The 576,716-nt window shown below is 41.9% G+C and overlaps 2 protein-coding genes, 2 long non-coding RNA genes and 2 other non-coding genes across 16 annotated transcripts; 4 read left to right on the forward strand and 2 right to left on the reverse strand.

Annotated features, from left to right (window-relative positions):
* The first annotated feature begins 56,492 nt into the window (after positions 1-56,492).
* LOC120408035 lies at positions 56,493-59,814 on the forward strand. Of its 2 annotated transcripts, none has more exons than XR_005600377.1 (4): positions 56,493-56,536; positions 57,390-57,474; positions 58,216-58,279; positions 59,573-59,814. It is a non-coding gene; the product is annotated as an uncharacterized LOC120408035 (long non-coding RNA). The 2 variants fall into 2 exon arrangements; XR_005600376.1 differs by having other exon boundaries at positions 56,500-56,566.
* Positions 57,623-57,754, forward strand: LOC120408803. The gene has a single exon (XR_005600979.1). It is a non-coding gene; the product is annotated as a small nucleolar RNA SNORA13 (small nucleolar RNA).
* Positions 59,143-59,276, forward strand: LOC120408804. The gene has a single exon (XR_005600980.1). It is a non-coding gene; the product is annotated as a small nucleolar RNA SNORA13 (small nucleolar RNA).
* A 16,070-nt stretch (positions 59,815-75,884) lies between the features above and the next one.
* Positions 75,885-277,832, reverse strand: EPB41L4A (erythrocyte membrane protein band 4.1 like 4A). 2 transcript variants are annotated; one of them, XM_039544525.1, is made up of 24 exons: positions 277,707-277,832; positions 276,062-276,464; positions 188,708-188,812; positions 180,391-180,442; positions 178,810-178,888; positions 170,284-170,381; positions 167,049-167,169; positions 157,749-157,836; positions 153,322-153,410; positions 152,788-152,851; positions 138,746-138,837; positions 135,699-135,776; positions 131,942-132,063; positions 118,426-118,516; positions 115,599-115,682; positions 111,743-111,856; positions 109,067-109,114; positions 104,343-104,420; positions 94,395-94,514; positions 84,742-84,789; positions 83,892-83,960; positions 81,803-81,913; positions 80,954-81,035; positions 75,885-76,649 (listed from the first exon to the last, which is right to left on the reverse strand). In XM_039544525.1, exons 2-24 carry the CDS (start codon positions 276,158-276,160, stop codon positions 76,527-76,529), a joined length of 2,055 nt encoding a protein of 684 aa, XP_039400459.1. In that variant the 5' UTR covers positions 276,161-276,464; positions 277,707-277,832; the 3' UTR covers positions 75,885-76,526. The 2 variants fall into 2 exon arrangements, with proteins under 2 accessions (XP_039400459.1, XP_039400458.1); XM_039544524.1 differs by lacking the exon at positions 277,707-277,832 and adding an exon at positions 276,774-276,892.
* A 15,950-nt stretch (positions 277,833-293,782) lies between these two features.
* LOC120407329 lies at positions 293,783-296,844 on the reverse strand. The gene is made up of 2 exons (XR_005599880.1): positions 296,769-296,844; positions 293,783-294,468 (listed from the first exon to the last, which is right to left on the reverse strand). It is a non-coding gene; the product is annotated as an uncharacterized LOC120407329 (long non-coding RNA).
* A 75,207-nt stretch (positions 296,845-372,051) lies between these two features.
* On the forward strand, positions 372,052-574,826 carry APC (APC regulator of WNT signaling pathway). Of its 9 annotated transcripts, none has more exons than XM_039545891.1 (17): positions 398,244-398,439; positions 398,525-398,963; positions 421,160-421,312; positions 442,338-442,422; positions 442,934-443,135; positions 461,620-461,728; positions 473,642-473,755; positions 505,445-505,528; positions 521,906-522,010; positions 530,629-530,742; positions 542,730-543,108; positions 544,325-544,420; positions 549,199-549,338; positions 553,146-553,223; positions 557,189-557,305; positions 566,188-566,402; positions 567,424-574,006. In XM_039545891.1, exons 3-17 carry the CDS (start codon positions 421,178-421,180, stop codon positions 574,004-574,006), a joined length of 8,556 nt encoding a protein of 2,851 aa, XP_039401825.1. In that variant the 5' UTR covers positions 398,244-398,439; positions 398,525-398,963; positions 421,160-421,177. The 9 variants fall into 9 exon arrangements, with proteins under 9 accessions (XP_039401821.1, XP_039401828.1, XP_039401825.1 ...); XM_039545888.1 differs by having other exon boundaries at positions 398,525-398,953; XM_039545890.1 differs by having other exon boundaries at positions 398,525-398,949.
* The last annotated feature ends 1,890 nt before the right edge of the window (positions 574,827-576,716 follow it).

Raw genomic sequence — 576,716 nt, forward strand, 5'->3', positions numbered from 1 at the left:
CCCTTTGTGTACATTCCTTGTAAATAAACAGGATTGTACAAAAGAATATACCTGCTTTCTATCATCAATTCCTCCTCTTAAGAGAAACAGCCCAGCAGACTCCTAAATACTAGCTAAATGGGGCATCAGTATTCTAGCATTACCCAGGTAACTCATAAAAAATTAGCTTACTCCACTTAAATACTTTCCATTGCTAACACCACAATGAGTGTAAGTAGTATAAAGGTTAATAAATATAACATGCCTCTTTGCTTTTAGAGAAATGTATTAAGTTCTTTTTAGCAACATTAATTTTTAGAAGTAGTTGTTCTTGGGTATGCTGACTTTCAGTGTTTTAAAAAGAAAAACTGAACTATCTGGTCCTAAATACATTTTGCAAGAAAGGGCAAAAACAGAATCCATATGTGCTTTCGGAAGGTTGTTTTTGTTTCTCTTTAGAAAACAAAAATACAGCTCTCAAAACTTCCAGAACAAACTAAAAAACAAGGTCCTAATGTTTGAGATTTAATGCCTACAAGTGAAAGCAAGAAACTTCATTTTGTGATAGGTATTTAATCAGTTACCCTTTTCATCATCACTCTGTGCTAGTACCAGGCACTGGCATCAGAATTCCACCCCTCCCCCCCACCTTGACTTATTTGACTTGATGGGAGTAGAAAATTTGTTGGAAAGCTGAGCACATATTTTATCTGAGCCCACAGAAGATGTATTAGGGTTGGGGGTGGAGATAGATTTGATTATCATAAAAGATGATGAAGGCAGCCCATTTGTAAAGGGAATGTGCTGTGTGCCACTATTAGTGGAGTTGATCTTAAGTAATTTCTATTAATGTGTTCCAAACTTTGGAAAGCTGAGCCCCACTTAAGGAGAAATGAAGCCAGTTACACACTCTCTATGAAATCCCACTTTGTGCTGTCAAAAGGCCTCCCTATTTTAATGTATGGACCTTCCAGCCTCCACTACTCCCCATGCAGTGGACGTAGATTATGAAAAATAAGTTACATTTTCCCAAACAAAGGATCAACTACCAACACCTAAACTAAGTCAAGAAAGGGGCCTCTTATGCTAGGGTAATTGTGATATAAATACTTAAATTATATATCAGAATAAAAGGAGAAAGTGGGAGACTCTGCCTTTTAGAACTATTAATAAATCTTTAAACTTATACTGCACTCAGACACTAGAACACTTAACACTATTAATTCTCCTTTGAAGAGACTAGTACATATTACCATAGTCGAGTAACAATTCTCAAAACAATAGGTATCATTCATATACTGTAGCTAAATATTTCTTTTCTAAAAATATGTGGCCTAAGAGAATCCTTGAAGGCTATCTGTTACCATGGCCTATTAGGTTTTTGTTACTTTATAACAGGAAGGTTACTTACAACTAAGTGCAAAAATCACATCAGATTGTCTCTCTTCTCCAGTTCCAGCCCATCTGCAGTTGCAAATTACAAATATACAACGAGATAAAGTTCTTGCCAAAAGCACAGAACCACTGGCAAAAGATTACAACATCCTATTAATCCAAGTATGCACTTCCCCATGGAGCATGGGTTTTGAAATCACATTATTTACTGTCTGCAAATGTCATTCATATTCTTAGAAAACTTCAGTTTCCTGGAAGGCACAATTAAGAATAAATAATTTATGGAGCATAGCCCCTCCCCTAAGGTATGATGCAAACCTTCTCCCTGGTGCTTGCTACTTGGAGTGGGTCCTGGCTATTTTTTGTGAAGCCTGGTGCCAAGGTGACTCCTTGCTGTGCCTGGGATGCAAGGGGTGTTTTCATTGGAAAATAATGCTACCACTGCTGGCAAGGAGTATAAAATCTAGTACATAAGAATTTATATCAGTACAAGTCCCAGCAAAGAAATGACTCACCCAAAAACAACAATAAAACAAAAGGGGACTTTACTGGGAGCAGGAAAATAGGATCTGGGGAAGGACAGAGTTATGGTTAACTAATAAATACTAAATCAACCGATTCCCCACCTCCCAACCCCCAGCTTCCTCCCTGGCACCTTCCCAGGCAAGCGGTAGGCTGAGGTGAGTCTGGAGAAGAGTGCTGTGAACATTTGTTGGCTTAGATGAATGAACAAACAAGGTCCCTCTTACAGTATTTTTGCCCCAGGGTAGGGCAGATCCTCTTCCGGCTCTGCAGAGGTCTTGGCTTGCTTTCAGTAGCTAGCACCAGGTCTGAACTCTGCCACTCTGCAAATTGGCCACTGGTCTCTGCAGGGCTGGAACCCATACCCTAGATCCCACAGCAGTTCAAAGCCTCCCTCCCTGGGGATGGAGAAGTTAATCAGACTCCCTAAGCTGTTCTGCTTCTCTCACAGCTCCAAAGCTCAATCCTGAAACTAAACATAGTCTCTTTGGGTTCCCAGAACCTAGATTCCAACCCAAGCCTGAACATCTACACCACAATTAAAGAGTCCCTTCACCTGAGCCAGGTCAGCTGACATGGGCCAGCTTTGGGTTTTTAAGCAGCGTAGACATACCCTGGGTCTGAGTCAAGCAGGTTGTTCCCTCCCACTGAAAGGCTGAGCAGCCCTGGCTCATCACTGGCCCAGCAAATTGCTTTGGATATAACTTAATTAGACACTGACTAAGACACTTGGAACCTTAAGTTTCTCCCCTGAGTCTCTCATACAGAGTAACCAGCAGTGCACTGTAAATGTCATGTTATTAGCTAAGCTGTTGATTTTTTAACTTTACTGATTTTGTTTTAAAATGTTACATTTATGTAACATCACTTATGGGTTCATGATTACATTCACACTGTGAGAGGAGTATTTCTGTTGTCCTGAATAGGTTCAGCAATCTCTAGGAAACTAAAAATTGCTGCCAAGTTGTGACACATACTCCTTCTGCTAACAAGCCTTTAAGGCACTGGAATTTAGTGAAGACTGCTAGCATGTTCTACAGATGCTGTAGTGGATAATGGAGACTCTAAAATGAAATGTAAGGCTACATTTCCCCCTCTGCTATGCCTGTGCATCACCATTTACCCATCATTTTTGTAGGTTCTACATGACAGATATTTATTTTTTTATTTCTGTAAAGAAATATTTTTCTAATATGATCCCATGCTATTAAAGCATAGCTCCTTTTTATTTAATTCTTGCTGTTCTCCACAGAACCTGATGAAATAATAGTTAATACCTAGCTCTTATAGCACTTTTTGTCAGTAGATCTCAAAGTACTTTACAGAGGAGCTCAGTATCACTAGTTGACAGCAGCTCCTATGCAGAGAAAGGAGTTCTACTTGCTCCCTTTTGGTTATTCCAAGAATTATCAATGGAGTAATAACTTTATTGTGAAGGAGTTTCTCTTTCTGTAAGAAAACTAAAAGTGAACTTTAAAATGTACTTAACAATATAGGGACATATTGTAAGCTCCCACAGTAGACCCTGCAAGAGGTGGGCAGAGGGCCTAGCACACTCGGAAGCCAACCCTTTGTTTCTGGTGCTTTCCTTACAGGGAATGGGTTCGAGGTTTATGGAGCAAGTGAGAGAAGCAGACACAAATTCAATACCTCCTGGAGGTCTTGACAGAAAGGAAACTCCCACTCTACATAATGCCAGGTGCTCTGTAGTTCTGTCAACCTCCTTCTTCCCAGCAGCCTACTTCCTGTGAGGATACCAGGAAGCACAATATAGGAGAGGGATTCTTTAAACTACATAGTTCCACCATCTTCTAGGGGCAGCAGTACCATCTTCCACTTTGTCCTGTGGGAATCATGCTGCACAAGGCAGCTGATCCCAGGACCTGCCCCCATTTCTGCCCTGACATGCTCCTGGGACCCCATAATGCCCATACAACATGGAATTGAAGGGGGCATAAAGGACCATAACAAATGGATGCTAAACCAGAAACCTTCCTACAGTGCAATGTTATCTTAAAATAATAATTTAGTGTGTCACTTAAAATAGGTCACTTCACCATTAGAGCTATTGACCTATATTTGCACTACAGAAATGTTCATTAGACATCACTAGACAGTGTTATGAGATACTACTTGTTTTAAATATTTATTACTTAAACTGAAGGTACAAAATGATATACGAGGTTGGAGATGGTTAGAGTTCTGTTGACCTGCAGCTATGCAGTCAATTTAATAGCAAAAAGCAGTTTTTTTAAAATAAAGAACAGCAGCATGAGAACCATTAGATTAAACCATAATAAACTGTGTAGATATTGATGTCTGTCTAAATAGCTATGGTTCAAACTAGCTTCCCATTTTAAGCCTGATTAATCTTTTTTTGACACCTCTCCTCCCCCACAGACACACCATCACCAAATTTCAGCGAAGCAGAAGCTGTATGTCTGAAATTTCAGGTCCGGCTATATCTGCACTAGAGACCTTACAGTGGCACAGCTGTACCAGTGCAGCTGCGCTACTATAAGATCTCTCGTGTAGCCACTCTATGCTGATGGGAGAGAGCTCTCCCACTGACATAGCGCTGTGCACACTACCACTAATGCCAGCGAAACTTATGTCACTCGGGGGTGTTTTTTCACACCCCTGAGCAATACAAGTTTGTCTGACATAAGTGGAAGTGTGGACATGGCCTACATGCATCATGGTTCAAGGCTAATTGCACCTTTGACCCTTCTCCATCTCTTTGAGTGCATCCCCCTCAGGTGTTAGGTCCTGCACCTTTGCCAGTTAACTGCACATAGGGTGGACAACTCTGAGGTACAAAAAAATAAAAATAAAATAAAATAAAATAAAATAAAATAAAATAAAAGGACATCTGGGATGACCCTGAGGCCATAAAAGTAGATAGCTAGCAGTATGTACTGAACACTCGTATCCATCCACTACCTCAATAAATGGTGATCCTGAGAGAACCTGGACAAGTGGCAATCTTACCTGCATATCATCTTCTCTTTGGGAGTTAGGACTACCAGTGAATACATGAGCCAAAACAGTCTTTTCAAAATAAAGTATTGTTTAATCTCAACAGTAGAAATGTAGCATAACAAGAAAGAAGGACTTTAAACACAAAACAACACATCATTTTTGTCGACAGTCTAGGCAGACTTAGTTCATCCCAGTCACCACACCTCTGAGGAATTGGGTTCAGTCTGCTCCCCAAGACTCTCTGCATCTCTCTTCCCTGTTCTTTGGGGCCCACACTCTCACTGCTTTTTGTTCACCATCTGGATTTCCCCTTCCCCTGTGCTGGGTCAGGCTGTCGAACCCGGCTTCGTCAGAGTGAATAACACTTAATGGACAATGCAGGTATCAGTGAATGGAGCTATCAGTAGTGATTGTTCACTTTTCTGCCTATATGCAGTCAGCTTCTGCTGGAATTAATCACTCTGAAATCATATAGCAAGCAATGCAATAGAAATAATCAAAGGTAGAGGGGACATATAACTTTCATCTAGTATTACAGGGAGCAGCCATGTCTTTCACAATGCGATCGTAATCTGAGAGTAGGGTTTTTCTGGAGAGTTTGGGGCAAATTGAATAATGCAGTTGAGAGAGATGATGGGTCACCTGGAATGAGACAATTAAAGTCTAGTAAAGGTAACTGAGTGAGCCCAAGCCCACTGAACTCAATGAGAGTCTCAATGGGCTTTAGAACAAGTCCTTTATTTGTTGAGGAGCTAATAACAAGTATACTCCTGGTATAAAGTATCAGAGGGGTAGCAGTGTTAGTCTGGATCTGCAAAAGCAGCAAACGAAGTGGGTATTCACCCACGAAAGCTCATGCTCCAATACATCTGTTAGTCTATAAGTGCCACAGGACTCTTTGCTACTGCTGGTATAGTTAGTTCTAGTAAAAGTTCAGTACTGTAAAGGTTAAAATTCTCAGAAAAACCTCCAGATACTAGATTTTTAAAAGCAATTTATATTACTTTATATTTAAATAAAGTCAAATGCTTTATTTCCAAACAATTAAAATATATAGATTATTTTTCTGAGATTTAAAAAGTGTTTGTACTTCATGTGCTGAAAAGGTAGGTGAGGTAATATATTTTATTGGACCAACTTCTGTTGGTGGAAGGAACAAACTTCACAGAGTGCTTTCTCAGATTGGAGGAAAAAGGTAACCACAGCATCTGGGACAGATTAAGTATAAGGGGTTTGCACATGCTGTAGGAGACCACTTAAAATGAAATGGGCAATTAAGGGTGAGCAGACAGTAGGGTGTGTTAGAAATTGATTTAAAGAGCTATAAAACCAGTGTCTTTATTAAGTCTATGGTTTTTAGTGTCTAGCAGCATTATGAATTTAAGTTCCTAGGCTCATCTTTTGGTGTTGTGCAGGTTTCCTTTGAGGATGAGGACTGAGAGGTCAGATTGCTTTGTGAAAAAAGTGTTCACCAACAGGTGATACAGTATTTTTGCCTCTTATGACTTTTCTGTATGAGTTCATTTCAGAGCATAGTGATTGTCTGGTTTCAGCTGTCTAGTTCTTGATATACTAGATGAGGTACACTATGTGTAGTGATAGGTAGGTGTAGAACCCATGGATCTTGAAAAGTGTATAGGTGAAACCAGACAATCACTACCCTCACAAATGAACTCATACAGAAAAGTGATAAAAGACAAACTCCCTATCACCTGGGGGCAACACTTTTCACAGAGTGATCGCTCCACATCTCAACTCGGTCTTCGGCCTCAAAGGAAACCCGCACAGCACCTTCAAAATACAAGCCTGGGACAGGGCCGGCTCCAGGGGTTTTGCCGCCCCAAGCAGGCAAAAAAAACCAAAAAACGATCGCGATCTGCGGCATCTCAGCGGGAGGTCCTTCGCTCTGAGCGGGAGTGAGGGACCCTCTGCCGAATTGCTGCCAAATCCCTGAAAGTGCCGCCCCACTCCCGAGTTGCCGCCCCAATCACCTGCTTGATAAGCTGGTGCCTGGAGCCGGCCCTGGCCTGGGAACTTAAACGCATAACGCTGCTGCACACTAACAACCATGGCCTTTATAGAGACACTTATTTTATGGCTCATTACACCCATTTTTAACATCTACTGCCTGCTAACACTTAACCACCCTTATTTTAAGTAGTCTTCTACAGTATGTATAAATCCCTTATATTTAACAATCTGTCTCACCTTGTAATTAGCTTGGACTCTCTGGTTACTTCTCCAGACCTGAAGAAGAGCTCTGTGAAGCTCAAAAGTTTGTCCCTTCCACCAACAGAAGTTGGTCCAAAAAGAGATTTTGCCTCAGACACTGTCTCTCTCATATCCTGGGACCAACATGGATACAGCACCACTGCAATTAACCAGGGGCGGCTCTACACATTTCGCCGCCCCAAGCAGGGCGGCATGCCGTGGGGGGCGCTCTGCTGGTCGCCAGGAGGGCGGCAGGCGGCTCCGGTGGACCTCCCGCAGGCGTGCCTGCGGAGGGTCTGCTGGTCCCGCGGCTTTGGTGGACCTCCGGGCACGCCTGCGGGAGGTCCACTGGACCGGCAGAGCGCCCCCCGCGGCATGCCACCCCAAGCACGTGCTTGGCGTGCTGGGGCCTGGAGCCGCCCCTGCAATTAACTAACAAGTGTTTGTTCCAGAGCTGTGTGCACAGCTATACAGCTGCTGCACAAACAAAATTCTTTTGGCGTGGGCAAGGCATTATGCCTAAGGAAGGTGATGTTACAGAGCAGTCATGTCCATTTCACTTTCTTTCAAAACAGAGTGCAGGAAGTTATCATTTGCCAAAGGGAAAAAGATAAGGTGTATAAGGAACACATGTTGCTCTCTGAAGCTTACAGTTTATATATAAAGTAAAAATTATAAGAAGCAAATTGATCGCATGTCCTTTGGAGCTAACAGTATTGAGTCACATTTCTTGGAAAAGCTTGATAGTGACCATATATCTAAGAACAAAAGTAGCCCCAACACTGGTAAACATTAGTGTTCCTGGAGGTGCCTGTAGCCAGAGTGCTTTATGCTGGTTCTGCATTTTCCTACCCTGATAATCATGCTAGTCTACCTGCATGAGCCTGTGATTTGAGCTAACATGAATCACTCCTCTGCTCAGCATACTTTGTGTACATTAATCAAAATTGTCAAAGCATTTTTCTGCTTACCCATTAAGAGTCTGCCATGTAAAAGATGAAACTCCTTTCAATCACGCTACCGAACAAGTGCTGAACTGGAGCAAGATTTTTTTTGGCATAACTTGTGCTTGGCACAATGGGGAATGCCAGGTAGCAATTCCATCATCAGTTCCCAAAGTGGTGACAAAGTTTGTTATAAGTGACTGCCAAATAATCTGCTAGATATGAAGTAAAATAAAAATGGCTTTACACTCGTGAAACAGAACTGGAAGGGGTGGAAGAGGAGGCTGCAATAAGGAAGTAATCAGGCAGCACTGTAAGGGTTGTGTATTTCAGCCAAATATGTGGTGTTTTATTTAGGTGGGGGTTAGGAGTGAAAATCACAAGGGGAGCCAAATTTTAAAGAACATGTGCATTTTTTTATGCTTATATCTTGCAAATATGCAGCTCTGGATATACTAGTAACAATGCTTCTGAGCCAAGACACAGCTAAGAACACTCTAACAAAGTGAGAGAAAACCAAAAAGGAAAGTGTAAAGAATGTATTCACATACTGCAGAATAGGTGTGGCTCATCTTTATATATATATATATCTGCTTTTCTTATTAGTTCAGATTTCTTTGACTGGATCATCTAAGGAACTGAAAACAACCTTTACAAGATTTAAGATTTTGCAGCTATAAGATATTTCGGTTTCAAGTGAAACACTGATCAGCCCTTGGACCACACCATTTTATTACAGTATATAAATGACATTGTAAACTATTGCTGTGTGCAAAGCAGGAGACTTCATCAGTCACCTCCACCATTCCGTACTGAGGTGCAAATCCTTCCCCTCCGTCTAAAGGCACACAGGGCCCAATAGGCAACCAAACTATGCATGGCTGCACAGGAGGCAGGAAGCCTAAAGAGGGGCTCTGACCTCCTGTAGCACGTCAGGAACTCCAGGATTTCTGGGATGTAGGCTGCAGAAGGGTTGGGGCATGGCTAGAGGATCTGTGATTAAGCAGATCTATGTAATGGAGTATAGAAGCCAGCAAGGCTACTGGAATGTTCAGGCTACACAGTAAAGGATGCAGAGTGTGTCTACTACAGCTCCATACCATGGGAGTTGGTGGGGGAAGAATTCCTTTCTTCCTGACCACCCTGGAACACCCTTGTGCACAACCTGTCACTGAGGGCAGAGTCCAGGATTTAGACCTGAGAGCAAATGGGATATGTTAAAGGAGGAATGATCAAAAATGTCTGACAAACTTCTCCTAGTTCCTTAATTTCAATGTATAACTCCCTTAACTTTCTACTTGATTCTTGTACTCTTGGCATTATATATTGTTTCCTGTTTCAGTTGAAATAGTGAAACTTATTTTTCTGTTTAATTCAGGGGAGGTGCTGGTACTCCACTTCTGTTAGAAAAGAAGTGGTGCAGGTGCTCAGATTTTGTGAGCTTCAGCCCTCTTTGGTGAAATTCACCCCTTTGCAGAGGGCTTGCCTAAGGCTAGGCACCACACTTAAGCCCACAAAATAGGGCTTTCACCCTTTGACTGATAAATCACCTACAAATTCATAACGAAGTGCCTGATCCTGCAATGTATAGCACACACAACTGCTGCACCCACCTTACCCCAAATGACTTCAGTGGGGCTCTGCACAGGCGCAACAGTCTATTCACATACTACATTCCTCATAAAAGGTTTATTGTCACGTATATGTAACAATAAATACAGACTCAAGGTTTTCACATCAGTGGAAAAATCAAAATTACTACATTACAAACCCTGGGCCAAATTCTGTTCTCAGTTACATCCTTCTTAATCCCATTAACATCCCTGGGGCTGTACAGATGTAACTGGGAGCAGAAGTTGGCACAATTAATTGAATTAATAAAAAATAATTTACTTATTGACCACCTCAGAAAACTGATCATATATCTAGAAATCATTTAACTTTATTAGTGCACTCTTGCATTATCCTTGCCTGGAACAAACTTATCTTTGTGCACCAGCATGATGTATCCAACCGAGTCATTGATTTCCAATGCCGTAAGATCTGTCTCCCTCTGATTGCAACACTGAATGCTTGAAATAAAAGTGTTTTTCTAGCCTTTGCAGTGCCCTTTATAGCATTTTCATATCATCCAATGTATACCAGAGGGTTTACAGGCTTATGAAAGGTAGGTCAATAGTTTAATTGAGTGTTTTATATTTACTATCTTTTCAGAATACTTTAATATTTTCATTCAAAAAACATCCAGAGCATTGTTCCATTCCATGGGCCAAGATTTTCAAATGTGACTAGTGATTTAGGTGCCCAACTTGAGATGTCTTAAAAGGACCAGCTCTCTAGAAAATGCTGAGCATTCACCATCTGAACATCAGGACTTTTTAAAGTTGCCTGAAGTTGAGCACCCAAAACTTGAGGAACCAAAAATCACTAATCACTTCTGAATACCTTATCCACTATCTTTTATGCCCACTTTTGCCATTTTACTAGCAGTCCAATATAATTTAAATATGGACTTACCTTGCATTCATTTCAGTTGGATTCAGAGTGGAAAATGCCATAGTATTACATATCCAATTTCATATCTCCATGGTGATACTCAGATTGAGTTCCCGTTCTATGCTAATCTCTGGTAGGTTTTTAAGACATTCACATTTTCAGCTTCTACAGGTGTCAGACAGGGCTCCCCACAGAAGCCCTCAACTGGTGTTATACTTGATTATCCCACTGGTGTAGAAAAAGTCAGACAAATTCACCACTGGTTTTAACAGAATATAATCTGACCCATTTTAGAATGAACAGATTATTATATTTTGCTAAAACGAGTTTTGAACTCAGCTAATCTTATGTACACCAGCAAGACCACCTAGCTCAATACCAAGTGAGAGTGGCAGAAAAATCTGTTTTGATACCTGTTGTCAAGCATGGTTGAAGAGTCTACTAGTGCATCCACTTCCATGAGCAACACAGTTAAACTGATCTAACTCCTGGTGTAGATAGCACTAGGGCAATGGGAGAATGCTCCTGCCTACCCAGCTACTGCCTCTCAGGAAGGTGGAGTACCTACGCTGATGGGAAAAGCCCTCTATTCAGCATAGGTACTTCACTGAAGTGCTACAGAAGCACAGCTGCAGTGGTGCAGCTGTAGGCTGTTGCAGCATTTTAAATGTAGACAAGTCTTAAATTAAAACACTCCAAAGTTTTGGAAACATTCAGCTGTAGAACTGACTCCAGACCTGAACTATGACACTCTGGACCATCTCTAGTCAGTGCTCTCCAGCAAATCTTTTCATTTTTTATATTTATGCTGAGGATTATTCCATATGTAGGATGATAGGTGTGGAAAAACTTCACAGTTGTTGTTATACTGAAGAGCTCAATACTTCTTCTCTTACACACTTGTGTTTAATTATGAGCCAGCTTTTCCAAAGAGCTCAGCTCCCATTTAAGGACCTAAATAAAGGCCAGATTTTTAAAGACTTATTAGCTCCCATAATTAAGGCCAGATTTTCAAAAGAGCTCAGCACTTCAGGTGCTGAATTTCTGGTCATAAGTGTCACAATGGGGACTACAGAGTGCTGAACATTTGTTGAAATCCTATATCACAATTCTCTTTTGCTGAGAGTCACAATACTTCTGGACATAAAGTTGATGGGAAGAAACTGAACTTGTACAACATTTCAGTACACACAGATGTGTGAACCAAATTGCACAGAAATCCTGCAAAAGAAAATTGTTGATTATGGCAATAAAATCTGTTTTTCCCCCTGTGGAGTGGTGCAGAGTCTCCTCCTTTACAGGAAAATCCCTGATAGCAAGTGGCAAGAAGGTAGGGCACCACACCCTGTGTGCCACCCTGGGTCACTCCATTGGTCCCATACAGGGTTGGTACACCCTATCACCCAATCATCAGGACTCCCTATTAAGCGGGTGATTACAGCCAAGTGGGTTCTGGTCCCCTGATGGGTTCACAGACAAATAGTCCATAGCTCCTGGGCAGGCAAAACAAACAGTGTAGAGCCCTGCAGCCTCCTGGCTGGGGCAGGCAGTAACACTTGGGGAATCAGCCCCCTGGGCAGGGCAAAGCAGCAATCAGGTTGCAGCCCCTGGGCAGGGCAAACCAAACAATCAATCTAGCTCTGCTGCCTCCTGGCTAGAACAGAGAGTAGCACTTCGGGGTGTGATAGGGGAACTCCCCATCAGGGTTTCAGGTATTCACTTCTGCTACCTTCCCTGGGTCACTTCCTACCACTAGTTGTGCCCTGGTCATCTCCTCAGCTGGCAGCAGCTCAGCTTTCCAGTCAGTCTCTGCAGGCAGAGAGTTGTTCATGGTGGCTCTGGGTCTACCACCTGGTGTGTTACAGGTACTTCAGCAGGAACCCAGAATACACATCCTGCTCCTTCCACCAACCCCCACAAGTGAGCTGGGCTGCTTCCTTTTATCTGGCTCTTCCACCTGGAGCATGTGCATCAGGGGAAGGGGGCATGGCCTCCTGGGCCCACAGTGATTGGTCCACCCCTGTTGGCCCTGTGCCAGGGTTGGTATATCCTGTTACATGCCCTACCTTCCTGCCCTCTATTATGGTTCCTCCATTATGGGGGTAGGATGGTAGGAGGAGATGGGCTAAAAGCCTGATGGACTTTCATTGAGGGGGAGGAGTGTCACTCATGAACAAAGACATGGGGCTGGTTGTCAGTGACTTCAGTTTCTTTGGAGGGGAGGGATGACACTCCCAAACCAAGAGAGGGGGCTTGCTTGGAGGCAACCTGGATGACTTTGAGCCAGTCAGTTGGCCTTGGAGATGGGGGCTGGAAAGAAGCAATTGCAGCTGTGTGAACTTCTGCTTTCTTCCGGGAAGATGAAATAGGGGTAGCAGCAGCTGTGGAACTGTGAGAGAACAGCCTGGAGCCAGCAGGACCATCTGGGCTAATACAGGAACTACAGCAATGGGAACAAGTCTATGCAGCAGGACCAAGAACTCATAATTCTGAGCTCATGCCACACCCTGGCTTCAGAGCACACAAAGTTGGAAGGTAGCTTGGTCCAGGATGGGGATAAAGAGTGGGGGTTTGGCTATTTGGACTCTGAATTGGGTCAGAGCATGAATCTGTATATCTAGGTGTTGGGGACTGAATACATTTTACTCTTGTTGGGGAAGGTTTATGTATAACTCCTGTTAGAGTATCTTCCTGTGATTCCCCCTGCCCTTGCCTGAGGGTTCACCCCCACCTGGATAAAGGTGTTATCCTATTGCAAAGTGTGGTATCTGCCCCAGGGATTGCCCTCTCCCTCCGACCTGGGAGGAATGTGACTTGGACTCCCTTTAACCAATCTCAAAGCGTCCTGCCTAACTTCTTCCAAAACTTTATAGCTTTTGGAAGTTCTACGGAGTGAAGCGACACGGGTATTTCTGATCAACCCATTACAAACATGTTTTATTTTCATATTGTCAAGTTATTCCATTTAAGAAAATGCACAGATGCAAATACATTTTAAATTGTTAATTGGTTTAAAAATAACTTCACTTTAAAAGATGTTATTTTTACACAGTGTTTCCCCTACACACTTCCCAGTGATCTCTGCGGTAGACCATTCTGGCAAGCATTTTTTTCTCAGCTGTCATGGATTTTTTTCTTCTTACACCAAACAACTTGGCACAGTGGGTATATTTTTGTTAAAAGCACAATTAATTCATGTGATCAGACCAACAGTTTTTTTCCAACAAATTTAGTGCTACTGCTAGCCATAGAGGCTGAAATCCTTTCCTTAGGCCCAGAATACCAGAAGTGCAAGGTTCTTCATCTTGCCCCATCAAATACACCTTAGCCTTCCATTGGAGGAACCATATCTAAGGGAGAAAGGTATTTCAGTCTCTGTGTCCACATGGGCACTGTAAACCCTCATTCAGTGACCTCAGTGGGACTACTTGCATAAGTAAAAGTTTTCAGGACCAGGCTTTAATTCTTGACCTCTTTGCTTGATCATTTCTGACATGGCAGCTGATTAAATACAATTGGTGGGTGTTCCGAGGTTGACACCTGCCCATTAGATATTGGTCTGAAATTGAATTTACTTCACTCAAGTCATCAAACGGTTGTCAGATGCTAATGACTGTTGGTCATTTGAAGCCATAACTTAGATATGAACGGTTCCTTTACTAGAGCTGTACAGAATTCACTGGCTTTTCATTCACAAGCATTTGTGCAAAACCTTTCTTTGATTTTGATATGTGTGAGTGATGTTTGGTTTGTTTGAATTTAGAGTTAAAACAAACCTAACATCTCAATGTATAGCTTAGTAGTAGCTTCAGATGCAGTTTCACCTGGTTTTGATGTAAATTTATACATCAGCCTGGTTTAGTGACTCTGAATTAATTTGACTTTCTAACAGAACCTGAAACAAGGCAAGTTTTTCGTGTAGTTTGGAGTTCAGTGATGAAAACTGCAAACCTATGTTCCTCCTCACCCCAGTACTCATGTAGTAGTGTGCTCCAATTAGTGCAACCTCCAATGGCCCATTTTCTAGGCGAGGCAAAGCAACAGCAGCACATCACACTAGGACTCTATGTTCCATACTGGATGCCTATCTACTTCTAGATTCCAGATCCATGACAGATGAGGACCCAGCTGTCCCAGAACCCGTCTCTCTGCAGCCCATTGTAGTGATCAACCAGAGCTGAACATTAAAGCGATTCAAGTCATAGTTGAGTTTTCTAGGAGCTGGGGCAGAGCATTCTTAGTGTACCCTTGGCAGTGGAATTTGCTGCTACTATAGTTCAGAATGAGCCCAAATCTAAACACCTCAAAACTATGATGAAACCAATACTGGTACATAAGCTTGATTACTGGGGAAAGACCTGAGAGCAGTCCAGCACTGATCCTTAACAAAGTCACAAAGACTGATCTAATTTGGGTGTAAATCAACAGAAAGAAGTAAAGTTTGAGCCTTTTATGACAGAAATGAAGTTTCCTAATATATTTGTAGAATGCCTACATATTACAACAATATGTGCACTAGAAATGAGTATGGTAGGTTAGATAAATAAACAGAGGCACATAGACAAGAATTTGGACTTAGAAATGGAAAAACATTCTCTTCCATCAGTTACATTTGGATAGCAGGGACTATGTCATATCTATCTGTAAAGCACCATACACATTTAGAGTAATGTATAAATAATAGTTTTAAGAAATGACCAACAAGAAACCAAAATTTATGTAAGAATCGTTTGGCTGGGGGGTCTTTTTCATGGGGGGGGGGGATGAAAAATTGCCTGTGAAATAGGCCATGCTCTATAATTGTGGAAATGATGCCTTTATATACACTTTTCCTGTTGTAAATGATTCTGTTGTAGTGTGCAGATTAAAATCCTGAATAATAAATGGATTCAGTCTGATCACATTCACTTGAAAGGTTCCTGTAAAAACTTGCCTCCATGTGAAATGGAAAGCTATGCTATTAATAATTAAAACACCATCTACTAATACTGCAGTATCCCAGTGAATAATTCAAAAGTATATTAACCTCATGTTATGAGATTTCCAAACTAATATTTGCATTTTGCATCCACTCTTTCTAATCAAGTTTCTATAAACATCTTGATGAAAGTAAATTAATTACTAATTTGATGTTTTCCGGTTATAAATGAGCAAGATTAGTTCTTGCACGTAAGTACAAATTGAATTTAACATAAGTAAGTATTGCTGAAAGTAACAGCTGAATGTTCTCTCGAATCAAGAGTTCAATATAGATATGTGTCAGACTGCTAATAGAAAACAATTGACTTCAAGGACCAGATTCTTGTCCCATCAAGCAGTGCTAAGCAGCAAGAAAACTGTCCTAAGCAGGAAGCTAGGGATTTCCCTTGTGTAGGAGAATCCCCAGGTGACGCAAAGCTGGCATAGCCAGCTATTTGTGGCCAGCACCTGGCTCCCCACTCCCAACAAAAGGGGGTCTGCTAGGGGAGGAGGAAGCCAGGAGGAAGGGGGAATGACTAAAGAGTACTATGATCCTGTGACAGCAGAGTGGCCACTAGGGAGCCATTAGTGCCAGCATAATTTAGAACAGCATGCCAGGGGCCAAACCCCAGCTAGGGTGACCAGATGTTGCAATTTTATAGGGACAGTCCTGATATTTGAGGTTTTTTCTTATATATAAGCCTATTACCCCTCACCCCCGTCCCGATTTTTCACACTTGCTGTCTGGTCACCCTACCCCCAGCTGATCCCGATATTAAAGGAGAAGTGGTAGCTCAGCCACCTCCTTTCCCCGGGTCCTGTGCTGAGTGCAACTGAGCCAGGATTCTGGCCCACGTGGTACTGGTTCTTGCCGTCTGTAGCAGGACTCTGTGGCCGAATGGTCACACAAAGGGTAAGCACTGACCAGAACCACCCTTAAAGGGGAGCAGAGCATTTTGGGATCAGAGTGGCCATCACAGCCTTACATCATTGAGGACATCACCACTTTTTAGCACTTGCTGCACTTCTCTGCTTATGTCTGTTGCATCTGCCAATTGATGGCCAGATTCGAGAATGAACTTAATCAACTGTCAGTCCCTCCCCACCCGACCCTGGCTCCTGGAAGATTGGTCTCTGTAAACATGCATCCTGCAGGTGAACTTGAACCAGAACTCACAGCCCCTGTCACAGTGTCTCAAGTTGGGCACACACCATAACTGAGGCATCCAAAATTCTCAATGACTTTTGAAAATTTGTCTTTGATGATCAAAAGGTGGCAGCCTCTCTCTCATTAAGCCAGCAAGAGCTTTGCTGAGGTCCCCCTGACTGGAATATGCTTTTTGCATATCTCACCAGGCCCTGAGGAAAGAGGGAAAACAAATGGAGAAAGCTAAAACGTAAGAGCATTCCTGATTAAACCAACCACAGGAGACCTGTACAAAATTTATTTTCTTTCATACCACAAGGTGTAAACTGATCTACTTAGAAAAAAATCTCTTTGCTGTTTTCTGAATAAATTTCCCGTGGGGATGGTGGTAAGCATGCTCCAAACTGTTTAAGAAAACTAGAACTTTTCTTTGAGGAAAATAACCTAAATCTTGACTTTGAGGAAATCTCACACCTACTACTGGACCACAGTGAACAACACCCCAACAACACTGACCTCAGCCCGATTCACAATTCTTGCCATATAATTAGACTAGAGTATGAGATGATGCATTATGGAGTGTACTTTGTGTTCTCGTGTGGTGCTGAACATAGTAAACCTACTGCTGTGTGAGACACCTTCATTTGAGAATAACCGTACAGCTAGAATGAATCCTGTCCTGTGGCGTTCAGTTGCATGAGGCTAGATATGGAGACTGAGCAGAGGATGCAGGAAGCAAAGCAAGTCCTCTCCATAGCACTTAGTGCAAAGAAGTGTACCAGGCCAGCATTCCACTCCCTGTACAATAACCCCAAGCTGGTGTGGACCAATGGCTAGAGGGCAAGGTTAGTACATCTGCCAGCTAGTATATATGCTAGCTTGAGCAACAAGTTGCATTTGAGGATGCATGCTGTTCCATTGTAAAACAGCAACAAAGTGTACCTAATAGTGCCAACTTTGAGAACTCCTGCTCTGATCAACAGGATTCCTGGAACTATGTGTGCATTTGTCAGCATCCACGCTCCCCTTCACAGCACCAAGGTGTGTCCCTTTGGTCACGTACACCTAGCCAGTGAAGTGATTATTACTGAGGTGATACACTCAACCTCAGAGAAAAGGCGCTTTCAAAAGGTGCTCATAAGTATCTTTGTGGCAGTAGCCACATCCTAGAGCAGGGGTAGGCAACCTATGGCACACGTGCCAAAGGCGGCATGCGAGCTGATTTTCAGTGGCACTCACACGCCCGGGTCCTGGCCACTAGTCCGGGGGACTCTGCATTTTAATTTAATTTTAAATTAAGCGTCTTAAACATTTTAAAAACCTTATTTACTTTATATACAACAATAGTTTAGTTATATATTATAGATTTATAGAAAGAGACCTTCTAAAAAAACATTAAAATGTATTACTGGCACACGAAACCTTAGATCAGAGTGAATAAATGAAGACTCGGCACACCACTTCTGAAAGGTTGCCAACCCCTGTTCTAGCGTATTCTAACTGAGCGTCTGTTCAGACACTCTGCAGATCATTGGACCCACCGAAGTTATTGTGCCTGGGGAAAGGCAGCGGTAGGCATTGATTATATTTTTGCTTCTGGACTCTGGAGCAGTAGATTGCCCTGCAGCCCTAGCTTAGGAGGATCATAAACATAACCTTTTCAAAAGGGCTATATATTTTTTTTATTTCATAAAGAATATTACATAACACAATGATTTTAATTGCTCTTTTAGTTTGTGTTTTATGTATGTTGCCCTATACACCACCTGGTGAAGAGAATTAATATATATTAGCAGTGAAGGAAAAAAACTGATTTACTGAAACACTGTGCAGCTAAATAGCTGGTCAGGTGTCAGGGATAGGTAGGCATTTCACCTCTGCTGGCAGATGGAAGCAGGTAACATTACAGACAGAGCAGGGCAGAATGTCTAACATGACCTCGTGTAAAGCTACATTATCTGGCTAGAATACAATATTTATAAACATAGGAAGGCATAATCCTTTCATTGCCTGTTGTTGAGATGTCTATCTGATCAGGGGACAAAAAGGCTGCCCACACTAAATAAAGTCGCCCATAAGGCAATGCAGCCATCAGGTAAATGTGAATTCATGTATCACATTTAAATTACAATTATCCCAGCAATATTAGAGGGAAAACACATGAAGTAAAAAAAAAAACAACAACAAAACTGTCTTCTGAAGGCAAGAATGTGTTGCTAATATAGCTTGCATTCTGAGTCCGCTTCAACATGTGGCATGCAGCCAAGGTGAAGAGAATCCTGCCTGAGCTCATTGTCCTGGGGGAAAGGGAGTGGGTTGGAGGAAGCAAGCCATACTGAACATTAAGTTCTGACCAAGTCAGTGCTCTTTTTATTAGCCTAAAGTAACATAACTTCCAGGGGGTTATGCCCTGCTTCTGCCTCCAGTGATTTCTACACACAAACAGTCATGACATTGCTCACAACTACAATCCATTTCTGCCATTTCTTTTTTCAAGCTGAGCCTCAGTCTGTAGGTGTTAGGGCACTGGGATCATCTTGCACAAGGAGAGCCCTTCATCCTGGGCACCTGTGTTGTCTGAGATCTTAGACTCCTTGTTAAAATATGTTAGTAAAGGTATTTCTGTGATAACAGCCCCCTCCACCCCGAATTTATTAGTTGTAGTCCCAAAAGTTTTTCGTTTGCCAGCCATCTCAGTGCCGTTCTGTACTGTCCACAAACAGCATTAAGTGTGGAGTACTTAATTATGAGAAATTAGAGAGATTCATTTATCTAGATATGTTAACATGCAAATGAATCTTTGTATGGCTTCCTTTGGAGGGGGTGAGGAGAGAAGTCTTCCCATTTGTACACTTGTCTCCACTTTTCTTGCGTCCATTCCGACTCATTGGTCACAAAATGTGTCCTACATAACTACTCTCCTTTAGCTTGATGTGGCATTTTGTTCCTATTCACTGTAAAGTTCCTTTCTTTCACTTGCTGCAGAATATTAGGCAGTTCCTCATTTTTGCCCCTAATCAGAACATCCTGAAAAGTCTGGCACATGATCTTCTGGTGCACCTCATATGCCGAGGTAATTGTGAAAAGAAGTTGCTTAAGCATGTATCAAAAGGAAGAGTTGAAGGTGTATTAAGTTGCACCTAGTGTATTAAGTTGGATGAAGCTTGTACCCAAAGCTGAAAACACTTTTGCATTTTGAAGTCTAGACATAACCTCTTCCACTGTTCCCATATGGTAGTATTTGATAGCTCCAAAAAAATTAATTAAGGCTATACAAATCCTTAATTTGTTATGTTTTATTACAGTGATTATAGTGTTGGTTGGTGCCTGAATTCCCTCAATATCCAATTTTACTATCTGGTATAGTTCAACTTTTACTTGATCTCTCAATGCTAATGGGACGGTATGTGGAGAGTGTCTTTTTGTCATCCCATTTCCTCACACCACTTCCCAAAGGTGTGACAGACAGGAGCATCGGTAAGAGAGAGATCTTACTTTCCTGGCCCCACTCACACAACATGGGTCAGGGTGACAAAAGTTTATACTTATTGTCATATGCAAAGGCCCAGTATCCACTGACTCAGGTGGTTACTATTCTATGTAGCTCCTCAGGCCTGGCCAAGTTGTGCTATTCATAGGACTTGGAAGGAGGACAAAGGTGACTCCCTGACCTTGGGGCCAATTCAGTCCTCACACAAGTTAGAGCAATATCAGAGTTGCCTTTAACTGGTGCCTAGTTGCGTGAACTCTAAGGGGGCTGTTCTGACAACTGGGAATTGCTGGAGTGCAGCAGTACTCCAGCCACAGCCCTTCCCCAGCATGCCCTCATTGCTGAGGACATCAGGAGTCGGGAGTCCAGGGGGAAATCTCATATCACCAGCGAGACTGACACAAAGCAGCCATGGGAGCCATAAGGGTGTGCAGCGAATCGGGATTTAGCCGGTAGAAGATACACCTACAAAGATTCTAGTTACCCATGTTTGTTAATCCATGACTTTCCCTGTGCTTAACAAACTATGTAGGGGTTTGTTGTTTTTCAACCAGATTGACATGTGCAAAATCTAGCTCTGACAAAAATGCAGCAGAGCAAAGTCCAGTGTTCTAGAGACAGATGCCGGCTGAACAGGAGTCCTCGTGATGTGGTGCTCAGTGATCACTCAGGGCAGCTAACTATTTACATCATAGTTTATTACAGAGTAGGTACTTTACTGCAGCGCTTTGACAGTGGAGTCATTAGTGAGGCACATGGACATCACTAACTATTGTGGATCCTGGTGCAAGGGATCACCCTTTTAATTGTGTCTGTAATGGTCAGTTCAGTGTATTGCTTCTCCCTCCCAGCCCTGAAACAATTTGGAGCTTTTAGTACCTGAACCAAGCACAATGAGCTTGATCTTCTGATGTGCTGGGCTCACAATCAGTGCACCTGCGGTGGGGGAAAAGCAAAGGTGGCTCCAAACAAGACTTCTGCTCTTCCCCAAAGCCTGGTCTGGCCAGGGGCTGAACCAACCCATAGTGCAAGTTAAAGCAGTGACAAGGTCGCTCTGACTCACACCAGCTGGAACAGTGGCCTTGGGATCCACCATCCAAAACTGTCAGAGTGCCATGCACACTTATCTTGCCTCAGAAACCCTCCTACATTAGCTGGGGGCGGGGGGTTATGTCACCAGACACTTTATTTACATGAGAGGAATCCCCAGCTTCCCCTTCAAGGACTGTTTAAAGTCCCCCTTGCTCCACTGAAGTGCAACTGAGCCTAATCTTGTCCTAAGTCTGGTTTTCCTCTGTATGTCTACTCTGCAGTCACTGGGTGAGACTGCAGCTTGAGCCAACATGCTCAAGCTAGCATATCATAGAACATCAGGGTTGGAAGGGACCGCATGAGGTCATCTAGTCCACCCCCCTGGTCAAAGCAGGACCAATTCCCAGGCAGATTTTTTTTGCCCCAGATCCCTAAATGGCCCCCTCAAGGATTGAACTCATAACCCTGAGTTCAGCAGGCCCATGCTCATACCACTGAGCTATCTCTAGCTCAGGTACTAGAGCACTAAAGCACAGCAATGCAAGTTTCAGCACAGGCTGTATAAATCTACCTGGAATCCCAGGTAATGGCCCATGAGGGTAGCCTGCACCGAAGCGCACACTGCCACAGGTTCACTGTTACAGGAGCCGAGCTAGCAAGATTAAAGCTAGCTCAGGTATGTCCAGTTGAACTGCAGTTACCCCCAGTGACTGCAGTCTAAACGTACCCTTAGGCTTAGTCAAGTTGGGAGCCAGGAGATCTAGTAAAGAAATCCCATCCTTGACATGGTTTATCAAGGAGGAAAGGAGATTCCAAGGGGAAATCAGGACACCTGAGTATGTCTAAGTGCTGCTAAGCACTTTGATTACAGTTCAAGTAATGCTTGGCAGCAGCAAAAGTCCTGTGGTATCATTGTGACAATCTTTCTCACTGTTGACAGATGCTGCTGTGGGCTCTGGTGCAAGGAGAGGGAGGCTTGAAACATCTGAAAGAAAAAAAAAAGTAAGTGAGTATGAATAATTCAATTCTCTTCCACCTTATGCCACTCTAGCAATTATTTTCCAATAGCCACATTCTCATGTGAGAGTCATTAAATTCAACAACCTTTTTCTCCTTTTTAACATGTTACACTTTGGCAGCTAATAGCAGCTCACTTGGCAGGCCTGAGAACCAAATGTTCATTTCAGTCTTGCAACAGACGGAATACATTACATACAGAATTATAGGCACTAGGTACAGTATATAGCAGTTGAACTATGGAAGACATCCAGCAAAGCCAACTGACCACAATTGTTTCTTATAAAGGGAGAAGTCATCTGTGAACTAATTAGATAGAAACTTCTTGTGTATTTAGTGCCTCTCTCTTGAAAAAAAAATTGCTTATAGCCTACTTTAGCACAGGCTTTTTATTTTCAGGTAGGCAATTTCTTCTGAAGCCTGCATTCATATCTTGCATTGCAATTGCCCCTGAGGAATCCCTCAATCTACATAGGTTTGTGGTATAATTCTTGTGGTATTATTTTGCTATGTATGATTTTTATTCCTTTATTGTTGTAAAGCCCAAGATAAAATACCACACTGCAAAAATGTTAGGCACTACAGACTTTTTTTTAAGCGATAGATTTAAAAAATCAATTCATAGTTTAAATCAAAAGTTATTGGCAGTGGTAACCTGCTTGTCCAGTTTCAAGTAATGAGACCTTCTACTGAAGATTTTTATAAATTTGGCCAGTATGGGCAATACCTGTGACAGGTTACTCAGGGGCTCCTCTCAACACATGGTGATTGTCAGGCATGCTTCTACTGTCAGCCAGGAAAGGATGGTGATAGAAAAAAAATTAAACTAACTGTTCTATCAAGGATGCTTGTAAGAAAAATCCATTTTGTTTTTTGCACAATTTTATTAGCGTTTTAAAAAAAATCTATCAGGAGACATTAAACTGTGGTCAATTTTTACTAGGGTCCAGTAGCTGTCTGAGTGCATGTCCATAACTCTTTAAAAGGAGTAAGGAACAACCTTAATATACTAGCTAACATTCCCTTTCTCATTCAAGCAAGCTGTAATTTCCCAGGCTATGAGCAAGATATTACTTGAGTTGGTAATGGCCATTCTGTTTTTCCACATAGTGCACTACCAGCATTACAGTGGAGTTATTTAAAAGGTGTGATTAGCCTGCAGGGCAAACTATGAGGGTCTGTAGCATTTCTCAGGTCTAGCCATAGAGGACACCAATTTGGATTTTCTTCTCTGGAGAGAACATTCGCTCAGTTTCACTTGAAGTTTAGCTAATACTGTAATTTCAGATCAGGAACTCCTGAGCTCTGCTTCTGACTTGCTGTGTGACCCCTAAACAAGATATTCACTCTCTCTGCTTCAGTTTCCACATCTGAAAAATGGAGATAAAAATACTTACCTATATCACTGGGTCAGTGTGAGGGTTAATTAATGTTTGAATAGCCCTATAAATGCATAAAGTGCTATACAGTTATTATGATTGGATTTAAAATGTCTCCTTGAACATTGTCTAAGTACCAGACAAACAGAATTTAAATCACCATGCAAATACTGCCTTCTCCTCTGTAGATTCCTTTCACAGTCTAGAGAGTGGTGGCTTCTGGGGGGCACAGAAGGTTGGCTCTGCAAGGATCAAGAATGAGGCTGAGAATCCATGGCTATGTGGAGCCTTTCTGGCCATTCCCTCTAGAAGAGCAGGGGTGCAGCAGTGGCAAGGAGGTCTGCTGTAGCCTCTGGACTGCAGCCCTCAATACTGTTGAGCTTGGCTTGTGGGATGAGAAGGGGGGATTCATTCTCCCTTACTCCGCAATGCTGCATGGGCTGGGAATGGAGAGGATCATCAGTTATTTCAATTTACTCACTGTGTATTTGTAACAAACATCCTTTAATTTGTATCAAAATTGAGTCATTTTTAAACACTACTGCTCCTTGCCCATAACTGTCAGATCCAAATTATCTAGTTGGCAACTGGATATAAAATCACCCAATAATACATATGTGGCCAGGTCTGAAAAATTAAACCCATAAAGTAGTGAAAAGTTTAATTGGGTAGTTAACTAAATTCATTTTCTTGTTGTTGAATATTAGGCCTGGCATAGATCCTCTAAATCTAGACAATCATATTCAAGAAATAAATTTCCTACTGCTATAGAAATGTTAAACTGAGCCAATCAGAGGTAGAAAATGAATATTCATTGTATTGTTATAGTCCAACAAATTATACCAGCTGTAAAGACAAGGTAGCAGATACAGCAAATAGCAACTCTCAGTTCCTGGAAAGAGGAAGAATCTACAGAGAGGAATGCTTCTACTTTCATCTAAGCCAGTGGTTCCCAAACTTGTTCCACCACTTGTGCAGGGAAAGCCCCTGGTGGGCCTGGCCGGTTTGTGTACCTGCCGCATCCGCAGGTTCGGCTGATCGCGGCTCCCAGTGGCCTCGGTTCGCTGCTCCAGGTCAATGGGAGCTGCTGGAAGCGGTGGCCAGTACGTCCCTCGGCCCGTGCCCGAGACTCAGTATCAGGGCTAAAAGCTGGGAGCAGTCTTTTTGATGTGGTCCAGGGAGAGAAATTGCTTTGGAGTTCTAAGCAGCTCCTCAAGGGATATTTTTTGCAGATGCGAGCATGCGATGTGATCAAGTTTTCTGATTCAGTCTCTCCTGCTATTTAATAATGGTAACTAAGGCCTGGTCTACACTGGGGGGGTGGGGGGGTTGAACTAAGGTACGCAACTTCAGCTACACGAATAGCGTAGCTGAAGTCGAACTACCTTAGTTCGAACTACTTACCCTTCCTCACGGCGCGGGATCGACGTCCGCAGCTTCCCCGTCGACTCCGCCACCGCCGTTCGTGGTGGTGGAGTTCCGGAGTCGAAGGGAGCGTGTTCGGAGTTCGATATATCGCATCTAGATGAGACGCGATATATCGAAATCCGAGAAGTCGATTGCTACCCGCCGATCCGGGCGGGTAGTATGGACGTACCCTAAATTATATGTCCAATCAAGGATTTTAAGATGCATTCACCTACCTGTGAGGTAGGTCAGTATTAGTAAGGAGGCAAGAGTTATGGTATTTTCAGTATGTGAGTGGTGCCCTGCTCTGTACCTCTGTCTTCTCAAATTCAGCCTAGGAGGTCAAGGGCTTTCACCAATGTGGGGAGGTGAGAAGAACAATCTGTTTGAAGTTCAACCCAGACAAGACTGAGGTGATGATGTGGGAAGCAACCAAAGGAGATGGCAAAAATTGTTCCCTTTGACCTAGGGTGTTCATTTGCCATTGGTCTCCTGAGTTCACAGCTTTGGCCAGATTCAGCAAGGTACTGAAGCACATGCCTAACATTAAGCATGTGAGTAGTCCCTCTTAAGTCAATTGGGCTAGTCCCATACTTAAAATTAGGCATGTGCTTTAGTGTCTTGCTCCATAGGGATCTTAGGACTTTGCCAGATTCCCAGCTGGTTTTAGATGATCCTATTACATCAGTGACTAGAAATGCTTTTTTCTATCTGTGTCTGCCTTGGAGCCTTAGACCTCTTCTTTTAGGTGCAGACCCCACGACTGGTATCTATGCTTTTGTCACCTCAAGAGTAGAATACTGCAATGTGCTCTTCATGGTGCTAGCTGGTGAAGAATGGCAGTAGTTTGTTAAGCTGTGTATCTTGCCAGGAACCCATGACACAAGTGCTCTGTTTTTTTATCATCCTGCTGGATTCTAGATGGAATTTAAAGGTTGTTTATGACCTGATACAAGCCTAAGTGGAATAAGACCTACTCTAACTGGGCAACAACTCACCACCACAGCACCTACTCCTGGTCATCCAGGGAATCAGCTCACCAGCCTCCAGAGCACCCTCTGCAGGCCAGTGTCTCACCTTGCTGCTGGCACCGCTGGCCCTCCCCGACCCCTGTGCCCTTTCTCTTGGGGTTCTGCCCCCTGCAGTACCCCCCAGTCTCACTGGGTCTCCCCTCCCTAGGGAACCCCCAACCCCCCTATCCCCACCTCAGTCTTTGGCTACTACCAGTCACCATCTAGCCCCCACTCACTGGGGCAGACTGCAGTATAATTGCTACTCATCATCAGCAGAAGGTTTAGACCTGCTACCTCTGCCTACCCTTGGGCTGCCCTCTGCAATCCCAGTACCTTCTCGGCCATTAGCAAGGCCTGTAGCCTGGGGGTTTTCCAGGCCAGAGCTCCCCAGCTCCTCTGGCCTTTCCCCAGCCCAATCTAGGTACCCTACTGCTCCAATCTAGGTACACTACTCAGCAGCCAGGCCCATCCCTCTCAACAGCTAGAGAGACTGTCTCTTAGTTTCTGGCCCCAGCCTTCTTATAAGGGCCAGCTGGGCCCTCATTAAGCCAGCCACAGCTGTGGTCAGCTACTCACTCAGCTTCCCCAGCTGTTCTTAATCTCTCTTACCCTGCTGCAGCCCTCTCCAGGGCTGCTTTCACCCTTCAAGGGCCGGAGTGTGGTGATCACCCCACTACATCTACCTATTTAAAATACTCTTTTCTCTCATGAAATACTGCCACAGCTGCTGTCAGAGACAGTGCTCATTTTGGAGCCCCTTATATGAAAGAGGGGAAGCTGATGATGGGGTGTCTTCTTTGAGGAGCTCAGCTTTGGAACTTCTTCCTTCCTTGGACCAAACTAGTCTGAATCTGTTGACCTTTTGAGTTTGCTGGAAAGAGTATCTATGTGCTAGGGCTTTGGGTTAGTGGGGTGTGGCCAGTGAAGGGTTTATGTGGGATGGTATATTCTTTGTTGTTTATGTTACTGGTTCAATTTGATTTAGTGGTTCATTTTGGTTACTTCCATTTAATTTTTTGTGAAGAGACTGTTACATTTCTGGGTGACTATTCTTTGCATGGATTGTTTCTTTAGCTAATTAGTAGAGTACCTGGATCTTGAAATAGTGGGTTTTTTTTTTTTTTGTATCTAAACTGAAATTAATACATGACATTGGTGGTAGATCTTCATGTGAGGCAACTTCAAGGGAGAATTTTTTTCCTTTTTTACACATCACCAACCACTTGCCAGTGAATTGTGTCTCCGTGTACCCTCTGGAGCTGAAACTCCATTACTCCAACAGTATTGTTACTCAGTTTATCTGCTTTTTTTTCTTCTCTCTACCTACAACTTCATACATCACTAATATTAAGTAATTTCTTGAGGAAAACTGGAAACTTTTCCTAAAAGAAAGAGAGGGGGGAAAATCCCCCATCTTTTATAGCCCACCTCGGAGAGCCAATGCAATCAAAAGAGCTTTTTAGAAACAGTAGGAATACTTAGTTCCCTTAATTAATCTAAAATTTTCATTGCTATATATCTAATTTATAGAAGAGCTATAGCAAATAAATGACCTTTAAAAATAATTATATTCCCTGATATCAGAAAAAGTCCTTGGTTCCCCAATCTGTCATGCCTTTCTCCTCCCACAACTGATTAACTATGTTTAGAGCTCATTTTAATGTCTCCCCATCTCCACAGAAGAGAAACAGCATTTCTGTAAAATAAGTGCAGTTGAAGCCACATATTAAACAACCGTAAAAAAGGCAAGTATTATAGATACAGCTTCAAACTGAGTAACTATCGTGCATGGCACATACAGTATAGCAGTCTTATACCTTCCACTTTAAAACCCATTGAATAATTCATGATAGGCTGTTTGGTATTTCATTCTTCCAGGTTATTTTACCATTTGCCCATTCAAAGGGAGAAGCATAGTAGAAAAATAGAATTGGGAGTCATTTTACTGTTTTTGTGAACACCATCAAAAGGACATAAGGAAGTTCTATTTTTAAAGCTAGCTAGCTAATAAGAAGCTTAATTGTTTATAGCTAATGGTCCAAGATTCAAATGTTACGGTAATTGCAGTACATGGTCTGAAGTGCAAGAGACAGCTGCGCTAAACAATAGGACAAAAAACATTACTGGCTAGATTTATGCCAGTGTATTTTACGCATTACTTTAAAATCTCCTGTTTATAAAAAAAAAAAAATTGAAGCATGCTAATTGTGCACATTGAGCTCTGTAACTTTGCATCCCCATTGCAATTACCAGTCTCTCCTCTGTACCCTATCTATGACTTTCTACCAACCTGTTGTGTCTTGTTCTAATTGAACTTGAGATATGGGCTGTTTCTTATTATACACTGTTTGTAAAGAGCCTAGCCCAATGGGTTCCCAATTCTAATTGGGTCTCCTGGGTGCTATCACAATACAAATATTACACCTATTACAGAAGGAAGAGGACTTCAGACCTTTGAAAGAACCATTCACACAATTTTCATTCTTGCAATTGATGAAGGAGATTTTTTCCAAAGCATCTAAGTGAGTTAGGAGCACAAGTCTCATTGAAAGTCAATGGAACCTTTACCAATGGGACCTGTGCTCCTAACTAACTTAGGTGCTTTAGAAAATCCCACCTGCAAATTATGAAACTTGTCATGTCTCCTCATCTTGTTCACATTTTTTTAGGCACATAAGGCTCAATCCTGCAATAGTTGTTCATGCCTAGTCCTTACTCATGTAAATAACCATGTTGAAATCAAACCATGCAGGATTACTTACAAATGTAGGGGTTTTTTTTGTTTGTTTGTTTTTAAGAGCAGATCTATTACAATGTAGCACAGTGACCCTGCATGGGTAGTCAGGAATGGGGAGTGAATCTGGGACCTCTGGATCTAAAAGCATGAACCTCTTGTGTCTGAACTGAAAGAGCCAGGGCTACTAGCTCAATGTCTGTTTCAGACTCAAGTCAACCCTTTATGTAACCCAGTCAGGAGAGGGGAACAGAGAGTCAAACTGTGCAAGCATAGGTAACACTTACCTAATAGTGTATGACTAGCAATAAGCCAAGCCACAGGCTCTTCATGTTGGAAATACTTTGATGACAACACTATGATCACTAACCTGTACCATTTAAAAACTTTTACTTTTCAAAGTAGCTTCTACAAGATGAAGACTTGTGGGGTGTGTGTGGTTTTTGTTTTGGTTTGTTTGTTTTTTATTTTCTAATTTCTAAATTAGCTTGCTTACAAAAGAAAGGTTAGATGCTGGGAAGCAGTTTGCAAAGTGACAAACATCAAGCAAATGGTTTCTTTTGTACTGTTAGATTATTGCACATTTTAGGGTGAGGGTTAATTTTCCTTCATCAAAATGAGTGGACAATCTCTGTTATCTACTCCCAAATGCAAAAGCATGTCTTATTTAACTTAAACGAATAACTTTATGGAATATTTTACAACTGTGTGTGCTGCATTATAATTAACTCAAAAGATTTAAAAAATTTTTAATAAGATACTTTCTTTTCCTATGTATTGGAACATGTGGTTATTAAAAACAGCATCAAAGTTTGTACATACAGTTGTGCTATTTTCAAAAAATACAATATCAGTCCTGCATGAATTAGAAATTACAACCTTGAATAATATAATTTCTTTAACTTATTTTAAAGAAATATCTTCCTACGTTTAATATACTTTTCTATTAAGCAAAAGAGTTTTTTGTCAGAAATAAGAGAAGAGGAATATGATTAGCTTACTTTGCTAAGACTCATACTTATTTATGAATAATCTAAAATGTTATCAGGCATCAGGATGAGATTGTTTTCATGCAATGGTTTTTCAAAGTCTATCTAGGCACAAGCTGTGTTTTTAAAAAGTGTACCGTAATGTGAGGCCTGAACTAATAATCTGCCAAGCCATGCATCTCAAGGGATCAGTGAGAATTAATAAGTAATTACCGATATATTTCAGAACCCAAATCCACAAAGACCTGAGAAGGGTTCTCAGAGATGCATGCAGGGATGAGAAAGGAACAACCATAAGAAGGAGGGCAGCAGGGCATTTTGCCTGGCCCCAGGCACGTTTGCCTTATCACTCATTTAGCATCTTCATCTACAAATAACTTAAAAACCCTGTATGGCTAGAAACTTCCTGTTTCTAGGTCTACTAGAATCTCAGTTGGGGATATGATTTCCATGTTGTCTTTAAACCATCAGAATGCCCTACTATAGATGCAATTGTACTGGCAAAAGCATTTTTTGCCAGTAAAACTTATTTTGTTTGGGGAACAAACACTTTTGACAGTGTAAGTTGCATCTCCCTATGAGGGATTGTCAGGATAACTAGACCAATATAGCTATTGAGGCAAACCCTTTCTAAGGGAGACTAGCCCTTTTTCAGAGGTGTTTTACTCTCTATGCAGCTTTGGTATTAGACCTAATACAATAAATAGGATTAACCCAACTTGCTTAACAGGTTTTTAAATCCTGACAGCGTTTGCAGGGTAGTCAAACTGCTGGTGGTCACAGGCAATTTAACCACTATGACCTCTAACTCTCCTTTGAGCCTGTTGGGTCTACAATAATGCTTCCACCGCTGCTAATACCAAGGGAGCAACACAGGTGGGAAATGGAGGGATAGCTCAGTGGTGTAAGCATTTGCCTGCTAAACTCAGGGTTGGTTGTGAGTTCAATCCTTAAGGGGGCAAGTGGAGGATTGGTCCTGCTTTGACCTCCTGAGGTCCCTTCTAACCCTGATATTCTATGATTTGTGTAAAAGTCAAGTGTAGACACTGCCTAGGTATGACACAGCCAGAGCAGCAGACCTGAAAAAAACAGGAAGCAGAACTAGAGGGAAAAGAACACCACAAGACCATATAAAAAATGGAACGGGGGAACTAATCTATTGCACAGCTCCAGGAATGGACACAAGCATTTCCCTCCAAAAAATCAAAACACACAAGAGAATTCTCTGGTTACAAATAATTCAAACCTTAGAAGCATTTGTGCAGCCTAGGTAAGAAGTGTAAACACATGGAAAAGTTCCATTTCTAGAGTTGGCAATCCAATACATTTAATGATCACTAACAATTACCAAACAATAATAATAATAAGCAAAAGGCTAAGGATAGCATGTAGAGAGGGGAAATCTCACTTAAGGGAAAATATTACAGTACAAAACCAAGCTGACTGAATTTTCCACCATTTGACTAATCTTCTAAAAACATCTGGCTGTACTTCAGAGCTGCAGCTTTTATAAAAATAAACCCTTAGAACAACTTTCTGCAACCCACCCTTGACAACTTACCAACAAAAAAAATCTTCTACTTGCTTAGTACTTATAGTTGCTTGTATATCCTAAATAAGCAGTTATTTAAAAAATTAAGTTTATCATTTATTAGAACAGTTCTCACTAATCCACCCTTGACAGAAGTTTACTTCACTAAGTACAGTTCTTATTTTTCAATATGAATTATTTACTAATCAACAGCATTGGATAAATATCTAAAAAAAATTAGTTAAGATTTGCTCAAATAAATTGAATTCACTTTTGGCTGTGTTTGTTTCATTTGTATTTGCATTGCATAAACATTTCAGCAGTTGAGTTTATTGGCAGGAATGCTAGCAAAAACAGCACATTTTAAATAAATATGGGGACTATTTCTAGAAAGTGAATTTGGAACCCCAATTCAAATATTCCCCACAAAAATCTAATCCCAACTGAGGACCAGACATATACCACATAACCTGTGTCCAATCAGAAAGCAACATTTCAAATACTGAATACTTGCAAAGAAGTACTCACAAACATGCTACAGACCACGACATAGTCATAGACATTATTTGGTAATGTGTTTCAGATAACCAATGCATGTGAGAAAATCATACATTATTCACAATTAATTAATAGAAAGTGGCTATATACATCAAATAAACTATTTGAGATAAAATCACTCAGCTCCACTAATGAGTTTGTTTCCATGACAACCTTCTTTGCTCATAGACAAGAGGTAGTGATATTGTAACAAGAAATCAAAGATTTCAAAATATATTACAAATCGTATCTGAATTTATAAAGTAGAAACCCCAGTAAAGGAATATAAAAGGCATAATAAAGTGCAAGCTTTGCATATAATCAAGTGCACACTAAAGAAGACAATGCAACCATCATGACAATTTTTCCCTGTAAATTTTTACTGCAAGCTTTGCTGCCAGATTTTTAAAGAGTAACATTGTTAGGTCAGTGTAGAACCATCATTTCAAATCAGCCTTATATTTACAAAATCTAAAATCATAAGAAATGTTCCTATTTTTTTTAAATTCCAATTTAAACAGGTTTTAGTTTGGATTTAAATATTCCTACAGTATCTAGTGACTCCAATCTTGAGAGGTGCAAAGCTCCCAAAACTCCCATCTGCTTTGATGGCTTAGTGTTTGCAATCAACAAGAACCAGAGAGTACAACTGAATCGTCTATTCCCATTGTCTGAGCTGAATGAAAGGTGAAAAGCAAAAACATTAATGGAGAAAATTACATTAGACTCTTTAAATTTCAGCAATGTCATTAATTTAAGATGTCATGAATAATACAGACAAGGAACACTGTTCTAATCATATTAGTTTTATATCCTCAATGCTGGTAAGCATTTATACATAAACAAAATACAGACCTTTGACAATGAAAGAATTAAAAAGAGGGATGAAGTAAGATCAGCACAAGTCAAAGTCTGAGCATTCTAGCAGGTGTATAATAGATTCTACAGGTAAACAGATTGGGTTTCTTCTGAGGATCAATCTTTATCCTCTAGCTCGGGGGGTTTCAACCTTTTTTGCATTTGTGGACCCCTGAAAAAATTCAAATGGAGGTACGGATCCCTTTGGAAACCTTAAACATAGTCTGTGGACCTCCAGGGGTCTGTGGACCATAGGTTGAAAACCACTGTTCTATGGTAACGACAACAGTGGGATTTCTCATTCTGTTGAGATGCCACCAACACATTATATTAAAAAAACATTTGTTCTACCTTTATTTGTAAGTAACATTTGTCTTCCTAACTAAAAGCCCCTGTGTAGAGTGCTGCCTAGGTCCTCCCTGTCTGAGCAGTGCATCTGTTCCCTGTCTCCCAATGCTAATCAATGTTTACTCACAGAAGATTATCACCAACCACCACCTCAGTGTGTTCCATAGAAACGCTCTTTTTAAGTGGCTCAGAGGGTTTAGCTGGAGCATTGGTTCTGATCAATGCCATTTCATTTACTAGCCAAGGACACACACTTAGCAGCACTTTCAACCAGTCTGATTTTTCTTTTCTTTCTAGATGAGTGTAATGTTAAGGCAATAGAATGAAACACAATAAAGAAAAAAGAATTTTATATTTAGATCACACCACACTACTGTGCATTCCCCCTCTCATCAGATAGATCTGAAATACATGAGGATGTCATATGGTATGAAGGTTTTCTTGGGATGCATTTTGGATTACTCATTTACTCACAAGTGTAAAAGCCACGAGAGAGGTGCAGGACATCACAATTAAATACTTATACAACCTTTATAATAATTGTGTCTATTGATCTTTACACAACAAAACAAATAAAGCAACCACAGGAACTGGGTCTCAAATGACCATGTTTACTAAATATACACAAACATGCAAAGCTGCATATATATCTATACTACTACCATACTGCTGCACTCACTGGTTTCTGGTGGCTTCTAAAACATAGAACAGTGAGCACTGCTAGAAGGCTAAAAACTATTTAGGAGGATATAACTAATTCCTATACACTATGTCATGATGAATATGTCTCAAATGTTATATAAAAGCTATTTTATTAATGTTTAGAGCTTTTAAACATTTTATTGAGACTATGCTTTTTTCCCCTCTCTTCATATCATGTGCCTTAAATACCATGAGACCATAAAAACGTCTATGTGACCTAAATTAGCTTTTCAAGACATAAAGATTTAGTTTTAAAGTCTGTTTTCTCAGGCCCTTCCAAGGCTGGAAGCAAGTGCTGGATTGAATCTAAATTATGGGGAGAAACTCCCACATTTGGAAATGGATGGTGGAAACATTTGGCATGTGTATTTTATTTTATTTTTAAACACTGGCTGTTTGAAGTGGCTTGAAGGTTTGGAATGTTAGAATAAATTCAAGGGGTGATAAATTAGTGGGCAATGGGCAGGTGACACCGTCCAAGTTGCAAGAACAATAGAAGGACCATATAGTTGTGGTGTACTGAAAACTATTGGAATTGTAGGCTGTCGCTTTAAAATCCCAGGGGTTTTCCTGGTCCTGCTTGCAGGCTAGAGGGCTCTGTAGGAAAGCTCTCAATCTGGGTCTAGCAGCAGTCTGCAGAAAGCCAGCCTAGAGCAAGATGGAGTGAGTTGTCTTTCTCTCTGTTTTAGGAAGCAGCCTGCTTTGTGTTTCTCTGTTTTGCGTTTCTTGTGTGTTTTATCATTCTGAATTCTAAAAAATAAAGTAGTGTTACACTGCAGCCTTCCACCAAGAACATTTTGTGTTTGTATCTAACTTCTCTGTGTGTGTGCTGTGAACATAAATGTATTTATTAATGTTATCACACAAATATCCCGTGCATATATGCTTATGCTAAGTCTATACTGCACACCTCTTGTGACGGCACATAGGGTATGTGTAGGTACGTGCTTCAATGAAAAGCAGGCTGTATCCACTCTGCGGCATGTAGCTACTCATGTCATGAAAGGCTCTGGCAGCAGAGGAGGCAGCAGGGAAAGACTTGGCAATAAAATGCTTCCAGAGCCTTTCCCCACTGACGGGAGAGGCTCTGGCAGAAGGGAAGCAGTGGGACACTACACTGCTAAAAATAACAGAGGTGGCGGGGAGGAAGGGGCACTGTTTGGGCAAATAAAGAGCCATGTAAGGTACATATCCACAGGGTTCATGCATGTCTTTAGTTGTCAAAGCAGCACCTCACTGTCTATGCTGCTATTTATAACCATGCTAGGTTCCTTACATGCCACTAAAAGGAGTGTGCAGCATAAATGTACCTATGGACTTATAAGCACATGCAGACACACAGACATACAGCCTGGGTGAGTCCACCTATTGAGGTTTTATGTGGAATGTAATTACTACTGCAGCACCATGCAAAACATGTAAGGCCCTACACAAATAATGGCTATCACAATGTGTTTAGTTATTTCTCAGCCCGCTGGCTGATTTGAAAAAAATGCAAGTAAATATTCAAAATCAAGATCCAAGTGGGTCATATTTTGGATCTAAACTCTTATAATTGACTTTTAAATCCAATATTTGAAATAAGCTTATGGTAATTTTTTTCAAATGAAGGCCATATTTTGGTTTATTAGGTTATCTGCAAAACTAAGCACACAAATGATCAGTCTGCAGGAGAATGTTGTAAGTGATCAGTCAGCTCCATTTACTGATAATAGTTTGACATGTCTCAGACCATAGCAATGAATCAGTGAATATCATTATCAACAAACGCATAATAAATGTCTTGGTTATACAATCAGTCCAGAGAATATTTGCATCAACAAATTGAACCTGTTTTCTTCCTACTTTCTGTGTGTGTGCATGCATGGTTGGTATTAATTAAACTGGACGTGGAATTAAATATTTGCATTTATAACAAGGCTGCAACATAAAGTACAACCCTCATTAATGAATTAAGGGCCTGGTGTAACCTTGTTGCCTTTTAATATTGTGTATAAAATCTATACAAATTACCAAGCAGAAAGATTTACTTTAGAAAACATCCCATGGGGCATATCCTGCTCCCTCTTAGATGGGCCAGCAAAGTCTATAAGAACAACAATGCTACTACGTTCCACTGTGCAAGCCACCAACAGGTTGTGTAGGGAACCTCTGCATCCCTTACTTACAGGAGAATGGGGCTCCATAGCTCTTGTATCTGCAGCAACTCTGGGACGATACAGGAAGAGGGGACATAACTATATGGATTCCTCTGAGGTAATTTTGCTGGTTCGCTGCAGCCTGGGGAGATAAAGATGATTCTGCTCTCCAAAAAGATCCTCTGTGCAAAGCCTTAGGTGCTATGCCCCCTACAACTTCCAGTGAAGATGTGAGTTGCTGGTGTTCTGCACTTCTCAGGATCAGGCCCTAACTGAGGGGAAAAAATAGGTGCTTGAGTCTGCAGGACTGAAGTCAATGAGAGCTTTATCACAGACTTCAGTGAGCACAAAATCCAGGCCCTAAGCGGAGAGAACTCCGCAGATGGGAGATTGAGGTTAGACATTAGGAAAAACTTTATAATTATGAGGATAGTTAAGCTCTGGTATAGGCTTCCAAGGGAGGTTGTAGCATCCCCATCATTGTGGGGGTTTAAGAACAGATTAGACAAACACCTGTCAGGGATGGTCCAGCCTCAGCACAGAGGGCTGTGCTAGATGACCTCTCGAGGTCCCTTCCAGCCCTACATGTCTATGATTCTGTGATGTTCTGTTTGAATCTGCTAGGAAACCAGAACTGCCTGAGTAAAACTGCAAATTATGGCCAACAAGCCTTGGCATCCCGACTGCTTGGAATTCTGCTTAATTTATCAAAATGATGTTATCTTCAAATGGAAGAGTGACAAAAGAATAATAATCTGAAGCCAGACAGACTTTTCATTTTATTTTATTTTGCTAAGGTCTCGACAAAAAGAGTCTTACTTTTAAAAGTGACCTGTTTCACTGTTTATTTTTAAAATATATTCAAGCCCTTTTGACATTTTGAGCAGAAGCAAACAAACAAAAATTGGGTGAAACTGCAGGGATTCCTCAATAGTTTTCATAGCTTTATGGATAAATATACTGTAGTTTACACGATTAACTGCATTTCCAAAGTGATATCCTGTGATTCCCCATTTTAATCTCCGATGCTTAGAATTGACTGTCTTTGGAGCCCCATATGTTGCACACCCAGAGTGGACCTTGTTGAGCAACATGAGAGTCTCTAGTGCTCCCTAGAGAGTTGTCACCTTTTTCAGTTTGCTTCTTAGGACAAGCTTGCTTCTGTAAAGCTGTCTCATAATTTAGTGACATTGCATAAAAATGCCATACAAAGACAGTGTGGTTGTCATGAAAAAACAACAACATATCATGATGTAACACCAACATTTTCCTGGCCTGAAATAATTTTTAGGTCAGTTGAAAGACCTGACGCAAGACTGTGCCTAAGTAAAACTGAGATGATCCTGCAAAATTAGAAGCAAGTAGCAATCCAGCTGCCGTCTCACTGTTACTTTGTCATTTGTTGGCTTCTTTTCCTTGTTCATTTTAAGGGTAGGATAAAAATGTGGCCAATTTCTCATTTTATCTGACCCTCCTTCCACATCCCTAATCTCCTCTCCCTTTGCTAATATCACAGCACTGGAGTTAATCTGACCTTCATGTCTAATACATGCATCATGTTGTGCCAAGGACTAATATGAGTCACCAAAGCTTTTATAAATGTAACTGGCCAGTCATCTGCTCTTTGAGTTGAATGAATCCAGCCTTCTACTATACCATACCACAGTGCTCGGAGAACACTTTGACTATCTCTCATTTTAACAAAACTGTTGATCTTTTTATTGTCCAGGTTAGCAGTATTGACATAAGTTCGTAACAGTGTATTTCAACTGAATTCAGTGGAATTATTTCAGATTTACAGCAGTGTAGTTGAGATCTGAACATGGTTCCGTAACTTGAAATATAATACTTTCTCCAACATAACACTCTGACAGAGGACAAATTACAGCTTTTTCATTAAATTCCTCTAAATTATAACTCCCAGACATGCCCTTAATAATATAACAGTATCTTTCCATAAGGCGTACAGATACTAATGTGTTCTCAAAAGGAAAAAAAATCAAAAATTGGTCATGTTTCAGCCCAATCTGATGAGTTCCTATTTGCTTTTGCAGTGATTTTGTCACTATGTAATCTAGAAAGTAGCATGAATAAGTTTATATTTCCATCGTGAAGGATGAGGGTATAACAGGGAAAAGGACTGGTCTGGCTTTTACAGATTGCACTGCACACCTCACTCAGTTCTTCTTGTTTCTGTTTCATCAACACTGATGTGGTTCATTTTTTGCATTTACATCCAGCACCATATGTGCTTTGTCTGCGCTCACGCCTCATGAAATCAAACACCCAGGAGTTCCAAATAAGCCAGTGTGATGGAATGGGACTGGGGTTCTCAACCTTTCCAGACTACAGTACCCCTTTCAGGAGTCTGATTTGGCTTGCTTACCTCAAGTTTCACCTCACTTAAAAACTACTTGCTTACAGAATAAGTAGTGCCCTACCAAATTCAAGGTCCATTTTAGTCAATTTCATGGTCCTAGGAGTTTAAACATTGTAAATTTCATGATTTCAGCTATCTAAATCTGAAATGTCATGGTGTTGTAATTGTAGGGTTCCCAAAAAGGAATTGGGGGGTGGGTTCGCAAGGTTATTGTAGAGGGGTTGCAGTACAGCTACTCTTATTTCTGCACTGCTGCTGGCAGTGGCACTGCCTTCAGAGCTGGGCAGCTGGAGAGTGGTGGCTGCTGGTCAGGAGCCCAGCTCTGAAGGCAAAGCCGCCGCCAGCAGAAGTGCAGAAGTAAGGGTGGCCTGGTATGGTATTTCTACACTTACTTCTGCGCTGCTGCTGCCTGCAGAGCTGGGCCCTCAGTCAGCAGCCGCCACTCTCCAGCCACCCAGCTCTGAAGGCAGCAGTGCAAAAGTAAGGGTGGTATGGTATGGTATTGCCAACCTTCTGTGCTGCTGCTGGTGGGGTGCTGCCTTCAGAGCTTAGTACCCAGCCAACAGCCACTGCTATCCGGCTGCCCAGCTCTGAAGGCAGTGCAGAAGTAAGGGTGGCATTACCACGACCCCCCCTAAAATAACCTTGTGACCCCCCTGCAACTCCCTTTTGGGTCAGGACCCCCAATTTGAGAAACACTGGTCTCCTCCATGAAATCTGTATATTGTAGGGTAACAGCACACAAAAGACCAGATTTCACAGGGGGAGACCAGATTTCACAGTCTGTGACACATTTTTCATGGTCGTGAATTTGGTAAGGCCCTAAAAATCAGACATAAAAACACAAAAGTGTCACAGCACACTATTACTGAAACACTGCTTACTTTATCATTTTTACCATATAATTATAAAATCGATTGGACTATAAATATTGTACTTACATTTCAGTGTACAGTATATAAAGTAGCATAAACAAGTCATTGTATGAAATTTTAGTATGTACTTACTTCGCTGGTGCTTATAACATAGCCTGGTGTAAAACTAGGCAAATATCTAGATGAGTTGATGTATCCCCTGGAAGACCTCTGTGTACCCCCAGGGGTACATGTGTCCCTGGTTGAGAACTACTGGATTAGGATATGACTGTATCAAATTGTGAAACTGTTTTGTATCTGTGTTGAAATATTATCCCTGATGTGCTAGTTTGGGCTTGCCTAGGGGCAGCCTCTTATGCTGCATTCCAGACCCTGCCCAGGAAAGGCATCTGACACTTGTTAAAAGACCCCATTGACAGCTACCAAGGCTGAAACCTGGGGGTGTTGACTTTGACTCTCAATTACCCATGTATCTTATTTCATTGTAATTTTTAGTTTTTTAAAAGCTATGCATCCTTATATAACTTTAAAACTCAGCAGCAGTGAGGTGTTCTTACTTTTCCACAAAAACAACAAGGAGTCTGGTGGCACCTTAAAGACTAACAGATTAATTTGGGCATAAGCTTTCGTGGGTAAAAAAAACCCACTTCTTCGCATCTGAACTCCTTGTTGTTTTTGTGGAGACAGACTAACACAGCTATTCCCTGATACTTTACTTTTCCAGCAATAGAAGATCTCTTCTGCCTAAACTACTTCAATTTTGCTTTTTTGAACAGTACACATAATAATGAAAAGTTTAAATGGGCATGTGTTTGAGTGTACTTTTTAATATAAATATTTGATTGTATTGCTAGTCATTTACCTTCGATATGCCACTCAGGCCCCTGTTCTGCTAATGCTCTTGCAAAGCTGTACATGTTTAAATTTAATCATGTAGTTAGATCCATTGAAGTCCGTTACTTCAGTAGGGCTCCACAAGGGTGGAGAGGTCCACCGATACAGAGCCTGTTGCAGGATCAGCCCTCTAGACTGTAAATTCTTTGAGCCAGGGACTCTTTCTAAAAATGTGTTGAACATCTGGCACAACACGGTCCCATTCCTAAGTGGGGACTCTAGTCATTACTGAAAAAATCAATATTACAGCAGCAACAATGCTTTGAAAGTGGCTATGCTATTTCACACTGTTATACTTTCAAACAAACATCATATTTAATAGATGCTTTAGTTTTGACAATCTGGGGTGTTTCTTGGCTTGCATCCTGCAACAAATGATAAAAAAAAGGAGAGATGGTACCTCTAAAGAATATAAAAGCATTTATTCAGGAGTAACTTAGAAGGACTATGGGAAATGTCCAGAATGCCAGAGGAAATATTTGGCTATTCTCCAACACAAGTGCTGGAGAACACAACACAAGTTATAACAACACACCACAATATAATAACTGTATTTCCTGCATATATGCTCACTTTCACATTCCCCTCACAAACAAATAAGTTTAGTATACACAACTATTTAAATGGTCCTAAATAAAGATTTTTTTAAAGTTTTATCTTGAGGCAATTTCTTTTGAAAATATTTATTTTCTTTTTGTCTAAGTATGAACATAAAAATAAATAAAATCACCATTTACAATATGACCCTACTGTTTCGCTTGAAAACCATTCCTGCATCTAATGCCCCTATGAAACTTTTTGGGGAGGTGGAGGGAGATGAATGGTTCAACCCCTCACTTGAGCAAAGTGTGCTATAGTTTCCTTTCACAGTGCTACTAATTGGTGAAACTGCTCTGTGTGGCCTAAAGCATTTCTGGTAAAGAGATAGATCCAACTAAAATGGTCTGAAATTTCAAACATGTCTGTAATATTCACTATGTTTAAGGAAAACACAGTGTTATTAGAAACAAAACCCACTGAAATTAGAGATCTCTACCCAGCTATATCTTCATCAGGTTTTTAACCTTTGCAAACAATGTAGATAACACCTCATCAGTTCATCCATACAGAAAACTGCCATCTACTAATGGGTAGGTAAGTGGCAAGTTGTAATCACTCCTCCTCGCTGGCTAAGAATTAGGCCTATGCTACAATTGTTATTGTCCCATCTCCCCCACTATGGCCTGCTTGTTTGTCTCATCCATCTGTTGCATCATGTGTTCTTTTAGACTGTTAAGCTCTTTGGGCAGGGACTATCATTTACTATCTATTTGTACAGTGCCTAGCACAATGGGTCCTTGACTTGGTAGTGCTTTGATGCACTATCAACTATAAATGGTAAATAATAAAAAGGAGACAATGAATTTTGAATTAATGGGTTCTTCATCCTTTCCTATTCAGTTGAAATTCCATCATTATGCACTATTTCCTTTTATATATATTTCTCCCGCACATCAGGGCCTTTCCTTGGACACCAACATGGAGATTTTATGCGCTGTTACTTCCGCTCCTCTGTGAAGAGCCAATTGTGATTCCTCAGACCCCCAAAATCCCGCACTTTACATTTAGTTCAGAAACATTTTGGTGGCTTGTTTTTTTAAGGTAATCCAAGCTCAGGGAATGATGACATACTGCATCCCTCATAACCATATGCCAAGGAAGCTCCAGATGGACAGCTATTGTGAGAGTGCTTCCTGGGAGTTAGATCCTCAGCACGTTCGATGCCTGTGTTGAGCTATTCTCTTGGCTACTTACATTCCTGCCTATCTACAGCAGTGGCAAAGTGCCTACTTGTGAGTTGACATGTCAGTTTCAATAAGGCATAGATACCACTGGAAAAAAATCTCAAGCTTACATAACACTTCAAGTACTCTTTTCTGGAAGGAATCCCTCAACTCTCATAGCAATGTCATATAGCTTTTTTGTACATAACATCAAGTCACACTTGTGCCAGACTTCTGGAGTACAGGAAAAGAAGGCCGTGGGTTCATGGCTGCCAAGATGACAGATTGCATAGCGGTGGGAAACTGGAAGTACTGTGTATTATAATATGTTTGGATGCCCCATGTTGTTGTACTAAAGGAGTACAACTGACATGCACAGTGCATAAAGATAGTGAGGTATTGCTCTCAGGCCCCGCCTCAGTGCAATCCATTAAGGGAAAGTTGCAATGTAAAGTAGGATCTTCTAGTCACAACCACCACAAAGAAAAATATCACCAAAAGTACTTCAAAGTGTTGTGTGGTTCTCTGTTTTCCTGTCACAGCTATTTTCATGTAAATAAGTTCAGATTACAATACTGTATATATTTTCTTTTTCTAAATGGCAGCCCCAAAACCTCAAATTGGGATTTGAAAGTCAAGCTGAGTTCTTTCCTGCTTGCACATGATCACCAGTAATAAAGGTTCTGCAAGCCAAATTCTGCCTTAATGACATCTGTGCAACCCACTGTTGCCAGTGGACTTGCAGAGGTGTAAATGATTGAAAATTAGTGACCAATTTGGCTGACATACAAGAAAAAAGAGTTCGAATTACTCCTTTAAGATAAGTTGGCTCGAGAGCTAACTGGAGAAAAAAGTAGTAAAAAACTGATTTTTCACCCCCAAGTAAGCAGTTAGGATTATAAATACACACATAGAGCAGATCTGTTGAGTAGAAGTATCATTATTACATAGTAACTCCAGAGAGCCACTGGTGTCTCGGTGGGGTGTTGCAGGGCTTTCCCCTCAGTCACCTCCACCAAACAGTCCCTAGGCCTGCTGGTGATTCACCTTTTCTTGTGACTTGGTCCTCTGGCTGGATCACATATAGTCCCACCCCTTCCAGAGTAAACCAGACAGCCAACAAACAGTAATCCACCAACCTCACGTTGGGGCTTCAGCCTGACTGTGCCTTACCAGTCCTTACCCCTTTCTGCACCATCTTCCTCAGTGGGCCAGTAAGGGAACCCAGCCCCTCCCTCCCCTCTGGGTGTCAGTCCAGGGGCCCTTCAGTAAGTAGCCAAGGGTTGCCTATGCAGACCTCTTGCTGGTTCCCTGAACCATTTCCTGGGGACCTCCCCTCTCTGGGGACTTTCCCACAGTCTCTTCCCAGGCTCACAGTGTATCAGCATCTCTTTCTAGGCCTCTTCCACGGGCTCACTGCAGAGCTTCTTAGCACTGTCTGCCATGCAGCTGGAGAACCCTGGACCATCCCCCTTCCCCAGCTTTCCATCACAACCTCATTGTGCTCCTCCCTGCTGAAGGCCTGGCCTAGCTTCCTTCCTTCAGGAAGCAAGGAGCTGTGTACCAGCCATCCCACTCAGCTCCCTGGATCCAGCCAGCCTTCTCTACCTGACTGAGAGCAAGAGATCTACTATCCTTCGCCATCACTCCCCAACTGAGTTGGGTTCAGCCCTTTTAGTGCCTCCCTCCAGGCTTGACAGCTACTGCAGGTGTAGTGGGGCAGGGCTGATCGAGCCCACTGGGTCTCATTAATCCGCTCTTGCCCTGTGTGGGGTTTGTACACCCCATCGCAGAGTAGAACCACATTTTAAAGTTTGAGTTAAATTTAAGTAAGGGGAAAATGGCATCTTGACATGCCAGTTATGTCTGGTGACTGTCCAAAGGCACAGACTTTCAAAGTTATTGCAAGATATAGTCTAGTTTATAATTGTTTTAAACATTGTTAGACTGTCTACCTACTACTAAATTAGCACCAGTTTGAAAGTCTCTGTCTGCCTCATACATTCAAATGATGAATTTGAATCTTAACATATCATAGACTTTCCCTTTGCTGGGAAGTATTAGTGAAGTGGCAGATCCTGATTGTGAATGCCTTACAGGCATAGTAAAATAGTGATGTCTGTGTTTGGAAACTGTTTTGAAAATTCATGTAAGGAGGCTCTGGTCCTGCTAGTGCAGACTTTTGTGTCCACTTAGAGTCCTGTGGAAGTCAGTGGGATTGTGCAAGGATCTGTGATAGTGGGTCCCAGTGAAGAATCAGGGTCCTAGTATGCATGTTCCTAGTGATCTGCCATGGATTTGATACCCTGGATGATTAGGACTAATTGAAACACTCACTGTTTCATAGTTACCTGCTATATTGGTATCAACAGAATCCAGTCATTTTTCCAGTACATGTGAACTTCCCTCCTTTCCATCCCCTTTTCTTGGGGGAAGATTTGTAGTTTGCATGTATGTGTGTGTATGTATATATATATATATATATATATATATGGATCAAGAAAAGTGTGCATATTTATATTGGAATACAAAGATGAATTCAGTAGTGTATAATTATCATTCATAATTCATAACTGCTCTCTGTGAATGGGACAAACGTAGATTAATACAGACATTTTTCTTATTGCAGGCTGGAAGAAACTTCTCATCTATAATTTCTTAATTAAGCTGGATGTGCAATCATAGAGTGAAAGAGAAACTCTGATTATCTCTTAGACTAAGACAGGCCAAGACATTTTCCAGTGGCAATATAATGGTGTTGCTTAATGAGCAGACTTACTCTAAAATAATTCAATATTGCATTTTACCACAGCTTCATATCATGATTTTGGCTCTTGCAAGATCCCATGATGGATATTTACTTATCTGAATCATTCACCTTTATTGTTTCAAAAACCTCAAGGGGGGGGGTCTTACATATGGTGCAGTATACCCTGCTTTAGAGCAGTATTGTACAATGATCCGTGGCATCTAAACACCCAAAAGATCAATGATCAAAAAAGATCATGGAGGGGAGGTGGGTGAGGAAAAACAGTTGCAATAAGACAAAAATAGACACAAGTCAAACTTTACTGAACTTCAAATAACGTTAACTTTTTCCTTATTTCTCCATCTTCACCTGCCTTAACAATGCCTGGTCTCCCCTACTGGGACTTGAATTGGAAATGCCAAAACACCATGGAAAAGGAAAGCTGCAAGACTTCCAGCCCAATTTTGCCAATTTAGGAGACAGACATTACTGAGCTCCTCTCCAAGTACAAGCTTTAAATGTCTGCCCATCACTAGTTATTTTTTAAACAGTTAACTAATGCCATATGGCCCCTCCCTTGCCCTCACCACCCATAGATAAATCAAATTACAATATATTATTTAGATATAATGCAGTAGCTTTCATAATTGTAACCCTTCTGCCAGGTGGAGCCAGCAGCAACAAGGGCCGGGTTCAGTATCTAGGGGTTCCTTCTCAACAATAGAACACAAAGCCGGCTCGAGCCCCCACCCAGCGACCTGGGACAATTACACACCACCTCCTGGGTGCCCCTAAGATGCAATACTTCCCCTCTCACAAGCAGAGTCTGAGTGTAGCAAAAACTTTTAACAAAAGGAGGGAATTAACTCAGCATTAATTTGGGAAAACACCACAGCTAGAGCTCATAAACACAAACCATGAGCAAAAGACCCACCCCACAAGTAAGTTGGGCAGTCCAGCAACCCAAAAGTCCCTTTAATGTGCCCGTCCCTGATCTGTACCCCACTCACAGTTACTGCCCTTGGCCAGTGCAGCCCCAGAGTTCAGAGATTCATCCGCAAAGTTCACCTCCCACCCTGGATGGAAGGTGGGGCTGGCGGGAGGGGTAAGGAGGCACCTTACATGCTGCACTGCTCCAGCACTGCTCTGGCACTCGCTCATCACCCCAATGGCTGATTGCCACGCCTCTGAGGGGCTCTGCTGTGGTCCTCTCTGCCAGCTGCCCTGCTAACCGCTTGCCACACCTCTCCGCCAGCTGCCCACTCACCAAGATATCTTCACCCCCACACACACACTTAACACAGCTCTCAGTGATTTCAGGTGTTAGTGCAGGAGCCTCACTGCTAGTGCACACCAGGCAGTCTCTTGCAATAGAGACACTATCCCAAAGTAGGTCTAATACTTTGACCTAGGTATCAGTGATTTCAGATTTGTAGCTTTGTAACAAGACTGTCAGTTGAGTCTAAATTAGCTTTTATTATACCATGGAGAAAGGAAGAGTCAAAGGGTGTCTAGGACTCTTAAACATGACCCACACACACACCCCAAATACCTATCCCTACCCTCTGTCAACTCCTTGGACTTTGCAACCCATGTCCCCTGACTAGTGAGTGCTGGTCAGTTGAGGGTGAGTCCCTCCATTGGGGTATGCTAGGTACAGTTCTGCTGCCCTCAGTTCACACAACAAGGATAGCAACCCTTTATTACTCTGCCCCAATAACAAGGAGACTGGGGATCCAACACCACCCGCAAGTGATCATTTGGGCAAGCAGTCCCATCATGCTGAGCACCTAGGCAGGGTGGGTGTGTCCATGCAAACGAGATCAGCTTCTGAAGTCTTTTTCCACAGCTCACCACTAGATGTCAGGGGAGAGCTCATCCAGCCTCTGCTTACATAATTACAATAGCCCAAACACACTTTACAAGAAGTAAAATTCTGATAGTACAGTGAATACATAGGAAAATAGAACAATCTTTCAAAGCTGTACTAAACCAACAGATTGAATGCTGATGAGTGCATAAAATGCTCTTCAAGTTGAGTAGGGTCTACTTTTTGTCCAAAGACAGCTAAGAGAGCAATCATTACTGAACATATGTCAGTTGTCTCCAAGATTCAGCACTATCTGAGCATCCAGATGCCCTTTCCTGATTACATAAGCAAGAAGAAAACTGCTAAACCCCTTCCCTCTGTGGGCCAGAGGGAAGAACCCCCAGGCTCTGTTCCCCACTCTTCTGGCTTTCATTTGAAAGGGGAAGAACATTAGTGTCAGCTTCCAGCCTTTCCAGGGGACTAAGAGAACAGAACCTCTCCCTGAAGAAAAGTGAAGAACTGTTGACCGCCTCCCTTTAATCCTGCCAACCACCACAAGGGGGGAGGAGGGAGAGAAATTCCTAGTTCAAGTGAAGAAAAAAGAACTCAGTAGGAATCAAGTTAGGACTGATAGCCAAACTCCAAATGTGCACAGGAGCCAGATTGGAGTTATCACACCGGGTTTTACCAGAGAAAGCCTCTTTTTTGAGGATCTGTCTGGAGGTGATTTTAAAAATAACAGGAAATGTCCTAGGTTTTTGCAGAGCGGACAAGCTGCAGCTCAGAAAGAGCCCTCCCCTGATTGGTCCACTTCCTGATTGGTCCCTCCCCTGCATCTGCAGTTGATTGGTCCATTCCCCTGCAAGCCACAGCTGCTAGACCCCCACCCACCCAGGCCCTGGGTTCTCAGCCTTGGGGTCGGGGTCCCGCAGGGAGGTGCTGACTGATGTCTGTAGCCATGTCCTGGGCTTGTGCCAGCTATCCTGCTACTGTGACAGGGAGCGACACTGCCCCTCACCTCAGTGAGTACCCCCACTGCAGGTAACCCCTCCCACATCCCAACTGTACCCCCCTCTCCATCTCTCCCCAGGTTCCCTGTCTCCTCCGGCAGTGTCCTCTTTCTGGGAACCTGAAATATGGTAACCCTATGATGGACCAAATACAGAATAAATACCATTCGTAACTGGTAGGGATAGAAAGTAGTTGCCATCTCTTGGTATGTAAAATGAGTTTGGACTTTGATTAATCAGTTTTTAATGGACCAGTATCCATTTTGAAAAGCCATTACAACAATTGGCATCCTTAACTGGCAATTGTAGCAGAGAGCCCAATCAACTGAATAAGCAGGAGATGTGAAATATTGTCATCTCTAGAAGTCTCTATAACAGTGCAAGGCACATTGACAGAATGGAGTTGGGAAACCTGTATTCTTTCTCCCGTTCTGCATTACCCACTCTACAGGCAGAAGGATTATTTCATTCTTAGAGGGTCTATAGTCAGACACTACTTATAAGATTTGCTAAAATCAACTAGTAATGTTCATCAGATACTGTACCATCAGTTGAGCAGATCAAGACTGCGAAAGCAAACCAGTAGCAGAGCAAGACATAGCTGGGCCTGCAACAGGGGTCAGCAACCTTCGGCACGTGGCCCACCAGGGTAATCCGCTGGCAGGCCGCAAGACATTTTGTTTACATTGACTGTCCATAGGCATGGCCCCCCGCAGCTCCCAGTGGCCACGGTTCACTGTTTCTGGCCAATGGGAGCTGCGGGAAGCTGTGTATGTGTAAACTGGTGTTATGAAAAATGGCACTTCTGCTGTACTTATGTTAATGTAGATGGGCGCTAGAGCAACATTTTCCAGACAGAAATTATATGTATGTAATAAAGAACCATACCATGGACAAAAGTATTGCTCTTGCATAAACCAGCACTCCTATATATATATATATATATATACACTCACTCTCTCTCTCCCAACTTAAAAGTGTGTGTGTGTGTCTCTCTCTCTCTCTCTCAACTTAAAATTAGACACATTCTAGTTATCAAAAGCTGGGGCAACTTCAGCTGGTTCCCCTACAGAGCAGCTGAACATCAGGAATTCAATCTTAAGCAGAATTGCAGACATTCCAAGCCAGTGACTAACATGCTGTTCATATGCACCAACTTCAATTTTCTAGTTACTTGAGAGCAGCAGGAGATATATGTTAATAGGGAGATTTGTGCACCGAGTAATTCCCACATTGATTTTCTACTGTAATTCTTTTCAATAAGCTATACAGTGTTACTCAGTATGTTGTTATTTATATTAATAAATACAAGTCTGCCAGGGCCAAAGTATTCAAACGTGGGTTCCTGAAGTTTGGCACTGAAAGCCATTGTCCTCCATCAAAATAAATGTGATCTGAGTGTTGCTCATACGCTCTCAAAATCTGGCCACATTTATTAGCATTACTAACAGTAGATTTAGTTGCCAAACTTCAGGCACTTATTCTAGCCAGCATGCTTTATTGATAAGACAACAAAGTCCCTGCCCCAAAGATATTACAAATGAAAGAGCAAATTAGTGGTTCCAAATCTGCAGGAGAAAAAGACCGTTTTTCACAATTCTTTTCTTTGCAAGCTCAACTAGTGACCTAGTCAGTGCAACCAGTGCACAAGTCCACTGCATTGTCTGCATTGAGAGAAAAGGTGGAAGAGTGATAAAACGGGGCGGGGGGGAGGAATCTTAAACCTGAGTCAACAGGCTGAAAATATAGTGCACCAGTTGCAGGCTTGAACTATGAAGTAGCTGAGGAAAAATCTGAAAGGAGAATCATAGTGCACCGACAGCAGGTAAGCTCTTGACCTCAAACACTGACACATTTAACAGTATTTCTCCATGTACAATTCCACTGCTAATTTGCTCTTATAACACAAAGTTATTTAGGTTATTCAGGAACAGAGAGGACTGTGAGAAACTCAAAGAAACCTAAACAAGGTAAGTGAACGTGCAATGAAATTCAATATCAATCAATGCAAAGTAATATACATTAGAGAGAAACATTTAAATTATTCATATACCGGTACCTTACAGGGTTCTTAATTAACTGTATCACCTCTGAAAAGGGACCTATAGACAGCGCAATGAAGAGCTCTTCCCAATGTATAGTTGTGGTCAAAAAAGCAAATATGCGTTGAGATCCATAATGAATGGGATGATGAATAATTCAGAGAATGTTGTAATGTCTTTATAAGAATCAGTGGGGCAGCCACTTCTGGAATATTGTGTGCAGTACTGGGCACCCCATCTCAAAAAGGATATTTCAGAACTAAAAGGGGTTCAGACAAGGGCAATGAGAATGATCTAGGACATGGAAAAATTCACATGTAAGAGAAAGATTGAAAAGATTGGGATAGTTCACCTTAGAAAGGAGAGGGGACATAGTAAAAGTGTATACTATGATGAATGGTCTAGACTAGAAACTAGATCAGGATCGTCTGTTCTCCCTGTCTCATAACACAAGAACAAGGGACCTCCACTTAAATTAAAAGTTGGGAAATTCAAAACCCATAAAAGGCAATACTTATTCATACAACATGTGATTAAGCTGTGGAACACAGTAACACAGGAAGTTGTTGAGGCCAAGAACTTATCAATATTCAAAAAAAGGGTTTAACATTTATAAGGATAGCAACACCATTCAGATTTATTATAGCTGATGCTAATACATTTTGACAGGGATATTAAACCTCATACTTCAGGGTTTAAGTCAACCTCTATCTATTAGAGACCAGGATGAAAGCTAATGGGGGGGGGAGGAGATTATACCACTTTTGCCTACTGTTGGGTTTGTACATCTCCCTCTGAAGCACCTGGTGTTGTCCACTGTTAGAAACAGGATTCTGGACTAGATGGATGTTGGTCTGATCTAGTACTGGATGGTGATTCCTGTGTATGGTGACTAGATGTCCCAATTTTATAGGGACAGTCCCGATATTTGGGGCTTCTTTTAATATGAGCTTTTATTACCACCCACTCCCTCTCCCGATTTTTCATGCTTGCTATCAGGTCACCCTAGTCCTATGTTCCTAAGGACCAATAATAATTTGCAGCGTGGACCTTTCCCTAGTCCTTGGAATTGGTGGCCTTATACTGACATCTGGTGGGTTTTTAACAAAAATTGAAACAAACTTTGAAATATAGTGGACTAACAGTAATAACCCATTCATTCGGTGCCTGATCTCTTTTCAGAGAAGTTACTACAGGAAGTCTTCACCTTGAAAGAGTTGCAAACCACTCAAGACAGCAAAGCTAACAGCAATACTGCACCAATGACTCATTAAGTTTCATTTTCAAAGCAAGTTATAAACATTTCAGTTACTATTCATATTACTCTCTCTCTCTACAAGCCCATTTGTGCAAAGCCATCCACAATGTCATGCATGTTGCCCAGAGTCGTGGTCTTTCAGAGTAGGATGCGATTAATGCCCTGCAGACTTCCATCAACATGAGTCCAGTGGTCGACTTTCCCACTCTGAACTGGTTAGCGACCGATCGGTAGCAGTGTGGAGTAGCCAGCTTCCACAGTGCAATCGCCACATGCTTCTCCAGCGACAGGGCAGCTCTCATTCTTGTGTCCTTGCGCCACAGGGCTGGGCTGAGCTCATCACACAGTCCCTTGAATGTGGCTTTCCTCATCCGAAAGTTCTGCAGCCACTGCTCATCAGCCCAGACGTGCATCACGATGTGATCCCACCACTCAGTTCTTGTTTCCCAAGCCCAAAAGCGGCGTTCCACTGTGGTCAGCACCTCTGTGAATGCCACAAGCAATCTCATGTCATAGCTCCTATGTATGATGAGATCAATGTCGCACTCCTCTTGCCTTTGTAGTGTAAGGAATAACTTCACTGCCACTTGTGACATGTTGGTCAGAGCAAGCAGCATACTGGTGAACAGTTTGGGATCCATTCCTGCAGCCCAAAGAGGCAAGGTGAGCAGTACACAAACTGTTGAAAGATGGTGTCAAATGCGGCTGGAAGCACAGGGATTGCTGGGATGCGAAGCAATGCATCACAGGGCATTAGGACAGGACTCAGGATGCCCCGCGACACACTTGCCTTCCCACAAGTGTTAGTGGCAGAAGAGAAAGCAGTGCTCTGTGGGCTAGCTGCCCAGAATGCACGGCTCCAAATACTGTTGCAAAGGTGAACATGCTATTGTGCAGGCAGCTGACAGTGTGAACACAACAGCCGTTTCCCTTCAGCGCTCTCTGAGCAGTGCTGTAACTCCCGGCGCTGTAACTCTTTCAGCGTAGACATGCCCTAAGGCAGCACTTTACTGTGGCTGCATAGTCATGGCACCAGCACTGGGAGAGAGCTCTCCCAGCGCTGTAAAAAAACTCACCGCCACAAGGGGGTGTAGGTAACTCCAAGCGCTGGGAGTGCACTGCCACTTTACAGCACTGAAACTTGCAGCACTCAGGGGGGTGTTTTTTCACACCCGAGGGAGAAAGTTGCAGCACTGTAAAATGGCAGTGTAGACAAGGCCTAAGATTAACTCCTCTCAAGTTAGTTTAGCTTGAGTGGGAGCCCTCACACTGCAAAACAACACCTGAGCTTCACAGTGTGATTGGTTTAATAGCACTGATTGAGCGTTTGTATTAGCACCATATTGGTCTATGCCTAAAACGTAGGTCCCCCGAGCTACATTGCTCAGACTCTGAAAAACGTCCTGCCTGTGAGGCCTGGTCTACACTAGGCGTTTAAACCGGTTTTAGGAGCGTAAAACCGATTTAACGCCACACCCGTCCACACTACGAGGCACCTTATATCGATTTTAATGGCTCTTTAAATCGGTTTCTGTACTCCTCCCCGACGAGAGGAGTAGCGCTAATATCGGGATTAACATATCGGAATAGGGTTAGTGTGGCCGCAAATCGACGGTATTGGCCTCCAGGCGGTATCCCACAGTGCACCACTGACCGCTCTGGACAGCATTCTGAACTCGGATGCACTGGCCAGGTAGACAGGAAAAGCCCCGCGAACTTTTGAAATTCATTTCCTGCTTCCCCAGCGTGGAGAGCTCATCAGCACAGGTGACTACGCACAGCTCATCTGCACAGGTAACAATGCAGTCTCCTGAGAATCGAAAAAGAGCCCCAGCATGGACTGCATGGGAGGTACTGGAGCTGATCGCTATATGGGGAGAGGATTCAGTGCTAACAGAACTGCGTTCCAAAAGACGAAATGAAAAAGTATTTGAAAGAATTTCTAAGGCTATGATGGATAAAGGCCACAGCAGGGACTCAGTGCAGTGCAGAGTGAAAGTTAAGGAGCTCAGACAAGCCTACCAGAAAACCAAAGAAGCAAACGGAAGGTCCGGGGCAGGTCGAAAAACATGCCGCTTCTATGCTGAGCTGCATGCAATTTTAGGGGGCTGCGCCACAAGTACCCCACCCCTGACCGTGGATTCCGAGGTGGGGGTTGTAATCTCTGCCATGGCTGAGGATTATGCAGACGGGGAAGATGAAGATGAAGATGAAGAAGAGGAGGACGACCTAGCAGAGAGCACACAGCACTCCGTGAGCCCCAGCAGCCAGGATCTTTTTATCACCCTGACGGAATTACCCTCCTCCCAGCCCTCCCAAGCAACTATCCCAGACAATGACGCCATGGAAGGGACCTCTGGTAAGTGTACCTTTGCAAATAGCAAACATTGTTTTTTAAGCAAGCGTTTTTTAATGATTGATTTGCCCTGAGGACTTGGGATGCATTCGCAGACAGTATAGTTACTTAGAAAAGTTTGTTAACATGTCCGGGGATTGAGAGGAAATCCTCCAGGGACATCTCGATGAAGCGCTCCTGTAGGTACTCCAGAAGCCTTTACAGAAGGTTTCTGGGCAAGGCAGCCTTGTTCCGCCCACCATGGTAGGACACTTTACCACGCCATGCATGTAGCAAGTAATCAGGTATCATTGCATGGCAAAGCATAGCAGCGTATGGTCCCGGTGATTGCTGGCATTCAAGAAGCATCCGTTCTTTATCTCGCTGTGTGATCCTCAGCAAAGTGATATCATTCAGGATAACCTGGTTAAAAATCAGGAATTTAAGTAAGGGGGATGGCCATTTTCCTACGGGGTTCGTGGACTGCAGCAGCTTAAAAAAAAAACCTTTCCTGCACGAGGCCAAGCGGGGGGAGGGGAGGAGTGAAATGCCGATGATCTTTTTTGTGTTGGTCACCGGCGATCTTCCCCAAGCTACCATCCACGCAGTGGGTGGGGGGGTGGGAAGGGTGTTGATTAGCAGGGAGCTAGCGTGGTATTAGCCATGCATTGGGAGGGTAAATCACTGGAGAAGCCGAAAGACAGTGGCTTACCATGGCCGCATGCAAGCTTAATTCTGATGCCCGGACCTGTGTCTGTGAGATCTGTAACTCCAGAGCTGCAGGCACTCACTATTAAGATGAAAAATGCGACCTTGTAGGGAAATCACATGTGCTATGTAAGGTGAATAGTGCTGTTCACTGTGAAAGAGTATAACCATTGTTCTGTAAAATGTATCTTTTTAAATATTTCTCTCCCTCATGCAGCTGCAAATTTTTCAAGCGTCCCTCCTCCATCCCAAAGGCTAGCACAGATAAGGCGGAGGAAAAAGAAGACGAGAGATGAAATGTTCTCGGATATTATGGAAGTTACACGCAATGAAAGAGCTCATCTGAATGAGTGGAAGGACGTGGTATCAAATTACAGGAAAGATGCCAGTGAACGTGAGGACAGGAGAGACACCCGAGATGAGAGGTGGCGGCAGGAAGACCGGCAGGAAAATCAGAGGTGGCGGCAGGAAGATCAGCGGTGGCGGGATGCAACTCTGGGGCTGCTGCATGATCAAACTGACATGCTCCGGCGTCTGGTGGAGCTTCAGGAACGGCAGCAGGATCACAGAGTGCCGCTGCAGCCCCTGTATAACCACCCTCAACCCTCACCATGTTCCATATCCTCCTCACCCAGATGTGTAAGAACGCGTGGGGGGAGGCTCCATGCACCCGCCCACTCCACCCCCGTGGACAGCCCAACCAGAAGGCTGTCGTTACTGTGAAATTTTTTTAATGGCCTTCTCCATCCTTCCTATCCTCCTCCCAAACCACACCCTTACTTCTCTCCCTCTTTTTATAATGAATTAATAAAGAATTCATGATTTTTAAACGAGAGTGACTTTATTTGCATAAGTAAGCTGTACTCGAAGGGGGAGGGTGAGTTGCTTACAGGGAATGAGTCAATCAAGGGGGTTGGGTGTTCATCAACAAACACAGCAGTCACACTGTACCCTGGACATTGATGAAGCTCGTTTTCAAAGCGTCTCTGATGCGCACCGCTTCCTGGTGTGCTCTTCTAATCTCCCTGGTGTCTGGCTGCACGTAATCAGCGGCCAGGTGATTTGCCTCAGCCTCCCACCCCGCCATAAAGGTCTCCCCCTTACTCTCACAGAGATTGTGGAGAATACAGCAAGCAGAAATAACATAGGGGACATTGGTTTGGCTGAGGTCTGAGCGAGTCAGTAATGTCCGCCAGCGCGCCTTTAAACGGCCAAATGCACATTCCACCACCATTCTGCACTTGCTCAGCCTGTAATTGAACAGATCCTGACCACTGTCCAGGCTGCCTGTGTATGGCTTCATGAGCCATGGCATCAAGGGGTAGGCTGGGTCCCCCAGGATAACGACAGGCATTTCAACATCCCCAACTGTTATTTTCTGGTCTGGGAAGTAATTCCCTTGCTGCAGCCGTTTAAACAGAGTAGTGCTTCTGAATACACGAGCGTCATGAACCCTCCCTGGCCATCCCACGTGGATGTTTGTGAAACGTCCCTTGTGATCCACCAGTGCTTGCAGCACCATTGAAAAGTACCCCTTCCGGTTTACGTACTGGGTGCCCTGGCGCTCCGGTGCCAAGATAGGGATATGGGTTCCATCTATCGCCCCCCCACAGTTAGGGAATCCCAGTGCAGCAAAGCCATCCACTATGGCCTGCACGTTTCCCAGAGTCACAACCTTTCGTAGCAGCAGCTTAGTGATTGCTTTGGCTACTTGCATCACAGCAGCCCCCACAGTAGATTTTCCAACTCCAAATTGATTCCCGACTGACTGGTAGCTGTCTGGCGTTGCAAGCTTCCACAGGGCTATCGCCACTCGCTTCTCTACTGTGAGGGCTGCTCTCATCTTGGTATTATGGCGTTTCAGGGCAGGGGCAAGCAAGTCACAAAGTTCCATGAAAGTGCCCTTACGCATGTGAAAGTTTCGCAGCCACTGGGAATCGTCCCACACCTGCAACACAATGCGGTCCCACTAGTCAGTGCTTGTTTCACGGGCCCAAAATCGGCGTTCAATGGATAGAATCTGCCCCATTACCATCAGGATCTCCAAAGCGCAGGGGCCCGCGGTTTGAGAGAATTCTGTGTCTACGTCCTCATCACTGTCATCGCCGCGCTGCCGTATCCGTCTCCTCCTCGCCTCGGTTTGAAGGTCCTGGTTCAGCATATACTGCACGAGAGTGCGCGAGGTGTTTAAAACATCCACGATTGCGGTATTGAGCTGAGCAGGGTCCATGCTTGCTGTGCTATGGCGTCTGCACAGTTCACCAAGCAAAAAAGGCGCGAAACGGTTGTCTGCTGCTTTCAGGGAGGGAGCGGTGAGGCTGTACCCAGAACCACCCGCGTCAATGATTTTTGCCCCATCAGGCACTGGGATCTCAACCTGGAAATGCCAAGGGGCGGGGGAGGCTGCGGGAACTATGGGATAGCTACGGAATAGCTACCCACAGTGCAACGCTCCAGAAATCGACGCTAGCCTCGGACCGTGGACGCACACCACCGATTTAATGTGTTTAGTGTGGCCGCACGCACTCGATTTTATACAATCTGTTTTGCTAAACCGGTTTATGTAAAATCGGAATAATCCCGTAGTATAGACGTACCCTAAGACATAGTTCGGTTGTCCTAACCCCACTGCAGAGCCAGCAGCCAGGTCGAAGAAAAATGCTTTGTTCGACCTCGCTCCCGCCCGGCCTCTCCAGGGGGCGGAGTAATGGATGTACACACACCCCCCTTCCCGGTGGAGTTGGTACACTCTCCTCCCCCTCCTGCCCTGTCTGTGTGAGGGCCCCCCTCCCCGGCGTTGGTACACGCCGCTCCTCCCTGCAGAGGGGTTTGGCCGGCTCGGGGCAGGCTGGGAGCGGGGGTGGAGTCTCTCTCTCTCTCAGGCGGGACGGGATCGGTCGTGGTGGGTGGCTGCTGCTCGGCCCCTGCGCCGGTTTGTTTGGGAGCAGCGGCGGCGGCCTCGTGGTGAACCGGCCCGGCCAGGGCCGCGGGGTTCCAGAGCACGGGCGGGGTAGCCGGCTCCGTAGTGGGGGGCGGGGCGAGGGGGTGGTTCGCTCTCCAGCGCCATGTGCTGCGGGTTGGGGGCGGCTGGGCCTGGCGGCGCCTAGCTCCGTGCCCGAGCCCCCGCGCGTTGCGTCCAGCGCGCGCCCTCCAGCCGAGACTCCGCGTGCCGTGGCACTGGCTGGCCTGGCGCGAGCCCCAGTGCGGCTCCTTCTTCCTCATGGGCCGACCCTGCCGGGCTCGCGCCTCTCGCAGCCCTGCCGCGCTGTGAGCGCTCGGCCCGTCAGGCGGCCGCCCCCTCCCCCCCGCAGGCCCACGCGTGTCGGGGCCGAACCCCCCCGGTTGTCTCCTGGGGGAGCCCTGTTGGGTCGCTGCGGCGTGACGCGGGGGCGGGGGGAGCCGCTGCCGTTCCTGTGACTCGGGTGCGCGTCCGCGTGGAGTTGCCACGGGCGAGTGAGGATTTTGGTACGTGCTGTCGGTCCAATGGCTGCTCAGCTCCGCGTGCTTTCCCTGGCTTCAGAGTGGTGGACACAATTTGGAGGAGGGAAGAATCCTTCCACTTTGAAGAGCGGTCTCCTCCATAAGGCTAGCATGAAATGTGGCTTGTTCTTCTACATAATCACTGGCTGCCAGAAGAGCCCTATGAGGCTAGTGGCATTGAGGACAAAATTTACTTGTATACAAGATTAGTTTGACTTTAAATTGATCTGTTTAGACATGTGTTATATTTTATCTTTTTTCCTCCTGTTTTTCAGATGTAGGCAGACAATGCCCATTGATGTGCTTTGCCTAGTTGACAAATACCACTTTACAAGAAGTTGATATGACAGTTCTTGAATGGTATGATTATTTTTAATGGAATGCCTGACATTTGTGTATAATTCAAAAATTTACTTATAAATAGGTCTCTTTTGGAGGTGACCATTTGTTTATATGCTGTTAAGCTAGGTTTTGCACTGAGAAATGATCACTTACAGATTTAAATATTTGCCTTTGTGTTACCCATTCACTATCTCCCACAGTGAACGTGGTGTCAAAAAAGGCATACAAAAACTCTTGCTGAAAAAGTTTTGGGAGATGGTTATGTACTTTTTCCCTCCACAATTCTGCAAGGACAGAATCTCTGTAGAAAAGTTGATTGGATGGTAGGCATGAGTAGTCTTTAAGGTCAGAAGAGACGGTTATGATGATTTGGTAGTATGACCTCCTGCACATTGTAGGCCACACAATCTCACCCACCCCCACTATATCTTGCCTTCAGCATTGTTTTTCTTGACCTTTATAATAGACATCGAATTAAATTCTGGCTAGCTCCAAGAGATCTGATATATTTTGGTAAAATTTAGTTTAATTGCTACTTAATACCTTCAGGGGAGGTTCCTTCATGTCCAAATATAATTATAGAGCCACAAAATTGATTTTAATTGCTAGGCACCTGCTGGCTTAATTTGGTGCTGCACCTAGAAGTGTTTCAGCAGTGTCCAGGGTTGCTCTTAAAACAAAAAATTCTAAGAAAATGGTGATGGGTGGGGTTGGAGCAATACATGTTCATTGTACTAACTTGTATTTGTTTCTGTTCAGTGGAGAAAATTAGTCTGAATGAATAGAAGACTACAGTTTCTGTACATATGGCCTGTATACTATGGTAAGATAGAAATGTGTGTTTTTCTTTTGAATTCAGTGCCTACATTGGTTAAAGTGAAAGGTTCCATTTGTATATGGGCAGAACCTTTAGGTCTTATTCCATAAATGTTGATTATTTACTTGCAGTTTGTCATGTCTGTTTAAAGTTTGGTGAGAGCTCTTACTCTACAAAACTCTAAATCTGTGATAGCAGCAAAGAGTCCTGTGGCACCTTATAGACTAACAGAGGTTTTGGAGCATGAGCTTTCCATCCGACGAAGTGGGTATTCACCCACGAAAGCTCATGCTCCAAAACCTCTGTTAGTCTATAAGGTGCCACAGGACTCTTTGCTGCTATCACAGATCCAGACTAACACGGCTACCCCTCTGATACTTAAATCTGTGATATTTCTTTTGTAATACTTAATTCGTTACCTTGCTTGTAAGGTCATGCAGAATGCTTCAGTGTCCAAGGTGGGCAAGGATGATCTAACAAATTTTTACTGATTAAATGTTCATAAGTGTCTTCCAAAACTAAAATTAGTTGCAGAATATTGGTGCAAAATGTCATAAGCCAATCAAACTTCAGGCAGTTGTCTGACCTGTTGCCCCAGAGCTAAACTGCAGCAGTCAGAAGTGAATCATAATAGCTTTTTCTAGTTTCCACTGGAAGTGAAATTTTTAGTTCTTGTTCGTTCTTAATGTTTACAAGCATGATAATCTTGCATTAAACCATTTAAATAACACTACAAATAACACACAATTTTTTAAAAAGTACTTTTCTTCCTATAACTTACAGTATAACATTTTGATATTTCTTGGCTAAGATTGCAGTTTACTGGCAAACTTTACAACTAAGCATTTTTTAACAATATGTAGCATTCTTGCCTTTGTGTTGCCCATTCATTTTTGTTATTAATGTTTGTGGTGTCGAAAAAGGCGTAAAAAAAGTCCTTCCGCAGCATTATTTGATGTTGGGAATTCATACCTCCCATGATTCTGCTGTATAAGGGACAGTTTTGTGACTCAGCTTCTATTGTAACTAAATTTAGAATAGTGCTTGTACTTAAAATAGGATCTGAAGTCCTGCTTAATGGAGCAAGGAACTTGGTTTAGGAATTAACCTCTGAAGATGTTCCTAATCCTATACATGTAGATACTTTGAAAATGCCTTTGCAGAGACTTAACTGTTTCAAAGCTGAAACAAAACCTGACTTTGTGAAGCTATTTTCTACTGCCCTAGAGGATCTTGCAGATTGCTAAAGAATAATTCATAAACATATCTCATCTGATATTCAATTATTATTTTTTTCAGTAAAGATTTGTACAGAATTTCTACAGCTCAAGTTTGGCAGCTTTTCTTCCACCAGAAGAATGTTCTGGAAGAAATATACAGGTAGATGAGTTTTTAAAAGATGGAATTTGGAAATCTGTAAATCATGGTAACATATTACTGGTATGTTCACAAGAAGACTCAAATAGCTTTAAACTATATGTGGCAGTGGTGAGGGAATGGTCTTGGGTACTAAAAAATAAAGACTATATATTTATTTTTAATTGCTGCATTTGTTGAATTTTTCTAAGTACCACCTTCTCAGTTAACTAAAATAAGTTGTTATACTGTGGTAATAAAATATTGATCCTGATTTACCAGTACATCTACCATGTATTTGGGTGAATATCAAGTTAGTACATTAATATTGAATCAGAATAACTAATAAATGGTGATCGTTATTGCCAAGATTATATGAGAAACTTGAAGTGACTGGAAGTACCTTGGTTTTGATAGTGTGAGGAAATATAAATTGTTTATTCAGCTGTTCCATTTGAAAATCTTCACTTTCCAAGTTGCATTGCCTATAAAGTGCACTTATACTCATTCAAGCTTTTCCTCAATGTAAAGATCAGTTTGTCTTTCAGCATCAATCATAGGCTGTAAACTATACCTTCATCTATTTAAAAAGTAGAATCAAATACACAAGGCAGAAGTTAGTGGTTGGAATTTCTACCTCTATTCAGGCTGAAAGACTTATGCTTTCATTTTACTACCAAGTGACTGTTAATTCCAATTTCTAAATACTATTAAATAAAAAATTCCATTCTTGATCAGGCAAATATGTAATGGTTAACTGTGTCTTATTTCCAGATTTGCCTCAAGGGAAGACTTAGACAAGTCTAACTTTTAGTGAAGCAATATGTAATTATTGGATGCAATAGAAAACTCCTGGTCTTTGATTCTTCGAGCAAGACTATTAGAAGTCCCCAAGCTCTTCTAATGTTGCTTCCCTCAGAGGTAGCAACCCTTAACACAGTGCAGACCCCCTACTGGCTGTCAGCAGGCCATCTACTGCTGAGTAGAAATGATATCCAAATATGTCATTTCCTTAACTTTGATCAGCAAGGGAACTCTGCACAGAGGCTTAGGCCTTGTCTATGCTACAGTTTTGTCAGCAGAACAGTGAAGGTGTACACACTGAAATGCTGCTCCTGCTGATATAACTCCCCTGCTATGCTGACATAATAAAACTACCTTGATGAGCATCATAGAGCTTTTTGCAATGTAGTTAGAACAACTGAGCCTCAGTGGAGATGCCCTAATTGGCCTCTAGAAGGTGTCCCACAATGCCCATGACCGCTCCGGTCAGCAGTTTGAACTCTGCAGTCCTGAAAGTACTCAGGTATGTACCCTCCCCAAACTCCCCATTTGTTCCTGGTCCCTCTCAGTACCCCATGCGCTCCACAGCTAGGGACTGGCTTCTCAATGAAAGCTGGAGTTATACCCATCTGTGAGAGCCCTAACTGTGAGACTGACCAAAAGTTTGAGTTTTATCTGGTTATTAAACTCAAGTCTATTTGTGACATACATACAGCCTCAGTGCTAACATTGAAAAACAGTGGCTATAGGTAGGATTATTTGCTTAATACAGTTAATGCTCAGGAAGCAAGCACTACAGCAGTAATTCAAGCTGGCACATAAACATTGCTTGGCTGACTGCATCATATAAAGACACATGACTGGGACTCTGACAGAATGCTCCTTTAAAGCCTCCCTGACTCATAGACTGCCACTGTGCCCCTCTAGTTGCCTTTCTAGCTGGCTGCTCAAACTCAGCTGATCAACCTCAGCGGTCCACCCCAGGGAAACATCTCCATACTCCTGGGCCACAGACCATTCCTGTTGTTTGTGGTGGGGCTGGTTCACTATCAGTTCGCAGTATTGCTTTTTGGCCTGTCAGCGGCCCCCTTGAGAAAACAAAGAGAACTAATGTATCCCTGCCTCGACAACTGACTGATCAGAGGCTGGTCCAGTGCTTAGGTGGCAGAGCATATGCAATTAATACTGTCAACCTTCTTGATGCTAGGCCTGTTGAACACACAAAAGTCAATCTTTGCCCCCATTCAAAGAATAGAGTTCACAGATGCAGTCCAGGCCCATGCCTTCTTACCAGAAGCCAGATATTAGACACTCTGCTCAATCATAGCCTCAGAAAACATCCCACCACCACTGCGAGGACCCACCTGAAGCTCCTGGGGCATGTGGCATTGTGTACATGTGAGGCTGGGACTCAGACTGCTTCAGGCCTGGCTTGTGACAGGGTACCAACCAGGCTGGGACTGCTTGGACAGAGTGGTCACACTTCTCCCTTTGGTGATCGACTCTCTTATGGTGGTTGAACCCAGGGGTGGTAAGTGCGGGTGTTCCATTCAGGAGACCACAACCATCAATGTCTCTAGTCACTGATGCTTCCAAACTGGGATAGGGAGCTCACCTCAGGACTCAAGGCCCTTGGTCCCAGAAGGAGCTCTTGCTACATATCACTGTGAGAGAACTCAGAGCGGTGCGCCTTGCTTGGCAAATGTTCCAGCCCCACCTCTAAGACAAGTGTGTGTCAGTGCTTACAGACAACCCGACTGATGTTCTATACCAGTGGTTCTCAAAATGCCAGTCAGGACCCCAAAGTGGGTCACGACCCCATTTTAATGGGGTCACCAGGGCCAGCATTAGACTAGCTGGGACCCAGGCCTGAAGCTGAAGCCTGAGCTCCACCCTCACCTGGGGCAATAGAGCTCTGGCTGCCGTCCCCCCTCCGTGCAGCTGGGGTGGCAGGGCTTGGCCTGCTGCCCCCTTACCCTTCACCCTGGGTATCTCCTGCCTCCCCTCCCCCCAGGTCATGTAGTAACTTTGTCAGAACAGGGGTCATGCTGTAATGAAGTTTGAGAACCCCTGTTCTATAGCAAGAGACAGGGTGGAGCATGCTTTCACCTATGCCAGGAAGCCTGTGGGAGTTCTGCATAACCTACTCAATCCGCCTCAAGTTTCCTACATTCCAGGGGCCCAGAACAGGCTAGTGCCTTATCTCAGCAGGTCCTTCGCCAAACATGAATGGTCCATTTACCCGGATGTTATGAGGGACATTTTGCAGAGGTGGGGAACTCCCCAGATAGACTTGTTTGCAACAAAGCATAACAGGAAGTGTCTACAGTTCTCCTTTCAGAATCTCAGTCTGGGCTTGCTCGCAGATGCATTCCTTCTGCCCTGGAAGGACCATCTTGTCTATGCATTCCCACCCATTCTGCTCATACACAAGGTCCTGCTGAAGGTCAAGGGGGGGATAGGGAGTGAGCCTGATCCTGATAGCACCAGCCTGGCTGTACCAACATTGGGTCACCACCCTCCTCTCAGTTGGAAAACCAATCACCCTACCACTGGTTCCAGACTAGATCTCCTAGGAACATGCATGTCTCCTTCATCCGAACTTTGAGTCCCTCCTTCTGATGCTCTCGAAGCTGCATGGCTGAACCCTTCGGAATTAGTGTGCTCAAGCCCAGTTCAGGAGGTTCTGTTTGGGAGCAGAAAGCCACCCACCAGGGTCACGTACCTGGTAAAATGGAAAAGAGTAGGGTAGGGCCCTTACTTCAGAATCACCGTACACGTCTTCTTCAAGGACAAGGAGCAGCTGCACCCCCATCCAGCTTTCCTCCAAAGGTGGTGTCAGAGTTCCACAAATAACCATGACATTTTTCTTCCCGTCTTGTTCCCAAAGCTACATGCCAATAGCCAGGAGCAGAGGCTCCGCTCATTAGATGTCAGGCAGGCGCTGGCCTACATAGATAGGACCCAGATTGTTCAGGAAGATTTCTCAGCTCTTTGTAGCAGTGGCAGACAGGATAAAGGGCCTCCCGGTCTTGGCCCAAAGAATTTCTTCATGGATTACTTCTTGTATTCACACATGCTATGACCTGGCAAAGGTCCCTGCTCTGGCATTGATGGCACATTCCATGAGGGCCTTCTGCAGCATTCGTGGCACAGGTTTCCATCAAGGGTATCTGTAGAGCAGCAACATGGTCTTTAGTCCACACCTTCATACCTCACTATGCCATCACACAGCAGGCTAGAGATGATGCTGGTTTTGGCAGAGCAGTGCTACACTCCACTTGTCATTGAACTCCAAACCCACCTCCTACATCTGCTTGAGTCTCACCTACACAGGAATGGAAATCAGCAAGCACTCAAAGAAGAAAAAAGGGTTAGTAACCTTTCTGTAACTGTTGGACATGAGCAACATATCTCAAAGAACATTCCAAAACCTGCCTTCCTACCCCTCTGTCGGAGTTACCGGCAAGAAGGAACTGAGGGGGTGTTGGGTCGGCAGGCTCCTATATAAAGCGCCATGCAGGTGTGACTCCAGAGTGCGCTGGAGACAACCCGATGGATACCACTGAGGGAAAAACCTTCTGGCGATGGTGCATGCGGTGCACATACACCTACCCAGGAATGGACATGAGCAACATATCTCGAAGAACAACAGTTACGGAAAGGTTAGTAACCATTTTTTCTGGTGTCCTTGCACTGCAGTGCTGACGTGAGCTCTGCACACAGTTCCAGGAAGGTGAATTTGCACATCCAAAAGTTCTGCAGCCACTGCTCGTGATCCCATACATGCATCACAATGTGATCCCACCACTCAGTGCTTGTTTCCCAAGCCCAGGACCGATGATCCACCATGGCTTTTGCGAACAAGGGCCGCTAACAGTTTTGAGAGGGAGTTCTCCAGGTGAAGGAGGAGCAAATACAGGACCCTTGGGGTAGTGGCTGTCTGTAGTGTGTATTTGTGGTTGGGGGTTACTTGCTGTGTGCTGAGCTTGTGTTTGTTTGGAGGACCCTCTACTGTGGCCAGCAGTTGGATAGCTCAGTGGTTTGAGCATTGGCCTCCTAAACCCAGGGTTGTGAGTTCAATCCTTGAGGGGGCCATTTGGGGAACTGGGGTAAAAATCTGGGGATTGGTCCTGCTTTCAGCAGGGGGTTGGACTAGATGACCTCCTGAGGTCCCTTCCAACCCTAATTTAAAAAAAAAAAAAGCTTGTAAACAAGGTTTGAAATCTAGAAACCTCTGTTCATTGGCTGAGCCTTAGTCAGGGTGTGGGGCTATCAAGAAGGCCAGGGCTTTATAAAGCAGTGAGCAAGCAACCAGGGAGCTTTGTGAGCAGGGGGTGCTAAGAGGAAGTTGGGAAGGGGGTGAGGTACAGTTGCCATTCTTTAAAACCTTTAAACTACACTATAATCAAAACTTCTTGATTTAAACAAAAACCTATCATTAACCTGGGTAGCTGTGGGAGAAAATGCAGGCAGAAGCCCAGCAGCAGAGTGGGGGCTATCCTGTTTACAGCGCTCAGTGTAGCATGTATGATTACCTGCCCTGTGGGCGGGTGGCTTATGTGTGCATTCGGTGCAAGGAGTTCCTGGCCCTCAGAGACTGCGTACAGGCTTTGGAGGCCAGGGTGGTGGAACTGGAGGAGCTAAGGGAGGCAGAGAGGTATGTTGATGAGGCTTTCCAGGACACTGTAGATTTGTACCACTCCAGCGCTGTTAAGGAGGATGAAAGGGTCAGGGAAGGAGATCAGCCAACGGGAGCAGAGGGAAACCATCCCATACCTCCTTCCAGATGATGATGGGGTATCCTCTCTCACTGAGGTTACCTCTCCGGGCAGGGGCGGCTCTATAAATTACGGCGCCCCAAGCAGGGCGGCGCGCTTCGCCGCCCTTCCCCAGTGCCGCGGCTGGGGCAGAAGTGTCTGCGGCGGGTGCGCTGGTTCGCGGCTCCGGTGGAGCATCCGCGGGACCAGCGCGCCTGCCGCAGTCATGCCTGCGGGAGCTCAAGCGGAGCCGCGGGAAGAGGGGACCCTCCGCAGTCATGCCTGCGGCAGGTCCGCTCGTCCCGGGCTCCGGTGGACCTCCCACAGGCATGACTGCGGAAGGTCCGCCGGAGCCAAATGCTGCCCTGCCCCGACAATGCCGCCCCACGCGCCTGCTTGGCGCGCTGGGGTCTGGAGCCGGCCCTGTCTCCGGGGGAGGGAACTCCAGTCATTAGGAAAAGGCAGGTGTTAGTAATGGGAGTTCAATCATTAGAAACATAGATAGCTGGGTTTGTGATGACTGGGAGAACCGTATGGTGACTTGCCTGCCTGGTGCGAAGGTTGTGGATCTCTCGAGGCATCTAGATAGATTTATGTGTAGTGTTGTGGAGGAGCCGGTGGTTGTGGTACATGTAGGTACCAATGACATAGGGAAGGGTAGGAGAGGTACAGTGAAATCCCTGCAAGCTGCATGGACACTTTTCAAAGACACCATAATAGAGGCCCAACTTAAATGTATAACCCAAATTTAAAAACACAGTAAAAGAACTTAAAAAGAGCCACTGTGGCTTAACAACCATGTAAAAGAAGCAGTGAGAGATAAAAAGGCATCTTTTAAAAAGTGGAAGTCAAATCCTAGTGAGGTAAATAGCATAAACATTGCCAAATTAAGTGTAAAAATGTAATAAAAAAAGCCAAAAAGGAATTTGAAGAACAGTTAGCCAAAAACTCAAACGGTAATAACAAAATGTTTTTTAAGTACATCAGAAGCAGGAAGCCTGCTAAACAACCAGCAGGGCTCCTGGACGACTGAGATATAAAAGGAGCACTTAAAGACCATAAAGTCATTGTAGAGAAACTAATTGAATTCTTTCCTTCAGTCTTCACGGCTGAGGATGTTAGGGAGATTCCCAAACCTGAGCTGTCCTTTGTAGGTGACATATCTGAAGAATTGTCACAGATTGAAGTGTCACTAGAGGAGGTTTTGGAATTAATTGATAAAGTTAACAGTAACAAGTCATCGGGACCAGATGGCATTCACCCAAGAGTTCTGAAAAAAATCAAATGTGAAATTGCAGAACTATTAACTATGGTTTGTAACCTGTCCTTTAAATCAGCTTCTGTACCCAATGACTAGAAGATAGCTAATGTAACGCCAATATTTAAAAAGGGCTCTAGAGGTGATCCCAGCAATTACAGACCGGTAACTCTAACATTAGTATCGGGCAAATTAGTTGAAACAATAGTAAAGAATAAAATTGGCAGACACATAGAAGAACTAAATAGTTGGGCAAAAGTCAACATGGTTTCTGTAAAGGGAAATCATGTCTTACTAATCTATTAGAGTTCTTTGAAGGGGTCAACAAACATGTTGGCATTGGTCACTGTCGGTAGATCGGATACTGGGCTGGATGCACCTTTGGTCTGACCCAGTATGGCCATTCTTATGGCAAACTATTCTGTCAGCAGCAATTTCCATGGCATTGTTTCCATGGCAGACAGCAGGGCAGGCATCACAGATTCACTCTTTGTTTCACAGCTCATGAAATACTGCAGGACCAGTTGTACTATGTTCATAACGCTCATTACCAGATTAGTCAGTAGCTCAGGGTCCATGCTGTCAGGCAGAGAGGGTAGGCACACAGTTTACAAGGGCTGTTGAAAAACAGCGTGAAATGAAGTAGGTAGCTCATGGAATGGTGGGACGGAAAGAACTGCATCACAGGACGACAAGCACGTCTGCATGGTGCACTGTGATCTGTTCCCAGAGCTCCCAGTGGCAGAGGGTGATAAGGTGCACAGTGGGATAGCTATCCACAATGCAACACTCTTTCTGTCGATGCAAGAGCAACAACTGTGGACGCGCTTAGCCAACACAAGGAGTGTGGATGTGCTCTATTGATGGTATTAAAGCTACTTATGATCATCGACATAACTTAAGTCAACTTAACTCTAATGTAGACATGGCCTTGGCTTCATTGGCTATTGATACAGCTCTTCATTAGGTTCCAACAGTATTTTTTCAGGTGGCCTTTCATTAATATAACTTTTCTTTGTGGTAGTTACTCACATTAGTAAGGCCCCTACTTTTGTGCTGCTATTTTGCAACCCTTACCTGGTTTCAAGTGTAGGCACTTTTCTTAGTATATTAGCAATGTTCTCTGTGCCTTGATTCTCCCTTGCTGATACTCTGCTGCCAGCTTTGTTCTCACTCCACCTAAGACATTCTCACAAGTAGTTTATAGATCAGAAATCATCTATTGGGGATATCAGAATGGATTTCTTCTCCATCCACCTGAATGAGAATTTACCATTCTGCTCATTCTCAGTGTTAGCAAGGAATGCCTTTTTTATCCACTGGAGGGAGAATTAGGTACACCTTTATAACCACTCGCTCAGGTTTCAACTTTTCCCATCAGTCTGAGAAGGTGCCTCATATCACCCCCCACAAGCAGATCATGTTTTTTCTTCATAACTCTATCTTAGCTCCTAACAAGGTAGAAAGCTGTAGATGTTGCCTCTGATGTTCCACACAGCCTGCTCAAAGACGTCATCTACCAGATATGTCAATCAGCGCCTCTGTGGCAGGGTGCATTTGGGCCCAAATGAGTCCCTTTACTACAAGCAGACTGAAAGCCTTTAAAATGCTCACTCAATCTGGTATCTTTTCTACTAGCAAGCTTGACAATGCTATTACCAGAGAGCCTTGCCTAAATGCATGTTCAAGGATGACCTGCTCACAAGAAGTATGGTAAGAAAAAAGATATATGGAGTAGTTATTTACGTGGCCCTTTCTCTTCTTGATCTGGGAGCTATAAAACAAGATGGAAGTTCCCTTTTGCGGTAGTATGTACTGTTTCTTTCATCCATTGCTCACTCTAAGTACCAGTTCCCTCAAAGTCATCTTCACTACAGTAAATAAGCTTTTTCAAGTCCTTACTTCTATGTCCCCGCAGGTTTTATCTTCACAGGATCTTTCAAGTAACATTTCTTACACTGGTACTGTCACAGTATGCCTTTCTCTGGTGTTGCCTTTCCTCTCACTGAGGAAGCATGCTTTTGCAAACCATGCTAGGAGTGGGAGAAGGCGGGGACCCTATAAAATACAAACTCTTTCTACTCAGTAAGAGGAGAAGCAGCACCTGAAAGGTAAGTGCAGCTAATAGGATACTAATAGCTAGAACTCGACTCTATCAGTGAGTGAAACCAGCTGGACTACCCCCTAGGCTGAAGTAATCAAACTTCCTAAAGCCGGCTCTCTGGTAAGCCTGGCTTCTTAAAGGGCATGGATTTTTCCTTCCACTTGCTCTGTCAGTTTACTCTTACAGGCTCACTAGGATCTGACATTAACTTTTAAAAACTTGGGCAGTGGAGGAGGAATGGTCTTTAGCAGCCATCTGAAAAATCCTGAGTGGACAAGGGAAACTACTGTTTTAATGTCTAGGGCAAGAATTATTAAGCTGGATGTTGCAGCCATATGGCTGGAAGTCACAACTACCTTGCCCTTCCTCCCCTTGTTTGATGGAAGAGGAAGCCTGGTATAGAAAAGGCTGAGAACCCCAGGAGGAAAGGGCTCAGTAAAACAACACTGCTACACCACCATTGTTGTAGTTCTCATTTGGATTCATAGTCTTAATACCAACAAACCACATACAATATTTTTTCAAGCCAGTATAATTTGATTGAGGATAGACTTAATAAATGAAAACAGTCAATATAGATTAGTGGATGACATTTTCTTTCTTACAGCAAATTATTGTTTTCTACTGTCCAGAGTCTCATGACCTACAGAGAGCTTGTTCAGCGATCTTACCTTGTATACCAGTATGTGTTGTGACAAGTATTTTCTCACTCATCCTATTCTGCTAATCAGCAAAATAAGAATAAATTAATTCTGATACCTGAGGACAGCTCACCATTCATTTGGGTGGCACCTTGCCAAAGCCACTGTTACAAGGGAAATAAAAAAGTATTGAATTTAGGTATACTTAAAATCATCATTCAAATTGTTACATTGTCAGGACTCAGGTATAAAACCCATTCAGCAAAGTCACTAATTGCTTGTAATGGTGATAATTTCCCTAGTGCCTGTTCACTGTTCTTCAAAATTGTGGAAAATCTCTTCCTTTCAATTCTCTAGGGGAAGGCAATTGCCTAATCTGTTCTAAGTGGGTACTTATACATCCCCACAATAGTGGGTAGGGTTACTATGCAAGAAATAAGGGAGGAAAAAGGAGAACATGCCTGTTGTGTTCAATTACAGCTAGGCTTACGGGGCATCTGTTTTTTTGGTCTGCCTTATTGGGAGTTGTTTGAAAATTATTTTACACTGGTTTAATTTTCTGATCCTGCCCCATGGTGTCCTAAACTCTTGTTTGATTCTCTAGTGATGATTCGAGCATCTCTGATAATCCTGAATGTTTAAGTATAGAGGAGTATCAGCGAGGTAGCCATGTTAGTCTGGATCTGTAAAAGCAGCAAAGAGTCCTGTGGCACTTTATAGACTAACAGACGTGACACCCACGAAAGCTCATGCTGCAATACGTCTGTTAGTCTATAAGGTGCCACAGGACTCTGCTGCTTTTAAGTATAGAGGGGAAAGCCTATGTTTTTCATTAAGGTCAAGCACACAATGAACAGGCAAGTTATTTACATTGAGCAGAATATAGACTGAATTTCTGAAATAGCTTGACTACCAGTCCTGACCAGCCCAAGCATTCTTAGCATAGCTATTGAGTGGATTTTAGTATTGTTTGGCAGGTTATGTATATGTAGAGTTGAAAAGTGTCACTATTGTACATTAATCAGAGGAGGAGGATACCATACAGTAATCCAGAGGTCAGCAACCTTTCAGAAGTGGTGTTCCGAGTCTTCATTTATTCACTCTAATTTAAGGTTTTGTGTGCCAGTAATACATTTGAACGTTTTTAGAAGGTCTCTTTCTATAAGTCTATAATATATAACTAAACTATTGTTGTATGTAAAGTAAATAAGGTTTTTAAAATGTTTAAGAAACTTCATTTAAAATTAAATTAAAATGCGGAGCCCCCTTGACGGTGGCCAGGACCTGGGCAGTGTGAGTGCCACTGAAAATCAGCTCGTGTGCCGCCTTTGGCATATGTGCCATAGGTTGCCAAACCCGTGCAGTAATCTATGAGATTGCATTATATTTCTTCAAATTCTCACAAGAACCGAAGCACATGGAAATGTTTATGTGGAAGGGAGGTGATTTCCTTTCACTGTATGAGCTATCCAGGAAACAGATGTAGGAAGGAATTAGGGGCGAGAGACTTAAGGAGATGTGTGTCCTTGATTTACAAAAGAAAGCCAGGCAGCTTGATTTATGGAAAATCACATATATTATATTTTAGCATTGGGAAGATAGTTTGATGCTTGTCAGTGTTTAAGCAATGGAAACTTCATTCTAAGAGTGTAAGAATACTTACTGGCACCACATTTAGCTACCATGGAATACATTTTCTCTGGTGAAGTTATATCCCCAAGTTGATTTTTAGTTGGCATTACACAGGTGTTACCATCAAATTAGTCAGTGATTTTCTTCTCATGTGGTGCAAATAATATACACAACATGCAAACACAAAATTTACGCTAAAATTAAGTTTTACTTGATTTTCAATAACCTGGACATAAGTTTTGACACTGCCACCTATCAACTCAATTTAAAATAAAGCACACGCTGTTTCATGGATAATTTTTAACTTTGTGTGCGTACAGTATATACTTCACAGCCTGATCTGAGATCTTGTATGTATTTTAAAACAGCTATCTTTATAATTAGCTTTATAGTAAAAGTTATCCTGAAATCATGAGGGAGTTAAAATTCACTGCATCTTGATTTGCATCTGAGTCCAACTGTACAAAGATGGTTGGCTTGTTTGGATATTGAACAGAAAAAATGATATGTTTTTGGGGCCGAGAGCCCAACAATACAAAGAGATTAGCCTAAATAAGAGTTGCAGATTAAGAATCTGAATAAGAGCTACATGGATATACAGAGGGGCACACTAACAGTAGTTCTCAGTGACAACACTAGCTACTGAGTTAAACCAACATAGGAAATGCAGCAGAAGTCTCCTTAGGGTGGAGAGCGCTATTTAGTGATCAGAACATATGACTTGTCACATAGCATACTCTGAAGAAGCAAGGTCAGTGTTAAAGTGATGGGAAAACATGAGCGATAGATGGTACAATACCTAGCCCTTATATAGTGCTTTTCATCTGTAGGTCTCAAAGCACCTTACATGGGAGGAACATTATCCCCATCTTACAGATGGGGAAATTGAGGCACAGAGTTGAAATGATTTGCCCAAGGTCACCCAGTAGGCCAGTGGCTGAGCCGGGAGTAGAACCCAGGTCTTGAGTCCCAGCCAAGTGCTCCATTAACTAGGCCTACATATAGTATACATAGGCTTGGAAAGATTAGATTTTTATAGGGAAATGTCAGTAAATGTCAATTTCACTACACACACACACAAACCGACAAAAAATATTTCCATCAATAATAATCAAAATGTACAGCTAGGCAAAGCAAGAAAAATGCTTCTGAAAACTTACTAGAATTTGATTTTAGGGTATTTACTTTGTATATTTTGACATGTGAAACTGACAATTTGTTTTATTGGTTTATAAAATAACTAACTTTTTGAATCTCAATGTCTGCTGTCATTAAATATTCTCACCATCCCCATAATTTTCCATAACTGTGAAAATTTAAAATACAAATAAGGAAAATGCATAAAATAATATTATCTGTTAAAGTTATAAAAAAATAAAATCAAATTCTGCCAAGCTTAAATATACAGCAGCAACAAAGTAAGTGGTTCTGGTGATTCGCACCTTTGAAAGGTCCTGTTTGTTAAACGATGTTATATAACTAAATCGGCATTTTCTTCAAACTATCTGATGTAAAGCAACTTAAATCCAAGTGACCACAGTTACTCATTAGTATGGAGAATGTTTACCTTGTGTTATATAATAAGAGGATACAGTGCTACTACTATGGTCTCTGCTTGCTTCTGGCAGTCAGAACAAGTGTTTGATTTTTCAGTTTATATATTTGAATACATTAATTATTTTCAGTGTAACCATCATTTGTATATAATTCTTATTTTTTCCCCAATATGTAGACAAAATTGCACCGTGTGTCTAATCATGCTAACTCTAGGAAAAAGTAGTATTTGTCATTAAGAACTGAAATTGGAAATAAGATCAGTAGTTTAAATCCAGGACCTCTACCTTAGCTTTCTCTCTTATTCTATTAACTAAGCTGTTTCAATGTGGAATTAGTTTTTCAATGTGTGAATGAGAAAAGAGGTTTGAGAATAGGAAGTTAAGTATATTAGTCCTTGAGGAATGGATGGTTTCCTCTTTATCCAAAGGGGAAAAGACTGCCAGCACATAAAGTTAGCTAGATTTTAAAGGATTATTTAAAATAAACTATGACTAAGCTGGCAGCTAATGAGAAGTAAACAAGGTACACAGTAAAACCTGCTAAGTACATTAGAAGTACAGTTGAAACAATTTTCAGTCAAAGATGAGGTACATAATAATGTGCACACCTTACAAATGAGAATACAGCTACCAAGAAGCATAAATGAAAAAATGGTGAAGACAGAAAGCCTAGCATTTCTGACACATCGTGGAATAAATGAAATACCACGATTTCTTGCTGTGAGTGCTTAGAAACTACAAAACCCATAAACTACACTAGACAGGAAAGAGAAATTAGGTCAAATGTGTAGGAATAGCTTTGTACATACAGAATGCCATAGACTGAAGAGTGCCAGGATGTGAAATCTGTGCATATACAAAATTCAGGTCATAAAAGTACAAGTACTGTATAGTAATAGGGATGTTTTACCAGATTATATCTCAGTAAAGAAGTCAGAATATTGAGAAACGTCAGGGAAGTAACAAAATACCAGTAATAATGGGCAATGAATAAAAATCACTGTAAACACATCGTGGAGAATTGCTCCTCGGAACAGCTTATTCTAGAACAAACAAGAAGCGAGGTTTATCTTGATTAACAGTACATTCCTGAATCAATTCCTGTGTGTTACTCAGGATTAAGGATGGTTAGTCATAATTTTGATATCCTTAGGAGCATTCCAAGAGGTGGTACTATGACACAAAACTTCAGTAAGGGTTTTTTTTTTTGGTAATGTAGTTCTTTAGATTCATCAGAATAGTAGTATGCTGACAGTGGTATTGGGTCCTGTAGGCCATCAGAGTGTAAAAGAGAACAATGACGGTCTCTGTCTGTATTGCCAAAAAAGCAGATTGCAACAGTGAGAAATCTTATTAAACAGCCTTTAAAAACAGTTTGACCACACACTGTAAACAAAGCTGAGCCACGTTTAAAAATGTTTTAGCCCAATTCTGTGTGAGTGCCAGTCTAAATGAGGTTGAAAAAGCATAAGGAAACTGCAGGGAAACTAAATAGTGCTTTTATATTAGTCTTCACCACAAGGGAAGAGAGAATATCTAGAGCCCTGGGATGATATTATTTTTATAACTTTGCAGGGTTTGGGGGGGATTTCATTTTACTGTGGGAGGCCTGGAAATGGGGGCGGGGGGCGGGGATTGCAGAGTGAGCCTGCCCTGCATGCAGCTAGCGGCTCCTTTCCTGCTGGGGTGGACCCAACTCTCTGCTCTGGGCATTGTGCCCGGGCACTTAGGGTCACATCACTGCTTAGGTTTGGCCTGGCTGCCCCTCTGATGGTGCAGGGGAGAGGGCAGCCACTGAGCCAAACGGCAGTGAGTCAAACTGCAGGTCACAATGCCTGGTGTGAGAGGGCTGGGTTCAGTCCCACAGGACAGTTACCACCGCTGCACGATTTTCCATTTTTATTTTACAGGCTGTTTTTGTTTGTTTGTTTTGTTATTTTGCACTTGCAAAAAATACTGGACACTGGTAATATTTATCCCAAGATTACTGTACACGGGTAGTGAAGGTGAAGCAATGTCAAAAATAGAAATACTGGGGAAAAAATTAATAGCAGATTTGACTGAAATTCTATGGAGGTAGGGATTGTGTGATAGTATAGTACCTACCACAGAGTGGGTCTGATCCTCATTAGGATTGACACAATACAAACAATACTGAACTGGATGGCATTCATCATTCTAAAGGAACTAAGAATGAAGAATCTACAAATATTAAAATCTGGTCAGAAAAGAGGATCTTTTCCTCCCTTCTCCCCTGGCCCCTGAAAGTTTCCACTTTTGGCCAAAATATTTTGCTGAAAGATGATAACATTTCTAATTCAAACTGATGCCACAATGCATTGCACCAGGAATTGTAGTTTAGGTGCCTTGTACTCCCATTGTCCTCTGGGGCAGGCTTTCTGGCTGGACTATAGTTCCCATGATGCACCACTCACTCTCCTCTTGGTGAATAGAGAGGACATACTATGGGAGTCTGTGTACCTCGAAAGCTCGTCTCTTTCACCAACAGAAGTTAGTCCAGTAAAAGATATTACCTCATCCACCTTGTCTCTTGACAAATTAGTTAGTCTTTCCCAAGTCTTCTGATGAAGTCCCTCTCAAGAGGTGCTTGAGGAAACTTGGTAAGTGCAGGATAAGAGGTAAAGGCCTGTTATAGATTAAAAACTGATTTAAACAATAGCATAGAAAAGTAGGGCTAAATAGCCACTTATCGGTATGGAAGAGTAGACTGAGCAAACAGTAGTAGAACAAGTAGTGTATAATGTGGTTAGTCAACCTCTGCCAGACTGTTAGTGGGCTAGAAAATATATACTCAGTACAAAATTACTTATAGGCCTGAGAAGGATTTTGCTTGACTCCATAACAGCCTAGCTGACACAGGAAACTGGTTAGCACAATAGTAGATGAAATTCAATGTTGACAAGTGCAAGGTAAAGCACATTCAAAGAAGCAATGATGGGTTCTAAATTAGACATAACCTCTCAGCAGAAGATCCAGGCATCAGTGTGAACAGCTCATTGAAGATAATATGCTTAACATGCAACAGCAGTCAAAAAAGCAAGTAAGATGTTACACCGTTTTACAAATCGAATATAGAGTAAAAGATGCCACTAGATAATTCAGTGATATTGTCTTCACTTTGCATATTGCATTCAGTTTTGGTCATCTTATCTCAGAAATGAGTGAGCAAAAGAAACAGTCCAGAGAAGGGCATTACAAATGATTAGAATTATTGGGGGATTTCATATGAGGAGAGCTTAAAAAGACTAGCTCAATGAAGCCTGCATCAAAGAACCAACTGTTAGCCAACCCCATCTTAGGTAGCCACTTTGAAGTGTTTCCAAGGTTTATAGTACAATTTTGTCCAGCCAGCATTTAGAGTCTGTGTGTACTAGGCAGTCTTATTATGCAATTAAGAGATATGGTAGGGGTATATAAAATAGTAGTACAGAGAAGGCTAATCAAGTACTGTCACAATACAATAAGAGGATATTTAAAATTAAAAGGCAATGCATTTAAAATTGGTGAAAGGAAATCCATTTTTACATGACACTCAATGCCACAAGATACAATTGTGGCAATTATCTAAACATGGATTCAACATTTGTATGAACAAGAACAGTGTCTGCAGTTGCATTAGGCTAAAATAAACATAAGAGCTATTATGCGTCAGAGTATAAACTGATCATCATATGGAGTCAGGAAGACATTTCCTCACTATTATATAGTATTGCACAATTGGCCAAGTGTATGATGAGGGTTTTACCGCTTCCTCCGAAGCATCCCGTCTTGGCCTCTTGGAAACAGGCATCTGAATGAATTAGACCAAGGTCTGATCTGTCGTGACAGTTCCTTTGTTCCTCTTTTGAAAATACAGTATCTGGCAATTGCTGAATTGTAGTAAGACTTTCCCTTCCAACTGTCTAACCAGTCAACTTCTTTGCAATCACGTAAGCAACTGTAAGCAGTGATGAAAACAGTGATTGCTCTTCAGAACAAGCAGGTTGGAGTTTTAAATTTAAGGAAATTACCACCACTCCAGTTTACATATTTCTTCTTTTCTTATGCCAAAGAAACATTTTCCAGCTAAAGAGTATCTGAACTGTTGTGTAATTCCCAATTTCAAAGGAACAGAATCCATTCACCGTCCTCCGTTATAGCAATCAAGTCTCTATCTTGAGGCGTGATGCATGTACAGTTTTTATTGTCTTTGCACTGTGTTTTCCATCCAGGCTGGATATCTGAGATTTTTCTTCTATCAGGCTATCTTTGGACCCATTTCGCCTCTGAAGAGAACAAATACAAATTAAAAATACACTGTTGAAAATATAATGAAAAATTAAAATATTACTTCCTTCATCTCTTCCTTTGCTACAGGCTTAGCCTCAATCCTGCGCTGGGATCTGCTACCCTAGAGCCCCTCAGAGTCCTGTTGGAGTCAGTGGAACTCCTTAAGAGCACAGGGACCAAGCGCTGGATCCTTATGCAGGACTGGGGCTTAAATATTAAAAATAGACCTTGTTGAATTATTTATAGTGTCCCTTTCAAAAATGCTATGATATTTCTTTGTACAGTGACTCCAAGAAAACAGAGTGAACTGTTACAATAGTGGCAATAATCAGATATAAATGATCCATCAACATTTAGCAGAATGGGATGGGTATTTGCTTACTTTGCAGGTGAAATGTAGGCTAAGGATGTGACAACTCTGATTCACTTACCTATACCAGCATTGTGGGAGAATATTTGCATCTGATCACATACCAAAACTAATTTCCTTTTCTCTCCATTGGCCCAGGCCAGGGTACTTCTGCCACCCCTCCCTGTTGCAGACACCCATTACATGCTTGTTCCTGCTAGCCTGACCCCTTCCCTCGCCCCTATCTGTTGTTCCTTGCCATTGTTTGGATTCATATTCTATAGCCAGCAAATACCAAGACTAAATTATTTGGTATTTGGCCAATTATTAAAAACATGCATTCATTAGGCATTAATGACCTGACAGTGCTTGTTTAGCTGATGTGGGATACCCCAATGCTGCTAACTCCTTCCAGGACAACAGATTCAAACCAAACAGAAGGTAAACAAGACCACATACTGAATTCCTGAGTATGCAAAAAATAAATCAGTGAAATTCTCATTATTCCTTAAGGACTCAGTCATGCCAGGTTAATATTTACCCTGTGAAGAATTCATACTTATTGTTGAACTGTTCTTAATTCTTATTAAGAAAAAAATCAATCTTTTAAACGTTGTTTAGCCAGACTGAGATGTCAAAAAAAAAACCCCAAAAAACCACAAACCCCACTGTGATGCTAGCAAGCCAGGTGCCAGCTCATGCCAAGGTCCCCAGGTCTCAACTGAACAGACACATAGCTGGAATCTGTTTGGCTTTTAGTGTTTGGATCTGTGAATGCTTGTAAATTGCTGCATGCATTAATCTCACTTGTAATATCTGTATTCCGTATTATAATACTGGAGTGGATGTAGTGTGAGCCTCTGTGATCGTATGAATTGCCATACAGAAGAGAGACATTAGTGTGAAGAGCTGCTCTTCTCATTTAGCATGACTTTCAGAATCTTGGGGGGAAAGTCTAAGTATTGCATTTCAACGTGCTCTGACTTAGCTTCCTAATAATTTCATTTCCGTAACTGACTCCATCCATTTGATGGTGAAGATTAGACATTTTTAGCAAGAAAAATAAATTAAGTTCTAAAAAGTTAAAAGTAAAAAACACTGTTACTGTTCACTGAACATGCTGGGCCAGAGACGCCTTCCTCACTTCTACCATCAGCAACAAAAGCACCATAAGACACACAAAACTGAAACAAAGTCCGGTAAGAAATGGTTTGCCAGGGAAGCAAAAGGCTTAGTAATCCACTAAATAATCAAGCCGACTACACCTGCATGAGTGCACCCCATTTTCCAATATATGCTATCAGAGTAGCAGAGCTCTCCTTTGATTCCTAGGAATCCTGTAGCATTGCTGAAAAAAACTCCCAACAAACTGACGTTGGTACAGACCGTGACTGTTAGTGGCAATCACAGAGGAAGTGGCTCCTACTTTTCTAAGGACCCGGATGTAGGTAGAAACCCACCTGATATTTTTCCCTTGTCCACATTAATTAATGATGTACTTTGGTATTCCTTTAACATTAGATTTTCATAAATAAAAATCTAGATGCTTTTTTGGACATCGGCTGCCACTCTGAAAGGAAACTGGGATAACGTGACACATAAAAGAACCTTCCACTTCTTCAGCAAGATCTCAGATCGCTTTGCAAAAAAAAAATCATGAAATAAACCTCAACACATCCGGTAAAGAAGGTAATTAGCCCCATTTTAGATGGGGAAACAGTCTAAAAGTTATGCTGCATGTCACATAACAAGTCTTTGGCAGAGAAAAGAAACCACAACTGGTTTTACTCTGGCATTTTAACCATTAGGCAACACTTCCTCTCATAGTGATCACACTGTTCAGAGTAACACTGATACAACCAACACCATCAAAGCAAACTGTACTTTGCAGTGAGACACTTAGTGAAATGACTTTTAGAAGTACCAGCATTTTGAAATTGAAATCAAGAAGAAAAACAACACTGATCTGGTAGGACCGACTGTGCCTCAGTCTCACCTGTTACCATATAAACTGTCATCTTTGGGGTCCTGAGGGTACCCTCATCACCGAACTGGGTTGGGGCACATTGGCAGGGAAGCTTTAGTACTTTTGTGTGCAGCTTGGGAGAGGACCACAATCATCACTGCCCCAAGTCTGCCAATTCACTTTCACATGAGGGAAAACAGAAAGAAAGAAAACCCCACAAGTTCTTCCTGTGGTAAGAGTTTGTTTTGGACATTCAGGAAGTTAAAATAATTTTAACCTTTTAGAGTGTATTTAAGAAGTTTACATCACAACCACCACATATAGACCTTCCTCTGAAAGCAACTACTGTCTCCATATAGAGGGTTTTGGCTCACAAGAAGAGCTGAGTGGCTAATAAAAGGTGCTGCAATTCTTCATTCTGGGAAGAGGGCAACTAGTGAGGTGAGGATGTGCCACCTTCTCAGGTATAATAGAGAGGGAAAACAATAGGAGCTAAGAATACTTACTGGCTAGAAGGGAGAGAGGTGTAGCAGAGTCAAAATAGCCACTTTAGGACTGCACCTGTTAATCTCTGCCAGATTTAAAGGGCTAGCTATCAGAAGAGCATGCTGGGAAAGGTTCCTTTTGAGCTATGATGTCCATTTAAAATCCTAGTGGAGAGAAGGCACTGTAGTTTTTACCTCGCTGTAGCTTAGGTAATCAAAGTCAACTTCAGATGGGTGGAATATAAGGTTGATCTTGACTAGCTACGGAGAGGTAAAAACCACAGTGCCTTCTCTCCATGAGGATTTTACATCGAGTTACCTACCTTAATGTAAGAAACACATCTTTTTTGTAGCCTACAAAGGTGAACCAACACTAGTGAGTTCAGTGGAAATCCCAGGGAAAGAAGTTCCAATTTTCTAAGGACTAGGAATCTAGGTAGAATCCTGTATGATATTTTCCCTTGTGTGCTTGAATTAAATATGACCTTTGGTTTTCTTTTAACATTATGTTTTTATAATAAAATTCTAGATTTTTTTGGGACATCACCTGCTTCTTGTGCCTAAAGTTTACTGCCACTGTATCACAGCTGATATCTGTCCAGTCTCATTTTATGACAACCTGTCTTTATAACTACTACCACCTAGATTTTTCCCTTCTGAGTCCACCAGACCTCTCAAATGCCTGTCAGCTGAAAGAGGATAGCTCTCTCTCAGCAGTTAGAAAATAAGAGTTACAAACCTGGGACAGCAGCAAGGCACTGTGGAGTGGAGAGAAAATGTTAGTTCAAAAGTTGATTATCTCAGTGGGTGCCTGGGCACATTTGCTTATTTATAGGAATTGCCCTAGTTGATCTACCTTGTATTGAGGGAGGAACAGGCTCCAAAAAGAGGAAATGTCTTCCAAATAACAGAAAGCATGTAACTGCAGTATGGTACATTATGAAATTCAATGTATCTACATTATAAAAATGAAGTTTATCTTTAAGCAGTTACTTCTACATAATGTAAAGCTTCCTGCCAAGTCTGTTTGCTCTACTACAAGTTGAAAGCAAAAGATCAAATGTCAGATGTATTTTCCCCATTAAATATTACTCATAGATAATTCCACCAGGAGAACACTCTAAGCTCATAGACTTTAAGGGCAGAAGGGACCGTCATGATCATCTAGTCTGACCTCCTGCACAATGCAGGCCACAGAATCTCACCCACCCACTCCTGTAATAGACCCATAACCTCTGGCTGAGTTACTAAAGTCCTCAAATCATGGTTTAAAGACTTCAAGTTACAGAGAATTCACCATTTACACTAGTTTAAACCTGCAAGTGATCTATTCCCTGTGCTGCAGAGGAAGGCAAAAATCAAACAAACCCCAGGGTCTCTGCCAATCTGCCCTGGGGAAAAATTCCTTCCCAACCCCAAATATGGCAATCAGTTAGACCCTGAGCATGCAGCAAGACCCACCAGCCAGACATTTGGTAAAGAAGCTGCACAATTACCAACCTGTTGTGAAGCTGGAATGCTGGGACCCTGAGCATCTGAGGAACGAGTCACAGGCAATGGAGGCACAAGGTCTGTTTTTGCACTGGGGAAAAAAATTGAGATTATACTAGTTTGATGACTATTGTGAAAGAAAAAAGAATTCACTGAACAAGCTTGCAGTTTAACAACCCACTTGCATTTTCCCCCATAGGGTAATAACAAAGCTGGTCCTTAACACTTTCATTTTAAGACAAACAATTACGGATCAAAAGGAGAAAACATGTTGCTTTTTCTCCTGTATTTTTTAAACATTAAGGGCAAATTCTGTGGTTTGCTAAAGGGCCATAGAAAGTCTCATTACCAGGGGAACTGGCATGGTGCTGCGCTACATGCAGGTCCTCACCAGAGAAAGGCCACACATGCAGACTTCCTTTGCACGCTTCTGGGCTGTGCTCTGTAGTGGCTCCCTGCATGACAGGGAGGTGCGGGGAGGTGTACAGCTAGTAGATCTGTGGCTACACAGATGTGCTTTCGGAGACCCCTGATGAAGCAGGAGCATTACTGAGGCCTTGCACAGGGGAACTCTTCTCTTCTCCCTCATGCATCTTCACAACTGCTGCTGAGGAGCTCGGTGTATTCATTTTGGTTTCTGCAGCAGATTGCCCTTCCTTCTGAACAGGTCACCATCAAGCAAAGCAAGCATCCAAGGTCCAGAGGCTATAAATGTTTTCTGCTTCACTGAACTCCTTAGCTCTTACAGGATTGCCTGAGCACTATGTCAACACAACAGTCACATATCTGCTACTACTAATTTATCTGTGAGCTCAGGGGAACATCTGTGTCATATTAAAACCATCACATTCCACATACTTCACTTCAGACAGAACAGATCTCTCGCCATCAGAACACTGGGACCGCCGGTATTGCCGGTAGCTTCGGGGGGAATGTGAATGTCTAATGCGGATTGGGTCACCTTGAGTCCTAAATGAGAAACAAAATTCATAGTAGCAAATTAATACATCTGAGACTTTGCGCCAGAAAAGGAAATTTAATTTTGAATTGTAAAATCCTCCCTTTTCTGATTAAGAATAACATACGGCTTCCTGTGCTTACTGAATTCAAAGGACTGGCCCTTTCCGAGACCCCTGATGAAGCAGGAGCATTACTGAGGCCTTTCACAGGGGATAGGATTTGGCTCAGTGCTGTGTCTTTTTGGTGATAGCTACCCATATTAGTGCAAAATGTCACAGGAACACCAGATCTGCCAGCACCAAAAGGGTAAATATATTTTCCCATGATTTTTTCTGACTTCAGAAACGAACACAATTTTTCTGTGCAGGCCTATTCATTCACTGTGACATAAAGATAGAAACAAAGTCCATTTAGGTGACCACAAAACTTCAGCCTGGGACTGGAGTGTGATGGAGTTTAGTTAATAAAGTCACTACTATAAAATAGGTAAGAAATCGGTCTACTGAAGTAACACAAAGGAACAAGTATAACAAACCAAATTGTTGTTTGCCGTGTTCTTGATCCCAGGATAGGAGAGAGACCAGGTAGGTGAGGTAATATCTTTATTGGACCAACTCCTGCTGGTGGAAAAAACAAGCTTTTGAGCCTCATAGAGCTGACCTGAAGAAGAGCTCTGTGTCTCTCAAAAGCTCGTCTCTTCCACCAACAGTTGGTCCAATAAAAGGTATTACCTCACCCAGCCTGTCTAACTAGATTGCATTCCCTTAAAATGCAATTGGGAAAATCTTGCTTTTTAAGTCTCCAAGTGTATCTTGAAAATGTTTGGGGGGGGCAGGAGAAGAAGAGGGAGGGAATTGCAGAACGGTCCTCTTACAGGCAGAATCGCTCCCAGCAGGTGTGGGTGGTCAGGGAAGCTCTGCATCACTTCTAGTATTGGCATGTGCCAATAAGGCACAACTGAGCTGCAAACTAGGAAATGGCCCTTAACACAGACCAGGAGGTCATCCTAAATTATTAACCTTTCTGCTCCAAGTGCTGAGGCATTTCTCCATGCCCACCCTCTCTTTTATTTAATTTTCTAGGTGACATAAAACACAGTCTATTCTGGTAACCTAGCACTGAAGTATGATTTAGGGGCCCTTTATAGGTGATGTTTACCAGTTTCAGACAATGCTATTTTATTTCCCTGAATCTTCCTGTTCTTGAGATCCTAGCCACAGCATGAGGGGACCCTCTGGACTGGCCCTTCCATTATGTGTTTGTACTTCAAACTTTACATTTAAAGTTGCACAGTTCATTCTAAATGATACTGTCATGTGTGTATGTTGGAGAATGACATTGTTGACTAAAAAAATGGAAACAAAAAAAAATCCATGCTGTGGAATTTTACCATCACCGTGTTTTTTGCTCAAGGGTGCAGCAGAAGCACATTGTAAAGCAAACTGGGATTTCACTCCTGTCAGAAGCAGTTGCCCACACCACTACACCGCCTCCCAGATGGCCAGTTGTCAGAGTGAAATGGATGTCCGCTCTGAAGGGACCTGCTATGCATTGGCAGCTGCCCATGATAAGCAGGGGAAGAGGGGTCACATAGGTCAAGCAGTGACTTTAAAGAATCCAAATAGAAAGGTAAATTTAAAAAAAATTGAAAAGTTTTGAAAATAAATTTTCCCAAGGCCTTCGTGAGTGTAATGTGAAGAACAAATGCTGACAGATGGCAGAGTAGGAGAGGATGTTGAATTTGTTAGCATTTAGGTAAAGGGAAAGTACCTGGTTTAAAAATGATTCAAGTGTCTCTACCTTCCCTCTTTGACCTACTCCATTCTGGATCAACATTTTCTAAGGAGTTCAAAAGATCAGAGGTTATTGGGAGGGCATTCTAGTGTCAGAGAAGCTATTCCACAGTGACAGCCTCGGCTGAAAGGGATATTAGGCTATTAAGCATGCATACAGAAAAAAATCCATATTTCATAATGAATAAACTCACTCTATTTTGGTGTATGGAATCTCTTTTAGCTGCTCCTCCGACAGCCCAGATGGATCCACAAGTTCCTTCCTGGAAAGGATTATACAAGGAAGATGAAATTCCAGAAGCTACCAAATCCATAACAATGTATTCCTTCATTTTATTAGACCACAAAGATTTTCTGGAACCAGCTGTGTTCAGCATTAAAGCTATCTAGATGTCAACATAGGAAACCTATTTAGAAGTGTGCCTAAAATCTTGATCACTTCCCCTGTGTGTTGTATCCTATTTCCCCACCCTCTATCTGTTCTAGTCTTTTCAGACTCTCTGATCTGTGGCACAGGCACCGTATCTTCATATATGCCCACAACGAGTAGAAGAGGGGCCCTGATCCTAACTGGTGATGTACTGAAAAATAAATAGTAAAAATAAGAGCATTTTGGAGTCTAGATAGGAACACACCTTAAATGTAATAGACAATAGACAGACATCACAGATGGACAGAAAGAAAAAAATTATAAAGTTTTCTAAAAGGCAGTGGGCTTGATTCTTCTCTGCCCTGAGCAGAGTGGATATAGCCATTACCAAATCAGAATGGTAGTGTTTTACATCCACACTGCATGACATAACTGACTAAATAAGGTGCAGAGCAGTAGTACATCTGACCTAATGGCTGTCCTTCCTAAATAGAGGCACCCTATACTGTACCTCCAAGTGTCACTAGTTCCAGTCATGTCCTGTCTTACTGTGTATTACATCCAAATGCTGAACATTCCTAAAGGCTAATTTCATTCTAGCAAAATGTTTTACCCACACATTGGTTTTATAATTTATATAAAGGAACAAAACGTTTCAAAGTAACAATACTTACTGAATATGTTTCCATAACTCTTCCTTTGCTTGTACATCTGGGCTTCTCCTATAAACACCAAAACACACACAAAAGAGAGTCAGATCTATGAAAATGTCATATTACCTGATGTGTTGCAGCACAGTGATGACCTTTAATGGCACACATCAAGGACAGAAATCATGCCAAGTGTAATCTGACACTGACTTAAATGTTAAAGTTTGTTATCTGCGGGAAAGAATTAAAATTCACTGAAACTGAAAAGTCATTTCTTGAATGAAAGGCTCTGAGTTGAATCACAATTTCTTTTCCTCTTGCCTTCAGCAAAAGTATGTATAAACTGTTCCAAACAAAAGAGTTCTTCATTACAAGCTGAAGCAAGCTAGAGCCACCTCTGCCTCACCCTATCCCACATGAACTTGGCACAGCTGAGGACTGAGGCCTCTCAGGGTGTCTACACTGCATCTGGGAACAAGCCTCCCAGTCTTAGTAGTCAGTCGTGCTAGTAACACTCACACGAGTGCTCTACGCTGTAAAGGGCTGTCCATAAATTAGACAACGCATTAGGTGGTGGGTGGGTTCTAAATTTTGCATGTTTGATTCCGTGTAACAGAGTATTACAAGGGAGTAGGTGGGTCTTGAAAATCAACAAATAATGCAGCAAAGAGTCTTGTGGCACCTTATAGACTAACAGACGTTTTGGAGCATGAGCTTTCGTGGGTGAATACCCACTTCGTCGGATGCATGTAATGGAAATTTCCAGGGGCAGGTATATATATGCAAGCAAAAAGCAGGCTGGAGATAACGAGGTTAGTTCAATCAGGGAGGATGAGGCCCTCTCTAGCCGCTGAGGTGTGAAAACCAAGGGAGGAGAAACTGGTTTTGTAGTTGGCTAGCCATTCACAGTCTTTGTTTAATCCTGAGCTGATGGTGTCAAATTTGCAGATGAACTGAAGCTCAGCAGTTTCTCTTTGAAGTCTGATCCTGAAGTTTTTTTTGCTGCGGGATGGCCACCTTAAGATCTGCTATTGTGTGGCCAGGGAGGTTGAAGTGTTCTACAGGTTTTTGTATATTGCCATTCCTAATGTCTGATTTGTGTCCATTTATCCTTTTCCATAGAGACTGTCCAGTTTGGCCGATGTACATAGCAGAGGGGCATTGCTGGCATATGATGGCATATATTACATTGGTGGACGTGCAGGTGAATGAACTGATGATGGTGTGGCAGATCTGGTTAGGTTCTGTGATGGTGTCACTGGTGTAGATAAGTGGGCAGAGTTGGCATCGAGGTTTGTTGCATGGATTGGTTCCTGAGTTAGAGTTATTATGGTGCGGTGTGCAGTTACTGGTGAGAATCTGCTTCAGGTTGGCAGGTTGTCTGTGGGCGAGGACTGGCCTGCCACCCAAGGCCTGTGAAAGTGTGGGATCATTGTCCAGGATGGGTTGTAGATCCCTGATGATGCGTTGGAGGGGTTTTAGCTGGGGACTGTATGTGATGGCCAGTGGAGTCCTGCTGGTTTCTTTCTTGGGTTTGTCTTGCAGTAGGAGGCTTCTGGGTACTTGTCTAGCTCTGTTGATCTGTTTCCTTATTTTCTCACCCATTTGCAGAGGGTCTACACAAGCCCTCTTGCCACTTAAGGACAGTGTAGAGGCAGGAAGGAGAAGATAGCATGATTATGCAGGGGGATATAATGTATCCAGTTCTAGTAGTTTATGTGGATCCAACGATGAGACCCCTTGTGCAGTTTTGGTCACTATATCATCCTATAAACTGGAACAAACAGCCAGGGAGGAGATGCACTGGAGCCCCAGGTCCTCTCTGCAGTTTGGGAGCAGAATTACTACTGAGTTCACTGTACAAAGATTGTTTCCTCTGCTTTATGTGCTGCATGGTGAATTTAACCCAGTGTGATTTTGTCACATACAATGAAAAGATTTTAGTCAGTGCACTGCTCATGGCAAAATATATAGCCAAAAGGTAGAGAAATGTCCTTTACTTTTCAACTGAAGTGAAGCACATAGTAAAGTACGTCTGACATCTTTCTGTCAATTACAGAAAACATTGTCTGGTTACTCTGTAGCCCTGGCACTATATTTTTCTAATTTTTTTTCCCTTATAATGTCCAGTAAGTTTGTATTTCATTCAAGGGATCAAGGGATAGTAGGGAAGCACTCTGATAGCTAATGTAACATTTGAAAATTCCCATTCATAGTCACCAAGGACTTTGCAGCCTAGTGGATAAAACATGTGCTTTACACAGCAGAGGGCGTGGACGAAGGTTGTAGATTTAGTAACATTTCACATAACTCTTTTCATTGTGATTGTAGCTAACATTGGTAAAAATTAAAGCTTTAAAATCTATGCCTCTGAGTTCAGCCATAGAAAGATGTGATAATATAAATATAATATTGAAAAAGTCATATTGGCAAAGGCTCATCTATTTGAATGGTCAAGTTAAGTAAGAAGGACCTGGGATACAGAATAGCTCAAGAGACTTGGTAAATAAGCTACAAAGCATTTTTACTATGATGTCGGTTCAAATCCATTCAAAGGACCAAAGTGTGCTCAGCCCTGCAAGGATGCACAATGGAGAAGAGCGCCTGTCACAATTGTTGATTTTGCTCTCCCTGAGCACAAAGATTGCACAGTGCTAGTGTGCACAGTGGCACTAGCCTCTCCAAAGGGTACCTGGCCCCACTCCCCTGCACTGGCCAATCATATATTGCATCCTTAAAGGGTATTACAGTTCCTACACTCAGCACAGCTCTGGAAGGCACAATGCCTCTCGGAGCACCCTGTTGGGAGGTACTCCTACATGGGGCAGTGCCTTCAAGGTAGAAGCAACAAAGAGTCCTGTGGCACCTTATAGACTAACAGATGTATTGGAGCATGAGCTTTTGTGGGTGAATACCCACTTCGTCAGACGTCAGTCTTATGCTCCAATACATCTGTTAGTCTATAAGGTGCCACAGGACTCTTTGTTGCTTTTTACAGATCCAGACTAACACGGCTACCCCTCTGATACTTCAAGGTAGAAGTGAACAATTACCTTTGTTAAAATGAATTGGTAGTTTCGATCTAATAAGAGCGAACAATAAACCACCATCACAACTGGCACCCTTATAGGCAATCTCAGATCAATAGCTGATTTCAGTGGGAGCCAGAGCAGGTTCTAAGTGAGGAGCCTAGGATTGAATGGGCATGGAGAATGAACCACCATCTCACCTCTTGGGGTGCACCCTCTCCACATCAGGGACCAGGCATCCCGACAGGTTAGTGTGCAGGAGCTTCCATTACTCCTCCTTGTGTTGTACCTGCTCTATAGACAGAGGACTTCATCTCTGGGGCTGACATTCTGGCACCATTCATTCTTTGTCAACCTTCTACTGGCACTGGCCAAAATGGCTATCCATCACGCAAGGAGGAGGAAGCTGGACCAGGGGGTGACCAGCAACTGTGAAGCCTACTTCCATTACCTAATTGTCTCACACAGCTGGGCAGAGTTCTTGTGTGCAGCATCCACCAACTCCCTGGACTTCTTTGCGGAGTGGTGAGGACTGTCCGGGTGTGCTGTCTGCTCAGCATCCACATCCAGTTCCTTTGTTTTAAACACTTGATCCTCACCCATGTTCTGATTTTTTCATTTTTTTGTCCCATGCATTTACTTGGCTTCTGGGCTCTGTGGCCCTACCCTCATTTGAAGGCCAAGTCTTTAGTTCATACTGGACTTTGGTCCACCTCTTCTCACAATTGAAATAGGTTGGCACCTTTCATAAACTTTAACCTCATTAGAGGAAAAAAGAACAATGAAGATGAAAGTGGATCCCACTTTTGGGTGATGTTTAATCAGGAAGGAAGAGCCAGCATTAACTCCAGTTGTACTTTGTTTATCTCGACCATTTAACTGGTTATGTCTTTTTGAATGTGTATAATAGTAAATAAATAAGTAATAACTATTAGTGTAGTTGAACCACAAGTTATAAGCTGGATGCTGGAATTACTGAGTGAATTGATATTCCTGCACTATGCAGAGGGTCCCTTTTGGCCTTAAATCTCTCTCTGAATATTGGTAAGAATAATTAATTATGTTACATTTACATAGTGCTTTTCTTTCCCAAAGGTCCCATTTTTATACAACCTGTTTTCTCACATTTCTAGACATTAACGGTTCAATTTTTAAAAGCACTCAGCCCTGGCCTAACTCTGCTCTCTCTGAAATCATTGGGTTTCATTGACTTCAATAGGAGCACAATTAGGTTTTTTTGAAACTCTCTCACTGTATACTAGCGGATGGCCAGAAATGTTCTGAAATGAAAGAATACAGAGATCTGAAAGAAGAGTGGGGAGAGGTGGGTATGGCAGAGTTTTGCATTTGTGTTAAATGTAAAGAAGCCTCTGCTGAATTGGTATTAGATGCCTTAGTGGCAGAGCCTAATCAAGATAGTTTAAAGTTCCCCTGCAGTGCAGATTGCCTTTTCTTTCATGGAAAAATTAAAGATGTTTTTGTTTCAACTTTCACATTTTTGAGTTATTCCTAGGTCTCAGCCTAGGAGAATAACATTTAGTAACATTTGTTTTGACTTAATATTAAATGTTTTATAGATGATCTAGAGATAAGAACTGTTAATTTTTGAGATTTTACAGGTGTTGAAAGATACTATAGTGACTGGAACGACAAATACCAGAGCGATCAGAAAGGTGGAAATTACCCTTTGCATTTATGGTTCTCTAATGGCATTCAAAGTAAATCTTTTTACAATATTTTTAGGTTTTGTCAGGAAACCTGATGGTGGGTTTTTTGTGTATGTCAATCTATTTCTTCTTCTTTCTATTTCACTACTCCTTCTCTCTCTCATCTGCCCTCACCTCTTTTTCCTCCTCTTCTTCCTTTCATGCCATAGTGCTTTCACCTCCCTGAGGTAGCAGCTAGGTATAGGAGTGGGGATTTTAATGGCATATTTCACCCCTTAATTCTGAACTGATTTTCTCCTTTCATTCAATCCCAGACTCACAAAGCAGCAGCTGTGAACTCTGCACTCACCCTGGGGCTCTTCTGAGTCTGAATAATCGGCCACTAGGGAATGTGAAAGCTCAATGCAAGATGCACCCCAGCTCCTCAAGGGAGGCTAGTACATTGCTTTTATAATGCTCATAAATCCTAGCTAGCCTGAGGTAGGAGAGCACCCACATCCCTCCTGAACCCAGTGCTCCCACAAGACAATGTATTGTGCAATCCACCAAACCACTGAACTAGATCACATTTTTACCTTTTTATTCACTGCTTGGCCCTGGATGTCCTACTATCACCCATCATTGCCAGCAACCTGATTTGCATTGAGAAATCCTGACTTCTGGTGTAAAGTCTTAAGACCAGGCAAGATAAGAAGCTACTTTGACTTCATCATTCTCTAAAAGCCACACATCCTGAACCTGTAAACAATCCCACTGCATATTTCTGAGCTTTCATCCTTAATGCATATCATCACTCAACATCAAGGGACAAGGGGCTTTCCCATTAAATCAAAAGCATCCTTGATCATTAATACCAAACAGCAGTCTCTCTCTCCCCCCACCCCATGCCCCTCATTTTATAATCCACAGTTCAGAGAAGAGTTCAGCTACTATGTTATGCATAATGTATATTCAGACTGTCCTGTTATAAATCTGAACTGAGTTCTGAACAGACAGTACCTTCTGGACTGTTCCTAAGATAATCAGATTCTCTAATGCTCAAGGAATCTAATGGGAATTTCCATTAAATATGTCTCCACTTTTTTTTAAAATTTTATTTAAATTTTATTTTTTGTTTGTTTTTTACAAGCTCAAACAGCCCTAGATGCTAATAAGGTCTACATTAATGTTATGCCCACATCTGTACTCTTATTAACAATTCATTTTGAATTCATGATTTGCAAATAGGCAGCATTTAGTGGATTTAAATAGCCAAGGAATTTAAATGGCCATTCTTCTCAATTAAAAAATCCCCTTTGGCTACACAGATGTTTTACTTGAACTGTTGAAAATAAGCCTGGCAGAACTAGAATTTGGAGCTTTTTACATTTGCTGTTGCCATAAAAAGAAACAAGGGTCAAATACTTGTCAAATATTTTTCCAAGAAAAAAAATGTAGCAAAAAACTAACACTGAATGTTATTCTTTATCAAAGAAATTAAGGGTGATGAGCCCAAGTTAAACCAGACACAATTAAAGCTGATTTGTCCCTCTACCTCAAGCTACTAAAGTGAGTCCAATTTGTAGTTAAATTGAATGCAGCACAGATAGTAGTTAACACAAAGGCCATGTCTATACTATTAAAATGACAGAGTTCAAAGCATTGTTAAATGTGTGACCTGGAATGAATCGTGTTATGACTAGACTCAAACAAACAAACAAACAACCTCATACCCTGCACTAGGGATCTGATTTTTCTCTGTTTTACATAGGTCACGCCACGTTATCACACAGCTGAGCCACAACCAAGTTTAATAAATGCTGTTACACCCTACCGTAGCTTGAGTCTATCTGTCTTGTTTAATTTTGTATGTAGCGTAGATACACATTCCAGGATATTAAAGAGACAAGAGATTGGTAGTATCTTTTACTGGACTAACTTCTGTTGGTGAGAGAGACAAGCTGTGTCTCTCACCAACAGAAGCTGGTCCAGTAAAAGGTATTATCTCAACTACCTTGTCTCTCACGTTTAATTCTGCCATTCAAATGGTTAAAAAGCTTTTATTTGATCATTTTTGTAAGAAACATCTTTAAAGACCCAATGTTTTCTTTTTCCAGACTATTTTTGTCCATGTCAAATGTTTTTATTGTCAATTTGTTTTGTTCTGTTTTGCTTAGAAAGATAAACAGATGATGCAGATATATTCATCCCTATCACAATGAAGAGGGAAAAAAACAACACATAATACTCTAAGATTTGTCTCCTCACCATCTAGGATCTTGTCTTGTTCTGTAAAGCACTGTGTACATTTATATTGCTATATCAATGCTATTTAATGAAAATATAACCTTTTTACACCACTGATCTAATTCAGTGTTTCATCATTGCATGAGTTAAACTAGCCACGAGAGGGAGCCTCTAGTGTCTCATTAATGTAACAGAAACTTATCTGGCAAAGAAAAAGTTAGTTACAAATTTTATATAAGGGCTAGAAATTTAGAGTGCACTTCCTGGTTTAAAACATACTGTCTATATAGGAGGTAACAAAAAGTAATGGAAATCACACTTACTTTATGTTTTACAGCTTCAACACAAATGAGTTATTAGATTGACACTTTTTAGCTATGTATTTTCTTATAATAAGTCTACCTATTAACATTTGATTTTTAAGTGATGGTGAAAGAAAACAGATCTGTACAAAGCCTATAAAACTCTTAACATTTGGAATTTTAATGGCACTATGCATTTCTCATAAAGGAATCAAAACTGTGACATATGGCGTTAGAGATAAAAATGAGTTCTGATGATTTTGGTAACCATGAGAACGGAACTCAGGTGGCTTGTAATATCAGAACTGTGAAATGTCAACACAGATATACAGCTTTATATCATAGTTTGGTTTTGTTCTTTATATTTAATAGATAACAGTAAAATAGTTGCACATTTGTATGTTGTATGTATTCCTCAAATTTCAATTTATTTCCTCTGCACCCCGATGAATAAATCCTTTCAGTCACAAGTTATTAAAGTAATTTTGCAGATTTAAAAAAAAAATTAAAGTGTGGTGCAACCCTCTTAAAGGAAAGTCTTTTTTTCTCCATGGAGCTTCACTTTAAGGAGAAGCTCTCTAGAATTAGAACTGCCATCTACTCAAGGCAATGCATTGAAACAATTCAGGACTTACCCTCAACTTATCTATATCTTTTCACTGGGGCATAGGGTGACCAGATGTTCCGATTTTATAGGGACAGTCCTGATTTTTGGGTCTTTTTCTTACATAGGCTCCTATTACCTCCCACACCCATCCCTATTTTTCACACTTGCTGTCTGGTCACCATAACTGGGGGTCAAGATCACCCCTCCTTACACAAAGCGTGAGTAATGCTCTTTGTGTGGGGAGTTAAACAGAGACCAGAAGCAGCTGTTCCATTCTGCGGACAAAGTAGATGTTACTGTCCCTTTGCAGTCCATGCCCAGGGGTCTGGTACCACTGGATGTGGGTAAGTATTATTTCTTGGTCCTGCTGTACCAGCATATTTTAAACCAACCTAAAACCCCACTGGTATACAAGAATGTAACCCCACTACCAGGCGTAAGCATGCAAAGGATCCTCTACATCTGGATTTGTTGCACGCTAGATGTGGGTTCAACTGTATTTATTCCCCCCACCAAGTTTTTAAAGTATTGGAGCTCTTGGCAGAAAAGTCTGACTCTGCCATTTTTATTAGTTTACATTTTGAAATTAATAGTTAATTTTGTGTTCATTCCTAGCCTCTTGGGTGCCAGAGCTTGGACTGCGTCTACTGGTGACATGGAGGTGCAATATCCCAGCGAAGGCCTGGATCTGTACCCCAATTCTGTATTAGAAACATTTTGTTATTTTTATGGCATACATCTATAAATTGTTATGAGGGGAAATAAATTCAGCAATTTGATACTTCACACAGATCCAATAGTTCTGGCTTAATATGGAAGGTATCTAAAACTTGTATTATGAGACTGTAGCTGTGTAAGTGTTAGAGCGCATTACCTTGCTACCATATTAAGCCACAGGCATCCTGGGATGGACAATTCATCCATTTTAGACAGGCAACTAGGCTATGGTAGTAGTCAAGCTACCGGTACTTTCTTGAGTACTGTCCCGGGCCTCCCAGCTGGTCTCCTGGCACTCTTCAACATGCTTTCCAACCCTTCTGCTCTGCCATGGATCCTCTGGCACTCTCCTTTAGACACCTGGGAGCCCCACCCTGCTTTTGACTTTCTCTAGTCACAAGTTATGCTGGACATTAACACTACCAAGAATAATATTCCTGGAATCTCTCTAAACCCCGACTATGCACAGAGTAAAAAATAATCAATACAATGTTTTCATTAGTTCACAAGAAAATTAATTTTAGGAACTGGCAACTTCACTGTTCAGTGGATGGCTGAAGATATGCACGGCATTGCCTAGCAACACCGCTCTATCACGGAAATCTTGACAGCAGGTTATAATAAATCCCTGACTGCTGCTTACAAATGGTAATTTGAAGTGAAGCTTTTAGTGACTGGTCTAATCTGGAACAGTATTTCACAGATTTTTTTTTGGCTAAATTAAATTGTGTGGAAATTTCACAAAGAGCAACCCTCACATACTATAGTAAAATAAAATGTCACTTGTAGATCTTCGCTCACTGTACAAAGGTAGGGAACGTTGTTATGACCATTATAGAATTAGGGCCACATAAAGGTCTGGTGACTTGCTCAAGCTCACATATTGAGTCAGTGGCAGAGTTTCTACTAGAACTCAGATCTTCTTACTTCCAGCCTCGTGCTCAAACCACTACACCACTGGAGGGGGATTACAAACTGGACTATTCCTAGAAGTCATCTAATGTGAGATTAAACCAAGTAAACTTCAATAATTCCTGAACAGCTTACAAAGAAGTAATAATAATTAGGTCAGAATTATTTGTCCTGGTGGTCTTTGATTTCATGTCAAAGTGTGGAAATGCTCACGTACGATCGAGATCTGTGCCTGGATCGCCTGTAGTTGGGATCAGCCTGGTTTTTCTCTTTTTGTTGCCTCAGTACTGCTTCCCACTGAGGAGCTGAATCCACCATGTCATTCTCCTGCCGTAACCTGCATAAAGAACAACACATCTAGAGTAAAGATCTGGAGGATCAATGCTTTGGCATTGGTGTGGTTTGCAGTATTTTTTGAGGGAATCCTGGTGTTATTCAAACTACTCTCTGGGCGGGGAAAGCCAGGACATGGATCACCCCAATAATCAGCAGGAGCACTGAACTCCTTTGGCCCTGGGGCTGCGGTGGGGAGAGTGAGGTTCTCTGGCTCCTGGGGTTGTGGTGGGGGCACAAAACGTGCTCCTCCAAAAGCCGACAAATTTTTATTCCTGCGCGCACCCCTGCTGCTACCTTAAAAAGAGCTGATCAGCAAGCTTGGTTATAACCACATTTACATAAGATTTATAACTTTCGTTTTACTTTACTTATTTCCTAAAACCATTACAAAAACAAGAGCTTGTATCAAATAAAATTTATTTAGAAATTTAAAAAAAAATCAGTTTGTACAAGAGGAAAATCAATTCAAATAAGTAAAACATGGCCTCCAACATGAATTAGACCATCTTTCTAACCTAAGCTGAAAGCACTCCATAGGGCTGTATGCTGATTTTATTTTGCTTTTCAAATCCACAGACTTTTAGTATAAGTCTGGTATTGCAGTTCACATTTTTGCAATTGTTTCTAAATTATCTGGGCCAGCTTGCTCTCTTCTGTGGCAAAACCACTAACAGGGGCCTAAGGAGTAGGAAGAGTCCACATGGATCTCCTGGCAGAGTACCTGCTCAAAAACAGTCTGCAGGATCAAACTGTAAAGCCTGAAACTCCCTCAGGATCTGGGTATATTTCAGGGAAGAGGAGTCCAGGACTATTTTTACCAGCTGCATGAAGCTCATTACAGCTATGGCTGCAGACCTGGCAGTATGGCTCTAATGAAACCAGGTAACCAGGGCCTCCCTTGCCCACAGCCGTGTTGAGACCTCTCCAACCCACCCACTTCACCCCAAACCTGCCAAGTCCCTGCTGCATCCCCCCTGCAAGGCACTTGGATTCACATGGGACACATTATATGGGATCCAGAAGTGTAAGGGACACTGCCATGGATGCTGCTGAGTCTCCTCTGCATGCAGGAGGTAGATCTATGCACAGAGGGTTACCTACACGTATGGATCCAGGGGACAAAAATGAAAAGAGGAGTCTAGTAAATGTCCTCAGGGTTTCCCTAGAGAATGACTGTGAAGTCAAGTGCCTGTTGTTTGTAAGAACAATGCTTAAGAGATTCAGAGTGCCTAGTTACTACAGCAACTGATGCTTTAGAGATAGATGGGATGGATTGCTATAAGTGAGGAGGTCAAAAATAGTCCAGGCACGCAGAAGTATCCAATCTAGAACACGTTCTGAGAATAGATTCTATTTGGAAATTTAAATATCTGTTGTTTAAAATGAACAGTAATAATTCTTTCCAATTGATTTCACTGATCTCTAATGTCTAACCCTTATTCTAATAATGCTCAAAACAGGTCAGTGTAAAATGAGATATAATCTAATGTAATAAATGAGAAATGTACCAATGGGAATCTGCTTAAAGGCAGAAACCCATATACAGTGCACCAGCATAGCCAGTGTTTATCTTTTTTGATAGGGTTTAAAAGCAAATCCCCTGTAACCTTCTATATCCCTAAAAATGTCCAAATTCTCTATGAAGAGGTTTCAGTGCCAATTCAACCCACTTATTTTCAAATGCGATATGTTTTTAAAAAAATAACGACAGATCCGTTAATCAGTCCATGATTCACAGCTAGTGCAGATTGGAATGAATGTCAGCAATGAATTATAAGCTCTGCACCTCTAATAACAAACTGATCTTATTTCAGGGTGATGCCTCCAGCCAAGACAATCAACATGTTAAGGCAAGGTCATTCAGGCCTAGCCAAAAGTTAGCCAGTCTTGGAGGTGGATATGTTTATTGGGGGTGATCAGATGCAAAGATGGAACAGGCAAATAGGATATGAAACTGTTTAGCGACAGCACTGAATATAATCCTGCAGGAATTAAGAGACAGACCATGTGAAATACCACTCTGAGGGAGGAGGGTGTTTGATATGACAACAAACCAGGCATATTAAAGAAACCTGAAAATAGGACTGGGAAGGAAAACTCGAGAAAAAAGATGCCAGAAAGATATTTCTCTGACAGGCTGGCTGATCAAGAGGGTCAGAAAGGAGATATCACTCCCTTGGAAATATAAGCTATTTTATTCTTATTGTTGTTGCCAGTAACAAGCTTTATCTAGATGAATTTTTAATTATATCAGGTTAGCAATGTTATGCAAACTGTTTCTTTCATCTGATTTTCTCTATATATGTTTAATGACTCTTGGGCTGGATCCTCAGCTAGTGCAAATCAGCAAAGCTCTGTTGCATGGCACAATGCAGCCAGAACACACTGACGCATCAAGTCTTCATCTCTAAACAAGTCACTTTAAACCTGTAATCGGCAGCAGCAAGAATTAACATAAATTTATATGTTTTAGAAATGTAATATAGGAACTCACATATCAACAGGTAATTCATTGTGAAAGGGCGGCCATCATCCATGGTGTAAATAGTGTCATATGTCTTGATATAGTACGGTCATTTAAACCTGTGCAAAATGCTACCAAATCAGAATGGCAGTATTTGACACCAATTTTGCTCATTTGTGACTACACATGTGCCAGGCAATGGAGAACCAGGCCCAGTATCTATTAATAGATAGCATCCAGTCTGTTGAGGAGGCATGTGACCTCTGTTGGAGGTAGGATTTCATAAATATTTAGTTGTCTGGCATAAAAAATTAAAAACCAGCTGCAATACACTACAGATTACAGCAGAGCATGATGTATGCACCCACTGGCTACAATGTGAGTGAGACTGTACACCTTGTGATAGTGTTTGAAATTACACTCCTGCACTGACCATCCACTTTGTCAATAAGCTTCTGATTAATTATCTTTCATTAATAAAATAAACAAGTCCTTTCTTCTGCAGCCCACTCTACTACTGGAAATCCTTGAGGCTAATAGGGAATGAAATTACAACTACAGCAGAAAAGTGCTTTTCTACAGCTGAAAGTCTGACAGTGCTAAAGATAAGAATGACAAAATAAAAAAGAGAAAAGAAGATCTCGCAGACTGGGTATAGGTTGAAACCATCGTTGGTTTCTGAGCTAGCAAAGATTCAAACAACACAGTTCCGTGTTATTTCAAACTAATACCTTTTGCTTAAACAAATGCAATGTGATAAACAAGAATCGTTTTCAAAGCCGTTTTAGCACTGGTAATGACAGTGGTGTGATACAACCATTGTACTAAGTGTCCATGCCAGGATCAGAACTGCGCAAGTAAACACGTCCATAGCTAGAATATTTCTGATTGTAGCATCCTGAAACAACTTAAGTAATTATGAAAGATTCCCAGGGAAACTTCATCCAGTGATTTCCAAGATTTAAATCCAGAATACATGTATAAAATTTGATCACCTTTGGACCTTCCCTCCAGCTATGGAAGAAAGTACTTCTCCCCTTGCTCTCTCCCCAGCATGCACTGGTTTCACACTTTTAAATCTTCTTGATTTGAAAGTGGATGAGGTACTATAGAATAGCGCCTCACAGTGAGGTGCTGCTCTTTGACTGAAATACAGAGAAGGAGATAGTAATTCTTTTCCAAATTTGGGACCCCTGCTAAAATGAGATATTGCCTTGAAGCTTTTCCCCTTTTTGTCATATAGCAACATCTATCTTCCACAGCGTTTTTGTGAGCTCTGTGTAAAAATTGGAAATTAAACCTAAGCCTGAGAATCCAGATATTTCACTTTCTACTCCTTGTAAAATATCTCTGGAAACTCTTCATATATTAGATATTAAAAGCATTATGACATAAATGTTAGATACAGGAAAGCAAAGACTTGGACTAGAATTTCTAACAACTTCCTGCTGTTGAAATCAAACGTGCAGTTTCCCATCTGGCTCTGTATTTGTCAGTCTTCAGATGCTCTAATTTTTTTATCACGTCTCCTCCCCCTGAAAATATACGTCTGTTTTGGGCATTGGTTTGAGAACAGTGATGCAAAAAAATCATTTACTTTTTCAGCACCTCTCCATTTTTTTCAGCTTTCTCTGTCCATAAATTACCCTTACGAGCTCTTAGAGGTGGCATTGTCTCCAACAATGATTTCTTGCTTCACATGTACTTGAAAGATGTCTTATTACTCTGAACCTCTTCTGCAATTTCTTCATCCTCCATCTTTGCTTTTTATAATTTTTACATGTTCTTGCCCTCAGTTGGCATTCTGCCAGCCTTCCTCTACTCTGGAGGCTTTCTTCCTTCTATGTTTCTTTGTTAACCTTTAATATTTTTTGCATGTCCTAGTTTATATATATTGGCCTTCTAAAAATTCTAATATATGTATTTCTGGATGGTAAGAAAATCCTTGGGCATGCATTAATTTATCTCTGAATACTTTATATTTCTGCTGTCTCCTTTCCTACTATTGCTCTAACACAATTTCACCCAACAATAACCATCACGTTTACTTATCTGCTTAATTTGCAGCAAATATAGTATTGAAAAATCTCAATATATAAAGTACCAAAGCAGCTAACAAAACAAGCAATATCACCAAACTAAAAACACTAGTGTTATACCTCTGCAGGATTCAGATTAGATGTGGTTATGAAGCTGTAACGATTTGGGGAATGTGTCTATGTAAAGTTTATGAATTCTGAATTCTGGTTGATACTAGGGACTCTCTGCATCTGTATCAGACTGTCAGCTCCATTTTGAATGTGGAGCTTGTTTGCCTTCCCCGATGTCTTTTGCCTCTATATTGAGCTAAAACCCACAGGAGAAATTCTTCCACCTGGCACAGGGCTAGCAATGGTCATTAAACTGTAATGATCATCCATTCAAATGGAGCACTCTTGGACAAAGAGATAGCTACTGCCCAGGGTAAACCAGTTTTTCAGGTCTGAACTCCAGGGCAGAAGTAACTAGGCAACGGATCACCTGGTGAGAAATCTCTGATGAGGCCAAACAGGGAGTCACCTGACAAAAGGGGCTGGAGGTTAGAAAAGAGAGGATCTCTCATTGGCCATTTCAGAGAAAGAGAATGGAAGGGCACTGACTGCATGGGTCAGAGAGAGAGAGAGAGAGACAGACAGACAGAGAGACAGAATCCAGGATTAAGAAAGGAAGAAATGTGCAGGAAGGGGATCCCAGATACCCCAGAGGACTCTGACCAAGGCCCAAAGAATGCTCCAGAGTAGCGAGGAAACTGAAGCAGGGAAATGCATATAGGTATTTTTATTTTTTTGTCTAAATCTGTATATTTCTCATGCTAGTTAAAATAAAGAGTGACTGGTTTGGGGAAACCCTTACAATGTCTGTGTACTTCACTATCACATGTACCTGAAGAGAAGAACTCCAAACCCAGAGCACCCATGAGACTGGAGCTCCAAGATAAGATGTGCTCAAGCTATCGGGGGGGGGGGGGGGGGGTAAACACTGGTCCTAGGGACCTCAGGCAGCTGGGTCAGGTGGTCCCATTTCTGTGAAGCAGTAACAGAAAGTCTGTACCTAGGAAACGTGCCAGAGACACCAAGGAAAAAGCCAGTGCTGCAGCCTACCCACCTTAAGAATATGAAGGCTCATCTGACTGCTGAAGTTCCATTTCAAACATATTTGAGAATGTATCTGCTTAATACTTTTTGCGCTATTCTCTAGAGATGTGATCAAATTTCCATGAATATAACAACTAGAAGGCAATGGTCCTATACATAATATCTCATAACTTAAATAAATTTTCTTTTGACCACAGCATGAAAATACAGAGAATGCATCTTTTATTATTTAAATATATTCAGAACAGTTTTTGCTGTAATTTATTTACATAATTTTGCCTCAGAATAAAATATACACAGGTTGTATTGAAATCTAATGTGTTTATTAAGAATGCTTAAATATTTGTTGTTCTCTTAATCCTAACCTTCACCATTTTCACTGTTAATGCCTCACATTTACTCTTGATTTTTCTTTGCATACCAATGCTAGATTTGCTTTCACCTGATACTTCTGAATATTGTCTCCATCTGTTCATTTGTCAAGACGAAAAAGAGTACAATTTAGTGCTCATTTCTGCAATGTGCCTGATCCACAGCACTGGAAAATGAACTCATATTTATCAACAAAACAGATACAGCCTGGGCAGTGGCAGCACATATTTCCCCATGTCATCCTGCTACTTTAACACTGATCTGGCTGGATTACCTCTGCTAGTAAGAAGATACAGTAAAAAATTCAGTGTCCATGTCCATTCCATAGTTCTGAATACCTGCTGAAACTGCTTACACAAAGGTGGCAGTTGACTGAGGCCAGTGTTTTCCCTGTACCTGGCCATAGGGAACAAAACTAAGACCAACAGCACATTTCATATATGTTACCAAGTAGATGTCAGATTGGTAATGACTTTTGATCTGGGCTGGAATTAAATTGGTGACCTAGAGGTAAAAGGCTCTCTATCATTAACATTCCTATATGCCATCCAGTCCTGAAATCATAAAATATTACAAAAATACATGTGAGCTATGAAATATTTAGCTCTTTAATCTGAACAGAAGAAGGGCTAAAAAGATGAAAGAGCAGATTCTTTTTATTCTTAAGAAAATGATAAACAATAAATAACATCCACACTTTCTTGCAGTTCATTCCTTATATTGCAAGAGTCTCTTATTAAGTGAACTCTAACTTTAAAGATGTTCTAAGAATTTCCCAACACAGACAAAAGCCACATCACCATAAGTTGAAGATGGTTTACAACCCCCCTGCATACACATAAGCAGATAGTAAGTTCATGGGCTGAAAATGCTGCCAAGACCATCCCACAAAGGTGTTGAGCCAATCAAAAGGTGACAGCAGCTATTTGGATGTAGTGAAGCCCCTCACCTTCTGTGAGACTATAGAAAGAGAAGAGTATAAATCTGTCTGAACTTAGATATCAGCTCAGCACACTCATCTCTGCCTGGTCAACCCTTCTGGTCCAAACAAACAAACAGCTGCAAGATGACAAGGAACAAAGAAGCCATAACACAACATCCAAAAGAAGTAATCTTCCAGCCCAGCACTCCTTCTGCAAGATGATGACATCATCAAGACTTCAGCATCATTGGTGAGACAATCTTGGCAAAATCATTGCCAAGGCAAAGGGATCAGATATAAACTGTTCTTGTAATAATAGTAATGGGATACTGAAATGCTATGGTAATTTAAGGCATTAACATCTTCTCCATTAAACACTGGATCATTCATACTGTGTACTCCTAGAGAGAAGACATAAGCTAACCTTGGCAAACAAAGAGAACCAGTGGGTTTTACTTTGAATTAAAGGTTCTTAATATTAATGAATTTGCTTTTCAAGAACATTCCTGCAAATGAATCAGTTTATAAGAAATATAGTTATTTCAACTGAATAACTCTTGAATGACTTCTTAAGAATCCGAGTTAAATATTTTCTTTATTTTCATAGGTCTTAGTTAATAATACTAACAATCTAGCCCTTACACAGCACTTTTCAATAGTAGATCTCAAAACACTTTACAAAGCAGGTCAGTATCATTAGCCCTATTGTACAGATGAGGAAACTGAGGGGGACAAAGAGGGGAAGTGACTTGCCCAAGGTCACCCAGCAGGCTCTTGGTAGAGCTGGGAATGGAAACCAGGTCTCCTAAGTCTATAGCTAATGCTCTATCCACTAGACTACACTTCCCCTAGTTAAGCTCACTTACCTCTGCCCATTTATACACTGTTTATGTTATCCATGATAAACCAAACCAGATTCACCAAGCCTTCAACAAAATTCCTTTGTTCATGTATAAACTGTTAGTTATCTATGGTACGCTAAAACAGGACTCACTACTGATTGGGGGAATAATATACCTTGGTCTTATCTTACCTAGAGAAGAGTGTCCCCAGCAGGGTGGACCCACTCTCCAATGTATAATATCTCTGTTAAGAGCTCTCCACAGAGCCGTACAGAAGAGATTGTGTCTGAAGTAACCATTGCTTACTGCTTGTTTGTGTTCTGGTTTGTTTTTATTTTCTTTCTTTTCCTTTCTTTAATAATAAAATAGTCATAGTTAATAACTGATTATTCTGCTTGTCTTCAATCATGGTATCCCCTCAGGCATGGCAAGTAACCCATGTAATTAAAATAGTGGCATTAACAGAAGCAGGTATTAAAATTCAGCCTACCATTTCTTGTTTCTCTAGGCTGTACTTTAAAAAAAATGGATAAAAATATTTGATGCCCAACACCTTAAAACATCCCTTACTACTCAGAATGCACCAGCCACAACCAAGTAATCAGTGTACAGATTTGACTGGAGCCAACAAATATTTGACTGGAGCCAACAAATATTTGGGTTCAAGATAGTGATGGGAAAGTTGAACTAAGTTTTCTTTTAGAAGAGATTGCAGTAAGAAGAAATGGAAATGGGGTCATTCAGATCTAAGAACATGATTCCATTCCCTTCCACAGAGACATTGCTGACAATGTGCTGGAGTAATGACATCCTCTTGACACACTCTTTTCTTTTACAAATAGACTTTGTACTTTGAATGGTAGAGTGGGTTGTTTCCCTTCAATTTCAATCACATTTTGAGATGCTGACAATTCACAAGTATATGTGAATGTCATACACGGCACTGCCAGAGATTACAGGCATCAATAGTCATTAAAACAGTTCATTTTTTCATCACATGATACATGTGATTTCATTTTACAAATAGACTTTGTACTTTGAATGGTAGAGTGGGTTGTTTCCCTTCAATTTCAATCACATTTTGAGATGCTGACAATTCACAAGTATATGTGAATGTCATACACGGCACTGCCAGAGATTACAGGCATCAATAGTCATTAAAACAGTTCATTTTTTCATCACATGATACATCCCCTCAGGCATGGCAAGTAACCCATGTAATTAAAATAGTGGCATTAACAGAAGCAGGTATTAAAATTCAGCCTACCATTTCTTGTTTCTCTAGGCTGTACTTTAAAAAAAATGGATAAAAATATTTGATGCCCAACACCTTAAAACATCCCTTACTACTCAGAATGCACCAGCCACAACCAAGTAATCAGTGTACAGATTTGACTGGAGCCAACAAATATTTGACTGGAGCCAACAAATATTTGGGTTCAAGATAGTGATGGGAAAGTTGAACTAAGTTTTCTTTTAGAAGAGATTGCAGTAAGAAGAAATGGAAATGGGGTCATTCAGATCTAAGAACATGATTCCATTCCCTTCCACAGAGACATTGCTGACAATGTGCTGGAGTAATGACATCCTCTTGACACACTCTTTTCTTTTACAAATAGACTTTGTACTTTGAATGGTAGAGTGGGTTGTTTCCCTTCAATTTCAATCACATTTTGAGATGCTGACAATTCACAAGTATATGTGAATGTCATACACGGCACTGCCAGAGATTACAGGCATCAATAGTCATTAAAACAGTTCATTTTTTCATCACATGATACATTAAAAAAGCAAATCTGTTGTAAACTTCTTCATGTAATTGATTGCATGATGCATTAATAATGAATTCTTCCAAATGACCAGCATGGGGACTAGCACTGATTGAATACACATATGTATATGTGCTTCTCTAATTAAATTACTTATATGCAAATTTGAGCTTTAAGTTGCCACATTGTGTCTCAGTGACATTGTATAAAACTAGAGCAAGTTAATATAGTCTATAGAAAGATCAGCAGAAAAGCAGAACTGTTACAGAAATATTAACAATCTATTTGTGTTTTGCACTTCAATGCCTGCTGTAATTAAAGTTAACCTGTTTCTCTTCTTCCGATGCTCCCGGTTAGAATTTTCTGACTCACTACCACTGCTGGTATTACAACGAGATCGTGACCTGGGGAGTGAAACAGTAAGAACAAGTTATCAATATTAACAAGTTCACTCTCAATATTAACTATGTAACATTTTGCAATTAATACTTTATAAATTAAAGAAATTGTGTTCATTTGTTTCCTATTATTAGAATGTCCATAATACTGTAAAGTTCTGTACAAGACTATGAACAATATCCAACAAGAAGGAAGTAGGAAATAGCAGAGATGCAGGGAGAACATAAAACGTTGTCTACACTTGAAAGTGATTTCAGAGTATGTTTTTGTGTGTTAATAATCAGAAACAATGGTTTTGAAAGCAGATGTCCACACTGCTGTGTTTTCTGGGCTTTAGCTAATTCCATTTTGGACCACTGAGTCCACACAGTACTGCATTTCTTCAAAATAAGTGCACAGCCTTCAGGATGGGCATCCCACTGTGTAGTCACAGAATCAAAGAAATGTGGGGCTGGAGGTGACCTCAAGAGGTCATCTAGTCCAGAGCCTCCTGTGCTAAGGCAGGACCAAGTAAACCTAGACCATCCCTGATAGGTCTTTGTCTAACCTGACAGGGATTCCACAACCTCCCTTGGTAACCTATTCCAGCGCTTATTTACCTTTACAGTTAGAAAGATATCTATCCTACGTTTCCCTTACTTCAGATTAAGCCTATTTACTTCTTGTCCTACCATCAGTGGACATGGAAAATTGATCACTTCACTCTTTATAGCAGCCCTTAACATATTTGAAGAGTGTTGTCAGGTCCCCCTCCTACCCCCCGTCTTCTTTTCTCAAGACTAAACATGCCCAGTTTTTTAAATCTTTCCTCATAGGTCAGGTTTTCTAAACCTTCTATCATTTTTCTTGCTCTCCCATGGACTCTCTCCAATTTGTCCACATCTTTCCTAAAGTGCCCAGAACTGGACCCACTACTCCAGCCGAGGGCTCACCACTGATAAGTAGAGTGGAACAATTACCTCCCATATCTTACATACAATACTCCTTTTAATACATCACAGAATGATATTAGCCTTTTTCACAACTGCATTACATTTTTGATTCATATTGAATTTATGATCTGCTATAACCCCTAGATCCTTTTCAGCAGTGCTACCACCTAGCCAGTTATTCCCAATTTTGTAGCTGTGCATTTAATTTTTCTTCCCTATGACTCCCTACTTTGCACTAGTCTTTATTGAATTTCATATTGTTGATTTCAGACAAATTCTCTGATTTGTCAAGGTCCTTTTGAATTCTAGTCCTGTCCTCCAAAGAGCTTGGAACCCCTCCCAGTTTGGTGTCATTAGCAAATTTTATAAGCATATTCTCTACTCCATTATCCAAATCATTAATGAAACTGTAATAGTCCGAGGTAGGGGCCGTGCCGTCTCAGGGGCCGTCGGGAGCCAGGCCGCCTCACTACACGGCCCTATCAGTCTCCGGGTTCTGAAGGGTTTTTGGGGTTCTGCCCCTCAAGCAGGGGCAGAACAGAAGGCACACAGTTCCTGCTATGAGTCCCAGCCCTCAGTCAGGGCGGGACAGCAGACACTAGGTCTAGGCTCCGGTCCTGGCAGCCGGAGCTGAGCAGTTACAGAGTCAGTAAGCCCCAAGCCCTAGGTCAGGGCGGGGCAGCACACCAGAATCCAGGGAGCTCAGATCCCACTACAGGGCTGAGCAGCAGTCTACGTCTGTAAAGCCCAAGCCCTAGCTCAGGGCGGGGCAGCAACACAGCAGTTCTAGCTCAGACCCTCAGGCAGGGGCTGAGCACACAAAGTCACTAGTTTAAGCCCAAGCCCTCAGTCAGGGCGGGGCAGCAACACAGCAGTTCTAGCTCAGCTCCTCACAGCAGGGCTGAGCAACAATGGTCAGTAAGCCCCAGCCCTAGGTCAGGGTGGAGCAACAACCAATAGTCCCAGGGGCTCAGGTCCTTGTCTCAGGAGCTGAGCAACAATAATAGTCTTAGGAAGCCCAGGCCCTTAATCAGGGCGGGGCAATACACAATAGTTCAAGGCTCAGGTCCTTGTAGCAGGAGCTGAGTATCAATAACAGTTCAGGGCTCAGGTCCTTGCATCAGGAGCTGAGTAATAACAATAGTTCAGTAATCCCCAGCCCTAGGTCAGGGTGGAGCAACAACCAATAGTCCCAGGGGCTCAGGTCCTTGTAACAGGAACTGAGCTGTGGCAGCAGTTCAAGAAGCCCAGGTAAGTGCAGGCTTCTCTGCCTGAAAGCTGGTAGGAGGGGGAGGCTGCCACCCGTGAGTGGGGTGGCAGGGGGACACAGGCCCACCCACTCCTCTGTGTCCCAGCCCGGGGCCCTAACAGCGGCGTGGATCCGCTGCAGTCAGTGGGGATCCTGGCCGCAATACACTGACATGGGCACGTCAGTGCCCTCAGCCGGACAGGGTTCGGCTACCCCCAGGCTGCATTCCATCTCCCCCTCCTCGGGTACCTGCTCGTCGCTGGGCTCGGCAGCGGGGTCCCATACCATGGGCTCCTCGGTGCGCTGAAAGCGGTCTAAGTCGGGCTGCTCCTCTGGACTTGGGTCACAGGAACGCTCGGGCAGCTCCTCGGGGTACCGGGCTCGGGGCAGGCTCGGCCAGTCCACCTCGGGGTACCTGGCTCGAGGGAGGCTTGGTCTGTCCGCGTCCGGGTACCTTGCTTGAGGGAGGCTTGGTCCGTCCGCGTCCGGGTACCTTGCCCTGGGCAGGCTCGGCCAGTCAGGAGCCTGAACAGGAGCATCCGTCCTCTCCGGCCGCTGGGCTCTAACTGAGGGTTGAGGCCGGGCTTTTATACTTCCTGTCCCGCCCCTTGACTTCCGGGGGGCGGGAACAGGCGGCGGTGGCTCCGCCCACTGAGGTGGCTCCGCCCACTGAGGTGGCTGTTCTGGTTCCTCTCTCTCAGGGGCCGTCGGGAGCCAGGCCGCCTCACTACAGAAACTATTGAATGTTCTCCTGCTAGGCTCTAGGCATTCTGAGCTTCTTCTCGCTGCACGTTGTGGGACATCTACCAGAACCCACTACAATTCTGGCACTTTGGGTCAAACCAAAGATTTTCGATTATTCCTCTCCTTTCATTCCTGGGTTTTTGAGAGTTGCACGATTTTCAAACTGGTATGAAGCAGCAAGGAGGAAAGACTGCTGAGCACTGTGATTTTGACAGTCAGTATATGAACAGGCTGATCCACATGTACTGGCAGTTTGGAAGCAAGATGGTTTTGGTTGCCTTGAGACAGGTGTCACGATGATGCAGGCAATATGGGTACATGAGAAGGAAACCGAGTAGTCACTTTTGCATGAACTTTTCTTAGAGTGGCTTCTCTCTGTGAGCCACTGCTTCTGGACTCTGCCAATTAGCACCTTCCTTGCTTATCAAGCCTTTCACAGGCCACTTGGATAGGAGAAAGGAGCTGTTTAACTATACCCTGAGCTTGCTGCATTTTGTACCACCTCTGAGACAGCAAGCAAGAGAGCCCTCACCAAAAGGTGGGAAGAAAAGGTGGAGAGATTTTCTGGATGTTATGAGCAGCCAGAGAAATGAACTTTATTGAATGATGCAACTGGTCAAGGACACAGGGTCAATGATGTGTTGTGCTCCAATTTTGAGGCTAGGCTGTTATACCTTTGTGTAAGGATTTCATGCTGCTCTCTGCAAAAGATCTTTGAAAATTTCAACCAATTTCATGACATTTTTAAGAATAAAAGTATGGCCAGACTGGGTCAGACCAATGTGGCCATCTAGCCCAGTATCCTGTCTTTCAACAGTGGCCAGTGCCAGATGCTTCAGAAGGAATGAACAGAATGGCAATTATCGAGTGATCCATTCCCTCTCATCCAGTCCCAGCTTCTGGCAGTCAGAAGTTTAGAGACACCCTGAGCATGGGGTTGCGTCCCTGACCATTTTGGCTAATAGCCATTGCTGTGTGAATTTACCATGAGCTGGATCGCACAGGGGTGCATCTGGCTCCCACCAGCATTTAAACAGTGGGGTGACAGCCATTCTAGATGACCCCAGAACAGTAGACAGCACACAGGTAAACAGGCTGACCCAGGTGTGCAGCAAAGTAAAGTGGGATTGCAGTGGGGGGTGAAACAGTTGAATTGAAATGGGGATGTGTTCACACCTAACTTCTTGTGAGAAAACTCATCCTGAATGTTGGTAAACTTGCTTCCAACGTGAGTTAATTACAGTAGGTTGAGACACCAGATAATTCTAAACAAAAACATGTGTGTGGAAGCAATGCATTTTATCCTGAAAACCTCAAGTTGATCCAAAATAACTTTCAAGTGCAGACAAGGCCTTAGTAAACTTTAACCAGGCAGCATAGAACGGTAGGGTAACTTCCAGTGAGTTTTGCCGTGGTGAGTCTACAAGCAGTAACTGAGGTCGTATTATGAAGCTTTTCAGCAGACAAAGGATACTTATCCAATTTTACATGGGTGGGATTCAACACATTGTTAAATGATCCAGTGAAAAAAATTAATACAAAGCTCTAAATGTAGCAATTAGACAGTTTTGTGCTATTGTAGGTTATTAAAGTATTGTAATTAAAGAACACTGTGTATACTACCATTTTGTTGTTTGTATTAGAATGTAAATCATCCCTACTGAGACATAAATACAAAATTCTCCAATATTCTCTTTCCAACCTCTCCTTGTCAAATAATATTTACCTTCTCCTTTGCTTTAGATCTGAATCTTCACCACTGTTCTGGGCTTTCCTATGGCATAAAGATAATTAAGGAAGCTTTGATGAAACATCTATAGGCCTCTTGAAGTCTAATATTAATAGGCACTCACCTTCCCTTCAGATAGAAAATAGTTGATGCTTGTAAAGTGCTTGAAGGATCAAAGTATTCTTATACCATTTTAAAAACTACCATATGCACACGGAACACTGTGAGTTATTTGTGAGATCTGAAATTCATTTTCTAAAGAGTACTGAAGGACTTTAAAAAACTTAGAATGAATTAAGTGGAGTTTTCAAATAAACAGAAGGAAAAAACAGTCTGATCAGGTTGTGATTCTACTGAGTTTAACAGTGTTCTTTAAAAGTGGCCCGAAAAAGATTTTTCATTGATCTTGTGCCCACTTCTGCTTCTGTATGATGTATAAAAAAGGGATTAAGGGCTGATTTTTTTCTCTCTTTGTTTTTTTACATTAGAAATATGAAGAATGTCAAGTTTGGTTCTCCCTGGTTTATTTGGAGGACCTCCTAGGGGAACCAGGAATATATATTCTGATTTCTCGCACCTTAACTAATGAGGAGATATGGTGTTCAATCTTCAACAAGGAAGTTTCTTTTCCAAAAGTCACTGAAGTTAACCAGGGCAATTGGGGCCAGATACTCATGTGAATCAGTGAAGCTGATGGAGCTAAGCTGATCTACATCTGCTGAGGATCAAGTCTGAAGGTTATAAGCAACTGACAAAAGATCCTTTCCCCTCCCAATTATTGTGATATCAGTTTTACTAGTTCTCCAATCTTCAGAGAACCTTTCAAAGTAGACAAGTCCTGAATTTTTAAGTATTTAGAAAATAACAAAAACTTTTAGGTCTTCTTTACACATTAATATAAAGCAAAATATTGACACATTTTTTCTTTTTCCCCCTTGAACTTTGCAGGTCATCTTTATCTATGCACAGATGGATTGCTACAGTTCCCTCTAAAGTCAATGACAAAGGTCTCGCATTGACTTCAGTGGGAGCAGGGTAGAGCTCTGCAAGTTAGCCAAAAGAGTTCATTCAGTGTAGTAAAGTCTGATTTTTTTCTAGTAAACAGCACACAAGCACAACAATTATTCTGTTATAAGGCAGATGAAAAAACAAAGAGCACTAATGAAATTCAAGACTCAGCAGGATATAATTGGGTTAGCACCTGTCAGTGTCCACAAGCTCATGTATGAGATAAGACTTTGAAAAACATTTCTATAATGCTGTGGCCCAAGAGAAAATGTGTTATTGGCATGACCACCTATCAGTATTGTAGATATTGCAGATGCTTGTCCCAGGTAATACATGTTACACATCTCAAAAAGATCTCTTATTGCATGGCACACAAGTGTTATACTTTTCATGACATACGGTATTATACATTGCACATCTAAATTTCCTTTTTTTTAACTGACCCCAGTGAGCATTCTGATGGCTAAAATTGAACTGAATCAGAATACTGGTCTCAGGAAAATAAAATACATTCCAAGTAAGACTTACAAGCACCAGATACCCAGCAGGTGGAAATCAACATAATCCAATGATTTCAATAGAGCTATGCTGGTTTATACCAGTTGAGGATCTGGTCCACAGGCTCTAGTATGAGACTATCAGACAGATTTAATGGGAGAGATCCTCACCACAGCTCACCCATTCATGCAGAATAAAAGGGCTGCAGCAGCATAAATGGCCCTAAAAACCCCATAATCCAACTGGGAGAGAATTCCCTCACCTGCAGGGCTGGTCTATGAGGACTCCTTTGCAAGCCCTGATGTCAGAGGCATGCTGAGGACAGTGCTCAGGTTATCTGGGGCAGGGCTGCAGCACACAGCACTCTGGAGATTCCAGGAAGTGCTATGGCTGACATAACTAAGATGACCCTGGAGACCTATTGAAAGTATGCCGGGGGTCTCCCCAGCACTCAACGCAGCCTAGGATTGCACCTGCAAAGGGAGGTTGAATTACATTAGCCCCAGTTCTTCCTGGATTGCAAGATCAGGGCTTTGTCTGTAACTGGTGCAGCACAGAATCTCCCCCCATATTGTTTTATTGTATTTGTCTAAGCTACTAAGATGTCTGCATAATTAAAGGAACGTACCAAATAGTTCACAGCTCTGTTTTTGCAGACATACTGTCCAGTGTTCTGAGAGTCACCAAAGGCCATATTGAAGAGCGTTTCCTTAATGGCTTCACCAGATTAGTCTTTTTGTTGAAAACAATAGTGCAATACTGATATTCTTTATAAAATCACATTGTCAAACAAGCGGCCTCCCCTCTCTGCTCCACATAGCGCGCAGCAGCAACTGGGATGAGCACACACGGGCAGATCTTTCAAATCCCCAAACCAGCTGGCACCAGCAACCACAGCAGGCAAAGGGGTTAACTCAAGGCCTTCCAGCCTCCCACCTCTCCCATTGGACTCAGAAGGATTTGTCTGGGTCCCGGGGGCCACACTTTCCTCCTTCCACATAAGGAGCAGTAATTCTGGACTTTTTGTTCACTCATTGATTATTGGTGCAACGTCTCTTCTCTGACACAGCTCTGGATTAAGGAGCCTTTACTGAGCCAAAGCAAGGAGAATCGCAAAAGAAGACTTCTGTTGAAAGCAGAAGTTAATATAACTCTCCACATTCTTACCTTCTTCTAGCCTGTTGCCCAGATTCATTTTCACTGCCACCTGATGGGTTCCGTCGTCGAGAGTAAGGAAATTTTGGTGATTTATTGCGGTCATTGGGAGAATTATACAGTCCACTAGAATTAAACAGCAAGAGTAAACAATTGACCTCAAAAATATCAGAAGATTTAGATGCCCCAGCCTCATTGTACAGAAATACTGCGCAGGCACATACTTCAGTTTTTAAAAACAGCTGTAATGGCCATGTTAAGAAGTAGTACATTTCTCTATACTGAATGGAGTGTAGATAGGATTTGGTCAAGCTGAGGTTGAGGATGTTACTGTTTTTCAGAAATAAATATATTACACTGAATCTTGAAAACAAGGGACAATTACACAGAACCCTTCAGAGAGTGATATTACAGAGCACTGCCACTGATTCAGTAGTTCTGAGCAGCCACAAAGAAGAACAGACCCATCCATTATTTCTGGCATAGGAAGATTTTTTTTTAATAAAGCACTGTTGTAGCTGAGAGCTAAACTTTCAAATACACATTTTATTTATAATGCTAGTGAAAACAGGAGACTAATCCATACTATAATTTACATACGTAGGGACCTTAGCCCCCTCTCCCAATGTCCACATAACTTAAATTAACATAAAACATCCAATTAATGTAAATGGGAGTTACGAGCCCATAACACAGATGCTCTAAAGAATAGCCCTTGTTTTGAAACTAAAAAGGGTTCCAAAGACTTTGTGCACTGAAATAAAAATGTCAGCAATCGCATCTATAAATATTAAAAACAAATATTCTATGGAACCAAACAACATGAACCTAACATATTTTCTTCATTGCAGTTAACCAAAGCTCTCACTCAGGTTTTAGCTCTCCACACTATACCATCCACACAAAAAAAACCTTTTATATGAGTCTAGAGATGCTTTGACCACAGCTTGTTTTGAACACAGAGGTATAGGTCAGAGCTCAGCTCTACTTTAACTTGGGCTGGAATATGCTCACTTTGCAGTGTGGCTGCAGACTGTACCCAGGTTACAGAACTCAAGTGCTGAGAGTCCTCCAATGCCTTTCCACAATTCCTCCAGGGTTGTATTTTCCTGCCCTTCTACCTACTCCCTTACTCTACGCCTGCCAGAAGTCACCGCACAGTTTATATACACCAGTCTGGCATTTATGCCCCACATTCCATGAGACCTGCTCCATTTCTGCACAGCACTCAGACAGCACTAGAACAGAGAGGCCATCCAGGAAATCCTCAACCCAGTGTGTTGCTGGCTGGTCAGAGGCTCACACTAAAGGACTGTTGGACCTCTGGTGTGTGGTCAGTAAGGTCCACAGTTTGTCCCCAAAATCAACATATCTGTGAGACCATCTCCAAGAGACTGGCAGAGGTGAGGATTCATCAAATGGGAATACAGTGCAGGAAAAGTATCAAAAACTTGAAGAGTGCACATTGCAAGGCAAGAGACTCCAACGGCAAGTCTGGCATCTCACCAACAACCCACCCCAACTACAAGGAATACCATCAACTTGTTCCTGGACTGATATGGCCTCTTCATCTGCATGTCCTGGCACTGAAGGGTCAGCACAAGCTCCTCACGCAGCTCCACACAGATAGCCTTCCTCATATGTAGGGAAGACCCAATGCTGGTCATCCCAGGTCTGCATGATGATGTAGTCCCACCATTCAGTGCTTGTGGTCTTGCTCTAGAACCATCAGTCATGATAGGGGGATTCATAGCAACTAAATCCTGAATCAGCTGTGCCTACTGCATCATATCTGAATGCAGCCTGCCTGATCTCAGCAAGACACATTGTTGCCTTCTCAGGGTGACAAGCCACTGCCAAAATGCTCTCCACCACATTTCATGTCCTGCACTGGCCAGCTGTTCCCGAAATAAGAGTTTCATTAATGCCAACAGCTGGAACAGGTCATGGTCCTGAGCTGGACCCATGCCTTGCTACTTGTTGGAACGGAGGCCATGGACAGCAATGTGGAGCACACCAAGCTGGAAGTGCTTCAGTTTACTGACTTGGTGGGCTAAGACTACTTTCGCAGAGGGGCCTAAGAGGGACAGACAAGTTCTCCCACAATATACTGCAAAACAGTTCATACAGCTGCACAGCACTAAGAACCATGGACTATTCCCCCAGAAATCCTAGTGCCTAACCTGGGTCAGTGCAACACCAATGTGGACACAGCTACATGGTACAACTTGAGCGTGGCTTTGCGGCATGGATGCTCACACTTGGGCTTGGCTAACTCGGGTTCCCAGACCAGGTAAACTGCACTGAAGATGTACCCAGCCACAGAGACCACTTCTCCTGTCACTGAAATGCAGCTATTTCTGGGATGAAGTACAATAATGCTTCAACTGTGCATAATAACTTTACACAATGTTTTGGTGCTGGAAGTAAAAAAGAATCCAGTATCCAGCTGATAATGCAGGGGAAACGTAGAATTAATTACCCACATTGGGAATTTGATCAGTGACAGTTAAAGTTCTCATGCTTGCGAAAAGTGCCAAGTGATATTTAATGAAAACATATGCTCAATTCTTCAGCTTATCGCTTAGGCTGAACGGCTGCACCCCCGGTAGCCTAGTGCTCATAATCCTATGATGGCGCACATTGATTCAGTTCTAACTCAGGGGTGAACAACATCTGAACTATTGAATTATCAAAACCACTTTGCAGGCCCCCTGAGTTTTCCTTGGAGGTCTCCCATCCAAGCAATGACCCAGTCTGATGCTCTGACTGGATCACAGCACAGGTTAATTAATTTACAATATGGTAATTCCCCACAAATACTCTTTGTATGAAAATATTTAAGCAAAAGATCATGTATATGACAGCATATGTACACTCTGGCCACAATGTCAGGTAGAAGGCAAAACAAGTGCTTCCAAAACCCCAGTGAGTGTATATTTCATTATGACAGAGTGGTTTATTGCTCTTACAGTAAGTAGCTCCACAATCTTTTTGGATGAGATATGTTAAACTAAGGTCCTAACTTGATCCACTGAAGATCACTAGGTATTTTTCACAAGAAAAATGATGGTAATACCATGTATTCTGCCCAAAATCCAGTTTGGGTGTTACATTCTGCCTTCCTAAATGCCCTCTGGGGGTTCAGTTATCTTCTTCTTCTTCATTCCCTGCCATAAATGGTTGTTTTAGAGCATTACTCTGCTCAGTTAAAGAGCTGTACTTCATCGCAGAGGTGACTGCATTTCAATGGTGGAAATTCTTTACTAGAGACCATGAAAAACGGCATATGAAGCCAAGTGCTTTGGGATGGAAAGAGCTACATAATTTCAAGATTATCATCATTTGGCTGCTAAAATATCAAACTTGCATCTTCCCAAAAGGATAATTTTAACACGAAAGCAGCAACACTGCAGTTGGATAACATTTCCTCTCTCAAAGGTCACAAAATCATTTTTAATGTCAATTTACCATGAATGTAATAATATACTAAATGTGTCAGCTGGATTAAGCATAATGCTTATTTCTTCTGCAAAAGTGTAATTTGCTACCAGGATATTACTTTTGTACTCTGATTTACATTACTGAAAAATAAATACATGCACTTTGTACTTCTAGCAACAGAATACTTATCAATTGTTTCATTCTTTCCCTGAAAGGGCACTGATCAGAACAAGCCATGATGGCATCCAGAATGTACTGAGGGACTTATGCAGAAATGCCAGGTAACATGCTACACGAACAAGTCTGGCTTCTGGAATGCGTGATATATGTTCGCTCTGACCTTGCTACTCATGAATGTATTACATCACCACTCTTGCACCATCAACCAAGCAAAATCTTTGCCATTGCATGATGTTTACCTTACCTCTGGGGGCCATTTTCCTCCCATGGTGCACTTATTTTACTTCTTTGGGTTTCTGGACTATTTTCACTTTTTGCCTTTTTAAAGCTAAGGAAAAATACATATAAATATAAAAACCATGACAATGATAATTTAAAAACACTTTCTTTTGCCCATGAACTCATTAATGCTCATTCTAGGAACATGCAGGTCTGAGGGCTTGTCTACATTTACTGGGGGATTGATGCATGGTGATTGATGCATCGGCGGTCAATTTGGCAGGTCTAGTGAAGACCCGCTAAATCGACCACAGATCGCTCTCCTGTCGACTCCTGTACTCCACCTGAACAAGAAGCGCAAGGGGAGTCGACGGGAGAACGTCTCCCGTGGACATAGCATAGTGTGGACCCCGCGGTAAGTAGATATAAAGTATGCTGACTTCAGCTACGTTATTTACCTAACTGAAGTTGCGTAACTTAGATTGATCTCACCCCGTAGTGTAGACAAGACCTGAGAAAACCCACTTTTCAGGCATAAAGCTGTTGGCCCTCCATCCTGAAGAATTCTTCACAGAAACATCAGCTCTGGAAGTTGGAAAGAGCACCAGCGAATTAGCTCTGCAATATAATTTCTGACTAACTCCGGAAAAAAATGTTCCGAGGCAGTCAGGGATAGGACAGTGGACTCACAAGTAGTCATCAGTGAGCATGTGACTGAACTTCTACACTACCTATGGAGGAGAAGCCATCAATATGTTCTAAAACAGTGGCTCTCAAACTTTCCAGACTACTGTACCCTTTTCAGGAGTCTAATTTGTCTTGCTTACCCCAAATATAAATGCTACAGACATTTCCAAAGTACAAACCACCAACAGAGGCTTCTAGAAAGGTTTAGAGAGACACAAGCCAGCATTTTTCACTGTAAGGGTAAAGTTAGTAACCTCCCTGACAGGGAGTTATTAAGAAAACTTGGATACTTAATTTGTTAATCTACTTTTAACCTCAGCCTTCTGTTACTCCAGGTTGTTGAGTTAATCATTTAATTCTCATATAGTGTAAAAACTGAAAAGCTACCAACAAGGCAGCAGAAAAAGACAGAAATAAAATGGGGTCACTTCAGAAGGTGAATCATATTTTTCTTAATATTGCACCCATTTGGCTGTCAATTCAGATGTATGCAAAGAATCTATTCCCAACCCCAACTCACTTCAGTTGGTGCAAATGAACCTGATAAATAGGCCCTGTCCTGTACTGGGGGAACCGCCGCGTCCCCACTCCTTTTTTTGGTGTGTGTGCATAGTATTACAATTACACAATGAGGTGATAATTAGAATGAAGACACAATTTTAAATGCATGTCCAACACAGCTTTAAAAAAAGAGAAAGAGGAATAATCCCGGGTGCTGAATTAACGGTATTAGAATTCTAAGCCATTTCTCATTCAGAGCAGACATACATTTTACAGCTAGAGTGCTAGAGCATGGCAGCTCTTCAGATACTGGCATTATCTTCAGGAATGCAGTTGCAAAAGGGATTGAGCTCATTCAGTATCTTTGAAAAAGTTAGCACTGGAATTTCATGAGAGATTACTGGTTTTTTCCTGGTTTATCTTGAATGTATACCATTTATGCATAGGTGAGCAGCTATCTATTTCAGCAGTGAATGAGATGCTAAGCTATGAAGATTCAGCTCAGAGGAGTTGATAAAAGATGCCTTGTAAGCATTCTTAGGGTGTATTACTAGAATGAAGTGGGATGGAGTACCAAACTGTAAATGCCTCACAGAGGAAGTATGCTGTCTGGACCCCATGTTTAGTAGAGGTAGAAAATATTTTTCAAATGCTGATACAGATACAAAGAAAAATCAAGGAATTTTGTTATTTAACTGTCATGATAGAGAAACTTCTCTCTTAATATCTTCTCTAAAAGTGGAACAAGTCTCTATACAGACAAGTACCTACAATACACAAGATATGCAGTCTGCAAGGAATAGCAGATATACTCTGAAGTTGTTGTAACCAGTTATTTTAATTTAAAACGATTAACACCGTTTAAAAACATACATTAATGGGAATCTGCTGCAGAATATTTTAGACTTTCAATTTTGTCATGTTTAGGTGTTCAGGTTCAGGTTTTCTTTCCCTCTTAAGTATAACTGTTAACTGGAGAAGTATATTTCTGTTCTGAAAATGAAAGAAAATTGACCACTATATTCAATGGAGTGTTGCTGATTTACACCAGCTCATGATCTGGCCCAAAAGATTCTTAAACTTTGGTCAATATTATGCCTGGCCTTACCAGTGTCTGCAGCACAGCAGAATGGGTGGTGGCTGCAAGGACTGACAGCAGTGCCAGATTTCCCAAAGTGGGCAGTTTGAGTGGGATGGGGCCATGCCCACCTGTTCTTCTGCCTCACACCAGAAAGAAGAACTGGCCCTGAACAGAGGTGGACAGTAGGAACACATGCTGTGCCCTTTCAGAGGACTTCTCAGACTCCATTCTTCCTCTGCATTCTTGGATGCACTGATCCTTCCTTCTGAAGCTCCCATTGGGGCTGTGGACCTTCACCCTAACCCCAACCCAGGAAATGTCTTTCATGCCATAATCTGGTGGGTTTTTTTGTTTAAATCAAGACTGGATGTCTTTCTAAACAATACACTCTTGTGCAGCCGGAAGATAAGGCCTTGATACAAGAATTACTGGGTGAAATTCTATGGCATGAGTTGGGCAGAAGGTCCTTCCTGGCCTTAAAAATTTACTAATACTTAATATACTTCTTTTTCTATCCAAAACTTTATGGGAGCTCTTCATTAGTAAGCCAAGATTAAACCTTTTTTGGTCTCACTACACTTACCTTTTTACTGGGGAAGGTGCAATAATTTTAGTGGTTCCTTCTTTTTCCACATTTTCCATATTTGCTGTAACCTGATTTATGCTTTTGGATCCTGGGGGAAAAACAAAACCCCAAACCAACTTTTAGTGGCTCTCCTACATATTTTGGCTACTTTGCAGAACTTTACACAATCCTATTGAATGTACCGCGGTATTGTGAAATACAAAAACATACAATTGCTATCTTATTGGTTCCCAGACTGTGGTCCATGAAGCACGTGCCAGCAGTCCCAGGGGATAAACTGGTTAAAAGATACTAGCTCCTTAATCTTATTTCTAGCTGCACTGCATTAAAAGAAAGTTAAAAATATATTAAATACTTTCTTAATATTACCTTTCCACATAAGCAATTGCTGCAGTTCCCATAGGAATATTATGCAGCTACAAACAGGAGATGGTTTGCCCAACTATGAATAGGAGGGGAGGTGTCTGGGAGACTACATCTTTATTTAGATGTAGTCCATATTACAAAAGAAACGGTAATCCATGATGTAATAACTGTGTGAAAAGAGGTCACTGAAATAATAATACAGCACAATGGATGGATCTTTTTAAAGGAAAATCTCTCAAATTGATCATTTAACATTGTTTGATGCTTGGATAATTTACCTGTATAACATTCATTATTACAACAGAATTTTGCTAATTTACGCTTCTGACCGGAGAACAGCTATAAATTAATGAACTTGTGAATTGACAAGTAAATGGACAAACACAATAAACAATCAAAATAATGCTCATGAAACTTTGTCTTTTGTTCATTTATTTTGTCAGTTGTAGTTTAGTTTTAGAGGTGTGGATTAGCTAGATTTTTACCGTATTAGTTATTTATTGGTGCTGACAATTCACTCAACATGTAAAATGACACAATCCCCGCCCCCAGGAATTTAGGGCCCAATGTTGATCTGTGGGGGAGTAAGCCATATAAGGGACTGGGCACTCTGAGTTGCACTCACAGAGTTTGTTTGCTATTTTTCTGTTTGAGGAAGCACAGGCTGTTGGTCCCAAACCTCCCCACCAACCCCCCATACTTGTGGATCACAGGGGATCAGCCAGAGACACGGGGCATATGTATAGAGGACACTTGGCAACAGTTTATTCCCAATAATCTGCCAGGTTCCCTCCCTATTTTGGTTCCATCCACCCCAGATCTATAGGCAGGGGCGGCTCTACCTTTTTGGCCGCCCCAAGCAGTCATGCACGGGAGGCGCCCCGGAGCCACGGGAGCAGCGGACCTCCCGCGGGCATGACTGCAGAGGGACCGCTGGTCCCGCGTGGCTCGGCTGGACCTCCCGCGGCTGCGGACGGTTCGCGGGTCCGGCGGCTCCGCTTGAGCTGCCGCAGTCATGCCTGCGGGAGGTCCAGCCAAGCCGCGGGACGAGCGCCCCCTCCGCAGTCATGCCTGCGGCAGGTCCAGTCGTCCCGGGGCTCCGGTGGACCTCCCACAGGCATGACTGCGGCAGGTCCGCCAGCCCAGCCTGCCACCCCCCCCCGGCTGCAGGGGACGGGCCGCTCCTCGGCTCGCAGCGGCAGGATGAGCTGGGGCCCCAGCCTTTTGTCGCCCCCTAGATTTTGCCGCCCTAGGCACCAGCTTGTTTTGCTGGTGCCTAGAGCCGCCCCTGTCTGTAGGGCTGAAATCTTCTGTGGAATCGATGTAGAGGCTTCCACAGAATGGGAGGAAAATGCAGCACTCCCTCCTTCCATGCCCCCCCCGTTCCGGAATCCAAGGAAACAGGTTCATGCATTTATGCTTTGAGAAGCATAGAGACCTTAAACTCAGATTTATTCACACACAACACACTAGGCTAAGACAGTTAAGCTCAAAGTAGTATAAAAATGTTACGCTGTATATAAATTTCCACATTTCAAAATCATTAAAGGAAAAACTATTTAACCTAGTACATCCTGCAGGTTTGTTACCACCATCAAGATTTGTTTGTTTTGGTCACACTGCCTTTTTGGCTTCCACACTGTGCAATATATATTCACATTTCTGATGCCTTGTTTCTTCTGTGGAACTACCAAGGAAAACATTATTTTGAATATTGAGTAAATATCTAACAGAGTAAAGTATATGGGTGCTAGTAAAATTATCTCAAGACTTTAAAAAAATGGATAGCATTTAGATATTGTAATATTACAATGCAAGATATTTGCAGCTAGTTAAGAAATTGCTGGACCTCTGGTATACCCTGTAGGATTCATCGTTTTTACCTGAGCCATGGTATTAGCATTGTACTAAAAATAATCTGGGTGAGACTTCTGTGTCTGTCCTCTGTACACAGGCTTTATAAAATAACATTCCCTTCAACTCACTCTCTCTCTTTCCATCTCAATGACAATTTTAGTCACCTCCTACAAAGCTTATCTTCAAAACTGTTCTCGACTCCTGAGACAGAGTACACAAACCACTTTGTAAATCAGTTCTGGATAGAACTCTTGTATTGTACATCAAAGATAATGTAAGATTTCAATTTAAAATTCTTCACACTGCTACAGATTGATTGACATCTATGAAACTACAGGTCTGTCACATCTTACATGCTTTTAACATGCACGATTTCAGCTTTATGCGGTTGGCAAAAACAAAAACAAAACAAAAAAAAGAGAAAAATAACAATTTTAATACTGTAACTGTAGTGCGGGCGATTCCGCCCGCCATTCAACTCAATGTAATTTTGACTATATGCGGTTTTCGCTTTACGCGCTAACCGCGGAACGGAACCCCCGCGTAAGATGAGACTCGCCTGTACTCATAAGGAAACACTAAGTTTTGTGTTTGGAAGGAACAGCTTTTATAATGTTATGGTATGAAATAATAGCTTTTTTCAGAGTTATAATAACTAGAAATAATGTTTAAAATTTAGTGAGGGCTTATTTGTGCCTTGTAAGCACACCCCACATTAAAGGTCAATGCAGAGAAAAGCCACCACAGAGGTAGCAGTGAAAGGAATTCAGCCTCCTAGAGCTCCTGGGTGTACAAAGGCTAAGCATCCAACCCCTTCTGGGCTGCAGTTTACTATTTTCCATGTGACTTTGCTGCCCGGTGAATATGGGAGATGGAGCCAAGGCCCTTTCTCCTCCTCCGATCCTCTGTCTCCCCCAGTGAAGTAAGGAGAGAGCCGTCCTTGCATTTCTCTGAGGGCAAAGATTGTGATTCTGTCTGCCCTTTACTCTGGTCACACAAGCATAAGGATTAGGCAGACTCATGCCCTAAATAGTGAAATATTGAACAGGTACCATTTACTTTTGAAGTCATTTGTAAAACCAAAATTTAATACAGTATTTAGGGATTCTAAGTATGCTCCATTTTATAATCAATTAAAGAGAGAACCAAGACTATAATCTGCCTGAAGCAGTGCACATTCATCCATACAGCTTAGTTTCTATTTTCTAGTACAGGTTAATAGCTATGATGCTACACCACCACTTGGATTGTGAAAGAATAGGGGAAGGGAATGGTAGAATAAAGGAGTTAGAAAAACCAAAGACTCTTCCTGATTGAGTCTGAGTATGAAAATCACAGGAAAAAAACCCAACCTTATTAAAAGAATAAAGAATACTGCAAACATTTCCTCTTTGGAAGGTGCAGCAAGAGATCAAAATGTTTAAGGTCAAAATAAAAAAGGTGACACATAGTAAGAATGGTGAAAGGCAATTTCCCCCCTTTTGTCAGCATATGAGGAGGGAGCAAGTTGGGGCAGTAAGTTATAGGGAGATGGCAGTGTTTGGTTTGATTAGTTTTGTGGGTAGATGTTATTAGCCTGCCCATGCCATTAGAAGTATGTGAGATAAAAAGGTCACCATTCAAAGCTAGCACACTGTAGTTAATGCTTTTTCTGAGACCAGGGAAATAACTGCAGTAGCTCAGATACTACTGTGTGGTAAATGGAGATTATTTACCTGTAACTGGAAGTTCTTCAAGATGTGTTGTCCCTATCAATATTCCACATGTGGGCATGCACGTGTACCATGCACCTGAGACCGGAAAATCTTGCAAGTAGTGTCTGTCTTAGTCTAGGCCTCCACCCTGGATCTCCTTGTGCTCAGCACCTAGGGTGTAGGGGAGATGAGGACCGACTACCTTTCCAATTCTTTTTCTACCATTAATCCAGTCATGACTTGAAGCCGGGGGAAGGAGGAAGGGTAGCGGAAAACAGATAGGGACCATACATCTTGAAGAACTTCCAGTTACAGGAAAGTAACCTCTACTTCTTCTTTGAGTGCTGGTCCCTATGTGTATTTCACACCTGAGTGTCTGGCAAGCAGTACTCAAATAGGAGGGGAGTGCGAGGATGCAGGTTGTATCGGTGTCTGTAAAACTGCATTCCAAAGGCTGCATCAGCAGAAGGGGCTTGGACCAAAGCGTTATGCATCTTAAAAGTGTGCATGAAACTTCAGGTTGCCCCCTTACGTATGTCCAACATAGGCACGTCTTGAAGAAATGCTACTCAGGTTGCCTGTGCTCTAGTGAAATGGGCCCTCATCCTGTCCAGGGGAGTGAAATGCATCAACTGATAGTAAAGGAGGCTACAGCCAGAAATCCATTAATAGTGTCTCTGAGTAGATATTGCTTGTCTCCGTGCTCACTCCACTATAGCAACAAATAGTCTACGTGATTTTGTAAATGGTTTCGTTCTTTGCAGGTAGAACACCAATGCTCATCTGACATTGGGAGAGTGAAGTCTCCTCTTCTCGCTGGAGGCATGAGGTTTTGGGAAGAACACCATTAAGTGAATCAATTGGTTTATGTTGGAATTTGGAAATTACCTTTGGGATGAATTTCAGGTGGAGACAAAGGGATACGTTCTCTTTATGAAATGTAGTCTACATGGTTTAGCCATGAGAGCCCCCAGCTTGCCTACCCTCCTGACCGACCTAATGTCAACCAGGAAGGTGACCTTCATAGACAGGTGGGACATAAAGCACACAGCCAACGGTTCAAAAGGTGGCCTAGTAAGTGTTGAAAGTAGGAGATAGATGTCCCACTGTGGTGCTGGCTTCACCAGTAGACACTTCAGAAATCTAGTTGTTACTGAGTGAGTAAAAATAAAATAGCCACCTACTGGAGGATGGAATGGACTGATTGCACTAGATGGACCCACAATAAGCTAATAGACAGACCCAATGTCTTGAGAGTGAAGAGAGAGTCTAAAACAGCAGGAATACCTGAAACCCCTGATGATAACTGCTTCTGGTGCACCCAAGTAGAGAAATGGCTCCACCTGGCTAGATAACATTTTCTGGTAGACTCTTTCCTGCTGTAATTAAAAATAGATTGAAAAGCCTCCAAACAGGAATGCTTTAGGTCTGATGCCCATCCAAAAACCAAACCATGAGGTGAAGAGAGTCTGGGCTGGGATGTCTAATCCTGCCATTCTCCGGAGTTAGCAGGTCCAGGAAGGACTGAATGCTGATGGGTTGACAGATTGACATTTGTAGGAGGTCTGCAAATTTGAACTGTCTGGGCCAATAGGGTGAGATGAGAATGACTTGTGCTTTGTTGTGACAAATCTTCCATAGAACCTGGGGTATTAGTGGTCTGGGAGGGAAGGCATACCTGAAGTGGCCTGTCCAGGACAGTGGGAGGGCATTGCCCCTTGAGTCTTGACCTTGTGCTTCTCTGGAACAGTATGTTGAACTTCTTGTTCATAGAATCATAGAAAGGTACAACCAGATAGGACCTCGAGAGGTCAGCTAATCCAGCCCCCTGCACTGAGGCAGGACAAAGCACACCTGAGAACTGATTGTCTAACCAGTTCTTAAAAACCTCCAATGATGAGAATTCCACACTCTCCCTTGGTAACTGATTCCAGTGCTACTAAACTATCCTTATACTTAGAAAGTTTTTCCTAATATCTAACCTAAATTTCCCTTGCTGCACATTAAGCCCAGTACTACTTGTCCTACCTTCAGTGGATGTGGAGAACAATTGATCACCATCCTCTTTGAAACAGAGCTTAGCATATTCGAAGACTGTTATCAGGTCCCCCCAAATCTTTTCTCAAGACTAAACATGCTCAGATTTTTTTAACCTTTCCTCATAGGTCAGGTTTTCCAAACCTTTTATGATTTTTGTTGCTTTCCTGCGGACTCTCCCCAATTTATTCACATCTTTCCTGAAGTGTGGCACCCAGAATTAGACACTGTATTCCAGGTCGCAAGAGGGCATTCCTCACCACACGAAGATGTTTATCAGCACTGAATTGTGTAACTCCCAGAGTCTACCAGAGTCTGTGTTGGGGTTTCCCATGAGATGTCGGGTCCTCTGTGTTCAGCAGGGCCAGTCGTCTCCAAGGGTTCCTCCAGTTGCCAGGGTGCAGGCAGGCCGTGAACGGCTTCAATTCCCAGTGCTGTGACTGGCCCTCTGCAGGAGTTTCCCAGGCAGGTCCTTCCCCTACAGCTTCCAGCCCAGAATGAGCTGGGCTCCCTGCCTTTATACTACTAGAGCACTCGGAGCATGCCCAGTCTTGCCAGGGAGGCAGGACTTCCACTGTCAATAACATGGGCTTAAAACCCTGTCTGGGCTAGTGCGGGATAAGCAGACCCCGTCACATCCCCATACCTGCAGAGAAAAGCTTGACAATCTGATCCTACAGGCTCAAAAATCAAAAGTCTAATATAAAAAACACAACACCTATTATCTATGTAAAAATTCCTTATTTTTAAGACAATGCCATGATTTGTTGGCGCCTGACTAATGATTTTGAATGTTTGGGGTTGACAATACTGCATACAAGAAATGAGATGTGCCCTGCAGTATCCCATGATAATACATAGTCTTCTCAGGTGAGGGACTGGGCCTGCATACATGTTTGCACAGTGTCTAGTAGATCTGGGCCCTGATCCTGATAAGACAAGGTATGGTACAGCAACATAAATATTAATGGCTTAATCTTCCAGACTGCACCTAATCTAGGCTGTTCCTAAATCGGAATGGTAGCATTTTACACCCACTTCTTTGCACAGGTGTAAACATCTGTGCAAGGCACTAGTGAATCAGGTCCTAAAGCAATAATAATAATTTACTGTAAACTATGCATTTTAATTATTGAGTAAATCAGAATCTTTGGGTAGCAGTAAATGGGGTCATATAAACATTGTCCCAGGAAGAATACCCATAAGGAACTCTTATAATGGAACACTTAACAAAAAGGATAAATAACCTTTTCATCAGACAAATGCACCTAGTCTCCAGCATTTTGAAAGCTGCACAAAATGCCATTCTGATCACAATAGAATGCTACAGAACAATGAGGGATCCTGAACACTGTTCCACTGGTGGCATTTTTGATTTATAACCAGAGCAACATTTAACTGTAACCCTTTCCCAACTAAATTAAACCACAAAGTGAATAAGAGCACAGCACAGTCAGCTGCTCATACTGCAGACTTGAGCCTATGAAAGAAACTCTCCAAACCTAACACCATATTAGAAAATTAACCTTGCCTGTTTGGTGCTAACAGCCTGAAGTGCCAATTAATTTTGTATGAGTGTTTAGCGAGGAGAAAACCAGATTTGCAGATTCTAAGGATAAAGAAAAAAAATTATTTTTTCTCTCTTTTTTAAATTAAAGTACAGTGATTAATGTTTATGTTACACTCTTTGGAATTTTACTGCAGTGTTATGGCTCCAAATTCCAAAGTAGAAAAAAATCTAATAGTCAATCTATGTAGTAAATGAACAAACACTGGTTAGTGGTAAACATTAACTACTATGGTCAAACATGGCCCATTTATTTCTCTAAAAACCCATGACTTAAGTTTTATAGAAAAAAATATTATAAAGAAAATTAACACTAAAGCCTTGATTCTGACCTCGTTTATACTGGTGAAATCACAGTAGCTCCAGTGGAGACAATGAAGATACACTGGTTTCGTCTCAGTGTAACGGGAGATCTAAATAAGGTTTTATACTTAGCTCATAGTTCATAGATTACAAGTATCTAGCATATGTTAGAGCACCCAAATCTCCTAATGTGTCTTGGCTACTAGCTTTTTAATCTGTTGCAGTAAAACAGATAATTAAAAAGCCTCCTGTCATTCACTTTAATGGAACAGATACACATCAAATACATAGAGATTAAAGCTTCCTTGTCTGATTTTTCTCTAATACCTGAATGGCTGACATATGTAACGTTTTAAGTAAGGGATAATAAGAGGGATGTTTTTGTATAACTATAATCTTGTTCCCGGGAAGATAATCTGCCAGGCCAAAACCAAACTGTCTATCCCATCAAGAGAACCAGATCATTTTTAATGAATATTTTTAGGAATAAACCTAAAGTTTCCCTCTCTTCACTATGTACACTCCCTCCCCCAGATCTCCATTTTAAGCCCAAAATATATTTAACAAGCACACATAAAAATTAAATGTTTCCATCATTATCCTCTCAGCATCTGCTCCCACTCTTAATATGGGGTTCAGTCACTGGCTGCCATGCTAATGAGTTTAGGCCCATGTGATAATGGGCCAATGTAACAAGGAAGTATTACATGGGATAGCTAACCCTATCACTACAGTGGTGAGAACAACGGGAGATGGACAATATGTGATAAATTCAATGTTTTTATATAATCAGCCATGACAATCAGCACAGGGCCACTACAGGAACTGGGGGTGGCTGGTGGCAGAAAACATTATTTTTATGAGATAAGGGAGGGAGTAGCGATTTTAAGGGCTACATTGTGTGATTTACACACAGTCCCAAATTGGAGGGAATGTGGAGCAGACCCCTCCCAAGGGGAACTCCAGGATAGACTGTGGCTCAGAAAACACAGTACCATCCAGAACTCCCAGGTGTGCACAGTGCACCATCCCTAGCCCTGGCTCTCCATCCTCACTCCCCCACCATAGGAGCTCAGACTGTGCCTATCCCTTGTACAGGGGGACACAAGCACCTAAATCTAGCCCTAAATTGACCTAACTGAGCTGGTTGCAGAAAGGAAAGGGTTTTTTTTTTATTTAAATAGATTTTTGTAGTGTTAAAAAGCAGGTGAACTATTGAGCCAGGAAGGAGAAAGAGGGAAATTACAGGAGGTATCCTCTTGTACTAAGAACTATGTGCAAGAAATTGAGATCTTTTTGGTAAATATCATTCTGTTTTCTTTTATTAAAAAAAATAAAGCAAAAGTTAAACCATCCCCAGCAGTGCTTGGCACAAAATGGTGCTTGGCACAAAACACTTTAAAGAATGTATAATTCAGATGAGGAGACAGGCAAAATCAAGTCAAATAAATCAGTGTAAAATGCTGAGCAATGCATGTTTAATTCTATTACGCCACACCAGAAAATATAATACTATGAATGATTAGTTATCATGACAACAACTGGTACAATTCTAACTATCCTAAAAAATTGTATTTATTTTAATAAGCTATGTCATATTACTCTCCAAGATACTTTAAGCATGGGAAGCTTTAAATAACTCATAACACTACTTCATCCTACCAAGCTCATCTCCTAAATCAGAATTATTCTGTAGGATTTAAAGTCTGCTATGAGCTTATATTTTTATCAAATGATGCATAATATGAATCAAGTGAGGCAGAATTGATTACTGGGTTAACTGGACTCAACACCATTACATTCAAGAAAGAGTCTATGTGAAAAAGGTAGGTTTTATACCAATGAGATGTAGCAGAGCCTGTCACATGAGTTATCCAATTATACTCAGCATGAAGAGAGAAACATTAATCAGCCCTCAACCTCTGAAAATCTTTTTAAACATAGAAAGCGGGCTAACCTTGTTTATCAATGTACATGCTCATATGCAAAATTAAAAATGAGGTTTCAAACAGATGCTCATTTATATGCAAGGATGTTACAAGTGTCAGGACAGCCTGTCAGAGGAACATGCATGTCTTTCTTTTGTAATGCTTCTTGCTCTCCATGGAGAACATTCTGGCTCTCTCACCTTTCCCAAGAGGTTAAGTGATATATGCAACAATTATTTGTTTTTGTGGATAATCATTTAGAAGTAAGGCACACCCATCAACAGAAAGTGGCTGCACTTCTGGGACTCATTTGGTGATAAATGGTTTACTGAGTACACAAATTATATTAAAAATAAAATAATCTACACATCGGTGAATGGGAAAGAGGCTATAGACATATGCATATATAAATGGACATGGGGGAAAAGCTTTTTTTATTTACATTTGTAAGCTACAAAATTTTGTAAAGTCAACAAAACAACACAGATATGCACTTCTTGTGGAATTTTGCACATCACTACAGGCAAACAAAAACATAGAATAGGTTTCAGTTTCCTCACAACCATAGAAAAATGACAGCAACTATCAATGAGCGCAGAACATTTGCCACTGAAACAATAAAGAGTAGTAAAGAATACAAGACACTCAAGTGCTCATATTGAACAGATACTGGAGATTTATGTTACAGCTGACAGGATCACTCACTGTGATTACTGAGTAGCCATGCACTTTTCTGCAAAATTAGAGGAGAGAGATGAGGCAGGAACTGAAATCCATTTCAGACTATCAACAGAAATACTGAATAGTGCAGCTGAATGGATGTCTATGCCAAATGTTGTGTGCAGTGTTTTGTAGCCATGTTGGTCCCAAAATATGAGAGACACAAGATGGGTGAGGTAATATATTTTACTGGACAAGGTGGGTGAGGTAATATTTTTTTATTGGTCCACCTTGTCTTTCAAAGTCCATCAGAGTCCTACTGCCGTTTTCAAAAAGCAAAAATCAGGCTATGTCTATACCATGAGCTAGGGATGCGATTGTCCTGCTCATGTACACATACTCACGCTAGCTCTCATCAAGCTAGCATGAGTATAAATAGCCGTGTACCCACAGTAACACTCATAGCAGCAACAGAGACACGTCTGAGCCATGCCAAGTACATACCCACTGGTTTGCGGCGGGTTTGTACTTGGCACATGCCTCTGCTGCCACAAACAGTGCTACCATGGCTACACAGCTACTTACAGTCATGCTAGCTCAATGAGAGCTAGTGCAAGTACGTGCGTGAGCTGGAGCCACACTCCTAGCTCGTAGTGTAGGTATTGCCTTAGTTTGAAGAGGAAGCTAGTCTCTTACATGTTTATGCACCTACACACCTCTGCAGCATAAAGCAGAACTGTGAAGTAGCCTATAAGCAAAGGGAGTGTCTCTCTTCATACACATAGCTCAGACAATCACATATTGTAAACTGATTACATTTTCTGAGAACGGTAAAGTAGTTCCACTCCTTCCTGAGGGCTGCAACTAACAGGCACAGGGGGGAAGTACTAACTTTTGCTTAAACATCAAACAGGTGAGACCTGTAACCAGCACAGAACATTCCTGGATCCAGGTAACTGCCTTTTGCATTCCATTCCAGGAGGCTGTAAGCTCCTTCATTAGAAGGAAATGATATTGAGAAAAGCCTATGAAGAAAATCTTTCAGGGTTTCCAGTGCAGTTTTCCCCTCTAACTCTTGTTTAATACAGGAGGGGAACATCTGCCCCATGATATGAATAGCTATATAAACAGATTAGGAAATACATACATAACAATGATTATCATTTACATGGCACTATATTGGTAGGATTTTTAAAAGCTCTCCGTGTTGGCCTGACTCTGCTCCCAAATCTACCACAGACGTCAGTGAGAGCAAAGTAAAACTGTGCTTTTAAAAATCCCACTCTATATATTTTAAGCATTTAGACATTAATTAATTAATACTCACAACCCCCCTTGCAAAGCAAGTACAGTAGTAACCATTACTATCTCAATTCTGACAGTTGGGGCACTTGAGGCAGAGCGATTGATTGATTGATTTGCCCAAGACCACAGAGCCTGATGGCAGAGATAGGACTTGACCCCAGTTTCCTAGCCCCAATCCATGCTCTAACCACTAGATAACTATTTAGGTAGCTAGTAAGATGGAATAGATGATAAAACGGTATCCTCATAAAACATTACCATTCTATAAATGCAAACGATACAGGAATAAATTAAGATAATGACTCACTGGCATTTATTCCACGAACAAACTTGGATTTTAGGGTTGTTTGGATTCTGGTTTTTTGTTTGTTTTGGGGGTTTTTGTTTTGTTTTTTTGTTCTCTTTAATGTTTTTTCTGAGAAAGTTTCTTATTTTAGTGTTTCCTATTTTTTCTATAAAAATCTTGTCAAATGTGAATCTACAAATATCAGAAAATGTAATGGAGAAAAGATGAAAATATTAAAGACAACATTAACATTAAAAAGTAAAAAATCTAAAATTTTACCACATTAGTATCAGTATAGGCTAGGTTTAAAAAACTGGGGCTCTTGAATGCCTCTAATATTTCAATTACCTTGTGATAAGAGGAAAATTTGGCTAAATTTTCAAGTATTATGGACTAAATCCTCAATCCTGCAAACACTTGTGCACATGTTTAATTTTATGCACACGGGTAATCCTGTTTAAATCAATTGAACCTCTCATGCATGGAAAGTTAAGTACATGCATAAGTACTCGTATGGATTGAAGCCTAAAATCTTAAAACCTATTGTTTCTATTACGAAAATTCAGGAACTATTTATGATGTTGGGGCCCATTCCTGCAGTTACCGCTTAGTCCTAAATGTCCCCACCTAGCTGCCAGATCTTCCAGCTCCCCCCCGACATTTTGACAATGCAGTTATGAGTTTTCAACATACATATCTAAAGCATGCTAAAAATCCAAAGGAGGATGGAAACTTAAATTCAATCTAACATTAAAATAAACGCCACAAGTTATGTTGGACTGGTTGGACTGTACTGGAGAGAAATAGTGAAGGGAAGAATCCTTGGGTTAAACAGTGATGCATAATTCTGGGATCCCAGAGGCATTATGTAGGTCTAATGTTCTACTTAGGACACAAGACCTTGTTCACAGAGTCTTTGGGCTTATCTGCTTGGCCGCACATTTTGGACTACAGGGATATGAACTGCAGCGTACACTAGCATGCTGCACTGTAACTCCCCCATGTGGACACTACAAGCACGAACAAAAGTTTGGGCTAATAAAGTCCTTATTGGCCCAACAGGACTTAAGTTAATGAGAACTAGGTACCTTTTTGTTTGCACCTGCAGCATCCACACAGGGGAGTTACAGTACAGCATGCTAGGGTGAGCTGTAATTCATGCCCACGTAGTCTGAACTGCAGAGTGCTATAAACATCACAAAGAAAATAAATGCCTTTTGATTACATGTTTTCAGGCTACTGTACTGTACATTTGAGTCTACAAAAATGTACTTCTATCACTAATCCACACTCCTTTATCACTTCTATTCATAAAGTTGGAATTCTTAGCTCCAGTTAACATGAGTATGTTTATGTCAGTCTAAAACAAAAACAGAAAACACATTTTAAAGAGAAACTTCAGGATAATGCAGTAATTTCTTGACTTCCTGAAAACAGAGTGACTCATCTTTGGCCAAAGAAAAGGCTTCTCCTTAGACAAAATAAACAGAAGTGTTCAAATAGGGCTTACCAGTCTGTTGCGTTTGTGCATTTCTTTTTGGATAAGTCTTACTATGACTTCTTTCAACATTTTGGTCAGGCCGAGGAAGCTGGACAGAAAGTTCTCTGCTCATCTGCAAAGCTGTCCTGCCACTTGAAAATGCAACAAAATCAATATGATGGATAAATAGAAAATTGAGAAGTGAACCTTAAAGCAATTTAACATTTTTATTTAGAGAACTTATGCTGGGTTGGGACAGCACAGTGAATTAGTTATCAACCTGTTACTCATGGAACCTTGATTCAGGTTCTAATATTCCTGCTCACACAGCAGGCTGTGTGGTATTAACTACAATGCCATTCATTGTGATTTTGTTTCAAATAAAATCTTGGCACAACTGCCAACAGATCATGCCAATCTCTTCTGCATTCGGTATTTTTCAACTGAGTTCCAGAAACAGTTCCAGAATCCACACAAAATGCTACTTTATTGAGAATTAAGACAGTAGCCAACACAGATTGGCCCTTTTTGTGGCCTCACGATAACCTTTGAGCATGCAATTTTCTTAAGTAATTTGATTGCTCTAATTTTATTACCTGAATTAATTTTTACAGTCATTTGACTTACTAAAATATCCCTTTAGCATTGCTCTTTTTGAGGCGACAAACGGCTGCCCTAATATTTCACATAAAATGGGAATGATAAAGCGGCACCAAACTTGGTGCAGTGCCAGATTGCAACAAGCCATTAACACAAAAAAATGATAAGACCTGATTATATTTACACCCATTTTAAAGCTCTGTCACCCATGACTACACAGTATAAAGCTGCCTTAGTGTAAATGTGAATTAGGCATAGGTTGTAAATATATGCACTTGTTCCTGAAAAGCATATTGTGTTGCGTACCCAGTGCAGCTCTCAAATTTTCTTTTAGACATTAGGAAAAAAACAAAAACAATTAATTAAAACCTAAGCGTTCCTGAGTTTACAATAATTGGGAAAGATATTAAACATTTTCAGATTTAAACTGACAAGTAGAGACAAGCTTCTTAACACACAATGAACAAATAAGGTAAAACTATCTAATGGTATTTCAGTTTCAACAAAAATAAAATGCAGAGACGTTTAATTTTTTTTTATAGATCTCTCTTACATTTATTTTAAATTAAGGTTTTTGGAAAGATCATTTCTAGCAGTAATTCCCAGTTGCCACATCTGCAGTGAAATGATTTAAAAACATTCAGGCGCATTTCTAATGAGTGAAGAGCAATTATACTGTGTGTTAAATATTGTAATTAGTATTTGAGTTATGTGAACATCCATTTGGATGAACACTTTTTTTTTAAATTTCATTAAACATCAGAAAATATATTTAAGGGGAAAAAAACATCAGAGTGGATCAAAGTATTACTGGTTTTAAGTTTCAAATTATTTTATTCTGCAGGCTAGCCAGAAAACATTAACAAATGTTATGGCTCTGCAACCATGTTAACCTTTGTAACCCTCCAACAGCAGCCTTCATTAATCCCCTTTGGGCAGCACCTAATCTAAACAACTAATCTGATAATGGGGAGTTGCTTACAAACTATCAGACTCCAAACAAACAAATACCCCCGAGGCTAACAAGAAAAGGTTATGACCCCCTCTCCCAGGCATGGAATTATAGCTTCTGTCTTGAGCTTACATTATATATGCAGAAGTGCAGTTTTATTGTTGCCCCTCAATGATACAACCCACCCCTCCAAAAAATCAAATAATAAAAAAGGTGGGGTAGTAGGAATCAGATCTACAGTGTAAGCAAACAGCTGATGCTTTAAGCACATGAAGATGCGCTTAATTACAGTTGCCAATATGCATTTAATGAAGCAACATTTACTGAATTTCAAATACCAACCAATTAAATAATATTCACTATCATATGCTTCAAATGCACAGTAGCTGAACTTTAATGAGATAGCCCCAATCTTTTTTTAAAATTCCAAATTATTAAAACACTAACCCACATCTGGGGAAAACCCTTGTAGATCAACACAGCATAAGTAAGGATTCCTTTTTCCCTTCTGGTGATAAGAGAAGACTTTATCTGGAATGTTTAAAAAACATTTTTGCAATCGACAACGACCCATTCCAAGAGGTGAATTATCATCACCAGGCACTTTGGTGCTGTATATAGACAGCCCATGACAAATGATGGAGGAAGGTAGGGGATTAGAGTACCAGGGTCAGAAATACTTAAGTGTGGCCAACTGCAACAAAAAAATGTTAAATCTCATGCCATGGGTGTGTGGAGGCAAAGTTTCTTCTCCTACAACAAAGCGTCTGCCACATCCCAATCAGCAGAACTGTTCCAGGCGGTGGACAGCCTGGGTCCTCTCTACTCTGGCACAGAATCAAGTATTTCTCATTGTGAGGCACTTTCACTCCAAATTAATACATAAGATCACTCCAATAAAGAGTAGATTGGAAGCCCCTGTGGAGCCAGATCCTTCTCTACTAAGATTTTGGCCCTTGTTTGTTAACTGAGGTTCTGGAGGTGCTTAAGATGTTGAGGGTTATATGACTTATGATTTTAGGTTTGTGTACCTGGGAGACAGTGATAAGGAGGCTGTACCCCATATTGTGACATTCAAACTTGGCCATGGTTTTCCATGAGTATGGTATAGTATAGTACTTAAGACTTGTATTGCACTTTCTATTCAAATGTTTCTAAACACCTTACAAAGATGAAAAAGTGTTTTTATCTCCCTTTGACAAATGGGGAAACTAACACTGAAGGTATGGCTACACTGTAGGGACTATACTGGCATAGTTCCTTCACCATAGCTATGCTGGCAAAACCCCACACAGCATAGGCACAATCTACATTGACAGAAGGGGTTTTTACGCCAGTGTAGGAACAATAGCTCCCCAAACAATGGTAGCTAGGCTGACAGACGCATTCTTCCATTGACCGCGCTGCATCTACACTGGGGGTTTGGTCAGCATAGCTACTTTGGTTAGTGGTGTGGATTTTTCACACTCTTGACTGATGTCATCAGGCCTGAGAAAAGTAAGTGGCCTGATTTCCATAGGTGGTGAATACCTGCAGCTCACACGAAAGTTAACTGGAGCTGCAAGTGTTCAGCACTTCTGAAAATCACACCATAGCTGACTTACTGAAGGTCACACAGCATATATGTGGCAAAGCTGGGTCTAAAGCACAGGTCTTCTGGCCCCAAATCTTGTGCCCCAACCATTAGACAGGAAACCTTAAATTCACCAGATGGGTTTGATCTACCCCTAGCTTAACCAAAAAGCTTAGCCCCACTGTGGCTCATTTGTACTGCTCTGGCACCACTAGGGGCTTTAAAGCTAGTTTAACTGGCTTCCTGAGGGATGCCCATAGTTGGTGGATTTCCCTGTTGCTCTGTGCCATCCCTACTGAAAGATCTCTGCATAAGGATCGTGGCCAGGGTCCTTCTGTGCCCTGGTGGTCCACACTTGTTAAAACAGCCCCTTCAGGCCATGGGCTGGGTGTAATTTAGAACATTCCTGAGGCTCCTCTATGTTGTGCTATGGGCTGTACTGGCCCCCATCTAGCCCCAGGGATCAGGGAGCCACAAAGGCAACCTTGGCCCCTGCCTCATTGCCTCCTTCCCAGTTCCTGCTTTGAGCACAGCTAAGTCAGACCAGAAAATCTGGCCCTGCATCTCACATTGTTTAATCTGTGAACTGGAATGTTATTGTTAACAGTTTTTCTGAGGGGAAATGATCTGAATGTAAAGATTTTAAGGTGAAACAGATTTACCTGTACCGATGTTTATAACTTACGGATCCAAACTTGCTGAATTTTCTTGACAGAGAGTTTGACTCATTTTCTGGCATTCTACATTATTTTAAAAATAAAACGACACAGTAAAATTACATACACTAAAATATATAGTAAATAAACTACCATAATTAATGTCCATGTAGAATGGTTTTAGGATAATGCAATTCTATTATAAGACAGAGTAATCTCCTCCACTTGTAACAGAAGTTGTGGGCACAAATTTGCAGGTCCAAAAGGGGAAGCATGGCTCCTCTATAAGCTCCTCCTTATCCCCATGTCATGGCAGGCTCTCCATGCGTGCTCCATGCGTGCTCCATGAATCCATGCAGGTGAGGCTAGATCTAGATGGACGGGTTCTTTCTGTGCCATCACCCTTACCCAAACCCCACAGAACATCCCTGTGTAAAGTCCTGGGAACCAACAGCTGAGCCAGCACTCTGGTCATTTAAATACCAATTAATTTCCCCCAGAGTGAACCTAATGGGGCCTAATTAATGGATTTGAACGGGCTAGGGGAGGACTAACAAGCAAATTGGTCCATTAACACAGCATGTATAAGGCAGCACAGGAGAGGGAGGCAGGCTAGCAGAGCCTGGAAAGGTCTCTGGGTAGCAAGATCTCTTCCCTCTCTTTGGCAAAGAACTGAGGAGAAACTGACACTATAAATAATTATTGTGTATGGATCAATAAGGTGGTGGGAAGAGCTAATGTAACTGAACTGTGCTTGGGTGTTTAACAACGGAAAGTCTCAGAGTCTGTGTAGACAGAACAGAAGACAGGAACAGGATGTTGCCCTGTCACAATCCCCATAAAAGTTAATGCTGACTGAGGGCATATCTACACTACACCAATGGGGAGCACGGAGCCAAGAGCCCAGGGGGTACAGCCGGGCTCCCAGCAGGGACATCTATGCCCAGAGTCCAGCTGGCTGCTGTGCTCCTGCCGGGGAACGGGGAGCCAAGAGCCTGGGAGTGGACGGGGAGCAGCTGGGCTCCTGACGGGGAGATTCACACACAGAGTCCAGTCGGCTGCCATGCTCCCAGTGGGGAGCCAAGAGCCTGGGGGAAGCCAGGCACCCAGCAAGGAGATCTGCACCCCATGTCCAGTCGGCTGCCATGCTCCTGGTGGGGAGCCAAGAGCCTGGGGGAAGCCAGGCACCCAGCAAGGAGATCTGCACCCCATGTCCAGTCGGCTGCCCTGTTCCCAGCAGGGAGCTAAGAAGCTGGTGTGGCTGCTCTGTTCCTGGCAGAGAGCCCAGGCAGCTGCCCAGATCGGAGAAGGGAGCTGGAAGCCTGGGTACCAGCCTGGCTGGGAGCAGGAGGCTGGAACCTCAGGGGGAAGCAGGGCTCCCTGTGGGGAGCCCAGGCAGCAGCCTGAGCGGGAGCCTGGGTGGCAGCCTGGCTTATAGCAGAGACCGGGGAGCTGGCTTTCTTGTCAATTTCATGACTCTAGCAAAGCCCCCTCGAACATTCCTCCGCACCCCCCTTGGGGTCACACACACCCCCTGTTTGGGGGAACACTGGTCTACAGACAGGAACACTGTGTCGCCCTAACTACACTGACATAAGCCCTACGCCTCTCGTGGAGGTGAAGTTATCATGTCGGTGTAGGATGGCACTTGTATCGTCGGGAGCAAGGCTGTAGGGTATGCACTGACATAGTCAGATTTATGTGAGCTGCCTTAGGTCGACCTAATGCTGCAGTGTAGAGTAGACTAGGCCTGAGTCGCTGTTAACTTGTGCAAGTTCCTCCTTTGTAACATGGATTACCCTTGAATCATGCACTGGGATCAGCTGCTGAGGGGGGAAGAGGGCCAGCAGCACAGCTCCCATATTAGCTGAGGAACAGGAGGCAGTGCAAAGCTACAGGGTCTTGAATGGCCCTTGCCTCCTGTTACTCCCCCAAGTGCCACAGTTTTGGAGGTCCAAAGACCTTGCCACTTCTTTGGGGTGGGAAAAGTCTTTGGACTTCTATCCCATGAAAGAATGGTGAATAAATTCTGAGAGTGTGAAGTCATGGAGCTTCCTCATCTTTACATTGGGAGAACACGTCTAAGGGAGCATTGTGCCCATTGTTAAGGGCATGTCAGTGTTGCAAAATTATCAGGGCAGGACTTTTACAGGGGTTTGTAACACAACTGAACTGACTTGCTTCCAACTGAAACTTGCTTTGCACAGGGACATGCCCATATAATTTGAAGATGCATACATACAACTCAGGATTTGCTGTACGCTGTCATGCAGTACAACAGTCCAGCTTGTCCCTTTGAGGTCCCGGACACCTGGGGCCAACCTGCTCTGTTCAATTTATCAGACCTAGATGGGGAAGGGGCCAGGGAGCAGGGGTTCAGGTGTGCCTTATAGAGGGGCTGAGAGAGGTTAGTTGAGTGGGAACTACAGGAGGGAGGTGGGCTTCTGCAGTAGGCCCCAAAGCAGGGGGATTGAAAGGAAGGGTGTATCCAGGGCTGGCTCCAGCCTTTTTGCCGCTCCAAGCAGCGAAGAAAAATAAACAACAATTGAGCCGCCGCCGAAGTGCCGCCGAAGAGGAAGAGACAGAGTGAAGGACCTGCTGCCGAATTGCCGCCAAAGACCCGGACGTGCCGCCCCAATAACGGATAGAGTGCCGCCCCTTTCTATTGGCCACCCCAGGCACCTGCTTCCTTCGCTGGTGCTTGGAGCCAGCCCTGGGTGTATCCCCTTTTCAGCACTGCGAGAGTCAAAAGCCTCTGGGAGCTACAGCCCAAGGTGAGCAGAGGAAATGCTTTTTGTGTTTGATGTTTTTGCCTACATTCTATAGTAGAAGAATAAAAAAGAGACCTGGAAAGAGACTTGGGCAGGGCATGTCTCACAGAGGAGCCCAGAATCAGGAGGGCACAAGAGTGTCTTACGGCCACCCTAACCTCTCACCCCCTGTGCTGAGAGTCTGTGCTATGTTTCTGAGAGGTGCAGCAAGAATCTCAGCCAGCACATTTATCTTCTGTTGTCATAACATAGTAAAACCTTAATAACTTTACCTCCACTCACCTGAAGAACGTATGGTGCTCTACACAGCATTTCCAAAGATGTTTACATGTGGTTTTGTTACGTGCTTCAAAAAAGAAGGACGTTTCATTGCACTGAAATAAAGAGAGACAACATTACTATGAAAGATTCTTCCTATGGAGTGGATTTTCACTTGTCGAACTACACATGTGGGGCCTGATTCTCCTTTCCCTTGTGCCAGTGTAAATCAGAAGAAACTTCACTGAGGTCAACAATGACATACTGGTGTATGTGAGAGGAGAAGCAGGCCCTAGAAATATATAAAACTGTTTAATTTAAAATAGAATCACAGAAACTGAAAGAAGAAAAGAACGGTAGGTCCTTAAAATACTTTGTTTGTCACTTCTGGTTTTATGTATTATATTACTGACAAGTATTTTACTAGCAAAAACCCATATTTTTTCATATATTCTATTAGGGATGTTTTCTCAAACCACACCTTAGAAGGCCAATCAAAAGCACACATTTCCCCTCAAAATAATTTTTCATTTTATTACATTAAAATGTGTGTGAGATTACAACACTCAATTTATCTGAAACTTCAGACAGTACAAGTAAGTAACATTTATAACTTAATACTTATAAACAAGCAGGTCCTGGGCAAATGACATTAGTAAAACTATGTGCAAGTCAGTGACTAGGATCTTGCAAAGGCTTTATTTACTAATGCACAGAGGAAAGGACAACAGGGAGCAGAGAAAAAACATAAATGAAGGCAAGAATAAAGCAGGTGGGGTGGACTAAATCAAAGCAAAAGGACACACAAAGAGGGGGAAATTAAACCTGGAAATCAAGAAGACAACTGGAAGAAGTGACACAAAGAAAGAGAGAACAGGAAGAAAATTAACTAATTATAGAATGCAATGTTTTCAAACATGTGGGAAAGGGAGCAGAAGACAGAAAATCTTGGAAGATAGCAATTGTTGGGAAGGCTTCTACAGATAGAAAAGTGAAAAATGAATGCTCAAAACTTAAAAACTAGCTAGACACAGATGGAAATCAGTCAGATGGGAGATTGCTATCAGCTTCTACTATCACTGCCATATATGGTATAAAGAAGCCAGATGATGATGATGATGATGGAGGAGAAGGAGAAGGAGGAGGAGAAGAGAAATTTACAAATCATAAAATACCTCAAATGATGTCAACAGGTCTGTATTTTTTTATTTTCTTTGCTTACTGAAACATCATTCCTGGGATACATGTTACAATAGATGGAAGTGTGACCACGCACCTAGTATATATTTTTAAATATTTTGTTTTGCAGGAAATCACAAATCTGTGCAGTCTGTGCAGACCCTGGTTTGTGTGTGTTACTGCTAATACCAACCTTCACTACGCACACACTGAGAACTCCATTGTCTAATAAAGTGATTCTAAACTGAGCTATACATTTCCTTTCTGATAGATTGCATTCAAAACCCAGCCTATGAAATAAATTGGTATGTACAGTAGTATGTTCAGCAAATGAATCAACTGTGCATATCTGGCACAAAAGGAATTTCAACATTAAGTGGCTAGCTAGCTAGAAGATAGGATTTGGGAGGAAAGGATTCCCCCTTTTTGTAATGTTGTCTACCTAGGCCAAGATTTTCAAAATATGCACACTAAAGCCAAGATCCTAAGCAGCGCTCTATTTCTGCCAGGGCTTGCCAGGGCCGAGCCCTGGCACCACTAGGCTTGGCAGTTCATCGCCCCAGAACCTCTGTGCTTGCTGCCTGAGTTATGAAAGTAAAAAAATTGCTTGAGCCCCAGAACCTAATTGCTTGATCCCCAGCACCTCTTTCATTACAAATAAGCACTGATCCTAAGAACTAAATCCATATTTAGGCATCTTTGCAAATCAGGCCAAAGTGCCTAAACTCAATTGTTGTATGCTGTGTTGTTACAGCTGTGTTGGTCCCAGGATATTAGAGAGACAAGGCGGGTGATATAATATCTTTTATTGGACCAACTTCTGTTGGTGAGACAAGCTTTCGAGCTTACACAGAGTTCTTCTTCAGGTCCTGAAGAAGATCCTTAAGAAGAGCTCTATGTAAGCTGAAAAGCTTGTCTCACCAACACACAAGCTGGTCCAATAAAAGATATTACCTCACCCACCTTGTCTCTCTAAACTCAGAATTAGAAACCTACCTTTAGACACTCATGTTTGAAGATCTTGTCTATTGACATTAAAATAAGTCTTCCAGGATTATACTAATCTTTTTCAACAAATAATAAAATTCAAGACTCAACATGAATAACCTTAAACTCTATCTGTTATCCAGTTAACTTATTAAGGGCCTAGTTCTGTCACACTGAGTACATAGTACCTTACTACCTGAGTAGTCCCACTGATTTCTATGGGATTCATGTAGTAAATTATCACTCAATATGAGTGACAGACTCAGGTCCTAAAAGAGTTTCCTCAATAATCTGATAACATATAACAAGTGTTTATAAATGGAATTTTACCTATCTTATTTTTAGTAGCTGGTTTTATAAAATGGATGCCTGCACATACAGCATGATGTGTGGGCGTGCATGAATAGTCCATTCAGGTTACTCACATTTTTCATTTAAACCACAGCTATGATTTGCAAACAAACCTGCAAATCATGAATTAATCTAGTGCATTCCCCAGAATCCAAAATCTCACTCCTAATAAATAAATAGATTACATCCCTTATTAAAGGTTGTCAGGCAGTTCATGAAAGTTACAAATTACTTGCTTGAAAGCCTTTCTTCAAACATGAAACCAGCAATAAACAATAATAATAATGGGGTGTGGGGGGGCACCGATTATTGGAATAATTAACTAAAGTTTCATTCTCTGACAGTGACAAAAACATTAGGGATATACCTGAGCCACTTCATTCTTTGAGAGATTTTATTTATATTTTCCACCGCAGAAGATTACACTGATGGCTGGAATATTTAGGTGAAGTTACCAAGGACTGAATATGCCTCCAGAAAGCTGGAGACCCTTTTTCCTAAAGACATTACAGCAAAAAGAGGGGCCTGCAATAGGAATCATCACCACTGCAAGTACTGGAAACTGGGAGATGAAACTCTTTCATCTAAAGAGACTGATGTGCTGCAGAGTATAGATGATACTTATGTTTACTTTGCAACAATATATTCCTGCAATTAATAAAAAATATGATCTCAGATATTACTGGGGTCTGGGGGGTATTGCATTCCAAATCTGCCATATTGGACATACAATAGGAGAATCATACAACATGTGAATCTCTGGCAATCAGGAGCAAGATTCCACCTACTGCAAAATCCAATTCACTCTTATTGTGTGTGACAAATCCAGAGCTAGGATTTTTAATGAAGTGTCCAGTTTTTTTAAAAAAAGTGAAACAAGAGAAGCAGATTTTAGGATGTTATGACTGTGTCAACATTAAAATGTATACACCAAAGTCTCAACTGGCGTAAATTGACAGACTGATCAGACCCTATGGGACTGCACCAGTCAACATAACATACAGTAACCCTTAGGCTACACTAATTTATGACAGGGACTATTTTGGCCCCCAGCCAGACCAGGTTCATAGAAGCAGAAAAGTGATTTACAGTAACTTCTCCTTCTCCCCACTCTTGTCAGATGAATCGAGTGTAAACTCAGTGCCGGTGAAGATCTGGCCACATATACATTGCCACTCTGCTTCAGTAAGATGAACAATAGCGGAATATACATATTTGGAAACAGTTGCTGAGAGCGAAACATTATTCTTTGCCAAGTTAGACACATACCTGGAGATTATCATTTGTTTCCTCCAACAGAAAATGTTTTTAAGGGTGTTTTTTTTTAATGCATTTACCTAATGCATACCAATCCTAGCTTATGCAATCAAGACTGTATTACGGGTTACACAAGGTCACCTCAACTCTACAGTCAAGAAGATAATTATCTTAAAGTACATCATACAGCTCAAGTATCAAAATAATAATGCATAATAGTGCATAACCACTTCAAGATTTAAAGTACCTTAGCCTCATAAAGTAACAATACAAAAACTTTACTAAACAATAACTCACAAAAGGCTTAAAAAATAAACCTGAAAATTAAGCCACCACTTCAGGTTTGCCAAGGAATTTTATTCCACTGCACTTTAAACAGAAGGCTGTTTAGTGGTGATTCACCTATTAACCACTACACAACTGTTACTGCTACAAGTAGCAGATGGTTGAGTGGGTAAGCAGGGAGAAAAAGACACATACAAAACTCTCTAGTTAGTGGATCAAATTCTCTGCACTTGCTTACACTCATACCACCCCATTGGTTTCAATTTGTGTAAACTGACCCACTGTTTGTAATTCTTAAGTAACATGAACAAATTACTCTATTTTTCTGGATGGGATTTTAAGTTAAATTTGCAGCTAGCATGAGAGGGCCAGATCTTCTGCCCGGGTTCTGTCTCTTTTATGCCACAGATGAGGCAGAAAGGAGATGAAGAGCTGCACAAACAGCTCCATGGCTCTCCCTCGTGCACCCCTCCCCACCCCAGCACACTAAGTCTGGTCTACACTACGTGTTTATACCGAATTTAGCAGCGTTAAACCGATTTTACGCTGCACCCGTCCACACAACAAAGCCCTTTATATCAATATAAAGGGCTCTTAATACCGATATCTGTACTCCTCCCCGACGAGGGGAGTAGCGCTCAAATCGGTATTGCCATGTCGGATTAGGGTTAGTGTGGTCGCAAATCGACGGTATTGGCCTCCGGGAGCTATCCCACAGTGCATTGTGACCGCTCTGGAAAGCCATCTGAACTCAGATGCACTGGCCAGGTAGACAGGAAAAGCCCCGCGAACTTTTGAATTTCATTTCCTGTTTGGCCAGCGTGGAGAGTTCATCAGCACAGGTAACCGCGCAGAGCTCATCAGCACAGGTAACAATGCAGTCTCCTGAGAATCGAAAAAGAGCTCCAGCATGGACTGCACGGGAGGTACTGGATCTGATCGCTATATGGGGAGAGGATTCAGTGCTAACAGAACTCCGTTCCAAAAGACTAAATGAAAAAACATTTGAAAAAATTTCCAAGGCCATGATGCAGAGAGGCCACACCAGGGACTCAGTACAGTGCCGTGTGAAAGTTAAAGAGCACAGACAAGCCTACCAGAAAACCAAAGAAGCAGACGGAAGGTCCGGGGTAGGGCCGAAAACATGCCGCTTCCACACTGAGCTGCATGCAATTCTAGGGGGGGTCCGCCACCACTACCCCACCCCTGTCCGTGGATTCCGAGGTAGGGGTGGTAATTGCAGCCATGGCTGAGGATTCTGCGGATGGGGAAGATGAGGAGGAAGAGGAGGAGGAGCTTGTAGAGAGCACACAGCACTCCGTTCTCCCCAACAGCCAGGAGCTTTTTCTCACCCCGATGGAATTACCCTTCCAGCCCTCCCAAGCCACTATCCCAGACAATGAAGCCATGGAAGGGACCTCTGGTGAGTGTACCTTGTAAATATAAGACATGGTTTAAAAGCAAGCGTTTTTTAATGATTAATTTGGCCTGAGGACTTGGGATGCATTCGCGGCCAGTACAGTTACTGGAAAAGCCTGTTAACATGTCTGGGGATGGAGCGGAAATCCTCCAGGGACATCTCCATGAAGCTCTCCTGGAGGTACTCCAAAAGCCTTTGCAGAAGGTTTCTGGGCAGTGCTGCTTTATTCCGTCCTCCATGGTAGGACACTTGACCACGCCATGCATGTAGCAAGTAATCTGGTATCATTGCATGACAAAGCCTAGCTGCGTATGGTCCCGGTGATTGCTGGCATTCAAGCAACATCCGTTCTTTATCTCGCTGTGTTATCCTCAGGAGAGTGATATCGTTCATGGTAACCTGGTTGAAATTCAGGAATTTAAGTAAGGGGACAGAGATGGCCATTCCTACTGGGCTGTTTGCCTGTTGCTTAAAAGAAATCCTTCCCTGCAGGTAGCCAAGAGGGGGGAACGGGGGGTGGGGACGCGATTGGCGCTGAGCTTTTCCACGTTTGGCTAGCAGGGATCTTTCCTGCTACCAGCCACGCGGTTGGGGGTGGTGGTGGAAAGGGGGGTGTTTAGCAGTGATCTTCCATGATACCAGCCACAGGGTGGTTTCTGCTGCTGCACGTTAACAGGAAAGAAGCAGCACTCAATGGGCTTTGCTTGCTATTTGGGAAAGGAGGGCGCTGGATAGATGAAGGCTGCAGAAGACGAAAGACAATGGCTTACCATGGCCACATGCAAGCAGAATTCTGATGCCCGGACCTGCGTCTGTAACACCAAAGCCGCAGACACACAATATTAAGATGCAAAATGCGACTTTGTAGTGAAAACACATGTGCTATGTAAGGTGAATAGTGTTGTTCACCGTGAAAGAGTATGACCATTGTTCTCTAAAATGTATCTTTTTAAATATTTCTCTCCCTTTTTTCCCTCCCTCATGCAGTTGCAAATTTTTCAAGCATCCCTACTCCGTCCCGAAGGCTATCTCAGATAAGGCAGTGGAAAAAAAAAGACGCGAGAAGAAATGTTTTTGGAAATCACGGAAGTGACCCGCAATGAAAGAGCGCATCTGAATGAGTGGAAGGAAGTGGTAGCAAAGTACAGGAAAGATGCCAGTGACTGTGAGGACAGGAGGGACCAACGTGAGGATAGGAGGGACGAAAGTGAGGACAGGAGCGACGCTCGAGATGAGAGGAGAGATGCTCGAGATGAGAGGTGGCGGCAGGAAGATCAGCAGTGGCGGGATGCAACTCTGGGGCTGCTGCGTGATCAAACTGACATGCTCCGGCGTATGGTGGAGCTTCAGGAACGGCAGCAGGATCACAGAGTGCCGCTGCAGCCCCTGTATAACCACCCTCCCGCCTCACTATGTTCCTTAGCCTCCTCACCCGCCAGACGAGTAAGAACACGTGGGGGTAGACTCCGTGCACCCGCCCACTCCACCCCAGTGTACAGCCCAACCAAAAGGCTTTCATTATTATGAAATTATGAAATTTTTATAGTGGCCTTTTACTTCCCTACTATTCTCCTCCGAAACCGCACCCAGGCTACCTTGTCAGTTCTCTCCCTCTTTTTATAATTAAGTAATAAAGAATACATGACTTTTAAACGAGAGTGACTTTATTTCCTTAGAAAGCAAACTGTGATCGAAGGGGGGATGGGTGGCTTACAGTGAATGAGTCAATCAAGGGGGGGGATGGTTTCATCAAGAAGAAAGAAACACAACAGTCAGACTGTACCCTGGCCAATGATGAAACTGGTTTTCAAAGCTTCTCTAATGCGCACCGCTTCCTGGTGTGCTCTTCTAATCGCCCTGGTGTCTGGCTGTGTGTAATCAGCGGCCAGGTGATTTGCCTCAGCCTCCCACCCCACCATAAAGGTCTCCCCCTTACTCTCACAGAGATTGTGGAGCACACAGCAAGCAGCAATAACAATGGGGACATTGGTTTGGCTGAGGTCTGAGCGAGTCAGTAATGTGCGCCAGCCACCCTTTAAACGGCCAAATGCACATTCTACCACCATTCTGCACTTGCTCAGCCAGTAGTTGAACAGCTCCTGACTACTGTCCAGGCTGCCTGTGTATGGCTTCATGAGCCATGCCATCAAGGGGTAGGCTAGGTCCCCCAGGATAACGACAGGCATTTCAACATCCCCAACTGTTATTTTCTGGTCTGGGAAGTAATTCCCTTGTTGCAGCCGTTTAAACAGAGTAGTGTTCCTGAAGACGCAAGCGTCATGAACCCTTCCTGGCCATCCCACGTGGATGTTGGTGAAACGTCCCTTGTGATCCACCAGTGTTTGCAGCACCATGGAAAAGTACCCCTTGCGGTTTATGTAGTGGGTGCCCTAGTGCTCCGGTGCCAAGATAGGGATATGGGTTCCATCTATCGCCCCACCACAGTTAGGGAATCCCATTGCAGCAAAGCCATCCACTATGACCTGCACATTCCCCAGAGTCGCAACCTTTCGTAGCAGCAGCTTAGTGATTGCTTTGGCTACTTGCATCACAGCAGCCCCCACAGTAGATTTGCCCACTCCAAATTGATTCCCGACTGACCGGTAGCTGTCTGGCGTTGCAAGCTTCCAGAGGGCTATTGCCACTCACTTCTCAACTGTGAGGGCTGCTCTCATCTTGGTAATCTGGCGCTTCAGGGCAGGGGAAAGCAAGTCACAAAGTTCCATGAAAGTGCCCTTCCGCATGCGAAAGTTTTGCAGCCACTGCGAATTGTCCCACACCTGCAAAACTATGCGGTCCCACCAGTCTGTGCTTGTTTCCTGGGCCCAAAATCGGCATTCAATGGCTAGAACCTGCCCCATTACCAGCAGGATCTCCAAAGCACAGTGGCCCACAGTTTGACAGAATTCTGTGTCCATGTCCTCATCACTCTTGTCGCCGCGCTGCCGTAGCCGCCGGCTCCTCGCCTGGCTTTGCAGGTCCTGGTTCAGCATTGAGTGCACGAGAATGCGTGAGGTTTTTAAAACCATGATTGCTGTCTTGAGCTGAGCAGGGTCCATGCTTGCTGTGCTATGGCGTCTGCACAGTTCACCCAGGAAAAAAAGCGCGAAACGGTTGGCTGCTGCTGCTTTCATGGAGGGAGGGGTGAGGCTGTACCCAGAAGCACCCGCGACAATGTTTTTTGCCCCATCAAGCACTGGGATCTCAACCCAGAATTCCAATGGGCGGGGGAGACTGCAAGAACTATGGGATAGCTACGGGATAGCACAGTGCAAGGCTCCGGAAATCGACACTAGCCTCGGTACATGGACGCACACCGCTGAATTAATGTGCTTAGTGTGGCCGCGTGCACTCGACTTTATACAATCTGTTTTTAAAAACCGGTTTATGTAAAATCGGAATAATCCTGTAGTGTAGACGTACCCACAGTGTGGCAGGGCAGGAAGGGGTATGGCTGAACCAGCTTATTAATATATTGATTTAGATTTCTAACAGTGATGAAAAAGGACCCTATCCAGAGCTGTAGGCATTCCTGACAAAAGTCACACAAATAAAAATAAAACCTTGCACTCAGGACAACCTGGCCAAAGGAATGGCCCTTAGGGTGCCCTTAGATCTGCTGTAGTTTGGAGTTGTCCTGATACTGCTCTAACTTCCACAATTGACTAGTTTTGTCCCTGAAGTCCTTGGATTCAGCACTGAGCATAGCCTCGCTGGACTTGTGTATCCAGCCCAGAGAGGCATCTTGAAAGGCCCAGTCTGGCATGTGTGAGCCAATCAGTAGTTAAAATGACTCATTCCTGAGTTTTTCACTGATCACAACTTATTACAGACATTTGAACTATGAGTTCTTCAAACACATCTGGTAAATCAGAGCTTAATCCCTCAAGCAAACAACCTTTAATTCAATTCAGCATCTACAGGAAGTTACTACCATGTACAGAAGGTGCAGATTTCAAGAAAAGCTGGTCAGAAAACTTTGATAGGCCTATTTTCCTTTGGAAAATGCAACTCCATCAAAATCTCAACACTTCATAAAATTATGCTAATTTTGCCAAAATTTCATATTGGAGAAAACTGAAAAAACCCTAGTTTCTGACAGTGTCAAAACATCCTGTTTTGACATTGTCAGTATGAAACATTTTTCATTTTGAAATGACTTTGTTTTGTTTGTTTTAAATTTTGGGTTATATTATAATGCAACAAAAAATTAAAATCAAAACAAATGTTTCAATTTTCTCAAAACAAAACATTTTGATTGATCTGAAGCAGTATTTGTTTGTTTTTTCAGAATTTTCCTTTGTGGAGAATTTAGATATTTTCAGGTTTCATTCTGATTAAAAACTAATCAAAATTTAAAAATCCTTTGCAAAATGGAATTTCCATCCTCTGTACAGCTCTAGTTTCAAGAAGGGAAATAGTGAAAAGTATAGTAAGATATTCTGCATGTATAAATACTTTTCATGTGCACTATTCACAGAACCTGTCAAAGACCCTGCTACAGTCAAGATTTAAGGGTACTTTCTCCTGTAAGTGGGTTTAATTCACTCTCACATACACGTCACTCCCACATACCATGCCCAAATAAAAGGGCTTGGAAGAGAGAACAATGCTGGTGTGTATGAGTACAGAATAAACATCTCAACCTGTGGCCAGAGCAGATACATATCCTCTTTGCAGTTGCTGTACCAGAGCCTGTGATTCCTGAACACTGGTCTAAAAACATTCCTTGAATACATGTAACCACAGTTTTTTTCCATTTCTTTGCCCATTCCTTCAGCCCTTTTCTGTAGTGGCCTATGCATCGCTAGTGTGGAACCCAGTTCTGTCACATTCAGGAGGTGCAGTGTCCTCTGTGCACCCACTGAAGTGTTACCCATTCACATGTAGTGTAATCACAACGATCCTGCTGCATGGCGGACTTTCTGTGGCCACCTATGTTCCTGGGTGAATTTCAACAAAAGTGTGCACAGCTAACTTTCACCCTAAGGAGGATTGCACATGGCAACAATCAGACTCAGTAGTTTTCCCAAGGGGAGCTCAACCAAAATATACTTGTTTATCATCAGAATTTGTCTTCACTTTATTTGTCTTACCAAGAGACTGTTCTTTTGCAATCTATAAATGGGAAGGGCTCACTCCTTCAGGCTGCTATTTAAAGCTTTCATGGAATGCTTAACACATGCTCTTACTTCTGAATTCAGAGCACAGTTCAATTTGAGGGACAATGTTATATTGATCCAGTGACTAACATCAATTCAAGAAAATTTCTGCCAGCTGATCCAAGTAACTGGTCTCTTATGCAATAGTAAGCCAGGGACAGTTAAATACTATTTTTGCCATTTTTTAAAAGCATGAGAAAAAATAATGTAGATAGTGTAATGGAGAAAAAAATTAAATGATACAGGATATAAATTAGGAGTACATTAAATCCAATTACCTTATAGTAATATTAGTACACAGCAGAAATGGGTTTACAGAAATAGAATAAACAAGTCATAATTATACAAGTGGTTTTCAGGGAAGAGAACTGCTGAAGCACTACAGATCTCAGTACAAGAAACAGAGAAGGTGAAGCTCTTAATTTCATTATAAATGCAGCAACAGTAAATATTTTGTTCTTGTTGAATCACTGAGTTTATGAAAAGTCAAATGATGTAAACAACAGGCTCACAAGCATCAATGATAAATAATTTTCCCTGACACAAAAACGCCATATTGTAATCTTTAGCCAGCCTGAGGACCGTGCTCTGTATATTTGGGCTGAAATGTGTAAATCCATCTAGGGATTTGGATGTCCATTTCCATTCATTTTAATGGGAATTGGGCATCCAAATCCTTTAGACAGCTCTAAAAATCTCAACCTTAATTTTTATTTGCCTTAAGGAGAAACTGAAAACAAGCAAGGTTTTCCATTAAGTAACTGTTAAGGTGCAGCACCAATGCACAAACACAAAGTACTAAAAGTAACTAAGAGACTATTCTGCCTACATTGGTATATCTGTGAGAAGTGGGTTTGATTGCTTTTACTTCACATCTGTCAATAGTTGAAAATATAAATTAAAGCCTATAATTATAACAATGTTTACAGACTTTCCATTGTGATATTAAAACTATGTTCTACATAAAGCATTTAATATATTCAGGATCAGTTTGTTATTATTATTATTATTATTATTATTATAGGGCATTAATTCATTTACTTAATTATGGACCATATCATCAAATAGTAATTGGGACAAAACAGAACATTGTTTTACAAAAGGTAGATTGTGCCAGACCAACCTGATCATCTTCTTGAGAAGGTAACTGATTTTTTAGACAATGGAAATGCAGTAGCTCTAATCTACCTGGATTTCAGTAGGGTAGTTGATACAATTTAACATAGGTTATTAGTTAAATTGGAGAAGATGTGGATTAATATGAGAATTGAAAAGTGAATAAGAAACTGATTAAAGGGAGACTACACGGAGTCTTACTGAAAGGTGAACAGTCAGGCTGGAGAGAGGTTACTGGAGGAGTTCCTCAGGGATCAGTCTTGGGACCAATCTTATTTAACATTTTCATTCATGACCCTGGCACAAGAAATGGGAGCATGCCATTAAAATTTGCAGATGACATAAACTTGAGAGTTACTGCCAATACAAAAGAGGACAGGAATATCGTACAAGAAGATCTGGAAGACTTTGAAAACTGGAGGAATAGATATGGGATGAAATTTGATAGTGCAAAGTGCAAGGTCATGCACTTACGGGACTAACAACATGAATTTTTGCTATAAGCTGGGGACGTATCCGTTGGAAGCAACAGAGGAGAAAGACCTGGGTGTATTGGTTGATTACAGGATGACTATGAGATGCCAAAATGATTTGGCCATGAAAAAGACTAAAGCAATCCTAGGATCCATCAGGCAACGTATTTCCAGTAGAGATAAGGAAGTGTTACTGCACTCATACCAGGCACTGGTGAGACCTCATCCAGAATAGTGTGTGCAATTCTGGCCTCCCATGTTTAAAAAGATGAATTCAATCTGGAAGGGGTGCAGAGAAAGGCTACTAGGATGATCAGAGTAATGGAAAACCTACCTTTTGAGAGCAGATTCAAGTTGGCGTGTTTAACCTAACAAAACAAAGGCTGAGGGGAGATATGATTGCTCTCTAGTAATACATCAAATGGATAAACACAATGGAGGAAGAGGAGTTATTTAAGTTAAGTGCCAATGATGACACAAAAACAAATGGATATAAACTGGCTATCAACAAGTTTAGGCTTGAAATTAGTTGAAGGTTTCTAACCATAATAAAAAATAATAATAATAATAATAATAATAATAATAATAATAATAATAATAAATAATAATAATAATCCATCAGAGGAGTGAAGTTCTGGAACACCCTTATCTTTCTGGAAATTGAGGTGCCTAGAAATGAATGCAATATTCCAGGTTTGGTCACACTATATCTGTAAGGAGAAGGAATAGTCCCTTTCTCCTCCAGGGTAGGATGTCTCCCAGAATGTAGCACAATGCAGAAATGGCATTTTTTGCACCCATATCACATGGCAAATTCTTGTCTCAGTTTCCCTGTGAAATGACAGGGTGCTGGCATTTATTCCAGGATATAAAGGGAATAGAATAAATTTGGGAATATCCTATAGTATGATGATGTTGGAATTTAGGAGCAGGCAGGCCACACTGGCCAGCTATGCTTATCTGTGTGTGCAACTGCATAAATCAGCATTATGATGATATAGAATCAGAAAGATAAGACAAATGACACAATTATTTATTTCATCAACCAATCTCCTTTGTATCAAAAACAGGAAGGTGGATATGTTTGGACATTCTGGCATCTCCCTATACTGCCAGAATACAGAGTACTGCAATCACACTTCAAAGACGCATCAGTTGCAGTGCAGATTTTAATGATCTTTCACACCCTTGTTCTTGCTGTTCTCTTAAACAGTTTTCTAAAAATACCTGTCAGGGCTTGAAACTGCCAAATGCCATCAGAGAGATGGCCTATTATGAGCACAATATAGAACTTTCAACAAGTTTATGAGTCAACCACACCGTAAACCTAGGTCTCCTTTCTCAAGCTTCCAGATTTCTCATTCAGTTTGTTACACGTCTGAAATAATTCCAGGCATTTCACACAAATACTTACTACATACATGTGCCATCAGATGGTAACTACAGCATTACCTATATGTAATTTACTTTAAAGTAGAACTCAGACTTGTTTGTACATGAATAGACATTCTGCAATATTCTAAAAACACAGGCTTTACTGATGGCATAGAAGAACAAATCTTGATAATATACTATAAAGTCTCATTCTGCTCTGCTTCAGTAGGGCTTTCCTGAAAGTGAAGAACAGGCACAAGGGAAAGAGAGAAAACTTAACCCTAACTACAAATACCCATCAAGAAAGATTACATTTAGGAATAAATTTAAATATAAGAAGAGTTTTTGTGGTGGTGATTAAAAGCAAAACTGGCAATAATAGTTTCATTTCACTGAACGCACCGAACTGTTAACTTGATTAGTTTCACTGTTTCTTCTTTCAAACTTGAAATAAAAACTTACATCTTTTCCCAGCACTCTAAGTTCAAACTGCATTTCCTTGAAGTGAACTTTTGTAATTCTAGGCCTAAATGTTGAAAAAAAGATAAAGAGACATGTTATGGTATTTAAATCCAACACATCAGAAAGACACAAAGAAGAAACAAAAAAATTGAAAGGAGAGTTTCAGTAAGCCATTCATATATGATCATTTTTGCCAGTGCTCCACATATATTACTCACGAGAAAAATAGTTTCAGAGTGGTAGCCGTGTTAGTCTGTATCAGCAAAAACAACGAGGAGTCCTTGAGGCACCTTAGAGACCACAAATTTACTTAAACACTTTAATGGGAGCAGGGAAAGTTAAACCCATCTCTTGCAATATTAGAAACAGAACATAGACAATTTAATCTAGACAGAAAGATCAGTGATTCCAACAAGTACATCAGTTTAGTTCTTATAAAACTAACCAGTCATATCATACATATATTCAGTATTCAGTTTATTTTTCCTTATAGCCACATTATTTTAATAGTCTGCAATATTATGTTGTACATACCAGAAATACTTCCCTACTTGTTTTTTATTCTTGTAAACAACAACTCCTACAGGTGTTAATCCTAAAAAATATTCAGACTTGTTTTCACCCTGGAAAATAGAACATATGTCATTTTATTACTTACAACCACAATTTTATTTTTATAGATTTCATCTAAGAAGCAGTGTGGCCTGGTGAATAGAGCACTGGCATGGAAATCAGGAGAAATGGGTTCTAATACTGGTTCTGCTGCTAGGTAACTTTGGGCAAGTCACTTTAACCTCTCTGTGCCTCAGTCTCCTCATCTGTAAAATGGGAATAATGATACTGACCTCCTTTGTAAAGCTCTTTGAAATCTGCTGATGAAAACCTCTGTATAAGTGGTTATTATGATCATCATCATTTTAGTAAGCTAGCCACCCAATCCTACAAAATTCTTTCTTCATTGAGTAACTTTACTCGTGGGAGTAATCCTATAACCTTCGTGGGATTGCTCTCATAAGTAAGGATTACTTACATGAATCAGGTAAGAGTGAGAAACAATTAATCAACTAAATTGCCATATTTCTCTACTTTAAAAATCTAAAGAAAGTAATTACAGTCAAAACTTCACACTGCATAAGATACAATATTTACTCATAATATAAATATACTTCTGAATGCTAGAATAGATTCATTATACCATACCAACCAAGACACATGAACCATCAGTCTGCTCAACTAACTTCTGGTCCCTACAGAACTGAAAAATGTAATGATCATACTGGGAAATCATGGAGTGGTCAAAAACTGTAATCAAAAGGAGATGCAGAAACCAGTCATCTTCCTGATCTAACCAGCATCCATGTACCACATTTAATAACAGCCATTTTTAAATACTACTAGTTAACCCCATCACGTGTAAGGAGGTAGGAGCTACCAATGTGGCAAGGCACAAAGAAAGGACTTCCAGCAGAAGAGAGGTCTCTTGAGATATTCTACAGGCTGTTCTTCTGAACCCTCACTTTCTTGGTACTTTCCTTCCAACTAATTTTTGAACCACCATCATGCCAACCCGCCCCCTAAAAATTATTTCCTACCTTAAAATTGTATTTCTGCAAGAGACTCCACCAATCTGAAATTAATTTGCTGCTCCTTCGTCTCCCAAAGACTGATCTGCTGACTTAGATTTCTGCCATCTGGCCTACCCATGTGTGCAGCCCAGCCACAAAGGCCAACGTTTTTCACAAATGAACATGAACTTCTCACCATGTCATGGACAAATGAACAAGCACTTTCAGGAAGATCTGGGCCACGAGGGTCTCCATTTTTCCATTGGAAAAGAAAGGATTTCATGAGGGCAGATGAGAGGCATAAAACCCAGAGAATACATCCCCTATCAAGACATGACACCCAACAAATGCCGTAACTCTTGAATTAAGGTGTATAATGCTAGTTTGACCTGCTTCCCCGTAACATGATTGGAGACACCTTCTCCTTATTGACATACTGTTGCCCTCATGATGTTGGAGAGGGTTCCTAAATAAACCAACTGCAATGAGGGATTCAGAGCACTTTTCTCGCAATGGATAACAAAGCCCATAATAAGGAGGGACCCAGTTCCTTCCCCATAAGAAATACTTCTTGAGTTGTTGGGGTCTATATAGCCAATCAACTTGGTACAGGATAATATGAAAATTCTGATGGCAAATTGCAGCTGCCTCGACAATTCATGGTAAATATTCAAAATCACACAGGATGAAATCCTGAAGGGAAGAGATGAGAACTGACAAGGAATAGCCTCTGAGCCAAACCAAGGTATTTGTGGTGAGACTCTGACTGGAATAAGGAGGAAAGCATCCTTTATTAACACTATATAGCCTCCTGGCTCTACCAGGGCTGTTACTTAGTATTTCACTTTCAAAGCATTTGTAGGCCATGAAGAAATTGGTCTTTTGAGGTTTAAAACCCCCTGATATTTTGGGCAGGGCACGAAAGAGAAAGAAAACTCTCTGAAACCTTTGTAGGGTTTACATTGAGTCACTACTTAGAATCTCATAAACAATGAATTTTCATCATAATTTTCTTGGATCCATCAGTATTGGGCAAGAGTTAAAATGACTGCTGGGATTGACTCAGTAAAGTTCTATGTGGCATCCAGCTGCGATCATGGATAGAAGCCAGTTGTATGTTCTCTCAGTTTTCAACAACATGCTAACCTGTGTTCCCTGTGAGTTACAGGGCTCATCTATGTTTCTAGCATCAGAAAGATTCCTTTGTTTCTTCAGGGAATTCCTTTATGTTGCGCTCCGGTTTCGGGAGCATTTGCTAAGGAAAACATGGTGGAATTTTTACCTGAATCCAAATTTTGCTGCAGAATGATCAATGACTTAACTCAATCCCTAGTGACTCCCCTCCCATCCCCAGTTAGCAGTGACTGCAGGTAGTTGTCCTCTTTCCTTCTCACTACCAATGAAATGTCTTTGAAGCTACTGAGCTTGAGGAACAGGGATGGAAACAGGCCTGATGGACTTTTCTGGATGATGTGGATTAACTAGAATTGCTCCCCTTCCCCCCCTTGTCCACCAGCAGCAGAGAATTCAGCCAGGACCCACTAGTGGCTCCAATGTTGGCTAAGTTTCCTACTCGTTCCCTTATAGGAGAATATCATGGCAGGTCTCCATTCCCACAATGTGAAGGGGACTGGTAACAGGAGAGTAAGAACATCCTGCCTCAGTCTGGGAAAGCCCTGTCTCACTATCCAGGCACTTTTGCCCTAATGTTTTGTCTTTATAAATGGTCACTATTGTCTTGGTATGTCCTACTATACTGAAGGTACTATAAAGACTGGAGATCTTAGAGCATGAGGCTGCTCATGGGGACATGCAATGAATCAAAAATCCAAGAGAGAAGATTAGTCTGTTTACTGATTTACCTGTTTAGAAGAATATGGTGCAGCCCCATTGGTCCAGACCAGCAAAGCCTGGACCATAAAGACGTCAGTGACGAGATCAAATGACTATAGAAAGTGTGTTTAAGTAAGCAAAAATTCTTAATTGAGAACATCCAAATGAATGACCTCCCTCAATTTCTGTATCTACGGTTAACATATGTGCCATTCTCAGTGCTCTTCAGTGAGCTGACTAACTTCCAAAACTATTCATAGAGAGCTTAATTAGAGTGTAGATGCCTTGGGGAAGGAACCATGTCACTGTACGGGTCTGAATAGTTCTTAGTACAATGGGGTTTTGATCCTGAATGAGGGCTTTTGCACTACAGTAATATGAATATTAAATAATAGTAATAGTCAATGGCTAGATGAAGAAGGACCAGTGAACAGATTGCAGAGATACATTACAATGCATTCTCCCTGCCCAGTTATGGATCTCCGTGTACAGCCCAAACAAGACTGGGCCAAAACAACCTTTCCAGGCTAGACAAATTTTATATGACTAACTTGGCAGTGGAAAAAAACCTGTTCCATGAAGTCTCCCAGCTTCCTATAAGCAGAAGGGGCACATGATACTGCATATGCATGAAGTCCAAAAATAGTAGCACAATCCATGATTTAGTAACAAAGAAATACCTCATCCAGTGGGCGATGCAATTTTCAGCAAATTACATCATTAATCTTTAGGGGCTTTCTTTGGTTTTTCTTTTAACAAATTTCAAAGTACTGAAATTTAAATTAGCTAAATTTAAATTAGCACAATGTTTCCATTAAAGCTCACAATTCAACTTATTTTTGTAGTTTGAGATATTCTTTTGTTTAAAAAAAATGCCATACGCACAATTATTGAAACAAAATAATTTTTAATTGCTAGGTTGACTGAGCACTGTAGCCTTCAAGTGAAAGCTTGAATCCTGCCATACATATTGTTTTGTAATAGAGATTGAGTAATCTTCAATATGAGGGCATAAAAAATGTGAAATGCTGCATGATATTGCAGTGAGATTTTTTTAAACATGCCCTGACTCTTCAGTAACCTTCACAATGAATATTAAAACAAACCTCTGAAGTCCCATGTACTCTTGCCCCAAATCAGCTATTCGTTACCTATTATTTGCAATGACTTTGAAGCCTTTTCAGCACTCATTCATTTATTGTATTATTTTCACATTTCCTGTTCTGAACATGGCAATTATATCCTTTATCTTGTTCTGACACTTATATTAAAATTCTTACATTTGTTATCCATATTGCTTGTTCAGCACAGTTAATTGTCTTTCAGAGGGAAACAGAATCACATTCTTTCATCCAAAACCCACTAGGCTTCCTTAGGTATAAACTGAATTGATCCATGTTCCTCAAAAATACTTTTTTCTTTGGATTTCTTAAACTTAGTTTTTAAGAAAAGATACCACTTGGTTATTAAGTATCATAATTACAGCTTTCCATTTAAGTTTAAAAGACTTTTTGTAATGCCATCAGATTTAAAATATTTAGCTTCAATTAAAACAGTACTTACATAGACAGGATGGAGATCTACTCCATACATTTCCAGTGATTTGGCCACTCCTAAGTAATTCAGCTCTGCCTCAGCAGGAACCTGACCCCTGTAAACAGTATAATGAATAAGAACGCTGCCTCTCAATTCAATGCTACAACAGTTGTTAAAAAAAATCATATTAACAAAGCTTGTTGAATAGATGTGCAATGTTTCCTTAGTATTTACTTAGACTTTCATTCGCTGCATGGCACTGTGCTCCTACTTGCTCCAGATAAAATGGGTTCCAGCCTTCACTGTGTCTGCTACATACTGTTACCTTATATATTAAATATTAAATTGATATTAACTATAGTGGCAAAACCTTTCCTTGTCTACCTGCTGCTAACTCCCAAAAATACTCCTGCTGCTGTCCCAAAAATATTTCACAGCATTCATCTTCAGGCCTAAAAGGCAAAAGGTCTTATTTTAAATAACTGCATCATTATTATAAATCAGCAAGAGAAAGAGAGACCATTTACGGGATGATTTCCCTATAGCAGAGCTAAACCTGGCAGATATCATGAGGAAGACATCAAGAATTTCATGAGTTCAGATAAGATATTCCCTTCTCAATAAATTTAGGGATCTGGCACAAAAATCTGTCTGGGGATCAGTCCTGCTTTGAGCAGGGAGGTGGACTAGATGACCTCTTGAGGTCCCTTCTGGGATTTACCATACTTTTGTTAATTCCTCCGTAGCATTCATATAAATGTTATTGAGACTGTAACTTATGAATATACCAGCATCAGTTCAAAAGGATTCATCAATGTGTATTCCAAAGACACTTCACATCTTATGCTTTAGCCTGCAGATGTTGCCTTGGTGAAATGTTTCACTACTGTGTTTAATATCATCCATATCCAAGATGTGATATGGGGCCCAGGAGCCTGTCATAAGATTTAAAAAATCCTGTAATACATGCCGTCTCTCTTTTTCTTATCTCCCCATTCCTTTCTTTCGGCTAAGAAGAGTGGAGATCTAATCAGCTGGTGTCTTCCCTGGCTGGCACTCCCTGTGTTTGCTTTGTGTGTGACAGGGAAGAGATGCATGCAATGTAGAGGCAAAAATGGTAGTGAAATGCCAGCCTCCAGCATGAATACAGAAACCTCCTATGGATATATAAAATGACTTCATCTGTACTGTGGATAGAGGTTGCTCCTCTCTGTGGATGGAGCAGTAGAGATGATGATTGCAGACTTCTACCTCCTTATCAAAACGTAGGAATTGAAGCAAGCTGAGGCTGAGCTTACAGGGCCGGCTCCAGGTACCAGCGCAGCAAGCAGGTGCTTGGGGCGGCCAATGGAAAAGGGAAGCAAGTCCGGGTCCCTTGGAGGAAAGGTCCTGCCGCTGAATTGTTGCCAATCGCAGCTTTTATTTTCTTTTTCTTTTTTTTTGGTCACTTGGGGCAGCAAAAATGCTGGAGCCGGCCCTGTGAGCTTAGCCCCCATTTCCAAGAGTTCATGGGTAAGAAGAGGATCCAAAGCCCACTACAGAGAAACCTCGCAAGGTCAAGATTTCTTTCTTGGTGGATTTTTGGTTCACTTCTGTATTTACTAATACACAGCAGGGTCATATGTATTTCCCAATTCTGTGGAACCAGCTCTTATACACCCCATACTGCAAAATTTTGCTCCAGAATTTGATTTTTCATTTAAAAAAATTATGTTTCTAGCCCTCATAATTTTGAAACAAAATGTTCACTGAGGCATTGTTTTCTTCAGAGTCTGCATACAATCTGAAACAACAGTACTAAAAGGTGCGAATTGCGCCACTCATCTCAATGAGTTAACTCTCAAATTTATCAATGACAATTTAAATGTCAACACTGCTAACTATTACATTTCTGATTTTGTTTGCAGAAACATCATGCTAAATAACATGCTTCTACCACAATTCCAAACTGCCTCTCAACCTGCCAAATGCCCCAACTGTCCATTCAGTAACCATATATTTGGAAAAATCTCTAAAGAGGAACGGCACTGCTCTGTGAAGATGTAAGCTGTGGCTAGTAAAGAACATGAACAGAGTCTTTCCCAGCATACTCTGACAATATAGGAAACAGGGTGAGGGGAGAGCTAGCTGTAGAAACTCTTCACTGAAAACATTCTCAAACATTCAATATTTCATCATATCTTCCAAGTTAGAAAAAATGAAGGGATCCAGGTACCAAGAAGTAGCTCTATAATTCAACTCAGAGTTTTAAACTTTCTCTCAGTACACACCATTTTCCAAACTTCATAATGTTACTTAGAGTCATAGAAATGTAGGTCTGGAAGGGATCTCAAGAAGCCATCAAGTCCAGCTCCCTGAAGTGAGGTAGGATCAAGTAAATCTAAACCATCCCTGATACGTTTTTTGTATAACTTGTTCTTAAGAACTTGCAATGATGGGGATTCCACGGCCTCCCTTGGAAGCCTGTTCCAGAGCTTAACTGCCCGTATAGTTAGAAAGTTTTTTTCCTAATATTTAACCTAAATCTCCCTTGCTGCAGATTAAGCCCATTACTACTTGTCTTACCTCCAGTGGATATGGAGAACAATTGATCACAGTCCACTTTATAACAGCCCTTAACTTATTTGAAGACTGTTACCAAGTCCCCACTCAGCCTTCCTTTCTCCACACTAAACATGCCCAGTTTTTTAAATCTTTCCTCATAGGTCAGGTTCTCTAAATCTTTTATCATTTTTCTTGCTCTACTCTGAACTTTCTTCGGTTTGTCCACATCTTTCCTAAAGTGTGGCACCCAGAATTGGAAACAATACTCTAGATGACTGGGACAATTACCTCCCATGTCTTACATACAAAACTCCTGTTAATACACCCCACAATGATACAAGACCCATATTCAAGTAGTGATCCACTGTAAACCTAGATCCTTTTTCAGCTGTAGAGCCTATCACTTAGCAAGTTATTCCCCATTTTGTAATTATGCATTTAGTTTTTCCTTCTCACATGAATACTTTGCACTTATCTTTATTGAATTTCATCTTATTGAATTCAAACCAGTTCTCAAATTTGTCAAGATCATTTTGAATGCTAATCCTGTCCTCCAAAGTGTTTGCAACCCCTCCCAGCGTGGTGTCATCCAGAAGTTTTATAAGCATGCTCTCCACTCTAATATACAAGTCATTAATGAAAATATTAAACAGTCCCTGAGCCAGGACTGACCCCTGTGGAACCTCGCTAACACACCTTCCCAGTTTGACAGTGAATGCATTTTGACAGTGATAACTACTCATTGAGTGCAGTCTTTCAACCAGTTATAGTAATCACCTTATAGTAATTGCATCTAGACCACTAGTCTAGCTAGTTTGCTAATGAGAATGCCACGTGGGACTGTGTCAAAAACCAGTCAAAAAAAGGAAATTTGACAGTGACTGGGACCTGGTGCCCCCTTCCAGTTTATGTATGCCACTGCAGTGGTATTGTCAGAGAGAAACTGAATGTGTTGGGCTTAGATGAGGGGCAGGAATTCACAGCAGGCTAAGTGGACCGCTCGAAGCTCCAGGATGTTGATGCGTTGCATCCATGTTCTTTGTGCAGCATGTCCGTCGAGGTGGGCACTCCAAACGGCTAGAGAGGTGTCCATGGTGATGGTGGCTGTGGGGGCAGAAGTGGTGAAGGGGGTGCCTAGCAACACCTTGGCAGGGTTGGTCCACCACAGTAGGGAGGTCCAGACCAGATGTGGGTCAATCAGTATGACATCCAGGTGGGTCTGCAGACTTATAGGAGCCACAGTTGTAGACAGCGCATGTGTAGGCAGGCAGGGGGCATCACATGGATACAGGCCACCATGTGACCAAGGAGGCAGAGACAGTGATGCACTATGGGGCGTGGATTTCAGCGTAGGGCTACCATGGGGGTCGTCAGGGTGGCAAAATGGTCCACCGGGAGAAAGGCCCAAGCTGTTACGGTATCCAGGTGTATCCCGATTAAATGGATTGGAACAAGCACGGATTTGTCCTACTTGATACAGATGCCGAGAGTGGCATGGAGCGAGTGGAGAGTGCAGATGGACAACGTCATTTTGGTGAGGGTTGGCACCACTAGTAGCAAGTTGTTTAAGTAAGGGAACACAGAGTACCTCTGTTGTCACAGTTGGGTTGCAATGACCGCAAAGACCTTGGTATAAACCCGTGAAGAAGCTAAAAGGAAGAACTCTGAAATGGTAGTGGTTGTCACCCACGCAGAAAGGAAGAAACTTGCAATGGGCCAGATGGATGTTAATGTGGAAGTACGCATCTTTCATGTCGAGGGGTGTGAACCACACCCCCAGGGGAAGGGAAGGGAAATTTGATGGAAACATCATCATACGGAACTTGATCTTCCTGATTAAGGTGTTAAGTAGTCAGAGATCGAGTACAGGGCAGAGACCTCCCTTTTTTGAGATGAAAAAGTACAGGAAGTAGAAGCGCTTGCCAACGAAGGGGTCAGGCACTAGTTAGATCACACACTTCCTCAGGAGGTTGTGGGGGGGGCGGTGGGAGGGGAAGGTAAGAAACTTGATAGAGTAACCATGTTGTGCAATCTCTAGTACCCAATGGTCCATGGTGATCTCAACCCAGTTGTGGGCAACTAGGGCAAGAGGACCCCAAAGGTGGGGGGGGTGGAGGTAGCAATGTGGGGAGCTTGTAGCTCTCGATATGAATGTCAAAACTGGGCCTTTGTTTGATGCTGGAGTACAGCTGAGGAGGTGGCAGTAGCTGATGGTCATGGATGCTGTGATCTTCGGAGGCCGTCGTGCAGGCTCCTGATATTGGCCATAAGTGGGCTGGTTTGGTGCGAGGAGCACGGTCAGAAAGATGTTGTTTTCAACAGAGCACAGGGGTTGTTTTCAACAGAGCACAGGGGTGTAAATCCCAAGAGACTGGAATGTCACTCTTAAGTCTTTCAGGGAATGGAGGGACTCATCTGTCTTCACCAAGAACAACTTGTCCTTATTGAAGGGGAGGTCCTCTATTGTGGTCTGGACCTCCCTGGAGAAGCTGTAGGATTGTAGCCAGGAGTCTCGTCATACAACGATGCCTGTGGCAAGAGAGCAGGAGGATGCATCTGCTACATGCACCACAGTTTGGAGGCTAACCTTGACTGTCAGGCGGCCTTCTTCGATTAGAGTCTGGAATGGCTGTTGCTTGTCCTGTGGCAAATCCCCCAGGAACTCTGCCAGCTTGGCATAGTTACTAAAGTCATACTTGGCAAGCAGATCTTTGATATGCGGAACTGCAGGGCCGCAGAGGAATAAACCTTGTGGCCCAAGAGGTCAAGGCACTTTGATGACCTATCTGGGCGGGGGGGAAAGGTATCGGAGTGCTACCTCGCCCATTCAGTTGCCGTGTGTACCACCAGCAAAGCAGGGTGGGAAAAAAGAAAGTCATCCCCGCTTGGACAGGATAAAATAGCTGCATTCCACCCTCTTGGGCGTGGGGGCACAGGAAGCTGGTATGTGCCAGACTGCTCGTGCAGGTTTATGGGCAGTGCAATATGAGATGGTCCCCTGGTCTGGAGGATGTCCACCAGCTGGTGGTGTTGCTCCAGAACTTCCTCCAACGATATGCCCAAGCCCAGAGATACCCTCTGCAGCAGCTCCTGGTATTGCCCATGATCAGGAGGCAAGAGAACTGGGGAAATCAATGCATCGGTGGGAGAGGAGGCGGCAGCTGGCAGTCCTGGTGGAACCAGTGGGATCGGCTCCCATTCCATGTCTGCCTCTGGGTCCAAGCTGAATGGTTCCAGCACAGGCACTCATATGGAAGAATCTGAGGCCTGTGATGGCGGGTACAGAGGGTGGTGTGGATTCCAGGGCGGTCAGTGTGCCCATGGTGTTGGGTCCTGGCGTACTACAGACCCTAAAGATATGTGTATCAAGGTGGCAGTGCCAAAGCGCACCCTGGCTGGTGCAGTGGTCACACCCGGGAGTCTGAGCTGCACCTGGACACTGGGAAGAATGCAGTTCCTCTGCTATCTGTTGCCGTCTAAAGAGATCTCAGGTAGAGGCAGAGCCATCAGTGTGAGTGGTCCCGCAATTGCCAGGTGTGGTCTCTAGCCCAGGATGACTGGTGCATCCATCGGGGAACTAGAGTACCAAGAGCAGCGGCAAGAGTGGATATGGCAGGTCTAAGTGCACCATTGGGAGCAGCGGTTCGACCTGTCCAGGTGTTTAAGGTACATCTCACTGACCACTGAAGCGGGGTGGCATGTGCAGTTAGGAGCGTGGGGACTCCGGTCACACCAGGGGTGCATGCTGTGGAGAGCTGTCCCTTGGTACAGCCGGTACACTGGCTAGTGGTGCCAATACTTCTTTCTTCCTTTTGGCTTTACCCTCTGCATGGGTAAGCTTAGGTGGTGGCATGATCAGTTCTGCACATGACTTCTTGTGCAACCTGGCACAGCTCGGGGAGGAAATGCTGTGCTTCGCTGCAGTCCATGACAGGGACTTGCTGTGAGGGCCATGCAAGCACTTACGACACTCTCGCTTGGCAGTGTCCTGCGCCAGTGGTGCTGTTGGATCAGGGCGGGAGTGGTAGGTGTGACACTCATCACTGGTGAAGGGTGAGGCACCATCAGTTCCTCCAGTCCCAGATTGGACTCCACATATGGCCGGAGAGCATCCTGCCTAAGGAACTTCTGGAGTCGCAGGAGATGAGCCTCACAGGTCTGTGGACAGATTTCACAGCCCGCAACGAGATGCACCTTCCCAAGCAGTCCAAGCAGTACTCGTTGCTCACTGAGACTGAGTGAGGGCATGACACTCAGTCCTTGAACCCTTGGATGCAGGGCATAGTCCTCCGACAAGTGCTCTTGTAGGTGAACTACGAGTGTGGAGAGAGGATTCCAATGCCAACCATGCGGCAGTAAGAGGAAACGGAAGGATTGTTGCCCTGCATGACCTCTTATAATCTAGGCTGGACCACGAGGCAACATGTGACGCACATGCAGGTCTCTGGATACTTGTACTGAAAATGCCTGGCTCCAGCGCATGGCAAGCATGCGTACCAACATTTGGAATATACATAGGGACCATCACTCAATGAAGAACATGTTTTTACTAAGCATTGTTCTCTCCATGATCACTTACATTCCCTCTCTGATCACCACCTTCTTGTCTTTAGCACTACCAACCTGCCCCCGGCCTCATCCCCTTGCTTCTCAATCTTTCCATGATTTCCAATACATCTATAGCTATAACTTCTTTTCCACCGTTAAGCCCCCGCTTCTCTCTCCTCCGTTGATTCCTGCCATTCCACTCTCTCCTCCAATCTTGACTCCTTTGCCATCACAATGTCTAACCTTTCCCACTCTTACCCCTGGCTTACCTCCAACATTTGTTTCCTCTGCTCTTGTTCCTGTGCTGCTGAATGTCTTTAGTGGAAGTCCCACAGCAACCATACTGATTGTGTTAATTGCAAATTCATTCTTTTTCTTTTTTTCTACCACTTCCTTAACCAAACAGCTCTATTTCTCCCTCACTGAATTCCATATCCACAAAAACAGCCAACATTTTGCCACCTTTGATTCCCTCCTTAGACCTGACCCTCCATCTCCACACAAAATCGTGTAATTTCTTTTTTTAAAAAATCTATATGATCGAGCATGATCTCTCCTCTAATCCACCTTCAGATCCCTCCTTTAGTCTCACCCTTTGCCTTGATGCTACAAACCCATGCAGGCTAATAATGGCTAGGCAGGCGCAAGCTAATATTACAACTATGGATTGGTTTATTAAACCTCCACATTGTGCAAAATATATGTAAAACCATTCTCTTATTAACATAACTGTCTTCCATCACCACTCATTTACCCCCATTTGTTTCACACACCCCTGTATGTTTTGTCTTTAGGACTAAGTTATCTAAAGGCAAGGGCTGTCTTTTACTTTGCACACAGCCTAGCACAATGGGTCTAGCACAATGACTGGGAATACTAGGCACTACTGCAATACAAACAGGGAGGAAATAATGTCCTCAGTTAAGCACTGACCAGGGACTCAGGAGACTGGGAATCAATTCCTGGTTCCGACACAGATTCCCCGTGTGACACTGGGCAAGTCACTTTCTCTGTGCCTTAGTTTCCCATCTTTAAGATGGGAATAATGGTACTTCCCTGCTGCACTGAGAAGTTATAAAGAGACTATACTAGTGATATATTAGTGATTATGAGGCACTCAGACAATAAGGTGATGAGGGCTACATACATAGATAGAAATAAATAATAATAGATAGCTTCCCCTAAAAGGGGAAGGTTCAAGTCAAGGTGTTGACTGGCATGCACCCCAATGTCAAGGGATGAATGTTCAGGGAGGGGCATGCCTCTATATATATTTGAGGGAAGTTAACATCTCCTTTCATTAAGCAAGACATTGATAATGCCAATATGCAGAAACTACTAGCTGCAAGGCCCTACCTGGCATTTATCAAAATATGTATTTTTAATGTAGCAAAAGCATCAGGGTATCTACACCTACATACAAGAATGTTAGTCTTTTCAGATAACTCTTTAATACCTCAAACAAAATTAAGAAGAAGGGGATATAGTGCAACAGTCATAAAAGCACCTTGCTGATCAGTTCTTACTGGGGAGATAAGCGTTGTTTCATGTTCTGTGTATTAGAGGACAGCATGCTTATAAATATAAAAGAGAACTCTTTATTAAGAGAACTATTTAGCATTCAACTCTTGTGTACACAGACTAACTTCCTGTGCCTTCTCCAAACTCTTCCCTACTGCAACCTTCCTCCATGTTCCATGAAGATTGTTATATGCGAGGCTCCATTACAGCAGCTAACAATCTGGCAAGGAAAAGGGGGCCCATAGTATTAAGTGCTGTATTGTACACATATTGAGAGACGATGGGGAACTGAGGCACAGAGAGATTAAGTGACTAGCCCAAAATTACACAAGAAGTCTATGGTAAAGCTGAGAATTAAATCCAAATGTCTTGGATCCCAGTCCAGTGCCTTAACCATAAGCTACTATTTTCATTCCCCTCCACTGAAAAATTCAGAATGGATAATCTGGACATTTATATGTTTTAACTAAAGGTACCTAAAGTACCATATCTATTCTAGTTATATTTCTAATAAGTTCTTAATATAGCCACTGTATTATCTCTATTTTAGATTTCTGATGAACATAAAAGGATGTTTCATGTCACTAGCAGATTCTGCAGACCTTCATTCTGGCATGATAAAGATACGTGACAATATATCAGTTCCTTCTTCCCTTCTACTTAGCACCTGCAGCACATGATTTCCCAGGCATAGTAACAAAACTGAATTCTTACATCAGAGTTTTGTGTATCCGTTCTATTGCATCTTCCAGTTCTTCCTTCTGGTCTGGAACAAATCGGTATTCTGACACATAACCTGCGGTGTGCTTATATGGGTCATAGTCTCCCAGCTCAGCTATGGTGCACAAGAAAAAAAATTGTCACAAGTTTCAAACATTTTCCCATTACCCAAAAGATGTATTGTCTAACCAATCTGCATGTGCCACTGCACCTTCTCCCAAGTAACTCTATGAGCTCATCACTCAGTAGGTAAAAGAAAACTGTTTTCTTACTGGAGAGGAAAAATGCATGGCAATGTTTTGCCTTTATATTAGTTTATTAACAAAGCAGTGTAGACCAATCCATGCAAGACTGGAGAAGCAATTTCATTAATAACATGTTTTTAGAGGAATGGAAGGTTCAAGGGCTAGGAAATATGGTATGAAGTTTGTCACCTCTGCAGAACTGGAGTTAATTTAGTTTAGGTCAGAAATAATTGCTACAATATGCTACTTTGTGATGCATGTGAAATGAACTGATGTGCTGAGTCCAGTTATTAGAAGATTTGTGCCCATATAATAAAAACGAACATTCAAATGGGCATCCTGGTTGGGAGTCCTAGAGAAGTCAAGGACTGAATTAGAATGGAGATATAACTATCCTGTCAAGCTTAGAGGTAGTCCTTTGAGAAGAAAGCTGAAGTACATATAGGTAAACAAAAGACTTCAGTTAATTTCAGTACATTTCTTGAACACTAAATTCACTTTAAAAATCAAAACAATGTATTTAAAAGAAATATGGGGACTTTGTTTTAAAATTTAATCAATGATTATGCATTTTAAAATAATTGTTTTTGGAGTGCCCTGGAATTTGCATATACAGGCAAAAGTGACAAACTATTTGTCTGATGAGCCACAATCATATTTTACATCCTTCAAACAGCTGTATATTAAATGTATATCTTAATCAGGGCTCAATTCTACAATTCTAATTTACATTGGGTAACAGTTATATGAGTAACCCCGTTGAAGTTAATGGGATAATTTGCGTAAGTGCTACTTAACATGAGTAAAGGCAGTACCATTAGGCCCTCAAGGAGGCAAGGGCTCCTCAGAAGCCCAGCCTTATTGGAGGTTCCCATCCAAATCCCACTGAAGCCATGGACATTGCTATGCCTCTTCACACGCCATGAGGTCAGTGCCATAAATCATAATGAAAAAAATCTCATAAAACATCAGCTTGTTTTCGTTATGGGTTGTTTTATTTATTTATTTATTTATTTATTTATTTTAACATATTAGTCTTGTCTCCAAAACAAGAGACTGATCTGATCAGCAGAGATACAGGAATTCCCCGCCCCACCGCTCCAACCCCAACCCCACCCCCCAAAATTGTCACAAGTTTCAAACATTTTCCCATTACCCAAAAGATGTATTGTCTAACCAATCTGCATGTGCCACTGCACCTTCTCCCAAGTAACTCTATGAGCTCATCACTCAGTAGGTAAAAGAAAACTGTTTTCTTACTGGAGAGCAAAAATGCATGGCAATGTTTTGCCTTTATATTAGTTTATTAACAAACAATAAAACGGTGACCGTCATGCTTGAAACAGAATCAACAGCAGGAATAATGACTTTGGGCTTCTATTGTGCACTTCAATAGTGCACAATAGAGTAGGTGTATGTCTGTGTGCTGTAAGGCTTGCCGAATGTATAGTGCATACTGCACTCTACGTTGTTGCCAAGCCTATGGATGGGATTCCTGTGCTAGTGCTTCTGTCTTATAAATTCAATGTTTCGCACAAACATATGCATTATATGAGGGTCTCTATTTGCATATTTGTTGTCAAATTCAGCCCTGATGTAAGAGGGCATAGCCCTTTGTAACTATTGTGTACCTGTTCTAGCTCTCCTATCCAAAATGAACTTTTCTAGCTATTTCCTTGTGGCATTTCAAAGAAAGAAATATTGGTCACTGAGATTAGTATCCTATAAACAATCTTTGACTAGAGCTGCAGATTCCCACAGTTTAGCCACTATGCCTATGACTGGGAAATAGAGTATATACTTGTTCCTATTTCTCTTAATCTGTTTGAAGCTGATGCAGTCACTGCAAAACAATATACCTGACCAATATATATTGCAATATTTCACAGTCAAGGCACAACTGTCATTGAAGTGAACGGCCTATCACAAACAGCCTTCTGGGTTGGGTCATATCACCTTCCATAGTTGGGGAAATGTCAGTGGAAAAAAACCTCAGAATGTGACATGCTTTAACTTTCCTGAGAGACATGTCATATGCCATGAAAGTCTCTAATCTCCTTTTACATTCAATAAGTTACTTCTCTGTTGTGATCTCTCAAACATGTTGTTCTAAAATAGAAATTAAAGGAAGAATATTTTCGGCTTGTATTAGGTAGCTGCTACTGAATCATACTTGGATTAATGATAATCTTCACTTAGTACCTGCCACAGATGAAAACTGTAAATTATGAGTTTTCCATGCATAGTTCCCAAGAAAATATCATAAATCCACATGATATCCCTGACTGCCAAATTTTGCATTTGGATATCTGATTTTAGCCCAAAGATGAGCAAAATCTTACTTCTTACTAACTTTCCATTAATGTGAAGTAGTTCATGTTTGCTCTATCAAAACAATGGGATATACTAGCACTCATGAAATCTGCTTCTCAAGTGCATGCCAATAAGTGAACTGTAGAATTAAAACTTCATGCTTCAAGTCAAAACACATCCCTCCCCTTCATTATCTTCAAGTATTAGCATTGACATAATGTGGTTTTTGTAGGACTGCATCATTTTGGATGATTAACAGATTTGTTTGGAGGCTGCTGCCGCCGGCCCTTCAGATCTACACATTGTTTGATGAAATAGAAAATAGGATATAAATAATATTGGGCTGTAGACATACCCTGACTTGTAATGTTATCAAGCACTGATAAAAAAGTTCTCTCTGTGGACAGCCTCAGTAACTCAGCCATCAATAACTGTCAGATATTTCAGAAAAAAAGCCCATAGTATCTTCATTTAAAATTAATGTAACTGGTTCTATAGAAACTGTATTGAAGTGTCCCCTATTTATAATTCTCCTGTTACTCTCTGTAATTTAATTTTTTTTAAACTAACATACAAAGATTTAGATTAAAGTCTCCATTTGGTGGCAATATTTGGAATAAATCCTAACATTAACAAAACAAAAAAGATATCAGTTGGTCAGAAGAACTCACACTGAATTGCATATGCTCCCAGCTGAGCTGCAATGTTGATGGGACAGGGCATGCGTCCTTGCAAAACATCTTGCTTCACCTGCAAAAAAAATTGATACCTAAAACAGAGAGAGAAAATGAAGTTGTTAGTTCAATATTAAGGATTCTGGTGTATTCAGTAACATTTTACTGCCTTCCGGTTTATCGGGGGGTGGGGTGGGGGGGAAGGTCTGTAGCTCAGCTTAAAGTGACATGGTCAACTCAAAAATCACGTTTGCATCTTCTGCAACATTTTTTTTTTACTATTAATGTTCAAGTAACATCACGATTATCATCACTGAAAGACTGGAGGAGGAAAAAATTCTCTAGTTTTCCAATTTGTTTCCTTTGTGCATTTGACAGCACAAATTGTGATAGTCAATTTCCCTAGAAAGAGATGGTTCCCCTAGTTTGTGTGGGATTTTCAGATAGCAGCAGGAAAAGAGAAAACATTTTTTAAAAATCAAACAGGAAAATATGATTGTAAACCCACACGAGGGACAAATTTTGACCTGGTTAGTGGAGCAGAGCAAGGGAGACACAGGACATAAGGCACTTGCTTACTCGCTTGTGTGCATAGGCGGCAGGTTTGTATAATTTTTGGTGGGGCCCAAAATGGTGGTGCCCCCCCTCCCGCCTTTGTGCCGATATAAAATGATGAACACAGTGCCACCACAAGACAAGAATTATAGGGTCAATTAAAAGTGTCAAGAAGCAGCACTACTTTTGCCTACTAATATACAGTATTATATTTTGTTGCATCTGTGTGATGAAGTGGGAATGTTCTCTATTTTTTGAATACTGTGTGTTCTGCTCCTCAGTTTCCCAGATGCCAAGGGAAGGTTGAGGGACAAAGAGATTGTGTGGAAGAGAGGAAGAGAAGAAGAGGAGGAGGGGAGGAGGGAGTGTCGAGGGCTGCTGGGTGGGGGGGGAGGGGGGGGAACTTGGGCCTGGTTGCCCACCCACCCCTCCCCTGACAGAGGGTTCTGTTTTGTTCTCCAACAAGCTCTTGTTAAGCTCTGTTTAACTGGTCTAATAAACCTTCTGTTTCTGTGTGTGGCTGAGAGTCACATCTGACTGAGGAGTTGGGGACTGACTGCTGGGTGGGGTGCTGCCAGACCTGGTTGCCCCAGGACCAGCCAGGGCACTTGTGCGTGGAAGGGCATGCTGAATGCATGCTGAATGAGGTCAGACCCAGGAAGGTGTTTTCTTTCTGAGAGTATGATGAGAGAGAGGAGAGAGGAGAGAGTCCTGACTGGCTTTGTATGGAGATGTTCCATTGTTCCAAGCAATCCCACCCCACCCCCACCACACAGCAACCCCACAGGCACAAGTCCACTCCTCCCTCTCCTCCCTCTCCCTTTGTCTTTTAGGAGGGCAGCTGATCTCTCTGTTCTCCTGATCTCTCTGTTCTCCAGTTTGCAGGGCCTTGCATTGGGAGATGAGAAAAAAGCTGCTAAAACTGAGCTTGGAGCTTGCAGCCTCCTGAATTTTTGATGTGGAAAAATGGTGGGTGGGTGGTGGGGGGGAGGGGGTGGGGGGGGGATGGCAGGGGGACATGGCAGCAACTGGCTGCATGGAGCTGGAGCCAGTCTGACAGGTCTGGGCAGCACAGTAGAAGGGGTGGGGTTTGAGGTTGAGGAGGGGGGAGCAGGAGGACAAGGACAAGGAACAGGGGGAGGGGGATGGGGAGGGGGGGGGAGGGGGGGGGGGCAGGGGATAGATAGCAATTGGGGAGTTAGGGGGGGTAAGGGGGGGGGGTTGGGGGGGGGTGGGGGTGTGGGGGGGGGGGGGGGGGGTGGGGGGGGGGGGGAGGGGGACAAGGGGAAGGGAGGGGGAAGGGAGGGAAGGGGGGGGGGGCGTGGGGGTAGGGGGGGAGGGGGGGGGGGGGGCTTGGGGGTGGAGGTGGAGGGGGGGGAGTGGGGGGGGAGGGGGGGGGAGGGTGGTGGGCGGCGGGGGGGGGGGGGGGGGGGGAATGGGGGGGGGAGGGGCTGAGGGCAGGCGGGAGCCCAGAGCCTCCTTTAAGCCGCTGCGGGCCGGGAGCCCAGGGAGGCCAGAGCCCCTCAGGGGGGCGGGGCTTTACCCACAGGGGCTGCCTGGGGCCCACAGGGGCCGCCGCCCTCGCTGCTGGGAAGCGCTCTGCTCTGGGCTGCCAGCGGAGGGAGCGCAGAGCCTTAGGCCTTTAAAGCCCGGGAGCCAGAGGCCCTGGGGCTTCCGGGGCCCCAGAGGGAGCCCCCAGCAGCGGCAGCCCAGAGCAGCCCGCTCTCAGAGCGCCTCTGGGCTGGGGGGTGCAGGCTGCAGCCTGTTTTAAATCGGGAGGCAGCAGGCTCGGCTTAGCTCTGGCCCGCCTCAGCAGGCAGCAGCGCCTGGCCTTTCTCTGGGCTTTGCAGGGCTCTGGGCTGCCTGCAGCTTTTAAACTGCCTGCTGAACGCGGAGCCTTTGGCCTCCAGCAGAGCCTGTAAGAGCCAGCAGAGGCCCAGGAACAGAAGGCGCTGGGTTTCCCAGAGGCGGCCCAGCCAGAGCTTCTGCAGGGCTTAGGGGGCTCTTTCTCTGTAGGCTCAGCGCAGCTGGCAGAGAAGGGGGAGCCCAGCCCTCCAAGCCCAGGGAGGGCTCTGGGCGCCCTGGCCTGGGCCGCAGAGGGCCTGGGAATCCCAGGGGCCCAGAGGGCGGCCTTTAAATCCCAGCCGCTGCCAGAATAGAGCCCAGGCCCTGGGGCGGCTGCCGCGCTGGGGAGCCCAGAGGGCGAGGGGCTCCCTGCGCGGGAGGAGCAGGAGCAGAGGCCTCTCCAGAGCGAGCCTGCGAGGAATTCAGGAGGCTCCTGCCGGCGCCGGGAGCCCCCCTTGAGATCCCGGCAGTGCTGAGCTTTAAGTTGGGCTGCCGCCCTGCATCGGAGGGCTGCCAGGCGCTTTGTTCCAGGCGGGGGCGGCCCAGAGAGCGCTCTGGGAGCTGGGAATGCAGCAGCCCAGGAGCTGCATTGCCTGAGCCGGCTGGATTTCTGGGGCCCAGCAGAGCCAGAGCCTGGGCAGCCGCATGCTTGTGTGGGCTCGTAACAGGGTCTCCAAACCCCATTCTGAACACAGGCAGAGTGGGGGAGGAAAGTCTCTCCCATTTACAAGCAAGCAGCTTGATCACAACTGCAGGAATTTGCCAGTCATGGGGGCAGGCATCCACAGCTGCAACCAGTAAAGGAAACAGAGCCTGCTGTAAAGGGAGGAGTTTAGGGAAGGAAAGGGAGGCACTAAGGCCTTGCATAGCAAGGTGGTGACAGCTTTGCACTAGGCTGCCTCCAAGAAACGAGCCAGGAGACTGAAAGAGACGGCAAGTCCAAAAAGTGAAGGTCTGACAGGCTTAATGGAAGGTCAGAATCCAAGAACTTACCTGACTGAGAGCAAATAAAGGAAGATCAGTCAGGAGAAGCTGAGGCCCCTCAAGAGACCACCCCAAAAGGCATTGACAGGGCTATACGTACCACCGCCAGCAAATGTGGGAGGAAAAACAGACACCACAGGGCCACTATATTCCATTCCTCCACTTGCAAGTGGGCAGGAAGAGGTGGGGCCCTAGCTCTGCCTCCCGGTGCACCAGCCAGCTGAGCTACGTAACTTTGTTAAGTGCAGAGTACTTCCCCCCTCAGAGCTGGAGGAAACCAGGAGAGTAGATTGTGACTCTCAATCTGCTTCCAAATCTGCCTCAGGGCAGCACAATGCACTTCCCCTTACCCAGGGCTCATGGCAGGGCCGCCCAGGGGTTGGGGAGGGGGCAAGTGGGGCAATTTGCCCCAGGCCCCGCAGAGGCCCCCACGAGAGTTTTTCGGGGCCCCTGGAGCGGGGTCCTTCACTTGCTCTGGGGGCCCTGGAAAACTCTTGTGGGGCCCGGGCCCCTGGAGCTTCTTCCTCTCCGGGCCTTCGGCGGCAACTCGGCAGCGGGGGGTCCTTCCACTCCAGGACCCGCCGCCGAAGTGCCCCAAAGACCCGCGGCGGGGGGTCCTTCCGCCCCGGGAACCTGCCGCTGAAGTGCCAGGTCTTTGGCGGAAATTCGGCGGCAGGGGCTGAATCCTCTGGGCGGCCCTGGGTCATGGTAAAGCCACAACTGAGCCCAAACTTAGCAAGAGGAGTCAGGGGCAGGGGTAGTAATTGTAGTGACTTTTAAGAATATTTTTTAACTGACAACATGTTAAGATGACTGTGTTCTTTTAAGCTCTGATATTGCCCCATATTCACAAAATGTATTGCAAACAACTTCCTTAATCACAACTGCACACATCAAAAACATGTATGGTAAACTGCTCACACAGGCTGGTATAAATTAAATGAGAGTATTTGATACCCCCTCTTTAGCACATGAACACTGAATTCCTGATGAAACAATATGAACAAAAGAGAGGATCAGAGTAATAGTAGGTAAGAAAACAAGTTATCTAGTTCAGTTTTTCAGATACTCTAGTACATTTAAAGGAAATATTTTAAAATGCTGTTTATACCAAATGGATATACATCATACCGTATCACATCATACTGAAAGAATATCAGTGATTTCTTACAACAACAGTTTTTAAAAGATCTTTTTGTGATACAGGCACAAATTGGTCATACTTACATACTGAACTTCCCTTATTCAGGAACTCATTTATTTTACAGAGCCAAATAACTGCATTATACATTATTATTATTATTAAGTTTATTTTGTATTTATTATTGCATTATCATCACTACTCTTATAAATACTTGGTACTTTCTATGTGTTCATAGTAAATTATTGAAATATTTTTGTCTTTGGGCCATCCAGACTGCAGACTATGTGGCAAATAATCTTTGCATTATTTTGTTAAGCTCAAATAAAAATTGTCAGTGTTCAAGGACCTTTCAGTGCTATTTAATCTGGGATCCTTCCAGCCCAAATTAGCTTATTTTGCTGATGGTCCCCATAGACACCATGGGCATTCCAGGATATACAGCTGTGCCATTTGCACCCTATTTCTTATTGGAGAGGAAAAATGCACAGTTATCTAGGCCTCTCTTCTTCCCAGGGCCAAATGCCTTATATAGTGAGAAGGCACATTACAATGGTATCAGGAAACACAGTGTGCACGCTCGTTATTACTCCTTAGAATTCTAACTAGCAGGCAGACTCTTCTTTGAATGAATTACAATGACAGAGAAGAAATTTAAGGGTGTTGTGGAACTCACATCTCTCTTGGCTGACAGATTAGAAATGAAGTTCACTTCCAATATATATCTCCTCCCCTCAGCATTTCCAGCAGTTGTACAAGACTGAGTATGGCCTTACTATGTGTAGCCTGCTGCACAGCCATTGTCTACAGCTCGCCTGGATATGGATATTTTCCACCAGTTCTTTGGTATTTCCGTAATAATTACAGAAGTGCAGGGATGCAGGGTTTCCCCTGAGTTCTGAAAAGTGTCATTTTAACCACCTCACATTTTCTTCATACATATCTATCCTCACAGTTAGTATAATCTAAAGCAGGGGTTGGCAACCTTTCAGAAGTGGTGTGCCGAGTCTTCATTTATTCACTCTAATTTAAGGTTTCACGTGCCAGTAATACATTTTAACATTTTTAGAAGGTCTCTTTCTGTAAATCTATAATATATAACTAAACTATTGTTATATGTAAAGTAAATAAGGTTTTTAAAATGTTTAAGAAGCTTCACTTAAAATTAAATTAAAATGCAGAGCCCCCTGGACCGGTTGCCAGGACCCAGGCAGTGTGAGTGCCACTGAAAATCAGCTCGTGTGCCGCCTTCAGCTTGCGTGCAATAGGTTGCCTACCCCAGATCTAAAGTAAGACAAAAACAACTTAACCTGCTTTTAAAAAAATTCTAATTACCCCCCAATTTTTAGGTACATGTTGGCTCCATTGATTTGCCTCCATCCGTCACTTTAAAATGTTAACTACTTGGCTCTATATACAGTATAAAATACATACAATTTAACACTGCATGTTATTGCCAGAAGCATATGACACCATTTAATGCAGGGACAGTATTTGCAAAGGTGATAGACTGTGGGAATAGATCTGACAATATATGGGACAAATCATTTTGAACTAGATTTAAAAACTAGTTTTATTTAAAACTAGAAATCAAATTCTGCATGAAAGGGAACTTAGAACTAAATACTCTAAAGTAGGTGGGCAATAAATACCAATTATTTTGCTAAGATGCTAATGTGGATGGGAAAATAATACATTTGGAATAATTATTTAGATAATAAACTAATACAAAATGGGCATAAACATTCAAATCAAAGGCTGTCAAATCAGTGTATATACATCTAAACCACGATTTCAGGCACAAAAATGCTGATTTGAGCACAAAATGCAAAACTGGGGGCCTTATCTTAACTGTCCTTATGTGTGTATTTTCACTGTGGATTTGAGGAAGAAATAGCTTTAAAAAAAACAAAATAAAACAAAAACTCCACAATTTGCAGTCAGAAGCATCAGTTCTGCCTCCTGTGAGGTGATGATGCTCCTAACTCCTATTGAAGTCAGTGAACGATGGCGATACTTAGCTCCTTTTAGGATCAGGCCTCTAGTCCAAACTTGTACCCCGAGTGCTTGCCATACGCTCTGCCAAATTACATCGATAATGGTGTCTAAACATTGCTTGAGCAAACACACCCAGGAGATATTGATAACCAGTCAGCATTTATTTTTGCCTACAGAACACATCAATTTCTGGTGTAAAGAGATTATAAATTTGATAGGTTTTTACTATTCAAAAATAGAAATTATATAATGTGACAGAAGTATTAACATCAGATAACAGTAGGCTCCATATAACTTTACATAAAAAAAGAAAAGTCAGTGACCCATATTCCACAAATAAATACAGATAACAGTGGCAAAACACTGGAATCACATACCTAAAATTATCACAATAAAGAAAAGAAAATTGCTTTAATGCATTCTATGTAGAAGGCAGTGATTCTAGCATAAGTATTCTTTCTGAAAATGTGTCTATTTCCTACAGGGTTTATGGTAAGAGCCCAAAGAGATAAAGGCTCAAATAGTTTGATGACATTTGATCATGCAGATTCTTAGATATGTATTACTGAAGATTGCAATTATAAGCTTAGTATTTTTCTATGCCCCCTCCCCACCTAGTTTTAAAAAGCCCAAGTTTTGTGTGAGCAAACATATTGCACACACACACACACAGAGACTCACTAAAAATGCACTGTGCATGCCAAAATGCTTTTGGCATAGATTTATGCACCTAATAAGCAGTGCAAATCATTAACTGATCTTGTTATAAGCAAAATTAATGCATTTTTTTTAAATTTAGCTCTTAACTGTCATTTCACAGATATGAATCCAACCTGCCTCCAGAGTAGTAATCACAGCAGGTTCTGTTGTCGGAGTTCTCTTCCCAGGGCCATCTTTTTTCCCCTGTGAGCAGGGTTGAAAGTGGTTCTGGAAAAGTACAGGAAAACTATATCAAACTTTCGGGGCAGATGGGGCATTACACTAAGAGTAATGCGTGCTTTTTCACTGTACAGAGTCATAGTAGTATTCGTTTTTCCTAGTTCAATATAAATCTTGTCAAACTGGGAGGTTTTGTCACTATGAGGAAAAACTAATGCCAATATGGTAAAAAAAATTCTTATCATAGTAGTACAGGAAAAATATTTTTGCTTATTTTTCACCATTAAACCACGTTGGGTTAGGAAATGAAAATTTATGTGTGTATTGTAATAAAGTTTGGCATGTCATGTTTCACTTGAGCATAAATGTGGACAGCAAGACAGGAACATTTCCATGTATTTATTATTGCCAGTCAGCACGCTACATCTGCCTAAATATGTCACTTGAATATCAAATTTCTTTGTGAATCTGAAATGAACGGCCAGAGATCTTTTATACATAAAACACAATAGATAAGCTTGTGTGTGTGTGTGTGTGTGTGTGTGTGCGCGCGCGCACTTATGCAAGTGTACTTCTATATTGTTGGGGGCGAACTATTATTTAAATGAATCGTAAACATTATTTTGCTTTTCCACATCTTTTGCATATTTTTCAAGAGACCAGGAGAAACACTTCTTTAAAAATAGTTCTGGAATTTAAACCATGGCCAATTAAAAGGAAAGTAGATATTCCCTACAGCCGTATTTGGATACACAAACTGGGGGGAGGTAATCTAAAACCTCTCTCTAGAAGCATATCCATCACAGGACATGTATAAATCCAAATGTGACAATACATGCTTAAAAAAGAAAAATTCCCAAGAATCCATTCAAAACCCTGACATCTGCCCATGTATCATATAGCACAGGTTCAATCTGATCTTCCAAACAGGTTTTTACTGAACAATGCAAGCTTTGTCTCAGTTTTCTTACAGACACAGGTGTGTAAGCAAAAACAAACAAAACAGAGCAGCCATGTGCACCTGCATATATTTGATTACAATCTTAATTTTATTAATTGTGATTTCAGATCAGCACATCATATGCATATCACCAATATTTAAACTATATGCAATACTATACCTGGTTATTTCTTCCTTAAGTTTGCATGGATCTTCTGCATAGAATTTAACACCAAAATATAGAGTATATGGTGGCCCAGCTAAGGGAAAGAGAGAATAATTAACTTTTGTAGTGCAGATTTATAAAATAAAATCTTTCATTATAGATGAGCTACTAAGCTGCCTATTTATCCAAGGGGCTTACACAGTCCACTGCCGCTCCCTCCCCATATCACCACAGAGTGAAGTTCCTAATGGACTCTTTTCCCTTTATAGAGTAGAAAAACTTTGTTGGAACAGGATGTTTTTGGTTTTTTTGGTTATTGTTTCTTATATTTGTTTGTGAGTACAACACCGTGTCCAATGTGAAACATTCCCCATGATAATCAATAACTGAAAGTATAATTATGCCCTATATACCTAGTAAAATTTTTTGAATTTTGTAATTTACTTTTTTAAAAGTTTTAGCTCTCCAATAAAATCCAGTAACTCAATCCTACAATTCCTGTTATGATCATATTTATTCCCATGCACACACTTCCACCAACTTCAGCCAATGTCCCATTGATCCAAGTGACTTCAGTAGGACTATGTGTGATATTAAAGATACACATGGTAGTAACAACCTGCAGAGTCGTGCTCAATCCTGCAAATACCTGCCACCAGGAACTGAGTTTACTACCATGTATAGTCCCACTGACCTCACAGGGCCCGTGAAATATAAGTGTATTTAATTTTTGTACAAAACAAATTGAAAAGCAGCTTCTCCTGACAAGCCTAGAGTTCAGATGTCTGTATTTTCCCTAGAGCAGCTACAAGACTTTCCTGTCTCGCAGATGACAATTTAAAACTCTGCAGGGAAATCTGTGCTAGGTAGTTATGATGATATTATCTGTTGCAAGCAAATCCTGAATGCAGACCGTGGTAGATACACAAAATTGCTGCTCGTCAAATATTTTGTTTTGAAATGTGAATGTCATTGTAATTTGAAATCCTGCACATACAATGCCAGATTTCCAAAAGTAGCCAGCATCCATAAGTCAGTGGGAGATGCTTTTAAAAATCTGACTGTATTATTTGGGATTTTACTATATTCATTATTAATATTTTTACAAAATGTTTCCAATTTTCTATTAACCTTATTAAATAATATTTTAAAGTATGGGATATTTGTCTTTGATATCTAAAGAATGACACCAATACATAATTCATAAAAAAAACTGGTCAAATTTTTGAATATGGACCTAAGAGGCAATATTTTTCCACTTGTAGAAGGAAAATATCATTCACGTCACTTAGCAAGGCAGAGAAATCAAAGCCAGTACAATTCTAAATTATACAAGTAAGAACTATACCATATACCAGTGCTTCTTTTATTCTAAGCAAAGGTTAATCACAGAAACATCCTTAAGTAAGAGAAAGAAATTACATTCAATCAATGTATGTAATTTTGACATGGCTATTAACTGTAATATTTATTACAGCTCAGGAAACTATGAATCTGTCATGCCTCAGAAATCAAGACCCACTACTCTGCACATATGGTGTCCTCTGTCTCTTCATCTTCAAGTAACTGCTTATGAGGTTCAAGTGAAATACATACTGTTTATCAATTCCTTATGTTCTGCAAGGGTCTTTGCAGGATCCAGCCAGTACTGTGAGAATAGATATGAAAATTAGTCATTTACCATGGCAAGCTATTAATGGTTAACTTCAATTTATACATTTATATATTACTGTTTTTCCCCAAAATCAGTATGCGTGAATTACAAACAATTATGTTAACTATTGGGCACAATGAATTTAGGGCCCAATCCAAAGGAAATTCACTTTTTCTTCTATATTGGTAAAACACAGAAGCCTGAGTAATTTGTTGGCGGTGGTTATATGTATTACTATAAAAATCTGAAGTATTGCAGTCTGCAATCTGTAAATGAAAAACTATAACCCAGAGTAGAGAAAAATATTATCTTGACAAGTGTGTTCCTACACATCTTCTCCGAGGAAGGTGTCATAGTAGAGGAATGACACGGTCACTTTCACATTCAGCAATAGCTGTTGAATACTGCCTTACACTCAAGAGTTACAAGAGCCACTATGTCCGTTCAATCAGCTGTACTTTATTACAGATGCTAACTAGGAATCTCAGCTAAAGCTGGCAGTCCTGAGCTTGACTCCTATTGCTCACAGGGCTTGTCCCACCTGGTGCTTTAGTCCACACCTGCTGGGATGGAAACTCTAATAAACACCAGCGTGTCGCACTTAGTGGCCCACGTGCATGTTCATGTAGTACTGTTTGAAATAGGATTACAGTAACAAACACTAGGGAACTTGTAGTGCACGCCAGCAATGTCCACGTAGGCCAGTTATTGCGCAAAACACTGGTGTGCATTCAAATTTACACTCCAGCTGGTGCAGACTACAGAACTATGTACACAAGCTCATATCAACCCTATTCAGTTAAAACTGATAGCTTCAGGAGAATACAGATAACACATCTGACACTATGATAAAACTTCCTAAACAAAATAAGAAATCTTGCAGTGGCTATACCTCAATAACCCTCCAAAAATAGAAACCTTCTTAAGTTTACAGTGAGAGGGAAGAAAAACAAACAAATCACTTGATAAATTTGTTCAAACATCCTATTGGAGCTCCTAGATGGTGTGGCATTGTTTTTTTGTTTGTTTTGTTTTTAAGGAAAAGGGCATAAATAAATTTGGTTACATTTGGTATAACTCCTCCCCTGCTATGGGCCAACAACAGGAACCTTCACCATTGCAGAATAGATTGCTATCACTTGTGCTATAAAACCATGTTCATTAGTAACATGCAAAGGCTGTTATCCTCGAGGGTGTGATGGGCTGCTTGGTCCTTGTGATGAGTCAAGAGAGGCACAAGAGACTTGCCCAGGCCTGGCTCATTTGCTCTATTCTCCCACCCCAAGAATTGGAGGAGTTCCTGCGCCAGGTAGTGATCCCAGAGGGGAATGGGTCACTGGCAGTGCTGGAATTACAAGGATGCTTCGGGGGATGTGACCCCTTAATACTTTTATGGCTACCTCACCTCTATCTTATTCAAAGGCATTGAGCGGATAAACATGTTTTGGCCCTTTACTTCTCACTAACAATTTCTATAAATCGCGTACACATGCGGCCTTGCAGCAATCTTCCATATACCGTGCATATCACCAGCAGTGCCAGTCACAACTTCCTCTACCTCTGGGGCAGGTGCTATGATGGCCATACTGGTGATTCGGGCTCCGCAGCTTCTGGGGGTAGAGGTGAGAGCAGGACCTGGAGAGGCTGGAACAGCCACCATGGCACCTGAGATCAGGCTGGGAGCAGATAGGAAGCAGGGTGGTCAAGTCAGAGCCAGGAGCAGCTACCCCTGGCGAGAGAGACACAAACTGCTTGGACCCCCCTTCCCAGCCTGGAACCAATTGCCCCTCCCCCAGTAGCTCCCCTTGCTCCCCATGCAGAGCACCCACCCTGACTCCCTTTCCTATTCCCGATACCCTGACCTCACACCGTTGCCCCTGACTCACCCTGCTTCCCAGGAAGAAAATCCACCGCCACTTCCCCACTCTGCCCTGCTCCCCAGGCAGAGCGCCCACCCCGACACCCCCTTCCCATCCCAGACATCCCAACTTCCCCTCTCTACTCCACTGTCCCTGACTCTCCCTTGGGTGCGGGTTCAGCACTGGCAGCATGGTGGCTGTGTCACACAGTGGCTCCCTGTGGTGGAAGAGTTTGGCCCCCTGAGATGGGCCCTATCTTCCTGTGGTAGCCGCACCCCTGTGTGTGCCCTCCCTCTTTCTGGACTTGGCCAGGCTCCACCTGGTCTGTTGGGAGCAAGGCAGCCAGTGACCCAAACCCAGTGACCCCCTCAGTCTCCCTCTCACACACATCCACACCAACTGTACATCCTGCAAGATGTTTTGCTTTCATGGAGTTAGGGCATCAATGTAAGGATCTGAGAATAGGGTCAGAGTTAAATCAGAGGCACAGAGAGGGCCTGATTGTGACCTAAGTACAGTTACTCATCCAAGTCTCCTCACTGACACCAATGGTAATACTATGATAAGTAAGAATTTTCAGGATTGGACTCAGGAACAGTAAAATAAAAAAAAATGCAGGGGTCACTTGGGTGTAAATGATGGAGGAATTTGCATCACAAAGGGCCAGATTTTCAAAAAAGATAAAGCAACTAAATAAAATGGACAGACTCCCACTGACTGCTGCTGGGTATTGGGTACAGAGATAATTACCATAAAATTTAAATTCTGATCTGGGCTTTCAATTATGAACAGCCATAACATCTGGGTGTATTCAGACCCAGATTTCATCTGAATCCATATGTAGTTATGAACAATATGTCAAATTGTCAAATAATTTAGGCTTCAGTCACCAAACACCAAAACCCATTCATAGTTGGTTACAAAGGTCCTACTGGCCATCAAGTCTAAGGTCATTCTACACAACAGGAACTATATTGGCATAGCTATTGTGCTGTAGCTATGCTGGCAAAGACCTGTGGAAACACCACCTCAGGTGGGTTGACGGAAGCATTCATCCTTTGACATAGCTGCGTCACTCAGGGGTGTGGATTTTTCATGCCCCGGGCCCACGTAGCTATGTCAACCTAACTTTTAAGTGCAGATCAAGCCTAAATACAGGACTGCTAATATTCTCAGCTTAAAAAAAACAAACCCCAATACCTTCTTTTGAACCACTGGAGGGTTGGAGCATATGCTACTGATTCTTAACTTGGATTTTAATATGTGGCTCCATTATGTATATACATAATACTTAAGCTATTCTAGGTTAAACAGAAGCAAAGCAATAAGGAGAGTGTGCAGTAAATTCCATCTGTGCAGTGCATATTATTTCCTAACTACCTTTCTTTAAATGAATGTAAGAAGTATTTTTTTCAAGTTTAATGCCAGGTTTCTGTGTAGGGTCAAATCTTGGTCAAACGCTCAGAACCTGTTTGAAACAAAACATTAACTAGGTTGAAATTTTTTCATTTGCTGTGGTGTCAATCAATGAAGTGACTGGAATCGGTAGGCTTGTCCCCTGCCAGTCCACAAGGCATCTGGTGCTCTAGTCATGCAGCTCAGATTACTATGAAATTGTAATCTTTGTCTCACATGGGGTCACTGCAATGCTATAGCACACAAATTTTTGTTCTAATTCAGAGATTCAGAGCTTTTAAAGCCAGAAGGGATCACTGCAATCATCTCGTCTAACTTGCTGCATAACACAAGCCCCAGGCTTCATGTCCCATAGCTGTGATTGAACCAGAGCATATCTTTTAGAAACATAATCCAATCTTATTTTAAAATGTCCAGTTATGGAGACTCCAGCAGAATCCTTTATAAATTGTTCCAATGGTTAATTACACTCATTGATAAAAACTGCACTTAGTTCTAGTCTAAATTTGTCTAGCTTCAACTTTCAGCAATTGGCTCAAGTTATACCTTAGTTTGCTGAATTGAAGAGCCTTTTATTACTGAATTTCTGTTCCCCATGTAGTTATTTATAGACTGTGATCAAATCATTTTTTAACTTTCTCTTTGATAAACTACATAGATTGAGCTCTTGGAGTTTCACACTTGAAGTGTGGACACCAGAACTCGCTACAGCATTCCAGGAGCAGTGGCACCAGTGCCAAATACAGAGGTAGTAAAACCTCCCTTCTCCTACTCAATATTCCCCGATATAAACATCCAAGGATTGCATTAGCCCTTCTGGTCACAGTATGACTCCAGGAGCTCATGTTCATCAGATAATCCACCATGATACGCCCCTTAAAAATACTTTTCAGAGTCACTGCTTCCCAGGATAAGAGTCTCCCATCCAGCAAATATGGCCTACATTCTTTGTTCCTAAATGTATGACTTTATATTTGGCAGTATGCAATTCACATTGTTAGCTTGCACCCAGTTTATCAAGCATTCCAGATCATTCAAATGAGGAGAACACTTCTCTAATACATTTTACCATTCTCCTAATTTTCATGTCATCTGCAAACTTTATCAGTAATGATTTTATATCATCTTCCAGGTCCTTGATAAAAATATTAAATGGCATAGGGCCAAGAGCCAATTCCTGCAGGGCGACACTAGAAACACATCTGCTTGCTGAGGATTCTCCATTTACAAATACATTTTGAGACCTATCAGTTAGCCAATTTTTAAGCCATTTAATGTGTGCCCTTCTAATCGTGTATCATTTTAGTTTCTTAATCAAAATGTCATGTGGTACCATGTTAAATGTCTTACAGAAGTCTATTAGACACTATTACTTCTATCAATCCAACAGGATATTAAGTAGTTTGACAAGATCTATTATCCATAAACCAGTGCTGATTGGCACTAATTATATTACTCTCCTTTAATATTTTTATTAATCAAGACCCATATCAGCCTTAGCCTGACATCAATTCTGGGCAAAGTAACAGGTCTACTATTACCTGGATCATCCACTTTACCCTTATTATGTAATAACAAACATTAGCAACTTCCAGCCCTCTGGAACTTCTAGGGTTGCCAATTTTGGTTGGACGTATTCCTGGAGGTTTCATCATATGACGTAATCTTTAATTAAAGATTAATGTTTAATTCCTGGAAACTCCTGGATAGCTGACAATCCTAGGAACTTCCCCAGTGTTAGAAGACTTATTAAACATTAACATTAAAGATCCAGAGAGATCCTTGCTCTTTTAAAGCTCTTGAATGCAAGTTATCTGGACCTGCTGATTTTAAAATGTCTAACTTAAACAGCTACTGTTTAACATCTTCCTTAGTTATTGTTGCAATGGAGAGCATTTCATCATCAACATATGATATAAATAAGACATCTGCCTTTTTCCCCAAGTACAAAACAGCAATATTTACTGAGCAATTCTGCCTTTTCTGCATTATTATTGACGCTTCTACCATTTCCATTTGGCAATGGACCAATACCACTGACAGTGTGCCTTTTGTTCCTGGTAGATTTAAAAATACATATTATCTGTAACTCTTCTGGACATAGAGTTCACCTAGTGTCCTTTTTCTTCCCTTGTCAATTTTCTACCATTCCTAGCTTCTATTTTATATTCATTGCTATCAACTTCTCATTTCTCCATTTGTGTTATATTGAGTTGTTGTTTTTTAAAGCTGCTTTCACTTCCTTCTAAGACAGGCTAGTTCTTTAACCAGCATAGCCTTCTTTTTCAAGCCTGGTCTACACTACTCCTTAAGTTGATATAACTTATGTCACTCAGCAGTGTGAAAAATACACCCCCCAGAGCAATGCAAGTTACATCAATTTAAGCACTGTCCACACTGGTGCTACATTGGTGGGAGACGCTCTGTTGCCGACATAGTTTCCACCTCTCATGGAGGTGGAGTAATTATGCTGACAGAAGAGTGCTCTCCCATCAGCATAGCGCGTCTTCACCAGACGTAGTGCAGCTGTGCCGATGTAGCACTGTAGTGTAGACTTGCCCTCAGTTGTGGTTAATTCAGTGTACCATGACTCATCGGGTTTGAGCTGCTAGCCCCTAAAGCTTCTAAAACCTGGTGGCTCCCCATAAATGCTCCAAGAATGGCTTTCACCATCATGCTGCTCCAATGGTCCCCTCCTGATGACTTATGACCCTTCATTGCTGGAAAGAATCAAGCACTCGAAATTTAGGGAATGCCAGATTTACAGTTATCTGCGCATCCTTAGTTCAGCCCTCTTGTGTGTTTGCATTATGATACAGTCTTCAATTACATGACAGCATGCTACTTTTTCCACTGGATGTCTGTCTTACTCAGTTCATAGGATGGATACACAAGGTGGCAGTTTAAAGGTTGCATGGGTAACCATAAAGGTGGCATTTCCTAATTTTCAAGTGCTTGACTTTGCAAATTAAATAATATTATTTTAACAGAGTTGGTGGTGGAGGGTGTTTTTGTTTGTTTATTTTTATATATGTAAAAATAAAAAATAATGGGAGGAAATAGTTAAACATACCTTTTCAAACCTCAGTAAAAAGATAGGTTTCAAGTTTTAAGAAAAAGTGATTTTGTTGCATGTTTTAAAGTGTGTGTGTGTGTGTGTGTGTTGGATCTTATTTCATCTGAACTGTTTTGCTCATTAAACTGTTAATTAAAGAATACTCTAAAACCCCATCAGATCAGAAGCTAGAATATTCCTTTCTGTTAACAAGAGGCACACATTTTTCTATCAGATATTTATTTTGGAGCGTTTCCCATTAAGTAGAGTTTTCAAATAAATTAGCAAATAGATCCATTTGACATCTGGGGCTCTCAAAATGAGACACTAGAAGACTCAAATGTAGGTCTCTTGCATGGCAGTGCAGAACTAATCACCCCCAACACTCCCATGCCTGTCCCTAGTGTTATACCTTTAACAGGTCTGTGAAAAATTAGAATTTTTTCATTTACTGTTTTATGCAAGGTCTCATTTACTTCATGGAGTTTTTCCTTTATATTGGCCATTCACTGAACAGCATTTCACTATGAATCACAAACTAGCAAAGACATGAGAGCCTGATTTTCCTTCTCACCTACACAGGTTTTATACAGGTGTAACCGTAATGAGCTCACTGGAGTTACTCCTCATTTACACTAGTGTGAGAGAGAAAAATCTGCCCTGATTGTTTTGAGGAGAGCTGATGGGGTTCTGCAATTATTCATTTAACAGAGATTTCCCCTGTCCCTGAAACAGTTGAGGTTACCTGCATTTTTTAAATTCTAAATTAACTAGCTAGTCATTAACTAGAGAGAAAGGCTGGTGGTCTTATTAAGGTGCTCAACTAGGACTCATGACACTTGGGTTCAATTCCTGGCCCTGTTACAGACTCTCTCTGTCATTTAGGACAAGCCGCTTATGCCTCATCTATACTAGAATAACTCCCTTCTACCAGCAATGCCGCTCATACTGGCAAAAAGTTACTATTGCTGGTATAATTTATACCAGTTCCCCGAACGAAATAAGCTATACTGTCAAAATGACTTTTTTTTTGCCAGTATAACTGCATCTACACCAGGGCTTTGGCTGGCATGACTATGTCATTTAGGGGTATGATTTTTTCGCATTCCTCATCAATGCAGTTATTCTGGCAAAACTTTTAAATGTAGACCAGGCCTTAGTCTCTTTGTAAAATGAAGATAATACGAAGGCTCTCTCTTGACTGATCTATTCAGATTGTAAGCTCTTTGGGGGAAGGGCTGTCTCTACTCTGTGTATGTGGAACACCTATCAAAAAGATCACCAGCAACCCCATCTACCTCAAAAAAGAGCCAGTTCATGTGGAGTCCAAAGGTCATTATCATACACCCTTCTTCTCAGGGTATAAGCAGCTACAAGTCAATATATCCTGGCAGCCAAAAGCCTCCTCCAAATAAGTAACATCACTCTAAAACAGTGATCCAGGAAGTGGCCCTGAATTAAACAATTTGTGCCATGCCTGCAAACACTGCTACTATTGCCCCCACCCAACGTTCCCCCAACTCTAGCCAATCCCGGAATTAGTCACAACAGGTTCACTTCCAAACAGAATTCCGATTCAGGGAAATATCACTTGTTTGTTTAGTTTAACAGGAAGAATTCAAATAGTACTTTTTATATACAGCATTTTACTACTGGTCATTTGCAACATCTTTTTAAATTTTATTTTCTGTTGTCTGTTTTAAGTCAATAGCTAAAATTTCGCTAACTTCAGTGAGAACAGAAAAAGGCCCTTTCTACAGAAACACAAAAATAGGTCCTCTCAACAGGCAAATTAAAGAAACTGCTACTGGAAATCTTATTTTTTCATGACATATTGAAGGTATGACAGCCAAGCACACCACTGAGAAAAGTCACCAACAAGGTAAAATTTACAACTGGGAAATCCAATCTGCTGTGTCTTTTACTCACCGTCTGATGACTTCTGTCACAGTAACGCAGTCCAAAGTAATCTATCTCCACAAGGTTTAAGTGACGGAATACGTAGCCCAGGACAACTGACCCTTTCGTTGACTTCTGTGGGAAAGAATTTACAGAGTCTTTTCACAAAAGTGTTCTGTCTTTGTCAGCTATGCACAGTGGTATTCATGCATTCAGTTAGCCTCATCTAAAAGAGGTGGCAGTTTTATTGATTAGAAACAATTCAAGTTGCCTTCAACCAAAGCCTCAGCTACAACTAGAAAAAATTTCAATTTCTTCTTACATACATTTAATCAATTATTTTGTGGACAATATTGAACATTTGGTAATTGTTATAAACATGCTTCCTAAACTATGTTTATGTATGTTAATGTAAGCAGAGTCAGGATGAGATCTACCCTGACATCTGGTGGTACATTATGAGGAGTGGGCAAAGGAATTTTAGGAATGTGCATTTGCATTGGTAAACCCACTCCACTTAGCATAACACACGGCAGCATGGGATGGTTATTTTCACACTGTGGAATCCCCAATTTCTTTGTTATTGGGGCAAGAAGGGGAAAAAAGGGCTGTTACCTTAATTATGTGAATGAGGAACTATGAGACTGTTTTATGACAGAAATGACTCAACCTACATTAAATAGTACTTGCTAGACAAGGAACATGGTTCCAAAACCCAGTGAAGGGAGAGAGGCTGGGGACTGGTGTGTGTACCTGATGGTATGGGCCCCTTTTGAGGGCCTGGAACACCAACTGTACATCCTCCTCTCTCCACTGTTAAAGAGCAGAGCTAATTTTGAATCCTTTAGGAGTCCATCTGGAGGCTGCTGACCTGAATTCACGTTGGGCCAAGGTGGCACTGGGGCTCCTCTACTACAAGTTGAAACCACTAAGAGCTGAAATCACTAAAAGAGCTAAGCTTACTGAGCTGAGATCACTGAGTGGGGGAGCCTGAAGATTGATTGCTAAGCAGCTGGCAGAGCGGAGCCGTCTGCAGCACGTTGGGGCAGCCTGTGGAACAGTGAGCAGTGTGGAGCGGTACGCATGGACGGCTGATGCGGTTCACGGGTTGGCTGGAGGAGCAGCACAGCTGATGGAGTGGAGCCAGTCGTGGTGAAGGCTACAGCAGAACTCCACGGAGAAGCGGGGCAGTCGGCCCTGGCCCACGTAAGGTGTCCCTTAACACCCTGCGTGTGCCCCCCCCCCCATTTCCACCCAGGCTGGGGGGGTAAAACTCTGCAGATAAACTTTTGAACTCTGGGGTGGCACTGACCAGAGACAGAGACTCTTGGGTTGTTGGACTTTGGGGTGATTGGACTTAAGACCCTAAGGGGGAAAGGACAGTGCCAAATATACTTGGAGGTGGGTTTTTTTGCTTATGGCTTGTGTATAGTCCTGTTTGTGGTGTCTCTCCAACGTGATGCCGCATTGTTTCCCTCCTTTATTAAAAGGATTTTGCTACTCTGTGCTTGCGAGTGGGGAAGTATTGCCTCCTAGAGGCGCCCGGGGGGGTGGTAGGTAATTGTCCCAGGTCACTGGGTGGGGGCTCGAGCCGGTTTTGCATTGTGTTATTGAAACGGAACCCCTGGATACTGAACCCGGCCCTTGTTGCTGCCAACTCAGAGGGGCAGAAGGGTTACATTAATAAAGCTATGAGTTTTCTTAGACATCTGTATTCATGGCAAAAATCTGTTCTCTGATCCACATGACAGATTTCAGTTCTAAGATCTTGTGCTCCCTTCAAGCGTGGATTTCTCAGTCAAGCTCTGCCACTGCATATCTAAAGAAAATGTTGCCCTTAATGTGTAAATTATGAACCATAAGGTGCTCTATTATTCTGTGTGAAGAAGGCTTCTTTTTGTTCCTTTTATTTAAAAATATTTTTAAAAGTACAGATGGGCCCAATCCAACATTCTGAATCTAAATAACCCCATTGTGTTCTGGAGTGTTGTTGCATCATTTAAGGTCTACACTAATATTTAAACACAATATTAGGGAGGTGGCTCAAATTGCTGCTTCATTGTTGTGGTGTTGGCGTGGTAGATGCTCATTGATATTTAAAGGCCTTTTATTTACATGCTGTCTCATACCTAGTGCGGAAGATCTCGAATTACTGATTGGTCAGATGTGCAACACCAGCAGCAATCTGTCCAGAAAGACTGGGGCTAGCTAAATGAGATTCTCTCTCTTTTGAAATATGGTGGGGTTTGGTTTTGAATGAGGAAATTTGGATCTGGGAGACAGGAGGGGACATTTCTGGGATAAGGTGAGACAATGCTAAAACTATTAAAAGAACTGACTGTATATATTTATTATTTCTATATTACCAGGTTTAATATTTTAATAAAATTAGGGCTGTCAACCAATTAAAAAAATTAATTGTGATTAATCGAATTGTTAAACAATAATTTAATACCATTTATTTAAATATTTGTGGATGTTTTCTACGTTTTCAAATATATTGATTTCAATTACAACACAGAATACAAAGTGTACAGTGTTCACTTTATATTTATTTTTATTACAAATATTTCTGCTGTAAAAAACAAAAGAAATAGTATTTTTCAATTCACTTCATACAAGTACTGTAATGCAATCTCTTTATCATGAAAGTTGACCTTACAAATGTAGAATTATGTACAAACCCCCCCTACATTCAAAAATAAAACCATATCAAATTTTAGAGCCTACAAGTCCACTCAGTCCTACTTCTTGTTCAGCCAATCACTCAGACAAACAAGTTTGTTTACATTTGCAGGAGATAATGCTGTCTGCTTCTTGTTTACAAGGTCACCTAAAAGTGAAAACAGGTATTTGAATGGCACTGTTGTAGCCAGCGTTGCAAGATAATTACATGCCAGATGTGCTAAAGATTCATATGTCCCTTCATCTTCAACCACCATTCCAGAGGACATGCGTCCATGCTGGTGACAGGTTCTGCTCAATAACGATCCAAAGCAGTGCAGACCGACGCATGTTCACTTTCATCACCTGAGTCAGATGCCACCAGCAGAAGGCTGATTTTCTTTTTTGGTGGCTTGGGTTCTGTAGGTTCCGCAACAGAGTGTTGCTCTTTTAAAACTTCTGAAAGCTCCACACCTTGTCCCTCTCAGATTTTGGAAGGCATTTAGATTCTTAAACCTTGGGATGAGTGCTGTAGCTATCTTTAGAAATCTTACATTGCTACCTTCTTTGCGTTTTGTCAAATCTGCGTGAAAGAGTTCTTAAAACGAACAACATGTACTGGGTCATCACCTGAGATTGCTGTAACACGAAATGTATGGCAGAATGTGGGTAAAACAGAGTAGGAGACATATAATTCTCCCCCAAGGAGTTCACTCAAAATGTAATTAACACATTTTTTTTTTAACAAGTGTCATCAGTACGGAAGCACGTCCTCTGGAATGGTGGCCGAAGCATGAAGGAGCATATGAATGTTTAGTATATCTGGCACATAAATACCTTGCAATACCGGCTACAAAAGTGCCATGCAAATGCCTGCTCTCACTTTCAGGTGACATTGTAAATAAGAAGTGGACAGCATTATCTCTTCTAAATGTAAACAAACTTGTTTGTCTTAGTGATTGGCTGAATAAGAAGTAGGATTGAGTGGACTTGTAGGCTCTAAAGTTTTACATTGTTTTGTTTTTGAGTGCAGCTATGTAAAAAAAATCTACATTTGTAAATTTCACTTTCACGATAAAGAGATTGCATTACAGTACTTGTTTGCGGTGAATACTATTTCTTTCATCATTTTTACAGTGCAAATATTTGTAATATAAACAATAATACAAAAGTGAGCACTGGACACTTTGTATTCTGTGTTGTAATTTAAATCAGTATATTTGAAAATGTAGAAAAACTTCCAAAAATATTTAATAAATTTCAATCGGTATTCTATTATTTAACAGTGCAATCAAAACCGCAATTAATCACAATTAATTTTTGTAATCTCAATTACTTTTTTTTGAGTTAATCGCGTGAGTTAACTGTGATTAATTGACAGCCCTAAATAAAATACATCCAGGAAAATATGACAAATTAGTGAAAACGGGGTTTTAGTCACCTGTTCTATCTAAACATTTTCCCTAAATGATACTGATCCATGGCAAGTACACCATTCTTCTCCTACTTGTGCACAAAAGACAGTTCCTTGCACAACTATTTAAAATGCAAACACTAAACAACACACACAATCAAGCCTTCAGGTCTGAAATCTTTGAAGCCAATGCCAAGTTATAACTGGACCTCAGGAACTGGCCCTTTCTGCTTTCATCCCAAATATTTCTTTATAATGAAAAGTCTGAGAGACATAAAGGAACAACTAAAAACAAAATCAGTTTAAAAAAAAATACTCAATCTCATCCTTACTTGAAATTGCAGATTAATTTGATAATAGCCTGCCTTTCATCAGCTTTGCTTCTGAGTACAGCTGGTAGAATATTGAAGAAACAGTGTTCATAAACATACATTCATTCATTTTCAAGATGGCTTTTCAGTTTGACCATGTTTTGTTCAGTATTCCTATACATTTAGTCATTCAATCAGGGACTAGCGACAATACAATGTGACTTCGGTGACTAATCAAACACTAGAACTAAAGAATACCAATTAGTAAAAGCAAACATTTCACTAATGACTCATAGGCTGATTTTTTCCAGACTATTTAGCAAATACAAATATAAATAAACTGATTTTGATTTATGATGATAGATAGATAGATTTTCCTAAACCAAGATCAGTTCTGAAAAATGCACAGTAGGAAAAGGGCAAAATTTATTGGATAATACCTTCACAAGGAATAATTATAACCACTCAATTAACTGTAGCTGTGTCAGTGCCAGGATATCAGAGAGGCAAGGTGGGCGTGGTAATATCTTTGACTGGAGGAACTTCTGTTGGTGAAAGGGACAAACTCAAGCTCTGTGTAAGCTTGCAACTTTGTCTCTCACAACAACAGAAGTTGGCCAACCAAAGATACTACCTCATCCGCCTTATCTATCAACTTACTAGAGACAAGTAAGTAGAATCATATTCTCTCTCAGGATGTACAGTAAAATTCAGTGACTAGCCATTTTGGACAGCTTATTAAAAACTGGCCTATCAATATAACAATGTGTACAGAAAATCATGAAGTATAAAGAATGTTTAAAGGACAAATTATTGAATTAAATTGAAATACATTAAATCCTATTGCCCTTGTCTTGGATAAAGTGCATAAATATAGTTATCCTGATGTCACATTCAGCAGTGTAAAATAGGAGTAACTCCACTATGTAAGTGGAGGGGTTGACAGCTGTAGAACTGATGTGAATTAAGAATCAGGCTCAGTGGCTATATTCCTATTGAAATATATGGAATAAGGTTCAAGAAGGATTGCAGACAGAAAAACGTAAAAATTAGATTAAATTGCAGGCAGCAAGGAAACAAATTGAAGAAGCAATTATTCTACCTCCTTTTCTTTCTGATAGTGTCAGTTCTTATTCAAAGTAGTGGTATAGATGTCAACTAGAAGAGGTAGATGCTATCTCATTATCTGTATTTCATACCAGACAAAATTATCTTGATAGCTGAAAGTTTGATGATGATGATGATGATTTATTTATACTGTGGTACTTCTTAGGGACCCCAGCAGTAGACCAGAACCCAGTTGTGCTAGGCATTGTACAAACATAACAAAAAGACAGACCCTGTTCTGATGATCTTACAAATGATTCAATTTGGAACTGAACCATTGCAAAAGTTCAAACTCGGTACTGAAGTTATAAAAGGTACAGAGCTGCTGTACAGCAGGCAGGGCCGGTGCTACCATTAAGGCGAACTAGGCAGTTGCCTAGGGCGCCAAGATTTGGGGGTGCCAAAAAGCGGTGCCCCCAATTTTTTTTTTACAGTAGTTCCTCCCCAAGCGCGCGGTCGCTGCTCCACTTCTCCCGCCTCCCAGGCTTGCAGCACCAATCAGCTGTTTGGCGCCGCAAGCCTGGGAGGAGAATTAGAGCGGGGGCGGCATGCTCGAGGAGGACGCGGAGCAGAGGTGAGCTGGGGTGGGGAGGTACCGCACGGCTCCCCAGGGGAGGGAGCTGCCACGAGGGGGGCGCCTCAAGGCGGAAGGGGGGGCAGGGAGCTGCCGCAGGGCTGAGGGTGGGGGGTGCAAGGTGGAAGTTTCGCCTAGGGTGTGAAACTTCCTTGCACCGGCCCTGACAGCAGGAAATCCATACAGGCACAGTTTGTTGAGCTTGTAAACCAGCTTTTGACTAAAACAGCCTCTTCAACAAGCATGTAGAGAATAGTTCCTTCGTGGACTGTTGGGAGAAACTGGGGGTCCTTGAAAGATGAGCTTAGAGGCTGTCACAATGCATCTGGTTCTTTTGAGCCTTATAGATTTATTTCAGTGTTTGTAGGATTTTGATAACTGTTTTGTTTGGCCTGTAATTTGACACTACAGCAAGTGATATGAATGACACCAAAAGAGTAAGCCATCAGCAAAGATACAGTCATCATTTTAGATTCATAACATCGCCTGAAAAAAAGATATGGTTAATCTATGGAGCCTGGTCCACACTGGAAGATATTATTGATTCTGGACCAACTGAGATATGAGTCTACATAGGTCTTGAGAGAGTCTAATGTGGTGTAACTTATACCTTCTCCTGCACTCTTACACTAGTTTGGAGTCCCTGGCTATGATCTCTATTGGAGCAGAGCTGAGTTCAGCACAGGAATGGGGACAGGGGCAGCCAAAGGCAGCTTTACACTACCCTTCACCTCCTAGATTCAAGGGCCAATGCAGTTCCAGGGTTATGTTTAAATGTTCGACACCTGACTTGGCTGAAATGGCAGGCTCCAATACTTTCCATTTTACAGATAAACAGTAATGATATGTAATAATCTATCCACTATATCTGAGTTGCAATGCTAAACTGAGGGAGGACATAAATAGCCACTAATTTATACTATCATTATATGGTTCAGTTAACATTCCTCCCCATCACAGTATTTATGTTGACATGTCATGACATAACACTGCATAAAGCTGCCCTAGCTGCACTGATTGAGAGTTCTCCTCCCCTATCCACTAGGTGGAGATGGGGAATCATTCCCCAGGATCTGCAGGACAGGGTCTGCATGAAGGATGCTCAGTGTACACATTTCCTTCTTCCAAGATGAGGTGGGGCAGAAGCCTTAGTAGCACTGTCCTGCTGCACCACTTTGGATCCTGCATCAAACCCTTCGTGTTTTCAAGGATGAGCATATAGGGAGTAGTCAGCAGGGGGACTGGGGGTGAACCAGGGAATGTACAGCAACCCATCATCCTGTGCTTGGAGCATCAAGCTAGCTTTTCTCAGTCCCACAGTCTCAAAAGTAATAAAGGTTCTGCAGGCCAAATCAGACCTTCAGTGGCACCTGCGCAACACCATTTTCTATAAACTATGCCCTCAGTGTACCCTGTCTTCAGTGAGTTGCACAAGTATAAGTGACTGGCTCTGTAGTTGGAATTTAGCAAAGCAATTCTGTTGCTGATGCACCAGAACGAAGAGAGACCAGCTACAGTGATCTCTCAGCTGTGCCAGCACTGCAGAGCTAACAAATGTAAAAAGCAGCACAAACACATTTTTGTCATTAGTTGGCAGGTATGGCCCACAATACACCCAGTACCAGCTCTGTTGTGAAAGAAGACGCCACTTTTACATAAACACTTTTCAGAACAAAACCATATTTTAAGTGCACTCTCTTAATTGCAACAAAAATTCAGACTGAATGAGCTTTTCAAACCTTTGTCTGTCAATCCTCAAAAAGAATAGCACTGAAGACATCTTAGTGAAATCACGAAGACAAAGTCAGGGAAGCATATGTTGATTTGTGAATCAGGAGTTGCATATGAATTGTATTACTAGTAGTTAGCATTACCCACTCTTGTTATTTTATCATGAGTCTCACAATATATTGTTTTTCTTAAAACGTCAATTCCTGGTGTCAAGTGATTATGTGATAATCTCAGTTTTCATTCAAACAAAGTAAGTTTCTAGCCCCCAGGGTTTAAGAGGAAATCTTAAAAATATGAAGTGCTAAAGCCTTAGCAACCAGAACATAATAAAAAGAATCCAAAATGTTTTTTTTAAATTGCACGATATTTTAAGTCAATCTCATGATATTTTGAGGCCAGACTTGTGATTTTTTAATGCCTGAGGTTGGCAATATACAGAGTAGCTGAGAGAGGCACATGGCCTTGTGATCTAAACCGAGCAGCCTCAGTAGCATTATAGCACCTCATGCTAAACTTAGTTTGTAGGGAATGCTACCATGCAGCCCACTTTACAAAATGTGAGGCAATAGCTGTCGCTGATAAAATTGTCAGTGCAACAGTTCTGGAGCACAAAACTCTATCAGGGAGTGCCAGCAGGATTACACCCATGGTGTACGAAACTGCAAAAATTATACAATCTACCTTCCATTACGATCAGACTTGCTAGAGGCCTGCATTCTTAGAGGGAAACTCACAGTAGCACAAGTTTATTTGAAAATACCATCGGCAATGCTTTCAAGATAAAACAAAGAACTGTTCAAATGAGTCATAACACTTTGCTTTATATTTTAGCAAAATGACTTTATAAACCAGAAAGGCAGGTTTCTACTGGCTAAACAAAATGACAAGTGGAACATTCAGAAAAGACCTGATTTTATTTTTTAAGAAAAGGAAATTGCTCCTTTAAAAATACAATAAAATATTATATTTTAATACATTCACATTCCTGCGCTTTTGGGAATTCACTACATTTTCACATCGGACATTGTTTATTGGCTCTAGAGAGGTTGTTGTTGCTGGGGTTTTTTGTTTTGTTTTATTTACTCAGTGGTACTAGCAAAGTCAGACCAAGCATCCAAATCAGCAAAACAAATGATTATACTGTGTCTGCCTGTGCAGTGGACTAGGTATCTCTGGGGACGGAGCAGGCAAGAGCAGGGAACAGAAAAGAATCTTCTCTCTCAGGCCAAGCAATAACGACAGAGTCTCTCTCCAGAAGCTACTTCAGCCCAGTGCCCGCCCCTCTCACTCCAGATACAGTATAGCTAACCCCAAGCACTCAAAAATAATAAGTCAGACCCCAAAAGCTCATAATGCAGTTTTAAGAATTATGAGAGTTAAAATAAATTTTAAAACTTCAATCACTTCTTTTTTGATCAGCCGTCTGGTTTTTTCATTGTTGAGCCTGTCAGAAATTCACACCTCCTATTTAGTTAACCCTCTCATAGAACTCTGTTCACACACTGCTGCACAACAATAGGAAGAAATACAGTCACTTTTTTTCTGACATTGAACAAGGAACTTTATTACAATAACAGAAACAGTTTCTCAAAAGCTCTCCCTCTCTGTTCCGCCCCCCCCCCCCCCGGCACTGTGGAGCTTCTGCCTAGAATCTTTCCCTCTTCCCAACCTTAGAAACAACACACATATCCTAACATGAACTCCCTCTACCTGTGCAAAAGTGAGCTAAAGTAGCATAGAATCAAGGCCCTTGATGGTCTTTACCTTTATAGGCAGAGCCACTTTCCCCAGAGGCTGATAACCAGCCAAGTCTCAATTTGCACAGTGCATGTTCAAGCAGAGATCTTTAAATTAACACTGTTTAATATTTACAAATATTCACCTAAATAAATAAGTAGGCCTTAATTTGCAGGGTACATGTTCAAAGAGAGAAGCACTTTAATAATGTTTAATATTTACAGACATTCCCCAAGCCAATCACATAGCACAAATAAATACTTATAGAAACTGTGACAGATTTTTGTTACCAATTTGCCTGAGGCGTCAGGTGATCAGGCTGAGGCCACAGGATTGTTGGGGAGGAGATGATGAAACACACCAAGGATCTAAGTTTTAAAGCTTTATTAATAAAATAATAAAATAACAGCGGTGAGTGTTCGGACTGCTCCCATGTCAAGAAAGGAAGCAAGAAAGCATTAGTACCCCAGCCCTAACCCACTTTCATACTCACACATGCTTTGCCCAAGGCTGGCCAAGCCTGGGTGTAACATAAGAAGAGCAGGAAGGGTGGATGGGAGTTCTGTCCTAGGCCCAGGTAGTCCGAGGTCTGCTGTTGATCTCCAAATTGCTCCAGCTTTTAGGAGGGTTTTTAAGTCCAGGGTTTCTTCAGGGGTGTTTTGTTCCGTGACCTTTGTTCCTGGTGCTCTTTGTACCAGTCCAAACCGGCTTTCTGTGGTCTCCTTAACTTTTTCAAAACACACCGGCCCCAAACACACTGTCAAAACTTTGTTTTCCCCATGTTGGCCTTCGCTGTCTTGTTTATTTTAGTATCAGAGGGGTAGCCGTGTTAGTCTGGATCTGTAAAAGCAGCAAAGAATCCTGTGGCACCTTATAGACCTACAGACGTTTTGGAGCATGAGCTTTCATGGGTGAATACCCACTTCGTCGGATGCCACTTGCATCCGACGAAGTGGGTATTCACCCATGAAAGCTCATGCTCCAAAACGTCTGTTAGTCTATAAGGTGCCACAGGATTCTTTGCTGCTTGTTTATTTTAAGCTGCCTCCATTCAGCTAAATCCTTCTTTTTTACAACTAATCACAAAAAAAAAAAAACCTAAGCCCCTCTCTTTCTTAAGAAACAACCAAAAATTAAATATATGCTATGGCCTTAAGCTGGCTAAAGTTAGCATCTTATTATTAAACTAAGCTAGCTAGCTACAATGTTAAATTAACCTGTTCTCTGTTCTCTTCCTTCTTCTCCCTCTGGCCTCTCACAACCTGAAAAAAAATCTTCCATTCCACACTCACTCACACCTTTAACCCTTCCCAAAATGCCCTACAATGCTTGCAACAATATTAACAATATACAATGCTAATCTGCCTTCCCCCAAAAAAAACTTTTAAAAAAGAGCCATTAAGGTGTAACAAAACTAGAGAGTTTAACATAAGTGAACATAGCATTAGAATCTCCCAAATCCATTCCTCTTTCACTCTTAATTCCCAGACAACCAACATGCCAACCTGCTTTCAATTTCTCTGCCACTGAGCACTCTTCAGGAAGAAGTGATAGGGTGCATACACCTCTCCATTTCAAACATTTTTTTTCCAAGGGAGAACTTCATGCTCACATAGCTCTTGCCTTATCCACTGGATTTTTATCCAGGTTCAGGCACTGATTTTAAAAATAAATTTGTAATGGTTTCTGCAAGTGCAGGTTAAACACGTTCTGCCAGGTCATGGTGGATTAGGCAAAATGATTTTTAAAAAGTGTTGGAAAATGTTACTAAACTGACTATTTTTGAATAGTATCAGAGGGGTAGCTGTGTTAGTCTGGATCTGTAAAAGCAGCAAAGAGTCTTGTGGCACCTTATAGACTAACAGACGTTTGGGAGCATGAGCTTTCGTGGGTGAATTGGGCATTCACTCACGAAAGCTCATGCTCCCATACGTCTGTTAGTCTATAAGGTGCCACAAGACTCTTTGCTATTTTTGAATAGTTTTGACTGTTTCCCATTTATCTGTATTAGCAAAAAATATTTTAAAAGCCATTTTAAAAGCAATTTCTTAATATCAAATAAAACTCTAATAGCAGGGAGGCCTCTGTGATGTTAGAAGCTGTTCATTAGCCACCCCCTTTCACACCTATTGTCTAGAGATGCTCTTTGAAGTTTGTTCACAGGTAGATGTGAACAGATCTCGCTCTGCTCTGAGCATCTCTTGTGATAAGATAAATATTTGACTCTCGCTAACTGGAAACTGCTTTCACGAAGCAATGGGTGTCTTTCCTGGACAGTGATGAGCTTGCTGCAGATAAAAATACTCATAATGTGCATACTCCCTTTAGTATTTTCACATGTGAACTATAAAATCTGCCTCTGATCTGAAAGTTCAGAAATCCTATGATTCTGGGTCATCTTATTTTGAATAGTCTTGCACAAGCTTTATAAAGCATAAAGCTAAATGGTTATAGAAGCCAACAGTTTCCTACCTGCATATCTCCCCAGTATTTTTCCCAAATTTGTGACCCATATGTTCCACCAACTCCTTTTTAGACTTAATAGTTACCATAATCTGGTTCAAATCATTCTTCAGAACAGTGTTCCTTTTGTAATTCAGGTTAGTAACACGAGATACATAAACTGAACAAAACACCATTGAACCAGAGTCTCCTATAAGTATGTGCAACTAATGATGTGTGTTTCTTTAGTAAATCAGGAGGTTAACACACTTGCATGGATACACACTTGTGTGAGACACCCCCCCCCAAAAAAAGAGTGAAAGGCCAGTGATGGACAACATCCAAATTATATTGTGTGTAAATAACTAAATTAATGGAGTGGAGAAACAACTGGGCTTCAGAAATGTATTTTTTTTAAAAAAATGCTTTGAAATTGATCTCTAAAAGAGAAACAAACATTTTGTAAATTAGGTAATATAGTAGAAATTAATTTTATGGACAGGATTTCACATAATCTGAATTTATTCAAGAATTTTTTTACTGGGATATTAACTAATACTAAAATTATGCAGCTTGTGAGCTTCAGAGCAACCAAGGTTACATCTGTGTGTATGACAGACCAATTAAATGGTCTTATAATGCTATTTGCCTTGATACAAATAACAGCTGCTGTGTATAGTGGGAAAATGCCAGCTATCAATTATGGGGGCATTTGCTACATATTTTGGAGGTTACCTTACTGCATGCTGAAATATATTACAGGAAGTTACAGAGGTACAGGATAGAATATGACAGCCTCCCAGTCTGAGAGATAATAGTGGTGTCCATTATTAACTATTCTATTCCTGATAAAGTACCAGCTTTAAAAAAACTAAGTAAAAAATTATGTTACCATGTACAGTGAAGAGTTTGGGCTTTAGATTATTTTTTCGTGAGAGTTTTAAAAGAAAACTCTGTAGGCTAAGTAATGTTGTTTGTGCTAAGGCAGAAATGAAGATATTGGCACATTTTACTTTGACAGCAGAATCCTCTGTATTTACTATATTAAGTATCAACATATTAGAGATAAATAAGAAGCTTTTGAGAAAGACAAGCAGTGCTCGAGTTTGAAGGAGTTTGATGTTTGCTGATTTTCCACAGAGGTATTGGAAACGATTCCACACACTTTTAGTAAAACTATAAAAACTGGATATTCTACAGCAGCAAGAGGCAAAGAGCAGCACTACAATACACAATAGGGTACAGTAACTCCTTGCTTAACGTTGTAGTTATGTTCCTGAAAAATGCGACTTTAAGTGAAATGATGTTAAACAAATCCAATTTCCCCATAAGAATTAATGTAAATAGGGGGAGTTAGGTTCCAGGGAAATTTTATATATTATAAACTAGTCTACTAGACAGACAGACAGATAGATAGAGTATACGTTTTAAAGAAACAATTTAATACTGTTCACAGCGATGATGATTGTGAAGCTTGGTTGAGGTGGCGAAGTCAGAGGGTGGACGAGGGAATGCCTTACTGTTAAATGATGGACTAGCACTCGGCTGAGCCCTCAGCCTCTCCATCCCCCGCTGTCCCGCCCACCCTGTGAGGCTTGGGGTGGGGCATGAACAACCAGCCCCCACCACCACTTCTCTGACTCTTCAACACCCTCTGTCCCCAGCTCACCAGGTATGGATCAGCCCTGCCTGTGCCACCCTCCGAACCACTTCGTTCTGGGGCCAGCCTCAGTCTGTGTCCCCAACACCAGACCAGCCCCTGGTCAGGCCTGCTGAGCAGCGCAGACTCTCTCCCTGCTCCCAGCATGACCCCTCCTCTTTCCCTCCACTGGGCCTAGGGAGTTGCCCTGTTCCCTCTCCTGACAGAGCTGGGGGAGTAGCCCCACCTTCCTGAGTGAGTCTGGGGAGGAAACTTGACCCCGGTGGATTGAGCAGTCTGGGAGGGCTCAGAGTTAATCAATCGTATATCTATGCAGAAGTCCCAATTATCCCTTCTCCTACCCATTACCACCACTAAGACAGAAGACTTGGGGAGGTGGGAATGGCTATTGAAAGAGAATTGATTATTGCCTTGTTGTGGGTCCCACCATGCCAGAACTAGTCACTGGAGGGAACTTTAGGAAGGGTCATGTGAGGGGAGGGATTTCTGTGGTTTGAGTATTGGCCTGCTAAACCCAGGGATGTGAGTTCAATCTTTGAGGGGGATATTTAGGGATCTGGAGCAAAAATCTGTCTGGGGATTGGTCCTGCTTTGAGCAGATGGCTGGACTAGATGACCTCCTGAGGTCCCTTCCAATCCTAATATTCTATTAACTTAATTTATTCAAAATGAATATGAAAAACAGATCCCTTACCATCCTGACAATACTAAATACAGGCTCTTACTCTCTCAGAATTTTAGAAATTTTAAATACTGTTTGTATTCAGGATTTTTAGGGGTGCTCTATACAGTCATGTACAGAAAACAGAGTTAATTCCCCAAGCCTGGTTTCTTCATAGTTCACCAGAGCCATCACACTTAGCCTGCCTCTGCAAACTTTCCTCCCTCTTCCCCAATGTAGACTCTCCATTAAGTTACCACCCTGGCCCAAGACTCAGGCCAGGCAAGATTCAGTCCAGCACCAGCAATAGAGATTCTATACCTAAAATGCTATACATTTGAAGTTTGTAACGTCAGAAACAGGAGCTATAGACTATTGGGAAGAGGAGATTTCCAGATGGCCAGAAAAATGACATTTTGATGAAAAACAGAAACATTTTCAATTTCATTCTTCACTGATATAATGGCTCTCATGAAGGAACCAAGCTAATAGCTTCAGAAAACTGAATTAGTTGAAGGGTCTGGGCAGTTTTGTTGAATAATAAAGGCGAAACTCAATGAAGTAATGATAAATAAACAGAACTCTTGTGTCTTAATTTAAAAGTTCAAAAGTAGGCTAAGACCAAAACACTATGAGAATGTGCGGGAGAAATCTGGAGTTTGTAGAGACTGTTATTCTCTAGGTAGCGCAACCCATAGAAATATGAGGAAAATAGAGCTTCATTTTTAAAAGGGAGCATTACTGTATATTTAGTCCGCAAAGGTTAGTACATATTTTTCTGCAACATTATGTGGAAAATTCATTTGTTTTCCAAAAAATTATTGTGCCAAATTTGGAGAATAAATTAAATCATTAAACTTTGAAGCAGAGGGATTTTAGACCTGCCACAAGTGCAAAACAGTGCAGCCTTAACAATAGAGTTGCTACCAACACAATTCAAATCTATATCTACTAAAGCACAGTTCAAGTCAACCCCAAATCCCCTGGTTTCATTTCATTTAGTAAGTATCTGCAAAGTCTATGCCTCTAAAAGGATACAATTTACATTATTACAGTACAGAACTTGTAATTCTACGGGATACAGAAGAGCTTCAGGATGTTTGTGGTTTGAAAGGCTTATTTCACTGACAGAATTCCCTTTTTCTTGCCTGCATCACCAGTTTCACAGAAACAAAAGGGACCCTTTGTCTCCCAGACAAAATTAACTCTATCTTTGTCATAATCATCTACTCCACAGAAAGGGTTCCACTGTACCACTGTTCTTCTGATTACTTTTCCTTAAGGAATTCCTGTAACATCTCTTGATGTTTAAGTGAATCTGGAATCTTCTTTTAATATCCTTCTCAAACAAATTTGTGATTGTCTTTACTGAAGATCCCAGATTGTTTCTTGTGTGGGAGGACTCCCCAGAAGTCTTGTACTTTTCTCTTATATTTGCACAGATCTGGTTTTGAAGCTTTTCAATTTGCTATTCTAACACCATCTTTTTTTTCCCCCGACTGTGGTCCCAAAACCATTTTGCCAGATGTTGCTATTATGCCAGTATAAATCCAAAGCAACTCGACTGATATCAACAAAATTACTCCAGATTTATTGTCCCTCTATATAATTTAATAGTTATTTTGTAACAATTTATCCTCTCCTGCAGTTTCTCAAGTTGAGCGAAGTCTAAACTTTTAGATTTGTTCACTTGGGCTATGTTCCTAATTTTGTCTTTATCAAAGTATGTGTGGGTTACACACCCTCATATTTATCTCATAACTTGTCCATTAAACTTTTGTTTCTATTCCTGGTTTCCTATGTGGAAAACGCACATTGGGTATATGCACAAGGGAGCTGAACTAGGGATGTACAGGCAACCTTAATTCTGGCATTTCCTAACTTTCATATGCTTGATTTGTCAGCCTGAACATTCTTTTAACATAGCTTTCAGGATGTAATTTATGGAGCACTCTAAGTGTACTGCACATTGTGAACTTAAAACACATGTTAAAGACAAGATCCCTGCCTTCAGGAGCTTGCAATCTAAAGATATCATACTTTGGCTAACTAATTTTAAATGCCAGACTGTGCAAGGAGAATGTCAGTAAGGAGATCAACACTGAAAGGCTTTGAGAAAGAAAAGGGTCCTAAGGAAAAAATTGAAAAAGGCGAGAGAAGAAATTGCACTTTGATGAACAAGAAGTGGAAGACTTTCCACACATAAGGGTACCTGATGAAAGAATAACGGTGCAGTTCCAATCATGAAAGAAGGCATGAAGCCATGAATGAGAGAAGGCGACAAAGGGAGCAATTAGGAGAGAGGATGGATGGGGTAAGCATGGGAGGAAGTTCAAGTAGCAATATAAGCAGGAAATAGTTGTGTAATCGTGAAGGTAAAATGTGGAGCTTGAATTGGGCAGGAAGACAGCATGAAATCAAGGAGTGGTGTGATGCATTTGGAACAGTGACAGAGTAGGATGACTTCATTCATCATCAGTGTTTTGGATGTACTGGGGACATGGAGAAGAGGTGAAATATGGGGAAGACTACAGAGGAGTAGAAGTGTAGGATTACCAAGGTATGGATAAGGATTTAGCAGAAAGAATTGATTTAAGCAATGGAAAAAGAAGTAATAAAGCTTAGAGCCTGAACATGAGGGTGGGAGAGGGGAGAAAAAGAGCAAGAAGTTGACAATGACATCCAGGTTGAGAGGTTAGGTGACGAGGAGAGCAAAATGAAACTGAATCAGGACTAGGGAGAGTGAGAAGGTTTGTATTTTGTTCTTGGAGTCTTACTCTTCCATGCAAGCAAGTTTCTGCTTGTATCTTCAGCTGAGACATTACAGCCAATCATCCTAGTACAGAACTATGAAAATGGAGGGTTAGCAAGGTCCAAACAGAGCTAGTGCTCATTTATTGCTCCCCTTTTCTTCTCCCCTCACACCCCACCCAAACAACAACTCTTTTCCAATCAATAATTGTAGCCAACTTCTGCCTACCTAGAACAGGAAGACATTAAAATCGTTGATACTACACTAGAGAGATGAGGTATTACTAAAACACCAACCTACACTGATAAAAAGAGTCAACCCACTACCACTTTATATGATTACACACACACAAATTACATTAAAAGAACATTATTAAAGGTTCAGCATCAAGCACTCAAGAAATGCCCAAATTCAGGTTGCTTGTGCAACTCTAATTCAGCTCCCTTGTGCATGTGTGATCATGTAATTGAACACTTTTTTCTACAAGATCCCTGCCATATTCAGAGCACGGAATGGATGAACAGTGTTCACTTAATGAGCAGCTATGCAATATTTTGTTTTCTCCTTGTTGTTCAATATGAGGCCTCATGCCACATTAAGTGTACACCTTCCAATTTCTGCACAAAATAAAAGAGGGGACCTACACTACACAACCCCAATTCTTCTAGGGTTGCCAGGCATCCAGTTTTTGACCAGAATGCCCGGTCAAAAAGGGACCCTGGCAACTCCAGTCAGCACCACTGACTGGGCCGCTAAATGTCCGATGGGCAGCACAGCGGGACTAAGGCAGGCTCTCTGCCTGCTCTGGCTCCACGCGGCTCCCAGAAGCGGCCGCTATGTCTGGCTCCTAGGCGCAGGGCAGCCAGGGAGGCTCCATGCGCTGCCCCTGCCCCAAGCGCCAGCTCTGCAGCTCCCATTAGCCGGAAACCGCGGCCAATGAGAGCTGCGGGGGCAGCACTTGCAGGCGCGGGCAGTGCGCAGAGCCCCCTGGCCCCTCCACCTAGGAGCCAAACACACCGGCCACTTCTGGAAGCCACCTCAGGTAAGCGTTGCCTGGCTAGAGCCTGCACCCCACACCTTCTCCCGCACCCCAGCCCCCTGCCCCATCCCTGAGCCCCATCCTTCACCCGAAACCCCTCATCCCTGCCCCCATCCCCAGTGAGAGCCCACACCCTCACTCCCTGCTCCAGCTCTGAGCCCCCTCCTGCACTCAAACCCCTCATCCCTGGCCCCACCCCAGAGCCCTCACTCCACCCCACACCCCAAACCCCTGCCCAATGAAAGTGGGTCAGGGAAAGTGAGTGATGGGGGGGTCAGAGGGAGAGGGGGTGGGGCCTCCAAGAAGGAGCGGGGCAGGAGTGGGGTCTCGTGGAAGGGGTGGGGTGGGGCAAGAGAGTTCAGTTTTGTGCAATTAGAAAGTTGCCAACCCTAAATTCTTCACCAGAGAAGTTTCATGTTGTGCACTGAATGAGGCAGGGGTTCTGTGGAATTTAAGACTTTCACAATACATACATACAAACAAGAGGGACAAATTAGTGTTGCACAGGCAACCTTCAATCTGGCATTTCCTAACTTTTGACTGGTAAACTTTGCAATCTTAATTTTTTTAATGTAATTTTTGTGTATGTGATTTTCTAGTTTTTTAAAAAGCAAACTGAGAAAAATTCTGTCATGTTGCATCATGGTGACACCATCAGCAGAGTCAGAATCTTTAGCTCCATCACGTATAGCTCTGCCACTTGAGCTAATGGAGTCATTGATAGCAGTAGTAGGTTGTCTTCTTCTATGTTGACCCAGGGGATAGCGACACTGCCAGTGAGTTTCACAGATATTTGCTTATAGAAGAACAATGGAGAAACTCAGGCATCTTGAATTCCATTCCAGACTCTGAAGGATACTGTGCTCTATTGGGCACAGACTCTTCTGCCCATTCCCCCCAAGTTTGACCTCTTCTGCCCTGTCCGTTTCAACTTGTTCCTGTCATATCTCTTCCTTATCCCTCCCTCTCTCCTCATTCTGTCCCATGCTTCTCGCCTATCCAGTCCCAGTTCCCATTTCCTTGCCCAGCAAGTCCTACTCTCACCCCTCTGAATTCACAGTCCCAGTCTCCCCTCCCTAGTCCCATTCTCCTTGCCCAGCCAGTCCCAGTTCCCTGATCCTTATCCTGTCTCCCCCCCCTGCCCCTAGGTTCCAGTTCCCTTCTTTTCTATCCAAGTTTCCCACTGGTTCCCAATCCCAGTCTCCCTCTCCAGACTCCTTGTCCTGTCTCAGTGTCCTCTCTGACTCCTAGTTTCTTGTCCCAGTCCCTTTGCTAATCTCTCTCCCAACTCTGGCCCAGCCTGAAGCAGTGCAGAACTGCAGTTGTAGAGAAAGTCCTGCTCAGCCCCTAGCTAGAGCTAGTCCAGTGCAGGCAGAATCTTCAGGGAAATTAGCTACCAAACTCCAGCAAGTCTCCACTAGGCATGTGAGAACAGTAAGAATGAAAGCTCATAATTAGGGCTACAATTATGTCCCTGAGGTTGTGGAGGCCGCCAGCAGCTCTTAGCCCCTGGGCAGCAGAGAAACCCTGGAAACTGCTGGGGGTCCCCCAGAGCTCTCACTCGCCATGGATGGCAGGAGCCCCTCCCCGCCCCACAGCTGCCCAGCTACAGTGGGCGCCAGGAGGAGGGCAGAGGGACCCTGCAGCAGTCCAGCCACAGTGGGTGGTGGCCCTCCTCCATCCCCATTTTGTCAGGGATATTTTTAGTAAAAATCAGGGACAGGTCACAGGCTTCTGTGAATTTTTATTTATTGCCTGGGACCTGTCCGTGATCTTTACTAAAAATATCCATGACAAAAATCAGCCTTACTCATAATGTTGCCAAATCTGAGCAGATTTTCATGGGGATGACAAAAGGCACATCCCTGACATAAAAACTATCCTCCTAATAAATTTCAGCTCCCTGATCCAAAGCATGAGGGTGTTTGAGGTTCTCAAAGAAAAGGACACCAGAATTTTTTTTAAATGGCAAAACAATGTATTTTTCCCTATCCTCATTCTCAAATAACTAAATCATTTTGGCTGAAACTTTCCAAAAATATCAGCCTGTGGAAGACACCCAGCATGGAAAATTTCAGCCTAAACACTTCATGTGTGGCAAAGTTATAAACAAGGAAAACCAGGTCTTATAATGGGAAATGTCAGGCAACCTTAATAATAGGCAGTTCTACCAGCCTGGACTATGGCAAACAGTGAGAGCAATGGTCACAGTGGTGGAATTGTAGTTTGAGGTTTCTGAGATCAATATTTTATCTCGAAGAAGTGTAGCTATTTTTTTAACATTGCAGTTTGATCTCAGCTGAAAACAGTTTGACCAAAAAAGAAAGAAAAGTCATATCAACCCTCCAGAGCTTTTTGTTTCTTCGCAGAGGGCAAAATTCTGACTCAACTGAAGTCAATGGCGAAAATCCCACTGACTTTAATGGGGCCAGGATTTCATCCCGAGTAGTTGTCAGAAAATGGTTCCTTCGTTCATTGAAAAAAAATGAGCTAATATGAATCCAAACCCACTTGATAGCGTCTACACCAAATTGTACCAAAGGATGTAATTCTGGTCCCAGTGAAGCCAATGGGAATTTGTCATTAGTTTCAAGAGTATCAGGACTTCACCCACAGATTTTTAAAGTCATGATTATGTAGCTTGAACTCCTGTGTAACACATGAAAAAGAATTTCACCCAGTAATCCCTGTACTGCAAGGAGTTATTGTTCTCTGATGAAGTCTCACGCTGACGTTGACCTATGAGGATCCAGCAAATGCTACAGGCAAACATGTAGATGCGAGGTCAGACCAATGAGAAAACTGCAAACACAGTTACATGTGGGACAGACAAGACTGTCCATGACCACTGCAGGCTGTTGTAGCCTACCTTTGTGCCCTTCACATTTTTCACATAAGGTGTTAATGCACTTGGCTTCAAAGTGGTTAACGGTGACATGACAAATCTGCCGCCACTTTACACTGTCACAAGTTGTTGCGTCCCAGTTGCTGGGATCAACTTGACGTTCTTTCAAGTTTGACTTTAGTGTGTCTTTACATCATTTATACTGGCCAACATGAGAACAGGAGCCTTGCTTTAACCGACCATAAAATATTGCCTTGGGTAGTCTCGAGTCAGCCATACGAATGAGATGCTTGCACCAATGCAGCTGAGCTTTTATGAGCATTCTTTGAATGCCAGACATCCAACAATGATTAAGGATTTAAATCCTTGTGACATCTTGTGACATCATTTTACTGTGCAAACACACCGAAGATAGTGCATATGGACCTCATCAGGTTTCCTACCATGGCAGTGAAATCTTATCCATGTCTCAGAACCCTACAGAAGCACTGTAAGCACAATGGCCCAATAAATGGGCAGATTTAGCTCAGTGCTTATTCTGATGCCCCTATTGTTCCATAGGTAGTGTGACAGCCTTCCAAATGCAGAGCTGTCTTAGCTGTGGGATGGGTAATATTAATTGTGGCACTCTATGACAATATACTCCCTAGGTAGCAAAATTTCTCCACAGACTTGAAAAGAGTGTTGTTGATCTTGATAATCTGGCAGATGCGCAACCCCTTGCACAGGTGGGTTTAGCACTTCTATTTTCTCTAGGCTGATTGCGAAACCAAAATTATTGACTACATGAGACAAGGGATCAGTTATAAACTGAATGTCATCAATGGAGTGAGCAACCAGTGCACAGTCCTCAGTGAATAAAAGTTCCTTAATGAGTAAATCTGCAGTAATCCCTGTCCTGCAGGAAATTATTGTTCCCCCATGCACAAGTGAAAACTATTGAACCTACAACTTGTGGTGGATGAGATTGTTTAGAAAGACATCCAATCTCAATTTAAAGGCCCCAAGTGATGATGAGTTTACCACAACGCTACGTAAACTGCTCCAAAGGTTAATTGCCCACATTGTTAAAAAGTCATGTCTTATTTCCAGTCAGAATTTTTCTAATTTATGACTTGATGTATCTTGTAAAGAACAACTATTATTCATGTATATAAACTGATTAAATTTATTTAGGAATCAAAAATTATATATACAATGCCACATGGGACACAACTACTTGTCCTAAAGATTCTGTGACACAGCCTCACTTTGGCAGTCATCTTTTATCATTTTTCTTATCAAATCTAATCCGAATCTAAAGAAAATTCCAATTCTCTTTAAAAATTTTCATAAGACTTGTCTAGCAGTTTGTTTAAAATGAAAAACAGATAATACCAAGAGATTTTTTTTTTTTTACTTACAATGACCTTTTCTTATAGGAGTGCTACAAGGATATGAAAAGTGTACAATGTTAGGAGTATTTTTTTCCAAAATAAAATTTGTTGGTACACTCACATCTGTTCAAGTCACACATATTACACATAAAAAACTATATTAAAAGAGATTGCAAAGTGAAGGAAGTTAGGAAATATCAGAATCAGTTGGCAAGAGCAAACTGGACAAATGCACAGTTTTGCCAAAAAAAGTGAGGTGCAACCCCTAGCAGCGAGCAGAGGAAAGTTCAGGGGGATAGGGAAGGGTGAGTGGCAACACCAGCTCTGCCCAGGAGGGCTCAAGAGAGCGGCTGGGGTCGGGCCAGCCCCATGCAGTAATCCGTTTTCCTCTTGGGAAAATACGGTCACCCTAACTCCACCCATTCCCCACCTCCTGTCCCAGTATCACCAGGCACCTTGTTCGAATCTACTCCCTTCCCTCCCAACCTCCAAAGCAGCTCTTGTCCCGTCTGCAATCAAATAAGGTGATTACCTCCGCCAAGCTGCCTGGCCACAAGCTGGAAGGGCCATTAAGAGCACAGGAGAGAGGCTCTCTGCTCTCGGTTCTGGGGCCTGACCCAATGAAGCAATTAATGAGCAATCTAGTCACACTTAGGGACTGTGAGCAGTTGCTCTCTAGGAATGGCAACATACACACTATGGTCAGCACTAGCAGCTGTCAGAGGCTTGAGAATGCTTAGTGAAGATGGAATCTTCAAAGATTTTATCTGTGAAACTCTAAAGCCTCTACTGACCATGTGTGAACTGATCTTTTTCAAAGGCTTATAATTTGGCCCAATTTAGGCAGATTTTCAAGAGAGCGGCAAAAGGTACATCTCTGATGCAAAGACCATCGCCGGCCAAATCTCAAATCCCTAATTCAAAGCACTACACCTTCTCAAAGGAAAGGTCACCAGAATTCTTTTAAATGGCAAAATAATGTATTTTTCTCTAGCCTTTTCCCTGAAACAGCTGAACCAATTTGGCTCTAGCATTCCAAAAAATATTCAGCCTGAAGCAGAACACCCAGCACAAAAAAATTCAGCCCACAGAGTCAGTGGTTTGGCAAAGCTATAAGCAACTGTAAACAGGGACGTATAAAGGAAATAGTGAGCAACCTTAACAAGCAGTTCTGCCAGCCATGCTTACAATACCTTTCGCATTCAGAGAATCCCCAAAGCGCTTTGCAAACGGAATTTACAGCTGTGAACTCAGATTTTATAAAATAAGGGGTTAGATTGAATTAGTACTCGGGTGGGAACCTCCAACGATGACTTCAGCTTTCACAGAAAATGGTGCTGGCGATTCAATAGGTACCACCCTTCTCTCTGAATCAGTATGGAGCTAAATACCCTTCCTGGTATTAAGGAACACTGTGGTGTATTTCAACAAATACTTAAAACCAAGGTCTTGTCCACTTCCAGTAATTAAATCTCCTGAGGCACTTGAGTTAACTTGATATTAACCCCAGGGTCCTGGATTAACACAAATTTGGTTGAATAAACTACATTCTCTCTACTTAAAATTCACCCTCTATTTTCAAATGATAGTCTTCATTTCCTATCCAAAGTTATTGTTGTAGCCTGATTTAGGGTGTACTGATAATATTAATTTGGATAATATGGGAATTTATTGATTTATTTTTAATTAAATTTAATATTAATAAATCATTAATATTAATTGGTATGGGTTTTAGGCTCACCAATCTCTGTTTTGAGAGATAAAAAAAAATCTGAATCAGGCTCCACAGAATTTACGAATTTAGGACCCTTGGGGTATGACAGAAAACACACACAGAGATATAGCCTTAAGACCTTTTAAAAAAATCAGTAAGTAAAAAATAATCAAAAAAGAGTTAACAAGTTAATCAGATACATATGGTAATCTAGTATTATAGGCTACAAAGCTTTGGTTAATATACTCACACTCTTCCTTGATAACCAGGTGGTAAGTGACACAGGAACAGCCTTGTGGTTCAAGTTTCTCAATTCTTGAATGAGGGATGCAGTGCTTAGAAGAAACTAATGCTACGAGCTATTAAAGCGAACTTAGGATTTACTTGACTAACAAACAAAATCAAAACCTAATAAACAAAGAATAAAACTTAGGGAAACCAAGCTTAGCCTAGTTCCTTTGAAACTTAAAGTTTAAGAAGAACAAATATAACCTACTAATAGTAGCAGTCATCGCAGACAAATAGAGAGAGTGGAGGGAATAAGTGAGAATGGAGTAAAGTGAGAAATGGAGATGGAGCAAAGTGAGAAATGGAGTAAGTGAGACTGGAGAGCGCTCTATTGAGGAGGGTCACCTCTTTTATAGGGCAAATGCCGGAAATTCTTCCTCTTATGCCCAAATTTCATTCCTCACCCACAGAAATGTTAGGGTACACTTACCCCGGAGGCTAATATGTATGTGCATATTGATGACAGGTATGTACACACATCAGTCTCTTGTGGTGTACTTGTTAAGTCTGTGGGTACAGCACTGAAAAACCCCTATGCCAATCTTCATTGTCTATTGGTCTAGGTAAAGGTTTTAGACCTACGTGTAGGCACTTTATTTGGGTATAGGAAAAACAAGATAAAAGGTCAATGTTGCTGTTCTGGGTAAAAGGGCACAGGATATAGATATGCTAACTTTGCTTTAGCTTAACATACAGGATATGGCCTGTAGGTCTCTTGCATTACAGCCAAACTTACTTTAATATAAATCTATAAACCTATTACAATAAACCAAATACTTAAACTATAAGAAAATATATATGTATGTAAGCAAGCAGGTTAGTCCTATAACTACATTGTGTAGTTTTTCTACATGCTATTAAAAAGATATTATGCTTCACTTTGCAACTGCAGTCACACACTTTAATAGTAGGTACAGCAATTTCTCTATATATTCCAAAATGCTTTGAGAGTCTTCTGCTACACAAATATAAGATAACTTTGATAGTCCTATAGAGAGAGAATTTTAGGTTGTTACTCAACTCTCTGGTCAATGTTCAGTAGCAATCTGACCACTGTGTATTACTAGAAAGAAATAGGAAAACTTATACTAGATAAGTTTCAGAGTAGCAGCCGTGTTAGTCTGTATCCGCAAAAAAAAAACAGGAGTGTCTTTAAGGTGCCACAAGTACTCCTGTTTTTTTTATACTAGATAAGTGTATTATAGGTTGTCTTCTGAAAATCCTGATATTGAATTAAATAAATCTCAGATACGCAAATAATTTTAACTGGCAAAGTGGAGAGAGAGGTGTATAAATATCTTACAAAATGCATATCTTCTAATATTATCTTCTATAATGATTACTCTGGGATTTTAGGTGTGATGTTTTATAAATCAATGGCAAACAACAACCCTGGCAAAGGTAATAAAACTGTCAATGAACTTTTCTTTAGGTTAGATCTTGATACATTAGAAAAAATGTATCAAAAACTATACCTAAGTAGTTCTACACCTTATTCTGAAATCTTCTTCTAAAAACGCTTACCTTTTTGGGCTCAAACCTGTAAGGTGCTGAGCATCTCATCCTTCACTGGCTTCAATGGGAGATGTAGGTGCTCAGTACATCAGAGGATAGAGTCCTTCTTTTTAAAACTGCAGAATTAAGTCTATTCCTCAGTAAAGGTCTCTGTTCACACAGGCTGTTGAATGGTTAACTCTTCAATGCCCACAATCTATCTTTTTTGATTCCCAGTGCTAATGAAAAATGCATTATCCCCCAGCATCCTGAGCACCAGACCCAAGGGATTAATTAATAAAATGCTCCAGGCACGCTACCCTTTGCTAAAGCAGCTCAGTGTGTGTTTTATTACATAAATCTGTTTATTATATTACATTTCCCATCCAACAGCTTTAGTGGAAAAACAGTTTTAAGAAGAATTTTTAAAAAATGAACATAATACTCCAATCATAAGATTTTGCATTAGAAATAAAAGCTAATTAATACCAAAGGGCAAAAACACCTGTTTATATAATTAGAAAAAAACTGAGATCCATACAAATAACTTTTTCACACAGAGAGATTTTAATAGAATGAACTGAACAAATATTTCCGGTAAATTCTGTCTCATTTTAGACACTTCAAGGGAAATCTTGACTCCATTAAAGGCAATAGGAGCTTTACCATCTACTTCAATAGGACCAGGATTTCACTCAAACTGGAAATTTAAGATTTCTATATTTCAATGTTTTTTTTTTAAAGTAACTAGTTTCTTGTAATTGCAGTCTCCATCATGAGGTATATTGGCCTTGATATAGTTATGAGCCCAAAGTCTTTTGCTTGAGACAGAACTCTAACTCACAACTTGCTTCATGCACAAATTTTACAATAATTTCATATATAGTAATAGAAATAGCACTGCTGAAAAAGAACAAATTATAAACCCAATACATAATACAAACTTGTTCATCACATTCACGTTTTCATTTTTTGAGGCTTCTATCTCAAGCTATTACACTATTGATATAAGGAATATCATAGAATCATATGGCTTTTGTTCTCAAACCCAACAAACAGTCTGCAACAAAGTACTAGAAAAGACTCCATTAAATGTGCTTGAAAGTGAGTCATTACCAACTAACTGGCAGTGCGCAATACAAATATGTTACGCTAGGTAAATCACAATAGGTATTGTTAACAATAAACAGGAATTTCAAATAGGAAAATCACAGAGTTTTTTTTTTAATTCCACTTGAAGAGTATTTGGCTGTAATACAGCTAAATATGGTATTGGCGGTACTATCGTTATTTACATTAAATACAGCGTACTGTGCAATTAGGGCTTGATCCTGTTCATACTGAAGTCAACAACAAAACTCCCTAAGGCTTAAACAGTGAAAGATCCAATCTTTAGACTTTGATCAGATTGGCTGATAATAAAATACATGTGGTCTACTAGCGGTTTGTAGGGACTGGATAAAGTGGCAGCCCTAATCTTTTTTTCCCTGCATTTTAATTAATAAATAACACTATTGTGAGCCTGAAAATATCAGTTCTATTTTATTCTATATGGGTTTTTATACCACGCTCATCACTGTACCATCTGAATGCCTTCCAGTAGTGCATTAAGCAACGTAACTATACATCTGTCACGTGTTTGATCTCTCCTCCTCTCCATGGTGGGAGAAGCATATGCACCAGACAAGGCCGGCTCCAGACACCAGTTCAGCGAGCAAGTGCTTGGGGCGGCAGGTTGGGCTTTTCGGCACTTTTTTTCCCTCCCCGACGCTTGGGGCAGCAAAAACCCTGGAGCTGGTCCTGGCACCAGAGTGTCTTGTTTTGGTAGTGTGTGTCTTTTATTTATTTATATTATACACACACACAGAGACTCACCTATTGCCATCTGTTTATGTTAAAGAAGGCAACATCAAAGAAATGTGCCTTGCACTTGGAGTGGAAAGTGGTGAGGTTTGTGATGGATCTTAGCTCCTGGGAGAGTTCATTCCACAATTTCCGACCCCCTCAAAAAAATTTGTTTCCCACACAGATGAGGTTTACCCTTATTGTTGAAAGACTCATTGTGCCAGAGGAGCATAGCTGTCATCATTCCAGAGCTTTAGACAGTCTTTTAGATACTCTGGGCCTACCTCTGAAGATAAGGACAAAGATCTTGGACTAAATTTCATGGGGGAGACCAGCATTTCTCAAGGTGTGGGTCCTGACCCAAAAGGGAGTTGCAGGGGGGTCACAAGGTTATTTTAAGGGGTTGTGGTATTGCCACAATTACTTCTGCGCTGCCTTCAGAGCTGGGCAGCTGCAGAGAGGCAGCTGTTGGCCTGGCACCCAGCTCTGAAGGCAGCGCCCTGCCAGCAGCAGCACAGAAGTAAGCGTGGCAATACCATACCAGGCCATCCTTACTTCTGCACTACTGCTGGCGGCGGCTTTGCTTTCAGAGCTGGGCTCCCGGCCTGCAGCCACCACTTTCCAACTGCCCAGCTCTGAAGGCAGCACCACCAGCACCAGCAGCACAGACATAAGGGTAGCAATACTGCAACACTCCCTACAATAACCTTGTGAACTCCCCCCAACTCCTTTTTGGGTCAGCACCCCTACAATTACACCATGAAATTTCAGATTTAAATATCTGAAATAATGAAATTTATGATTTTTAAAATCCTATGACTGTGAAATTGACCAAAATGGACCGTGAATTTGGTAGGGCCCTAAGCATGAATAACTGAGGCCAGGTCATCCTCTGTCAGAATGGGACAGAGTTTCCTAGCCAACCGGAGACAGTAGAAAGCATTACTCATGGATGCTGCTATATGAGAGCTCATCATAAGCAAGAAATCCAATACTACTCCTACAATACAGACAGAATTGACCAATTGTGGGAGGTGTGTATCTTCAACCAATGGAGACTGCACGTGGTTGTAAATTCTTCCAAGTACATTCCTCTGCCCACCAGCATCACCTCTGTTTTGCGCAGGTTCAGCTTCAACCAGCTGCTCTTCTTCCAAGCACTGCACCACCTTGGTGGTAATGGTATGGTCATGTGCACTAAAGGATAGGTTGAGGTGTTTGTCGTCTGCATATAGCTGGCACTTGAGTCCATGTTGTCTGACAAGTTCACCTAAGTTGCATGTAGATATTCAAAAAGACCAGAAAGAGAAATGATCCTTGTGGAACTTCACAAGCAGGGGTTCAAGAGGTGGAAGAGCAGTTTCCCATCAACACTCATTAGGTGCATCCTTCCACGAAGGACTCAAACCATTTTAGCACATTACCCTGGAGCTCTGCTACCTCTCTCAGCTGAGACAACAGACTCTCATGATCAACTGTGTCAAATACAGTTCTTGTTGACATGCTCTATATTTCTAGAGCAAAACCTTATAGACAGCATTCCTATAAAGGGATGCCTCCAGACAGTCCCTTATGTCTGAATGAATTGCTTGGAAGTTTTATTATTACAAAGTTAATTATCAGAGGGGTAGCCGTGTTAGTCTGGTTCTGTAGAAGCAGCAAAGAATCCTGTGGCACCTTATAGACTAACAGACGTTTTGCAGCATGAGCTTTCGTGGGTGAATACCCACTTCTTCGGATGCAAGCTTGCATCCGAAGAAGTGGGTATTCACCCACGAAAGCTCATGCTGCAAAACGTCTGTTAGTCTATAAGGTGCCACAGGATTCTTTGCTGCTTCTACAAAGTTAATGGCACTCCACACAAGTGCAAGGATGGAGCCTGCTGAAGGATTTGAGCCTTTATTTGTAAAAGAGCCAGTCTTAATTTAAAATGTTTACATCATACTGGATCTGATGCTGCAACCCTTATTCATGAAACTTCCCATTGACATTACCTGCGTATGGACCATCACAGGAGAGTATCATGCCTTTCAACATATTTTAATAGTTCCCTTAAAATGCTAACTATAACTTCCATCTCTAATATTTAAAAGAAGCTCTAAAAATATCTGAGCATTCCAGCAGATTTCAAGCATGGCTTAGAGAGCAGAAACATATTCTGTTTTAGCAGCTGTAATTTAAGATAACTGGCATTATTTATATATATTAAAATAGAGTTTTGTTTAAATCAAAATTTTCTGAGGCAAGAGAGATTTCAGTTTCCATTTGGGAAAATTAAAGCCAAATATCTTGTTTAAGACGAGGTCAGCATTAAACTGTGTCCAACCAATCCACAATGGTGTCTCGTGAGATATGTAGTTCCAGGTCCCTCATTCCCCTTCTATTTCCTATAGGCCCTGCTTTCTGGCTATACTACATCTCTTATGAGGTAACCTGGAGTTCAGCCACAGGAAGGGACTGCAGCCCCTAATGGGAGATGTAGTCCAAGCAGGAGCAGAGCCTATATGATGGGAGAATGAAGGCAAGAGGGACCCAAAACTCCAATTCCCACAAAGAAAAACAGTGGCTCAGATGGACAAAAATATTTCAGGTTGACAAAGCAAAACAAAATGTTTTGCTTCAGGATCATCTGAACACTTAATTTTTCTCAAAAATATGGAGAAACAACATTCTGAATTTTATGGAACTTTACATTCCATGAAAAGTTTTGATATTTTCACTTTCTGTCCTGGTTCAGTATGAAAAATAGGACAGAAATTCCTTTTTTCAATCAGCTCTCTGTAGATACAACATTCAAGTGACTAAAATGTCTTATTGTTCACAGTCTGACATCAGGAATGATTACTTTGATCTACGCCACCAAATATGCATATATAATTTGCACACAAGAATGATAGGAGTTCTATATAAAATGTGTACAATTTGTCCATTAATACATAATTTTGTTCATGCAAATCTGTGGTTTTCACTTTGACAAACTCATCTTCTGTAAACAATAATTTATAGGTTCAGTCAGTAGGTATCTCTACCTTTAAACACAAATTGAAAGGCAGTTTTCCTCAAACTAACCATTGTGATAGATCTAACCACTATCACTATAGAAGCCTCAATAAATAGACTGAGCAGGACAGCAGTGATGGTGAAATTCAGGACTACCTTTAGTAGATTTAGTGCCCTTCAAGTCAAACACTGTAAAACTCACATTAGAGCTGAAGGCCTACAGAACCAGGCTGAAGTGCCATTACTCCACCAAAAGTGTCTCTTAAATAACAACTATGAAGAAATGAGAACTGAAGATGTAGTATAAGGCTAATATAAAAAATCTTGAGCTAAGAATCCCAAGATCAGAGGATTCTACCGCTAAATAACTAAGACTTACTCCCTTACGGAGGCCATTTATGAGAAGCTAGAGGACATCTCTGTCAGACATTTGGAGCAACTTTAAGCAGAGCTCTATGCACCAGCTCTATGCCGTCTATACGAGACCAGGGAACAATGGTCTGTGAGGGCAATATGATGTGGTCAAGATTACAGGTGCTCTATCTGGCCTTACTTCCCAAACCATTTTGACAACTAGAGAAAATTGCAGAAAGCTGTACATGAGTTTATCTGTTCAAAGGAAAGAGGTAGTGTATATCTTCCATGCCCAAGAATGTCATTATCGAGAACAAAATGCTGATAACTTCTTGAATGCTAAATTGGAAATAAATTGAGTTGAGCGAGAAAAACACTTGGTGGAGGTATCAGAGGGGTAGCCGTGTTAGTCTGGATCTGTAAAAGCAGCAAAGAGTCCTGTGACACCTTATAGACTAACAGACGTTTTGGAGCATGAGCTTTCGTGGGTGAATACCCACTTCGTCGATGATCAAAGATTGTCAAGGCTGATTCCCCACTCTGGCACTTCAAGTATAGGAAGTGGGGGCCCGCAAGGATTCTAAAAATTAATACTGGCCACTTCAGGCTTGTATTAACCTCTCAAGGTTACAGCTTTTCTCTGACCTTGGATGGGTAGATGCTGCCACCACCCAAGTGCAAAAAACCCCTTTTGGAACCCAGGAAGGCGCACTTGGGAATTCCTTCCTGTAGAGTACCCTCAAGCCCTTTCATCCCCCCTCCCTTCCCCCTTTGCGGAAGAGCTGAGAAAGAAAACAGGAAATCAGCTGTTGCCACCATCTACTTAAACAACATATGCACAAACCTCTTAAAAACACAAAAATCCAATCCTGTTCTTAAAAATAAATAATAATAATAATGTAAATTTTATTAAAAACAAAAAAGAAAAAATACATCTGGAACTTGAGCTTTTTGCTAGGTTTTAAACAAAACAATCACAAGGATTACAAGGCTCAAGATAGCTTCTTGAGGTCCAACTTAAAGGTTACAAGCAAAATAAAAGCACCTGGGGTTAACACAGAGGAATCCACAAGCCATGAAGAAATAAGATAGAGAAACCTAATCGTGTCTTCCTAGACATTTCCTGATCTACTTACATATCTGGGGTTTCAAATGAGTAGTTTCTAGGTATGATCTGATGATTTTCATACCTGTCCCAAGCATTTACAGCATAGCTCCAGCCCTGTCTCTGCTCTGTCCCCTCTCTCCGGAGAACAGAAAGACAAACAAAAGGAAAGTTTTTTCCCAATTTTAAAGTTCTAGCCTTCCCACTGGCTCTTCTGGTGAGGTGCCCACTCCCTTCCTTTTACCTATGGACTTTTTAACCTTTTACAGGTAAAGCAAGTAGAGAACAGCTACTAACAGGGATTTTATAGCTAGCTGGCTGGCTGGGTTTCCATAAAAGGGAGCCACCCTCCTCCCCCCCTTTCATTTATTACAGATGTCCTAGTTCAGCTCCCACTTGTCTGTTCCCAGGTTGTGACAAATGAAAAAGTCAAATTTGAAGTTTGCCTTGCCCTAGGCATATGTTCCTCTGATAGAATAGCCCTGCTTCTCACAGAATAAAAAGATTCTGGTGGTCTCATGGTTCAGAGTTGTGCACTTTCTTCTTCACTGGCAGTTTTTATATTCTAGCATTTCCCAGCTGTCACTCTCAACATGGAAACCAAACATTCTCCTGGGAATTTTCTGAAAAAGGCTTCAAAGGTATTGATAACTGCTTTGGAGACCCTATCAACACCAAAAATAAGTTTAGTGCCATTTGTTCAGGAGAAAGAATTGAAGAATTTAGCGGTGTCACACCTGCTACTGGGTTTGTACATACACAAAACCAACCTATGAAGTGCCAATGCTGGGAGACCAAGGAGTAAGGGGGAAATACTACCTCTACCCTGCCCATTTTAGATTACTGTGAATCCCCAGGAGAATAGGGATGGCGCAATCCCTACATTTCAGAGCACAAATGGGCTGCAATTCTCCTGGGCTCTTATGTGGGCTGTGCATGCATAAAGTGGATGTTCTTATGCCCCTACTCCACTGCATGCCCAAGTAAGGGCTAAGAAGAATATGGCCCACGCTAAGTAGTCCCATCAGAAGCTAGCCACAGTAGGGAGCAAAAACTGAGCACGGCCACCAGTGTGTGGGTTAAGGGCAAAGAAAAGGTTTTAATTCTGAAACAGTGCCAGGGGACCCCTTAGAATCTTCCTGAGAACAAGTGGTCCCAACAACCTAAGGTTACACAGCATTGGAGTGTAAAGAACTATCTGCAAGGCCGCACCAACCACTAGCCATCAGGTTCAATGATCCAGAGCATTTTAATCAATAATAAAGTAGTGCTTTGTTTTGTTTTTTTAATGATCAGTTCAGCCTCACTGGTTTGCTTACTCCTGCTCCTTGTTGCAAGCGCAATGTACCACCCCTACTTTACTGTACTGCTGCACTGAATGAAATTAATTGTTCTATTGTTTTCTTCAGTGTGGCATTAAATCAAAGCAGTAGTGATGTTTTCAACTTATGCAGGGGCAATCATCCCTCAGAGGCAAACATTTTCAATCAAGACAATTTTGTGGGTGAAAAGAGGGGAATTTTTCATTTTAAATGAATATTTCCTCTAATATAAGCCCTTATATATAGCTTCGTGGTTTCGGTTTCCATTATTACTTTAAAACCTACATTAGGAAAATGGCTACTGCTTTAGGTGGAGAGTTTAGCGTTTTACAATAAAACATCTATGAAGCATAAAAATTCCCACATGGTTCCTACAGCAGTCTATTGTGCACCTAACCACACAGGTGAGAAGCAAGTAGTATGCTAATATTCAAAGAGATCTGAGCTGCCGCTGCACTTGTACTGCTTTCCTTTTGATCTTGTGCAGCTTTAGCAAAAAAAGTAGTAGTCGTCACCATATTCTTCATTATCTGACAAAAAAGCCTTATCTGGATTTTGCCCCTTGATACTTTAACAAAAATCAAAGGTTTTCCATTCTTCATATAAGGATTTACAAGCAAGATCACTAGTCTTCGGTCTAGTGAAAACATGCAACAATCAATACAGCAAAACACTACACACAAAATGTTTATTAGCTAAAATTACAATGCCAGTGAATATGCTACAGTGGCTGGGCTAAATTATTTTTTGGTGTAACTCCAGTAAAGTCAATAGAATTATGCCAGGGGAGAATTTGGCCTGTTGTTCCTAAACAGAATTTCACCTCCATGAGAGGCACAGAGTCAAGGTCAACACAATTCAGTGAAGACACTGAGTTGCTTATATCAACCGTTACTGCTTTCAGAAGCCATCCCACAATGCCCCACACTGACAGAACAATCAATACAAGCGCTCCTGGTGAGGATGCACACTGCCAACACAAGGAGCAAAGCGTAGACATGCACAAGCAATGTAATTATTGTGGTGGCTGTATAGCAACATAAGTTAAGTTGACTTAATTTTGTAGTATATATATATGCCCTTAGATTGGAAAGTCTATGATTTCTGCTTCAGCCTAGTAGGAAAAGGCAGCTTTGCTCCCCAACTCCAAAAGCCATTCAATTTTGAAAAGGCTCTATCAGGAAAGTAGTGAGTAGGGTAAATTTCCATCTACAAGTACTTGGAGGGAAAGTTCTTTTCTTCCTGCCTAAGCACCATTCCATAAACACATGCTCTGAAACCGTTCGATGGAAATGTAGAAAATTATCATTTTGAGTCCTGGTGGGTTTCCAGTTTTCTATAAAATGGGGCTATTGCCTATCTTACAGGGGTAATATGAGGCTTAATTAATTAATATTTATTCAGCATCTTAAGAACTTCATTTACAAATTGGTATAGAACTGCAAAGTATTAATGATTATTATTAACTGCTCTACTTATTGTCACACGACCATAATTATTGCCATGGTATTTCATGTTCAATTTTAAGGCTCTAAGGCACAAATCCACAGAGGGACTTAGGTGCCTAAATCCCAGGTCTATGTGCTACTATGATCCACAAAATACTTGTTCTGCTCCCACCTAAGTCTGTAGGTGCCTAAACTCACAGGGTGCCTAAATTTCCACTGTAAAAAGTTCCCTAGAAGCCTATTTCATGCTTAAGTCCCAGTGCAATGCTCAAACTGGACAGAGAGAGGCATTCCCCATCTACCTTGTCTGCGGCACCCAATCCAGTAGGCATGCTCAAAGCCCACCTAACTCCACACAAAACAGCCAGGGGGAGGAGGTGGTGGCAGCCTCCCTTATAACATTTAGCCCAATGGTTAGGGTACTCATCTGAGATAGGGGAGACCCCCAGTTCAATTCCTCCCTGTGCCTAGGGAGAAGGGATTTGAACAGGTGTCTCCCATCTCTCAGGTGAGTGACCTGACCACTGAACTCTGGAATATTCTCATCTGGGTCTGTCTCTCATTGAAGCCATTCCACTTTGTGTTGGTAAGTCCATTGTTGATGACAAAGATGATATTGTTGCACTTCTCATGAATGGTTATGCATATGATTCCGAAGTCCGAACCCTGATGCACAGAGTTAGCCGCACAAAGGGCATGGGAAGTCTGTATTTCTGATGTTTGAAGATGCAGCTCTGTGGCGCCTTTCACATGCAGCCTGGAGATGAATTTGTTGATCCTGCTCAAACCTGTTACATGCTGATCTTGTCAGAGACCAACAGTGAGTCCTGTTGTGAGTCATTTGCTCAAGTTCTTTGGGATTGATGCCAGCCCACTGGACACTGCTCTTCAGATTACCTTTGAAGCGCTTATATGGACGATCCTTCTTTCTTTTGCCCTGACTCAGCTCCCTATACAAGATCTGTTGTGGGAGATGGTGGTCTTCCATTCTCATGACATGTGCAGTCCACTTAAATTGTGCTCTCAGTAACATTTCCTCAATACTGGTTGTGTTTGCTCTTCCAAGGACCTTAATATTGATCACTCTGTCCTGCTGAAGAATGCTCATTATTGAGCGGAGGGAGCGCATGTGAAATTGCTCAAGCTGTTTAATGTGACATCTATAAAGAGTCCACGTCTCCGATCCATACAGGAGAGATGTTAAAACCGCTGTACTATAGCTCTTTAATTTGGTGGAGTGATGAATGTTGTGTTGGTTAAGGACTTTTGTTCGGAGCCGCCCAAGGCCCTGGCTGGCTTTACTAACTGCGGAGGAAATTTCCTTATCAAGGGAACTGTCACTTGAGATTCTGCTGCCCAAATACTTGAACTGATCCACATTTTTCAATTGTGTGCCTTGGATGAAGAGGGCTGGCACTAGGGCATTGGAATGAGGTGCTGGTTGGAACAAGACTTCTGTCTTCCCGAGACTGATGGTGAGGCCAAAGAGTTGGAATGCTTCCGAAAAAAATCTACCAACGATGACCTGAAGGTTGTCGTGTCTATGGCCATCAAGGCACAGTCATCTGCAAAAAGTGCCTTGATGAGACTCCTCTCCAGCATCTTGGTCTGAGCATTGAATCTTCTAAGATCAAAGAGAGATATCGAGTCAGTAGTGGATGTATATTCCCTGATCCAAATCCCTTGTGGCATGGCTGAGGACACAGACAAAGAACAAGTTGAACAGCACTGGAGCAAGTACACAGCTTGGCTTCACTCCATTCGAGATTTTGAATGCGTCAGAAAAGCACACGGTGAGCACTTGCACTATCATATAGTCATGGAACAGAAGGATGATTTGTATGAACCTTCTTGGGCAGCCCAGTTTATGCAGAATAGACCATCGACCCTCTCTGTTGACTGTATCAAAAGTCAAATCAATGAAAACTGCATACGGGTCTATGTTCTGCTCTAAACATTTTTCCTGGACCTGCCTTACAACAAAGATTATGTCCATCATACTATGACCCAGTCTGAAACCACACTGCGCTTCTGGCAGATTCTCCTCAGATATAGTTGCAATGAGTCTGTTCAATAGAATGCAATCTAGTATTTTCCCTGCTGTACAGAAGAGACCAATGCCTCTGTAGTTTCCGCAGTCAGCTTTGCTGCCTTTGTTTTTAAACAGTGATACAATAATAGCATCTTTGAAGTCTTGTGGCATTTCTTCTTCCTCCCAAATGCTACACAAGATGTCATGAAACACCTCAATGGCCTTGGCTACTTTATACAATTCTACTGGAATACCATCCTTTCCAGAGGCTTTGCCAGAGTTCAGTTTTTGATGGCTTTCATAACTTCCTCAACTGATGGAGGGAGGTCAAGATCCTCTTTGATGGGTTTCTTGGGTTGATGATCAAGGACACACTGATCAACATGGGTGGTATATTGAGTAGACTATTTAAGTGTTCAGCCCAACTCTATATAATTCCATTGTCTTTGATGAGGGTTGTGCCATCTGCTGACTTCAAGGGGGCTGTGCCAGATTTAGATGGTCTGTATACTGCTTTGAGAAAATTAAAGAACATCTTTGCATTGTTTGTATCTGCATAATGCTGAAGTTCTGCAGCTTTCTTCTCCCACCACTCATCCTGCATTCTCCTCAGTTCAGACTGGGCCTTGCTCTGTATGTACTTAAACCTGTCTTTCTTTGAGATGGAAGTGAGTTGATTCTATCATTCAACAAATGCTTTCTGCTTGTCACTTAGGAGTTTGGAAATGTCCTCATTGTTCTCATCAAACCAATCCTGGTACCCTTTTCTTTGGCCCCATCACTGATTTAGCTGTGTCAATAATCACAAGTTTGAAATGGTTCCATTTTTCTGTTGGGCTGCCAGTGATTGGAGAGCATGAAAAAAAGCTTGTTGTCAAGTGACTGCTGAAACTTCACTTGATACTTGATGTGCTTGAGCTGTTCTATTACGTTTGGGGCACTTGCACTGTGAAGGGACTGTATGCAGGTTAAGCACTGCTCTTACCAATCTGTGGTCTGTCCAGCATTCTGCACCACGCATGCTTCTGGTAATTCTGACATTGTGGATGTCTTGTTGGAGGATGGCAACAGATGATCAGGTGCCATTGTTTGGACCGTGGGTGCATACATGTCATTTTATGTTTATCATTTTGGCTAAAGATGGAATTAGTAATGTGTTCTGCACATTTACCCAAGAGGAAGGGTCCGTTGCTGTTCATCTTTCCCACTCCATGTCATCCTATCACAACTCTCCAGTCACTGCTGTCTCTACCAACTCTAGCATTAAAGTCTTCCAGCAGGATGAGCTTGTCATACGCAGGGGTTGATCTGATGATGGACTCCAGGTCAGAGCAGAACTGCTCCTTGCTTTCCTCAGTGCTGGTCAGTATAGGTGCATAGGCACTGATGATAGTGACATGCCCTAAAGAATTCAGGGGAAATCAAGTTTCATGAGCCGTTCATTCATGCCAACAGGGAGGTCAGGGAGTTGTTTCAGGAGAGGCGTTCTTATTGCAAATCCAGCTCCATGGATCCTGTCTTCATCCTCTGCTTTTCCTTTCCAAAAGAGTGTAATCACCTCCTCGCTCACTGATGGAACCATCTCTGGCCACTCTAATCTCACTCAGTGCTGCAATATCAATATTGTAGCAAGCAAGGTCTCTGGAAACAAGAGCTGTTTTTCTCAAAGGTCTTTGGTACATCACTTCCATCCATAAGGGTGCAGACATTCTATGCTCATAGAATGAGTCTTTTCTTATTGTTTTTTACCGCTGTAGAATGATCTGCCATCCACGATAGTCTGTCCAGATGTTATGGGACAAGCAATGTACAGGGCACCTTTTCTAGCCCCTTCCCTTAAAGGGGGTGAGCAGTGCTATCCTAAAAAGGGCTCCTCAATCACCTATGATGCTGCCGAACTTCTCCGCTGCCAGGGGGTTGGAGCAGAACAGCCACTAGTCCCAGGCCGCCTAAATGCAGGATTGTGGCTACGACTGCCACTGGTCATCTCCACCTGTCATTTTGCCACGCCCCCATCGCCGCAGGACTTGGATTAATGATATAACGTTAATGATTATGAGATTTGATAAAATGATGTTAATGGGATGAGAGTTATGAGAAAACCTATGCAGGAAATTTTTAAATGAGAAAGCCATTGCATAGGGACAGTCCCACTCCCTCAGCAGCAGAAGCCAGATTCCAGTGGCATGAAGAATAGTTACGGCTGGGGACTTCCTTAGCTGCAGTGGGTGACCAAGCCATCTTCAGTGCCTTGTCATGCTCTCCGTGACACACAACATGCTGCTGAACCACCATGGCTGTTGAATCACAAATTGATTTCCTCTGACCAGTCCGCCAGAACAGTCTTTGCAAGCTAGAGAAAGGCAGTTTCCTATCTCTCCGAGAGTAAAAGACCCATTGGCTACCTCCACTTTGTTTTAAATAATTAAATATTAATTTGGTCAGAGAAAGAGTGAGAAGACTCTATAGTCCAGTGAGTAGAGCACCCATCTGAGAGATGGAAGATTGTATAGGGAGCCAAGGTGCCTAACTCAGACTTTATGGATTTCAGTGATTTTCAAGGCACCTAATAATTAGATGTTGTGACACTAAGCTACTCAATGCTTAAGTCCCTGTATGGATCCAAGCCTAATATATCTGTAATAATCAGAGATTATAAGATCTGGTACATCATACTTATGAGTGTTATGATGTAAACTATATAATCATAGGGTAAAATTTTCAGAAGCACTGAAATGATTAAGTCAACAAAGCAACTTAGGTAATGTAACCAATAATGTGAAATGTACACTTACAGTGTAAGTCACACTTACAAACACTCTATCACCTGAAACAATGAGGGTTCTGGTGGCACCTTAAAGACTAACAGATTTATTTGGGCATAAGCTTACGTGGGTAAATAACCCACTTCTTCAGATGCATGGAGTGAAAATTACAGATGCGGGCATAAATATACTGGCATGTAGAGAAGGGAGTTACCTTACAAGTGGACAACCAGTATTGACAGGGCCAATTAAATCAATCAGAGTGGATGTGGTCCACTCCCAATAATTGATGAGGAGGTGTCAATACCAAGAGAGGGAAAATTGCTTTTGTAGCAAGCCAGCCACTCCCAGTCCCTATTCAAGCCCAAATTAATGGTGTTAAATTTGCAAATGAATTGTAGCTCTGCAGTTTGTCTTTGAAGTCTGTTTTTGAAGTTTTTTTGTTGAAGTATAACTTCTTTTAAATCTGTTATAGAATGTCCAGGGAGATTGAAGTGTTCTCCTACTAGCTTTTGTATGTTACCATTCCTGATGTCTGATTTGTGCCATTTATTCTTTTACAAAGAGACTGTCCGATTTGGCCAATGTACGTGGCAAAGAGGCATTGCTGGCACTTGATGGCATATATCACATTAGTAGGTGTGCAGGTGAATGAGCTCCTGATGGTGTGGCTCGTGTGGTTGGGTCCTTTGATGGTGTCACTAGAGTAAATATGGGGATGGAGTAGGCAACGGGGTTTGTTACAGGGATTGGTTCCTGGGTTAGTGTTTCTGTAGTGTAGTGTGTAGTTGCTGGTGAGTATTTGCTTCAGGTTGGGGGGCTGTCTGTAAGGGAGGCAACTGGCCTGCCTCCCAAGGTCTGTGAGAGAGAGAGAGGTATCGTTTTCCAGGATAGGTTGTAGATCGTTGATGATGTGTTGGAGAGGCTTTAGCTGGGGGGCTGTACATGATGGCCAGTGGTGTTCTGTTACTTTCCTTGTTGGGCCTGTCCTGTAGTAGGTGACTTCTTGATACCCTTCTCGCTCTGTCAGTCTGTTTCCTCACTCCTCCAAGTTGGTACTATCTACTGAAAAAGTTACATTTTGAGAGAATACATAACCAGGAAAAAAGTGTGAATAGGATAAATTTAGAGTGCACATTATTGAAAATACTATGCTAAAAATACATTACCAAAGCGTGAGTCCAGAAAATTATTTGAAGCTTTTCAATCAATAATACTTAATTATAGTGAGATATTCTAGTATTAACCAGCAAGCCTGTTTAACCTTACAAAGCAAATACACAATGTTAGATAGTGTTTAAAGTCAATTATAGGTAGCACTGACTTCTGTTTACCTTTAACAAGGTTTCCACAAATGTTAACATCAAGGATTTTTTTTTAAAATGGAATGTTTAGAAAGGTATAGGCCAACAACACACATCTAAAATTCCTTTCACTAATTATTAACAGAAGTGTCTCAACTCAAACTCCCTACCATTCAATAAATTACTCAGCTGTTAACTCCATTTTGAAACCATAATGCAGACAGTGCAGTGATTCATACATCAAAGCCATTCTTTTAAAAAGCAATGTGATCTGATACTTTGGCATTTTGTACAATATATATGATTGATTTTGCAATGCTTACATTTATTTTTGTATTTCATGTTTTTTACTTTAATAATTTATCTGTAGGTGCTACTATGGATTATTATTGTTAAGAAGAGAACTGAACAGACTAAGTTGCTCTGGCTAGAGACACCTCTTTGTATCATAGTGATACTGCAGATTTTCTGTCAAAAACAAGCCAAAATTTAGTTGTTTACACTTACTGTATGTGTCTGAAGATTGAAAGGCAGTCCAACAGAAACTGCATTCAGTCCCTCATTTTTCAGTAAGCATTATCTGTCTTTGCAAGTGTTATGATTAAAAGGGTTGTTCTATTAAATTTCCTAGCATAAACATGCCAATGTGCTACAAACATAGGCTATAGCCATCTGTTTTTACCAAACACTGTATTGTGCAATGAAAAAATGATTTCTTAAATGAATTACTTCTGTTTACAAGTAAAAATAGATTTCACATATAGATTCTGTGGCTTGAATGTATTGTTGCCAAATGTTCCAATAGGTCAGTATCCTGCCTCATTCATCATTCATATATGGCAATGAAATTTACAGTATCTCAAAAGAGCATAGGCAGAAGAACTGGAAATGTCCGTTTGCAAACTCAGGTAGACATTATTGTATCAGATTATATCACTTCACATTTTGAACGCTGTCTGCAGAACCAGAAGGACTAGTCACAAAATTGCTTTTTTAAAATCTTTTACATTTTCAAGGCCTGGCTAGGTGAATTATGTACTATACAGATTCCCCACTTTATGTATATAGCTTAATAAATGAAAAGAAGATTTCTTTTGCCCCCGTTTTTGACCTTAGAACATTACACACACATCTACTGCAGGAAATGTTGGCAAAAAATGTTATCGTCTGTTTTACATAGACAAAAATGACAAACTACTTGTTTCAGGAGTTTATAACAATGAAGTCTTCCTGTTTTAATAGTTCATCCAGTAATTAAGGAAACAGCCCTGCCTATGAACAATCAAAGCCTACATTAGATTTTTACATGTTTAATCATCATGTTCCTTCCCCAGCTGGCCAAAAAGAAACACTTACTTATCATTTCCAGCTAGAGAAAGAAGTTACTAGATAGCACAGCATGGAAGACCAAAAAACACAAGTTAGAAAAGTAAAATATGGTTTTATGGAAATCTCAATTTCACATACAACAAACTGAATTTTGCATTAAAGATCAAGTTATAAACAAACTTTTTCAATGTTTATATTTGTCGATATTTTCCTTTTCAAAATGGTGCTTTAAAATGTGAACATGATGATATAATGTAAATTCAAATGCATAAAAACTGTGGTTCTACTCTGAAAAGTGAATCTGTACAAAGGGTCTTATAGGATTGGTTCCATGGTTATGATGTCCGAATAATTTCCATAAAAATTGACTCATTTTGTTTCTTTACCGCCAGCCCCGCAAATTCAAACTGATCTCTGAGGGTATGTCTGCGCTGCAGTTAGACACCCGGGGCTGACCCATACCAGCTAACCCAGGCTCGTGGGGCTCAGGCTAAGCGGGTGTTTAGTTGCAATGTAGACTTCTGGGTTTGTGCTGGAGCCTCGGCTCTAGGACCCTGTGAGGTGGGAGGGTCCCAGAGCTTGGGCTGCAGCCTGAGGGTATGTCTACACTACGGGATTATTCCGAATTTACATAAACCGGTTTAGTAAAACAGATTGTATAAAATCGATTGCGCGCGGCCACACTAAACACATTAAATCGGTGGTGTGCGTCCACGGTCCGAGGCTAGCGTCGATTTCGGGAGCGTTGCACTGTGGGTAGCTATCCCATAGCTATCCCATAGTTCCCACAGCCTCCCCCGCCCCTTGGCATTTCCGGGTTGAGATCCCAGTGCCTGATGGGGCAAAAATCATTGTCGCGGGTGGTTCTGGGTACAGCCTCACCCCTCCCTCCCTGAAAGCAGCAGACAACCGTTTTGCGCCTTTTTTGCTTGGTGAACTGTGCAGACGCCATAACACAGCAAGCATGGACCCTGCTCAGCTCAATACCGCAATCGTGGATGTTTTAAACACCTCGCGCACTCTCGTGCAGTATATGCTGAACCAGGACCTTCAAACCGAGTCGAGGAGGAGGCGGATACGGCAGCGCGGCGATGACAGTGATGAGGACGTAGACACAGAATTCTCTCAAACCGCGGGCCCCTGCGCTTTGGAGGGGCCCACGGTTTGAGATGGTAATGGGGCAGATTCTATCCATTGAACGCCGATTTTGGGCCCGGGAAACAAGCACTGACTGGTGGGACCGCATTGTGTTGCAGGTATGGGACGATTCCCAGTGGCTGCGAAACTTTCGCATGCGTAAGGGCACTTTCATGGAACTTTGTGACTTGCTTGCTCGTGCCCTGAAACGCCATAATACCAAGATGAGAGCAGCCCTCACAGTAGAGAAGCGAGTGGCGATAGCCCTGTGGAAGCTTGCAACGCCAGACAGCTACCGGTCAGTCGGGAATCAATTTGGAGTTGGAAAATCTACTGTGGGGGCTGCTGTGATGCAAGTAGCCAAAGCAATCACTAAGCTGCTGCTACGAAAGGTTGTGACTCTGGGAAACGTGCAGGCCATAGTGGATGGCTTTGCTGCAATGGGATTTCCTAACTGTGGTGGGGCGATAGATGGAACCCATATCCCTATCTTGGCACCGCAGCGCCAGGGCACCCAGTACGTAAACCGGAAGGGGTACTTTTCAATGGTGCTGCAAGCACTGGTGGATCACAAGGGACGTTTCACAAACATCCACGTGGGATGGCCAGGGAGGGTTCATGACGCCGCGTATTCAGAAGCACTACTCTGTTTAAACGGCTGCAGCAAGGGAATTACTTCCCAGACCAGAAAATAACAGTTGGGGATGTTGAAATGCCTGTCGTTATCCTGGGGGACCCAGCCTACCCCTTGATGCCATGGCTCATGAAGCCATACACAGGCAGCCTGGACAGTGGTCAGGATCTGTTCAATTACAGGCTGAGCAAGTGCAGAATGGTGGTGGAATGTGGATTTGGCCGTTTAAAGGCGCGCTGGCGGACATTACTGACTCGCTCAGACCTCAGCCAAACCAATGTCCCCTATGTTATTGCTGCTTGCTGTATTCTCCACAATCTCTGTGAGAGTAAGGGGGAGACCTTTATGGCGGGGTGGGAGGCTGAGGCAAATCACCTGGCCGCTGATTACGCGCAGCCAGACACCAGGGAGATTAGAAGAACACACCAGGAAGCGGTGCGCATCAGAGAAGCTTTGAAAACGAGCTTCATCAATGGCCAGGGTACAGTGTGACTGCTGTGTTTGTTGATGAACACCCAACCCCCCTCGATTGACTCATTCCCTGTAAGCAACTCACCCTCCCCCTTCGAGTACAGCTTACTTATGCAAATAAAGTCACCTTCGTTTAAAAATCATGAATTCTTTATTAATTCATTATAAAAAGAGGGAGAGAAGTAAGGGTGTGGTTTGGGAGGAGGATAGGAAGGATGGAGAAGGCCATTAAAAAAATTTCACATTAACGACAGCCTTCTGGTTGGGCTGTCCACAGGGGTGGAGTGGGCGGGTGCACGGAGCCTCCCCACGCTGCCTACACGTCTGGGTGAGGAGGATATGGAACATGGTGAGGGTTGAGGGTGGTTACACAGGGGCTGCAGCGGTACTCTGTGATCCTGCTGCCGTTCCTGAAGCTCCACCAGACGCCGGAGCATGTCAGTTTGATCACGCAGCAGCCCCAGAGTTGCATCCCGCCACCGCTGATCTTCCTGCCGCCACCTATCATCTTGGTTGTCCCTCCTGTCCTCACGTTCACTGGCCTCTTTCCTGTAATTTGATACCACATCCTTCCACTCATTCAGATGAGCTCTTTCATTGCGTGTAACTTCCATAATATCGAGAACATCTCATCTCGCGTCTTCTTTTTCCTGCGCCTTATCTGTGCTAGCCTTTGGGATGGAGGAGGGACGCTTGAAATATTTGCAGCTGCATGAGAGGGAGAGAAATATTTAAAAAGATACATTTTACAGAACAATGGTTATACTCTTTCACAGTGAACAGCACTATTCACCTTACATAGCCCATGTGATTTCCCTACAAGGTTGCATTTTTCATCTTAATACTGAGTGCCTGCAGCTCTGGAGTTACAGATCTCACAGAGACAGGTCCAGGCATCAGAATTCAGCTTGCATGCGGCCATGGTAAGCCACTGTCTTTCGGCTTCTGCAGTGATTTACCCCTCCCCCCAATGCATGGCTAATACCACGCTATCTCCCTGCTAATCAACACCCTTCCCACCCCCTCACCCCCACTGCGTGGCTGGTAGCTTGGGGAAGCCCCGCTGGCCAAACACAAAAAAGATCATCGGCATTTCATTCCTCCCCTCCCCCCGCTTGGCTACGTGGAGGAAAGGATTTTTTTTTAAGCTGCTGCAGTCCACGAACCCAGTAGGAAAATGGCCATCCACCTTACTTAAATTCCTGATTTTTAACCAGGTTATCCTGAACGATATCACTTTGCTGAGGATAACACAACAAGATAAAGAGCGGATGCTTCTTGAATGCCAGCAATCACCGGGACCATACGCTGCTATGCTTTGCCATGCAATGATACCTGATTACTTGCTACATGCATGGCGTGGTAAAGTGTCCTACCATGGTGGGCGGAACAAGGCTGCCTTGCCCAGAAACCTTCTGTAAAAGCTTCTGGAGTACCTACAGGAGCGCTTCATCGAGATGTCCCTGGAGGATTTCCTCTCAATCGCCGGACATGTTAACAAACTTTTCTAAGTAACTATACTGTCTGCGAATGCATCCCAAGTCCTCAGGGCAAATCAATCATTAAAAAACGCTTGCTTAAAAAACAATGTTTGCTATTTACAAAGGTACACTCACCAGAGCTCCCTTCCATGGCGTCATTGTCTGAGATACTTGCTTGGGAGGGCTGGGAGGAGGGTAATTCCGTCAGGGTGAGAAAAAGATCCTGGCTGCTGGGGCTCACGGAGTGCTGTGTGCTCTCTGCTAGGTCTTCCTCCTCTTCTTCATCTTCATCTTCCCCGTCTGCATAATCCTCAGCCATGGCAGAGATTACAACCCCCACCTCGGAATCCACGGTCAGGGGTGGGATACTTGTGGCGCAGCCCCCTAAAATTGCATGCAGCTCAGCATAGAAGCGGCATGTTTTTCGACCTGCCCCGGACCTTCCGTTTGCTTCTTTGGTTTTCTGGTAGGCTTGTCTGAGCTCCTTAACTTTCACTCTGCACTGCACTGAGTCCCTGCTGTGGCCTTTATCCGTCATAGCCTTAGAAATTCTTTCAAATACTTTTTCATTTAGTCTTTTGGAACGCAGTTCTGTTAGCACTGAATCCTCTCCCCATATAGTGATCAGATCCAGTACCTCCCGTGCAGTCCATGCTGGGGCTCTTTTTCGATTCTCAGGAGACTGCATTGTTACCTGTGCAGATGAGCTGTGCGTGGTCACCTGTGATGATGAGCTCTCCACGCTGGGGAAGCAGGAAATGAATTTCAAAAGTTCGCGGGGCTTTTCCTGTCTACCTGGCCAGTGCATCCGAGTTCAGAATGCTGTCCAGAGCGGTCAGTGGTGCACTGTGGGATACTGCCCGGAGGCCAATACCGTCGATTTGCGGCCACACTAACCCTATTCCGATATGTTAATCCCGATATTAGCGCTACTCCTCTCGTCGGGGAGGAGTACAGAAACCGATTTAAAGAGCCATTAAAATCGATATAAGGTGCCTCCTAGTGTGGACGGGTGCAGCGTTCAATCAGTTTTATGCTCCTAAAACCGATTTAAACGCCTAGCGTAGACCAGGCTTGAGCCTGCAAGTGTACACTGCAGTGAAACAGCCCCACAGCTCAAGCCGTAGGAATGATCCCGAAGCAGCTGGCACCAGCCAGCCACAGATTTTTATCCGCAGCGTAGACATACCCTGAAAGTGAAGCTGCGTTCTTTCCATAATTCTTCATCACCAGTAATAGAGACTTTGTAGGCCAAATGGTGTCTTGTTACACCTGGGTAGTCCCATTGCAGTCACTGGTTTACATAGGTGTAATTGGAATTTAGGAAACATATCTGGTGATGATGCACAAGAAGAAATTGAGTCCAGCTTCCTCATGTCTCCAAGACCAGTAAAAAGAAAAAGTAAAGTCAAAATTTCAGGCCTTGATCCTGCAACAGGATGCATTAGCACAGATCCCTGCACCCCTACAGAGGACCACAGATTTAACTGGAAGCCATGTGAGCAGATCTTAATGTAAAATCATGTAATGGGCTTGATGCAGCTGCCATTAAAAACAATGGAAGTTGGCACATTTAACTGGGAGTTTACACAAGGAACAGATCTGTTGGATAATATCATTCCAAGTTTACATAGACATTTTCCACACTAGAAACACAATTTAAACACAAGCACAAAGTTTTAAATATTTCAATGACCAAATTAAAAATGCAAAAACAGGAGTAGCCTGGATTGTCAGCATAACTGCACCACTTATTTGTATGCTATTACACTTGCAATTATTCTACTGCTAAGTCAGTGTTTGAATTAACTTTTCAATAAAGTTGGAAATTAGAATCTGTGCCAGATCTTCATCTAGTGTAAATGAGCAGTTAAGAATCTGTCTTCCGGTACAGTATTTAGAATTTCATGGTTTTTAAACTTTAGAAACTGATTCGAACTCTGATGATTGTGTAACATTTAGTGTTCTTTAATCATTACACTATTATTTTTACAGAAACAGGATCTTATTTTTAGATTGTATTTGCCATTTTCTATTAGCGCCTGTCGTGGTGCAGGACTCACCCCTGTGGTGCCTCCTGCTGGTCATCTCAGGGAATTAGCGTTTCCAGCCTCCAGAGCACACTCTTCAGGCCGGCGCCCCACTGCCGCTGGCCCCTGTGTCCCTCCTAGGACCCAGTTCCCCTTGTCTTTGGGGTGCTGCCCCCTGGCAATACCCCTGCAGTCTCAGGGTCTCCCCACCCAGGGGAACCCCCAACCCTCTATCCCCACCTTGCCTCAGTCATGGGTTACTGCCAGTCACCCTCTAGCCCCCGCTAACTGGGGCAGACTGCAGTGTACAAGCCACTCATCCTAGGCAAAGGAGGTTTGAACCTGCTGCCTTTGCCTACCCGTGGGCTGCCCCCTGCAATCCCAGTACCTAATTGGCCTTCTACTAGGCCACAGCCTCGGGGATTTCCAGGCCGGAGCTCCCCAGCTCCCTTGGCCTTCCCCCAGCCCTGCTCCACTCCAGGTAACTTCTCTCAGCTCCCTGTAGCCAGGTTCCTCCCTCTCAAAGCTAGAGAGAGTCTGTCTCTGGCTTCTGGCCCCAGCCCTCTTATAAGGGCCAGCTGGGCCCTCATTAAGCCAGCCTCAGCCTGATTTGGGCATGGCCCCCAGCTGAGCCTGGTTTCCCTCAATCAGCCCCACTTTCCCTTCCCTGCCACAGCCCTCTCCCCAGGCCGTTCCAAGCCCTTCAAGGCAGAAGCAGGGGACCACCCCACTACAGCGCCCAAAAGCCACAAACAGGATCAGGCTCCCATTCTGCTAGATACTGTACAAGCACATAACCTGATCCCTGGTCTGTAAAGTTTACATTATAATTTCAGACAAGATTCCCTTTTAAAAGAAAATTCTATGAACCACAGAAGGAGGAAAGGTTAAAGAGGAAGGGGTGAAATAAGAGAATCCTAAGAGTGACTCACAATAGATGCTTTGGTGTTTTACTGGACTGAAACTTGGAAGGCTGGATTCTGTTCCTGGCTGTACTACAGAATTCCTGTGTGAACTTGAGCAAGTCTATAATGCCTGCTATTCCCCATCTGTAAAATGAGGATACAATGAACGTTCAAGGTTGAATTCCAACAGCCTGAATCTCACTTAAACTAGGGCACCCTGACACTGCTTTGGGAGTGCAAAGGAACCTTGACATGGGCAAAAATTACAGTCACACCCATTTTAAGGTCCCTTTATATCGCTGGAAGGCCATAATGTAAATGAGAATCAGGCCCCTAACTTTCATAACTCCCAAAACGGCTAACTCTGGCCTTCCCCCAAAATCATTTAAGAAATGTAATAAAAACATGTTCTGATTTTTATTTTATTCTATTCATCATTATTTTATGTTATTAGGAGCCAATGCTGTGAGTTGCTCAGTGACACCTGCAAGGTACTCAGCATTTTCAACTTCAAAACATGCATTATCTCACCACATCCATCTCTTCACTGCCTCAAGACATTTCACATTATCATCATATTTCAAAATCAATCAAATAATTTATTGTCATAAGTTAACAATTGTCTTATTAGACTTCTCACACTTCTAAAGTAAGTCACATATTCAGTTCCAAAATGCACTGGCTATGAGATAGCAATAAGAAACAATTACAGAGATCAAATAAGCACACTTGCTCTTGTTTCAACTTCTCTGTAATTTTGTAAAATGTGTGTTAAATCAGGAATTATATTCAATCATCTGTACAGACATAGGACATAAAAGATTTTACCCCAAATCTGTAATGAATATAAAGAACTCGCATGGCCAGAAAATGTCTCAGGTCTTTAACTTTGACAGCTGTATACAAAAAAGGGATTTTCATTAGAAACTGTATTGAAACCAACACACAAAAGAGAGAAACAGAAGAAAAAGGGACAAATGACTGAAATACTCACTTTCAGCAGCTTTTATAGTTACCTAGTTTGTATTTAAAAGATGTTCAAAATATTTTAAAACTACACAGAAAGAATAAAACAAATACTTGTTGTGACTTCTCTATGGTACTGTAATAACTGTATGTGCCAGCATGATTTTTGTAATGCATTTCTTGAATTTTTAAAAAATATTTTAATTTGATTTTTTATCATATACTCACTGTTACACTTCTGAATCTGAAAAGAACTGTACAACTGAATGACATTTTTATTCAAGACAATAAAATACACCTAACATATTTTTACTCAAAAGTAATTATGTAAGTACATAATGGAATCCTGTACATTGAACTCAGTATTTTTTTTTTTAAATAATGGAGTGAGTTGGTGGGAAGGGCTTGGAGGGGTGCTTCATTACGATTCAGCCCAATGCACCAGACATTTCTCTCTCTCCATCTCTGATTTATCAGAGGTGGTAGGTATCAATAACTTGCCTTCCCCATTCTAAAGGATATCCTGAGAGGGTCTCTAATTCCTCCCTTGCTTCCCCAAATTGGGAAGCAGATTCAACGGAAATGCAGTACAACTGAAAGTTCTTGCCATGAGAAAGAGGCTGCTCTAGTCAAGATTAAAAATTAGCACTATACAAAATCAATGTAGCCCATATTAAATGGATTAAAAATTGGTTAACTGATAGATCACAAAAATTAATAAAAATAAGTGGGGAATTGTCATCCAAAGGGGGTATTTATAGAGGGATACTGCAGGAATCTGTTCTTGGCCTGTTATTCAGTATCTTGAGCAACGATCTGGAAAAAGATATAAAACCACTGCTGGAAAAATTTGCAGATGACACAAAAATTGGTGGAGTGGTTAATAATGATGTGCACAGGTCAATTATACAGTTTGGCAAGGTGGGCTCATTTGAACAATGTATGTTTTAACCCTGGCCAAATGCAAGGTCATACAGCTAGGAACAAAGAATGCAGATTATACTTACAAGATAGGGGTTTGTATCCTTGAAAGCAGTGGCACTGAAAAGGGCTTAAAGGTCCTGATAGATAACCACTGAATATGAGCTCCCAGCATGATACTGTAGCTAAGAGAGTGAACATAATGGAGATACAAGCAGGAGACTATCTAGTAGAAGAAGGGATATGTATATGACATCAGTTAGCCCACTGCTGAAATAATGTGTCCAGTTCTAGTGTCCATACTTCAAAAAGATGTTGAAAAATTGGAAAAAGTTCAGAAGAGGGCTACAAGAATGATTAGGAGTTTGGAAAACATGCCTTCTAGAGAGAGAGTAAAGAAGCTCAATCTATTTAGTTTATCAAAGAAATGGTTAAGAGGTGACTTGATCACAGTCTACAAGTACCTACATGGAGAATAGATTTCTGACAGTAGACAGCTCCTTAATCCATCTTAAAAAAAGCATGTTAGTGGAAGACGAAGTAAGACAAATTCAGACTAGAAATAAAGCATGCATTTTTAATAGTGAGGGTAACTAACCATTGGAACAATTTACCAATGGATATGATAGATTCTCCATCACTTGCAATCTTAAAATCAAGACATGGTATGTTTCTGTTTATATATTCACAAATCCCAGCCAGCTCCCCTCCTTGATTCTGGAGGAAGATGGCAGCCAAGGCCACCAGCTCTGCCTTCCTTCAGGCTCTCAGCTTCCCCCCTTCCAGGGCTTCCTTCCTCTCCCCATTTATCTGCTCCCAACTGCTGAGTTTGCTTCCCCCCTCTCATTAGTCCTTCAGCTGTAGCTCCACTTGTTAACTGATCCTCTAATTAGTCCCAACTAACCTATATTGGTAGGGATTTGAGTGACAGGGTACTGAGTCAGCTCCTCTCCTGAAGCAAAATATTTAGTTCACTTACAGTTAAATGCCAATCCCTTCAACATTATCTGTAAAAATCTAGGAAATCACCAGTTATGTTTCACCACCTCACCAGGTACAATAATGATCATAAATGTCAGCTCTGCTTGTTCTATTCACTGACATCATCTATACTCAGCTGCAAAGGTTTTTAGTTTGGGGAAAATTTATCAGAGTATTCTTTAAGTAGTACATAGTCAAAGTTGACAGTTATTGAAATGGATGGCTTTCAATATTATGTATTGCCCTCTCGCTCTGAGTCCTGACTGCCCCCATCCCCACACACAGAGTCCCACCCCCCCGGTGACTTTCACATACCTGCACTCCCCCTCACCACCACGTTCCCTCTCTTGCTCCAGAACCCCACCATCTTGGCCCCCGGAGCATGGCCTAGATTGACCCCATGTTCCTAAGCCTCCCACCTTGCATGGTGGTGCTCCACACCATGCCCATAACTCACCTACCACATTCAGCTTTCAAATGCTTACATGTACCACGACTTATTTACAGTCTGGGGAAGGGATGAGGAAAAACATGTGGTGGGGCAGAAGTGTGGAGGAAGGTATGTGGGAAAAACAGAATTGAATTGGTAGTAGTCTGGGGAGCAAGGGGAAGAAAAAGATGGAGAGTCACTGTGTCCTGACAATCAATAGATGGCTTGCCAGAGTAGACCTTCCTGTGCTGCAACTTGGGAATCACTCCCAGTTCAAGACCAACTTCTCCCATATATTCCCCTCCCATAACTATGCACTGTTCACTCCCAATGTCCCCGCTCCATGGGGGCTCCTCTTCACCCTTAGCTCCCCATAGTTCCATTGTATGGTGTGCCAGGGAAGCCAATGTGGTGTTATTGCAGAAATGAGTGGGAAAGGAAGGAAGAAAGTTGTGTGCAAAGGGATGAGACTCTAGAGTTTGGGACACTGGCAGTGATTGGGGGAGGGAGGGAGACCCCAGTGCCTCTACACCAAGGCATCAGCTTGACGGGATGCCTCAATACTACTGATTCAATTCCCTCCCAACACCAGGCAGCAGCACCAAATGAAGCTTTTGTGGGCCTTTTCCTGAAAAATGCATGCCTAATTTTATTTGAAAATATACTAGGCTTGAAAATAATGTAAGATCTTAAATACTTAGTTCATAGGGGTTTATAACATGGCCATGTTACATAATTTAGTGCAGTAAATACACTTGATTACTAAATAAGTAGAGCAAGTCATATCTGTTTTTCCTTAGAAATGCAAAGTGAGGTATATAATATAATACAGTAGTTCTCACCCTGTGGCCTGCAGACCCTTATGGGTCCACCAGTATAATCAGAGGGGCCAGCAAACGAGCCAGCAACTAAATAATAACAATGATACGCCATGTTCTGATACTTTCAGTTCGCACATTCCAAATCAATAGTGACTTGGCACTGTCCATATATCACCTAGCAATGCTGTAATTTATCATTTAAAACACCTTCAATTTGTGAAAATAATTTTTGTTTGAGAATGATGCACAGGAATACAAGTTTGATGTGTTTAAATTACTGAAGTAAAAGCTGAGGTTCCACTTTTTTTTATTTATCATGTACCAATCACCCGTTATGCCAGTTGTGTTATATGCGTCGGTTCGACATAGACCTTGTAATTTAGTGTGGGAAGAAAAACACTAGTGATCATTTCAGCTGCTATTGTGAAATATAACTATTTCATTTAATTTCTACAGTGGATAAGTTTGTTATTCGTAAAATGACTCAGTCTACTTCAGCAGTTCATGAAGCAGAAAATCTTTCAAGTAAGACAGAAGAGAAAGAAAGTAGCAAAATTGAACCCCCTTCAAAACAACAACTACATTAGACTTAGTTTTATTTGTGTATGTGTTAGTGGAGAATCAAGACCCCAGTGTGTAATTTGTGGAGAAGTACTTTCTAATGAAGCACTTAAGTGGGCAAAACTTACAAGACATCTGAGGTCTTTGCATGCAGAAAGCATTGACAAGACAGTGGAGTATTTTGAAAGGAAGCAGAATCACTTACTAAAACAAAAAAAAGACTATACAAGCTGTGTCAACTGTACAAGAGAAGGCTCTCAAAGCATCCTACAAAGGTTGCAATTAGAATCAATAAAAACAGAAAGCCAGATAACATTGCTGAAACTTTACTGATGCCAGCTGCAATTCATATGCTGTGAAATGTTAGGAGGCGAAGCTGCTAATAAATTGAAGAATGTGCCAGTATCAAACGACACCATTAAAAGGTGAATTACAGATGTCGCAACTGATGTGAAAGAACAGTTGTTACGCAGGATTCAAGCAAGTGGGAAATACAGCTAACAACTGGATGAATCTTTGGATGTGTCAGGTGAGGTTCAATTGTTGGTTTATGTGCAATATGTCTGTGATGGGGAAACAGAAATACTGTTTTGCAGATCACTACCAACAAAAACAACCAGCGATGAGATTTTTAAGTGTCTGGATAATGTCATGACAAGCAACAATTTAGACTGTGGGCAGTGTTACAATGTGTTCACAGACAGTGCTGCTTCAATGATGAGGAGGCATAATGGAGTTGCAAAAAAAATTACAGCTGTTGCACCATTCACAAAAGTAATGCACTGTGTGCTTCACAGCGAGACCCTAGTCATGAGGAAGATTCCAGATGACCTGAAAGATATACTTGACAGGATAATAAAACTTGTTAACTTTATCAAAGCACAACCATTGCATGCACATATTTTTCAGCAATGTGTGCAGAAATGGTGGACTGCATCACAATCTTCTCCTCCAAACTGAGGTCAGATGGCTTTCCAAGGGAAAGGTATTGAATCACATTTTTGAGCTTGAGTCTCTGAAGATATTTTTGGAAGAGAAAATGCATGAATCAGCAGGTAGATTCTCAGAGGGGCACTGGCTTGCTTATCTTGCTGATATGTTTGATCACCTGAATCAACTTAATATTAGCATACCAGGGCACCAGTCAACTCTTGTCACACTGTCAAACAAAATGATTGCGTTTGTTGAGAAACTGGATCTATGGCAGAAACGAGTGCACAAAGGGAATGTGAGCATGTTTCCGCTCCATCAGGAATTTTTGAATTTTGACGAAGTCTAGGTGGACCGCCCGACTTTATGTGCTATTATGATAGAACACCTGGATTCCCTTCTTTACAAGTTCAGAACGTACTTCAGCGACATGGTAAACAATATTGAAATGACGTGGATCACAAATCCCTTTTTATCTACTGATGTGGAATTGCTTGAGATGATTCCTAAAGAGCAGGACGAGTGTATTGAGCTGCGAAACAACGCTGATATGAAGTGTGCCCATGAAACCATGCCTGTTGCTGAATTCTGGTTGCATGTGTCCTGGTAAATTTCCCAAAATGGCTAACTGCGCTCTGCAAGTCCTCCTTCCATTTGCTACCACTTACCTTTGTGAAAATGGATTCTCAGCCTCACCTGCATTAAAAACAAACACCTTTCAAGAATGAATATTGAAGATGACCTTCGCACTTGCCTAACTGAAATTACTTCTCAATTGGACAAGCTGTGTGCAGCCAAACAAGCACAAGGATCGCATTAGTTTCAGGTAAGCTGTCAATATTTTAATTTGCTGTGTTTTTTGTTGATCTGTTCAAATAATAATTTATCTACAGTAACATTCATGATGAAGTAACATGAAAGGAACAACATAATGAGCAAAGACTTGGGGGTCCACAGGTCTATTTAAGTTTAGGAGTTCCTGGTTAAAAAAAGATTGAGACCCACTGATAATGTATCTCATTCCACAGTTATTTATAAAAAAAAAAAAAGTTTGGTTTGTAGCAAGAAAGCAGTGCTGCATTCAAATGGTGATAGATAAGCTTTCCCTGCTTCCTAATGAGCAAGAAAAAACTTTACGGGGCTGGGAAGTGACTTTTATATTCAGTTGCAACTGTGATGTTAGTAGATATCTGGAGGCCCTTGGCTTCATTATATAAAAAATAAAGAAAGAAAGATAAAATAACCAAACCGATGTGACAGCAGCAGCAGAAAACAGTAATTTCATTTCAGGTATAAAAGAGTATTCTAATGTAGTTCCCTCTGAAAGTGGATGACTGACAGTTCTTAAGTACTTAGCTTCCCAAAGGTCCTTTTAATAGGCAAGCTGTTCTGTCAAATCTCATTCTCTAGGTTTATATAAATGGAATAAGCTAGCAAAAGTCAGCCAGGAGTTGGGCAGATTTATATAATGTAAACAGTAGCAGTGACTCCAGCTGGCAGTTTAAGGTTGTGTTGAAATTAGCACTCAAAGCAGGAGTAAAACCCTTCACACTTCATGGGACAATTTAATTTTCCTTTCCCCTCCCCCAGAAAAATACTTACCTTTGCAGATGAAAAATGGTCCTATTTTGAAATTTTATCCTCTTTGACTCACGTTTCTTTGGATACATCTAGCTGAAGAACCACAGACCTCACAAATTACACATACACAAACCACACACACACGCACACACTCTCATACCAGGTCAGACGTGGGGTACTTCTGAACTTTTAAAACAGAGTATGAAGAGTTATTCTTGTTTTTTGTCATAAATGATTTGATTTATACCAAGAGTAGATGATGGATGCTGCAAGTCAATCTGTCGCTTCACCAGCTTCTCTCTTCACAGAAACAAGAGCGATCCAGGCTGAACAGCAAGGAATATGAAGGGTAAGTATTGGGGGAGAAACTGAGTTTTGGTAAATCATGGGTTACTAAGGAACTGGGAGTGGCAAAGAGAGGTAGGGGGGCTGAAGAGTGCTTTGGAGAACATGAGGGGTTGAGTGCAGAGGTGCAACGGGGCCTTAGAGCAAAAGAGATGTGTTAGGATTCCTACATGAGGGGAGTGGAGTTGAGCTGGGATCCTGGAGTAGTGGGGAGCCTAGTGTCTTTGTTCTGAGGCACTGTATCTTGAAGGGATCCCTTGGTGCTACTGCCACAGCTCCCACATGTGCCAGTGGTGGGAGCTGTACTGCAAGGACCAGAGTATCTCTGTGTTGAGCATCGATTCATCAAGAGTTTATTTACATTTTTAAAAAAATGTAAATATGACAAATGTCTTTAAGGTGAGTGTGATGGGGTGTACAAACTGCATACTGGGCCTGAAGAGGTTAATAGACAATACTGGGCCCAGTAGCCAGCTGCTGCAGGAGGGGCAAAAGCTTCATCCCCATTTCACTCTCCCTCTGGTAAGAAGAGGGCAAGGACATTGGAAACCTGATGTGAAGCTAAGCAAAAAAAACAAAAAAAAAAAACACACAGGTGAAAGGCCTAACCATTGGAAGGTGAGGCTGGAATCTGGGTGCACTACCCACTAGACAACCTGGCCCTCCAAGGACTCTATCGCAGTGAGTTTATATATAAAATGGAGATGGATTTTACAGTTGCACAACTCCAAATGGATTTATAAAACATTTTTAAAAGAAAGTTGGCATCAGTTCTGAATTACTTTCAAACGATTCCAATTCCTAATACAGCAAACTAAATCACCTCTTTTTTTACACAGCAAAAATAGATGCAGAGGGTGAGAAGCAGCAGTTCAGACACACACTCATTTGTTAGCTCTGCCACAGCTGAACACTGTGGAGTGCAAGACTGGGATGCAAAACATTTTTGCTGTTTTCAACCAATTATTTTACACCAATAATTCTTGTTCTGAATAAACTGGAACTGAGAGTGTTGTGAATAACCTAAAATTCAGATTGTCAATAGGGTGCACACAAGAAGCCAAGTCCCCACCTCTACTAGTACTGGTGCTAGGACTTATTTCTGCAATGCCAGCTGCTAAAAGGGGAGGGGAAAATAGGCTACAAATGCCTCTTGTCTAGTCCCCCTGTCAGACAGCGAAGACCAAGACATTCCAAAACATCAGTTCCCTGGACTGCACAAGGCCCCAAGCAATTGCTTGAACTTATAGCCAGCCCTCCAGTGGCTCTCAGTAGCTGATAAATTACATAATAAACACATAGTAACTTCTTATTTACAAAGTTACTGAGCCAGGACAGAAAGGGATTTCAACTGTGCAGTTGAGTTTTTTTAAGGCAACTCTTGTTTATTGCTGCCTCAGACCACAATGGAATAACACAGTGTTTCAAAACTTTAGGGATGAATCTTCCTGAAGGAGCACAAGCTAGGCCAGGCAGGGAGAAGAGCAGAGGAGAGGAACAGCAGAGGTGGAGAAAACAGTAGGACACTGGATTCACTCTGATTCCCCACAGCAAGTAGTGTGAGCAGCTTCTTGGAACCTATTGTCTCTTACTACAGTACCTAACAGAGCTGGATATAGGGGAAGCTCCTAGGCTGACCAGATAGCAAGTATGAAAAATCGGGACAGGGAGTGGGGGGTAATAGGAGCCTATAGATGAAAAAGCCCCAAATATTGGGACTGTCTCTATAAAATCAGGACATCTGGTCACCCTAGCTCATGAATACAGATTCAGGAAGCAGGTCACCAGCCCAACCTTTGTGTCTGCCCTTACAGCATTAATTTCAGCTGTGAAATCAGAGATCTCCATCCCTACAGAACCACAAATGGACGACTCTGACCTTGAACAACGTGTACCCTTCCGGCGAGTGAGGTTATGGAGAGAGAGCTGTGACGGGTTTGGTCACAGAGACCCCCTTAGGATTGTCACCTAATGTGCTGAGACTACCTACCTCTGAGCCCGTTTTCTCTGCCAGTTTGGGCCTTCAGAACCCTGCCTTGTTGAGTTAGATACGCTAATCTGCTGCAACACAGACCCAGGGTCTGACCCATGTCCCCAAACCTGCAGACTTAACTGAAAATGGCTTAGCAAGTGCTCCTGTCTCTAGCACCCAGATGCCCAGTTCCCAATGGGGTCCAAACCCCACATGAATCCATTTTACTCTGTATAAAGCTCATACAGGGTAAACTCATAAATTGTCTGCCCTCTATAACACTGATAGAGAGATATGCACTGCTGTTTGCTCCCCCAGGTATTACTTAGTTACTCTGGGTTAATTAATAAAATCACTTTTTGCTTATTAAGTATAAAAAGTAGGATTCAAGTGGTTCCAAGTAATAACAGACAGAACAAAGTAAGTTACCAAGCAAAATAAAACAAAACACGCAAGACTAAGTCTAAGCCTAATACATTCAGAAACTGATTACAGATGAAATCTCACCCCCAGAGATGTTCCAATAAGCTTCTTTCACAGACTGGACTCCTTCCTAGTCTGGGTCCAGCAATCACTCATACCCCCATAGTTACTGTCCCTTGTTCCAGTTTCTTTCAGGCATCTCATTGGGGTGGAGAGGCCATCTCTTGAACCAGCTGAGGACAAAATGAAGAGGCTTCAAGGGCCTTTTATATTCTCTCTCTCGTGGACAGAAACCCCTTCTGTTCTTCTGTTGTCACAACAAGATGGAGTTTGTAGCCACCTGGCCAAGTCTCATGTCCATGAATGATTCAGCTTTTTGCAGGCCGACACCATTGTTTACATGTTAGTTTGAACATTCGCAGGAAAGCTCATATGTGGACTGGTGTCTCCCAAAGTCCATTGTCAGTTAAGTGTTTCTTGATTGGGCAGTTATGAGACTAGTCCTTTCTCGAGAAGCTGACCAAATGCTTCACTGAGGCTACTTAGAATCAAACACATTGAGATACAAGTACATAGCCAATATTCATAACTTCAAATACAAAAATGATACACACATACAGGTAGCATAATCATAACCAGCAAACTACAACTTTTCCATAGACACCGCACTTGACCTCTTCTGTACAAGACCTGGTGCAACCATAGGATCCTGGTTGCAACAATGATCTATACAGTCATAGTTCATGTCAAGAGCAACCGGAGGAGGGGGGCAACAATCACACAAAAAAGAGAAAAAAATTAATAAAAACAGAGAAAAGATCAGACAAGACGGGAGGTGGGGGAGGGGGAAGAATGAGACGGGTTGGGGGGAGAACTGGGCAACTGTACCAGGGCATGACACTAGTAGAAATGGGGAAGAATTTGCCCAGGCACCAATTTATAACACAGGGAACTCCAACAACAAAAGGTCAACAAGCACTGGACTAATGGCTTAAACATTGTGGATATATTTTCCTCTCGGTATGCACCTAACTCTGAATAAGAATATATTTCCATTAATATTAAATCCAAGTAATGCATGCTGGCTTGGCTTTATATCCCCATCATATTCACTCAAATTTCCTGAACCAGGCAACATTCCCCTCAAATCCCATCTTCCTACAAACAAGTTGCAAATAGGGAAATGGCAGGATGAACTGGATTGGGATTTTACATCCAGAGGATGGGGCAAAGCAATTTGTAAGAACTGATCTAGGAATGAAGGTTTCTTGGCAGTTCATGTTGCCAAATAAGGGGAGGAAGAAAGAATTTAAACTATTTTACTAGAGAGTTACTTGCATGTCAGTAACTGGAAGCACAGCCTACAGAAACAAGGAACACTTTGAAACTGAGCTCTAGACGTGCTGTTGAGTTTTACTTAAAACACAGTGCAAAAACTAATTTTTTTTCACTTTTAAAACTGACAAAACACTTTATTCATTTGTGGCTTCACCAGCAAAGTACCTAATTCTACTGAGCCAAGACCAGGCACCCTGCAGTCATGTCAGGACAGATTATTTCCATGATGATGCTCAACCAAATCTGTCAAGAAGTAGAGGCTATAGCAGATTTCATTTTGCTACTTTCTTCACACACCCTTATTATTCTCATAAAACCTGAATACCAGATCTAACACCCGACGCCATCCCCAAGTCCCCTAAACTTTTGGAAAGTTCAGATCTGTATCCAAACTTTGCAGCTCAGGATCTTTCTAGTCAAAATATGTGTGCGTGTATGAATGAACACAATGAAACATAACCTGGTTCCCCTATTCCCTCATGCCATGATTGGGTAGAAACTCTGATCATGAAACCAATGGGAGCAGAATAGGGCTCTCTGTGAGGAGTTTTCAGCCCCCACTCCAGGTCCTGTGTGTAAGTTTATCTGTGGCAGGAAGCAAACCTGGTCCAGTGACTGAGCTGCCAGAACTCCCGCCTTAGGCCCAGATTTTTAAAGATATGTAGGTGTTGTGGTGCTTAGCATTGTAACAGCTAACTAAATAAGGCATTACAAAACTGAGCGCCACGGTGCCTAAATACCTTTAAAAATCTGGGCTTTATTCCTTTTCACAAAAAGTGGGAATATATGGAATATGTGTTAGTTACTAATACACACCTAGGATAATCAGTTCTGTCCCTATGGTAATGTCCAGTATAAAACAAAGACATAAAATACCATTTTTATACCAAAAATCACTAAACAGGAAAATGAAATGTTTGACAAAGACGAAGTATTACTAACGAAAAGAAACTTATAAAGCAAACCTTATGAAGACTACTAATTCTGGGCCACTTAAAATCTCCATGGTTTAAGTTACAAGTTTCGGTACAAAAACAGAAATTATGCCATTACAAAAACAGAACATACACTGCCTGGAAAACCTTTATTTATGTTGCCTGATAAAGATGCTAAAATATGTATTTTTTCTTCTCTCTTAAAACCCTAATTCTATTTTTTAGGATTTAAACAGCTAACAATGGAACTTTTCTTGACTTAAATACATTCTGAAGTATAATAACCTAACATAGTATTAAATTTTGCTTTTTCTTATGAAATGCAATCTTAATTAGCCTTTTGTCCACAATGATTAACATACAGAACAATTTTGGTTTTAGTGTATAATCTCCTTTTAATGCACATGCATTATTCCCCTTAAAATTAAAGGGACGCTGACCATTTGAAAATTTGGAAACGGACTTTTTTTTTTTAAGTTCCAATTTCTCATAGAGCAACTTTTACACCGTACAGCCTGAGATTTTTAATTTTCTTTTAAGAAAATTTGCAACGAAAGGTTTTTCTCCTCTCTTGTTGGTGCTTTTAAGCATGTTTTGAAAAGGAAGTAATTGACTCTGGGCCTGATCCAAAACCTACTGAAGTCAAGGGAAAGATTTCCATTGACTTTGATAGGTTTTGGATCAGGCCCTACCTGATTTGTATATAAGAAAAACAGTAAAGCTGGCTCTACATAAAAATGCTGTCATGCACAAAGTAAAGAAACAGATTAAAAAAACTAATTTTTTTTTGCTAATTCTTTCAGTTATTACAATCTTAGGTGCTATATGTAACTATAGCAGTCATACATTTTCAGATCGAAATGCAATTTTTCCAACTTGGACTTCATTTACAGGGACAGGGTCTCATGTTAATCTAGAGGCAATAATAACCCTTTACAGGTACAAAAGATAAAACATGCATTTAACCGTTATCCAGTCTCCAGCTAATTTATATTAAAATATAAGGTGCATCAAGTTTGTTTACTTTAATTCAAATACCCTTTTCAAGCTATTCACTCAAGCATATAAGAAACAGCATTGGTCCAGTAGTTTTTCTTCAAACTGCATTCCTTTGAATCACTATTCTATTGGAAGAAAGTTCAGACCCTCTAATTACCCACAAAAATTAAATAGTGATCCATTTGTTTGTCTGTGAGTAGCTGCTGTTTCTAAGATGTCTGATTTGTAACAGTCTTATTAATGACAAGTGTCTGTCTCTCAAGCATTGATAATTCCTTAGAATATAAAATGAAAAATAAATAAGTCCATTACATTTAAGATTAATCACAATTGCCAAAATACAATTAGTTAGTGTAACTCCACTGTACATTGCAAGACAAACAATTTTTCAGCTGCCTGTCACTGAACTTGTCAGATCAAAGGAACAACATTAAAGAAAGAGACACACAATTCATGCATGACTGTAAAATGCTCATGCCTGTTTTGTATGCGCTGAATCCTTGTTTAAATTGAGAAAATGTATACTCTAGACATAATTCCAAGAACACAACAGAATCAGGTACATGGCTTCAAAATAAACACAAAAATGATTTGTACTTTTACTTTACCAAAAACACATCAGCATAATTACTCCATTTTTACTTTATACTATTTACCCACAGTAAAATTACTCAGCAAAAAAAGTGATTTTTACTGTGCATGTTTATAATTAACAATTTATGAATATTTCCACATTTCCACTGCATCTCCCATCACAGGGAAGAGAGGGAAAGGTTATGAAAGGTATAATTACAGTAGGTCATTTCTGTTCAGTTTCAGGGCAGTGTTTCCAATGAGTAGTCAGTAATGTCAAACCAATTACAAACCTGTGCAGGTAACTTGCAAAGAATGTATTATATGATCAAAAATTCAGAAAATTCATTCTGATAGGCTGTGTTTAAACAGAGTTCTACATCTGCAATTATATTGTTTAAAACACCAAAGCTCCTAAAATTGGTTGGGAGATTATATAGGTGGTGCCAGTACAATTTTAAACCAGCTCAGTTTCTGGCAAAACCTTTTGAGAACCATTTGGATGAAGACCTACATAATCCACAAATTAACTAATACGATTAACTGGATTATAAAATATCTTCTTGCTGACAACAGGCTTCTGTTGTATGAGGCAAGATGAAAAGGACAGATTCAGAGGAGGAAAGACTAGGAACCACACTTTCTTCTGTGTGCGAATTTAACCTAAGGCAATATGAAATTACCCAATATTTTCAAGGGGAAATCTTCTAGCATGAACAAACTCAGAAGGCAGAGAGAAAGCTTTTCTTACTGCATACAAACCAACTATTTTAGACCTAAGACAATGGTGCAAACTCCCTCTGAAATTCCATTCAACAATCTGTATCACAAACTATTAAACTGCATTCATGTTAGGAAGATACTTCGTTTCCATTGACCTCTGCAGCAATATCATCATAGCACCTTAAGGCTGTATCTACTCTAGGATTTTTCAGAACATAATTCCCAAAGGGTGCAGCTCCACCAGTGGTATCACTGGTAGAGTCCGAAGTACATACAGGGCTCAGGCATTTTATCAACAAGATTAGAGGACAGGGCACTAAAAACACCTGAGACTGCCTGAGCCTTGTCTACAATACAGCTTCCAGAGGTGCTACCACCAATTGAGCTACATGTGTTAGGAATTACTGCTCTGGAAAAGTATAGACCAGGCTTCAGTTCCTAAACCTTCCACACAAGTATTTGATCTAAGCCTCCAAAATCAGTGGGTCTGGGTGGACACTATGTAATTTCATGGAAGCTATTTTGAGAAGAATGAAGGAATGAAATAATCAGCTCTGTTAGTAGACAAGCTTCAATGTGACCTGCTCTAACAGAAACAAAGGAAGAATTTAGAATACAATGCATAAAGTTATATGAATTTAAATCTACTGCTAATATTGTTCCAGTTAAAAGAAAACTAGTGTAAGAGAAAAGTTGCCTCAATCACTACATTTTATTAAAGAAAAGTAAATCACACAAAAATAGTTTTTAAAAATACAAGATAGAACAAAGAGCTGCCATCCTGGCAATTTGATGACAGAAAGTACCAAAACACTAAAATAATCCACTTTCCCACTAGACAGAATTGGAATACTGCTACCTTTGTTGTCCGCTATGCCCTGCATTTGATTCTCTGCTATTTAGAGCAGAGATCAGCAAGTTTAAAGCAATAGTATATCTCTTACTCATGAAACAAGGCACACTCAGATTTATCCCTGGTGTAACTCTGTTGAGTTAGTGGAGTTATACACTAGGAATGAATCTGTCCTTACAGTGTGGGCACTATAGTAGTGCATTCATGATTAGTGCATAAAAGAAAATGGAGGTTGGATAGTCTTCAACAGTGGTGTCCATGCTGAAAAGGTTGAGAACTTAACATATTATTTCAAGAAAATCAAAGAGCTACAATCAATATTTTGGGAGCAAATGCTCTTTCCTGTTCTGCTCCCTTTGCACTGCTCAAATTGTGTAAAGAGAGTGGAAACCATCCACAAGTCCCCTGCTGGTGATTCCCCCAGCCCAGAGAAAACCCCTGTAGGCACAGAGCCAGCATAGCTTGCTCCCATGCCTCTCTCCCCTCAGGGGTTTTCTAGGGGTGGGGAAAGGGAGTGGCAGGAATGCTGAGTTCTGGCTACAGCCACATGGCATAATGGTTCCTTGGGGATCATAGCAACTAAAGCAAATTAGAGCAGCCTGCTGGCTGCTCTTACCTAGGCTGGGGCTAAATGAGGAGCAAAGCCATAACAAGTTATTGTTTCTCAGCTCCTTTTTTCCTCCCCTGAGCTGCCCTAGGTAGCTGTGTAGGGGAACAGAGCCAACATTTGCTTGCACTCCCCTAGGCTCAGGCAGAGCCAGACAAGCTACTATTCTGCTCCCTCTGGGAATCCCACAGCCTGGCAAGGAAGCAGGCACTGGAACAGCCATAGCTACTCTCCTCCCTCACTTGCAATGAAGTACACAGCCATCAAAGGGGCTGCTGAGCAGCTGTATTAGGGGAAAGAACAGCAACTTCCTGTGTTGCCAACTCACATGATTGTATTGTGAGTCTCACAATATTGGGGGTGGGGGGTTTAAAAGCCTGTGGAGTCATATGATTATGTCTCAGTTTTCAGTTAAATTAATAAAAAAAAAGTTTCCAGGACTCATATTTGCAGATGAAAGCTTGAAACATGAACACTGAAATGTTCAAAAACCAGAAGGCAAATTTAAAAGAAAAAACACCCCTAATTTTTTTTTTAATCTAATGAATTCTTGGTGCCTGACTTATTTTATTTTTATAATTCTTGGGAATGGCTATATTGAGCTTTGCAGGATCACTCTGAGGCTGTCTCTGCATGGAAGCAACTGGGGAGGCAGTGACCTTTGTCTCCTTCCAACAGCAAGGGTCTGAATCAAACACTTCAGTTTCAAATTCTAGGATGCAGCTCAGGGAACACATTTTCTATTCTTAATCAAATACAAATTTCCTTCTTAATGCAGTTGCCACTGAAGGGCAACATATAGAACTCTGCGATACCTTCCTCTGAAACATCTGGTGCGGGCCACTGTCAGACAGGATCCTGGACCAGATGGACCCTGGTCTGTTCCAGTCTGGAATTCCTATGACATTATAAATTTGTCCACAGTATAAAAATTATCTATTGCTCACAAACAGGACATATGCTCTCCTAATCCCAGCGAGTGGGGGAGGGGAGCCTGCACATCTTTCAGGATTAGATGCAGAGGGTGAGACTGGAAGGCCGTTGCTTACCACTTGCACTCTCAGCTTTTCCTGGTGCGGACTTCTTTCGAAAAGTAACCTCAAGATCCTGGGGATTTCCACAGTCCCCCTGGGGAGCTCTTCCCAGCTGCTGCTGCTGCTGTTCCCAATGCAGAGGAAGGAAGGGAAGCCACCGGGCCCAGTGCCCAAAGTGGTTCCTTCTGGAGGAGGGGTTAGAGAATAACCTGACTTGCCCCATCACCTTTGGCTGTAACTGGTGTTCACTGCTTTCGGGATTTAATTTAAAAATTATTATTAATAATAATATTTCCAAAAGAGAATAAAGCCCAAAAAGTTCAGAAGGTTCAGTATTCTGCCTGTTTAGAAGTGGTGTCATAAATTTAAGACATTATCTATTCCTTCTTTCACTCCAAAGGTCCAGCAGAAGACTGAAAGCTGCAAAATATGTAAATTTTCTTTTCATGTAAAACCTTTTGCTTGGCTGAATACAGAACACTTGCTTCAATTTTCTTTTCAACAAAAGCCTTCTTCATAAGGAGCACAGCATGTCTTTTCATCTGTGTCTGATGGCACAGGTTTGGAAACAAAAGCAGTCAGCCTTTCTTAAAGTTATCACCCTTATTCTGGATCACAGAGTCCTCTTTCCTTCTCTTACATAAAAGACTTCACAGATTATAGTGTTTTTAACATCATCTTTATTGACTGGCTTCAAACAGCAGCGCCCATAAGATCTCTTAAATGGAGAGGAGGGTGTGATATATTACGATACTGTTAAGAAAATATTAACCTGCTGTTGTCCTGTCTGTCTATTCCCTTCAGATGTTAGTCTCTCACAAACTCGTAATCTGAGCTTCAACTCTCCTTGCCATCAGCTGAAAAGGGTTCAAGAATCCACTCTCCTCTCATTTAGGGCAGGGAGACCTTTTCTGTAGTAATTACCTGACAGGATAAAGAAGATTCCAGACTCCAGCATGAAGGACAGCATGCAAACTATCCCAAAACAATCTTTAATCCTTTCTCTTTTTAATAGAGATGGTTGGAAAATGATAAGTAATTTTTTTCTTTTGATTTTTTTTTTGGCACAAATGCAGATTTGTTTGGTTTTTTAAACAATGTTCACAGACATTTTCTGAGTCTTTGATGAAAGAACAAATGTTTTTTCAACAGAAAAATGAAAATTTCAATATAAACATTTTTCACAAACATGGCCATTTTTCACCAAAAAAAAAAAAAATTCCACCAGCTCTATATTTTAACCCAGTATACAAAGGGTCCTGGAACACACAGAAGTCATGCAGGGAGGCAAAGGATGATTTGGCTCTCTTCCCCCTCCTCCCTCCCACCTTCTCCCCCCCTCTCCCCTTGTCAAGAGAAAGGTTGATTTAGGGATTTAAACAAGACAACTTGTTTACTGAAGGTAAACCAGACAATAGTGTGCTTTTCATTATAGATGAGTTCAACACAGATTAGATTGTCATAGGCTGAGCCAATGGCATTTTGTATTCCCCTTTCATTTTCTCTGTTTGTGGATGGTATCTAGGTCAGAGTTGAAGCACACTGATAGGGCAGAATAAGGCATCTCCTTTACAGTATAAGGAATCTCCTTTGCTGCTGCCCCTCATGTAGCTGTAGTGTGGACAAAGAGGCTTCACGTTCAGAGGCTCTCAATCTGGGAACTTTTATATGCAATAATGGCATTTTAATAAATTACAAAATTAAATAAATATATTTAAACATTATTGTGTTTTATTTACATCCTATACTATGCATTCTGTCACTAACATTCCAAAACAGCCATGTTAAAACTTTACTGCACAGGTGTATAAAGAAGCTGTGAAAGCATTCAAAAGGATGCCATTCTTCCACTCTCTCATTATCTCCAGAGTCTGTCATAAGTATTCCCCCTTCCCAATCCCTCTCAATACCCAAATTAGAGTAATTATATATTTTGGATCTAATTCACCACTGAAGTAAGTGGATGCAAATCCAATGATTTTAGTAGAATTGCTCTTGCTTATGCCAATAGTGGATTTGCCCCTTAACTTGGTATGTATTTCTTCCTGCACAACTTTCAGTATACAGAACAGAGTAGACTCAGTATTGTTACCAATAAAAAGAAAGACATCTAACAGACTGCAGCCTATTATTCAATTTCTCAAGCTTGCGCTGATTCATAACCCCTTTCTTGCTCACAAGAGGAATGTAGGATAAGCAAATCCAGTCAAATGGTAGCAAAGCGGTGTAACTGAATTTGCTGTGGAGATTGGGTACTGTGTGTACAGAAGATTAAGCAAAAATGTACTGGACCAGTAAAATAACAGGAGCCAGCAAAGTGTCTGTAAACAGCAGGTATATAATATGAAGTTCAACATGCACCCAAACACAGTTTGGAGTCAGCTTAGATCATTATGAACGGTTACCAGAAATAGGAAACCTGATCTGTCTGACAGGCTTTTTGTGTTCGGAACAGGCTTGCAAAGGATTCATAATACAGGGAAAATGTATTCTCCTCAACTCTTCTGTCCAACTCTCAGACAGCCACTTGCTGTTGTGATTTTCTTTAAAGTGTAAACAAAGGAAGTCTTGTATTCTACCTGTCATGAGCACTAAAGCCATATTTATCAGCAAGAGGGTTCTGAACAGTCATTAAACAATACCTTTGATTTCACAGGTTTGTACTCCCTCAACCACAATAAGGCATTTGGATTATTTTAAAAATACACAGCAGTTTCCTCCTATACAAAATGAAACAGTAGAGCAAATATTTTCATACAAATCCAGAACGTACATTACACTTCTTATAATTATTGTTTCTATTGTGCTAGTGCCTAAGAATACACATCAGGAATTAGGGAATTGTACGAATAGGCAACACAAAGATAGACTCTGCCCAAGAGAATTCAAAAGCTAGGATGTACACAGTACAAAAGTGAATAAACCGACAAACAAGGGAGGGGGATGAAAGAAAGAAAGGAAGGAATAATAGCGGATTATATCCATTATTTTGATCACATATACAAAATTTATGCAATAGAGTTTTTTCTTATAAATGATTAACAATAGAGAATATATTTTCCTACAAGAATATACAAAAAGGCACCTAAGTCCTGATCTACATGCAGATTTTGTACTAGTATAACTATTTTGGTTACAGGTGTGACTTTTTTTTTTTAACCAAAACAGTTATTCTGGTACAACCCCTAGTGTGCACACCTTTATAACAGTATAAAAGGGCTTAAATCACAGCCCTTGACAATTAAATGACATAACAGGAAAAGTAAACTTGAAAACAAAAAAAATGAAAAGGGAAGGATGCAAAGGACCTAATTCCCTTCCTGCCTCAAAAACACCTAAGTAACTAAACTAAAAATCCAGCACAGGGGCCTGAATTCACAGTTACAAAGTGAATGGACAAATATAATTTACACCCAATTTAAGGCCCAGGGCCAGAACATGGCTTTAATGCAGTGGTCCCCAAACTGGGGGGTGCGGAGGAACATTCGGTTGGGGAAGCAGCCCCCACAGGGAGTGGGGAAGGAGTACCACCTGTCCCTACTCTGCCCCCAGCACCACCCACAGCTCCAGCCCCCAACTCTGCTCCCGGCTCCAGTCCCAGCCACAGCTCCGGCCTCAGCCCCTGGCTCCAACCATGGCTCCCAGCTCCAACCACAGCCCCATTCCCAGCCTTGGCCCCCAGATCCCAGTCCCAACCATGGCCCCGCTCCCGGCCTGACCCACGGCCCCGCTCCTGGCCCCAGCCCTCAGGGGAGCCCAGACAGATTCCAAGTATCAGAGGGGTAGCCATGTTAGTCTGGATCTGTAAAAGCAGCAAAGAATCCTGTGGCACCTTATAGACTAACAGACGTTTTGGAGCATGAGCTTTCATGGGTGAATACCCACTTCATCGGATGCAAGTAGTGGAAATTTCCAGGGGCAGACAGATTCCATTACTGGTAAGGGGGTGACAGAAACAGTTTGGGGACCACTGCTTTAATCTAAATGAGAATCAGGCCCATAAACTAATAGCATGAAGCAACTAGGCATTGTTTTTTATCCTACAACAGAAACAGAAGATCAAGGATTAGATATTGAATAGTGTCTGTGAATCAAAAAAAGAGAAATCAAATCAAATAACTAAATGTAAGTGAAAGTGAATTAAAGTTTTAAGGAACAGCTGTTCTTGCTGATAAAAAGAAATGTCTGACTCTAAGCTATACTATAATACTTTACATAGGAACTAATTAAAATATATTTTCCAAAGGAGGATTTGACAATCACAAAGCCATTTGTTGCATTTATGAACTGCTACTGAGTTTATAATTGTCACAGCATTGTAACACTTGTGAACTGTGGGTTATAGACTCAGATACCACGAAAGGGAGGCAGAAAGACTCAGGATCATTAAGATATAGGTGGAAATATATGTTTTTAAATTTTAGGTGTCATAGGAAATGAAATCATATAGGTTATAAAGATTCACATACAACAGACACACAACAAAACAAAACAGAACAAGCCTTTGTCCAGGCTAAACAAAATCTTTTCAGTTATAGCTCTTTTTCTAAAACCAACCTGGGCTACAGAAATTCTTTGAGTAGGTTAAACTTCCAGATTTGACTAAGTCTCTCATAACTAGAGCAAACCTCTGCCCAAGGCTCTTGTTCTACCTATAACAAGAATTCCCAATCACGGTGTTGACAGTTCTCACAATTTTAATACAAGTGTCATGATTTTGGTGTTTCGCAAAGTTATAACCAACTAAAAATGGTGTCCTATAATGGGAAACACCAGGCAATCTTAACTATAGGTGGTGCTACCACTTCCAAAGCAAATCAGCAGGTTACTAGCTTGAAATGTTGATAACATAGAGGGTTATCTTTTTCTTCTTCCTTGCCCGTCAGCTCTTCATTCTCTTTTTTCAGTCTGTACATCTACACATAATGCTATTATTCATCATTGTATGTTCTAAATACAGCATACAATGTGGCAAAGCTCAGACTCGGTAGCCTTAAAATATTGCAGAGGTGATCTCAAGAACCACCAAGATGCAGTACTTTCAGCTCCAAGTAGTCAAAAATCATGAGACAGGCTCCCAAATCACAAGATTTTTAAAAAAAATAATAAATGTATTAGTCTTGTAGTGTTTGAGTCTTTGGGATTCACATTTACAAGCTTTTCTCCACTACCCTAAGGGCTACAAGTTTGCTTTTTTTAAAATGAAAGCTAAGGTTATCACATAATCACATGATTCCTGCAGCTGAGGCTTTAAAAAAAAATTGTAACTCACAATAAAATCGCACAACTGAGCCAGACTGAGATGTTGTCTTCTATGCTTTTAAGAGAGGAAGCTCTAAAAGGAGGTCCGTGAGTAGACTGGCTACCGGTTAAGCTAGTAGAAGGGTAGGAGCCAGCTTGAAATTGATTGTATACAAGCTATGGTTACTGTACCCTTCAACTCAGAGAGCAAAATTTAAAGAAGGGAATTTGTGATCTTTTGCATCCGATACCTCAGCAGAATTCAGCAGGAAGTAAAAACATCTTGGAGAAAGGCTGAGGACTGAGTAAGTCCTGGAAAGTTCACATTTTCAAAGGCACATGCATCTACATGTAAGTAATGGATTCTGGAAAAGACAGTTCTGTCATGTGTAATTATTTAGCACTACAGTAAAGTTTGCATATTTGGCTTATTTGATTAATTTTGGTATTTCCCATACATATATTGCCTGTTCCTTTGTTATGCTTTTTTGTTTTTTTACTCAGAGTGCTGTTTGTGAAATAAAGAGGATAAATAGCTTATTCAGATGTTCCCTCAAGACACGCTACATTGGAAAGACAAGTACAGAAGAGTAATCAAGGAATTGCACTCTCTGGGGAGAGATTACCACAGAACAGTGGTTGTGCATATAAAGAAATCCTCCAAAACCTATTGGTTGCAACCAAAATTAAATTTCCCAAAGACATCAATGAAATATATAAGAATTACTTCACCCAGCCTCTGGGTGGAACATGGCAGCTATTAAACAGTACACAATACCAGGTAACAGTGCAGAACAAAAATAAAGATTATAGGTGACTGACACTGTAGATAAATTTCTACCCTGTAATTACTTTCTGTCTAACTAGGACACTGGGGTTAAAGTTCTTGCTCTTCTGAAAGTACCATGAACCTTTAATAACTGCAACTGGTTGGATGCTCAGTTTTACATTACATCCAATGCCCCTACCAACATTCTGGAACTGTGATTTAGTACTGACCTAAAGGGAAGAAAATGCCAGCTACTGAACTGCCAACACCATACCTGGCAGCCCCTAGATTTTCCCTTCATGCTCTCCCATGCAAGCACTGGCCAGTGTCTACCCTGCATTATGTGCTTATGAGACCCGTGAGAATTCAGCCCAACAAGACCTTTCCTTTCCAGCACATCTCTCTACTGTACTTCCTCTCTCATGTTACCATAGAGACAAGGAGTGCTGAAGAGAAATGCTCTTAGTACAGGTTCAACAACAGAAAATGGATCAGGCAAAGGCCTGTGGAGAGCATGCATCAATACAGACTGAGCACACCCCTTTCCAAACAGGATAGGATGAAAGGAGAGATGAGAGGAGAGACCAAAGAAGCAAGAGGAGACTTGAACAACTTTTTTTACCTGCTGACTCAGTCTGTAGAGGAAGATGAATTAAAATACTACCCAAAGGTCAATGAGTTCTGATTCACAAAATACTTGTATCTGGGGACATATGATAAAACGATGGTTTAACCTCCAGTGGACTGGAGATATCTTTGGATATATAGTCAAAAGGTTAGAGGGTTATCTGAAACTTTTTGAGCCTCCTACCATGCGTGCGCGCGCACACTCTCTCTCTCTCTCTCTCTCTAACCTTGTGACTCTCCAACAGGCCTTAGCTCCTCCCTCTCAACCCACAACACCCACTCTCGAATCCTATCATTAGGGTCAGCCCTTGAAATTACCTATGCCTGGGGCCGTTCTCTTCAGCATTACATATTCCAGAACATATCTGAGTTCAGCAAGGCTGGGGCCCTGCAGAATGTCAGGAAATGTATAGGAGGGGATCTTCAGAAGTGGGTGGAGGGGCTGAAAGACAGTAAGAATGGTCTTCTGATTAAGGTATTGGAATGGCACTCAGAAAATCTGGGTCCAATTCCTGGCTCTGACACTCACTTCCTGTGTGACCTTTGGCAAGTCATTTAACCTCACTGTCCCTCAGTTCCCGATCTGCAAGATGACAATAATCATATTTCCTGTCTCTCAAACTACCTCTTGTTTATTTAGAGTGTAGATTATACAACGTATGAGCTGACTTCTATGGTGTTGGTATAGGCTCTAGCATAATAGGCCATGATCTCTGTTAGAACCTCTAATTCTCCTGTAAATATAAATCATAATAATACAGGGAGGAAAAAATGTATGAGGGAGTATGTCATGTAAGGGGAAAACACTGACTGCTGTCTAAAATCATTCAGAATTATAAAACTACTTTATAATGTAACTAAATCTCTCTCCTCAAACACAAAATTTCTTAGAAGCCACAAGAGATGGATGAGAGGTGGAGACTTTCAAGATTGTAAACGTGTTCAAACAGAACTCAGGGATTTTGTTTAACCTCGAAGTACATATGAGCCTGTTTGACTTTAAAACAGAATAAGCAGATTTGTTACTCACTGGGATTGATCTTCAAGTCTATTGTGGGCCTGATTTCACATATTTGCTCTTTGATCAAGTTTCCCCCATGTGTCAATATCTCTGTTGCCATGACACTGTCATATCCAACTGCTTTTTCCACATTTCACAGTGCAAAAGGCTCCATCCATTTCTTCAAAGGTAATCTCATCACAAGTTCTTCAACAGTTTGCTGAACAGAGATTTTAGATAAAGGGATACTTATATTTTCAGAAACTCCCCAGTTAAGTCTGTTCAACTATAACACATTCAAATCTACTTATAAAACAGACTTACATTTTGAGGCACTTTAGTTTATTGAGTCGTCTTATTAGGCAGTTCACACTTACTACATTAGAAAAGTTCTCCAACAGCTCTCCCGCTATCTTGTTCTTGCTTGACCATTACTCGCTGGGCAAAATCTTAACACAGTAATATAAACCAGTAGCTAAGGGACTACACTCTGAGTGCCTCTTCACTCTCCTTTTTAGATGGGAAGAGGGAAATGTCTCTTTCTTGAATAAACCCAAGAGGTAGGGTGTTCAATGCCTGGGAACACCTGCATAAGAACATAGCTAACTGTGCCTCTGCATTGGGTCTTGTTAGGGTTACCATATATTAGGTTCCCAAAAAGTGGACACTGCTGGGAGGGGTAATTGTGGGGGAGGAGAGCTTGAGGGGGGTACAGTTAGGGGTGCGGGCAGGGGTAACTGCAGTGGGGGTACTCACTGGAGGTGGGGGGCAGTGTCACTACCTGTCACAGTGGCAGGGCACAGCAACAGCCCCTGCAGGAACCTTCCTGCAGGACCCTCTCCCCCAGGGCTGAGTGTCAGGGCCTGGGTGGGAGGGATCCAGCAGTTGCAGCTGCAAGGGAATAGACTAATCAGCTGTGGATGCAGGGGAGGGACCAATCGGGAAGCAGACCAATCAGGCCTCTTTCTGAGCTACAGCATCTGCTCTACAAAAATCCAGGACATTTCCTGTTATTTGAAAAATCTGCCAGGAGAGAGGCCAAAGGCTCAAGAAAAGAGGTAATGTCCTGGAAAACCAGGACATATGGTAACTTGAATCCCCCTGCCCAGTCTCTTTTGGCTTTCTGCCAACTGCTGCCCCAAGACCCACACCACAGAAGAAGAAGTGGTTAAATTTTATGCTGACCTTTTTAGCATTACACTATCCTCAAGTCCTCTTGGGATGGGGAGAAGGGACATTATTGGAGAGAACTCATGTACTCCAACTCATTGATTCTGGTCTGCCCTTTCTTCCATAGGAGCCCAAACTCCCCCAACCCCTGTGGAGGGGCTTCGGTGGGTGGGACAATGGTGTTAGAAATGACATGATGGATGCAACATACCCCTCCTTCCATGCCTCCTCCTGCCTAGATTTACTGATATTTTAATCCCTTCAGTTGCAGAAATGGAAGGGACAGTAGCACCCACCATGACATGTTTGAGCATGACCACCATTCCAGAGCTTCATTATTATTACTATTATTATTATTATTAGAGTAGCATCCAAAACATGCTAGATGTTGTACAAATAGATAAGTATACTGAAGAGCTTACAAACTAAGCAATCTATACCTGTTCTAAGATCTATCTTATGAATAAGATTTTCAAAAATAGATGCCTAATGTGAAGCTCCTAAATCCACATTTAAGGTCCTACATAAGTGACACAATTTTCAAAAGTGCTGAGCATCTTGCATCACCTATTGATGTCAGTTAGCCTATGTCAAACTGATGCAAACCGCAATACTGCGATTCATTACGGCAAACCAAAATGTTTAAGTTAAGGTTAACCCAACCCAAAACAAAATATTTTGTTTCAATTTTCCCGATGGAAATAAATAAAGTCAATAAATTTGATTGTGTAGAAATTGTATTTTCTGTGAAAAAAACAATAGGAAATACAAAGTTCAATAAAAACAACTTCTGTTGAAATGCTTCACACTGTAGCACTGAGACTGTGAATTAAACTGACTAACCCAATATGAAATTGATAATTTTCCTTGTCTAAAATGAGAGAGATACAAAAAGTAAACAGCATCAATAGCAAAAAGTAAATGAGATCTTTAATATTCTTTCAGTTCTAATAGTTTGTAACAAGGTGATATTAGCACAGACAGGGAAATGATTTTGTTTACAATATATTTACCTGATTCTGATCTCATTGGGTATGTCTACACTGCATTGTAAACCTGGTTTCAGTCACAGGTTTGAGCCCACATCCCCTACCCTCCACACACAAATCTGTCTGACTTGGGTCCTGAGTGCTTCCTGACTCAAGTCCTAGGACCCATCTGAGGGGGTGGGTCTGAGACCAAGTCCCAGTGAGACTTGAGTCCGAGCCCTGTCATTTTGCAATGTGGATGCAGCTCAAACTGCAGGCCCAAGTCCCAAGACCTGCGTAGTGCAGTAGGGACACATTACCATAGTTGAGATGCTCAAGAAAGCCCTCAAGCATGGGTCCCACAGACCCAGGTTTACAATGCAGAGTACACACATATTTAGACCAATATAAATGAGCAGTAACTGCACTGAAATCAACAGTTACAGTAACGTAAATTGGCATAAACGAGATCAGAACCTAGCTCAATGGATTTTTAACTTGACAGACTCCCTTTTCGCTTAATCCTGCCAGATGCTAAGCATGCTGGCCCCAATCCAGTGAAGCACATAAGACATGTTTAAGCACATTAGTAGTCTCACTAAAGTTTATTACAAGTTACTCACAGATGCTACAGATTTCTGACCTCCAAACGCCTGTATTGCATGCAAAGATATAAGACCCTCCTTTGCCACTGCTAAGAGATTAATGTAGCAAAAGAATTCCTCCTTGAGATCTTTTAGTTCTTATTTTCCAGGTATACACTGAGGATAGTAGAGTACCAGGGCATTCATTATCAAACTGTACAACCCAGTCACAAGCCTCCTGCTGATTTTACCCACCCATCTGAAACTTCATAAACAGGAAGACAGATTACTTTCTTGTTTCTGGCTTATAAACAAAGAGTCGTTCATCACCATCAGCCAAAAAAAACCTCTTCCTGCCTTTTCTCTGTATTACACTAAAAACAACATCAAACTCAACATGTTATGATCTTGGAATATTATTTAGCTAACCAAATGTTTTAAAATTTCTCTCAATATGGATGGCCCTGTTATTAAACATATATACTCATTATTGACATCTCATAGGATGGATTACTGGTCATATGTGCCCGCACACACATACACATTCTTCAGTACACAGTAAAAGATAAAGACTACGATTTCACAAGGATCAGAAGAAGGAAGGAAAAGATAATACGAGTCATCATTCCAAATAATCCAAGTTTTAAAAAGTAAACCATAGAATTTTTTTTTGAAATCTGGGAGCATTTGTTAATGATGCAGATAACCCAAGATTTCACTGAACAACATTTCACTTGGCTGCATTACAAGGCTAATCTTTACTAAGGAATGACTCCTCAGTTATGCATTAAACATAAACAGACTTCTCTTCAAAAAAACAGACAGGCATGTCAAATTTTGTCACTTATTTTCCATGACAATATGTATTACTAATTAAAAAAAACCAGCTTTCATTGAGATTTTAGTTGCCATTCCTAAAAGAGAACTATTTATGTTCACATTTAACAAGAGGAATTTTTTATTCTATTCTGCTCTGTCACCATAGCCCCATCTTTTCCTTTCTATTCTGTCTTCTGTATTCAGCTGCTTTACTGCGTTATATCCGAATTCATGTTATATCGGGTCACGTTATATCGGGGTAGAGGTGTATTTGAGAATGGGACCAGGAAAGTAAAATTATTGGTAGCTTCTCATCTTTCTAGCAGCTGTTAGTGATTACTGCCTAGTTTTTATTTCTGATACAAGTATAATATTTTCTTGGCAATAGAAATTTCACAAAGTGATGTCAGTTGTAGTTTTCATCATTTTCATTAAATTCTCTCTCTCAGGTATTTCCTGATATGATCCCTTTAAGAGATGAAGATTTTCCTCTAACTTCATGTGACTGTATTTCATAATTTCTGTTAATTCACCAGTTAGTAGTTTTATTAGAGGTAGCAATTTTTAATAGGCTAAATGAAATGAGGTTTATGATTAGCTGTCACATCTTGGTATTTTAAATGTATTTGTTTTTACTCAGTCAAATATATGTGACTTTTTAAATCTCAAAACTATAGAAATCCAAAAGATAAAGACTTAATAAAAATACTATCTCTGTTTATATTTTTCCTGACTGTATTAGGAAATCACTGCTCATTAAAACCACCAAACATCTGACAATGTTGTTATTCAAACCTCAGGTTGATTAAGAGGTAACGTCATTTAAAAGTTAATGGGTTTTTGTCTTGCTGTCAGACTGGTTTCATTAATTTAGTTAAGTGCACCTAGGGAAAAAGAAAGTGTCTCAGTATTCATTCATTACATGGTTATTCCTTGGAGGACTCAAAATTGCCGGTCTCATCTGTAAAGACACTGAAGAAATTAGTAATCTATTTCAAATATGTGGCAGTAATTTTGAAGAGTGGTTAATTTATGGCAAGGTTTGTGAAGTCCTTTGTTCCTTTTACTCCTTCCTAACTGGATGACAAAAATGTTGAAAGGGCTGATTACATATCCAACTACTTGTATTCTATGAACTCTGATTTCTCAGTATTATTTTAAATCAATGTTGTAAAACTTCCCAATGAAATAGAAATTTTTCTTACCATGTTGTATTAAAATAGATCAATTTAAACTTCTGCCTTTAAATGTTTTTTTCTACTATTGTTATAAATAACCCTTAGAAGTACGATTTAAGTGAGATTAAAGAAAAAAAATATTTTTCCAATTTATTTACAATGGTCATTTTCCCCTGTTGTTTGTGTGGGTCTTTCACACAGCAATAGGCAACTGATACTTTGTATTTGTTTGTTGTTTTGGGATGGGAGGAAGGGAAGTAAAAGCACAATGTTTCCAAGAACAACTTGAGACAGGTGCAGTACTTTTAAGCTAGGTTTTTTGTTGTTGTTGTTAACTAGATCAAAAATAAATTTCAAGTTGAGGTCCCTTTAACTTGGGTTTACTTTTTTATTAATCATTCTTTACAAAGTAATATTATTCTGAATTTCTAAAGGATTTCTCTATCCAGAACAGGCCTTTTAATACTACACCAGATAGGGTAAGGGAAACAAAAAACAGACTAATTTCCATGTTGAGCACTGACAATAAATTACAATTCTGTAGCTCAGAGACAGAAATTACACTTTCCAGAATTATCACAGGTAGAAAATCTTTGCAGTTTAGTGTTAACAGAATTTGCAGAACTTTTAAAAAGCATACATCCATAACTAAGTGAATTTCTTATCACAAAAATAATACTTTGGATTTTTTAGAGTTGAGAAATATACCATATAGCAAAAATCAGTATAGTATATAGTGTTAGTGTGGTCTATGGAAACGGAAAGCGGGGAAGCAGGGACTCCGTTGTTGATACTGATTTTTGCTATATGGTGTATATATATACACACCATATATTTTTGCTATATGGTATATTTCTCAACTCTAAAAAATCCAAAGTATTATTTTTGTGTTAAGAAATTCACTTAGTTATGGACGTATGCTTTTTAAAAGTTCTGCAAATTCTGTTAACACTAAACTGCAAAGATTTTCTACCTGTGATAATTCTGGAAAGTGTAATTTCTGTCTCTGAGCTACAGAATTGTAATTTATTGTCAGTGCTCAACATGGAAATTAGTCTGTTTTTTGTTTCCCTTACCCTATCTGGTGTAGTATTAAAAGGCCTGTTCTGGATAGAGAAATCCTTTAGAAATTCAGAATAATATTACTTTGTAAAGAATGATTAATAAAAAAGTAAACCCAAGTTAAAGGGACCTCAACTTGAAATTTATTTTTGATCTAGTTAACAACAACAACAAAAAACCTAGCTTAAAAGTACTGCACCTGTCTCAAGTTGTTCTTGGAAACATTGTGCTTTTACTATATATATAGTATATTCACAATATACTAACGCTCATTTGAGTTTTTAACCCAAGTTTCTTTATCAGGCTTATTACAACAAATGATGGCTTTGTACGCCGTTTTATACTCAACTTCCATACACATCCATTATGTATTTGCCTCAAGGAAAATAGGCCTTTTGTACACAGTCCAGTGAAGTCAATGGAGCTATGCTAATTTATGCCAACAAAAAATTTAACCAACACGTTTCAATATTCTGTAGTATTTTGAAAGTGTCAAATCTGTGATATTTGAATTGCCTAAAATTCAAGTTTAGTTAGAAAAATAATGTTAATCTCTACAAACTGACTGAAAATAACCCCAGAAATAATTAAGAGTTGGTGTCACAGCTAACTGATGATTGGTGGATATTAATTTAAATCATATAGTCAAAACTTTCCAAAGTGTCATTGCTTTCAGCAAATGCATAATTTTTGGAGACCTGGGAAATATCTTCATTAAAATCTTTGAATTTGGTTGGCTAAAGTTAAGCACCTAAATAAGTGGTCTGATTTTTAAAGAGTCTGAGAACTATTTAAAAATTTGGACCTCATTTTATTTGCTTCTCAGTGGAAGATTATTATGGTACAGGAAAATATGCAACCGATTTGCTCATGTTTTAATTTACAAAATAGCCAAGTGCCTTCATAGGGAGTTCTGTGTAAATTAAACAGGATTTGGCCAATAATGTAATTTGTAAACATAGGGTGAAATTCACTCCTGTATAGAGGACTACACAAGGTCCAGGCACCACAAGTCCCACATAAGCCCACCACAAGTCCTACATAAGGTTTCAGTGGTACACAGGCCAGAGTATCAGTGGTTTGATGGTTATATCTGATTACAGAGCTGTTGTCTAATGTGCGCATACTCAGGATATACAACCGTCAAGCAAGAATTAGAATAACTGTCCTGTACACAACTTTCATAACTGCAGCTCTGGTATAGACCTTTTATCCTGTGAACGTTAATTAAATAGGGCAGGGGTTCTCAAACTTCATTGGACTGCAACCCCCTTCTGACAACAAAAATTATACATGACCCTGGGAAGAGAAACCAAAATCTGAGCCCTCTTGCCCTCTGAGGGGGCCAAAGCCAAAACCCAAGCCCTGCCCTCTAGGTGGGGGTGGGGGGAAAGAGAGACAAAGGGCTTCAGCCTCTTGCAGGCAGCCTCAAACCTGAGGCCTGCCACCCAGAGCTGAAGCCCTAAGGCTTCAGCTCTGGCTCCGAGTGGCAGGGCTCAGGCTTCAGCTTTAGTCCCGGGCTCCAGCAAGTCTTACACCAGCCCTGGCGACCCCATTAAAAAGAACTTGCCACTCACTTTGGGGTCCCGACCCACAGTTTGAAAACCGCTGAAATAGGGCTTAAGTGGAAGACTGGTCTTGGGCTGGCCTAGTACATAGGGATGAATTTCACACACAGCGAATATTTTAAAAGTGTATTTCTTGTTAGCCTGAGACTTAAACCTGTTATTTAACGTAACACTGAGATTCCTGTGCTTTAGAGAAGTAGCTAATGTTCTCCTGAGATAGTAATCCTTATTACAAGGAAGACAGAAATACAAAACAGGACAGGGCTGTTTCAGAATAGTTTGATATTATTCTGAACAAATAAACCTGTTTTCTTCTGCAGAACTTCCATTCCATTTCCAAGAAAAATAAATACAGAAGAATTTCTGAGATTCTTGATATCTTTTATTACAAGATACTGGTTATTTCTGAAATCTAATCATTGATCTGTAGCACCAAGTACATTCTAAATCAGCATTTTATAATGAGCTACATAACCATAGCCTCTGATTCCTAAACCAGCAATAACAACTAAATCTACCATGGCAAAACCCGATCTGCAATAAGTAAAGCTGTGCACAGGGAAAATGACTAATTCTTAACAGAAGAATCATATACTAATATGTAATGTTTGGCAACATCTCCATAAATGATCAAAACATTGATGGCATGTTTTGTGACACTAACAAACGGGCTAAGCCTGTTTGAAATAAACTATCTCTATCATAAAACCTGCTTAAATTACCGTTTACAAGTATGGAAACTAGTCAAAATAACAGTATTGGGAAACCAGTTATTTCCTTTCAATAAACAACCAATTTCTAACTAATTTATAGTACAAGGCTTTCAACCACCCATTTCTCAATTCATCTGTTTAATTCTAAGAAGGAAGAATGAGTTCTTTTACATGACAGTAGAGATCCTACCTCTATCTTAGCACAATATACATAGATAATATGTGCCATGTTCACAAAGCTTGCCCTTTAAATAACTTGTACTGGATTAAGAACACATTGCTTTATGATCTCACTATATTTATTCTCTGAACTGCATCTCTAGGCACAACGTATGACGACAAAATCAAAATGTGAACACGTATAAGGCTGGTTCCATTCCATGCCTTCTCCTGGTTATTTTGCCTGTTTGTACATGAAATAGTGGTCCTTAAAGCTAGACAGCCAAGCTTTTCATTTTCACATGACTGAACTCTTTTTTTAAAAATGAAGATGCAAGAGACGAATGATGAGCTATTAGAAACAAAATAAGTTTTGGTGACTACAAGAAATATAACATTACAATGCTTCCAAATTGAGTGTGGTCCACTGTATAGGGGTATGGGAATAGAAGTTGGAGATTCAGGGTGCTGTTCCGGACTCGGCCATTAACTTGCTGTGTGATCTTGGCCAAGCCACTTCACCTTTCTGTGACTCGGTTTCTCCACCTGTAAAAGGGGGATAATGGTACTTTCCTTTCTTTGTTAAACACTTTGAGGTCTAAAGGTGGAAAGCGCTAATTATTATTAAATTGGGATTCAGAGCTGTAATCTTGTGAACCTCTGCTCATTTTGTTAGTGTGTACAATCACAAATCCATTCCTATAGTGAAATAACATTTATTAATACACCCCTCAGTTGTCATCATCATTATTCTGTATTGCTGACAGTCCTTGTCATATACAGTAAACCTGCAGCCTTTACAGAAATAATGGTATTGCTTGAAGCAATAGGTAAGAACATAAGAATGACCATACTTGGTCAGATCAATGGTCCATCTAGCTCAGTATCCTGGCCTTCGACAGTGGCCAGTGCCAGATGCTTCAGAGGGAAGGAACAAAACATGTCAATTATCAAGTGAGGGATAGCTCAGTGGTTTGAGCATTGGCCTGCTAAACCCAGGGTTGTGAGTTCAATCCTTGAAGGGGCCATTTAGGGATCTGGGGCAAAAATCTGTCTGGGGATTGGTCCTGCTTTGAGCAGTGGGTTGGACTGATGTCCCTTCCAACCCTGATATTCTGTGATCCATCCCCTGTCGTCCAGTCCTAGCTTCTGGTAGTCAAAGGTTTAGGGACATCCAGAGCATGGGGATGTGTCTCTGGCCATCTTGGCTAAGAGCTGTTGATTGATCTAGCCTTCATGAACTTATATAAGTAATTCCTTTTTGAACACAGTTATCCTTTTGGCCTTCACAACATCCCCTGGTAACAAGTTCCAAACATTGACTCTGCTTTGTGTGAAGAACTTCCTTATGTTTCATAGGAGACACCACCAAATTGTCTAGGATTAACTATTATTTATAAAAAATAACTATTTTTATCAACACTCAAGAGTTTTCCCTTCTTCTTGGGCAGTTCTAGGTTTGTTAAACAGTATTTTAGACATTTCCCCCCCCCCCCATGCCCACACATCATTAGACCTAATTAAAAGAATGAGTGCAGAGGAGAGGGTAGATCCAGATGTGAAGCTCCAGCGGAAACTTTGATACAGAGCAAAAAGATAAACAGAAAGGCTTACAACTTGCACCTTATGGCAAAACAGGAATATTATCATAAAACAAAGTAAACCAAACTAATCCCTGGATCTTTAAATGTATACATACAAATAAAGTCACTAACATGAAAAATACTTTAATGATATAGAAGTAAAGTTAATGAGTCAGTTCAAACTTTCATCTGGTAAAACAATATTAGTAAACCTGCTTATTTCAAGGTTAAAATGTCAAATAACAATGTATTATCAACAAAGACCTGTATTACAGAGAAATAATTACAAAGCTTATTGTAAATGGAAATTCCTGGTTAGAATAAGTTAAAACAGACTATTCCTTTCATTGAACTCCATATGGCTCCAACCCTGAAAAAGATTTGCATGTGGGCCCTTATTTTCATGTGGAGTACTGACTTCAACAGGAACTATGTAGGCATAAGGACCCACACGTACCAGTGCCCTTTCAGGATTGGGAGGGTCTATGAAATTACTCATAGGAAGTGAGGGAAGTTATTCGTAGAGTTCCTCTAGGCTCAGATTGGGGACCAAGATTTAATATTTGCACTAATAACCACGAAACAAAAAGCAAGAGTGTGCTAACTGCTGAAACAGAAATTGGCTGAAGACAGACTATCTTATGAGAGGAGACTAAAAAGCTTGGCTTGTTTGGCACAGCAAAATGAAGGCTGAGGGGAGATATGATTGCTCTCTATAAAAACCTTGATAGAAGGGAGGGTATAAAATACCAGGAAGGGAAAAATGCTATTTAAACTAAAGGGCAATGTTGGCAAAAGAACAAACCAGTGTTAACTGGTCATGAATAAATTTAGGCTGGAAATTAGAAGGGTTCTACATCAGAGGAGTCAGGTATTAGCAGGAGTGTTCTAAGCAAGATCCCAGAAGTAATTCTTCCACTTTACTCAGCACTGATAAGGCCTCAGCTGGAATACTGTGTCAAGTTCTGGGCACCACACTTAGGAAAAGATGTGGACAAACTGGAGAAAGTCCAGAGGACAGCAACAAAAATGATTAATGGGCTAGAAAATACAAGGAAAGGTTTAAAAATTGGGTTTGTTTAGTCTGGAGAAAAGAAGACTGGGGGCGGGGGAACCTGGTAACAGTCTTCAAGTACATAAAGGGTTGTGATAAAGAAGAGGGTGATAAATTGTTCTCCTTAACCACTGAGAACAGGACAAGAAGTAATGGGCTTAAATTGCAGCAAGAGAGATTTTGTTTAGACATTAGGAAAAACTTCCTACCTATAAGGGTAGTTAAGAACTGGCACAAATTACCTAGGGAGGTTATGAAATCTCTGTCATTGAAGATTTTTAAGAAAAGATTAGACAAACCACTGTCAGCAATGGTCTAGATCAGTGGTTTTCAACCGGGGGTCCACAGACTCTGTCTAGGATTTCCAAAGGAGTTCATACCTTAAAATTTTTTAGGCATCCACAAACGACAAAAGGTTGAAAACCACTAGTCTAGATCAGGGGTTGTCAAACTTCATTGCACCACAACCCCTTCTGACAACAGACATTACTTCACGACCCCAGGAGTGGGGACCAAAGCCTGAGCCCCCCCGAGCCCTACTGCTCCTGGTACGAGATCCAAAACCCAAGCCCCACAGCTCTGGGCAGGGGGGCCAAAGCTGAAGCTCAAGAGCTTCAGCCCCAGACAGGGGGCCTGCAATCTGAGCCCTGCCGCACAGGGCTGAAGCCCTCAGGCTCTGACTTCAGCCCTGGTGAACCCATTCAAAAGTGGTCGTGACCCACTTGGGGGTCCTAACCCACAGTTTGAGAATTGCTGGTTTAGATAATACTTAGTTCCACCCAGTGCAGGGGACTGGACTAGATGACCTATCGAGGTCCCTTCCAGTCCTACATTTCTATGATTCTGGAACAGCGTTCCGATAGGAATAATGAGGGGGAAACAACCTAATTAGTTTTAGGGTGGATATTGATAATTCTATTAATGGGATTATATGATGGGGTTGCCTGTGATAGCAGGGGACTGGATTTGATGACCCAACAGGTCCCTTCCAGTCCTGTGTTCTATGCCCTCTCTCTGTAGGAGACTCCTTTTATATCTCTGAGTCCCTGTGTTCATGAGCAACCATATATGTAATTTAATATATATTATAATAAACAATATCAAAATTTTCAAAACTGCATGCCTAAATTTAGATTTCTAAATCCATATTTGAACACTGAAGTCAAATGGCACTGGAAGTTGCTTGGTATTCAACTAAATATGGATTTATTAGCCTAATTTCAGGCACCCAGTTTTGAAAATCTTGGTAATACATCTCTGTGTAATTATAGGTGGAGCTGGTAGTACTGCCTTTGCTTAAGGTTGCCCAATACACTTCCTTCCCCTTGTGTCCCAAAGTAGTGGGACCTGCTGCCACCTGAGGAGAGCAACAAACCCCACTGGGCCCGACTGTACTCCATTCTGATCTCATGGCCCACAGATACCAGTTGGTGGCTCACCAATGGAGCCGTGAGCACAGGCATGTACCTGGTGCAGTTCACAAACTCTCCCAAGACCTGTCCTTTCTGGGGTGAGAGGGAGACCCTGCTGTACATCTATATAGAGTGCATCAGCCTTCTTCTGGCCCCTCCAGAACTTCTCACTGAGGTTCTAGCGGCACTTTTCCCTGCACCTCCTCATTTACACACATCCCATCAGTTGCCTCACAAAGTCACAGGACCTCCTCGTCAACCTCCTCCTGGCACTGTCCTACATGGCCATCTATCACTCCAGGAGGGTGAAGCTGCATCAGGGGTTGGGGGGTGCTCTGAGACTGTGGAGCCTATTTCCATTCCTTTGTTAAGTCATGCCTCCAAGTAAAGTTGCTCTGGGTGGTGTCCATTGACTCCTTAGTCAGGTTTAGAGGAGTCATGGGCTCTGTCAGGGGCTCTCTGCTTGGTGTCCCTCTCCAGTTCCCTGATTTTTAACTTCTTACTCCATCTCATCCTTGATTTTTTCATTTCTTGTCCCTAGAATTTGCTTTTGGCCTGGGTTTAATGGCAAGGCAGGGCCTTTTGCTTTGGGAGGGTTTAGGCTCACCATCTCCCAACAACCACAACAGGTGCACACCTTTCAGCTCCCACTCTGAATTCCCAATTTTTAACTTTTAACCTTCACTCCCATGTCTGTTTTTTCATGTATTGTCCCCAGTACTCACTTGGCAGCCTGAGTCCAATGGCTCCTCCTGCTTGGTGGAGGGGATGGGCATCTGCCCTAGTCCCCAAAAATAGCATACACCTTTCAGCTTCTGCAACAACTGAGGCAGGGATCTTACAGACTACAGATTCATTCACCACACAACCCTCATTAATTCCCAGAGCACCAACTATTCTGTACATTGAGTAAGGCACTGCGGAAAAAATAGTATATGATCATAGTTAAACATTATATCATAGGGCACATGCACAAGGGGACAAATTAAAGTTGCAAAGGCAGCCTTAATTCTGGTATTTCCTAACTCTTAAGCAATGGACTTTGAGCTCTTGGTTTTTTTACGTAATAAGTATCTAATACACAAATTCATGAGTCCTTCAGAACAGCTGGAATCTGTTCAAACAAGTGTATGCCATAAAATAACCCACTTAGCCTTAAGAAATTAACTCTAGCAAATCTTTTAGAAGGCCCCACAATGTTAACACATGTTTTTTGTGATGAATTTCTGTCAATGGAGTAACTGAGAATTAAAGTTATGGAATGATTTTCACCTTTTGGGGCTTTTTAAAAAGTATTCACTATTCAAACTTCTTTTCAGTTAACTAAATGTTAATTAAACTACATAACCCCTCCATTTCACAGTAATTAGCAGTGTGCATTGATAACCACTCTCGACCAGCACCTTCCCAAGCAGGATTTACCCCCCTACTGCTGAGCTTTAGACAAAGCATTTCAAACATTACTGACAAGTGCCTGGGTAACCTTAATGAAAACAACACAGCCTGTGCTTACCTTTATCCCCTGCTGTTGGGTGGTTAGGATCAACTTGGATTCATCCAGAAGCAAAACCTCACAATAAAATTCCTCCGGGACAGCACAGAAACAACCCATCACTGCTTTGATGTCTCGGGGAAATGGGAACGAGAGATAAAGGCGACCCCAAGCTCCAGAAGAGGGAGAAGCAGCGCGTTTAATTAACGCCACCGCTAATGAACAAGAAATGTATTCAGCTCGGCAGTCCCAATGCAATAGAACGATCCCAGGAGATGCAGGCGTGCGGGTATTTCTTGGATGTTGGAAAGCTGAGTATCCAGTTGTTGCAAAGATGGTGAGCTAAACACCAAGGAACAACTCCCTGGGCATCCTGCAAAAGTCTTCAGCAAGGCCGGGGGTGTTGGAAGCTCCTTCCGCTGCCCTGTGGGAAAGAAAAATCACATTGCAATGGGCCAGGAGCGCGCAGTCCCGGGCCAGGTCCCACCTGCCAAGGTACAGCAGGGTGTCAGTCTCCTCTCTGTTCTTTAAACTCTGTATTAGCACCCACTGTTCTCCGTACCTATTCTCACCGTGTCTCTGGGTTAATCATTTGCCACATTCCCACTCCCACCCCATTTCTGAGGCTGCTCTTTTGTGCAGAACGAGAGCACAACAAGGCAGGGGAGAGCCACAGACTCCCCCCTTACCCTCTCCCCTGCTTTGGGGGGGCAGAGATAGGGGGGCGAGTTACCTAGGCGGAAAGGAGAGCCGCTGGCGGGCAGCTCATGTCGTGGGGCCATGTGCAGAAGTACCCCGCTTCGCTTCTCCGCCCGGCCCAGCCGGCTCTCGCCTTCCTGCCCCTCCTCCTACTGAGCAGAGCGGAGAGAGCCCCAGCGCCGCCACCCTACTGCTGCTGTTCCCCCGCGTCCTGTGCGCCGCACGTGCGAGCTGCCGCTGGGGCTGGGGCTTCGGGTCGCCCTTCGCGCAGCAGCTCTGTCCTTAGGGCTCCCTTCGCGCCCCCAGGGCCAGAGAGCGCGTCACACATCGGGCGGGCGCGGCTCCACCTGCCCCCGGCAGCTGCCCGCACTCGGATTCTGCAAAGCCCAAGTGGCCGGGGGCGCCGCGGCCGCCTCCTCCCCGCGCCTGCCGCGGCGGTGACTTGCCCTGCTCTCCTCGGCTCGCGTCCCAGCAGCAGCATGTCCCGGGGGCTGGAGGAGCAGCCGCCCCAGGAGCGCGTCCCTGCCGGCCCGGGACTGGAGCAGCCGCCGCCGCGTCAGCCCTCCAGCAGCATCGCGGTGCCCGGCGGGGCTGGGGGCTGCCGCCGGGGAGCAGCGAGCGCGCAGCCACGTTGTGGCCAGACCCGCCGGCAGCCGCCGCTCTCTGCCCCGCTCCAGTGCCGGCTGCTGGCCGCAGCTCAGCTGTGTCCGTCTCCAGGGGCGATGGTGACGGCTGGTGCCGGGAGGGGAGGGGCAGTAGGGCGGCTGCTCTAGCCCCTGAGCTTCGGGCGCAGCCTCTCCTCCCTCCGGTCGCCCTGCCCTGCCCGGCCCTAGCAGCGCCACGAGCTGAGGCAGCAGTGACCCCTGCTGGGCCAGCGCCTCACGCGCCGCTCTCCCCGGGCTGCAGCCGCGGCCCGCGTGCAGGTGCTACGGAGCTGGCTCGGCCCCTGCCTGCAGGCAGCGCGCACCGGGACTGGACTCGGGTAGCGATTGCACAGCTGGTCCGCAGCAGGGCCGCCCGGGCAGGGGCGGTCTAGGTATTTTGCCGCCCCAAGCAGGGCAGGCAGGCTGCCTTAGGCGGCTTGCCTGCGGGAGGTCCTCGGTCCCGCGGATTCGGCGGCAGCCTGCGGGAGGTTCGCTGAAGCCGCGGGACCAGCGGACCACCCCAGAAGGCAGCCTGCCTGCCGCCCTCGCCGTGACTGGCAGAGCGCCCCCCCCCGTGGCTTGACGCCCCTGGCACGCGCTTGGCGTGCAGGTGCCTGGAGCCGCCCCTGCGCGGGGGGGGGGGGGCAATTTGCCCCAGCCCCGCAGAGGCCCCGAGATTTTTTCAGGGCACCTGGAGCGGGGTCCTTCACTTGCTCCGGGTGCCCTGGAAAACTCTCGCGGGGCCCGGGCCCCCGGAGCTTCTTCTGCTCTGGGACCCGCCGCCGAAGTGCCCCGAAGACCCGTGGCGGGGGTCTTTCCGCCCCGGGACCCACCGCCGAAGACCCCAGGCCCCCTGAATCCTCTGGATGGCCCTGGTCCACAGCCGCTTTGGAAAACCAGCCTGAGGGATGGTCCTTTGGGGGCGTGAGGGGGGGGATCCTAGATTGCCTCCATCCTGGGGAAATGGGTAGTGGGTGGAGCAGGGTGGGTTTTTTAACCTCACAAAACTTCCACGAGGTTCAGATCCCACCCAGTGCTGGTGCAGTTGGAGGGGGGTGAATAAAAGCTACCTGTTTGAGCCCATCTTGCCTGGGGATATCATGGAGCTCCGGGGTTTATACTGGTTGATGAATATGAAATACAAGATAAAAAATAAAGGTCCTGCCCCATGGCACTGCCTCAAGGAGTTTTTTCCAGTTTAAAAGTAGTTTTGTCAGGTGGAAGTGATCGGTATGTACTGTTCTTTAGTTCAAAAGCTTTTCATACTGAAGAAGCATGAGCTGATAGAAATTAGGAATTGTATTGCAATATTTATTTAGTAGCCAAAATTGAGAGGAAAGTCTAGTGTCTTAATTATCACACATTTATATTCCCTTCTCCCCTCTGTTCTTTTGTACTCAAGCAGGTGACTATGGCCCTGAGTCTGCAAACAACTGTGCATGTGCTTACCTTTGCACACCTAAGTAGTTCAATTGAAGTGAAAGGGACTACTGAGTGGGTAAAAGGTAAGCACTCACATAAGCATGTAAGGTTTCAGAGTAGCAGCCGTGTTAGTCTGTATCCGCAAAAAAAACAGGAGTACTTGTGGCACCTTAAAGACTAACAAATTTATTTAAGCATGAGCTTTCGTGAGCTACAGCATCCAAAGAAGTGAGCTGTAGCTCATGCTTAAATAAATTTGTTAGTCTTTAAGGTGCCACAAGTACTCCTGTTTTTTATAAGCATGTAAGTAACCCACACTAGGAGTGTGTGGATGTTTGTCCCCCTTTAGTGACTGGGTCACATGAGGTGATTGTGGCTTTATGGAGGAGGTTTCTCAGTTGACAAACAATACTGGTTAAGATCCATACCATGCACAGAGGATGACAGTCCAGTAGTAAAGATGCTAACCTGGGTTTGGGAGAACTAAGTGCCATTCCCTGCTTTGCCACAAATTTCCTGTGTGACTGTGGGCAGAGCCCGCTCTAGGCATAGGCAAGCTTAGGCAGCTGCCTAGGGCAGCAAATTTTGGAACTTTTCTCATCTCTTTCCATGGTCAGTGTTGGTGCTGGGGGATGAGGCTGACAGGGCTGCCCATGTGAGAGGTTTGCTGCCAGCTGGGGCTCTGAGGAGCAGGAAGCAGCCCTCAGCCAGGCTGCTGGGGAGGCACCCCTGCCCCCAGCATGGGTAAGATCACAGCCATGACTCAGGCACTGAGCAGTTCAGGGCTCCTCCTGGTGACATAAGTGCTGCCAGGGCTTTGGCCACAAGCATAGCTACCCACCCGGCTTCATCTCCACACTCAGCCTGTACCTGCTACTCTGTGCCCAGCCCCCGGAGACCCTGCTGCTGCCCCAGTCACTTGCCACCACTCTAGATTCACACTGTGGCTGCTCTATGCTATGTTCAAAACTGCAGGATCATCCATCAAAAAGGGAGGGGCATGTGGTTGCAGGAGTTGCTAGGACCAGGCAGGGGGTGCAGACTGTGTGGGGGCTGGGCTGAGGCTGTAGAGGACAAGGGGCCAGGCAGAAGGAATGGGATGGAGGTGTGGAGTTCCAGGGGATGCCCATGTCCGGTTTGGATTGAGCTGAGCAACTGGTTCTAGTGGTGGAGTAGGCTAGGAGAGGTTTTCAGGTCTCTGCCCTGAACTTCTAAGGAGATGGGGTGGGTATGGGGAAACACACTGAAGTTGTGCCTAGGGCCGCAGATTGTCTTGAGCAGCCTCTTCTCTGCTTGGGCAAGTCAATGAGTATCAGTTCCCCACCTGTAAGAAGAATAGTACTTCACAGGAGTGTTGTGGGGATAAAAATTGTGAGAGATCCAGATACTATATGGTACCACAGGCCATATAAGCTAGACAGAGTGCTATCCTGTATATCCTCATTAACTCAGTGTATTATTTTCAGTTACCAGAAACCTTTTGAGTAGGTTACAAACACTGAAGACATGAAAAAGCTGAAACAAACTAAGAACATTCCCAAACTTTGCTGTCCCTGGACTAGACATTCCAAAACATGTAACCTGGATGAGTTATTTTCTTACATTGGTGGGCAGCAACAATTTCTTTCAGGTCCATATAAATCACACAGTCCACTCCAGGTGCAGTTCTTGGTATATTCTGGTAATGGACAGTTTTCCAGGACAGGAATATCTGGTTCCTGTCTATTCTGCTCAGTCTATCTATCTCTAGGTATTTACATCAGGCTCATCTCCCTGGTATCTGATCACCTAAGGGCTTGTTTTAATTACTATATATGTATTTATTCTCATATCAGCTATCAATGATTGATGAGCAAGCAGGTTGGTTCAGTGAACTAAGTATTAGGTTTGAAACCCTTGAAGGGTAACTCTGACGACTCATTTCCCGGTCACAACCCACCCACTGAGAAGTCCTAAACTCACTAATAACAGGTTCTGCATTGGCTGATATTTTAAAAAGAACCTTAAGTTATCCATCTTCACATTTTCAAAATCACTAGAAAACTGAGCTCCTTTTTATTCCACAAGAAAAAAATGGTATACATTCAGTATTACTACATCACATGTATTTTTGACTTTTGGTTGCCTTTGGAGGGCTATTAGCATTTCTTTTGCTGTGCATGGTGCAAAGAGAAGAGAGGAAAAATTCAATGGGTTTTTGTTTCATGCCCATCTTCCCAGCTACCAGACTGGGATTGTCCTGGAATTTAAACCTCTAATGAAAGGTTAGAGATAAAATCTAAATTCAAATTTTTTTTGAGAAGGTTAGCTGAAAAAATACCATCACAGAAAAGAAAGAAAACCCAACCCTTCGAGCCTATTCCAAAAAGCACAGGTTCCTACCACTTCACGTAAGAAGAATCTCCATTACCTTCCTTAGTTTTATGGGTTACATCCTTGGTAGGTCAGCAGCCAGAGAGTGACTGCCTTGTCTGTGACCAGACAATTACCTGCCAGCTGAGTGTGTTGGAGATCTAATTATGATTGATCCAGCTGCAGGGGATCAGAGAGGACTTATTCAGAGCTGTGAGTGCAGCCTAGAAGAACAGGAGTACTTGGGGCACCTTAGAGACTAACAAATTTATTTGAGCATGAGCTTTCATGGGCTACAGCCCACTTCATTGGATGCATATAGTGGAAAATACAGTAGAAAGATAGATATGCACACAGAGAACATGAAACAATGGGTGTTACCATACACACTCTGACAGAGAGTGATCTGTTAAGGTGAGCTATTACGAGCAGGAGAGAAAAAAAAAACTTTGTAGTGGTAATCAAAATGGTCCATTTGCAGCAGTTGACAAGAAGTTGAGGGCGGGGGTATAAACATGGGGAAATAGTTTTACTTTGTGTAATGATCCATCCACTCCCAGTCTTTATTCAAGCCTAATTTAATGGTGTCCATTTTGAAAATTAATTCTAATTCAGCAGTCTCTTGTTGGAGTCTGTTTTTGAAGTTTTTTTGTTGTAATATTGCAACTTTTAGGTCTGTAAGTGAGTGACCAGAGAGGTTGAAGTGTTCTCCGACTGTTTTTTGAATATTACCATTCCTGACATCTGATTTGTATCCATTTGTTCTTTTACGTAGAGACTGTCCGGTTTGGCCAATGTACAGACGTCAAGAATTATAACATTCAAAAACCAGTCAGGAGAGGACTTCAGTGTAGCCCAAGAGAGGTGGAAGAATTATTAGTTTGGCTATTTATTTAGACTTACATTTGGATGTTTGTTACGCTGGAAGGGGATTGAATTTGTAAGTGACCTGGCTGGAGGGCCAGGCTACCGAAGACACAGTTAGGGACAGGCCATAATGGGTACCAGGGAAGGGCTCAGCAGGGAGCACGAGATGTAAAGCCCTTTGCAATGCCACAACTTGCTGCCAGGGAGTGTTATGGGAGGGAGAAACTGCTTACAGTAACATAATCAACTACTTAAGTACATCTAATATTCCATCCAGGAGAAGAAAGTATTACACACATACACTATACACTTTCCTCATTCGGGCAAAGCTCTTCCTCAAACAGCTGGGTTTTACAGGAGTTCATGTGTAACATTTGATCACCAGTTATAATTTAATGATTGCACAGATTTGACACTTACAGTATCAGGTGTTCTGCACTAACCACTGGACCAAACTACTAAAGGAAGTAGTGGATTCTCCATCTCTTGGAGTCTTCAAGTCAGGTCTGGTTGCCTTTCTAGAAGATGTGCTTTAGTCAAACAAGTTATTGGGCTCAATCCTGGAGTAAGTGGATGAAAAGTAATAGCCTGTGATATTCAGGAGGTTGGACTAGATGATTAATTGGTCCTTTCTGGCCTTCAAATCTATGAATCTATGCACACCATATAAACTTCATAGTTGTCAGAAGACAGAATTTCTTTTGCACAGACACAGGCCCTAACATTTAAGCTAATCAAGAACCTCCATTACCTGTAGCAGTATTAGCCTCTTTATGGGTGCACTAGAGGGTGAGGTAATCTCTAGAATTTAAGCAGGAATCCATGACTGACATTCTCATCAATACAGGGAAATGCAATACGCAATGCATTGCAATATCAACATCCTATTATTATTATTATTATTCAATTCTACCTTTCACAATATTTTCTACTAATCAGCACTTTAAGTACAAATCGTAAATTTTACTTTTAAGTATTATGAAACATGTATCTGTAGGAAATTAGGCCTGGTATTTTGTCCCTTTAACCAGTACAATTGCACGTTATTAGAAATGTTTTAGAAAAAAACTAGCAATAGTAAAAAAATTTACCATAACAGAGTTTCAATTACTTGTGACCTGAAAGTATTATAATTATAAATAAAAGGTTCTCCAGTCTAAAAACCCACAAGAAAATCATCAAACTAAAAATCTCAGAATTACAGCTCAGAATAGGAGCCAAAGGGAAGACTGAAATAGGAATAAAAATAAAACATTCTGCAACATTTTACAGTATTACAGAAAGTCTTTGGAAAGTTATCTTTCTGCACCAATCCTATGGCTGAAAGGACCACTTTGTGCCTCCATAATAATTTTTATATTGTTGTGGTCAAATTAAATGAATAGTCCATTGTGAATATAGTTCCCCGATCCAAATATGGTATGTTAGTAGAAACACTTCCACCAGACTAGGGGATCCAAGTTTCACAGGTTTGAAGGTTGCTTACCCTATGTCGCCTCAGTGAAGGATATCTAAAATGTCTTTTTGTTCCCCTTATATTACACAAAGTCCATTGTCTCTGTGTCAAGAGCCAGGATCAGCTTGCCAACTTTCTAAACACACAAAACTGAACACCCTAGCCCTGCCGCTTCATGAGGCCACACCCCCTGCTCTCTACATTCCCCCTCCCTCAGTGGCTCGCTTTCCCCCATCCTCACTCACTTTCACTGGGGGGTTGGAGTGTGGGAGGGGGTGACGGCTCCGGCTGGGGGTGTGGGCTCTGGGATGGGGCTGGGGATGAGGGGTTTGGGGCTCCAGGCTGGGGGGTGGGGCCAAGGGATTCCGAGTGCAGGAGGGGGCTGTGGGTTGAAGCAGGCTGCAGGAGAGGGTATGGGCTCTGGGCTGGGGGTGTGGACTCTGTGGTGGGGCTGGGGATGAGGAGTTTGGGGTGCAAGAGGGGGCTCAGGGTTAGGGCACGGGCTTACCTTGGGTGGTTCCCAATCAGCTGGGCTAAAGCAGGCTCCCTGCCTGTCCTGGCTCCGCACTGCACCCCAGAAGCAGCCAGCAGGTCTGGCTCCTAGGCAGGGGGACCAGGAGGCTCCATGCCCTGCTCTCGCCTGCAAGCACCACCATGCCAACTCCTATTGGCCACGGTTCCCAACCAATGGGAGTGTGGAGCCGGTGCTCAGGGCAGGGGCAGCATGTGGAGCCACATGGCCTCCCTGCCTAGAAGCTAGACCTGCTGGCTGCATCCAGGATACAGTGTTGTGCCAGGACAGGTAGGGAGCCTGCATTAGCCCTGCAGCTCTGCCGACCAGACTTTTAATGGCCCCGTCAGCAGTGCTGACCGGAGCCACCAGGGTCCCTTTTGGACCGCTCATTCTGGTAAAAAACCAGACATCTGGCAGCCCTAAGCCAGGAGAACTTCCTGGGAGTGCAGACTCTGTCCCCCAGTGTGCTCAAACTGCCACTTGTTAGCTTGATTGTTCTGTTTACCTTGTATGTAAATGTATTTTCATTGTTCTCTGTCTTACAAAGCTTGACGCAGACAGATAAATCCACATTCCTTTGTCCAAAGCAGGCTGGTTTATCAATTCTCTCCACAACATGTTTTAGGAACATATTTCCAGCCAGGGGCGGCTCCAGGCCCCAGCACGCCAAGCGCGTGCTTGGGGCGGCATGCCGCTGGGGGCGCTCAGCTGGTTCCCGGCAGGGCGGCAGGCGGCTCTGGCGGACCTCCCGCAGGCGTCCCTGAGGAGGGTCCGCTGGTCCCTCAGCTTCGGTGGAGCAGCCGCGGGACCGGCGACCGGCAGAGCGCCCCCCGCAGCGTGCCGCCATGCTTGGGGCGGCAAAATGGCTAGAGCCGCCCCTGTTTCCAGCACACATACATAACTCTTTATACACCACCCATACATGCATCACACAATGATATTCATGACCAGCGTGTGACAAGCTTTCATAAAAACCTTACTCAATGCACTTTTCTAGTACAATAATATTGTATAAAATCAGTTGATTCAATTGCTTATTCTTTGGGGTTCAGACCCCTTTTTGTCCCCCTGGGGTGTCCATACTTTGTCATACACACAGAAGACAAAAATTATGGCAATTGGAAGACAAGAGGAAGCAGTAAAGATCAAACTCAGACAAAAGAACTAGAACAAGTATAAAAATATGTGCATCTTGGAGGATTAATATTGGAGAATGGGAATTGTGAGGATGACATAAAAAGAATTGGACTTGTTGCTACTGCATTTGGAAAACTCTGCAAGATTTGGAAGGCTAAGAACATTTTGATAAAAGTGAAAATCAGCATATATGAGACAGCTATCATGCCAATACTGCTGTAAGGGTAGGAATGCTGGAGTATGAGGAAAGCCAATTAACAAAAGATTTTAACTGCAGAAATGAACTGACTGAAGGGAACACCAAGTTTCAAGATTGCAGAAACAATGCTATTGCAGAAAATTTAAGTCAGACGACTACAATGGTTTGGATATGTCTCAAGAATGAACCCCGAAAGAATCCCAGACATGGCGATACATACCAAAGTGCAAGAAACTAGAAACAAAGGAAGACTGAGGATGCATTGGATAGACATGGTGAAGAATGAGGTAGAACAAAAAGCTTTAAAGATGAATAAAGACATGAAGCTGCTTCAAGATAGAAAATGGTAGAAAAACATCTTTCAGCCCCCTTGTCTCCCTTGAGTTGACAGATGGGAATCAAAGAAGTCTACCCTGTTAACTGTGGTCCATACCAACAGAAGATAAGCCATTGTCTCTGAAGTAAATTTATCAGGTAGTTACCTCTAAATTGTTCCATTAGGATTTTCAGGCAGCAAGTTTGAACCTATAAATCATTAGCTATACTTAGAGCAGCAGGAAGATCCCAGCTATCATAAGGCTTTCTGTTGCTTCCTGGATAGTATGGATTTCACAACAGCTTTGCTTCCATGTGGTTACCACTTCTGACTGAATGTGTGGAGGGGAATGCTGTGTGAGATACTGTTAATGGGGTTCCATGGGCATCTTCTCCCAATCAGCAGAGGCCCAACTCTCTGGTGTGCCTGCAGAGGGGCTGCTATGGAATTAATGGAAGGGTCAGAACATGCTATGGAACTACCACTTCACTGTCCTCCACATGTGGAGTTCAAGCTCTACTGGATTTGGGTTCCCATTTATACAAGTAGCAGAGGGGAGCAGAGGGCTGTATATTTAGAAGCTGTACAGCAAATGCAGTCAAGCAGACAATCTGGAGTACTTTGCATCTTCCACCAAAAGACTTCCAAGAGCCCTACTCATCAGTTACAGCTCATTAGAGGTTTGGCCCTCACAGGGGAAATGAAGTAAGTTTGTTTCTTCAGAATTATGCTGCTCTGCTTCAGCATGCCCCCACCTGCCCATATTCCACTGCTGCATGTATCTGCCCCCAGACATTTACAGTCTTTGAAGAGAGAATCTCCAGATGACATTTAATAAGCCATTGAGAGGTACACTTATTGTTACCCCACCCATCCCAAAAGAGAACTGAAATGGGCAAGAGAACAAGAATTGCTTCATCACACTGATTTTCGTGTGCAGAGACTGAGGGTAAATATGTGAGAGGTATGCAAGTACTTGTTCTTCTGTTTTTATTAGCAATTATTCCTACTTGAAAACACAATCCACAATCAGTTCATTACATCTCTGGATGAAACCTGCAACTATTTAAAATGTGGACAAGATAAAGATTGCATCTTAGAATGTTTTGGACCATACATTCTGTTACTGTGTAAGAAATGTGTATGCACAAGTTGGTGTCTTACAGTATTTCATGTGCCTGTGAAATGGCATGCCATGATGTTTTTTATTACACTTATTAAATGGTCTTTTACTGTATATGTACTTTATAAGAAACTGATCAAAAACATTTCACATATATGAAAAAAACTGTTAGGCAAAGAACAGTTCAGCCATATGAAGCCACTATCATTAGAACAACTGTTAAAGTTTAGAAAAGTCCAAGTTAATCATTTAAATGATCAATGGGGATAACTCGGCACCCCTTTGTGGTTTAAAAAAAAACACGTAAGGAAGCTCTGAATTGAAGTGAGATCAAGTTAGTTAATTTTCTTTCTGGTTTACATAACCATTTGAGGTCCTGAAAACACACACATCTTAATGGCTAATTCTTTTTAAAGTATCTCTCTTTTGCTATATCGCACCTCTTGTGATAGCTCTTAAATAGTTCTTTAAAAAGTAAGTGTGTGAAAAATTTGAGAAAATAGCAGAAAACACACTACCAAAAACCCCCTTAAAACACTCCACTGATTGAAAACTATAAGGTTTAAAAATCAGCCCCTGCAGCATCTATTTACTTTTGCATTTAACAACTAATCTTTATATTTACAATAACAACTTTGAGAGTTCACTCAAGCTGTTCTCATACATGTGAAGTGGTTTTACAGTGCCTCTGGTAAATGATTCTGGACATAGTCCAGCATTTCTCAAATGCAGTTACTGTGGCTGCATGTGGCCACCAGTGGCTATTCTTGTGGCCACAGCCTCCTGGGTGGTGATTTGGGGGGGGGGGGGGGTAGCAGCAAAACCACAAACGCCAGAGGAGCAGGCAGCCAGTGGGAGTTCCCCACCTTCCTGGGGTGGTGGGGTTCAGGCTGAGTGATGGGCTCTGTCCTCTGGCCACACAGCAGCAGGCTCCAGCCTACAGCTGTGGGGCTTTGGGCTCTGGCACCAGCCCCAGGCTCTTGACAACATCACCCCTGGACCCTGCTGCCTTCCCTGGCCCTCCACTGCCTCCCTTCCCACTCCCCATCCAGAGCTTAATTTGTCTTCCGGCTTACTAGAACTAAGTCTTGGGAAAAGGCTTGAAATTAGACGAAGGTTTCTAACCATCAGAGGAGTGCAATTCTGGAACAGCCTACCGAGGGAAACAGTGGGGCGAAGGACCTCCATGACTTTAAGATTAAGCTGGATAAGTTTATGGAGGGGATGGTATGATAGGATAATGGGTTTAGTCAATAGGTCAATAACATGCCACAATGGTAATTAGTACAAAGGGTCAATGATAGGATATTGTTAGCCTTTTTCCAGAGGGTCTGGCTTGAGAGTCTTGCCCGCATGCTCGGGGTTCAGCTGATCGCCATATTTGGGGTCGGGAAGGAATTTTCCTCCAGGGTAGATTGGCTGTGGCCCTGGAGGTTTTTCGCCTTCCTCCGAAGCATGGGGCAGGGGTCGCTTGCTGGTGGATTATCTGCTACTAGAAGTCTTTAAATCATGATTTCGAGCATTCAACAGCAGAGTCAAGGGAGAGAATTATTTCAGGAGTGGGTGGATCGGCTTATGTGGCCTGCATCTTGCAGGAGGTCAGACTAGATGATCATAATGGTCCCTTCTGATCTTGAATTCTGTGATTCTATGAAAAGTGGTATTTTTATGTTTGTTAATATCTCTTTTCACTGACTTCTAGCTATCAAGTCTGCTGCTGTGAAAAGTGATATTAACAAACATACAAATATCACTTTTCACAGAAGCAGACTTACTAGCTAGCAAGTCATAAAAAAGCAACCAAAAAAAAATAAGACAAGAACATGTAAAACACCTCATTTGTGTTTCTATTCTATTTAGATCCAGTAAAGAATACAGACAAGTGTGCATCATTTTTATTAGGGCTGCAAAAACCCCTATATAAATTACCTATTTGCCTACCTGATTTGGACCTACATATGTGCATATTTATTTATTTTCCTATGGTTAATTAAGAATTTTAGGAAAAATTGTCAGAGTGGCCATCAGCGAGAGGGTTTTTTTGTGTGAGAACCTGACATAGACCATCCCTTATGAAAAAATTTGTGAAGAACCAGATGATCTTGATGTTCAGCTTCTCCAGCAAAGAGTGTACATATTTTTGGATAGTGACGATAATTAAATGTTGAAATATAGTGAGCCACCTGACACCAAGACAAAAAGACAGATGCAGATTTTTATTGAAATTACAACTTCTGTGGGATTTGAATTCATTGTTTTTGAACTATAAGACAAATATCCTCTCCACTGGAATAAACAGACTTTGCATAGTATCCATGAAAATTTAGAAGTAATACTTTTGCCTTCAGAGGAAGCCCATTTTTTTCCATGAATGCTAAATAAAGGAGCAGATTGTCCCCTGTTTCTGAGAGTGGAAGGGAGCTGGATTGCGTGGATCCAGGCTAGAAGACCAGAAAGGGGTGAAGGAGTGCCAATTCCACAGTATCATCCCACTTTCCCTTGTTTAGGAACAGTGTTGTCCTGAAACTTTCATGATCTTGAAGACCTGCTGCTATACTCACTGCTTAATTTGTAATGAAAGAGGTGCCAGGGCTCAAGCAATTTTTTTTACATTCATAACTGATATAGCAAGCCCAGAGGTGCCATGGATATAAACTGCTAAACTAGACATGCTGGGGCTCAGCCCTGGCAAGCCCTAGCACAAATTAAGCCCTGGTTATATTATCCCAAGAGACTAGACAATCCATGATAGGAAAAGAATGTCTTGCAATCAGATGGGTGGTAGTTGCTCATGGGTACTACTTGCTGAGGATCTCTTTCATCCTTGTGATAGTCCATGCCCTCTTGCGCTGGCTATAAACCATGAACGACTGCAATCATTGACATGGTAGTATTTTGCATTGTATCCTTTCACTATTCAAGTGTAACACTGCTGACAAATAGTATCTGAATGTGGACTTTTTCCTCCCAAGAAGATGAGGGTATCGCTATCAAGAGAGAGAGACCTAGGCCCTGCTTCTTAGAGGGATGTATGTGTTTGAGCATGGGCAGCTGGTGAACCGGCCACTGGGGGGATGTTAGCCCTCCCTCTCCCCCTGCCCCTCCTCCCCTGCAGGAGCCCAGAGCACCCTCACCGTGGCCATCAGCACTCCTCTCCCCAGTCCCAGGCCATCTGAGCACCCAGAGCACCAGGTACCCACAGTGCCCCCAGCCCTGGAGCACTGGGTGAGTGATGTGGTTGCAGCCCCCACAACCCCAGAGTGCCGGGTGGGCGGAGTGGTCCCAGTGCTCTGAGTGCTGGGCAGCACAGTGCAGACCCAGCACCAACCACCCAGGGTCCTGGGGACAGACCCAGACCCAGCCAGCCTGGACCACAGAAGAACAGGAACTGCAGGAGGGAGCCTGGGGACGGAGCATGGGCAGAGCCATGCCAGGCTGTTTGGGGAGGCTCAGTTTCCCCCGGTACCTATGATACTCGCTGCCCCTGTGTGTGGGTGTACTGGTCTTTCAGTGAGCCTGAAAAAAGAATCTGTAGCCCAGACACACTACAGCTCAATGAATAATCTAGGAGAAGACCTTGACAAGCCAGATATGGCCTGGGAGAATTTTGGGTTAATTCCCAGCAAGAATTCAGAGTCAGCTCAGGGAAGCACTCATCTGGGAGTTAATTAAATGCAGCTGCACACATTAAAGAGGAGTGGCTTGCACCTGGAAGAGAGGAAAACTGGGTGTGTGCAGATAGGGCAGGAAGCTCTGTGGCAACAGAATTATTCTGTTTGCATATTTGTTTTAGAGTTTATTAACTCTGTATTTCCAACCCCAACCATTCAAAAATCATGAGTCTGGGTTCCCCAAATCATGATATTTGCTTAAAAATCATGAGATTTAAAAAACAATTATAAATTTGGGGAGAAGGTTTGCCTTCTGTTTCTTGAATGTGTAGGTTACATTTAAGTCACATTTTCAATATTTCCTCTGCAATCACAAAGGCTAGAAATATTTTTTTTTAAATGAAAGTGAGATTCTTATGTAATTACTGGATTCCAAGAGCTGGGACATTAAGAAAAACATTACTGTGAGATTCATGATTAAATTATCAGAGCTGACAACAATAACTGTTCAGATATATACTAAAGTATGTAATCTACAGCTATCTTTAGAAGTAATGCAGTCAGTGACTTTTGTCAAGTTTGTTATCTTGGTTAACCAGAATTTCTGAAATCTCCTCCTGAGAATTTTTGCATTTAAAACTGTCTCCTGTGAACTGTCTCACGCTAGCTATGTCTTAGCCCTGCCGCAGATGGACAGAAAATGGAAAGTAATGGCAAGCAGAAATCTGGGGAATGTCACTAATCAAAGGTCACCATAACGGTATCCATAGAGAAACAGAGGAAGAATGACTTCTGCGCAGTGACCCCACATGTATCTGGAGCTATTAGGAGAAAGCCAGTGTTTTGTCATGGGTTTTGTAGCTGCCTGTAGACCCTGACCACCAGAGGGAGTTGCCATTTAGCATGTGAGACAATGAAATGATAACAGGCTGTCTGAACACACATGCACCTCAAGGACCCTCTCCAACAAAGCCCATCACATGCTGATGTGCTACCCTCCCTACCATGAGACCTCTCCATGAGTTTGCCTTTCTGCATGATTCCCTGGCCAGCCCTCTCCACCATACATTCAGAGTCAGATCTGACTCAGGGCAGTGCTGAAAGCTGATGGCTGTGGATATCCTTCTGCCTCTTGTAGTGGAGGTAAACACCACACTGTGTTAGGTAAGGATGAGAAAAGACAATGGATTGACAGTGTATGATGGTGGGGAGAGGCTGAGGGAGTGGGATGGAGGGATGGACAGGGAGACAGAGAAGGAATTTGCGAAGGAAAAAGTGATGAAAAGGATGATTATTATATAATATATAGAAGGAGAGAGTATAGTGACAAAAGGGAAGCACAAGAAATAAGATAGGACTTGAGCAGAAGAGAATTTTTATCTTTTCTAAAGGAGTTGGGCCTACCACATTGGGTAGAAAATACAACACCGAGGCTGGGACATAGACACAAAAATAAAGGGCTGTTAGGGGACCAGAGAGCAAATACTGTTTTCTCTCACCTTGCTCTTGAATAAGCAGAGGGTGGTGTAGCATTATGGTGAAGGAGGACTGAGTACTCTCTTCTCTCCATTGCCTGCTGCCAAAGCCCTCCCATGCACACCTCCCTAATTCCCACCAAAATCATCCTCAGCTCCTCTCCTCTCCCACCACAAGCATCCTAGCTTTTTACTTTGAAAATCTGGTTGCTCCCACTCAGCCCAATGTGCGTGGTGCTTGTGGGCAGTGCAAATGATGCTTGTGTGGATTGTGCAACCTGCTTCATTCCCACGTCAACTGCTAGTCATTTTTAATTAAAAATTGTTGGTGTGGCAAATGCCATATCATATTATCTCTCTCTTGAAACCCCATACAAATGTTTATTCTAAAAACTATACAAAATGAAATAACTGAACAGCAAAACAAAGAAGATATGAAGAAGAATGAAAAAATATTGAATCAATATATTACACAGCATTCTCAGCCTTGGTCCTGCCAAGCTTCCTGCACCAGGTCCAGAATTCCAGAGGACCATCTTCCATACAACTCAAAATGGGAGAACCTCATGGAAGACTAGGGCACCTTCTTGATGGCAAACAGGTATGGCAGCATTTTGTCCCAGTTGCAGTATTCAGCTGTGACAAACTTAACCAGACACTAACGGAAAAGCTGTGCAAAATATTCTACTAACTCCTCCATTTGGGATTGGTAGACTATGTCAAGCAAAGAGCAAATTTCTTGTAGTAACGTTGATATGAGGGTTGTGCCCTGATCAATCAAGCATCACCCTAGGGCAGGGATCGGCAACATTTGGCACATGGCCCACCAGGGTAAGCCACCTGGCCAGCCGGGCCGGTTTGTTTACTTGCCGCGTCCACAGGTTCGGCAGATCACAGCTCCCACTGGCTGTGGTTCACTGCTCCAGGCCAATGGGGGCTGCGGGAAGTGGCACAGGCGAGGGATGTGCTGGCCGTGGCTTCCCGCAGCCCCCAGTGGCCTGCAGCAGCGAACCATGGCCAGTGAGAGCTGCGATCAGCCAAACCTGCAGATGCGGCAGGTAAACAAACCAGCCCAGCCAGCCAGGGGGCTTACCCTGGTGGGCCGGGTGCCAAATGTTGCTGATCCCTGCCTTAGGGGCTGCCTACCTGAGAGAACACTGTAATCATTCATCAGCAACTGCCTGGGTCAACACTGACCACAGGGAGAATAGCTTGAGAGTACCAGGTGTTGTAATCCACTATGACTAGAATGTAGCAGCACCTACTGACAGTTAGTTCAAGAGGTCCAACTAAATCTATCTCAGTGCATTCAAATAGGTGTCCTTGTCCTCTTGGTATACATCTGGCCAGAAGAAATGAGCCAAAACCATTTCCTAAGTTTTTTCCACCTCTAAGAGGCCAGACCATGCTACTTCATGAGCGAAACTGAAGACTTTGTGCCTAAAGGACCTGAGAACTAGTAAGTATGACAATCCTATATCTATTTGGGGCTCTTTGACCACCCAAACCAGTACTTCTCCCTCCAGTTCAAAGTGAGGGTTTTGCATGCACCTCATTCTGTTCATGCCAGCCAGATGTCTGTACAAGAAGCTAAACACCCCATTGTTTTGCAGTCATGGAGCTAGTGAGAGACTGATCATCCATGCCTGGTATGTGCCTGTCAGGGGTGTCCAAGCAGCACTGGGTGTCAGTGCCCTTCCATGCTCATTTCACCAGTTCTGGTCCAAGGTTTGTAGGGCACCTGAGTGTCCACAGACTGTGGTGTCTGGAAGTCTGATCCCTATGGCATTACCTGTGTGGGGTCCAAGCCACATTGGGTATCAGTGGATTTATGGGCCTTACATGTCAGCAGAGCTTGTTTCCAGGGAAGGCAATGCTCCTTATGTGTTGCTCAGGTAGTAAGGCCAAAGAGCTCAGGATCAGTAAAGGGAAAGATCTTTCCAAGCAATCCCCTCTTACAGCACCTCTAGAGGTCTAGGATCCAGACATGAATGATTTGTCTCTTGTAGCAGGCCAGCTACTGGGCTCCAGTACAGACCCCAGCACCACTCGGTATGACAATTCTTTTGCCACAGCCACCAACTCCTCCACAGCCCTCCCATTTACACTCTGCTTAATCCTGGTAGTGGGGTAGGGTCAGAAATCTCCATGGATACATCCTATAAGTAACATTTCCCCAGTCCTTGAGAAATTGGGGCCCAGTAGCTGCTCATGTATGAAGGTCTGGCCACAGCCAGAGTCCTCTACCCCATTGACTATGATGGGGACAATTAGAGCATGGGGCTTCCTGAGGAATGCTGAGACCTTGGAGGAGCAGACTACAGCATAGTCACATTCCAGACTGGGACAGGAGTGGTAGCAATGGCTGTCCTGCCCACAGGTGAAGCAGATCTGGCCCCTTCCTGCCCCAACCTGGTCACTACTGGTTTTCAGCAAGGAAGCAATTTCTCCACATCCTGTCTGTCAGTCTTCTCTTATGGGCCTCTTCAATCTCCACCCAATGTCACCCTTTGGGGACTGTTTTCACAGTAGGGGTATGGTCTCAGGTGGGGGTCTGCCACAGCTCACAGAACACCCTTCCTGTGACCCTTCCCAGGTTGTCCCTTCTTCAAACTAAAACAGAATAAATGGTTAAAAGTAATTCAGTTTGGAGTAAAATATGTATTTTGATTATCTAATGTGTTTGCATGACAGGTGAGGAAAATTTATGTTTTAAAGATTTTTTTGTCTTGGTAGTGTCCCTTTAACTGGTGGGGCAGGGGTGAACTTTGGCTCCTTTGCAGTTGCTTTTGACAATGAACTCTGCCAAGACAGATCATTGAGACTTCATCCTGATATTTGGCCGGAATGACCAGTTTTAATCAACATGGAGACTGTAAAGGAAAATAGAGGGACAAGGACAGAGCTTTGGGATACACTCATTAAGAGGAGGAAGATGTAAAACCCCTGGAGATGCTATTGAAGGAGTGCTCAAAGATATCAGAAGAGAACTAAGATAACATTACCTTGGAAGCCCAAGGCAGAAAGATATTTGCATACAAAAGGCCAGATATAAGTCTAGGGGAATGAGGAGACAATATGCCATTACATGGTCCAGAATGTCCTAACTTTGGTTACAGCAGTGTTGGTGGAGCAAAGAGGGTGAAACTCAGATTGCAGGAGAGGTGAAGAGAAATTAAGGAATGGAAATGGAGAGTGTAGGAACAGATCACCCCTAGAGGAGTTTGTAGGCAAACAGCGAGACCAGCATTACACTAGTTGGCTATTTTAAGGGCTTGGGGCGGGGGGGTGCTGTACTGAGGACTTCTGGAGTAGTGGGCAATTGAGAGCTCTTCTTCTGGTGCAACATTACAATGATAGTGAGTTTTCCATGACACTTTTACAAGTCAAACTCTACTCTGCCTCATAGTACATGGAAACTTCTTCCATGGAAATGTGCGTTTATAATTTATATTCCCTGACCTAGTAAACTATTGGTAGTTAAGGGACTGCTTGTTACATTACTACCAACCCACATAATTTGTACTGATATTTCATATGCACCTACTCAGCTAAGAAAGACATTCCAAGATAATTTAGAATATTCATAATTTTATACATGCTAGAGGCATATTCTTGCTATGTACTTTTCTCTTTGTCTATGCTTGATTCCTCTTCATTATGGAGAACTTTGGACACCTTCTGAAAGGGTTCACCTGAAAAGGCAGGTGAACCATTCAGTATGCTAGAGTGCTCCCTTTAATATACCATTTATGCAACCTTTAGTAATTAGTTGCTGACAGCATAAATTGTTTACATTTCAATGCAGCAGTTAGCTTTTAACTCTGATTATGTTATTTGTGGGTTATTAATGGTGAATCATAATTAGAAATTGTGTAGCAAATGATAGTGATAATAAAGGTAAAGCCATTCAGGTATTTTAGAAAGAACACCATGAAACAAATAGGAACTCAATCCTATTTTTCCTGCAGATTTAAATGAAAAATGTAAGTGGTCTCCAGATAGATAGATTTCAGGTAAAGGACTATATTGGCTATTGTGAATGTCTGCTTACAGTATTTTCACTGATTCACACAGTAAATTAGAGGCTGAAAACTATACTGAAAACCTGCTGGGATTTTTTTCTATACACTCTTGGATCAATCCATAAAGGCACTGCATGGCTGAGGGACCAGCAATAGCTTTCAAATCTGCTATTTCACCAGGATTTGCTTCTAGCCCTTTCATGTGGTACAATATTGTATCTTAAAACCACACTGACCTGACTACCTTGTTGCTTTATTTCCCCCCACACATACTTTCATTTATACATTTTAGCAGCTCCGAGCTTGAGAATCCATGGAGCCAGTTTTGCGGATCACAGTGTTGTTCCCTGTGATTTTCTAAGCACCTGTAAGTTAAGCACTGTGATATTGATGGTCACAACCCAGAAATCTCTTTGTGAATCTAAGCCTCAGCAACGGAGACACCTGAAATTAGAGGCCACTTTAGAAAATGTAGCTGCATCTACCTACTTTTGAAGACACAGCCCAAGCAATGTGAGAAGGGCCCACTCTAGCTCACTGTCTGCTAGAGACAGTGGTTGCAGAGATGTCAATATTCAAGCTGTACAAAAAGAAGCACAGTAGTCCCTTCTGGCCTGACTCTGAGTGAATCATTCATAAACCAATAAGGTGAATATTCAACATGTGTATTAACATGGTTATTTAGTTATGCAAAATTAACAGTTTGTTCTTTCTTTGTCAAGAATGGATGATCCAATCCCACCACCTTTCCTTTCAGTGACTGCCATGTGGGTGATCATGCCTAGTAGTTAGAACAGAAGTCAGTAGCCAGGAATTAGAGCCCAGAGTCAGAGCTGGATACCAGAGCCAAGGGTCAGAGCTGAAGTCAGATGTCAGAGCCAAGTTTACCTGGAACAAGGTAATACTGGAGCAAAGGCAGAAGTTGGGCTAAACCAACACAGGCACTATCACAGCTGTGGATAAATACTTTGAGCAGCTACTGAACTGTTCCTGCTACTAGGCTTAAGAACTGTTCTCCTGACCTTTCCAACCAATCAGGTGGTGAACCAATCAGGCAGCCTACTACAGGCCAGCTATGCTCATTAGGTTCCTCAAAAACCATCTCTGCTGCAAGCCCTGATTCTTGACACTTCCCTCAATTCCATCTCCTCCCCCCCCCCCCTGCAGCCTTGTTGTTTCCCTTGGTCTCTCCATCATTCTCCCTGCTCCTCATCACCTTCCTCTCCTGGAGCACTGTGCTTTTCACATTCACACACACCCTGGCTTTTCCTGAACAAGGCTCTCTGTTAAGGGGTCCAGTGAGCCTGGCTGCATGGGTCCCATGGTTAAAACCATGTAAGGAGACTACAGGAGCAACACCTGTAACTACAACCCATGGGCTTTAGTAGCAATTGCAGACCAGCTGCATTGGTATGCTATAGTTTGAGAGGAGTATTTTCTTCTCTTCAACCTCACTAGCAATCCCCTCCACAAGCAAGCCCCTTTTCTCAAATTTTTTTTACATATGACTTTGTAATTAACAAAAGTGTGAGGAGAGGAAGGAAATTAAATCTAAAATATTGTAGGTCTCTATCATTAAAGATTAGCTGAGAGGATGATCTTGAGGAGATATTCTGAATCCATGCAAACCTTTTAGAGGATATGCATTCTCAGGCATGAAGAATATTACAGTAGCTATATTTATATTCTGGTCATATTTATGGGTAGCTAAAATATTATGTGTATAGTATTTATAACATACTGTCTTTGAGACCATCAAAGAGAGAGAAGTGGAAGAAGTGCAAGAGATCTGATGTCCAAACACCAGATGTCACTCTTGACTCATCTGTGCTTGATTCAAGAGTGCTGCAGAGCAAGAAATTTGTCCTTTTAAAAAAAAAAAAATTAAAACTGAAGATTCAATTTAAGTCCGCATTATAAGAAATGATACCTGTGCTGCAAGAAAATAAAACATATATACTAAGTCATTATTACAGTAACACCCACCCAAATTCCAAGCTATAACCTTATATCTGTATCCAGCATCACTGACAAGGTGTGGTTCATACATACAGATCATATGACAATAACTTTTCTGGAGATCCCAATGAATAAGTGTCAGTGTACAACACACACACACACAAACCCAAATACACGTGGATAATAAAGATAAAATAAGAAGTAGAAAAATAATCAAGGTCCCAGAGACCCAAGCCAAATATCATGTAACCCAGATATCTAACTGTGACAGTCTATATTCTATGTTCACCTCTTTTACAAGACTATGATAAATTTTGTACAAAGTATGCCTTGCGAGTAGGGCTGTCAATTAATTGCATTTAATTTGTTTTGAGTTAATCACTTGAGTTAACTCGATTAAAAATTAATCACAATTAATCACAGTTTTAATTACACTGTTAAACAATAGTAGAATACCAATTTAAATTTATTATGAATATTTGTGGATGTTTTTCTACATTTTCAAATATATTGATTTCAATTACAACACAGAATACAAAGTGTACAATGCTCACTTTGTAATATTTTTATTACAAATATTTGCACTGTAATAAAGATAAACAAAAGAAATAGTATTTTTCAATTCACCTCATACAAGTACAGTAGTGAAATCTCTTTATCATGAAAATGCAATTTACAACTGTAGATTTGTTTTTGTTACATAACTCCATTCAAAAATAAGGCAATGTAAAACTTTAGAGCCTACAAATCCACTGAGTCCTAATTCTTATTCAGCCAATTGCAAAGACAAACAAGTTTGTTTACATTTAGAGGGTCCTACCTGTAATCCCCGGCCCTGCAATTTCACGATAAAGAGATTGCATACAGTATTTGTATGAGGTGAATTGAAAAATACTATTTTTTATCTTTATTACAGTGCACTTATTTGTAATAAAAATAATATTATAAAGTGAGCATTGTACACTTTGTATTCTGTGTTGTAATTGAAATCAATATATTTGAAAATGTAGAAAACATCCAAAAATATTTAAATAAATGGTATTCTATTCTTGTTTAACAGTGTGATTAAAACTGTGATTAATCACATTTTTTAATCTCGCAATTAATTTTTTTAATCATTTGATAGTCCTGATTCAAAGACCTTAGTGGTCTGGAAAGGAACTACTCATTCGACATGCATCCGACGAAGTGGGTATTCACCCCCGAAAGTTCATGCTCCAATAAGTCTGTTAGTCTATAAGGTGCCACAGGACTCTTTGCTGCTTTTACAGATCCAGACTAACACGGCTACCCCTCTGATACTTGTCATCTGAGAGACCAGCTCTTACCCACTCATGGTGATTGAGATCAGCAGAGATGCTTGTACTATCATTTCCTAGGTCTGAACTCTCAAGGGCTGGTGGCAAGTCATTCTCAATTGAGGACCTTCAATTTTGTAATCTCTTCCCGGTGAGCATACCAGAGCTCGAGACTGGCAGCCCTCTAGGCAACATGTAAGACTTTATTTTATCAGTTGGTTAATTGTTTATGGCTATGTTTTATATTTCATCCAACAAATGGTCTAGCTAAGCTTAAGAGAGCTCATTTTGGCAGTGGTACTTTTAGTTATGTCACAGTTGCCATGCACTATGGTGGTAATAGCTGTGTTTTTACATTTTGTAATTAAAGCACCCAACTCCTATGGCAATAGATCCTACAGAAATTAATCAGATAAATACTGAAAGATACATCTCTTTCAGAACAATTTTGTGTCACTTAGGTTAATCATCTGAAATTTTTTTTCAAACTCTTTAATTAAACATGCAAATACATTTTTTGTCTTTTCCCTCCAAATAACAGGCCTAAATCTAAGCAAAGGTTGCAATATTACTGGATAATATCAGATGGATACAAAGCCATACGGTAGGGATATGTCTGTCATTTATTTTGAAATGTTTCCTATTTCTAGCATCTTAAAATTTGAAATCAAACAGATTGCATAATACAAAGCAGCAGTCCTTGTCCCTTAATGTTAAACAGTTCTAAAACACTCTCAAATACCCATTCTGAAAGTAAGGTAAGATATACAAGATATGGTCTCAAACCTGCAAACACTTATGCGTGTACTTAATTTTAAGCAAGTAAGAAGGCTCACTGATCTCAATGGAACTACTCAGGGCATTAGGGTCTAATCTTGTGAGGTGCTCAGCATCCTTAATTCCTATGCAATTTGAAGGCCCTCAGCCTCTGGCAGGATTTGGTCATTAGCGCTGCCAAAACGAGCAACCCAATTTGCTTTAAAACAGCCTCACTCTTCTGCTCCCTACATCTTTGCCCAGACTACTGAGTTCCATATGGTTTACTTGGAACATAAAAAGTCAGTGATTCCCCTTAGCAGTAACTACAAAATGAGGACTAAAGGCAAAATGCAGGGCTACTCTCTATGGCTGATGACCCTAAGGAGAAAAGAGACAGCTAAATAACTCCAATTATATCTGCTATTGTTCAGTAGCATTCCATGTTCAGTGTTTTCTAGACAGCATAAAAAACAACAGCTTTATCTATAGGGAACAAACATTTTTTCTAAAACATTGTTAACATATGCTAGTTACCATGGCAACACAGAATTGTTAGGTGAAAGAAAATATTACCGAAAGATCCCCAGCTCAAGAGGCTTCACTAATATGGGACATTAATTTTTATTCTAAATATCTGAAGTGACAACACTTCAAGAAACAAAGAGATGTAAAGGGATATTACTGAATAGATTGACTTGGGTGGGTCTCTCATCTTACAGCCAAATGACATTTAATCTCTGTGTTCAATTCAGTGTAAGTAAGTACTTTCCTAATGAAGGTTATTCATTTCATTTGGCAGAATGAACCAGAATATTAAAGTTGGGGCTCCTGTCCAGATTATTAAACATGGAGCAAAGATACCATTTAATTTTCTGACATTCCTAATAGGCAATATCACAAATCATACTGCAGAGAGAAGCAATCCCGAATTTAAGAGAAAAATGAGGCTTCAAGAGGAAATCTTAAATAGAGTGGGTAAAATTTTCAAAAGCACCTAAGTAACTTATTGTCCTAACTCACATTTTCAAAAATGATTTAGACACTGAGGAGCCTAAATTTTGAGTTTTAAACTCCGAAGTCACTTTTGAAAATGGCTCCTAAGTCACTTAGGTACTTTTGAACATTTTACCCAGTGTGACTCAGAGGGAGATAGTCTAGAGAACTCCTCAAGATTGGAGTATGGGGAGAGAAGACCATCATTCAATCTGTCTACACTACACTTGTCACTTGTGCCTTGTGTTTCCATGACTCACTGTGGCATTGGGTACACTTGGATACTGTAAAAGAAACACAACGATTTGAATTTGACAATAGGTGTCAAAAAGGCTTCTTGCCACTGGAGTTGAACATGGCTGTTCCTCTGGTGTAAACAGTCAACTGAGTTCAACACCTGTTATAACAAAGAGTGGCTGACTTCATCTAAAGGGCTGGCAACACTTCATTAAGAAAGTGTTAAATTCTTTTGATCCTGTCTGCAGCAACAGACCAACTGACCTCAATATCTTTTGAGGAAACACTGTGTTTTGGTATCTGTTGTCAAACACAACTGAAGAGTCTTGTGCCGAGACAGTGTTTGAGTGAGGTTGTTGCACTGATTGGACAGAAAGGAGTAATGAAGCAAAGGGCACCTTTAAGTCCCCGTTGACTTCATGGGGAGCCACAGTGTTCAGCATATTTTAGCATCAGGTCCCTCCTATTCAAGCCTTTCCAGCTGACTTTTAGCAATCTAGGTCTTATGAAACCCAGAAGAACAGTTTCACAACAGAGGTAGCATTATACAGACACCAGGTCTAGTTTCCAATGTACAAGAAAAAGTAATTTGCATTGTCTCTGCTGATAGTATTGCCTACCACAGGGGAAGGTCCCAGAGCCCAGGCTCCATCCTAAGCCCAAATATCTACCCAGAAATTTTTAGCCCCACAGCCTGATCCCCACAAGCCCAAGTCAGCTGACCTTGGCCAGCCACAACCATGACACAGGTCTTTTATTCCAGTGTAGACATGACCAAAGAGGCTTAGAGCCAGATTCTTTACTACTCCTAGTTTGTCCCCAATGGAGATGCAGAAGAGTCACTCATGGCTGACTGATTCTGTGTCAGTGCTGACCCTAGGCTCAGCTTACTTCAGATCATTCTCAGGCCTGATTTACACTAGAAAATTAAGTTGATTAACTACATGGGACGGGGATGTGAAAAAATCATACCCCCGAGCAGTGTGGTTAAGCTGACCTAAATCCCCTGCTGCAGGTTGACAGAAGAATTCTTTTGTCAACCTAGCTACCACCTCTGGGGGTGGTGGATTACCAATGGGAGAATTCCTCCTGTTGGTGTAGGTAGTGTCTACTTTATGCTACAGCAGCAAACATGTGTTGCTGCCGAGTTTTAAGTGTAGACAAGCCCTCAGGGTGTAATGACTACACAAGATGAAGCTCAACAGAGAATCAGGCCCATTGAATAGAACTGCTCCTGCCTGTGCCACACCCTTTTTGTAGATAAAAAGGGAATTTGGGTCTCTACACCTGTCAGTCTAGCACTTTATTAAAAATATAAAATTCACATATGCAATGACAAACTGCATTGAAGATTTTCTTTACACTCATTACCCAAAATAAAAACATTCAAGAAATACAAATATATCTGTCTTTAATGGCAACCATCAACTGTAATAGCAGAATTCAAACAGCATTGTAGCCATCCTCCTTACATTGCTTAACTGTGATGAGGAACAATCACTTTATTAAAGGAAAAGCATCTGCCAGTTCTCTGTCTTTCAATCCATGGCCCACCCTGCAGTACCTGTGAGAAGCCAGCCAGAGCAGTAACAGGCAGGCATAACCGGGAGGAAAAGAACTTGTCCAATTGGGTTTTCTTCCAGGTGCTGCACAGACATGGTTTATTGCAGGGATAGGCAATCTATGGCACGTGTGCCGAAGGCGGCACGCGAGCTGATTTTCAGTGGCACTCATACTGCCCGGGTCCAGGCCACTGGTCCGGGGGGCTCTACATTTTAATTTAATTTTAAATGAAGCTTCTTAAACATTTTAGAAACCTTATTTACTTTGCATACAACAATAGTTTAGTTATATATTATAGACTTGTAGAAAGAGACCTTCTAAAAACGCTAAAATGTATTACTGGCACGTGAAACCTTAAATTAGAGTGAATAAATGAAGACTCGGCACACCACTTCTGAAAGGTTGCCAACCCCTGGTTTATTGATAACCAGGAACCCAAAAGGATAAAGTAAAGCTGGTTGACAAATTTCTAATGGAATATTTTTCTGCCAGAAAATGTCACTTTCTCTAAATTGAAACTTTCCATGGGAATGTATTGATTTTGACAACATTTTGTTTTGACAAAAAATTGAAAGAATATTTTGATAAGATGAAAATATTCCTTGTTGACCTTATCAGAATGAAAAATGAAAATTTCCATTTCAAAATGTTTTAAAATTTTATTGTATATTTTATTAGAAAATAGAATAGAAAAAGTCATAATCAGAACAAATGTTTTGATTTTATTGAAATGGAACATTTTTATTGACCCAAAGACAATTTTTTTTTATTTATTATATTTTGTGGGCAATTTCCAATTTTGGGGGGTTGTTCTAATTTGAAACAAAAATATATTTCAGAATGTTGACATTTCCCATATAATGGAAATTCCATGTTTCCATAAGCTCTCAAATAAATGTTTCCTGCAGCCAAAATCCCAAAGTAAAAGGCTTGTGACAGCCTTGACATCTAAACGTAAAGGAATAATGTTACCTTAAACTCAAACTTCCTAGTTAGTCCCATTTTCTACCTTTGCTGAATAGAAATGCTTATAAATGAATGCCTCAACCTGCTCCTTCACAACAAAACCCCAACAATGCGCCGCAGGATAATCATATTTGAGATTATCCAGTTATTGAATCTCTTATATACAACACAATCTGATTTGCAACCCCCACCCAAATGAATGTCACCTTGGATTCATCTTGTAATTGAATCCTAAATGCATGTAAATAGAAACACAACCAAAGAGGCACTATATCCTACACTTGATAGAGGTAACCTTTTACAAGCAAAGAGAACCAAGAGAGGACAGGAAACCCAGAACTGTTTCTGGAAAAACTGTAGTTACAGTAGCATGGTGACCTATTATGCCATAAATAATGTCTCTTTGTATTAAAACAGTTTTGTTGTTGTTGTTCTAGTAGATAGCAGCTCCCTTTTACAGAATGGAGTTTTACATGGATGAGATTCTATCTATATGTAAGACAGGCAATAATTCACACATGAGCTAAACTGACAGTTTTTCCTGAGACGAATTGGCTTGCTTTAATAATGCATAAAACATTCAGGAAACTGTTCAACGTTGACATGATGTGAAACTGTTTTTAATATTTAACACAAGTTCAAATTCAATTTTTGTGGAGCATTTATCCAATATTACAGTAGATATTCATTAATTTTTACATTGTTGCAGGAAACCTCATGCTTGCAGCAGGGCTGCATTTAATAGAGCAATAGGTGACTTCACTCCTTTAAGGGTTATTTCTACACTTCAATAAAAGACCTGTGGGCATGGCTGTGGCTGGCCTGAGTCAGCTGACTCACACTTGCGGGGTTCAGATTTCAGGGCTATAAAATGACAGAGTAGATGTTCAGGCTCGGTCTGGAGCCCAAGCTCTGAGACTCCATGAAATGAGAGGGTCTCAGAATCTGGACTGGAGCCCAAGTCCAAACCTCTACACTGCTATTTTTAGCCCCTCAGCCTGAGCCCCTTGAGCCTCAGTCAGCTGACCTGGGCTCTCAGACCCAGTGCCTTGGGTTTTTTTTTAATCAAAGTGTGGACGTAACCCTTAAGGGGTGAAAGTTTATGATTGCATTGAAAAAATGGACATTATTTCTGTCTACTCAAATACTGACCAATAATGGGCATTGCCAAATTAGAGAATATCAGAGAGCATTGTAAATGTGGTTGAAGAGGAATATTGCAACTTCCCAGTGGTTCATAAATGTAAATACAGCATCAATATATCTTGATCAGCTATCATGCCTTGTGCACATTTTTGTCTGCTACTTTCATGGGTTCTTCTATTGTGGATTTAATTTCTCCACCCCTGATCCTTCAATGAGCACCTGCACAAAGGCCCATTGCATGTAATGGGTGTTGTGTTAATTTCAATGGAATAAATGGCCTCACAGAGGCAAAGGTGTTAAGGTGCCCCTGATGCTGTACAGCACTAAACAGCTGAACAAGAATGGTGGAGTTGGAATACAGAGACCCTGGCCTGTTTAGTCTCATGGCAAATGAGACTAAACATATAGAGAAAGAAGAAGAAACAATTAAGGCATTTGAAATGTAAAGTATTAAATCAGGCTTTAATTTTAACAATATCTCCTATTCCCTTTCTCTTTAACTGTAGAGAGTTTTTATAAGGAAATCTCCCTGCTTGACAATCTTTTAGATGGTATTAAAGATAGTAATAACTTCTTTTGGTGGAAAAGAGAAAACATTAGGTGAGATGGGTTGGAGGTGTGGTTGCTACTGTTGTGCATACAGTCAGATCTACTTCCTTGAAGACAAAGGCAAGACAAGCACACAAAAGGGGAAAGAAAAGAACAGCAGAAATAGAAAATGCAGCTTCTGTCTCTGGTGCTGACTCTTACTAGCAACCTCACTGCTGGAGAAACACAGGCATGGCTCACAGTCTTATTTGACACGCTGAAACCTGGCAAACTTGGACCAGCATCAGGCAGTTTAAGCTATTACTTTTATCTGTTTCTCTGGTCATAGGCTCACAACAATGTTGTGAAAGAGACAGTCTTGGCTGGCTAAGCCAGACTCTTAGACAGAAGGCAAAAGGAGAGAGATAGGAAAAAGAATAAATAAGGTGGGGAAAGAAACTGACACACAAAGGAGGGGGTGAGAACAGGAACCCAAGACTCACATTTCAGTTGTGCTCAGAATTTAGCCAAAGCTGGTGGAGGCAGTGATGTCATCAGCTCCCTCTCTCTGGCCCAGCCTGATCAGGACATCTCTCAAAATCAGGAAAACAAAGTCCCAGTAGTGTCACGGTGGTACCCGGGATCCCAAGAAATGGTGGTGGTGGCAGCCATGCTGGTGAAGCTTGCTCCTTTCAATCCACTCATCATTCAGCCATTTGGATTCCCCACTGAAGTCTCTTTATTAAGGATCCCAGAAGGGAGTAATGGTAGGAATAGCCCATACCCTCATTTCATCCCCCAATTAAACCTAATTTCTGATTTGGTCCATACATTTTTGATTCCATTCTCTTTTTGTTTATGAGTCATGATCTCAACACAGTCCTCGAGTGGTATTAGCAGACTTGGATTGTCACCGGTACAGTTGAGCACCTCCCTCTTGGCCACTCATTGGACTACTGTGAGGGGATCCAGCCACTGGATCCTGTGTGTTTTAAGCCTCCAGAGTCTGAACAGAGGCCAGGCATTGTCCCAGTCTTGGGTTCCCTAGGAACATTCTTGAGGTGCAGATCCTCTGTCTAGTAAACCTTCCTGAGAATTGCAGCCATGTAGTCCAACCGCCCAGCCCCTGGGAACCAGAGCTGACCCCTCTGACTCTCCCATAGCTTAAAAACACACCCTTTCCCACAACTCCACCCTTCTGGTTTAGCTCTTCAAGGGACACATAATACGGTGTAGCACATAACACAGATACTTTGCACAGGGGTCTAAAATGCTATTGTTCTTTCTTTATTAGCACGAGAAATAGACAGGTCATATAGAAAACACCAAGCACTCTGAACATACTGCCACTCACTCTAGTTCACCCTTCCCTTGGGAGTCCTTAGGGGACAATCTTTGTTCAGGTCAGCAGGGTTACTCCTGCCTCATCAGGTTCCTGAAGCAGTTTCCCTCATCTTGAGATGGTGAAAAAGGCTTACGATTCCAAATAGATCAGCCCTTGGCTTTATAGTTCCTCTGTTAGGTGATGTCCTGATCAGCCTCAACAGGTGATCACTGACCCCTGCCAAGTGACTCTGTGGCCAGGCAACTTCGGGGTGCGGGGGATGACACACCAGTTCTTCTGGATGGGAGCCCACCTACTGTGTAGGATGTTTGTATTTGAATAGAGGATCATCCCGATTTAATGACCCTCTGTGGTCAGCCCTCTACCCTACAACTTGGAATCTGAGTCTAATATAGAGGCAAAGACAAAGAGACCACAGAGAAGGCAACTAGTCCTTACATTTCAAAATGGAGTTTGCAGCTTAGTAAAGATACATCCAGAGAGTTCACAATCTCACACAGAATCATAAATTGCACAGACAGACTCCCAAATCATCTCAAGAACTAATTCAGTCTTTCTACCTTTAACTTTTGCTGACTGTTATAAGGATGTTACGTAACAGGATGAGTTGTATTTTGCCTTGGACAATTTAGAGTACAGACCTCTGCACAACATGGGGATTCACCCACACAGAACTTCTTGAAAGACAGAGACCTTAATATGAAACCTAACGGCCTATGTTATTAGGAAATATTTACTATAACAATGTCACATACTACAAAGGGATTAAAATCTGTGGGTTATAGTTGTGTCTTCTCTCATTGCCAATCCCTCTTCTTTCCTTGTCCTTTATACCTTCCATCTCCTTAATATCTTTCTTTCTACTGCCTACAAAATATACAAAAAATACATTAATATAATATTACATTGAGATTTTACTGCATAATAATACCTAACTTATATATATAAACAGTGTTAATCAGTAGCTCTCAAAGCACTTTACAAAGGAGGTCAGTATCATTATTCCCATTTTGCAGATGGGGAAACTGAAAGGTAAAACGACTTGTCCTATGTCACCCAACAGCCCAGTGGCAGAGCTGGAAATTGAACCCAAGGTCTCCCAAATCCTAATCCAGTGCTTTGTCCACCTACCACATTGATAGAAGTCAAGAAATTCAAGGCTGTGAGTCTCACAACAATTATAATTAAAGACTGCATGTGTATATTTTAAAGGATTCAAGTTACCCTGTACTAGTAATGCAAAATGTTACACGTGCACAGGAGCTGAGGTACAACTGGCTTCATTAAGACAATAAATTCAACTCAGCATAATTAAAAAGATTGTACAAGCAAACTGAACAAAGTCAACTAATTCTATTTTTGCTGGATTTCACAGAAAGTCCACCCCACCCAGACTTTCACAGCAAAATATCAAGTTACAAGCATATCATCAAAACAAACTCATTGGGTTATCGCAGATTGAAATAAGAAGACTGTTACCTAGCAACTAGTAAGAACTGTGGCTTTTAGAAATTAACCCGTTAATGGGTACCACATGCAGCACAGCTTTGACGGATTTGCAATTACTTGCATGCTTAAACAGATATGTTTCTGGCTGCATTGGAAGAAGAGGAGATGATTTTTTCACAGTTTAAATTAGAGATGGTCCACAACCGTAAGAAATACAAAATAAGATGGATGGTAGGGTTGCACAGCCAACACTCACTCACTCTCTTAAAGTTGTATCTGTCCTGTTACACACTGTGTCATGTTCTAAAGATCCTTAGTATTGAACAGATCTGTATATGATGGAGGTTTGTGCGTTGCACAGGTACACTTACTATTACATTTTGTTATGTCTTTTACATTTTTAGGCAGTAATCAGTCAAACATCAAAATGGCTTTGGTGTAAAAAGAACATAGCCACACAGCACCTTTGAAAATGCTTTTTATACTATGTGAGACAAGGTGGATGAGATAATAACTTTTACTGGACCAACTTCTCTTGGCAGAAGAGACAAACTTTTGAGCTTCACAGAGATCTTCTTCAGGTGTGGAAAAAGTAACCTGACACAGGCCTTGGCTACACTGGCGCTTTACAGCGCTGCAACTTTCTCGCTCAGGGGTGTGAAAAAAGTTACAGCACTGTAAAGCGCCAGTGTAAACAGTGCCCCAGCGCTGGGAGCGCGGCTCCCAGAGCTGTAAGCTAATCCCCTCGGGGAGGTGGAGTACCTGCAGCGCTGGGAGAGCTGGCACCACGACCACACTCGCACTTCAAAGCGCTGCCACAGGAGTTTCGAGTGTAGCCAAGCCCACACAGCTAAATACAAAATAGGACAGATTGTCAAGCATAAGAGCTTAACACATATTGCATGAGACCACTTAAAATGAAGTGGGCAATTAACGCCTCTGCAATCATAGGGCAAAGGAGAGTTAGGCCTGGTTTACACTAGAAAATTAGGCTGGCATAACTACATCGCTCACAGGTGTGAAAAATCCACACCCCTGAACAAGGTAGGTAAGCTACATCCCCTTGTAGACAGTGCTAGGTCAACGGAAGAATTCGTCCACTGATCTAGTTACCCCTTCTAGGGGAGGTGAATTACCTACACTGATGGGAGAATCCCTTCTGCTGGCATAGGTAGTGTCTGTGCTGAAGCACTACAGCACTGCAGCTCATTGTGCGTACTCATCACTTGCTCGTAACTCGTTCATCGCTCGTCAGCCACTGGCTCGTCACTTTTCCAGTGTAGGTTACAAATTGTTGTAATGAGCCATTTTAACCCAGTGTCTCTGAGTCCATAATTTTTAGTGTCCACCAGACAAACAGACCAACTGACAACTCTCCGATGCCACATACTAAGAAGAACTCAAAGAAGACCCCAAACAATTCACCCAGGAATTTAAGGATATCATCAGATCCTTCTCCAAACAACTCCAAGAGAAACTCTATCAACTCATCTCACACAAACTCACCCCAGGGCCCTTCTACATATTTTCCAAGATACACAAACAAGGTAACCCAGGCAGACGCATCATATGTGGCTATGGTACTCTTCCTGAAGGAATATTAGGACTCATAGAAACCATCTTCAAACCACTGCCACACAAACAGCCATTTTCCTCCAGGATACAACCAACTTCCTCCAGAAACTCCATAATATTAACAACCACCTTCAGAACACCAGCCTTGCCAACATGGATGTTACTTCCCTACATACCAACATCCCTACCATGATGGTATTGCTGCAGACCTAATATATCTACAAGACAGACATTGGACAACACTCAGCTATCCATCCCAAACATATCACCGAACTCATCCATTTCATCCTCACCCACAACAACTTGGCATTCAACAGCAAACACTTTGTCCAAATCTTGGGAACAGCCATGGGTACTAGGATGGCTCCCTGTCACAGCTCTGCTCACTGCTAGAGCATCTCCTAGTAGCTCATCTGGGGATTAGCTCACCACTGGTTTGATACCTCCTCTTGTGGTTTTTCAGTCCCTTGTCCTTATAGCTAACTCCATGGCCTTTCTCATGCCCCATGAGCTGCAATCTTTCCTCTTTGTGGCTTGCCCTTCCTGCCAGGTCACTCTAGTTTCCCCGCTTTTGAGATATCAAAGTTTCTCTAAAAAAAATGCATCAGGCAGTCTTCAAAGTCCACTGCCTGTCCCTGCCACTCCCCCACTGGCTGGTAGAGGAACCCAGGTCACCCTCTACACTGGGTTTCCAGCATAGTAACCCCACAATCAGCTGCTAAGGTCCACGTGGTCTCACCCTTGCTGCTGTTTTCTGTAGGCTTCTTCCTGCTCCTTTCTCTAAACCTTGAAAGTGACTGCTGACTCTCTCTCTCCCTGCAGCCTCCTTGCTGGTCTCCTCTCCCTAGCTTTATACAAGCCACTCCTCTTCCTGCCCAGCTGGGCTTCAGGTTCAATTAGGGTAGTATATCCAGCCTACATCTCACTCATGTGCAGCTCATCCTGTGAAGTAGCCCCTTCTGAGCCATTTTAACCTCTTAGGGGTGGTGGAAGGTGAACACCCCCCATCACACTCCTCAATATGCCAACTTCTTCATGGGACAACTTGAGGAAGAATTTCTAGAAAAATGTACCATCTACAGTGATATACTTGAGATATATTGATGATAGTTTCATCTTCTGGATGGACAACTTAAACTCCCTCATAGATTTCCATCATGGCTTCAACAACCACCATCCATCCATCAAACGCTCTCAGAACACTTCCACACCAGCATCAACTTTCTGGACACCATGATCAGCTTCAACAATGGAACCCTACCAACAGCTCTATATAAGAAACCTACAGGTCATCACACTTACCTCCACAGATCCATTAACTAGATCAGCCACATGAAAAAAACTGTTATCTACAGTCAAGCACTCAAATACCACAGAATATGCTCTGAGGAGAAAGATACCTTAACATACTTAAAACCACCTAAGGCAAATAAGGGCACTCCACCAGAGAAGTAGATTGCATTATGCAGCAGGCCATCCAGATCCCCAAGAGAACCTGCTTCCATACAGAAAAAAATAAAACAAAACTGACCACACACCTCTATTTGTCACCTGCCACACCACACTGGAACCCATACAGAGCATCATCAAATAATTACAATCCATACTCAATGGGGACAACATCCTGAAAGAAATCTTTCCCAATCCCCTCTTTTGGCATTCAGACAACCTCCCAGTTTCTCCAAGTTCATCATCAGAAGCAAGCTCCCCACAGACCAGGATACACCAACTCAAAGCAGCACCAAACCCTGCCAGAACAACAATGCAAAACCTGCAGACTTATCTCCACTGCTATGATGATCAATACATGCCAAAACAGACCACATGCCCGATAACAACTATGTGGGTGGAAAAAAGATGATCATTATGCTCTTGAATGAATTTGCACAGAAAAATGATAAAAATCAAAAATATCATATCACTTGTTGGTGAACACTTTTCACAAAAGAAACCTGCACAACATCTTCAAAAGATGAGCCCAGGAATTTAAATTCATAACTTGGCTAGACATTAAAAATCATGGACTCAACAGAGACACTGGTTTTATGGCTCATTACAACAAAAGGGCTTGGCTACATTTGCAAGTTAGAGTGCATTAAATCAGCCCCAGACACCCTAACTCCTGAGGTGTTCACACTGGCAAGGCACTTAGAGCTCCGGGACTCTGCAGCTGGAGCACTCCTGGTAAACCACCTCCACGAGAATCTTAAATCTTGCTGCGCCCCGGCTGAAATGCCCAGGTATCAGTGTGGACGACGTGTTGCATTACTGCGCTGTGATTGGCCTCCAGAAAAATCCCATAATCCCTTGAAGTCAAATGGCCACTCTGGTCATTGTTTTGAACTCGGCTGCAGGCATGCGGATATCCCCTTTCAAAGCTCCCTTTCTCATAGCCAGCATGCTTATCTGCTCCGGGACAAAGCAAACCATAACTGTGGAATGCAGGCTTTTGTGCCTCTGTGTGTGTGTGTGTGTGTGTGTGTGTGTGTGTGTGTGTGTGTGTGTGTGTGTGTGTGTGTGTGTATGGGGGCGGGGGCGGGGGGGTCTGCTGCTGTCTGAACTTACAAGACAGCATGCTGACACACTCTCTTCCCCCCCAAAACACACTGTCTCTCCCCCCACATACACACAACACACTCCCAGTCACACTCCATCCCCACCCCACCCCATTTGAAAAGCATGCTGCAGCCACTTGCACACTAGGATAGCTACCACAATGCACTGCTCTCTCTGGCGTTGCAAGAGCTGCTAATGTGGCTACGCCACTGCGCTTGCAGCTAACAGTGTAAACACACAGCAGCATTTTCCCTGCTGCGGTCTCGGAAGGCTGGTTTAACTCCCAGTGCTCTACATCTGCAAGTGTAGCCATGCCCTTTGTAACCTACTAATCCTCCTTTGTCCTTTGACTGTGGAGGTGTTAATTGTCCACTTCATTTTAAGTGGTCTCATGTGACCTATTAAGCCCTTATGCATAACAATCTGTCCCACCTTATATTTAGCTGTGGCAATCTGGTTACCTTTTCCAGACCTGAAGACGAGCTCTGTGAAGTTCGAAAGCTTGTTTCTTCCAATAACAGAAGTTGGTCCTATAAAAGATATTACCTCACGCCCCTCCCCCCCCCCATTATCTCTCTCATATCCTGGGACAAACATGGCTACAACGACATTGTGTACTATGTGTCTTTGGAGTTTTGCTATCACATAAAAGTTTGTGCAATTTGAAGTTGTTGTTTGGCAGTTATCAATTTGGATAAGAATATAAATTTCTGAGCACAAAACAAGTACTATCTTACAAATATTTGAGCATTCTGTATGTACAATCAGACAGGAACACTTACTTTACCATTAGGAATTGAAGGGTATTTTATACACTTTGTCATTCAAAAGATAATTTATTCCCTATGTTTGCAGTAAGCTCTCAGTTTAATCTATGAGCTCAGTGTCAGGAGGCATTAATGATCACCATACTGTATTCTATAGGCAAACATGATTTTTAAATATATTTCTTAGAATTGTATTTAAAATGTGTGGAAAAGCCAGGATCAGTCCTGCTGACAGACATAAGAACCAATTCTCTTCTCACGTCAACATACATCTGGACTAACTCCACTGAAGTCAATGGAATTGTACCGATATAAACATGGTGTGAGTCAAATCAGAATAAGGCCCATAGGTCACAAGGCATTTGGGAAAGGGTAGAAAAGCTTACCATTCCCAATGACTGTGTGTATTGGCTTTTAGTATGTCAAAATAAAGGGATCACTCTTCAGAGTCCAACAGTCTTATTTTAACTCATGCTGCCCAACCCCCTGAAACATGAGCACCTCCAACAAGTTGCTGCAAATCTTCCACTCTTGTTGGGCTCAATGCCAAAACTTTCATGGAAATCAAGAAGAACAGAATCAGACCCGTTAATTCCAATGGGAGTACAGGGTGCCCAGCAATTCATAGGACCAGACCCATAGCGAGCGAATATAAGAAAATCTGACTTCTCAGATATGTAAAGCTATGCAGGTGTACAAGTGTTTGCAGCACCTCCATATTAAAATATTTGTAACACATAACCAAATTTCAAGGACAGAACCTTCCAAGGGAAAACAGAGGGCAGACTGGTTGTAGACTATCAACTGTAAGAAATATCTGTATGTCTATATCTCAGACAGAAATCTTGCCCTCCAAACTAAACTTCAAATATTTAACATCATTGTAAAGTCAGTCTTACTATACGGTGCTGAGACTTGGAAACTCATTAGGACCTTCCTATCTAACTCCAAGTTTTCATAAACAGCTGACTTAGACAAATCCTCAATATTAAATGGTCAGAAAATATCACAAATGAAGAACTTTGTAGGAGGACAATACAGAAACTGGTAGGACAGAAAATTACAGAACAAAAAATGGAGCCAGTTAGGACATACTTGGAGGAAAGACCTGAATATCATAACAAGACAGGTGTTAGACTTGGAATACCCAAGGCAGAAGGTGATGAGGTAGACAAAGGATAACACGGAAGCACACAATAGTAGCAAAATTTAAAGCTATTACAATGACATAAGAAGAAGCTAAGATTGCAGCAGGAGACCAACAAAGATGGAAGGCAGTGGTGGAAGCCACGTGTTCCACATGGAATAGAGAGGCATATGAGAGAGACACATCTCTTCTTATACACACATATTGTATACTCCAGAAGTCTCTTACAGTTATATCAACTCTGCTCATATTATCACAGTCCTGATGTATTGTGGTGTTAGTAATAATACTCCTGAAGCCATTCTGCACCAAAAAATTAAGAAATCTGCACAGAGGCTCCAGCATGGCAGTGGGGAGCACAGGCCACTGGCTGCACGAAGGTGGGAGATCACCCTGCAACCTCCTCATCCCAACCCCAGGGACACAGACTCAGTGGTGAGGCTGCACCCAATCCTGACATAGCACAAGGCCTGGGCCTGCCCCATAAACACCAGGTACACCAGGTATAGGGCAGGCAGGCTCAACCAGGCAGAATCCACATGTAGAGGGGCTCAGTGTGGGGGGATCCAGGTGTGGGGTGAGAGGATTCTATGTGGGACAATCTGGGTGCAGGCAGCTAAGTAGGGTGTCTAGGTGTGGGGGGACCTGGATGCACAGAGGCTCATTGGGGGGTTCCAGGTGCAGGGGCAATGGGATTCTGCAGGGGTTTCCAGGTGAAAGTGGTTGGGGCTCAGTGGAGGAGTCTGAGTATGCGGGTCTCAGGAGGGGAGTCTGGGTGCTGGGGGAGTGGGACTTGGTGTGGTGGGGGTCTGGGTGCAGCTAATTGGGGTCAGTGGCATGGGGGTCTGGATGTGTGGGCTCAGGCTAGCGCAGGAGGCTGAGGCTCATCAGGGTGGGGGTTTGAGTGCAGGGAGCTCAGTGGGGCATGGTCTGGGTGAAGGGGTGGGAATCCAGAGGCAGGGGGTCTGGGTCCAGGGGGCTCCAGGTGCAGGAGTTGAGGTTCAATGGGGTGTGGTTCACATATGGAGGGCTAGAGGGTTCTGGGTGTATGGGGTGAGGCTTGGCAAGGGTGCCTGGGTATGGAAGGTCCACATGCACGGAGGTTGGGTGGATAGGGGAGCAGCTCCCCATACAGTAACACCGCCCCACACACCCCACAGCTGATTAGCGATGGGGGCAGGAAGCAGGGGAGGATGCTGAGCTTCCTGCAGCTGGAGGAGGTTTCTCAGGGTGGGTCTGATGCAGCTCCAGCCACTCCTTGCAGGGGAAGAGGCAGTCCCGTCCTCTCCTGCCTCCAGCCCCGTCCTCTCCTGCCTCCAGCCCAGCTGGACTAGCAGTTGATCCTGGCTCAGGGTAGGAGCCACTGGCAGGGGTGTCCCCAGCCCTGCAGTGATTTACCTCTCCACTGGCTGCTCCGGATGCCTGAAACAATGTACCTGCGCAGCTAGGAAGTGGTGTGTGACTGCTTTTGCATCTTCCCTTTGCTTCCCTGTCAGAAAGTCATTTTTCTGCTGGGAAGCAAAGAAATCTATGGGGGATATAAATTCTGCACATGCGCAGTGGCACAGAATTCCCCCAGGAATAAAACATACAAGGTAGGTACAGAACTTTAAGGCCTAAATCTGGCCATTAGGAAGGACAATTTGCTAATTGTTTTTTGGCCACACAAGTCCTAAAACCAAGCAGCTCTGTCTTGGCAACATCAATATCTGGCTTATCAGTAAGAGAAAAAAGAAATGTTATTAGTGAGAGGACCTGTCCAGGGGGAAAAAATGAATGTATGCTGGAAGAGAAAAACTATAAAAACAAAATAAATTGAGATTAAATTAAAATGAAATCTGGAATAGGATTGGGGCATTAGAAAAATGAAATAAACCAAATAAATCAGTTGAAAGAAACCTTAATGACTATAATTGCAGGATTTGTTTTTCTTCTGTGAACAAAATCTTGACTTGCTTGGTGAAGGACAAAAGATGAAGGTCACAGATGTTATGATTGTGTGAAGTGAAATGGAAAACATTTAGTCTAGAAACAATCACATCTCTCTTAAATGCACTTTAGTATGTCTTATCCTATATCTATTCTTACCTACTCATTTCTGTTACAATGTCTTTCCCAGCCAATAATTGGGTCTTTGTTCTAAACTCTTTCCCAGATCGCTTACATTTTGTCACTTCTTTGTTCCAGGGTTTGACTTTTAGTGGTGTCTTTTCTAACCCTATTTTGGCATTCCATGTGTGTAGTTTATTGACCGTATTTTGATTTGCAGCAAATCTACTGAAAGGACACCAATTTAATATATGGAGATATCCTATCTCATAAAACTGGAAGGGACCCTGAACGGTCATCAAGTCCAGCCCCCTGCCTTCACTAGCAAGACCAAGTATTAATTTTGCCCCAGATCCCTCAAGGATTGAACTCACAACCCTGGGATTAGCAGGCCAAAATTTTAAGCAGGAGTGTATTTTAGAGTCCTCTTAATGTAATGAAGAAAATCTAATTTCCCTGGCCTTGCAGACTGGGTACTTAAAATCAGGATAAAGCTGTGAACTGTGAGGTGCACACATTCCTGAAGACAGCATTCTAGAAAGATGTGAGAAGTAATTAAGTGTCATGAATTATGTCTGCTGCTTCTAGATCATACTTGCTTCAAAAGTGCTAATGTTTGATTGATGTGTTCTTCATTTTGATATCTCAGCTGAAAATACTAAGTCCTGAATGAGCAGATGGTGCACTAAATTGAATGATAAGAGGAAGAGAGTTAGTTCTTTGAACAGGAAAAAAGACGGGCACAAAATGAAAGCTGTGCGTTTTTATCCCTTAAAGGGGAAATCTTTTTCTAGCTGTCAGAGGACCCCACCTTGATTATTCCACTTTTGTAATTGCAGTTGTCTGTGCATTGTGACAGACCCAGACCAATTGGGTGCAGGAGTCTGGTAGAGGGCAAATATACTGGCCACTGGATGAATAGTTTTCTGTTCCTTGAGTGACCAGAGCAGGGACTGTCCTAGAGCAATCAGGAACCTGCTAGAATCAATTATGGCAGGCAAACTAATCAGGACACCTGGTTTAAAAAGGACCTCCCATCAGCTAGTGGGGGGCATGCAAGGAGCAGGGAGTGAGAAGGCGTGCTGCTGGAGGACTGAGGAGTACAAGCATTATCAGGCTTCAGGAGGAAGGTCCTGCAGTGAAGATAAAGAAGGTGCTGGGGGGAGGTTATGGAGAAGTATCCCAGGGAGTTGTAGCTCTCACGCAGCTGGTACAGGAGACATTTTAGACATAGGTGCTGACTCCATGGGTGCTCCAGGGCTGAAGCACCCACGGGGAAAAATTAGTGGGTGCTCTGCACCCACTGGAAGCCAAGCTCCCCTCCCCCCTGCCCCACCTCCTCCCCTGAGCGCACCACATCCCCGCTCCTACGCCTACCTCCCAGCGCTTCCCCTGGCCGCTGCCAAACAACTGTTTGGCCAGTCCAGGAGGGAGGAGGAGAAGCAGGAACATGGCGCACTCAGGGGAGGAGGCGGGGTTGGGGCAGGGATTTGGGGAAGGAGTCGGAATAGGGGCAGGGAGGCGAAGGAGACTTTGAAGAAGGGGTTGGAATGGGGGAGGAGGAGGGGTAGGAGGGGGCAGGGCCTCATGGAAGGGGTGGAAGCGGGGGCAGAGGAGGGTCAAGCACCCACCGGCGGGACCAGAAGTCGGCGCCTATGGTTGTAGACAGCTGCTATCCACAGAGCCTGGGCTGGAACCCAGTGCAGAGGGTGGACCCGGGTTCCCCCAATCTCCCTAACTCCCTGTCTGACAGAGGAGAAGTTGACCTGGTCTGTGAGACACAACAAAGGGGAAGGTCTAATTTGGAAAGGGATCTGGCCTGTCCCCGACCCACTAGGTGGGACACAGAGACTGTGGGGATTGTTCTCCATTTCCCCCATGCTGGCCAGTGATGAGATTAGCTGAGTGAATGGCAGGTTTGAGCCACTAGCAAAAGCAGCCAAACTGAGGGCTGCCGTGAACCTCTGAGGCGAGCAAATCTGACAGAAAGCGCAGGACCCATCAAGGCAGAGGAGGAACTTTGTCACAGCATCTAGTTTTTAATATGACTGGAATTAAGTGGTGTTGTAGCTGTGTTGGTTAGAGAGATAAGGTGGGGGAGGTAATATCTTTCTTTTGGACCAACTTCTATTGGTGAGAGAGACCAGCTTTCAAGCTTATACAGAGCTCTTCTTCAGCTCTGGAACAGATTGTTAAGCATAAATAGTTAACAGGTATTTCAAGGGACCATTCAAGGTGAAGTGGACTGTTAAGACCTCTCCAGTCATAAAGTGTTATTGAATCCTGATGACTTAGGTCATCTCATAGAGATTGATGTTCATATTAGTGTGGAAAGGAGGGAGTGCCTCCTCTGTAGCACCATCTCTCTCATCCTGGTCATGTAGATGCCCTTCCACACATGCTCTGTGCAGAAGTGCCTTTGTAGATTGCCAGAAGAGGAGCAAGAGAGGGTCCATTCTCCATAGCACCTTTCTCTGCTCTATTCCTGGAATTCCAAGTGGAAATATTACCTCCCTCTCAGTACTTAGCAGTGCTGGGAGCCCCAGCCAGTGACAGCAAAACTGCTCCTGGACTTACGCTACCAGAAGGAGAGAGGTCAGCACAAGAGCAGATGTACCTGCAGATAGCTTCTCGTTCAGTATGGAAGGGAAAGACATTTCCCTAGGCACCTCCAAGATCCATGTGGTTTGGAGGTGGCATGACCTCCTAAATCTGCAGACTCACAATCCGTCCCACCAAATGAAACACTACCAGGAAGAGAGGGCCACCTCATGGAGGGTTTTTTTTTCCCTTTCCAGAGGTTTTCTAGGTTTTGTCTTTTTTACTTAGGCCTTGTCTACACAACCAAGTTTTGTAAAAAAAAACTTCCTTTTGTTGACCAAACAGTGAATGCATACACACTGCAATGTGACTTTTGTCAGGAAAAATGCCTGTTTTTGGCAACAAAATACAACCACCCCAATGAGAGACATCTTTTTCTTTTACATTTTTCTGGACAAAGTGCCAGTGTAGACACCATCTTGATTTCATCATTTTAATTGGCCTCCAGGAGGTGTCCCACAATGCCCATCATGAGCGCTCTGGTCAGCAGTCTGAACTCCCCTGCCCTGCAGCCAGGTAAACACTATTTCCCCCCTACCCCCTTGGAAGCCCCAGGAATTTTTGAAATTCCATTTCCTGCTGGCTCGGCGTGGAGAGGTCTCATTGTGTGGAGAGGTCTCATCGCATCTTCCCAGGTGACCGTGGTGGGTTATCACACCAAACACTCTCCCGCTTGGACCACTGCGGAGCTGTTAGATCTGATCAGTATATGGGCAGAGGAGGCTGTGCAGTCACAGCTGTGCTTGAGCCAGAGGAATTGGGATACTTACGGGCACATTTCTCAAGGCTTGTTCTAAAATGGCTAAGATCAGGACATGCTGCAGTGCAGAGTGAAGATAAAGGAGCTGAGGCAGGCGTACCATAAGCTAAGGGAGGCAAAGCATCACTCTGGTGCTTCACCTAAGACCTGCTGGTTCTATAAAGAGCTGGGCACTATCCTTGGCCAAGAGCCCCATGGATACTTCAGTGGGCCTGGAGGTGTCAGAAAGAGGACCTAACCCAGGGGTTGAAGTTATTGATGAAGAGGTGGAGTTAGATGAGGATGTGCAGCTCCCAGCGGGGTCGCCTGGTGGGGCAGGCAGCCAGGAACTGTTCTGTACTCCAGAGGGATCTAGCCAGTCTCAGCAGTTGCTCTCTGGCAAGCAAGAAGCAGGAGAGGAGATGCCAGGTAAGTGGCTGTGATTTGCGTAGTGTGGCGGTGGGTTCAGGGCTGCGATCTGCTCTGCCTTCTTACAACACCTAGCGACAGAAGGTGTCGAGCTGGACCGTGGGATAGGTACCACAGTACATTGCTCACACTGTCAATGATAGTGCCACCACTGTGGACGTGCTCTGCCGACAGAACGAGCGAGCATGAACATGAGATGCTGATTTTTATTATGTCGACTTTTGGGTGTCAACATCACTTTTGTCTACAAAACTTGGTAGTTTATACATGGCCTTAGTTGCTAAGTTCAAAATAAATCTAACAGGAATCCCAAGGTTTATATCTCTATTTTATACGATCATATGTCTCACATACAGCATGTTGTATATTCTACTGATGCATCAATAAATCCAGCAGCAGACGTTTTTCTTGTTTCATATCTTCAATCTCAGCCTGATTATGTCTTGTTGTGAGGACATTTTGGCATGTGGCATTTTCTGTTGCAAGTCTATTTGAAGAGGTTGTGTTGCTGTTTCCTTTTTGCTGTTTAATCTTAATCTTTTTTTCCTCCTACTTAAAATAAAATCTTTGAGGGGGCAGTTTACTAGTTTCGCCCACATACAGAAAGAGAACAGATGTGCAGAGTGTTTTTTAATTCCTCTCTGTATCTTTCTGGGGTAGCCTCCTGAGATTAAAGAAAACTATAAGTATATACAGACATGCTTCTTTTGGCTTATGCACATGATTTCTGAAAATGGACTTCTCCAGGATGAAGCATATGCAAACATATTTTACATCAAAAAAACAAAAATCCACTAATAGCACTAGTGAGCAATTTTGTAAACAATTATATAGAAATCTGTTAGATTCCAGAGGTTGGTCTGAAAAATAACAATTGCTTTAATATCAGATTTAATTCCCAAACAAATGGTAAAGAGATATCCTGGTTTATTTCTAATCTCCACCCACACAATGCTCCCAGGAAGATATTGTGCTACTATCTTATTATTATCAATATAATACCTTCAATATACATATAACAACACAAATAAAGACTATGGGACAGATACTCAGGTCGTGTAAAGTGGCATAGTTTCACTAAAGTCAATGGAGCCATGCCAATGTCCTTGCCCCAAGTTCCTGTCCCAAGGAACATAAATTTTATGGGCCCCAAACACTCCTTTAAACCCTTAATAAGTAGTCCTTATGAGGACTACTCAAGTGAATAAGGTTCCTGTCTTTGCATGGAAGGACAGTTAGTGCATATGTCTTGAGGGTTACAAGGTTTTAAAATATGTATACCAGTCTAGTTTGAGTTTGCTCGAAGAATGAGTTTTGAGGAGAGACTGAGGGTATGTCTAGACAGCAAAGAAAAAATTGTAGTTGACTTATGCCAGCTGACTTGAGCTTGCAGGGCTCAGGCTGTTGGGGCTGTTTTGTTACAGTGTAGACTTCTGGGCTCGGGCTGGAGCCCAGGCTCTAGGATCCTGTGAGGATGCCAGAGCATCAGCTTCAGCCCAAGCTGTCTACACAGCAATGAAATAGCCTTGTAGAGTACAGCTTGAATCCTATGAGCCTGAGTTGACTGGCATCGGCCAGCCATGGGTTTTTCTTTGCTGGGTAGACATATCCTTAAAGAGCAAGAGGGAGGAATCAGGGCGGATAGAATCAGGAAGAGGGTTCTAGGCAGACAAGCCCACTTCACAAAAGGCACAGGGGGAAAGGACAAAAAGGGAAAAGTCAAACAATAGGTTTTGACTGACTGAAAACACCATCCTCAACAAATGAAAAACCAAACCAAAGCATGCCATCATCAAAACAGCTTTCATTGGCTGAACATAGTTTGGAAGGATGACTGTTACATAGAGCCCTCATAAACCTATTTAACCCTTTCATGAGGGAAACATATATCATCATACTTGACACCTCAGAGAAGTGCTTCTGTAGACTTCTAGGACTGGAGTATTTATTCAGGAAATGTTCCTAACAAGACTACATAGTGAGAGGAAGGATGGTCTTGTGGTTCAGGCACTGAACTCGAACTCATGAGCGCTGAGTTCTTTTCCTAGCTCTACAACAGGTTCATATGTGATCTTAGGTAAATCACTTAGGCCCAGATCCTCAAAAGTATTTGATTTCAATTGGAATTAGGCACCTCAGTACCTTTGCAGATCTGAGTCTTATTAGGTATGTCTCAGAGAGCAGGTTAATTAACTCAGGCTGTGGGGCTAAAAATAGCAGCATAGCTATTCCTGCTCTGGCTTGGGCCCAGGTTCCAAGATCTTCCCCCACACACACACACACACCAGATTTCAGAGCCCAGCCTCCAGCCAGTAGAGTTGCTGAGGAAACTGAAAAGCAGGCCCTTTAATATTTAGGGGGGAAATAAGTTTGATAAATATGTGTACTATTTACAAATCTAGGCTTTTTAAAGCATATACTTTTATCATTGCTGCCTCAAAAGAGCTAAAGGAATAGCAAAAGCCCATTGTGAAGGAAACAATGAAAATGCATTGGCAATGGAGGCCTGTTCCAATTTGTACACTACAAAGAACGGAGACTGAATTTACATAAAAGGTACTGTTATAGACCCAGGCCAGCTGGGACAGCAGAGTAGTCGAAGGGAGATATACTGGCCACTGGATAAGCAGTTTTCTGTTCCCTCAGTGACCAGAGCAGGGGCTGCTCTAGGCTAATGAGAACACCACCTGACTCCAATTAACTTGCTAAGAGTCAAGTAAGGCTGTTAAGCACCTGACTCTAATTAAGGCCCCTCTGATGCTACAAAACGGCTCACTCCAGTCAGGCCAAAGGGAGCCAGAGGAGAGGAAGTGTGTGCGAGGAACTGGGAGCAAGTGGCATGCAAGAAGCTGAGAGTGAGTAGGCATAGTGCTGGAGGACTGAGAAGTACAAGCGTTATCAGACATCAGGAGGAAGGTCTGGTGGTGAGGACAAAGAAGGTGTTGGGAGGAGGCCATGGGGAAGTAGCCCAGGGAGTTGTAGCTGTTGCTCAACTGTGCCAGGAGGCACTCTAGACAGCTGCAGTCCACAGGGCCCTGGGCTGGAACCTGGAGTAGAGGGTGGGCTCAGGTTCCCTCCCAACTCCTGATCAAACACAGGAGAAATTGACCTGGACTGTGGCTTCTACCAGAGGGTAAGGTCTCTGGGCTGTTTCCTGACCCACAGGGTAAATCTGTGAGGTGAGCAAATCTGCCAATAAGCGCAGGACCCACCAAGGTAGAGAAGGAACTTTGTCACAGTACATAAAAACACATGTATTTATTGAAAGTGTGTGAAGTTTGTGTGTGCTCCCAAATTCAGATGGATGCTGGGGACTGAAAATCAGGCCTATGATTCCTAAACATATATGTGAGTATTAGATTCAAATCAAAGTACTTTGCAAATGTACAGGGTCAAGGAAGATGGCTTCCTTTCTAATACAGTAAGGAAAAAGATATGGAGGTAAACAGGAGAGCAAAAATGGGAAATCTCTCAACTATTTCCCATTGTTGTTAGCACTAGAACAGTTCCACCAGTGTTAGCAACAATGAGAGCCCCAGTATAGACAGCCCACTGGCTGCTACTTTGGGAGTGGGGCCTCGGGCCGGAATGTAGGTGGGGCCACGGCCAGGGCCCCCTTTCGGCGGCGACTTGCTCCAAAGGCAGTGGGCCAGCTGTTTGGGAAGGCTTAACCTCCCCTTGCCTCTTATACCCGTCACCCATGTGCTACCACCATTTTAAGTACCTTACCAAAAAGACCTGCTTGGAGTAAATTTAGATGACATAGCATTTAAAACAGTGTTGGCAGCTCGCAGCCTACATTATCTAAACAAAGGCTCTCTCTAGCCTGGGAGAAAAGGTGTTCATCATGAAATCAAATCAGCCTACCATAAGCTTTTCAAGGCAGGCACCATCTCTTTGTTTTGTTTATACACCACCTAGCTAGCATGAGTTCCTGGTCCATGCCTAGGGCTCTTGGGCACTATGGTAACACAAATACATAAAAAATAATTTGAAACACCACTTAAGACCCAGTGTAGGCACAGTTTAACACTCTGAAAATCATATTGTAACCTATGCTCACCCAAAGGATCAACTCCTATCAACTTACCTGGGTTTAAAGGTGTCGGACTGTGTCTATGATGGGTTCTAAGTGGTGTTTCAAATCATGGTAGCATGCATGAATTTTTTTTAAAATAACCTTTCTTCCTAATTTAGACAGGTCCTTAATTGAGATTTGCCAAAACATTTCCCCACCATTAGACTGGATGCAGTTAGAATCTAGGAAACAGGAAAATAGATGAATTTGATATTTTAACATTTTAAAAGTTATTAAACTTTAGAAACAGAGTATTTAAAAAAATGATCAGTGCTATTTTATAATCTTCTTCTCTTTAAATGTTTTGTGAAGTGGTGTAGTGATCTCTTTGATGAAGAGACTGTATAATCCTGAGACTTGTGCATTCACAGAGAGATAGCTCAATGAGTTAAGAACCTCCTTTAAACACAAAGATCACAGCTTTCATCCAAGCCATTTTATAACATTAGTTAATCAGTTAACCTTTCTTCTGAAAAACAGCTAGAAGAAAAAAGCTCCATTTGCAAAAGTAAAGTAGCCATCCTGTTACAATCTGTAGTGCAATACCTAATGTCACTTTGCAAAGGGGACAATAATAAACTCCTATACTATAAATACTAGTTACTGATAGTAAGATTATTTTCTGTACCATATTTTCTTTTGTCATAGGATATTTTTAATAAGAGTTAACATAAATCAATACTTATATTCTGCAGCCAAATGAATTAATCCCAAACATGTATTATCTAGAGATTTCCATTTCTTTGTCTTTAATCGGTGAAGCTCTCTGTCTCTTTCTAGAAAAGACTTAACAGTGTAGTGGTTTAGTATGCATTCTTCAGCTGATGAATCTGTGTAGTTACAATGTAATGTTTACATCTATTTTTAGGAAACATTGGGCTGATTTTCATTCCCCAGTATGAGTGTACACATACACTTCACATACTTTGTGTACATACGTACATTTTTATATACCTACAGTACTTGCAATCTTCTTTCTTTGTGGTATAGAAATCAATGTGGAGCATATGGAAAATGTGTGGGTCAGGTGGCAACAGAAGTTACTCTTATTAGGGAGGATATGACTGGAATCTAAATTAAACTGAGCTGATAACTGCACTTTTATTTTAGATCTGCTGTATCAAAGCCTGATCCAAGTCTCCAAGACTCAAAGTCAGAAGATAGGCAGTAGACTAGCTTTAAAAGGAGTTGGCTCAGCCATTAAAAATATATTAAGTGTAGACTCACTCTTGTTTTGCTGACCAGTGCTGTCATGTCTCATTTGTGAATTGCATTGGGAATCATTAACTGCCTGAAATAAACTATGCTGATTTTTTTTTAAACTGTTGTGTAAAAAACCTGTTTGTTGCTTACTGTGTAGCCAATGCATCTCATGAAACCACTGAGCTAACAAATAGCGCACAGTCCCTCAAATGACATGGCACTGTATGACCTTTGGACATCATGTTCTGTTATTGTTTCTTCCAAAACACTGGAAATAATAGGGCCATGCTACATTAGATAAGAAATGTGCCTATTTGTTGAGTGCCTGGTGGCGTGCTTGGCCTGCATAAAACAAAGAGGAGACACAATCCTTTTCTTCAAGGATTTTATAATCTAAACCCCCAATCCTGTAAACGAAACTGCCTGGGATTAGGGGTTCACAGCCATGGATTCCTGGGCAAAACCAATGCTTAAGTAATTCTCAGATCTTTGTATTTGCACAATCTGGTTGATCTGATATGAAAGTAGAGATTGACGATGAACATGGAACTCGTGGATCCATTTTTAGAGTGGTTTTTTGGAACAGAACTATACTTTACACTGCAGCAGCTATATTAGGGATGGGAGACGATCACATAATGAGCTGTCTGACAGGAATATTCTTTTCAGTTTACACGGCAGAGAGTAACACAGGCAAGAGAATATACTGATGATTTAAGCTTGATCCTCTCTCCAGTGCCGTCAGTGGGATTCACCTACAGGCAGGATCAAGGTCACTAACGGAAGAAGAGATTGAAAGCTCCGAAGTTTAATATTAAAATACACGTGTTTGGGCTGCACAGTCAGCTGATCCTCAATGTCAGGGGCAGCACTAGGTATCTTGCCACCCCAAGCACGGCAGGCAGTTTGCCTTCGGCGGCTTGCCTGCAGGAGGTCCCTGGTCCCGCGGCTTCAGCGCCCCCCATGGCTTGCCGCCCCAAGTACGCGCTTGGTGTGCTGGTGCCTGGAGCTGCCCCTGCTCAATGTGTCATCAAAGGGTTTGGGGAGGTTGGGTTTTTTGGTTTTTGTTTTTTCCTTCTTGTGGTGGTTTGCTGCCTCTCTTATTGCCTGTGCTTTTAAAATAAATTGTGCTCTCTTCAGCTCTCAAAATGCTGCAATTTTTCCTTCCTGGCTGGCTGAATATCCCTGCCACTCCTTCACACCAGGTCTTGAAAGATAACAGAGTTGTGATAACAAGGAGGAGTCCTTGTGGCACCTTAGACTAACACATTTATTTGGGCATTTATTTGTTAGTCTCTAAGGTGCCACAAGGACTCCTCCTTGTTTTTGCTGATACAGACTAACACGGCTACCACTCTGAGAGTTGTGATGGATTACCAAGGACATAGGAGGGAGGTTTATAGCAATTCAGCTGATAGCCGTGCAGCTTTTCATTTTACTTTTGTCAATGTCTTCTAAAACAGAAGCACTAATAAAAATTAAATATCCAAACAATTGAACCTCTGCTGTATTTTTTCAGGGGACACTCTGTTGTGAATCTGTTTTTCACCTTTAATCTGACGTGTTTGGTTAAATTATTCCATTCCATAGTCACTATCATTTTTCTGCTGAAAACACAAAATCCAAATGCAAAATGGTCAAGTATTTGTGAAGATACAAGATGTGACTGTTCCAAAATTTGATCAAGTTAAAATGTTTCCTAATAAATGCTTCCTGTGCATATCATGGTCTTATAATTAAACTGAAAGAAAACATTCATTGCACTATTTGGACTATTTCCATTATCTACATGCTTAATTGGTCTATCATTGCATTACTTAATTAGGAAAGAGGAAATGAAATAAAATCCAAGTCTCCTTTCAGATCTTTCTGCCTGGGTGATCAATTAGAACCTCCCAACTCCCCTCCCTCCTTCAGTATTAAGATAAAAATGAAATTATGTGGACTAATTCCTGCTTCCCATCTGTGAAAGTGGACAGTCTCCTTGCAACAATATAGTGAGATAAAATGTAACATTTAAATTAGAGAAAAATCCATAGCATTGTAATGACTGTCGAGCTTAATCTGTGAATTTCAAGGAAAATATCTAAGAGCTTATTTAAATACTTTTGAGTTAGTAATCACAGAGCAGCAAGAAGTTAGAAACAGTGCACAGTAGAATCTCAGATATAAGGTTAATCTCTTCATCTACTCTCTAGTCATTCAGCAGAATGGTTGCCCCTTGATATAAAATGTATTTAATTTGTTGCATTTTAAACCCATGTTCTATCAACAATGATAGCGTTAACTTGAATTAACTGATCAACTAAAATTCACCAAATCCTTATGTTGTGCATAGACTTTAGGTATGTCTACACTGCAATTAGACACATGTGGCTGGCCCATGTCATCCGACTTAACCTCACGGGGCTGTGTAATTGTAGTGTAGACTTCTGGGCTTGGGCTGCAGGCCAGGTTCTAGGACCCTGTGAGGTGGGAGGTCCCAGAGCTCAGGCTGCAGCCCAAGCCCAGCTGTCTATGATTTAAAGACTTCAGGTCACAGAAAATCCACCATTAACTCTGGTTCATACCAGCAAGTGACCCATGCTGAAGAGGGAAGCCAGGATCTCTGTCAATCTGAGCTGGGGGAAAATTCCTTCCTAACCCTACATATGGCAATTGGTTAGACCCTGAGCATGTCAGCAAGACCCATCAGCCAGACACCCGGGGAAAAATTCACTATAATAACTCAGATCCCTCCCCAGGTAGTGTCCCATCTCTGGCCATTGGGATATTTGCAACTAGTAGTCACCAGTGATGTAGCTGATCTGCTCAGTGAAGCACATGTAATAATCAGTTACCTTTTTTTAATTGCACTGACTTCTCATCTTCCTCTGGGAGAAATTTAAGAAGTAGGCTTTAATATATATAAAGCCTAATTAACCACTCAAGACCCTGCCTCTCTCTGTGGGCACCATGACAATGACAGAGATAAGCTGAGATTTTCCTCTTGGAAAAGTCCTTAGATTTGAACACTTGAGATCAGGAGGCACTGCATTCTCAGTGGAGAATCACCACTGTGTAGCTTGCTTCCTTTGGAAGTATACCACAGCCTGAGATTGTTGGTGGCAGAGTGTGATGGAAGACTCACATTTTTAGGCAAGCATATACTTGAAGTTGGCTGGTACTTTGGAGGTTTGCTCCATCTGGTGAGTTGTGTTATTTCTCTTTAGTGTGGGAACACTGGTTGATAACTTGTGTTTAATATATGGAATCCTCCCAGAGGCCACAGCAATGGACTCATCACACATGCTTGACGAAATAAAATAAAGAAATATACAGCAGGCCACTGGCAGGGTGAAAAACTTCAGTTTTTGTTATACTTGAAATTGAAGTTCCACAACACCCTGCCTAAGGAATTTGGAGGGATCTGTTGAGTTCACAAGAGAAGAGTACCCTCATCAGTCATTTGATCCAGGCAGACAGCAGCCTTCTGGAAAGATCTACTGAATGTGGAACACCCGAATACAACAGAAACCTTCTCCACCCTGGCAGCAGGAAATTGACTGCTATGACTTGGTTTTGGCCCCCATCTTACCCATGGACCTTTGCCAGAAGCTGAACAGTGGTCCTCCCATGTGACCCTCCACAAGGTTGTTAAAACGTATAAAGTTCTGCTTCCATAGAGCATAGTCCCTAGGAAGCTGAAGGGGAATGACACTTGCAGTCAGAGGAGCAGCAGATGACTCAGACCAGCCCCAAATGCCCTTTTTTGAGATTTCTTTGAGATTCTGAAAGTGGACCATGATTCATCCTATTTAATTAGTGAAAGGGCAGCAGAATAATTCTGTCTTTTCTTTTCTTTCTGACAGATGGATTGTAATGTGGCATTTCTTTACTTTAAAAAATAATGAAAAAAGAAGAGAAATCCCACTAAGTTTTAGAAAATCAAATGCCCCAACAAAACATGGCTAAAATGTGTGATTTAAAGCATGCTAATATTGTATGGTATACCACCCACAAGGAGGGAGCTAAATGGAAAGAACAGAGAATTAGACATCAAGAAGAAAGTTTCGTTTTCAGATTATCTATGACATGACAATAAATTGTGCTCCTTTAAAAGAGCAAAAGCAGCTTTGAAACATTTGTGCATGAGAAACTATAAAGACTTTTTTCTGAGAGGCAATTCTCCCTTTGTAGAATACCCTATATATTTTAGCAGTTGTGTATCAAAACATTAAGCTTCTGATTCAGCTGTTTTTAATGTCACATTTTGACTGCTGTAATTTTCTTCTTGCTGTGCTGCTACATATTTTTCTCTGTTCCCTTCAACTAGAAACAAAATATACCTGCTTGTCTCTTAGATGGTTTAAAAAACTAATTCTTCCTCTTCCCCACCCCCCAGATTTCTGTGAACTTCACTGGCTCAATAGATACATCTTATAACCTATTGATTTTAAAATTGTACTGCTTACCTCTGGATTTTTGGCTGAAGACATCCTACAGCCCCTGATAAATCTAATTTCTTATTTATGGTTTGGGGTTTTTTTAAGCAAATTTAGTGTGCATGAAAAATGTTGAGCGGGCAAGCTTGGCCAGAAGTCCTATTTGTCCTTTGTGTTTCAAGGATTTGTCCTATTTCTCTTTGTGTTTGGTTTCATAGGCTCTTTGACATCTCAGAGCCAATTATGGGGTTGAAATACTGCAAGGTATGATCTCTCATGAAATGTCCATTCCCAGATGGCAGAAGTATCATGAGAAGACTAGATTTAGCTTTATTTTTGCCAAATAAATAGTTCTCTGAGGAAAAAGAGAAACTAAAAAGGCCAGTGAAAAACACGCAGACAAACAATGAGATACTTGGGTTCTTGTGGAAGCAGAATGCACAACTCTAGCAGGGACCACATCCTCTATAACTGCATCTAAATTTGCCTTTTTTCTTAAAATTCCTTACCATCTTGAATCTCCACTGATGGTAGCAACAGTAGATACCAGGTGCCTGCAACTACCAATTTTTTAAGCACTGCAGCATCAGTGCATGAAATCTGAAATGTTTTGGGCCACATAGTGGTTAGAAAACAACACCTAGTCTACACTAGCACTCTCACCATTACTAACCCTGGTGAAGCTATATTACTGGTAGCAATGGTAGGAAATTCTAAAAGAAAAGAACTAATATAGACACAGCCCATAGGTGAGAAGGTAATTCAGCTTCTGTACTTATTAAAATAAATGTTCTCCTGTCATTAGCATTAATCTTTAGTGTGTTTACCCTACACCCTTCTGAACAACTCCCTCGCTGCTGGGAAGAGAGACTTTTTTTGTGTGTTTTGTCTTGTCAGCCTTACGTTTGAACTCAAATGAGCCTTATCTACACACACAAGTTGCCCCATTTTCACTATACCAGCATAATTAAATTAGTACAAACCTCCAAGTGGTTTTGACTAATTGACATTTTTCAGCAAAAAGTATTTGATCAGTAAATTCCCAACCACCTTTAGTGTATACTGGTATAGATTATTCCTGTATTGGGGGTGGGGGAAGGAGAGTAAGCTTTATGGATATAAGTATATCTATACTGGTATAACTACCTCCATACTAAGTGTTATACTAGTATAACTCTTATCGACAAGGAATTACACCCTTAACTGACATAGTTGTAGACCAGATCTAGGAATTCTAGTAACAAAGGTTGTCCTCCTAGATTACTTTAAAAGAAGCACAAAGCACTGTGATGTCTGTTCAACCTTCTTCCTCTCTGCTAAGACTGCCACAGGCCTGGTCTTCATTAAGGAAAAAAGGGGTATTTTTAACATATGTTACAATACTAATTAGAGGATTCTAATTGGTTCCACTTATGGTAATTTTTGTAATGAGGAAACCTGCCCGTAAGAAGCAGGATTGACACCACCAATCCATTTAATATATTCCACTGAGCAGCCAGATCTTATACTAATAGTGAGGACTCTCAATCTCTACTGACTTAGCTTGATTTAAATGGAGGACCTAGACAGGAAAGATTCTAGGGCCATCACTAGTGGCCTGAGCCATTCAGACCCTCAGATCCTAGGCTGCCTATTTAATTAGATATAAACAGGTTTCCAGAACCTACTGACTTTTCTCTAAACTAATCTTCCTGATGATAAAAAGTGTAATCAAAGCCATCATATGAAGTAATAACTACATGTTGCATTTACAGATCAACTTTCATCCATGGATCTCAAAGCACTTCATAAATATTCATTAACTGAGAGGCTCTTGAAAAACCTCTGTTCAAAAGATAATTATTATCTATTTATTATTTATATTATTTGTTTTTAAGAGGCAACATTATGCTCTCAGGTGTGCAGTACTCATATATTAAAAAAAAACAGGCCATGTCCCCAGCCAGGTCTTACAATCAAGACAAAGCAAGATTATCCAAATTCATTTACCTGAAATTCTTTATCCAAAAGTAAGATGTTTCCCACAAGGTTTGACTGAGTATCCAGTCACACAGGCATTCTAAGTTCTACAGAACCAGAGAACTCCAGCTCTGCAAAGCTTAGGAATGGCTGCATAAGTCCAGCTGAGCAAAAAAATGCTGCAGAAAGAGCGCTTGAAACTCTACAGGACTAAAGCTCTAGTGCAGCTCTGCATATTTTCTAAAGTCTGTAAGAGATAAGCAGCAGAGCCAGCAGGCTTTGATGAAGCTAGTCAACTTCCTATAACTGAGAGAGCCCAGCAGTCTTTGAAATCTTCATAACAGATATGACTCAGACTTCATACTGGAAGAAGAAAAGGGCATTGGGTTTTTTTAAACACTAACTTTTCTGATCATAAGAGCACAAAACTTTTTAAAGAGATACCATGTTTTTATATACTTTAAACTCTTCTCTTTCAATTTTATATACTTTAAACTGTTCTTTTTCAGAGGGGAGGCATAGCTCAGTGGTTTGAGCATTGGTCTGTTAAACCTAGAGGATTGTGAGTTCAATCCTTGAGGGGGCCACTTAGGGATCTGGGACAAAATCAGTACTTGGTCCTGCTAGTGAAGGCAGGGGGCAGGACTCAATGACCTTTCAAGGTCCTTTCCAGTTCTAGGAGATAGGTATATCTCCATTATTTATTTATTTTATAATTCTGACTTCTTTTACATGTGAAATATATTTAGATTAGGTAGACTTTGCAAAAAAGAGTTAAGAATTCATTTATAATTGCATTGAAGAAAAATTACAAGGTTAATAAAATGTAACTTCCTTTGCAGGGAGTTTTGGAGCTCTGAGAAGCATATTTCTAAGAAGCTCAGAGATTATTTGGGGAAAAAAATCTCTTGCTTTTGTCTGTTAGTAATATCAATGTGCTCTAAGGTAAAAAATATTATCATATCCTCTATAGACAAGAGTAACACACAGGGGTCCCCGTGACAAAGGTTTAGAAGTCTACTACTGCTCTCTGGTAGATAGCTTAATCCTTTGGCTCAAGAGGCAGACATTTATGCTCAAAGTCCCAGGTTCCAACCTCACTCTCAGCCCAAGGGGAGTTAACACCAAAAAAGGGTCTCCCATTCAGCCACATAGTAAACCAATTTGCCCAAGGCCAACAGTCAGCCTTATGTAATCAGTGAATTACCAGGGGTTTGGATCAGTGCTGAATTTTGAAATCCCAGAGAGCTACTGTCTTATTCACCCCTATATGTTGTAGATAAATTGTTTTTGGGAAGAGGAGTCATAGAAGTTACATGTTTGCCTCAACCAAGACTGAATGCTCTTGGTACCTGACGGTGGATGAGTTTAAAATGTTTAAATATCTATTTTGCTCTTCCTTAACATCTTCAGCCCTTTCAGAGCTGAACATGTTCTACTGAAATTTCACAACTGCTTTGGAAGTTGAAGACAAATTATAGAGTTATAAGAAGACCAAGAAAACAGTTCATCTTCTTAAGAATATTAATGCATGGAGTTGCATCAAAAAGCAAGTACTCTTAAGTCTAGGTGTCCTATAGCACCATGCAGTGAATTAACTACTGCACTTCCATTCAGCCCAAAAGACCTTTACTAGTTTAAGTTATAGATATGATACTTTTACCCCATTTGGAGCAATCACAAGTCTTTCACCTACAAAAGTATTTGCCATGCAGGCACATAAGAGACCAGAGTATGATATGGATCCATAGGACTCTTTGTGGGTGTAAAGGTCTGCATTGGCAGATTCCTTTGCAAAATTGTGGCCATATTTGTTTCTATTCCCAGCTATTTATAGATTTCAAATGTATTGCTAGTACACTCATCTTGCATAATTACTGCTTCATCCCTATATTGGTTATACATTTAATTGATATCAGTACTTTTATGATACTGGTACTTTACCCTGTGGCTCTATCTTATATTAATATTGATTCAGTTGCTATTTCCAAGCCATCATGACAAATTCAGTCCACAAATGTTTTCTCCTAGATGGACTGTTATTAAAAGGGTAAAAAGGAATTCAGTTAGCTAATTAGTTCATGATTGGATGCATTATTTTGTTTTTATTTTAATCTAAAAAAATCCTCTGTTGAGACAGTACAAAGTCAAATATAACTCTACAATTCATTTGCTACTAAAAAAGAAAGAGAACAAGTACCTCTTACTCACAAACGCATTACTCACTTGGTAACACAAAGCAATAAGGCCTAGGCCTGGTCTACACTAGGACTTTAATTCGAATTTATTAACCACACCAGGAAGCCATTTAATTCGGCCTAGAGGGCTCTTTAGTTACATGGCTATGTCGAATTAGGCTAGGTGTGGATGCAAATCGAACTTAGTAGCTCCGGGAGCTATCCCACCCTGCACCACTCTGTTGACGCTCTGGACAGCAGTCCGAGCTTGGATGCTCTGACCAGCCACACAGGAAAAGTCCCGGGAAAATTTGAATTCTTTTTCCTGTCTGGACAGTTAGAATCTCATTTTGTGGTTGGACATCGGGGCAAGCTCAGCAGCACCGGCAGCAATGCAGAGCTCTCCAGCAGAGGAGTTCATGTAATCTCTGAATAGAAAGAGGGACCCAGCATAGACTGACCGGGAACTCTTGGATCTGATCGGTGTGTGGGGCGAGGAGTCTGTGCTGGGCTGTGCTCCAAAAACGGAATGCAAAGACCTACGAGAAGGTCTCCAAAGCCATGAGAGACAGAGGATACAGCCGGGATGCAACGCAGCGCCGCGTGAAAATCAAGGACCCCAGACAAGGCTACCAAAAAATCAAAGCGGCAAACGGACGCCCACCACTGCCCCACCAGTGACCATAGACTCTGACGATGGGACAGTGTCGACGGCCAGTTCCTCGGCGATGTTGGAAGATGAGGAAGGGTTTGTGGAGGACGAGGCAGGCGACAGCGCGCTGGTTTACAGCCAGGATCTCTTCATCACCATCACGGAGATCCCCTACCAACCCTCCCCGGCCATTAACCCGGATCCTGAATCAGGGGAAGGAGCAGTCGGTAAGTGCTTTAACCATGTAAACTTTTATTCTTAATATAACAGGAATCTGAAGTATGTGAAAAGGAGGTCTCTCTATATATGGGGATAGAACAGAAATCCTCCTGGGAGATCTCCACGAAGCTCTCCTGGAGGTAATCGAAAAGCCTCCGCAGGAGGTTCCTGGGAAGAGCTGCCTTATTGGGTGCTCCGTGGTAGCACACTTTTCCGCGCGAGGCTTTCATGAGGTACTCAGGGAGTATTGCCTCTCCGAGCACGGCTGCATAGGGCCCTGGTTTGTGCTGGCTTTCACGCAGCATGCGCTCTCTATCTCCTTCAGTGACCGTCCTCAGGGTGATCTCGCTCGGAGACTCCTGCATCTAATTAGGGGAATTACTGTAATGTTACGCCTAATCCAAAGTATTTTTAAAAAATCTCCGGACAGACGGCATAGCAGAGACTCAGCACGCTGCTGCGTGACAAGCGTAACGGAAAGCCAAAGAATCAAATGGACGCTCATGGAGGGAGGGGGGACTGAGGATGCAAGGTATCCCACAGTTCCTGCTGTCTCCGAAAAGCATTTGCATTCTTGGCTGAGCTCCAAATGCTTCTAGGGTCAAACACAGTGTCCGCGGTGGGTCAGGGCATAGCTCGGCAATTTACGCACCCCCCCCACCCCCAGAAGTGAAAGGGAAAACAATCCTCTGTTGACTCTTTTACATGTCACCGTATCTTTACTGAATGCTGCAGATAGATGCGATGCTGCAGCACTCAACACCAACATCCTTGCTCCCACCTCCCCCGCTATGGGTGGCTGATGGTGCAATATGACTGGTATCCGTTCTCATCATCATGAGCTTTTTGGCACGTGGTGCAGTGCAAAAGGACTGGTAACCATGCCGACTAGCATCTGTCAGGTCCCCCAATGTCAGGTGCACCTAATTTTTCATGGTAGATGGTGCAGTATGGTTGATAACCGTCTTCATCATAGCAACAGGGGGCTGAGCTTCATCAGCCCCCACCCTTCATGTGTAAAGAAAAGATTCAATTGCCCCTGGACTAGCAGCAGGATGCTGGGCTCCTCTCCTCCACACTCCTTAATGTCCTATCTGGACTGTCATAGCAACTGGAGGCTGCCTTCCACTCATTTCTCACTAACAAGTCACTGTGTCTTATTCCTGCATTCTTTATTACTTCATCACACAAGTGGGGGGACAATGCTATGGTAGCCCAGGAAGGCTGGGGGAAGAATGGAATGAACAGGTGGGGTTGTTGCAGGAGCACCCCCTGTGAATAGCATACAGCTCATAATCTTTGCAGGATCTGACACAGAGCAGCTGTGCTCTCTGCTTCTCTGATACAGTGGTTCTCTAGTACATTTGCCCATATTCTAGGCAGGACTGATTCTATTTTTAGATACCAAAAAGGAGGGATTGACTCAGGGAGTCATTCCCAATTTTCTGGCTAAGAGCAGCCAGGGGCACTTATGACAGCAGCAAATGGTGCAGTGCAAAAGGACTGGTAACCATGACCATCTTATTACCAATTTATGGTATGGTAGATGGTACAGTATGGCTGGTAACCATCTCTGCTGTCATGCAAAAGCAAAAGCATGCTGCTGTGTAGCGCTGCTGGACCGCCTCTGTCAGCGGCATCTAGTACACATACGGTGACAGGCACAAAAGGCAAAATAGGCTCCATGGTTTCCACGCTGTGGCATCTGCCAGGGCAATCCAGGGAAAACGGGCTTGAAATGATTGTCTGCTGTAGCTTTCCCAGAGGAAGGGATGACTGACGACATTTACCCAGAACCACCCGCGAAAATGGTTTTTGCCCCATCAGGCACTGGGATCTCAACCCAGAATTCACAGAGACAGACTAGACTGTGTTCATTGTTCGCAAAAATGTATCTTTTCAAGGAATTCACTCCCTTTTTCCCATCACACAGCTTTGACTGTCTCCAGACCTGCCACAGCATCCCCTCACAGAGGCTGGCAAAGATTAGGCGAAAGAAAAGACATGGGACGAGATGTTCGCTGAACTTATGGGGTGCTCCGGACCAGCAGAGCCAGTGGAGGAGACCTCTTTCTGTACCAGCGCTCACACAGCGAACGGGAGGAGAGGTGGCGTGAGGAAGACAAGCAGGCGACTCAAACGCTGCTTGGACTAATGAGGGAGCAAACGGACATGCTCCGGTGCCTTGTGCATGTTCTGCAGGACCTCAGGCAGGAGGACAGAGCCCCCCTGCAGTGTATCTGCAACCGCCCTCCCCCGCCACAAAGTCCCATACCCCCCTCACCCAAAATAACCAGAAGGAGGGGCACCAGAGGCCGTGAAAACTGTCACTGCACCCCAGCAGAGTGCTCAAGTACCCAAAAGCTCTCATACCCTAAATTTTGAGAAGTCCTTTCCTTCCCGCCTCACCCAAGCCCCCATCCCAGTTTCATCCCCTAACTGTCTAGTTGATAATAAAAAATACTTTTCTGTTAATTACTGTTTCCGTCATGTTCTTTTAGAGGAGACTGTGTTTGAAGGGGGGGAAGGGGGTTGGTAATTGGACAGGACAATCACCTTTACCAGGGTACAGACATGGGGGCAGGATCAGCAGCAGGTCACACACACACTGCAGTCAGTAGGCACCCTGGTCGGTATGGGAGGTGGTTTGCAGGTTCTGTGTGGGTGGGGGGGTACGTGACTTTGTAGCGGGGGAGGGGGGTTACAGATCTCATGCAACGGTCCCTGTCCTGGACCACAGAGCCACGCAGCAGAGGAATCTGTATCCGTCCTCCCCAAAAGGCCACATAGCCCCTGCACACAGAGTCCCAAAAGGAGGGATGGCAGGCTCCGTTGAAACATCCAGTCCGGCACTGCAGACCGCTCTGGGAGCAGGAGCCTGTCATTCCTCGAGTTTACAGGCGGTCTTTACATCACTGCACACCCTACCCAGCACAGTCCGTGTCCCAGTTTCAACCCTGTAACGCAAAGTCATCAATAAAGAAACCTTTGTAAAGTTACAGTGGAACATGTATTTTATTTTTAAACGTGTGTTGGAAGTTTGGGAAGCGGGGTGGGCGGGGTATGTAACTGCAGATGCTAGTCAACAGTAACTTGGTAAAGAAACAGGGGCAGGTTCAGCTTCTCTGTAAAGAAACTGAACAGTCACAGGTCACGCTGCTCACTGCTCGCTGGTACTTGAAGAGTTCCTTGTCGCTGTGCAAGGCGCCTGCACAGAGCTTCACGAGCCAGGGCATTAGCGGGTAGGCTGGGTCCCGAGGATCACTATAGGCATCTGCACATCCCCAAGACTTATTTTGTGGTCCGGGAAGAAACTACCTTCCTGCAGGCGTCTAAACAGACCAGAGTTCCTGAAAACACGCACGTCATGAACTTTGCCTGGCCACCCGACGTTGATGTTGGTAAAACGTCCCCCATGGTCCACCAGTGCTCGCAGCACCATTGAAAAGTAGCCCTATTTCTCAGCAGCTGACTGTGGAAGAGGTGGACGATAAGGTGCGAGGAGTTGACAACGGCCATAACTGCAGCGGGATCCGTGCTCAAAGTGCTGTGGCGCCCGCGCTGTCACTGAGCAGAAAAGTGCACGAACAGATTGCCCGCAGGCGCTTTCAGGGAGGGAGGGAGGGAGGGCGTGATTGACGGTTCAATGATGACAGTTACCCAAAACCACCCTCGACACATTTTTCCCCCCAGCATGCATTGGGGGGAAATCCCAGAATTCCAATAGGCAGCGGGGAGTGCGGGAACTGTGGGATAGCTTCCCACAGTGCACCGCTTCCAAAGTCAATGCTGGCCCCGTTACTGTGGACTCACACAGTCGAACTAGTGTATTTAGTGTGGATACACAACTTCGACTTCATAAGGTCGATTCCACAAATTTGAATTAAGTTGATTTGAGTCTTGTAGTGTAGACATACCCCTAGATGCTCAAAGGTATTTAGGCTCCTAACTTCCACTGAAATCAATGGAGGGCTGTATACTACTTGAAAATTCAGCAGTTTAGTGATTTTAAAAAGTAGTATGTGACCATTTTACTGACTTTGAAAGTCTGTGGCAAAAACCATATTGTACCTTAAAGAATAGTCTCATGTTTCCAGCAACTTCCCTAATGTAATAGTAAAAAGTTGTCTTTTGGCCTAGATCCACATAGGTATTTAAGTGCCTAAACTCCAGATTTCAGCACTTATATCTCGAGTTTAGGCACCTAAGTCCCACTTTTGGCTCCACTGTGATCCACAAAACTCCCAGTGAACCCTGTAGGTGCCTAAACTCACTTGGGACCTATGTTTTCAGTGTAAAATTTCACTAGTCACCTATATTTCTGCCGCTGGGCATGCAATCTGCTGTCCCATTCTAGCCATCTGGATGCCTATCTCAGGTCTAATCCCCAGAGTGATCATAAACTGGAAGAAGATAGTCATCTGGCTACCTAGTGATTTGCAGAGCTGATCCGGTAGGTGGCCTTTGAGCATGTCTACCACACTGGGTCTCATTCAAAATCCAGTTGGAGGAAGCGATGCTGCCCACCTTATAACTTTTAGCCCAGTGGTCAGAGTACTTGTCTGGGATGTGGGAAACCCAGGTTCAATACCCCCTTCTCTGTCAGAGTGCGGTAGAAAGGATTTGAACCTGGGTTTCCCATCTCTCAGGAGAGTGCTCTAACTATGGAATATTTGCATGTGGGGCTCCCTCAATCTTTCCTCTTGAAGCTGTTGCACTGTGGATAAATAACAAAAGAGTCACCAGGCCAGAGAGAAAAAATGACTTTGTAGTGCAGTGATTTGGGCACCCATGTGGGAGACCCTGGATCCAGTCCCTCTGTTCCAATAACTATTTAATTATTACCTGGTTTACTTCCTTGTTAGTTACATCTGCATTCAGGTGTGATTTAGGAGTCTGATCATGGGACTGGAAGTAAGGAACTCTTGAAATTCTAACCAAATGTCTGAAACACTCCTTCTGTGCCTTTGGGAAGGTCACTTAACTTCTCTGCCTTAGTTTCCCCTTGTGTAAAATGGTGCAAATACTTGCCTACTTCACAATGATGCTATACAGAGCATTTAGGTAATGTCTGTAAAGTGATGTGATGATAAAAAGCAAAAATATAAATATTTAATATTATTATATCATAAATTATTTTAGGAGATCTCTGAAAGGTGAGATGCTCATATAATTATACAACTCTAAGAGCTGGAGCTTCAAGAAAAAACACCATATTTAGTGATACTCTCAATAAACATTAGAGGAGTTGTCAACAGCGTTCCAAATTATAGTAGCGGCAAATCAGCAACAACTGATGGTCTCGCTAAAAACAAAATCAGCATTCACGCTGCACAAAAATCACTTGTGGTCAGTCTGACATACCCAGGGTACAATCTAAACTAGTGAGTAACTGTGTCACCCCTACCCTCTAACCTGGGCTGCCTTTACACTGCTTTACTGTTGTTGCCTCCACTCCTGGACTGCTCACAAACAGCCTCTAGCATGTAAGTCACTCTCAGCTACATCAGTGTACAATTGCAACCTTCCAGTCACACCCAGGCTTTTACCAGCCTGAATTACACTGCAGGGTGACCCCAGTACATTCCCAGTCCCAGATTTCCCCACAGAAATGTGTGTCTTGTACTGCCCAGCCCTCTCCTGGCAATACAAGCTCATATATGAAGTCTATCATTTATTAATAGAAATGATATGCACAAATTCTGTGATCTCAAATGGCATTTCCCTAACACTTCAATTCAAACACACTGGTTAAGCTAAAACAATAAAACACATTTATTAACTGCAGAGATGCAGATTTTAAATGAATACCAGTAATGATCCATAAAAGTCAGAAATGGTTACAAGAAAAATAAAGACAAAACACATCTAATCGCTAACTTAACTTACCAAACTATTTAACTATGTTAAATTCAAAGTAAAGTTTTTTCTCACCACATGCTCTCCACAGTTTTAATGGGCAAACTTCTTAGGCCAGGACCCCTTCTCCTGTATAATGGCTGTCTCCTTTGTTCCTTCTGATGCAGGGCATCAATGGACAGAGAGAAAGTGAGGTGGAAGGGGTGTCTCTCCCCTTTCTTTTTATAGTCCTCTCCCTCCTTTGAGAGGTATCGCCTACTGAGATTCAGGAGACAAAGTCTGTATGGACAGGAATCCCATGCTGTTTCTTTGCTAAAAGGTAGATTTTTCGCCCACATTCCGCTTCCTGCCAAGGAATGATTTAGCTGGTAATGGCCAGTTGATCTCGTCTACATCTGACTGAGGCTTTAGTTTGCTCTTTATCTCTGAGGCACTGGGGTTTGGCCACTCCCCAGACTTAGAACATGCCTTAGTAACACCATAGAGTGGAATCTTATAATTTTACATACAATGTTGCCACACATATTTTACCAGGATAATAATGACCGGCAAATTATGTTTCACATTAACTCTAAAATAGCTAGAAAGAATGGAGATTGGGCAATGAGTGTGGAACCCTGACATGTCATTGTGCTGAAAATGTGCAACACAGTATCACCCCTATTAACTTTATATTGTGGACCACATTTTAAGAGAAGCTGTGTCATGAACAACCCTCTTCTCATTAAAACCTGTAGAACACACACCTCATATTTACAATCTTACAACATTCATGTGGCAACTACAGCAACTATTCACTTGGAACGGTGATATTAAAAAGCACCTTTTTTATAAACAGGTAAAATCAGAAAAATATATTACCAAGAAATCCATATGAATTTGTGATGACTTAACTTGGTGAATTTTGTACAAAGTCATTTGGCAGAAAAATATTTAGCAAAACACAGTTAGGATACATTAGGGCTATAATATATGTTCCTTACTACTGAATACAATATGACTCTATATATTGTAAATGTGACTACAGGATTTGGAATATCTAAAGATTAGAGAGTTACTAATCAATATGAGCTTTTGAGGAAAAAAAAAAGTTTTACCAAGAATTGAAACACAACACAAGTAGAATGAGAGATTAATTTATAAGCCCCCAAAACTCAGAGCCTTCAAATTGAGGATTTTTTTAAAAAAAGAGGAATTTAAAATTAAAATATTTCCCTTTATTTTTAAAAGAGTATTTTTCATCTAACCATACAACAGGTAACTACACTGCACCCACCACACAATATTTGCATGTTTCTTGGAGCTTTTAAGGGCCCTCTAGGATGGCCATCTCAAAGAAGCCAAGGTATTGTTTAGTAATACATTCATCACACAGCTTCAGATCAGCCCACTTTAGTCATCTAGGTGTGTTGTCTGGTGACACTTTGGCATCCCAACTGTGGTGGCCTGTATGGATGTGACATAATCATCAAGATTGTCACCGACATGGTCTGAGATAGTGCTCAATGTGCTTGTATGGATTTGAATTTGCTACCTATAATTCTCAAAAGTGAATGAATCAAGGGCTACCACATGGGTAGAAAGAAAGGACAGGGAAGAGGATGCCCCAAAAAAAAATGCAAACTGTTAACAAAGCTCATTAGACCTGAACTAGAAGAAAATCCAGCAACAAAGCTAAGGAGAGTGAGAAAGGAACAACAAACTCAGCCGACCAAACAAAAACCAATGAGACTGATGAGAAAAGAATCAAAGGGAAAGATGTTAAATCTGGAACATAGTAATGAACAAGTGTGACAACGTGTGCTTGCAAATTCAGAGACTTTAAGCTATGAACTCTGCCCGTGCTGCAACCAAACCACCTTCGTGTCCTGAAGATCACGCATTTTGATTGCCTTAATCACTCAAGATGTGTGGGAATAGTTTATTGGCAACAGTCAATAATAGACCTGCTATTGTAAAGATAGGGTTCAATAAATGCCCTTTTAATTTAACATATTTTTATCAGAACATCTCAAACATTTTAGTGCATTAAGCCAGCTTCATCTCTGTGACCTTACTTTCCTTCCTGTTGACATTCATCTTACCAATAAACTGGACCAGTTTAGAACTGGGGCCAATATGTTTGTGTAGCATTGGTTTTAGTTATTAATGAGCAAAAAAAAAAGTCATAAACTTTTTCAGCTTTAAAACTATCACAGATCTTTCTCCACCAGAAACTTGAAAACAGTTAAACAAATTATGGTCAAACTGTCCTTAAAAACTCAACTTTGGGCAGAGGCCATGAATGGAAATGGTCAAACCAAAAGAAGAATAACTGAGAAAGTTATAAGCCAGTGAACAGAGAAGATTATAATAGAAGTCTACATGTAACCTTATCTGTAGTATAGACATAAAAGAAAATATTTCTATCATGATTTTTAAAAAAGGAAATTGAGCTATGATCTGTAAAATATTTAAGGCAGTCGCATTCACTGGAGAGACTCTTTCTCCCCTTGCCACCACCTTCAGGTTGCCTCTATTAAAGAGAAAATTACCAAGGAGATATAGCTCACAGGGCGTGAATGAAAAGCCATGAAACGTCTGTTGCCATTCCCCTTCACTCTCTTGCTGAATAATATAGTTTCACTGATAATGCAAATCTAGTTAGCTCACATTTTACTTTTCTTCATGTAAAACACAGCCGAGTTCACTACTTGATTTGCAGATGCTGCAGTGTGTCAATGACACTGAAGGGCATCCCAATGACTGTGCCATTACACAGAGACTGACATAAAATGCAAGATAAAATACTGCTCTGGTATTTTTTCAGAATGCACATTGCTTTTTCCTCTCCCTCTCTGTCCTTTTCCCTACTTCCCCCGACCCCCACTTCCTCCTTTCTCCTTTTTCATCTATCTAACCTCCTTTTTCAATGTTACTTTTTCTGAAAATAGCATTCTAACATGGGCTTTTCCTTACTTCATCAACTCCAAAAAGAGCCCTCCACTTCCTCAGTGATGGGACTAATCACAAAGAGTTGGATTTTGACTAGTCCTAACATGACCATACAGGGGAATAAGGCTCCCCCTTCCCCTAGGAGGCTACATTATGGCTGCTCCCATCCCAGTTCTGGGTCTGTGCAGAGTGCAGGTCCAGTGCTGCTGCTGCTGCTCCCACACATGCCTTCTTGCAAGCATATGGATGGTGGGAAGCACTGTTGAGCGAGCAGAGCCTTGGTCGACCTCCACTACCATCACCCCTCCACGTTTCTGTTGTCTCAACCAAGCAAGGTACTAACAAACTTCAACAGGACTTTATTTTTAAAGTGGAAACCTCTTTACCAAGCTGCTGCTGCACCCTCTGTAACTCTCACTCTGCCTCCTCAACTCCTCCCCCCTCCTTCCTGTTTCCTGTCCTTTCAGACGCCCAAAAGCCAGTGCTCCCAGTTCTAATAATCACAAGCAACATCTAAACATCACATTCCCTCCTCTCTTAAGAAACTCTCCCAATTAAAATAAACATTGTTGTTCTAACCACAGGAACAAATAGGAAACAATATACTATTGGCTGAAATATTACACTGAAAACACTGTAGATACTACATAACATAGTCTCTAATCCAGACAGGTGGTTGTCTGGGTCTGACAGGCTGTCTCTCAAGCCCCGGTTCCAATGCAATGTCTTGTGTTGATACTACGGTGAAGTCATCCAATACAGACTGGGTGTTGGCATAATCTCCTCTTGGTGCATAGGCAGGTGCAAGATAAGAAGCATTCCATACCCGCCCATCAGAAAGTCGATAGGTGTAAGGTCCCTTCTTCTCTATGATTTTAAGAAGAGCTGTGAATTTATGGTCCTCTTAGCGTAAAATTCCAGGTTTTTGTATTCTAATGAAGGAACCGCACTCAAACTTTGGTTCCTTAGCACTCCGCCGCTTGTCTATGAAAGCCTTATACTTTGCTTGGTTCTGTTCAACTGTTTTTCTCACAACATCCTCTGTTGGGGCCTCAGGTCATGCCTTTAACAATCCAGCAATGTTCAGTTTAGTATTCATCTATTTCCCATGAAGTAACTCTGCAGGGGATCTTTGCATTGTGGCATGTCGTGTAGCCCAATATGCTTGCAAGAAATCAGTAGTGAAGGGTATCCACAATCGCCCTTCCAGTTTAGCCGTTTGCAAACTCTCTTTCAAACTTCTGTTAAACTGTTCAATTTCCCCATTGTCTTGAGGGTAATATAGGGATGACCTTCTGTGTAAAATGTTCCTCTCTGCTAGAAAAGTTTCAAACTCCAGGGAAGTAAATCTGAAACCAGTTCTTTGGGGTTACCTTCCCTCCTAAAAACTGAAGAGAGGAACTTAATTACTGTAGCAGAAGAGATTTGCGATGTAAATGCTACCTCCGTCCATTTACTGAAATAGTCTATTAAAGTGATGGCATAACGACAGTCAATTGGAGCAGTATCAAAGGGTCCTACAATGTCAATCACCACTTTTTCCCATGCAGATTCAGGAAGAGGAACAGGCTGTAATGGAGGGGTACATGTCACTGCTGTCTTATCATGCATTTGGCAAGTCTAGTTGGCAGCCGGTATCAAGTGGAGTGCCCCAAGGGTCGGTGCTGGGGCCGGTTTTGTTCAATATCTTCATTAACGATCTGGAGGATGGTGTGGACTGCACCCTTAGCAAGTTTGCAGATGACACTAAACTGGGAGGAGTGGTTGATACACTGGAGGGTAGGGATAGGATACAGAGGGACCTAGACAAATTAGAGGATTGGGCCAAAAGAAATATGATGAGGTTCAACAAGGACAAGTGCAGAGTCCTGCACGTAGGACGGAAGAATCCCATGCACTGCTACAGACTAGGGACCGAATGGCTGGGTAGCAGTTCTGCAGAAAAGGACCTAGGGGTTACGGTGGACGAAAATCTGAATATGAGTCAACAGTGTGCCCTTGTTGCCAAGAAGGCTAATGGCATTTTGGGTTGTATAAGTAGGGGCATTTCCAGCAGATCAAGGGATGTGATCATTCCCCTCTACTCAGCACTGGTGAGGCCTCATTTGGAGTACTGTGTCCAGTTTTGGGCCCCACACTACAAGAAGGATGTGGATAAATTGGAGAGAGTCCAGCGGAGGGCAACAAAAATGATTAGGGGGCTGGAGCACATGACTTACGAGGAGAGGCTGAGGGAACTGGGATTGTTTAGTCTGCAGAAGAGAAGAATGAGGGGGGATTTGATAGCTGCTTTCAACTACCTGAAAGGGGGTTCCAAAGAGGATGGACCTAGACTGTTCTCAGTGGTAGAAGATGACAGAACAAGGAGTAATGGTCTCAAGTTGCAGAGGGGGAGGTTTAGGTTGGATATTAGGAAAAACTTTTTCACTAGTAGGGTGGTGAAGAACTGGAATGGGTTACCTAGGGAGGTAGTGGAATCTCCTTCCTTAGAGGTTTTTAAGGTCAGGCTTGACAAAGCCCTGGCTGGGATGATTTAGTTGGGTTTGGTCCTGCTTTGAGCAGGGGGTTGGACTAGATGACCTCCTGAGGTCCCTTCCAACCCTGAGATTCTATGATTCTATGAAGTGACACAGGATTTTGTGAGTGCTTCAGTCTGAGAGTCCATCCCTGGCCACCAATATGAATCCCATAGTCATTGTTTGGTTCTGACAATTCCTTGATGAGTATCGTGTGCCAGGTGTATGAGTTTTGACAGTAATTCTTCTGGCACAAGTAGCCGGTGTGTACCTCATAGCCACAGCCATCGAGCAAAGAAAGTTCATCCCGAACTCTAAAAAAGGGCAGCAAAAATGGGTCAAGGGCCATCTCTTTGTCAGAAATTCCCATTGTTTTTGTTGAATTGGACACGCTGAACAAGCAGCTTGAAATTGTTCCCTTGTAAGTGCAGTAAGAGTGCTTGTAATAAGCGCAACTACTACATCCTCATCCTCCATTGGATCATCTGGTGAAGGCAAAGGCAGGCAAGAAAGGCAATCAGCTACCACATTTTTGTTTCCAGGCTTATATTCCAGTTCATAATTGAAAGAGAGTAGTCTTCCAGATCATCAAGCAATAGGATATCCCAGTCCTTTCGTGGTAAGCAACATTGTCAAAGGGCTGTGGTCTGTGCTCAACTTAAACGTGCGGCCCCACAGGTAAGTTCTCCATTTTTCAGTAGCCCAGACACAAGTGCTTGTTTTTCAACTGTAGAATATTTTCTCTCAGCATTACTTAGTGTCCTTGAAGCAAATGCAACAGTCCTCTCTGTGTTGTCCTCATGAAGTTGTGTGAGGACAGCCCCAAGTCCATAATCAGAAGCATCAGTTACAATTGTGGGCAATGCAGGGCTGAATAGTGCAAGTACTGGACTATGTACAATCAAGTCTTTCACTGTTTCGAAACAAGCTTGTGCATACGTTGTCCACACTAAGGTTGAACTTCTCTGTAGTAATTCTCATAACAGTTCAATGACAGAAGCATAATTGGGAATGAATTTTGCATACCAGGAGGTAAGACCCAAGAAGGAACGTAAGGTTTGCAAGTCTGTTGGAGGAGGAGCATTTGAAATTGCCAGGATATGATCTGGATCAGGTTTTAGTCCAGCCTGTGAAATTGTATGCCCCAGAAAGGAGAGTTCAGTTTGTCTAAATTTGCATTTGGACCTATTGAGCTTGAGGCCTGCTTTGCTGATGCAGTTTAGGACAGACTGCAGGTTATTGTCATGCTCCTCAGTAGTATTTCCAAACACGATAATATCATCCAAATAGCACTGAACTCCATGTTGATTCTTCAGAATCAATGACATCATTTTTTGGAAGGCACTTGGGGCTGATGTGAGACAGTATGGAACACGTTTAAAACGAAATAGTCCCTCGTGTGTAATAAATGCTGTGAGGTCTCTGCTATCTTCATGCAACATAACCTGGTGGTATGCGCTCTGCAAATAAAGAGTAGAAAACATCTTTGCTCCATGGAGTTCTGCAAATACTTCTTCTGTGTGAGGAAGAGGATGGCTATCAATCACAATAGCTTTATTTGGCTTTAGCTGTAGCTGGCTCAATCTAAGTAGCAATGGTTATTGCTTTTTCTAGTGTAAGTTGTGGTTCTAGAAGTAAGCGTTCTCTTATATGAAGCATGGTTGTTTTCTCAATGAGCTGGTCTCTAATCATCTCATCTGCCATATTCCCAAAGTCACAAGTTACAATCAGACTCCTCAGGGAAGCAATATACTGCATTATAGTCTCCCTTGGTTTCTGCTCACACTGGCGAAATCTGTAGCGATTAGCTACTATGTGATGGATTGGATCACAGAAACCCCCCTGGGAGCTGCCAACTGATGTGCCAAGACTACTTCTGTCTCTGTTTTCCCTGCCAGCTCGGGACTTCAGCACCCCGTCTTGCCGAGCCAGACACTCTTGTCTACTTCAACAAAGACCCAGAGTCTGAATCACCTGCCCCAAAGCTGCAGGTTTACCTGAAAACAGCTCACAGAAGTGTGCTTGTCTTTAGCACCCAGATGTCCAACTCCCAATGGGGTCTAAACCCAAATAAATCCATTTTACCCTGCATAAAGCTTATGCAGGATAAACTAATAAATTGTTTGCCCTCTATAACACTGATAGAGAGATATGCACAGTTGTTTGCTCCCCCAGGTATTAATACATACTCTGAGTTAATTAAAAAGTAAAAAATGCTTTTAATAAATATAGAAAATAGAATTTAAGTGGTTCAAAGTAGTAACGGACAGAACAAAGTAAGTCACCAAGCAAAATAAAATAAAATGCGCAAATCTATCTCTAATCAAATTAAATACAGATAAGTTCCTCACCAGTTCCAGAATGCTCCCTTTTACAGGCTAATCTCCTTTTAGCTTGGGTCCAGCAATCACTCACACCCCTTGCACCACTGTCCTTTGTTCCAGTTTCCCTTAAGTATCCTGGGAGGCGTGGAGAGGCTCCTTCTTTAGCCAGCTCAGGACCCTTATAGAGGGGTCTCCCAGGTGTTTAAATAGACTCTCTCTTGAGGGTGGAGACCCCCTCCTCACCCTGTGTAGAATCCAGTCACAAAATGGAGATTTGGAATCACATGGGCAAGTCACATGCCCATGCATGACTCAGGCCCTGCAGGCAGCAGTCATTACCCACATGCTACCTTGGATGTCCTCAGGTAGACTTCTTATGTGGATTGGAGTCTTCCAAGCTCTTTTGTCTGTTAAATGCTTCCTGATTGAGCACATTCTTTTCCCAAGGAGTGAACAAATGTTCTAACTAAGGCTACTTAGAAATCAAGCAATTATACAGCCAATGTTCATAACTCTGAACACACAAATGGTACCTGCATACAACTAGGATGAACATAACCAGTAGATCATAACCTTTACATAGATATGTTACGTGGCATATGTATCGAAACCCTATTCCAGTTATATCATACATATATAAGCACACCTCATAAAGCCTTATGGGGTACACTGTCACATACTATATTCACTTTTGGCACAAAAATGCAGTGAGTGCAGTCTCATATTTATCATCTGCAAGGGGAAAAGTGTAAAATATATGCTGCCCTTCTGCTCCAAGGCAGTGGATTAACAGAGCACGCTTTCTTACTTCAGAAATCTCTGTAGCACTGATTGCAAGCAGATAAGTCTCAAACATATGGATCCAGGCAGTAAAAGCAATTGGAGGCTCACCTGGGCTTTGCAGAAAGGGTGCAGGTGGGTTCAGAGGCAGAAGATCCATCCTCATCGCCAAAATGTTGTATCAACCAGGCAAAGTACTAATAAACTTCAACAGGACTTTATTTTTAAAGTGGAAACCTCTTTACCAAGCTGCTGCTACAGCTCCTCTGCCTCCTCAACTCCTCTCCCATCCTTCCTGTTTTCTGTCCTTTCAGACTCCCAACAGTCAGTGCTCTAATAATCAGTTCTAATAATCACAAGCAACATCTAACCACCACAATTTGGCCTACAGAACTGGCTGGACACAAAGCAGGAAATAATCTGCCCCTTTTTAATTAATGATTTCTCCCCTTCCCTCTTCCCCTCCTCCAAAGAACAAGAGTGAAGTAGAGGAGAAATTGTGACTCCAAGTGTCATCCAGGGGCAATGCAGCTAAATGGTGCCTCTTACTCATAGCTAAGCCTGAAGGTTCCATCTATCCCAAAGTTGTTCTGAGTTTCACTCTAATTTCTTCCATATTTTTTCATCCCCTTCTCCTTTGTAGCAAAGGTAGCAAATGCTACATTCACTGTGTAGCACAGAGAACTAAACAGCTTCCTAACTGTCAGGCATGATGCATCCACTTTATCTCTAAAGAAAAAGAACCTGTGGTAAGCTCTTCCATACTCTATCTTCAGCTACCGTGTGTGATGGGAGAGACCAGTGATAAATTTACATGTGTAAACAGTAGATGCTCAGAAATTTAAAAATCTGAAGGTCAATATTTAAGGGGCATATTGTCCCCTTCTATGTTAAATAGCTGTGGAAGAGAAGAGAACTTTCTGTGAAAACTTAACAGCTCCTGAAGGAATTTAGTTCATCTCTCTGGAATAATTTGGAATGAGTAGCAGTGCAGAATGAGCAGGAGGTGCGGCCTAAAATCCACACATAGGATAGAAGTCCCATTCAGAGCAAATACTAGATGCCTCTGATCTCAGGCCATGTGCACGTAACCATGCTGCCTTGATACGGCAATCAGCAGCACCCCAGAAATAGCAGCACAGCTACATTGCTGTGCCGCCATTGGCCCCCTGAAGGCAACTGGTTTTACAGGGAATGTAATGGAAGTTAATTCTTATTTTGTGGTAAATTTAAACATAGGCTCCATAGGTTTAAAAAGGAAACCTGCTATTTAGATTGAACATAATGTACCTGACTCTTCTGTCCACTGTTCCTATGGTCACATCCACATTTTTCACATGTTGTGTTAGACATGTTCAGCTGGTGCACAGCAGCAGGTGGAGTGGCATATTGTTATAGAAAGACACCACAAAGATGATTTTCTCTTCCATGCAGCCTCAAGGGCACTTTTGGCTACAGCTTAGGTCCATCTGCTCCCTTCCTAACTGTGTGGGTAAATGGCCCTAAGTGAATATTAAAGCCCAGAATTGTCATTATGAAAGGCCCACCTTTTTCTCAGCACCTAGACTTTAAGCTCAGACTCTGGTGATTTTTCTGAAATGGTAAATTCAACCCAATAAGCACTGGAGTGGGGGTGAGGGAAAGTGGCCTAAAGACAGCTTGATAAGTGTTCAATTGTGAGTCCAGAAGTTTACAAAAAATTGAGTGATTGTGGTGAAAATGATGAAAGCTGTAATTTTTATTACACTTGACATTCAGCAGTGGCCTTGGTTATTGTTCAAACGCTTCTGGGAAATGCTTTTTATAGAAACAGGAGTGTCGAATTTTTTTTCCATTTCCATAGAGCACAAGCAATAAAAGAAAAAGACAGACTGTTATATTTGTTCACCTGGTACATCTGAACCACAGGAGGGTACCCATTTGTTATCCTATAGCAGCAGAGGGAGTCATTCTAAATATGTTCATAGAATCCAGCCAGAGGCCAGAACCCAGAAACTTTCCCTAAATGGATGGAAGCCAGACGGTCTCTAAAATGGCCAAGAAATAATGAATGTAAACATAATGCCTCTCAGGCACATATTCTAAGAGCTCTCTAATGGTGGCAATAGATATGGGAAATAATTTATATAAGAACCCACTGTGACTTTGAGGATGAGAACTGGAAAGAACAACAGAGTCACAGGAAGGTGAGAACTGGAATTGATCTAGAAGAATTATTTATTGAAAATAGGGACAAATTTCAGGATTGCACAAAGTCAATAGGAGGCAGATGTCTCTCATGCCAGGGCTAAGTTTGTCCCAATATATTTAAACAATTAAATGTTGGACTATGGGTGAAATCCTGGCTTCTCCTTCAAAGCAAGGAATGTTTCTAATCCAGACCAGTGCTGCTGTAAAAAAGGATAAGGATCTGGGACCTCTTGAATGCCAGAGAGTTCTGCTTATGGGGAGCTTCCTGTATCCCAATGAAGGTTTGGGGGCAGATCAGGAGCCAGGGGCTTATGGGATCCACTAGCCATTCTCCTCTACAGTGAGGAGCAATTCATGTAGCTGCCACAACCCAGCTCTACTATTGTCTATGGTCAGGGTGACTGGGAGACTTCCTTCTTGGAGCACCTGTGGAGATCCTCAGCATCCAGATTGGCCACTCAGGTAGCATGCTGGCTCTGTATAGAAGCCTTTGAACAGAAACATAAACAGATATAGGAAGATAAAGGTTTGTCAAAGAAGAAATTGTAAACGTAAATGAGGGGCCAGGAGCACTTGAGCACAGTTTACTTGTACTGCCAAGGCAAGGAAAGGAGCTTGAATTATGAAGTTCATTCTCTACTGAGTGAGTATGTGGAATTAATTTCTTATGTTTATTGCAGTCACTGTGCAATGCTGGTTGTTTATTGTACTTTTCTGGGAACCAAACCCTCCTTGTTTGTTTCAAGTGTATCATTTTAACAATAAACATCATTGTCAAAACAGCTGAGGCTTTCTGGTTTTATGGCACCTCCCTCTTTATCACAGGCTGGATGGCCTGTACCTTTACTTGATGTCAACATTTTCCAGAGTGCTGAGATTTTATACTACTAGGAGCTCAGCATTTGGAAAAAAAAGCCACTGATCCAAGGGCCAAATGTATACTCAAAAGCCTAACACTAGGTACTTATTTTTTAAAACCCTGACCCTAAGTTTTGCAACAAATACCTGTGTAGCTTCAATTATTTTTATTTCAATATTAATTCCCAGCTCCAGGCCTTTAAGTACCCCTTTAGTGTACTCCTATCTCCTTTGGCTTTTCCATAGGAAGGGATGCTATAGCACATCATAAATTTGATCTTATTTGATTGGTGTAGTTGACAAGCATTTGGATCACAAGAGGAAGCATTATTAGCATTTCCAGTTAATACTGATAAAATGCAACCAAAACAAACATGAGAATTAGCATTTGCAAATCAAACACAGAAATCCACAAAAATTCACAATTCTTGCAGTGTTCACATTTTTTATAAAATGGTAATTTCCCCAAGTATAATGGGGACAGGAGGGAAGGAATTAGGGCAAAACTGTTAAAGAGAAAGATATAAATGCCAGTCACCTTTTTAGGGCCTGATTCTGATCTCACAACTGGACAACACACAGTTTTTGTACTGATATAACTATTTCAATTAGATGTGTGATTTTTTTACCTAAATGGTTATACCAGTATAAAAACTGTGTGTAGGGAAGCAAAACAAGCTATACCAGTATAAGGCACCTTTATACCAACATAATTGCGTCCACACTAGTGTGTTAGTACCACTTTAACTTTATCAGTGGAGTTAAAGTGGTACAACTTGTCTATATACACAAGACCTAAATCAGGAGTAAAGTCATTAAAAATCAGTGAGTAGCACTAGTGTGAAACCAGTATGAGACCAGAATTTTGGGCCTGATTTACTATGCATTGGTCCCAGGGGAGGCTCTATGTTTTTTGCTGCCCGAAGCACGGCAGTCAGGCAGCCTTCGGTCACACGGATTCGGCGGCGGCTCTGCGGGTGATCTGCTGGTCCCACGCCTTAGGCCTCCCGCAGAAACGCCGCCGAAGGCTGCCTGACTGCCGCCCTCACGGCGACCAGCACGCCGCCCCCCGCAGCTTGCCGCCCCAGGCCCGCGCTTGCTGTGCTGGTGCCTGAAGCCACCCCTGATTGCTCTTGCTTTACTCTGGTGTTACTGCACTGAAATTAACTGAAGTAATGCAATAATGAATCAGACCCATTAATTACAAATTTTGTTCTGTAATGTTCAATTTATGGAACCAAAATATTCTTACCAATAAACACCAATTTGCCTTACTATTAAAAAGTCATAACTGCCATAAAAATAAATCTCCCAAATAGAAAATAAATACCAGAAATTGGAATTAAGATACAATGTTAGCATATAAATGACATAGGGAGGGGACTGACTGAGAGGGAGTGGTCCCCTAAAGCTTGTATCTCCAGTTGTGTTGAAATGCAGATGTACATAGTGCTTTTAGACCATATGCATTAATGATTGCTTTAAGTAGTCAAGAAATTATGTTGACTCAGCAGTAAAACAGTGCATTTAGGATGGAAGGTTGCTTGTCATCCTAGCCTCAAATGCGAGTGTACCGTTTTTCAGAATGTACACAGGTGATCTGTGAGAAGGGGACAGGTCAATAAACAAAAATTCACAGAAGCTCTAGGGACCCCCACCACAGCTCCAGTGGCTCAGCGCTCCAGGATCCCCCCGCAACTGACAGTTCTTGCCCCACTGCCATGCGTCTGAAGCAGAAAATGTCATGGAGGTCTTTAAAAGTCATGGAATCCATGACCTCTGTAATATAATCTTACCCTTACTCATTAGTAACAAAAATTTTACTGGCCAAGTCTGGCCCACATCCTGCAGAGACGTGCACATGGACCTTAAGAGGTCATCTAGTCCAATGCCCTGCACTCGTGGCAGGACTAAGTATTCTCTAGACCATCCCTGACAGGTGTTTGTCTAACCTGCTCTTAAAAATCTCCAATGATGGAGATTCCACAACCTCCCTAGGCAATTCAGGGTCAAATTCGGAAGTTTTTAAATCAAAAAATGTCCATTGACTTCACTGGGAGTTTTGTCAGAGTGAACACTAAGAGATTTTCACTTTAATGAAGACTCACAAATGTTATAAATAAGCAATCTCTTTATTGAGGGCTAGCTATTCAAAAAGAAGAGAAAAAAATCAATCTTAGATTCAATTACACTAGTAAATGGAAGTTCAAATAGACTCATAATTGTTTAATCTGCAGCTTGTGGGAGATCTATAGGATGCCAGTTCACATGGCTCCCGGAAATCCTTAACAATTTCTCTCCTTTAAAAAGTACAAGAGAAAAACCAAGGGTTCTGTCCAAAGGAAGTGATTGACCCCCTTGCATTTAAAATGACTCATCTAATTAATAGTGATGCTCATTAAACCCAATCTCTACATTAAATAAATACAGCATAATATACATGGAGGAGGCATAGCTTGGTGGTTTGAGCATTGGCCTACTAAACCCAGGGTTATGAGCTCACTCCTTGAGAGGGCTATTTGGGGATTGGTCCAGCTCTGAGCAGAGGTTAGACTAGATGGCCTCCTGAGGGTCCTTCTGGCCTTGATATTGTATAATGTTAATTCTGTTAAATGTATAATATCACACACACTCCGCAGATATCTAGCAATATGTCTGAAATGTGACTTTTATAATACTTATTAACATCAACCTGTAAGACAAATAGGAAAAAAAGAAAATTCCTCAATCTCTGGGGTACTCAGAGTCAGGGTTAAGCACCTGGGTCTGGTCTTCTGCGGTTATTTTAACCTGAAGATGCTGTGCAGACTCTGTCTCCTGTGTATCTAATTTGGAGCTTTCCTGCAATACAGTGTTACCCCTTTTTGACCCAAGCAGCTAGTCAAGTGCCGGACCCTGGGTCTGTTCCAGCTGGAAGTAGAAATCGATGGAGTCTGACATTTTCTTTGATTCAGTCTTGTTTATTTACAAGGAATGTACAAAGTCTTCCTCTGAATGCAGGAAGAACAAAAACCTAAAGGAGCAGTTTCTTAGCTTACAGCTCCAAGCCTGTTTAGTTAACAGACCCAAAAGCTCTCTAGTTTTTTCCAGGGTCACATTGGATTCACAGGGTACTGCTTGGCTTTCTTGCATATTGCATCTCTCTTCATTCTTGATCCAGATTTTTCTTCTTTAGTTGAGTACCTGCACTCGCGTCCAGGAAAAAATATATTTTCTGGGGTCCTTGCAGAAGTTTCTTTCACTTTACTGTGCTCTAGATACTCTCCTTTTCCTTTGTATCTGGAACTATAAAGCTAAATAGTGTCCTGTAGTCAATTCTGATGAATTTGCCAGTCCTCTGATGTATGTACAACTCTGTACATACAGAGAGTATTTGATGGAAGGTGCTATGTATTGTATGTGAGATTTGTAGTTGTAGCAGTATTAGAGAAAATTGGGAGTTTTCCATCAAATTGATTGTTTTGATCAAAAATGCAGTTTCAGCGAAATAGAAATTTTACTTGGTCCTGCCTCAGGGAGAGGTGCTGACTTCTTGAGGTTCCTGTCAGCCCTACATTTCTATTAAACTAAGTTATTTGACATTTCTGATTCAAAGTTTTTTGGAATTTGCATAATGCAAAATTTTGATATTTGACTTTTTGTCACAATTCAGGACAAAACAAAACTTCCAAATACACAAATATCTGGTGAGATGGAAGGTCCAATTTTTGCTGAAGGACTCAGACCAATTTTTGCTGATGTTACATTTTGGCTGAAGGACTCAGACCATCTTTAAGGAATCTTTAAAGAAGATTTTTCAAATTGGTGCCAACATTTAAACAATGAAAAAAACTAAGATATAAACAAGCTACTCTGAAAGTATGTAGCCATAGTCCCCTCACTATAATTATTGGAGCCCTGAATATGTGCTTAGCACTATGGAGTATTCTCAGACATTAATTATCTTTACCAATTACTGCATTTAAGATATTGTTTTAAAAAAAGCTTTATTTTTCATAGCCCAGCTTCTCTATCAGCTTAATTCTGTAGAGAAACTGTAATCCGCTGTTTATGCATTAGTCTCTTGCCATGGAAATGATTTTGATAATGTGTATGGAATGGTATGACTTCATATGAATAAGTTGATAAGAAAAGATGGGATATAAGAAGAAATTCTTGATGAAAATATCTTTGTTTGATGCTAAGACAAACTTTAAAAAGAGGGGAGGAGTTGAGGGTAAATGGTGAGAGAACCCAGGAGAAGCCCTCCAAAACACTGAAGATTTGCAGTCAGCTGTGCTGGGTCTGAGAGGGCACAGATGGCCTGTGACTCACTTTAGCACTGTATCCATTAATAGAGCCAGCTTGATGAGCATTTGGTCAGCCTCTGAATCTCTTCCTAGTAATATCAAGTTTCTCTTATTTGTCATTTGGGTTTATTTTTTGCAGTTCCCTAAAATGGTAGCTACTATGTAGCCCTTACCTCCAAGGCACCTTTTCCTATGGGTTCCATAATTACTTGCTTAGATGCCACTTACAGGACAGTGCTGTTGTTGTCAGATGGGCTTTTGAAATATGTTCTTGGGCCCTAAGACATGCTAGTCATATTGCATTTGTTACTAGAGCAATGTAGACTTGATTCATATCTCGGAACTAGTTTACTCACAAGTCAGTCCTTATTGTGACATTTCAGATAACATTTCTAAAGTTGCCCAGCTCCCTGCTTTACTCACAATGTAGTTTTTGACAGTGTTTAGTGGCTAGGGCCACCATGAATAATTCTTCTGTGAATCACAGACATTTGTGATGTAACAACTGGACTCTGATTCCATTGAAAACTCCACCAATATGTTCTGCCCTTTTAAGGGTTTTTTATAGACTATAATAAAACCACTACAAAAGAACAGTCTAATTCTAAGACTGTCCCCTTCCACTGTGTGCAACACACTAGTTTTTGAAGTAACTGAAAGAAATATTTTTGAGGTTCTCACTCTGCCTCTTTCTCCATTTACTCCAGAGCAAACACCACTTAAGCCCTTTAAGGCCCTTTGAGTGCTTATACCTCCACTGAATTTGGTCCAGAGGCTGAGTAATCTCCCTGCCCCTTTATATCTTATGCCAATCAATAGCTTTGCTGGAAGGTAGTAGGCGCTTGGTTAGCAGTACTCCTCTTGTTGAGCCCAAATGTCTTCAGATGTCTTAGATTGTGCAGAACTCAGAGTCAGTCATTCCCTGGACTAAACTCAGGGCCCTTGCCCATAAATATTCAAGTTTCTCACCTCCCCATTTTCTTTGTCAGACCTGCCCTAATCTAGGGCAGAAAAGTGTGGACCTTTCCCATGCAATTATCTTTGCCCCTCAGACTCTGAGAATCCAGTAGGCTGGCTTTTGTTTTACGCTAGTGCAAAAAAACATGGGGCTTCATGGATGTGCTTCAGTTTTCAATCCTATAACCATGAGAGCAGATTTTTATTTTTTTTACATTAGAGTCCTAACTCAGACCAGTGTTTATTCTTTAAAAAAAAAAGAGGAGTACTTGTGGCACCTTAGAGACTAACAAATTTACTTGATCATAAGTTTTTGTGGGTTAAAACCCACTTCAGAAGATGCATGCAGTGGAAAATACAGTAGGAAGATAGATAGATAGATAGATATACAGAGAACATGAAAAAATGAGGTTTGCCATACCAACTCTAACAAGACTAATCAATAAAGATGGGCTATTATCAGCAGGAGGGAAAAAAAACGTTTGTAGTGATAATCAGGATGGCCCATTTCAAACAGTTGACAAGAAGGTGTGAGTAACAGTAGGGGAAAAATTAGCATGGGGAAATAGTCTATTTTTAGTGTCTCACTGATCCAGGTTTTCTGACCTAATGAATTCAGTGGTGGAGCCTTCCTGAACTTAGATTTGCTATATCAAGGCCAGGTTCCCTTTTGATCCATCTCTCAAGTCATATTTGAGCCTTGTGGTCTACCAACTGAGGAACCAATTCTTGAGGGAGGGCTTCTACTTAGAAGCTTGTGTCTGTTGTGCTACAGCAACAAATACACTTGTTTAACATATCCTTTAGGTTTTTTAAACCTGGCCTTTCTTTTTATAGCTAAAAATATGTTTAAGGGCTCTGTGGTTACAGAAACTCAGATTCAGAACTACTGTATTTCCCCTGAAGAGCGTCTTTTGTCATTTTCTACTATTTATGTGGCCTGCCAGCTGGAAACCTAAATTTATACCATGGTAGCTTCTCATGTTCCTAGTAGCATTCACCTCCTGTTTTCATCTTTAACTTTTCAGACTTTCATGTTAACCTACATAGAAATTGCCTGCCTTTCCCTCAGATTCTATACTCTCTGCATAAGATGGTTGATGCAGGAAATGTAAAACATGTACATTCTGTGACTTGTAGAAAACTTTTTTAAGGCCATGTAATTATTAGAGGGGTAGCCGTGTTAGTCATCTGTAAAAGCAGCAAAGAATCCTGTGGCACCTTATAGACTAACAGACGTTTTGGAGCATGAGCTTTCGTGGTTGAATACCCACTTCATTGGATGCAAGTAGTGGAAATTTCCAGGGGCAGGTATATATATGCAAGCAAGAAGCAAGCTAGAGATAACGAGGTTAGTTCAATCAGGGAGGATGAGGCCCTGTTCTAGCAGTTGAGGTGTGAAAACCAAGGGAGGAGAAACTGGTTTTGTAGTTGGCTAGCCATTCACAGTCTTTGTTTAATCCTGAGCTGATGGTGTCAAATTTGCAGATGAACTGAAGCTCAGCAGTTTCTCTCTGAAGTCTGGTCCTGAAGTTTTTTTGCTGCAGGATGGCCACCTTAAGATTTGCTATTGTGTGGCAAGGGAGGTTGAAGTGTTCTCCTACAGATTTTTGTATATTGCCATTCCTAATATCTGATTTGTGTCCATTTATCCTTTTCAGTAGAGATTGTCCAGTTTGGCCGATGTACATAGCAGAGGGGCATTGCTGGCATATGATGGTGATGGTGTCGCTGGTGTAGATATATGGGCAGAGTTGGCATCGAGGTTTGTTGCACGGATTGGTTCCTGAGCTAGAGTTACTATGGTGCAGTGTGCAGTTACTGGTGAGAATATGCTTCAGATTGGCAGGTTGTCTGTGGGCGAGGACTGGCCTGCCACCCAAGGCCTGTGACAATGATCCCACACTTTCATAGGCCTTGGGTGCCCACATATCTACACCAGCGACACCATCACAGGACCTAACCAGATCAGCCACACCATCACCGGTTCATTCACCTGCACGTCCACCAATGTAATATACGCCATCATATGCCAGCAATGCCCCTCTGCTATGTACATCGGCCAAACTGGATAGTCTCTACGGAAAAGGATAAATGGACACAAATCAGATATTAGGAATGGCAATATACAAAAACCTGTGGGACAACACTTCAACCAGCCTGGCCACACAATAGCAGATCTTAAGGTGGCCATCCTGCAGCAAAAAAACTTCAGGACCAGACTTCAGAGAGAAACTGCTGAGCTTCAGTTCATCTGCAAATTTGACACCATCAGCTCAGGATTAAACAAAGACTGTGAATGGCTTGCCAACTACAAAACCAGTTTCTCCTCCCTTGGTTTTCACACCTCAACTGCTAGAACAGGGCCTCATCCTCCCTGATTGAACTAACCTCGTTATCTCTAGCTTGCTTCTTGCTTGCATATATATACCTGCCCCTGGAAATTTCCACTACTTGCATCCGACGAAGTGGGTATTCACACGAAAGCTCATGCTCCAAAACGTCTGTTAGTCTATAAGGTGCCACAGGATTCTTTGCTGCTTTTACATGTAATTATTGTTATTTTTTGTGTGATGGTATCTCCTAGAAGACTCAACAGAGATTGGACCCCCCCACCCTGCGAGGTACTGTGCAAACACATAAAAAGAGACAGTCCCTGCCCTGAAGAACTCACAATATAAATAAATAAATTGGACAAAAGCTGGGAGGGAAGACAGTGCGCAGAGAAGTGAAATTACTTCCTCAAGGTCACATGGCAGGTCAGGGAAGAGATAGAATAGAAGTTGATTATCATAGAATCATAGAATCTCAGGGTTGGAAGGGACCTCAGGAGGTCATCTAGTCCAACCCCCTGCTCAAAGCAGGACCAAATCCAACTAAATCATCCCAGCCAGGGCTTTGTCAAGCCTGACCTTAAAAACCTCTAAGGAAGGAGATTCCACCACCTCCCTAGGTAACCCATTCCAGTGCTTCACCACCTTACTAGTGAAAAAGTTTTTCCTAATGTCCAACCTAAACCTCCCCCTCTGCAACTTGAGACCATTACTCCTTGTTCTGTCATCTTCTACCACTGAGAACAGTCTAGATCCATCCTCTTTGGAACCCCCTTTCAGGTAGTTGAAAGCAGCTATCAAATACCCCCTCATTCTTCTCTTCTGCAGGCTAAACAATCCCAGTTCCCTCAGCCTCTCCTCATAAGTCATGTGCTCCAGCCCCCTAATCATTTTTGTGGCCCTCCGCTGGACTCTTTCCAATTTATCCACATCCTTCTTGTAGTGTGGGGCCCAAAACTGGACACAGTACTCCAAATGAGGCCTCACCAGTGCTAATAGAGGAGAATGATCACATCCCTCGATCTGCTGGAAATGCCCCTACTTATACAACCCAAAATGCCATTAGCCTTCTTGGCGACAAGGGCACACTGTTGACTCATATTCAGCTTTTCGTCCACCGTAACCCCTAGTCCCCGTAACCTCTAGTATCCTGAATCCCAAGCCACTGCCCTTGCCACTAGATCATGATGCCTCTCAAATAAGATGTAAAGATAAGGTAAAACATATTTGTATGTTCTCAGATACATAAAGATAAGAAAATATTCTAGACAACGTTGTCATATTGTCTCAGTAATCACAAAACCGTCCCAGACATACAAAGAAGCAAAGGTCTTTCTGTTAGGGATCATCTACTTGGTGTATTGGCATGTCTTGAAGAGAGAGTGATGAGACACTGATAATAGGTATTTGGAGAACCATGACTTGGATGAAGTGCTCTCATGGTTTGTCCCTTACTGAAGACCATCTGGACTGGTCTTCATTCTCTGAGGCAGACAATGGCAAATTACTTTTACAAACTGCCGTTTAAATCCACTTCCATCTTACAGTACTGCACCTGCCAATTATAAGAACTTATTTCCTTTGTAGGATGAGATAATAAGTACAATGATTGTATTTACTAATGTAATTAACTTAATTACTGATCTGTTTACTTCTTTTATTTAGCCATAACATAGCTGAATGTAAGCACTTTTGAAAAGGGAGTTGTGAAAGTGTCCCTGGACAAAAGCTTTTGAAAATGGTCCTTCTTATATAAATATTTATAAATGTGGGCCTGACGGCTAGTGAATTTTTCTTTTTGGTGAGCCAATTTCATTTAAACTTATTAAGAGTTATAGCTTGTTCTGTGTTTGATATCCTCATCCACTTGCGCACTAGCTTCCCTATCAAAGTGTTGATACACCTATGTAACACATGTTATTACTGTAACTCTCATGCTTTTGTCTCATTACTTTTTAAAATCCTTTTCGGGTGTCTTGTCTTTAAATTTAGATTGTAAAGCTGTTTGAGGCAGGAATCTGTCTGTATAGCACTTAGCTCAATGGCACTCTGATCCTCATTGTCATTTATAAATGGTACTGTAAAACAAATCTATAAAATCTATAATAATAATTAGGGCTGTTGATTAATCACAGTTAACTCACGTGATCAACTCAAAAAATTATTAATGATTAAAAAAATTAATCGCGATTAATCTCAGTGTGACGTTGCACTCTATATGATTTTATGAAAATATGCTAATGAGTGTGAATATAATGTAACTGGAATATGCTTCATGCAAAAGGTCTCTTGTAAGGTATCATTACAAAGCTTATAATCTACCGAGTGTGGTCATCCTATTTGTATAAATGTATCATTCTTGTATCTGAAACTAGAAATATGAAATATAACTCTGAGGGCCTATTGTAATTATGCAAAGTGTGGGCCATTAATGGTGGTTTGGAATCTTGATGGCTCCCATTAACCCGGACAATTAACTGCAGATGGCTCTGTTTTACTTGTAAGTCTTCCTGTATATGTGTGTGCTGACAAGTGAGTAATGAAGTCTTACAGTGACATGTGATCATGTCACCTGAACTGGAATCCATCTTTAACCTGGTGCTTTTCCATTTAGAAGGGGGGATGGGGACCTAGAGAGAGACAAAGGATTCCTGCCTTGTGCCACAGCTATATAAGGGGGTGAACAGAACAAAGGGGGCTGCAATCATGAGAAATCCCCTAGCTACCACCTGAGCTGGAATAAGGGCTGTACCAGGGGAAAGGATTGTGCCCAGACTAGGAAAGCATCCAGTCTGTGATAGAAGCTTATTGAAACATCTCTGAGAGTGAGATTTTATCTGTATTCAATTTTCTTACTGGATTAGGCATAGGCTTGCGTGTTTTATTTTATTTTGCTTGGTAATTCACTTTGTTCTGTCTGCTATTATTTGGAATCACTTAAATCCTACTTTTTATATTTATTAAATCACTTTTTACTTATTAATTAACCCAGAGTATGTATTAATACCTGGGGAGGCAAACAGCTGTGCATATCTCTCTCTCAGTGTTATAGAGGGCAAACAATTTATGAGTTTATCCTGTATAAGCTTTATACAGGGGAAAACAGATTTATTTGGGTTTGGACCCCATTGGGAGTTGGGCATCTGAGTGTTAAAGACAGGAACACTTCTTAAGCTGCTTTCAATTAAGCGTACATCTGTTAGGGGACATGGTTCAGACCTGGGTCTGGGTTTGCAACAGGCTAGCGGGTCTGGCTCAAACCAGGCAGGGAACTGAAGTCCCAAGCTGCCAGGGCAGGAAAGCAGGGGCAGAAGTAGTCTTGGCACATCAGTTGGCAGTTCCAAGGGGGTTTCTGTGATCCAACCCATCACACTCAGTTTTAATTGCACTGTTAAACAATAGCATACCAATTGAAATATATTAAATATTTTGCATGTTTTTCTAAGTTTTCATATATATTGTGTTCTGTGTTGTAATTGAAATCAAAGTTTATATTATTTTTATTATAAATATTTGCACTGTAAAATGATAAACAAAAGAAATAGTATTTTTCAATTCACCTCATGCAAGTACAGGTTGAACCTCTCTAGTCCGGCATGCTTGGGACCTGATCATTGCTGAACCATAGAATTTGCTGAACCATAGGAGGTCAATACAGAGTGCCAGCGAGTCTCCATAGGCGTGGGAAGTAGGGTTGTGGGGGGATGCTGCAGCACCACAATGCTTTGTGTACAGTGTGGCTCCCCACCCAAGGGCCCCGCTGCCACCCAGGGTTCCAGCCACCAGCCCCTGGCCCTGGGGCTCCGATGCTGGCCCCAGGTCCCAGTCGCCCGCCCCTCACTTGGAGTCCCAAGTGCCAGCTCCAGGTGTTCCCCCTCTCTCCTGGAACTTGAATGCCGCAAATCAGCTGTTTGCGGTGCTCCGGGAGCACTAGGAGGGAGGAGGAGGAGTTGGTAAGCACGGGGCTGCCGGTGTGTGAGAGGTGAGAGGGGAGGGGCAAAAGGGGGAGCTTAGTGCCAGTGGATACTCCACCCCCACTAATTTTTCTCCCTGGGTGCTCCAGGGCTGGAGCACCCACGGAGTGAGCACCTATGCCGGACCACAGATGTTGCCGGATCAGAGAGTGCTGGATTAGAGGCTCACCTGTACTGTGGTGCAATCTCTTTGTCATGAAAGTGCAATTTACAAATGTAGGGTTTTTTTGTTACATAACTGCACTCAAAAACAAAACAATGTAAAACTTCAGAGCCTACAAGTCCACTCAGAACTACTTCTTGTACAGACAATCACTAAGACACACAAGTTTGTTTACATTTGCAGGAGATAATGCTGCCCTCTTCTTATTTATAGTGTCACCAGAAAGTGAGAACAGGCATTTGCATGACATTTTTGTAGCTGGCATTGCAAGGTATTTACATGCCAGAAATGTTAAACATCCGTATGCCCCTTCATGCTTTGGCCACCATTCCAGAGGACATGCTGATGACGCTTGTTAAAAAAAAATGCATTAATTAAATTTGTAACTGAACTCCTTGGGGGAGAATTGTATGTCCCCTGCTATGTTTTACCTGCATTCTGCCATATATTTCATGTTATAGCAGTCTCAGATGATGATCCAGCACATGTTGTTCATTTTAAGAATATTTTCACTGCAGATTTGACAAAACGCAAAGAAGGTACCAATGTGAGATTTCTAAAGATAGCTACAGCACTAGCGCCAAGGTTTAGGAATCTGAAGTGCCTTCCAAAATCTGAGAGGGATGAGGTGTGGAACATGCTTTCAGAAGTCTTAAAAGATCAACACTCCGATGCGGAAACTACAGAACCCAAACCACCATATCCGCAGGAGGCACATAGCCAATTCCCACACTTCCTTCATGTAAAGGGTGGGGCAGAAGTGGGGAGGGGGAGTGACAGGACCATTCTTCACTATAGCTAATCTCAAGTGGCATATGGTTCCTTGGAAACCATACCCAGCTGGTACAAGTTAGAGCAGCCTGGGCTGCGGCAGATAACCAGGAAACCATATCTAGAGTCTGAACATTGATTCTCAGCTTCTCCTCTTTTCCCTCACATGGGTTTTCCTGAGTGGTTGCGTGTCCTTTTCTAGGCATTCCACTAGGGTCAGGCAGACTCACTCAAGGTCCTATCGTTCTTTCTCTAGGGCTCCCACAGCCTTCACCAAAGCTGTTGATGGAGCAAGTAGAATTGGTTTCCTCCCTCTTGGCATTCCAGCAGGTGTCAATGGGGGAGCTGCTGGGGTGATGTGCAGGCAAGGGCAGTGATGTGATGTGTGGTAGTACCCCCTGTAGTGATGGGCCTGATTCCAACACTTCAATTTAAAAATCAGAGGGGGGTGGCTCATTTTCCGTTATATAATCTAATGCAAATTTCCTTCATAGCCCTCCTCAAAGGGCACAGTTTAGAGCAAGGCGCCACCAGGACATATTTTGAACACCACTTCCATAGACTTTGTTTTTGCTGAATCTTTTTTTTTTAAAAGTCTGATTACAATGCAGTTTGCTTGTGCCTCCCTTAAGAAAGCCAATTTTGAAACATTGCATAAGAAAATAATTTTTTTTAAAGTGTTCCTCCATTCCTCTTTTTTATTTTTTGGTCCTTCCTGAATAATGAGATGTACCCTAAGAAAAAAGTCTGATTTAACATTGGGGATTGACAGTTCTTATAAACACTACATTTTCCACCTGACCTACAGAGTTTCACTCATTGAAGACACTCCTCTAACGTTCATTAAGCCAGTTTTGAAAGGCTGTCCCCATTATGAGGAAACATTTTACTGAGATATTTAAAATCTTGTTCATTCAAATTGTCAAACAGCTTGATGCTCTCTGATTTATTCCAACCCCCTTAGAATTGTAGCTTACTGAGAACTCTCTCATCTCATTTTTTATGAAATATCCCAGAGAACCTTTAGGGGATTAAATGCACAAAGACATTTACCAGGAGGTATTACCTTTAAAACAGCAGTGATCAGTATGCTCAACATAATTTGATGACACAGAATATATAAAATAGTAGTTTCTAATCTTTTTGAGTATCTAGGTCAGGCTATCAAACTAAATCTCCATTATACTGGTTAATGTGTTATCTCCCATTTAGTTGTGCATGCTCTGACCTATTGTAAAGATCAGGGTTTGTAGCAACTCAGTTCTATGGTACTTGATGCTGAGGGTGCCGCTGGCATGATCAAATAGAATGTAATTCTAGTGGGAACTGATGCTATAAAGTATGCCCTACAAAGAAGCCCTGTTTGTAGACATGGAAGGATTCTCCTTTACTTTTTATGGAATGTAACACATTGTATGTTTTAATTTTCCCTCTGTGTAAATTCTGATTTAACCCTAAAACGTGATTTAGGGGGTTTTTTTGTATGTAGGAATTGATGATTACTGACACACTTATCAATAAAAATGTAATCTTGCCAAGCTTTAGGCAGTATGTTCCAACAGCATATATTACTATACATCTGAGAAGAGACTGAAATATGCTGTGCCCTGATAATATTCATTCCAGTAATGCTTTAGTAAGACAAGTAATACAAACACTGCCAAAATGTAAAATGGCCAGCTATCTGTCCATGATGATGTTGAAGTTTTTGCCCACGGTGCCCATTTGTCATTAATGGTCATTTCTGATATGGTGGCAGGTTGCCCTATATGCTGTGATGCTACCTCTGTTTCCATTCAGTGTTAAGCACATTTTTTCCCCTCATCACTTTTAAGGAAAGCGTCATTGCTGGTAATGCAGAGATATTCACAGATTCTAAGGCCAGAAGGGATCTTTAAATCATTCAGACTGACCTCCTGTTTACCACAAATCATAGAATTTCACTTTGTTACCCCTCCATGGAGCCCCATAACTTGGGTTTGACAGCATAACTTGTAGAAAGAAGTCTTGTTCTGAAAACAGCAGGGGATGGAGAATCTACCACAGGAGTCGGCAACCTCTGGCACGCGGCTCGCCAGGGTAAGCACCCTGGTGGGCCGGGTCAGTTTGTTTACCTGCCACATCAGCAGGTTCAGCCAATCGCAGCTCCCACTGCCCACGGTTCACCGGCCCAGGCCAATGGGGGTGGCGGGAAGCCACGGCCAGCACATCCCTGAGCCTGCACCGCTTCCCACTGCCCCCATTGGCCTGGGACTGCGGCCGGTGGGAACTGAGATCGGCCAAACCTGCTGACGCGGCAGGTAAACAAACTGGCCCAGCACGCCAGGGTGCTTACCCTGGCGAGCCGCGTGCCAGAGGTTGCCGACCCCTGATCTACCACTTCCATTGGTAGTTTGTTCTAATGGTTAATCACTCTCACTGTAAAAAACATGAGCCTTATTTTTGAGTTTGTCTTTAACTTTCAGCCACTGGTGCTTATCAGGTCTTTAGTACCCTCTATTTTCTACTTGTGAAGATACTTACATCTCTCAGGCCTTGGCTACACTTGCAAATTTGCAGCGCTGCAGCAGGGTGTGAAAACACACCCTTTCCAGCGCTGCAAATTGCGGCGCTGCAAAGCGCCAGTGTGGTCAAAGCCCCAGCACTGGGAGCCGCGGCTCCCAGCGCTGTACGTTATTCCCCACAGGGAGGTGGAGTACGGACAGCGCTGGGAGAGCTCTCTCCCAGCGCTGGCGCTTTGACTACACTTAGCGCTTCAAAGCGCTGCCGCGGCAGCGCTTTGAAGTACAAGTGTAGCCAAAGCCTCAGTCTTTTATAATTAGCTGAACAGATTGAGCTAGGGTAACCAGATAAAAAGTGTGAAAAATCGGGACAGGGGCTAGGGATAATAGGAGCCTATATAAGAAAAAGCCCCAAATATCAGGACTGTCCCTATAAAATCGGGGCATCTGGTCACCCTAGAAGCTCTTTGTGAGCTTGGACACCCTCTTGTATTTTGCATGCTAATACAGAAAGTGTTTGTTTCACTCTCCCCTGCTGGGTCACTAAGCTTGCAGTGGCCTGAGGGAAAGGTGGCCACCTTGGCAGATATCTCCCGGCTTAGGGTTTGGCTACGCTTGCAGGTGTGCAGCGCTGGGAGTTAAAGCTGTCTTCGTACAGCTGTGTAGGGAAAGTGCTGCAGTGTGGCCACATTTGCAGCATTTGCAGCAGTGTTGGGAGTGGTGCATTATGGGCAGCTATCCCACAGAGCACCTCTTCCCATTCTGGCACGGTGGGTTGTGGGAAGGGAGTGGAGGGTGCGGGTCATTCTGCTTCCTGTCCCATCGCCCCATGATGCATCGCTTCACATCCCAGCAATCTCTGTATTTCCGTCCACGTTTGGCACCATCTTGACACTCTCAACGGTTTCTGTGCAGCACGATTTCTGTGGGAAATGGAGCCCGAACTGCTGAGGAATATGCTGACAAGTCTCACCAGCACATCACATTTGGCAGTTGAGCTATTCCTTAGGATCCAAAGTGATGAGGAGTCCGATGAAGATAGCGAGTCGCGTGACGCATATGACACGAACTTGCTTGTGGCATTCACGGAAATGCTCAGCACTGTGGAATGCCGCTTTTGGGCTCAGGAAACAAGCACTGAGTGGTGGGATCACATCGTCATGGAAGTCTGGGATGATGAGCAGTGGCTGCAGAACTTTCGGATGAGAAAAGCCACTTTCATGGGACTGTGTGCTGAGCTTGCCCTCACCCTGAGGCGCAAGGACACGAGATTGAGTTGCCTTGACGGTGGAGAAGCGGGTGGTTATTGCAATTTGGAAGCTGGCAACTCCACACAGCTACCGATTGGTCGGGAACCAGTTTGGAGTGGGAAAGTCGACCGTTGGAATTGTGTTGATGCAAGTTTGCAGGGCCATTAATCGCATCCTGCTAAGAAAAACCGTGACTCTGGGGAATGTGCAGGACATTGTGGATGGCTTTGCACAAATGGGTTTCCCTAACTGTGGAGGGGGGATAGATGGGACGCATATTCCTATTCTGGCACCACCCCACCTAGCATCCGGGTACGTTAATTGGAAGGGGTATTTCTCCATGGTTCTCCAGGCGCTCGTGGATCACCGTGGGCATTTCACTGACATTAACACAGGCTGGCCCAGAAAGGTGCATGGCGCACGCATCTTTTGGAACACTGGCCTGTTCAGGAAGCTGCAGGCCGGGACTTTTTTCCCAAACCGGAAGATCACAGTAGGGGATGTCGAAATGCCCATTGTGATCCTTGGAGACCCCGCTTACCCGTTAATGCCGTGGCTCATGAAACTGTACACAGGGAACCTTGACAGGAGCAAGGACCGGTTCAACTACAGGCTGAGCCGGTGCCGAATGACTGTGGAGTGTGCTTTTGGCTCTTTAAAGGGGCGCTGGCGATCTCTGTATGGGAAGCTAGACTTGGGGGAAAGCAGCATCCCTGCGGTTATATTCGCGTGCTGTACCCTCCATAATATTTGTGAAGGGAAGGGTGAAAGATTCAGTCAGGCATGGACCTCCAAGGTTCAACGCCTGGAGGCTGAATTTGCACAGCCAGAGAGCAGGGCTACTAGAGAGGCCCAGCACAGGGCTGCAATGATTAGGGATGCCTTGAGGGAGGAATTTGAGGCTGAAAACCAACAGTAACCAACTCCTTACACGGGAGTGAAGTGCAGTGGTTACAATGTTAGTAGGAATCTGTGTTTCCTAAGCTGATTTGCAGTGCCTGTTTCTTTCCTGGGCTAAGGTATCTTTGACTTTCTGCAATAATAAAGACTGTTTTCAAAGCCAAGAATTCATTTATTGAAAAGAAAATTACTTTATTGACAGACACACAACTTTTTGGGAACCTAAAAGGGCAGGAGGGTAGGGTGGGGAACTGTACAGTCACAGGTTTGAATATGTCCTGTCTGGAGTGCTGTGCAATGACTGCTGCACTTCAGGATGGCTATACTGCATGGTGATGGGGGTTGAGTGCAGAGGGTAAGGGTCGTAGTTCTCAGGGCTGATTGGTGAACGTACAGGTGTTGGAGGAAGCTGGTGGTGGTAAGAACCTGGATGCTGGGGAAGGGGGTTTTGAGCTGACATTGGGGCACAAGGGAAAGGGCTTAGGGACGGGGGGGGAGCAGTAGTGCTCTGCCGGCATGGCTACGAGCACCTGGATAGAGTCCGCTTGGCGCGTCAGGATGCTTATCAGCTGCTTTGTGCTTTTCTTCCTGTCCGCTGCGTTTTTCTGGCAGATCCTGCTTTCCCTTTCCCTCCAGTCCTGCACTTTTTGATTCTCTGTGAGAGAGTGCTCCATAACTGCTTGCAGCAGGTCTTCTTTGCTTTTTCGTGGCTTCTTCCGGAGGTTTTGTAGTCTTTGAGCTGTTGATAACACGGGCAGCCGAGATCTCAAGGTTGCTTCTGGAAAGGCAAAAAATGCAACACTTAACAGAGGCAGCATTGTTTATACCAGACAGTTATTCCCACACAGTTAAGGAGTAACATTCTTCACAATAGCATAATTTTCCCATCCCAAAGAGAGCGCACATAACCCACGGGAGCCCCGAAATGGTGAGTAAGGGGGACTGATTGCTTCAGGGCTCTACTGTCCTCGGGGTTTCTGTGCGTTGGGGAAAGCAAACAGCTGCAGGGGGCACCTACACTGAACACTATCCCAACATTTTCCACAGAGGTTGATCCTGGAAGATATCTCGCTGCTGTGGGTCACCTGGGAAGCACGGGAGGGTCTTCTACAGCAATGTGGATTCCGCCCTGGCCCCTATGCAGCTTGCCCGTGTCTTGCAATGGTCCTCCCACCCCTCACGGCACAGTGGCGCGGACACGTTAGCCTGTCTGGGACAAGGACCACAGTGGCTCTCCCAATAAACTTGCGCAAGCGCATTGCCCACGCTCTGGCTGAAACTTTTGAAGAGATTACCGAGGCTGATTACCGCGACGTGATAGACCACATCAATGTGCTATTCCACATCTAGGCATGCATGCATGCAGCCCTAACCCTCCCTCCTCTCCCAAAAAATTTCCATCCTGAAAATAAGAGCCGCTTACCGGGAACCCACTCCTCTGTTTGTCCTCCACCAAGTACCAGCTGCTGTGACTGGCTACCTTCCTCCTGGCTTGAGAACTCCTGGCTGCATGCCTCCAGGGACTCCGAGGTGTCTCCCCCCACCCCAGTACCCTCACTCTCGTTTTCCTCCTCCCCTGCACTGAAGTGTCCATCATGGTCCTCGGATTGGTGGTGGGGTTACCCCCAAGTATCGCGTCCAGCTCTTTGTAAAAATGGCAGGTCATGGGGGCAGCGCCAGAGCGGTGGTTTCCCTTGCAGGCTTTGCAATAGGCACTCTGCAGCTCCTTCACTTTAACCCTTCATTGCAGGGCGTCCCCATCATGACCCCTTTCCAGCATAGCCCTTGATATCTGCCCATAGGTATCGTAATTCCTACGGCTAGAGCGCAGCTGGGACTGCACAGCTTCCTCCCCACAAACATTGATGAGGTCCAGCAACTCGCCATTGCTCCATGCTGGGGCTCGTTTGGCACGTGTAAGCACGGTCACCTGGAAAGATTCACTGATTGCACTCCACACCTGGCTGAGCAAACAGGAAGTGGATTTTTAAAATTCCCGGAGCATTTACAGGGCGGGTCACCTGAGGCCAGAGCAATAGAGTTCGAACTGATGAGTAGAGTGGCTGAACAGGCATTCTGGGATACCTCCGAATACCTCTGGAGGCCAACAACAGCGCTTTTGGTGGCCACACTGGCAGAGCAGCACTGCATCACCAGCGCTATAGTCATTATTCCCTAGGCCGAGGTGGAGTACAGCCAGATCTGTAGCCAGGGAGATACAGCGCTGTATGTGCCTTGCAAGTATGGACGGTGAGTGAGTTACAGCGCTGTAAAGCCACTACCAACGCTGCAACTCTCCAGTGTAGCCAAGGCCTCAGTCTCACACACACACACACACACACACAAACACACACACACACTCTTTCTCACACTCTCTCTCTGGAAACCTCGAGGGTCTGTTTTTTGCTCTTCCCAGTGCTGCCTGCCTTAGTACAGAAACCACCCACCCTCCCCACAGCAAGCCCTGGGCAGGACGGACGCAACCACACGCCCTGCTCGGATGACCACGGAGGGAAAGCAGCAGCAAGCCAGACTCCCAGCAGCGGCGCGCGGCAGGTGTGTGTAAAAGGAAGGGGGACGACTAAAAGGCTCCTTCCTTCGCGCGTGCGCATTGACTCCCCGAGCCGATTCCGGTTCTTCCAGGGCCGACTGCTAGAGCCGGGAGTCCCCCGGCCGCGCCTGCGCACTACGCTCTCCCCTCAGGCAAGATGGCGGCGGGGAGACCAGTTCGGGAGGGGGAGTGAGGAGGGGTGGTCCCGCGTTGTGGGGCCGTGGTGGGGGCGGCCGGTCACTGACGCCGGAGGGAAGCTTGGAGGGGCCGGGGCTGCCCGGCCCGTGCCGCGGGGATGAGGAGCCGGGACAGCGGGACAGGGGCCGGCCCCTGCCTGTGAGAAGGGGGAGTGTCTGTCGGCCCAGCGCCCTGTATGTGCGGCCGTGTCCGGCCCCGGCTGCCTCTTCCGCCCGCTGCCTGGGGCCGAGCTGGAGTCGGAGGAGTCGCCGCGGCAGCGGCGGCGCAGCTGGGTGGGGAGAGAGCAGGCAGGTGAGTGAGAGAGCCGGGCCCCTCCCCGCATGGCACCGCCAGCCCCCAGCAACCCCCAGGGCAGCACCCCGGCGAGTCCCCGTCTCTTGGCAGCCCCCTCCTGCATACTGCCCCCCGTGGCACCCCCCTCCCCAGCCGGTAGAGCCCTGGTACCACCCCCTGGGTATAGCCCCCCCTGGGGAGCCCAGACCCCTTTACCCCAGTTTATGTGACTTGCTGAGCCGAGCTTCCCACGGATACTGACTCAGTATTTCAGGATTGCATTAAATAACCCTTTCCGATGGTGGGGGAATATCTATTAGTCTGCTGACCAATACCTGTCCTGTGCGTTACCCCTTGGAAGGGAGAGGAACGGAAGGGTGGGTGGTGTTTTGGCAGAGGCACTAGACTGGAACTCGTATCGAGATCTGAGTTTAGTTCCCAGCTCCGCTGTAACAGATATGGCTGTAATATACAACTTTCATGTTGTAGTATAACAATATAAAAATTCCCAGATATCTGATCGTCAAAGGCCAGAATGTGTATGAAGCCTGACAGCAATGTCTGTGAGAAGCCCAGCTCTTTTTAGCTTCTCTGGAAGGGGGGTGGAGGGGAGAGGGAATTAAATTTAAAAGTAAAGTTCCAGTCACCCCACTCTTGCTCCAGTTGCTAGAGAGGACCTTTCTCACTTATCCCCGACTCCAGAGCTTTCTGAAGGCTATGAAGGTTTCTGCTGCTGCTGCTTATGGGTCTGTGTAATGTAACTCTACCTTTTGACCACAGCCTCCGTTTTTGAGGTGTTCCTAGCCCTTCTTTCTGCTCATAGATTAAACAGGATATTTACATGACTCTAGTCTGTTTCCCTTTCCAACTTCACTGGGTGACAAGGTGTTCTGATTAACAGCTCTAGAAGTTACCAGTGCCCTGTTAGCTTTCACAAAGGGCATCAGTGAAATTATGAATGGTGGTAGCAGCACCTTGAGGAAGGTGGGCCTGCATCTGTTGACATTTGAAAAGCTTATCTTAGCAGTCATAAGGCTAAAAACCTTAAGATTTCTTGCGGGGGGGGGGGGGGAGAAATTCTGCAGAAACTGATAGTTTAGGCTCACTTCCATGAACACCTGATCCTCAGGAAAAAAAAATGTTTGCCCCTGGTGGGGTAGTAGATTTTTCATGCCCTGCTTACATGGTGGTATATATTTGAAATAGTAGTTTTTTAACTGTAGTTCTTGTAGTGGTCCTGTTTTAATTATCTATGCTCTGATTTAAATGACAAAGGAATATTAATTTATTCTTTACCGTGGGCTTCACGAATTGTGGTATGAAAGCTTTCCTTTTTTTTTTTTTTTTAAAGTGAGTTTGATGAAGTTGTTATGCCAAGTAGCTCTTGCCAGTCCTAGCGACATAGGAAATGTTAGTCAAGTTAAAGTGGAAGTCATACAATCCTTTACCTTACTTTTTTTGGGTGGACTTCTGTTTTCCTTGATGTCTCTTTCCCTCCCACTCTGTAAAAGGCTTCATCACACATGCAGCATGTTCAGCATGTGCAACTGAAAGCACATCTTCCTGATGGAAGGATAACTACTATGATCTGAGGCCTCAAGGAATATAGGGATATTCTGAGTTCCACAAAGAATATAAATGACTTACCTGGCAAAAGGCTAGCTATAATTAGTGGTATACTACACAAAAACATAACTGATAATTTTTTTTCAGATTTTATTTAATTCTGCCTCCCCTTGTGTTGGGATGATATGCGTATGTAATTTTTTTGTTCTTGTTTTTCTTGCAATATTTGTAGTGTAATACTGTATGTAATAGTAAGTTTAGTGTAAAAGTATATTAAACTACACGCTGAGCAAGAAAAACAGGAATAGACAATACTACATGCTCAAATCTGAGATTTAATTTAGCTTTAGATACCTAAACTTTTGCATTTTTACATATTTGTTTTAATTGTAAAAATTGCATTTGCGGTTTCATTTTATTTAAAATATCAAACAGTAAAAACCATAAACAATGTGTTGGGGTTTTTTTGCATTTCCCCTTATTGAAAGATACAGTAATCAAACTTGTAGTAGAAAATAAGTCTTGCTAAAAGAGAGCTCAGATATTTGAGAATAAAATGGACTGGTGGAAGAGTAAGTACACAACACAATTTTCAAGTGTTGAGTTTGGCTTGTATGCCTCATCTTTTAATAACTAACTTCTGTAAAGAATCTCCCCAAAGATGGTCATAGGCCCTAGTCCTTGCCAGAAACCAACAGATCAAAACACATTTGTGTCTAGTGAAAACCATTTAAAACAAGTTCAAAAAAAAAATAGTTCAGGAAATCACCATTCTTTTTAACTCTATCTCAAATGCTTGTCTGATTTACCTGAACATTTCTGTTCTTCTAAAGAATCATACATGAAATTTTAGATGCATTCATTTAGGTCAGAGGAGCAATGCTATGCTGATAGCTGCTTATCCCAATGGGCGACTGCATTGTACTTTTATTGAAGTTTATGTATGCTTTTATTCAAGTAGAACTCATTGAGTTAATATTAGTTATTTCTTTTTATGTACTTGCAGATGCCCTTGGTGGGTTGTTTGCAAGATGTGCTTGCTCATATAATTCACCTTCAGATATTCCTTTCAGTGGTCCAACAATAACCAAAAATAAGTGGTCACTAGTATCTTGAATTGCTGTCTTTTTCCAGTTGGATCAGCATAAAACTTTTTAATACATGTTGAAATCATCAAGTTGAACAAACTTAGATGTGGTTCATTTGGTGTTGGCTAACAGACTGAAAATATATTGGTAACCTAAGTGAAAATGAGACACCCAAATTGGCTTATGCTAGTTAACTTTTTCTCTGTGTTAAACCATTTAGTGTACACATCTTGTAAAAATGAATAACTTTTCACAGAATTATTAAATGCTAGTTGTCAGAGCATTTTGCAGTACATTAAATATCAGATTGTTCTAAAAGTATGATGAATGACATTCTAATAGACTTAGGTTTAGCATAGAGTTAATCTTACACACACTTTAATTTTGAAAGTGTCCAATAGCCATACGGTAGTTCAGTAGTGTTATAGAATAGAAATCGCAAACTCCAAGGCCCTGTCCACACATCTGAAACCTTTATGGGAAAAAGTGGTAAATCTCAAATATTTTTTTACTCCAAACTAAGTCTGTTGCACAATGGGGACAAATTTTAGTCTTTTCCTTTTTACCTTGAGTATTCATATTTTAAGAATCTGAGTTTTAGTAGCCTGTATGATGATGAGGGAATGAATGAATGGGCCAAGGCTAGTTAGCTAATGGATTGATTACTAAAATGAACATCTGATTAGTTGGTAATTCCTCACATCATAATAGTGACACTGATACTTTGTTCTTAACAATAAAAAAAGCCTATCCTAGCAATATTTTGCAAATTTACGGGTTTTTGTCTTGTTAAACTCAGACTGTAATTATGAGTTTTATTGAAATAATATAAGGTGGGCTTGATAAAGGCATGCAAATGTATGATAGTGATGCAACTATCAACCATACTATACTGCTGTAGAACCTTTTTGATCATATGTCAAACTATTTGAATTGTAGACTTGCATCTTGTTACAGAAGCTGGAAATATCTGTGCCTCTGTTACATGACTGGATAGGGTTTAGTTCTCGCTCCTTAACTTGAAAGTGAAGAGTATTTTTATTTTGGGCTGGACACTTCCTTAACTGAGTTGACAATTTTTGCCTCGCTAATTTGCATTTGTGGAAGCCATTCTTCTCTTGTTGAGGAGAAATGTTTTCTGGCATCCAGAGAACTGTATTTAATGGACATGGTATTGTGGGGAGGCATATGGAAGGGAGAAGAGGCAGTTAGGAAGGATTTAAAATAAAAGGGGAGAGAAGTAGTTGACAGGACTATTTATGAGCACATTTGCCTGTAATACTTCTGATATTGAGCACTGGTTGCAAAGTCATAGTGCATTAGTTTAACTTGATGGAGGAATATTAGTAGACACTTCATAAGACTGTCCATTTTGGTGTCCTAACTGGAGGATTATTGCTTTATTTAATATTAGTTGTCTGTAGTGGGAACCAGAGGACTTGCAAATGGTAGTTGTATTTTAGGAAAGGGGAAGAGATGGGCTCTGCTTGGCCCATGCCAAAGCACAGTATATTTAAAAAAATAAAAAAATCTTGTCCTTTCAAACTAGTTTTGGAACAGTGGGCAGTAGTAGCAAAGGAGTTGCACTAACTATGCTCTACTTGGAAAATATCAAATTTTAAAATTTGATCGTTGTATAATACATTTAAATGTACAGGCTGGGTATGTACAATTTCCTAGGAGCAGAGTAATTCCTTAGAAACACATTTTTAATCATTAACAGCACTGTTAGACAATAACAGGAAACTAATGACATTACTAAGACTGGGTTCATAATTTAGTGCGAGGATTGAATCAGACTGATGCATAAAATAGTCTGATGGTGCTATATGATCTGGAAAAAGGGGTAAACAGTGAAGTGGCAAAACTTGAAGATGATACAAAATTACTAAAGATAGTTAAGACCCAGGCAGACTGCGAAGAGCTACAAAAGGATTTCTCAAAACTGGGTGACTGGGCAAGAAAATGGGAGATGAAATTTAATGTTGATAAATGCAAAGTAATGCACATTGGAAAGCACAATCCCAACTATACATATAAAATGATGAGGTCTAAACTAGCTGTTACCACTCAAGAAAGAGATCTTGGAGTCATAGTTCTCTGAAAACATCCACTCAATGTGCAGTGACAGTCAAAAAAGCGAACAGAATGCTGGGAATAATTAAGAAGGGGATAGAAAATGGGACAGAAAATATCATGTTGCCTGTCCATAAATCTGTGGTATGCCCACATCTTGAATACTGTGTGCAGATGTGGTTGCCCCATCTCGAAAAAGATATATTGGAATTGGAAAAGGTTCAGAAAAGGGTAACAAAAATGATTAGGGGTATGGAACGGTTTCCATATAAGTAGAGATTAATAAGACTGGGACTTTTCAGCTTGGAAAAGAGATGGCTAAGGAGAGATATGATTACGGTCTATACAATTATGACTGGTGTAGAGAAAGTTGTTGTTAGTAGCTACTGGTGTGGTGCTGTGCTCTTGATCGATGATGATAAGTCGCCTGCGTGCGTGTTCCCTCTGTGTGCTGCCCCGGCTCTGTGCAGATAGCTGACACAGCAAACCCCGAAAGAACTCCCAAAGACCACAGACTCTAGTAAGGTATGAAGGAACCCAAGCCAGGTTTATTGTCAAACGAAGCACAGTAATAGTTTCCTATAGACTCTACAGGACATACTACGAATATGTGCTCCTTGGCAATGGACACAGCTCAGTCAGTGGTGGGACTTTCCACTGCCCCTTAGGCTGGACAAAGATACACACTCCGGGACCTACTTTTATACAGTTACAGGACAGATTACTCATCCCTCCTGACATATTGAGGTACAGCCTCTTGGCTCATTAGGATGCTGTCTCCCTTTTGATCATGTTGTTCCAGACATACAGATCTATCCATCATGCTGTCCCGTCTTTAAGATGCACCTGCCTGTTCCTTGTTATGTCTATGGAGTGTCCTTGTATCAGGCTGTCCAGGTGCCATCTTGGCACAAGTTCCTGTTGTTAGCCCTTATGTGTGAACGCACCTGCTTCTAACAACCCTCTTCTCACCAATTTCTGTGAGTGAGGCCTGCCTCTGGCTCACAGCACAGCTTTTGCTTAGCAGTGCCTGGAAGTACTTTGGTTCAGGCTTCAGGCCTCAGACTAGGCCTCTGATACAAGAGTTTATATTTCAGGGCCTCATCTTACTACAAAGGTAGATAAGGAAGTGTTGTTTACTACTTCTCATAACACAAGAACTACGGGTCACCAAATGAAATTAATAGGCAGCAGGTTTAAAACAAATAAAAAGGAAGTATTTCTTCACACAACACAGAGTCAACCTGTGGAACTCCTTGCCAGAGGATGTTGTGAAGGCCAAGACCATAACTGGGTTAAAAAAAGAACTAGATAAATTCATGGAGGATAGGTCCATCAATGGCTATTAGCCAGGATGGGCAGGGATTGCGTCCCTAGCCTGTGTTTGCCAGAAGTTGGAAATGCGTGACAGGGGATGGATCACTTGATGATTACCTGTTCTGTTCATTCCCTCTGGGGCACCTGGCACTGGCCACTGTCAGAAGACAGGATACTGGGCTAGGTGAACCTCTGCCATTCTTATGTTCTTATTCCCTAAATAAGGGATTGTCAAAGATATAAATTATTTAAACTGTTACAAAATATAGTAGAATTGTAAATAAAAGACTGTTGTGATGCCATTGCAGGCTAGTTATACAGGAATTAATTAATTAAGTGCATAGGGTATTAATTTACTTGGTCTGATAAACAGATGTCTGTAATATATTTATAAATTACTTTTAATTGTTTGTGCACTTAATGTTAGTGATATTAATCATGTAGATCTGAACTTAGCTCTTTGGTGTGAAAATTGGTTTGGCCTTCTATTATTCAACAACTGGCAAGAGAGGGAGAAATGGAAGAGAGATGAAACATATTTCACTAGTGTGTTATAAGAATGTAAAGAAATTTATGAATGCAGCAAACATAATTTAGGTGAGCTGACTCTCCCTTAACTTACTGATGCCAAAAATTCTCAGGTTCACATTGTCTCTTCCCCATTTTAAGACATGTCTTCATTTTTGAGACACCACATTAAATGTCTTCATTTTTGAGACACCACATTACAGCCCCTATCATTTGAGTGAAAGACTGTGTAAGAATCAGTTTGGAATTAATCAATGCTATTCCCTAATCAATTACAGAGGTCACAGTTGAGTTGTATATAGATGTGATTCTTTCACTCTAGGGTTAATATGTTGCTAATTAGAGTTTTACACCTTTGTCAGCCTCAGCTCTGGTTCTCATGGAGTATGACCCAAGGGCTGCAAATTAAATTAAAATCTCCCAATGATGGGCCACAAACTTACTTGGGGAATTGAATGCGACAGTGCCTGAAAACATGCCTCTCTGCTGAAGTTTTGGCATTTTGATTCCAAATGTCCAGTGAAGTCAGTAGGAGAGTCTTATCAAATGTTGTTTACTCAGTATTAGAAGAGGGGGAAAAATGTCTGAACTACTTAATTGAATGTAACCTTTTTCTATTTAAAGAATGTTCACAAGCAGATTGTGATTTTCATTAATTTTACTTAATCAAATTTGACTAGTCTTCATAATTTTTTTCACTTTATAGATGAGTCACAAATGGCTTTCTGTGAGCATTTGGTATGATATTGTCCTCACTTTCTAACTGGGTAATAGCTAATAGGGAAAGGACACAAACATGGACAAAGCAAATTAGTTTTAAAATTTGAATATTTGAGGACCAAGCTTTTGCAGTTTGTGCACAGCTTTATTGAATCCAGTTAAGTACTGACAGAAATTTGGACTTAATGTAATGGTTTAACTGGTTAGGCTGAAAGGCTTCAGTTGTTACTTGCAAAGGACTGACAAAATTGCCATGGCTTATTCATAGACTATGAGACTATTTGGGGAAATAAACAATTAAAAGAACACAGAGATCAAAGTAATCTGTGAATCAAGTTCAGATCAGGCGATATATGCTTGCCTTCAGAGAACTTCATGAATACTATAGAAGTAAGATTCAGGTTCTCCAGTGAAGGTGACAGATAATTTTGAACTTGTGGCATATCCAGATTTTTTTTTTCCAGTCAAAGGTTAAGGCTTTAAAGTGATTTCCATTGACTTTATTGCAGATGCCATCTTGAATTTCCTCTAATGGAAGAGTATCAAAGCAGATGCTTTAGAAGGTTTTAAAGCTTAATTTTTTAGTTTCATCCCTTCTTTCCCAATATATGATTTTTAATTTTTTTTAAATTAATCTTTTTCTGAATACACTGAGGCAGGAAGAAGGGTACATTTCTTCTTCTTCTTTCCTGCTATATTCCCACAGCTTGGAAGGGCCAAAATTGGAACTGTGTTGGTTGAGAGTGCATGTGGGTCTTGCACAGAATTTCCACTGTGTACCAATATGCAGACATCTGTGTTATGCTGCCATTGCCCATCTGGTCCACTGTACAGGCTAAATTTGTACTGATCAAAATAAATACCTGACTTTTTTTTTAAACTCACCTCCGTTTACCACCTCAGTGGCACTTGCACTCTGAAGATGCAGCTGAATCAGAAATAAATGTTTGGTGTTTGTTCTTTTGTTTTAAGGTTTTACTGGTCCTCATCTTGAAGCTGTCCTTAACAGTGGAGTTAAAGGCAAATACCAATGCTGTCAACCACTGGCAGCTGGTTAGTATTAAATAAGAGTAAAATGCTGTGTGGTTAATACCTAGATTTGTGCGGTGCAGTAACTTTTCTTCTGTGTTCTTCCTTCTCACCTGTGCTGTTAGCTTGGAAGATGCTCATTCCAGGGTCTGAAGCTTCAGAGCATTCAGCCAAGCTTCTACGTAATAGCTAGAAAGGGCCTAGGGGAGTGCTTGGCTTTCTCAACAGCACTCCTGTCTACTCCAGGGGGTAAATAGTATCCTTGCTGAAGTCAGCAGTTAGTTGACTGATAACGTTTGAATCAACAAAATACAGAATCTTCAGAGATCAGGTCTTATGTCGGGTTACATCCAGATAAAGATCTGCACCTGGACTGCCAGAGTCTCAGAAGTACAGGCCTCTCTTGAGCCTTACATCAAACACAGTTACCTTTTGAGTACACAGGTAAGTCTTTTTTTGTTTTGCAAAACATGGAATACTGTTACCAGCTTCAAAAGATTTATACATCTTATGTCTGTATTCTTGCATTCATTTAGACTATCACTGCAATGTTATATTAGTGCATGCAGTGCAATCTGTGAACTAAGAGGTCATATGATTTCCTGTAGTTAATATTAGACTAATAGAGTGTTTGAATTGGTATGGAATTAGGTCTTTTGACAAAAGGTTTAGATGCCAGCTCAAGTGATGGCCTACTAATTAAATGTCTGAATGTCATTGTTGGGACCTTGAGAACTGAACTTGATTCATGAAGCTTTTTCCAAAAAATGTTTCAAGTGCAAGAAATTGAAAAGAGTGAATTGAATGGGGAGAAAGAATCCTTGTCTACTTCTTTAACTAGTAGATTTGTGAACTGCTTTATTTGCATGAAAAAGTAGATTTCTGTACATGATTGTCTTTATACTGTTCCAAATCCATCTCTCAATTTTACAAGGGAACAAAATGTCCAGTTCTTTTCTCTAGCTCTGAACTGGTGCCCAGAATGATATAAAGGTACTAGAGGCCCATGTGAAACAAGCTACTATACATGCAGTAATAAAGATCAGAACCCAGTCAGAAATACAGCAGGATCTTCTAGCTTAATCTGCTGTATCATCTTTATAAATCTGTAGCCTCTAATTGCATCTGACAATTTAAAAAATGTCATTTTACATTGTTTTCTTTATCTGACTTTTACTTATCTGCACCAAGAAAGAGCAGTCAAAGGTAACTTTAGAGGATGGATGACTTTTTAAAAGGCATATATAAATATTTATAATGCAGATTTAGGTAGCTTCTCTGGTAGAGGAGTGTGTTCTCATTATTGCTCTTTGATCTAGTGCCATTTGTATTGTTTGAATCTCTTCCAATAGACTAGAGTGACAAGGATTTGTTTCTGGACTTGAGGTGGTTGGCCACCTAGCTAATTGAAGTTGAATTATCAATTTATTTTGTTTATACTTCTAAATCAGTGAACCATTTCTAAACATACGTATTTAAGCACACCAGTCTGGCCCTTCAGGCAGTAATATACATTTGGATCTCTCTGAAATGTCAGGTTATTGTGTGGTCCAAGAGGAATTTTTTTTGAAGCCAGTGTTCTGAGTTCCTGGTCCTTTTTTGGAAGGAAACCTAAAAGTGCAATGGGGTCCTGGAGGAGGTGAGGTGATCAATAGCTGAATCTAGCTATGCCTCCTCAATGGTTTCTTGAGACTGTAAAAAAGAAGGTATTATGTATATTCACATTCCAAACTAGCATAGGTTTTATGTGGAAAGGACAGCAGTTCATATAACAGCCTCTAAAAGAACTTCAGTCACAAGATAAGAGCACATACTGAGCTGTGGGGGTTTTATGTCAATAGTAAAATATCAATTATAGCAGATAAAATTAATATCAGTGTGGTGTAACCAGTAGTTAGAAAAATAGTGATCAGCCAGGATCTTGGATGCCTCACTGACAGCGGTCAAACTAGGGCACAGTACAGACGACTCTAGTGGTGCTAAAAGACCACCTTATGGTCATGGACACAGCAAAATGTTCATGTTTAGGCTGCTGGACCTCTCTGCAGTCTTTGACACTGTGCTACTGACAAGGAGCTACTAACACACCTATACAACGTAGCAGCAGTAGATGGTCAGAACTACAGTGGCTGCAATTGTTTCTCTCTGGCAGAATTCAAAGAATGATGATGGGTAACAGCTCCTCCTTTCCGAAGTCCCATAAGAATCCATACCCTCTCTGATTTCTCTTGAATATCTATGTGAGACCGCTTTGGTGAGAGTGAGACCTCATGGGCTCAGTTGCCAATACTATGCTGATGGCCCTCAGCTATATATACCATTCTCAACTTCTACAACTAGTGCCACTACTGTGTAAGAATGCCTACAAGAAATTAGCTCTTGGGTGAAGAACAGCTGGCTCAAGGTGAACCCAGGGAAGGCTAAAGTGATGTTGATCAGAAAAAGACAAATGCATAGATGAACTGGCAGAGACGTTGTCTCCACCTTTTATTGAAGGCATACAGCTCCCATTTGTCAAAGTGGCATTAGACTCCTCACTGGGTATGCATGACCAGGTTGCATCAGTTTTTAAAAATGCCTTTCCAACTCCAGCTTGCTAGGAAACTTCTTCCCTTCCTCCAGATGAGGATCTGGTCACAGTAATCCAGAATACTGAATTTAGCTTTTGTAACTTCTTTATTATTTCCATTATTTGTAGAAATAGAGGGGATTCTGGCAGTTAAAATGGTAGACACCTAGATTTTTTTCCTACAGGAAGAGATGGAAAAGATTGGGACCATTTACTTTAGAGAGGAGGAAACAAAGATATTCAAAACAATGAATGAATGGTCTAGCAAAGGCAGATTGGGTATATCTGTATATCTTTTTTCCTAAGGCTATGTCTACACTGCGCCCCTTACAACTGTATGGCTGTTATAAGGTGCTCTGGGTAGTTGCTCTTTATCGCTGGGAGAGAGCTCTCCTGGCAACAAAATAAAACCACCCCCAGTGAGGGACAGTAGCTTCGTCTCTGGTAGTGCAGATCCCCCTGACAAAGTGCTGTCCACACTGGTACTTTTTGTCGTTAAAACTTTTGTTGTTTGGGGTCAACAAAAGTTTTAATGACAAAAGTGCCAGTATAAACAAAGCCTAATACAGTGACAAGGAGACAATCAGTGACAGGGTAAAACAGCAAATCTAGTCAAAAGAAATACTCCCATTCTCTCCGCCTTCCCTTCCCTCCCCTCCCCAGCAACAAAAAGTTAATCTGTGGCACTCTGCCCTAAGCAGGGCCAGGGAATGCAATCCAGAATTCTAGGACACTATGACATGGAGTCCTTGTGGGTTCTTCCCCCATGTCATTGTACTGCCACCCTTCATTTGGAGTGAGTGGTGGCAGCTTCCCGCCATTTCGTGTGTGTGTGTGTGTGTGTGGAGGGGGAGAGTGAGAATTTCTAGTATAGTGGCTCTTGGAGCTAAATCTCCTCTGGGATACTGGGGCATTCACACCTACAAACTAAGAGTCTGTAGGGAGCCTCAAAACAATAGAGCTTGTCTACACAGGGGGTTTTGTTAGCATTAATTCAAGCAAGTGTGAATTGAAAATGCCTGTGTACACACAGTGCAAACCCTTAAAGCACACTGACTCTCTCTTTGCTGCAAATTCTGCTCTATGCTTTCAGAGTGGAGTAAGTTCACTGCAAATGTAGTTAGTGCAGATTGTTGTTCATGTGCCCACAATACTTTTGCACATTGCTTGGCAGTCCTTCCACTGCTATCCACGCTGCTTTGCGGGTATCTGTGACCGACCTGTCTGTTTATCTGTGCCCTCCGCTGCTCAGGGATCAAGTTGATTGGATGTCTCCTCCACTCTTTAAAAACTGGTGAGAGGCCAGGTTCGGCCCATTTGCTCCTGGATTTCAGTATATCAGCATTACAGCAATATTTGTGCAGCCGCGAGGAGCTGGGGCAAGATTTTTTTATTTTTTTTTTGATCTTGCAATCTGGTGAGAAATGACAGTACAGCAAACTTTTGTAACCAAACACCACCATAAGAATCTTTTTGAAAACAACACTAAACAGATGGCCAAGCAGGGTCACAGCCAGGATGTTAAGCAGTACAATATAAAGATCAAAGAGCTCAGAAAAATGTACAAAACCCCCGGGGATGCCAAAAACAAGTCCAGAGGTCCCATGTGACAATCTGCTCTATGAGGAGCTGGCATGCCACTAGAACCCAATCCCCTTGTGAGCAATGGTACCCCTGCTGAGGAGACTGTGGCCCCCTGCGGATAGCCACGATTCATGGGTGGAGGACAGTGAAGTGATCTCCTCATACAGCCATGATCTCTTCAGCACTTGAGACCCTGAGAGAGGCCCAATTCCTAGCCCGAATCTCAGTCCAGGCTACAGCAGAAGATCCTCTCCAGGAGACTTTTGCATGTAAGTATCTATCTTTACAATTTATTATTATGCTATACAGCAGTGCTAGCTTCTGCTCTGGGTGCCCAGTGGCGGCTGCCATTTGGGTTGTATGTGAACTACCAGCCTTTCTGAGCCTCCTGCCCTCACCCAACACTGTTCCTCCCCTTTGTTCTGCCTTTCCTAAGAATATTTTCAAAATTGCAACTGGGCCAGGTAATCAACTTCTATCTTATGCTAATGCCCCAACCATCAATTGCATGCCCATATAGCTAATAGAGCTAATGATCCCTGCAGAAATGTATATAGTCTGTAACAATGTTGCATTTGTTGCATTGCAGGAAAAGATTAGGTTAGGAATTGCATGACTACAGCTCTTAAGGCAATTGACTGAGGTATATAAAATACCAGTTTAATCATTGTTGCAGTAAAGTAAACAAAGGAGGCATAATGGCCTTCCATAGGTTATATATTTAATAGAAAAATGCTGGGAGCTGTTAAGGTTTTAAACAATCAATGTAGAACCCAGTCTACTTTTCTTTGCACTTTCTGAATCTCTGCAGGAGAGAGCAGACTGAAGGCTGAGAAAGTCTTCATTTTAGTATGGACATTCAGCAGCACTACCATTGTTCTGGTATAGCTTGCAACTCATTTGCACTTCTGGGAGGACCGTCTTGGTGAATAATTCACATCTCTCTCTAGTGTACCCTTTGCCTTTTAAGCCCCTTCTCTACTCCTAGTCACCTGCCTCAGTGTAAGTCATCAAGAGTCAGGACAGCCTAAAGGGGATGCAGAGGAAAATGCTATCCAGCTCCCTCCTGATTCATCCTTACCTTCATCTCAGTGGCCCAATCAGGAATAGCGTGCACCCATAGAAGTACCTTCAAGGCACAGCATAAACTGCAAGCCCCAAACCAGGAACACCAATCCCAGCATCCTATTAAGCCCACATGTACACACCACTTATCTCTGAGGTCTCCCGAGACTGGGATGAATCTCAGGGAATGGAATTAAGAAATAGAGGATAAGAAAAGTGCTGTCACTGCTTCTGTGGAAACAGTACTAATATGAACAATAACTATTTGTTTTTCCTTTCTCTGCTCCCCCAGCCACGGTACCTGCAGCAGTGAGACCTTCAAGAACAGAGCCTTCATCAACAGCTCAGTGACTGGCAACCTGAGAGGGAAGAAATGGAGGTCCAAAAGGAGATGTTTAGAGCCCTAGTTACAGGCTTGCAAAAAACAAAAACCACCCCCCACACTTATCAAGAACTGGATAGTCTGTTTAATGAATGGGAGGGAGGTATACAGGCAACTATCTAGAGATGCCATTGAACTGGCCCAGGACAGCATTGTTATATGGCCAAAGACACAAAAAAGCAGCTCCTGGAGGTGAACAGGCAGAAAACTCTGCTGGAATGCATGCTGCTGTTAGGCCAGCAGACAATGCAGTGCCCTCGGCCAGGACTCAGTCGTGTTATCAGACTCTGGATAATACAGGGAACTGGGAATGACATGGATGTCCCGTCCCAAGCCCCAGCACAGGGCAGCAAGAACAACATCAATGGGAGGCCAGGAAATTCAAGTCAACCTGTGCACCTGGCAACTTTGATCCCTGGCAATGAACCTTTGAAGGCAGAAAGATTAGAAGCAGCAAATGCAAGACATGCCCCTGCCTCCAAACAGGAACCCTCCCGCCTCCCCATAACTGCACTGCATGTGAATGTTGCACTTTTTCACTTTAGAGCTGTTTCATGTTTTAATCATGATGAGAAAAGTTTGTAGTGTTTTCAAAGTTTTATTTTTGGTGGTGGTTTACTGGCATAATTTGTTCAATAAAAAAATTGATGTCTCAAAGCATTCACAGTGTATGACACACACACACTAATTTTCAACTTAACAAGTTTTAACAAGTTATTAAAGCATACATGCTACAGTCAAACAAATAATACCATAATGTGCCAGCTCTAACATCTGTAAAATCAACTCTGCTGCTCAAAATCCAACCCCACTTCCCCTGAAGACACAGCTGCACATTTTCAGGCATCAGTCTCAAAGAGAGAATAAAATGTTCCCCTGACAGTATTGTCCTCGTGGTTTACATGTTGTACAGGGTGCATTGCTGGATGGTCATACTGCTGGGCAATTCTCTACACCTCAGCCTACCACCCATCACTGAGACTTTCGCACAAATATTGTGTAAAATATAACATGCAGCTATAATCCTAGGCAAGTATTGTTGTGCAGCCTCTAACCTAGTCATAAGACAGCACCATCTCGCTTTCAAATGGCCAAATGCCCACTCCATTCTCATTTTGTAACTTCTAAGGCAGTGGTTCTCAAACTTTTGTACTGGTGACCCCTTTCATATAGCAAGCCTCTGAGTGTTGACCCTCCCTCCCAATAAATTAAAAACACGTCTTTATATATTTTACACCATTATAAACGCTGGAGGCAAAGCGGGGTTTGGGGTGGAGGCTGACATCTTGCGACCCCCCCCCCCCAGATAATAACCTCGCAACCCTCTGAGGGGTCCTGACCCCTCAGTTTGAGAACCCCTGTTCTAAGGCAATAGTTAAACTGTTTCTTTCTTCTATCAGGGCTTGGCTACACTTACAAGTTGCAGCGCTGGTGGAGGCTTTCCAGCGCTGCAATTACACCCCGTCCACACTTGCAGGGCACAACCAGCGCTGCAACTCCCTGGTTGCAGCGCTGGCTGAAAACCCATCCCGGCAGGGGTATAAGGAGTGCAGCGCTGGTGATCCAGCGCTGCTCAGCAGGTGTGGACACTCACCAGCGCTTTAATTGTCCTCCAGGGAATAAGGAGGTATCCCAGAATTCCTGTTCAGCCACTCTGCTCATCAGTTTGCACTCTACTGCTCTTGCCTCAGGTGACCCGCCCTTTAAATGCCCCGGGAATTTTAAAAATCTCCTTCCTGTTTGCTGCAGCCAGGTGTGGAGTGCAATCAGTTAATCTTTCCAGGTGACCATGCCTCCACGTGGCAAACGAGCCCCAGCATGGAGCAATGGCGAGCTGATGGACCTCATCAGTGTTTGGGGTGAGGAATCTGTGCAGGCACAGCTGCGCTCCGGCCGTAGGAATTACGATATCTTTGAGCAGATATCAAGGGCCATGCTGGATAGGGGCCATGATCGGGACGCACTACAATGCAGGGTGAAAGTTAAAGAGCTGCGGAGTGCCTATTACAAAGCCCAAGAGGGGAATCGACGATCCGGAGCTGCCCCCACGACCTGCCGTTTTTACAGGGAGATGGACGAGATACTTGGGGGTGACCCCACTGCCAATCCCAGGATAACGATGGACACTTCTGAGCAGGCTGGGGGACAGGAGGAGGAGGCGGCTGGGGGGGGAGAGGAAACCGCGAGTGAAGCTCCTGGGATGGGGGAAGACACCCCAGAGTCCCTGGAGGCATGCAGCCAGGAGCTCTTCTCAAGCCAGGAGGAAAGTACCCAATCGCAGCAGCCAGCAGTTGCAGAAGGACAAGCAGAGGAGCGGGTTACCGGTAAGCGGCTTTTATTTTCTGGGTGGAAATGTTTCTGGAGAGGAAGGGGGGTTATGGCTGCATGCATGCCAGCCTCTAGATGTGGAATAGCCTGTTGATGTGGTCTATCACGTCGCGGTAATCTGCTTCAGTTATCTCAGCAAAAGTTTCATCCAGAGCATGGGCAATATGCCTGCGCAGGTTTATAGGCAGAGCCACTGTGTCCCTTGTCCCAGTGACGGTGACGCGTCCGCGCCACTCTGCTGCCAGTGGTGGGGGGACCATTTCTGAACACAGGCAAGCCGCATAGGGTCCCGGGCGGAATCCACATTGCTCTAAAAGAGCCTCCCGCTGTTCCCTAGTGACTCGCAGTAGGGAGACATCTTCCAGGATTAACTCCTGTGAAAAATGTTGGGAGACTCTTTAGTGAAGAGATAGGGAGATAAGATCACCCCTGCAGCTGCATCTTCACTCAACCCCTCTAGCACTCCAGATTACCCAAGCAACCAGCTCCCTCTATCACTCAAGCCCCACTTCTCCCTATATAAGCACCCCTCACTCACCATTTCGTGGCTTCTGTTGTGTTATGCGTGTGGGGAAAAGAATGCTAAAGTGAGAACTCCCTCAGTGTAACAATTCATGTCTGGAGATAGTGGATACAATGCTGCCCCTGTTAAATGTTGTCATTTCTGTGTTTCTACAGTGACCTTGACTACTGGACTGCCCAGATGTTCAACATCACAGAGGCTTCAAAATTTGAGAAAAAATCCCCGAAAGAGCAAAGAGGACATGCTGAAAACTGTTCTTCATCACTCTGCTACAGAGAGAAAAGAATTGAAGGAGTGGAGAGAGAAGGAAAGCATGATCTGCCAGAGACATTGGCGTAGAAATGCTGTGGCAAAGAGGAAAAGCACAAACCAGCTGCTAGAGATCCTGTCGCGCCAAGCGGACTCTCTCCAGGCTATCGTAGCCATGCAGGCAGAGCAGTCCCGTGCTGCCCCACAGCCCCCCCCGTCCCAAAGCTTTTTGCCTTGTGCCCCAATGTCAGCTCAAACCACCTTTCCCCAGCATCCAGGTTCTTACCACCACCAGCTGCCTCCAACACCTGTACGTTCACCAACAAGCCCTGATACCTACCACCCTTACCCTCTGCATTCAACCCCCATCACCATGCAGTATATGCACCCTGAAGTGCAGGATTCATTAAACAGCAATCCAGACAGGACATATGCAAACTTGTGACTGTACAGTTCACCAACCCACACCCCTGCCCTCTTGTTGTGTGTCTGTCTGTCTGTCAAGGAAGTTTTTTTCTTTTCAATAAAACAATTCTTGGCTTTGAAAACAGTCTTTATTATAGCAGATAGTGAAAGATACCTTAGCCCAGTAAAGAAAGAGGCACTGCAAATCATATTATTATTATGGATAATAGAATAACAGTGTAAGCAGTGCAATTCACTCCCATGCAAGGCAGCAAACATTACTGTTGGCTTTCAGCCTCAAATTCTTCCCTCAAGGCATCCCTAATCCTTGTAGCCCTGTGCTGGGCCTCTCTATTAGCCCTGCTCTCTGGCTGTGCATATTCAGCCTCCAGGACTTGAACCTCGGTGGTCCATGCCTCACTGAATGTTTCACCCTTCCCTTCACAAATATTATGGAGGGTACAGCAAGCGCATATAACCGCGGGGATGCTGCTTTCCCCCAAGTCTAGCTTCCCATATAGACATCTCCAGCGGGCTTTTAAACGCCCAAAAGCACACTCCACAGTCATTCTGCACCGGCTCAGCCTGTAGTTGAACCGGTCCTTGCTCCTGTCAAGCTTCCTTGTATAGGGTTTCATGAGCCAAGGCAGTAACGGGTACGCGGGGTCTCCAAGGATCACAGTGGGCATTTCGACATCCCCTACTGTGATCTTCCTGTCTGGGGAAAAAAGTCCCTGCCTGCATCTTCCTGAACAGGCCACTGTTCCGAAAGATGCGTGCATCATGCACCTTTCCAGGCCAGCCTGTGTAAATGTCAATGAAACGCCCGCGGTGATCCACAAGCGCCTGGAGAACCATAGAGAAATACCCCTTATGATTAACGTACTCTGATGCCAGGTGGGGGGAGGGGGGGGGCCAGAATAGGAATATGCGTCCCATCTATCACCCCTCCACAGTTAGGGAAACCCATTTGTGCAAAGCCATCCACAATGTCCTGCACGCTCCCCAGAGTCACGGTCTTTCTTAGCAGGATGCGATTAATTGCCTTGCAAACTTGCATCAAAACGATTCCCACGGTCGACTTTCCCACACCAAACTGGTTCCCGACCGACCGGTAGCTGTCTGGAGTTGCCAGCTTCCAGATTGCAATAGCCACCCGCTTTTCCACCATCAGGGCAGCTCTCAATCTTGTGTCCTTGCGCCGCAGAGTGGGGGCGAGCTCAGCACACAGTCCCATGAAAGTGGCTTTTCTCATACGAAAGTTCTGCAGCCACTGCTCGTCATCCCAGACTTCCATGACGATGTGATCCCACCACTCAGTGCTTGTTTCCCGAGCCCAAAAGCGCTCAACGGTGCTGACCATTTCTGTGAATGCCACAAGCACTTTGGTGTCACACGCGGCAGGAGAATCGATATCGATATCATCGTCAGACTCCTCACTGTCACTTTGGAGCTGAAGGAATAGCTCGACTGCCAAACGTGTTGTGCTGGCGACACTCATCAGCACAGTCCTCAGCAGCTCGGGCTCCATTTGCCACAGAAATCGCGATTCACACAGAGAGTAAAACAGAAAGACACTCACAATGGCGCCAAACGCTGCCGGAAAGAGTGAATGCTGGGATGTGAAGCGATGCACCACGGGGCGCTGGCAAACAGGAAGCGGAATGACCCGCACACTTCCTTCCCCTTCCCACAATACTCAGCGCCAAAATGGGACGAGGTGCTCTGTGGGATAGCTGCCCACAATGCACCTCTCAATACAGTGCTGGAAAGTGCTGCAAGTGTGGCCACACTGCAGCGCTGGTAGCTGTCAGTGTGGCCACACTCCAGCGCTGGCCCTATACAGCTGCATGACCAGCGCTGTAACTCCCAGCGCTGCAACTTGTAAGTGTAGCCAAGCCCTCAGTGTGGCTTGAAACAGAGGATAAGCCAGTTCTCCTAGGCATGTATGCAGTTCTGTATAGGGAAGATTGTTTTGATTAGGCACTGTTGATTGTGCAGTGACCCATATGGGTACAGGCTCAAATAAGATCTTGTAGAAGCTCAGATGCCTTTGGACCCTTGAAGAATACAGGAAGTAGTTCATCATCCACATTTTATGTTCATGTTGCAATGGTAATGCAATATCTGCTTTACCTGCGTGCGAAGACATGCAAATATTTGTTTGCCAAATGCTCTTTTGACATGCCCTTCAGAACTGTCTTCACATGGTGGGAGTTTGGCCAGTGACTTGTCCATTGTGCTTCAGTCTAGCCATCAAAATCAAGTCAGGTCTCTGACGGTCTTTTTCCTCTCACTCTGGTCATACGCACTCTTATCAACTTCAGCTGCAATTTCTGCAGCAAGGGTCCATCACTCCAAGTTTAGCAAGATCTCTGAAACAGTAAGCTCCCTTTGTTTTTATAACATTGAACACAGATTCCCCCAATACAAAATAAGATGATGCAGACACATTTTGCTACTGTATATACAGTAGCAAGTATATTGCAGAAATCGGGATTGAGTGCATCACAAATTGCATGCACAGGTATGAAGCGACACTTGTCAGTTATGCTAGTACTGTAATGGTGCCTGTTTCAATTCACATGTTATCTGTGTTCCATTTCTGGAAATCAGTGAACAGCAAGGCCAAAAGATCTGTATCAGGTGACCTCTAATTACTGTGGTTCCTTTTACACCGTGAGACCCAAAAGCCATATTGGCATGTACAGCAAGCAGAAGGATCCTTTTCTGCTTCCTCTTAAGTACTGTACAGGTTATGGGCTTCTTCAGCACTTGTATTGGTGATGGACTTTGCTATTTCACTATTGGAAAAGCCTCCAGCAAGGAGGAGTGTTTGTATTGGGTGTGCTCCTACACCCTCAGGTACATTTTGAAATATATATTTACAGAGGAATTTTATAATTGACTTGCTTGTTGGATGCCATGTTTGGAAATTTTTCCATGGAGGTACAGTAACTCCTTGCTTAACATTGTAGTTATGTTCCTGAAAAATGTGACCTTAAGCAAAACGATGTTAAGCAAATCCAATTTCCTTATAAGAATTGATGTAAATGCGGGGGTTAGGTTCCAGGGATGCCCCCCCCCCCACACACACACAGTGTATACGTTTTAAACAAACAATTTAATACTATACACAGCAGTGATGATTGTGAAGCTTGGTTGAGCTGGTGAAGTCAGAAGGTGGGATATTTCCCAGGGAATGCCTTACTGCTAAATGATGATCTAGCACTCGGCTGAGCTCTCAAGGGTTAACACATTGTTAATGTAGCCTCACAGTCTACAAGGCAGCACAAATGGAGGGAGGGGAGACAGCATGGCAGACAGATACACACAGTGTGCGTGTGTGAGAGAGAGAGAGATGCGCATTGCCCCTTTAAGTATGCTGACCCCATTGTAAGTACATTGCCTTTTTAAGTAGAGCAGCAAGTTGAAACAGCAGCTGATGCCAGCAAGCTCCCTCTGTCCTGAGCCCTGTCGTGTCCCCTCCACCCCCCGCTCTATAGAGATGGGGTAAGTGTAGAGCAGGGGGGAGGGGAACACCCTGACATTAGCCCCCCTCTTCCCTCTCTCCCTCCACAGCAAGCAGAAGGCTCTGGGTAGCGGCTTCAAGGCAGAGGGCAGGAGCAGCACATGGCAGTGGGGAAAGGGATAGCTGAACTGCCAGCAACTGATAGCCTGCTGGGCGACTGCCGCACAGGGAACTTAGGGGAGCGGGGAGCTGATGGGGGGGTTGCTGGTCCACCCTGGTTCCAAGCCCTCACCAGCTAGCTCCAATGGGCTGCTCTTCCTGCAAGCAGTGGACAAAGCAGGCAGCTGTCAAACAACATTATAAGGGATCATTATGCAACTTTAAACGAGCATGTTCTCTAGTAGATCAGCAACGTAACAATGTTAACCAGGAGGACTTTAAGTGAGGTGTTACTGTACAATGTGTCCACCAATCACCTAATATTTCTTGCATCTAGCCTTTGATCCTGTCTGGCATGGCCTTTCTGCAGTTTTTAGAGTTGTTGTCTTATCTGTCAAATACTTCAATTATGGAATTAGCTGTGTTAAATGCTTTTAGTGTCTGCCTCAAGTACTCAGCAGCCAATTTAATGAATGTGGTGGAATTTGTCTCCAGCCATTGTTTGTATGACAGCCATGGCATCTCTGATTTCTTTGTTACATGCTCTTAGCTCAAGGATTCTTTGAGTTTGCAGTTGATGCCCTAATTGAGTTTTCTGTTCTTATTGTTCCATCAGCATGGAAGAGGGACATAGGCATGGGTCCTATCAGATGACTAAGAACAATTGCCATTCAAACATCTGTCTTACAAATGACAGGGCTCTATCGGAAAACAATTTCTGGACTGGTAGCTGCTGTGATTCTCTTCCTTGCTAGACTTAAATTTGATGGTCTTGGCCGTGTCCGTAAATGTTTTGATGACAGATTTCTTGACTGGACTGAAGAAGCTACATATCCCATCAGAATTGAGTCCACTGATCACAAATCTTTGTTCTTCAGCATCTGCTCCTCTTAGTAGGCACTCTTGTATATCTGACGTTGCATGCAGTCCAGTAGATATGTTGATAAACACCTCTAGAAATAATTCAGGGTAAAAAGGGTTTGCCATATTGTTGATGATGTGGTTGGTAAGAGCTGTAACATGCTCTTCACCCCTCTTCATTATAGAGGCAAGGATTTGTTTGTGGACTTTGTCTTCACTACTACTTGTAGGACACTTCTTTCTTGCATATCTTTTGCATATTCATTCAGGACATGTCTTGTGAGGGTCCATCTGAGAAGGGCTGGTTTCTTTCTTGTCAGTCCAATCCCACTGCTGCCCTTTGAGTCTGACAGTTTTCTCTGTTCCCACGACACTCAAGATTCCATGGAAAGAGCCAGGAGTCTGATGCACAGCAAATTTCCCAGATTCAAAGACATTATGTACTTCAGAGAGATTTAACATATAAAGAATGTAGATTTGTACCTACTTGGCATAGTTGGACCTGTTTTGCAGTAAAGGAGTATGGAAGCATGGCATGGTATGGGTGTGTGTAAGTGAAGTTTCCAATCACTTTTCACTCTGCGTGGACATCTTGAAGTAGTATCTGGAGAAAATAATCCCAGAACATGAATGTTGGAGACTTGCCATACCATCACATCTGAAATTCTTCCAGTAGTAGTAGCCTATGCTGATTTAAAAAAAAAAAGTTCATAAGGTGACTGTATTATTGTAGTGTAATGGTTTTGCTTTGGTTCATTTTACTTAAGTTGGAAGAAAAACATTTTGGGTGACAAACTGCATCCTTAGCAATCAAAACTTCCATAGGTCTGCACATGTCAGTTTTTGATATGCTGCATCCCTTAAATTGGTTCCTCTCTCAAATATTTCTATTTTATGAAGTTTCTTGTCTTGTGTGTGTTTCTCAAGCAAACAATGCAACAGGATCAATCAGTAGAGGACATTCTTGCTTTGTTGGCTGTAGAAGCAGGTGAACATGATGCTCTCTGATCAGAGTCAGTCTGGTTCTGTTTCCCTTCTCCCCACCCCCGCCCAATTATACAACTCTGACATGCCAAATTTGAATTGCTTGAGTATTTCTTAAAACAACCCCTGTGATAGAGTATTAGTGGCAATCTGAACTAGAAAATTCATCCAGTAGCTGCCAATACAATTAATCTCTCCTGGCATCTGCTGCCAGATTCACAGAATTCTGTCTAGCACCTGGTGGCTTTTGCCATTTTTTTTTCATTCTCTTGGTTTTCTTGAAGAAACCCCATTTTTCAAAATTTGTGGAGAGTCTTTTTCTCTTTGGCAATTCAAACTCTACAGGGAAGTTACAGTATATGAAGACTTGGAGAATACGAGACCCTTAAAACTTATATCAAAGTATATTATTAACATTACCACCATTGCTACATTTTTATTTGTTCAAGTATACAGACTTGTGCTAAATTAGATTTATATATTAGCATCAAAATTGCTGTTTTTGATAGAAGCCCAGTATGAAGCTGTGTATTGTTATCACTAACACTGATCTGAACATAAATGTCACTGAATTAAAAAGCTACTTTCTAGAATATTCAAAGGCTAGTAGTACTGCATGCATAGGCATTTACAAATTAAAATCTTCTACTAGACAGACTAGATACTACATGTAGGTAAAAAGATTACAAATGGAGAAGCATTACATTAAGAATTCACATAAATTTGTCTGCCCACTATGCAGTACATACCTGGGGGCATGGAATGAACTGCTACTTTAGTGGGAGACTGATCTGGTCAACAAATAATTAAAAATATAGAACACTATTATAATAATTTGAGAGACCCCATATTCTTAACAGTTAATGTATGAAAAATTTCATACTAGTATATTGTAAAATATTGATATTCACCATTTTTGCCACATGCTAAACAGCTTCATCATTCTGGGAGGGGGAGGGGGAGGAAGTCTTGCCCATGCAAAACCAATTAAAAAAAAATACATTGTCATTTGATAACTTTGACCAATAAACACCACATTAAGATGCTGAAATTAATGTAAACAGTAAAAGCTATAGTCAGTCATGATGCAGTGTTTCTGGAACTGCAAAAAAGACTCTCATTTTGGGGTACCATTGTTTCACCTTGCCTGCAAGCTTACAATGTCTCTTGACATCTCCACATCATACCTCATCTAAATGTACACAAAATAAGCATTAAAATGATGTGAGTCCATTAAACTTCAAAAATATGGCCCTTTTTGGAAAATTGCTACATGCTTATATCAGACTACTATACACTGAATTAGAATAATGTGTTAGTCTTAAATGCACATCAGATGACTCTTTATTATAAAGTAATTTATGGTTTATATAACCCAAAAGCTTGCTTGATGGAAGACATGTGAAAGCATTGCATTCTGTTGAACTGTAAGCAAATCCAGAAATAATAATATTAGGGAAGAAAATTATTTTAATGGATCTCTAAGCAATATTTTGTTTTGGGTTTTCAAAAATAATTAACTGAAGTATTAGGTGTATACCTTTAGTTCTGTTATAGGATTAACTTGTTTCCTTGCGTCCCCACAGAGCTGTTTGAAGGATCAGAGTCCTAATTTCCAACAGTTGAATGTTCAGTACTTTGATAGTTACAACCTTATTTTAAAAACTTTTTTTAAAAATGCCTATCCATGTAGGTGTAAAAGATTATTTTTTTTGCAGACTTGGGTAGTTTTTCATTTATTTGAATTTTTTTACTGAAAGAAGAAATCATAGAATTATAATCCTCAGAACATCTTGTGATGTAGACAAATGTGGTCTCAATTTTTACAAATGGAGAGAATTTAAGTTAATGAGTAACACAGTTAAGATTTATAATTGAGGGGTTTCTGGCATTACATTTTGTGCTAAGGAAATGCCTATTTTGTGTATCCAAAATATTTTTTCTAATTCAAAAGCAAGAAAACAAGTCGTCAAGAGGTGGCTTACCCATTGTGCAGGTATACCTATCTGCAGTCTGATTCTAGTTGTCTTTTCAAAACTACTGCTCCATGTTAGAGCACATTGGCATTTGAAAGAGAGAAAAATTATTTAGCATGATATTGGTCTACGCTTGAAGTTGTTCCTGATTAATTCCACATGTGATCGTGCTCATTATGGAATGGTGCTCTTATTTCAGAATAAGAGTGCCTTGTTCCTCTTTAGCTTAACTCGTTTTTGAAAGTGTCCACACATGGAGTTATCCAGAAACAGCTATTGCACTTAAATTCACACACTATCTTAATCCATGTTCAAGTGAAGGCAAGTTCTAATATATTCAATACACAGGGAAATTAGGTTAGCACAATAGCTATTCTACACAAACCCCTTGTGGATGCTTATTCCACACACACTACCTTTTTTGTAGTTTAGCATAGTCCGCTTTAGGAATAGCTCTTGCCCTTTAAATTTGCGCCCTACCTTATTCTGCACTTACTTCCTGTGTAGACAAGTCCATACTTTCCCCTCTTCAAAAATAGTAGTGTTCATCCTCTCAAGATGATCTGTTGAAATTGTTTAGTATTTTAGTGGTTGTTTACACTTGAAAGTTAATTTGGATTAATCTGGGAGTGTAAATTTCAAGAAAAATAGCTGTTCTAAATAACTCCATGTATTTTACATAATAGACAGTAATAGGGAATGGACAGACTCTCAAAATTCACCCTCATTGCTCTGAAAAGTGATTCTTCTCTCCAGATACTTGACATTAATTTTGGCAACATCTGTTATACCTCATGCTGCTCTATGTGCTGATAATAAGTAATAGTTTGGGATCGTTTTGGCAAATAGTAAATAGAGCAAGATTTGCATTTTTATTTGGGGGATGTATTTCTCTCCTCCTCCTTCCACTTACTCTCCCCACTCCCATTTCTTCACATTCTCTGTAGCTGTGCTTTGCGATGATCATTGACAGGATCCCTCCCCTTCCGTCCCCTCTGATCACTCAGACAGTGAACTGACCGGAGTGGGGTGGGGAGCAGCTGTTTAATCCTCTGGATGCGGACCAGGGCGCATCGCATCCTCTAATGAGAGCTGGGCCATTGGCTGCACTGGGCTAGGCTGGGCGCACGCGTGATTGGAATGTGGTTGTATTGGCTCCGGCTCTAGTGCAGCCAGTGGGTGCGGGCGGAGACTGGGCGCTGGAGACGGAATGGAGGCGCAGTCGACTTCGGAGATGGGGTAGGTGAAACTGGGAGGGCACCGCACGCCGGCCGAGCCATGCTGGGCTGTAATATTTAGTGCCTCTGTCTGTTGCTGTTGGCAGTGCGTGCGCCTTTCCGGGCTGCTGCAGGGAGAGGAGCCTGTTTTATCCCCGTTGCTGCAGCGAGGAGCTCAGGATGGATTTCCTGTGGTTCTGATCAGTGTGTTTGACAGGCGAGGAGGAGGCGGCGGCGAGCTGGGGAAGGGAGAAGAAAGCGGCTTTTGTAGCTAGAAAATAGTGTTTTTTTAAAAGGTTTGTTGACATAGAAAAGAGGAAAAAACAGTATCTAAGGAAACGGACATAGGGCAACAAAGAATGTAGCAGATTCATTGCGAGGAGGAATGAGAGCTTGAGCCCATTGAAGTCGTCGTCCTCCCTCCTGCCGCAGCAGCCGTGACTGCCAGAGAAAGGGACACAAAGCAGGGAAGGAGATGCCTTGATGTGAATCTAACAGCTCCACAATGAAGGCATTCTGGAGGGAGGATGAGGCAGGTATTGCAGAGTATGGCATTCTCTTGCACTTTTTAAATGTTAAAATTTTGCTTTGGGGCGGTATGCATGCTGTTGTGAAACTGCAAAAGCCACCTCTTTGGGTGTTACAGATACCGGTGTCTTTGTTAGTGACAGGACGCGGTGGTGGCTTACTCTGCAGTTGACTGCAGCAGCTTTTGCTCCTCTGCTGAAAAAGGAGAAAGCTGCAGAGGGATGAGAGGTTGTGCTGCACTGCTGCGCCCAAAAATGCATTTAAAGCATAAGGTTCAGTGGCCAATTGTAACCCACGTAGCAGCAGAAATATTGAGGGATTTAAAAAAAATGAAAAATAAAGTGTATGTTTGAACACCAAAACACACTGACTTGTTAAAAAATTATTTAACATTACAATGAGATGCTCAGATCTGTGAATTTAACCTGAATACTCTTGGAAATCTTAATAAATTATGTATGAAGCAGTGGTCCTTTCTTTCTCTTTGTCAGACACAGCTTTTATTCTAGTAATTAGGTCATCTGCAACCAAATCACTTTTAGTTTTGCAAAAATGTAAAATAGTTTTTTAGAAGGTGAACAAGATGCTGAATAATTTGAATCAGTATTTAAAATTTACTGTTTAAAATTAGTTGAATTTTAATTTGATTTGTCTGTCATCTTTGGACTTGAATATAAGCCATAGGCAGCATTTTTCATTAACAGAAGCTTGTTTTTCTTAAGGGATCAGGAAGACAAAATACATTCAAAAATACTTTTTTAAAAAAGAAGTATATTTTGTACTCTTCCAGATATATAGATATATTTTCAGTAAACTCTGTTATGCATATGTGGTTAGTGTGCTTTAGAATGCCTTAATTTTATATTTTGAATAGCATTTCCCCCCCACCCTCTCCCCCCAATGAGCAGAAATGGTACTTGTTCTATTGTTTCTAAATCAGTTTTCATGGTTGAAAATGCCCCTTAATGTTCTTTCTTCTTAATATATTAATAAATAGTGAAGTTTTCTGTCAAATCCAATAATTGTAGACTTCTGATTATTTCATCAGAGTAATGGGAGTCTCATGAAGCACTTAATCTTCCTTTTTAAACTGCCTATAATATACACACTAAAAGTAGTTAGTTGGACCAGGACTCTTAAATATTTTTAATAAAGCTCCTAAGAACCTCCTAAAGTGCCTGCCAATAAATTTACTTTTATTTTTGTTAAATGTAAGGTTTTTATCACCAATACTGAATGACACACAGAATGAAAGCATAATAGGAATGGGGACCGATAGAAAACTTAAACTATAAACCTTAATTTTCTACACACTGTAAATTAGCTTGAGTATAGATCTCAGGCTTCCTATCTGATAACGGGATATATTTTAGCTGGGTTAATATGTTAAAATATGACCTGAGGATTTATAAAACGGTAGTGTAATTTGGATCAGAAGTTAAACACTGTACCGAAGGTGTGTGTTTGTACAAAACTGAATGTGAATTTTAGTTGCTTAATCTGTCTCAAGATACTCGTAATCCTAATGATTCAAAGGCACTTTTCCTTTTTCCCCTGAGAGATACTTTTCCTTTTTCCCCTGAGAGATACAACACTATGGGGATGTTTCTTGCTTGAATTATTTTTATTTATTTTTTTAAACCGTACAAGAGCTGTTTTGTACACCTGGCTAAGTAGTTTCCATTTCTAACAGCGGGACAGTTTCTAGTAGCATCATGAGTAAAAGATGGTTACTAAATTTAGGCCCCAATTCCACAAATAATGACTCCCTGCATGGATGATGGACCATGTTTGGGAACCATATTTCTAAAAGGATGCATTTTGTGAGCAAGCTCATAGGACAAGTGTAAATTCAAGGCAGACCTTCACGTTTATAGTCAAAAATCATGATTCATAACTCATGGTGTAACTTCCGTTATAATTCAGTGTAGTCTGGGAAATAAATAGATCTAATTGACCCCTTTGGTCTATGACTACTTATTGTGGGGTTTATATTTCTATTAAATATTCCATCAACTCAATTGTATTAATATTTTAATTAACTTGATTACTTTTTCATGAATTTAGTGAAAACTAAACTTCTTCATCCTTGGTGGTATAGCTTTAAGTAGGTCATGCTGGTAGGAAACTGGGAGATTAGTAGTGTCAAAAAAAAACTGAAGATGAGCTCTGCGTAAGCTCAAAAGTGTGTCTCTTTCACCAACGGAAGTTGGTCCAGTAAAAGATATTATCTCGCCTACCTTGTCATGCTAAAAAAGACGCAGACTTCCAGCTGGTTGTATTTTTTAAGATGCATAATGTTGTGTGTGAATACATGCTAACGTACTTCCTTGAAGACTAATGGTTTCCCATTCTCTTTAGGTGTTGGCTGAAGATGATACTAATGGATTACCATAGTGTGAAAAAAGATTAAGGGTGATACAATTCTAACCCTTAATACTTGATATTTTAAAATAAAAAAGTTTTTGTATTGCCCAATTTTGTAAATGTTTGACTGAAATTGATGTTTGCAGTTACGAATGAGCTTTTTATAGATATTAATGCCTAGGACTTTTAAATAATAGTCATTTTTCAGAAGTCAGATAAATGGAAGGTTGCAAGAAATAAAAAATAACAAAGCATACATAGAGAAGGCTAATGAGCCATGAGTAATTTAGCCAAAATTATGATTAAGAATGAGTGTACATATCTGTGAATCACCCTTGGACCAGTATAGTTTGATTCATATGATGTCTGAACTACTTTGTGTTAAATGTAGACTCATCTAAGGGCAGATTTTCTTCTTTTCGAGGACTGAATGCAGTGGGACTAACAATCTAGGGAACTTCCCAATCCCGAATTCTAAAGCAAAGAATTTTTTTTTCCTGGGCTAATAATGAAAGCTGAAGTTAATATGCTTATATATAACTTGTTCAAATTAATGATTTTTAATTTTCCCACTTTACTTTTTGCTAGTAATATGATTATTTTCAGGATCTATAGGTGATATTTTGTAAGAATCAGAACTGTGCTTTCTTCTTTTAAGACCAGAACTGATTTTAAAATAAGATTCCCCTATCCACGACAAGCAAGGGAATTCAGAGTTAAGACTAAATCTCCATCTGTACTGCCCTTGACGTGGGCAGTACCAGTATCCTGCAAAAAAATTTTGGACTATAAGCTGATTCCGTACCTTGTCCACTCAAACCTCAAATGTAGCAGCCCTTGCTGTTAGGAATTGTCATCTCATTTTATGGTTTACCAAGAATGGAGTAGGGGGACCAAGATTGAGACCAGAAACATAGTGCTTTCTTTCCAAGGATTTGATCCATTCACCAGTAGTAGTCAAAGAAGCTGCTGGCAGTCAGGGCTGCCACCTCTAATTCTGGGCCATGCCTTCCTATGTGATTTTTTTTTTAAAGTAGGGAACACAAAGGACCCCCCACCCAGTAATGAGATTGTCAGCACCTCTTTTGATATGGGAAATCTGCCCCTCTCCACAATTCAATAATCCAAACAATTCTTAAAAAAGCACCGCTTGATGTTAGAGACCTTGCATGAGTTCCTGCCCAGTGTTTAACCAAAAAATAATAATAATAATAAAGCTTAAGCAAGCTAATTGACACTCTCCAGTGCCACCTGTTGGCTCCCATTATCCTGGATTCTTCTCTCAGGCTTCAGGTCAAGGCTCAGAACGAACAAACAGCACTTGTAGCTTTGGTGAATGACCACCTCCCGTCCACATACAATGGAAATATCTCTATTTACCGTGCAGAACTATTTTGTCATTTGATACCATTGATAGTCATGTATTCCTGTTCTGCTTCCAGTAGTCTTCAGGGATAAACTGATATACCCTGAAATAGCTCAGATATGTCCTCTTACACTAAATCCAGAGGGTCATTACAGGCATAGTCCTCAGAGGACTCTGCAACTAAGGTGCAGACCCCTCTCCATAATGAGACAAATGGTGAGATAAACAGTGTGCAGTGCCAGCCATACATATCCTTTGCATTAGATATAAACAGAGCTCTGTCTTCTAGCTTCCAATTGAAATCAGTACCTGGATAAAGAGCAGCTGACTAGATCTGAATCCAGATAAGGCTGAGGTGAAGCAGATAGGAAGAGGGAAGTACTTTGGAGAACTTGTCTCTCTGCTGAAGAGGCCATACTAATCTATGCATGTATGAACTTTGAGCTTTATTGTTGCAGTCTCTTTTATCTAGGAAAGAAGCCACATGCCATTAAAAAGCATCAGCTAGTATGAACTGCATTAACAGATCTTTGTATCAGCCCAGCTTCCTATTAATAGATCACTTGGCGTATTGCTTTCTGACTGGCTACCCAGGCCCTGATCCAAAGCCCAATGAAGTCAATTGTTAGACTTCTCAAAGAAGTCTAGTTCAAGGTACATGTCCTGATACTCAAAGCCCTCCATGGAATTAGCCTTAGCTTCTTGAGCAGTTACATCTTCCTCCATAGCTATGACAGCATTTTTCACCAGAGCAATGAAATTGTTGAACAATAGGAGGCTTGTGAGTTGAGAAGACAGAATTTTTTACAGGGATTGGACCTAGAATATGGGATTTACCCCTGCAGGAAATATGCAGTACATTAAAATCAAAGTGCCTAAATCCAGTGAGTGTTAAGGGCGTTCAGTAATTTTTCAGGAGGGACTGAGCATCTTACAGGATCAAGCTATAAATGTAAAACTCATTTTTTGGACTTTGGCAAGTTCTACAGACATACCCAGCCAAACAAAAAGTAATCAAAATACTTCTGTCCTGTCCTGTGTTTGTTTTATTTTTAAATATTTTGAGGCACTCCTGATAGATACTGTGTTGATGAGAGCTAAGCAAGCACTTAGAAAAAGAGTGATATGTTTGCTATGTGAAGCTACTTTGGGAGAAAAATGGAGTACTGTGGCCCAGTGAAAATTCTTTCTATCGCAAACTTTAAATACCAAAATCAGCTTTTTAGGTTAAAACAAACGTATTGGTGTCTTAACACTGACTATGCACATAGCAATTTCCCTGCCCCTTCTTGTGTGTTTACCAGTTGACAAATGTTTTCTTTCTTCTCGCAACAAACATAGTTTAAAATTTATAATAAACTATTAAACTCTTAATTTAAAAAATCTAAAAGAAAATGTCTTAAAGGAAATCCCAACTATTCAGTAATTTTACATCCAAGTGTCTTCCCTTCATACTGCTTTTAATATGAAAGTTGTATTTGACAGTTTAATATTACTTGATGGGTACTTAATGTATATTCGACGTTTGAAATGTAGTGTTCCAAAATGTAGCCATGACCTGAAATGCAAAGGGAAAACCAAGAGCATGGAAATAATTTTAATAAGCAGATATTTAAATATTTACATGTCCATCGGCAAAGAGCAATTTGACTTTAATCCTATGAGTATTCTACTATCCTCTCCTGTTTAATGTCTCCATCTCCAAAGTAACAGATTTGGGGACAATCTTTAATAGAAGAAAAAATGCTGGGAATACAGTGCTATACATTTTAGGCCAGTACAATTGCTGATAAAGTCTTTCTTTTCCCCATTCTTTCTCTCCCCCCCCCCTCCCTTTTACCTTCCTCTACCCTCTGCTCTTTCACTTTTTCTCTTCTGTCACTGATTCCTGCTCTCCTGGATACCCGCCAACTGCCCTGGTGACTCCATCCTCTTCCAGCTGCTGACTTCCCTTGCCTCTACCTTTATTCTCTTCCTTACTTCCCATATGAATTTTTTTCATTCTCCTTTAGCCAGCGCCAATCACAATACAAGCATACCATAATCCTTCCATTCTCAATAAACTGTTCTGCAGTTCCCTCCTTTTTCAAATACTGACTTATCTCCTTCCTTCATCTTTAGGCTCATCAAATGTACTTTTTGTGAAAGCTGCCTCAAGTTTCTCCAACTTCATCATGGATCTTATCTAATCTAATCTGGCTTCTACCCTTTCTGTTCTAGTGAAATTGCTTGCATGTAGGTCTCTGAGTTCTTACTAGCCAGATATAAGAACCCATACTTCATTGTCATCTTTGTTTACCTTTCTGTTGCTTTTGAAACTGCTGATCCTTCTTGCTATCTTGTCCTTCCTTGGCTTTCATAACTGACCTTTTAGGTCTCTTACCTCTTTGAATATTCCTTCAGTGTCAAGTTCCACTTTCTGTGGGCAATCCCACAGTGCTCTGTCCTAGATCTCCTTTTCTCTCTCAAACTTTCCTGTTAATGGTCTCATTCACTTGCATGGTTTCAATTAGTCCCTTTATGCAGATGACTCTCAAAGCTACCTCTCCACTTTTGCCTGGCTGTCTCTCTCAAATCCTGCATCTCAAGCAGTGTTTTTGATATCTCCTGTTGTCTCACCGTAAGTGTAACGTGGACAAAACTGAATTGTTTTTTCCCCAAGCCCTCTCAACTGTCTCATTTCTCTGTCACTGACTACGTCACTCTCCTCGCTGTCACTTAAGTTCACAATCTGGGTGTCCATTTTTACATCTTGCTATACTGTCCCATAAATCTAGGCAGTGTCCCTGTCTTGCTGCTGCTGCTTTCTCCACATCACTAAATTCCAACCTAGTCTCTCAGTACACTCATCTGAAACTCTTTCATCAGGCCTTTCTATCCTGTCTTTACTATTACAACCACTGCCTCTTTAGTTTCCTTGATACCTGCATTGCAGCCCACCTCCACTCCATTCAAAATATAGCTGCCAAGCTCATCATTTTAGTGCAGGGGTCGGCAGCCTTTCAGAAGTGGTGTACCGAGTTCATTTATTCACTCAAATTTAAGGTTTCACGTGCTGGTAATACATTTTAACATTTTTAGAAGGTCCTTTCTATACATCTATAACTAAACTATTGTTGTATGTAAAGTAAATAAGGTTTTTAAAATGTTTAAGAAGCTTCATTTAAAATTAAATTAAAATGCAGAGCCCCCTGGACAGGTGGCCAGGACCCGGGCAGTGTGAGTGCCACTGAAAATCAGCTAGCGTGCCGCCTTCGGCACCCAGGCCATAGGTTGCCTACCCCTGTCTTAGTGCATCGTTCTGATAATTGGCTCCTCCTTTTTCCCACCACATCAAATTCAAAATGTGTTTTCTTGCCTTGTTTTCTTGCATTTCTGGCCCTCTCTATTTGCTATTGTATCTTATCAAGTTGCTCCCCACTCTCCTAACTTTCTGAACTGGTGCCCTCATCTGCTTGCTGCTTTACATCTCTGAGATGCATTTTTGTGCCTTCCTCCATACACTGCTTACTTACAAAACACCTCCAAAAACAGTAATTAAATTAGCCATGTTCTCTTTCTTCAAATCCTTCCTCAAGACCCTTCTACAGTGGTGCATATCTTTTGCCACTACCACGATACAGATATTTACGTAGTAGCAATCTCTCTTCCTTTTGGTCTCTTGTGTTTTGTTCGTTCCTTCTGTTGGCCTTTTTTCTTTCATAGAAAGAATTTTTAAAAATTAATTTACAACTCGTGATATTATTCCAATTCCTATTTGTGTTCTTACCTTTTCTGTTCCTTCTGTGCCACCTCTCACTGCTTACATAACTCTCCAACCTGAGGTCTGATCTGTTGTGCAACATACATTCACAAAGTGAAACTAGCCTGTGGTGTGCAAAGAAAAGGAAAGGAAGACACAGGAGAGTCATTTGCATGGAAATGGTTAAGTGGACATGACATAAGCTACATAAAGAAGACAGGAGAGAGTGAATGAGGAAAAATACCCCTGTAGTGTGTGTGTACCAAAAAAAAAAAAAAAAAAGGCCTACAAATATACCTGCCTAGGGAAACAAACAAATTTGAATTTTAATTCCTGATGATCTCATTTGTTGTTGTATCAGAAAATAGAAACTTGTAGATTATCAATACACAGCGATGTTAAGCAGGACTTTATTCATTTGTATTTTTATAGATATTTTCTACCAAATTACACAAATAGGAGATAAGGTTTGGAGCAGACATTATATTATAAATAAAATCTTATCTTCTCATGAGCATTGACCACCCCAGACATTACCTAGAATTTTTCTCACGTGGTAACTGGGGAAAAATGTGAGATTCCATGTGTCAGTTTTAAAAGCCTTGATTTTTCCTGGACTTTGAAAACTGAATAATCCTCTCACAGCTCCTAGAGGTGGTCACTCCAGGTCAGGACTGATGCATGTTGGCAATATGATATAAAGAAACGTACTGTTCTCTCCGATGTGGTAATTTGATCATGAAGGAAACATCTTATTTTTATTACAGTAAGGGACTTTTTACAATTACTACATTTGAGAACAATATTTTTTCAAAGATAAAGTTTAGTGCTTGTACTTACTAGTAATGCATACCATCAAACCAATTACTTAGTATAAACTTTAAAATAGTTAAAAGTTAAAATTTCTGTTTTAGTAAATTTTCAAATCTTACTGCTTTTTGAAGACTTTCTGAGGTAGTAGCATCATTGATGTAAAATATTTTTCCTAATTGTCTTAATTGAACAAATACTACTCTCAGGGCTGTCCAGTGAACATACTAAACAGAATCAGTTATATTCATTTTAGCACCATTGGAAAAAATGTAAGAATGGTTATGTGCTAAAGAGAAAAGGACAATATAGGGACAAGACTTAATTTTTAAACTTCTAGGAAGGTAGTCTAATAGATTTATTTTTTTTAACTACGTGGTCCTATATAGAGAGAGTACTGACCCTCATTGCCATATTTTTCATTCATGTGAAAAATGGTTACAGATTTTAACTCCCTTATTAAGATAGATTCGACCATACTCCCTTATTAAGATAGATTCGATCATACTTCCCAAGAAGTTGCATGGGATCATGTAATTACTTTCTTTCAATTCATATGACATTTAAAGAGGCTTTTGTTTGTAATGTAATAGTTCTTTAATAAAAGAAAACAGAAAAAACAAAACGATTCCATCACCTGACACTTTATCAGAGCCCATCTCCTCTACTAGGCATGCAGTACGAGTCCCATTTTACAGACACCTTAGCGAAGCTGCATGATTTTGGTATATTCAGTTTGAGAGGCAGTGTAGCTAAGTGATTGAGGCTTGGGTCCACCATACTAGAAGTCTGAGTTCAAATCCCAGTTCTGCCAAAAGTTACCTTGTACAACACTTGAAATCATCTGTTATGTCATATGTGAGATTAAGGAATACTTGCTTGCCTCTTTGATAATGCTAGTCTGTGAAAGTGGTGAGACTAGAACTAGATAGGTAGTCTTCTGACTCCTAACCCAGTGATCCTTCCCTTGAACTGTAAATGATTAGGGGGCTGGAGCACATGATTTGTGAGGAGAGGCTGAGGGAACTGGGATTATTTAGTCTGCAGAAGAGAAGAATGAGGGGGGATTTGATAGCTGCTTTCAACTACCTGATAGGGGGTTACAAAGAGGATGGATCTAGACTGTTCTCAGTGGTAGCAGAGGACAGAACAAGGAGTAATGGTCTCAAGTTGCAGTGGGGGAGGTTTAGGTTGGATATTAGGAAAAACTTTTTCACTAGGAGGGTGGTGAAGCACTGGAATGGGTTCCCTAGGGAGGTGGTGGAATCTCCTTCCTTAGAGGTTTTTAAGGTCAGGCTTGACAAAGCCCTGACTGGGATGATTTAGTTGGTGATTGGTCCTGCTTTGGACTAGATGACCTCCTGAGGTCCCTTCCAACCCTGATATTCTATGACTGTAGAGTGTTTTGATGGATGGCAGAGGAAGAGAAGGTGGCTTGATCTGTTTTGCCTATATCCCTTCTGGAAATCTAGCTCATGCTTATCATATATAGAGGAAACAGAAGGCTTAACAGGGCCTGGGAGAATGGGCTGTGCATTGGAATTAAAATTAAAAGAGCCTTTAACAAGTTGTTGTCCTTTACAATCTGGTCAGATTTTCTGGGGGAAAGTGAAAGGCACTGCTGTGACCTCAGGAATAGGATCGGCTTTAGGCACCAGCAAACCAAGCACGTGCTTGAGGCAGCACAATTTCAGGGGCGGCATTCCGGGTGCTCTCGGAGGTGGTTTTTTTTTGTTGTTTTGTTTTGCCTTGTTGCGCTCTTGGAGGTTTTTTTGTTTTGTTTGTTTGTTTTTGCTTGGGGTGGCAAAAAACCTAGAGCCAGCCCTGCTCAGGAGTATCTGTCTGTCAAATTTGTTTTCTACTCCAAATCTTGGAGGATTTAGAGCTGTACACATTTCTTTAATTTAGAAAAACTATCTTTTACTAATCTTGTTCTCTGAAATAGCTGTACAGTTTTAGTTCAAACTTTCTCAAAATTCAACCCAAATAAGAAAAATTTCAACCTGAATAGTTAATTCATCAAAGTTATAAACAACTGAAAACAAAGGGTTACAATGGAAAGTGTTGGCCAGCCTTAACTATAGGCATCATTACTACTCCACCTATAATGTAAATATATGGAATTTAATATTTTAGAATAAACAAGTTGTTTAGATTTGTAATTTGACATTCTATAACATTTTGTTGCCTCTGGATTCTGACAAGGCCAAGAGTTATATATTCTCAGCATGTTCCGTTCAAAAATATGAAGCTATTGGTAACAAAAGTAGTTGTTTAGGCTGATAAATCACTAAAGATGTTTAAAGAAATACTTTTATGAAGCCAAAATTCAGAGTTGTGGGTGTATCCCAGACTGTCATGACTGGCCTGCTTAAGCAGAACCTATTCAGATTACTGAATAGATCGTTACTTTATTTCCAACAAAAAAAAATTGACTAATGCAGACTCATAAGATTTCATATAAGTCAATTATTTTTGTCTCTCTCTGTTAGGGTTTCAATCTAAAAAACCCTCTGAGTTCCTTGACCATTCTTTTAATATCCTATATTGACAATTGTAGAAGTCCTTATTCAGATCTAATGCTGTATACATCTAAATCTGACTTTTGAAGACCTTTGTTTAGCTGTCTGAGTTATGCGAAGTGGTCATTCTGCATGGAAGTGTATTGTCAGAAGGAACACTGTAGTGGTTTTATGTTGCTAGGAGAATTCTGCAGTAAAATGGAGAATTTCCAGAGAGATGACTAAATATTAAGGAAGTGAGACAGTTTGATGGAAAGAGATGCGGTGTTAATCGCTGTTTAGTTTGTATACTATCTTTCATATAAAATCACCCTGTACTGTTTTATTAACTGTACACAGATACAGCATAAGGGAATAGTGTGGTTACAAAATGACTTGAGTGACAAGTTGGGAGTAGAATCTAAAAGTAGATAGCAAAAGCAAGAGAAGAGCTGGGAAGAAAATCTGCTGATCTAAAGTGGAGAGAATGAAGGCATGGAGAATAGTAATAACACGTTCTTAGTGCTTCATCCATAGGTCCCAAAGTGTTTAACAAAGGGAGATAAGTATCATTATACCTGTTTTGCAGACTGAGAAACAGAAAAAAATGAAATGATTGAGATCACACATCAGGTCAGCACCAGAGCCAACAATAAAATTTAGGTCTGACTCTCAATCCAGTGCCCTATCCACTGCATCCTGAATAGATAATATGGGCAATATTATGGAGGTTAAAGTAGTTCTTGCAGAAATTGTGGATGTGATGGAAGGAGATTAATTTGGGTTCAAGGAGAATGCCCGTTTCTGGGGGACTTGGTAAAGGAAGAGATGGTTGAAATGGTATTAGAGAAAATGTTACTGAAAATATGATTAAAAGACATCAGACTTAGATACTCAGCTAGAGGAAGCTGGAACAGGAGTTTGTTTGGTGACAAAGATACATGGAGATAGGCACAAAGTTTAGTATTTCATTCTGGGTTGTATACTGTCCTCATCCCTGTAGTATATGGGAGTGTTCCAGAGTGCGTTAAGTGACATGACTAACATCTGTCACATGTGGTTCATTCTTTCTCTCACAATTTCCCCCACGTGGAGTGGATGAATGTAGTGTAATGTTTTTTTTAATAGGGATACACTGTTAGATATTGTATTACCAATGCCAACATTAAAAAAGCTTGTACTTGGAAGGTGGGAGGTTTGTGATAATCCTTAATTCCTGTGAGAGTTCATTCCAAAGTCTGGACCAGTCCCCAGGAAGGCTCTGATGTCAGCAATATGAGTTTTTACCTTTGTGGTATACAGTTTTGTTGTGCTTGAGGAGCAGTTTTATGAACCACAGTTTCATCTGAGATTTAGATGATCTTTTTAGGTATCTTGGGCCACTGAGCACCTTGACAACGGGGATCAAGATCTTGAGCTTGACTGTTCTCTGGGAAGCCAGTGTAGAGAATATATAGGACAAGTTTGATAGGCTCACTGTAGCCTGTTGCTGAAGAGATGCTCTGCTGTTTTTCTGTACTAGTTGCAATTTCCTAAAGGCTGATGGCTGCATGCCCAGGAATATTGAATTGCTGTAGTTAGATGGGAGGTGACAAAGCTGTGTATTACTGAGGTGGTCATCCGCCAGATTGGAATAGTTTCCCTGCCAACCAGAGGTGTTAGAAAGCATTACTCATGGGTGCTGCTATGTGAGAGCTTAGTGTCAATGAGCAATCCAGGAGTACTACTAAATTGCATATGGATCAGAGAGGAGAAAGTGGTAAATACATTTTTCCATTTCATATAAGAACATAACATAAGAACGGCCATACTGGGTCAGAGCAAAGGTCCATCCAGCCCAGTATCCTGTCTACCGACAGTGGCCAATGCCACTGAACTGGATTGTCAGAAGGACCTAACACGTAATAATCAAGTGATCTCTCTCCTGCCATCTGTCTCTACCTTCTAACAAACAGAGGTTAGGGACACCATTCCTTACCCATCCTGGCTAATAGCCATTAATGGACTTAAGCTCCATTAATTTATCTAGTTCTCTTTTAAACCCTGTTATAGTCCTAGCCTTCACAACCTCCTCAGACAAGGAGTTCCACAAGTTAACTGTGCGCTGTGTGAAGAACAACTTCCTTTTATTTGTTTTAAACCTGCAGCCCATTGATTTCATTTGGTGGTCCCTAGTTCTTATATTATGGGAACAAGTAAATAACTTTTCCTTATTCACTTTCTCCACACCACTCATGATTTTATATACTTCTATCATATCCCCCCTTAGTCTCCTCTTTTCTGAGCTGAAAAGTCATAGCCTCTTTAATCTCTCCTCATATGGGACCCATTCCAAACCTCTAATCATTTTAGTTGCCCTTCTCTTTTCTAATGCCAGTATATCTTTTTTTGAGATGAGGAGACCACATCTGTACACAGTATTCAGGATGTGGGCATACCATATATAAGGGCAATAAGAGATTCTCCATCTTATTCTCTGTCCCTTTTTTAACGATTCTTAAATGATTTCAGCTCCTTAGTATTCGATGGCTGAGACCAGTGCCTTGAAGGACTCTATGGATTATAGATTTAGATTGTAATGTATCTAGTTTTAAATGGTCTTCAAAAATAATTTTCTTATTTATGCTTGATCTAGGCTTTCTTAATAAAAATCCTTACCTAAAATTGCTTAATTTCAATTTGATATTTTTAATGATCTTTGAATCAATAAGCATTTCTTTGACTTTATACTAAACTGAGAAATCTGTGCAGGATCTCACAGCTGTTCCACTAATGTTGCTTCACTTTCTAAATTAAAGCTCATGAAAATTTGAAATATTCCAGTAACTTCCGGTAGTTCTGCTCTGCACATAGCAATTTAACGTTATTAGAGTTCTTGGCATTTTTCAATGCCTAAATTTGGAAATAATGGGGGCCTGGGATGTATGTAAAACTTAGTTTTTAGAATGTTGCAAATTTTGTTTAAAAGGGTTCTGTAAAAACGTACTCTGTATTTTTGTGTGTATTTTTTTCTGATTAACAAATAATCACAACAAAACATTCTAAACATCTGTAGGATTGTAGACAGATTACAGACAAGATATGAAACTGAAGAAAGGCACAGGTTACAGCGGTTATGCATTGGCCTCAAGTTAGAATATGTATTTTTGGTGGCATAAGGGTTTGTTGTATTAAAATTTGAAATATGGACATTCAATTTTGTGTAAAATGATAAAGAATGAGATTTTAGGAATGATTTGAGAGAGACAAAAATGAAGGCTGTATGAAAATGTCATTTTACACAAAAAGTTAGATTGTCTGGGAACACTTTAACACTAAATTTTAAAGCACACTAGAATTTTTAAATAAATTATTGTCCTATAATCTTTACTAAAAACCAAAACAATCAGTCTTGCACTGAATCATTTTGCTTATTGTAAACTATTCAGATTAATTACTCATTAAGTAATTCTAACCTGCCAGCAGTACATTCTCACATCCTTTACCTAAATGTCATCTCACAAAGTTCATATCCAGTTCATTTCCTCTGCAGCCAATTTAAAATGCCTAGAAATCATAGCATGATGGTAAGCAGAGGATATCCCTTCTCAGTGTGCCACTCTTTCTCTACCCTTCCTGCTTCTTCCCCTCCCTGCTTCCCCAATTAGGGCTGATGAAGACTTTCAAGAACACAAAGTAATGACAACACAGCTTTTTATTGTGTATTTAACAGTTGGGCTTTATTAAACTCTTGTATGGAGAATACAATAAAAAAATCCATGTAAAATATCTACATATATTCTAATTTATTTTATGATGTAAAAGCAAATTTGTGTTATTTACATAGGATTAATGTATAGTTGATGCATCCTAGTTAACAGTTCTGCTGTAATAAATCTAAGCTTTATTTATAGGGTCCTACTAAATTCACGGTCCATTTTGGTCAATTTCACGGTCATGGGATTTTAAAAATTGTAAATCTTACAATTTCAGGTATTTAAATCTGAAACTTCACAGTGGTGTAATTGTGGGGATCCTGTCCCAAAAAGGAGCTGTGTTTGGAGGAGTTGAAAGGTTTGTTGTAGGAGGGGTTGCAGTGCTGCTACCCTTACTCCTGCACTGCTGTTGGCAGTGGCGCTGCCTTCAGAGCTGAGCAGCTGGAGAGCGACAGCTAAAAGCAGAGCTGACACCAGTAGCAGCACAGATTAAGGAATGCATGGTATGGTATTGCTACCCTTATTTCTGTACTGCTGCTTGCAGAGCTGGGCTCTCAGTTAGCAGCAGCCGCTCTCCAGCCGCCCAGCTCTGAAGGCAGCACAGAAGTAAGGGTGGCAATACTGCAACCCCCTAAAATAACCTTGTGACCCCCCCGCCCCCTTTTGGGTCAGGACCTCCGATTTGAGAAATGTTGGCCTCCCCTGTGAAATCTGTATCATATGGGGTAAAAGCACAGAAAATACCAGATTTTGGGGGGGGGGGGGGAGGGGGAACAGATTTCACAGTCCTTGACGAGTTTTCCATGGCCATGAATTTGGTAGAGCCCTATTTAATATTCATGCTCATTGTAAAGTATTTTCAATTACGATAAGAATTAAAGTCAAACCTGATGTATCTGACTGAACTGCTGTAACCTTATATTGTCTGTATTCCTATGTGAAGATTCGGTATTTAAGTAACTTTCTTTTTAATAAAATGGTTTTTGTAACTGAAAGAGAAATTTAAATTTGTAATGAAAATATTTTTCAGTTCACTTAACTCAGGGAAACAGATAACTGTTGACATAGTCTATGGGTAGACAACAGGCAATTGAATTGATTTTGCTTGTTTGAAGTACCCCAGGGGGCACACAATCCAGGCAGCACAAAACGTGTTTCATAACTTCTTCCTTCATATAATTTCTGCATTCTTTCATATAAAATTTGGTCTGTGGACCAAACTTTGAAGACCTCATTCTGTTTTTATTTTTTTGGAGAGTCCAGCTGGAAGACTACTACTTAAGATTAAGAACAGCTAGCTCCTGTACTAGGTAATAGAGCTTTATAACTTGTCTAAAGTCTGGTCATGGTACCTTGCTGTGGTTGTGGGGGTAACCTTCAGACTATGAACCAGGGCATTATTACCTGCCTGAATTTGCAGTCAAGCCTCAAGCGATAGCTTAATTCTGTGACCGTGGAATTTGACATTTTCCCGAGATGCTACAAAATTCAGCATTTCTTCCATGGAACATGCTGTTAGGAGGCCCCTGAAATTGTTTTTTTTTGTTGCCCTTCCCTTCTAGAACCAGATTATAACCACCTGTTGCTCTCCAGCTTTCCTTGCAAAGGGAATTAATTAAAAATGCTTGTTCCTTGCACTGTGCACTGGAGCTAGGTGCTGGGGAGCTGGGATTCTGAGCTACAGGGCAGCTCGCATTCAGAGAATGGAGATCCAGAAGCATAGGGTGGAGAGCAGTGCAGTAGCTGGAGCAGTGAGCCATTGAAGTTGGCTTCAAGCTCCCCTTTCCTTGATGCACATGCGAGAGAGAGAGAGACATTCTAAGACAGGTAAGGGATACAAATATATTAGCATGCTATATTGCAATGGAATAAATTAATGTTGCCACTGAATTTGGTTGTTGCAGTGATATTGGGTCCTACTGTGCTGTGGAGGCTGTGAGACATGGGGTATCAGTAAGAAGGAGAAGTTACAATATAGAAGAAGAATTATTAAACTCTTGGAGCGAGAGAGAGACCAGATGACCAGGGTTAGTGCTAGCCTGGGACCTGGGAAACTCAGATTTAATTCCCTGCTGTGTCCCAGACTACTTGTTTGATCTATTACTACTACTCCTGTAAGTCGCTTTGTCTCTCTGTGCTGTAGTTTCTGTAATATGGGGATACTGACTTCCCCTTTATAAAGTGCTTTGAAATGTACAGATGAAAAGCACTGTATATTTAATATTAAGACCTGAAAAATGGAGTAGAGGTGAAAGGAAAGATAACTGCTAATGGACTGTAGGCATTAAAAATATTGTATAGACATTTTCATTAGAGAAAAGTATACTCAGCCGCCTTAAGCAGGTATGGGGAGGAGGTGGTGGGGTTGTTGTGTTTTTTTTTGGAAGACATGGCAGTGAGGCTATCTCTCACTCTGGTGAGGTGGTTTAGTGCTTCAGCTAGTAGTTGATAGGCACATTTTTGAAGCCCCGTGTCAAAAAAATGGCAGATATTATAGCCAAGTGTCGCTCCTGCAGAATAGACATGAAGAGAAGTGATCCTTAAATGGTCTGCAAGTTTTCTTAGGAGTATAACTGGCAAGTCCAGAGAGACATACCAGCTTTCAGTAATTTTCTCCTTCCTCTGCAGCATGGGGCATGGATCACTTGCAGGTTTAAACTAGTGTAAATGGTGAATTCTCTGTAACTTGAAGTCTTTAAACCATGATTTGAGGACTTCAGTAACTCAGCCAGAGGTTATGGGTCTATTACAGGAGTGGGTGGGTGAGGTTTTGTGGCCAGCAGGGTGCAGAAGGTCAGACTAGATGATCACGATGGTCCCTTCTGGCCGTAAAATCTGAGTCTATGATTATACTATAAAATTTGTAGTCCTGTTTACCTCATTGAGCTGACTCTTGATCGTCTGTTTTTCAGACGTTTTGAGCCCCCTGCAACAGGGGAGAAAGTGAATTGCTCGGGATTATAGCTTTTTGGGGATCATAACAGAGCCTTGGTTTTTCCTGATCATGGAATTCACAGAAAAAGGTGGCTAACAATATTGCCAACACTGAACATTCATGATATTGGCTTAAAAATCATGAATTTAAAAATAAAATGTAGAGTTCTTTTTATGTGCTTTCTGGCTTTTAAGACTTTAGGTTACTCATTTCACATTTTCAAGCTATTCTCTATCTCTAAAAGCATATTTTTAAAAAACATTAAACCTGAGGTTCTCATGTTAGCACTTGACTCCAGTAGCTAGGGCTTGAAGCAAAACACTAAATATTGACAGACTCACGATAAAAATCAGAAAAGTTGGCAACACTGGCGTTAACCATGCTCTGCCATTTTCTTTTTTCCAACTGCTAAATTTGGTACTGGTCTGATTAGCTTAGCTGTGTTTTTTCAGATTTGAAAGCAAAGATCTTAGCCATAGTTGCAAACTGTGTTGGGCCAGGCATCATCTGGCTCAGTCTGCTCCTCAGGAGAAGAGGATCTCTCTCACTTTATAGGTCACTGTATAGAGTTTCTATAAATGTCATTTTACTTTTTTACTGAACAGGAAGTGATCATGTAGGGAGGAATTGTGCCTTCAGCATATTTTTGCCCTCACTTCTAGGTAACTTTAATTTGCAAGACAGACTGGTCTTGATGCATTTTTTGGAAATTGGATCCTATGTTTATTGCTTGGGAAGTCGCTATAGTTTTATCCACTTTTTCTCCATAAATGAATTCTGAATTAGGGATAATGGTTTCTAGACTAAGGGACTCTTCTTTTTCTTAGGTTTGTTTTAAGGAATTATTTCCACCTTGCTGAGGAAAAAAGGGTTTAGCTATTACGTCCAGTATTTTAGTGGCTCCATATCTCCCCTGCATATACTTACAATAACCCTCTGTGTGTGGACTGGTATGAGAGTTTCTTCACACAAGGTTTTCTCCAAGATTTTACAGAAATATAGAAGCAAGCTAATAAATATCAGTGTTTGTCTAAAATGGAGAAATTTGGAAACTGAAAAAATGTGAATAGTAGAATTGAGTGAGAACCAGATTTTCTGTTTCATGGGAAATTCTACAAGTTAAAAAAAAAAAATTCCAGAAAAGAACAAAACCAACGTTTTTCAAAATGTCCGGTGAAAGGAAATATTTATAAAGTGTTTTCATGTCTATCAAAATGTTTTGTTCTGTTTTTGAATTTTTTTTAAGTTAAAAAGTCAATTTTTCATTTAGAAATTGATTTTACATTATAGTGTTCTATTCCAAAATGTCAAAACAGAATGTTTAGACCTTATCGAAATGCATTTCTCTCCCCTCCATGAAAATTACATACTTCCACAAAACCCTCAGCTTTCAATGAATCTTCAGTTTTTTTGAGAACCCACTCTCTCTTTAATTTTTATATTGGCTTTCTGGTTAATAGCAACAATTTGAGGCAATTAAACAAAATTGGACAGCTGAAGTCAATTTTTAAATTCAGCTCTGAGACTTGCTGGCTCAGTTGAATTAATCTGAGATCAGAGTGTGGAAAAGCAAGCTTCAAATTAACCATGTGCTGCATGCCCCTCTTAACTTGGTTATTTGAGAGCATTCAGTACTTAGTCCTACTGTTGAGGGACTTTCTGAAAGAAAAAAATAAACCTGTTTTTATTACTGTGTTTTAGGGGTGGAAGTTATCCCCCTTTCAATTGAAAAAGTGACCCCACAGTATATAATGTCCAAAGACACCTTAAAGGCTAATATTGTTTACTGGATTTAGGACTGATTATATTAAAACTTATAACCAATTTGAGTTGCGTTTAATCTACCCCATTTACAGCCTGTTTCAGATTTCACTGAGTTTTGGTATACAGAACAATCTTCTATTTTTTTTTAACTTCCTTTGTGATAAATATCAGAAAAGTTACATTTCCTTTTTAAAAGGCTTTCATTATTAGAACTTTACTGATTTTAACACCCCACCTCCCATAAAAAAACAAACTGAGCTCATTTTTTTATTTCAGAATCTCTTAATCAGGGTTATCCACTTACCATTCTTCCACTCTGTTCAGATCCTCTCATCTCCCATTTTTCTCCATTAAATTCTGGGGATCTTTTATGCGACTAGTCCCATGATTTCAAGGAGACTACATGCTTGAGAGCAAGACTGGCAGAGTTTGACCTTTAATTTCATATTCATTACTCTTTCTCCCTCCAACCACTGACCAACCTAACTGACCAGATTCTCAATACTCATAATACCACCACCTGTTGATTAAATTTAAAATGCAGTTCTTTAATAAACAGATAGCAAAGTTTGGTGTCTGTCTTCCCGACATTTCAAAGGTCCAACAAATGATCAGTTAAATTTGCCACCTGGTGTAATCGTATAACCTAAATGAACACTGAGATGGTGTTGACATTACAATCTTTTAGGACCGATAAAATACTGTTTGTAGAAATTAGAGATGGAAAAGTCCATAGATCTAGTCCAGTGCAGGACTAGTGCAGGATTACTCACTGTAGCTATATTTTGGAAGAAAAGGAATACTGCATTTATTAGTTTTATTTCTTAGGTAGGCAGGTAGTTAACGAATGAATGAATGAATGTGTAAAACAAAGAATGTAAAATGGGAGTGTGTGCGCACAGTTTTATGTAAATATTTGTATGTTCATGTAACATCACATGATAATTAAACAATCTACTTAACAGCACTCTGCCTTTTAGGTAGAATTAACTTTTTATCAACACAGAATCCGTTAAGTCGAACTAATTATTTTAATGTGCCTTAATTTCTCCAAAATGGAGCCTCATGCCTAATGTGACCACATCATGGAAGAAATTTAGTATTTGGGATTTTTCCAGGACACTCTTGCATCCTCTCACTGCAGTAAGTTCCTCAAATGATTTATCCCCTTCTTAGCCCAGCTTCTTCAATGAGGTGAGATGATTAGGATGTGAAAGTTTGCTTCCTAAAATCAGAGGGGGAAAAAAGGTTTATCAGATAGCATCTATGTACTTTTCTTCCTATTCTGCCAATCATCAGTGTGGGCTTACTTTTTGTCAAGTGAGTTAAACTTAGATCGCTTAGGGAGAATTTTCAAAGTGTATACTGGAAATTTACAGCAAATTATTTTTTTAGGTGGTATTGGGTACAGTTCTGAAGGTACTGAATAGTTTGCAGACTGTACATGTATGCAGTGTATTTAAGACAAGATTTTAAATCTGAAATTTTAGATTTAAGGAAATTCCCAAAGTAACACAGTCATGACTAGAAGATGAATATACCAACTTCTAAGCCTTCTGTATTTCTCTTTTGAGTTGTAGGTTTAATGTCTTATGCCATATTCAGATAGGAAATTCTTTCTGTAAGGTTGGCAAAGTGATAACATTTCATATATGCACACATCATCTTAAGCCTGCTGAATGGGAGATGATTAAAAGATTAATTCTCATTGTGAAATACATCAAACTTGACCAACCTATTTACATTACTTCATACTACTGAATGTTTGTTGCACAATTCTTACCGTGTGTTAACTATTAAAGTCATCATAGGACACAATTTGCTTGAGGTTTTGCAATATAATTATTACAAAATGGCAGAAAAACGTGCATTTGGATTGGTGAATGGCAGTGGTGCTATCTTGGGCTGGAATCACAAATATAATTACTTTCCCAAAAATGAAGACCACTGACCAATCCATGTAGATTTGCTAGTGGTATTGTTAATTTGTAATATTTCAGTTACAGCTTTTGTTGATAAAAATGTTACTAATAATGTAATCAACACTTTTGGTCATTTCTTACCTTTCCTGCTCTCCCCCTCCCTATTTTCTATGTGTAATATCTTAATTTTAAGAATAATCAGTTATTTTTGCTGCTATGCAACCAGATCACACATAGTGTTGGAAATATATTGCAGGTCTCTAGAAGTACAGTCTGCTGTAGTTGCAAAATCTCTCTGTTGGGACTGCTGCTACATTTGATACTGTTTTAAGATGTTTTGTTTTAAGTCTCTTGAATGTTTGTCTGTTATCCTTTGCCCCACAGTCTCCATAACTGTCTAAGCGTGATCTTGAGAGGTGCTGGTCACCCACAAATCCCCGTGGCTTCATAGGATTTGTAGGTGATCGTCTTTCAGGAACAGTTTATAAATGCTTATTAATTATTCTAAAAAAGAGCTGTTAATAAGTCTTTACACCGGTCATACACAAAGAGCGAAGAATATTATCCTAATGGCTTTCATACCACCTTGGCCACATCTTTCCTCTTGTTGCTTACATTGCACAGCGATGAGCATAATATAAATATTTAGGTAATTGCCAAATTGCCAATTACTTGTCAACCCCTCATGTGTAATGTGCAGCCTTCCCTGATGTCATTAAGTCTCCCTAAAACCTAGAGCATTATTTGCTCTCACTTACTTTTAGTTTTGTGAGGACAAAAAGTAGACAGACATTCGCCCATACCTTTTCTCTCCTTCTTGTTTATGTTTAACTTCTTGTACAGCAGCCATAGTAATGGATATTGCATCATATATCTAAATACATATTTCCTGATCAATTTATTTATGTATATTTAAGTTTAGCAAATATAAAACTTCAATCAACTTGTAAGTGTTTCGTTCTTCCTTGAATTTGTCATACTGAGTATAAATTTAGTAATTAATAAATGTTCATATTAAACTTTAGAAACTGGGGAAGGAGAGGCAGCATTGCCTGAAAGTTCACAATTCTTTTTTTTCTGAAACACTAAAAATCTTCTATTGTGTTTTTTAGGTTCAGGGGTAGCCCAGGATGGCTGCAGCTTCATATGATCAGTTGTTAAAGCAAGTTGAGGCGCTAAAGATGGAGAACTCAAACCTTCGACAAGAACTAGAGGACAACTCAAATCATCTTACAAAACTGGAAACTGAGGCATCTAATATGAAGGTATCAAAAGAGTGTTCCTGTGTACATGGAAGCTTTTGATGTAACCTTTTTGTTTTGGAGTATTTCTGTATAAACATTTTAGGGGTTATTAGATGCTTAGGGGGTCTTGTGTGGTTTTAGATTCCGACAAAAATCCTCTTACAATATCTTTAAAGAAGTGTATTGATCAAGTCTAATTACTTTCCAGAAAGTTTTCATCAAGAAAATAAAAACAAGTTCAAAACTGTTTTTAGAACCATTTTCTGGTTTTTGATATTCTCTCTTATTCTGGCGTGTATTAATGATTACTGCCTTTTTTTCGCGACTGAACTTCCTAGCAGGAAGTCTAGTCTGATGACATAGTTCAACAAATATAGTTAAGATTAAGACCAGCTTTCTATTTATAGTGCTACTGTTCAGAGTGCTCTAAAATCTTTGACTAATCGGATTGTCCTGAAATTGTGTACCTCAGAGGAGTACAGTGAACTAAATTTGGGGCTATTTGAACAAAAGGTTCCCAATAAACAGTTTTTCTTAAAAGTTCACTTTATTCTGGTAACCAGTTTTTGGACACAGATAGATATAAACCAGGGCTGAGATTGTACCAGGTTCTCCAATGGTTGAGGGTTACCTCAACAAAGTGCATGACATCTATTAACTTGTTGGGGGAAATCAGATTACATATAGTTTGCTTCTCCAGATAGGTGTTCCAGCAAGCATTGCTAAAGCTTGAGCACCTAATGGATTATACTACACATATACAGAGAGCTGGAAAGCCCAGTTTTGTAAGGCACCTAAGATTCACAAGACCTGTGTGGCTCCAAGGAAATGTTCTAGCCAATGAATCTATATTTCCTGTAATCACTGAGAGTTCAAATCTAACCCAGAGCAGAATTTTGAAATAATAATAAAAAAAAAAAAAAGAGGCATGTTGCTCCAATATGGAGCATTTTCATTTTGGGGAAATTTAATCTGAGTACAGCAGAATATTTAGAAGTCACCAAAACTATTTTTGAAAAGAAAATAAATTATACATGCAGTGGTTGCTGGGAAGGGTAGGTGATTAGGGGTAGAAGAGTAGGTGGAAATAAGGAGAGGGAGGTTGGAGTGTAGTGATGGGGGTTAATGGGGAGGGGTATAAATGTGGATGGATGGGGAAGTGAGGGATTGGAAGGGTCAGGTGAATAGGGAGTGGGAGGGATGGGACACTGGGAAGCCTGTAGCCTCTCTCAGGCACTAAAATGCTGAACAACATTTGCTTGTCTGCTGCCTCAATTGATCACAATTCAGATGGCAGCTTTGTTTGCCAGGTGATTTTTCATTTTTATTATAAAGCTTTGCAAAACTTGGTAACTTGCTCACTTTTGCTATTGAATATAGTAATATTTTTTAAAAAGATTCTTTTCATTGAACACTCTTTTCCCCGTATATAGCTTGAAAACAACATCCTCATTAGTGCAAGTCTATTTTTTTTTGTGTTCTGGTCTAAATAACTACCATCAGACATGATAGTTCTTCAAAGAATTGCATTTTTTGCCAATACAGATATATATTTTAATTCTTGCATTGCCCTTTTACAGTATATTATGAAGATATCTCTCTGCCTCAGTTTGGGAGGAAATTAGTCTTTTACACTAGCTGCTTGACACTAAATTCAGTTCTAGTCATATTTTTTCAATGAATATGTACCAGGAAAATTATATTAAAAAAAAAAAAAAAACCAAAACTTTAAGGAGATCAAGGATGATATGTTCACAAGAGATTTCCAGTGTGCCATCTCCTGCTTCTTTCACTGCAGTCAGGAATGAGGAGTAGGGAGTAGCAGATACTTTCTCTTCTTAAGATTCTGGGATGAAATAAGGAAAATAAGAACACCTAGAGATGGGAAAGTGTTTGTTTCGGATTTACCAGACACATAGTAGCCAAAGGTCTATGTGAAAATGGAGATCACCAGAAAAATCCAGGGATGATGACATAGTAGGAATACTAAGGCTTCTTTTTTTGCAGAAGCTAGTGATAGGGACTGGCTTCTCACTAGCATTACCTCATGTTGTGTGCTGTCTTTTCCCTCTTTAGCTTTCATATTGTCCCCGGCTTGTATGTGAAAAAGTTTTCTAGCCCTGCTTTGATTTATTTTGAAGGCTGATCAGTAGTATTGGTTGGTCTTATGCAATAAACCCGGGGATGGGAATGGCCTTGGGATTCACAATCTTTGGGTGAACTTGGGCTGCATGCACCATAGATATACTTAAATTCTTTCTTTTTTCTTAATTTTTCTTTCATAGTCTTTAGCATTGTCTAAGTGACTTTGTTCCCTTAGAGGAAGCTACTTGCCTTCATATCTAGAGTCAGTGTTTGTATAGCACAAATGCCACGATGAAGTATGGATGAGATGTTTATAAAGAAAAATAATTAGCAGAAGTAGACATAAAAATGGAGTGGATGAAAGCACTGTAAATACCATATGAACAAGTGACACTCCAAATACTCTGTTTCTGAAATATTAATCTCTACTTTGGGATGTACTCTGCCATTGTTCGAGAGTTGCTGTAGAGCCTTAGCAGACCCGACACCAAATAAAACCCCAAAAGAAAAAAATAGTTGAGATCTACTGGGTATGTAGAATTTTTACAGAAACATAGTCATAGTTTTTTACATCCTCTATTTGACCTGTTCTAGCATAGTTAAAATCTGTTTGTGGTTATTCTCTGGATTGTTAAAGTCTTTATTTAAATTTGTCACTTTGATCTACAGTTTTGTGCATAATCTTTTAATATTAGCAGATGCAGGGAAAATATATTTCTTTAAAATATACTTACAAAAATGTGATAAAGCATTTTAAATAGTTAATATTTTAAAGAAATTGGTAATTTCTATAATTATAAGTGATAATTCTTAATCTGCCAATTTAAAAAAAACATGCAAGGGTTTAATATTAGAATTAAAAGTTTATAATTAGCTAATCTTTTATATATATATATATATATATATGTGTGTGAGAACTAATATGTGTGTGAGAGTTTTGGGGAAGTGTGTTGTCTGACTATTGTTTAAAGCTAGATATAAAGTCTGAAAGAGGAAACTGTTTCTGTGTGTATCTATAAAGAGGGCTACAATGGTAAATGAAGCTGGATGTGCAGTATTATAAGGAGTGCTACAAATGATCAAGGAAACAATGTCCAGCTTGTTTTTTAAACTTTGACATTTCAAGGATTAACTGTTGAAAAAAAAAATACAAACCCCTCTTCAAACCAATTATAGTTTACAGAAGAGATGCAAGTGCTGCCATTGGCTGTGTATCAGATGAGATGCAGCAGTGCAAGAAGGTAAAATATGTTCTGTAAATGAGCAAATATGGTGTCATTTAATGATCAACACAATGCTTATATTGGTCCATAAAAACTGAAGAAAGCTTGAAGATTCTAGATGATAAAACAAAAAAATTCAGACTATTGATAAATTTGGAAGGAACCTGGAGCTTACAGCTTTATTTACGCTTGGTAAAACCCTGTAAAATCAATAAAGGAACAAAAAAAAGTACAGTGTTAAAATTGTCCACACCCTTTTTTTAAATCTGTAAGTATAATCTTCTTCTTGTCAGAAATAGACCTTAGTTTTATTTAAAGTTTTTTAGAAATATATTTAGCATTGTAGTTTATGGGTATAGTAACTACAGGTGTTTTGCACTAGCATTTACATCAGGATAGCTAAGGGTCATTAGTTATCCTGCTGTAAAAAACACTTTTTTTCAATGAAGATATAGCCTTAGTGTTTTCTGTTTGAACAGATTTCACCCCACTTCTCAGTTTGTAGTATTCTGCTTAACTCTTCTTGAAATTCAACAGCTTCCATTACCTTTCTCCTCTGTCCACATGTAGCTATAGTAAAATATACAGTATCAAACATTTCACTTAAGTCTAGGAATCAGAATTAATTTATGTGAGCAGCTATCTAATGAATCCTCTGTAGGGGTTAAAAGCAGAGGTAATAGTGCAAGCTGGATTCTTTCTCAATACATAAGAAGTTTACATATTTAATTCTCCCATCTGTTCTTTCCCTCAGAGTATTCCCTTTATAAGAGTTAATATACAAGACTAGATTTTTCTCTGTTACGCCGATGTATATCTGGAGTAACTCCACTGAGAGCAGAATCTGGCCCACAATATTTACTGTGACTGCATTTCTTACTATACAGTATAAACTTGAGGATGAACCTTTTATCTCTGTTTGTGCACAATTGCGGTTATGTTTTAAGAATGCCCTATCACTATTCTTGTTTGGACTGATTTAAAGTGATGATTTGGAGCAGTACTCCAAAAGTGTGTACACATTTTTTTTTTCCCTTTGCTGTCAATTCAAAAGTTGCTTTTTCATTTTCTTTATAGTGCTAAATGTAAATTATATTCTCATGTTAAAAACATAAGCTGTAGAAAACAAAGCACTTTTATTACACAGTTTGTTAGACCAGAATAGAAACACTTGATGAAATTAATAAATAAAAGTAAGTTGAAAAAAATACAGGATGTGTATGTTCTGCAGAGTTTCTATGTAAATAGTTTTTAAACTCTAGTTAGCTAAGCTCTACCAGAAAACCATTGGTTACTTTTTCATTTCAACACCATCCCTGATAAATACATGCATTGATGATAACATAGTTGAATAAAAGGGAGCTAGTGGCAGCAGCAGAGCATAAAAACAAAGGATTTGGCACCTTGATCAGTGATTCTACTCTGTTAATCATGTTTAAGGCTGAGAATTTGTCACAGAAGTCTTGGATTCCGTGACTTTCTCTGACCTCTGTGACTTCTGCAGCGGCCGGTGTGCCTGGCTCATGGGCAGCTCAGGCAGCCCTGCACCAGTCGCACTGGCCGCTGCTGGGGCAGTCTTGGGTCACCATGTCTCCTACCCTCAGCAGTAGCAGAGTTTGGGTGTGGGAGGAGGAAGGGTTGGGGTAGGACGGGGTGAGATGGGCTCTGGGTGGCACTTGGGGGGTTCCCCAGAAGCGGCGACATCCCCCTCGCTCAGCTCCTACGCGAGGGGGCGAGGCAGCTCTGTGCGCTGTTTCCACCTGCAGGCACTGCCCCTGCAGCTCCCATTGGCCACAGTTCCTGGCCAGTGGGAGCTGCGAAGCCAGCACTGTGGGCAGAGGCAGTGTGCAGAGCTGCCTGGCCATGTCTCTGACTAGGAGCTGAGTGAGAGGGATGTTGCTGTTTTCGGGGAGTCCCCCAAGTAAGTGCCACTCAGGGCCCACCTCACCTGGTCCCATGCCCCAACCCCGTGCCCCTTCCCACACCCAAATTCTGCTGCTGCGGGAGGAAGGGAGAGGCGCAGAGCCAGGTAGGGAGCCTGCCAGCCCTACCAACCCCCTCCCAACACCAGCAGGAGTCCCGGGCCACATGCTGCCCCCTCCTCCCCTGCCCCACCCCCAGGCAGCCCCCCCAGGTTTTAGTTAGAGGTATGTAGTAGAAGTCATGGACAGATTACAGGCCGTGAATTTTTGTTTACTGCCCATGACCTGACACTTATTAAAAATACCCATGACTAAAACATAACTTTAATCATGTTATCTATTTCAATTTAAAAAAAATTAAATACAGAATATTAATGTTGATCTTGATCTAACTGCAAATAATCAGGAAGAGCTTTAGTGCACCATATGCTGTGATATTTGGTGATGGGAAAGAGGATATTTTATTGTTCATTGTTCTATATACACCTGCCAAAAATTCTCAGCAGTTAAGACTAAGAATCCACAGCGAAAGGAGGCAGTAAGTGTTAACATAGTGCATAAAGACAACATTAAGTAAATGTATTTCTCGTGACAGCTATTTTTAGATAAAATTCTGCTATTGTGATTCAGAAAGTGACATGTTTTACGGTGCATTCCTTAACATAAATTCAAAATACATTATCTAAGAGGATGCCAAGTAAGTTATCCAGTTCATTTCTTGCTCTGTTTCTGAACACTGTTGAGATGCATTCCAGCATATTAACTTTGAGCTGTCTTTAAATTTTAGCATTAAGACTGTTTTAATGCAAGTTATAGAAACATTTAATTTATTAAATGCATTGTTTTATTTTCCTCTTTGAGATGAAATTACTTTATTTAATTGTTAACATAAGAATGTCCATACTGGGATGGACCAAAGGTCCGTCCAGCCTACTATCCTGTCTACTGACAGTGGCCAATGCCAGGTTCCCCAGAGGGAGTGACCCTAACATGTAATAATCAGGTGATCTCTCTCCTGCCGTCCATCTCCACCCTCTGACAAACAGAAGCTAGGACACCATTCGTTACCCATCTTGGCTAATAGCCATTAATGGACTTAACCTCCATTAATTTATCTAGTTCTTTTTTAAACCCTGTTATAGTCCTAGCCTTCACAACCTCCTCAGGCAAGGAGTTCCACAAGTTAACTGTGCGCTGTATGAAGAACTTCCTTTTATTTGTTTTAAACCTGCTGCCCATTGATTTCATTTGGTGGTCCCTAGTTCTTATATTATGGGAACAAGTAAATAACTTTTCCTTATTCACTTTCTCCACACCACTCATGATTTTGTATACCTCTATCATATCCCCCCTTAGTCTCCTCTTTTCCAATCTGAAAAGTCCTAGCCTCTTGATCTCTCCTCACATGGGACCCGTTCCAAACCCCTAATCATTTTAGTTGCCCTTCTCTTTTCTAATGCCAGTATATCTTTTTTGAGATGAGGAGACACATCTTTACGCAGTATTCAAGATGTGGGCATACCATGGATTTATATAAGGGCAATAAGATATTCTCCGTCTTATTCTCTATCCCTTTCTTAATGATTCCTAACATCCTGTTTGCTTTTTTGACTGCTGCTGCGTGGACGTCTTCAGAGAACTATCCACGATGACTCCAGGATCTCTTTCCTGATTAGTTGTAGCTAAATTAGCCCCCATCATATTGTATGTATAGTTGGGGTTATTTTTTTCCAATGTGTATTACTTTATATTTATCCAGTGTAATGGACATGTTGTCTCATATCAGATATAAATAAGGGGCATAACATTAACAGGCAGGATGCAATTGTAACAGAAGGTTTGCTTTAATTACTATTATTGGCTCTTTATTTTCATTATGTATTTTGACCACGACACTATTGGTAGAGAAAGATACTAATTTTGTAAAGTTTTTTAATTTTTTATGGCTTTTGTGAAGGACAGGAAAGGTGTAAAGTAGTGATCTTTAAAAATTAATGCATTTGTCAAAACTAAGTATGAATACTTTATTTAGCATAACTTTATAAGCTATATATATGTCTATATAATTCAGGATCAGTCAAGCCAATTTACATATATGTTATACATTGGACAATGTCTTTACTTACAACATGAACAATTAATAAATATAACTTATTGTCCAGTGTGAGTGAATATGGCTTTGTTACCTTTGTCTTTTTATTTGATTGTGGTTATTCCTTTATGCTTTACTTCAACCAATAAAACATTTAATTAAAAAAAGGAGAATAGTTGGTGAAAACTGATGCTTTCCTTATGCTCAGTGGTAGAGTGCTGACCTTTGTTCCCTTGCCCATTCGCTACAACCCTTGCTGCATCTTCTTTTATCCCTACAAATTACTGAGAGGCATGCATCCACATTTCCACTTCCTTCAGTCCTGATCTCTTTTGTGTTACAGCTAGAATAAGAAAAGTGGTTCAGCCTAGGTTGGGGCTTGCTATGATCTTGTAATTAACCCTGATCTAATCTTGAACACTTTTTCTAATGTAAACAAACTCTTTGCATGCTTCAGAACACCCAGCAGTGGGATGACTTTAAGGGGGCTATTTGGCTGTTCTGCAAATGAAATAAGTAAGGATCCGATTCTGTCACAGAGGTCATGGATTCCGTGACTTCAACGGACCTCCATAACATCTTCAGCTTCATCCTGCCTCAGCAGCAGGTTGTCAGCCCCCACCCAGGAGCATCAGCCACCGGGTCAGCAGCTGCTGGGGCCAGCAGAGCAGGAGCAGTGGTCCCCAGGCTTGGTCAGTGCCACAGGAGGAGTGTTGCGGGGCTACAGCAGCAGTCGGCAGTCAGCCCCTGCTGGGTATTCTTAGTAAAAGTCAAGGACAGGTTGTGGGCTTTGTGAATTTTTGCCTGCAACCTGTCTGTGACTTTGACTGAAAATACTCATGACAAAAACTTAACCTTACCAGTAAAACCCTTTTTGGTACACTGCTAGCAGAACCTTCTCACAGGTAAGACTACCAAGAGGACCAGTCCCCAAGAGGAGATGCCCCTTGTGTTTGAGGCCCTATTTAATGGGCCGCCTTGTTGGTAATGGGAGTTTGAGGTGGCTTCCTTTTGTGGTGGACCATGACCAGAAGAAACTCCAACACAGATCCCATTCTCCCCCCACCCCGCTTCCCAATAGGGGAAATTACAGTGGAGTCTAAAGGAATTTTTTTTCCTAAGGCAGCAGACATTTCTTTGGAAGCTTGTGGAGATAATTCCCATGCTGGATGGCAGTATATTCAGTGGAAGCCTGTTCACTCTTATGCAGTGGGGTCCTTTAAATGGATAAAAGTCTGGGCCCCAAAGGGGGAGAAACTAATGCAACCCAGGGCACTTTTGAGAGCACATGCAGTGTTTGTGATGCCCTCTTTTTACTCTTAAGACTGTAGAGAGAGTATTTTTGTTTACATACAGTGGAAGGTTTCAGTAGGGCAATGAGAAAGGAAAATCTACTTTTTCAAGCGTTGCCTTTAGATTTGGTAATAGTAAAATCTACTGGCGATGTGGAAGGGAGATTTCTGTTTATTTTTAAATTCACATAATGGTTGCTGTTCTAAAAGTTCTACTAATATGGATTAGATTAGTATTAGGCAAACAGATGAGTGTATTTTTATTTTCGGTGACCAAATACAGTACAACTAGTGATTTCTGTAACTGAAGTGCTTATTTAAAATTTGAAGTTAATATACTGCATTTTTCTCTTTGTGTTTTATTATGCAGTAGTCATTAAAATTATAGATTCGAAAACAAACATTTGAGAATCTTGTTCCCAAGGCAGAACAATACATATGCTATAAAAGTTGTATCAGTGGTCCCTCTCATTGGCTTCAGGAGCTAAGATACTGTACCCTTTTGATAGGGGAAAAGTCAACTATATTAGTATAGTTATGGTCTAGAGTAGTTTTGTTACCAGGAACTTTGTAGTCAAAATACCTGTCACCTAATACAGAAGGAAGCAACTGAGGTATATCTTCAAAGAAATCACAGATAATGAAGTCTTGTCCAAAGTCCTGGAGAGCAATTACCTGAGTAAACTCCAAAAAGTATATTTTTGTGAAAAGTTGATCCCTGCTTTGCATTAACTTGGACTAAAATGTTAGAAAAGGTGTAAGGATGTTCTCTGTAGCTTTGTTATACCATTAAATAAAAACGGTTTACATTAAAAAAGCTTTATTACAACAAATTGCTAACTATAAACTATACAATCATGATTATATATCTATCTTAGCGGAACTATATACCGATTTTAGTAACGCCTACTATTTTTGTATAGTAGAAATGCCCACTTTATAGTTAAACCATTACCATTATTAATTGGCTCCTGTCTGGGAACATATCAACTTTAATATATGCTACCAAAGAACTACAGAAAAACATTTGCTGTATTGATTTTAGTTGGCAAAGGTGTTGAAAGTAGAGCTTTTTATATTATACAAAATGTCAGAATATTTGGCTATAGTTAAGGTAATCATTGAAAAATACTAAGTATTTAATGCTGTACTTCTACAAAGCATTGTACACTATACATTTTTCTGGTTGTAGTTTTTGGTCCTGTATCAATAAAAAAAATTATCCTAACAATGCATTTGTGAAGCATGTATGTATTGGGGTGGATTCTCAGACGTGCCTAAGAAGCAATAGGCACAGTAAAGGAAGGATGTGTGCAAAGGAGCTATTTGCAGCTCCCAAATGCTGAGGCCAATTTTATGCCATCCTACTCCCCTAAAATAGTCAACTATAAGAGCCACTGCTGCCAATGGCCACAAAGGGAATTTCTGGCATCTGGAAATTTGTTGGAGCTTACAGGTGCTCCAGAAATAGCCCATTTCATTTGACTGTGCTCCCTATATCTGAGGTCAATGGGAGGTGGGGTAGAGCAGGGGTTCTCAACCTTTTTCTTTCTGAGGCCCCCCCACAACATACTATTAAAAACTCCAGGGCCCAGTGGGGTAGAGGGCACTTGGGGCTCTGGTCCCCAGGGGGTGAGAACTCAGGCATAGGTGTAGTTTGACTCCTATTTTGGGTGGGCAGGGGGCCAACAGGGCTCGAGCCAACTTTGTTCGGCAAGGTCCAGGGAGGGAGTTCCACCTACACCCCCTGACTCACATCAGCAGGCCACCCAACCTGTCAGGGTTGTGGGAGGTGGACACAACCAAAAATTATAACTCAAAGGTGGGGGGCTTAGCTCAAAAAGTTTGAAAAGAGCTCAGGATGCAGGGAGGATGTAGCTAGGGACTGTATGTGGGCAGGGGGATAGCTCAGGGTGCAGGGAGGGGGGTAGCTAGGGACTGGGTGCTGGGAGGGTTCCCCTGCGGTCCCTGTTCCCCAAGGGCTCTACCAGCCACAGAGCCAGGTCTCCCGATCCAGGCAGTTCTGACTGGTTGTGTGAGCAAAGGGGCTTGGAGCTGAGGAGCAGTTTCAACCCCCTGCAGCAGCAGGAGCCGAGGGAACACCGCAGCTGCCTGCTCTGTGGCACCAGCCAGAGCAGCAGCTGTCCAGCACTGCGGCTCTGACCTGGTCGGGGGTGGGGAGAGAAGGAGGTGGAGGGAGTGGGTGGAGCTGCCCTGGGACTGCCCTGCTCTTGCACTGTAGTTTTGGGGGTATTGGGGGGCAACACCCCAGTGTCCCCCCAACTCTGCCCATTGGCTCAGGGCTTCTGCCCTATGAGGAGCTTTGGGGTTCCAGAATTCAGCCCTGCTGCTCCGGGCTTCAGCCCTGCGGGGGGTCTCAAGAATCAGGGCTTCAGCCCCAATGGCTCCTGGCTTCAGCCCCATGGGAGGTGCTGGGACTTGGGCTCTGGGTTTGTGGCTAAGGAGCTGGTCATCCTGTTCTCTAGTGTGATTTGGTAGTCTGTAGCAGACACCAACTAGTACTACATCTTGTGTTTTATCTTGTGTTAGAACATGGATCATAAACATTCGAGATCATTTATTTCCAAATTGTCAGTGACTTGGAAACAGGCAATACCATTTTTATAAAGAGTGCCACTTTCCCTCCCCTTTTGCCTCTACATCCATCCTTCCTAAATAGATTATAACCAGCAATTTTTAAATGTCTAATCATGTACATTTTCTAACCAGATTTCAGTAATACCAACTAAGTTGAATTTATGATCATAAATGAGGAATTGGAATTGCTCTTGTTTATTAGTTAGGCTCCCATCATTGGTGTCTAAGCAATTAAAATCTTCTCTTCCCATCACTTGATGCATTCATTGATGGTTTTTTTGCTTCCTCTGCCTAAAGTGCCATAGAGAGTTGTAATTTGGACACTTCATGCCTCCATTCTCTTCTATAGGATGGGTTCTTTGGCCAGACTACATCTCCCTTGATGAACTGAAATTCTCCGCCCTGCCCCCCAAACCATCCAGTTATATGACATGATATATGGGAGTCATGTGACTGTGGTGCATCATGAGATGTAGTCCAGGCAGGAAGTCCTGGGCACAGGGAAGAATGAGGGCATGAGGCAACCAAACTACAGCTCCCATGAGGCACTGTGGCACCTTAAGTAGATGTTCAATGTCTAAACTGACTCAAGATGAAATATTTTGATTTAGGAATGTTGAAACATTTTATTTTAGTAGAAAGTATTGAGATAAAACATTTTGAATTTTCTGAATAGACTTTTTTGCAAACTTTCAGCAAAAACTGTTGATATTTTGACTTGCTGTCCCAATTTGGAACAAAAACAAATGTTGAAATTTTGGAACCTCCCCTGTGATGGAAATGCCAATTTTTGCTCAGCTGTGATATATAGAGTGTTACATTATATGAAGAAACTCAGAGTATTGAGAAAACTAAAATGATAGAAATCTTATACTTTAAATGGCAATTAATACTTTCAAATTTGTTTCAAGTAGCAGTTTTAAATACTATTTTTTGAACTTTTTTGCTTGTTCAAGATAAGCAAGAAATGCTTTCCATTGTTTCTAAACATTTTTTTTTTAAAAAAGATGCCTTGCATGGCAGAATTTAATCCAGACTCTGACCTTAATACTGGATGTCAGCCTCTGCTTAATGTAATACAACATTGATTTTTTTCCATTGCCTTTACAAGTCAATGTTCAAATTAATAAAGCACAATCACAGCAGAGCAGTCACTGGCCCTTGTGCAGATTAATTGGGGTAGAAGCGGAAAAAATTGAAAGGGAAAGTAAAAAGATAGGAAGATTAATTAAAAAAAAAAGTGGAAGAAAAGGGTTAAGGCTTAGGTTTTTGAAAAGGGAATTTAGTAAGATGATGGAGTAAACCACGGGGGATAAAAATCAATGATTGTTTTTAAAAACAATCAAAAAATCTGATTTTTTTTTAAAAAATTTAAATCCTATCTAAAGATAGTTTTAATTAAAATACATTAGCTCAAAGATATCTCATCATGGAATAGGGATTATAAATTCTAATTCTATAGTATGAGACAATATATTCATGTAATGTTTAAGAAAAGTTTTGTAAATGAGTTCCAGTAGTTCATGAATTAGGGACCCAATCTAATGTTGTTCCAGGGGCTTCTGTATAGATTGTTTAGGCTAATCTTTCTATCTACCCTATGGGACTGACTCAGCCTAGAACAGGGCTCGGCAACCTTTCAGAAGTGGTGCGCTGAGTCTTCATTTATTCAGTCTAATTTAAGGTTTCACGTGCCAGTAATATATATTTTAGAAGGTCTCTTTCTATAAGTCTATAATATATAAATAAACTATTGATGTATGTAAAGTAAAATAAGGTTTTTAAAATGTTTAAGAAGCTTCATTTAAAATTAAATTAAAATGCGGAACCCCCGGACCAGTGGCCAGGACCCAGGCAGTGTCAGTGCCACTAAAAATCAGCTCACATGCCGCCTTTGGCATGCGTGCCATAGGTTGCCTACCCCTGGTCTAGAAGACACCATCAGAGATGCTTAGTTTTGCAGTTCTCAAACTGTGGATTTGTGTCTCCAGAGATAACATGCTTGTTAACAGCACAGATGTTTTTAAATAAATAAATACATAAATAATATATAGAGCTGAGAATAGTTAAATAAAACAATGTAAATGTCTGTCTGGTGATGTTCTCCTCCTAATACAGCATGGCAAAATAATCCTCCAAATATTAATGATTAACCTGTTGAATTGGAGATAGTTCACCTCCCAATGACTTCATAAATATCTGCTTCAATTACCTTTGGTAAATGAAATAACCAAACAATCATTAATTTTCTGATATAGCTGTAAAACTAATCTGAAAAGTTTTAAAGTGATTTATTTTGAAAAATGTATAGTGTACCATCTAAAAATTAAACCTACATCTATATCTGAGTTATGAAGAATGTGTATTAAGGTTATAACAACCAACAAGAATGCACTTTTATGTAGAAATTCATGATTAAATCGAGTCTTCCTGACTAGTGATTTAAATCAAATCTACCCTGGAGTAAACACACACAATTTAATCTATAAAGGGTGGAGAAAATGACTATTTACATTGTAATATTGTATTAATATCCTTTGAATCTAAACGTAGAAACAGTAATCAGTTAGCCATTTGTAAAACTTACTTTGAATTGCTTCATCTTTTTAATTAAAAAAAAACAAAACAAAACAGCAAGACTAGGAATTCATAAACCAAACTCAGAAATATAATTATAAATATATAAAATGCTTCACAAACTGCTGTGTGGAAATAAATAAAAGTATTTTTATCAAACCACTGAGTACGAACTATTCACAAATTAATATTGCATGCATCAACTGAAAGAAGTGAATAAATTATAAGTCTCTTGATAAACGGTTGTCTGGAGGATGAATAAGCTCATGACATAAAGATGGCCTATATTAGGTACTATAATAATCACCAGTGTGTGCCAAAAAGAGAACTGGAGTAGGGGAGAGCAGAAATAAGTAATAATTCATAATTATAGATTCAAAGTAATGATTATAGATTCTACTTGCATAGTGCAGATACTAGTTATAGGGGTTATTCAGTTGTGTAGATATACACGTTACGTTAACATTGGGTAGGGAAATTGGTATAAAATGAAATTATCAAATACTACAATTGTGAAGTGACATTTTACTTTTGGAACAGAATTTGACTTTGACAAAAAACATATTCAGCGTAGCAATTGCTGTAGTTGTTCTTCACTCCCCCAAAGTGGGGAACTAAAGCTCAGGAAAAGTAGCTGGCAGCAGTATAAACCAGTGATCCTTCAGTTGCTTTTTCTGCAGTCTTTCTGGGGGGCCATTAGTCTGGCACTATCAAACAGGCAATAAATGAACAAACAGTGACACCTGATAACTGTATAAGTTGATAGAAATCCTAGAGTTTACTGCTTTTCTTTAATATGCATAAAGAATATAGCAAAGTTTCTTTAAATTGTCCACATAATCTTCCTCAGTTAATACGGCTGCAATGTCTGATCTTGTCTGCAAGACAACAAGGTAGTTTGTTTTAGAGAGTGAATGAATTCTCTCTGTGAAAATGAGCAGGTTAGCTTTAAAAAAAAACAAAAACAAAAAAACCCAAAAAAGTAACTCCCAAAAGTATTGGGTTTGAAACACATATAAGTTTAGAAGACAAAAATATCAGCTCATATGCATTTTTATTAATACCTACTATACTAGTCAATGGAAAAGAAATCAAATCAAATACACTCTAAGAATTCGTCTTGTGTGATTATTCAGCTAATGTAATTTGACAAATTTACAAATTGGGATCGGGTTTTTCCAAAATCATATACGCTGAATAATGTTCAAACTTTGAGTATCTGCAAAATTCAGCATAAAAATACATTTTCAAAACTGTATTTGTTTCAGATATCACTGAATATGTGCATTTAAACAAGAAGTGGGAAGGGATGCCTTTTCTGTGACTGAGTTTTTTTTGTATTTGCAGAGTCCTTAGCGATTTTCTGTTACTGCATTTCCAGAAGCATTGGCTTTTGGAGTTAGGCTTTGCAGATAGTTCTAAAGGTTGCTTGCAGAAAACCAGTTGATTGAATAATCAAATAAAAACACTTATTTTTGTGAGAAGAGTATTAGGCAAGATCAAGCTGGTGATGTTTATAGTCCCTGACATGACTTTGGACATGCTATTCTTGCTAAGCACAAAATAGGATATTTAAACTGATCTGACATAAACTGAATTCTGTTCAATTTTTACTATGTAGCTACAGAAAATGACAGCTCTGGAGCACCATGACATCAGATGAATACAGCTACTAGTTTTCTTACTGAAAACATCATTGTCCAAAGAACCTGATAAGTTAATAGCATTTGTTATTTGAAATGAAGTTATATTTTCCTAAAGTGAAAGGTTGAGCTACCATAGTGTTTCAACAGGCAACAATATGCTATTGACTATTACTATAATTAGTACTACTAACCAGGTGTCAAGTTCAGATTTTTATGGAGGTCAGGTAAGAGATGCTTTAAAGTTATAGTAATATTGGAGAAACCTCCAGCAATGGGTACTTTTGGGAAGCAGCGTTGTAAAACACCTTGCTACCATCTGCCTTGAGCGTGAGGAGGCCGTGTCTATGCCTGCTGTGGGTCAGGGGTCAGTTCCCCAACTCTGCCAGCATTTGTCAACACAAGCACTGCCTTTCAGGCTTCTGCAGGCCCCATTCTCTCTTTAGAGGTTAATGATAGGGACATCCAGCTCCTGAGCACAGAGTGTCCCCCTGTTCCAGTGAACGCACTCAGAATTCACAGATCTGCTATTCTCAAAGGAATAGTATGCACAACTTACCAGTTTCACCTCAGGATCACCACTCTGCTCTACATACAGCACTTAAATAAACTTCTTGTTTTTACTATACATGTATCTAACAAAGAACAGAGATTTAAGAAGTAGTAAGTAGAATTCATGGAAATATATGATTATGTATTAAATAAAATCATAGCATGCTTTCTAGAGCCTAAACAAGGCATACTCCTGTTTCAAAAAGGTTGGGTCACTTGAAATTTCTCTCCCAGCATCAGCCAGCCAGATCAGTTGTAATCTTCTATTCATCAGACAAATCAGCTGGCAGCTTGTCTCCTGAGTGAAGAATAGGTGGTTATATCTCTGCACCCTCAATATAGTTCCAGTGATCCATTATCTTCATTTGTTTAAAAAAAAAAAATTACCCCTGCTGCTTCTTTTTTCCTGTCTAGAATCTCCCATGAAGACTCTGTAATCGCTTGATTAGCATTTTGCTCAGACTGTAAATAGATGTTCACTGAGAAGTATACAATACTCAACCTCATTATAGCCAGGCAGATAGATACGTGTCTCCTGTCTGAAAGAAACTTACCACCTTCTGGTGACCAGTGCCAAGTCATTGACCTTAAGAACATAATTTTAAGGTCACACACCCACGCACACACATGTATAACTCCTTATGTATTATCCATCTATACATTTCACAATGATTGAGTAACAGTGTGACACAGGCTCTCAGTAGAAACCTTACATTACATTCTTTGACGAACTAGTATGTAGAAACCAGAACCTGTAACTCTTATTTATGCCTGTGCCCTCTGCCAGTTGACACCAAGTGGTCTCTGGGTCACACCTCTACAAATGCATAATAAAGGGTTTTTTTCCCCCATTATTTCAATATTTTTTAATGTTGCTCAGTGCATTTGACTATAGACCTACTTGAGTTTGTTTTTATATTTACATTTTACAGCCACACGTCTATTCCTTTTAAAACCTGTGTTAACGGGAGAGATGCACAAAACTGGAGATGAATATAAAAGATCCATCCACCTTTGTGTGCAGTTACCAAACATTAGGAAACTTTCAGCATTTTTTCATTTGATTAGGTTGCAGTCCTAAATCTTGACATTCTAAATTATGTAGAATATGTACTAGTTTTTATCTTGTGTTGTACAGTTTGCAATCTTTTAATCTGATACCAGAAAAAGTTGCTTTTACACATAAACATTTAAATCTATTCTGATTACAAACATAGTAAGAAATATATGATGAGGTGTGATGTAGTGTGAAAATGAATGTCACTTCAGTCAAGGCCAGGTACATTCATAGATAATATTTGGAACATCAGATTTGAAGACCATGTCACTAAATATGCAAAATCAGGCTCTGAATTCTTTTTGACTAGGTACCAGAGCTGTCAGTCAAAATCACCAACCCAGACAGCTGACTGTGTCTTTTAAAGCCATTCCATATCTAGATTTTCTCCTGGAGTTGACAAGTGTCTGCACCTCCCTTGCATCTCAAAGGAAAGCTCACTTGAATGTAATGACCGACCCTCTTAAAAACAAGAGCTTACATTTAAATGGTCCAGCAAGTTCAATATATCTTGTTTTTTTGCAAATTAACCCAACTTGATGCCAAGATAGGGATATCTGTGGCAGCTGTTTACATCTACCTCAAATGTTATTTCAGGAGAAGTATTGGTTTATTTTGCTACACTCTGAATAAATTTAAAGTTTCAGATAAATGAAAGTATCTGAAACAAACAGAAGCTCATTAAAGTTAGAGAAACAAAACATGTAAAGAACAGTGACAGTTCTGTCATAATAAACCCAGACCCAACAGACTACCAGAAGCTGGGACTGAATGATAGGAGATGGATCACTTGATAAATTGCCCTCTGAAGTATCTGGCACCAGCCACTATCTGAAGGCAGGTTACTGGGCTAGATGGACCATTGGTCTGACCCGGTGTGGATGTACTTGTGTTTTTAGTGAGATGGGGCAAGGGCTATGTGCATGTCCCCTTCCCCACTTGACTCCCATTTCCCTTTCCCCATCATTATTTTGCTTTCTGTCTGGGAGATAAATCATTCACAGTGTCAACATATAAAACTCTATTGGGAGGTTGAGCAGGGTTATAGTTACATAGGAAGGCATTAATTGGTGCCATCAACCAGTTGTTTGATCTATAGACAATTCCACACGTGCTTGAAGCTGTGACTGTGCTAATCAAATGGCAGGGTCTCTATTTATTCCCCATGTTCCCCCTGTTTTGGTTTTCTGATTCTTCCTCCTCCCTCTCCCCCAGTCAATTGGATTCTATATATTGATGCCTAGAAAATTCCTTGAAATTTTGGAAATGATCAGTTGTGATGTTCAAAACTTAATGCATTGCAGACAGACAGACAGATAAACACAGAAATTCTGTTGAATTGCGTGTAAGGCCATCACAAGTTCAACCAGTAATTTTACTATAAACTGATGTTTCATGGCACTCTACCTTCCATTGCTATCTTTAAATGATTCCTTTGCCTATATCAGTACAAACTTCCCCATGCTTGGCCGTTTTGACAGTGAGGCCTACTCTGCACTTGGGCACAACTACATCACTTCCCCTGAGCGCTGTGCCTATAGATACCTAAGTCCTAGTGTAGATGCAGCTAGAATGGAAGAATGCTTCTGTTGACCTACCTATCAATGCTGAGGGATGCAGATTACCTACAGTGATGAGGTGGGGGAAGGGACCTCTTCCATCACTGTATGAAGCATCTACATGACGGTGCTTCAGCAGCATAGTTGTTCTGCTGTAGCACCTGTAGCGTAGATATGGCATCAGAACTCTACTTCATACAGATGGACTCAGATCTGCTGGAGCCTTCATACTTAGGATCCCACCCTCCTGGAGACCCAAAATAAGGAAAATAGTGTTAAATTAAGCCATCTGTATACAAAATTTGCAATGGTTTAACTTTTACTGTTTAAAAATCAGTTTAGTTAAACTGGTGGAAAACCCTTTGTAGATACTCTTTATTTTGGTATATTTCTAGTTAAAATGGTGCAAATTTGTATGTAGACAAGGCCATACATATCTAACAAAAACGACATCACCAAAACTGTACCTCAGTTCTGAGTAAAGATATAATTTCAAAATCCTTCACTAGTTCTGCAGAAGTCAGTAGGAGTACAGCAGAAGAAAAGCTTGCAGATTGTGTCCTGGACTTGGGTAAAAAAAATTAATTTGAATCACTGTGGTGTAAAATATTTTATACCATCTGTGACAACTCTTAAATCTGGCAGGATAGAAAATTGCTACCTGACCTTAAACTAATGGAAAAAAAGTTGACATTTAGTTTAACAAATAATTTGACTAGGTTAGAGAAATAAGAAAATATATGAATGAGCAATTCCCTTTGACAACATCACGGCAACCCATTTTTAGTGTTGTTTTAATAAATTCTCTATTTTGTTCTCCAGGAGTTTCAAAAAATATAACTCATTTCAAAGACTTTCTCCCTACCTCTAGCCCTCAGCAGCATGGGAATCATGGGGTCAGGTTATTGCGCCTGAACTATACAGTTCCATTGGTTGAAACACTGGCCTATAATTGAACAGTGTGCCACAACTACTTATGCAGCCCAGAGACTGCAGAGTGATTGTGTAGTTGCTCCATGCTCTGCCTCCTAGTTGATGCAGGGAAAATCGTAGCACCCTACCCTGTGGAAGTGTCTCCTCAAAACCCTTATACTTGAAATTTGCATTGGGGACAGTAATTGGAGCCTGAGTAGGACTTCAAGATTGCACCCCTATCATAATATAGAACATCTTAGCTTCTAAGGGAATCCATTCTTTCTCTCTTCCTCCCTACTTCTTAGTGGAGCACAATGTATCTGGTATCTCTGCTGTACGTGTTCCAGGAATTGTTAGCATTGAGGAAGAGTGGCTCAGCAGACATTTCCTTAAAATACAAAGGACAGCAACAGAAAGAGGATATTTGTAATTGTTTGTCTAGAATTCTTTAGGTTTGTAACAGTAAACAAAAGGATGCACAATTCTTGATGTAGGAGCAGTTATCCATGATGTAGGAGCAGTTATGTAATAGCTAAGGGGTACCTCTTTAATTATTTGGATATGGTCTTTCTGTGCCTACAGTTTCTTCTAAAAGCAGTTTCTAAATCATGAGACAAGACAAATAATTTTTTATTCCTTTTTGGGGGGAGGGGGGTTGCCTTGTGGCAATGCTTTTCAATTTATTTTTGTTATTGATGGAGTCTCCATTATAATAGTGAAAGCTTTCAGACCTAACTCACATTTGATTGTCCACCTGAATTTAGGCCATTGAGCATTAGAGGCCTGGAGGCTTAGAAGCCCCTTTTAATTCAGTAATCAGTGTTTTTTATAGTGAATCTTTTCTGCATCATGTTTTTTCCTTGCTCAGTTATATAATTTGATCAGTTTATAGTATAGAGCAGAAAGAGATGTTTGCTTCAAATTCTAGGCTGTACATGTCTGAGTCTTAAATCTTTTTCTCATAGGCCAGGTGGTAGCAGCAGTAATATGTTATGACCCTTAATAGTTAGTTACTACAGTGATGAGTCTCTATGGAAAAACTTTGGCAACTGAGCACCTATGCTTCTACTGAAGTCTTTGTGAGTTAAAGATGCTCAGTTCCTCTGAAAATTAAGCTACTTTTATTTTGGTGCCTAAATAATAGATTTACAAGACTAATTTTAGGCACAAAAGTTTGAAAATTTTGGCCTTCACTTCTGTGCACCTTGATTTCGCCAAGTGTAATATAAAGATAACGCCTAACTCCTTGAAATACTGAGATGAATTGTGCTGTAAAAGGTGATATGTTGTTTTAAGGGAATGAACTCCTGAATGCAATCATGTTTGGAAGAACGTTGAAATCAAGTCAAATAAAATTGTTGTAATGACAGAGGATTACTGTTCAGATGAAATGTCGCAGTGGACTTGTGACAATATTGCATTATTTATTATAATGAAATCTGATATTTGGGGAGGAAGAGATACATTTGTTCTGTGTTTCAATTGTTGTGGTATGGACTTTTTTTTAGTTGTGCTCCACTCTTTTTTGCAGGAGGTGCTGAAACAGCTACAAGGAAGCATTGAAGATGAGGCAATGGCTTCTTCTGGGCAGATTGATTTGTTGGAGCGACTTAAAGGTAAATTCAGAAAGATTTTTAGGTAGGGTTACTTGCTTGCCAATTGTAGTTGCTGATATTTTCAAAGGATGCCAAGTCCCACTGACTTTCAATGAAACTTAAGAATCCTAAGTGCCTAAATCACTTTTGAAAATGGGACTAAAGATCCAAAATCACATGGGTGCTTTTGGAATGTTTATCCTAAGTCTCCATGCAAAATACTATTGATACACAAGCTACATTTTATTGAACGTCCATAAAACTACACTTGATTTTTATTGCTCAAATAGTGGTTTATTACCTTTTTGTTTAATAACATGATCCTCCAACTGTACTATCAAGGTTGGTTGGTTTACGCAATATTTTCCTTTGGGATCTGTAGAAAAACCTGTTTGTTTCCACCAACCCAAAGACAAAAAAAGTTTGTTTACATGACACACACAAAATATAAAATTAAAGTGTATACAGTCTTTTAGGTTTGCTGCTATTAAGCTTTTGCTCTACAAAGCTTTGATCTTTATTTTTCATTCAGAACTGAATTTGGATAGCGGTAACTTTCCTGGAGTGAAGCTAAGGCCAAAGATGTCCTTGCGTTCATATGGAAGCAGGGAAGGGTCCGTGTCAAGCCGTTCAGGAGAGTGCAGCCCTGTTCCCATGGGATCATTTCCAAGAAGAGGGTTTATGAATGGAAGCAGAGAGAGCACAGGTTATTTAGAAGAACTAGAGAAAGAAAGGTAACTTTTTAATTGGTGTTAATTGTGCATCAACTTCTTTTAATTTTAAAAATATAAACTTGGTGAAATCATTAAAATAAAATGAAAAATATCCCCCCATACTAATATTATTCAGCCATCACTTGTATTTATTTTGGGCAACAGCATACTCTGAATTAGATGAACGCTTAAATCTGTTGTAGATTCTTGGTTCCATTAAATACAGAATAAAGTGCAATTAAAACATATACTGTTACTTCAAGCGTTTGTCCATATGTGTTCCACTGTTGCACCCCAGGCACTTGATTTTGGATTTTTTGGGCCAACAGTGTCTTGAGTTAGTGTTAGCATGTTTTTGATACTTAAGTGTTTCCTTTTGATTTTAAAAAAACAAAAAGGCAGAAAAAAACTTTTTTCTCTGAAGGACTTCATCTGGTACTGTCCAGCCCTTATGATAGAACAGAGGTCTCCAGGATTTAAGATGTGTCCTTCTTGTGAGGCAGTAATGCCCCTTAATGATGGATATCCATAATGATGGATATTGTGCTTCAGCAATTAAGGCACATTCCAGAGAGATGTGCCATTTGCAAGTTTTTCTCGAACAGACCACAAAAGATGAGAAGTTTACCTGAAACTGTTTTTAATGAACAGGACTATGGAGTGGAGTGTCTGGAACTGAAATTCTTTAGCAGACGTCTTCAAAAAGTCTGCTCTCTGAGGGTCTCTGAAGGTATCGATACATGGCAAAGAAAAACCCGTGGCTGGGTTGGGCTCGTGGGGCTCAGACTGTGGCTCCAACTCTGTTTTGTAGCTATGTAGACTTTCGGGCTTGGGCTGGAACCCAAGCACTGTGATTCTGCAGAAGCCTGGAAGTCTACACAGCCATGAACAGCTCCAAGCCTGAGCTACACAAGCCTGAGCTGGTTGACATGGGCCAGCTGCAGGATTTTCTTTGCTGTGTAGACATACCTGGAGGGATCTTCCTTAGTGTCCAGTAAAACTTCTGCTTATAGGGGAAGAAAGGATCACTGGTCCTCTAAGGGGTATAGATCTAGGTCCCCCTCATCAGGTCCTAGCACTAAACAGCAGGAACCCTCTCATTCTGCTTCTCAGAAGGGTAGTTCAAGGCCCAGGGAGGGTCCCTCTGAAACCCAGGGTGCTGGGTGGGGTATTTATGGCCTGTGATATACAGGAGATCAGACTTAGATGATCTGTTGGTCCCTTCTGGTCTTGAACTCTGACTCTATGACACTCAAACACTGGCCACCCTGCCTTTGGAGCACAGAGGTCCCTGATACTGATGTCTTTGGTACTGGTACTGACCACTTCCATTCACACGTCTTTATGGCTTTGATAGACGTCAGAGTCTCCGTGGTCTTGGAATCACTGCAGTTGTCAGTGGTCAAAATTCCTCTTGTACCATCCACTACTGCCTTTCCAGTACCAAGTACACTTACGATACTGAGTAGACAGTATACTGAGTGATTGCCTAGCACCCCAACTACAACTGCTTCTGCATTAGAAGAAGATTATTCTTTCTCCCTCCTCTGGTTCTGCCTGTACCAGGGAGGTGCCACCTTCTCATTCACTGGGGTGTAGGTCCTTTGCTATCTACATATCAGAAAGGGATTCTAGGGCATACTGCTATTATCCAATGCCCAAAAACTCTAGGAGAAACAATGCCTCTTGGTACCCACCCCAATGGGTGTCATATCATTGCCAGTACCTTGCTCATACTGAGCACGATGGGGACTACAACCTGTCAAAAAGCCTGCTTCTGCCACACAGTCTAGAGCTAGGTCTCCCTCTCTACTGAGCCATCAGGGGTATAGGGCATCAGTTCCACCTACTGCTCAGCAGGAACAAGGCTTTGATAAGGAAGAGTTAGACTAATGACCAGGCTGTGCCAACTTGTATATCATCACCTCCTAATGAGGCAGTGGTACCTTCAATGTCCAGTACATAGCCTGATGTCTATAAGACCTTTTAGGAGTTACAGCACAGGATCATGGAAGTTATCCAGAAGAAGTCACACAAGCATCTGAACATTTTACATATCTCTGCCAGGTTGCCTTACAATGCTCATAAATGAGGGCCTTTTGGAGTCAAACAAGCTACACTGACAGATGGCTGCTTTCTTATTGCTGACATCAAAATGGGCACATCACCATTTTCAGGTACTCTGAATGCTATGAGCAATTTTATACTGTCCTGGTACCTGGATCTTTGGTTGTAGCAAAGGTCCATGAAAGAACTAACCATCATGGGTCATTAAAATCAAACACTGAGATAAGGATCCCAATAAACAAGATTTATTCAGTTGCAAAAATTACTCATCAGTCAGTTTGCAGTTGAGGATTGCCAATTATCAGACCTTTTTGGTGAAATATGACTATTAAAATTGAGATGCTATCTCCAAATTTTCCAACAAGATTCATCATGACATCATTCGAGCTCATTATCTTGGAGAGAGAGATGGTTGCATGCAGCTCTCAATGTGTCAGACACAACAGCCAGATCTATGGCCATCTCAGTGACCAATCCTCTTGCTCCAATCTGGCATCCCTACAGAGGTACAATTAATAATAGAGAATCTGCAATTTGAAGGAGAGATCTTTTTTAACCCAAGAAGTGATGAGTCCTTACATTCTCTAACAGACTCTAGGGTGACCCTAAAGTTTTGGAGGTTTACACACACACTTTAAAAAGGAAGTAAGTCAGGCCACAACTATATCTTAGGCATCCCTACTTTTCACAGCACAAACCATCTGAGCCTCACAAGAAGTATCAGGTTTCAAAGAATGTTTCAGCTGCATCATCATACTACTCTATGATGACCTCATCAAAGCTGCAGATTTGACTCCTTGGTCAGGACATGTGTACAACCTTTGTTGGATATCCCTTTTATTTTGCCTCTGTTTGGGAATCATTTGTTTTTATTTTTGTGGGGCTTGGAACACCATTACTACAGACAACTGGGGTTGTCTAGAAACATAGAGGTGGATGCTCTATCCAATTCCAGTCCTCAAGAGCATAAGGGGAAAAGGATTTTACTGCAATTTCTTTCTAATATCCAAGAAAAAAGGGGGCTGGTACTCTGTTCTGGAATTGAGACAGCTGAACACTTCCATCTTCAGATTCAAGTTCAAGATGGTTACACTGGCCTCTATAATTCGCTCTCTAGATCCACAGAACTGGTATGCAGCTCTCAATCTCCAGGATGCTTACTTTCATATAGTAATCCATCCTGCCCACAGAAAATACCAAAGGTTTCAGATGAGCAAATAATACTATCAGTATAGAATGCTACCCTTTGATGTATCAACAGCAGCCAGGGTATTTACCAAATACATTGCGGTAGTGGCAACCTACTTGAGGAAATGAAGGTTCCAGGTTTACCCATACCTAGATGACTGCTCATTCGGGGAAAGTCTCTATAACAGGTAACAGGCTCCATGTAACATATAACATACAACTTTTTGCCTCTCTAGGCCTCAGATTCAACATAAAGAAATCAGTGTTAATTCCAACTCAGAGGATAGAATTTATGAGGACAGTTCTGGCATCTCCTTCAATAAGGGCCTATCTGCCCCAGGAAAAGATTTCAAGCCATAGAAGATCTAGATAATTGCCTACAATGTCATCATCAGACACTGGTGAGAACTTGTCTCAGATATCTGGTGTCCATGGCCTCCTGCACTTATGTAAAATATCATGCAAGATTTCCCCTCCAGTGCATGCAAAGGTCATTGAAATCAGTATATCAACCCGACAAACATCTAGAGATGAAGGTGCAGTTTCCTCCAAAAGTTCTGTCACCATTAAAGTGGTGGAAGAACCCTCTGCAAGTATCTTCCACCACAGCCATCGAAGATGCTAAACATAGATTTCTCCAGTCTAGGATGGGGAGCCCACCTAGACAATCTTCAGACTTAAGGCCTTTGGATTCTCAGGAAGCCTGGTTACACACAAACATTTTAGAGCTAAGGGCCATTTTTTCCCCAAGGATTCTCAGAGGCTTAGTCATTCAGATTGCAACACACAACACCACAGTGATGTTTTATATCAGCAAGCAGCAGGGAGCAAAATCTGCTCCTCGGTGTCAAGAGACTGTATGCATTTGGAATTGGTGCACGTGGCATGAGATTACCCCAATAGCACGTCACTTACCATGTTTGCAGAATATTGTGCAAACTCCAGCAGGCAGTTTTCAAGGGCCTCTAATGGTCAGTGAAGGAGACAATAATATTCACAAAGTGGGGTTGATCCACAGACCTATTTTGTGACAAAGGAGAATAAAAAATGTTACAAATTCTGCTCCAGAAGTGGCAAGGACCACGGATCTCTGTCAGAAGTGATTAGATCCCGACCCCCTTTGATGTACATATCCTTTGATTCCACTAATCCCAAGAGTCGTCTGGTGACTCAGCCAAGATGATCATGCTGGCACCAGTCTGGTCAAAGCAGTTCTGGTTCTCAGATCTGGTGAATGTCTCAGTTAGTCTTCCAGTCCAATTACTTCTTCAGCCAGATGTAATATCACAAATGAAGGGGTAGATGTTCCCTTCAGATCATCCATGCACCTCATACCATGAAGCCTGACTGGCTAACATCAGTAGAGAGAGAAGCTACTGTGTAGAGGTACAGAATATCCTTATCCACAGTAGAAAGGTCTCTTCAAAGGTTGGTTTAGTGGTCCCCAACCTTTTTGTGGTGAGTAGCACATTCATGTTTTCAGAAGAGTGTGGCGGGCGCCAACAATTACTCACATACAGGGCTGGCTGCAGGCACCAGTGGAGCATATGCTATGGGGCGGCATTCCGTCCATTCTGCAGAGTCGGAGTGGTTTGGTTTTTTTTGTTTCGTTTTTGTTTTGGGTTTTTTTGGCGCCAGTCTGGGCAGTGCAAAGAGAAGCCAGAGAGAAGCCGGGAGGACAGAGAACACTGGCGCCTGCAGCCTGCAGCCCCGGAGTTCTCTGTCCCCAGCAGGCATGGTGCCGTGGCTTCTCTCCCCTGCTGGGCACTAGGCAGGCGCACATAAACCACATTGGGGACCACTGGTTTAGTCACTCAATCCCACCAACATCAGTTATCTCAAACTTGCATACCTGATATACTGGAATATCTCCTGTCCTTAAAGAATTCAAGACAGTCTGTAAATTCCCTTAATGTTCACCTAGCAGCCATTTCAGCTTGACATGCTCCCATTCAGGGCCATTGAATGTTCTCATGTACCACAGTAGCTAGATTCTTGAAGGGCCTTATGCAGGTACTTCCCCCATCCAGGAAGCCTCTCTTTCCATGGTTTCGACCTAGTGCTGATGGATCCATCCTTTGAGCCCCATGCTACGTTTCCTCTTCCACTTGTCCATCAAAATAGTCTTCATAGTGGCTATAACATTGGCCAGAAGGGCAGTAGAGTGATGGGACCTCCGTATATGGTGTTTCATAGAGACAGGAGGACCTTGTTACCTTCCCCAAAGTTTTTGCCGAAGCTAGTCTTTGACTTCCATTTCAACCAAATAATATACATGCCTGTATTTTTCCCAAGCCACATTCCAACAAATGCAAAAATAAAGTTCACACTTCTATCTAGATAGCACTAAACCATTTAGGGCATCTCCTAGGTTATTTGTTGTTTATGCAGGTATGGGTGAGCATGCAAGGTCAGAGTGTATCAACACAAGGTCAGAGTGTATCAATACAACACAAATTGAACTGGTTTTCTGCTTGTATTAAATTAGGTTATCAAACAGATAACTGAGATCCACCCTCGAGGACTACAGCCCACTCACCCCACTGGGGTTAAGCAGCTTTCTGCTGCTTCTTTGGAAAGCGTTCCTATAGTAGAAATATGTGGGACAGCAACTTGGAATTATACACATATGCTTACACAACTGTACTTCATAATAGAAACATCAAGATCCAATGCTTATTTTGGCAGAGCCATCTTACAATCATTGTTCAAATAGATTCCTAGTATATATGTCCTGTGAATGACCAAAAGAGGAATGAAAATATATATAAAAAGCACTCAAAGAAGAAAATGTTATTCACCTTACAGTAATTGTAGTTCAAGATGTGTTGTCCAGTGTGTTCCATGCCCCACCCTCCTTCTCTGCTGATGTGGAGTCTGAGAACACCTAGTTTTTGCATTGGTGAAGGGACCGAGGGGTGATTGGGGTTGCCTTGCCATTACTCCCTTGGGTTGGAGGCATGATGACCCTTAGGGCTTGTTTTCACTACCAGGGTAAATTGACCTAAGTTATGCTACTCCAGCAACATGAATAACATAGCTGGAGTAGATGTAGCTTAGGTCGACTTACTGTGGTGTCTTCACTGTGCTGTGTCGATGAATGGATGCTGCTGGCCTGAAGAATCCAAACTCAAGTGCCTGGGGCACATGCACAACAACAATGTACTATATAGAGAGAACCTATCTTGAAGAACCACAGTTACTGTAAGGTAACTAACCTAAAAGTATTTTAACTTTATTTTCCTATGTTTTGTGTTTAAATTTGTTTGACATGTTTGCATGCTAACTTTCTATTCTTAAATATAGACATATTTATCAGATATGTATTTTATTTAATTTAAAAAAAACCCAAAGCTTTCTGAAAGTTCAATGAATCTTTGACATACATTAAAAGTTTAAAACAATTTAAACAAGAAAAATAAGTACAACAATTTTCTCAAACCAAAAAGAGAAAAAAGTTCCCACTCCAGTGACCTATTACAGCCATGAAATTCATCCCAATACGCCCACCATAGCCCTCAGCTCCCTGCCAGATTCACACATTTTTACTAAGTAGAAATAAAATGTATGAAAAATCAACTCTTAAGTAAGTTACTCTGCTATAGCTGTTAAATATGTTTTAATGTGTGCTTTCACATGCTTAGAATTCATTTTGTATTACATGTTCTCTGTTTTGTCCGAAACTCATTTCAGAGGTTTGTTAAGAGTGAAACAGTATCCCTTCACTAGCACATGTCTAACTGTTAAGTGAGGGTCGAGCCCTGTTTGTTTTTTCTAGTTTAGCGAGTTTAGTACCCTGGCCTTTATCACTCCCGTAACACATCAGCAGAGAACTGGACTGGACAACTTGTCTGGGACTGACGAGATGCTGGTAAATGGTCTAAATAAAATATTCGTATTCCTTCTGTTTTGTCTTCCATTTTCTGTGTGTGTTTTCTCTGACCTTTTCTCACCCTTTTTCTGTGTCCGACCACTACTTGCCTCTTTCCGCACTAGCTCACTTCTTTTGCCTGGGCCTCTTTCCTAAGCATTTCTAGTGGCTACCAGTAATGCTTGCTTGTCCTAGGGGGTTTTAATGCAACTTCAGTTGTTCCAAAGGTATAAGGTTTGTGTTCAGTCTAAGTATTAGCTATGCTACAGTATTTCTGAGGTTGCACAAACTTAACTTTAGTGGGGAAGGCTTTACAAATCCTCTTAGATAAGTTTGATTCATTCCTGGTTTTGCAATTGGTGTATTCGGTTTTAGATACACAGCTGGCTTAGTAACTTCAACTTTTTTAGATTAAAATGAGTGCGAGCAATATCCATATGGCTTATTTTGGCAGTTGCAGAATGCAGAGTATAGTGCAAACTTCTGTTTTTTTTTGAGGGGAAACTTAAAAAATATTTTAACTTATTTATTTTTTTTTTTTTTTTTTTTTTTTTGTAGCTAATATGTAGTTGTTTTTTTTTTTGTGTGTTGTATATGTTGTTGTGTTGATTTGATTTGAATTTAAAATGGGAATAACATACTAATAAATATAAAAAAAACCTTGTGTGGATGTCTGATGACCCCCCCCCCCTTCTTATAAGCTAAATAAAAAAAATTCAACAATTTACATTTCTTTAAAAAAAAAAAACATAAAATGAATGATGAATGATGATATGTATTGTGTAAACTTAATGTCAGTTTTCTTACATACTAGACTGAAACTTTGACAGTATTTTCAGTCAAAACTAATAGTATATCCCAGCTTTTGCTAATTTAAGCATCACTGCCTAATAAATTAAGTTGCTTTTCCAAGCTACTTTGCTTCAAAGATTTTTCATGTTCATAGATGTTTTATGCATTAGCTGCTTAGAAGAGACAACTGCACATGGTTTGCTTTTGGCATTGAGCAGAAGTTACTGTACTTGGTGAAAAATCAGTCATTTTTATAGGAAATAATTTTTAGGATTTTGGATTGGTTTTAAGGTTCGTTTTCTCATTTTATGGCCTAAGACTATAGCAGATTATATTATATAACTGCATATATAATAAATATTAACAGTGTAGTTGATGTTTTGTTTCTGTCCTTTCTGTTAACAGAGGGATATTACTCCAAACTAGCTCTGGGCCAACTTTCAGTTGAATCCAGGTGCTGCAAGAACGAACCTTAATGGACATGCCTTGGGAAATCCTAACTTGTCAGAAAAGAAGCCCATGTGGCTATTACTTATGCTATTCCATTGGGGTTAGCATATAACAGAATAAATTATCAACATTTTATATTGAGAAAAACTTTATGGATGTAATGGTCCAAGATATACTTTCATCTGCACTGCTGCAACACCACTGAATTTGCCCACATGTAACTGAGAACAGAAGTATGGCCCAACGTGTTGTGTGTACAGATATGACAAATCTTCAGTTACAAAAATGGGATGATCATTTGTGTTTTTTGATATTTTTCCTTTGATCTGTAACAATTCTTCCATCTTAAACTCTCAAGGTAACGGGAACTTTGCTTCCGGATAGGTGGGTAAAGTATCCTCCTAAGTGTCTGATACAAATTTCAGTCCATGGATCAGCTAATCAGATGCAGCTGTGCAGTGCATTGATACCACACTATCAAAACAAAGTACAGCAACTCTGCAATGCTGCCTAGCCTCTTCTGCCTGGGGAGTGAGAGATCTAAGGCCACTCTTAAACCTAGAACTCCTATACTGGAGCAGTGATGCCAAACTGCTAAGCCAAATATAAAGCCCTGCTCAGTAACAGAAATGACATTACTAAATTAGCTATCTTTCATTGCTGTCTGCAGTGTTGCTCCATTTTTTTCTCCTGTGTTTCCACCATCATAAACAAACTAGGGAAATGCAGCCAAGATGGAGTTACTATAAGGTGGGTGCAAACCTGGTTGGAAAACCGTTCCCAGAGAGTAGTTATCAGTGGTTCACAGTCATGCTGGAAGGGCATAACGAATGGGGTCCTGCAGTGGGGGATCACTTCTGGCTCCAGTTCTGTTCAATATCTTCATCAATAATTTAGATAATGGCATACAGAGTACACTTATAAATGTTGCAAATGATACCAAGATGGGAGGGTTTTCAAGTGCTTTTGAGGATAGGATTGAAATTTAAAATGATCTGGACGAACTAGAGAAATGATCTGACGTAAATAGGATGTAATTCAATAAGGACAAATACAAAGTACTCCATTTAGGAAGGAACAATCAGTTGTACACATACAAAATGGGAAATGACTGCCTAGGAAGGAGTACTGCGGAAAGGGATCTGGGGGGGTCATAGTGGACCACAAGCTAAATATGAGGCAACAGTGTTGCAAAAAAAGAGCAGGTTAGACAAACACCTGTTAGGAATGGTCTAGATCAGGGGTCGGCAACCTGCGGCACGCATGCTGATTTTTAGTGGCATGCTGCTGCCAGCCAGGGTCCCGGCCGCCAGCCCTGCTCAGCCTGCTGCTGGCCTGGATTATGGAACTCCAAACCAGCAGCGGGATGAGCTGCTCAGCCTGCTGCCAGTCTGGGGTTCTGGCCGCCGGTCCCTTGCCAGTTGGGGTCACAGCTGCCAGCCACGCTCAGCCCGCTTGCCAACCCGGGCTGGGAGTGGCCTGAGCTGGGCCGGCGGCTGGGACCCTGGCTGGCAGGGGTCAGCGGACGGAACCCCAGACCGGCAGTGGGATGAGCCTCTCAGCCCGCTGCCTGGCTGGGGTTACGTCTGCCACCCGCGCTGCCAGTCTGGCACACAAAACCTTTTACTGGCACGCAAAATCTTAAATTAATGAAGACTTGGCACACCATTTCTCAAAGGTTGCCGACCCCGGTCTAGATAATACTTAGTCCTGCCACGAGTGCAGGGGATGGACTAGATGACCTCTCGAGGTCTGTTCCAGTTCGATGATTCTGTCCTTTTCTGCTTCCACCTGACAAAGCAGATTGTACTGCCACCAAAATGTCTCACTCCTCTTGCTAAGTATTCTGCATCTTATAGAAGCACGGCAATCATTTATATTCATTTTTATGTTCTGTGAATGGATTTTGGTTGTTTAGAATTCTCTAATATCAATTTTGAAAATCTTTTTTCTGGAGACCTAGCTATGAAAGACTTTTGTAAAAGTACAAGTCTGACATCTGTATTATGTGTTTAACAGATTATTTGAAATTGGAAGTTTACCATAAGATCCACTTGTTTTATTGCACATTAGGATGATGTAGCTGGTGTTTCTCGGAAAATAGTATTGTTTCTTTATGCAATCATAGTGAGTGTACATGTTCCACTGCTCTCTAATGAAAAAAATTGTACTGCTGTATAATTAGGGTAGAAAGCGGAAGTTGCTTTTTAATGGAGGTCTAATCTAATTGATTTCTTGAGATGTCAGCCAAATTAGATTATTTCTTAACTAAAAGACAGTGGTGTCTTTTTTTTTTTTTTGCTTAGTTGTTGGGTTTTTTATGTTTATTGCTGAAGTCAGATCAGTCATTGAAGACAATTAAGCATTTTGGATTTCCTAAATGATTATGCAGTCAAAACATGGCATCTTATAGAAATGTTATTGAAATTATCTGAGAGGGATTGACAAAAGGCATAAGTAATTACCAAATGAAATTTCTTCATTGTTATAGAGAAGTTTATTGATCAATGTCTATTTAAATCAGTAAAGATGTGAAAGAATTAATTTGCAGTCCCTTATGGCAGAGACTGTGTTTTCTTTGTGTTTCTACAGTTTTTACAGTACCTAGCATAGTGGGGCCCCGAACTTGCTTGGAGCCTCAAAATGCTCTTTCTTAAGAAATAAATTTAAATGTTTGCTTCTCCTGCTGCTAGCTGCCTCCTGTGTGCTCTGTGGCCAGGGCTCTTCCAAGATCATGCTTTCTAAGAGCATAGACAGACATTTTATCCATGAGGGACGTGTAGAGGGTTCTAAGCTAATTTCTCTGTCATATAAAGACCAGAATTAGCTAATACAGCCTTTGCCAAAGCCCTCTGCAATGGAAATCAGGATTGTCACTGATTGCAGCTTGTTGAAGCCTATCCCTCTTCTGTAAGACTAAGTGAATGAGGTATGATAAAGGGAAGAAACATGCTCAAAGGTTTGTCAGTCATTGTTTTCTTTACCCTACAGCTTTGGAGGACCTGTCACTAAGATATCTGCCTTGCCCAGCTCATGCAGCCACTCCTCAGCCACAGTATATTTCTATTCAGCTAGACCCATTTTGTTCTACCACAGGGCCCCCTGGTGGGACATCAGGAGCTGGGTTACCATCTGTCTTGCTGGAATGCAAAACAAGAGGCATTTCTGCCAGATAATAAGTAACCTTACTCCTCTTTGAGGAATAGCCCATGATTTGTCCATTGTTGAAGTCCATATTCAGGTTCAGATCCAGAGGCTTCTCCAGCCAGATCCAATGGGCTGAATCAGGATGTCAGGCTCTGTCAAGGCTAATAAAGAATCTTTTAGACACCAGAGACAAGAGCCATATATTTCGTTTCTTTAGGGAATAGACTTCACTACTTTTTCAAGAACTGTGAAACACAAAAACCTGTTACAGCACGTCAGGGTACCACATAGAATTAAACCCAGCCAAGAGCTGACTTTGTTAGTTCCCCTTGAATCCCAGGAAATGGAGGGGTGGCAGTTACAGCCATCAGCAACATAAAACTAATTGGGGTATTTCTGATTCCATATGATTAGAAATTCAGTATATATTCTTTCCTATTTATTGCTCTGGATTACATGGAGACAACTCCTCTGGAGTTTGATCTAATTTGGCTAGATGACATATAAGAAATTAAAGATAGAGGCCCTTTGAGACCTAAGTGCAGCAGTTGAGCCAGGAGATTTCCTTGCATCTACCAGTGTTAAAGATGCTTATCTCTATGTTCTAAAATGATAGCTTGTTAGAGCCCTGCAAATCTATGGATAACTGTTGACCATGTTTGCTGATCGGATGTGGATACAAATTTTGTATTGACACAGGGTTCTATAGTTCATTGCATTTCAAAGTAGGAAACGCTTTCAGGTAGTTCGCTCTACCCTCAGAGTATTTTCAAGATAGCAGTTTCTCTCGGGTATAGAAAGATACACATCTGCCTCCACACTTGATTGATCAGGGCAGCAACAACACAAGATGCTCTCCAGGGTTTGGAACTGAAGTCCTCTTTCCTCAGGGCACTGGACTTTGTCATCAACAAAAAGAAGAGAACCGTGGACCCATCTCAACTACTGGTACATTTGGGGCTCTCTTTAATACGGGTAAGGTCACTGTGATCCCAGTAAAGAACCAGATCTCAAGACCGTGGACGTGATGAATTCTGGGTAGCTTCTTGTTTCAATCCAGAGGTTATGAAACCTTTGGAAATCATTTCACCCATAACAGAGCTGGTATCAAGTGTCTGGTGACATTCTTAAGCTCTGACATTATTCCTGCTTTGTCAATGGAGTCTTGAGGACTGCGACTTTGGGAACAGGATCATGATAGACAAGAAGAGTTTCTTGAGTTAGTGAGAAAACTCCACCAATTGTTTTTGGTGACTTCCTCTGCAAAGGTCCCCATTACATGGTGATTGCAACAGATGCCAACAGTAGAATTAGGAGAAACCATTCATTCTCAGTAAGTCTAGAGACTGAGAACCTGAGTGGAAAATAAATTGCAACAATGGCTTTGAGTTTAAGATGAGTTTGAGAGCTCTGCTCTTGTTCAAAACTCATATTCTTCTTCACTCTATCCTCATCTGTACTGACAGTTCAGCAGTTGTAGTAGGTATCGAGTGAGGGTAAAAAACCAGATCCTTAAAAAGTAGGAGACAATGTCTTACGAGATTTGTATTGGGATACAGAGTCTTTCACCTCTAGTAAATTGGTTCCGATCCAGCTAAGATTGCTTATGACTGGAAGTTATTACTGTCTGCTGGTTGCTCTGTGGCCTACATTAAGTAGGCTAGTGTTCTCAGTCCAGTTTCTGACAAACAGGTTACACATCATACAAACTATAATCATACATGAAACTAATTGACATCCTGCTAGCTGTTTCAGCAGACAGTCCTAGGATTGAATAAGCATGGATACTAACTCATTGTCGTGTTCTTAGAGGTGGTCCCTCTAAGTGTTGAGGCACGCTAGCAGAGTGCTGTGTGGGTTGATGATATACCTGTTCTGTGAATAAGCAGATTCCAGTCTCCAGGGCTGTTTAATCTGGCACTTTTTGTGAGCATTACATTATTAATAAAGAAAGAGGTAGAGGTGAAGGCTTGGAAGTGAGTTTAATGCACTTCTCAAAATGGCCAGATGAATTATAGATTAAAAAGATTTTTTTTTAATCTTGTATCTTTGTACCTCCTATATTTAAATAGGTATCTGGCACATATTTCATGTTACATATGACTGTTTTCTTCCACTTCCTTTAAGTTAAATCTCCATGCAGTTTTTAAAGTAGTATATTAATACTGCAATATTTTTTTCTGATATACTAGTTCTGTTTTTTACATTGACATCAATAAAATATTGAAAAGAATTTAATTTCAGAGGCCCAAAGTTTTTTTAATGTCAATAGAAGCATTTCTAGAGATTAATATTTTGTGATATCCAAAGCCTCACATTTCAAATAATCGAATCATAGAACTAGAAGGAATCTCAAGAGGTCATCTAGTCCAGTCCCCTGCACTCGTGGCAGGATTAAGTATTATCTAGACCATTCTTAACAGGTGTTTGTCTAACCTGCTCATGGAGACTCCACAACCTCCCTAGGCAATTTATTCCAGTGCTTAACCACCCTGACAGTAAATTTTTCCTAATGTCCAACCTAAACCTCCCTTGCTGCAATTTAAGTCCATTGCTTCTTGTTCTATCCTTAGAGGTTAAGAAAATCAATTTTTCTTCCTCCTCCTTGTAACAACCTTTTACAAACTTGAAAACTGTTATCATGTCCCCTCTGTCTTCTCTTTTCCAGACTAAACAAACCCAGTTTTTTTCAGTCTTCCCTCATAGGTCATGTTTTCCAGACCTTTAGTCATTTTTGTTGCTCTTCTCTGGACTCTCTCCGATTTGTCCACATTCTTCCTGAAATGTTTTGCCCAGAACTGGACACAATACTCCAGATGAGGCCTAATGAGCATGGAGTAGAGCAGAAGAATTACTTCTCGTGTCTTGCTTACAACACTCCTGCTAATACATCCCACAAGGATGTTTGCTTTTTTCGCAACAGTATTACACTGTTCACTCATATTTAGCTTGTGGTCCACTATGACCCCCAGATCCCTTTCCGCAGTACTTCTTCCTAGGCAGTCATTTCCCATTTTGTATGTGTACAACTGATTGTTCCTTCCTAAGTAGAGTACTTTGCATTTGTCCTTATTGAATTACATCCTATTTACGTCAGATCATTTCTCCTGTTTGTCCAGATCATTTTAAATTTCAATCCTATCCTCCAAAGCACTTGCAACCCCTCCCAGCTTGGTATCGTTCGCAAAATTTATAAGTGTACTCTGTATGCCATTATCTAAATCATTGATGAAAATAATTGAACAGAACTAGACCCAGAACTGATTCCCACTCGTTATGCCCTTCCAGTATGACTGTGAGCCACCGATAACTACTCTCTGGGAACGGTTTTCCAACCAGGTTTGCACCCACCTTATAGTAACTCCATCTTGGCTGCATGTCCCTAGTTTGTTTATGATGGTGGAAACACAGGAGAAAAAAATGGAGCAACACTGCAGACAGCAATGGAAGATAGCTAGTTTGTTTATGAGAGGGTCATGCGAGACAGTATCAAAAGCTTTACTAAAGTCAAGATATACCACATCTTACTGCTCACCCCCACTTGCAGAAATTTTTTTTACAAATAAAAATTTCTTTTAAAGACAGAATTAATTGCACCTTTGTAGATCTCAGTCAGGGCTGCCCAGAGGATTCTGGGGGCCTGGGGTCTTCGGCGGCGGGGGGGCCCCGCTTCGGCGGTAATTTGGCGGCGGGGGGTCCTTCCACTCCGGGACCCGCCGACGAAGTGCCCCGAAGACCCACGGTGGGGGCCTCCCGCCGCCAAATTACTGCCGAAGACCGGGCTGCACTTCGGCGGTGGGTCCCGCTTCGGCAGTAATTCGGAGGCGGGGGTCCTTCTGCCTCGGAGCAGAAGGACCCCCCGCCGCCGAAGACCCGGAGTGGAAGAAGCTCCGGGGACCCAGGCCCCGTGAGAGTTTTCCGGGGCCTCTGGAGCGAGTGAAGGACCCTGCTCCAGGCGCCCCGAAAAACTCTCCTGGGGGCCTGGGGCAAACTGCCCCACTTGCCCCCCGCCCCGGGTGGCCCTGATCTCAGTTCACAACTGTCATCTCTGTTCCTTCATGCAACACTCGAATAAGTACCCTCTTCTGTCTTTTCCTCACTAGTACAAGTGTAAAATCTGTCTAAATATGTAGTCCTGTCTCTCTTCATATTATTGTGTAATTGTGGGAGCAGTTCTGGTTCAGCCTAACTGAAACTACAACAGTCAGATATGGAAAGAGACTTCATCAGGTTCATATTTAAATATATTCAGTACCGCAGTCTTTTGGGTCTAAAATGAGGGGGAATCAGTTAGGTGAATGAGAAGTTAGTAGAATAGTGTGCTGCACATTAACCTATTTTAAGACTAATGTGGCTGTTATTAAGATTACAATTCATTTTTGGTGGATGTCTTTATGCTAGATGTGGGAATTCCAGATAATCCCATTAAAAAAGATCCAAAATAACTAGGCTCCTGTTGTTTTTTCAGATATTTTAAAGCTTGCCATTTCCATAGTAGGTATTGTTCTCAGTTCCACCAAAGTATCCATGAATTAGAAAACAACCTCAGGGGATAGTTTAGGGAATTAATAATGTGATCTAGATCCCATTGCAAAGCTGCCATTCTGAGTCCAGTTAAGGTAACTTGTGGTTAAGGTGCTTTCTGTAATTAATATTGAGTTTGTCAGTAAACCAGGTTTTAAACAGTTTGCCAGTGTGGTGAATACCAAGCATAACTATTTTAAAACATAGGCTGAACACTGTTCTAAATTAATCCTTCGGCTTGGACGCTCAATCAAGTCCAGGTCAGCGTGGAAACATTGGCAGGGTAGTAGAAGGAGCTTGTGCTACTGCTATCTATTCTGTTTAAAAATATTTGTGCACTGTACTCTGTGCTTGACAAGGATTCAAGAAGGGACATGGGTCCTGTCCAAGGAGTTCACAATCTAAGGACAGAGAGATAAAGAGACAGAAGCTAGGGAAAGGAAAATAATAACAGGCAATTTTATGTGTTAACATCCTATCCTATTATTAAATAGCTTACTTCAGTTCTCAGGCTTTTCAGTCCAGTACCTTTTTATGAATACTGTATTCATTTAATGCTTAAAAATAAATCACCAGAGAGTTTTTTGTCCAGTTGTATAGATATACTGAAACGTTTGGCAGTGAATTCTGAATAGTTGCTATCTTAGGGAAGGTTGTATCCATTACTATTGGGATAAAGTTAACAATACGTTTATAGGAACCTAGATTGAGAAAGGCCTACCTATTGGAGCAATGATTCATCTGAAATATCTATTAGAGAGATTTACTTGGACCTACAATTTTTTCCTTTTCTCTAATGTCTGTCAAAGAGCAATATGAGCATTTCAGAAGGGAAAAGTACTAACAGGAGAGACTTTTAGAAGAAACTAGTAGATATTTAGAAGAGACTGATCTCAATGGAAGTTTGTATGGAAGTAGGGTCTACCTATATGGATCTAGTTGCAGGATCAGAGCCTTGAAATTATTATGTTTTTGTCTATACCATATAATAACTATAGGGAATTGCAGTAAAGAAAATATAGTCACACTCTGTATTGGAATAAAATTATATTTCATAAAAAGACTAATAAAGAGAAATTAAATGGGTAGTCAGTTTTATAGATTGTGCTTATAACCATCTATAACATGTACTACTCATGGCTCTAACATGCTTGTAAATTTTGATAATTTACTAACTTGTTATAAATACTTATTAATGTAAAAGAAATGGTCCGTAATCACCATTTAATCAATTTCTTTTGTTTTGAATCCATCATTTGGAATGGGAGGGAGGAGGCAATAGGATAGTACAAAGACAGCAAATATTTTTGGGACTTTGCTATAATGGAGTATTGAGGTGTACAGCTTTTCTTGTAGTGCTAGTATCTTATTTTTTAAAAAGGTAGTTAGTTTGCTACATTGGGAGAAGTATACCACCAAAAAGAGAAAATAAAATCGTCTCAAATGGATTGCACAGGATATAAATTAGCATAGATCTAATAATACTTAGCTTTCATATAATGCTTCTCATCTGTGGATTTCACAGTGCTTTTACAAAGAAAGAGAGGTATTATACTTCCATTTCACAGTGGAACTAAGACACAGAGCATTTCCAATGATTTGCCAAAAGTCACACAGCAGGTTGACAGCAGAGCCAGGGACAGAAAAACAGAACATAGATCTCTGAACTTCTTGTTCAGTTCCTTCATTACCAAGTCCCATCTTTTCAATTTGACACTTTATGTATATATCAATGTTTACTTGTATTTGCTGCCATTCTTATAATTGAGGATATGTTTTAGTCATTTACGGCCTGTGACCTGGTCTTGACTTCTACCTACACACACACGCGCGCGCGCTCGCTCTCTCTTTCTCTCTCTGTGTATACCTACCTACACACACACACACGCACCCCTGACTAAATTTTGCAGAGCCTGGCCCATGGGTGCTCAGCCTGAGGGTGACGCAGGGACTTGGGGGAATGAGGACGGCCCAGGACCCCTGCTGGTGCTGGCAGCAGGGGGTTTGGCGGGGCCAGCAGGCTCCTTTCTTACACTGCACTTCCTGGGAAGTGGGGATGTCCCCATTGCTCAGCTCCTGCACGGAGGTGTAGCCAGGCAGTCTGTGCCTGCTGAGAGCGCTGGCTTCGCAGCTCCCATTGCTGGGAACCGTGGCCAATGGGAGCGGCAGGGGCGGTGCCTGTAGGCAGAGGGAGCGTGCAGAGCTTCCTGGCCATGCTTCCACCTAGGAGCTGAACAAGGGGGATGTTGCTACTTCTGGGGAGCTCCCCCCCAAGGCAAGCACCTCCCAGAGCCTGCCACACCCCTGAGCTGCCCCCCAGCCTCCTGAGTTTCCTTCCAACCCTGATATTCTATGAGTCACAGAGGTCATGGAAAGTCACAGAATCTGTGACAAACTCGCAGCCTTATTTATAATTGTCAATGGAGACTTACTGATGGGACACTTCCTGGTTTTGTTTTTTAATAGATCTCTATTGCTGGCTGAGCTTGAAAAGGAAGAGAAAGAAAAGGACTGGTATTATGCTCAGCTTCAGAACCTGACTAAGAGGATAGATGGTCTCCCTCTTACTGAAAATGTAAGTATCTACAATAGCAGCGTATTTTCTCATGTAATTGGTGCTGTGATGTGCATTTTGATGCTCTGTATATTTTATAAACTAGTTAAAATAATTTTTTGTGAAAAGAATGTTTCCTGTGCTCCAAATAAAAAACTAATATTCTGTCTAAATAATATAATTGCACCAGTACCAGCAATTGCCTGTTTTCAGGTATCATTTTACAAGGAAAAATCCATGCAAGAAGTCCCCCTCATGGGGGGAACATAGTAAAATCTCATGCATGGTTAATTAAAATACGCTATTTTTACTCTTTTGACATTCTACATCAAAGTCCTTAATTTCTAGCAGCTTCATAATTTTCTTCAACTTTGAGAAGCAGTATTATGTTAGTCAAAGATACAACTTCAATAAGAGCTCTTAATTCAGGACAATGTTACTGGCAAAATGAGTGAAATATGGGTATAGATTTTGCAGATGCAGCTGACCCATCTGGGCCTTCGCTTTGTCACCTGCAGCACCACAAATGGAAATGAAAAAATACCACAGCAACACTGACTTTTTTACTATGAATAATTAAGGCTGAGGACCTTAGCAGGAAACATGTACTGTATTAATAAAGTTTTCTGAAACAGTTCTAACAGTAAATATGTAATGGTAAAGAGACAATTCTCATATTATGCCAATTGTCCCCCCTCAGTCCTCTTTTTCTCAATATTAAACATACCACGTTTTTTAATCTTTCTTCATAGATCTAAACATTTGATCATTTCTATAGCTCTCCTCTGGACTTTCTCCAATTTGTCCACATCTTTTTTAAAGTATGGAACCCAGAAATGGAGATAGTATTGCAGCTGAGGCTTCACTAGGGCTGAGTACATATGGGAGGTAACTGCCCTCGTCTTCCATTCAACCCTCCTGTTGATACACCCTATAACAGAGGTGGACAAGCTTTTTGGCCCGAGGGCCACATCTGGGTGGGGAAATGAATGTAGGGCTGGGGCAGGGGGTTGGGATGCAGGAGGGAGTGCTGGGTGTGGGAGGGGGTGCGGTGTGCAGGAAAGGGCTCGGCAAGGGATTGGGGCAGAGGAGGGGTGCGAGGTGTAGGAGAGGGCTTAGGGAAGGGGATTGGGGTGTGGAGTGCAGGAGGGGGTTCAGGGCAGGGGTGAGGGAGGAGTGCGGCAGGGGGTTGGGATGCAGGAGGGGTGCAAGGGGCAGCATGGGGCTCAGGGTAAGGAGTTGGGGTGCAGCAGGGGTGCGAGGTGGAGCAGAGGGCTCAGGACAGGGAGCTGGGGTGCAGGAGGGGTTCGGGGTGTGGGCTCTGGCCTGGCACTGCTTCCCTGGAGCGGCTTCGGGGTGGCAGCAGGGCTAAGACAGGCTCTCTGCTGGCCCCAGCCCTGCGCCACTCCCAGAAGCGGCCGGCACCACGTCCCTGTGGCCCCTGGGGGGTTGGGGGGGTACCACCCCCGAAGCTCCCATTAGCTGTGGTTTCCCGTTCCCGGCCAAAGGGAGCTGCAGGGGGCGGTGCCTGCAGGTGAGGGCAGTGCACGGAGCCCTCTGTCCTCCCTCCCCCAGGGGCCGCAGGGACGTGGTGCTGGCCACTTCCGGGATCGGCGTGAGGCCTGCGGCACCACAGAGGTGGTAATCCTGTGGGCCAGATCCAAAGCCCTGATGGGCTGGATCCAGCCCACGGGCCGAAGTTTGCTCACCCCTGCCCTAGAATGTTAGTCTTTTTTGCAGCTTCATCACATATTGACTCATATTCAATTTGTGATCCACGGCAATGCCCAGATCCCTTTCTGCAATACTACTGCACAGCCTAGTGGTCCCCAAACAGTGGGGCACACCTCTGTAGGGGGGCACAGAGGCATGTTCAAGAGAGTGCGGCAGGGCCTGGGCCAGCCTCCATGGGGGAGGGGAGGGAGCACACCCAGCCCCGCTCTGCTCCCAGCTCCACCCTGGCCCCAGCCTTGGCTCCCAGCCACGGCCCTGCTCCTGTAGTCCCCCGACCCCTACTTCCGGCCCCAGCTCCCAACCCCTGCTCCTTGGGGGGCACGGAGAGGTTCCATTATGGGTAAAGATGAGCACAACAGAAAAAGTTGGGGGGGGCCACTGACATAGCCAGTTATTCCCTATTTTGTGTTTGTGCTTTTGAGTTTTCCTTCCTAAATGTAGCATTTTGCCCTTTATTGATCTTCATCTTGTTGATTTCAGGCCAATTTTCAAGGTTGTCTTGAATTCTAATACTGTCCTCCAAAGTGCTTGCAACCTGTCTCTTGGTATCATGAATATATTTTAAACACAGACTTTCAACTCCATTAGCCAAGTCATTAATGAAAGTTTGAATAGTACCGGACCCAGAACAGACCCCTCTACGACCTCACTAGATGTGTCCTCTCAGTTTGACAGTGTACATAGATAACTAGTCTTCTAAACTTTTATTTTTATTGTTTTTATATAAAATATAAACACATGCACAAGATGGAAATAGCTATAAATAACAAAATTCAGCATTCATTATTTACAAAACCTGGAAAAAAACGAAAATGAACAAAAAACCCTGAACCCATACATGTCATGCAGGGGATTAATTATTTAAGTGACTAAATAGATAAATAAATGAGAACATAACCTATGAGTATCAGGGACTAATAGATACTAAATTGCAAAAGTATGCAATAGCTTCATGTCTAACCAGACATCCTCATATTTCTTCCAAGCATTTCCGTTAGAGAATTAAAATTCTCATACACTGCAAGATCACAAAAGTGCTAGGTAGCTTTATTGCAGGAACTCATCTAGCAGAAATAGATGCCAATAGAATCAAGAAGATGTAGGCAGATGCTGAATATCATTCACCATTGAATTCTAAGAGCAGAGGCACATCCATCTTAATGCATAAAAGTATAACTTTTCAATGTATATAGACTTGATCTGAGCCTGAAGGAAGGTGCATTTTCTTGAAGGCTGTATCAGTTTCAAAAAGCTAATTCTAGGAAGCATTTACAATCTAAGTGGAGGTAATTCTGAATTTTTCAAGGACACTGCAGACATTCTTTCTAATAAAAATGACAGTCCTGTAATGCTGGGAAGCAATTGGAATACTATGCTAGATAGACATCTGGACAAATCCAATTTACAAAGCACAATAGGCCAATCCTCATTATTAATGAATTAACTTGATTTAAAATATATATTGAAACTGAGACACCCAAGGACCAGGACTATTCATATTTCTCCATAGTACATTCATCTTACTCCAGAACTGACTTTTTTCTTGTGTACTCAGAACTGATTCCGGCATGCCTAGAAGCAACTATTGATAATATATTTAATTTCATATCATGCGCCAATTATACTTACCATTAGGGCTGTCGATTAATTGCAATTAACTCAAAAAAAATTAACTGCAATTAAAAAATGTATCGTGATTAATTGCACTGTTAAACAATAGAATACCAATTGAAATGTATTAAATATTTTTGGATGTTTTTCTACATTTTCAAATATATTGATTTCAATTACAACACAATACAAAGTGTACAGTGCTCACTTTATAGTATTTTTATTACAAATATTTGCACTGTAAAAATTATAAACAAAAGAAATAGTATTTTTCAGTTCCCCTCATACAAGTACTGTAGTGCAATCTCTAACGTGAAAGTATAACTTACAAATGTAGATTTGTTTTTGTTACATAACTGCACTCAAAAACAAAACAATGTAAAATTTTAGAGCCTACGAGTCCACTACTTCTTGTTTGTCTTAGCGATGGGCTGAACAAGTTTATTTACATTTACGGGAGATACTGCTTCCTGCTTCTTATTTACAGTGTCACCTGAAAGCGAGAACAGGCGTTTGCATGGCACTTTTGTAGCTGGCATTGTAAGGTATTTAGGTGCCATATATGCCAAACACTCGTATGCCCCTTCATGTTTCAGCCACCATTCCGGAGGACATGCTTCCATGCTGATGATGATCGTTAAAAAAACAGTGTATTAATTACATTTGTGACTGAACTCCTTGGGGGAGAATTGTATGCCCCCTGCTCTGTTTTACCTGCATAATGCCATATAATTCATGTTATAGCAGTCTCGGACGATGACCCAGCACATCTTCTTTGATTTACAAACACTGTCACTGCAGATTTGACAAAACGCAAAGAAGATACCAATGTGAGATTTCTAAAAATAGCTATAGCACTCGACCTAAGGTTTAAGAATCTGAAGTGCTGTCCAAAATCTGAGAGGGATGAGGTGTGGAACATGCTTTCAGAAGTCTGAAAAGAGCAACACTCTGATGCAGAAATTACAGAACCCAAACCACCAAAAAAAAAAAAAAATCAACCTTCTGCTGGTGACATCTGACTCAGATGATGAAAATGAACATGCATCGGTCTGCTCTGCTTTGGATTGTTATTGAGCAGAACTCGTCATCAACATGGACGCATGTCTTCTGGAATGGTGGTTGAAGCATGAAGGGACATATGAATCATTAGCGCATCTGGCACGTAAATATCTTGCGACTCCGGTTACAACAGTGCCATGCGAATGCCAGTTCTTGCTTTTTTTTGACATTTTAAACAAGAAGCTGGCACCATTATCTCCTGCAAATATAACCAAACTTGTTTGTCTGAGTAATTGGCTGAAGTAGGACTGAGTAGACTTGTAGGCTCTATAGTTTTACATTGTTTTATTTTTGAATGCAATTATTTTTTTGTACATAATTCCATATTTGTAAGTTCAACTTTCATGATAAAGAGATTGCACTACGGTACTTTTAGGTGAATTGAAATATACTATTTCTTTTGTTTTTTACAGTGCAAATATTTGTATTTAAAAATAAATAGAAAGTGAGCACTGTACACTTTGTATTCTGTGTTGTAACTGAAATCAATATATTTGAAAATGTAGCAAATATCCAAAAATATTTAAATAAATGGTATTTTATTATTTTCTAACAGTGCGATTAATCGCCCGACAGCCCTACTTACCATAGAAGCTGATTACACTTCATTGAAATTTTCTAGGTGAAACCTGAACACTGCTACTAAAATATGCAAAATTTTGTTCCACAGTTGATTCAGTCATCTCTAATGTTGTACAAGAAAATAAGTACGCAGTTTCTCAGATACTATCTCTTGGGAAACTCTAAAAGCTACTGTAATGGGTGAGTGCATAAAGTATGCCATCCAAAAGAAGAGAGAGAGACTCAATTTACTAGAGACTCTGTCTAAGGAAATAGGTGAGTTGCAGAGAGTGCACAAGATTGACCCAAATAATGAAAACCTCCTATGTTCTCTGATCAACACCAAATATAAATATAATGAAAGCTTATCCAGCCAAGTCAAACTGACACTCAACAGAGTCAGACAAAGATATTACTAATGGGAAGATAAAGCATGTAAGCTACTTTCCATAAGACTTAGGATGGAATTAGCCAACAACCATATTTCTTATTACAAGAAGACGGGAGTGCCATCCTTGAACCAGTAGATATAAATAAACAATTCAACCAATTTTATCAGGCTTTTTATAAATCAGACAACCAGTTTGACTCTAACAAATTTGATCATTTCATTGCAGGCCTACTTTTTAATACCCCACTTCAGAACAATTGTTGTTTATGGACAAAGCTTTCACAAAACAAGAGATTGAACAGGCTACAAAAAAATATGAATTCCAGCAAGACTCCTGCGATGGATGGCTTTCTGGCAGATTTCTACAAAACATTTTATAATCTGCATCTTCTGTTCTTTCAAAGGTCTTCATTGAAACATTCCAAAAAAGGAACCATGTCTCACAAAATGAGAACTGCTTTAATTACTTTAATATCAAAAAACAAAAAAGATATCGCAACTGTGGTGACTTCCTCCACATATCTATATTGAACACAGATTGCAAAATTTCAAAAATTGTAATGACATGACTGAACACCATCATCCCATCAGTTATACACTCAAATAACAGTAGTTTCATTAAAGCAAGATTGGCTGCTGATAATAAGAGAAAAATCGATCAATTGATCCAGAAAGTTCAGATATCAAATGTTCTCTCCATACCTTATCTCTAGATGTGCAGAAGGCATTTGAAAAATATTGAATGGCTTTATCTAATGGCTGTCCTAAAAAAATTCGGATTTGGACCAATATTCCTGAATTGGGTCAGTATATTATGCAACTCTCCCTTCACTTTAGTATAAACTATGGGAATTATTTCTCCCATACTTCAGCTAAAAAAAGGGACATGACAGGGCTGTCACCTCTTGCACCTTTTTTTTAATTGCTCTCTTGAACCACTGGCAATGTATATACTTCAGCACTCAGACATTGAAGGGGTGATTATAAACAGGGAAGAACACAAAATCAGTTTATATTCTGACGACGTTTTTGTACTATTGAAGAATCCCTCCTCATCAGTCCCGAGTAGTTGACATCTTCGGAGAGATCTTTGGTTTTTACATTAACTGGAATAAATCGCAAGCAATGGATATATGCAAAAGACCAGATCCTTCTCAGTTTCAGCATTTTCCATTTCAGATATGCAAGGAAATAACTTATTTAGGTATTAAGATTTGTCCTAATCTTCCCAAAATTGTTTCTGTAAATATGGGCTATATATTAAAAGAAATTTCCAAGGATGTAGAGAGCTGGCATCTCCTCCCTCTATCTTTACTGGGGGAACAGAAATAGTCAAAATGAATATCTGCCAGAGATTGACTGCAAGGTCTCTCCTTCACTCTTTGCTCGAATAAGTGGGCTTATCATGCAATTTATGGTAAAAAACATCTTCATTTGTCACACAATACCCTAAAAAGTGTGGGCAACTGGAGACATTGGGTTGACAGATTTATATCTATATTATCTAGAATTCCAAGTGTGTCCTTTTGTAAGGCGGTTCTCTTCCAGTGGCTTTAAATACACACCAGCTTGGTTTGAGATTCAGAAAAGCTTAGCTATGCTGTTTGCTTCTCTCTCTTCTTTTATATACGTAGAGAGGCTACCCATACCCTTAAGGGAAATTTTAATCTTTGCAACTTCATGGGGCATCCTGCAACACGTTATGACAATCACATCATCCAGTCTTACTAAATCTGTTCTTGTAGCACTGAGGGAGAACCCACGCCTAAGGATCAAGGCCAACTTCACACTTTCCATCCATGCAGTTTGGATAGAAGAGGATTAACAAAAATTAAAGATAAAATACAAGATAATAGACTGACCTCCTTCAATTGTATGTGTAACAAATATCAGCTACTGCTGTTTTCACAGTTCTTCTTCCAGCAGCTATGCTCAAGGATTCATGCAAGAATAGGGAACAATTGGTCTGTTTCAATTCTCTCACCTCTAGAAGAATATATTAGGAAATAAGGAAACAAAAGTCACTTTGTAGGAATTACTTATAGGTGACTTAATGCTTTGCAGTAACTTCCCACTCTCAGTCTCAAAGAAAAATAGGAAAAAGAACTTCACCATCTCAACAGAAATCTGGGAGGATATCTAGCTTAATGTGAAAGATACTTCAAGCTCTTTATCCTTGTGATGCTTCCAGTACAAGATATTTAAAACGTACACTGGAACTCCAGAACAATTGTTTAAGGCTAAATGGGCAACACACAAACAGCCACATATCAAGTATTCTGTATACCTGTCAGAAAATGCATGTGTTCTCTCTCAAAAACTCAGTGCTCTCTCAAAAACGTTGTCACTATCTTTCCTTTTCCAAGCTTGTATATTTTAGGGATGCTGGATGAGTTGGTATTACAAGTTAACATTAAGAAATGAATTGCAGTAACTGTGTTAGTGGTCAAAAGAGTTATTTTGAGAAAATGGAAATCTGTAATTCCTCCCTCATACAGTCTGGTTTAGTGAGCTATCTACAAATTCGCTGATGTGAACAATAAACAATGCTTAATAGATAACTATTGTTTGAGTATGGTTTATTCAACCAATTTTGTATCCACTATACAGTAATTTAATCTAGAACACATTTCCCTAGTTTCCTTATGAGAATGTCATGTGGGATTATTTTAGTAAGATTTTTGACATACAGATATATTGTGCATTTTAATGTATGCACTTTAATTCTATTTTCCACCAATTCAGACAGCCTAATCCTGCAAAGTGCTGAGCAACCTGAGCTCCCACTAAAGTCATGAAAAAAAGCAGTAGACATGCTTTCACTAACTTCATTGGGCAATGAGTTCTCAGCACTTCATAGAAATAGACTTATTCATCTCTCTCACTCCTTTTCTTCTTCCTCCAACCGCTCTCTTACTCCTACTGTCCAGGATCCCAAGTTGTTACCTCCGGAGTGCTAACATGATCAGGGAGAGTAAGTTAGTGAACAGTGCCTCAACCAGAGCGTGTGTTCGTAGCTCAGGATACATTCTGTAACATATGCAGAGGAAGAACAATGGTTCAGATTTGACATGTGCTGGTATGCAAGACTTGTTCACTATAATAATTTTCTTTTCTTTTAAAGTCTTACTGTGCCCTTTCTGTTTAGAACATATTAAAATCACTGTCCCTGTTCCTTGACTGTCTTCCAGTACCCTCTGCAGAAGAAAAGACACTGCTTTCAGTGTTGGAGGCCAGATAAATCAGAGGATTACAAAATTGAACACCCAGTTTGTTTACTGTTTCTGAATCTTCCCTTGTTAATTTGACTTTAAGCAAATAATCCTTATATTCCAAACGTACAGTTGATTCTCCATGCCTTCTGTTCTTTTTTTATACTGCATCCTTTAAGATCTCAAATAATATTTTCATTTGCTGTCTCAAGAGCCTAAACTAAAGATGTTAGCAGTCTTGTCATTGTTGCCTACTGAGTGATCTGGTTTCTTATTTATCATTGTTCATTGGAGATCTGGAATGTTTGTCCAGAGTACCCATGATTTTAGTTATCATGTACACAGTGTACTATATTTAAGTGGGTTAGTTGAAGAAATATCTCATGAAGGTGCTAGCAGTCAAAATTCCATTGTTATTCATTAGACAGATTTTCTCTTTGGGGCAAGCGTGTAGCACAGAGGCACTCTTTTAATGGAACTCAGATATATTTGAACTCCAACAAATTGCCTGCCACTGTACAAAATTTAGAAGATTTAGTCTCTGCTCCAGATTATTAAACTATATTACAGGCATTACAGTCCAAATATAGCATTGTATAAATGCAAGAAATATAACATTAAAACTAGGGCTGTCAAGCGATTAAAAAGGTTATTCGTGTGATTGATCTTTTTAATATAAATATTTTTGGATGTTTTCTACATATTCAAATATATTGATTTCAATTATAACACAGAATACAAAGTGTACAGTGCTCACTTAATATTTATTTTTGATTACAAATATTTGCACTGTAAGAAACAAAAAAAAAGTGTTTTTCAATTCACCTAGTACAGGTACTGTAGTGCAATCTCTTTATCATGAAAGTTGAACTTACAAATGTAGAATTATGTAAAAAAAAAACTGCATTCAAAAATAAAACAATATATAACTTTAGAGCTTACAAATCCACTCAGTTCTACTTCTTGTTCAGCCAATTGCTCAAACAAGTTTGTTTACATTAGTGGGAGATAATGCTGCCTACTTCTTGTTTACAATATCACCTGAAAGTGAGAACAGGCATTCACATGGCACTGTTATAGCTGGCATCGCAAGATTTTTACTTGCCAGATGTGCTAAAGAGTCATTTGCCTGTTCATGCTTCGACCACCGTTCCAGCGGACGTGTCCATGCTGATGATGGGTTTTGCTCAATAACTATCCAAACAGTGAGGACCGATGCATGTTCATTTTCATCACCTGAATCAGATGCCACCAGCAGAAGGTTGATTTTCTTTTTTGGTGGTTTGGGTTCTGTAGTTTCCATCTCAAAGTATTGCTCTTTGAAGACTTCTGAAAGCATGTTCCACACCTCGTTCCTCTCAGATTTTGGAAGGCACTTCAGATTCTTAAACCTTGGGTTGAGTCCTGTCGCTATCTTTAGAAAACTCACATTGCTATCTTCTTTGCATTTTGTGAAATCTGCAGCAAAAGTGTTCTTAAAATGAAGAACATGTGCTGAGTCATCATCTGAGACTACTATAACATGAAATATATGGCAGAATGTGGGTAAAATAGAGCCAGAGACATACCATTCTCCCCAAATAGTTCAGTCACAAATTTAATTAATGCATTATTTTTTTAACAAGTATCATCAGCATGGAAGCATGTCCTCTGGAATGGTGGCCAAAGCATGAATGGGCATACAAATGTTTAGCATATCTGGCACTAAAATACCTTTCAATGCCGGCTACAAAAGTGCCATGCGAACTCCTGTTATCACTTTCAGGTGATATTGTAAACAGGAAGTGGGCAGCATTGTCTCCCAGAAATGTAAACATACTTGTTTGTCTTAATGATTGGCTGAACGAGAAGTAGGACTGAGTGGACTTGTAGGCTCTAAAGTTTTGCATTATTTTGTTTTTGAGTGCAGTTACATAACAAAAAAAAATCTACATTTCTAAGTTGCACTTTCTCGATAAAGAGATTGCACTAAAATACTTTATGAGGTGAATTGAAAAATATTTTCTGTTTATCATTTTTCTAGGGCAAATATTTGTAATAAAAAATAATATAAAGGGAGCCGTGTAAACTTCGTATTCTGTATTGTTTGAAATCAATATATTTGAAAATGTAGAAAAACATCCAAAAACATTTTATAAATTTAAATTGGTATTCTATTTAACAATGCAATTAAAACTGCGATTAATTTTTTTAATCACGATTAATTTTTTTGAGTTAATCGCATGAGTTAACTGCGATTAATCAACAGCCCTATTAAAACAATATACATTGACATATATGATATATCAGTATACGGTTGAAAACCTTTATGTAGTCTGATTATTTTTTTAGTGAAACTTCATGTATAGTGAAGTTTATTCTGTATGGGCAAGTAAATAAAATATATGGCACATGACAATAAATAACATTGTATTAAAAGGTTAGAAAAGTACATTTTAAATTTGGCTCTATAATTATCAGAAAAAACTATATGAATACCCTAGGGTAAAGAATTCCAACACATCCCATTATCCTGGAGTTAGCATAAATCTGACATACACCAAGAATTGAAGAGAGGCCAAAGTGTACGTGCAACGTATGAGATGGAATGTAAACTTAAATTTGGCAAATATAAAGTTTTGAGATGCATCTCAAGCAAGTAAGAGTTTTTTTTTAGTCTTTTATAACGTTTCACGTTATAAAAGACTATATGATAGGCAAATCATATACACCTCTACCCCGATATAATGCAGTCCGATATAATGCGAATTCGGATATAACGTGGTAAAGCAGCGCTCTTGGGGATGGGGCTGCTTTACTTCGTTATATCCAAATTTGTGTTACCACAAGTGGTTCCTCTGTGCCCCCCCGCCCCATTACTTGCTGCAGCCCTCCCCGGGGGCCCCCTGCCGCAGCTCCGCTTCTCCCCCCTCCCTCTCAGGCTTGCCGCGCCAATCAGCTCTTGAGCACGGCAAACCTGGGAGGGAGAAGAGGCGGAGCTGAGCAGTGTGCTCGTGGGAGGAGGAGGAGGAGGCGGAGTGGAGGTGAGCTGGTGACCCCTACTTGCTGCGCCTCCCCCTCTTCGCCCCCCCCCCGCCATATTTAGAGAGCTTACAGAGTAAGTCTTCTGATGGTATGCTGATTTACATATGTTGATGTCTGAATCCTCCTTGCATGTTGTGGTGTGGTCTTTTGTTTAGACAATTTACATGATTTACAGGAAAAAATCTAGCTATTGGATAGTAGTATGTATCCTTGTTGATAACCAATAATGTTTTATTTTAGTGTTCAGTTTTTATCTAAATTTATGAAGTTCCAGTATGAAATTCATTGTTTTTATCCAGAATTGCTTGCTAAAATGTCTTTTCCATGTTTGGATTCCAGTTCTCCTTGCAAACAGACATGACAAGAAGGCAGTTAGAATATGAGGCAAGGCAAATCAGAGCTGCCATGGAAGAACAATTAGGTACTTGTCAGGACATGGAGAAGCGGGCACAGGTAATGTAATTTTTTTTAAACTAGGTTTTTCTTTTTAAAGTTAAACTGAATAGAATGGGTTATCCTTTTGATTTTATTAAATTATTGGTGATAGTGTTTTTGAAGTGTTTATGAACATAGCAGTGTCTTAAAGTTTTTTCATATAGATAACTTTTTAAATATAAAAATGAGTATCAAAACGTGTATTGTACAAAATCCCTGCTCTCTACAGTAAATGAGCAAATATCCCTCTACTGGATTAGTAGAAGACTTAGGAGAACTTCTGAGGTAGAAAATCCCTCCAAAAGGGGAGTATTTTAAAATATTGGTTGAGTATTATAACTGTAATTTTAAATAGCATATGTCTGAAACTGCCTTTTTTCTAGTCTGCTATACTGTCTTCTTTTAATTTGCATTATTGAGTTTAAAATAAAATCCCACTGCTTTTGTTAAACTGTCACCAAAGTACATGTATAAAGGGCTAATCATTAAATCCAGATGAACCAACAAAAATATACTCATACTCGCTATACCCATAAATCCCTGTTTGCTCCAGCAAAGGTGTTTTTGCCTTCATGAATGCATGCATAATTTTGCAAGCAGACCATTTCACCCATATTTGAAAATAGAACCCAAAGTGGAGCTGTGTGGCACCAGAAATGGAAATTATCAATTGCTGACTGCTCATGCAGACTATTGTCACTATGTCAATGTTGGATAACCTTCATAATTCATTGCCACCCAGTTCCAAAGCATTAAAGTAAATAACTCAGCAGAATAGCATGCTTTCTTGTGACTGAAAGTTTTATCAAAATTAATTAATCAAAATAATATATTCTTCAATCTTCATTTTCTTCATTGAACTATCACTTTAATACAAAATACATATGAAGTAATTTTAATTAGTCAAGTGTCTAATTATTTTTAAGAAGCTTTTCATAATGAAACAGGTAAACAAAGTAGTGGGACTTTCCTAGTATCCCTGGTTTATGTAAAATTCATTTTTGGCACATAATCTGTAGTTTCTCATTTTACGACTCAGTCTTTCAGGTGTGTAGATTAAGGCTGTAGGAGAAAGCAATGCTGAACTGCCAGCAGAAGTGTTAAACAGAGTCCTTTATTATGCACACTTTGGTACAGAGAAGTAAAATGAGTGGGCACTATAGCCTGGATGCCCAGGTTTTATGGGCACTCAAACGAGCTGCTTCTGCTGTTTGAAGTAGGAGTAACTGATATATTTAAAATGGCATATCATATCTGTTCACTGGTTTTAACCTTTAAATACTCTGCCTCTCTCTTCTCTCCCTCCATTCCCCGACTGTAGCTGTATTACTTTGAAAGGATGCTATCTCTAAGTAGCTACCTCCTTATATGTTCTGTTTTCTCTTGGGAATTAACATAGGTAGATCTTAGTTCATGAGACCCTTCAAAAATGTTCAGTGTCCTGTTGATTGTAATCACTGCACCATCCCTATATTTCTACAAAATTCAGAGAAAGAAGGGAAGACATGTATGTGTGCAAGAAAACTATAACTTTCTTCTGAACATGAACTCTAGCTCATTGTGGATTTTCCATATCAAGGGTAGAAATTATTGTATTAAAAATGGATAAAAGTTAACTGGTTTTCAGATAACTAGGAGTAAACTGACATGTTGATAGTGAACTCTATGTAGATTAGTTCATCATAGTGTTCAAGTAATATAAACTAGGCTATTCATACTGGTAAATACAATGAACTTGTATATTCTGCAACTTTCATTCTGCTCCACGGTTTTCTAAGCTTTCAATGTCTTCTGTCAGAATTTATATCTCACACTAAACATTTCACATGTAAAATGTAAGCTTGTGGAAAAAGAAACAATTTAGCCATATACAAATGTGAAAACAATTAAAAGACCCACATTAGAAAGGAGTCAAGTATCAGAGAGGTAGCCGTGTTAGTCTGGATCTGTAAAAAGCGACAAAGAGTTCTGTGGCACCTTATAGACTAGCAGACGTATTGGAGTATAAGCTTTCGTGGGTGAATACCCACTTCATCAGATGCATGTGAAAGGAGGTTAGCCATTTAAATAGTTGTTAAGGAAGTTATAATAAACTGACTTCGTCCACTTCCTAGAGTTCATAACTTCATTTGGAGATCTGAATTGACAAATAGAGAAACCAGATTTAACCTGATTGTTTTGTTTAACTTGACCATTTGAACAATTGTGTAATACTGCTGCTGTTAATAGAGGGAGGTCAAAATTGGAACCATGGATTTTAACCTTTTAAGATTTTGGAGAGATTAAAAGTTAAAAATTTTAAACCTGTCCTTACAAATTTTGTTTCTACTTGAATTAAAAATGAGAAGGCTCTTACTTGTCCTGAACATATAATAATAGAAATGGACCTTGAGAGGTGATCTCATCCAGTGTTTTCAAACTTTTTTTCTCGTGACCCAGTTGAAGAAAATTGTTGATGCCCATGACCCATCATAATTACATCTTTTGACTAGAGTTTTCATAAAATCATAATAATGCAATACATTCCATCTTAACCCACTTTACATAAATAACACTAGACAAAATCATTACTTTTAAACAAAACACTATAAAGGCGATCAGGTTGAGTTTCACTTACTTAATGTGACTGGTGGGCCTGTTTGTTCCTTATGATCTCGTTCCAGTCAGGATCACAGGATGAAAGGGCTACCAGCAAATCAGGTCCACTGTTCAGTCGATTTTTCTTTGGCTTTTAATCTTGTCAGATTTGAAAATCCAACATCACACATGTAGGTTATTGTGAAAGGCAGCAACAAGAGCACTTACTTTACTTAGCTGTGGATATTCTTTGGAAACACTGATCCAAAATGATGACAGGTTTATTGACTTGTGCTGTGTTTTCAGAGTGTTATCACAGGTGAGATGCAGCAGTTCATTCTCTTGCTCAGGTGTCAGATTTAGCTCCATTATTGCCTCAGTGTTTTTGAAAGCAAAAGGATCTTTCACCCAGCGTTTTTCATTCAAATATTCAAACTTCTTTATTGGGAAATAGTGACTAAAACTCTCAGACCGAGCAGCAAGATATAACTGTATGATAGTTTTTATTTAATTCACTTTTTCCTCACTGGTGGTGTTCTCCTCAGTGTGTTGTAACAGTGTTGAGAACATGTAGTAGCTGGGCCGATTACTTTTCAGATGTGCTTGCCACAGTGCCAATGACTTTTGAATTACTTATATCTCCTCACAGTGTTGAAACAAATCATTGCATCTTCCTTGTAACTTCAAGTTTAGTTAATTTAAAATCGAGAAAATGTCAGCAAGGTATGACAACTTATTAACCATCTGTCATCATCAAACAAAGTTGCCAAGTTAGACTCTTTCAGCACCAAAAAAAATGAATGTCATTCCTGAGTTCGTACACCCTGGTAAGCACTCTGCTCCGCGACAGCCACCTTACTTCAGTGTGAAACAGTAAATGCATGTGTTCTGTTACCATGTCTGAGCATAGCACTTCAGAAAGCCTGCTGTTGAGTGAGCTCCCTTTAATGAAGTTTACAATTTTGACTGCTTCCTTCAGTACTGCCATAAGATCAGGAGAAATACCCCCGTATGCCAAAGCTTCACGGTGAATAAAACAATGATTCCAAACAATATTATTGCCAGCTGCCTCACAGATTTTTTTTCACAACTCCATTGTTCTTTCCGGTCATATTTGCTGCACCCTAAGCAAAGGCACACAAGTGGCTCCACGCGGCTCTTGCCCGCAGGCACACCCCTCTCCCCAGCTCCCATTGGCTGGTTCCTGGCCAATGTGAGTGCGGAGCCAGTGCTCAAGATGGGAGCAGCGCGCGGAGCCCCATGGCCCCCCTGCCTAGAAGCCAGACCTACTGTGGGCCTCTTCCAGGGCGTAGGGCGGTGTCGGAACAGGTAGGGACTTCCTTAGCTGGGCAGCACCACTGACGGGACTTTGAAAACCAACCTCTTGCACTGAGACAAGAAAGACATGTGGAAAGAAAGATGATGCAAGGGATAAGGTTTAATTAGGTTTAATAAGGTTTAATTAGGCCACAACCTTATTATTTAACTCATCTGGGAGCTTACCAGCAATAATTTGTAAAATGCAGGTCATGATTCCCTTCCTTAATCACTTTCCTCTAGTGGAAGGCTGCTCCCACTCCTCCTCCCCACATGGTCCCAGCCCATTGCTGGGAGCCCACTGCCCTCTCCTTCTATGAGGGATAAGGTACTGGGGAAAAAGGGGCTGTCTCAGCTGTACCAGACATTAGGAGCCTAATCCTTTCCCCAGCTTCTTTAGGGCTTGTTTCCCCTAAGTCCACTTCAAATTCTGATTTATCAGTGAATCAGACCCCCTATGGAATGAATACTTAGACGGGAGGGGGCCAGTGTTTTACCTGAGCTCCACCAACTCCCAAAGTGTGTGTGTGGGATCTTAAAGGGCTATACTACCCTTTTTTCACCCCAGTCAAGGTAAAGGCATCCTGCCTTAAGGTTGTGTAGATTACATTTTCTAGGTTCAGACATGTCTGAAATTTTGCAAGCATAACTGTTCTTGGCCCAGAGTATCAGAAATCTTGCAAAAACAGGTGGTTTTACAAAATTTCCTACATTTTCAGCCCCAAACTTTTAAACTGTTCAGGATTTCAGCACGGTCAAATCTGTTCACAAATCTTAACCTAAATCTAATCTAGATTAGAGCTTCAATCTAGTATTTATAGATATTGCTTCAATCTAGTAGTATTTATAGATATTGCATCTTTAGATGTCTGAAATATTCTTAAATCTAACTTATTTTTCCTAACCTTATTAAATGTTTTAAACCAGATTATAGTTTTATTTTAGCTTTACAAAAGTGATGATAAATTCACCTGTAATCACACTGATTAGTAAAATTAAAATATTTTTTTAAATAAAGTATTAATAGGATTTGTACACCGTATTTTGCATATGAAGACTCTTTATCCGCAAGTCTTTTGTTAATAATTGTGATGATTTAGAACATAAGAATGGCCATACTGGGTCAGACCAAAGGTCCATCTAGCCCACTGGCCAATGCCAGGTGCCCCAGAGGGAATGAACAGAATAGGTAATCATCAAGTAATCCATCCCTGGTTGCCCATTCCCAGCTTCTGGCAAACAGAGGATAGGGACACCATTTCTGCCCATACTGGCTAAAATAGCCATTGATGGACCTATCCTCCATGAACTTATCTAGTTCTTTTTTTAACCTTGTTATAGTATTATTTTTTTTAATGAATTTGATAGAATTTAGGGCTGTCAATAGCAGTTAACTCATGCGATTAAAAAAAATCGCAATAAAAAATTAATTGATCAATCATACTGTTAAACAATAGAATACCAATTGAAATTTATTAAATATTTTTGGATGTTTTTCTTCATTTTCAAATATATTGATTTCAATTACAACACAGAATACGAAGTGTACAGTGCTCAATTTATATTATTTTTTATTACCAATATTTGTTCTGTAAAAAAGATAAACAAAAGAAATAGTATTTTTCAATTCACCTCATACGAGTACTGTACTGCAATCTCTTTATCATGAAAGTGCAACTTACAAATGTAGATGTTCTTTGTTACATAACTGCACTCAAACAAAAGAATGTAAAACTTTAGAGCCTACAAGTCCACTCAGTCCTACTTCTTCAGCCAATCGCTAAGAGAAACAAGTTGGTTTACATTTACAGGAGATAATGCTGCCCACTTCTTAATTAGTGTCACCTGAAAGTGAGAACAGGTGTTTGTATGGCACTGTTGTAACTGATGTCACAAGATATTTATGTGCCAGATGCGCTAAAGATTCATATGCCTCTTCATGCTTCGGACATTGTTCCAGAGGACATGCTTCCATGCTGATGACATTCGTTTAAAAAAAATGCATTAATTAAATTAATGACTGAACTCCTTGGGGGAGAATTATATGTCTCCTGCTGTTTTACCCGCATTCTACCATATATTTCATGTTATAGCAGTCTTGAATGATGACCCAGCACATGTTGTTCGTTTTAAGGACACTTTCACTTCAAATTTGACAAAATACAAAGAAGATACCAATGTGAATTTTCTAAAGATAGCTACAGCACTGGACCCAAGATTTAAGAATCTGGAGTGTCTTCCAAAATCTGAGAGGGATGAGGCATGGAGCATGCTTTCAGAAGTCTTAAAAGAGCAACACAAAAGAAAAGAGAAAATCAACCTTCTGCCAGGGCCGGCCCACAACATTTTGGCACCTGAGGCGGGGAGCTCAAATGACGCCCCCATGCTCCCTCGCTTGGGCCAAAACTTTGAAAGGTCTCAATTCTGCCTTCTTCCTGTTGTACTCCTTTCATGGTACTGCTCTGCTACCTACCCCAATAAAGGAGAACTAACAACTTAAAATGCCTTGTTCAAAAATTTTAAGTAACACTTAACTTTCAAACACCTGAACAGCAAATGTAACTTTGCTTGTCTGCATAGTAAACACTGGCATTTTTATCTGTTTGAATAATCAAAGTGGTGCTTTCTGTGCCTTGGTTGCAAAGATTTGAACTGCTTCCTGCTGAAGGTCCGCAGTCTGGCCCAGCTCATGCTCTATTGAGATGGTTGCAAGGCCGACCAGCCTCTCCTGTGTCACTATGGAGTGTAGATGTGTTTTTATTAACTTCAGCTTGGAGAAGCTGCATTCTCCACTGGCAATTGTTACAGGAAGTGTTAGAAATATGCGCAGAGCAACAGAAGCATTTGGAAAGAGGGTGGTCATCTTATTTGTGCACATATATTCCAGAATAGCCTTTGGAGTTGATCCTGCTGAAATGTGTGTCTACACTACGATATTACTCCGATTTTACAGAATTCAATTTTTGGAAACAGATTGTATGAAGTCAGGTGCATGCGGCCACACTAAGCACATTTAATTTGGTGGTGTGCGTCCATACTACTGAGGCTAGCGTCGACTTCTGGAGCATTGCACTGTGGGTAGCTATCCCATAGCTTTCCCATAGTTCCCACAGTCTCCCCCACCCACTGGAATTCTGGGTTGAGATCCTAATGCCTGATGGGGCAAAAAACATTGTCATGGGTGGTTCTTGGTACATATCGTCAGGCCCCCCTCTCCCTCCTTCCCTCCCTCCGTGAAAGCAACGGCAGACAACCATCTCACGCCTTTTTTCCTGGGTTACCTGTGCAGACGCCATACGGCAAGCATGGAGCCCGCTCAGCTCAATGCAGCAGTCATAAACATTGTAAACACCTTGCGCGTTATCGTGCAGTTTATGCTGAATCAGAAACTGCAAAACCAGGCGAGGAGGAGGCGGCAGCGTGGCGAGGAGAGTGATGAGGACATGGACACAGAATTCTCTCAAACCGCGAGCCCTGGCGCTTTGGAGATCATGGTGTTAATGGGGCAGGTTCATGCCGTGGAACGCCGATTCTGGGCCTGGGAAACAAGCACAGATTGGTGGGACCGCAGAGTGTTGCAGGTGTGGGACGATTCCTAGTGGCTGCGAAACTTTCGTATGTGTAGGGCCACTTTCATGGAACTTTGTGACTTGCTTTCCCCTGCCCTGAAGTGCCAGAATACCAAGATGAGAGCAGCCCTCACAGTTGAGAAGTGAGTGGTGATAGCCCTGTGGAAGCTTGCAATGCCAGACAGCTACCGGTCAGTCGGGAATCAATTTGGAGTGGGCAAATCTGCTGTGGGGGCTGCTGTGATGCAAGTAGCCAAAGCAATCACTGAGCTGCTGCTACCAAAGGTAGTGACTCTGGGACATGTGCGGGTCATATTGGATGGCTTTGCTGCAATGGTATTCCCTAACTGTGGTGGGGCGATAGATGGAACCCATATCCCTATCTTGGCACCGGAGCACCAGGGCAGCCAGTACATAAACCGCAAGGGGTACTTTTCAATGGTGCTGCAAGCAATGGTGGATCACAAGAGATGTTTCACCAACATCAATGTGGGATGGCCGGGAAGGGTTCATGACACTCGCCTCTTCAGGAACACTAATCTGTTAAGTAGCTGCAGCAAGGGATTTACTTCTCAGACCAGAAAATAACCGTTGGGGATGTTGAAATGCCTACGGTTATTCTGGGGGACCCAGCCTACCCCTTAATGCCATGGCTCATGAAGCCATACACAGGCAGCCTGGACAGTAGTCAGGAGCTGTTTAACTATAGGCTGAGCAAGTGCAGAATGGTGGTAGAATGTGCATTTGGATGTTTAAAGGGTCACTGGGGCACTTTACTCACTTGCTCATACCTCAGCCAAACCAGCATTCCCATTGTTATTGCTGCTTGCTGTGTGCTCCACAATCTCTGTGAGAGTAAGGGGGAGACATTTATGGTGGGGTGGGAGGTTGATGCAAATCGCCTGGACGCTGATTACGCGCAGCCAGACACCAGGGTGATTAGAAGAGCACACCAGGAAGCGCTGCGCATCAGAGAAGCTTTGAAAACCAGTTTCATCACTGGCCAGGCTACGGTGTGAGAGTTCTGTTTGTTTCTCCTTAATGAAAACCTGCCCCCTTGATTGATTCATTCCCTGTAAGCCACTCACCCTCCCCCCTTCGATCACAGCTTGCTTTCAGAGGAAATAAAGTCGCTATCATTTAAAAACCATGTATTCTTTATTAATTGATTATAAAAATAGGGAGAGAACTGACAAGGTAGCCTGTGTGGGGTGGGGGAGGAGGGAAGGAAAAGGCCACTTCAAAACTTGTTGAATTTACAGTCTTTTGCTTGGGCTGTCCACTGGGGTCGAGTGGCAGGGTGCACAGAGCCTCCTCCCCCCCACTTCCCCCCCCCCCCCGGTGTTCTTGGGCGTCTGGGTGAGGAGGCTATGGAACTTGAGGAGGGGGGAGGGCGGTTATACAGGGGCTGCAGCGGCACTCTGTGATCCTGCTGCCGTTCCTGAAGCTCCACCAGACCCTGGAGCATGTCCATTTGATCCCTCAGTAGTTCCAGCGTTGCATGCTGCCTCCTCTGATCTTCCTGCCGCCACCTCTCATCTCGAGCGTCCCTCCTGTCCTCACATTCATTGGACGCTTTCCTGTACTGTGATACTGTGTCCTTCCACTCATTCAAATGAGCTCTTTCACTGCAGGTCGACTGCATGATCTCAGAGAACATTTCATCTTACGTGCGTTTTTTTTTGCCGCCTTATCTGAGATAGCCTTCGGGATGGAGGAGGGAGGCTTGAAAAATTTGCAGCTGCGAGAGGGAAAAAAGGGAAAGAAGTGATACATTTTACAGAACAATGAGTATACTCTTTCATGGTGAACAACACTAGTCACAGTACATAGCACATGTGATTTCGGTACAAGGTGGCTTTGGTGTTAGAGGGCAACAGAATTCAGCTTGCATGCAGCCATGGTAAGCCATTGTCTATCAGCTTCTGCAACCTTCATAAAAGCAGCACCCTCCTTTCCCATACCAAGCAAAGCCCGCTGAGTGCTGTGGTTTTTGTGTTTAACGTGCAGCAGCAGAAACTTAACTAACACCCGCCCCCCCATCCAATTCTCCCTTTACCCCTCCCCCCACCGCATGGCTGGTATCAGGGAAAATCCCCGCTAGCCAAACGCAAACAGCTCAGCACCAATCCCGCCCCCCGCTTGGCTAACTGCAGAGAAGGATTTCTTTTCAGCCACAGGCAAACAGCCCCATAGGAACGGCCACCTCTGTCCCCTTAATTAAATTCCTGTATTTCAACCAGGTTATCATGAGCGATATCACTCTCCTGAGGATAACACAGAGAGATAAAGAACAGATGTTGCTTGAATGCCAGCAAACACCGGGACCATAAACTGCCAGGCTTTGTCATGCAGTGATACCAAATTACTTGCTATTAGTATGGTGTGGTAAAGTGTCCTACCATGGAGGACGGAATAAGGCTGCCCTGCCCAGAAACCTTCTGCAAAGGCTTTTCGAGTACCTCCAGGAGAGCTTCATGGAGATATCCCTGGAGGATTTCCGCCCCATCCCCAGACATGTTAATAGACTTTTCCAGTAGCTGTACTGGCTGCGAATACATCCCAAGTCCTCAGGGCAAATTAATCATTAAAAAACATTTGATTTTAAACCGTGTTTTATATTTACAAAGGTACACTCGCCAGAGGTCCCTTCTATGGCTTCATGGTATGGGATACCGCCTTGGGAGGGTTGGGAGGCTACTTCAGTCAGGCTGAGAAAAAGATCTGACTGTTGGGGAGAACAGTGTGCTGTGTGCAAGCTCATCCTCCTCCTCCTCATCTTCCTCGTCCACAAAATCCTCAGGTATGGCTGAGAGTACCCCCTCCGCAGAATCCACGGTCGGGGTGGGGTAGTGGTGGCGGCCCCCCGTAGAATTGCATGCAGCTTAGCGTAGAAGCAGCATGTCTGTGGCTCTGCACTGGACTGTCCGTTTGCTTTTTTGGTTTTCTGGTATGCTTGTCTGAGCTCCTTAACTTTCACGCGGCACTGTAGTGCGTCCCTATTGTGTCCTCTCTCCATCATGCCCTTGGAGACTTTTTCAAATGTTTTGGCATTCCATCTTTTGGAATGTAGTTCTGCTAGCATGGAATCGTCTCCCCATACAGCGATCAGATCCAGTACCTCCAGTATGGTCCATGCTGGAGCTCTTTTTCGATTCTCGGACTGCATGGTTACCTGCGCTGATGAGCTCTGCATGGTCACCTGTGTTGATCAGCTCTCCACGCTGGGCAAACAGGAAATGAAATTCAAAAGGCTTTTCCTGTCTACCTGGCCAGTGCATCCGAGTACAGATCGCTGTCCAGAGCAGTCACAATGGTGCACTGTGGGATAGCTCCCGGAGGCCACTACCATTGAATTGCGTCCACGCTAACCCTAATTCGAACCGGCAATGTTGATTTCAGCGCTACTCCCCTCGTCAGGGAGGAGTACAGAAATCGATTTTAAGAGCCCTTTATGTCAAAGTAAATGGCTTCGTTGTGTGGACGGGCGCTGCTAAATTTGACCTAAACTCATAGTGTAGACCAGGCCTTGAAAGGGCTTTCAGTTCATCACCTAAATCACTCACAGCAGTATCACATCACGTGTCAATACTGTCTCTAGTGCCCTGCATTGCTGGTGTAGGTCTTCTTCAGTATAGTGAGGAGTTTTGGAATATCATATACAACATCTCAAATATACTGCTGTGTTCCTTGGGCTGCATGAAATGTTCTTCATCTGACTGTATTGCACAATCTAGCACCTGGTTAAAGAATTCAACTTTGAATTGTTGTTTGGGGTCTCTTACGGGATTATCCCATGCCTTGTAATCAAAATGGCGTCTTCTTTGGTGACTCTTGTATTCTTGAGTGGATGGGAAAATAGCACCCATCCAGTGTGAAGTTCCTCTGCCAACTTCTGTGCACTCTTCAGAACGTTTTGAAATCCCTCATCTGACCAGTAAGACTGTAGATATGACTTTGCTTTGTCCAGTTGTTTCATTGTTCCAGATACATCAAGGTCAACACCTTGGAGTCTCTTGCTTACAACATTTATTTCAAACAGTATGTCATGCCACAACCCTAATCCACATAGAAATTTGAAATTATGTATGTTTCTGGTGATTCCATTTCCCTCTGCCACTGTTTTCCCACGAACAGTTCCTGTCATAGCATTATCCTCCATAATGCTATGACATATGGCAACATCTATCTTCCCAATTTGGTGTTTGATAGGCTTTATCGCCTCCACTCAACTTTCCCATCGTGTGGCACTCAGTGGTTTCAGTGTCAGAGAGGATGTTCCATGATGTTTCTTCAAAATTTGCCATCGATAAGTTGATGCAGAGAAAAATACATAGATGCTTTGAATTACATTAAAAAATTCAGCAGTCTCACTAGAAGCTGATGCTGCATCACGACCACCAAGTTCAATGAATGAGAACTGCTTGGGACAAAAAAGCTCGAGGGTTTAACTCTTGGATCCGTGTCTACACTCCTCTGTTCTTTCCTCTCATGTTGGAACCATTATCGTAGCCTTGACCTCTCATGTCAGCTATCACAATTCCCATATCTTCCAGCTTTTTAAGAAGCACATTTGTCATACCAGCTCCTATAGTATCATCAATGTCAATACATTCTAGAAAATGCTCTCTGACAGTCACCATTGCAGGGACATTTTCACTAGGTTCTGTTGTTGTTACAAAACGCACCATTACAGTAATTTGTTCCATATGTCTGGTGTGCAATCCAGAATAACAGAGTAATATCTTGCTGACTTCAGATCTGCCACAATCTTCTGTTTGACTTTTGTTGCCATTTTGTGATCTCATTTTGAATTGTTTTTCCAAGGTAGTGACTCCTCTTAGATGCTCCTGGAGTACAGCATCAAACTCAGCCATCAGCTCCACAATTTTAAGGAAGTTTCCATTGTTTGGCACATACAGCTGATCTTAAGTGCCACGCAGTGCTAGGTTTTGGGTAGCAAGCATTCTCACAGTGGCAATGAGCCTTTTCAGAACATTTTGCCAGTAAAGAGACTCTGATGCAATCTTCTCTTGATGCTGATCATCTATTGTGGCCTTTAGCCTTAGTCTCATCTCAAGTTCTTTCCACCTATGGAATGCTCTCTGCTGATTTGCTGCCTTCTCATGGCATGCCAGATTTCTAGCCAGATTTTTTCCAGTCCTTTGTTCGTTTAGAACCCAGTGTGGCTGGAATATTAGACTGGAAGAGTTCAGAACAAAAACGGAATGCAGCATTCTGGGTTTTTGAGTCCATAAGCCGTGGCCTCTCCACTTTGTCAACATTGGGGATTTCATGCCAGTAATGTATTGGATGAAAACTTCTATTTTCACTCTCTTTGGGGAACATGAAGTTTTTCACTTGCAGTGGCCCATGCAGCACAAGGAAGTTCCTCAGGCTACTGCTCAAGTGGGTCCACAGTCCTGGATCATCTAGACTTAAGGAACTAAACTCAGCAGCAGCTGTTTCTTGTGCTTCTACCACACTCTTCTCTGATCTACACTTTTCTTCAGGAATGTGCATGGTTACATCCATTTGAGATGGAGATATGGATGCTGCAGTAGCTGCCAGGTCACCTGCACTCTGACTAACTGGAAGATCAGGCATATCCTCACTGGGGCCGGAAGGCTCACTGTGAACATTTGTGTCTATGTATCTCAGGAGATCTCCTTCCTGCTTAGGTAGAAAAGCTTCCTTTGCTTTCTTTCTTTTTCTGAATGCTGCCCCAGAGGGGCGTTTTCTTCTTTCACTCATGACTGCTGTTCTGTGCCAACTATAGTGGCTCTCAACAATCAATTGAAGGAGACAAATAAGCAGGCTGGTAGCAGGGCCTGAGTGAGGGAAGATACCAGCGTCTTAAGGGCCTTACTGGCTCCTACTACTTCAGTTGACTGCCTATTCTCCTCAAGTGGGTTTAAGGAAGCTGCAGGAAACAGGAAGCTCCCTGAGAAGCTGGTGTTAATCAGTCCAGGCTCCTGGAGGTGCTAGAGAAGTACATAAGAGGCTTCTTCTCCTCTCTCTCCCTACAGCTCCTGCTGATTTCTGTTATTCCCTCTCACCTTTTCTCCTGCCTGCCTGTTATGTCTCTTGTGCCCTCCTTCCTCCAGCACGGCACTCCACCATCTCTGTGCATCTAGAACAGAGAGAATACATGTGCACCAGCAGCAGACACAATTTTCTACACTCTGGGTCCTACTGGTGCCCCCTCCACAGTCTGGCACCTGAGGCGGCCGCCTCAGTTTGTCTCATGGTAAGGCCAGCCCTGCCTTTTGCTCTTGGTATCTGACTCAGATGATGAAAATAAACGTGTATCGGTCCCTTTGGATCGTTATTAAGCAGAACCCGTCATCAGCGTGGACACGTCCTCTGGAATAGTGGTTGAAGCATCAAGGGACATATGAATCTTTAGCGCATATGGCATGTAAATAACTTGCAACGCCAGCTACAGCAGTGCCATGTGAATGCCTGTTCTCACTTTTAGATGACTTTGTAAACAAGAAGCAGGCAGCATGATCTTCTGCAAATGTAAACAAACTTGTTTGTCTGAACGATTGGCTGAACAAGAGGTAGGACTGATTGGACTTGTAGGCTCTGGAGTTTTACATTGTTTTATTTTTGAATGCAGGTTTTTAATGTACATAATTCTACATTTGTAAATTCAACTTGCATGATAGAGATTGCACCACAGTACTTGTATTAGGTGAATTGAAAAATACTATTTCTTTTGATTTTTACAGTGCAAATATTTGTAATCATAAATATGAAATTAGCACTGTACACTTTGTATTGTGTTGTAATTGAAATCAATATATTTGAAAATGTAGCAAACATACAAAAAAATTAAATAAATGATATTCTGTTATTGTTTAATAGCGTGATTAATCGCAGTGAATTTTTTTAATTGCTTGACAGCCCAAATAGAAATATATTGCGGAGAAACCAAAGGAAAAAATTGAAATTTCGTGTAAAGGATATAAAGTTAAAAGAGCATTCCTATATTCATACAGATTAAGGGAACACTTGAAGATTAATTAAAAATCATGCTCAAAGTATCAGTAAGACCCAAGTGAAGTGATTATCGGTATAAAAATAGACATCTATAATGTCAGTAATACTGTTCATCGTGTTAGTATTTCTCATATTAGAGAGAGAGAAGGTAGGTGAGCTAATATCTTTTGTAGGACCAACTTCTCTTGGTGGAAGATACAAACTTTGGGCTTCACAGAGCTCTTCGTGTCTGAGGAATGTAATCAGAGTGTATAAGCTAAATACAAGGTGGGACAGATAGTTATACATAAGGGGCTCATACATGATGTAGGAGACCACTGAAAATGAAATGGGCAATTAAGGGTTAGGAAGCAGAGAAGTGTATTAGAATTGTTGTCATCAGTCTTAAAACCAATGTCTCTGAGTCCCTGGTTTTAGTGTCTAGCAGAGTTCTGAATTTAAGTTCCCATGCTTGTCTTCTGAAGGTGTGGTGCAGGTTACCTTTGAGGACACGGACTGAGAGGTCAGATATGGAGTGATCACTTTGTGAAAATTGTTCACTCATGAGTGACATGATATTTTTGTCTTTTATCATTTTGCTGTGAGAGTTCGTTTGGGAGTGTAGTGATTGTCTGGTTTCACCCATATAGTTGTTAGGGCATTTAATGCGCTGGATGAGGTACGCCACTTGTGATAGGCATGTGTAGGACCCATGAATCTTGAAAGGTGTGTTATTGTGTAGTATTGATTATTGTAGCAGTGGCAATATGTCTGCAGGTTTTGCATCTGCTCTGGCAGGGTCTAGTGCCACTTTAAGTTGGTGTACCCTGGTCTGTGGGGAGCTTCTAACGATTAGCTAGGTGAGGTTGGGGGAGTTTTTTGAAGGCCAAAAGAGAGAAGATTTCTTTTGGTATAGGGCCTCCATCAAGTATGGGTTGTAATTGTTTGATGATACCCCATATGGGTTCCAATATGGGGTGGGTGGTGAAAACTAGGGGTGTTTGGTCAGCGGGTTGTTGTTGTTTTTTTCTATGTTGAAGCAGGTTGTCCTAGGGTATTTGGGTGGCCCATTCTACGATGCGATCTACTTCTCTGGTGGAGTGTTCTTGTCTGGTGAAGGTGGTTTTAAGTTTGATAAGGTATGAATACCAGACTTTCGCCTTGGAGCAAATTCTGTAGTATTTTAGTACCTGGGTGTACATAACAGATTACTTGGTGTGTCTGGGTTAATTACTGGATCTATGTAAGTGTGGTGATCTGGGATTTTCTTGGATATAGCCCTTCTGTAACGTTCCATTGTTGAAGCTGATCATGTCATCCAGGAAGTTGATGCTAATGTGGGAGTGTTCTAGAGAGTTTGATGGGTGGTTGGTAGTTGTTGAAGTTGTGGTGGAAATGTAAGATGGCATTTAGGTCTCTCTCCAGAGGATGAAAATATCATCAATGTGTCTCAGGTATATCATTGGTTCCGTAGTACATTTTTCCAGAAATACTTCTTGAGATAGACCATGAAGAGGTTTGCCTACTGGGGAGCCATCTCCTAGTACCCAGGGCTGTTCCCATCGCTTGGACAAAGAGTTTGTTGCTGAATGTAAAATTGTGATGGGTGAGGATGAAATGGATGAGTTTGGTGATGTGTTTAGGGAGGATTTCCTAGTGTTGTACATTTATCTTGTAGGTATTTGAGGCAGGCAGCGATGCTGTCATGGTGAGGGATGTTGATGTATAGGAAGGTGACATCCATGGTGGCAAGAATGGTTTTCTGGGGGAGGTTGTTAATACTGCGAAGTTTCTGGAGGAAATAGCAATTAATGTAAAGATACAGTGTGTAGTTTCGTCCACTGGGGAGTGTCCAGTCAACTGATTCATTTTTCCTCATGATCATCAGTGGGAATGTGCTTATTGTGGGGTGGTTTCATCATTGTTGTGAAAAAATTCCTCGATGTGGAGTCGGCAGAAGAATTCTTCTAGTTCTCCACTTGTTAGTATGGTATCAAGTTCTGCGGTGGGGCAGAAGTTCAGTCCCTTGGAGAGTGAAGATACTTCAGTTCTTTTTGGGTGATCTTTATTGATTGACTATGTTGGAGTGTCGTATCGTGTCTCTGTGGTGGGTCCTGGTGTCTTGGTTTTTCTCAGAGGTGGTCTGTTAGTTGTGGAGTTACTGTAGTTGTTTCCGTGTTTTGTTTTTGTATTGGATGGCTGTCATTGAGTTATTTGATAGTTGTTTTGGGTTTCCTGCAAGATCTCCAGGTAGGTTTCCTGGATTTTTATTTCTTCCAGTGTGTTGGCGCATGTGTTGGGCTCTTTTTTAAGAAGGTCCCTTTGGAGTATATAAGATGCAGAAGATAATTCCTCAGTTTTTCTGAGGTTCTTCTGCAGAGCTGTTCAGCATATTTGGAGTTGTATGTAGTAGTCAAAGGGTTAGAGATGGTGAGTCCTCTGGGGATGATATTTTATTTCTTGCATCTGCTCAGGAAGCAAATGTTGCTATTCAGTCTGGCTACTTACTTTGGGCTTGCTTCATGTTGTGAAATTTCTCTTTTAATACTTAGTGTTTTGTTTAATGTTATCTCAATTTTCTCATATGATTTCCAGTAATATAAACACTGCCTGAACATTTTTTGCCTTCTCCTTATCTTTATAATCTAAATCGCTTCAACATATTTTTACTCAGATCCTGATGAATATCCCACAATATTTTACAGTTCGGCATGGACACAGGTGAAAAAGTATAATTTCTCTAAGCTTTGTTCAGTGATTCTTTGTCTGTTAGACTAACCTATTTCAGACTTGGACCAGTATGTGAACGAAACAGGATTCCAGACTTCTTTATTGCCTTTATTAGTAGTAGCAGTAAACATAAGCATTTATATTATGGTAGCACTTAAAAGCCATAATTGGGATTTAGGGGCCCAATTATGGCAGACGCTGTACATACATATATAAGACATAGGCGCCGATTCCATGGGTGCTCTGGGGCTGGAGCACCTACAGGAAAAAAAAATGGTAGATGATGAGCATCCATCGGCAGCCCCCCCCATCAGCTCCTCCCCCTCAATCCTAGTGCCTCTCGCCCACCGTGATCAGCTGTTCCGTGGCATACAGGAGGCGCTTGGGGTGGGGGGTGAGGGTAGAGCGTGCTCAGGGGAGGGGGGTGGGAAGAAGCAAGGCAGGGGTGCAGCGGAGTGGGAAGAAGCGAGGCGGGGGTTGTGCACCCCCAGCACATTAGAAAGTCAGATAAGATACAGTAGAACCTCAGAGTTACGAACACCACAGGAATGGAGGTTGTTCGTAACTCTGAACAAAATGTTCGTAACTCTGAACTGCTTTCAAAAATGGAGGTTGTTCGTAACTCTGAACAAAATGTTCGTAACTCTGAACTGCTTTCAAAAGTTTACAACTGAACATTGACTTAATACAGCTTTGAGACTTTAAAACACAGAAGAAAAATACTGCTTTCCCTTTATCTTTTTAGTAGTTTACATTTAACACAGGATTGTACCGTATATGATTTATTTATTTTTAAATCTTTGCTGCTGCTTGATTGCGTATTTCCAGTTCCAAATGAGGTGTATGGTTGACTGGTCAGTTTGTAACTCTGGTGTTCATAACTCTGCGGTTCTGCTGTAACACTTTTCCACTCATACTTTCAAACAATAAAGAGGAAAGGATGGTCTGGTATTTAAATGACTGCACCAAGAGTAACATGATATGGGTTTAATTCGTGGTTCTGTCACAGATTTTTTGTGTTGAATTTGGACAAATCATTTAATTTTTCCATTTCTCCATCTGTAAAATGGAGATGTTTCCCTATTGCACAAGGTACTGTACAGATACATTTTTTAATGTTTGTGAGGTATACAAATACTACTGTGATGAAAGCCATATAAGTACCTAGTTAAATATTTCCATTACAGTCTACTAGATTATTTATTTTGCAAGTTTTGTTGCAACTGTTTGTGGCAGAAGTTGCCTCAAATCCTGAAAGGTCTGAATTTTTTTTTTCTTTTATGGACCCATTTTCTCCCATTGCTTTTGTGTAATAACTTACTAATAGCACTTAAACCCAATTTTGGGGCAGTTTCAATCATACATAGAATCATAGTAGAAATAAAATAATCTCTTCGGGTTATCCATTCCATCACTCTACCAATGCAAGATTGTTCCCGACAATATATTTTTAAAATGTTTTTAGTATTATTAAGAAAATTCTTCTGCTCCAATAGAGGGATGATTATCTCCCTGCCTAATGTTGTGGTGTTGCATCTGTTGGTGCAGTCTAAAATTACATTGGCCTTTTCCTCTGCCATATTGCTTAGAAGATTCATGCTAAATACTGTCCACTATTTACTAACTTTGTCTCCCACTAAATACCAATGTTTAGGGTAATTTTTTGACAGATTTATTAGTCTGCATGTTTCCAAGATGAATATCATTTTGTGATTTATTTTTTCTCCCCACATTTCTAAAACCTCTGGGTTTCTTTGTATTATTACTCTAGTTGCATTGGTATTTACAACTCTTCTCAATTTAGTATCACAGTACTCCTTACTTCCACTTTCAGATCATTAATGAAGATGCTAAGTAAGATTGTGTATAATGCTGATCCCTGCAGTAACTACTAGATTACACAAAGCTCTTCCGCTTTTAATACACTAATATAACTTTCACTCAGGTGTCATGATCAGTTTCTCTTTTTGCAGCCATCCAATTTCCATTAGACAGGAAAATCCTATTTAATAAGCTTCAGGTTCTGGATACACTCCATTATTATTGAGTTAATTATATAATCCTCCAAATGTTAAAGTCAAATATATTATTTTGTTATTGAGCTTACATGTGAATGTTTTCTGGCTTTGACAGTTTTTTGGTTCATTATATATCTTTCACTCATTGTTTCTTGAATATGACAACTACAGTACATATCTTGCTCTACAACATAACTTTAATGCAGTGTGTGTATTTTGCAGCATGTAATTTTTAGGTACTTTAAACTATCCCACTTAGTAAGCATGAAAATTACACTAAGGGGAAGTGGGGGATACCTAGGAAACAAATCAACTTAATTGCTATCAAAGGTTTTAATAAAATGTCACTGAAACAACCCAAAGAACTAGCACCAAATCATCCTTCAACCTTTTTCTTAGATTGTAGACTCTTTGGGGGCAGAGACTGTCTCTTTATTTTGTGTTTATACAGTGACTAGGATAATGGGGCTCTATAAGTCAACAAACTTGGATGTTGTAGGACCAGTGATAGGCACCATGTTTCATAGTCAAGAGCCTACTTCTTGAAAATTTCCTGCTTCCAGCTCCCAGACTTTTAAGTATGGGGTCTTTTAGGTTGAGTGCTTGAACTGATAACCAGCTGCAGCTCTGGTCCCAGCTGCTGCTCTACTCCTCGCTGTGGCTGCAGCCCCGGCTGTGGCTTCACTCCTGGCCACGACCCCAGCCACAGTTGAGACCACAGCTCCCAGCCCTGGCTCTGGCCCCAGCTCCCACAAGGCACTGACAGGTTCCATTACAGGTAACGGGGGCGCAACAAAAAAAGTGTGGGGACCACTGTTCTAAACTAACTAGAATCCATATCACATAGAGCTTTATTGGTCAAAAACATCAACTTGAATTGCATCTGGAAATGAATTTGTAGCATGAATTGGATCACAGGTGTCATTTTCTCCCTTAAAGAAACCATGCTAAGCTACAAGCCACTGCATTCCGCAATAAGTGAAGCTTATGGCCCATAGGGCTAGCTTCACATAAAGCATAATTGCAGTTACTAAACCGGAAGTGACAACACCATTTAAAGATTGTTTTGGAACTAACAGGGTTGCTAGATTTATGTACCTTTTCATTTTTTTTAAAAAAGGCAAGAAAAAAACTTAATTGAACGGGCAGATATTAACTCTGGCATCTCATCTAGATGTTTGATCAAACATCACCTCTCTTTTATCTTGATTGATCTTCATCTAAACATCAGTCTCAACTAGAGGCTAGTAAGAGAGCCTGCTGTGTCTTGCTGGTGTTAGTGGAAGAGGATGCATCATCAACACTGGTATAGTATTACAACCCAAACTGCCTCACTCACCTATTTTTACTGCTGTTGCTGCCTCCACCACCACCACAGCAGCTGCTCCCAGGAGCCCTAGTCAAGGACCAGGACCACATTGTGCTAGGCACTGTACACAGACAGGACATTAAGACAGTCCCTGCATAAGAGCTAACAATCTAAGAATAAAACAGAAGACAGCAGATGGATAGAGACAGAGAGATTGGGAAGTACAGGGAATCAGGAAGATATTGGTCAGTATGCTGGACAGTGGTCTCAGAACACTGGCAGCCTACCCAGGGTTGTTTTTCGTAGATATGGCAGAGGAGAGTTTTATAGAGTAATTTGAAGGATAATGATATCTTTGCAAAGAACCTCCCAAGCATGAGATCAGTGTGGGAGAAAGCACAAAAGTGCTTATTTGAAAATTTAAGAAGGGTTGATGGATGCTGGCATCATGGGCCAGTCAGAAGCAAGCACAGATAGCTCCATAGCAAATGAGAGCAAGGATGGTGACTATTAAGGGACTTGAAAGTGAAGATAATCAGCTTACGTTTGATGCAATAGAAAAGGGGGGGTCAGAGGAAGGATTCAAAGAAGGGGGTGATGTGGTCAAAGCAGTGTGCTTAAGAAAATTATTTTTGCAGCAGCATTCTGAATAGATATGATTGGGCCAAGAAAGCATTTGAGAGAGCTTGGAAGAGAATTTTAGTTGTGTGGATGGATAAGAAAGGCTGTGTCTTAAAGGTGTTAAGCAGAAAGAATTTACAAGATTTAGACATAGCATGCATGTGAGGACCTAGAGAGAGGTCTGTGTCAAAATCAATGCCCAGTTGACAGGCCTGAGTAAAGTGATCAAAAATGAGGTGGCAAGCAGGGTTTGGGTGAGGGTTTAGGAGCTCTGTTTTAGCCGTGTTGAGTTTAGCAGAAGCTAAATATCCATGAGGAAGTGTCAGTCAGGCTCAGAGTTTAGTTTTGACAGACAGAGAGAGACAGGACTGCAGTAAAGAGGTACATCTGTGAATTATCTGCATAAATGTAGTAGTGTAATTTGCGTTTGTGGATGATATTGCCTTAAGGTGAAAAGGGAGAAAAGAAGATGACCAAGGACAGAGCCTTGTGTTACCCCCACAGAAAGTTGGAGGAGGAATGAGGAGGATCCTCCAAAGCAGTGGTTCTCAAAGCCAGTCCACCGCTTATTCAGGGAAAGCCCCTGGTGAACCGCAGCCAGTGGGAGCCTCGATCGGCTGAACCTGCGGATGCGTCAGGTAAACAAATCGGCCTGGCCTGCCAGGGGCTTTCCCTGTACAAGCAGCGGACAAGCTTTGAGAACCACTCCTCCAAAGGACATGCTGAAGGAGCAATTAGAGATGTAAGAGAACTTGGAGCGGACAGTCACAGAAGTCAAAGGAGGACAAGATTTCAAGAAGAGCTTTACTTTGTAAAAGACACAGGTCCCTGTGAACACTTGGAATGGGAGTGGGGAACAGCATAGAACTCTACCTACAATGTTAATCCACAGAAGAGAACCCTTACAACAGACAAACACATCCGTAAATCCTCTCATTCCTCCCAAGAGAAAAAAATGGAGCCATTCATATGCCACTCCAGTTCTTGGTTGAGTCCTTTTATTAGATATTGGATCAATTTGTTGTTGCTCTTTAGTTATATTTTTGTATATGCACTTAGAGATGCATGATAAGCTCACTTATAAACATTACAAATAAATTAATGCATTATTTCCATTTTCATCTCTTCACAATTAAAACCTGCTTACAAGTGAAAAAAAAAGTCTCATTATACTCTGGCCCCTACTAGATGTCTGTCTACATCAGAAAACCACTGTTCATTTTGGCATAGTGGTTAGTCACTTCACAAAAGGTGTCTAAGACTAGACATAAGAATGGCTATACTGGGTCAGACCAATGGTCCATCTAGCCCAGTATCTTGTCTTTCAACAGTGGCCAGTGCCAGGTGCTTCAGAGAGAATGAACACAACAGGCAATCCTCAAGTGATCCATCCTCGGTTGTCCACTCCTAGCTTCTGATGAAGAAAAGCCAGGGACACCCAGAGCATGGTGGTGTATCCATGCTCATCCTGGCTAATAGCCATTGAGGGAGCTGTCCTCCATGAACTTATCTAGTTCTTTTTTTAACCCTGTTCTAGTCTTGGCCTTCGCAGCATCTCCTGGCAAAGAGTTCCACAAGTTGACTGTGCGGTGTGTGAAGAAGTGCTTCCTTTTGTTTGTTTTAAACCTGCTGCCTAGTAATTTCATTTGGGTAACACTTAGTTCTTGTTTTATGTGAAAAAGTAAATTGCATTTCCTTATTCACTTTCTGCACATCAGTCAAGATTTTATAGACCTCTGTCATATCCCTCTTTAGTGGTCTCTTTTCCAAGCTGAAAAGGCCCAGTCTTATTAATCTCTCCTCATACAGAAGTTGTTCCATACCTCTCATCATTTTAGTTATCCTTCTCTGTATCTTTCTCAATTCCAGTATATCTTTTTTGAGATGGGGCATCCAGATCTGTACCCAGTATTCAAGATGTGGATTTATAGAGGCATTATGATATTTTCTGTCTTATCTATCCCTTTCCTAATGGTTCCTAACACTCTGTTATATTTTTTGACTACTGCTGCACACTGAGCAGATATTTTCAGAGAACTATCCACAATGACTCCAAGATCTTTCTTGAGAAGTAACAGCTAATTTAGACCCCATAATTTTGTATGTATAATTGGGATTATGTTTTCTAATGTGCATTACTTTGCATTTATCAACCTTGAATTTCATCTACCATTTTGTTACCCAGTCACCTAGTCTTGTGAGATCCCTTTGTAACTCTTCACAATCTGCTTTGGTCTTAACTATCTTGAGTAATTTTGTATCATCTGCAAATGTTGCCACTTCACTATTTACCCCCTTTTTCTTGATCATTTATGAATATGTTGAACAATATAGGTCCCAGTACAGAGCCCTGGGGAACACAACTATTTACCTTTTTCCATTCTGAAATTTATTTATTCCTACCCATTGTTTCCTATATTTTAACCAGTTACTGATCTCTGAGAAGACATTCTCTCTTATCCCATGACTGCTTACTTTCCTTAAGCCTTTGGTGAGGGGCCTTGTCAAAGGCTTTCTGAAAGTTTAAGTGTACTATATCCCCTGAATCACCCTTGTCCACATGTTTGACCCCCTCAAAGAATTCTAATAGATTGGAGAGGCATGATTTCCCTTTACAAAGCCATGTTCTCTCTTCCCCAGCAAACTAGCAGAAGAAATACAAATTAGAATATAGATATACTACAGTAACTAAGCTCTGTGTGAGAAAATTTGTACAGCATTAACCAGTGCTACTAATCCTACTTGTTTGTGCTTCTCTGGTCACATTTTTAATGCTATTTTTCCCTGTTTTTTATAGTAAAACTAAGGGGAAATATTAAGTAGAAATTAATGTGGGTGTCTATAACTAAGCTGTTCAGTATTTTGGAACAAAATTTAATCATGCGATCCAGGGTGCAATTTTAGTTCTGCTCATGTTTTTCTGAACATCTGAGAACTTTATACCAAAAAACAAAACAAAAAACAAAATCCCAAGAAAACAAAAAAATACCAGCTTTGATCTTATAGTTGATTTGAGTTTGTATGTTTGTCTTGACTCTTTCATACCTAGTGTGATTTCAGTGGAATAGTTGAGTTTTGTATCTAGACTCAGCTGAGTTCACAAATTCATCAGATAAAGGCTGATTAAAAAAGACAAATTCTGAGCATGTCATGAGGACTCTTCATTTCTGGCCTAAAAAAAGATTAAGGAAAACCACCTGTCTTTCATAATCTGTTCTTTGTGCCTGATCTTTTCCCAAACCCTTTTGTTTCTTTTTCTCTCCTGCTGATAATAGCTCACCTTAACTGATCACTCTCCTTATAATGTGTATGGTAACACCCATTGTTTCATGTTCTCTGTGTATATATATATCTTCCTACTGTATTTTCCACTGCATGCATCTGATGAAGTGGGGCTGTAGCCCACGAAAGCTTATGCTCAAATAAATTTATTAGTCTCTAAGGTGCCACAAGTACTCCTGTTCTTTTTGCGGATACAGACTAACACGGCTGCTACTCTGAAACCTGTCATTGGACAGTGCAAGCTCATTATTTAGTTTGCCACTTTGTCAAAGGAAAGTGGACATGTGCCAGCTTTTGTAATCTGAGCTGGGATTCCCCCAAGCACTTGAAACAAACACACACTGTTTTAGGTAAAATATAAAACAGATTTATTAACTACAGAAAGATAGATTTTAAGTGATTATATATAGCAGGCATAGAGATCAGAGTTGCTTACATCAGAATAAACTCAGTCTAAATTCTACAGACTAAGCAAGATTTGACTCAAGCAGTCTCTCACCCTAATAGATGTTACAGGCAGTTCACAGTTCTCAGTACACAGGCTGGATTCCCTTCCCAGCCTACAACCAATGCCCCTGTTCCAAGTCTTTGTCTTCCAGATAACCTTCCAGGTGTTGAGGTGCAGAGGGGAGAGGCCAAGTGATTGTCACTGTCCCTCTTTTATACTTTCTTCCAGTTTCTAGAAAGATTCTTGGTGTGATGTGGCAGGTAAGGCATCTATAACTGTGTATGTGCCCTCCTCAAGAAGTCTTTGGGATAATGGATTCTTCTTGATGGGCCATCAACGCCTGTCTGGCCAGTGATAGTTGCCCCTTTGTTGCTACTGAAAGGCCCCAGCTGTGGGTATGTCCCAACCTCACAACATATTTCAGTAACACATATAGCAATACTTCATAACTTCACTTTCAATGATAGTACATACAATTCAACAGGATATTAAAGTCCAACAGATCAAAACTTTTAAAATAATACCTCACAAGGCATGCAAAACATATCATAAACATATGACAGTGGTGAACATAGGAGATCCAGGGTGCTACTTTGAGGTGTGTCACATATATACATTTAAAAAAACAGATCAAATATTAGAAAGCAAGGGGCACTAATGCTTGCAAAACTTAAAATTAAGCTACAGGTATGTAAAACTAGGTTTTTAAAAAGTCTACACTCAAAACTATTTCATTGTTTCAAAACAAGAAACAAGATTATAGATTATAACATTTTACCTAAAACTTCATTAAAAGGACTTTAACAAAGCTATACTGAGCTAAAACTGCAGTAGAAACTATTTAGTTTTAAGTATCAGAGGGGTAGCTGTTAGTTAGTTAGTCTGGATCTGTAAAAGCAGCAAAGAGTCCTGTGGCACCTTATAGACTAACAGACGTTTTGGAGCATGAGCTTTTGTGGGTGAATACCCACTTCGTCGGATGCATGCATATTTAGTTTTAGTTAGGGGTATATTGTACAAGTCATGGACAGGTCACAGGCTGTGAATTTTTGTTTACTGCCCATGACCTGTCCATGACTTACTAAAAATACCCATGATTAAAATGTAGCCTTATTCATAAGCACCAGAAAAATTATCAGGCAGTCCTTCCAAATGTTCCAGTTCCATTCTTATGAGTAAGCAGAATATGGACATTTACAAAAATGCTTCAGTCAGAAAAAAGATATTTCCAAATATTTCAGTATTCTGTGTGCTCACAGTAAGAAGTCATACAGAGTGGAGTAACAGTATGATGTGACACCCACAACTGGTCACAGGCTAATTAGTTACAAACTGGACATTTTATAGCCGCAACAGAATACCTTTAAATAATAATGTAACACCCATTTTGGGAGGATGAAAATGTTTTCTCGACCCTAAAACTGTGAGAGAGATCTGGTTTTAGTGTCCGTTAATATCAGACTGTTACTCTTGAGTTCTTTTGAAGTTTGTGTGTATTTTTTTGCCTAGTTTCCTATTGTTACTACTTAGCAAGACTTCTGTATTTAACACTGTCTTACTGCCTTTGGCCTGCTCTACACTAGGAGGTTATGTCGAATTTAGCAGCGTTAAATCGAATTAACCTTGCACCCGTCCACACAACGAAGCTATTTAGTTCGACATACAGGTCTCTTTAGTTCGATTTCTGTACTCCTCCCCGACGAGGGGAGTAGCGCTAAATTCTACATGGCCATGTTGAATTAGGCTAGGTGTGGATGGAATTCGACGTTAATAGCTCCGGGAGCTATCCCACACTGCACCACTCTGTTGACGCTCTGGACAGCAGTCCGAGCTCGGATGCTCTGACCAGCCACACAGGAAATGCCCCGGGAAAATTTGAATTCCTTTTCCTGTCTGGCCAGTTTGAATCTCGTTTCCTGTTTGGACATCGTGGCAAGCTCAGCAGCACTGGCAGCGATGCAGAGAACTCCAGCAGAGGTGTCCATGCAATCTCAGAATAGAAAGAGGGCCCCAGCATGGACTGACCGGGAAGTCTTGGATCTGATCGCTGTGTGGGGCGATGAGACTGTGCTTTCGGAGCTGCGCTCCAAAAAACGGAATGCAAAGACATACGAGAAGGTCTCCAAAGCCATGACAGACAGAGGATACAGCCAGGATGCAACGCAGTGCCGCGTGAAAATCAAGGACCTGAGACAAGGCTACCAAAAGATCAAAGCGGCAAACAGAGGCTCCGGATCCCAGCCCCAGACATGCCGCTTCTACGAGGCACTGCATTCCATTCTAGGTGCGGCCGCCGCCACCACTACCCCACCACTGACCGTGGACTCTGACGATGGGATAATGTCGACGGCCGGTTCCTCGGAGATGTTCGCGGACGGGGAAGATGAGGAAGCAGATGAGGAGGACGAGGCAGTCGACAGCGCTTACAATGCTGATTTCCCCGACAGCCAGGATCTCTTCATCACCCTCACTGAGATCCCCTACCAACCCTCCCCAGCCGTTAACCCGGACCCTGAATCAGGGGAAGGATCAGTCGGTACGTGCTTTAAACTTGTAAACATTTATTTTTAACAGAGCAGGAATATTAACTATGTGAAAAGAAGGTCAATATATATATGGGGATAGAACAGAAATCCTCTTGGGAGATCTCCACGAAGCTCTCCTGGAGGTAATCGAAAAGCCTCCACAGGAGGTTCCTGGGGAGAGCGGCCTTATTGGGTCCTCCATGGTAGGACACTTTTCCGCGCCAGGCTATCAGCAGGTACACTGGGAGCATTGCCTCGACGAGCATGGCGGCATAGGCCCCTGGTTTGTGCTGGCTTTCACGCAGCATGCGGTCTCTATCTCTGTCAGTGATCCTCTTCAGGGTGATCTCCCTCAGGGCATCCTGCTTTGAATTAAGGGAATGTTAGTATTGGGAATGCTTGACTGTTCCTTTACATTACAATAAGCGTCGGTTTACAGCCACGTGGTGGAGGCGGTAGAGGGGCAGCATACAGGGATCTTTCCCGGGGACAGCCGCGAGGGGGTGGAACAGGGGTAGAGTTCATGCTTTCCGGATTGCCGGCAGCAGGAACTTACAAACGCTATGACCATTGCTTTGAGCGTGAAAGGAGGGCACTGCTATACATTAAGGTTTAAGCAGCCAAAAGTCTACGGCTTACCATGTGTGCCTGCTCCACGAATTCTGCTGTCCTGCCCCGCTTGTCTGATCTCCAGTGCAAGACCCCAGGCAATGAATGCGAAGGCCGAAAATTCGAACTTGTCCTGAGTGCGCATGAGATAGGTGCTGTGCACGGTCTTGTTCACAGAGACAGACTAGACTATGTTCATTGTTCGCAAAAATGTATCTTTGTAAGGAATTCACTCCCTTTTTCCCATCACACAGCTGCGACTGTTTCCCGACCTGCCCCGGCATCCCCCTCACAGAGGCTGGCGCAGATTAGGCGGCAAAAGAAAAGGACACGGGACGAGATGTTCTCTGAACTTATGGGCTGCTCCCGAGCCGAGGTGGCACAGCAGACCCAGTGGAGGGAGAACATGTACCAGCGCTCACGCAGTGAACGGGAGGACAGGTGGCGGCAGGAGGACCAGCAGGTGACTCAAACGCTGCTTGGACTAATGAGGGAGCAAACGGACACGCTCCGGCGCCTTGTGGATGTTCTGCAGGACCGCAGGCAGGAGGACAGAGCCCCACTGCAGTGTATCTGTAACCGCCCTCCCCCGCCACAAAGTCCCATACCCCCCTCACCCAAAGTAACAAGAAGGAGGTGCGCCAGGGGCCATGGAAACTGTCACTCCACCCCTGCACAGTGCTCAATTACAGGAAGGCTCTCATTCCCTAAATTTTGAGAAGTCCTTTCCTTCCTGCCTCACCCAATCCCCCATCCCAGTTTCATCCCCTAACTGTCTAGGTGATAATAAAAAAGACTTTTCTGTTAATTACTATTTCTGTCATGTTCTTTTAGAGGAGCCTGTGTTTCAAGGGGGGAAGGGGGTTGGTAATTGGACAGGTCAGTCACCTTTACGAGGGTACAGACACGGGGGCAGGTTCAGCAGCAGGTCACACACACAGTGCAGTCTCTAGGCACCCTGGTCAGTCTGGGAGGTTGTTTTCATGTTCTGTTTTGGGGGTGCTATGTGACTTTGTGGCGGGGGAGGGTGGTCAGAGATCTTATGCAGCAGTCCTTATCCTGGATCACAGAGCCACGCAGCAGCTGATCTGTAACCGTCCTCCCCCGCCACAAAGTCACATAGCCCCCAGAGAAGGAGGGGTGGCAGGCTCCGTTGAAACAACTAGTCCGCCACCGCGCACCGCTCTAGGAGCAGGAGCCTGTCATTCCTCGAGTTTAGAAGCGGTCTTTGCAGCACTACACACCCTACCCACCACAGTCTGCATCCCAGTTTTAACCCTTTACCGCGAAATCAGTACTAAAGAAAACGGTGTTTATTAACAAAGTTCCATGTATTTTATTTTTAAACATGTGTTGGAAGGGGGTGAATGGGGTATGTAACTGCAGAGGATAGTCAACATTAACTGGGTAAAGAAACGGGGGCAGGTTCAGCTTCTCTGTAAACAAACTTTAATAGTCACAGGTTACCCTGCTCACTGAGGAACCTAGCTTTCAAAGCCTCCCAGATGCACAGCGCTTCCCACTGGGCTCTTCTAATCGCACGGCTGTCTGGCTGGGCGTAATCAGCAGCCAGGCTATTTGCCTCAACCTCCCATCCCGCCATAAAGGTCTCCCCCTTGCTCTCACAGAGATTGTGGAGCACACAGCAAGCTGCAATAACAATGGGGATATTGGTTTCGATGAGATCCGAGCGAGTCAGTAAGCTTCGCCATCTCCCCTTGAGACGTCCGAAAGCACACTCCACCACCATTCTGCACTTGCTCAGCCGGTAGTTGAAGAGCTCCTTGTCACTGTCCAGGGCGCCTATATAGGGCTTCATGAGCCAGGGCATTAGCGGGTAGGCTGGGTCCCTGAGGATCACTGTAGGCATCTCCACATCCCCAACAGTTATTTTGTGGTCCGGGAAGAAAGTACCTTCCTGCAGGCGTCTAAATAGACCAGAGTTCCTGAAAACATGCGCGTCATGAACCTTGCCCGGCCATCCGACGTTGATGTTGGTAAAACGTCCCCTATGGTCCACCAGTGCTTGCAGCACCATTGAAAAGTAGCCCTTTCGGTTAATATACTGGCTGGCCTGGTGGTCCGGTCCCAGGATAGGGATGTGAGTTCCATCTATAGCCCCACCGCAGTTTGGGAATCCCATTGCGGCGAAGCCATCTATGATGACCTGAACGTTTCCCAGGGTCACTACCTTTGAGAGCAGTAGCTCAACGATTGCGTTGGCAACTTGCATCACAGCAACCCTTACGGTAGATTTGCCCACGCCAAAGTGGTTCGCTACTGACCGGTAGCTGTCTGGCGTTGCAAGTATGGCCACTCGCTTCTGCACAGTCAGGGCTGCTCGCATCCGGGTGTCCTGGCGCTTCAGGGCAGGGGACAGCAACTCACAGAGTTCAAGGAAAGTGCCCTTACGCATCCTAAAGTTTCGCAGCCACTGTGATTCATCCCAGACCTGCAGCACTATGCGGTCCCACCAGTCCGTGCTTGTTTCCCGGGCCCAGAATCGCCGTTCCAGAGCATGAACGTGACCCATTGCCACCATGATCTCCGCGGCGTGGGATCCCGTGCTTTGTGAGAGGTCTGTGCCACTCTGACACTTCATGTCCTCACCGCGCTGCCGGAGCCTCCTCGCCCGATTTCTCAGCAGCTGACTGTGGAAGAGGTGGACGATAAGGTGCGAGGAGTTGACAACGGCCATAAGTGCAGCGATGATCGCAGTGGGCTCCATGCTCGCAGTGCTGTGGCATCCGTGCTGTCACTGACCAGAAAAGTGCGCAAACAGATTTCCCGCCGGCGCTTTCAGGGAGGGAGGGCGGGAGTGACGGTTGAATGACGACAGTCGACACACATTTTCCCCCAGCAGGCATTGGGGGCTCGACCCAGAATTCCAATGGGCAGCAGGGACTGCGGGAACTGTGGGATAGCTACCCACAGTGCACCGCTTCCAATGTCGACGCTTGCCCCGTTAGTGTGGACTCTCAAAGTCGAATTACTGTCCTTAGTGTGGATACACACGTTCGACTTTGTAAGGTCGGTTCCACAAATTCGAGTTAAGTAAAATCGAACTACTCTGGTAGTGTAGACATACCCTTTGATTATGCAAATTGGTGTTTCTGAAGTCAGTTTTCAGTAATGTGAAAGTAATTGTGATAGGGCTAACACAGGATCGTAGTAGTACACATAGTTTGACCAAAGAATGGCTAATAAATAATACATGGAAGTTATTCAACGTTTTACAGGCTGAAAACACTCTGCAAATGTAAATCCTCGCAACACCTCTGTATAGGATAGCTATGTATTTAGTTTTATCCATATTTTACAAACAGGGCATCTAAGACAGGTGACGTAACTTTCTCAAAACTACATGATACAGCAATGACAGCAGAAGGAAACTGTTTAGGGGGGGAAAGTGTATTTTGGCTCATGTGTCTCTTACCATACTTTGATAGTTTATATAGTATGTCAGTTTAAGAATAGATCCAAATTAATGTCAGTTGTAGTAAAAATCCAGCTGACCATTATGTTTTGTAAAGTATTTTCATGTATGCCTTTTTTCATGGGTATGCACAGTTACTGAAATTATCACACTAATAAAGTAGTTCTGTTTTCTAGTCAACAGTTTTTGCCATAAACTCTTTTTTCACATTGTCATTTTCTACAGTAAATATTTCTTTTTTTAAAAAAACTATAAATTTGAAAATTTATTCATTTTTAGGTAAGAGTGGCAAGAATTCAGCAAATAGAGAAGGACATACTTCGTATACGACAGCTCTTGCAGTCACAAGCAGCTGAAGCAGAGGTTAGTGAGCATTTGTCTTTTTTTGCTTAGAGGACGTGCACGCGTGTGTTTGTAGGTTTAAAACAAAGCAAAAAGTAAATCCTACAACACTTAATAGAATGAACTGGGTGGGCTAGAATATTTTGGCTCAACAAATGACATGTTGTAATTACAGTATATCTTCATGTTGGTTCCTCTGCTATAGTCTTTCTTTTCCTAGTCTTATCTTTGCGGGAGAGGAAGAAATATTAGTTTTGCTGCTAGTACTACTGTTCTATTGCTTCAGCCAAGAAAATGGGTGCCTCTTGCTTTCTCAACCACTGTAGCTTTATGAATTAGTCAGTGGGAATTGCAGTGATAGCCTTCTGTCTTCCTTGGCAGTACATTACTTCAGTGTATTTCAAATGAGCTAAAGCTAGAGATGCAGAGAGCAGACTGGGTTACTGCTGCTCTACAGGTCTGGTGAGTACCGATATTTCAGTTAAAAATCCAGGTTCAAGAATTCAATAAAGAGACAAGACTGCAATACCTTAGAAAGGTTGGACTGAGATTTAGCAAGTAACTATTATAGCCAAACTATTTGGTCAAAGGATTTGCCATGTTGTTTTCCTAATATATCTGACAAGTTGTTTTCCTAATATATCTGACAAGAGTATAGTAATTCTCTTTCTAAATTTAGAGATCTGATGAGGCGCTACATGGTTTGTTAATTTTCTGAGAAGTACAGCTGGGAAAAGGGTGAATACTTATCCAGTTTGTGTCAGACCTTATTTTAGAAGTATTATATCACACTTCAGGAAAATGCTGATATATAAATAAAGATAATGGGAATCCTGTGCTATTGCATGCCAAATTCTATTATAGTGGTCACTGGTAGCAACCACTGTAGTTGAGTTGTAAATCAGTTTCCATTATGAGCCCATTTTACATACTTGTATCTTACCCAAACATTCACCACTGAGGCTGAAATTTTCCATAGTTGGTCTGTGTCCAAAATTGTGTTTTTAAGTTCAAGAAAATTTTTGCCATTTTGGAATTGAGGATAAAAACTAGCTTTTTTCGAATATAAAAAGAGTTCTGATTGTTTTTCAGAGAATAACTAACAGAACCTTGAAATTTGACATTATAGGAGGAGATAATAGCAATGACTATAATTAAGGTTGTCTAACACTTTCCATTATAAGCCACAGTTTTCAGTGGCTTAATAACTTAGTCATACTTTAAAAATTTTCCCTGCTTGCTTTATGCCTCAAGCTAACTTTGAGTTTCAGCGGCAGTGGTTCAGCTATTTCAGAGAATGAATTGGAGGGGATGATATTTTTTTCGAGTGGCAAGGAATTTTTGGTTTATGTGTGATGGTGGGGTGTTTGTTTTAATTCGCAACCATTTCTTTCAATGCTTCCAGCACTTCCTTACTTTGGAACAGAAACTTGAAATTTGACTAGAGTAGTACTGGGGCAAAATGCCTTTTGCTGTCCCCATGAAAATCTTCCCAGATTTAGATGAGTTATTAAAACTTCTGAAAATGACTATTTGCATATGCTCAGTAGAGCTTGTTAGAGCAGGGGTTCTCAAACTGGGTGTCGGGACCCCTCGGGGTCACGAGGTTATAACATGGGGGGTCGTGAGCTTATAACATGGGGGGTCGTGAGCTGACAACCTCCACCCCAAATCCCACTTTGCCTCCAGCAGTTATAATGGTGTTAAATATATAAAAAGTGTTCTTAATTTATAAGGGGGGGTCGCACTCAGAGGCTTGCTATGTAAAAGGGGTCACCAGTACAAAAATTTGAGAGCCACTGTGTTACAGGCTTGTTGCTAAAAACTTCAAACATTGCAGTGTATTTAGCATGCTCTAGCTTCTCTGATCTGTCTTCATGGCAAATGCATTGAGCATTCTCCCAGTCACACTAAGTCTCCTATGTAGAATGCACAAAGCTAAAGATTGATAGGAGGAACACAGAAGCCACGTGGAAAGATGTACTGTGCTGGAACCCCAGGGGAGATGACCATGAGTTATAGTCTCAGTTGTTCCACTGACTAATATTAATTCTGTGCACTTCACAACCCTTATTATTGAGCTAGTCCTACCTTAGGAGGCAGACAAGTATCTTTCTTCCATTTTACATGTTAACTGAGAGATTATACTAGGTCACTTCTGGCAGAGCTGGAAATAGAACCCTGATTTAGAATCATAGAATATCAGGGTTGGAAGAGACCTCAGGAGGCCATCTAGTCCAATCCCCTGCTCAAAGCAGGACCAACACCAACTAAATCATCCCAGCCAGAGCTTTGTCAAGCTGGGCTTTAAAAACATGAAGACTGAAAGGAGTACAGTAGTCTGGAAAGGTTGAGAGCCAGTGTACTAGACCACATTCCCTCTATAGCTAGGAATAGAAACCAGGATTCCTGATCTCTAACATTACTTTTCTGTCTAACAAATTGTTTTGTAAACCACAAAGAGTGTCACATCTGGCTCTCAACCTTTCCAGACTAAGTATCCCTTTCACGAATCTAGCTTGTCTTGTGTACCCCCAAGTTTCACCTCACTTAAAAACTACTTGCTTACAAAATCAGACATAAAAAGACAAAAGTGTCACAGCACACTGTTACTGAAAAATGGCTTACTTTTGTCCCTGCCAGCAGGTAGGGGATTTTGGGGGACAATTACTGCACTGGTGGGGTGCAAAATAAACTTTATTAAGAAAATGCAAAAACATGGAAAATTTAATAGTGAGGGGTTTGTTAAGGTAGACAATTGGGGAGGGGTTTCTTTTGGTGAACAGTATAGGGGGTTTCAATAGTGGGGTACAATACAGTAGGATAACCAATTAACACAGAAATATATGATGCAACAGGTAGCTAACAATTTTCTATGTACAGGGTGTGTCACAGCAGCATATAACCAACTAACAGTTATGGATAAAGTATGTTAAATAGCAAACAGTTTTAGGTAAAAATGTGTCACAGTGGTGTAAATGTAGAATGTGAGGTGTATCAGAGAGAAAAAGGGTAACCAATGGGGTTTTATGCTAGATTGAGATGGGGGAAGAGGAGCACGTGGTGGAGCAGCAAAGAAACTGTAACAAGTCAGAAAGACACAGAGAATGCCCGGGGTGGGGGGTGACAGTGAGAAGACAGACTTAATCACAATTATACAGAACACAGCAAAATCTTATCTATGATCTAACTTAACCAAGACTACACAAATTAGCAAGTAACAAAACACAATGCAACAATTCTTTAAGCCTAACTTACAGAGTACAATGCTAAACCTAACTTAACCGCAGCTATGCAAAATGAAATTACAATTTATCTAAACTAAAGGCTAAACCTAACCTAATGGGTGCACCTTATGCTAAGGGTAGTTTCAGAGGGCAGAGTGGTGTGTGCCCAGTGGTGGCTGCAGCAGTGGGGCGGCTGCAAGCTAGAAGCAGATTACAGATACAGACCAAGGAATTAGCTTGGGTCTGTGTGCTGGGGAAAGAAAGACAGCAGCCAGGACAGGGGGAGTTTGCAAGAGGGAGTTCTTACCAATCCCCAGGACAGCAGCAAAGGCAGAGGCAGGCACAGCAGTTTCAGCATCAGAGGACTCAATTCGCTCACAATAATCAGGAGATCTCCAGGCAAAATTCGTTGTTCGTGGGAGGGGAGTTTAAAAACGGGGGTACGCTCAAAAACAAACGAGAGCGGAGAAAGGACCCCCCAGAACCCCTGGCTGATCAGACCAGGCAGCCATGCAGGAACCTTTCTAAGGTCTGATCAGAAAATGTCTGGTTATAAAGGCAAACTTCGGCAGTTTCCCGCCAATAACTTTGATAGGCTCCCTCTGTCACAGGGGAGGAGACGCAGGGGAAAACTGCCGGTAGGCATAGAACATGTCTGGGTAAGCCCTAAGCCACAGGCATTATTCATACACTTAGCTATGTGGCCATATTAGGTCTTGCATACCTGGGCAGAGCACCTCTACACCGAGCCCAGGTCTGAACAAAGGAGCCAAAAGCCCCCCTCCCCTGACCAGAGCAATGGCTCCAGTTAGTCTGCCCAAGTCATTTCCATGAACAGTAGGGCCAGGCTGTGACTTTTGTTAGCCCAAGGCCCGGGAGGGGCGGACACAGAACAACCAGAAAGGAGAGGGAGAAAAAAAAGTGCAGCAGGGGACAGCTGTAACAGACAACTTTCTCATTTTTACCATATAATTATAAAATAAATCAATTGGAATATAAATATTGTACTTACATTTCAGTGTATAGTAAATAAAGCAGTATAAACAAGTCATTGTATGAAATTTTAGTTTGTACTGACTTACTTCGCTAGTGCTTTTTATGTAGCCTGTTGTAAAACTAGGCAAATATCTAGATGAGTTGATGTACCCCTTGGAAGACCTCTGAGTACTCCCAGGGTATATATACCCCTGGTTGAGAATCACTGACAGAGAGGACAACAGCTTCCTGCTGCTACTACTTACTCATTTAGCTCAATTGGTAAAGATTTGTGCTTTAAAGGTCTTGGGTTCCAACCCCACTGATGACTCATGTGATGGATCAATATAGTTCCCCATGATGGAAAATTTCTCTCTCTCAGTTGAATGTTAAGGTTGGATAGTCAGGACTGAAAAGTTAGGAAATGCCAGAATTAGGGGTACCGGTACAAACTTAATTTGGCCCCCTGTGCTTAAATATTATAATGCAGTTTTAATTACTTAATTCTTTACTGTTTGTTCTGCAGGACCTCTGCCTACTTTAGTACACAAGATAGACAGAGAATGAGGTAGAGAGTTGCAAGAAGAGAGAGGATATTCTCTGTGCATGTAAGGCACAGAATGAGGATCCCGGAGAGCTAGGTTCCCGCTCAGCTCTTCCATAGACTTTCCATGTGCTGATTTTGGGCAAGACTATCACAATGCATACTCTCAAGGGGAATGAATTAAAGTTGAAAAGCAACCTTAATTCTCTCATTTCGTAGCTCTTGCATGCTTGGCCTTGCAAACTTGCAAAGCTAATAGCTTGAGAATTCCCACTATTGAATTATGTTTCCTTTTTTCCTCTTCCTGTGTTGCTCTGACATTGACTTAAACCAGCGATTCCAGCAATGTAATGTAAAATATCTTTTTATTTACTATTAATTAACCTTCTTTACTCTAGAGCAAAGAAGAAACAATACAGCAGCATTGCCATAATGGGAGTCAGTTCAGATTTGCCTAGAGACCAGTAGAGCTTATTTAAACTACAAATAGGTTTTGTTTTCTTTTTTTAAAAACTGCACCATAAATCTTTATTTTGTTTGAAATATCTGGTTCTTTCTCTTATACAACTTCACTGGTGTTTTTGGTGTGATTTTTTTTTTGTAATAGATTGCTTTTAGTTCAGAGATACACTCTTGTTGTGTGACATTTAGAGGGTTTTTCTCCACTTTTGATGTAGAAAAAAAACCATTGCAGTTCATCTTTATTTCAAGGAGAAGATTAGTTTACTGTCCCTCACAATTCCATGTTCCATGTCGCAAATGATGTCTCTTTCTAGTAAGATGCTTACTAGTGATGGGAGGGAAACCCAGAAATTACCTTTTTAGTGTATGGCTTTTTTAAATTATGATGCCTTTTTTATTATTAGAAAAATATAATCCTTGACACATTAATTTTTGGACTGCTGTGTTGAACAAAATGAGTGAGCTTTATTTTAAATATCTGATTTTTACAGTAAATCTGTATCTAAAAATCTGTTCTTAACCCTGGCTTGGTCTCAGAAAGAGAGAGAGCAATCAATGGTACTATCCCTCATGACTGTAATACACCTTGTGTACACATCCAAAAGTGTTCAATCGATAGGGAGTCCACGGTCAATTGATGTTACCTTGATAGCTTGTAGGGATAAAGCCTCGAATAACTGAGGCTTAATTGATTTTTTTCTGCCAGTGTGGATGCAGCACACTAGCACATTCAGTGTAGTTTTATCTAGTAACTATCAGAGCTGACAGGTCCCTCAGCAGGCAAATTAACCAGTTCAACAGATAGGCCCTGTCCCTGCACCCTACCATTCCCCCTTCAGTGATCTCCCTGCACAGGCCATGCAATAACCCCTCTGTAATATCCACTTTCCAGTAACAGCTCATCTCCAGCTGTGTGGTGATGCTACTGGAGAGCAGCATGCATGGGGAGCAAGGCTGGAATGAGAAAATATTCTAAGGGGAAGAGATAGCAGTCATAGCTAGTCATCCACAGCTGGATCACCAATTGAGGATCTGCAGAGCTGGTACAGGGTGATATGGGAACCATGGCTGAGCATTTCAGAAACTCAGGGGCTAAAGGGGGCATGAGAGGGGAAAGAGAGGGAGGTTCTGCCAACAGACTCAGGAGGTTCACTAGTTGAGGGAGATGGTATCTTGCTGTTAAATATTATAGCCACCCCACCACAGTTTGGTGTAAGGCAGTGCTAGCATGGAAATATTATACACAGTGTCAAACACTCAGCTTCTATATCACCAATTGTTATGTCTTGTGTAGACAAGGCCTCCCCCTGTTCTGCTGAAGGATTGTAGTACAATATGTAATACCCACCCACTCTTTAGAAACGCTAATAGCACTTGGACACAACTAGGGAATTAAGGACCATATTTGTCTAAACTTAAGTTATCTTGCCAGTGAGTATTTGGAGACTCTTTAATACACAAATAGGCCATGGCAGCGTATCACATCAATGCAACTTCAAAAAGGGCTGCTTCTAAGGGCAAGAAATATATGTGACTACCTGGTGGTGGTGAGAGTGTCAGTAACAGTGAAATCATTATTGTTTTTACTGAAAACGATAACATTTAAAGCTCTTTGGGACATATATTATGTTTCTTTACAGTGCCTACTATAGTGGGGCCCAACTTTGTTGTGGTCTTTAGATGCTACTATATTATAAATAAGCAATGATTTGTTGTGCCATTAGGTTGACATCTTTATGGCATATATAAGGCTTCTATCCTTGTAGAATCTTAGACCAATAGATACTAGTAGTATAAGCTTAGGTAATATATCATACCAAAAAAATTCAACCTAAAGGAGACAGCCAAAATAGAAAATTTCAGTCCAAAAGGTTAAAATTTGGCAAAGTTTTATAAGCAAGTGAAAATGGGGTATTATAATGAAAAGTGTCAGGAACCTTTACTTACAGAGGTGGCAGTGCCACTTCTGCCTTTAAGACCCATTTTACATATATTTTCTGTGGAATGAAATGCTTATGCTGAATTTAGGAGCCATCTACCTGTTCTGTTCGCAGTACATTTTTGAGTGAGGGCACCTCAAAAGATGAACAGTTTTGGTTGGCAGGTACAAATGTAAATTTGCATACAGATAATTTTTTTAAAAAGCCATTTTGCTGTAAGTGCCTTCTTTAAATATTTTACTTTCTTGTTTTAATTTACTGTACAGGTACAAACACTGCCAACATAATATTCATAATTTGTAGTAGGATAAGTGTGTTTTCATTGGATAATATTGATTGCTGTAGACAGAAGATAAAAGGATTTATTTTACCCAGAGATTATTTTCATCAAGCTTTACACTGTTTTTCTTATACAGCATGAATAATTGCAGCTGTTAGGGATTTGGCAGGCTAGTATTTTTCTTTGTGATTCAGCAGCAGCAAAATTCAGCTTCATTTGTTTTATTCTAGTGATTGGACCCAATTTTTTTGTTCATCCAGTATCCTTTGTTTTCTGTTTCTATTCTTTTTGTATCTGTGGTGAAATACAGTAAAACAAACATTTATTCTTTTGGTATCTTCAGAACGGGGGTGTACCTGCAGTGTTTGACACTCAAAAAAATAAAATGGGCAAGGGGCATTGTGAAGTAACAATTCATTTTTGCCCAGAAAAGTCATCAGTTGCAGCCAACAGCCGACTACCTTTGCAAATGATTAGTCACTGTTGTTCAAAATTAGAGCTATTGCTAGTCAATCAGCACGGTGATGATAAAAGCTTCCAACGAACAGATTTCAAGAAGGAGTGGGGGAGGGAAGAGGTGTGTGTGTGTGTGTGTGTGTGTGTGTGTGTGTGTGTGTGTGTGTGTGTGTGTGTGTGTGTGTGTGTGTGTGTGTGTGTGTGTGTGTGTGTGTGTGTGTGTGTGTGTGTGTGTGTGTGTGTGTGTGTGTGTGTGTGTGTGTGTGTGTGTGTGTGTGTGTGTGTTTCCACCCATGCAATGCCCTGTACTCTAGTAGAAGGTGCACTAACCTGCAAGCCCAGTAGCTATGAGTTCTAGTCCAGGCTCTTCCACCAACTGCTGTTGATATTTTTGTGCATTTCACAACCCATACTATGAGCCAGGGTCTCAAACTGCTACCTTGAGGGATAACTATTATTCATCCATTTCAGATAAGATAACTTGCACAAGCGGCACTATTTCAGGCAGTAATTGGAATAGAACCAGGCTTCTAATATAACAGAGCCAAGGCCAGAGTGGATAAAAATCAAGTTTTTAATTTTAATCTGATTTTTTATTTAAATTGGATGTTTAGATTTCAATTAAATATTTTTCATTTTACAAATAAAATTAAATTCAAAATTGACAACCTATGTTAAGTCTAAACTTACTACAAGCTGTTAAAATAATGTAAATTAAATAAATAAAATATTAAGCAGTACATTGTGCTGCCAAAGTTTTAAAGAGAGTCAAACCATTGAACTGGTAGAAGTCAGTGGCTAAGCACTGGATCACTGAATTCTAATAGGTGGTGAGGCATGATTTCCCTTTTCAAAAGCTGTTAACTTTTCCCCAACATATTGTTTTCCTCTGTGTCTCTGATAATTCTGTTCTTTACTATAGTTTCAGCCAATTTGCCTGGTACTAAAGATAGGCTTACCAGTCTGTAATTGCCAGGAATGTCTGGAACCTTTCTTTAGCGCTCTGGCTGAGGTACACCACATGTTGTGATAGCTATGTGTCTGACCCCTGGATCTTGAAAGGCGTGTTGTGGGGGTGTTGATCATTGTAGCAGTGGAGATATGTCTACAGATTTTGGATCTGTTGTTCTGGCAGGGTCTGGTGCTGTTTTGAGTTGATGTGTCCTGGTCTGTGGAGAATTCGCTTCTGATGATGAAGTAGGAGAGTTTGGAGGGTTGTATGAAGGCCAGAAGAGGGGGTCTGGAAAGACTTTTTTCAGGATGTGGTCCCCATTGAATATGGGTTGTAATTGTTTAATGATACCTTATATGGGCTCCAGTGTGGGGTGCTAGGTGACAAATAGGGGTGTGCAGTCGGGGAGGGGGTTTATTTCTATATTGAAGCAGGTTCTTTCGGGATGTCTGGGTGACACACCTTTCAAGATCCATCAGTCCACACACTATCATAACATATGGAATACCTCATCCAGTGCATTAAATGCCCAAGTAACAACTATATGGGTGAAATGAGACAATCACTATGCTCTCAAATGAACTCTCAGAGAAAAAGAATAAAAGAAAAAACACATAATCATCTTTCACAAAGCGATCAGTCTATATTTGACCTCTCAGTCCTCATCCTCAAAGGAAACCTGCACAACGCCTTCAAAAGATGAGCATGGGAGCTTAAATTCATAACTTTGCTAGACACTAAAAATCATGGACTGAATAGAGACACTGGATTATGGCTTATTACAACAATCTGTAACTCACTAACTCACACCCACACCCAGGTTTTTTTTCCCCCTCTCTTTTCCCTCCCTGTGACTGGAGAGGTGTTTACTGGACAGGTCACTTAGAATGATCCCATTAAATATGTATTAACTACTTAGGCTAAACAATCTGTATTTAGCTGTGACACTTTGAGTGCATTGCCCAGACCTGAAGGAGAGCTCTGTGTAAGCTCCGAAGCTTGTCTTTCTCACAAACAGAAGTTAGACTCATAGACTTTAAGGTCAGACAGGACCATCATTATCATCTAGTCCAGTGGTTCTCAAACTGTGGGTCAGGATCCCATTTTAATGGGGTTGCCAGGGATGGCTTAAACTTGCAGGAGCTCGGGGCCAAAGCCCAAGCCCTACTGCCCAGGGCCGAAGCCAAAGCCAGAGGGATTCAGCTCTGGGCGGTGGGATTCAGGTTACAGGCCCCCAACTGGGTCTGAAGCCTTTAGGCTTCAGCTTTTACCCCTTCCCTACCTGGGGTGGTGGGACTTGGGCGGGCTCAGGCTCCTGGGATTGTATAGTATTTTTTGTTGTCAGAAGGGAGTCGTGGCGCAATGAAGTTTGAGAACCCCTGATCTAGTCTGACCTGCACATTTCAGACCGCAGAACCTCACTCACCCACTCCTGTAAATAAACTCCTAGGCCCTGGCTGAGTTACTGAAGTCCTCAAATAATGGTTTAAAGACTTCAAGTTACACTAATTTAAACCTGCAAGTGACTCATGCCCCATGCTGCAGAGGAAGGCGAAAATCCCCCGTTCCCCCCCACCCCCCCGGTCTCTGCCAATCTGATCTGAGGGAAAATTCCTTCCCAACCCCAGATATGGCAGTCAGTTAAACCCTGAGCATGTGGGCAAGACCCACCAGGCAGATACCTGGAAAAGAATTCTCTATAATAACTAAGAGCCCTCCCCATATAGAATCCCATCTCCAGCTGTTGGGGATTTTTGCTACTGGCAGTCGCCGATGGGCCACAGACCATCATAGGCAGTCCCATCATACTATCCCTTCCAAAAACTTACCAAGCTCAGTCTGAAGCCATTTAGGTTTTTTGTCCCTACTGCTCCCCTTAGAAGGCTGTTCCAGAACTTCACTCCTCTGATGGTTAGAACCCTTTACCTAATTTTGAGCTTAAACATATTGATGGTATCCCTGGTATTTTTTACTCCGTATTTATAGAGAGCAATCATATCTCCCCTCAGCCTTCTTTTTGTTAGGCTAAACAAGTCAAGATCCTTGCGTCTCTTCTCATAAGGTAGGTTTTCCTTTCCTCGAATAATTCTAGTGGCCCTTCTCTGCACCTGTATCAGTTTGAATTCATCTTTCTTAAACATGGGAGACCAGACTTGCACACAGTATTCTAGATGCAGTCTCAGCAGTGCCTTGTATAATGGTACTAACACTTCCATGTCTCTACTGGAAATACCTCGCCTAATGCATCCTAGGACTGCATTAGCTTTTTTCACGGCCACATCACACTGGTGGCTCATAGTCATCCTATGATCAACCATACATTCAGGTCTTTCTCTTCCCCTGTTGTTTCTGACTGATAAGTCTCTAGTATATAGCAAAAATTCTTGTTGTTAGTCCCTAAATGCATGACTTTGCACTGTTAAATTTCATCCCATTTCTATTCCTCCAGTTTACAAGGTCATCCAGATCTTCTTGTATGATATTCTAGTCCTCCTCTGTATTGGCAATACCATCCAACTTTGTGTCATCTGCAAATTTTATTAGAATACTCTCACTTTTTGTGCCAATGTCAGTAATAAAAATGTTAAATAAGATTGGTCCCAAGACCAATCCCTGAGGAACTCACTAGTAACCTCCCTCCAGCCTGACAGTGTACCTGTCAGTATGACCAGTTGTATCTCCCCTTTAACCAGTTCCTTATCCACCTTTCAATTCTAATATAAATCCCCATCTTCTCCAATTTAACTAATAATTTCCCATGTGGAACTGTATCAAATGCCATGCAGAAATCCAGGTAGACTAGATCTACTGCATTTTCTTTGTCTAAAAAAGTCAGTTATCTTCTGAAAGAAGGAGATCTGTTTGGTCTGGCATGACCTACCTTTTTTATGTTTTATCCCGATCACCATTCACCTCTATAACTGTAACTACTTTCTCTTTCAAAGTTTCTTCCAAGACCTTGCATACAATTGAGGTCAAACTAACAGGCGTGTAGTTTTCTGGATCACCTTTTTTTCTCTTTCTTAAAAATAGGAAGTGTATTATCAATTCTCCAATCAAAGGGTATGACCTCCGAGTTTACAAATTCATTAAAAATACTTGCTAGTGGGCTTGCAATTTCATGTGCCATTTCCTTTAATAGTCTTGGATGGAGATTATCTAGGCCTCCTGATTTAGTACCATTAAACTGTTTGAATTTGACTTCCACCTTGGATGTGGTAATTTCTACCTCCATACCTCATAGCCATTAGCCACTACCCCTAAACTCTTCATTAACCTAATTAAAAACTGAGGCAAAGTATTTGTTTATATGTTGGGCCATGCCTAAATAATCTTTAATCTCCACCCCATCCTCAGTGCTTAGTGGTCCCACTTCTTTTCTTGTTTTCTTCTCGTTTATATAGCTATAATCATAGTTAACTCATGCATTTAACTCAAATTAATCATGATTAAAAAATGAATCATGATTAATTGCAGTTTTAATCACACTGTTAAACAATAGAATACTAATTGAAATTTATTAATTTTTTTGGATGTTTTTCTACATTTTCAAATATTGATTTCAATTACAACACAATAGAAAGTGTACAGTGCTCACTTTTTTTATTACAAATATTTGCACTGTAAAAATGATAAACAAAAGAAATAGTATTTTTCATACATGTATCATAGTGCAATCTCTTTATCATGAAAGCGCAACTTACAAATATAGATTTTTTTTGTTACATAACTGCACTCAAAAATAAAACAATGTAAAACTTTAGAGACAACAGGTCCACTCAGTTCTACTTCTTGTTCAGCCAATTATTAAGAGAGACAAGTTTGTTTATATTTATGGGAGATAATGCTGCCCACGTCTTAATTACATTGTCACCCGCAAGTGAGAACAAAACTGCCGGTCTGGGGTCCCAGCCGCCGGCCCCGCACAGCCTGCTGCCGGTCTGGGGTTCTAGCTGCCGGACCCTTGCCAGCTGGGGTCCCGGCTGCAGGCCCCGCTCAGCCTGCTGCCGGCCTAGGTGAACAGAACCCCAGACCAGCAGCGGGCTGAGCGGGCTGGCGGCATAAGATCAACACTTTAATTTAATTTTAAATGAAGCTTCTTAAACATTTTGAAAACCTTGTTTATTTTACAATACAACAATAGTTTAGTTATATATATAAACTTATAGAGAGAGACCTTCCAAAAAAACATTAAAATGTATTACCAGCATGCGAAACCTTAAATTAAAGCGAATAAATGAAGACTCAGCACATCACTTCTGAAAGGTTGTCGACCCCTGCAGTATAGGGTCCTCCTTTCCCAAAAGTTTCCCCGGTTCCTAATAAACCTAAATCCCTCTTCACAACACCATTGTCTCATTCACTCATTGAAATCCTGCAGTTCTGCCTGTTTATCTAGCCCTATGCATAGAACTGGAAGGGTTTCAGAGAATGCTACCCTGGATTTCCTAGACTTTAATCTCTTACCTAGCAGCCTAAAATTGGCCTTGAGGACCTCTCTATTACCTCCCCTGTGTCATTGGTACCTACATGACCACTGGCTGCTCCTGAGCATTGCACATAAGTCTATTTAGATGTCTCAAGAGGTCCACAACCTTCATATCTGGCAGGCAATTCACCGTGCAGTTCTTTTGGTCATCACAATATTTCTAATAATCAGATCCCCCATTACTATCACTTGTTTCTTCCTAATAACTGGGGTCCCCTCCTCTGCAGGGGTATCCTCAGTGTGAGAGGATATCATGACATCATCTGGAAGGAGATGTTGTAGAACATGTTTAGAAGTGAATTTGGACGTTTCGTTAACATTTGTTTTACTGTTTAATTTTGTGTGTGGTTTTGGTTAATGCGAGCTGTCTCTTTAAGAACAAGGTGTAGCAGACTGAGAATGTAGTTGAGCTACGGAGCAAGTGTATGAAATTTTGCCATGTGTTCAAAGTGTGGAAGACCCAGGGAGTTCCAAAAAAGTCAGAACTTGGTTTAATAAACGTATCTTTCCAGAAAGCAAGGCTCATTCTCACCAGCTGTCTCAGGGCATAGCTAATGAGCAATAAAGGTTTTCACCTCTAGGTCATCCGTCTAAATCTTGCCCAGTTCAGCAGAGATTAAAAGTTATTCCCATCTAATGGATATTTGAGTCCCAGTTCCAGCTCCCACTTGTTAAACTCATCACCATGCTTTGTTCTAGATTGTAAACTCTTCGGGGCAGGAGCTATTTCTTACTCTGTGTTTGTACAATGCCTAGCTCAGTCTCAGTTGGATCCTCTAGCCCAGGGGTGGGCAAACCTTTTGGCCTGAGGGCCACATCGGGGTTCCAAAACTGTATGGAGGGCCAGGTAGGGAAGGCTGTGCCTCCCCAAACAGCCTGGCCTCCGCCCCCATCCCATCCGCTCCCTCCCACTTCCTGCCTCCTGAGTGCCCCCCTCAGAACTCCCGACCCATCCAACCCCCCCTGCTGCTTGTCCCTTGACCGCCCCCTCCCAGGAACCCCCACCCCTAACTGCCCCCCCCTGCCCGGGACCCCACTCCAACTCCCCCCCCCACTCCCTGCCCCCTGACAGGCCCCCGGGACTCCCACACCTATCTAACCCCCTTGTTCCCCATCTCCTGACTGTCCCCCACCCCAAACCTCCACCCCATCCAACTGCCCCCTGCTCCGTGTCCCTTAGACTGCCCCCCGGGACCCGCTGCCCCTTATCCAACCCCCCCACTCTCCGCCCCCTTACCATACTCAGAGTAGCATGTCTGGCAGCCGCACTGCCTGGCCAGAGCCAGCCATTCCGCCGCCCTGCCCGGCAGGCGCTCGCAGCCCCGCCACGAGAGCACTGGCGGCACGGTGAGCTGAGGCTGCAGCGGGGAGGGGGAAGCAGGGGAGGGGCCAGGGGCTAGCCTCCCTGGCCGGGAGGTTAAGAGCCAGGCAGGGCGGTCCTGCGGGCCATAGTTTGCTCACCTCTTCTCTAGCTAGAGTTCTTGTACTGGGGGCCAGAATCTTCTTTCTTACTATAAACTGGGGAGACTTGACAACATTGTGATTGTCTCTCACACATATTGGTAGGTAGGGGAAGTTCAGCAATCAGATAGATTAAAAATGATTTAATCTTTTATTTTAATTAGGATTTTTGGAGGTTGACTCGTGATTTTTTTTTTCAGTGTTTGGGGGTGGTAATACTGATATTAACCCAGGTGCAGCCTGCAATAGCCACATGTAAAATGGCCACTTCTGAGCTTCAGCAGCTTCTCCTTCCCAAATTTAAAGGATTTGCTACCAAAAAGGCATGCCATAAGAGAGTGAATCCACAGTGGGGAAGATCAATGATAACTAAGCAGTCAGAAAGGAGAAGCTCCAGCAGAGGGGGATGATTTCCTCCTTTTTTTAAGTTGTAGTGATCCAGGTGGAGGACAGTCAGGTTTTTCAGACTTGACAATCGGGTGTGTTTGAAATAGTTGTCCTTTTATTTTCATGTAGACGTACTTGGATTTCTGTTGTATCTTGCTTAAAATGTACTGCTGTGTCACATGGGACTTGTCCCAAAGCGCTTTTTGAGACTATTTCACACTCTAACAGGTGTAACCATAAGAAAAGTATTCCTGGTATGGGACCTCAGGTTTTTTTTTTAAATATCCCTTTGTTCCACCTATATAATTCATCTTCCATCTTTAAACTATATGTATTTCATTCTTCTAATCATTATTCCTAAATCACTTTCTTGTATTTATTTACATAATCATTTTAATTGCTATTTTCTGAATTCCTTCTGAGTTATCAACAGTTCTTTAGTGTTAGAGAACTGAACACAGTATTCTAGGTGTGATCTCACCAGTGTTTTATAAGAACTTGTCTACATGGTGCTTTAGTCCACACCAGAGGGATGTAGTAAATTTTAGTCCACATTAGTGTGTCACAAACTAAGTGGTTTGCATGGACTCTGCTGTTGTGCTCTAAACGTTCCCGAGTGCATGTTAACTATGTTACAGCACAGTAAATTTATTTTGGTAGACAATGATTAGGTTCAGCATGAGCATATTGTTAAAACTTTATTCACATTAAAATGGATACACTTGTGTTGCTCACATTAACAATAAAATGTGGATTCCTTTAGTATGGTATAGATATACTGTCTGTGTATCATTCTATCCACCCAGAAAGTGTTTGTATTTGGTTGTGAAGTTTAAGTAATAATTTAACTGTACTAGCCTTAGCCTCCAGTAAATGCATAGATTGTGTGACATTGCAGAGGAGACAGTTGTTTGCTCCAATTCTGTTATACTTCTGATAGTGATGTGAGCACAGCTGGTGGAGGATGGTATTTCTGTGTCTCACAGCAAATCCTTTGTCTTACAGGGCTATAATCCTCAGAGGACATGCTTCACTTTCATCTTGCAATTTCGCTAAGACAGTCAGTCTCAGCTGCTAATTATTGAGGCTAGAGGTTATGAAATACAAAGCACAGTTCAATGGCTTTCTGAAGCTACGACATTGATGCATTCACAGCTTAGAAAGCTTTGACTGATAAAGTGTACTCCATTTCTATATGTAATGCCATAAACTCTTGCATTAACAGAGGGCACCTCAGAGCAAGCATGATTCAGGCTCACATGAAGCAGAGAGGCAGAATGAAGGTCAAGGAGCAGCAGAAATCAGCATGGCAACTACTGGTAGTGGTCAGGTAAAGTAAATATTTATTTGGTAACATTTTTAAATATAAAAAATGTCACTTTTATGGGTGTGATCTGGAAATTCTGCTCTAGCTATGTAATTGTGCTTCAATGGATTTCTTCAGATGTATTAATTCTGAAAAGGCTGACATTTTTCTTTTATTTCCGTTGGGAGGGAAGAAAGCTGTTACAAAGGATATTTTAATGAGATGGAATATTTAAATATTCCGTAACACAAAACTCTATTTTCTTTTGTTTAAAATGGTTAACACGGATACGTTTAACCGGGGATAAGCAAATAGTTTCGTAGAAAAAATATTTTTTCTTATTTGTAGCTATTTGTGTTTGTTATGATTTAATGATGGAATTTACTCAAAAATTTCAGTTCAGAAATGATCACTGAAAACACCACTATTTAAAAAATTAAGTGACAAGTTTCTCATTATAAATAATTACAAATATTATTGTAATTACAAATAATTCCTGTTCTTAGTTAAATGCATTACATAAACCCCTGGAACCAAAAATCTCATCAGAGATCATCTCCTGCATGTGTGCTGAAGGGTTATGTACATTCTCATTTCATATTTGTCATTGCTATTCCTTTAATACTGAAATATATTACAGGGTGAAATTTAAGACTACACTAAATTCTTTAAATGTAAATTTATTTAATATTCATCAAGAGATGGGATAGTTTTCTTTGACTAAATAATTTAATATATTGATTTATTTTACTGTGCTGTAATACAACTTGTTTCATTATCTCCAAGTATTGCTCAGACTTTCATTTTAGTAATTCAGATTCTCATAACCTCAAACAATAATATAACAGTGCAATTCATATGTAAGATTTTTCTGTTTCTTACTTTGTGTTTGTGGAATTATTTCAATCCCTTTTAAAGCATCATACACACAATGATTTGTGAGAAGGATTATGTCTGTGGTATGGCTCAAATATTTCATTAGATTAAACATTAAGCACAGTCCATAATTTTTCTATTAAGATATATTTGATCACAGTTTGGAACCCAATTCTCTTTGCTACATCTGAGCAGTTGCCTGAGGCCCCTACTCTAATCCTGATGACAGCATTATTTTAAAGGAGAAAAAATAGTTCAGTGATGCTTTTGGGCTGAAAGCATAATGTGTTTAAATAATTCATGCATTGTGGCCACATGTTCTTTCTCGTGTGAATGGGAAGTTATTTTGCACAAGAGAGATTTTTTGGAGGGGGAGGAAAGGAGTGCCTGTCTTGTACCCAGGAAGAATCATATCAGTTAAGGAGTAGCTCTCTTACTTTGATGTTTGGGGCATAGAATTTGAGCAGTTTTGAGTTAATATCAAGCTACAGGAGGAAAATACTATGGCTGTGGGATTTGAATTTGTGCTGCTATGAGACATAAGGGGATTATTTACTTTTAGTGCAAGGGTAGGAAAAGGAGGCTTAATGGATTGGGCACTAGTGTTTTATTTCTGGGAACCCAGATCAATCCACCTTGTATCCTTGAGCAATGAGGATTAAATAGAGTGCAAAAAAAAAATCAACCTAATTGTTTGGGGCTAGCTAGTTTTGCAGTAAGATGAGCAATGCGAATTGAAGATTTGCCCATTGGGGACAGTATTTTTCAGGACTCAGTCATGTTCTCTTCTGTACCACCTCACATCCTCTGCTCTGCTGTACTGTGCTGACAGCAAAATGAACTTTACTAAAATCTTGATTTTTGCAACCTGTCTTTAGGATTTTAATGAATTTCACTGCTTTATTAGTAAACTGCATCAAAATACAGGAAAACAATATAAAGGAAGAAAAAATAAAGCACAGATGAAACAACAAGGGCATGAAAGAATATAAGATTAAAAGGAAGGAGAATAAAAGGGGAAATTGTAGGGAAAGATGCTACACAAGAATGGGATTGAAGCAAGGTGGGTGGAGGGAGGGAGCGCACATGAGAATTGGGGAGAGAAGAGAGTCTACACAAGAAGCATGTAAGTTATCAACTTTGGTCTCTTGCCAGTTTGCCAAATCAGTTGCTACCTATTTTCTGTAGTAGTGCTTTCAGTTCAGTCTTTAGTGCACCAGTAATAAAGATAATTGGGTTTGATTTGGGCCTCTTAGCAACCTCAAAGTAGAAGGGGCCAAAAGACTCAGTTAGCATGTTAACTACCTCTAAGCTCTGAAGAAAATAGCCTGTCCAGGTCAGGGTTGATATAATTGTTGGGACAGAATGGAAAAATATATGCTATTTCTGTCTGCACCATAATGGGCTTTAATATCTAGCGTTTCCAACTTGCCATTTTTACCTTCTTGGGTAGAACGCACATATTACAATTTATCAATAGTGTAACATTTTTGGCACATTTTGAATAAAAAAAATACACTGTGTGTGTAACCCTGAGATCACAACTTGAAATCAAGTTGAGTTGAAAGAGATGCTGTCAACATAAAAATAGTATTAGCCATATATTAATAATTATACCTTAGATTATTAAAACTGAAAGAATTGTAGATGTCTACTATACTTTTCACTGTTTACAAACTTGCTTAATTTTTTAATTTCTCTCATCTTGGACAAGGGAAATAAGGGCTTGTCTCTATGGAAAAGTTATACTTGTATAATGAAAGGTGTGAATTTAAACTGCTATAGTTATACCAGTGTAATTCCCCATGTGGACACTTATTCTAGAATCAGAATGACTTTTTGTGACTAAGGATATGTCTACACTACGGGATTATTCAGATTTTACAGAAATCGATTTTTGGAAACAGATTGTATAAAGTCGAGTGCACACGGCCACACTAAGCACATTAATTCAGTGGTGTGCGTCCATGTACCGAGGCTAGCGTCGACTTCTGGAGCGTTGCACTGTGGGTAGCTATCCCATAGCTATCTCATAGTTCCCGCAGTCTCCCCTGCCCATTGGAATTCTGGGTTGGGAGCCCAATGCCTGATGAGGCCAAAAATTTGTCGCGGGTGGTTATGGGTAAATGTCGTCAGTCAATCCTCCCTCCGTGAAAGCAACGGCAGACAATCATTTCACACCCATTTCCCTCGATTGCCCGAGCAGACGCCATAACATGGCAACCATGGAGCCTGTTCAGCCTTTTTTCACTGTCACCATATGTCTACTGGATGCTGCTGACAGACGCGGTACTGCAGCGCTACACAGCAGCATCCCCTTGCCTTTTGCAAGTTAGCAAAGACGGTTACCAGCCCTACTGTACCGCCTGCTGCTTTGCAAGTTGGCAATGACAGTTACCAGTCATACTGTACCGTCTGCTGCTGTCATGGGTGCTCCTGGCCGGCCTCGGTGAGGTCGGTCAGGAGCGCCTGGACAAAAATGGGAATGCCTCCCCAGGTCATTCTCTTCTTTAAGTTTTGTCTAATGGAGAGTCAGTCCTGCCTAGAATATCAGGCAAGCCTACTAAAGAACCAGAGAGCCCCAGACATCCCGCAGAAATGATGGGCTGCATGCCATTTTAGGGGGTGCCCCTGCAACAACCCCACCCATTGCTTCCCTTCTCCCCCACCCTTCCTGGGCTACCGTGGCAGTTATCTCCCCCCCCCCCCACACATTTGTGTGATGAAGTAATAAAGAATGCGTGAATAAGAAACAACACTGACTTTACTGCACGCAGAGATCAAAGGGGAGAGGGGAGAGCGGTTGGCTTACAGTGAAGTAGAGTGAACCACCATTCTGCACTTGCTCAGCCTATAGCTGAAAATGGGAATCTGTGACAAGCGCTAGGATAGAAGCACGGGCAGGACTGAATCTCCATTTGTGTGTGGGCCTTTGGTTGACACTGGTAAAATACAAAATGTCCCAGGATATGTATGCTGGGGGACAGTTCTAAACGGCAGCTTAATTTTTTTATTTGCAGCAAAATGTAGAGATCTAAGTATCTGATTGTGAGCCCTGGTAGCAAGGAGTAGGCTGGAGTAGGCGCGACCGTGCGGTGCTGCTGACTGGGAGAGCAGCCTGAGGCAGAAGCCTCCAGCTGCCATGATATTCCAGGCAGGACTGAATCTCCATTAGACAAAACTTAAAGAAGAGAATGACCTGGAGTCATTCCCTTTTTTGCCCAGGTACCCCCGGCCGACCTCACCGAGGCCAGCCAGCAGCACCCACGGGATGATGACAGGTATCAGTCATACTGTACCATCTGCCATCCACAAGGCAAGGCAAGGGGATGCTGCTGTGTAGCGCTGCAGCACCATATCTGCCAGCAGCATCCAATAGACATACGGTGACAGTGAAAAAAGGCGAAAAACGATTTTTTTCCCTTTGTTTTCACAGATTGGGGGGGGTGATGACATATACCCTGAACCACCCGCGACAATGTTTTTGACCCTTCAGGCTTTGGGACCTCAGCCCAAAATTCAAATGGTTTTCAGAGAGTGCGGGAACTGTGGGATAGCTACAGTTGTCAGTCGCCCCTCCCTCCGTGAGCGTCCATTTGATTCTTTGGCTTTCTGGTACGCTTGTCTCAGCTCCTTAAGTTTCACGCTGCATTGTGTTGAGCCCCTGTTGTGGCCTCTGTCCATCATGGCCTTGGAGATTTTTTCAAATGTTCTGGCATTTCGTCTTTTGGAACGGAGTTCTGATAGAACAGATTCATCTCCCCATACAGAGATCAGATTCAGTATCTCTCTACAGTCCATGCTGGAGCTCTTTTTTGATTCTGGGACTGCATGGTCACCTGTGCTGATCAGCGCTCCACGCTGGGCAAACAGGAAATGAAATTCAAAAGTTTGCGGGGCTTTTCCTGTCTACCTGGCCTGTGCATCCGAGTTCCGATTGCTGTCCAGAGTGGTCACAATGGTGCACTGTGGGATAGCTTCTGGAGGCCAATACCGTCGAATTGTGGCCACACTAACCCTACTTTGAAATGGCAATACTGATTTCAGCGCTACTCCCCTCATCAGGGAGGAGTACAGATATCGATATTATGAGCCCTTTATATCGAAGTAAAGGGCTTCATTGTGTGGACGGGTACAGGGTTAATTCAGTTTAACGCTGCTAAATTTGAGATAAACTCGTAGTGTAGACCAGGCCTTAGTTTATGTTGCTTTAGAAGCTATTTAAGCTAAGCTGAAAAGAGCCACTCTTATTTCAGTATAACTGAAAAGATTTCCTGTGTAGACAAACCCCAACTGAAACTTTTATTTATAGTTAGTTCCCCACTCAAATTCAGAGTTCTGTAATGTTTAAGTGGCAAATACTGCAGGGGAGTGGTGGTCCTTTTGTTTATAAAACTGCTTCAGATGGACTTTTAAAAATTATGGAAGTATTTCCAAGTTTTGTAAAACCTTGTTTTTGTACAATCTAAATTTGGGGCAAATTTTACAATGAGATTATGTACCAAAAGTAGGGTCTGATAGAATTTACAAACTGAGCAGTAGTTATTCTGCTATTCAATATGTAACTTCACTTTATTCTGTTGTACTGTAGAACTGTTTTTATTCACAAACAAATTGTATACCGTAGGCAGGGATGGTCTTGCTAAAACACAGGCTGAGGAGTCAAGAGTCTATTTTTGGCTCCATTACATACTATCTGATCAGTGTTTGTTTTCCCTGTTTTTAAAATGAGAATACTTCCCTGCCTCACAAGTATATTGTAGGACTTAATTCATTAATGTTTGTAAAGCACTTTGAGATTCTTGAATGGAAGGTGTTAAGAAGGTCTAAGTATTATTATTATGTTCATTGTCTAATTGTTTTTCAAAATTGTGTTGTGATCATTTTCTGTTTGTCCATAAATGGAAGAAATACTAAGTTGTTTTTCTTACACTGTATTGGCTATTTATAAAGCACTTCAAGGAAATCGTGGTTTCATTTAAAACAGCTATTAATTAGGTCTGAGAAAATGTTTTGTTTGGGAAAAAATGATCTTGAGTGAATAAAATAGTTTGAAAATAATTTATTTAAAAAATTATGCTAATAATTTTATACATATATTTTTATTTTTTGCACGATCAGTTGCAGAATTGGGGTCACTTAGCCAGTGGTCAGATATTCAGAGAAACTGAGCACCATAGCCCCCCGTAATGCCAACGGAGTGGTGGGTGCGCAGCATCTATGACAATCTTTGGTGCATAAATAAGAATTTAGGTAATTAACTTTAGTCACCTATATTTGAAAATTTTGGCCTAAGATCATACTAAAGAACTTCTTACTCATTCTCTGTTTCTAATTTGAATCATCTTTTAAAACTAGTATATTTTTAAAAAAAAAAACTACATTTAAAATATTTTAAATTACTCTGGTGCAGGCTTTTAAATGTGTCTTAATCTGGTAAAATAACATGTTTCCTGTAGGATTTGCATCTGTGATTCCACCACAATTCGGGTTTGTTTGTTTGTTTGTTTTTTTCAACATTAAGACCCTTCAAGTACCTACAAATTTTAATTAATATAACAGCCAATTGATTCTAGTTTAATTTTTAGATGACTAAAGGGTAGAATTAGTTAGATGGGCAGTATACTGGTGTGGTTTTGGTATAAGGCTATGTCTATACTACAGACCTTACAGTGGCATAGATGTACTACTGCAACTGTGCCACTGTAAGGTCTCTCATGTGGCCGCTCTATGCTGATGGGAGAGAGCTCTCCCACCAGCATAATTAAACCACCCCAATGAGCAGCAGGAGCTATGCTGGTGGGAGAGCATCTCCCGTTGACATAGCTCCGTCTACACTGGCGCATTTGTTGGTGAAACTTCTGTTGGTCAGAAGTGTGGGTTTTTTCACATCCCTGGGCGACAAAAGTTTTACCGATAAAAGTGCTAGTGCAGACAAAGCCTAAGTCTCTATCGCAGTACCCACTGTACGAGTATGCAACGTATCTTTGATATGTCTCTCTTCTGTTAAACAGATTCTCTTTAATCACTCTCACTTGTTTGCTGAGAAGGAAGGGAACCACTTGAGAACAGAAAAAGCTAAAGAGGCTCGCTAAGAGTATAAAAAACTTGAATTTGATTTGGTGTAGTTCTATTAAACATTTAGCCTGGTGGTAGGGTTTGAGATTAAGATTTTAACTCCCTATTCTAGTTTTAAATAGGGAATAGCCATAATTTTTAAAAGCTGCTAAAAATAGCCATATCTTAAAACAATAAAATTTTGATTATTATCCTTTGGTCTTATCAATAACGTCTGACGCTGACTGATTATGTTAATATTTTCACTGGTAATACAGAAGCAAATTGCAATAACTATCCAAGATCCCTACCTCCTGATGTCCAGGCTAGCAGGGATCTGAGATTTCTGCAGAGGCAGAATATTCAGCCCCAGATGGGCAAGAGTGTCTAACGTCTCTCTGCTGTGACTCTTGTGATCAGTATAAGAGTTCCTTTGATGAACTGCAAGAAAAGCATTTATGCCTTAGGGCGAAGGAGCTCTAAAACTAGTGGGGGAGGTTTCTAGAGGCCTAGAAAAAGCATGAGAGAATTTAATCTTTTAACTTTTGGAAGAACTAGAAGTTTTTGTTTTGTGCTGCTGGCCTGAATGTGGAGACTGCATGATTTTGGATACATCGTCCCCTTACTATGTCCCATTAGTAATGTGTTACCAGAGCTACAGGTCAAAGGATGGGAAGCTCCTTGGAAGTCTCCTGCCTTCATTCTATTGTAGGTAGCTACTATGGGAGAAGCTCACCTACTAGAGGTCTGCAGGCCCATGCACCAACTCAGCTAAAATTCTCTGCTGCTGTGGCACTCAGCTGAGTCGTGAGGTAACATGCAGTCCAACTCAATAGAGCTACTCTTAGATGCCCTAAAGAGCATGTAACCTTCCATTAAGTGAATGAGAAGGGCACTATCAGGGATCAGAAGCAAACAACTAGAATGAACTTTAAAAAATATATATATACACAGAAGCCATAAAATAAAAAAATAGGACAAGAAGAAGAAAAGAGAAGAATAAAGAACAGGGAAGAGACAAAGGGGACAAAGAAAGTGATGGTGACAACTTGATGGTGTCAAGCTATAGCCAAAGGGGGCACCCATCCACAGTGTTTTTCTAGAGGGTCTCCAATAAATAAAAAGGTTAAAAAACACTGTTTAACCTCTTTTCGCTCGACAAACCAGAACTGTGTCCACCACAGATTTGCCTAGCAGCTTTCCTTTTTGACCCCACAGAATCTCTTTCCTTGTCAATTTTTGAATGACTAGTTGTATTCTGAAGTGGTTGAGGTTGTGAGAAGCAGGGTCCAGATCTGTAATATCACTGATGCAGAATTCCTACTTGTTCTGTATAAACTGGCCTAAAAGCAGAGTCTGGTTTGTAGTCCCTTGTTCTTGCTTTTATCTGCTGGTTGTTGTTGTTTATTTCAGTTCTCCTTTCTCTTGATAAAAGCAGTTATTTTAAAACTCATTCAATAATTAGAATTAATTTTGTAGAACTGCTTTGAGAGAGAATTAAGGGACAAATGAGTAATAAGCCCTCTTTGTGAATTTTATTTAAGTAACTTCCAAACTGTATTGGAACTGTATTGTTAACTAAAACACAGGGTGACAAATTATGATTGCAAACATGACTAAATGGTCAAATGCTGAAACTAAAATAGTCAACAGTTGGCCCTTCAGTAAAAGACTTTTGGATGCTACCTCATTGTTCTTTAAACTTGTAGGGTTCAACTGCTCGAATGGACCATGAAACAGCCAGTGTTATGAGTACCTATTCTGTTCCTCGAAGACTGACAAGTCATCTGGGTACCAAGGTAACCGAAGATTACAAACCACAGGTCGCTAACGCTACATTTTTACTAATACAATAACTTCATTGTTTCTACCAGTACTATTATATTCACTGAATGATCTTTCCACACATACTAATTTCATGGAATTAATTTTTTTAAATAGTTTTTCTCAGGCTTTTAAAAATATGCATTAAAAATCCTTCAATTTTAGAAGAAAATATGAATTCCCATTGGTAGAATTATTTGTAATGAATAAAATTTGATTGCAGGAAATTGTTGGAGCACCTTAAAATCTTGTATTATTATTAGATGATCCAGATGATTGGTGAAAATGGCCCCATCCAAAAGACCAATTTTTTGGTATTTGAAATGCTCATACGAGACTGAATTCTTGAAATAGATGTCATTTTTGAGAAACTTTCTAAAATGTGACCTGAGCCATTGATGCTGCTAAATCAACATTGTGTCACTAACATAGTTACAGTATGTGAAAGAAACAGTCTCGTTTGACTGAAGAGGTGTTAAATTAAAGGAAACTGGGAATTTAGCATTTCAGTAAAATTTCCTAACCTCACTTCCATTTTTTAAATGAAAAGATAGGTTCAAGTGGACCTCATTTTGTGCCAAAAGTAGATTTCCAGCATGCATTTGTTCTTAGCAGCAGGTAAATGAGACACATCAATGCAAAGACTTTAAGGAGTTCCTTTTTTTGTGAACTGTGTGTTGGGCAGAAAAACCACTTTCTGTATTAAATATTCATTATTTAAAAGTGCAAAAATTTATAACATTACTATTAATCACACAATTTGTGTACCAAAGAGGTAGCAAAGATATATTGATTACATTAAACATTTCATTAAGTCTTTACAGAGTATTGTATTCGAAATGTTAAGTGCAATCTATACAGAATATTTTTTTTTTAAATGGTGGGGTAGGAGAAGTGGAGAAGGCTTCCTCCAATTTTCTTTCTAGTGTAGATAGAAATTGGTTCCATATCAGCAGGACCATAGGCACCAACTTCCCCTCTGCCCGATGGGTGCTCAACCACCACCTCGCCCCGCCCCAATTCCACCCCCTTCCCCCAAGTCCCTGCCCCTGCCTTGCCTCTTTACTGCCTCCTCCCTGGAGCAGGCCGTGTCCCCACTCCTCCCCCTCCCTCCCAGAAAGTCCTGAGTGCCGTCAAACAGCTGTTAGGCAGTGGGCAGAAAGCGCTGGAAGCGGGGAGGAGGGGGCACGCAGTGCACTTGGGAAGACAAGGTGCGGAGGGGGTGGGGGCGGGGGGAGTTTGGCTGCCAGTGGGGGCGGAGCACCCGCTAATTTTTCCCTGTGGATGCTCCAGCCCTGCAGCACCCACGGAGTCGGCGCCTGTGAGCAGGACTAAAAATATTAGTTTAGCAATGTCTGAAGAAGACTCAATGTCTGAGCCTTCTTCAAGAGACACAACGTCACCAGTAGGATTTTTGGACATCAAAACTATTTCTCTCCAATGTCTCAGAACTCAGTACTTGAATTTTATGTTGTTGATTCTTTAAAATAAATAAATAAAATAATCTAGAGATGGGAGATTTTCCCAGAATGAATCCATAGTATGTCAGGGACATGGTTTCAGAGGAGTTCTGCAGAGAACCCTTACAACACTCATATGCCAGTGAATACATTATTATTTATTTTATGCAATTATTGTAGACTATGCTGTCCACTAAGTAAACTCTGCTAAGAGCAGGCCATGAGAGCTTAGTCTAGAGCAGTGGTTCTCAACCTGCAGCCCAATCAGCACAGAGCTGCAGCTCACGTGACGTTCTCGGGGCCATACAGGTAGTATTGGATGCGGCCCACATAACACATTGTGGGTCGCATATGTGGCCCACAATGGTAAATAGGTTGAGACCCACTGGTCTAGAGTCACTAGACAAGTGGTGGGCAACCTGCAGCCCATGGGCCGCACATGGCCCATCAGGGTAATCTGCTGGCAGCCTGCAAGACAGTTTGTTTACATTAACAGTCCGCAAGCATGGCCGTCTGCAGCTCCCAGTGGCCGCAGTTTGCCATTCCCAGCCAATGGGTGCTGCGGGAAACAGTGCAGGCCACAGGGACGTGCTGGCCACCGCTTCCCACAGCTCCCATTGGCCGGGAATGGAAAACCGTGGCCACTGGGAGTTGCAGGTGGCCATGCCTGCAGACGATCAGTGTAAACAAACTGTCTTGCGGTCCGCCAGAGGATTACCCTGATGGGCCATGTGCGGCTCGTGTGCTGCAGGTTGCCCACCACTGCACTAGGCTGTACAAACTTACATAATCCTTTTCTTGTAGACTATGGTCACTAGTGGACCTAGTCTCTGAGGTAGACAGTAAGGGCTTGTCTAAAAGGGAAGTTAGTGCACAGCAAGTTAGGGTGTGAATTTACAGCACATTAACTACTACACACTAACTCCCTGTGTGGACACTTACTGCACAGTAAAATGACGAGTAAGTTAATGTAGACTAGCTAGTATGCTGTGAATTCACACCCTAACTTGCTGTGTACTAACATCTCTGTGTAGACAAGCTTTAAAGCTGCTGCCTCAGGTGTCTGCCCAGAGGCATACATTAAGCAGATTGCTTTCATTCTCTTTTGAGTACAAGCGTGCCAACTCCATAACATATTTGACTGTTTCCAGTCCAGAAAGTGAGGGTCTCTAAACCTCATTTCTCAGGCACCTGCCACTGTACTGTCACAAAGCTGGCTCACTGCTCTGTCAGGTTTTGATTCTATCATTTTTACATTTAATATTAAGTAGTTTGTGGATCCATATGATCATAGAACTTTACAATGTTTAATACTTCTACTTTTTCAGCAATTTCATTGATTATCATACTGTTAGTAAAATACGTGATTTTCTGAATACTCAATCTAGTATAAATTACCAAGACGCACTCAAACTTTTAAATCTTGTACAACACAGTGGTTTGATCTTATCTTCAGTGATGTTAGATTTTCTCATGTATGTCATAGGATATTTTGTTGAACTTGTGACCATTTGCAGCAATTTAGCTAGGATTAGAGAATCTGATCTGACTTAGTATTTGGCAAATCTGATTTCCTGTCTAGCTGGTACATATGGGATGTATCACTCTGCAGAGACTCATCAACTGCTTCTTCCCTGTCCCAACTGGGTAGCCCACTTATGAGTAGCTTCTCAAACCATGGGTTTTTAATGTTTTTATGTGACTGCCTCAAGAATCCCTCCTAAATTAATACTTAGATGTGAAATCCACTAGGGTGCTCTGAATTTGGTATCCAGTAATATGTATATTTGGTACTTTAATAAGGACAGCTGAAAACAATTACGAACCAGATCATCTGGGAGAAAGAATTTAATCAGAAAAATGTGAATGATAATTGGGACTCATTTAAGAACACCTTACTAGATGCCCCAAAAGCCACACCTGAAGAAGAAGGCTGTGCTGGTTAAAAAACCAAACCTGGTTTAGAGGGAAAATGAAAGCAGCTGTAAAAAAAAATTTTTTAAATTATATAACAAGTAGAAGAAAGGGGAAGTTGACAGTAATGAATATAAATCAGAAGGTAGGAACTGTAGAAAATTAATAAGCAAAGCCAAGGAACACAAGGAGAAATCTATGGCCAGCAGAGTTAAGGACACTAAGAAGGAGTTTTTTAAATGTATTAGGAATAAAAAGAATCTTGACAATGATATCAGTCCATTACTAGATGGAAATGGTAGAATTATCAATAATAATGCAAAAAAGGCAGAAGTGTTCAATAAATATTTATGTTCTATATTTGGGGAAGAAACAGTTGATCTAGTCTCTCCATATTATAATTATTACACTCTTTCCACTCCACTAGTATCTCTGGAGGAGGATAACAGAAACTACTGAAGTGAGACATTTTTAAATCAGCAGGTTCTTCTTCAAGATGTGTTGTTCACGTCCATTCCACGTGAGGTGTGCACGCGTTGCATGCACGAGCATTGGAAACTTTTCTCTTAGCAGTACCCATTGGGCCAGAGGGGCCCCTGCCTGAGCGGCGCCACTGCGCCGTGCATATATACCCCCGCTGGCCCAGTCCCCTCCAGTTCCTTCTTACTGTCCATGGCGGTGTTGAAACAACCTCTTGCTCTCCTACGAGAAGCAATCCCTTAGCTTTAGAGTACTTAGCTGCTATCAGTTCGTTAGCATTCTATTGTTGTGGACACTTAATAGATTAGGTGCTTGGAGGCTTCCAGCACCCGCCACGGGGCATGCCACAGGCCCACGGGTTTAAGGCTTGCGCCATGTGCCGCAAGCCTATGCCAGTTAGTGACCCCCATGACTCCTGTCTACGTTGCCTGGGGGAAGCGCACCAAACAGAGAGGTGTAAGATTTGCAAGGTGTTTAAGCCTAGAACAAAGAAAGAGAGAGACTTTTGCTTGAAGCAATTGTTGATGGAGGCAGCGCTGCAGCCATCGGGCCCAGAGCACCCGACGCTGGGTCCAGCCTCCTCGGTGCGGAGTGCCCCGGAGTCGTCAAGAGACCCAGTGCCGGTCAAGCACCGCAAGCCGTCGGTCCCAGAGAAAAGTAGGCCCTGGCATCGCTCATCCTCCCCGGTGCGCCCCAAGACCAAATCAAAAGAAGGGCACAGATGTTCCCTGCAAAGGAGACTGGCGCCATCTAAGGGCCTGGGCACCGGAAAGAGCGGAATGGACATTGTACCCGTGGCACTGGCACCACAAGTCCCTCTGAGTCCGGTCATAAGTGAACTAAGTGAGGACGATGGGCTTGAGGAAGTAATAGATCAGCCCTCCACGCCTGACATCTTTGAGGCAGCAAAGGACCTCATCAGGTTGTCGGCGGTGAGCCCCCTCCTGATCAGGGAGAAGCCTCCAGCACCCAGGCCCGTGATGCCGTTGAGGGGAAAGATGGCAATGGTGCACCGTTCGAGGTCACCAAGCTGGCATCGCTCCCGGCATTGGTCCCGGTCGAGTGTTGAGTCTGCGGACTCTCAGTTACCCCTGACACAGAGGGAAGCCTTGGTGCCAGAAGCGAGTCAGCACACGGGGTTAGTGCAAGGGACCCGATGCTTTCCAGCACCCTCCAGAGACTGGCACCAGGAGAAGGTGAGCCAAGCATCGCCGAAGGCTTCTGGAAGTCACCGGTCCCGGTCCAGGTCTCAGGAGCACCGATACTGGTCCCACGAGCAGCAGTACCGGTCCCGTTCCCAATTGGCAAGAAGCCACTCGTTGACCTCCCCCCAGCACAGATCGATGGCACCACCATGGCGTTCACGCTCGACGTCACCAGAATCCGGCGCCGACTCAGGCCAGTACAGTTACCCACACCGGGCACCGGACAGCAGAGAACACCTGGCTGGATGGCAACCCCAGTGGGGACCGCCGGGACACTGGCCCTTCTGGACCTCCTGGGCCTACAACCAGTGGCAAGTGGCTCCCTCCAGGGCCAGCTACTCGGTGCACCAGTCCTGGTCTCCGCACCGATGCTCCTCCGTGCAGGAAGCTACGGCGTCCAGACCGCCTGCACCGTCGCTGAGCACGGGACCGGAGAAACCGGCACTGAGTCCGGTGCTGCCCCAGGGTCAGCTGTCTGGGCTCGAGCTGGAAGCCCCTCCTTCAGGGGAGGGGGACCAAGGGGACCAGCAGGAGGAAGCGGAGCAGCTGCTGACCTCCTTGTCATCCTCAGATGAAGCGGTGGCAGGCACAGCGGTATCAGGACCTCCACCAATAGACCACAGAGCCCACCAAGAGCTACTGCGTAAGGTTGCTCATAACTTGGGGTTACAGGCCGAGGAGACAGTGGAGCAGGAGGACCCCATGGTGGACATCCTGAGCCCAGAGGGTCCATCCAGAATAGTGCTTCCGCTTATTAAGACCATACAGTCGAACTATAAGACTACATAGCAGACCCCGGCCTCCAGCACCCCAACAGCCAAAGATGTGGAACACAAGTACTTTGCCCCGTCAAAGGGGTACGACTTCTTGTTTTGCCACCCAAGCCCATGTTCCCTGGTAGTCTCGGCAATAAACGAGAAAGAGCGCCATGGGCAGCAGGCCCTGGCCCCTAAGGCCAAGGAAGCAAAGTGCCTGGACCTGTTTGGCAGGAAGGTGTATTCCTCAGGGGGCCTCCAGTTGAGGATTGCTAACCAACAGGCCATCCTCAACAGGCATAACTTCAACTCCTGGGCAGCAGTGGAGAAGTTTTAAGGACAGCCTCCCGCAGAGTTCCCAACAGGAGTTTACGGCACTGGTGGACGAACGCCAGGCCATAGCGAAGACCTCTCTCCAGGTGTCCTTGGATTCGGTGGATGTGGCGACCAGGACAATGGCGTCTGGTGTGGTCATGCAACGCTCAGTGTGGCTGCAGGAGTCAAGTCTGCTGCCTGAGGTCCAGAACTCGCTCCAGGACCTCCCCTTTGAAGGGTCCGGGCTCTTTTTGGACCAGACAGACACAAAGCTGCATAGCCTCAAGGACTTGAGGGCCATACTCAAGTCGCTGGGTACGCACACGCCGGCGACCCAAAGAAAGCCCTTCAAGCCGCAGCTGCCTCCTCAGCATCACTACCAACCTCGTCTTAGGCAGGAGCCCTACCGCAGGCGAAATGGGGATAACAAGAGGCGGCGCAATAATAATAATAGTTCCAATAGGCCAGGCCGGAGCCAAGGCCAACATAAGTCTCAGCCCGACCCTAAACCAGGCTTTTGAAGGTGCGCTCAAGGGCAGCGTACCAGACCAATCACCGGATCCATACCCTTGTTTCCTGGACTGCCTGTCCCGCTTCTCCCATGCATGGTCCAGTATTACGTCGGACCGTTGGGTGTTGCACACAGTGCAAAGCGGTTACAGGCTGCAGTTCTCCTCCCTGCCTACCCCCCACCCCTCTTTCCCATCCCTCTTCAGGGACCCTTCTCATGAGCGCCTCCTGGAAAAGGAGGTTCGCATGCTCCTAGAAGCAGGGGCAGTACAGTTGGTAAGAAAGGACCTAAGGGGGAAAGGGTTCTACTCCCGCTACTTCCTCATTCCCAAGGCCAAAGGGGGCCTTCATCCCATTCTGGACCTGTGCAGGCTCAATGAGTTCCTGGTCAAGGCCCGGTTCTGCATGGTCTCTCTGGGCACCATCATCCCTTCCCTGGATCCGGGGGACTGGTACACTGCCCTCGACATGAAGGACGCGTACTTTCATATCTCCATCCACTCGATGCATCACTGATTCCTGCGCTTCTCTGTGAACCAAGAACATTACCAGTTCACGATTCTCCCTTTTGGCCTAGCTACAGCCCCACGAGTGTTCACAAAATGCATGGCGGTGGTGGCAGCCTTATGGAGGCAGAGGGTTCAAGTTTACCCGTACCTCGAAGACTAACTCCTGGCAGGCTGGTCCAAAGAGGAGGTTCGGTCCCACGTGCAAGTGGCCCTGAGACTATTCCGCACACTGGGGCTCCTGGTCAACATCCCCAAATCCACCCTCATTCCAACACAGAGAGTGGAATTTATAGGGGTGGGCCTAGATGCGGTACAGGCAAAGGCGAGCCTCCCAGTATCACGATTCCTGGCCATCCAGCAAGCAGTGAACTCTCTGTGCCAGTTTCCCACTACAACGGCCAGATGCTTTTGATACAGTCTCCCACAGTATTCTTGCCAGCAAGTTAAAGAAGTCTGGGCTGGATGAATGGACGGTAAGGTGGATAGAAAACTGGCTAGATGGTCGGGCTCAACAGGTAGTGATCAATGGTTCCATGTCTAGTTGGCAGCCGGTATCAAGTGGAGTGCCCCAAGGGTCGGTGCTGGGGCCGGTTTTGTTCAATATCTTCATTAACGATCTGGAGGATGGTGTGGACTGCACCCTTAGCAAGTTTGCAGATGACACTAAACTGGGAGGAGTGGTTGATACGCTGGAGGGTAGGGATAGGATACAGAGGGACCTAGACAAATTAGAGGATTGGGCCAAAAGAAATATGATGAGGTTCAACAAGGACAAGTGCAGAGTCCTGCACTTAGGACGGAAGAATCCTATGCACTGCTACAGATTAGGGACTGAATGGCTGGGTAGCAGTTCTGCAGAAAAGGACCTAGGGGTTACGGTGGACGAAAAGCTGAATATGAGTCAACAGTGTGCCCTTGTTGCCAAGAAGGCTAATGGCATTTTGGGTTGTATAAGTAGGGGCATTTCCAGCAGATCAAGGGATGTGATCATTCCCCTCTACTCAGCACTGGTGAGGCCTCATTTGGAGTACTGTGTCCAGTTTTGGGCCCCACACTACAAGAAGGATGTGGATAAATTGGAGAGAGTCCAGCGGAGGGCAACAAAAATGATTAGGGGGCTGGAGCACATGACTTATGAGGAGAGGCTGAGGGAACTGGGATTGTTTAGTCTGCAGAAGAGAAGAATGAGGGGGGATTTGATAGCTGCTTTCAACTACCTGAAAGGGGGTTCTAAAGAGGATGGACCTAGACTGTTCTCAGTGGTAGAAGATGACAGAACAAGGAGTAATGGTCTCAAGTTGCAGAGGGGGAGGTTTAGGTTGGATATTAGGAAAAACTTTTTCACTAGTAGGGTGGTGAAGAACTGGAATGGGTTACCTAGGGAGGAAGTGGAATCTCCTTCCTTAGAGGTTTTTAAGGTCAGGCTTGACAAAGCCCTGGCTGGGATGATTTAGTTGGGTTTGGTCCTGCTTTGAGCAGGGGGTTGGACTAGATGACCTCCTGAGGTCCCTTCCAACCCTGAGATTCTATGATTCTATGATTCTATGCTGCCTGAGGCTACTTGGCCACATGGTAGCATGCACACACGTGGTCAAGCATGCCAGATTGAAACTCAGGACGCTGCAGGTTTGGCTCGCCTGTGTATACTGCCCAGGCAGGGACCCATGGACTTGGTAGTGACAGCCCCAGGGGACATGCTAGACTCCTTGCGGTGGTGGCTGTCCCAGACTATGGTTTGCGAAGGCAGCCCCTTTGCTACACAACAGCCGGACCTGACGCTTGTGGTGGACGTGTCAGACCTCAGATGGGGTGCTCACCTAGGAGACCTCAGGGCTTGTGGTCGGGAGCGGAGCGATTGCTCCATCTCAGTGTGAAGGAGCTCAGGGCAGTTCATTTAGCCTGCCAGACCTTTCACGCCATTTTGAGTGATCACAGCATGACTGTTCTGATGGACAACACGACCGCCATGTTTTACGTAAACAAGCAGGGCGGAGCCTGCTCCTCACCGCTCTGCCACCAGGCTCTCCTTTGGAACTTCTGCATAGCCCACACCATTCATCTTGAGGTGTCACATCTCCTGGGGGTGCGGAACGAACTTGCGGACCACCTCAGCAGGTCGTACCGCATGTACGAGCGGATGCTCAGAGCAGACATTGTGTATTCGCTCTTCCGCAAGTGGAGGTTTCCCTGGGTAGACCTGTTTGCCGCCAGGGGCAACGCCCAGTGCCTGCAGTTTTGCTCGTTCCAGGGCCACAGCCCGGGCTCAATAGCAGACGTGTTCGCGATCCCGTGGGGAGGGGAATTAAAATACGCCCTCTCCCCGCTTCCTCTGGTGCACAAGGGTCCTGCTCAAGGTGCACAGGGACGGGGCGGCGGTCATCCTCATCGCCCCGACCTGGCCCAGCCAGCACTGGTTCACCACACTCCTGGAGCTATCAGTGGAAGCCCCAGTAATCCTGCCCCTACACCAGGACCTCATCACACAGGACAGAGGGCGGCTCCTCCACCCCGACCTGCAGTCACTGCATCTGATGGTGTGGAAGCTCTGTGGCTGAATGCTTTGGACAGCCAGTGCTCCCTCCCTGTGCAGCAGGTTCTACTTGGTAGTAGGAAGCCCTCTACCAGGGCGACTTACCTGGCCAAGTGGAAAAGGTTCTTGTGGTGGTGTGGGCCCCAACAGGTTCAGCCATGCCAGGCTCTGGTGCCCACCATTCTAGAGTACCTACTGCACCTCAAGCAGCAGAGGCTGGCCCCGTCCTCGATCAGGGTGCATCTGGCAGCCATCTCTGCCTTCCACCCGGGGTTTTCAGGGGGCTCGGTGTTCTCCCACCCGATGGTGGAGCGGTTCCTTAAAGGACTGGAGAGGGTGTTCCCTTACTCACACCCCTAATCCCCCATGGAATCTCAACTTAGTCCTTTCTAAGATTATAGGGCCCCCGTTCAAGCACCTTGCTACCTGCTCCCTCCTCCAACTTTCCTGGAATGTGGCATTCCTGGTGGCCATTACCTTGGCCAAAAGGGTATCTGAGCTGAGGGCACTCACCTTGGAGCCGCTATATATAGTATTTCATAAAGACAAAGTGCAGCTCCGCCCACACCCCAAGTTCCTCCCACAGATGGTCCCACAATTCCATCTAGGCCAGGACATTTGTCTGCCAGTGTTTATTCCCAAACCCCATGTGGACCCGAGTCACCGCAATCTGCACTCCCTGGATGTCCGCCGACCGTTGGCGTTCTACTTGGTGTGCACCAAGCCCTTCCGTAAATCCACACTGCTGTTCGTGCCGTGGCGGAAAGGATGAGAGGCCTTCCAGTGTCGGCGCAGCAAATCTCCTCCTGGATTACAGACTGCATTCGGGAGTGTTATGATCTTGCAGGTGTTCTGGCCCCGGCGGTCGTGGCCCACTCGACCAGGGCGCAAGCAGCTTCAGTGGCTTTCCTGGCACAGGTCCTGGTCCAGGAAATCTGCAGAGCAGCCACCTGGTGGTCGGTGCATACCTTCACGACCCACTATGCAGTCAACCAGCAGGCCCAAGAGGACACGGTGGTTGGCGTGGCAGTCCTCCAATCAATTGCTCCGTGACTCCTACCCTCCTCCGAAGGTAAGCTTGTGATTCACCTGATGTGGCATGGACGTGAACAAGCACTCCAAGAAGAAAAAACGGTTACCTACCTTTTCATAACTGTTGTTCTTCGAGATGTGTTGTTCACGTCCATTCCACCACTCACCCTCCTACCCCTCTGTCAGAGTTGCCGGTAAGAAGGAATTGGAGGGGGTCAGGCCAGCAGGGGTATATATGCACAGCGCAGTGGCACTGCTCAGGGGAGGCCCTGCCAGCCCAACGGGTACCGCTAAGAGAAAAGTTTCCGACACTAGGTGTGCGCGTGGAATGGACATGAACAACACATCTCGAAGAACAACAGTTACGAAAAGGTAGGTAACCGTTTTTTCAGATAACTTGCATCCAAGAGTTTTTAAAGAGTTGTCTGAGGAGCTCATTGGACAATTAATGTTATTTTTTCAATAAGTCTTGACACATTGGGGAAGTTCCAGAAAACTGGAAAAAAAGCTAATGTTTCTGTTAATTTTTAAAAAGGGCAAATGGGACAACCTCAGTAATTATAGACCTGTCAGCCTGTGATTGATCCTGAGCCAGCAGCTTGGATGGTCCTGGGGTCAGCCACACTGGCCCCTGCAGAAGTCACAAAGGTCGCAGAAAATCACAGAATCTGTAAAGATCTGTCCTAGGAATTATTTTGAGGAAGTTCTATGGCCTGTGCTGTACTGGAGGTTAGACTAGATGATCACAATGGGTCTTCTGGCCTTGGAAACTATGGCTCTATAAGCATATTTAATTTGCACTCTAGCAAATTATTTGTCATCGGAGAGCAGCCTTTAAATGAAAGTATTACTCATGTAGATAAATATCTGTTTGAGAGAAAGAGAATTCATAGTAGACATATCCTGGCTTGCTCAGGCTAAAACGTTATTGGGTAGCACATTTTCATTAATATGCTATTGTTTTAATCCTTTAGTACAATGAAAATCCAGACCTGTTCAGTAGAGGTCTAGATGAACAAAAATATATATCAGATATCACTGTTATTTCATTCACATTACTACCAAGTGGATTCATTATAATTAAAGTTTTAAACAGCAAGGAACCAGTAATAATTATGCAATTATTTTTTTTAAATGATACCGATTCTTGCACAACTGGGAGGGTGGAGGGGGGAATTTTTTCCTTGCTTTTATATATCATCCATCACTTCATTTCAATTTGATGTATCTTTTTATAGAAAATGTAACTGTGTTTTTAAAATCATTTGGCCTACAGGTGGAAATGGTGTATTCTTTGTTGTCAATGCTTGGTACTCATGATAAGGATGACATGTCACGAACTTTGCTAGCTATGTCTAGCTCCCAAGACAGCTGCATAGCCATGCGTCAGTCTGGATGTCTTCCTCTCCTCATCCAGCTTTTACATGGCAACGATAAAGACTCTGTGTTGTTAGGAAACTCTCGGGGCAGTAAGGAGGCCCGTGCCAGAGCCAGTGCAGCACTGCATAACATCATTCACTCACAGCCTGACGATAAGCGAGGCAGAAGGGAAATCCGTGTACTCCATCTTTTGGAACAGATACGAGCTTACTGTGAAACATGTTGGGAATGGCAGGAGGCACATGAACAAGGCATGGATCAAGACAAAAATCCAAGTATGTCTCATAATGCTTTAAAAAATGGCTAACAATATATTATACAAAAAATTTTAAACCGTGAGTTCCATTTTAAGCTGAATTTTTGGTATGGTAGAAATACTCCTAAATTAAGGATTTTTTTCATATGAAATTTTTTAAACAAAAATCGAAGTAATATCTGAAAACAGAATGCCTCATCTGTAATACGTGCTGTCTGTAAATGCTCTGTGGAAGACTACTCTTTAAATCATTGACTGCCTATCTCATAAAAAGTATAATCCCAGTGATTTTTTTTGTATACCCTATACAAATTTGTATTCATGCTCACTGCTATTTTGTCTTGTTTTACTATATGTTCTGAACACTGAATGCACAAAAGTTTGTTGTTTTTTTAAACCTACCTTTTTCTCATCCCATTTTGTTTTGGTTGCTTGTTTGGTTGGTTGTTGGGGAGGTTAAGGTAGACACAAAAAGAGCAATCTTGTTCCAATCAGTTCAGTATAACACAGTTTGATATTTGATATTTCTGACATACAATCACCGCCTTGTCAATGTAAAATGAAGTTTTTTCGGAGAGGTTTGAAAATTTATGTAACCCTTTAACTTCCCTAAGTGCATTTCTGATTTAAGGGAAAATTACAAAAACAGGCCCTGATCCTCCAATATGTTCTATGTTGGTAGTTCTTCATGCCCACAAGAAGTACCATTGAAATCAGTGGGATTGGCATGGGTGCAAGATGGAATCTGATCTCACTACAGGGATCAGACTGCAGAATCAGAGCTCATGATGACATCCTAACACAATCTGTGGCTGAGACAAAATCTGGTACAAAAATGTTTAGAACTACAAATGCTCCTAGTTTGAGATAATGCTGATTGTCCTTCAGAAGGAAGGAACAAGACAATTTTATTTTTGATACTGCATTATTAAACCCAGCCAGAAAACCTAACCTATCCCACTCTCTACACTCCAAAGCCATTGTCAAGATAATTAGGAAATTAAATTCCTTAGCATTAAAATTTGTGTCTCGTAAGTCTGTGAGCATGGAAATTGTTTTTGTTAGAATGATCAGTGACTTTTGTCTTCTCTTGCATTTTCTCAGTGATCCAAATCCTGAAAAAGTGATCTAAATATTTACCTTAAACTTTGAATCTCTTGGTAAGGCGTATTATTTTGACAATGCCCTTCTAATATACCACGTCAATATTAATTGTTGCCCTTTTTCGGGGACAGGGCCAGCTCCAGTTGAACATCAGATCTGTCCTGCAGTTTGTGTTCTGATGAAACTTTCATTTGACGAAGAACACAGGCATGCGATGAATGAGCTTGGTAAGATGAAATATTTTTCTCTATACAGCTGTTGAGAAGTTGAGAAGTTTTAACTTTCCTTTCTTGTACACTTAATAGAAATCCAGTAGGTTTCTCTGTTACCAGTTCAGATTGATCAAATACTTCAGCAAATACTAAATACTTCAGCAAATCTGGCCTCTGATGTCTTAATTTAGGCACCCAGAAAATTAGGAGTACAGTTAGTGCTCACTTTTACAAATTTGGTTTACAAAGACTTACCCAGAATAACATGGTGACTCTGTGACTGAGGCAGGGATAGAATTCAGTTTTCCAGGGTGGCATTCAACAGCTTTAACCATGAGACCATCTTTTCTCTTCCTGCAGTCCTCTGCCTCATTCACTATTCACTTTCCAGCTTCTGCAACACATGAGGCAAGGCCCTGCAGGTAATAGCCTCCTTCACTACACAACCCTGATTCATTCTCTAGAACATGGTTCATCCTGTGCACAGAATGAGACAGGATCCTGTGGGAAAATGTGATGTAAAGGTGGTATGATAATACACATGCTCAAGGGGCTGAATTAGGGTTGCAGAAATTAGGAATTCTGGCATTTCCTAACTTCTGAATGCTTGACTTTGCAAGCTTAACATTCTTTTAATGTAGTTTTATGTGTAATTTCCTACATTTTTAAAAAAACTTATTGAAACAAGAAGACACATCTATTGAACATATTGACCCCACCCCCCCACACACACACAGGTCACCAGCAGGACTGGAACCTCTAGATCCACAGCACAGACCTCTGCCACTTGAACTGAAGGAGTAACTGATAGCAGTAGTACACTATTATCCTCTCTGTGAACCAGCCACTCGAGGGGATTAGATGCACACTTCCAATGAGTTATGCAGCTGTTTGCTGACAGCAGAGGAATGGTAAATCCTGGGTTTAATTCTGGGTTTTGGAGGAGAGTGTTCTCAAATGGTAATAGACCTTTTTGCACCACCACTACCCCTTTCTCCTTTCCACCTCACTGGCTCCTATCTCTGTCCCACTCTGCTCCTCTTCCTCCTGTCCTCATTTGTTCTTACCCTTGCCCCCGACCAGCCTCCAGCTCCTTGCTCCTCTGGATTTGAATCTGGGTGCATCCCCTTTTTCCTTCTCACTGTCTGGGCACCAGAGGCAGCCCCTGGCAACTGGGAGCAGGGGCGGTTCTAGACATTTCGCCGCCCCAAGCACGGCACTCTGCCAGTCACCGGTCCCGCGGCTCCGGTAGAGCCGCGGGACCAGTGGACCTTCCGCAGGCATGCTGCCGAAGGCTGCCTGCCTGCTGCCCTCCCGGTGACCGGCAGAGTGCCCCCTGCGGCATGCCACCCCAAGCACACGCTTGGCGTGCTGGGGCCTGGAGCCGCCCCTGACTGGGAGGAGCAATTGAATCACAAGTGCTGCTCAGCCCTTACATCCCTGGGGTGGAGCTTGCTCAGTCATGCTGTGAGGATGGCACGTGCTCAGTCTAGCTGGTACATAGGCGCTTTGTGGGGATAATGCGTGCTCAGATAGACTCTTCAGAGAATTTAGCTGCCTGGCCCTAATAAGCCTCAACTGAGTTTGTGCAAACAGCAGTTTTTGAGTAACTTACATGTTGGCCAAATTTGTGTTGATTTTCATGAGGATAGCAAAAAGCTTGTCCTTCATACCGGAGTGACAGGCCACCCACTCCAATTTGAAATCTCTGCTCCAGAGCATGCAGGTATGAGTGCTGCTTAATGAAATGGTTGTAAATAGGGCTGTCTGCCGATTAATCACAGTTAACTCACGCGATTTAACTCAAAAAAATTCATTGTGATCAAAAAAATTAATCACGCTTAATCGCAGTTTTAATTGCACTGTTAAACAATAGAATACCAATTGCAATTCATTAAATATTTTGGATGTTTTTCAACATTTTCATATATAGTGTAATTGAAATCAAAGTGTATATTTTTTATTACAAATGTTTGCACTGTAAAAATAATACATTTTTCAGTTCACCTTATACAAGTACTGTAGTGCAGTCTCTTTATCGTGAAAGTGCAACTAACAAATGTAGATTTTTTTTGTTACATAACTGCACTCAAAAACTAAACAATGTAAAACTTCAGCGCCTACAAGTCCCCTCAGTCCTACTTCTTGTTCAACCAATCGCTAAGACAGACAAGTTTGTTTACATTTACAGGAGATAATGCTGCCCACTTCTTACATACAATGTCACCAGAAGGTGAGAACAGGCATTTGCATGGCACTTTTGTAGCCGGCATTGCAAGGTACAGTAACTCCTCACTTAAAGGCATCCCGGTAAACGTTGTTTCGTTGTTATGTTGCTGATCAATTAGAGAACATGCTCGTTTAAAGTTGTGCAGTGCTCCCTTATTACATCGTTTGGCAGCCGCCTGCTTTGTCCACTGCTTGCAGAAAGAGCAGCCTGTTGGAGCTACCTGATCGGGGTTTGGAACCAGGGTGGACTGGCAGCCCCCCTATCAGCTCCCCACTCCCCTAAGTTCCCTATGCGGCAGCTGGCCAGCAGGCTATCAATTGCCAGCAGTTCAGCTGTCCCTGTCCCCCACTGCCATATGCTGCTCCTGCCCTCTGCTTTGGAGCTGCTCCTGGGAGCCTCCTGCTTGCTGTAAGGAGGAAGGGGGAGGGGGGGGGCTAATGTCAGGGTGTGTCCCCCGCTCCGGCCCCCCTCTTACCCCATCTCCATGGGAGGGAGGGGGACACACTACAGGGCTCAGGACAGAGGGAGCTTGCTGTCAGCCGCTGCTGTCTCAACTTGCTGATCTACTTAAAAAGGCAATGTACTTAGAGTGGGGTCAGCATACTTAAAGAGGCAATGCGCATCTCTCTGTCTCACACACACACAGGGTGTGTGTCTCTGTCTGCCATGCTGTCTCCCCTCCCTCCATTTTTGCTGCCTTGTAGAGTGTGAGGCTACATTAACAACAGTGTGCTAACCATTGAGGGCTCAGCTGTTCTTGTTCATCATTTAGCAGTAAGGCATTCCCTGGGAAATATCCCACCCTCTTCCACCCTCTGACTTCACCACCTCAACCAAGCTTCACAATCATCATTGCTGTGTACAGTATTAAATTGTTTGTTTAAAAGTGTGTGTGTGTGTGTGTGTGTGGTGTGAAAAAAAATTTCGTGGAACCTAACCTCCCCCCCTATTTACATTAATTCTTATGGGGAAATTGGATTCGCTTAACATCGTTTAGCTTAAAGTCGCATTTTTCAGGAACATAACTACAACATTAAGTGAGGAGTTACTGTATTTACTTGCCGGATATACTAAACTTTTGTATGTCCCTTCATGCTTCGGCCACCATTCCAGAGGACATGATTCCATGCTGATGACGCTCGTTAAAACATAATGCAGTTATTAAATTTGGGACTGAACTCTTTGGGGGAGAATTGTATGTCCCCTGCTATATTTTACCCGCATTCTGCCATATATTTCATGTTATAGTAGTCTCAGATGATGACTCAGCACATGTTCATTTTAAGAACACTTTCACTGCAGATTTGACAAAACACAAAGAAGGTACCAGTGTGAGATTTCTAAAGATAGCTACAGCACTCGCGCCAAGGTTTAAGAATCTGAAGTGCCTTCCAAAATCTGAGAGGGACTAGGTGTGGAGCATGCTTTGAGAAGTCTTAAAAGAGCAACACTCCAATGCGGAAAGTGCGGAACCTGAACCACCAAAAGAGAAAATCAACCTTCTGTTGGTGACATCTGACTTAGATAATGAAAATGAACATGCGGCAGTCCACACTGCTTTGGATTGTTATTGAGTAGAACCCGTCATCAGCATGGACGCATGTCCCCTGGAATGGTGGTTGAAGCATCAAGGGACATATGAATCTTTAGTGCAACTGGCACGTAAATATCTTGTGACGCCGGCTACAACAGTGCCATGAGAATGCCTGTTCTCACTTTCAGCTGACATTGTAAACAAGAAACAGGCAATGTGGTCTTCTGCAAATGTAAACAAACTTGTTTGTCTGAGTGATTGGCTGAACAACTAGTAGTACCAAGTGGACTTGCAGGCTTTAAAATTTTACATTGTTTTATTTTTTAATGCAGGTTTTCTTGTACATAATTCTACATTTGTAAGTGCAACTTTCATGAAAAGGAGATTGCACTACAGTACTTGTATTGGGTGAATTGAAAAATACTATTTCTTTTGGTTTTTTACAGTGCAAATACTAGTAATCAAAAATAAATATAAAGTGAGCACTGTACATTTTGTATTCTGTTGTAATTGAAATCAATATATTTGAAAATGTAGAAAACATCCAAAAATATGTAAATAAATGGTATTCTATTATTAAGTGTGATTAATTGCTATTAATTTTTTAATAGCTTGACAGCCCTAATTGTAAGAAATTTTAATATGGGCAAAATGGTGTATTTTTCCCTATCCTCATTCTCAGCAATGGCTGAGCCATTTTATATGAAACTTTCCAAAAAAATTCAATCTGAGGCTGACACATGATATGGTAAATTTCAGCCTGAATGGTAAACATTTAGTAAAGTTATGATAAACTGAAAACAGTGTCTTGTAATGGAAAGGGTTTTGCAACCTCAGCAGTATACCTCCAGCGCTGCGCTGCCTAAAATACATTCTTAATTGAGACCGTGTCTCAGAAATTGATATTAGTCTGCATGTGGTATTAATGTTGTTTAATTAACCTGCTACTACGATTCTCTCTCCACTTCGGAGAAGGAAGACTAAAATACTGTACTCCTAACATTGGCTTCAATTATATTCTTTATGCAGGGGGTTTGCAGGCTATTGCAGAGCTGTTGCAGGTGGATTGCGAAATGTATGGGCTTACAAATGACCACTACAGTGTTACATTAAGGCGATATGCTGGAATGGCTCTAACAAATTTGACTTTTGGAGATGTGGCAAACAAGGTAGGTTTTTAAATTAGATTTGCATCTAGTTTTAATTTTATTATAATTTTATTAGAGAGTTGAGTTTAAATTTTAGTTCTTAGAGTGAGAATCTCTAGGGGTAGCATACTGAAGCTGGGCAGAGAGCAGAATTTTCCCAACAACTCTGCCATTGTACTTTACTCCTAACATGCAACAAGGACTGTATATTACATTATAAGCATAATAGCTCCTCTCTTATTAAATGAGGTTAAATTCAGTTTGTCACTCAAGCAGAGATTAATCCTCTTCATTTTATTTTTGTATGAAGAATATAGTTTATCTTCCCCAAGTTTACAACACATAATCTATTGAGAAAGATTTAATTTTCTGTGGATTTTTTATTAAAGCTGTAACTGTTTGTATTAAAATTAAGAAATGGTAATTTTACAAATTTTCAGTCTGATCACTTTTTGCAACCCTTTTTGCAACCCTTTTGCTAACAAATGGCTGATTTCTTATCTTTCACACTTTTCATATAGTAAAAATTCATTGTAACTATCTTTTTGTGTACATTTAAGGAAATTAGTCTGTAATTAAGCAAAGTTATTAGCAAGTATTTTCTCTTTCCCATTATATTAATAATTTCCCCTTACTCAAAATGTCCACCATTTTGTCTAATTTGCAATGGGATTGAGGCAACTGAATCTGGTTGAAGCTACACAGCTGTGACACTTCTCGGTGTGCCCAGGACTGTGAGTTGTCTTACTAGCCCTGTCTCCAGTGAGAGAGAGACTTGCTGGTGCTGAATTGGGAATCAGTTCCCTGACACCTCCAGTCTGTTAGCCACCCAAACAATCTCCTCTGGGCAATGCTAGCCCTTATTTTGCTTTGTAGGTTAACAGTAGGTGCACCCCCAGCCCCTTTTGAAGTGTTCCCCTGTGACATCCAGCCCTTGTAACTGGCTACTTACAGAAATACCAGGTTTTCTGTCCTCCAGGGGACAGTGTACATACCAACCTGTATCATTCAAGTGAGGATCAGCGCCTATATAACATCACAGCATTGAGATATATTTATAGTGAAACAATCACAAATTTGTTATCAAGAGTGAAGACTTAAGGGATAGTGAGTAAGGATAATGGAAACAGAAAGGTTACATATAAAAACAAAATCAGTACATGCTTTCTAGAGACTTAACTTTAACAGACTAACCCTCTAAAGCAGTTTATTCTCCCCTAAATGTCCTTCACGGTGCTCCTAACTGGGACAGTTTGGGATCCCATTTTCATAAATGAAATCACCCTGCCCTATTACTTTATCAGATACAGAATAAAGAGATGTCCTTTTGCCTTCTCCTTGTATTCCCCCAAAATCCATTTTTGGTCCCCAGAGACAGGATTGACCCCTCACGGTTTATTCCCTGGTGTGCTGATTTCATGTTGACTTCACATCCTCATGTTGACTTCCTGTGTGAATAGGGCTTCCCTTGCATTGGCTTACAATGCTTAATTTACATGTGAACCGAGGCAGACAAGTGAATATACATCCTTTGTCTGGAAGAAACCTGTTTGTCAATCTTGCCTTGATTCAAACTTTAGGAACATATTTTCATTATGCATATATAACTTTTTACATAGTATCTGTACATACATCTCATGGTGATATTAATGATCAGCATGATCCTGGCTTTCATTTAACTCGTACATGACATCATTTATGGGTAAATACCATGAAAGCAGTGTGCTGAGTTTGTCAGGCCTGATAGGAGTTACTGTTACAGAACTTTGCCAATTGGCCTTGAGGAGTTCTTAGGGTTAGGTAATAAGGTAATAATTGGAGATATACCAATCTCCTAGAACTGGAAGGGACCTTGAAAGGTCATCAAGTCCAGCCCCCTGCCTTCACTAGCAGGATCAATTTTTGCCCTGATCCCTAAGTGGCCCCCCTCAAGGATTGAACTCACAACCCTGGGTTTAGCAGGCCAATGCTCAAACCACTGAGCTATCCCCCCAATGCCCTCAGTAAAGAGGGCAACTACTTCCCTAGTGGGCATGTGGATTTGCCTCTGATAAAGCCTCAGGGCAAATGGGTCCCTTTTTATTAAAGGCTTTGCTATCCTACCTGTCAAATTTAAAATCTCTCTGTCTATCTGACTGAAATGTGTAAAACAAACAAACAAAACTAAATAGTGGAAATGTGCCTTGCCAAGCCAGATTGTGTTTTAATCATAAGAGCTTTTATATTACCTATACTATTTTTAAGAATATTTTTCATTATGTGAATTAAATACATCTTTTTTAAAAAAGAAAAATAATTGGAAAATCTCCTTAAATTGTGAGCATCTTGAAGGATGGACCATCATTCTTAAGTGTTTGAAAAGTGTTTAGGACGTAGTGAGTGCTAATTCAAATTAAAAAAATGGAAATGTATCATGTGACTCACTTTCAAGTGATACAAACCCTTATTAATTTCTAGCCTCAGAATTTTGCAAGATATTATATTGAACTTTAAAATAACTTCATTTTGATTACCATCTTGCTGTTTTCCTCTTGCTTCAAATTAGGCACATTGCTAGTGGAAGCTATTTCAAGACGAGAGAGACCTATAAACAAATGCTTTATATAATCTGAAATCTTTCAATCCCATCTTTCAAATAGAATAAAGCATTAATCCCTAACACAAGTGAAATGGTTTATGAAATGTTGGCTATTAAAATCATTTGAACAGTAAATGCAGTAATTTCAGTGTTACTGATCTTACAGCATAGACCCAGATGCTGAGTGTTGTAACGCAACTGTCCAGCCAAGGAATAGTGAATTATATTTTTGTCTGTGGAAATGAAGAACATTTTATTTATTAATATTTGGGTCATTTATAAGACGACATTACAATTACATTGTCTTGGCACATGTAGATATGTATCTTATTACAGAATTAACAATATTAAGCAACATATTGTACATAAACCATATACTGTATTGTTATAAATCATTACCTCTTCCCATAGGGACGGGGGGAGGGCGCTAAGTGTTTTCCAGGGGAAAGACTCTCAGGAGGATAGGAAGAAAAGGAAAGCTGGAGGTGGGATGCAATTCAATTATTAATCTCCATGTATATCCTTCTTGACTATCCTGGTTAGTATAGGATTTCCATGTCTATATCAAAACAGCTAAATTATTACAGTATTTAGATTGTATTGTTTTCCTATGCAAGATATATTATTATTTTTATTCTTGTTTCTGTTTTAAGAAATGTATATTGTTCTCCTGCTTCTTGGAACATTAGATTAATTTCTAATGCAAGTTGCATAATTTTTAGTTACTAGTTTTAAAAAGTCTTTTTTTTTTTCTCAGACAGGTCAAGATGATCTGCTTCAAAACATTATTTGCTGCAGGAGATGGGGTGGGGGGAGTATAATCAGGAGAAAACATACCTATAGGTAGAATTTAAATAGATAACAGGTAATGATGCATTGCCAGGTCTAGGTAGCCCACTAAAATATCCAGTATTTTTTGGGAACACTCTGTGAATGTCTTCAGGGCTAGTAAACTCTTCCAGGTATCAGGGAGGAAGAACTTGGATCCCTGATTAGTATAGCTATGCCATTTGCAGATCTCCCCAGAATAGAGGCTGACAGTATAGTGCTTACAAAACTTTTTAGTGGTTTATGATGTGGATCAAATGTCTACTGCTAGAAGACTGAGATAATTAAGCTGTTTTTGGAACCCAGAGCACCACAGGTGAATAGTTTAATATATTAAGCCACTGCACCATCAAGTTGCCTAATCTTTCATTTAATAGACTCTCTCTTATTTTATTTTATTTTTTTTTTTTTTTTGGTAACAGGCTACATTGTGTTCTATGAAGGGCTGCATGAGAGCGCTTGTTGCCCAATTAAAATCTGAAAGTGAAGACTTGCAGCAGGTAATTTTTCATTGAGAAGGAGAAGTTGCCCCGCCTTCGATCCTTTCACTGTGACCTGCTATATCTTCCATTACATTATATTGAACTCTTCATCTCTGCTCTGATTTCCTTCTTACATTTCCTCACAATCATCCTGAATGATCTCTACATTTCCTCCTTTCATGCTTGATTTCATTAAGGTTTCCCATGCCCTGTCCACCAAGAGCCCTCTCTCTTTCCCTTCAAAAACACTTTTCTCTCTATCCTCAGTTGCTGTTCTCTGTTTGGTTTAGTTGTCTTGTCTGTGCTAAATTAGATGCTCTTTGGTGCAGGGATGTGTGTCTGTCTTCTATAAAGTGCTGTGTACATCTTTGTTACTATATAAAAGCCTAATAATCATGGACTAAATTCTGGTTTCTGGCAAAACAGCATGCAGTACAAGTGATATAAAGGTCACCTTTATGCATCTGATCTTGGGGCCCTTGAATAGAAGTCTGATTTCCTGGGATAAGTTAGAGCTGCCTAAGTGCTTGTTTAGCTGACTGCTAATGGCGCTAAGGGACTGAAATTGCAGCTGGGGATGAATGCAATATAGGGGCAGCATGGTCAGGCCTCCTGTCCTCTTAGACTTCCCCTATGCCAACAGCAAGTGAATGGTCGTATAAAAGCCTCTACTCCAAAGAAGAAATCCCCCTTACACTGGACTGGGTGATTCTCCCAGCATCAGATATGCAGGCTCTGTGGCCAGAACCAGCTAGCAATTTGTTACGAAGTGGCCATGCTGCACCAAAGTATCTAGCCCAATGTTTTAGTTAATACAAATCTTCTAAACAACTCTTTTAAAGCAAGTGCTACAAGTGATCCTGGGCATTAGACCAGTAAGCCTTACTTCAGTACCATGAAAAATTGTTTGATAATTAAAAATAAACCACCTAGATAAAATATGATAGGAAGAAATGGGCACGACCTTTGCAAGGGAAAATTCTATTTATCTACTGTTTTGTTGATGCATTTGAAGAATTATAAAGAGAAAGAAGCACTAGTAGATAGAATTAATTTAGACTGTTAAGAAACATTTGACAAAGTTCCTTACAAGCTATTGCTATTAAAGAAACTAAGTAATTGTAGATGAGAAAGTGGCTGAGACAACAAAGGGTAACAATGAGATGTCCCCTGATTTGATTTTAGGACAGAGGATCAGTGAGATGCCAATTTCTGCAGATAACGGAATTATTTAGGTTAGTCAAGACTACTGAAGACTGTGAGGATATTCAGAAGTAGCTAACAAAACTAAGACTGGGCAGCATGATGAAATTCTGAATTGACACATGCAGGGGAATATACATTGGAAGAAATATTTTCAAATCTTCATATACTTCTAGGTTTTTAATTAATTGAAGCTATTCAGGGCAGAGGGAAAGTGCTGGATACCATTGTGGGGACTTCTCAGTATACAGCAATGGTTAAAAGAGCAAACAAAATTTTAGGAGATATAAAGAATGGGATAGAAAATAATATTGAAACTATTAAAATGCTCTCACCTAATATACTAAATTTATCTTTGGTCAGCCTATGGGAGGGGATAAAATTGCAGAACTATAAGGTGACCAAAGATGGGTGCGGAAATTCCTTAGAGGTCTAGAAAGACTTCAGTAGAAAGAGAAACTGAAAAGATAGGGACTGTTCAGTTTAGAAAGGAGGCCAGTGAGAGAATATGAGAGAGGTATAATAAAATAATGAATGGTATAAAGAAGGTAAATTATGGACTCCTTCTTACCCTAATACAAGAACAAGGGAACAGTCAATGAAACTGAAAAATAACAAATTAAAAACTGCACATAATTGCCTCTAGGACTTGTTGCCATAAAATATCACTGAGGCCAAGAGCTTCGCAAGACTCAAAAATGGATTACACACATATGGATAATAAGAACATCCATAGCGAAATGTATCTGATATATTTTACTACACACAACAACTTCATTAAAAGAACATTAAGGTGGCGAAGTCAAGCACAGAAAAGTTAGGAAATACCTTGTGCATATATGCCCCCTTGTGCTTCCTCCTTTTCCTTCTTACTACCTGGGCACAAGTAGGGAGGCACTAAGAACAGAAGAGAGGCAGCCCCCCTGGCAACTGGACGGAGCAGTTACATCACAAATCCTGCTTAGCTCTTGCATTCCTGGGAAGGAGCATGCTCAGTTGCTCTGTGGGGATGGTGCATGCACAATTTAGTTACACATAAGAGTTGTGAGGGGATGGAGCATACTCTGTGAGAATGGTGCATGGTGCAGCCTGGTCAGCAGGGGCGGCTCTAGGCACCAGCAAAACAAGCTGGTGCCTAGGGCGGCAAAATCTAGGGGGCGGCAAAAGGCTGGGGCCCCAGCTCATCCTGCCGCTGCGAGCCGAGGAGCGGCCCGTCCCCTGCAGCCGGGGGGGGCGGCAGGCTGGGGATGGGACGGGGGGGGGGGGGAGGTCCACCGGAGCCCCGGGACGACTGGACCTGCCGCAGGCATGACTGAGGAGGGGGCGCTCGTCCCACGGCTCGGCTGGACCTCCCGCAGGCATGACTGCGGCAGCTCAAGCGGAGCCGCCGGACCCGCGAACCATCCGCAGCCGCGGGAGGTCCAGCTGAGCCACGCGGGACCAGCGGTCCCTCTGCAGTCATGCCCGCGGGAGGTCCGCTGCTTCCGCGGCCCCGGGGCGCCTCCCGCGCATGACTGCTTGGGGCGGCCAAAAAGGTAGAGCCGCCCCTGCTGGTCAGCACTAGGAGCTGTGAAAGGTTCAAGCATGCTCAGTGAGGATGGAATCTTCAGAGATTTTAGCTGATAAATTCTAACAAGTATGTGTGAACTGTGATTTTTCAAAGGTTTAAAACTTGGCCACAGTCGAATGAATTGAATTTTCACATGGACAGCAAAAAGGCACATCTCTGTCACATAGGCCATCCCTAGCCAAATTTCAGGTCCCTACACTAAAGCATGGAGACTTTGTCCCCCAAAGAATAGTTCACCAGAATTTTTTTTAACATTAAAAAACGTTATTTTCCCTACCCTTATTCTCAGTAATAGCTGAACCATTTTGGCTGAAATTTTCCCCCAAAAAAATTCAACCTGAGGCAGACACCCAGCATGGAAAATTTGAGACCAAACAGTTTTTTGAAAGTTAAAAGTAACTGAAAACAGGGTCTTAAACTGGGAAGTGTTAGGCAACCATAATAGGCAGTGCTACTAGCCCTGCTTATAATAAGGGATATAAATTCTCATGCTTCAGGGCTTAACTATGTATTATTTGATAGGGTTAGTTTGTCCATAATTGTCCACTATGGTGTGTGTTTGTTTGTTTTGGGTTTTTTGGCATGTTTCTCTGAAGCATCTGGTAGAAGCTGGTCTCAGAGATAGGATCTGAACTAGATGGATTGTTGGTCTAATATGCCCATTCGTAGTTTGGGGATATTATATTAAAATGTAGAATTTTGCACTTCTAGCACTTTCCATCAGAAGACCTCAAAGAGCTGTATAAACATTAATAAATTTAGCCACACTACAGCTATATGAGATAGAGAAATATTATCCTGATTTTACAAATGGAGAAACTGAAGAAAAGAGAATTCAAGTATATTGCTGGAGGTTACACAAGAAAGCTATAAGGAGGCAAGAATAGAACTAAGGTCTTGAGTCCCAGTCCAATGTCTCAATCACTAGACCATCCTTCTCTACAAAATATTTCTTTCTTTTACAAAACAAAAAATACACACACACAACTGACACTGAACAAATACATTTTGATATCAAGCTTTGTATTTGCTTGTGAGCCCAAGACAGGCATCAAACCAAAAACAAACTTTAAGGTACAGCCTTGGAGAAAGTGCAGTTGTTAATGGAATACATACTTGTTCTTGGCATCCAGCAGTTATTAAGGGAGTGATGGTAATCTGGTAAAGAAATAAATATATTGATACATTATTTTCCTTTTACATTTTTCAGGTTATTGCAAGTGTTTTAAGGAATTTGTCCTGGCGAGCAGATGTAAACAGTAAAAAGACTTTGCGTGAAGTTGGAAGTGTGAAAGCATTGATGGAATGTGCTTTGGAAGTTAAAAAGGTAAAGGTTTTAATATGTGTGATATATTTTCAAGAGACTGTATGAATGTTTCCTATTCTTTTGCATGCAACAGAAAAAGTATTGCTACTCTTTTTGACTGCAGTGGATATCCAGTATTTGGGATATTGCAGGTTGTTTCCATTAGGAGGAAGAATTGATGATGGAGTGAGGTACTGCTTTGATGCAATCCTGATTATTTACAAAAAATGTACACACATTTCTGTTTCCCCAAACACTGTTAGAATCAAACAGGAAACAGTTCCTTTGCGCATGTTTCTAAGTCTCTTTCAAGCCAGCACCATTGCCCAAAAAACTCCCTCTCTTCACTTTCTCTCGGGACCATGTTTTCAGTTCTTCTCATGCTGTCTAATTGACATATTTGGCTGCTGCTCTCTGCCTAATTTCTGGATGTTTTTGGGAACTTCTACTCACAGGCAAGCGCACCTCCATCAAATGATACTCTACAAAACCCCTCCAACTGCATAGCTCAGTTTTCAACCGGCTTTGCTTGTCATTTGTGTTTTGGGTGATGATTGTTTCAGCTATCTTATTCAAAAAAGGAGTTTAGCTGCTTCTTACATTTATCCTGAATAAAGGGTGACCATCATATCTACTGGCTTCGACAAAGTTTCAGCCAACCTCCATCAAAATAGTATATTTCTTACTTCTCAGGTAAGAAAGACAAGCTAAAATAAACATTTGCTATTCCCTTAAAGTTATTACCCATGTGTGCTTTACCACTACTGCTAAAATATGGCATAAATGCTATATATTTATAAGTTAATTGTAATTTAGACTTTAAATCACCAGAAGGAAATATTGTCGTGTTAAAAACATCAGTCGTCACATACAAATAATTGTTAATTTTCTGTCAGGAATACCATAACTATTTAAAAGATAGAGGGAAAGCTAGTTTGTTGAATTTTAGATTCTTCTTCAAATGCTTGCCCATATCGATTCCAATTAGGTGTGCGCGCGCCGCGTGCATGTTCGTCGGAAGATTTTTACCCTAGCAACACTCAGTGGGTCGGCTGGGTCGCCCCCTAGAGTGGCACCGCCATGGCGCCGGATATATACCCCTGCTGACCCAACGGCCCTTCAGTTCCTTCTTACCGCCCATGTCGGTCGTTGGAACAGTGGAGCGCGGCTTAGCTGATCTCCACTTCCCTAGCTACTCGTAGTTTTCTTACTAATTCTTGTGTATATAGTTATAATTTTTCTATAGTTGTAATTAGTTTTATTCGGCATCCCGTTCGCCGGCCCAGTACTCCCGGCACCGATCCAGCTCCTGGCACCGTTCCCGGCACTGCGCCTCTCGCAGCCGCTCCAGATGTCGATCTTCGAGATCCCAGTTGACCTCCCAGCACCGATCCGGTTGCAGGTCCTGGTCTCGTTCCCGGTACCGGTATGGCGCCCGGTACCGCTCTCCGGTGCCGCACAGAGAGAGATCGTTCAGAGACAGGGACCCTTCCCAGGGCTTCTCAGCTCCCCCTTGGCCGTCTAGACACACCTCAGTGTCATCTCACGCGGACAGTGATTCCTATGCACAGGACCATGACTCAGATGTGCCCAGCCGAGTCTTCCAGGAGACCCAGGCCCAGGAACAAGGACCCCATCAGTGGTCGTTCTGGACACCTTGGGCGTATCACCACGCCCAAGGCGCGTCTCCAGTGGCATCACGCCCCGTGCCATCGGAACACCGGGTGCCAGAGGCGACTGTCAGCCACCCCCCTCCTGTGGGTACGGAGGAAGCTCCCATTCAGCCAACAGACTCTCAGGTTCCACCTGAGCCTGACGCTGCCCAAGAACAGGAGCACACGCAGGACCCTCTTGTCCCTGGCCTTTCCTCTTCCTCCTTTCCAGATGAAGCGGTGGTGGGGACATCCTCCTCGGGCCCTCCCCCAATTGACCTGAGGGCACATCAGGACCTCCTGAGGCGGGTGGCCCTGAATATGAATCTTCAGGTGGAGGAGGTCCCGGAGATAGAAGACCCTGTGGTGGATATTTTGTTAGCTGACACCCCCACAAGAGTGGCCTTGCCATTCATTCATACTATTCAGGCAAACGCCGATACCATCTGGCAATCTCCAGCCTCTATTCCGCCCACGGCCTTGGGAGTTGAGCGGAAGTACATGGTACCCTCTAAGGGGTACGAGTACCTGTACGTGCACCCTCCTCCCTGCTCCCTTGTCGTGCAATTGGTCAACGAAAGGGAGCGCCATGGCCAGCAAGCTCCTGCTCCAAAATCAAAGGAGGCTAGGCGCATGGACTTATTGGGCCACAAGGTATACTCTGCTGGGGGCCTCCAACTCAGGGTGGCAAACCAGCAAGCCCTGCTTAGTCGGTACAACTATAACACCTGGACGGCGATTGGGAAATTTACGGAGCTAGTTCCCCAAGACTCCCGCCAGGAGTTTGCTGCCCTTTTGGAAGAAGGGAAGAAGGTGGCGAGAACCTCTCTCCAGGCCTCGCTGGATGCAGCCGACTCCGCAGCCAGGACTCTGGCTTCAGGAGTCACCATGAGGAGAATTTCATGGCTTCAGGTGTCAGGCCTTCCACCTGAATTACAACAGACTATACAGGACTTGCCCTTTGACGGCCAAGGCCTATTTTCTGAAAAGACTGACTCTAGGCTGCAAAGCCTAAAGGACAACAGGGTGATCATGCGCTCGCTCAGAATGCACACCCCGGTGACTCAGCGCAGGTCCTTCCGTCCTCAGCCTCACTGCCCTTACCCCCCGCCTAGGCCACGACAGGACTTCGGCAGAAGGCGCGGCCGAGGCAATTGCAGGCGGCAGTCTGGACCCCAAGGGGGTCAAAATCAGGGTCCCTCCAAACCACCCGCGGGACCCAAACCTAACTTTTGAAGGCACACCCGAGGACGGCATACCAGTTGTTTCCCAGGATCCTTCCCCTCTCTTTTACAACCGCCTCTCCTATTTCCTCCCTACGTGGACCCAGCTAACTTCGGATTGTTGGGTCCTACGCATGGTAGAATTCGGATACCACCTCCAGTTTATTTCGCCCCCACCCCCACCCCCGTCCCTCTTCAGGGACCCCTCTCATAAGCAATTCCTCTTGCAAGAGGTACGGACGCTCCTTGCCATGGGAGCTATAGAGGAGGTACCGAAGGACTCGAGGGGCAAGGGGTTTTATTCCCGCTATTTCCTAATCCCCAAGGCGAAGGGAGGTCTCAGACCTATCCTAGACCTGCGAGGACTCAACAAGTTCATGATAAAGTTGAAGTTTCACATGGTATTCCTGGGGACCATCATCCCGTCCTTGGATCCCGGAGACTGGTATGCCGCCCTCGATATGAAGGACGCGTATTTTCACATTGCAATTTACCCACCCCAAAGACGGTACCTCCGGTTTGTGGTCAACCGTCAACATTTCCAATTTACAGTCCTTCCGTTTGGCCTCTCTACAGCCCCATGAGTATTCACAAAATGCATGGCTGTAGTCGCCGCCTCCCTCCATCGTCGTCGGATACATGTCTTCCCGTATCTCGACGATTGGCTCATTCGAGGGACCTCCGAGACCCAAGTCACCCATCATGTGGGCATCGTCAAGGACCTATTCAGGCGACTAGGCCTGATGATCAATATAGAGAAGTCCACTCTGGTTCCCACACAGAGAATAGACTTCATTGGGGCCATCCTAGACTCCAATCTCACCAGAGCCTGCTTACCACAGCCTCGGTTTCAGGCAATGGTATCAATTATACGAGGCCTACAAAACTTCCCGATAACTTCGGCTCGCACTTGTCTCGGCCTCCTGGGTCACATGGCTGACTGCACGTTCATGACCAAACACTCCAGACTACGTCTCCGTCCCCTTCAAACTTGGCTCACCTTGGTATACCAGCCGGGCAGAGACAGTATAGACACGATCCTCACAATCCCCCCAAACATCCTAGGCTCCCTGGACTGATGGCTGACGCCGTCCCTGGTCTGTGCAGGGATGCCATTCCATCCGCCCTAGCCTTCGATGACCCTGACAACGGACGCGTCATCGCTCGGCTGGGGTGCCCACCTCGAACATCTCCACACTCAAGGCCTTTGGTCAGCTCAGGAACTGGCCTTGCACATCAATGTGCGGGAGCTGAGAGCAGTCCGCCTTGCGTGCCAGGCATTTCAAGAGCATATACAAGGCCGTTGTGTCTCAGTGTTCACAGACAACACAACGGCCATGTTTTACATACACAAGCAGGGCGGGGCACGTTCCTCCCTCCTTTGTCAGGAAGCTATTCAGCTCTGGGACTTCTGCATAGCCCACTTGATAGACCTGGTAGCATCTTTTCTCCCAGGGGTTCGGAACACTCTGGCAGATCATCTCAGCAGATCCTTCCTGTCTCACGAGTGGTCGATTCGTCCGGACGTTATCCATTCTGTTTTCCGGAAGTAGGGCTCTCCCCACATAGACCTCTTCACCTCCTGTGAGAACAGGAAATGCCACGCATTCTGCTCCTTCCAAGGTCTCTCCCCGGGCTCCATCTCAGATGCATTTCTGATACCGTGGTTAAGCCATCTGCTTTATGCCTTCCCACCGTTCCCGCTGGTTCACAGGGCTCTGCTCAAGCTCCACAGAGACAGAGCCCACCTGATCATGATCGCTCCAGCATGGCCGAGGCAACACTGGTACACCATGTTGCTCGACCTGTCGGTGGCCAGCCCAATCCCCCTACCTCTTTGCCTGGATCTCATAACTCAGGACCACGGCAGACTTCACCACCCAGACCTGCAGTCTCTTCACCTCACAGCATGGTTGCTGCGTGGTTAAGCCAGTCCGAGTTACGTTGCTCTGCCTCGGTACAACAAGTACTCCTGGGTAGTAGGAAACCTTCCACTAGGTTAACATATCTGGCCAAGTGGAAGCGTTTCTCCTGCTGGTGCGAACAACGTAATGTTGTTCCCACTGAGGTACCAGTCCCTACCATCTTGGACTACCTCTGGTCTCTAAAACAGCACGGCCTAGCGGTATCATCATTAAAGGTGCACTTGGCGGCCATCTCTACCTTCCACCCAGGGAAAAGCGGCCGCTCGGTGTTCTCCCACCCCATGGTTTTGAGGTTCCTCATGGGCTTGGAGCGATTATACCCACAAGTACGCCGCCCCACCCCAACCTGGGACCTCAACCTAGTTCTAGCCAAACTTATGGCTGCTTCCTTTGAGCCACTAGCAACCTGCTCGCTGCTGTACCTGTCTTGGAAGACAGCTTTCCTCGTAGCCATTACATCGGCAAGACGAGTCTCCGAGCTTTGGGCTCTCACGGTGGACCCCCCGTATACAGTGTTTCACAAGGACAAGGTACAGCTGCGACCACATCCGGCCTTCCTCCCTAAAGTGGTATCAGCCTTTCATATCAATCAAGATATCTTCCTTCTGGTCTTCTTCCCGAAGCCACACTCATCACGCCGGGAGCAGCAACTGCACTCCCTAGATGTCCGTAGGGCGCTCACATTTTACATCGAGCGAACAAAGCCCTTTCGACTGAAGGGACTACCTGTCTCCTCCCAGAGGATTTCATCTTGGGTGACATCATGCATCCGCACCTGCTATGACCTGGCTCATGTTCCGATGAGCCTCCTCACTGCACATTCCACCAGGGCTCAGGCGTCATCTGCCGCCTTCCTGGCGCATGTACCCATCCAGGAGATATGTCGTGCAGCTACCTGGTCTTCAGTCCACACCTTTGCGTCACATTACGCATTGGTACAACAGTCCAGAAATGACACGGCATTTGGCTCAGCAGTTCTACATTCTGCGACATCTCACTCCGACCCCACCGCCTAGGTAAGGCTTGGGAGTCACCTAATTGGAATCAATATGAGCACGCGCTCGAAGAAGAAAAGACAGTTACTCACCTTTGTAACTGTTGTTCTTCGAGATGTGTTGCTCATATCCATTCCAAACCCGCCCTCCTTCCCCTCTGTCGGAGTAGCCGGCAAGAAGGAACTGAAGGGCCGTTGGGTCGGCAGGGGTATATATCCGGCACCATTGCGACGCCACTCTAGGGGGCGACCCAGCTGACCCAGCGAGTGTTGCTAGGGTAAAAATCTTCCAACAAACATGCACGCGGTGCGCGCACACCTAATTGGAATGGATATGAGCAACACATCTCGAAGAACAACAGTTACAAAGGTGAGTAACCGTCTTTTACTTCTCTTGCTGAATTACAAATTCATCTCTGTACACTTTAGAGTAAGGATGTAAGGAGCAAATGCTATCTAAAATAGTCTCATCCAGGTGTCTGCCTTTTCCATTCCAGGACCTTGCCAAGACCCTCTCCCATTTTACAATGTGGGAAGGGCAGGGTGGTTGCGATCCCTGACATCTGTTCAGAACCATGCTGGGAGTTTTGACCCCTAGGGTTGAGAATCCATGTCATATCTTGCCCTGGAAGAGAATTATTCAGAGGAAGCTGATGCTGATCACAGCCTTATTTGTCAAGGGAAATCTTTGTCTCTTCTGTGAGATCAAACAAGTTATCCAAAACTTTGATACCATGAAAGCCTTATTGTGGAAGAGGAACTGCTGATCTTGAGTGCTCATTTCCTCACCTAAAATAGTGAAATGTGTACATTGTTGGGCTTACCTTTAATTAAGTTCACAGCTTTTACAGCCTCATCAAGTACATATTTCATTTCTTCTGGAAATCTTCTTTGCCATCAAAGTTTCATGATTAATTACACGAAATGTCCGAATGGCTTGTAGTGCAGTAGATAGGATTTTAGTCATTAGTCTATGCATGTGTTTACCTGTCATATCTCAGAAACCTTCAGTGCAAAGAACAAAAAAACAAAGCGAATTCAACCCGGTTGTGAGAACTAATTGTAGGAAGGCTTCAAAGACTTTTCTTCCCTTATCTCGTGTACTGAGTTGGACAGAAAAACAGGAAGTCCTCGTGTAGGAATCCTTTCTACTCATGCTGGGCAAATATTAAAAGTTAGGCAGAAGAAGATACATTGGTAGTTTCTTTCGTTGTATTAAGCACAGGGTCTCCTAAACTTTCAAAATGGCTGTTCCCAAATATTTGCAGCCATTTCATGAATACGTCAGCTGACTAGATCATTGGAGAAGGGAGTTGCTTTGACTAACTGGCAACAACTGATCCCACAAACACAAAGTACAGTCACTGCTTCCCTATTTATGAGGCTTGGCAGCTTTCACTATTTAGCGATTTCAAGTAAAATGACAATCAGACCTTTATTAATGGTGTTGCTGTTTAATGAGTCTTCTGACTTCTGTGAATGCATAAGCTTTTTTCTGAAGAATTCAATGGATGTAAAGATAGTAGGGCTGTCAAGCAATTAAAAAAGTTAATTGTGATTAATGGCACTGTTGAACAACAATAGAATAACATTTATTTAAATATTTTTGGATGCTTTCTACATTTTCAAATATATTGATTTCAGTTACAACACAGAATACAAAGTGTACAGTGTTCACTTTATATTTATTTTTTATTACAAGTATTCACTGTAAAAATACAAAATAAATAGTATTTTTCAATTCACCTAATACAAGTACTGTAGTGCAATCTCTTTATTATGAAAGTTGAACTTACAAATGTAGAATTATGTACAAAAAAACTGCATTAAAAAATAAAACAAGGTAAAATTCTAGAACTTGCAAGTCCACTCAGTCCTACTTCTTGTTCAGCCAATCGCTCAGCCAAACAAGTTTATTTACATTTGCAGGAGATAATGCTGCCCGCATTTTGTTTACAATGTCACCTGAAAGTGAGAACAGGCGTTCACATGGCCCTGTTGTAGCCAGCATCACATGATAGTTACTTGCTAGATAAGCTAAAGATTCATATTTCCCTTCATGCTTCAACCACTATTCCAGTGGATATGTGTCCATGCTGATGACAGGTTCTGCTCAAAGCAGTGAAGGCCAACACATATTCATTTTCATCCACTGAGTCAGGTGCCACCAGCAGAAGGTTGATTTTCTTTTTTGGTTGTTCGGGTTCTGTAGTTTCTGCATCAGAGTGTTTCTCTTTTAAGACTTCTCAAAGCATGCTCCACACCTAGTCCCTCTCAGATTTTGGAAGGCACTTCAGATTCTTAAACCTTGAGTTAAGTGTGGTCGCTATCTTTAGAAATCTCACATTAGTACCTTCTTTGTGTTTTGTCAAATCTGCAGTGAAAGTGTTCTTAAAACGAACAACATGTCATCATCCGAGACTGCTATAACATGAAATTTATGACAGAATGTGGGTAAAACAGAGCAGGAGAGATACAGTTCTCCCCCAAGGAGTTCAGTCACTAATTTAATTATCACATTTTTTTAATGAGCGTCATCAGCATGGAAGCACATCCGATGGCCAAAGCATGAAGAGGCCTATGAATCGTTAGCGCATGTGGCACATAAATATCTTGCGATGCCAGCTACAACAGTGCCATGTGAACGCTTGTTCTCATTTTCAGGTGACGTAATTAAGAAGTGGGCAGCATTATTTCCCATAAATGTAAACAAACTTGTTTCTCTTAATGATTGGCTAAACAAGAAGTAGGACTGATTGGACATGAAGGCTCTAAAGTGCTACACTGTTTTGTTTTTGAGCGCAGTTATGTAACAAAAATGCCTACATTTGTAAATTGTACTTTCATGATAAAGCGATTGTATGAAGTACTTGTATGAAGTGAATTGAAAAATACTATTTATTTTGTTTATCATGCAGATTCAGGCAGGCATCACTGAATCAGTTTATGCTTTGTTCACATTTTCAAGGTTATCTTTGCAACCATTAGAGTTAGAAAATGGGAGAAAGATGGCTACCTCCCTGAAACTTGTTTGTGAATCTCCCAGAGGCTCATGGCCAACATGTTGAAAACCCAAGGTCTAATTGTGTCATTTTTACTCTTGTCATAGGAATCCACCCTAAAAAGTGTATTGAGTGCCTTATGGAATTTGTCAGCTCATTGCACTGAGAATAAAGCTGATATATGTGCTGTGGATGGTGCTCTTGCCTTTTTAGTTGGCACATTGACTTACCGAAGCCAGACAAATACTTTAGCCATCATTGAAAGTGGAGGAGGAATTCTACGGAATGTTTCTAGCTTAATTGCTACAAATGAGGACCACAGGTAAATGCACCATCTGGTTTTACAAAAAACAAGCATCATGTTTTTTCTGAAAATCTGAATTCTGTAGCAGAAATGTATTTACAAGAGAATTCATAAAGAAGTGTTCTAATGTGACTATATGTACCAAATAAGTATCGTAATCAAGGTTGATTTTATTTTTAAAGACCTTGGTGAGGAAAACCATCCATTTAGATAGTAATAGTCTATGACAAGGTAAATGCAGTATCCAGAGGTGAAAGTAAGCTGGTCCGGTATGGCGTACTGGTAAGAAAGTCGCCGTCGGTACACAGCTGACGGTACCGGCAGGGCTGCTGGGGGGAGGGAGGAAAAGGGGCAGCAGCCCCGGCAAGCCCTGGGCCTTTAAATCGCCGGGCCCCAGGGCAGCTGCCCTTTTTGCCCCTCCCCACCACCACATCAGTGATCCTGCCGGTACGGTTGGATGTGTACCGGCAGACACTTTCTTACTGGTATGCCATACTGCAGCAGCAGCCGGAGCCCTGGGCCCTTTAAATTGCCGCCAGAGCCCTGGGCGGAGTCGGACGGGCAGCACTGAAGGGCTGGCTGGGCGAGTCTGGCCCCAGCCCCACCTCTTCCAGGGGCCCAGAGCCACTCCCACCCACCTTGCCCAGGACCCCAGCCTCCTTGCATACCGGTAAGTCCTTTAAGTTACTTTCACCCCTGGCAGTATCAGTTTTGCTTGTTAAATGCTGAATAGTAACGTTAGCATCTCCTGCAAAGATAGGTTTTCATCCATCTGGTCAGCCAGAGGAAACCCCTGGGAAAAGACTGTTGACATAGAGGAAGGTGGGGGGCGGGGGGGAGAGGAAATGAAGTGATAATGGCAATAGAAAGTGCTTGATATTCAGACTGTAGTTTAGGGAAAGTAACACACTTTTGTGCTGCAGAAATCATAATATTATCTTTATTAAGGACAAAATTTGGCTACAGCCTTGATAGGTTTTTCTTTGTCTTGTTGAAATGCTACTTACTGATTTTTTTTCTTTCAACTTCTTAATTCCAGGCAAATCTTGAGAGAGAACAGCTGCTTACAAACGTTGTTACAGCATTTGAAGTCACACAGCTTGACAATAGTCAGTAATGCATGTGGGACCCTGTGGAACCTCTCTGCACGAAATGCAAAGGACCAGGAAGCGTTGTGGGATATGGGAGCAGTTAGCATGCTCAAAAACCTCATTCATTCAAAGCACAAAATGATAGCTATGGGCAGTGCTGCAGCTTTAAGGAACCTGATGGCAAATAGGCCTGCAAAGTATAAGGATGCCAATATTATGTCTCCAGGTTCAAGCTTACCCTCTCTTCATGTTAGAAAGCAAAAGGCACTGGAAGCAGAGTTAGATGCTCAGCATTTGTCTGAGACTTTTGACAACATTGATAATTTGAGCCCCAAAACATCTCACCGTAATAAGCAGAGACATAAGCAAAATTTGTATAGCGAATATGTTTTGGATTCTAGTCGACATGATGATGGAATTTGCAGGGCCGAGAGTTTTAATACAAGTAACGTGACTGTACTTTCGCCATATTTAAATACTACAGTGTTGCCTGGCTCCTCTTCATCCAATAGAGGAAATATAGAAAACTCTCGATCTGAAAAGGACAGAAGTGTGGACAGAGAGAGAACAATGGGATTAGGCAGCTATCACCCAGCTACAGAAAATGCTGGGAACGCCTCTAAGCGAATAGGAATGCAGATCTCTACTGCTGCAGCTCAGATTGCCAAAGTAATGGAAGAAGTAACGAATATGCATATTCCACAAGAAGACAGAAGTTCTGGATCCACAGCTGAAATGCACTGCTTGACAGAAGACAGGAATGCATTAAGAAGAACATCCACTGCCCATGCCCATTCGAACACTTATAACTTTCCTAAATCTGAGAATTCAAACAGGGCATGTCCTGTGCCTTATGCAAAAATGGAATATAAGAGAGCTTCAAATGACAGTTTAAATAGCGTCAGCAGTAGTGATGGCTATGGTAAAAGAGGTCAAATGAAACCTTCCATTGAGTCTTACTCTGAAGATGATGAAAGTAAATTTTGCAGTTATGGACAATATCCAGCTGATTTAGCTCACAAGATACATAGCGCAAATCATATGGATGACAATGATGGAGAATTGGACACTCCAATCAATTACAGTCTTAAATATTCAGATGAACAGTTGAATTCTGGAAGGCAAAGCCCCTCACAGAATGAAAGATGGGCAAGACCTAAACATATAATAGAAGATGAAATTAAACAAAATGAACAAAGGCAGTCAAGAAGTCAAAGTACGACCTATTCTGGATATACTGAAGGTGGTGATGATAATCACATGAAATACCAGTCGCCTTTTGGCCAGCAAGATCCTTTCAGATCAAGAGGATCCAACAGTTCAGAACAAAACAGAGCAGGCACTTCACATGGAATGAATCAGAAAGTAAACCAGTCCTTGTGCCAGGTTGATGATTATGATGATGATAAGCCAACCAACTACAGTGAGCGTTACTCTGAGGAGGAACAACATGAAGATGAAGAAGACAGACCGACTAATTACAGTATAAAGTACAATGAAGAGGAGCACCATGTAGATCAACCTATTGATTATAGTCTGAAATACTCAACAGAAGTTCCTCCCTCTTCTCAGAAGCCATCTTTTTCTTTTTCAAAGAGTTCATCAGTACAAAGCACTAAAACTGACCACATCTCATCAAGTAGTGGGAACACATCAGCCCCCTCAGCTAGCTCAAAGAGACCGAATCAACTTCATCCGAGTGCTGCACAGAGAGGGGGGCATGCTCAGAAGCCTGCCTCCTGTAAGACTCCCTCCATCAACCAGGAAACTATACAGACTTATTGTGTGGAAGATACACCAATATGTTTTTCAAGATGTAGCTCTTTGTCATCTTTGTCCTCGGCTGAAGATGAAATAGGGCGTGATCAAGCCACACGTGTAACAGATGCCAGTAACACTCTGCAGATAGCAGAACTGAAAGACAATAGTGTGACTCTGTCAACTGAAGGTGCAGTTAGTGAAGTCCCATCAACATCACAACATATTAGAACAAAATCCAATAGACTTCAGGCTTCCAGTTTATCTCCTTCTGATTCATCTAGACATAAAGCTGTTGAATTTTCTTCAGGTGCCAAATCTCCTTCAAAAAGCGGTGCTCAGACTCCTAAAAGTCCACCAGAACATTACGTACAGGAGACTCCACTCATGTTTAGCAGATGTACTTCTGTAAGTTCCTTGGATAGTTTTGAAAGCCGTTCCATTGCTAGCTCTGTTCAAAGTGAGCCTTGCAGTGGAATGGTAAGTGGTATTATAAGCCCCAGTGATCTTCCGGATAGCCCTGGACAAACAATGCCACCAAGTAGAAGTAAAACCCCACCCCCTGCTCAAGCAGTTCCAGTAAAGAGAGAAACAGCTAAAGGTAAAGTACCTATTGCTGAAAAGAGAGAGTCTGGTTCTAGACAAGCAGCTGTAAATGCAGCTGTTCAAAGAGTTCAGGTATTGCCAGATGCTGATACATTGTTACATTTTGCTACAGAAAGTACACCAGATGGATTTTCTTGTTCCTCTAGCCTAAGTGCTCTGAGTCTTGATGAACCATTTATACAGAAAGATGTAGAGTTAAGAATAATGCCTCCTGTTCATGAAAATGACCATGGAAATGAAACAGAATCTGAACAGCCAGAAGATACAAAGGATAACCAAGAGAAGAAAGCAGAGAAGCCTACTGAAACAGAAAAGGATATACTAGATGATTCTGATGATGATGATATTGAAATATTAGAAGAATGTATTATTTCTGCTATGCCAACAAAATCTTCACGCAAATCCAAAAAGCTTTCTCAAACAACTGCTTCAAAAATACCTCCTCCTGTAGCCAGGAAGCCAAGCCATTTGCCAGTATACAAACTCCTCCCTTCACAAAATAGATTACAGTCTCAAAAGCATGTTAGTTTTACACCTGGAGATGATATGCCACGTGTGTATTGTGTTGAAGGTACACCAATAAATTTTTCAACAGCTACATCTCTGAGTGACCTCACAATAGAATCACCACCAAATGAGTTGGCCAATGTGGAGAATGTGGGTACAAGAGCAGAATCAGGTGAATTTGAAAAGAGAGATACCATTCCTACCGAAGGTAGAAGTACAGATGATGCTCAAAGAGGGAAAGACTCAACTGTGTCTACCTCAGGATTGGATGATGACAAAACAGAAGAAGGTGACATTCTTGCAGAGTGCATTAACTCTGCTATGCCAAAAGGAAAAAGCCACAAACCTTTCAGGGTAAAAAAGATAATGGATCAGATTCAACAAGCATCAGCATCTTCATCTGTAAGTGGTAAAAATCAACCAGAAGGTGAGAAAAAGAAGCTAACATCTCCAGTAAAGCCTATGCCCCAAAGTAATGAGTACAGAGCACGCTTAAGAAAACACACAGAGCCAAAAAGTAATTTTAGTAATGAAAGAACCTATTCAGACAACAAAGATACAAAGAAACAGATCTTCAAAAATAACTCAAGAGACTTTAATGATAAACTTCCAAATAATGAGGAACGTGTAAGAGGAAGCTTTGCATTTGATTCTCCTCATCATTACACACCTATTGAGGGGACTCCTTATTGTTTTTCACGGAATGACTCACTAAGTTCACTAGACTTTGATGATGATGATGTTGACCTTTCTAGGGAAAAGGCTGAATTAAGAAAAGAAAAAGAAACTAAGGAAACAGAAACCAAAGCTTGCACTGATACAGAACAGACTTCAAATCAGCAGTCAACTAGTAGGACACAAGGTCAAAAACATCCAACAGGCAGAAGTCATCCTAAAACTTTGATGCAGAAGCAAACCTCTTTCCCACAACCATCCAAAGATATCCCAGACAGAGGTGCAGCTACAGATGAGAAAATGCAGAATTTTGCTATCGAAAATACCCCCGTTTGTTTTTCTCGCAATTCATCTTTGAGTTCTCTCAGTGATATTGATCAAGAAAACAACAACAACAAAGAAAGTGAACCTACAAAACGAGCTGAACCTCCTGATTCACAGATAGAATCAAATAGACCACAGGCTTCTGGTTATGCACCCAAATCATTTCATGTTGAAGATACACCTGTTTGTTTTTCTAGAAACAGTTCTCTTAGTTCTCTTAGTATTGACTCAGAAGATGACCTTTTGCAGGAATGCATTAGTTCTGCCATGCCTAAAAAGAAAAAGCCCTCAAGAGTCAAGAGTGAAAGTGAAAAGAATAGTTCCAGAAACATGGGTGGTATATTGGCAGAAGACCTGACACTAGATTTGAGAGAGATACAGAGGCCTGATTCAGAGCATGGTTTCTCACCTGATTCAGAGAACTTTGATTGGAAAGCTATTCAAGAAGGTGCAAATTCTATAGTTAGCAGCTTACACCAAGCTGCTGCTGCTTCACTGTCTAGACAAGCTTCATCAGACTCTGATTCCATTCTTTCACTAAAATCTGGAATTTCTTTAGGGTCACCATTTCATCTTACTCCAGACCAAGAAGAAAAACCCTTTACTGGTAATAAAGGTCCAAGAATTATTAAACCAGGGGAGAAAAGTACATTGGAAACTAAAAAAGTAGAGTCAGAAAATAAAGGAATCAAAGGAGGAAAGAAAGTGTATAAAAGTATGATTACAGGAAAAGTTCGCTCTAATTCAGAAGTTTCAAGCCAGTTGAAGCAGCCCCAGCAAACAAATATGCCTTCAATCTCACGAGGTAGGACAATGATTCACATTCCAGGAGTTCGAAATAGCTCTTCCAGTACAAGTCCAGTTTCAAAAAAAGGGCCCCCACTCAAGAACACAGCTTCCAAAAGTCCCAATGAAGGCCAGAGTTCCACTAGTTCCCCGAGAGGAGGCAAATCATCAGTGAAATCAGAGCCAAGTCCTATAACCAGGCAGCCATCTCAACAGGGTGGGTCAAGTAAAGGACCTTCTAGGTCAGGATCTAGAGATTCCACTCCTTCTAGACCTCAACAGCAGCCATTAAGCAGACCTCTGCAGTCTCCAGGTCGAAGCTCAATTTCCCCAGGGAGAAATGGTATAAGCCCTCCTAACAAACTATCTCAGCTGCCAAGGACTTCATCTCCTAGTACAGCTTCAACTAAGTCCTCGGGTTCAGGACGAATGTCATACACATCACCAGGCAGACAGATGAGCCAGCAAAATCTTGCAAAACAAACAGGATTACCCAAAAGTGCCAGTGGTATTCCCAGAAGTGAGTCTGCCTCAAAAGGTTTGAACCAAATTCTTAATAGTAGTGGCTCAAACAAAAAGGTTGAACTATCTAGAATGTCATCCACAAAATCCAGTGGAAGTGAATCTGACAGATCAGAGAGACCTGTTCTAGTGCGCCAGTCAACTTTTATTAAAGAAGCTCCAAGTCCAACTCTACGAAGGAAATTAGAAGAATCTGCTTCATTTGAATCTTTGTCTTCTTCTAGACCCGATTCTCCCACCCGATCCCAAATACAGACCCCAGTTTTAAGTCCATCACTTCCTGATATGTCCTTATCTTCTCATTCAACTGTACAGGCTAGTGGTTGGCGAAAATTACCTCCTACTCTTAACCCTTCTGTAGAATATAATGATGGGAGACCAGCAAAACGTCATGATATAGCTCGCTCTCATTCTGAGAGTCCATCTAGACTGCCAATCAATAGATCAGGAACATGGAAGCGTGAGCACAGTAAGCATTCTTCATCGCTTCCTCGTGTTAGTACTTGGCGTAGAACTGGAAGCTCTTCTTCAATTCTGTCTGCGTCTTCAGAATCTAGTGAAAAGGCAAAAAGTGAAGATGAAAAGCAACATGGAAGTTCTTTTTCTGGACACATACAAATTAAAGAAAGTCAAGTACCAGCAAAAGGGACTTGGAGAAAGATAAAGGAAAATGAAATTCCTCAGATAATGAGTAATCCTTCTCATAATTCCTCTTCAGATGCTACAAATGGTGGTGATTCAAAATCTTTAATTTACCAGATGGCACCTGCTGTCTCTAAGACTGAGGATGTGTGGGTGAGGATTGAGGACTGCCCTATTAATAATCCTAGATCTGGACGATCACCTACTGGAAATACTCCCCCAGTTATTGACAGTGTGTTAGAGAAGGGGAATGTGAATGGTAAAGATTCTAAAGATATTCAGGGAAAACAAAATGCAGGGAATGGAAATGGTCCTGTTCGCATGATGGGTTTAGAAAATCGCCTGAATTCATTCATTCAGATAGATAGCCCAGATAAGAAGGCAACTGAAACAAAACCTGTGCTGAGTAATCCTGTTCCTGCCTCAGAGACCAATGAAAGCATTATTAATGAACGTACACCATTCAGTTCCAGCAGCTCAAGCAAACACAGTTCACCTAGTGGAGCTGTTGCAGCAAGAGTGACTCCTTTCAACTACAATCCAAGTCCACGAAAGAGCAGTGCGGACAACGGTTCTGCTCGGCCATCACAGATACCAACACCAGTAAATAACAGCACAAAGAAACGAGATTCAAAGACTGAAAATACAGACTCTAGTGGAACTCAAAGTCCTAAACGGCATTCTGGGTCTTACCTGGTGACTTCTGTTTAAATACATTTTAAAAAATGATGTATAAGTGCTATGTAGAAATTTTGTTTCAAATGAAACTTTAAAAGACTGGGGATTGGGGTTTTTTGTTTGTTTTTGTAAATAGGTTTGATTCTTGTAGAGGGTCCTTGTTCTGGAAGCCATATTTGATAGTATACTTTGTCTTCACTGGTAATATTTTGGAGGGATACCTGATTGATAGTTTGGAATAAAATTGCTACAAGCAAGTATATTTGTACAGTATGTTTTACATGTATTTAATTAGCATCCCATCCCATGATCCTTTAAATATTGCTTGTCTTGAAATAATGAACACTTACAGATAGAGATAATACAACTATATTGCTGTTTCAATCATTTCTAGATTACAAACTGACTAAACTACATCAGGGAAAATTTGGTATTATTTATGCAAAAAATATACTCAGTTTTGGTATTTGTGAATCCATCTAACCCTATAATTAATCATGTGGCTGTGAAATTCACAGTAATATGGTTTCTGCTGAACAAGCTTTCCCAGCCTGCTTTTCTGCATGAATGGAAATGATGGTTCATTTTCTGAAGTAATGATTAACATTTCTGTGGTCACATAATGTGCATAGATAGCTATAGTGTAACAATTTACACTTTCTTTGTGTTCTGCAAAAAAGGAAATCTGTGTAACTGTAAAACCTTGAACAGAATTATTTTACCTGAACTAGATTTTATCTGAAAGTAGGTAGAATTTTTGCTATGCTGTAACTTGTTGTATATTCTGGTATTTGAGGTGAGATGGCTGCTCTTTTATTAATGAGACGTGGGTGATGTCTCAACAGAAACTAAAATGAACATTTCAGAATAAATTATTACTGTATGTAAATCTTGTTGTGTGTTACTTTTGTACTGCTGAAGAAATCAATATTTCATTTTGAGATGTCACCTTAAAATATGTTGTATAATGCACTTAAAGCCTGATCCAGCACGTCTTAGACATACCTCATGTTCTCTGGCTTCTATCCTCCATTGATATATGGTTTGTTAAAATGCATGTAAGGGTTGCAGGATTAGGCCCTAGGTCTTCTGTAGTCTATTTGCAGTTGACAGACTTTCACGCATCTCAGGTGTAAAAAGGCTAAAGGCAGAGTATATCTAGAAGCCAAGAAGTGTAGTTGTTTCACAACTGCATAGCCAGCAATATTGTGTGTATAACATGGAGATTTAAAAAAAAAAAAAAGTATGGTTCTTTCTTTTTTTTTTTTTTTTAATTGGGAAAGTATGAAATTGGGCGTCTGACAACTTTTTATTCTGATTTCAAACTTCCATACATTTTGGATTTATTTGAAAAAATTAAGGGTCGGAGGGAATAAGCTCTAAGATATTAAATCTTCAGTCTCTTGGTTAAAAAATCAGATTTCGTCCTGAACTATGATATTCAATGCCTGAAGCCTTTTGAAGTGAAAAGCTTTGGTTTAAAGTAGAGATGCTTATTGCACTGTTTCTGAAGGAAACCCTCCGATAAATAATAGTTAAGTGCCTCTGCACAAATATATCGACATGTTTATGCACAATTGATCAAACCAGGAGTAGCAACTCAGCTTTTCTGAAACTTAACTGGTTTTTGTTATTACAAAATCATCAATCTAACTACTGGTATCAGGATTCAGGATCTCCTGGCATCAAGTGCCTTGAGGTGAGGCACTCATGCAAACATGTCAGTTTAACAGTATATGAGAGAGTTGTACTGACTATATGGCATTCATAGCCATTGCACTTGATCTACTGTTGAAATTAATCTATTTTTATCTTCAATTTTGCATATTTATGACCTGTACCATTTCAAAACATATGAGCCACTGCAGACAAAGCATTCCCATTAAAGTCAATCTGGGCTACACTGAATGCAGACTCCAAAAGCCGTCTATGAAGGAGAGAATGTTTTAATTTATTATTTTGTACTTTCTCTCCCATCCCTTTTGTTTGCTGTAACATTCCTAGATATATCACTTATGTAGAAGTGTTGGTGGATGTAATAATAAATAATTCCCTTAATTTCAATAATATACTAAATGTGAGGTCTCAAAATACTAGTTCTCACAATGCCTCTGTGAGATAAGTACTATTATTCTAATTTTTCAGATATAGAAATGAAGATACAAAGAGAGGCTAAATGACTTGCTCAAGTCACACAGGAAGTCTTAGAATAAAACCCAGAATTCCCAGTCTAGTATTTTAGCTGCAAGACCACATTTCATATCAAGGATGCAATTTTTGTGTCAGAGTCTTCTAATCAAGTAAGCTATATGAAGGCATACCACAATAGTACAGGATGTTCAGTTTACACTAGCCCAGTGTCTGATTCCTGTTAAATTAAATCTCATCCATATCATGAAACTAATTAACATTAAATGTGTGTATATCTAAATATACATTATGTTCAGCATCCATTATCCATGGACCCAGGAAGGATTCAAGCATACACTCTGGTTTCAAGGAGTTAACTCTAGCTTCACTTCCCTTGTACAGCTCAGCTATAAAAACAGCTGCTGGAGAGAAAAAAAAAATCAGAAATCAGGCTGTGGAAGCACATCCAGATGTTAGACAAACCCCAGACTGGGGAATTTTATTGTTGTGTATGTTTTACTTATTGGTAACCTGTTTTGATTTATGTTGCTATAGGTTTTCTCTTGCTCATTACTGTTGTGTTATTTCTGCTGAGCCATTCCACCAGCTTACT

This window comes from Mauremys reevesii, linkage group 6 (assembly GCF_016161935.1).
Source record: "Mauremys reevesii isolate NIE-2019 linkage group 6, ASM1616193v1, whole genome shotgun sequence".
Taxonomy (NCBI): Eukaryota; Metazoa; Chordata; order Testudines; family Geoemydidae; genus Mauremys; species Mauremys reevesii.

Bases quoted from the DNA above. Each gene is read 5' to 3' on its own strand.
- APC (XM_039545887.1), top strand. From the start codon at position 421,178: ATGGCTGCAGCTTCATATGATCAGTTGTTAAAGCAAGTTGAGGCGCTA. The intron at 443,136-461,619 runs GTAACTTTTTAA...GTTTTTTAATAG, and splicing joins GAAGAACTAGAGAAAGAAAG to ATCTCTATTGCTGGCTGAGC. The intron at 557,306-566,187 runs GTAAAGGTTTTA...CTCTTGTCATAG, and splicing joins GTGCTTTGGAAGTTAAAAAG to GAATCCACCCTAAAAAGTGT.
- EPB41L4A (XM_039544525.1), bottom strand. From the start codon at position 276,160: ATGGGTTGTTTCTGTGCTGTCCCGGAGGAATTTTATTGTGAGGTTTTG. The intron at 180,443-188,707 runs GTGAGTAAAAGA...CTATTCTCACAG, and splicing joins GTGACAGAAGTCATCAGACG to TACTGGCTGGATCCTGCAAA. The intron at 132,064-135,698 runs GTAAATCTGTTT...TGCATTTTCAAG, and splicing joins AGTTATAAACATCGGTACAG to TGGCAGGACAGCTTTGCAGA.